At 43.0% G+C, this 576,716-nt stretch overlaps 1 protein-coding gene across 1 annotated transcript; it reads left to right on the forward strand.

Moving 5' to 3' along the window:
- Positions 1 to 33,633: 33,633 nt before the first annotated feature.
- On the forward strand, positions 33,634 to 349,592 carry LOC115471850 (alpha-N-acetylgalactosaminide alpha-2,6-sialyltransferase 3-like). Its single transcript, XM_030205722.1, has 3 exons — positions 33,634 to 33,820; positions 251,818 to 252,012; positions 349,179 to 349,592. The coding sequence occupies exons 1-3, from the start codon at positions 33,803 to 33,805 to the stop codon at positions 349,590 to 349,592; spliced, it is 627 nt and encodes a 208-aa protein (XP_030061582.1). The 5' UTR covers positions 33,634 to 33,802.
- Positions 349,593 to 576,716: the final 227,124 nt, after the last annotated feature.

Below are 576,716 nucleotides of genomic sequence, written 5' to 3' on the forward strand. Positions count from 1 at the left end.
TGTATTGCAAGCAACGAGATTTGACACAGCTGTGTTTCAGCCAAAAGTGCAATCACTCCTCTCCTACATAGGCGGCCATCTTTTCTTCCTATGTAGGAGAGTGATTGCACTACAGCTAGAACCTCTTCCCTGAGGAAGCTTTTCGAAACCTGGCCAAGTCAGCGGAGGTTCTCCTTGGTTGAAAGTTCGCTGACAGCTAAAGTTAAGTGTGAGATGATGTTTTCATTTATTGTGCATAAACTAGCACTGAAGTTGAACACTAGAAATGAAGTTAAAAAATCTAAAAAAAAAAAAAAACCCCCAAAATAAAAATCAGTGGATCAATGAGGATTTGCGCCACAACTATTGCATCAAAAGAACGTAATGTTTGTATGGTGTGTGTGCTGCAGTAGATTCTGAAGATCCTCCTCTCAAAAATGTAATAATATTGGGTTGTATTCAGGCTATTGTGATGAAGAAAACTCTGCAGTGCTAAATAGTATGTAAGCCTTTGAATACTAAGAATCTTTTTGAAAACCGTTTGTTTGGGACACTGTATATTACTTTATCCTAGAAATAAGCAGTGGATTTTCCCCAAGTCAATTTAATAATGATCTATGGACTTTTCCTTTAGGAAGCTGTCCAGACCCTTTGTAAACCCCGCTAAGCTAACCGCCTTTACTACATTCTCTGACAACGAATTCCAGAGTTTAATTACATGTTGAGTGAAGAAAAATTTTCTCTGATTCGTATTAAATTTACTACTTTGTAGCTTCATCACATGCCCCCTAGTCCTAGTATTTTTGGAAACAGTAAACAAACGATTCACGTCTACCCGTTTCACTCCACTCATTATTCCTAGTGTATAGGAAAAGGGGGATGAAGAGCATTAGGACTACCTGGACCTGATGACTGAAACAGATGAACAATTCTAGGGGAAAATTCAAAAGCCAGATACTGATGCTGATTTGGGAGTGGGTGGGAGGGAGGATTTAAAGTATGAACAAATTAGGGGTCATTTTATAAAGCATTTTCCTTGTGTAAAGTATATTTGACAAACAGGAAAAGCATCTTATTAAATTGCAAGGCCAAATACATGCACAGTAGTACTTACAAGTGCCAATAAAGTGGTGTGTGATTATACATGTGTTGCCTGCAGATGCTTTTGAGGGCACATAGGCACTTTTATAAAAAAAAAGCTGAAGAAAGCATGGCTAAAGTATACCCATGTACATGAATCCAAGGGCACAGTACAATATAGGGGGTGAAGTGCTTCTGTGTATGAAAGAAGAGTGGGACTTGGGAGTGATTGTGTCGGATTAAGGTCTCCAAACAGGTAGAGAAAGCGACAGTCAAAGCCAGAAGGATGCTTGGCTGCATAAGGAGAAGGATGACCAGCAGGAAAAAATAGGTGATCGTGCCTTGTATAAGTCTCTTGTGAGGCCCCATTAGAGTAATGTGTGTAATTCTGGAGACCGCACCTATGGGAAAGATATAAACAGGATGGAGTCGGTCTAGAGGGCAGCTACAAAATTGGTAAGCAGTCTTAGTCATAAAACATATAAGGACAGGCTTATGAACGTACTAAGTAATGCCATACTGGGAAAAGACCAAGGGTCCATCGAGCCCAGCATCTTGTCCACGACAGCGGCTAATCCAGGCCAAGGGCACCTGGCAAGCTTCCCAAACGTACAAACATTCTATACATGTTATTCCTGGGATTTTGGATTTTTCCAAGTCCGTTTAGTAGCGTTTATGGACTTGTCCTTTAGGAAACCGTCCAACCCCTTTTTAACTCTGCTAAGCTAACTGCCTTCACCACATTTTCTGGCAATGAATTCCAGAGTTTAATTACACGTTGGGTGAAGAAAAATTTTCTCTGATTGTTTAAATTTACTACACTGTAGTTTTCATCGCATGCCCCCTAGTCCTAGTATTTTTGGAAAGCGTGAACAGACGCTTCACATCCACCTGTTCCACTCCACTCATTATTTTATATACCTCTATCATGTCTCCCCTCAGCCATCTCTTCTCCAAGCTGTATAGCCCTAGCCTCCTTAGTCTTTCTTCATAGGGAAGTCGTCCCATCCCCGCTATCATTTTAGTCACCCTTCGCTGCACCTTTTCCAATTGTACTATATCTTTCTTGAGATGCGGCGACCAGAATTGAACACAATACTCAAGGTGCGGTCGCACCATGGAGCGATACAACGGCCATTATAACATCCTCACACCGTTTTCCATACCTTTCCTAATAATACCCAACATTCTATTTCGCTTTCCTAGCCGCAGCAGCACACTGAGCAGAGGTTTCAGTGTGTTATCGACGACGACGACCCCAGATCCCTTTCTTGGTCGGTAACTCCTAACGTGGAACCTTGCATGACGTAGCTATAATTCGGGTTCTTTTTTTTCCCCACATGCATCACCTTGCACTTGCTCACATTAATCGACATCTGCCATTTAGCCGCCCAGTCTCCCAGTCTCGTAAGGTCCTCTTGTAATTTTTCACAATCCTGTCGCGAGTTAACGACTTTGAATAAACTTTGTGTCATCAGCAAATTTAATTACCTCGCTAGTTACTCCCATCTCTAAATCATTTATAAATATATTAAAAAGTATATGTTGAAAGAGAGGGTGGGAGAGAGGGGATATGTTACAGATGTTTAAATGCCTCAGTGGCGTTAATGTGCAGGAGGCTTAGGAAGAATCTAAGAAAATACTCTTTCATGGATAGGGTGGTGGAGGCGTGAAATGGGTTCCTGGTGGAGATTGTGGAGATGAGGACTGTGCCAGAATCTAAAAAGGCGTGGGACAGGCATGTGGTATCCCTTAGGAAAAAGAAGTGGTTGCTGAGGACGGACAGACTGAATGGGCCATTTGGCCCTTATCTGCCATCATGTTTCTATGTTTCTACATTTACATCTGTTTGGGAGTAGGAATAAATACATGTGAAGTGGGGGGTAGTATGTTATATGCATGCACACACATACTTCACCCACGTGCATTTTATAAACTACATGGGTACTTTTATGACTAATGAAAGAAACGTTCAGGTTATAATGCAACTGCAATTTCAGATTGTTTTCTGAGGTTTTACCTTTGTGACTTCTCTCATGCTACACTCAAACTATGCCTACATATGGACCATAAAAGCTGGCGTCTTCTTGTCACCAGTGTATGCAGGAGTTATCTGCAGAAAAAACAATTTGCACCCCCTCCTGTTATTATGTGTCTCTGTAAAGCACTATGTATATCTTACATGCACTTAAAAATCATGGGGTTGATAATCAAAGTGATTTAACTGGCCAGACATGGTTTTCTGCTCAGTTGAATCACTTGCTCATGCCCTAACTGGTCATATTCAGCGGCACTTAACTGGATAATGCCACTGAAAATGTTAGAAAGTGACATGGGGACAAAGTTTGTTCCCATCCCCACCCTGTCCCTGCAAGCTTTTGACCCCCATCCCTTCCCCACAAACTCAAACTCATCCCCTCTTGCACACAATGGAACTGCAGCTTTATTACTAGCTTTTTGTATGAATGAGATTTTGTACTGTTGTGGGGACGGGGATGGGGACAAACTTTGTCCCTGTGTCATTCTTCTATGGGTTGTTCCAGGGGCAGAGTCAGCACTTGGCTGGTTAAGTGCCAATCTTCAGCCCTTAACTGACCAAGGTAACTGTATAAATAGGACCGTATAAAAGTCAGTCCTATCTTTATGTGTTCACCATAGCTGGTAATTGCTGGATATCGTACTTAGCGAGCTATGTTTTTGCAGGATCTGTATACCTGGAAATTCAGGTGCCAGAGCCCAGACATGGCCCAGACATAGGGATAATGCTGGCAGTGGTCAGCAAACATTGATCGCCACCGGCTGAATATCAGGCCCCATGATAATATAATTAGACGAAGGTTACCAAAATAACAGGATCTGTATCACGGCCCTAAATAGGTATACTGGGGAAGAGAGGAGGAATGAAGGGGATATGATAGAGATATTCAGCACATCAAAAGGTATAGCAATGTACAACAGACAAGCATTTCGGTTGAAAAGGAAACTACGGTTCAAGAATGGATGGGGTGCACTCAGCAGTCTCTTCACATAAAAGGTGGTAGATACATGAAACATCCTTTCCCATTAGAGGATATGGGACATAATCAATATACAAAAAAGGAACAGAATAAAATACTGAAGATCAGTAGCAGGTGTGGTGTATGATTTAATGAGTGGGAAAAAAAATCTCATCACTGGGAGAACACTCAGGAGCAGGCAGGCTTTGTAATAATGATTGTAAATTACTTATTCTACCAAGAATTTGCTGGTTTTAATGTCATTCCACTGGGTTCAGTCTATTCAGCTGTATAATTCCATTTATTTATTTACATTATACTTATAGATTGTAATTTATATAATTCTATGTGGTGTACAAATAACATTCATGACTTTACAGATCACATTAGTACATAAAGAGGAAAGAATGTACAAACTGGAATTCAGACTCCTAGGCAGGCCTGTGTCAAATTCTGCTAGTATTTTAGAACATGATCTGTGACGTACAGCCTGTTCTAAAATACATACCAGAATGGACATAAAAACAGTGCATGGGGGAGAAATCACAGTCCTCGAGAGCCACAACTCAGTTGGGTTTTCAAGATTTCACAATGAATATGAGTGAGATCTATTTAAATGCATATTCATTGCGGAATCTTGATCTGGGTGGTGGCTCTTGAGGACTGTGGTTGCCCACAGGGTTCAGTTTAATATTCTAAACTCATTCCCCAAACACTTCCGAGTCTCTTTTATCCCTTCGGAAACAAGGATGTCACATCATACTCTGTACTATCGAAATGTAGAAAACACTATCCAGGGGAATTCCAGAGGCAGCTTTCACCATCACATGAAATGGTACAATACTCATTTCATATCCAGACATCTTTTTCCACCAATGGCTCCAACACAATTGAGAACTGGTGATAGTTGTTGATCTTGAATGAATCTCAGACCTAGACCTTGCCAACTGTAATGGTTATTCTTACCCACAATTAATTTGAACCTGTGGGATTTACCCACTGTCCGATCTGAGGAAGAAGGGCAACCTTCGAAAAGCTAATCAAGAAATGTATTAAGTTATGTTCAATAAAAAGGTATCTCTTATTTTCTTTTCCATGTTTTATTTTGTTTGATTTCTATTGATAACCACCACTGTCCAGAAAACATTCTCTGTACTTTGATTATATAATTACTTTAGGCCTATCACAGCAATAATTCCCAGGTGTGAAGGATCTCACATCTATATAATAACACATTGTAGACCCTTGCACCCTCAGCTGAGAGTCATATTCTGCTTGTGTAAAGAGAAATCAAGGTTGCTTAACTGTAATGGGTGTTCACAAAAGAACATAGAATAGCTTATTGGGTCAGACCAATGGTCCATCTAGCCCAGTATCCTGTTTCCAACAGTGGCCATTCCAGGTCACAAGTACCTGGCAGAAATCAAAATGGTAGCAACATTCCATGCTACCAATCCCAGGGCAAGCAGTGGCTTCTCCATGTGTAAATAAATATGGACTATTCCTCTAGGAACTTGTCCAAACCTTTTTCAAACCAGATACACTAACCGCTGTACTACATCCTCCAACAAAGAGTTCCAGAGATTAACTATTGATTGAGTGAAAAAATATGTCCTCCTATTTTGTTTTAAAAGTATTTCCATGTAACTTCATGAGTGTCACTAGTCTTGTACTTTTTGAAAGAGTAAAAAATAGATTTCACTTCTACTCGTTATACACCACTCAGGATTTTGTAGACCTCAATGATATCTCCCCTCAGCCATCTCTTTTCCAAGATCAAGATCCGTGATCTCTTTAGCCTACCTCATATGAGAGGAGTTTCATCCCCTTCACCACTTTGGTCACTGTTCTTTGAACCTTTTCTAATTCTACTATATTTTTTGATATACAGCAACCAGAACTGAACGTAATACTCAAGGCGAGGTTGCACCATAGAGCAATGTAGAGGCATTATAGTACTCTTGGTCTTATTTACCATCCCTTTCCTAATAATTCCTGGCATCCTGTTTGATTTTTTGGCTGCCAACACACAGCATATTGTCTACAATGACACCTAGATCTTTTTCTTGGGTGCTCACCCCCAAGGTTGACCCTAACATCAGGTAACTATGATTCCAATTTTCTAAGGTCTTCCTGCAATTTTTCACAATCCACATGTGTTTTAACAACCTTGAATAGTTTTGTGTCATCTGCAAATTCATCACCTCACTCATCATTCTGATTTCCAGATCATGTATAAATATGTTAAATGGTCCAAGCACAGATCCCTGCTGCCCTCCACTATTCACCCTTCTTCATTGAGAGAAATGGCCATATAACCCTACCTCTGTTTTCTGTCCAACAGCCAATTCCTAATCCAGAAGAGAACATTGCTTCTTATCCCATGACAATTTAATTTTCTCAGTAGTCTCTCATGAGGAAGTTTGTCAAAAGCTTTCTGAAAATCTAGATATACTACATCAATCGGCTCACCTTTGTCCGCATGTTTATTCACATCTTCAAAGAAATTAAGCAAATTGGTGAGACGAGACTTCCCTTGGCTGAAACCATGCTGACTCTGTCCCATTAAACCATGTTTATTTATGTGTTCCGTAATTTTCTTTTTAATAGTTTCCACTATTTTACTCAGCACCTATGTCAAGCATACTGGTCTGTAATTTTCCTGATCATCCCTGGAACCCTTTTTAAAAATCAGCGTCACATTGGCCACCTTCCAATCTTCAGGTAGTATGGGTGACTTTAGTGATAGGTTACAGATTACTAACAGCAGATCAACAATTTCATGTTTGAGTTCTTTGCCATCTGGTCCAGGTGATTTACTACTCTGTAATTTGTCGATTTGGCTCAGTACATCTTCTAGGTTCACAGAGAGTTCTTTCAATTCCTCTGCATCAGCGGCGTAGCAAGGGTGGGGCGGTGGGGGCATTCCGCCCCAGGTGCACACCGCTGGAGGGGTGCAGAGAGCAGCTGCATGCCTGTTGGCTCTGCTGGTTCCCTGCTCCCTCTGCCCCCCTCCGGGGGGTGTGTGTGCATTGGCGATCCACCCCGGGTGGCAGCCGACCTAGGATCGTCACTGCTCTGCATCATCACCCTTGAAAACCATTCTGGTACAGGTAGATCTCTTACATCTTCTCCTGTAAAGACCAAAGCAAAGAGTTCATTCAGTTTCTCCGCTATGGCCTTGTCCTCCCTGAGTGCCACTTTTGCTTCTTCATGATCTAATGGTCCCATGGATTCCCTTGCATGCTTTCTGTTTCTGATATACCTGAAAAAGTTATTACTGTAAGATTTTGCCTCTGTGACAAGTTTCTCTTCATATTCTCTTTTAGTCTTCTTTATTGATGCTTTGCATCTAACTTGCTAGTGCTTATGTTGCTTTTTATTTTCTTCAATTGGGACCTTTTTCCATTCTTTGAAGGACATTCTTTTGGCTCTAATAGCCTCGTTCACTTCACCTTTTAACCATGCTGGCTGTCATTTTCTTCTCTTTCCACCTTTGTAAATATGTGGCATGCATTTGGTCTGATCTGTCCTATTCCACAGAGAATAGGAAAAAATCAGCTGCAAAATCCTTCCCACCTCTCCCTGCAGTCAAAAATGTTTAAGCTATGGAAATAACTGAGGGAGAGGAGAATGAGTTGCACAGGAAGGAGCAATGGAACATGCCTCAAGAGCTTTCTAGAGTTCTGGGCTCTGGGATGGAAGATCTGAACTGGTGCCACCAGGATGATGACACCCATATGTGACTGATTATATTCTGCTTGTCCAAGGATAATTCTCATTCAGTTCATTTCCCAGGGTTTTTCTATGCCAGTGCAGCTATGTTCAAATCTTTTTCTTTTTAATTAAAAAAAAGAAACACTCTTACAACAAGCGACCATCACATAGTTGTCTCTTCTACATACTTGCCCCCATCTACAAGACCTTCAAGAAGAACATTTTTTTAATGTATTATTCCAACATGTAGCTTCCCTCACCCCTCCCCCAGACTCCACCAAACATCCAACATCAGCGCCTTCAAAATGGATTGTACATAAAGAGGTAGATTCAATAAATGGTGCCAAAGGTTAGGTGCCAGGATGATCCGTGCTAAGCTAGTATTCTGCAAAGGGTGCTCTGCTGGTATAATTGGTCAGGAGACAGAAGCCACTTGAACATCTGCCCTGTTGGGTGCTTGAGGGAATGGGGAACCTTCTACATCCTTTCTGAGAAACTGAGGAGATAGGAGAGTCTGCGGTACATGTGTGTTTTCACCAGGTATCAGAAGAAAGGGTCAGAAGTACACAAGCAACAGCAACATGGAAAAAAGCACAAAAGGGCCTTCAATTCTGGAACAAGCAAGAATCCTTTATCTGGTAGACCCGACACAGGCTGTGTCAGGGGTCAATGCTGAGAAGAACGCTTGCTGAACATGAATAAATATTAAAAACATAGTACATTCACAGTCCAGATGTGCAGCTAAAGGTACTAAGAGAGCGCAGTCCCTATTCCTGTTGGAATTACTGTGCTCTCACAGTACCTTTAGCTGCATGTTGAAGCACCTTCACATATCCGAACTGTGAATTTGTTGCATTATTTATTCATGTTCAGCAAGGGTTCTTCTTAGCATTGACCCCTGATGCAGACGTAGACACACCAAAACATGGCCTGTGTCGGGTCTATAAAATAAAAGACTCTTTTTTTGTTCCAGTCTTGAAGGCCCTTTTGTGTTTTTTTCTGTGTTATGCATGTGTTTTTCATAGGGTTGGGTAGTAACGAAGTACTATTACTTCATTACAATACTTGGTTACAATTTTCAGTTCTTTCACATTTAATGTTACAATTGCTTTGCTTTACTTTTTACTTGTAACTCGTTACTTTGAAGGTGCACTTTTGTACTTTGTAACAAAGTATTTTTTGGGGGAAAGTCATTTTTAAACAAAAGTATTTTCAAATCTAAGTGCCAAAAGTCCTCCAGGCACTGACCTCAGTTACTCTGGTCCTAGCTTAGCTGTTTTTGGGACCGGAAATTTGGTCCCAATCAGATGCAAGGTGGTTTGTGACAAAGGAAGCTGTCAAAAAAAGGAGCACGGCATCTGACATCATTGGGAGAGCCCCGTGTTTTGCCTTGGTATTGCAGCCTGCTCACCTAATTACCACAGACTGCTCAAAGAATGAAATAATGCAGATTCTTTTGGATTTGTATTGGGTAAATGAAACTCTTTATTCAAATGGAGAGTGTATAAATCATTATTGCTTCAGTCTATACAATAATTAAGAAACATACACGCTGATTGAGTCAAATTAGGAGCTATACACACTAATTAAACCATCTAACTAAAAGAATGTTATAAAACAAGTATATATATATATATAATGGTTAGTACATATACAAGATTAGCTGTATAAACAATTATTACATCACTGGTCTCTACTTAGACCAGGAAAAGAAGCAAACACAATGATTAACTGTGAACAATCATTACATCACTGGTCTCTACATCTAAGCCAACGCAAAGAGTTCTTTAGACCATGAAAGGAACAAACACGATGATTATAAACAATCATTACATCACTGGTCTTTGCATCTATTAGACCAGGAAAAGAACCAATACATTATATACATACAATCATCACTGGTCAGGAATTTCAGGCTCTTTATCATCAGCTGGGGAAGCCAGGTCCAGCGAGAGCTTGAAGTCTGAACACAGGAACGGATCTCATGATCTCTGCTTCTGCACAGCATGTCTGCTTGCAGATGACCTCCCTTATAGAGAGCTAAAACTTGTTTCTAGGGCAGAGGAAAATTACCAGAATGAACAGGAAGATGCAGTCACATGCTCTGGGCTTCAGACAACAAAAAACCACTAGCCAGGTGGTTTTTCTCCTGAACCTCAAGCACATCCTGCATCCCCCCCCCCCCCCCCCCCCCCCCGCACAAGCTGGCTTCAGGAACATTCTAGCCTGCTGTTTTTGTATTTACAAGAAAATTTACTTTTAGTCTTTTAAATCATTCAATCATTTTTAAACAGAATTACTTCTAATATATAATACAGACCCCCAAGTTCACTGCTCGTTCAGGACAGGGCTGAAAAACAATCTTTAAAATTCTATTCCATTACACCCCGCCAAAGGGGAGAAATGAGCCAATCAGAAAGAGCCTCTTCTAGATTGGTTCTTTCTCTCCTTGACTTGATAAGCATACTTTTTACTTTAAAAAAAAGTAATTTTAAGAGACTATACTTTGTTATTTTACTGGAGTATTTTTTTTTTTTTGGGGGTGGGTAACACCTTTTGGTCTGTCATTGAATGCCATTTGGAGTGTTAAAAATTTGCTTCAGGAGTTTGAATTGCTCTGCAAGGGCCTTACAGGACTCAGTTTGAAAACTGGTTTTGATTGTAATGGCCTGTTATATGCATCACTGTCTTGCAGCTAGCTATTACATTACAGTCAATTTTAATCTTAGTTTGGAGGAAGGCCCTTTGTGTCTCCCTGCTAGACCTTGGGAAATTCTTGTTTTTGCAAGGCTTGAGATGTGTACTTAATTGCTGTAACTTGACTGCATGTAACTTCTTTTCCCATTTTAAAGTTTTGTAATTTAAACAAAATACATCACAAGATAAACTTGCAGAGGAAAAGAAGAGCACAATTCCACTCAAAAGGAAAATAGATTAACATTAAAAGGAAATAATCACAGTAAATGGAAATTTACATTAGACCACCAAAGGAGACTGGACGAAGAAGTAATTTGGAGAAAAAATGGAAACAATTTAAAACAGAAAAAGCATAAGTGTGTTATAACCTGGACTCAACAACAAGCTGCTTCAATTTAGTCACAGACATACCCTCAGGGATATTTTTGACAAAGTAATCGTCTTTGAATCAAAATGCTTCAATTGTTCAGGGGTAAAGAATACATAATCACTCCCACTAGTGGTTAGGGTGGTGGACTCCTGGTCCTGGGGAACTGAGTTTGATTCCCACTTCAGGCACAGGCAGCTCCTTGTGACTCTGAGCAAGTCACTTAACCCTCCATTGCCCCAGGTACAAATAAGTACCTGTATACAATATGTAAGCCGCATTGAGCCTGCCATGAGTGGGAAAGCACGGGGTACAAATGTTATAAAAAAAAATTTAACCTCCTATAATCCTAAAATTTTTTTACCCTCTGTTACTTTCACATACTTTTCTAAATTGTAATGTTGTAAACTGTTTAGAAAGTCCATTAATGAGTAGCACATTAAAATTTAATAAACTTGAATATATATATATATATTCCATTGTGGGGAGAGACACTACCCCAACCTTAGTGGAGCAATAGACCCAGACCTTATAGGGTAATTGCCTGGGTGATACATACTCATTTGCATATGATTTGAATAGACAAGTTAGATTATGAACGTTCCTTACTAATAGGCTGCAGAAGGGAGGAAAGACCCCTGCTGAGCCAAGGAGGTGGGGGAGGGGAGGGATATTCCTTCCTGTAGGATCTTGGAGGATCTGTAGGGGTGGATTGTTAGGCAGGCCCCAACTCACCCTGACCAGGAAGGGGAACTCATTGCAAAACCTCCAGGCTGCTGAACCCAAGAAGTTGGAACTGATTTTGCTATTTTTTTGAAGGTGAGAGCTAGGACAAGAGATGGATTGTAGCTCAGAGGGTTTTGGTCTTTTTGCCAAGAAAATGTGGTTCTGCTTTGGATTTTTGATTTTGAGTTTACAGATGCTGATTACTCTTTGCTTTTGGACTTTTGCTAAGGAATTGTGGACTCACCTTGGCTCTGGATTAGTATTTTGAGTTTAAGAATATTTAGATAGGCAGTGATATAGATACTCAGCCCCCACTTTTAGATGGGTGGTGGTGTGACAGGCATTTACAGGGATATTGAAGGAATTGGAGATTCAGATTCTGATATCCCGAACCGCTCCAAGTTATCACACTTCATTTTTATTCCTTTTCCAGGCAATATTTAGCCGGTGGTGGTTATCATTTTTTATATTTTGTCTGCTGCCAGACAAATTAAACCCAGATATTCAATGCTGGCCCTATTCAGATACTGGCAGTGAATATCTGGGTTCTTAGCAGTCTGCCAGGAGTTACCTGTATATCACCAATATTCAGAGGCGATACCCAGATAATTACCCAGTTAATTTAGGATACAGGTTTTGCTATCCAGAGCTAACTAAATAGTTATCTAGGTACTGCTGCTGAATCAGCAGTGTCCAGGTAACTCCTGACTTTGCACTGACTCTGCCCCAGATACCTTGGCACCACCCAGATAGTGCTATGGTGGTCTTCTCAAATATTCATTGGCACTATCCAGGTATGTGCTACTGAATATACGGGTTTGGCCTGGTCAGCACTAGTTAGCCAGGTAGGAGACTCAACTCTCCTATCCAGTTAACTAGTGCTGAATATCAACTCCTTTTTTGTTTAGTTTTTATGCATTAATATTTATATAATTTGTTGCTTTGTAAGGAAAAATATTTCTTTTTTTTTCTCCTTGTGTTTATTATTTCATTTCTGTCTGCTGAAATCAAATTTTTCCTTTGAGCTTTGTTAAGTATATGTTTATCTATTAATTACAGATAACACGCTGATTGAAATACAATTGGGATATAATAATTTATACACTGGAATAGTATTTAGCAATATCATTGTATCTGAGATACTCTACAGCAGCTTTACAGGTTTTTAAATGCTTCCTGTTTATCCTTCTCTAGGGAGAACAGCTAGTAATTGCTGAATTGTCAGTAGTAATCTTCCCATAGTACATTAATTTTCTCTGTAAGGCCCTGAGACTCTACATTGTGTGGGAGTCCACCATTGGCTTTTCTACCATCGGGGGTGTGCAACAATATCACAGTTTCTATCATGAGAGGCAGGAAAGTGCTGTGGGATATCCATGGAGCAGATCTACTTCTCTACACCTGGAATTTCACTGGGAATCCTAGCCCAAGGCTTAGCCTGCTGCTTTGACGTTGGTGCCTGGATTTCTCTCCACCGTAAGAAATTGAACATGGCCAAGACTAAACATTTTAACTCTCTCCCTAAACCACCTCTCCTCTTTTCCCATTCTCTATTTCTGTGGACAATGCTATCATCCTCCCCGCTTTGTCAGCTTGTAATCTTGGGGTTAACTTTGATTCCTCTCTTTCTCTCCTCACAGGTCTCCCACTGAACCACCTCTCTCCCGTTCAATGTATTAAAAATGTTGCTGCATGACATCATTCACCAGTGTTGTTACACCCACATAACCCCTCTTTCCACGCTAATTCATTGGCTCCCTATCCATTTCAGTATACAGTTCAAATTGTTCTCACTGACATACAACTGCATTCAATCTGCTGCTCCTCAGTATCTCTCCCTACACCCTTCCCTGGGTTTCTGTTCATTGGAGGAGTGGCCTAGTGGTTAGGGTGGTGGACTTTGGTCCTGGGGAACTGAGGAACTGAGTTCAATTCCCAGCACAGGCAGCTCCTTGTGACTCTGGGCAAGTCACTTAACCCTCCATTGCACCATGTAAGCCGCATTGAGCCTGCCATGAGTGGGAAAGCGCAGGGTACAAATGTAACAAAAATAAAATAGATACTATTGGACATTCTACATGGAATGTTGCTACTATTGGAGATTCTACATGGAATGTTGCTATTCCACTAGCAACATTCCATGTAGAAGCCTGCGCGGCCACATTGGTGATCTGCAAGGGCTGACTTCTACATGGAATGTTGCTAGTGGAATAGCAACATTCCATGTAGAATCTCAAATAGTAGCAACAGTGGAGGAGTGGCCTAGTGGTTAGGGTGGTGGACTTTGGTCCTGGGGAACTGAGGAACTGAGTTCAATTCCCAGCACAGGCAGCTCCTTGTGACTCTGGGCAAGTCACTTAATCCTCCATTGCCCCTTGTAAGCTACATTGAGCCTGCCATGAGTGGGAAAGCGCGGGGTACAAATGGAACAAAAAAAAAAATTGGGTCAGTCACTCTTACCTTTGCCCTTCACCACTACTAGCTCCAGAATCCTTTCTTTCCATCTTACTGTGCTGTATGCCTGGCATAGACTTCTTGAGTCAATATATCATGCTCCACCTCAGGCCATGATAAAAGCCCATCATTTTGAGGTTGTTTTTAAACCTTAACGCTTTATTTGCCTGGTATCCAGGTTGTTTTCATCCTTCCAATAAAAAATGAAAAAAAAAAACTCAATTTATTTGTCCTTTTTGTCTATTTTGAATAGGTTGTAAGCTCTGTCGAGCAGGGATTGTCTCTTATATGTTTCCATACAGTGCTACATATGCCTAGTAGAACTATGGAAATGATAAGTAGTATAATAGTAAAGTTGCTCTGGAGCTAATGGCAACTTTTATCAACCCCAAGTGAGGTTCCCTAACTCTCTTCTCCCAGTATACACTCTAACACAGCTTCTCTGGAGGCTCCCAACCAATGCAGTCTCCAGGAAAACGTGTCTGTTTTCTTCTGGCACTGCATGCCTTTCAGTGAAATTGAGCTGCAAGGTGCTCAAACATCTGTGCTATTCTTGTGAGACTGTGAGATGTGAGAACAGTGCAAGAGTTCTGTACTACCAGAAAACAAACCAGATGTTCTAGAGATGGTAAGCTTCCAGAGAAGGTAAGGTGAGGATTAATAAACTAGATGGAGAACACATTGGAAAGGGGAGTGGGGGGGGGGGGGGGTGGAGACAGGATGGTGAAGGCTGACCTACAAGAGAGTTGGGTGGGAGGTGGAAAATGGCTGGGATGTGGTTGGAGGAGAGCATGTGGGGGATTGGTCTAAGGAAGAGAGATTGAATTGGGAGCATATGGGATGAGGGGGAAAAGGAAAGGGGATGGGACTTGATACACCACCTTTCTGTGGTTTCAGTCAAAGTGGTTTACATATTATACACAGGTACTTATTTTGTACCTGGGACAATGGAGGGTTAAGTGACTTGTCCAGGGTCACAATGGGCTGAAGTGGGAATCAAACCTGGTCTGAGGCCAGTCTACTATTCCAGTGGCGTACCAAGGGGGTGGGGGCGGTCCGCCCCGGGTGCACGCTGCTGGGGGGTGCTGCGGCGTGCGCCTGCGCCGAGTTCACTAACTTCGCTCGTTCGCTGTAGCTCCCTCCGCCCTGGAACAGGTTACTTCCTGTTCCAGGGCAGAGGGAGCTGCAGCGAACTAGCGAAGTTAGCGAACTCGGAGCCGACAGGTGTGTGCCGCGGCACCCCTCCAGCGGCGTTTACCCGGGGGGGTGTCATTTCGCTGAAGGGGGGGGCACATCAGCGATCCGCCCTGGGTGCCATCTAGGCTAGGAACGCCACTGTACTATTCCAAGTCTGAGGCCAGTATACTTGTGGAGAAGCAATGAGAAGTATGTTACATATGAAACGGCCATTGATCTTGGGTTCCTTGAAAAGCTGCTGCAAAACATGGTCCATTTCAAGACCCCAGTAGGAAGCCCAGTTCTATATGCTGTGTTTCAATATTATGAATGACGTGAAGATTTTTTTGTTTCATTATCACAATGACACTTTTAAAATTGGCACGAGTGTTTCCTTTATTTTAATGTGCAATGATTACATTACAAACTTGGACTAACAATTGACTTGTTTGGTTGTAATGGTCCATTGGTATTTATGAGCACATTTTACATCTATTCATTTTATACCTAACAATTGCATTGGTGTAAAGTCTATGGGATTATTATCTGGTATTCACTTGTTTTTTTCCCCCCAGATTGTGTTCTGTTTTTATGTCCACTCTTGTTTATTGATAGCAATAATTCTTGCTGCACAATATGAGATTCGATTAATTTGTGTAATATTAATGGATTGTTCCTTTATACAACTAATGGCTTTATTCATTTTACTTATCATACTTTTCACTCTAGGTGTTAAATTCAACTTGGGTAATCTTTCCCTGTCCTGGAACCCAGCATATTTATCTACTTCTGGAGAGGCTAAGAGCTCACTTATTAATTCTTCCACCTCTAGCCCTTTTCACCTTCCTCTGCCGTTAACATTAAGGGTTTATTTCACGCTTATGCAGTTCTCTCTCTCTATCGTTCATTACTTTATTGTTGATGCTACTACTCTGTTCAGAGCTCCCTCCTGCTGTCTTATTTGTCCTGATGATCCTTTCTAAATCTTTTCTTTCTCTCTACACATCAGCCAATTTACTTGCACTCCTTTCTGGATCCCCACCTCCTCCCTCTGCATCAACCTTTCTTTTGGTGTTATTTTTTCAAGCCCTTTTTTTCTCTCATTATACCACCTTGATTTCTGTTGTTTCCTTTGAAGACTCCCCCTTCTTTGTCAGCAGATACCTTTTCTCGGATGCTCCCACAAAGGTCCCCTTCTTCTTTCTCCATTTAATTTTCTACAGAAGCCTTCAATTGTGTTAATTTATTTATTTTATTGCATTTGTATCCCACATTCCTCCACCTATTTGCAGGCTCAATGTGGCTTACATAGATTTGTTAACATTGTCATTTCAGGATATCAGATACAGTTAGTAATGTGTAACAATCAAGGAAGGGAAGAGAGAAGAAGGAAGAGAGTGATTAGGGTAGTTATAGAGGTGGGCGTTCATAATTGAGTGGGTTGGTGAGGTGACTTAGTGAGGATATAGGTTCTCAATTGTAGGCCTGGTTGAAGAAGAATGTTTTCAAAGATTTTTAAAAGATAGTTATTTCGTTGATTGCTTTCAAGTCTGTAGGTAGTGCATTCCATAGCTGCGTGCTCATGTAAGAGAAGGTAGTGGCATGCATCAGCTTGTATTTAAGTCCTTTGCAGCTGGGGTAGTGCAGATTGAGAAATTTGCGGGATGATGTTTCTGGGAGGTAGGTCCACGAGGTTTAGCATGTAGATTGGGGCGTCTGCATGAATGATTTTGTGTACAATCGTGCAGATCTTGAATGCAATGCATTCCTTAAGTGGGAGCCAGTGAAGTTTCTCTCTTAGGGGTTTTGAGCTTTCATATTTAGTTTTCCCAAATATGAGTCTGGCGGCTGTATTCTGGGCAGTTTGGAGTTTTTTTGATTGTCTGTTCTTTGCACCTGGCGTACAGTGCATTGCAGTAGTCCAGATGGCTTATTACCATTGACTGTACCAGGGTACAGAAGATGTGTCTTGGGAAGAAAGGTTTTACTCTTTTAAGTTTCCACATGGTGTAGAACATCTTTTTCGTCGTGTTTTTCACGTGGGTATCAAGAGTGAGGTTTCGATCAATGGTGACTCCAAGAATTTTCAAGTTTTGTGAGACTGGAAGGGTACAATATGGTGTGATTATGGTGGTGAAGTTTTTGTGTTATGTTGTGAGGTGAGTACAAAACATTGTGTTTTTTCTGCGTTAAGTTTTTGTTGGAATGCATCTGCCCAAGTGTGCATTATTTGGAGGCTTTGGTTGATCTTGTTGGTGATTTCATTTAGATCATGTATGAATGGGATGTAGATTGTGACGTCATCTGAATAGATGTAGGGGTTGAGGTTTTGATTGGCTAGTAGTTTGGCTAGAGGTATCATCATTAGGTTGAATAATGTTGGTGAGAGAGGGGATCCCTGGGGGACTCCACACTCACATCCTTTGTTTGATCTTAAAATTATGGATCTTAAATTGGCATCAGTGGTAATATGCCACTTTCCTCTATTTTTGGTGAACTTTCTTAGTATACCTTCATGGTCTAAATATAGGGGACTGATATTCAGCTGCGGGAGGTAGCCGGGCTGCCTCCTGCGGTCAGCGATAAATCTGGACATTCAATACTGAACCATTTCTGGTGACCAGCATTGAATATCCAGGTGTTTTATGGCTGATTTAAATTTAACCAGCCAAGCCAATGTTCAGTGCTGGCCAGTTAAGTTTAAACCAGCCAAAGATAGTTCTTTCGGTGGCCTAATTAGGCTGCCAAACTTAGTCAGTGATGCGCTGAATATTGGTGGATAGCCAGTTATATTGTGTGATATAACTAGCTATCTGCTAAGCACTAAACCGCAATATTCAGAGAGAGATAACCAGCTATCTCCTGCTGAATATTGCCGGATAGCTGGTTAAGTGCCATGGAACCAGCCAGGAGCCATTCCTAGCCAGTTTAATGGTTTTAAATATCGGGCAGAGGGTGTGTAGCATAAAGGTAGCAGTGTATTATCTCCTCTTTATCCGCAGAAGTCCACTTAATTGTAGTTAATCCACTTAACTTTTCATTAACTTCTGTGGCTGGTCTCCTGCTGCAGTGGGTCCATGAACAAGTCCAGGCTTAGCAAACAGGAGAAACCTCTACGTAAACAGTGCAAGCAAAAAAGGTAGAGGCTGGCCAAAGGCCAATCCAACATGACACAAGGGACCGGTCAATCCAACACAGTAGATGGTGCTTTAAAAGATGCTTTATTTGCTGCTTTGACACAAGGGACCGTGCTGGGTCCCTTGTGTCCAAGCAACAAATAAAGCTGTGCCAGCATTAGGCAACTAAAGCAGGAGGTGCCACAAATGCTTCAAGAATTTGGCCCCGTTTACAAAGGCTGTTTTTATCTACACATCTGTAATTCCAGAAAGCCATGATGAGAAACTAAGCAGGTATGATACTGTAGTTTAGATAAGACATAAGCATCGCCACACTGGGACAGACCAAAGGTCCATCTAGCCCAGCACCCTGTCTCCAACAGTGGCCAATCCAGGTCACAATCACCAGAGAAGATCCACGGAGCAAAGCATTTTGTACTGCTTGTCCCAGGAATAGTGGATTTTTCCCTACGTCCATTTAATAACATTCTATGGCCTTTTCCTTCAGGAAGCCGTCCAAACCTTTCTTAAACTCTGCTAAGCTAACCGCCTTAACCACATTCTCCGGCAACGAATTCCAGTAACATTGTGATTGTCATAGTCAGTTACACAGGTAGGGGGTTGCACTCCTTTTGTCATCAGTATGTTTCTAGTTTTATCCCACAAGGAAGCAGGAAGATGCCCTCTACAGTATCCAAAGGAGGTCAAAACAAAGTAGACATGACTCTCAGGCAGGAAGATTTCAAGTACAGACTCTTTATTAGGCACCAAGCCAAAGACCCGACACGGGCCAGTGTTTTGATGGGAAATTTGCCTGCATCAGGGGTCACAGTACTTACGGGAAGAACACTTGTATGTGATGACAGATTTTTCAAGTGATACCTTTTTTTTGGCGATACACGGTTTTCAATGTGTGGTTTCATTTAAAAGGGAAACACATTATAGGCACTACTGCTTCCATCAGGGGTCACAGTACTTAAGGGAAGAAGTGTTCTTCCCTTAAGTACTGTGACCCCCTGATGCAAGCAGTTTTCCCGTGAAAACACTGGTCCATGTCAGGTCTTTGGCTTCATGCCTAATATACAATCTCTATTTGAAATCACCCTGCCTGAGAGTTGTGTCTCCCTCTACTTTGTTCAGACCTCATCTAGTTTTATCCCCTCAAAGCTCTGGAACGCATTACCAAAAGACCTGAAAACCACAAACAATTACCTAAACTTTCAAAAAAACCTAAAGACTCACCTTTTCAGAAAGGCATACCCCACAGAACCAACATGAACACCGAACAATGAAATACAACACCTAACCTAGGAAACGAACCATACTCAATCCCTCACCGTACGATCCCACCCCTTGCATCCTGCTTGGGTCGGACCACACCAGATCTGTTTAATTATACTATACACTCTGTATCTGTATTCACTCCGGAGGCGATAACCACCTCTCCGGAATTATGTAAGCCACACTGAGCCTACAAATAAGTAGGAAAATGTGGGATACAAATGTAACAAACAAACAAATAAATAAATAAATAAAATAACTAGATAACAAAAAAATCCTTGATAGAATACTGGCACATACAAAAGGCAGGCATAAATATGTGAGCGCAGAAACACTGCACTTTAGCATATAACTTGCAGAATTCTTTAAGATATACGTGTAAGTGTGGGACCCTCCCTTGTCCTGCCCCTGCTCCATCCATGCATATGCCCCCCTTGCAGCGGCCCACTATACAGTTGTGCATTGTTTTCAGAATACTGCTTAGTGCCCAGCCGACTCTTACGAGCATGACTGTATCATTCATGCCTCTAAGTGCCAGCATTCTATCATTTTAGCATGTAAATGGCACTTACATTTGGGTGCCAAGATTATAGAATGAGGGAGTAAATGATTTTTTTTAATCTAGTTATGAGGGGATAAAACTAGATACATGCTGATGACAAAAGGAGTGCAACTCTACCTGTGTAACTGATTATGACAAGCACAATGTTCCTGGATTGTCTAAACTACAGTACCATACCTGCTTAGTTTCTCAGCATGGCTTTCTGGAATTACAGACGTGTAGATAAAAACAACCTTTGTAAACAGGGGGCCAAATTCTTTAAGTATTTGTGGCACCTGCTGATTTAGTTTCCCCCTCCCTTCCCCCTGTGCACCTGCTATCAATATATCTGTCTCCAACAAACCCCCTATCACTGGGTTAGGTGATGGGTTAAATGCCCAAATGTAAATATAAACTAAACAAACAGTGAACGTAGGATATAATCAAAATGAAAAAAGAAAAACACGGAGAAAGGAAGAACTACAGACAAAAGGGAGAAATTAAACTAACACCAGGTAGCTGAGTGATAGGAAGCCCTGACAAGTTCTGTTGGCCTTAAGGGATAGATGGCAGAGGTGATACCCTCTGAGTATTCTGCTCAAAAATATAAATTATTTGCTGAAGGTTGGTGTCCAAATGCCCCACCTCTTCCTTTATCTCCACGAGGTCATTGTACATGATGGCTACATTGTGCCTCAGTCACTCCAGAGCTGCACACCCAGCTTCTGCAGAGTGTAGTCCTGCTAAAGGTGCAAGAGCTCATCTCACAAACCAAGCCCCTGAATCTGTGACTTGCTTTGAATTTGACCTAGATAGATGTGAAGATAAGCCAGATTATCTAAAGGAACCTCTGCTACAATGGAGAACTTACTAGAACATTCAGCATCAGGTTCAAGGCTAAAAGAGTAGAAGACCCTACAGCAGTGGTCTCCAAACCTGTATAAGGTGAATCCCAGCCAGTCAGGGTATCAGGATATCTGCAATGAATATTCATGAATTAGATTTGCATGCAATGCCTTCATTGCATGCAAATATAATTCATGAATATTCATTGTGGTTATCCCTAAAACCCGACTAGCTAGTGTTCTCCAAGGACAAGATTGGGATCCACTGCCCTATAGGGATGGGGGAGGATGGGAGAAAGGGGAGAGAAAGTGGAGAAAAACAATTGAGAAGGAGGGAGCACTATTGTGAAACAGTTCTAGGGAGAATGCAGTAGTAGCTGCTATAGACTATATGGCAAGTGGTTATGGCTGTACTGTTTCTGGCTCAAGGGCCTGTGATTGTTGCTCTGCTGTAGTGACTATCTTGAGGGTCTCATTATTGGCCTTGAAGCTCAAATTGCTTTTCTCTTATGAAGAATCCTGCTGCTCCTTGGAAGAACTAGTGGCGCCTATTAAAAGAGAAAGATGTGAGGATTAAGTCCCCAGGTAGCACGAAACCATAGCGAGCATTATTTACATGCAAATGTGGCATACAGTGGGGGAAATAAGTATTTGATCCCTTGCTGATTTTGTAAGTTTGCCCACTGACAAAGACATGAGCAGCCCATAATTGAAGGGTAGGTTATTGGTAACAGTGAGAGATAGCACATCACAAATTAAATCCGGAAAATCACATTGTGGAAAGTATATGAATTTATTTGCATTCTGCAGAGGGAAATAAGTATTTGATCCCCCACCAACCAGTAAGAGATCTGGCCCCTACAGACCAGGTAGATGCTCCAAATCAACTCGTTACCTGCATGACAGACAGCTGTCGGCAATGGTCACCTGTATGAAAGACACCTGTCCACAGACTCAGTGAATCAGTCAGACTCTAACCTCTACAAAATGGCCAAGAGCAAGGAGCTGTCTAAGGATGTCAGGGACAAGATCATACACCTGCACAAGGCTGGAATGGGCTACAAAACCATCAGTAAGACGCTGGGCGAGAAGGAGACAACTGTTGGTGCCATAGTAAGAAAATGGAAGAAGTACAAAATGACTGTCAATCGACAAAGATCTGGGGCTCCACGCAAAATCTCACCTCGTGGGGTATCCTTGATCATGAGGAAGGTTAGAAATCAGCCTACAACTACAAGGGGGGAACTTGTCAATGATCTCAAGGCAGCTGGGACCACTGTCACCACGAAAACCATTGGTAACACATTACGACATAACGGATTGCAATCCTGCAGTGCCCGCAAGGTCCCCCTGCTCCGGAAGGCACATGTGACGGCCCGTCTGAAGTTTGCCAGTGAACACCTGGATGATGCCGAGAGTGATTGGGAGAAGGTGCTGTGGTCAGATGAGACAAAAATTGAGCTCTTTGGCATGAACTCAACTCGCCGTGTTTGGAGGAAGAGAAATGCTGCCTATGACCCAAAGAACACCGTCCCCACTGTCAAGCATGGAGGTGGAAATGTTATGTTTTGGGGGTGTTTCTCTGCTAAGGGCACAGGACTACTTCACCGCATCAATGGGAGAATGGATGGGGCCATGTACCGTACAATTCTGAGTGACAACCTCCTTCCCTCCGCCAGGGCCTTAAAAATGGGTCGTGGCTGGGTCTTCCAGCACGACAATGACCCAAAACATACAGCCAAGGCAACAAAGGAGTGGCTCAGGAAGAAGCACATTAGGGTCATGGAGTGGCCTAGCCAGTCACCAGACCTTAATCCCATTGAAAACTTATGGAGGGAGCTGAAGCTGCGAGTTGCCAAGCGACAGCCCAGAACTCTTAATGATTTAGAGATGATCTGCAAAGAGGAGTGGACCAAAATTCCTCCTGACATGTGTGCAAACCTCATCATCAACTACAGAAGACGTCTGACCGCTGTGCTTGCCAACAAGGGTTTTGCCACCAAGTATTAGGTCTTGTTTGCCAGAGGATTAAATACTTATTTCCCTCTGCAGAATGCAAATAAATTCATATACTTTCCACAATGTGATTTTCCGGATTTAATTTGTGATGTGCTATCTCTCACTGTTACCAATAACCTACCCTTCAATTATGGGCTGCTCATGTCTTTGTCAGTGGGCAAACTTACAAAATCAGCAAGGGATCAAATACTTATTTCCCCCACTGTATTTGAGGTTACTAAAGAAGAAGGCTTGTGATGAGGGACTGGCAGTGAGCCACTGAGGTAACCTGCACTGAACATCAGTTCAAACACTATACATAACTGAGACAACAGCATGTAGCTTATAAAAGCTGGGATGACCAGAATGGATACAGCTTAGTGAGAGGCTAAATTTGAATAACTAGGGGGGGGGGGGGGAGTGCTTTTGCAAGTAGCTCCGCAGATCTCAGGCTGTTGTGATTATTACACAACTTGGTTATTTGACCTTCTAGGAGTACAGAAAACATGTTAGAAAGTATACAGAATTTTCAGCAAACAATATCTTATATAGTACCTCTGTTTATACCTATGCATAATTATAACACCTATGTATAATTACAGAATAGCACCTAAGTGCACTTACACGAGTGCCTGCAATTTCACCCCCATTTTGGTGCATAACTGCTGTTGCAGCACAGAAGTTACATGCCAAATTTGGTACCTAATTATTTGTACACTATATAGAATGAGAGGGTACATATGTAATATGACAAAAATGTATGCATGTAGTTCACACATTTACCAATTCTATGTACAGGACCAGCATTATATAATGGCAGCAAAGGCCAGAAAGCCTAAGTTTAACCCCAGGGAGCTCTGCTTCCTGGCAGGTGTGATCCTGCTGGAGCAGGGCCACCTCTTTTCTACCCCTGCTAATAAGGATAAATCAGGGCATGATTAGCCAGGCCTGGCAGGCCCTGTTCTGGCACTTCAAACACCAGGCCTCATATCCCAGAAAGTTGAAGACCTTATGAACAAGGCAAGGTACCTATGCCTCCATGAGGGGATGTGGCTGTAGCAGCTTCAAGCCAACATGGAATGGGCCAGAAAAACATAATATTTGAGAGGTTTCATATTTGTTTCTCTGTGTACAGTTAGTGAAGAACAATGTCCTTTTAGGTCTCATTCTAAGCACTGGCATTATACTGATTCTACTACTACTACCAGATCAAAGTCCAGGCTTTAAGGGTTATTAATGTAAGGCCATAAATTTAGGTGCTATTCTGTAACTTGGCACCTAAGTGTTCTAGCACATAAATGTAGGCTTCATCCTATATAATAAAACACACCTCCAACATTCTGAAGCTGACTGTATGGCTGAGGCATTCCTGCTCTCTGTATCCATCTCCTGAATTGACATCACGTACTTCCGGGTTCGTCACAAGCAGAAGTGACCAACCACATGAGGTTTCTCGGCTTCAGAACGTTGGAGGTGCATTCTATTAAATAGGATTGGTCAGTTCCTTGAAGCACAGCCAGAGCTCAGCGTCCTGCACAGTAACGCTCAGACACCAGGGAGGGGGGGGGGGGGGGGCTGACACTAGAGAGGGGGGGAGGTATCTCTGTCACACACACACTGTATGTCTCACACTGTATCACATTCACTCTCTATGTGTCACACAGTCACTCACACACTCTCTTGGTCTCATACACTCAGTCTCACACACACTCTCTCTCTCGCACACACTGTATCTGTGTGAAACACACTGTCTCACACTGTGTCTCACATACACACTTGCACACACTCTCATTCTTACACACACACTCTCTCTCTCACAGACACACTCGCACCCAGACTCACTCTCTCTCTCTCACACACAGTCACTCTCACATACACTCTCTCAAACATACACACTCCGAGGAAAACCTTGCTAGTGCCCGTTTCATTTGTGTCAGAAACGGGCCTTTTTTACTAGTACTCCAGAAAGTTGACAACCTTATGAACAAGGCAAGGAATGTCCTTTAGGTCTCAGTCCAAGCACTGTAACTTGGCACCTAAGTATTCTAGCACATAAATGCAAGGGGAGGTATTCATTGGAGGGGCACAAGTGGCCTATGGGTGTGTCGCCAAGCGATGTGTGCAACTTATAGAATACTGTCAATTGCACATGAAGGTTGCCACATTTAGGCATGTGCATTTACACCTGCTATTGACATGGCATAAATGGATGTGCCTAAATGTTGCCATGTAACCGCCAACTATAACAGATTTGGTGCACAAATTTGCTGTTATGGAATCAGCGCTCAGATTTTTGGCATCTAACTTTTAGCGCTCTTTATAGAATTGCCCTTGTAGCGGGTGAGGATATATATGTAGATTTGGGATGGCGACATTCCTATTTTCTAAACCATATAGCTCCTGCTGTTAGAAAATATGGTTCAAATGGGTTCTACATTGTTTTGTCAACATCAACTGATATTTGCACACTTAGGTGCATTCTTTTAATAAACTTTCCTTTAAAATAATATAAATATGGCTAGACTTAAATTTGTCATACGGGTTTCACAGAACAATTTCTTTGTATTTTAAAGTATGGAAGTCTACAGAACAAGACTGGTGTGTTTACAAAAAAAAAAAAATCAGGAAATGTTTTTCCTGCAGGAGATTAATGACATTTTTTTAAAGGTCAGCAAATACAAATAGTAAGCTGAGACCAGTGAAAAAGAGAAGGCTGAGGGGGGATATGATAGAGGTCTACAAAATCCTGAGTGGTGTAGAACAGGTAAAAGTGAATCGATTTTTCACTCTTTCAAAAAGTACAAAGACTAGGGGACATTCAATGAAGTTACACTGAAATACTTTTTTTTAAAATTCTTTTTATTATTTTAACTTGAAGTTATACAAAATCAATACAAAGACGAATGAACATAACAGCTGCTAAAACCAAGCTACTGTAGTTATTTATAGCCATAATTAAGAAACCTTTGTTGAAAGAAAAGAGTCACAAAGTAGTCCATTTTTTAATTCTGGCTGGTAAACTGTATCCTATAATTTTTAGCTATAAGCTATAAAGTTCTACTTCAGGTATGCTGCACTATTTCCCATCCCCTATCTCTCTTTTCCTATCAGCCACATGCAGGAATTTCTGGCTGGTCACAAAACTCTGATGGCCTCATGTTGCTAAGGCAACTCAGCTACCTGGTATATCTTGTTACAAAAGTAATTTACTGAGAAGAGGTATGGCAAAGACACCAGTTGCAAGCCTCCAGCACACATGAAAGTCCCAATTACAAGTTTCCAGCACATATGCAGCACCTATGATTGGTCCAGGGTAGAGGAGAGGCGGATGCTCACCACAGCCTATAAAACCAAGTTGCAGACAAAGAGACTCTGAAATAGTCCGGATGGCAGGAGAGTTTCATGTCCTTGTCACAGCCTATTTCCAGGGGGGGGGGGGTGTTTCTCTTCCCCCCCCCCCCCCCAATAGAAACTAATTCTCTATAGCTATGTATCTTTCTTTCATTCGTTCTTTCTTCCTTTTTTTTCCCCTCTTCTTTATATAATTATTTATAATTACCAGAGGTACTGATGTTAGATTTTGGATATCTGATGCTGTGCTGGTGTGTGAGTAATTAAAGACTTTTAATTCTCTGATTCCTGTACAATTTTTCTATAATATTTTATAATATTTCGTAAGTTGTTTAGAGAATAGCAAACCAAATGTGCAGCCTAGTACAACCGCAGTGATGAAACTGAAGAGCTTGTTCATATTTATTTGTACAAAACAGTCCAATTCCACCAAATATAGATGTTGAGTATTATCTTTCCAGTGAGAAACGATCAGTTTCATAACTATGGTGATTAAGAAATCGAATAATAATTTGTCTTCATCAGAGAGTGAAAAGGAAGTGGATAGAGATTTCCATATCACACAATTGGGTAATAATGGTGATTTGAACTTAAAGATGTCTTGTAATTTGTTCCAGTATACAACAGAACAAAACTCTCTTGTGTAATGGCAGTCTGTTCAGAACTCTGCTGCACGTCTCATATTCCGCCAGAACCGATATACTCATATCATCCCTCTCCTCAGGTCACTTCACTGGCTTCCGATCGGATACCGCATTCAATTCAAGCTTCTCCTTCTTACCTACAAATGCACTCAGTCTGCTGCCCCTCACTACCTCTCTACCCTCATTTCCCCTTACGTTCCCGCCCGTAACCTCCGTTCACAGGATAAATCCCTCCTCTCAGTACCCTTCTCCACCACCGCCAACTCCAGGCTCCGCTCATTCTGCCTCGCCTCACCCTATGCTTGGAACAACCTTCCTGAACCCTTACGCCAAGCCCCCTCCCTGCCCGTCTTCAAGTCTTTGCTTAAAGCCCACCTCTTCAATGCTGCGTTCGGCACCTAACCCTTACCGTTCAGTGAATCCAGACTGCCTCAATTTGACTGCCCCTATCGGACCGACCGTTCACTTGTCTATTAGATTGTAAGCTCTTTGAGCAGGGACTGTCTCTCTTTGTTAAATTGTACAGCGCTGCGTAACCCTAGTAGCGCTCTAGAAATGTTAAGTAGTAGTAGTAGTAGTAGTAGTAGTAATTTTTTCCAGTATACAACAGAACAAAACTCTCTTGTGTAATGGCAAAATATAGTAATTTCAACAATAGACGGATTTTATATCAGACATTTTGTAATTTGTTCCATACATCTTGCCAAAATATTAAAGTATTAGGACAATCATAATGTAGATGCATCAGAGTTCCTTTCTGTGACTTACACGAACAACCTAAGTCTGATTTTGATGGAACAATTACTTTATACTTGCGAGGAGTCCATAGAGCTCTATGATACATAAAAAACATAGATTGAGTAATAGCTGTTGATAAAGATGCTCTAGGACCCATAGACCATATCTGAGACCACTGAGCAACTGATAATGAAGTATAAAGATTTTCTCCCATACTTGTTGAATACTTTTACAGGAATACTTATAATTTTGAAAAGTTTTATAAAACATTGAAGCGCAATGAGACAATGTACATGGACCTTCAATAAATGTATTCACATTTGAAACTTGATTTATACAAGTTAAATCCCAGTTGTTTGATTTAATAATACCTTGTAGCTGATACTGTTGTTTCCAGTTTTAACCATATAAGGACTGAAAGGGGTCCTCCCCTTGAAACCAACGATATCCTTTAGAAAGAATAAAAGAATTACAATAATCTCTAAAATTAGGAAAGCTAACACCTCCCTTTTGTTTAGGTAATTTCAGCTGAGTTAGAGAGATACAAGGGGATTTAGACTGCCAGAGAAAGGAGGTTAATATACTATCAATTGTCTTGAAAAAGCTAGGTTGAAGTTCCACTGGAAGCATACCTAACATACAATTGATTCTTGGTGCAAACGTCATTTTAATAGCGCCTAATCTTCCCCAACAACTTAAATGTAATGGACACCATTTTTGTATAGATGTCTTTAAAGATAGAAGGCGCAAATCAATATTTTAATCTATGGTTTCTTTAATAGATCTTCCTAAATAAATGCCAAGATACTTTATATGAGATAGCTGAATATTCAGGGGCCTTTTCACTAAGCTGCGTAGGCACCTATGCACGCCCAATGTGCGTCAAATTTGAGTTACCGCCCGGCTACCGCGTGGCCCTTGCGGTATTTCCATTTTTGAAACACATCCACTACGCATGCTGGAAAATATTTTTATTTTCTGGCGCACAGGTGGTAATCAGGCAGTAATCATCATTCTACGCATGTAGACCATTACCGCCCGGTTACCGCATGACAGTTTACCACTAGGTCAATGGCTCTCTTGAGCAGGGACTGTCCCTCCCCGAGTCTAAACTTGTACAGCGCTGCGTAACCCTGGCAGCGCTATAGAAATGCTAAGTAGTAGTAGTAGTAGTAGTGGTAAGGTCTCAGACCCAAAACAGATGCGTGGCAATTTTCAGTTTGCCACACGCCCATTTAAAAAAGGCATTTTTTACAGGTGTGCTGAAAAATGATTCTGCGCGCGACGAAAACACACGTCTACACTACCACACGCCATTTTTCAGCGCACCTTTGTAAAAGGGCCCCTAAATGAGGAGCTTAATTCTTGTAAAATTTAAATCTTCATGTAAGGGTAGACATTCAGTTTTCCCCAATTTATTTTATTACCTGAAATATGTGAAAATGAGGATATTAGTGACAAAATAAGAGGAACTGAAAAAATATTGGTATAAAGTAGTAAATCATCTGCATAAAGAGAAAGTTTTGCAGAATAAGAGCCAGTTAATAAACCTGTAATATTATTATTTGATCTCAAAGTTACAGCTAAAGGCTCAATGGCAAGGTTGAATAGAAGTGGAGATAATAGACAGCCTTGTCTTGTTCCTCTGGAAATTGAGAAATAAGGAGATAATTTGTTGACTCTGGGCAAGTCACTTAACCCTCCATTGCCTCAGGTACCAAAACTTAGATTGTGAGCCCTCTAGGGACAGAGAAAGTACCTGCATATAATGTGTACAGCGCTGCGTATGTCTAGTAGCGCTATAGAAATGATTAGTAGTAGTAGTAGTGCTTACAAAAATACTAGCTTTTGGATGTTGATAAAGTATTTTGACCATGTTGATAAAGTTTGGTCCAAATCCAAATTTTTCTAGGGTAAAAAAAAAAGGAATTTCCATTCTACCCTATTGAACGCCTTTTCTGCATCTAACGATAAGGCTACTAGCTTTTCAGTATGTTTATTGGCTATAGGGAGTATATTGCAGAATAATCTAGTGTTGTCACGTTGGTCTGGATGGATAATGCTATTCATAACTTTTGATAATCTAATAACCAGTATTTTAGCATAAATTTTATTAAGGGTCCTGTTTACTAAGCCACGTTATAGGTGCGTTAATGTGTTTAACGCATGTTAACCATGTATGTACGTTAACCATGTATATGCCTACAATATCCCTATAGGCACCTACACGGTAAGTTTGCGTGCTAATTGTAGGCACGTTAAAAATGCTAATGTGCCTTAGCAAACAGGGCCCTAGGTTTATTAAAGAGATTGGTGTATAATTTTGCTCACATTAGCCCTCTCCTTAAGTCACTTCACTGGCTCCCTATCTGTTTCTGTATTCAGTTCAAGCTTCTCTTATTGACCTATTCACTCTGCCGCTCCCCAGTACCTCTCCACTCTCATCTCTCCCTATGCCCCCCCTCGGGTACTCTGTTCTGTAGATAAATCTCTCTTATCTGACCCCTTCTCCTCTACTGCTAAGTCTAGACTCCGTTCCTTTTATCTTGCTGCACCTCCTGCCTGGAATAGACTTCCCGAGCCTGTACATCTAGCCCCGTCTTTGGCTGTCTTCAAGTCCAAACTTAAAGCCCACCTCTTTACCAAGTTTGACCCCTAACCACTACTCACTTGCCCTGTCCTTTATCCTCACCTATTTATTCCCTTACCCTTAATTGTTCTGTCTGTTTACCTGTCTTGTCTAGATTGTAAACTCTTTGAGCAGGGACTGTCTTTTTGTGTATGGCGTACAGCGCTGCGTATGCTTTGTAGCGCTATAGAAATGATAAATAGTAGTAGTAGTAAATAGATACAGAGGTGCCCCTTTACTAAGGCATGTAGGTGCCTACGCGTGTACAATATGCGTCAAATTGGAACTACCATCCGGCTACCATGAGCCCCAGGCGGTAATTCTATTTTTTATGTGCCTCCTATTCACGTGGCAGGAAAATATTTTGTTATTTTCTACCGTGTGGCGCTAACCAGATGGCAATCAGTAGTAGAGGTGGCCAAACAGAGGAACAATGAGAGCCAGAAGGCAAGCAGGTAGGGATGAAGAATGGGAGGCGTGGGAGTTTGGATGAGTGGCCTAATGGTTAGGGTGGTGGACTTTGGTCCTGGGGAACTGGGTTCGATTCCCACTGCAGGCACAGGCAGCTCCTTGTGACTCTGGGCAAGTCACTTAACCCTCCATTGCCCCATGTAAGCCGCATTGAGCCTGCCATGAGTGGGAAAGCGCGGGGTACAAATGTAACAAAAAAAAAGATACAGAGGAAGGGATGGGCATGGATGGGGGGGGGGGGGGGCTAGCAGGTGTGGGCAAAAAGTGGAGAAAGTGTGACACAGAGGAGGCAAGTCAGGCTGGGGCAAACAGACAATGGTAACAAAGCACTCAGCAACTCTCAACTCTTTCTCACAAATGGCCACTTCCATCTCTCCACTCTCCAAATCAGCAAAATCACAAATGGGTCTTAAGACAGGTTTGGCAGAGTACTGATAGAATTGAAAAATGAACTTGCAGAGCTATTGTTAGTAATATGTAATTTATCTTTATAAGGAAGCGTGGTACCAGAAGATTGGAGGGTGGCCAATGTAACACCGATGTTTAAAAAGGGTTCCAGAGGTGATCCTGGAAATTATAGACCAGTGAGCCTGATGTCAGTGCTGGGCAAAATGGTAGAGACTATTATAAAGAACAAAATTACAGAGCATATACATAGGCATGGATTAATGAGACAAAGCCATCATGGTTTCAGTCAAGGAAAATCTGGCCTCACCAATCTACTACGTTTCTTTGAAGGGGTTGAACAAATATCTGGATAAAGGGGAGCCGGTCGATAATGTGTATCTGGATTTTCAAAAGGCATTTGACAAAGTACCTCATGAAAGACTCCTGAGGAAATGCGAAAGTCCTGGGATAGGACGCAGTGTCCTATTGTGGATTAAAAACTGATTAAAAGGTAGAAAACAGAGAGTAGAGTTAAATGGTCAGTATTCTCAATGGAGAAGGGTAGCTAGTGGGTCTATGCTGGGACTGCTGCTTTTTAACATACTTAAAAATAATCTAGAGATGGGAATAATTAGTGAGGTAATTAAATTTACTGATGACACAAAGTTATTCAAAGTTGTTAAATTGCAAGGGGATTGTGAAAAACTGCAAGAGGACCTTACGAGACTGGGTATCCAAATGGCAGATGAATTTTAATGTGAGTAATTGCAAAGTGATGCATTTGGGAAAGAGGAACCCAAATTATAGTTACATGATGCAAGGTTCCACATTAGGAGTCACTGCCCAGGAAAAGGATCTAGGTGGTATCGTTGATGATACATTGAAACCCTCTGCTCAATGTGCAGCAGCGACTAAGAAAGCAAATAGGATGTTAGGAATTATTAGGAAAGGAATGGAAAACAAATCTGTGAATGTTTTAATGGCTTTGTATTGCTGTGTGCAGTTGTGGTGACCGCATCTCAGAAAAGATATAGTGGAATTAGAAAAGGTACAGAGAAGGGTGATGAAAATGATAAAGGGGATGGGCCGACTTCCCTATGAGGAAAGGCTAAAGCAGCTAAGCTCTTCAGCTTGCAGAAGAGATGGCTGAGGTGAGCTATGATAGAGGTTTATAAAATACTGAGTGGAGTGGAACAGGTTAATGTGAATCACTTATTTACTCTTTCCAAAAATACTAGGACTAGGGGGCACACAAAAAAGCTACTAAGTAGTAAACTTAAAACGAATCAGAGAAAATATTTCTTCGATCAGTGAATAATTAAACTCTAGAATTCGTTGCCAGAGAATGTGGTAAAAGGAGTTAGCTTAGTGGGGTTTAAAAAAGGTTTGGCTAATTTCCTAAAATGAAGTCCATAAGCCATTATTAAGATGGACTTGGGAAAAATCCACTGCATATTCTAGGATAAGCAGCATAAAATCTCTTTTGCTGTTCTGGGATCATGCCAGGTACTTGTGACCTGGATTGGCCACTGTTGGAAACAGATACTGGGCTTGGTGGACCTTTGGTGTGTCTCATTATGGCAATTCTTATTTTCTTATGTCTTATTCTGTGTTTTTCTTCCCGCCCCTAGGAAGTTGTTTTGCTATCCTTTATGGTCAGAAAATGTTCATCACATAACACTGGCCATGCCAGGCCCACGAACCTCCCCCTACGGAAATGTTTTATTTTAAGTGACTAGGGGTCTTGGGCATTAATTTGTTTTATTATACGCTTTAGACATTTTTCTAGTGGCACCTATCTTAGTTGCCATCTGGGGCAGAGCACCCCCCCCCCCAGGATCAAGCACCCCTTCCTCCAAACAAGGGGGTACACTGATAGTTGTGTGGGTGTTGCCCCGGAACAGGAAGTTGACGTCAGAGGCGGTAGGGGACAACAGCAGAAAGACTGCTTAGTGCACCACCTTGCACCAGGGGCAGACTGCCCCACCCTTGGTACACCATTGCATTTTTCTGTAAGAAAAACGTATATCTGCCTGTTATCCTATTTTTAAAGACTTTTTCTGAAAACGTGCCCCTTAATATCTAGACAATATTTTACTACAAAAAAAATGATAAAGCTTCTTTATATTATTGTTATGAAACTTTATTTTGGGAGGAGGGAGATGTTGTGGCTGCATGAAGAGTCTGCAGTATTTTGTTCATAAAAGGTGACCAAATTCCATAGTGTGGAGTAAAAATGGAATTCTGCACATGATCCTGCACAAACAAAACTGACATTAGTTACTAACACTAGTTGCTTGCAGCCTTTTCTTTAGAGCTCACTGAGAGCCTGAAACACACCGCCAAAACCCCTCACAGGAAAGGGCAATGAATCAAACGGTATCACATGACTAAGGGGAGGCGCTGCTCTGGCTGGTAGCCAGTGGTAGAAAGGATGGGTGGAACAAAAGACATGAAAAGACTAACGGATTTAAGCACTCTATAGTGCTCTTATTTGGATCTACAGGAGTGTAGGTTTAATAGCAGTTTTGCAGCTCTGTCAGTGGAACTGTTAATCACAATCTAGAATCCTGCTGCTTTAAGGTAGTGGGGACAGCAAAAAAAAGAACATGGCCTGCATTCTCAAGGTAAATGTTCAATCTGTTGCATTAACGCATTGTTAAAAGAAAGGCGCCCTTTGCCGCTCTCAAGCAGGGGGGAACGGATGGTATAATTATTGCATCTTAATATTAGGTTAATGTTCAGTGTGTGTGTGTGGATGTTCTTTGAAAAAGGAGAACAGACCGAGAGAGAGAGAGGTGTGTGTACATTTGGCGGTCCGATTCCCTTTCCCTGCGTTATCAGAGCTGCAGGCTGTCAGCTAGGAGGGAAGGGGCCGTCTGCAGAATAAGAGGAAAGAAGGCAAGAGGTTGGAAGTCTGAGCTCGACTTGGTTTCGATGGGATTCCTCAAGGGGGTATAAGATGAAGGCACAGTCGATGTAATGCGGCGTACTTACTGTCTTTCAGTTGCCTTGTCTAAAAATAATGGGGGATTTTAGACAGATGAATCCATGTTGTTCCAGGCAGGATATATTTAGTGGTAGGCTGATTCAATTTCACCGTGCATGCAAGTTGAAGTCTGGAGCCCTAAAGAGCTGTTTCCATATTATGCCGCTCTTTAGTCATCCTCATACACTTTTAAATTTCCGGGAAAAGCCCCACCTCCTCTCGGTCCCCCTGTACGGATGCTGTGAGAAAAGGCTGCATTTGCATTTAACTCTACCACTGCTGCCACTGTTTGGAAAAAGAGTATTTGCATGCATTTGCTTTCACAGAACGTTAATGTAAACCTATGAAATTACAAACCAAAGAGGGACCATCATTAAGTGTTTAAAACTGAGAGACAAAGAATAAGCTAAATGTTCTAATGTGTAGATGAATTTGACAGGAGGTACTGTAATGTTAAATAATATAAACTTTGCATAGCACAAAGGCTTTTGTAGATGATTTCATTTTCAAACTCTTATTTGCAGGTAATAATGCCCTGTCTTTATATTCCTTATTGCACAAAGCAGTTTACAGCAATTTAAATACATTTTGAATAACAATTTTTTTAGGCCATGTCTATTTTCAAAGCAACATTTAAAAAACCTGCATCGCCTGGTCTATTAATTTGGCACTACAGTTGTTATACCTGTTTGAAAATATCTATATGTTTGTAATAACGATGTAGTCTCTTCACCTCAATTTTGTACTGAAAAACATTTATAGTCCAAGGCTATTGTTGAGCTTGGAAAATAAAAATACTTTGTAGGACCTATTTACTAAGCCACATTAGTTTTTAACCTGGCAGTTACCATGTGTTAACAGTTAGTGTAGGACCCACTCCAGCAGTTAGTGGGGCAGTTTACCAGCTGTGCTATTTGCCTTGGTAAATCTCCTCACATGGAAGGGGGCAGGGAAAGTGCTTTACAGTTAATATGGAGGTAGTTATCATATATACAACGTGGCACAGTTAGCACCGCCTGCATTGCATTATCTGCCATTCAGTAAATAAAGATCATTTCTCTAAATTAGCTGAGTAGCAAATTACTGGGAATGCTAAACAGTTAACATGGATGGTCAGCTTTTAAACTCCGCAGCCTGAATATCTTTTAAATGCTGGCTGCGGCATTAAAACAGATTCCCGGTTATTCAGCATTGGCTGCCTTCCGGATAGTGGAGCTGATTATCCAGTTATGCCAGAAAACAAAAGAGGGCTTTTTTCCACAATAGAACAAAAAACCTCAAGGAAGTGGCAATGACCAGGAGATGAACAAAAAACTCCACCGTAGTTGTAAGGATTTCACTGTGGTATCCGATATCTATAGACAGTCACATCTACCTGACACAGCCATGTTTCGGCATGCCCTGTGTGCATCGGGCTCTAGGATTGAATATATTCCAGATTTTGTGCAGCGTTCTCCAGGAAACCAGGTGGCTTCAAATAAAAGTACTGATAGGGTTCTGCACGGAACAGCTAGGGCCTGCACAAACTCAAATTATCTCCTGGTATCTCTGTTTCCTTGTGTTTTTTTTTTCTACAAACAGAAAAAGCAACACTGGGCCTTCAAGACTGAGACAACAGGAGTCTTTATGAAACAAATGACCCGACACGGGCCGTGTTTCGGCGTTAAACAACGCCTACCTCAGGGGTCGATTTTGTGCAAGATATATAGGTCCAATGCCTTGGCAAATAAAGTAAAACTTCAAAATTGAGCGTTTCTGTCAATGCAGACTGCCCCAATTTGACTGCCCCTATCGGACTGACTGTTCACTTGTCCTTTAGATTATAAGCTCTTTTGAGCAGGGATTGTCTTTCTATGTTAAATTGTACAGTGCTGCGTAACCCTAGCAGCGCTTTAGAAATAAGTAAGTAGTAGTGCAGATTTAGATATGCTCGTGTTGATTTAGATGTGTTTCTGGCTGGTAGGTCAATGAGGTCTGTCATGTATCTCGGGGCTTAACCGTAGATAATTTTGTGAACCAAGGTACAGATTTTGAAGGCAATACGACAATTTGACAGCCCCTATCGGACTGACTGTTCACTTGTCCTTTAGATTGTAAGCTCTTTGAGCAGGGACTGTCCTTTATGTTAAATTGTACAGTGCTATGTAACCCTAGTAGCGCTTTAGAAATGTTAAGTAGTAGTAGTAGTAGTACCCTTGCCCTGTTACCTAGATCAGACCTTCTCAACCCAGTCCTCAGGGTACACCAAGTGCCATTGGGTTTTCTGGATATCCACAATGAACGTGCATGACCGAGATTGGCATTCACTTCCTCCTTGGTATGCAAATGTATCTATCTCATACATATTCATTGTGGATGCCATGAAGACTACTACTACTAATCATTTCTATAGCGCTGCTAGACGTACGCAGCACTGCACACTTGAACATGAAGAAACAGTCCCTGCTCGACAGCGCTTACAATCTAATTAGGATGGACAAACAAGATATAAGGGAATATTAAAGTGAGGATGTTAAAATAAGGGTTCTGAACAAGTGAATAAGAGTTAGGAGTTAAAAGCAGCATCAAAAAGGTGGGCTTGTAGCTTAGATTTGAAGACGGCCAGAGATGGAGCTTGACCTACCGGCTCAGGAAGTCTATTCCAGGCATATGGTGCAGCAAGATAAAAGGAACAGAGTCTGGAGTTAGTGGTGGAGGAGAAGGGTGCAGATAAGAGAGATTTACCCAGTGAACAGTGTTCCCGGGGAGGAATGTAGGGAGAGATGAGAGTGGAGAGGTACTGAGGAGCTGCAGAGTGAATGCACTTATAGGTCAATAAGAGTGCGGAAACGGATAGGAAGCCAGTAAAGTAACTGGCTAATATGAGCATAATGTCACTGGCAGAATATTAGTCGTGCAGCAGAATTTTGAACAGATTGAAGAGGAGAGAGATGGCTAAGTGGGAGACCTTTGAGAAGCAAGTTGCAATAGTCTAAGCGAGAGGTGACAAGAGTGTGGATGAGGGTTCTGGTAGTGTGCTCAGAAAGGAAAGGTTAAGACTGACTGGCTTCCTTCGTATCGATCATTTGCATGCGACTTGTTTTGGGAATCGCTCTGTATTTCCAAATCGGTAATTTTTACCGAGGTGGAAATACCGGGCTGTTCTTTCCGTGGACCTTTGTGCATCTTGCCCTAAGTGTACTTATAGAATACAATTGTAACAAGGCATCAGCGTGCCTAAATGTAGGTGCCAACATTTATGACAGGTCTGTGGCTTGTGTAAATGTTAGCACCGAGTTGTGACATTTACATGGGCAACTTACATTATTCTATAAGTTCCTCACATAAATTTCAGCCCCGCCCATGGACTTCCTCTGTAAACACCCGTCTGCCATTTAAGTGCATAATTATGGCAGCATGCTATAAATGTATGTGTGCCAAACGAGCTTAAATTTAAGTGACCTAATTGGGGGGGGGGGGGAGGGAGGAGGGGGTGAGTGCCAAGCTGGTTGATAAGAATATGCAGTGGCTGTCACACGGCATTTGAGTATCTGGCCTCCAAGAATTAAGTGGGAGAAGTAAAAATGAGCATGCTTTGACTTGACGTCAACATGAACTAAGAAGAGATGAAAAAAGGCATGCCTACACTTCAACCACTGCACTGTCTCATTTGTATGACTTAAAAAATACTTATGCACAACTTTGTAGGAATCAGTGGGGAATACAGATCATTAATGGATAAAATTGAAGTCTGAAATTCTTGGTTCAGAAAACACTTATGGGGGTCCTTTTACTAAACTGCGGGAAAAAGGGCCCTGCGGTAGCGGCGGGGGCATTTTTCCCTGTGTGCCAGGGCCCTTTTTACCGCAGCCAGTAAAATGCCCCCCCCCCCCCCAAATGGCCACGCAGTAAGATAACTCTTACTGCATGGCCATGCGATTTGGAGCACTTAACTGCCACCATTGAGATGGCGGTAAAGGCTCCTGTGGTAACCCAGCAGTAACTGGGCAGCGCGCAGCAATGCCAGATTACCGCCAGGTTACTGCCGCGCTAGACAAAAATAAAAAAATGTCCAGAACACTGGAAATGGTGCGTGCTCAACCCGGAACTACCGCTGGCAGCTGCGTTGGGCCGGCGATAGTTCAGATTTAGCATACAGTATGCCCGTGTTGGGCTTACCGCTGCTTTGTAAAAGACCCCCTTATATTTGTATTGAAGTTAGAGGCAGTGTTCCAGAAGCTTGTGAATACTAATAGATTTGTATTAGTAAAAATATAGAAATCGTTCGTCAGCCCTATTGCACTCTTTGTTTTGTTCTCGATTCTTTATGACTGACTTTGTATATCAGGGAATAGTATTCCTTTCACAAACAATGTATTTCTTTTTTTTTTTTTTTTCCTCAGCTTTGAAACCTTATTCTCCACTCCTTATCAACTATGTTAGCATGACTTGACAGCTCTAATTTGCCTAATATAGTACACACTCTCGAAAAGAGAATGAGTTAAAGCTAGGCACATGGCTAAGGTACCACAGTTGTCCTGTGAGATTTCACTGAGGACGTAGCCTGCTTCACAGACGCCCACTGGCACCTCTTTCCTTTCTTAGACATTACAAGCATACTGAATGTACTGGAGGAGTAGCGAGTGCAACATCCACATGGGATAGATATTTCTTCATCAAAAATCCCATAAAATGCAATCTGATTATCCCGAAAATGTGTCAGAACAGTATAGAAAAAGTCCCAACTGTATTGGGCCACTGACCTGACACAAAAGAACTTCCAAGTTTACCTTGATATGTTGAATGTGCATGTTGCAGCTTGTGAGCTTCAGACGGAATCTCTTTACACAATGCAAGTATTAAGAAGAATGCTAAGAGTAAATTTGAGAGATTAAGCTCATACTTAAAAATTATCCTGGTTTATGCGTGAGATTTATTCCTGTCATAGCAGGGTTAATTTTACCCAAGATTTTTTGCATATATTCCTAGCTTCCTTCTCCTTGAGTTTTATTGTGTAAACTGATTTGTTGTAACCCAGAGAGACGATATATAAAATACCCAATAAACATAAATATATGCCTGTATACACATGTAAAATGCCTGTATAAAACTACAAAAACACAGAAGAACTCCACCGTACCATGTAGGAAAAGAGATTGCGGAAACAGCAAAAAGGAGATAAGGATATCACAGGAGTCACACTGTTGGAATTAGTTTACTGATATGACCAGATACATACAGCTGTGTTTTGTCATGTGCCTGCATCAGGGGTCCTTTGCCAAGAATTCTATGATCTGTGTAATCTAAAATGGCTTTATAGCAATGCTGTTGCTGTGAACTCTGATGATCCTAATACTATTATTATGAAAATTAGTGGAAATACTATAGGATTTTGAAGTGACACTGGCATTGAGGCATGTAGAAGCTGCTGGAAAGTTATCACTATATTGTATATGTCCCTACATGTATAATATTTTCTGTCCTATTTACTGTATAATCTATTGGCACATTGATGATTGTTCAGATAGATGTGTAGGTCCCAAGAATAGCTAATACATCTATTCCACCTACCATGATGGAATAATAAAGTTCACATCCAATCAAGAATCACAACTGGCAATAATCTGTCAATCTTTCTGAAGTTCTTTGTAAGAGTTGTGGTTCTTTGTTGTATGGGAAGTTTATTATTCCATCATGGTAGGTGGAGTAGATGTTCTAGCTATTCTTGAGGCCTACACATCTTTCTGAACAATCATCAATGTGTCTATAGATTATGCAGATCATAGAGTTCTGGGCATAGTTAAATAAGGACACCTGATGCAGGCACATGCTGAAACACGGCTGTGTCGGGTCATATCAATAATCTGGTTCCAATAGTGTTGCTCCTGTGACATCTTTATCTTCTTTTTTCCGTCTCCACATTTTTTCTCTTATAAAAACACCCCACACATGCAGGTACATGTAAATGTCAGTATGTATTCTATAAACTCGAATAAACTTGAGGCTCTTGAATAAACTTGACAGGCTGAAGTTAGGACCCATAGGAACTGGTTGACAGACAGACACTAGAGGGTGGTGGTTAATGGAATTAATTCGGAGGAAGGAAAGGTGAGTAGTGGAGTGCCTTAAGGATTGGTTCTGTAGCCAATTCTACTCAATATATTTGTGAGCGACATTGCTGAAGGTTTATGAAAAAGGATCTGCAGAAGTTAGAAGAATGGTCTAATGTTTGACAATTAAAATACAATATAAAGAAGTGCAAAGTGATGCTTTTAGGGAGTAGAAATCTAAGGGTGTCAGACTTGTGAGTTCTTGTACCAAGTAGAGCACTGCTGAGCCTGGTCCTCGGACCAGGTTCTGCTTAGCGGCCGGAAAACCCCGGGTTTCACCTGCGCTGGCCGCTGTTCCCCAGAGGTTGAGCCCCTAGGTGCGGGAGGCCTGCAGGACTTACGAGACGGAGCTGGAAGTGAGGTGGTGAATGTATCGGCCAGGCAGTGATCCAGGAACAGGCAAAGTCAATAGGCAGGCAGCAGGCAGGGGAGTAATCCAGGAACAGGCAATGTCAACAGGCAGGCAGGGGTGTAATCTAGATTCAGGCAATGTCAATAGGCAAACAACAGGCAAGAGAGTAATCCAGGCACGGGCAAAGTCAGTAGGCAGGCAGCAGGTCAAGAGAGAAATCCAGGTACGGGCAAAGTCAGTAGGCAGGCAGCAGGTCAAGAGAGAAATCCAGGTACGGGCAAAGTCAGTAGGCAGGCAGCAGGTCAAGAGAGTAATCCAGGTACGGGCAAAGTAAGCAACAAGGGACAAAGTAGAGAAGAAGCACACTACTGACCAAGTAACCCCCTATCAAAGAAGAAACCGAAGCATAGAGTCCAGGAGGAGCTCAGCTGATAAAGTGCTGGCATCTGACATTAGCAGGGAGAAGGAGCACAGCCATAGGACAAGAGCAGGGGAAGGAGGGAACCGGAAGACCAATAGGAGAGAAGCAAGGGAAGCCAGGCAGGGAGAGAGAGAGAGCAGACCCAGATGGGTGGAAGCAAAGCAATCAAGGAGCCTGCAGCCAGAGAAGAACTACACACAGATGGCTCAGGGCTGTGCCAGTCAAGTGTGCATGTCAACGGGACCCCGCGCAGCCCAAGGACACCGCTTGCGTTGAGGTAGGGGACATGACAAAGGGAGACACATGTGCTAGGCGGTGAGAGGCTGATATGCACTGACAGGGAGAGGGATCTTGGGGTGATAGCTTCTGAGGACCTGAAGGCAACGAAACAGTGTGACAAGGCAGTGGCTGTAGCCAGAAAGATGCTAGGCTGTATAGAGAGAGATGTAACCAGCAAAAGGCCTCACCAATGACTTGTAAGTCATTGGTGAGGCCCCACCTGGAATATTGTGTTCAGTTTTGGAGGCTGTATCTTGCTAAAGATGTAAGAAGACTTGAAGCGGTCCAGAAGAAGGCGACAAGAATGACATGGGGCTTTCCCCAAAAGACATATGAGAAGAGACTGGAAGACCTGAATATGTATACCCTAGAGGAGAGGAGGGCAGGGGAGATATGATACAGACATTTAAATACTTGAAAGGTATTAATATAGAAACATTTTCCAGAGAAGGGAAAGTGGTAAAACTAGGACATGAATTGAGGTTGGTGGGTGGTAGACTTAGGAGTAATGTCAGAAAATTCTTTTTCACAGAGAGGGTGGTGGATGCCTGGAATGACCTCCCGAGGGAGGTGGTGGAATTCAAAAATGTGTGAGATGACCACAGAAGATCTCTAATTAGAAAATAAATGATATAAAAAAACAAAACTTAAATGGTTGCATATGTGTTTGTAATGTTAAGTGGTGCTTAGATGGCAACTCTGGCTCCATCAGCTAAGGCTGGTGGTGGGCTGGCTTGTACGGTCTGAGTCCCGCCTATTTCAATCCGGTTTAGGGTGGGCTGGAGAGAGCTTTGACGGACACTCCAGTGGTTTGGAATGTGAGGACAGTGCCGGGCAAATTGTTACGGTCTTTGTCCCGCAAATGGCAAGACGGATTTGGATAGGCTGGAGTGGGCATTGACGGCAACTCCAGTAGTTGGAACATGAGGACAGAGCCGTGTGAACTATGGTCTATCCCCTAGAAATGCCGAAGAAAGACCATGATCAAGTATATAATACCACATTTATTGTTGATTTAAATCTTGAATTGATAACGAATATGACTGTTAGGCAGATTGGATGGACCATTCAGGTCTTTATCTGCCGTCACTTACTATGTTAGTAGAAATGTACATAGTTGCATTATAACCGCGATTTCAGGTCGTTTTTTTTTGTTTGTTTGTTTTTGTGCTGGCATTTGTGACAAGGAACTGGGAGTTCATTTGTCATGTAGAAGGGATTGGTTCAAATTATACTGCATTTGTTTCGCATTAAAAGAAGGGAAACCAGGAGGTAGTGTTTTCCTTTAAGAAGCAAGAACTACCATTCATAGAGGGCGCTGGGGAACGAGGTCAGCAGCAGGATTAGTCTTGGGGAATGCCCCAACTTGAGCAATCAACAGTTATGTTGCTAGTTTCCAGGAGCTCCCAGTTGTACTAAATTGGTAGCTCTCTGGCTAAGCAACAAAAAAGCATTTAAAGTTTGTCAGAGGCAAAGAGAGGGAGAGAAGGGAAAGAGGTTTGGGCGAGATTCCCTGGGTAGTGGAACCTAAAGATCCTGCCAGGATAGGGAAGCAAAGCAAGGCAAGTTTGTGCTGAGGACTGATTGATCTAGGACTGGAAGTGGGATGGAATCCTATGGGGGCTGGGGAGCTGCCCACAGAACCAAGGAAGGTGAAGGGAGAAAGCAGAATTCTGGGAGTAGAAGTTGCTTGGCTCTAAATTGGCGAAGGTATCTGGAGACTGAAGTGTTGCCTTTGCTGTTTTGCTGGATGAGAAACCTCAGGGGGGTAGATTAAGTGTAAATCCAGTGGTTAATGTTGTAAGCTGGCGCTGGGGACATAGGAGCCGATGCTGTGGGTGCTCGAGCACCCCCAATATTGAGAAAATTCCTTGTGTATGTCCAGGGGGGGGGGGGGGGGGGGTTATTTCCATTGGGCTTAGCACCCCCAATAATTTTGAAAAGTTGGCTCCTATGCCTGGGGTTAAAATAGGTGCTGGAAACAGGGAAATGCAGCTGAAGTGGAGACCAAGGGGAAGTGAGAGACTTCCTTCTGCTGGGTTAGAGGGCTCAGGAGCTATTTAGCCTGGAAGCTGGGGTTGCAGTTTAGACTGCAAGAAACTGACAGTTTAAATATTTACAGCCAGAGTGGCCAAGATATCCCTCTCATTGCTTGTGAACCTTAATGAACTAAGGGCTGTTACCTGCAATATTAAACATGTTCAGATATGTGAGTCTGGAAGAGGTAGAGTAACCCTGGGAGGGCTAGCTTACCATAGGTATAGAATGACGAATATAAAGGAATGATTGTGTTTTCTATCATACTGCCTTGAAGTAAGTAGTGTTTTGTTTTTCATAAGGAGTGTTTTATTTGGTTTCTATGTTCCATCTTTGCTTACACCCCATGCTGTCAATTACAATGTTTTATTGTGTATTGTGTTGACATTGTAGCATACCACATCATACTTTGTATTATTATTTGAATATTTTTACTCCTGTAATTGTCTATTGCTTATGTTTGACTTATTCTTGCTGTACACCGCCTTGAGTGAATTCCTTTAAAGAGGCGGTAAATAAATCCTAATACATAAATAAATAATTTGCTGTATTGAACATTTCTATTACTTGCATTTGCCCCGTGAAATAAAAGGAATATGTTATGTTGTGCAAGTGAGTTTGGCCAGAGCCTGAATAAAAGATGATCTGTTTTGTTAAACACTGCATTGTGGGATTTCATATTATGTAAAAGGGGACAGGGCTCAGATGGTCAGGATACACCAAGGCAGCTGCCTATGAGTCTTGTATATATAACTTTATATATCACTGGACATGGGTTGGGACTGGAGAACTGTTCAGGAGGCTGAAAGAGCTGGGATTCCACTCACTCTCTGCACACTCCTTCCATTCCATAAATGCAGACCACATGGTTATATGTGTTCTGAACCAAGAATAAGCTTTTACTTAGTTTTTTGGCAACATCAATACAAGGACACTTTCTGGCAGAGGCAGTATTAACAGAGAGTTACGCCAACTATGTACAATTCCATATGTATCACTTCTGTTATGAGAACTGTGACGTTCTATACTCTTTCAGTATCGCTCCAGTCCAGTGTAATAAAGATGTCATCTGTACTTAGTAGCACTATAAAAGATACACTTACAATTGCGGTGACCTCAATGACATGGGACAAGCAGTTGCCAGAACCCTAAAAACTCAATTGGAAAGTATAGTAGTTTTATAGTAAATGACGGCAGAGAAAGATGTGTACGGTCCATCCAGTCTGCCCAATAAGATAAACTCATTTTACATGGTATGTGATAGGTATACCCAAGTTTGATTTGTCCTTGCCATTCTCAGGGCACAGACCGTAGAAGTCTGCCCAGGTACTAACATTTCTGAAGCTAATGTCGAAGCCCCTTAATATTTACACTCAAGCCCATTCATATCTATTCAGTCACGATCAGGGCACAGACCATAGAAGTCTGCCCAGCACTGGTTTTGCTTCCCAATTACTGGCGTTGCCACCCAATCTCTGCTAAGATTCCATAGATCCATTCCTTCTAAACTGGATTCCTTTGTGTTTATCCCACGCATGTTTAAATTCCATTACTGTTTTCATTTCCCCCCCCCCCCCTCCTCCCGCGGGAGGGCATTCCATGTATCCACCACCCTCTCTGTGAAAAAATACTTCCTGACAAGTAGGAGTTAAAGAAACTGATGCTTGAAGTTTGGAGCTGCAGTAGGAGTATTTAATATAATAAGTATATAATATCATGTTCATTGTTGTTTTAAATTTTGAATTGATAATGAATGTGACTGTTATGCTTGAAGTTTGGAGCTGCAGGTATTACTTCTCTTGGTCTTAACGGTGGCCTAGGGGCTCATTTTCAAAGCAGTTAGACTTACAAAGTTCCATAGGTTACTGTGGAACTTTGTAAGTCTTAGTGCTTTGAAAATATGCCTCTCTAGTGGCCCAGGCAGACAATACAGTTGGTTGAATCAAATGATTCCCTGATGGAAAGTCACAGCACAGACACAGCTCTATCTTTTCTTTAGTAAAAAAAAAAAAAAAAAGAAGGGTGAGGTGGATACCCTGCTTCCACTCACCCACGACAGGACAGAGTTCTGAATGACACTTCTGATGCTTGTCTGTCTCTTATGTTGTAAAGATAAATGTTCTCACTGGTTCAGTAAACACCACTGTAATTAAATGCTGTGTCTTAAAATTCATGACATCAGATTGGAGGGCTCTCCTTTATGCTGGGGTCAAGGCTGGGGAGGCTAAAGCCAACGGACAAAATTTAAATCTGTGCTCTGCTTTTATATTTCTAAAATTTCCCTCCAGAATTTAGTCTCCTCTGTACTTCTTTGCATCTACCAATAGGATACTCTTAACTCCCCTGATTAAACAGGATTCCTGAGACCACCAGAATACACTCCTACTTGGTAACCAGTGATGTCATTGCAACTTCACACACACCACCTTGGTGGAATCTGAGGAAAATGTTTTTTCACATTCTTTTGTGTAAAATCCCATACGTTCCTACATGTTGGAAAGCCTCAAATTTGGCTAGGCCAGTGTTTCCCCAAGTCCAGCTTTGGAGTACCCCTTATCAGTCAGGTTTTTAGGATATCCAGAATGAATATGCATGAACTTGATTTGCCTATACTGCCTCCATTATATGCACTGCGGATGGCAAGGGGTACTCCAGGAATGGACTTGGGAAACACTGGGCTAGGTTACACTGAAGCTGTGGGACTGGGAGTAGGGTGCTAGGCTGTAGACTATAGATAGACTAGCCTTTGAGCCCGTAAAAATGGGCTATTATAGGAAGGGGGGGTTGAAAGGCCCGCCCCCACCGCCGAGTTCGCCGCTGCCCCTCCCCCTCCGAGTTCGCACCCCCCCACCAAGCCGTCACCACCCACCTTCCACCCGGCCAGGCCCTCGCTCCGTTATTGAAACAGCGAGGGTCCAGGAACGCAGCACTGAGCTCTGCTGAGCTGCCGACGTCGGCCTTCGTTCTTCTTCTCTGCCTGTCCCGTCCTCGTGTGACGTAACGTCGTCGAGGGCGGGACAGAGGCAGAGAAGAAGAAGGAAGGGCGATGTCGGCAGCTCAGCAGAGCTCAGTGCTGCGTTCCCGGACCCTCGCTGTTTCAATAGTGGAGCGAGGGCCTGACCGGGTAGAAGGTGGGTGGCGGCGGCGACTTGGGTGGGGGTAGCGTTAGACGGCGGTGTCCCTCCCTCAGCAATGCGCAGTACAGACCCTCTGTGTTCCACCCCCCGTCATCACGTATTGACGTGGGGGCGGGGCAGAGAAGGTCTCTACTACGCATTTGCGAGTGAGTACGGTCACTTGCCGTTTATATGTTTGATAGGATCTCTTCTACAGTATCAGTCAGATATAAGCCCACGAAAACAGCAGGGTAGCTGATTTGCAAACTCCGATATGGAAACAAAGCAGATCAGTGTAGATAAAACCAAAGTTTAATGGAAAATAGGTGATGTAAAATGGAGAACCCGACACAGGCCGTGTTTCGCCCAACTGGGCTGCATAATCGAAAAAAATTTGAATAATTTCAATCGGGGAAAAAAATAAATAAATCACTATACAGTGGTAGTCGGGCTGAATATAAAAAGGAAAATCAACAATCAAAGATCTATCTAACTCAATGTACCAAATTAACTGAAAGTTGAACATCCATTAGAGCAAATGTAGCGAGGGTTAAACTTACACGACGACGCTATGATCAAACCTTATAGCTCGAAATGACTGAAGGAGTCCCGCCGTCTAACTAGAACGTAATATGTTTTACAACAGGTCAAAGTGCATGTCAGAGCAAATTATTAGAATAAATTCTTAAAACCGTGTTAAATTGTCCTGCGTTAGTGGTTCTCATTATGCCACCTCAAATCAGTATTGAAAACCTACTACGATCCAATATTTGTTGTTAGCTGTCAGTCAATGATGTCACCATAATGAAGTGGAAATTAGTTACTCAGAAATATACAAACAATGTTAAAGTTATTTTAATGAAATCACTAGATTAGTGTGATATAGAGAGTGAGTTTTCAGTTTTAAATGAATTTATATGAAAAAATATGGAAAGTATTAAAAATGAAGGATATGCGCCATCTAATGGTGTCAAAAAATAGTGCACAACTCAACACCAGTATGATTCCAATTGCTACATTCGCAAAAAAAAAGGTTATATTTGCAAAATATGTTGGACATATTGTAGCATGTACTTCTTTTATTTATCATCATTTTTTATCTATCATTTTTATTTATTCTTATTTACAATAAGGGCATAATTTGTCACAATTTATTTATTTATTGCATTTGTATCCCACATTTTCCCACCTTTTTGCAGGCTCAATGTGGCTTACAATCCATCATGAATGGTGGAAATATGTTAAAAGATATACATTTAGTGTTATAGAAGAAGCTTGGGTAACATGATAAAACATGATAGTAATATAACAAGCAAATATTATAAGACAATTCTGAATATAAGTGGAGGAGTGGTGTATGTTCACATTTGTTGATCTTTGTGGTATGCCTTATTAAAGAGATGGGTCTTCAGTAGTTTGCGGAAGTTGGTTAGTTCGTAGATCGATTTTAAGTTGCGCAGCAGTGCGTTCCATAACTGTGTGCTCAAGTAGATAAAGTTTGACGCATGCATTAGTTTGTATTTTAGACCTTTGCAGTTGGGGAAGTGCAGGTTAAGGAATGTGCGGGATGATATTTTAGCATTCCTGGGTGGTAAGTCTATCAGGTCTGACATGTAGGCTGGTGCATCTCCATGTATGATTTTGAGAACTAGGGAGCATATTTTGAACGTGATGCGTTCTTTAAGTGGGAGCCAGTGTAGTTTCTCTCATAGGGGTTTAGCACTTTCATATTTTGTCTTACCGAATATGAGTCTAGCTGCAGCGTTCTGGGCTGTTTGAAGTTTCTTGATTATTTGCTCTTTACAGCCGGCGTAGAGTGCGTTGCAGTAGTCTAGATGACTGAGCACCATTGATTGTACCAGGTTGCGGAAAACATTCCTTGGGAAGAAAGGTCTTACTCTTTTTAATTTCCACATTGAGTGGAACATTTTCTTGGTTGTGTTTTTCGCACGACTCTCAAGTGTTAGGTGTCGATCGATGGTAACTCCAAGAATTTTTAGGGTATCCGAAATTGGAAGGTTCAGATTTGGTGTGTTAATGGTGGTGAATTTGTTCGTGTTATGTTGAGAAGTAAGTATTAGGCATTGGGTTTTTTCTGCATTAAGTTTCAGCTGGAATGCGTCCGCCCATGAGTGCATGATATGAAGACTTTGGTTGATGTCATTGGTTATATATCTCATTTTATTATATGTTATGGTTTATAAAGTAATTTATATATTCAATTTATTTTTATTTTATATATTGATTATAATTGTCTGATTGTATGTATACTGGAACATTCATTTTATTATTCTGACGTTTATGCTGTCATGGTTTTCTATAATGGTGTGTTGTTTTATCATCATGGTGTTCTGTCTTATCAGCCTAGCTTTTGCTTTTAATTATAATATATGTACTTTTAATTGTTATATTATTGTTTTGTAGCCCCTGATGCAGCCCAGTTGGACGAAACATGGCCTGTGTCGGGCTCTCTACTTTAGATCACCTATTTTCCATTAACCTTTATCTACACTGATCTGCTTTGTTTGTTTCCATTTCCAGATATAAGCCCACTCCATGCCAGAAAGGATGAGCTGATTGGGAAATAGGTTTCAAGGGTTACCCCTACTGGTGACACATTATATAAAGTCACATAGGTACCTATGGAGCTCGTTTTTGAAAGACAAAAACATCTAGAATGGCATAAAGCAGCATTTGGATGTTTTTCTCACTAAAACATCCAAATCAGTATTTTTGAAACCTATTTTTCAGGTGTTTTTCTATGCTGTCCTTCTGCAGTTCATCCAGATCTCAAGGGGGCATGTTGGGGGTGTGTTAAGGGTGGGATCCAGGATTAAAACTAAGACGTTTTGAGCTAGATCTGTTTTTATAATGAATAAGGCACGAACATATGCCCTAAATGACCAGATGACTACTGGAGGGAATCAGGAGTGACCCTTCAATGGCTCCCCAGTGGTCACTGACACCCTCCCACCTCCAAAAAAAGATGAATAAAAATATGACTTAACAGCCTCTATGACAGTCTCACATGTTAAGTCAGGTCTATTAGAGCAGCATGCAGGTCCATGGAGTAGTGTAGTGGTCAGTGCAGTACAAGTGGGGAACCCAGGTCCCTGTCACACTTGTGATGGAAACTGTGACCCCTCCCAAAGTCTCCAAAACCCTACCTTTTTTAAGTAGTAGCTTTATCCAATCATTGGTATTAACGTTTTGAAGTGGTTGAGTCCTTTTAAAATATCTGTATAGCATGTGGTCTCGCTATACCCAAAAAATAAATTTTCATTGCCTAACAAGCTACAGAGATGGGAGTTACAAGTTTTGTACACCTGATCATCTGAAGACCACATTTGCCCCATGGATTCAAGTTCAGAGCCAGTGCAAGAATATTAGGCAATTTTATGCATCGGCGATCTCCTTCGAAAATAAGCTGGCATGTTACCAAGCACATTTAGTGCCCTTTTGCTAAGCTGTGCAGGTTTCCCACGCTCTGAGGCCACTTTTAGCATTGCTGTAAAATGGCCACAATTTCTTTTTTTTTTTTTTCCCCATTAATGGCCACATTCTAATTTCCCAATTAGCACGTGGCCATTAGTCCAGGATCCCTTACCGTCACTATTTACTGGTGGTAAGGGCTCTTTCCACCACACTAATCAACAGCGTGCGGCAATTTGCCGATTAGCGCAGTGCATGCCTACTCTCCACCTGCAGGATTGGCATGCACCGAGCTCAGAACTAGTACGAGATGTTTGAGCAAACCCTGCGGTAGTGCCTTTTAGCGTGCATTAAGCATGCGTTAGTGCTTACCGCTTACTGCTGCTTAGTAAAGGGGCCCCTTAGGATTTGTTAAACAGCTGCTATTGAGCAGCACTCCATTGGAGGGATTAGAGATATATCCGCCATTGGTTTTTGTCCTCCCCAGATTCCAAAACTAGCAAGAGAAACCAGACACTGTGCTGGTGTTGGGATAATACCCGTTTGTGTTTCTAAGGGCACAAAGATAACTGGTCTGCACGTCTCATTTCCTACTTCCATGAACTGTCTAGAATGGGGCTGCTCTTATATAGTGATGTTGAATAGATTATATATGGAGTGGAGGAGTGGCCTAATGGTTAGTGCGCCAGGTTGCGGACCTGGGGAGCCAGGTTTGATTCTTGCTGCTGCCTGACAGTTGGCAGTGGGTTGAAATCCTGGGGAACAAGGTTCAGTTCCCTCTGCAGCTTCGTGTGACCCTGGGCAAGTCACTTAGCCCTCCATTGCCCCAGGTACAATATGTAACTTAGATTGTGAGCCCATTAGGGACAGTGCAAAATACCTGTAATAGAAATTGTAAACCACATAGTCGCCTCAGGGATCACTTGTGATATATCAAGAGGTGAAAATAAATAAATATCAGTTTAAATGACAGTGCTAGCATGTAAATTAAAAAAAATACTAAAATCGCATTTCTCTCTCTCTATAAAAGGCAACCCCAATGTTCTAATGAAGCCTCCACGGAAGTTGAGGCGCCCAAGATATCCGGTGTGCCCCTGAGTGTCTGCACCGCCCTCGCGTCAAAACATGATGATGTCGAGGGCAGAGCAATGACACTCGAGAGCCAAAACGGCACAGGCACGGAGGCGCAGCAAAAAAAAAAAAAACCCTTCCCACACAGAGCGAACCATGAACAACGTCCGACGGTCACACGGAGGCAGGCAAGCAGCTCGGAGGGACGGAGGGAGGGGGCCCCTACCATTATAGAACCTTGCTAGCGCCCGTTTCATTGCGCTGAGAAACGGGCCTTTTTTCCTAGTTAACTATAAAAGCAAGATTTTGGAGAAGGATTTTTTTGGACTTTCAAATCTATATTCACACTGAAGAATTTGGGGTACAGTAGCTAAAGATATCTTATAGTTGTACAGCATTTACATGAGAAAAAAATATTAATGATCAAAGATACCCTCCTCTCTTCCTTCCCGTTCACATTAATTGATTTGATTTGCTTACTTTATTTTTTGTCTATTAGATTGTAAGCTCTTTGAGCAGGGACTTCTATGTTTGTGCAGCGCTGCGTACGCCTTGTAGCGCTATAGAAATGCTAAATAGTAGTAGTAGTAGTTGCTAAATAGTAATATACATCATCTGTAATATCAATCAGCAGTTTTGGAGGACCTCAAAGTAGTTGAGTTTTCAAGCTGTGCATGAGATAAGTTTGAATATAACAGAGGCAGTGAGCACAGATATTTCATACATTGATGGAACTATCCTGAAAATCTGACGGGCTTCCTGCTCTCAAGTATTGCCATTTGACACCTCAATCTACTTTGTATCATGAGCAGAAAGTGGTGCACTATAGTTATTATTCAGTTCTTCTAAATGAGACTTTTCTGTTGACAAATATACATGTTTGGTAGTGTTCCTGGGCAGTAAGCCATGGATAAAGAAGTAGCTGACTGGAATGGTGTGAAATAGGAAAAAAAAAGCCTCTTTTTGTGAGAGATGAATTATTGCTACATTGGAGATGGGGGCTCTCAATGTCAAGCACTGATTGTTGTCATCTTGTTCAAGTGTAATGCTTGTGAAACTTTGATGAAAGTTATAAATAATAAAAAAAAAAAAAAAAGACAAAAAAGAAAAGGTTCAAAGAACAACCAAAATGATAAAGGGGATAGAACTCCTCTCATACGGGGAAAGGCTAATGAGGTTAGGGCTCTTCAGTTTGGAAAAGAGGGCTGAGGAGGGATTTGATTGAAGTCTACAAAATCCTGAGTGGTGTAGAATGGGTAAAAGTGAATGAATTTTTTACTTCTTTAAAAGGTACAAAGACTAGGGGACTGTCGATTAAGATGTGCATTCCTCTCTGAAATGGGAAATACACATGTAGTGTTTGTTTCCACCCTAGACCTGCCCAAACTGCGGCCCTTTGCCATATGCATGTAGATCAGATTTAAACATGTAAATCCTGGCTTTTCTTAAATTTAGCTTTTCAACATTTGATATACATGTGTAAATGATGGGCTTCTAAAATATCAGGAACATTATCTGCTAGTGCTGTTAGTGAGCTTTTTTTGAGTTCTGCTTCAAAGATTGGAACATCCTTTATTTTGGTCTAATTTTGGCTTTTGAATTGTGTATTTATCCAGCCTCCAAACACTTTGGGTCGTCTCAACCTCTAACGCAGGCACATTGCTGAAACACCAGATATTGGGTCTTCATATAATTTTTGTTGGACTCCTGAGTGGACCTCATCTTGTGTCTTTCTCTTTGGCCGTCTCTGCTCCCTCATGTACCTATACTTCTAAAATAAGGGCCTAAATGTCAACTCTAACAAGAAAAAGTTTTAACCGAATCAGTTTGTTGTCTTTCATCAACATTCTTTATCAAGAATCAAAACCAGTAATTCTCTGTTAGCTCCATTTGTTTGACTATATTAATCCTTTCTTGGGGGGTGGGGGGTAGGGTGCAGATAGTTTCTTTATAGACTTTCAGCAGCTACCTGGAGGTTTTTCCCTTATTGTTGTATGGTTTCGCAAACTACATATCCCAATCATCACTGCAGCAGTCCTCTGCCAGTGGAGATGCACTAGAGCTCTTTCCAGAATCTGGCAATCATGGGTTCTAAGTCCAGTCACTGCTGCACAATGATTGGGATTCTCTCTCCCAAGAGCTGTGAGCACTGCCTCCATAGCATCCCCAGCCCTGATCAGTCCAACGAGTTGAGACCCTGACTTGGGAATTGAACCTAGACCTTGGCGTGGGCTGAAGCTGTTTTAACATCAACTAAAAATGTTGCAGGTCATCTGGAAATGGGGAAAGACGTGGAGGGGCATAATCGAATGGGACGCCCAAGTTGTCATGAGGGCGTCCTCGCAGGATGGCCCCGTAAAGGGGCGGGGCAACTTGTATTATCAAAACAAGATGGGCGTCCATCTTTCATTTCGATAATATGGTTGGGGACGCCTAAATCATGAAATTTTGGTCGACCTTAGAGATGGTCGTCCTTAGGATGTGTTTGACATGGTCGTCCCCGGTTTTCGGCGATAATGGAAACCGAGGATGCCCATCTAAAAAACGACCAAATCCAAGCTATTTGGTCGTGGGAGGAGCCAGCATTCATAGTGCACTGGTCCCCCTCACATGCCAGGACAGCAACCGGGCACCCTAGGGGGCACTGCAGTGGACTTCACAAATTGCTTCCAGGTGCATAGCTCCCTTACCTTTGGTGCTGAGCCCCCCCAAACCCCACTCCCCACAACTGTACACCACTATTATAGCCCTAAGAGGTGAAGGGGGGCCACCTACATGTGGGTACAGTGGGTTTTGGGGGGGGGGGTTGGAGGGCTCAACATTTACCACCACAAGTGTAACTGGTGGGGGGGGGGGGGGTGGCCTTGGTCCACCTGCCTGAAGTGCACTGCACCCACTAAAAACTGCTCCAGGGACTGGCATACCGCTTGTCATGGAGCTGGGTATGACATTTGAGGCTGGCATAGAAGCTGGTAAAAAATGTTAAAATTTTTTTGGGTGGGAGGGGGGGTTGGTGACCACTGGGGGGGAGTAAGGGGAGGTCATCCCCGATTCCCTCCGGGGGTCATCTGGTCAGTTCGGGCACCTTTTTGAGGCTTGGTCGTGAAAAAAAAGGGACCAAGTAAAGTCGTCCAAATGTTAGTCAGGGACGCCCTTCTTTTTTCCATTATCGGCCGAGGACGCCCATCTCTTAATCATGCCCCAGGCCCGCCTTCGGTACGGTGCTGACACGCCCCTGTGAATTTTGGTCGTCCCCGTGATGGAAAGCAGTTGAGGACGCCCAAAATTGGCTTTCCATTATGCCGATTTGGGCGACCCTGAGAGAAGGACGCCCATCTCTCGATTTGTGTTGGAAGATGGATGTCTTTCTCTTTTCGAAAATGCCCCTGAAAGTGGCAGAACTCCTCAGATTGAATGCTAAACATTTTCACCACTGCAACTAAAAATCCGATGTTTTTCCTTTAAAGACCTAGAAGATATTTTCCAGAAATGTGTTTCTGTCTTTCCTGCTGGGGATAGAGATAAACAGCCGTGAAGGCAGACAGCTGGAACTAATTTCTGAGTTTGTGAGGCCAAGCTCCAACAATGGACTAATTCACTACATTCCTCTCATTCTGTTGACCAAACTTTTACACTCCAAAAACATATAATCTGTGCCTTAATGAAACATATCACACTTGACTAAACAATAAATATTGCACTGTGTATAGCAGGTTCATCACTGCAAATAATGTGCAGTCTTGCAAATTATACTGTAGATCATGATCGAGGAAGGAAAGTAAATGACTTGATTAACTAGAACTGTTATATGCTGAACAGATACAATAATTTTCTTTATTGCCTAGGAATAAGAAACAGTGAACTAGACTTACTAACCTGTGTTAATGCTTTAGAAGCATATTAATTTGCAATTAATATAAATTACTGCAGTTAAGATGAGGTATTTGTAAATAGCACCCCTTGATAATAATGAGGCTTGTGCTTATATATATAATACATACTGGGAGGAGTATCTTTAAAGGACAAAATAGAGGAGTAGCCTTTACACATATAGGACTAGCTTCAGTAAATTGTGCTGAAAAATTGGCGCAGAAAAAATTATTCATTGAGCGCTATTCTCTAAAGGGTATCTGTACTTTATAGAATAGCGCTTAAGCACCTAATCCACATCTAACTTAAGTCACCTGCATTTACGCCTGCTGAAAACAGGTGTAAATACCTGTGTCTAAATTAGATGCAGATCAGGTGTATTCTATAAAAATGCACATAACTAGTAGGAAGATCCCCATAACTCCCCCCTTAAAATTATGCCCTATAGGAGTTACATGCACATTGTTATAGAATATGATGTGAGTGTAACTCACAGTTAAGGCAAATTAACATCAATAATTGGTTAATAAGAAAATAAGAATAGCCATACGTGGTCAGAACAATGGTCTCTCTAGCCCAGTACCCTGTTTCCAATAGTGGCCAATCCATGTCACAAGCACCTAGCAAAAACCCAATTAGTAGCAACATTTCATGCTACCAATCCCGTGGCGAGCAGTGGCTTCCCCTGTGTCCATCTCAATAACAGGCTAGGGACTTTTCCTCCAGGAACTTGTCTAAACCTTCTTTAAACTCAGATACGCAAATTGCTGTTACCACATCCTCCAGCAGCAAGTTCCAGAGCTTAACTGTTCTTTGAGTGAAAAAAATATTTCCTCTTGTTTGTCTTAAATGTCATTGAGTGTCCCCTGGTCTTTGTACTGTTTTGAAAGAGTGAAAAATCAATTCACTTTTACCCATTCTACATCACTCAGGATTTTATAGACCTTAATCATATCCCCCCTCAGTCGTCTCTTTTCCAAGCTGAAGAGCCCTAACCTCTTTTGCCTTTCCTCATATAGGAGGAGTTCTATCCCCTTTATCATTTTGGTCACTCTCTTCTTTGAACCTTTTTTTAAATTCAGCTATATCTTTTTTGAGATACGGCGAACAGAATTGAATGCAGTACTCAAGGTGAGGTCGCACCATGGAGCGATACAGAGGCATTATAAAATTCTCGGTCTTATTTTGCATCCCTTTCCTAATAATTCCTAGCATCCTGTTTGCTTTTTTGGCCGCCGCCGCATTCTAGGCAGATGATTTCAGCGTATTGTCTTCAATGACGCCGAGAAATTATTTTTGAGTGCTGACTCCTAAGGTGGACCCTAGCATCAGGTAACTATGATTCATATTATTCTTCCCAATGTGCATCACTTTGTATTAGTCCACATTAAATTTCATCTGCCATTTGGATGCCTAGTCTTCCAGTTTCCTAAGGTCTTCCTGCAATTTTTCACAATCTGTGTGTGTTTTGTCAACTTTGTATCATCTGCAAATTTTATCATCTCACACGTCGTTCTGATTTCCAGATCATTTATAAATATATTAAATAGCACCGGTCCCAGTACAGATCCCTGTGGCATTCCACTATTCACCCTTCTCCATTGAGAAACAAGGCCATTTAACTCTACCCTCTGTTTTCTGTCCAAAAAGCAATTCCTAATCCAGGGCAGAACATTGCCTCCTATCCCACGACTTTTTAATTTTCTCAGTAGTCTCTCATAAGAAACTTTGTCAAAAACTTTCTGAAAATCTAGATTCACTACACCAACCAGCTCACCATTATCTACATGGTTGTTAGCAGCCATTTATTTGTGCTGATTGGGGTATGCAACTTAATTGATTAATGAACCAATTGACTATGCATGTTGATTTGCACACACAAATTTAGTCACCATATATAGAATCCAGGAGATACTGGGTGGAATGTTAGAGGCAATTCTATTACTGGTGCCTCCAATTGGACGCCTACAAGGCACAAGGTCAGAGCCTATTCTAGAAAGGAAAGTAGGCGACTTAAGTATTAGGTACATTTTGGTTGATATTCAAAGGGATTTAAGTGGCCAGAAACTGCTCGTGGCTGGTTAAATCACCTATTTGGGGTTAACCGATCTTATTCAGTGGCATTTAGCTGGTTAGTGCCGCTGAAAATAGCTGGTTAGCATTGAACTGAAAACTGGATATTTTGGGGGTGTTCCAGGGTGAAATCTGCACTTGACCGGTTATGTGCCGATTATTCAGCACTTAACTGGCCAGGTTAACTGTATAAATAGGACCGCATAAAAGTCAGTCCTGTTTTTGGGCCCCTTTTACCAAACTGCGGCAAAAGGGATCCTGCGCTGGTGTCGGCGTGTGTTTTTGACACACACTGAGACCCCCTTTTACCACATCAAGTAAAAGGAAGGTCTTTCTTTTTTTGAGGAAATGGCCATGTGGCAAGTGAAGGACTTGCTACTCAGCCATTTCGGGGGGAGCTCTTATCATCCCCCACTGCCCGATTACCATTAGGTACACACCGGATATGATGGCACGCTGGGGGTGGGAACTACCGCCGGGCACGGACGCCTCCCCCTACATGTGGCATGTTTCGTAAGTTGCTGCCTCAGGGTGTGATCCGTTCAACTGGAAATTAAAGCAGTGAGAAAGATTGTTCTAACTTAATAATGTACAATATAGAAGACAGTATCTACATACCATAAACACAGAGAAACTCACTCGTACTGCATCGGTGCCTGCCATATTGTATCTTAACACACCAATAAAAAGTCTTATTTAAATGTATCACATGTCTCTGAACACCAATGAAATTGCTGCCACCCAGTGATGTCATTCCATAAGATCACGTAGCTGCAGTCCTATTTCCAAATTCAAACCTCCTGGGGTAACCGTTCCCAAAGTATATATCTACCATTGTTCCTTATAATTAAGGACACTATCTACATCACCTCCCTCTCTACCTATTTGAATTTGTTCAATCACTCGCCATTTTATGTACATCCAATCATGTTACTTTTGTAGTCAATGATTAACAATGGGAGCCGTGGCAGCAATTTCATTGGTGCTACTGCCCGGTTAACGCATAAGACCTTACCCACTAAGTCAATGGGTGGCGGTAAGGCCTTAAACCCAAAATGGATGTGCGCCAATTTTCATTTGGCTGTACGTCCATTTTCGGCCAAACTTTTTAAAAAGGCATTTTTTTTAAAGGTGCACTGAAAAATGGATCTGCACGCATCCAAAACACTCGCCTACACTAGCACAGGTCATTTTTCAGTGCACACTTTAGTAAAAGGACCCCTGAACCAACAACCTGATTACAAAATGTGGGGTACAGATGCATGCATGCATAAATAAATAAGCCCTGTTCAGGTCTTATTCCGATTATACTATGTTGCTGAATCCTTACAAGTCAGTATATAAACACCGAGGTTAGTTTGCCACAGTAATTAAAAAGGTTACATATATTGAGCACTACTATTTGTATGATCAGTAACGGTGAATGCATGTATCACCACTATTCCCCCAAATTTTATAAATGGCGCTAAAAATTGTGTGCACAATTTATTTGAGTAACGAGTCAATTATCGCCTATAATTGGGCCCTAACAATCCATGATTGGCACTAATTGGCATCAATTTAAATTTATACACACTCCAAAAAGGGGGGGTGAGGCCATGGGAGGGTGATGGTGGATCAGAAGCTGTGCCTACAATTTATGCGCGCTGTTGTAGAATAAGGGAAAGGGAAATGGGACTTGACATACCGCCTTTCTGAGGTTTTTGCAACTACATTCAAGTGGTTTACATATATTCAGGTACTTTATTTTGTACCGGGGCAATGGAGGGTTAAGTGACTTGCTCGGAGTCACAAGGGGCTGCATTGGGAATTGAGCTCAGTTCCCCAGGATCAAAGTCCACTGCACTAACCACTAGGCTACTCCTCCACTCGAATAAGGGGGATCCGTGTCTAAATTAGGCACGAGGATTTACACCAGGGTTCAGTTGGTATAAATTCTCACGCCTAAAGGTAGTCATGGATCCCGGCGCTAGGCACTATTGTATAATCGCCACCTAACTGAACACTATGTATAGAATAGCGCTAAGCATTATTTTTTTCGGCACTGATCTTTTGGCACCATTTATACAGTTTAGTCCTATATGTTTAGCAGTGATGTTTAGTCACTATATGTACAGTTAAGTGGTTTAACAGCCTTTTTGCTACCACTTAGCTGTGTGGATAGTAGCTGAATATCATCAGATATTTGTAACATAGTAAGTGATAGTCCATCCAGTCTGCCCAACAAACAATCAAACATATAAACGGCGAGTGACCGACTCACTCGCAAATGCGCAGTAGAGACTTCCCTCTCTGTCCCGCCCCCGCGTCAATACGTGATGACGAGGGCGGGACAGAGAGGGAAACTGTGCCGCCGAGGTTGATACCGCACCCGCCCACCCGAGGTCACCGCTACCGTTACCCTCCCCACACACACACCCGGCCCGGGCCCTCTCTCCGCTACTAAACTTACACATCCATTCGCCGGAACGCAGCACGCACATCAGCTGGGCTGCCGTCAGCCTTCCTTCCCTGCCTGTGTCCCGCCCTCGCTGACGTTACGTCACAGGAGGGTGGGACACAGGCAGAGAAGGAAGGGCCGACGGCAGCTCAGCTGATGTGCGTGCTGCATTCCGGCGAATGGATGTGTAAGTTTAGTAGCGGAGAGAGAGAGGGCCCGGGCCGGGTGGAGGGATGGCGGCGACTCCGGGGGGGGGGGGGGGGGGGGGGAACGGTAGCGGTGGCGACTTCGCGGGGAGGGAGGAAAACCCCAATACCAGCCCGTTTTTACGGGCTCAACTGCTAGTATAATATATTAAGCCCAATGGATAATTGGGCTTAATGCTTATACTGTACACTTGCTCTGCACCAGAACTATCCAGATAGTTTTGAGGTGGTCTAAGAGATTTCAACATGTATAATGCCACTGAAAATTTCTGGATAGGGCACTTATATGTTTAGTGGTCACTGCTAAATGTATAAGTACTGTTAAAATATACCAAACTCAGGCATTATACACAGTCATCTATAAGTGCAAAGGGGAAAGGGAAATGGGACTTGATACACTGCCTTTCTGAGATTTTTGCAACTACATTCAAAGCGGTTTACATATATTCAGGTACTTATTTTGTACCAGGGGCAATGGAGGGTTAAGCGACTTGCCCACAGTCATAGGGAGCTGAAGTGGGAATCAAACTCAGTTCCCCAGGATCAAAGTCCACTGCACTAACCACTAGGCTATTCCTCCACTCCACTCCAAAGGAAGAAAACTGGTTCTGACAATCATTGCAAATCTCATTCATTTAATTTAATTGAACTCAAGGTGTTTCTATCTTTAGATCACAAGGAGGGGCATTTTTGAAAGGGACATCCACGTTTCGATTTGGATGTCCTTGCAAAAGTCCCAATCCAGGGGCGGGGAAACCCGTATTTTCGAAACAAGATGGATGTCCATCTTTCGTTTTAAAATACCGTCAGGGACGTCCAAATCCTTAAATTTGGTCGTCCTTAGAGATGGACATCCCTAGACATGGACGTTTCTGATTTTCAGCAATTTTCGAAACCGAGGATGTCCATCTCAGAAATGAAGCCATTTGGTCGTGGGAGGAGTCAGCATTTGTAGTGCACTGGTTCCCCTGACATGCCAGGACACCAACTGGGCACCCTAGGGGGCACTGCAGTGGACTTCATAAAATGCTCCCAGGAACCTTGTGTGCAGAGCCCCCCCAAACCCCACTACCCACAGCTGTACAGCATTACCATAGCTCTTACGGGTGAAGGGGGGCACCTAGATGTGGGTACAGTGGGTTTTGGAGGGCTTGCTGTTTCTTCCACAAATGTAACAGGTGGGGGGGGGGGGGGGGGGGGAGGATGGGGCTGGGTCCGCCTGTTTGAAGTGCACTGCAGTACCCACTAAAACTGCTCCAGGGACCTGCATACCGCTGTCATGGACCTGAGTATGACATCAGAGGCTGGCACAAAATACTTTTATAGATGTTTTTTGAGGGTGGGAGGGGGTTAGTGACCACTGGGGGAGTAAAGGAAGGTCATCCCCGATTCCGGTGGTCATCTGGTCAGTTCGGGCACCTTTTTGTGTCTTAGTTGTAATAAAAACAGGTCCGGGTGAAAACATCCAGGTGTTTGGTCAGGGACGTCCTTGTTTCTTTCGATTATGGGTCAAGGACATCTAAGTGTTAGGCACGCTCAAGTCCCGCCTTCGCTACGCCTCCGACACACCCCCATGAACTTGGCCGTCCCTACGACGGAGTGCGGTTGGGGACGTGCAACATGGGCTTTCGGTTATACTGATTTGGACGTTTCTGTGAGAAGGACGTCCATCTTCCGATTTATTTCGAAAGATGGGCATCCTTCTCTTTCGAAAATGAACCCAAAGGTCAAACAAGATAGGTTACAACAAAAATAAAACAAATTGAGCTAACTTTTAAATGTAATTAATACAAATTATAAACACAGGGCCCAATATTCAGCCGGCGGCACTCGCGCGCCTAATACACGCGTCTACACCAGAGCAGGTCACTTTTTGCCGCACCTTAGTAAAAGGATCCCTTAACTGGCTACAGGTTACTGCATTAAGACTGTTATATGGCCCTATTTATGTGGTTAACCTGGTTGGCTATGTGCTGAATATCGGCCCAGTGTTGACTCCACTCGCAGAATGCCCACAAAATAACCGTTTTTCAGTTCGGTGCTAAGTGGTTATTTTCAGCAGGACTAACCGGCTAGGTGCTGCTGAAAATTAGTGGTTAGACCAGATCAGGCAATTTAACCAGCTAGAAGCTGTTTCTGGCTGATTAAGTAGCTTTGAATATTGATCCCACAATGAAAATAACAAATACAGGGGCTCTTTTATTAAGCTGTGTTAAAAGGTGGCCTGCTCTATGATTAGTGTGTAGATTTCCCTACGTGCTGAGGCCACTTTTAGTGCAGCTGTAAAATGGCTGCATTTCCATTTTTCCTATTAACGGTCAGGCATGACTTTCCAAATTAGCATGTGGCCATTAGCGTGTCATCCCTTACAGACACCTATTGAGCCTGCTAAAAATGCATCCCAATTGCTTAATTTTGTGCATTTTTCACTTGGACTTTTTTTTTCTGAAAATGTACTAAAAAAAATAAATGCACAGAGCACAAAAACATCTAGCAAGCGGCCATTTTTTCAAAAAAAAGAAAAGAAAAAAAGATAGACATTTTGCTGTTTGGAACATGACTATGGGACTCTTTTACACAGTGGCAGTAAGCCCAGTGTGGGCTTACTGCTTGTTCTTCTGGGACTACTGCCGGCCCAACGTGTCCGCCGGCTCGTAGTCCAGCCCTGAGTGTGTGCCATTTTAGGGGGAAAAAGAAAACCCCCAGAAATGTCTTTTGCGGCAATAACCCGGCGGTAATCAGGCATCGCTGGACTGCCCAGTTACCGCTGGTTTGGCACGGGAGCCCTTATCGCCACCTCAATGGGTGTTGATAAGGGTTCTCTGCTGCATGGTCATGTGGTAAGGGTTCTCTTACCGCGTGGCCATGGGTGTCTGGGTTTTTTTTACCTGCTGCACTGAAAAGGGCCCTGGCGCATGGGAAAATGACCCCTGCTGCTAGTTCAGGGCCCTTTTTCCTGCTGCTTGGTAAAAGGACCCCTATGTTTACTATTCAGATTCTGGACGTTTTGAGCAAAATGTCCAAAGTCTGACTTTGAAATATCAAAAATGATAGATTATTGTTTCTTTTTATTTTCTTGTAACTTTATTATTATGTATATCCCAGTTAATTGATCTGGCTCTCTTGCTGTAATCCACTTAGAACTGAGAAGGTACAAGCTGAATATAAATTCCAACGTAATATAATGATTTCATAGCAAATAATATATATATACAAATAAATAACGTTCAAGGCTTCAAATTGCAGGAACTCATTATCTGAAAAACTTTTAGCCCTTTATTTAAAAAGAATTATTGTGATTTAAATTAGGTCTTTTATATTGTAAGAGAAAATACGCAGAAAAACCTCAATCCAGGTTTCTCACAGAAGATGTAGCACTAATAAGAGCTGTTACATAAAGAAAAACTAAATCATTTTCTGCTGCTGAAAATAAAGATTTAGAATTCTTAAATCATGCAGTTTTATTCTAATCAAGATGAAAGAATTCTGTGCTCTGTAGCCTATAATTCAACCATTAGCAAGCAAAAAGAATGTAAAAACCAGTGGCTTATAGAGAAGAAATACATTATAACTGAGTAGAACTGTGAGGACTAATGGTAAAGTGCAGATCAGCAAAACCTTTTTCCTTCTACCTATTATCGGTCTTGTTCAAAAATAATTTTTCTTCATTTTGTGCCTATGGAAAATATATTTATTTAGTAATGCCTTGTATAGTACAGTTTAGCTACTTACTACTTACTAAATTTACTTGTTTAGCTGTTTTGACTATTTCCTATATTTACTTCAAAGAATCTAGGGGCCTTTTTACTAAGCCGCGTGTCTATGCGCGCCTAACGCATGCCAAAATGGAGTTACTGCCCAGCTACCATGTGGCTTTTGCGGTAATTTCATTTTTATTTTTGGATTTGCGTATTGGGCGCGCGCCAAGTGGCATTTGACACATGTAGGTCATTACCGGCCGGGTTCCACGTGAGACTTTACCACTAGGTCAATGAGTGGTGGTAAGGTCTCAGACCCAAAATGGATGCGCGGCAATTTTCATTTTGCCGCACGGCCATTTTTGGCGAAAATAAAAAAAAGTACTTTTATAGAGGTGCACTGAAAAATGATTCTATGTGTGCCCAAAACACGTTTCTACACTACGGCAGGCCATTTTTCAGCGCACCTGTGTCAAAGGGCTCCCTCGAGAGGACTGCAAATAAAAAAAAGTCTTGGGTATGGCTATCTATCCTGATACATATGGTGCTCCTAAAAGGTTAACTATGTAACTGGGTTGTTCCTAAACCCATCTTAATTACTTCACAGTTACGTTTTCAAGATAGCCACAACAAATATACATGAGGTATATTTGCATGTATTGAAGATCAAAGGCATGCAAATTTGTCTCATGCATATTTGTTGTAGGTATCCTGCAGGTTTGGGAACCACTGATTTGAGCAAAAGTACATTTGCCCCTTGAAATCTGGTAGTAGTACTCTGCAGCTCCTCAGTACCTCTCCACTCTCTTCTCTCCCTACATTCCTCCCCGGGAACTCCGTTCACGGGGTAAATCTCTCTTATCTGCACCCTTCTCCTCCACCGCTAACTCCAGACTCCGTTCCTTTTATCGTTTTTGATGCTGCTTTTAACTCCTAACCCTTATTCACTTGTTCAGAACCCTTATTTTATCATCCTTACCTTAATATTCCCTTATCTCTTGTTTGTCCTGTTTGTCCTAATTAGATTGTAAGCTCTGTCGAACAGGGACTGTCTCTTCATGTTCAAGTGTACAGTGTTGCGTATGTCTAGTAGCGCTATAGAAATGATTAGTAGTAGTAGAAATGTCATTTAAGTCAGGAATCTGTAACTAAAACACAACTAGCAGTCTGACTTACTACCTAGCATTTAGTTGTATTCCTACATGAATGCACACGTGGAGTTCCATTTTACATAGGATGTCTAGGTAGAAATTGGATCTCAAAAAAATGGCTATTATCATTCACACGATATCTTGAATGCTACTCACAAGTGAACTACAAACTGCAGACAGTCTATATAAAAAGATATATTAGGCAGGAAAAAAGACCTCTGACATCGCAATGAATTCCAACCCCTCTGCCAATGACAGGTTATTGTAATTAGCTTTTAGCAACTACTAAAATCGTAGGTAAAAAAAGAAACTCCTGGCCAACAACTAGAAAACTTTTTGTATAATACTTTTTTGTGCAAATCATTATTTGAATATGTACTGTGCTTCTCACGCTTCAATCTAACATGCTTAACCATCACAAGTTCAACCACAGTAGCAATGTGTCACTGATTTTGCAGTATTTCAGTGGAACACAGTCCACCCATATGGACTGAATAAAGAAATTGAATGGATATCGCTATAAATTTGAAAAACCACAATGAAGCACGGCATCGGAACGCAGTTAGTCTCCATTTTTTGAAGCAGGAAGACTCGCTTGTTATTTGAGCTAGAGGTAGTTTTCAACAATAATTTTTGTTTGAAGATCTTCAGAGTTAGTTTAATTGTTTGTTATGGAGAAGGTTGTCTGCTGGACTGTGTTTAGTTGATGTGTGTAGACAGATAACAGTGACCTTGTACCTCAGTAGGGTTACATTTGGTATGTTTCATATTTGTTTTCTGAGCACAATTCACATAAATTTTATGTTTACATTATTAAGTATTTGGTATTGATTCATACATTATATTACTTTGGTAAATGAGCAGTTGTAATTATTTATTTCCCAAGGTTTAAAAGAGTTGATAGTAGGACTTGTGCAAGCAAGACACTGTGTTATTCTTGATAGAGCTCAAAGAAATGGAAAGCTTCCATAGTATTGTAGCTCTGATGTACACTTCATACTGTTAATGAAATACTGTGAATATCCTTGACTCAAAATTGATCAAAGGATCATTTCCTAAAAGGTTTATAATTCTGAGTATTCCTAGTTGAGCTCTACAATACAGAGTTGTATTTCCAGAGTTCAGCAATGACAGCTACACCAGCTCTTCTATAAAGAAATGTTTCCGTATGTATTACTGCGAGAATCATGGAGACATGTTTTCTCACTATTCATTGCTTCTATTTAATAATAGTGCAAAATACAAATCAGTCCAAATTGTCTCAGAATGACCATAATGAAAGTGCTTACATATATATAGAAAGAGAATGGCAGAAATGTATCTGAAGGGTAGTGGTCCATTGATTATGTTCTAATATTCTCCACTCCACTGGCCATTGGCACATTGACAGAAGTCATTACAAAGATTGGTGGCTGTATCATTTTCTATTGTTGAGGCCTGAAGGCCAAATCAGTTTTCAAGGTCACCACTGGCTACAATCCATATTTCTTTCACCTAGGATATAGAAGCCTCAAGTTCAATAATGGTTTCTCTTTTCTTTTTTTGTGTTGACCATAATCATGAATCAAAACTGTGATAAAATATTTCAACATTTTATGTCATCTTTGTTGGCATATGATTTAGTATTTATATTATTTTGTTAAACTGAAACAAACCACTGAGAATGTTAGATTGGCACAATATAAGAGATTTTCAAATAAATCAAGCATGGTACTGGAAGACTGGAGGGTGGCCAATGTAACGCCAATTTTTAAAAAGGGTTCTAGAGGTGATCTGGGAAATTATAGACCGGTGAGCCTGATGTCATTGCTGGGTAAAATGGTAGAGACTATTATAAAGAACAAAATTACAGAGCATATACATAAGCATGGATTAATTAGACAAAGCCAACATGGATTTAGTCGAGCAAAATCTTGCCTCACCAATCTACTACATATCTTTGAAGGGGTGAATAAACATGTGGATAAAGGTGAACCGGTTGATATTGTGTATCTGGATAATCAAAAGGTGTTCTTTCCACTTTGGTGGTTTTTTTCTGCATTTGACAAAGTACCTCATGAAAGACTACAGAGGAAATTTGAAAATCATGGAATAGGAGGTAATGTCCTATTGTGGATTAAAAACTGGTTAAGAGAAAAGAGAGAGTAGGGTTAAATGGTATTCTCAATGCAGAACAGTACATATTGGGGACCAAGGGTCTGTGCCAGGATTGCTGCTTTTTGATCTAGAGAGAGAATATCTAGTGAGGCAATTACATATGCTGATGACACAATTATTCAAAGTTGTTAAATTGCAAGGGGATTTTAAAACATTGCAAGAAGACTTTATGAGACTGGGAGACTGGGGTGGATGATGTTTAATGTGAGCAAGTAGAAAGTGATGCATTTTGGAAATAGGAACCCAAACTATAACGACATGAGTGCAAGGTTCCACATTGGGAAACACCAACCAGGAAAAGATCTAGGTGTCATCGTTGATGATACATAGAAACCCTCTTCTCAATGTGCAGTGGCAGCTAAGAAAGCAAATAGAACATTAGGAATTATTAGGAAAGGAATGGAAAACAAAAATGAGAATGCTATAATGCCTTTGTATCACTCCATGGTGTGACTGCAGCTTCAATACTGTGTTTAGTTCTGGTCACTACATCTCAAAAAAGATATAGTGAAAATAGAAAAGGTACAGAGAAGGGTGATGAAAATGATAAAAGGGATGGGACAACTTTCCTATGTGGAAAAGCTAAAGCAGCTAGGGCATTTGGAGAAGAGACATCTGAGGGGTGATAAGATAGAGGTCTATAAAATACTGAGTGGAGTGGAATAGGTAGACGTAAATCGCTTGTTTACCCTTTCCAAAAATACGACTAGGGGACACGCAATGAAGCTACTAAGTAGTAAATTTAAAACAAACCAGTGAAAATATTTCTTTACTCAACATATAACTAAGCTCTGGAATTCGTTGCCAGAGAATGTGGTAAAAGTAGTTAGCTTAGCAGCGTTTAAAAAAGGTTGGATAATTTCTGAAAAGAAAAGTCTATAAGCCATTATTAAGATATACTTGGGAAAATCCACCGCTTATTTCTAGGATCTTGCCAGGTACTTATGACCTGGATTGGCCACAGTTGGAAACAGGTTACTGGGCTTGATGGACCTTCGGTCTGTCCCAATATGGCAACGCTTGTATTCATCTGCTCTTAAATGTCGAGCATTAATCCAAAATAGATCAGAAAATTGTCTATTATCTTAAGTAAGTTCTCATTGCAAAAATAAAAAAAAGACTGTTTCTCTTTAACTTTTGCTGTATATGTGTGAGAATGGATATGAATTGAAATTTTGGGATTAAAAGTCTATTGTAAAGAACAGGAAAAGTATAAATATTTAGCAGCATTTTTATTTAAATCAAATGTACAAGAGAACTGCCTATCACTAAAGGGGCCTTTTTACTAAAGCTTAGCACACGTTAACAAAACGCACTAACCCTCAAAGTCTATAATTGAGGCTAAAAATTGCATATGCAAATTTGGGCACATACCCCACTTTTGCATGCAAGTTAATTGTATAATGAGCCACTTAGCGCCAGTAATTGGCTGCTAATTTCTGGCACTAATTGGCAACAATTTGCATTTATGCATGCATCTACCTAGTCAGTATTCGATCATGATGCACGCATAAATTTTTAAGTGGATCTGAAAAGTAGGCGTGGCCTTGGGAGGGGCATGGGCAGGTCAGGGGCACTTCTACAGTTTGCACACATTAGCGTTTTTAGAGCATGTGCTAAGCATTACTCGAGCTAACAGTGTAGATGCCTATAATATTTCTATGGGCGTCCTACATGATTTGCGCTTGCTAATATTCAGCACGTGCTAAAAACACTAGTGCACCTTAGTAAACAGGGCCCTTAGCATTTAGCGTACTCTAATTTCATTAACACACTAAGGTGTCCTAAGGTTTACTAAGGCGTGTAGGTGCCTACGCACATCCAACACACATCGATTTGGAACTACCGCCTGGCTACCGCGTGCCCAGGGTGGTAATTCCAATTTTTTACATGCATCCAATAAGCACGAAAAATATTTTTTTATTTTCTACCGCCTGGCGCTAACCAGGCAGTAATCGGCAGTATATGCGCACTGACGATCACTGCCCGGTTAATGAGTGAGACCGTACCGCTAAGTCAGTGGATGGCGGTAAGGTCTCTGGCTTAAAATGGACGTGTGGCAATTTTAATTTTGCTGCATGTCCATTTTCGGACAAAAAAAAGGTTTTTTTTTTTTTTACAGGCATGCTGAAAAATGGACCTACATATGTCCAATACACGAGCCTACAACAGCACAGGCCGATTTTCAGCGCACTTTAGTAAAAGGACCCCTAAGCTTTAGTAAAGGGCCCCTAAATTAGCATTACAGTACAGACCTCACAAAATTTTCAATTAAATGATATCTGTACAATATATGAACTACATAAAGAAGGCAATTTTATACCAGGGGTCATTTCTACAAAAGTGCTTATTTTATGATTGTTTTTTAAAAAGTAATATAGATGCCTATGTGCATTTCTAAAATAAACCTGCAGATTGCATGCAAATGCACAACGTTATACCTTCTATGAGCCAGATATACACTGGACAAATCCCTCCTTTCTGCTCCCTTCTCCACCTCCGCTAACTCCAGACTCCGCCCTTTCTGCCTCGCTTCACCCTTTGCCTGGAATAGACTTCCTGAACTGATACGTCAGGCCCCATCCCTACCCATCTTCAAATCCTTGCTAAAAGCCCATCTTTTCGACTCTGCTTTTGGCACTTAACCTAACCATCACTCCTCTATTCAATATCACTACCAATCTGTCTGTATTATGCATTTGCATGCCATAATTGTCTTTAGCTGTTTAGACCTATTAGTCTGTCCCTATGAACTATTGTGTAATCAGATGTACTATGCTGTCCTAATTTGATTGTCTCTGTTGTTATGTCCTTTAGATTGTAAGCTCTTTTGAGCAGGGACTGTCTCTCTTCATGTTTGACTGTACAGCGCTGCGTAAGTCTGGTAGTGCTTTAGAAATGTTGAGTAGTGGTAGTAGTAGTGTACACATACTATATGGGGGCAGGGTCTATAAGGAGCACTAGAAGTTAAGCATCAAAAATCTGCTTGCCTAGATAACATTCCCTAATGGCATCTGGGTGCCCAGATTCTTTGACAGACAGAACCTAAGGGGCCCCTTTTACTAATGCGCGCCCAACGTGCACCAAATTGGAACTATCGCCTGGCTACCGCATGCCCTGGGCGGTAATTGCATTTTTGATGTGCGCCCAAAACATGTCACATTTAAAGAAAAAAAAAAAAGAAACCTTTTTTGCAGATGCGGTAAAAACTGGCCCGGTGTGCGCCTAATACACGCGTCTACACTGTCGCAGACCACTTTTAACTGTGGCTTAGTAAAAGGGGCCCCTTTAGTCTGTTATTTCATTGTAGTGTTTTATGTCAATTGTACTATGTTTTTATGTTACCTGCTTAGTTTTAAGTGGGCTACAAGTGCTTCAAATAACTAACTAATGTATGTAAGTATGCCTGCTGTTGGCGATGTGCATACTTACATGTATGTATATATCCACATGATGTTAGAAGCTTTACATGTGGAACATTATGGATTGTGCAGGTTCTAAATATTTTAAATAAATAAAAATGACTTTAAAAAACGTGTTTATTTTAAATAAGGCCCCACTATGGATCGCAAATGCTTCATGTAAACCCCACTTGATCTACTTTTGCTGCAGTGGGATACACTCCTTGTTAAATACCTTTTAAATAACAGAAGCCTCAACTAGCCCGAGGAGAGTCATTGACTTAAAAACCTCTAAAGGGTTTACTATCACAGGCTTCCAGCAGACTGAAAAAAAACAGCAGTGGAAAACAACGCCGCAGACAGGGGAGTTGTTTAGTTCCTCTTCCTGAAGCAGCTATGCGAGACAAGGGGGCCCTTTGTCAAGGTTTGTTGGACGTGACTGTGGAAGCATAATATGAAAATAGTTCAGATTTGTATACATGGAGAAGGTGTGTCCACATTCATACTTGATATCCTCAATACCAGACTGGTTGGGTGGATAAGGTGAAATGAGTTGAAAACAGGGGTGTAGCCAGACCTCGGCGGGAGGGGGAGCAAGAGCCCGAGGTGGGGGGGCACTGTTTAGCCGCCACCCCCTGCCGCCACCCCCCCGCCACTTTGGACCACCGCCACAACCGCAACCCCCCTCGCCCCACCCCGCCGCCACATCAGGTACCTTGTTTGCTGGCAGGGGTCCCCAATCCCCGCCAGCCGAAGAGTCTTCTTCAGCGCCGGTCGACTCCGGCGCCTTCTTTGTGGGATCATCTGTTTCTGATGCCTTATGTCCTGCACGGGGCTACATGCATGGTGCAGGACGTAAGGCGTCAGAAACAGATGATCCCACAACAAAGGCACCAAAGTCGACCGGGGGTCAAATGTAGAGGGGGCCAGGGTGTAATCTGTGGGGGCCCATGCCCCCGTGTCCCCACGTAGCTATGCCCCTGGTTAAAAATGCATATAAGTAACTAAATAAGGGGTCCTTTTACTAAGGTGCACTTACGGATTAATGCCTTGCAGCCCATAGGAATATAGAGTTCCTTTAACTAAGCTAAGCAGTAATGCATGCTTACCACAGCTAAAAATGCCTTACTGCGGTGCACGCTTGGGAGTCCCATGGTAAAGCTGGGATTGTCATGCTGGGACAGGTGTGGGGACAAAGTGTGGGTGTGTCCTGCACTGATTGGTTAGTGTGGCAACACTGCCCTGTACGAGCCCATACTGCCTACATAATGGGTGGCAATAGGGGCTCACATGCTAATTAGCACATGGCCATTAATAGGGAAAATACCAAAATTAACCATTTTATCCCCACGGGAAAAATGGCTTTAGCGTATGGGAATGACCTGTGTAAGGATGCATCAAGGCCACTTTTTTGCCCCTAATGCTAATCATTAGAGTGTGCTAAATGCATTAAGCTCACCTTAGTAAATTTAAAACAAATCGGAGAAAATTTTTCTTCACCCAACGTGTAATTAAACTCTGGAATTTGTTGCCGAAGAACGTGGTGAAGGCGGTTAGCTTGGCAGAGTTTAAAAAGGGGTTAGATGGTTTCCTAAAGGAAAAGTCCATAAACCGCTACTAAATGGACTTGGGAAAAATCCACAATTCCAGGAATAACATGTATAGAATGTTTGTACGTTTGGGAAGCTTGCCAGGTGCCCTTGGCCTGGATTGGTCGTTGTCATGGACAGGGTGCTGGGCTCGATGGACCCTTGGTCTTTTCCCAGTGTGGCATTACTTATGTACTTATGTAAAAGGACCCCTAAGTAACCCCCCCCCCCCTTTTTACAAAGCTATGCAGCAATGCCGAAGTGAATGGGCTGTTTCGGCATTACTGCACCGGCAGCCGCTAGCGTGGCTTGGTAAAAGGGGGAGGGGTAAAATACAAGCATAGGTTGCAAAACTTGTGCCTACAGTGCAGGTATTAGAGAACTTTCCAGGTCCAGAAAGTTATCCAAGCTATTTCTTTTATTCTGTCTGATGATGCATGCATATTCTGTTTACTTCAGTTTGTGTTCAGAAGAGAAAAGAAAGAAGCTAAAAAGAAAAACCTCCCAGATTTGCAGATGTCTTGTAGTTGAAGGTGGTGGAAGAAATAATAATAAGTAGAACTACTTGTATATTTCTGTTTGACATTGGAGAAGAAATGCCGGCATGATACTGTGTTTAGCGGCAGCGTCTTAAATTTACGCTGAAGATCCTCTGAGGAAGCAGGTTCTGCAAAATGGGTGCCTGTTGGGATCTTTGCCAACAGATAAGTAAACAAATATAGTTCATCCTCTGAATCTCATTGGACTATTTTATATTAAAATTATAAAGAATCGTAAAAAAAAGTAATAAGATATTGAGTGAAAACATATTGTGTGAAAATTTAAAGATTTTTTTTTTTTTTTTTAAGAACTAATAATTGATTAATCGCCTGAGAGTGATTTAAAAGCCACAATGAACCAATATACCATAAGGCATGAAGGTCAACATATTACCAGGCGTTTTCTGAGGTTGTTTTCCCCGCCTATAAATTTATATTCAGTGGATTTGCAAGGTCTTTTGATAGGTTAAGTGCAGACAATGGATGAGTCAGCCATGCAGATTTCACTTATCTAATACTTATCATTTAGGAAAGGGGATCAGGAGCGCATATGTATGTCATGTTTTTATCATTTGTAAAAATAGCCAGCATGTCTGGGGGGGGGGGGGGGGGGGGGGGTATGATGATATCCTCTCAAAGATTAAGCACAACTAAGTTATGTATTTTCTGCCACAAGTTGGATTTTAACCAGAAAGGCAGAATGAAAGTAAACCAAGGTGATCATTTCTTTTATATTTTGCCAGCTATTATCTCTTTCTTGGGTTTTTGTATTTTAATATCCATTTGTGTTCTGAAAGAAGAAATGCAAAAATAGTAAGAGAAAAATAAGTAAAACAGTTATAAGAGTTATAAGAAAGCAAATCTATAAACCCAGTGGGGGGAAAGATAGCTAAAATATGGAAACCAAAAACCTTATAACCCAGACCCATTTTCAAGGACCATATCGAAAAGAGAGAGAGAGATTAGTCTGGGTTGCCGGGATGTATTCCATGTTGCTCACTCACAGAACTGGAAAGATTGCAATCTGTTTGACTAATAATTGTTAATCGACATGTTCTGTAGAAATTTATCTAAACCTATTTTTTAAAACTCGGATATTTATTGTGCATTGACTGAAGAAAAACCTTCTTAATTAAAAAAAAAATTCTACAACCAGGTAAGGTAAATCCACAGTCATAGCTGTATTCTTTATTAATCTGTTCCTTAACCACACTTGGCTCAGTGTGTCACTTCTGATGCGGAGTTATGTGGAGGGGCATAATTGAACAGGGCACCCAAGTTTTCGTGGGGCTGTCCTTGTAGGATGGCTCCGTGAAGGGGCGGGGAAACCTGTATTATCGAAACAAGATGGGCGTCCATCTTTGGTTTCGATAATACGGTCGGGGACGCCCAAATCTCAACATTTAGGTCGTCCTTAGAGATTGTTGTCCCCGGTTTTCGGCGATAATGGAAACTGAGGACACCCATCTCAGAAACGGCCAAATCCAAGCCATTTGGTCGTGGGAGGAGCCAGCATTTGTGGTGCACTGGTCCCCCTCACATGCCAGGACATCAACCGGGCACCCTAGGGGGCACTGCAGTGGACTTCAGAAATAGCTCCCAGGTGCATAGCTCCCTTACCTTGTGTGCTAAGCCCCTCAAACCCCACTCCCCACAACTGTACACCACTACCATAGCCCTAAGGGGTGAAGGGGGTACCTACATGTGGGTACAGTGGGTTTTGGAGGGCTCACATTTACCACCACAAGTGTAACAAGTAGGGGGGATGGGCCTGGGTCCGCCTGCCTGAAGTGCACTGCACCCACTAAAACTGCTTCAGGGACCTGCATACTACTGGCATGGAGCTGGGTATGACATTCGAGGCTGGCAAAATTTTTTTTTTAAGTTTTTTTTTTTTATAGGGTGGGAGGGGGTTAGTGACCACTGGGGGAGTAAGGGGAGGTCATCCCCTGATTCCCTCTTGTGGTCATCTGGTTACTTTGGGCACCTTTTTGAGGCTTGGTCGCAAGAAAAAATGGACCAAGTAAAGTCGTCCAAGTGCTCGTCAGGGACGCCCTTCTTTTTTTCCATTATCAGCTGAGGACGCCCATCTCTTAAGCATGCCCCAGTCCCGCCTTTGCTATGGTGCCAACACGCCCCCATGAACTTTGGTCATCCCCGCGACGGAAAGCAGTTGAGGGCGCCCAAAATCGGCTTTCGATTATGCCGATTTGGGCGGCCCTGTGAGAAGGACACCGATATCCCGATTTTTGTCGGAAGATGGGCGCCCTTCTCTTTTGAAAACAAGCCTGATGGTCTCTCTAAACAATGCTTCAGTAAAAATACTGTAAGAATATCAGTTTTGTTTCCTTTAAACTTTAAAACAAACTAATATTTTTTTAATTGATTTATTTATGGGGATACATTAACCACTTTTATAAAGAGATCTGCCTGTTTCTGGACTCATCTTTCCTCCAAACTACCTTTAGTTCTCTCTTTCGCTCTCCTCCTATAAATAAGAAAAAAAAATTTACTTGTTGGTGTCACTTGTAAAGTTGCTACCAGATGTTCAGAATCTGTGCCTAGAGAGAAATATTCATCATTGTCTTTGCATAATTTCTTTATTTAGCCAGACAGGTGTGTTGTCTATACATGGCATTTATCAAACAAGCATATGCAACAGCACATAGCCATCTGGGCTGAGTATGATCAGCCTGCCGTGCTGCTTGGGGGGAGGAATCCAAATATGGGTTCTAGTAATATTTTTAGCTACTTAAGGCAAATGCTCTGTCAGGCTGTACATATGACATCTTCCTTTCTCATAAAAGGATCATTTCTTCACAGCAGACAAAAAAAAAAAAACAAGTCAAATAAAATTAAGAAGGCACAGAAGAGCTGTCTACCTGCCTGATGCAACAATAAAGTTCCTAGCAGGAGAAATTGCCAGAGGTCTACTCCTTCTATAAAAGGCCTTGAGAACACTAATTATATGCTCTGCAGCTGCAAGCTCATGAGTGGAGGAATGGCCTAGTGGTTAGAGCACCAGTGTTGACATCCAGAGGTGGCCAGTTCAAATCCCACTGCTGCTACTTGTGATCTTGGGCAAGTCACTTAACCCTCCGTTGCCTCAGGTACAAAATTAGATTGTAAGCCCTCAAGGGACAGGAAAAATATTCAAGTGTACCTGAATATAACTCACCTTGAGCTATTAGTGAAAAAGGTGTGAGAAAAATTCATATAAATAAATGTAGGTACAGGCACTTGGGAAAGGCTTATTTATGCATATCATATTTTTAAAAATTATGTCTTAGCCTATTTCACCCTCTTTTTCTTGTTCACCAGTGCCATATAGCAAATAGAGACATTATGAATTACTATACTAATTACAATCATTAAGTGCTGTACTGTGAAGCATATTAATAGGAATTTGGGTATTGCAAGAATTATATTACAGCTTTTCTTAGGGCCAGGCTGAGAGGAATGTAGGAATGAGGCACCATATACAGAGCCTCATTGCAGGCATCACGAATAGTTGACAGCCCATTGGGGAACACCAGGGACCTAGGTGTGCGTGTTCATCTATAACAACTATTTGTCCCTTCAGGTTAAGCACCCCAGCACTCAGAGGGTGCCAAGAATTACAGTATGAGCCCAAGGTATTCCTTACAGAGTTAAATGCTAGTCACCAGTCACTAGATAATAGGAGGCTGGAGAAGTACTGAAACAAAGGTTAGGAACATGGTTGGACAAGCTGGGTCAACAATAATGAATCAGGAACAGTATAAAATTGATGGGCAAAATTAGATACAAGCTGGGGCTGGCAGAAAAGGTAGACAGACAAAGACCGGTAACGGAAGACAGACAGAAGTAGTAGCACACCCTAGAATTTAAGCATGAGGCCTATCCAAGAGCAAGTCGGAACAGGAGTTCTCATGTTTAAATAGCTTCCGGGAGCCAATTGGAGCAAGACCAGTCTTCTTTCCCATCCATCCTTCCCAACTCCCACCCGCCCCTGGATTTAAGTGGTCAGCAGCCATTTCTTGCTGGTTAAATTGTTTTGAATATCGACCAGTTCAAAAGTAAGCATTGTAATACAGAGTCACTAAAGCAAGTTTAACTGTTCTACTAAATATAGGAGAGCTACATATTAGTAAATGATAGGAAATGTTAGGAAAGTGAATAGGCAAATGGAAGAAAAGATAGCCGATACGGTAAAATTGGGGGACAAGACATTTTTCAGATATATAAGTGACAGGAGAAAGTGCCAAAATAGCATTGTGAGGCTCAAAGCTGAGGGGGAGAAATATGTAGAAGCTGGTAAGATTAAAGCTGAACTGCTTACTAGTTATTTCTGTTTTGTGTTCATGGATGAAAGGTCAGGGGAAACAAATGCAAATGGGGATGGATGTATGGTAGACCAGGATTGATTCACAGAAGACTGTGTTTGTGAGGAGCTAGCTAAACTAAAGGTAGACAAAGTGATGGGGCAAATCCAGTTTACAAATACCTGGCAAGATCCCCAAAAAGTACAAAACATTTTATACTGCTTATCCCAGAAATAGTGGCTTTTCCCCCCAAGTCCATTTAATAATGGTCTATAGACTTTTCCTTTAGGAAGTCGTCCAAATCTTTTTTAAACACCGCTAAGCTAACCGCCTTTACCACATTCTCTGGCAACAAATTCCAGAGTTTAATTACATGTTGAGTGAAGAAGAGCAGAAGTAAGGAGGAGGTTGAGAATTACAGAGCTGTCAGTGTGACCTCGGTGGTGAGTAATCTAATGGAAACTCTTATAAAGCGGAGTATTGTGAGGTTTCTCAAATCGACTGGATTACAGAACCCGAGGCAGTATGGCTTCCCTAGAGGCAGGTCATTTCAGACAAATCTGATTGATTTCTTTGACTGGGTGACCAAACAGTTGGACGTAGGAGGAGCGCTAGATGTGGTGTACTTGGATTATAGCAAAACCTTTGACATAGTTCTGCACAGGTGACTGATAAATAAATTGAGTTCCCTTGGTATGGGACCTAAAGTGACTGACTGGGTCAAAAGCTGGTTAAGTGGGGGGGAGACAGAGGGTAGTGGTAAATGGAGCTTGCTCCGAGGAAAGGGATGTCATCAGTGGTATGCCGCAGGGATCGGTCCTCGGGCTGGCTCTTTTTAACATCTTTGTGAGTGATATTGCGGAAGGGCTATCTGGTAAGGTTTGCCTCTTTGCGGATGATACCAAACTCTGTAATAGGGTGGACACCCTGGAGGGTGTAGATGGCATGAGGAAGGATCTAGTGAAGCTTGAAGAATAGTCCGATAATTGGCAACTAAGATTTAATGCTAGGAAATGCAAGGTCATGCACTTGGGTTACAAGAATCCAAGGGAACGGTACAATATAGGGGGTGAAGTGCTTCTTTGTATGGAAGAAGAACGAGACTTGGGAGTGATTGTGTCTGATGACCTTAAAGTGGCCAAACAGGTAGAAAGGGCAACGGTCAAAGCCAGAAGGATGCTTGGGTGCATAGGGAGAGGGATGACTAGCAGGACAAAAGAGGTGGTAGTGCCCTTGCATAAGTCTCTGGTGAGGCCCCATTTAGAATACTGTGTGCAATTCTGGAGACCGCACCTACAGAAAGATATAAACAGGATGAATTCGGTCCAGAGGGCGGCTACAAAATTGGTAAGTGGTCTCGGTCATAAAACATATAAGGACAGGCTTATAAACCTTAACATGTACATGCTGGAAGAGAGGCAGAAGAGAAGGGATATGATAGAGACGTTTAAATACCTCAGTGGCATTAATGTACAGGAGGAGAGCCTTTTTCAAATGAAGGAAAACACTGGAATGAGAAGGGCATAAGATGAAATAGGCTTAGGAGGAATATCTGAAAATACTCTTTCACGGAAAGGGTGGTGGATGCATGGAGTGGCCTCCCGGTGGAGGTTGTGGAGACAAAGACCGTGTTAGAATTGTAAAAAGCTTGAGACAGACACGTGGAGATCCCTTAGGAAAAGGAGGAGTTAGTGGTTACTGAGGATGGGAAGATTGGATGGGCCATTTGGCCCTTATCTGCCATCATGTTTCTAAGATAGTAACAGCAACCGTATAGTTGATCACGCCTATAATACTGTCTGTGTAAATAAGTGACATACAAACATTTTCAAGACTCCAGCCAAATAAGACAAAACACCAAAGAGGACAAAAGATCCCCAATGAAAAAATGACAAAAGGAAAAAAAAGTTTGGGAGGTCCAATGAAAAAAAGAACCGAGAAGTCAAGGAATGATGATCACGAGTACTTTCATATATTTATTGTTGATATATATGAAGTGATTAAAATTTATTTAAAATAGTACATTATCTCTTAAATATTTAACCTATTATGTAGTAATACAGTAATTTAGTATCTCTAGGTTTAAAACTTTATGTAAAATTTATATCCATTGTATATCTATTCAACATTGTATAGCTCATTTGGCTTTTTTGTATTTTGTCTTTTGAACGTTGTTTTGATGGTGTTTGTATTCATGGTCCTAAATTTTTGTGACTGCAGATGCGCTGAAACACAGCACTGTGTCAAGTCCGTCTTCTGAAACTCTACATCTACACCGACATGTTGGTCTGTTTTTTATCATAATAAACTTTGTGTTTGTTATTCCTTGACACCTAGGTTCCTCCTTTTCATTGATTTTTGGTTGGTCCCCTCCCCTTCTTCTTTTCCTTATTTAAGACTCCGGGAACATTAAATTCTACAAACTTTGCTGGACATAAATTCAGGAAAAAAGTCAAAAAACTAATTGCATCCAACACTTGGATGCAATTAGTTTTCTGACTTTTTCCCTGCTCAGCTGCAATACCAGCCAAGTCTTTTAAACTGTCTTGGCTCATGCTAGATCTTAAATAGCTTTTCACAAGCTTAGGTTTGGAAAAGCTGTATTTAGCTGAAGCAACAGACATAGGCATTGTGTAGTATATTTGGATAGACTTCATATAAACTGTTAGACATGATGTATTGCAAGATCTCAGCTGTACTATTAAAATCCTCTGGCAGAATGAAGCAAAAGTTGCAAAGTTGAAGTTCTTCAGCAAATTCAGTTGCATCCAGAGCACATTACTTAACTATTCCAGCCTAGAGCATTAAAAGACAGCCCATAGATAGCACGGCAGGGCCTAGTTCAGTCTTCTTTCCTACCCACTCTCCACAACACCTACCTAACCCAACATAGCTCTTAATTTTTAGTCAATTATCTCAATTAAGAGAAGAGGGAGGTTTGTTATTACAGAGTATTTTCATCCATAAGTGATTTGCCCTAAACAATTTATTTGCACTTGCTAATGTCACAACTGTGAGGAATGATCCAGAGTAGTGAGCCCTTGGGCCACTGCTGGGGACCGGCAGCAGCAGGTGAACTACCCAAACAGGAAGCGAGGCTACACACAGACAGGCTGGTACAAGATTCAGGACTCTCAAACAGGCTTTGCTAGAGAGAATTCTGGAATGGACTTGGCTTGGCTGGAGCTGAATTCAGGAATGGACTTGGCTTGGCTGGAACCAGATGCTGGAACGGACTTGGCTCGGCTGGAAGCGGATGCAGGAACGGACTTGGCTTTGCTGGAACCAGATGCTGGAACGGACTTGGCTTGGCTCGGCTGGAACCGGATGCTGGAACAGACTTTACTTGGCTTGGCTGGAACCGGATGCTGGAATGGACTTGGCTCGGCTGGAAGTGGGATGCAGGAACGGACTTAGCTTGGCTAGGCTGGAAGTGGATGCAGGAACGGACTTGGCTTGGCTGGAACCAGATGCTGGAACAGACTTGGCTTGGCTTGGCTGGAAGCGGATGCAGGAACGGACTTGGCTTGGCTGGAACAGGATTCAGGATACTGGAACAGGCTAGGCTGGAATGAAAGCTGAAAGCAACCAGGGCAGACACAAGCAGGAAGGGAACTGAAACTGAAGACAAACAGGGCAGGCACAAGCAGGGCAGGAACTGTAACAAGCACAAACAGAAGAAAACTCATCTGAAGACCTCTGTTGCAAAGGCAAGCCTGAAAGTTCCCAGGTGCTTAATAAAGGCAATTACAGATGAGGTCACAGGTAAGAGTGAGGCTTGACAGCAGAAACACCTGAGCATGGCTTGGCTGGAAGAACACCACAGCGAGGCTTGGCAGCAAAAACACCAGGGCAAGGCTTGATTGCAAGAGCATCAAAGTGGGGCTTGGCTGCAGGAACCCCAAAACAAGTCTGGAATACTGGAAGATCAGAATAGGACTGGAATGAACTCTGGAACATGTTTGGGAAACAGTCCACAGTAGCCATAGGGCCTGGTCACCCGGATGCTAGGTGAGTGTAGGCAGGGAGTACAGTCACAATCGTGATAACTAAGAGGTAAACAGTAAATAAAAGCATGCAATATGCCATAGAATCTTAAGGCTCTTTGTATTAGCCTAATATCATTACTACCTTAACAAGTTTTAAATAAGTAAACAACCCATTAATACTAAGATGTAGACAGCAGTCCAACAGTGATACAGGCAATACCCAGTCTTTTGCAGTTTGTGATAAGGAATTCACATCACATAGTAGATTTCAGCTGTGGTTACCACAAGGAGACGAAAATACATGGGGATCCTTTTACTAAGGTGCACCGAAAAATGGGCTGCGCTAGCGTAGGCACGTGTTTTGGATGTGCGCAGATACATTTTTTAGAGCACCTGTAAAAAAGGCCTTTTTAAACTTTTTGCCAAAAATGGACATTTAGCAAAATAAAAATGGCGCGTGTCCACTTTGGGTCTGAGACCTTACTGTCAGCCAGCCAGCCAGCCATTGACTTAGTGCGGTAATTGTCTACGTGCATAGAATGACGATTACCACCTGGTTTCCGCCGCATGCCAGAAATAAAAGTTATTTTCCGTCGCGCGTAGCAGACACGTAAAAAATGAACTTACTGCCCGGGCCACGCGGTAGCTCCAAATTGACACGCATTGGGCGCACATAGGTGCCTGTGCAGCTTAGTAAAAGGGCCCCTCAGTTGTTTAAATTTCTTGCCTGCATGCCACTTCCTTTACCCTTCACATTACTACTATCATCATAACATTGACCTTGGCAGTCTTGTATATCTAAGGAATGTTGCTTCAAAAGCTCCAAATTTGTTTCAGTTAAACACTCTCCTGTTGTTTCATTAACATTGTTCAATGTAAATAATGCCATACTTGCATTATTTACATTGGCCGACTACATGGCTATTTTTTGCAGCGCATCCGAATAATAGAAGATTTCTGAAGAACTTCAGTACTAGATCCTCACAACAATTTATCCGGTCATCAAGCCCTACTTTACAACATCAAAGATTGATCAAGATCCCTGAGGCAGGCCTTCGGGCCGAAACATGGCCGTGTCGGGTCGTCATTACCTTTTACAATAAAGCATCTTTTATCCTCCTTGAACTTACCTCACTGGTTTGTTTTGTTTCATTAACATTAAAATAAAAAAAGAAACTTTCTTGTTTAGTTAAATTGACGTATCTGACAATAACTGAAATCTGCCCCATTCGACTTATATCAGTTGTGCAATCTAACATTATGGAAGCATATTTAGACTGTTTGTTTGAGCTAATGATTTGTTGGAAAATGTTTTTTTTGCCTGAAAGGAAATAATTTCATTTTGAATGTGTTTCCCTAAGTAAAGGTCAAATGTCTCTTTGTCTCAAACGCGTTGATTTATTTTGCTGCAAAACAGGGTCAAATTTTGCAAATAGTTCATTGCTTGGCTTATCTAGTTTCTCAACTTTCCCTTGAAATTGTAAGCTTCTTTCAGCTAAATGCTGAATAATTGTGATAGCATGGTGCAGAACTCTTTGGCAGTGTATTCTTTCAGCTTCAATCAATTTTGTGCATGTGCATCATTTTGTATCTCCAGTGAGTTCTGTAAAAGCTTCCATTTTTGCATGGCTTCTAAATGATTTTGTGTGTTTTCCTGATCTTGCAGGTAAGAAGAAAAATACTTCCAGTTACCATAACTGTTCTTGGTCAGGTGGGATTTGATATGTCCAAAAAGCTTATAAGAAAACTAGAAAATATCCCACCGCTTTGAGTAAATGAGCCAGCTGTGTTCAATGATTTCACCATTCTGTAATTTATGGTAATAATTGTCCTCAATGAACTGACATATTTTATCATTACAAGGAAACTGAAAGCCAGTAATTTTACATGGTCTTCACATTACCAACTCAATTCACAATGATTCTGAACTATTTAAAGGTCAAGTTGCTGGATCACTGTGTCTGCAGCATCAGTGGCACCAGTTTGCCGCTCATTAGATCTATCAGTGTCAATCATGTCTCTATATTTGGTACTGTCACTGACTAATATGTTTACTTTTTTGCTGACAAATAATGCTGTGCCAGCTTTAGCTGGTATTATACATTACCAGCTGATTGCCGTCTTCATCAACTTTTATGAGTAGTCTAGGGTCAGCTTAATGGGCAGTTTGGACCTGGTGATTGGGAATATGCCGAGAGCTTCCCTCTGAGTAGAATTCGGCGGGCAGCTGAAAAGGGGGCATGGTTAGGGGCAGGGGCATTCTAAAAAATTGCACGCAGAGTTATAGAATAGTGCCATTCCCACACCAAAATGGCAAGAGTTCGGTGCTGGCGTTCACACCAGTTTTCAGCTGGTGTAAATACCGGAACCTGAATTTTGGTATGGGTATTAGTTTTAAGTGCTATTCTGTAAAAAGCGCTGATCTTTTCCGGCACCCAATTTGGCCTAAATGACAAAATAGATAAAATCACAATAAAATAAAAGACAAAATCTCATATAAAATACAAAACTTACAATAAAAATCGCTACTCACTGCCAATTCATTCTATTCACGCTTGGTCTTAATTGAAAACCTTTTTTAAAAACATTGGCCTGTTACTTTTTATGCAAAATGAACATAATAACATAAGTGTTGCCATACTGAGGCAGACTGAAGGTCCATCAAGCCCAGTGGCCAATCAATGTCATTAATACCTGGCAAGATCCCCAAAACAGTAAAACAAATTTTATGTTGCTTAACCTAGAAATAAGCAGTGAGTTTTCCCAAGTTCATCTTACTAATGGCTTATGGTCTCTTAGGAAATTAGCCAAATCTTTTTTAAACCCTGCTAAGCTAACTGCTTTTACCACATTCTCTGGCCATGAATTCCAGAGTTTAATTACACATTAAGGGATCCTTTTACAAAGGCATGCTGAAAAATGGCCTGCGGTAGTGTAGGCACGGGTTTTGGGCACGCACAGAATAATAATTTTTCAGCGCACCTGTAAAAAAGGCCTTTGTAAGTCTAAGTTCTTTGAAAATGAGCCCCTTGGTCTACTATGGTCTCTATTGCAATCTCACTATTACTATACCCTATCTCCCTTGTTTCAGTAATATCTTTTGAAGATACCTCGTTCTGAATCATTCTCTTTTGAGCAACTGTTGGCTTCCCCCCCCCCCCCCCCCCCCCCCCAGTTTGTAGTTTGCAGCCTGGTTCAACCCTGGTTAAGATGGAGCCCATCTGTTCGGAATAGGCTCCCCCTTCCCTAGAATGTTGCCCAGTTCATAACAAATCTAAAACCCTCCTCCCTGCACCACCGTCTCATCCATGCATTGAGGCTCCAGAACTCTGCCTATCTCTTGGGTCTTGCAAGTGGAATGGGGAGCACTTCTAAAAATGCTACCTGGAGGTTCTAGATTTCAGCTTTCTACCTAAGAGCTTAAATTTGGCTTCCAGAACCTCCCTCCCACATTTTCCTATGTCATTGGTACCCACACGTAATAAGATAGCAGGCTTCTCCCCCAACATTGTCTAAAATCTTATCTAGATGATGTGTGAGGTCCCCTTCGCACCAGGCAGGCAAGCGACCAAACAATCTTTACATCCACCAGCCACCCAGCTATCTACACACCTAATGATCGACTCTCCAATTGCTATTCTAACCCTTCCCTCCCGGGCAGAAGCCCCTGGAGACACATCCTTGGTGCAAGAGGATATTGCATCTCCTGGAGAGCAGGTCCTGCCTCTCCACAGTGATTGATTCTTTACATATTTTTGTTTATTGACCTATATTTCCACTACAATACCATGGAAGCATTGCCTGTTCCTTGGGTTATAATTGTCAATATTCACTAATTTTTACACCTGTTGTTTCAGCAAGAAAAAAAAGGCAATGAACTAGTGAGGGGAAAAAGTTTAAGGCAGGGAGCACCCTGATGATTAAGCTATGCAATTCAGAACCCATCCTGTGCAACCCAATGATAACAAGTAGCAGAGCCCTGAACTGTCAACTTGAAGTCAAATGGAAAGAGGGAAATTGTTTGCAAGCATCACACAAGCATTATAGCTGCTGCATTTAAATGCCAATATTCCCATAAAGCAGGACTCTGGAAAATGAAAGCTTTATAGGGGTCACAAGGTTCATAACTCAATGGAACCACTGCATGTGATGTTCTGCTGTTCTGTTTTACTGCCTTGATGGAGAAATCTGCTGATGCTTGTGCACTGCAGATGATGAAATAAAGAAGAATGGATTTCTACATATGTACATATAATTTGATTCCAGTTTAACCACCTATCTTGTCCTTTCTATATACCTCGGCTACATATTAAGAGGTTTCATTGTATTGTACAACACAAACAGTATTAGTATCAGATCTATGTAATTTGAATGTTCTGATGCATGTCTATGAAGGTGTTTCATTTGTATTACAGTGACATTCTCAGTATCATATCTATCTTATATCAATGTTCTTCCATGCTGCTTATTATGGTATCATCTGTATTCTGCTGACATTTAAAATATTTTTGTTACATGATTGTTTACAGTGCTGCTAAATGTCTACATTTCTGATAATGTATCATCTTGGTCCTATTACTGGGATTCAATTTTCCATCTCCAAGCTTACCTCACTGAGGGGTCCTTTTACCAAGGTGCAGCGAAAAGTGGCCTGTGCTGGTGTAGACGCGTGTATTGGACGCACGCAGGTTCATTTTTTGCAGCAACACCTGCAAAAAAGAGCTTTTTTTTTCGCCGAAAATGGATGCGTGGCAAAATGAAAATTGGCGCGCATTCATTTTGGGCCTGAGACCTCACCATCACCCATTGACTTAGCGGTAAGGTCTCATGTGTTAACCGGGCGGTAATCATCAGTGCACATACAATACTGATTACTGCCCGGCTAGTGCTGTTCTCTGGAAAATTTCCGGTGTGCCTACTGGCCGCACGTACAAAATAAAATTACCACCCGGGCCACATGGTAGCCGGGTGGTAGTACCAAACTGGCACATGTTGGGCACGTGTAAATGCTTACGTAGCTTAGTAAAAGGGCCCTTGATTGCATTTATGCTTACATTTGGTCATTTTACTATTGCTATTCTGTTAATAAAATTGAAGGTTTTAATGTCACAATACACCTGTTGTATATTGCCTTGGGTGAATGTCTTTATAAAGGCGGTTAATTAATCCCAATAAATAAATATATAAATAAGGGGCCTTTTTACTAAATGGCGTTAAGCCTTAATCCAAGCATAATGCACATTAAAATGTTTTAAGATACCCTCTTCTGTGCGCTAACCGTGCATTATTTTTAATGATTGTTTGGAGGGGCAGAGAATGGGTGTTGAAGCATTAAGCAGCTGGCACATTCATATTAGCGTGTGCTAACTGGTTAATGCTGAGTTAACGCAGGGGAGTGAAATGGGACTTGATATACCGCCTTTCTGAGGGTTTTGCAACTACATTCAAAGCGGTTTACATATATTCAGGTATTTATTTTGTACCAGGGGCAATGGAGGGTTAAGTGACTTGCCCAGAGTCACAAGGAGCTGCAATGGGAATCGAACTCGGTTCCCCAGGATCAAAGTCCACTGCACTAACCACCAGGCTACTAAGGAGCACTTACCCCTAAATTCTATATATCATGCATGGAAATCGAAGCATATTCTATAACACCTAATCAGCGCTATCAATTGGATGTTAGCAAGCAATTGTCATCACTAATTGGCATTAATTAAGATTTACATGCACAACTCTCTAAGGGGCCCTTTTACTAAGGAACGCTGAAAAATGGCCTGTGCTGGTGTAGGTGCGTCTTTTGGATACGTGCAGGTCCATTTTTCAGCGCGCCTGGAAAAACGTCTCTTTTTTTTTTGTGGCTGAAAATGGACATGCGGCAAAATTAAAACCAGCGCGTGTCCATTTTTGGCATGAGACCTTACCACCACACATTGACTTAGCGATAAGGTCTCGCGCATTAACCGGGCGGTAATAGTCAACACGTGTAAACTGCTGATTACTGCCGCGTAAGCGCCACGTCTTAGAAAATAGAAAATATTTTCTACTGCGTGTTTTGAACTTGCGTCAAAAATGAAATTACCGCCCGGGGCATGCGGTAGCCGGGTGGTAGTTCCAATTTGATGCACGTTGGATGTTCATAGGTGCCTATTCACCTTAGTAAAAGGGCCCCTCAATGTATTCTGTAATGTAGTGCATGTAAATTCTAAATCACATAGTTGAAAAAGAGGGCTTGGGTGTTTTTAAAATATATGCGCATTATTATAGCATACACGTGCTCTGCACCTAATTTAGGCATCAGGATTTGTGCCAAGTAAAACATGGCCTAAATGGATGCTACCAAATTTGGTCGCATGGAGAAGTGCTTAGCATTTTCTATATTCTGTACGGAAATTTAAGAACAAATAGAGAGGGTAAAACAGCATACATAGAGGTATACAGACATATTTTTGCAAACGAGACGGCTCTTTGAGGGAGCCTCATCTTCGCATTGCGGTGATCACTATTCATAGTGATCATTTTTGACTGTTGAGGCATTGGACCTATAGAACTTATATATCGCAAAACTAAATTATGACCCCTGAGGCAGGCGAAACACGGCCCATGTCGGGTCACCTGTCAATAAAGAACTCTTGTTGTCTCAGTCTTGAAGGCCCAGTGTTGCTTTTTTTGTTTGTACGGAAATTTAAGCCATTTCTTTGAAATGTAGGCATGCTTTAGAGAATATGCCTAGGCGTATTTTCTTTCCATGTTGATTTTTCAGGCTCCATATATAGAATCTAGTCCTTGGTGCCTCCTAAATAGGAGGCAGTACATGCTTTCATGTTAATTATTCGAAGTTGCCACATTCTGACAACATTAACCCAATACCTGCAAACAAAAAAAAAAAATCCTTATTTTACTGTACCCTTAAGGGAGCCTTTTACAAAGCTGTGGTAAGCACTAATGGCATATTGTGGGATGCACTGAGGCATCACATGGTAATTTTGCCATGTATGTGTCACCTATGTGCTAAAAAAATAAAAATGTATTTTTTGGCACAGGGGGCATGTTGGGGGTGGAGAATGGGTGTGTGTGGGGTAGCATGTGCTAATCTGTTTCAATGACCATGTGCTAATGGGAAAATTAGGGGTCCTTTATTAAGGTGCGCTAAAAAATGGCTTTCAGTAGTGTAGGCGCGGGCCGATCCATTTTTCAGCGTTTCTGTTAAAAAAAAAAAAAGCCCTTTTTAAATTTTTTGCCGAAAATGGACGTGCGGCAAAATCAAAATTGCCGCGTGTCCATTTTGGGTCTTCGACCTTACCGCCAGCCATTGATCTAGCAGTAAAGTCTCATGCGGTAATCGGGCGGTAATGACCTACGCACGCCAAATGCCACTTAGCACGTGTCCGATACACACGTCCAAAAATAAAAATTATTTATCGGCCGCGTGGCAAAAATGAAATTACTGCAAAAGCCCCGCGGTAGCTGGGTGGTAACTCCATTTTGTCACGTGTTGGGCATGCATAGAGCCTTACATAAGTAATGCCATACTGGGAAAAGACCAAGGGTCCATCGAGCCCAGCATCCTGTCCACGACAGCGGCCAATCCAGGCCAAGGGCACCTGGCAAGCTTCCCAAACGTACAAACATTCTATACATGTTATTCCTGGAATTGTGGATTTTTCCCAAGTCCATTTAGTAGCGGTTTATGGACTTGTCCTTTACATGGCTTAGTAAAAGGGCCCCCCAGCACATGGCCATTAATACAAGAAAAAGAAAAAAGGAAATGTGGCCATTTTATTCTAGTGGTAAAAATGGCCTTATTGTGGGGAAAGACTCATGAAAGGGCATCTTAAGGCCACATTTTCCTACCGTTTAGTAAAAGGGCTCCTAAATATGGATTTAGCATGCAGTAAAGTCCAATGTTAAAACATGCTAAGCCCATTTAAAAAATTCATTATATTATAAGGACCCCTTATTTAGGACATGTTAGAAATTTCTACTTTAGATGTTCTTTACGTCTGTGTACACTGAGGGCCTGATTCATGTGAGCTGATTTCCCATGGACACAGAACTAGAGAAAAGTGTTGATGGTTCAGATCTTAAGCCAGCAAACTTTAACAAACATTTATCTTTGAGAGCTGAGTTCCCGAACTAGACTAATATTTTTCCTCAGTATCTGCAATGTTCTGCTTTACTGCACAGTCATGACAAAGTAAGCAAGCAAAGCATTTTGTTTACAGTAACACTGGCTTCAGTCTTGCTGTTCATATTTGGACTGGATGAAGGCCTACAGAATTTGAATTTGTGGTTGTAAGAATCAATATGTTACCTGATTCCTTTCACTTTTAATTAGCTTCAGTGCTAAGTATTGCTGCAGTCTGGCTTTTCAGACAAGGGGGTCCTTTTACTAAGCCGTGGTAAAATGTGGCCTGCGGTAGTGCAAGAGCGTCTTTTGGGTGCACGCTGGGCCATTTTTTTACCACGTATAGGAAAAAGGGCCTTTTTTTTAAGGAGCCAGAAAATGAATGTGCTCTAAAATTGAAACCAGAGCATGTCCATTTTTGGCCTGAGACCTTACCGCTACCCGTTGACCTAGGAGTATGAGCTCACGTGCCGTGACCGGTCGGTGCATGCCAACTGTCGATTAATGCCAGAAACACCGTGCACGGTAGGAAATAAAAAAAAATAATTTGTCCTGGCGTTATGGGCATGCGCCAATTCCGAAATTACCACCAGGTGGGCATGTTAGCCTGGCGGTAGTGTCATTTTGGCATGCGCTGCACATTTGTAGAACCTGCCGCGCCTTTGTTAAAGGGCCCCAAAGAATCTTACAACTTGGAAATGGCCTCCTACCAGCTTGTCTGATGGTTAGAAGTAATCAGCAGTGAGGCACGTACTTTTCAATTTTTGATTTGATCTTTAAGGTATCTTCTGTTAACTTAAGATACAGTTGGTTTGGTGGTACTAGGAGCTAGTGCAACAGTCTGTAAAGTGAGTCACTATTAGAGGTCTGAAATATGTGTCCAATATCTTTCAAAAAACCAAGTTAGAAGAAACCCTGTAGCACTAACATAATGCAGTTATTGAATTGTATGCAATCCTCCTAATTCTATAAAAGTTGCCAAATGTACCCTTCTCCACCACCGCCAACTCCAGGCTCCGCTCATTCTGCCTCACCTCACCCTATGCTTGGAATAAACTTCCTGAGCCCTTACGCCAAGCCCCCTCCCTACCCATCTTCAAATCTTTGCTCAAAGCCCACCTCTTCAATGTTGCTTTTGGCACCTAACCTTTATACCTTTCAGGAAATCTAGACTGCCCCTATTTGACTGGCTGTACATTTGTCCTTTAGATTGTAAGCTCCTTGAGCAGGGACTGTCCTATGTTAAATTGTACAGCACTGCGTAACCCTAGTAGTGCTTTAGAAATGTCAAGTAGTAGTAGTAGTAGTAATTTGCATACACAATTTAATTGAATAATGAGCTAATTAGTGCCAAGAATTTGGCTTTTTAATAAATAATTATTGGCAGTAATTAAATTTAATTTGCATTTACCCTTGTAAATTTAGGTGCAGGATCCGTGCCTAAATTTTACATGTGTCCCGAAAAAGGGGACAAAGAAATAGGAGGGTCATGGGTAGTTCAGGGTGAATCGTGGATGTAGTTTTTGGCTACATGCACAATTATAGAATAAGGGGGCGAAGGCATGAGTATTTGCACCATGTTTTGTTGGTGCAAATGGACTTGCCTAAATTTAAGCGTTACCCCCAGGACTTAAACGGTATTCTTTAAACCGTCCCTAACTTTAGGTGCAGCTTATAGAGTAGTGCGTAAGAGCCCCTTTTACTAAGCCATGTAGGTGCCTACGCACGCCAACGTGCAGCAAATTGCAGTTAGCGCCTGGTTACCGCGTGGCCCTTGCAGTAATTTCAATTTTGGCGCACGTCCACAAAATATTTTTTATTTTCTGGTGCGTGTAGTGGACGCTCGCCAAGTGGCATCTGACACACATAGGCCATTATCGCCCAAATTCATTACCGCTAGGTCCATGGCTGGCGGTAAGGTCTCAGACCCAAAATGGACGAGCGGCAATTCTGATTTTGCCACATGTCCATTTTTGGCAAAAAAAAGAGTCATTTTTTGCAGGCATGCTGAAAAATGGATCTGCACGTGCCCGAAACCCATGCCTATACTGCCGCAAGCCATTTTTCAGTGTGCCTTTGTAAAAGGACCCATAATTGTTTTTTTTTAGCGCCAGTTTTTAGGTGCCATTTATAGAATTCACCCCAATATCTTTTTTTTTTCTTCTATTGTTATAGGAAAAATCAGGTGGAAAAAGTTCATATCAGATAATATAGCTGCAAAATGCCTTTTAGACCCTCTTGTGTCACAGCAACTTAATGTAATTGCTGCTGATTTTTCCATCTGGGATGCTGTGGCTGCAGTAACCAAGGGAAAGGTACCATGAAATTATATCCAACTAAAGCTAAGGAAATGTATGTTACCACAGAGACATATAACTATCTGAAAAAAAGAAAACCTTTTTTAAAGGGTGGCCATGTTAGTCTGGTGTAACAAAATTGATAGAGTCAGGTGGCACCTTATAGACTAGGCAATTTATTGAGGCATGAGCTTTCGAGACCAGAGCCCACTTCATCAGATGCATGATGTGAGGTTCAGGACATGGATATAGCTGGACTGGGAATGCAGAGCTCTAGCAAGAACAGAAGGTATATTAGTCATATTTATCAGCAATCCTGACCAAAGGGTCTTAAATAACCTATTGGTCACTAAAAGCTAGAGTAAAAAAAAATACAGTTTTACATGCTAACCTACAAATGAGTGAACATTAGGTTGATAAATGTGTGTTAAAAAGTTCTAATACCTAACAAAAGTTTTTATTAAAAAGAAAATGTGTAAAATGAACCATAAAAAAGTAAATTGGGGAAAAAGCACAAATGAATTATAAATGGACTGCACAGGTCCTAAGGATTTTTTCAGATTAGATTATATGTTTCGAAGCATAAATAAACAGAATAAATACAGGAACAGAAGAGTGTGTCAGAATACCTCTGGCATTAGCAATTAAAGCTTATAACATGCAATAGAGGGCGCTATTGTAATTCGATAATATGAAAAGTAAATACGATAGATTATTCTTTTCCATTTATATATTATATTTATGAATCATTTCCACAAATGATAACTTGCAGGCTTATTTTCGAAAGAGAAGGGTGACCATCTTTCGACACAAATCGGAAGATGGGCGTCCTCACAGGGTCGCCCAAATCGGCATAATCGAAAGCCAATTTTGGGTGTCCTAAACTGATTTCCGTCACGGGGATGACCAAAATTCATGGGGGCGTGTCGGAAGCATAACGAAGACGGGACTGGGGCGTGCTTAACACATGGGCGTCCTCGGCCGATAATAGAAAAAAGAAGGGTGTCCCTGACAAACACTTAGACGACTTTACTTGGTCCTTTTTTTTTATGACCAAGGCGCAAAAATGTGCCCTAAATGACCAGATGACCACCGGACGGAATTGGGGATGACCTCCCCTTACTCCCCCAGTGGTCACTAACCCCCTCCCACCCCAAAAAAACTTAAAAAATATTTTTGCCAGCCTCTATGCCAGCCTCAAATGTCATACCCAGCTCCCTGACAGCAGTATGCAGGTCCCTGGAGCAGTTTTAGTGGGTACTGCAGTGCACTTCAGGCAGGCGGACCCAGGCCTATCCCCCCCTACCTGTTACACTTGTGCTGGTAAATGTGAGCCCTCCAAAACCCACCATACCCACATGTTAGGTGCCCCCTTCATCCCTAAGTGCTATGGTAGTGGTGTACAGTTGTGGGGAGTGGGTTTTTTTTGGGGGGGGGGTTGGGGGGCTCAGCACACAAGGTAAGGGAGCTATGCACTTGGGAGCTTTTTCTGAAGTCCACTGCAGTGCCCGGTTGGTGTCCTGGCATGTGAGTAGGACCAGTGCACTACGAATGCTGGCTCCTCCCTTGACCAAATGTCTTGGATTTGGTCGTTTCTGAGATGGGTGTCCTCTGTTTCCATTATCGCCGAAAACCGGGGACGACCATCTCTAAGGTCGATCTAAATGATGAGATTTGGGCGTCCCCGACCGTATTATTTTTATTTATTTTTTATTTTTATTACATTTGTACCCCGCGCTTTCCCACTCATGGCAGGCTCAATGCGGCGGGCAATGGAGGGTTAAGTGACTTGCCTAGAGTCACAAGGAGCTGCCTGTGCTGGGAATCGAACTCAGTTCCTCAGGACCAAAGTCCAACACCCTAACCACTAGGCCACTCCTATCGAAACGAAAGATGGATGCCCATCTTGTTTCAATAATACGGGTTTCCCCGCCCCTTCGCGGGGACGTCCTGTGAGGACGTCCTCAGGAAAACTTGGGTGCCCCGTTCGATTATGCCCCTCAAAGTGACATACAACAGAAAAAAAAAGAGTCAAAATATAGTACTTATTAATTAATGCACAATATGTTTTTGAAGAAAATGGGTCAGGCTGTCTGTTTTTAGGTACTGAAACATATGTTTCACGGTCCTTTAAAGTGTATATAAAAACATAGAAAATGACAACAGATAAAGACCTTATGGCCCATCCAGTCTCTACATACGTACTGATTGCTTATCTCTACATTCCCCTCCTTCCCTCAGGGACCCTCAATATTTGTGCCATGTTTTCTTGAATTCTGATACTGTCTTTGTCTCCATGACCTCCATTGGAAGGCTGTTCCACAGATCTACCACCCTTTCTGTAAAGAAACATTTCCTTAAATTACTCCTGAACCTGAACTTTCACTCTCATCTTATGACTCCCTTTTTCTAGAGCTTCTTTTCCATACAGAAAAAAAATAAATAAAACCCCTCATAAACATAAAAGCATTCCTGCTCTATATAACTTGGATTAGACATAATATGCTGGTTTATGGCTTTTGAAGCCACTTTAGAGAGGAATTCATCAAGGTGCGGTAAAACAGGTTCCAATTTGTGCTTTCACTTTTACTTTTGCTCAGACTCGCACGCATGTCTATTTCTCACTATCAGCGCTTAAAACTTGCATGGGCTTCCTTCTGCTTGCTAAAGAAGACAAAACTAGTTCAATGTGGAAATTTGACAAGAAATCTTCTTCTGAAAACCTTCTATGCTGCCCCTGACCTGGTAGTAAATTTTCAATGTTAGAGCCATCGTTTCATTCTGTGTACTGCAATGCTTTTGTTTGTGCATTGAGAAGGAATACTTACTGACATCATTAACATCCATTTAAATTCAACTCGTGGCCATCTTTAGGGTGCACGTTAACACAAGTGCTCTCGAGCCCTCTGTGCCATTGAACGTGTGCACAAACCCAGCATTAAGAAACAAGATGGCAAACGATCTGCAAAATCCAACGTGGAGACCAACAAAGCAGATCAATCAGTGATATGGTTCAAAACGTTATTTTCAGAGATTCGCCTGACACAGACTGTGTTTCGCCCACAAGGGCTGCGTCAGGGGCTAATAGTCCAAGCAGGACATGAGACTGAAACATAAAAATCCAGCAGGGTGCTTTACTCAATCAAGGTGAGGATATCAGCTCAATACACAGGGTAAGTCCGGTCGCATCTCTCAGCTGCTGGTTTTTTACGTTTCAATCTCATGTCCTGCTTGGATTTGTGGGCGAAACACAGTCTGTGTTGGGCGAATCTCTGAAAATAAAGTTTTGAACCAAACCCAGCATTAGCCACATATTAACACCAGCGGTAGTTTTCAGCATCGTTAAATTAGGTAGACAGCATAAGGAAAGAGAGTGGAAATGACAATTTCTCTTGAAACGGTAGAAATGCATTATGGGGTCTGTTTACGAAGCAGCACTAGCGGCTCTCCATGCGCTAGTGCCGACACAACCCATTCAAAGTGAATAGGCCCATGTCGGCACTAGTGCATGGTCACCCCCTAGCGCTGCTTAGTAAACCGGAGCGTATGTGTCATATTAATATTTAATGTGTGGTAGCTACCTGTGGATCAACTGGAAGGTACATTCCCTGCCCCGTTCCATGACAGAAAGGTAATGTGGAAATTAGTTAACTGCTGCATTAACAGTTAATAAGACTGTCCCCCTGATGTTCAAAAGTATTTAACCAGCCATGATTGGCACCTGTCCAGTTAAATGCCCTATAACCAGCTAACCAGCGGTGTAGCGAGGCCGGCTGACACCCGGGGCGGGTCGCCGCTGCGCACACCCCCCGGGTGCAGCGCGGCGCCCCCTCGGCGCGCGCAACCCCCCCCCCCCGGAGTGCATCATTACCGCTGGCACTCCGCCCTGCCGAGTGCACGTCGTCTCTGGGAGCTGCGTTGGCTCCGTTGGTTCCCCGCTTTCTCTGCCCCGGAACAGGAAGTAACCTGTTCCGGGGCAGAGAGAGCAGGTAACCAGCAGCCGACACTCCCCCAGCGCGTGCACCTGGGGCGGACCGCCCCACCTCCCCCCTTCCTACGCCACTGTGGCTAACCACTGATATTCAGCACGGGATATCTGGATATCTTCCACTGAATATCACCAATTAGTGGCAAGCAGATAGCCGGTTATATCGGCCAACATAATTGGCTATCCGCCGATTTTTCAGCCCCACTTTAGCGGCTATATTTGGCCAAGTGAATATGTGGGATATCTTTGGTTGGTTAGAAGATAACCGGCTAAGCCTGAATATCAACATCGCCTGACCCTACTTAGATTTAAACTTTATCTCCTAATCTTGGTCCTGATGACTATTGTACCTCAGACTATATTTCTCAATCTCCTTATGCCCTTACCTCTTCCTATTCCATCCTTTGCCTTTTATCTTTTCCTCTCCATCCTCCCTCTCCTTACCCCTCCCAATCTCTCTCTTCCTTTTGCTTATCCTACCTTTGTTGCCCCTGACTTGCTCAACTCACTCTCCTCAATAACCCATTTTTAATATGTTTACTACAACTTATAATATTCTCTTTAAAGACTTTGTGATTGTAATTGTATTTACTATGCAAGCCACATTGAGCCTGCAATGTGTGGGAAAGCGCAGGATACAAATGTAATAAATAAATAACTGGCCAAAATAAACCGGATATTCTATGCCGGTCACTGGTATTGAATATCAAGGTTTAGCGGTGACTGCGGGAATTAGCTGGGCTAACTTTCTCAGTCTGAATATTAGCCCCTTAGTAAATAGGCCACTCACCCCCTCATTCTTAGGTGCCGATAGCATGCAAAATTTATTCTATAAACAATGGGGTCAATATTGAGCCGGTGGTGGTGGTGGTGAGCGTTTTGCTGCCCCCCACCGGCATTATTCCTGGATATTCAATGCTGGCCCATGTCTGGGCTTTGGCATTGTATATCCGGTTTTTGCGGAACCGGTTAACATGTAGCCAGTTAAGTCAATATTTAGAACTTGACCGGCAATGGATTACCACGTAAAGATAGAACTGTATTTTATGTGGTTACCTTGGCCGGTTAAGGGCTGAACATCGACACTTAACTGGCCAAATGCTGACTCTGCCCCTCGAACGTCTCCCCCCCCCCCAAATCAGTTTTCATTTAGGTGTTAACCGCTAATTTTCAGTGATGATAACTGGTTAAGTGCTACTGAAAATTAGCGGATAGCCCTGAACAAGCGATTTAATCAGTCAGAGGCTGTTGCTAGCTGGTTAAATCATTTTGAATATTGACCAGTGTGTGCCTAATTTACATACTGTTCAACATCAAAGGGGGGGGGGGGGAAGTTACCTTGGGCAGAGCATAGGTGTGTGACCAAGCAATGCACACAGAGAACACTGTTAGTTGCCTCAACTTACACCTGACATCGACTTGACAGAAGTTGGTACACCTAAGCAGAGGTGCACCTTTAAACTGTTTGTTTATTATGTTAATTAGATTCTTGATATAAAGCCTTTCTGTGGTATAACTTAAAGTGGTTTGAAATTTACTTATAATTACTTTTTTTCTGTCCCTAGTTGGCTCAAAATCTGAGTTTTGTACCTGGGGCAATGGAGGTTAAGGGGTCCTTTTACTAAGCCACGGTAAAAAGTGGCCTGTGGTAGTGTAGGCAAGTTTATTGGGTGCGCACCGGGCCAGTTTTTACCGCATCCCTACTCCTCCCCCTGCCTCAGAATCAGCTGTTAGTGACGTCATCCTGGCTACGGAGCCTAGCTCAGCAACTCCAGGAGCCACAGACACAGGCAGTCCCACATTAGAACGTTGGTGGTGAGAATTATTATATAGGATTATTTGATGCCATGCAAAACTGAAAATATCTCTAAAAATGTGTATTTATAGATTAAAGTTAAATTTTGATTTTGTAAAGAGATTTCGGGCTCATGCTAAAGAACTGGATGGCTGTTGTTAGAATCTGAGCTTGCTTTTGTCATGGCTGTTTTGTGTTTATGCTTCTGCCTAATGTGCATTGAAGAATGGGCTTTATTGTACTGAAAATTCTAAATTGTACTCTGGACAGATTGACAGTGATGCTCCAAAGTGCAAGTTTGGAGGCTGATGGTTCGTAATCTCTTTAGATTGGAGGTGTCAAATTCAATTGAACTGAGGGACTGATTCTGATTTGCCTGTTAGCTCCAGGATACCTTGGAAATGATCCACATGACACGTTCCCCCTAAACCTGCTGCATTTCTCTCTCTCTCTCTCTCTCTCTTACGGAAGCGGCTCATCATGTTTATGTAAATTGCTGCTATTTTATCTAAATTCCCTTAAAGTTGATTTCATTTTCTATAGCCTGAGGAGACTGAAGTGAGAGAATAAGAAGAATCCCGCCTGACAACATGAGAGTGCAAAAGAGATTAGAAAAAGTAAATATTGTAAAAGAATACAAAGACTTTTACTGGAATATTTGTTATTCTTTAGTCTTATAAAGTACCCAGTTTGAGACTTCAGCTACTAAAGCTCAGCACTAAAAAAATATATGTAGAAAAACTTCTTTTATAGCAACAGTATAGGCAGGACAAGCTAAATATACAATATTGTCTAATTTGATTGTAAGTGGCTAGAACAAGTGGCATTGATTGATTTTTCTGGCAATGTCCCATTTCACTGATTCAGCTATTCATACTGTTTGTGTTATGTACTTCAGTTTCAAAAATGTGAAAAAGTCCCCTTCTGAAACTCCAAAAATACCGGTTTTAGCCTGTACCAGCCTTAAACACCTTGCCTTGTTCTTTTACTTTCGATGAATAACATATCAAAGTTCAAGGCACTCGGCTTTGCCTCAGACTTCTGGTGGCATTAGCCACCAGAAATGCTGCCTGATTTGGCAGCTGGACCCCTAAACAGTAGTACCGCAAGACATTTGATTCAGGGAGCCGTGGGTAGGGTTGTCCAGGGATCGTAGCTGCTCTCCCACTGCCCATCAGGGAGAATCCTGGTAAGTTCCAGGGGGAACAGTGGGGGTGGGGAGTCCAGGGGCCATTTTGAAAAGAGATTGGGGGTGAGGATAATCAGAGGTTTGGGGGTCTGTGGATAAGTTGAAGAGGAATAGTTTGCAGATTTGGGGAGGATTTAAAAAGGGATTGGAGTAGTAGAGTTCAGTTTTTGATTAAGACCCGTCCTGGCCTGTCTTCCCATTGTCATGGCCAGAAATGCATAGTATTTTCACTATAGCAAGACAAATGTAAATTTACCATGGGATTCACTAACCTGCAGTACTGGGTACCACTGTTTAGTGAATCCTGCTGTAAATATTTGAGCAGTAAAATAGCACAACAACACGCTCTTTTAGCATGAGCTAGTAAATAGGGGCCTTAGATTGTAAGCCCTCCAGGGATAGGAAAGTAGTTACTGTACCTGAATATGCCTCATCTTGAACTACTGAAAAGGTGTGAGAGAAAAATTTAAAAAATCCCAAAAGCATGTGTTATTTTATATTGCTAAAGGTTGGTAAGATACCACATTAATATAGGGAAAAACCCACTCAAATTCAACCTCAATGGTCACACACAAAGGGAGCGAGTAAGGTTCAACAAGTGATTAACGCCACTTAAAAAAAGTTAAGGGGAAAAGACCTCATAAGAAAAAGGACCTGCCACTGCAAGCCCGTGGCAATTAGACAATTTTTGTCTGATGCCTGTGTGCTATAATCATCGGTCAAAAACCCACGCCCAACCACAAAGGTTGGGAAAAATGCTCACATCTTTATATTTAATTTTTTGAATATTTTTTCTTTATGAACTTAAAACCAATACATCCGTATATAGTGTACTGTCCAACATGCAAAGTTCAAAATAAATTGAAATTCAGCTTAGCTTAGTTGTCTGTGCTTGACGCATGTAGTTCTCCCGAAAGACCACTGAAACTCAACGGACCCGTTTCGCCAAAAGGCTTCTTCAGGGGATACCGGGTTCTCAAACAATGGAGACTTTTCCAAACTCAGGAGTAACACTTGTGCTCGTTGTAATGGTACTACCACAAAAGGCCCTTATATGTTGGCTTGAACCCTAGCAGTAGTATCATAAGACTACCACTGGACCCCTTACACCACCAGGGATTCTAAGAGGTGGGGGAATCTTCAAGGGGGTATCTATGGGGGAGGGACTTTTGCAGGGGTCTCTGTAGGATGCTGTCTTTGTTGGGGGGGGGGGGAGAGATGGGAAAGGAAAACACTCTTCATCTTTCTGGACAGCTAGAGGAGCATATGTGGATTTAAATTTAACCGGAAGGAGTTACTGTGGTCTCTTATGGAAGTCCTCGCCAAGCCATAAAGCAACACTCAGCAAGCTGGCTGTCCCGCTGTGTAAATCGAGTTGGCACAGTGAGAGGCTGTGGACCAAGAGTGTGGTTTGAGATCTTTTGAAACATTTACAAGCCTATGATGCATATGAGCTAAAAAGACTTATGTGAGACTTTGTTGGTTCCTATTGGAGTACAACGGACACAAAACATTTTTTTCTAAATGTATAGCATTGATATACTCACATAGGTATATGGAATAATAGAGTGTTGCAATATTATGTGGATGTAAAAATATAAGAACAAGGATGTATGGCCAGTGTGAGTGAGTCCTTAGGGTCCTCAGAGTTTTATGGGTTGATGAGTGTATTTAAATAAAGGATATAACTATTAAGCAAGTAATAACAGGGTACTGTGTTTAATGGTATCAGGAAAAATAGTGCCAGCTTTCAGCTGCCATTATTTTTCCTGTAATAACACAGTTTATAGTGTTTATCATGAGCTACGTTATTCAATTTACATTATAATAAAGTATTTTGCATGCATTTGCATGCTGTGCATCTCATTGTTATGTTTTCCATAGTAACTTAAACTAGCATGGATTACACTAATATAACATAAAGTATTGCTATTTAACGCACGTTAAGGGGCAAACATCATGCATGTTCCCTCTCCCTTTAATATATGTTAAATGTTTGTTTATTCCACTCGTGATATACTGCCTTTCTGTAGATACAGACAGAGCAATTTTACATATACTATTTTTTCAGGTACTTTTCTGTCCCTAATTGGTTTGACAATCTGAGGTTATTTGTACCTGGGGCAATGGAGGGTTAAGTGACTTGCCCGAGTCACAAGGAGCTGCAGTGGAAATCAAACCCAGTTCCCCAGGATCTCTACTCACTGCCTCAGCCGTTAGGGAGCAGTGGGATCAAACCCAGATCCCCAGATCAGAAACCCACTGCACTAACCATTAGACCACTCCTCCCGATTGGGGTCTCCCTGCAATTCACAAACCCATTACAGGTAACTCCCATTTCCTTGTAACTTAATCAAGTCTGGAGATAGAATATTAAGAATGATTCCTTTCTGTGACTGAGAACAGTTTTTGTTTTTTTTTTGCTATTAAAAATCTGTGGCAGGGTGGTGTAACAACTCCAAGGTAGGAAAAAATGAGGATGAATGACTGGAATTTAGCAGGCGGTCATGTGCATCAAATTCTACAGAATACATCCTTTGTCCTTCTTATTTCATTTCAGTTTTCCTTGTGCATCGTGCTGCTCTAGTTTTTCTACCATAGAGCAAGTCAGGAAAGTGAGAAATAGAAACATCCATTTTTCTTTTCATTCAACTCACAGATCATTTAAAAAAAAAAATCTGACATTTCTTAGAATGTGGTATTGTAAGCACAGGATTGTTGTAAAGTTCAGTCTGTTAACTCAACAGAGAAGTACATATTAACCTCATGCTTAGAGCTTGAATTTCTTACATAATTACTGAGAGCCAAAAAAAAAAGGCTTTCTCTGTCTGAACCCTGTTAGTGATTGTTCAGTGCTACATTAGATGCAGAGCAACTGTAGGTAGCATTTACTACTACTACTACTTATAATTTCTAAAGCGCTACTAGACATACGCATCGCAGTACACTTGAACATGAAGAGACTGTCCCTGCTCCACAGAGCTTACAATCTAATTAGGACAGACAAACAGGACAAACAAGAGATAAGGGAATATTAAAGTGAGGATGATAAAATAAGGGTTCCGAACAAGTGAATAAGGGTTAGGAGTTAAAAGCAGCATCAAAAAGGTGGGCTTTGAGCTTAGATTTGAAGATGGCCAGAGATGGAGCTTGATGTACCGGCTCAGGAAGTCTATTCCAGGCATATGGTGCAGCAAGATAAAAGGAACGGAGTCTGGAGTTAGCAGTGGAGGAGAAGGGTGCAGATAAGAGAGATTTTACCCAGTGAATGGAGTTCCCGGGGAGGAATGTAGGGAGAGGTGAGAGTGGGGAATATGCTTTTCTCTAATTTATGTCATAGGCTTCTGGTAACTCACTTGTTTGGGGAGGCTAAAGCAGAGAACGTACTATGCACTATGCGGAGGGGAAGACTGGCCCTGAGCTGCCTAGAATTTCTCCCTGCTTTCATTCCCCATCCCCCAACACACTCGCACAAATCTCCTGCTTTTTTCTCTTTGTGCCCAAGGGTATAGGCTGACTGCTTAAGATGGTGGTGCGTAGGAAAATTTGCTGCTGCTGTGCAATTTGGGAACAAATTAAGCACTTGCTAATTTTTTTTTAAAATATGAGACAGATTGATCTTCTAAGCTTAACCATGTAGTTGTGGGAAAATTAATGGTATCAGGGTGGGAGAATAGAAGAGAAAATGCTAGTATGCCAACCCTGAATAACAAGCTAATTGTGTTACTCTTTGGCAACCATTCTTACACAAAAAAGGCCATTTAGATTCTGATTGCTCACCTGTGTTCAGGACACAACAGCAAGCTTCCACAGACCCCCATTATCCCTGCTGCTCCCACACCAAAAGACAGCACAGCTAGCTGACCCATCCAAACCTCTCTGCAGGCAGAAGGAGAGGTTCTGTACATTTTACTGTCTTATCTACTATCATAGCAAAAAAACCTCTCTCTCAGACGAAGTCTTTATTCAAATAAGTAAAATGAGCGACCCAACACGAGTCGTGTTTCGGCCCTACCGGCCTGCATCAGGGGGTCTAGGAATTTGTAAGACAGTATATATTCCTAGAACAGTTGGATTACAGCCAAATCTCCGCAACCGGACCGCTCGAACTGAAGAAAATGCTAGGACGCGGTCTCTCTGTCAAACACTGTCTTTACCACGTAGTAATGCTGAAGTCATTGCTCGTCCCTTTGCTAAGGCTCTCCCCCTTGCTAGGTAACTTACTGTAGAGAATAGCCCTGATTTTCTCTCCCCCTCCCAGGCAACTATAGGGAATGTGAAGGGGAACACCAGTATCTGGAGATTTCCTTGGTGTCTCCAGGAATCATGTCACAGGTCAGCAGGGGAGGAGGAGGGAATTCACCAATCTCTGCTGCTAGGCCTTGGCTGTTTCACTAGGGTTTGTGGACATACCCTTGAGTGAATGGCTATCTGTTGATTTCGTGTTGTTTTCTTCTGATAGCACTCTTCTTTTTTTAAAATTTCTTTTATGATTGTATACCGCTGTGCATGCTGTGACTTTAAGTATCTGGAATAAGTAAATAGATGACTGAGAAAAAAAAACAGTAAGCAGAGGCTGGGAGCTAAATGCTCCCTATTAAGTACAGAGGCCGCCATCATTCGGCACTATTAATTTTGGAGAGAAAAACAAACACTGGGGGTTAAGGGGCTGATCTTCCCTAATTCCTGCTGAAAATGAATACTTTTACAAAAACTATATGTACCTGGAAGCAGCTGTTAATCCCAATGTTGTTCTTGCTGATCATAGACGTTCATTCCTCTTCTGAAATGGGTTATACACATGTATATTTTGATTCTGCCCTAGTCCCACTCAAGCCACACCCCCTTTCCATATGCATATACTGCAGATTTACATGAATAAATCCCAACTTTCCAAAATCAGGTTTTCTACATTTATTCAATATATTTGTGGCATGGAAGAGTGGCCTAGCAGTTAGAGCACTGGTCTTGCAATCCAAAGGTTGCCAGTTCAAATCCCACTGCTGCTTCTTGTGATCTTGGGCAAGTCACTTAACCCTCCATTGCCTCAGGTACAAACTTAGATTGTGAGCCCTCCTGGGACAGAGAAATATTCAGAGTACCTGCTCACCTTGAGCTACTACTGAAAAAGGTGTGAGCAAAATCTAGATAAATAGTTATGTAACTGCTGGTCTTTCTACATGTAAATCACAAATAGGGTTTCTAAATAAGGACCATATTAAAAGATGAGGGGTTTATTTTACATTTCGCATGCTAAAAGCCCATCTTATAATCATAGCCAAAGAGCTGACCCACCAAAGACTTCCTTATCAGAGACTATTCTATTTTGCCAAAGATATTCCAAGGGGTGATGCTTAGCTCAAAAACAGCGGGCTCATTAACTGTACATGGTACAATTGCACCAGTATATTCAGTAATTAAAACCTTTCCCAGATTCCCTGTCACAAGAGGATAAGATTCTTGTAATAACGTGATACCAAAGAGTGTGAAACTTAATCAGGTATCATGCAAGGTGTTTGACACCTCAGCTTACTCTTTATCAGTGGCCATAGGTCCAAGAAGGCTGGCCTAACTAGAGAGGGAGGACGGCCATGACATACTTGCAGATGCAGAGGGGCATTTTTGAAAGGACATTCAAGTCAGAATTGGAACGTCCTGCTCATAACATCCAACCCCCCCCCCCACCCCTCCATCTCATAGCCATTTTTGAACAGGAAAAAGTCAGGGTTTCCTGTTCGAAAATATGAGAGCACATCCAAAATAAACTACCATTCCCCCCCCCCCCCAAAAAAAAAATGGCATCCAAATTTTGCATGCCAAAAAAATCAGGGACAAGTACATCTGTCTGGCAACATTTATACAAAAATAGCCACACAGATGGGCCCTGCAAAACAGAGGGGCAGCCTAGTGGTCAGTGCAGTGGACTCTAATCCTGGGCACCTAGGTTCATATTTCACTGCAACAAATGGTGAACCCTCCAGATACAGAGAAATACCTACTGTATCCTGAATGTGCACCACGTTAGGAGTTACGGACCAAGAAAGGGGTCTGGGTGTCGTCGTCGATAATACACTGAAACCTTCTGCTCAGTGTGCTGCTGCGGCTCGGAAAGCGAATAGAATGTTGGGTATTATTAGGAAAGGTATGGAAAACAGGTGTGAGGATGTTATAATGCCGTTATATCGCTCCATGGTGCGACTGCACCTTGGGTATTGTGTTCAATTCTGGTCGCCGCATCTCAAGAAAGATATAGTGGAATTGGAAAAGGTGCAGCGAAGGGCGACTAAAATGATAGCGGGGATGGGACGACTTCCCTATGAAGAAAGACTAAGGAGGCTAGGGCATTTCAGCTTGGAGAAGAGATGGCTGAGGTATATAAAATAATGAGTGGAGTGGAACAGGTGGATGTGAAGCGTCTGTTCACGCTTTCCAAAAATACTAGGACTAGGGGGCATGCGATGAAACTACAATGTAGTAAATTTAAAACAAATCGGAGAAACTTTTTCTTCACCCAACACATAATTAAACTCTGGAATTCGTTGCCGGAGAACATGGTGAAGTCGATCAGCTTGGCAGAGTTTAAAAATGGGTTAGATGGTTTCCTAAAGGACAAGTCCATAAACCGCTACTAAATGGACTTGGGAAAAATCCACAATTCCGGGAATAACATGTATAGAATGTTTGTACGTTTGGGAAGCTTGCCAGGTGCCTGTGGACAGGATGCTGGGCTCGATGGAGCCTTGGTCATTTCCCAGTGTGGCATTACTTATGTACTTATGTACCACCTCATTAGCACCTCAGGCTTGCAGGTGTCTTTAATATTTAGGTACAGTAGGTATATCTCTGTTGCTGGAGGAATCACAATTTAAAGGTTATTTTTTTTTTTTAAAGAGAGTTGAAGTGGGATTTGAACCTGGATCCCCTGATGTCCCCTGCACTGACCACTAGGCTTGCTACTGTGTTCAGAATGCCCACAATATCTGATGATGTCAGGGAGCCTAATTTCCCTTTCTGGTGTCACTTGCAGGTGTGAGGGAAGGGAACAGTAACCACTGAGGGATTAAGGAGGGGGTCATGTCTTAATTCTTCCAGTGGTCAGCTACTCAATGAGGGCACATTTTTATACCCTGGATGTGATTGAAACAGGACTTGGACGTTTCTTCCCATTCAGTTATTGCAGTTGGGCATCTTAAATTTGGGCCCTCTCTAGTCCTGCCCTAAACACGCCCACAACATACCTCCTTGCTATTTGGATGAATTGCAGTGTAGGATGTCCAAATTCTGCCTTTCAAAAATCACAGTTTGGACATTTTTGGCAGATAGACTTTTTTTTTGGCAATTCCCCCCCACCCCCACCCCCTTCGTTCTCAGGCCCCTCTTCTAACCATTAGGCTACTCCTCCACTCCCCAAAGAGGTCTATTTTTAAAAAACAGTTTGTACTATGAGTGTCCACAGCTCCTGAAGCTGTCACAGAACCCAGAATCCCTTACCAGTTTCACATTCAGGGGAGGGAGGGGGACAGCAACCACTGAGGGATTAAGGAAGTGACTTGCCTTAATCCCTCCACTGGAGAGCTGTTCCATCGGAGCAACCTGAGCGGGCTGAATACCAGGTCTAAGTAACAATATCCATCTTTTTGGACATAAAATTCCCTTCCACTTCTGAAATTAGAGTTGGACTTCCATATTTTGCCCCACACCCCCTTTCTGTAAGTCTGTAATGTAGTTTTAGGCATCCATATGTCGACTTTATAAAACCAGGATTTGGACGTCCATGAAATACGAGCAGCTACCTGCCGGTTTTCAGATGTCCAAAACACAAATAGAGCTTCTAAAATAAGGGCCATAGTCTACATTTCTCTTAATTCTTGCTACAGTAGAACATCTTAGCTGATTGTCATTGCTGGAGCAACAACACATTGACGTATTAAAACTGGAAATATACCGGGCGATATTCAAAACGATTAACGTGGACAGTAGAGGCTCCTACCCACGTAAATCGCTTGTCTGTGATATTCAGCGGCACTTTACTGGTTAGTGGCATTGAATATTTGCAGTTAGCACCTGCACTGAAGCCAGCTACCTTGTGGGCACTCTGAGGGTGGAGTTAGCACTTATGCAGTTAAGTTCCGATATTTAACTCTCGACTGCATAAATTGGGCCACATAAATAGCAGTCCTATCTTTAAGCGGTTCAGCTTACAGTGGGGGAAATAAGTATTTGATCCCTTGCTGATTTTGTAAGTTTGCCCACTGACAAAGACATGAGCAGCCCATAATTGAAGGGAAGGTTATTGGTAACAGTGAGAGATAGCACATCACAAATTAAATCCGGAAAATCACATTGTGGAAAGTATATGAATTTATTTGCATTCTGCAGAGGGAAATAAGTATTTGATCCCCCACCAACCAGTAAGAGATCTGGCCCCTACAGACCAGGTAGATGCTCCAAATCAACTCGTTACCTGCATGACAGACAGCTGTCGGCAATGGTCACCTGTATGAAAGACACCTGTCCACAGACTCAGTGAATCAGTCAGACTCTAACCTCTACAAAATGGCCAAGAGCAAGGAGCTGTCTAAGGATGTCAGGGACAAGATCATACACCTGCACAAGGCTGGAATGGGCTACAAAACCATCAGTAAGACGCTGGGCGAGAAGGAGACAACTGTTGGTGCCATAGTAAGAAAATGGAAGAAGTACAAAATGACTGTCAATCGACAAAGATCTGGGGCTCCATGCAAAATCTCACCTTGTGGGGTATCCTCGATCATGAGGAAGGTTAGAAATCAGCCTACAACTACAAGGGGGGAACTTGTCAATGATCTCAAGGCAGCTGGGACCACTGTCACCACGAAAACCATTGGTAACACATTACGACATAACGGATTGCAATCCTGCAGTGCCCGCAAGGTCCCCCTGCTCCGGAAGGCACATGTGACGGCCCGTCTGAAGTTTGCCAGTGAACACCTGGATGATGCCGAGAGTGATTGGGAGAAGGTGCTGTGGTCAGATGAGACAAAAATTGAGCTCTTTGGCATGAACTCAACTCGCCGTGTTTGGAGGAAGAGAAATGCTGCCTATGACCCAAAGAACACCGTCCCCACTGTCAAGCATGGAGGTGGAAATGTTATGTTTTGGGGGTGTTTCTCTGCTAAGGGCACATGACTACTTCACCGCATCAATGGTAGAATGGATGGGGCCATGTACCGTACAATTCTGAGTGACAACCTCCTTCCCTCCGCCAGGGCCTTAAAAATGGGTCGTGGCTGGGTCTTCCAGCACGACAATGACCCAAAACATACAGCCAAGGCAACAAAGGAGTGGCTCAGGAAGAAGCACATTAGGGTCATGGAGTGGCCTAGCCAGTCACCAGACCTTAATCCCATTGAAAACTTATGGAGGGAGCTGAAGCTGCGAGTTGCCAAGCGACAGCCCAGAACTCTTAATGATTTAGAGATGATCTGCAAAGAGGAGTGGACCAAAATTCCTCCTGACATGTGTGCAAACCTCATCATCAACTACAGAAGACGTCTGACCGCTGTGCTTGCCAACAAGGGTTTTGCCACCAAGTATTAGGTCTTGTTTGCCAGAGGGATTAAATACTTATTTCCCTCTGCAGAATGCAAATAAATTCATATACTTTCCACAATGTGATTTTCCGGATTTAATTTGTGATGTGCTATCTCTCACTGTTACCAATAACCTACCCTTCAATTATGGGCTGCTCATGTCTTTGTCAGTGGGCAAACTTACAAAATCAGCAAGGGATCAAATACTTATTTCCCCCACTGTATATGGTCAAGGGCTGAATATTTCACTTAACTGCATAAGCTTTAGCAGCCAACCTAAAACTGGATTTTCAATGGCAGTGCCTGTACGTGGCCCGGCCTTGAATATCTGAGAATACAGCTGGCAGCGGACATAAAAACTCTGATGGCTGAATATTGGCCAGACAGTTTTTTCTGCAAGGAAAAGCTGTAGAGCTGTCTCCAGATGAAGAAATCAACAAAGGCCTTTACTCCAGCTATTCCAAATTGTACACTAGAGGAAGTTACATGGAAATACTTTTAAAACAAATAGGAGAAAATATTTTTTCACTCAATGAATAGTTGAGCTCTGGAACTCTTTGCTGGAAGAGGTGGTAACAGCGGTTAGCGTATCTGGGATTAAAAAAGGTTTGGACAAATTGCTGGAGGAAAAGTCCATAGTCTGCTATTGAGACAGACATGGGAAGCAACTGTTTGCCCTTGGATTTGTAGTATGGAGTGTTGGCATGATTTGGGTTTCTGGCAGGTACTTGTGACCTGGCTTGGCCACTGTTTGGAAAACAGGATATTGGACTAGATGGACCATTGGTCTGACCCAGTATGGCTACTCTTATGTTCATATGTTCTTATGGCATAAAAGTTTGGGCCTAAATGTAGGCACATTGGTGCTGATTTACACTGGTATTCTATAACAGCAGTTACACACATACCCCCTAGTTCTATAAAAGTTGCCAAAAATTGTGAGTGCAAATTTGGGCAAGTGCCCAATTTGCGTGCACAGTTTAATTGAATAATGAGCCAGTTACTGCCAATAACTGGCTTTTTAACAAGCAATTTTTGGCACTAATTAGATTTACTACTACTACTACTTAGCATTTCTATAGCGCTACAAAGCGTATGCAGCACTGCACAAACATAGAAGAAAGACAGTCCCTGCTCAAAGAGCTTACAATCTAGTAGACAAAAAATAAAGCAAACAAATCAATTAATGTGTAGAGGAAAGAGGAGGGGAGGGTAGGTGGAGGCGAGTGGATACAAGTGGTTACGAGTCAAAACCAATGTTAAAGAGATTTAATTGGAAATTACTTGTGTAAATTTAGGTGTGGGATCTGCGCCTAAATTTTATTAGCGAGTAAAAAAAGAAAGGGCACCTAAATGGGAGGGTCATGGGTGGAACAGGGGTGTCCCTAGCATTTATGTGCGTTGTTATAGAATAACAGGGATATGTATCTATCTAATTTAGGCACGTACATTCACTCCATATTTTAATTGGTACTAGTGGCCATGCCAAAAGTTAGGCACGAGTCCCAGGCATAAGTGCTATTAGATAAACCGCACCTAACTTTAAGCGCAGCTTATAGAATAACGCCTTTTTAAGCACTGATTTTTTTTCTCTGCCACATATAATTCACCCCTTTAGGTACTGTTACAGAATAGGCTCAAAGCCTGCATAAAGTGGGCACCTAAATTGAGGCCCAGTTATAGAATTGCCCCCATAGCTGCCTCTACTACCTTTATAATATAGCCATAAAGAAGGTTCCTTTATGGACTTTTCACATAGGTGTCTTGTTATAAAATTAGTCCCATATTGTTCAGTCCCACTAATTTTATGCTTGAAAGAGCTGAGAATTAATGCTTGACAGTCAGTATTAAATCAATGTATGGTGGCTGACAGATTAAGCACTTGGGATTTGAAAAGAGATTAGTCTACATGTTCTTGAACTGCAGAATTTTCAATGAATTTTTCTTATGCTTCATAAAGAACCACATATTTTCCTTTCTTGTTTTAAAATATTTATTTGGTTTCTGGTTTGGCTTATGTGTACTAGAGCTAACCTGGTATTATGTATTATTCTAATAGTATTCTTACACGAATTCTAAAATCACTTTTTTCTGCTCAGTGAATTTTGGTATCATTCACTTACTACCCCCCCCCCCCCTGCTGTTTACTAAGCTGCGCTAGTGGCTGCCATGCGCTAATGCCGACACAGCCGATTCACTTGTCGGCATTGCCACGCGGGCAGCTGCTAGCGAGGCTTAGTAAACAGGGAGTTAGGAGTTTTCTTAGCTCTGCACTCCTTGTTTCCAGAATCTCTTTCATGAATAGTCAGCTTTCCCCAAACGTTACTCCACATTACACTTGATCCTGTCAGATTATGAATCACTTAGAGGGGCATTTTCGAAAGGGACGTCCAAGTTTTGATTTGGACGTCCTCGCAAAATGTCCCGATCCAGGGGCGGGGGAAACCCGTATTTTCGAAACAAGATGGATGGCCATCTTTCGTTTCAAAAATACCGTCAGGGATGTCCAAATCCTTAAATTTGGTCGTCCCTAGACATGGATGTTTCTGATTTTCAGCGATTTTCGAAACCAAGGACGTCCATCTCAGAAACGACCAAATGCAAGCCATTTGGTCATGGGAGGAGCTAGCATTTGTAGTGCACTGGTACCCCTGACATGCCAGGACAGCAATTGGGCACCCTAGGGGGCACTGCAGTGGACTTCATAAATTGCTCCCAGGAACATAGCTCCCTTACGTTGTGTGCTGAGCTGCCCAAAACCCCCCAAAACCCACTACCCCCCCCCCCAGCTGTACACCACTACCATAGCCCTTATGGGTGAAGGGGGGCACCTAGATGTGGGTTTTGGAGAGCTCGCTGTTTCCTCCACAAACGTAACAGGTAGGGGGGGATGGGGCTGGGTCTGAAGTGCACTGCACCCACAAAAACTGCTCCAGGGACCTGCATACTGCTGTCACGAACCTGAGTATGACATCTGAGGCTGGCACAAAATATTTTTAATGCTGTTTTTTGAGGGTGGGAGGGGGTTAGTCACCATTGGGGGAGTAACGGGAGGTCATCCCCGATTCTCTCTGGTGGTCATCTGGTCATTTCAGGCACCTTTTTGTGCATTAGTCGTAATAAAAACAGGTCCAGGTGAAAGCGTCCAAGTGTTCATCAGGGACGTCCTTCTTTTTTTCCATTATGGGTCAAGGATGTCCAAGTGTTAGGCACACCCAAGTCCCGCCTTCACTACACCTCCGACATGCCCCCTTAAACTTTGGCCAGCCCTGCGACGGAGTGCAGTTGGGGACGTCCAAAATCGGCTTTCGATTATACAGATTTGGACGTTTCTGTGAGAAGGATGTCCATCTTCCGTTCTGTGTTGAAAGATGGGCCTCCTTCTCTTTCGAAAATGAGCCTGATAGTGGACCTTCCACTAAAGTGAGGTAAGGCTTTGGATGTACCACATGGCAAGGGCTGTTGGGGGCACTCAGTGTCTTCCCACAAAGTTACTGCACAGAAAAAAACTTTTTACTATGTGCTGAGTGTAGTGACAGCATAGATTTGGAGGCCCACGCATGCATCTGTACTATCTGCAACAGTGACTTGTGTTACATTGGTTATTTATTTTTGAGAACGATATACCATGTAATTGCCACTAGACATTTTAAAATTGATAATAATAAACGGAGGAAAAAATAAATTCTCCGAGGACAAGCAGGCTGCTTGTTCTCACTGATGGGTGACGTCCACGGCAGCCCCTCCAATCGGAAACTTCACTAGCAAAGTCCTTTGCTAGCCCTCGCGCGCCCGCGCGCACCGCGCATGCGCGGCCGTCTTCCCGCCCGAAACCGGCTCGAGCCGGCCAGTCTTCTTTTGTCCGCACTCGGTACGGTCGTGTTTTCGCCGTGTCGAGCCCCGGAAAGTCGACCTCGCGCGTCCAATTTGTTTGAACGTGTTTTTTTCCTTCGGGAAAGCTTTGTCCTAGTCGGGAAGTGCTCCGGAAACCCCCCGCCGGGTTTCGTGTAAATCCTCCCCGTACTTCCAGCTTTTTTGCCCCGGTAAGTTTTCTTTCGTCGTCGGGGTAGGCCTTTTTTCGGCCTCGGTCGAGATTTTTTCTCCCTCTAAATTTGGTGCTTCGAATTTCGCCATTTCGGCTTTTGATTTCGCCGGCGTGATTTTTCCGCCCATGACATCGAAGCCTTCCAGCGGCTTCAAGAAGTGCACCCAGTGCGCCCGGGTTATCTCGCTCACTGATCGACACTCGTCGTGTCTTCAGTGTCTGGGGGCCGAGCACCGCCCTCAGAACTGCAGTCTGTGTTCCCTGCTTCAAAGGCGGACTCAGGTAGCGAGACTAGCCCAGTGGAACGTGTTGTTCTCGGGCTCTTCGTCGGCATCGGCACCGGGATCTTCGAGTGCATCGACGTCGTCAGCGTCCAGACCATCTTCCTCGGCCGCCCCTGCATCGAGTGCATCGAGGCATCGGGCCTCTGCATCGGCGCCGAGACATCGGATAGCTGCATCGACGTCGGTGGTACCAGGACCTCGTCTGCTGATGTCGTCGGACGGTGGTGCATCGGGTGGAGTGCAGGTGAGGGCTGTCCATTCCCCTGCTGGTGGCGGTGAGCCCTCGGGTGGGTCTCCGCCTACCCTGAGGGCTCCTGCGGTACAGCCCCCCCGAGATCGACCTTCTTCAGTCTCGGCCCCGAGGAAGCGACGGGTGGATTCGACGTCCTCCTCGTCGGTGCCGGGGAGCTCCGGTGACATGCTTCGGAAGAAATCGAAGAAGCATCGACACCGGTCTCCTCCCCGTGTCGGCACCGAGAGCTCTGGGTCGCCGAGGGATTCGGCACCCAGCAGGCATCGGCACCGAGAGGACCGCTCACCCTCTGTTCAGGAGGTGTCGATGCGCTCCGCTCTGGACAGCCCGGAACAGCCTCCACGCCCGGAACAGGTACTGACGTCGACGCCTGCATCGACCTCTCAGCCTTTCTCTGCAGCCGCTCTAAACGAGAGCCTCCGGGCCGTTCTCCCAGAGATTCTGGGAGAGCTGTTGCGCCCTACCCCTCCGGTACCGGCGGTGCTTGCGCCACCGGTACCGTCGAGCGTGGCGCCGGCTGGCCCATCGCCCAGGTTGAGGTCCCCGACGTCGGTACCGCGTGCGGTACCGACCGCGGCCACCTCCCAGGAAGGCTCCCCGACTACGTCGGCGGAGGGAGCTTCGCCGATGCGGGCGAGGGAGTCTACCTCTCGACGCCCCCATCGTGGACAGGGTTCCACGGAGTCGAGCAGGGCGAGGTTGCAGACACAGGTCCGTGAACTTGTGTCTGACACCGAGGGTGAGGCCTCGTGGGAGGAAGAGGAAGATCCCAGATATTTCTCTGACGAGGAGTCTGGGGGTCTTCCGTCTGATCCCACTCCCTCTCCTGAGAGACAGCTTTCTCCTCCCGAGAGTCTGTCTTTTGCCTCCTTTGTCCGGGAGATGTCTACGGCCATCCCCTTCCCGGTGGTTGTGGAGGACGAGCCCAGGGCTGAAATGTTTGAGCTCCTGGACTATCCTTCTCCACCTAAGGAAGCGTCCACTGTTCCCTTGCACCATGTCCTGAAGAAGACATTGCTTGCGAACTGGACCAAACCATTAACTAATCCCCACATTCCCAAGAAGATCGAGTCCCAGTACCGGATCCATGGGGACCCAGAGCTGATGCGCACTCAGTTGCCTCATGACTCTGGAGTTGTGGATTTGGCCCTAAAGAAGGCTAAGAGTTCTAGGGAACATGCTTCGGCGCCCCCGGGCAAGGACGCTAGAACCTTAGACTCCTTTGGGAGGAAGGCCTACCATTCCTCTATGCTCGTGTCCAAGATCCAGTCTTACCAGCTCTACACGAGCATACACATGCGGAATAATGTGCGGCAGTTGGCGGGCTTGGTTGATGCTCTTCCCCCTGAGCAAGCCAAGCCTTTTCAGGAGGTGGTCAGGCAGCTGAAGGCGTGCAGAAAATTCCTGGCCAGAGGAGTTTATGACACTTTTGATGTTGCGTCCAGGGCCGCTGCTCAAGGTGTGGTGATGCGCAGGCTCTCATGGCTGCGTGCCGCCGACCTGGAGAATAGAGTCCAGCAGCGGATTACGGACTTGCCTTGCCGTGCGGATAACATTTTTGGCGAAAAAGTCGAGCAGGTGGTAGAGTCTCTCCACCAGCGGGACACCGCATTCGACAAGTTCGCCCGCCGGCAGCCTTCAGCTTCTACCTCTACAGGTAGACGATTTTTCGGGGGAAGGAAGACTGTTCCCTATACTTCTGGCAAGCGTAGGTACAATCCTCCTTCCCGACAGCCTGCGGCCCAGGCTAAGCCCCAGCGCGCTCGCTCTCGTCAGCAGCGTGCGAATCAGCAAGGCCCCGCGGCTCCCCAGCAAAAGCAAGGGGCGAGCTTTTGACTGGCTCCAGCAGAGCATAGCCGACATCCAAGTGTCAGTGCCGGTCGACCTGCCTGTCGGAGGGAGGTTGAAAGCTTTTCACCAAAGGTGGCCTCTTATAACCTCCGATCAGTGGGTTCTCCAAATAGTCCGGCAAGGATACACCCTCAATTTGGCCTCTCAACCTCCAAATTGTCCACCGGGAGCTCAGTCCTACAGCTTCCAGCACAAGCAGGTACTTGCAGAGGAACTCTCCGCCCTTCTCAGCGCCAATGCGGTCGAGCCCGTGCCATCCGGGCAAGAAGGGCTGGGGTTCTATTCCAGGTACTTCCTTGTGGAAAAGAAAACAGGGGGGATGCGTCCCATCCTAGACCTAAGGGCCCTGAACAAATATCTCGTAAAAGAAAAGTTCAGGATGCTTTCCCTGGGCACCCTTCTCCCCATGATTCAGCAAAACGATTGGCTATGCTCTCTGGACTTGAAGGATGCCTACACACACATCCCGATACTGCCAGCTCACAGACAGTATCTGCGATTTCAGCTGGGCGCACGCCACTTCCAGTACTGTGTGCTACCCTTTGGGCTCGCCTCTGCGCCCAGGGTGTTCACAAAGTGCCTAGCTGTGGTAGCAGCGGCGCTTCGCAGGCTGGGGGTGCACGTGTTCCCATATCTCGACGATTGGCTGGTGAAGAACACATCCGAGGCAGGAGCCCTGCAGTCCATGCAGATGACTATTCGCCTCCTGGAGCTACTGGGGTTTGTGATAAATTACCCAAAGTCCCATCTTCTCCCAGTGCAGAAACTCGAATTCATCGGAGCCCTGCTGGATTCTCGGACGGCTCGCGCCTATCTCCCAGAGGCGAGGGCCAACAACTTGTTGTCCCTCGTCTCGCGGGTGCGAGCGTCCCAGCAGATCACAGCTCGGCAGATGTTGAGATTGCTGGGCCACATGGCTTCCACAGTTCATGTGACTCCCATGGCCCGCCTTCACATGAGATCTGCTCAATGGACCCTAGCCTCCCAGTGGTATCAGGCCGCCGGGGGTCTAGAGGACGTGATCCACCTGTCCACGAGTTTTCTCGAATCCCTGTATTGGTGGACGATTTGCTCCAATTTGACTCTGGGACGTCCCTTCCAAATTCCTCAGCCTCAAAAAGTGCTGACCACGGATGCGTCTCTCCTGGGATGGGGAGCTCATGTCGATGGGCTTCACACCCAAGGAAGGTGGTCCCTCCAAGAAAGCGATCTACAGATCAATCTTCTGGAGTTGCGAGCGATCTGGAACGCTCTGAAGGCTTTCAGAGATCGGCTGTCCCACCAAATTATCCAAATTCAGACAGACAATCAGGTTGCCATGTACTATGTCAACAAGCAGGGGGGCACCGGATCTCGCCCCCTGTGTCAGGAAGCCGTCAGCATGTGGCTCTGGGCTCGCCGTCAAGGCATGGTGCTCCAAGCCACATATCTGGCAGGCGTAAACAACAGTCTGGCCGACAGGTTGAGCAGGATTATGCAACCTCACGAGTGGTCGCTCAATTCCCGTGTGGTGCGACAGATCTTCCGGGCGTGGGGCACCCCCCTGGTAGATCTCTTCGCATCTCAAGTGAACCACAAGGTCCCTCAGTTCTGTTCCAGGCTTCAGGCCCACGGCAGACTGGCGTCGGATGCCTTCCTCCTGGATTGGGGGGAAGGTCTGCTGTATGCTTATCCTCCCATTCCTCTGGTGGGGAAGACTTTGTTGAAACTCAAGCAAGACCGAGGCACCATGATTCTGATTGCTCCCTTTTGGCCGCGTCAGATCTGGTTCCCTCTTCTTCTGGAGTTATCCTCCGAAGAACCGTGGAGATTGGAGTGTTTTCCGACCCTCATCACGCAGGACGAAGGGGCTCTGCTGCATCCCAACCTCCAGTCCCTGGCTCTCACGGCCTGGATGTTGAGGGCGTAGACTTTGCCTCTTTGGGTCTGCCAGAGGGTGTCTCCCGCATCTTGCTTGCTTCCAGGAAAGACTCCACTAAGAGAAGTTACTTCTTTCATTGGAGGAGGTTTGCCGTCTGGTGTGACAGCAAGGCCCTAGATCCTCGCTCTTGTCCTACACAGACCCTGCTTGAATACCTTCTCCACTTGTCGGAGTCTGGTCTGAAGACCAACTCCGTAAGGGTTCACCTTAGTGCAATCAGTGCATACCATTACCAAGTGGAAGGTAAGCCGATCTCAGGACAGCCTTTAGTTGTTCGCTTCATGAGAGGTTTGCTTTTGTCAAAGCCCCCTGTCAAGCCTCCTACAGTGTCATGGGATCTCAATGTCGTTCTCACCCAGCTGATGAAACCTCCTTTCGAGCCACTGAATTCCTGCCATCCGAAGTACTTGACCTGGAAGGTCATTTTCTTGGTGGCAGTTACCTCGGCTCGTAGAGTCAGTGAGCTTCAGGCCCTGGTAGCCCAGGCCCCTTACACCAAATTTCATCACAACAGAGTAGTCCTCCGCACTCGCCCTAAGTTTCTGCCAAAGGTTGTGTCGGAGTTCCATCTGAACCAGTCAATTGTCTTGCCAACATTCTTTCCCCGTCCTCATTCCTGCCCTGCTGAACGTCAGCTGCACACATTGGACTGCAAGAGAGCATTGGCCTTCTATCTGGAGCGGACACAGCCCCACAGACAGTCCGCCCAATTGTTTGTTTCTTTTGATCCCAACAAGAGGGGAGTGGCTGTAGGGAAACGCACCATATCCAATTGGCTAGCAGATTGCATTTCCTTCACTTACGCCCAGGCTGGGCTGGCTCTTGAGGGTCATGTCACGGCTCATAATGTTAGAGCCATGGCAGCGTCGGTAGCCCACTTGAAGTCAGCCACCATGGAGGAAATTTGCAAAGCTGCGACGTGGTCATCTGTCCACACATTCACATCTCATTACTGCCTGCAGCAGGATACCCGACGCGACAGTCGGTTCGGGCAGTCAGTTCTTCAGAACCTGTTTGGGCTTTAGGATCCAACTCCACCCCCCGAGGGCCCTGTTTGTTCTGTTCCAGGCTACACTCTCAGTTAGTTGGTAAATTTTTTAGGTCAATCTCAGTTATGTCCTCGCCGTTGCGAGGCCCAATTGACCATGGTTGTTGTTTTGAGTGAGCCTGGGGGCTAGGGATACCCCATCAGTGAGAACAAGCAGCCTGCTTGTCCTCGGAGAAAGCGAATGCTACATACCTGTAGAAGGTATTCTCCGAGGACAGCAGGCTGATTGTTCTCACAAACCCGCCCGCCTCCCCTTTGGAGTTGTGTCTTCCCTTGAAGTGTATTGTCTTGCTACATACTGGACTGGCCGGCTCGAGCCGGTTTCGGGCGGGAAGACGGCCGCGCATGCGCGGTGCGCGCGGGCGCGCGAGGGCTAGCAAAGGACTTTGCTAGTGAAGTTTCCGATTGGAGGGGCTGCCGTGGACGTCACCCATCAGTGAGAACAATCAGCCTGCTGTCCTCGGAGAATACCTTCTACAGGTATGTAGCATTCGCTTTACAGTCTTAATAAAAGAGAAGCAGGAGAAGAACAAGCAAAGGGGTAAGACGAGGGGAAAATAGGGGAGAACCAGTGGATGAGGAGGAAGAATTTCCACCAATCAGTAAGGGAGAAAGTAACATAGTAACATAGTAGATGACAGCAGAAAAAGACCTGCACGGTCCACCCAGTCTGCCCAACAAGATAAACTCACATGTGTCATTTTTTGTGTAAACCTTACCTTGATTTGTACCTGTCTTTCTCCGAGGACAAGCAGGCTGCTTGTTCTCACTGATGGGTGACATCCACGGCAGCCCCTCCAATCGGAAACTTCACTAGCAAAGTCCTTTGCTAGTCCTCGCGCGCCCGCGCGCAACGCGCATGCGCGGCCGTCTTCCCGCCCGAAACCGGCTCGAGCCGGCCAGTCTTCTTTTGTCCGCACTCGGTACGGTCGTTTTTTCGCCGTGTCGAGCCCCGGAAAGTCGACCTCGCGCGTCCAAAGTTTTTTTGAGCGTGTTTTTTCTTCGGAAAAGCTTTGTTCTAGTGCGGGAAGTGCTCCGGAAACCCTTCCCGGGTTTCGTGTCAATCCTCCCCGTACTTCCAGCTTTTTGCCCCGATAAGTTTTCTTTCGTCGTCGGGGTAGGCCTCTTTCGGCCTCGGTCGAGATTTTTCTCCCTCTAAATTTTGGTGCTTCAATTTTCGCCATTTCGGCTTTTGATTTCGCCGGCGTGATTTTTCCGCCCATGACATCGAAGCCTTCCAGCGGCTTCAAGAAGTGCACCCAGTGCGCCCGGGTTATCTCGCTCACTGATCAACACTCGTCGTGTCTTCAGTGTCTGGGGGCTGAGCACCGCCCTCAGAACTGCAGTCTGTGTTCCCTGCTTCAAAGGCGGACTCAGGTAGCGAGACTAGCCCAGTGGAACGTGTTGTTCTCGGGCTCTTCGTCGGCATCGGCACCGGGATCTTCGAGTGCATCGACGTCGTCAGCGTCCAGACCATCTTCCTCGGCCGCCCTTGCATCGAGTGCATCGAGGTATCGGGCCTCTGCATCGGCGCCGAGACATCGGATAGCTGCATCGACGTCGGTGGTACCGGGACCTCGTCTCCTGATGTCGTCGGACGGTGGTGCATCGAGTGGAGTGCAGGTGAGGGCTGTCCATTCCCCTGCTGGTGGCGGTGAGCCCTCGGGTGGGTCTCCTCCTACCCTGAGGGCTCCTGCGGTACAGCCCCCCCGAGATCGACCTTCTTCGGTCTCGGCCCCGAGGAAGCGACGGGTGGATTCTACGTCCTCCTCGTCGGTGCCGGGGAGCTCTGGTGACATGCTTCGGAAGAAATCGAAGAAGCATCGACACCGGTCTCCTCCCCGTGTCGGCACCGAGAGCTCTGGGTCGCCGAGGGATTCGGCACCCAGCAGGCATCGGCACCGAGAGGACCGCTCACCCTCTGTTCAAGAGGTGTCGATGCGCTCCACTCTGGACAGCCCGGAACAGCCTCCTCGCCCGGAACAGGTTCTGACGTCGACGCCTGCATCGACCTCTCAGCCTTTTTCTGCAGCCACTCTGAACGAGAGCCTCCGGGCCGTTCTCCCAGAGATTCTGGGAGAGCTGTTGCGCCCTACCCCTCCGGTACCGGCGGTGCTTGCGCCTCCGGTACAGTCGAGCGTGGCGCCGGCTGGCCCATCGCCCAGGTTGAGGTCCCCGACGTCGGTACCGCGTGCGGTGCCGACCGCGGCCACCTCCCAGGAAGGCTCCCCGACTACGTCGGCGGAGGGAGCTTCGCCGATGCGGGCGAGGGAGTCTACCTCTCGACGCCCCCATCGTGGACGTGGTTCCACTGAGTCGAGCAGGGCGAGGTTGCAGACACAGGTTCGGGAACTTGTGTCTGACACCGAGGGTGAGGCCTCGTGGGAGGAAGAGGAAGACCCCAGATATTTCTCTGACGAGGAGTCTGAGGGTCTTCCGTCTGATCCCACTCCCTCTCCTGAAAGGCAGCTTTCTCCTCCTGAGAGCCTGTCTTTCGCTTCCTTTGTCCGGGAGATGTCTACGGCCATCCCCTTCCCGGTGGTTGTGGAGGACGAGCCCAGGGCTGAAATGTTTGAGCTCCTGGACTATCCTTCTCCACCTAAGGAAGCGTCCACTGTTCCCTTGCACCATGTCCTAAAAAAGACATTGCTTGCGAACTGGACAAAACCCTTAACTAATCCCCACATTCCCAAGAAGATCGAGTCCCAGTACCGGATCCATGGGGACCCAGAGCTGATGCGCACTCAGTTGCCTCATGACTCTGGAGTTGTGGATTTGGCCCTAAAGAAGGCTAAGAGTTCTAGGGAACATGCTTCGGCGCCCCCGGGCAAGGACGCTAGAACCTTAGACTCCTTTGGGAGGAAGGCCTACCATTCCTGTATGCTCGTGTCCAAGATCCAGTCTTACCAGCTCTACACGAGCATCCACATGCGGAACAATGTGCGGCAGTTGGCGGGCTTGGTTGATGCTCTTCCCCCTGAGCAAGCCAAGCCTTTTCAGGAGGTGGTCAGGCAGCTGAAGGCGTGCAGAAAATTCCTGGCCAGAGGAGTTTATGACACTTTTGATGTTGCGTCCAGGGCCGCTGCTCAAGGTGTGGTGATGCGCAGGCTCTCATGGCTGCGTGCCGCCGACCTGGAGAATAGACTCCAGCAGCGGATTGCGGACTCGCCTTGCCGTGCGGACAACATTTTTGGCGAAAAAGTCGAACAGGTGGTAGAGTCTCTCCACCAGCGGGACACCGCATTCGACAAATTCGCCCGCCGGCAGCCTTCAACCTCTACCTCTACAGGTAGACGATTTTTCGGGGGAAGGAAGACTGTTCCCTATACTTCTGGCAAGCGTAGGTACAATCCTCCTTCCCGACAGCCTGCGGCCCAGGCTAAGCCCCAGCGCGCTCGCTCTCGTCAGCAGCGCGCGACTCAGCAAGGCCCCGCGGCTCCCCAGCAAAAGCAAGGGGCGAGCTTTTGACTGGCTCCAGCAGAGCATAGCCGACATCCAAGTGTCCGTGCCGGGCGACCTGCCAGTCGGAGGGAGGTTAAAAGCTTTTCACCAAAGGTGGCCTCTCATAACCTCCGATCAGTGGGTTCTGCAAATAGTCTGGCAGGGATACACCCTCAATTTGACATCAAAACCTCCAAATTGTCCACCGGGAGCTCAGTCTTACAGCTTCCAACACAAGAAGGTACTTGCAGAGGAACTCTCCGCCCTTCTCAGCGCCAATGCGGTCGAGCCCGTGCCATCCGGGCAAGAAGGGCTGGGATTCTATTCCAGGTACTTCCTTGTGGAAAAGAAAACAGGGGGGATGCGTCCCATCCTAGACCTAAGGGCCCTGAACAAATATCTCGAAAAAGAAAAGTTCAGGATGCTTTCCCTGGGCACCCTTCTCCCCATGATTCAGCAAAACGATTGGCTATGCTCTCTGGACTTGAAGGATGCCTACACACACATCCCGATACTGCCAGCTCACAGACAGTATCTGCGATTTCAGGTGGGCACACGCCACTTCCAGTACTGTGTGCTACCCTTTGGGCTCGCCTCTGCGCCCAGGGTGTTCACGAAGTGTCTAGCTGTGGTAGCAGCGGCACTCCGCAGGCTGGGGGTGCACGTGTTCCCATATCTCGACGATTGGCTGGTGAAGAACACATCAGAGGCAGGAGCCCTGCAGTCCATGCAGATGACTATTCGCCTACTGGAGCTACTGGGGTTTGTGATAAATTATCCAAAGTCCCACCTTCTCCCAGCGCAGAGGCTCGAATTCATAGGAGCTCTGCTGGATTCTCAGACGGCTCGCGCCTATCTCCCAGAGACGAGAGCCAACAACTTGTTGTCCCTCGTCTCGCGGGTGCGAGCGTCCCAGCAGATCATAGCTCGGCAGATGTTGAGATTGCTGGGCCACATGGCCTCCACAGTTCATGTGACTCCCATGGCCCGCCTTCACATGAGATCTGCTCAATGGACCCTAGCCTCCCAGTGGTATCAGGCCGCTGGGGGTCTAGAGGACGTGATCCACCTGTCCACGAGTTTTCTCAAATCCCTGTATTGGTGGACGATTTGCTGCAATTTGACTCTGGGACGTCCCTTCCAAATTCCTCAGCCACAAAAAGTGCTGACCACGGATGCGTCCCTCCTGGGATGGGGAGCTCATGTCGATGGGCTTCACACCCAAGGAAGCTGGTCCCTCCAGGAACGCGATCTGCAGATCAACCTTCTGGAGTTACGAGCGATCTGGAACGCTCTGAAGGCTTTCAGAGATCGGCTGTCCCACCAAATTATCCAAATTCAGACAGACAACCAGGTTGCCATGTACTATGTCAACAAGCAGGGGGGCACCGGATCTCGCCCCCTGTGTCAGGAAGCCGTCAGCATGTGGCTCTGGGCTCGCCGGCACGGCATGGTGCTTCAAGCCACATATCTGGCAGGCGTAAACAACAGTCTGGCCGACAGGTTGAGCAGGATTATGCAACCTCACGAGTGGTCGCTCAATTCCCGTGTGGTACGACAGATCTTCCAGGTGTGGGGCACCCCCTTGGTAGATCTCTTCGCATCTCGAGTGAACCACAAAGTCCCTCAGTTCTGTTCCAGGCTTCAGGCCCACGGCAGACTGGCATCGGATGCCTTCCTCCTGGATTGGGGGGAGGGCCTGCTGTATGCTTATCCTCCCATTCCTCTGGTGGGGAAGACTTTGTTGAAACTCAAGCAAGACCGAGGCACCATGATTCTGATTGCTCCTTTTTGGCCGCGTCAGATCTGGTTCCCTCTTCTTCTGGAGTTATCCTCCGAAGAACCGTGGAGATTGGAGTGTTTTCCGACCCTCATCACGCAGGACGAAGGGGCTCTTCTGCATCCCAACCTCCAGTCTCTGGCTCTCACGGCCTGGATGTTGAGGGCGTAGACTTTGCCTCTTTGGGTTTGCCAGAGGGTGTCTCCCGCATCTTGCTTGCTTCCAGGAAAGACTCCACTAAGAGAAGTTACTTCTTTCATTGGAGGAGGTTTGCCGTCTGGTGTGACAGCAAGGCCCTAGATCCTCGCTCTTGTCCTACACAGACCCTGCTTGAATACCTTCTGCACTTGTCTGAGTCTGGTCTTAAGACCAACTCCGTAAGGGTTCACCTTAGTGCAATCAGTGCATATCATTACCAAGTGGAAGGTAAGCCGATCTCAGGACAGCCTTTAGTTGTTCGCTTCATGAGAGGTTTGCTTTTGTCAAAGCCCCCTGTCAAGCCTCCTACAGTGTCATGGGATCTCAATGTCGTTCTCACCCAGCTGATGAAACCTCCTTTTGAGCCACTGAATTCCTGCCATCCGAAGTACTTGACCTGGAAGGTCATTTTCTTGGTGGCAGTTACTTCGGCTCGTAGAGTCAGTGAGCTTCAGGCCCTGGTAGCCCAGGCCCCTTACACCAAATTTCATCACAACAGAGTAGTCCTCCGCACTCACCCTAAGTTTCTGCCAAAGGTCGTGTCGGAGTTCCATCTGAACCAGTCAATTGTCTTGCCAACATTCTTTCCCCGTCCTCATTCCTGCCCTGCTGAACGTCAGCTGCACACATTGGACTGCAAGAGAGCATTGGCCTTCTACCTGGAGCGGACACAGCCCCACAGACAGTCCGCCCAATTGTTTGTTTCTTTTGATCCCAATAGGAGGGGAGTGGCTGTAGGAAAACGCACCATATCCAATTGGCTAGCAGATTGCATTTCCTTCACTTATGCCCAGGCGGGGCTGGCTCTTGAGGGTCATGTCACGGCTCATAATGTTAGAGCCATGGCTGCGTCGGTAGCCCACTTGAAGTCAGCCTCCATTGAAGAAATTTGCAAAGCTGCGACGTGGTCATCTGTCCACACATTCACATCTCATTACTGCCTGCAGCAGGATACCCGACGCGACAGTCGGTTCGGGCAGTCAGTTCTTCAGAACCTGTTTGGGCTTTAGGATCCAACTCCACCCCCCGAGGGCCCTGTTTGTTCTGTTCCAGGCTACACTCTCAGTTAGTTGGTAAATTTTTTAGGTCAATCTCAGTTATGTCCTCGCCGTTGCGAGGCCCAATTGACCATGGTTGTTGTTTTGAGTGAGCCTGGGGGCTAGGGATACCCCATCAGGGAGAACAAGCAGCCTGCTTGTCCTCGGAGAAAGCGAATGCTACATACCTGTAGAAGGTATTCTCCGAGGACAGCAGGCTGATTGTTCTCACCAACCCGCCCGCCTCCCCTTTGGAGTTGAGTCTTCCCTGAAATGTATTGTCGTGCTACATACTGGACTGGCCGGCTCGAGCCGGTTTCGGGCGGGAAGACGGCCGCGCATGCGCGGTGCGCGCGGGCGCGCGAGGACTAGCAAAGGACTTTGCTAGTGAAGTTTCCGATTGGAGGGGCTGCCGTGGACGTCACCCATCAGTGAGAACAATCAGCCTGCTGTCCTCGGAGAATACCTTCTACAGGTATGTAGCATTCGCTTTTTCAGGGCACAGACCATATAAGTCTGCCCAGCACTATCCCCGCCCCACCTCCCACCACCAGCTAATTGGAGCAGCCAGGCTTTGAGCAAACTTTTGAATATTTTGTATGAAGGTTTTGTAGGCACATTATAGATAACACACTTTTGGGGTGTTATTGGGGTACCTGACACTTAGTATAAATTCTGAAAGAAATGGATCCCAAACAAGACTAACATAAGTAAGTGAAGTGTCAGAAGCCAATTCTTCCTCTTATCCTTAACTCCAAGCCCACTATGCCCAAATAATAGAAAGAACTAACTGCTCAACCAAATGTTATAAAAATAGGACAATTATTCTTATCATAGAAATAGCTCAGAGTAAACGCACATTAGCTTAGGTGGAGTTCTAATCCGGTCAAGCTATTTTATCTCCATACAGCACTAAACAAGAGAACATGGCAAATGTACATCCTGATGCAGACCTTTCGATGGTAGCGTGTTCCTCAGATGACTATTAGGTCCAATGCAGGTCTGCTTTTCAGGTGGGATGCCAACACAGCAGCTCTTGCATCAGATAAAAGCCCCCTTTTAATACTGAAATCTTGGACTGCAGCTGTGCTAGTGTTGCTCATTCTGGCCTTGTGGGTGACGTACACATAAGATTGTTATCCCCATTGTTGTGACTTCAGGAGCCAGAGGATTGTCTCACTGGCACCAGGGCCAGGGTTTCATAAACAATTTGCAGATTTGCCAGCCACAGCATCTCTCCGGCTGCAAGGGTAATTCTAAGAGTCCTTGGCTGTTCTGGCCATGAAGTTGATTCTGATAACAACCTTGTTATTCTAGCATATCAGGACCCTTGGCAGCAGTCTTTGCCTGTATGCAAGGTCAAGGTTTCATCAAACCACAGGCTTTAGTGATGAAAAGACTTGAGTCTGCATATTAAAGTCAGGTTATCAATGCTGGATAGTTCCAAGTTTTATATCCATATATTTTGCCACATGAAAACATACAGGACTTCATAGTGGTTGTTTTGTTCCTCCAGTTTGGTGCAGATGTTCACGGGGAAGGAGTTCTATAGATATGGTCCTAAATAGCTAAAAGCAGTAGCTTGAGGGAAATGGAGGAAAGCAAGTATTGAAGTTTTAGAGGCGCACAGAATGTATGTGGGGATGTAAGGGGTGAGTCAATCAGCCAGATAAGCAAGAGACTGGGGTGTTAGACCCTTAAAGACAAATTTTGAATTTCAGATTTGCACCAGAGACAGGTAGCCAATGCTTCGAGTTGAGTGGCGGGGGAGGAGAGAGGGTGTGTGCGTGTGACATGATTGGTATAATGAGCATTGTAGAGTCTAAGCTCATTTTGTGGATTAGTGAACTCATCATGTCAGTGCAGTAACAGTTACTGTGGCTACTTACTGTATAGAATCGCCCTGCCTGTGCTTACCACACTTTAGTAAAAGCTTCATTAGAAGCTTAGCATCAGTAAACTAATAACATGCTCCTCTAGTGTAGTTATTCATCTGTTTCTCTATCTAAATTCCAAATCTGATTGAGGCTGGAAGTAGTGCAAAAATCAGAGACATAATAAATGCAACCACTTATGCAAAATCAGCTGCATTCAAAGGAACTAGTCTCAATGAGATGCTTACTTCAAATAAAAAAATGTGTAAGAAAAATACCCTCTCCTTAAAAATATATAAGGGACGTTCAGAACCATAGAACTATCAATCAGCATATATTAAGCTGAAGAATTTGCTCAGGATTTCAATCATTAATAAAGTAATTCAATTTTTTATATGCATGTAAAATATATATATAGTATTCATCAACCTGAAGTTGTTCCTTTTAAAGCGTGTGTGTTCTGACAGATCTATGTAATACATGGTTATTGTTATACCTTGAGGTTCTTATTTGTTTTGTTAAATTGGTTTGTTTTGAAAAGTCAATAATTAAATGCAGGCTTAAAAAAAAAAAAGGTCTGATTTCAACCGGCAAAGCATTCCATAATCTTGGGGCCACAGAACTGAAAAGTTTCTTTCAAGAGGTAACCATTAAGATGGTTAACACACATAAATATGTTCAAGTTACCTGCCTAACATGGGCTTACCGCATGCTAAAATGGAACTTCTGCTGGCCCAACACGGCCACCGGCGGTTGTTCCGGATGGAGTGTGCACCATTTCTGGCATTCCGGGAATTTTTTTTCCTTGCGCACAGCTAACCGCATGGTAATCGGGCATCACCGCGCGCTGCCCGGTTACCACCTTTACCAATATTTCAACGGGTGGCGGTAAGGGCTATCTTACTGCTTGACCAATTTTGTTTGTTTCTTTTTTTAATTTGCTGCTTTAAAAAGTGCCTGGGCGTGTGAGAAAAATGGCCCCCACCTCTACCGCAGGGCCCTTTTTCCTGCAGCTTAGTAAAAGGATCCCTTAGTTACCACACAATAATGAAAGTGTGTTCCTTAATAGTGTTTCCATACCCATTCTCCCCCCTGACACTCTTCCTCCAAAAATACATTAAAAAAAAAAAAACAGAACAAAAAACAATGCATGGTTATCATGTGCTAATGGCAAAATTAATGCCAAATGCTTTAATGTGTCTTGGGCTGGGCCATTTTCCCCAAATTAAGCACGCATTATTATTATTTGTTACATTTGTACCTTGTGCTTTCCCACTCATAGCAGGTTCAATGTGGCTTGCATATTATATACAGGTACTTATTTGTACCTGGGGCAATGGAGGGTTAAGTGACTTGCCCAGAGTCACAAGGAGCTGCCTGTGCCTGCAGTGGGAATTGAACCCAGTTCCCCAGGACCAAAGTCCACCACACTAACCACTAGGCCACTCCTCCCCCATTAGCACTTAAATGCAGTTTAGTGAAAATGTCTTTTTTCCTGCCCTGTTGATGTTTTAGTGGACCTGCTCAGAGCTTCTGGGAGCTTTGTGAGATCATTGTATGAAAACAAAGAACAGGGCTGAGCTGGAGAAGGCCTCTAGCTAAGGAACCGGTAGCACATAACTCTCCACCTCATCGATTTAAAGAAGACCTTTACATTGTTTTCCCCAAGCATTACTGCTTTGTTGTCATCCTAGTTTCTTAATTTTACCAAGCTGGTTTTTGTACTGTCGGAGCCTTAGCTATTTTTTTTTCAAGTGTCCCATGGTGACATAGCGTCTGTGCCAAATCAATTTCCAAGTTGTCTTTCAGCAGAGTTCATGCTAAGAACAGGAGAGAATCATGCTCTCAAAATGCCCTTTTCTAGACTTGCCAACGGCATGCCTGAAGCTATTCAGAAAGGCATCTTTCTTTAGCCTTATATGTTTCTGTTCAGAATTTCTTCACAGAATAATGTGCAACACTGCAGCAAAAACAGAAGCACGATTACATTCAAGAAGTAGGACATGTGGGATCATTAGCTTTATTTAAATCCCCATTCTCTTTACTTGTTCCATATCATAGGCATGATTTTTACCAACTTGTATCATATCCCCCACACTTGTCACTTTACCAAGCTCTGAGGTCCTTTTACTAAGGTGTGCTGAAAAATGGCTTGCGGAAGTGTAGGTGAGGGTTTTGGGTGCACACCGATCCATTTTTCAGCGCGCCTGCAAAAAAAAAAAAAAGCCATTTTAAAATTTTTGACGAAAATGGACATGCGGCAAAATCATAATTTCCACACATCCATTTTAGATCTGCGACCTTACCGCCAGCCATTGACCCAGCTGTAAAGTCTCACGCGGTAATGACCTATGCATGCCAAATGCCACTTGGCGCGCGTCCGATATGCATGTCTGAAAATATTATTTTTTAGCCACGCGTATTGGATGTGCACCAAAAATGAAATTACCGCAAGAATCACACGGTTGCTGGGCGCTAACTCCATTTTGGTGTGCATTGGGCACATGTAGAGCCTTACGTGGCTTAGTAAAAGGACCCCTCTAACCTTTAGTAGGGAGCCATTCCATCACCTTTATCATTTAGTTGTTCTTTTCTAGCTCTTCATGTTCTTTTATGAGAGGTTATGGAACACCTTGCCTTCTGCTTTAAGATAATTGAGAAAACATGGAAGCATTTTACAAATTTTTAGACTGTGTTATTCTAGTGTGCCCTCTGTGAGAAAGGGAGAAATTTGAGAGCTTGCTATCAACACTTCTGCTAATTTGAGATCTAATACGATATAATTATAGGTAGCTGAACGTTAATTATGTGAGTGTTGTGTATGTGTTTAGAGATGTATCACGTATATGTTTGTTTTATATGTTGGAATTTTTCATTTGTGAATGCTTAATTCTAATCCACCAAGGAAGTAGACTGATGGGATATACATTTTTGAATAAAATAAAAAATAAAATAGACATTCATATAATGCTGAATATGTGGTTGCACTATGGAGCGATACAGAGGAATTATTATATTTCTAGATTCTGAAAGTGGATGGGCTCAGGCCTAACCAGCCCAATAGTTGTACTAGCAAACAGTGATCAGCAATTCAGAACACACGCAAGATGATGTGATACACAAGTGGTGTTGTGACATTAGTTTGGAGTGTGTCTGCCAATTTTAGTAGTTCTTACCATTTCATTGCCATACTGTCACGTCTGTGGCCGTGACCACCCTCATACTTACCCTGTTTCTGGGAGTCAGTGGCTGTGCTGGCTTCTGCTTGTCTCTGTGTCTGTCTCTGTCTTAGTTTCTCTCTGGCTCTGTGTGCTGATTGCCCTACTGAATCTCACCTGTGTGGGCTTTGCCTCTTCCAAGATGGCTGCCGCTTCCTCCTCCTTGCCAGTATCCAAGATGGCTCCCGCTGTTCCTTCCTATGGGATGACTGCTTTGTGTGTCAAGCCTCTGTTTGGTTGCAAGGTGATTGCTGCACCTGTGGCTCTGGTGTTGAAGGGCTTTATTAGTGACTTGGAAACTACAGTCCTGGCCTTTGCATTGCCATTCCCTCCGCAGTGCCTTAGGTCCCGAGGTTAGTGTGCTGTTAGCACCGTTTTGCTTTCCTTGTCTTTTGCTCTGTGGGCTTCTTACCCTTCTGTGTTATTTGCTCTGTGGGTCTCCTACCCTTCTGTGGGTTTTCAGCCCTTCTGTGTTTATCGCTTGTGGGTTTCCAGCCCTTCTGTGTTTCTTGCTCTGTAGGTTCCCTGCCCTTCTGTGTTTATCGCTTTGTGGGTTTCCAGCCCTTCTGTATTTATTTGTTCTGTGGGTCTCCTACCCTTCTGTGTTTATCGCTTGTGGGTTTCCAGCCCTTCTGTGTTTCTTGCTCTGTAGGTTCCCTGCCCTTCTGTGTTTATCGCTTTGTGGGTTTCCAGCCCTTCTGTATTTATTTGTTCTGTGGGTCTCCTACCCTTCTGTGGGTTTTCAGCCCTTCTGTGTTTTTCGCTTTGTGGGTTTCCAGCCCTTCTGTATTTATTGCGCTGTGGGTTTTCTGCCCTTCTGTGTTTATCGCTTTGTGGGTTTCCAGCCCTTCTGTGTTTATTGCGCTGTGGGTTTTCAGCCCTTCTGTGTTTATCGCTTGTGGGTTTCCAGCCCTTCTGTGTTTATTGCTCTATAGGTTCCCTGCCCTTTTGTGTTTATCGCTTTGTGGGTTTCCAGCCCTTCTGTGTTCTTGCTCTGTGGGCTTCCAGCACTTCTGTGACCATTGCTTTGAACCTACCTGCTGCCAGAACCCGGACATTCCCTGCCTGTCTGCCTTGCCATCGCCTAGGGGCCAGGGGGCACTCCTGGACCTTCCTTTCTGCGGTTCCTGTAAGTCCTACCGGCTGCCAGAACCTGAGGGCTCAACCCGAGGAGGAAGGCAGTCAAGTGTAGGTGAAGCCTAGGTCCAGTCCGGGTTCCAGTCCAGCGGGTTTCTCTCCTGTATGTTCCAGTCCGGTGGGGCCACTCCAGTGTGTCCAGTCCAGCGGGCCCCACTCCAGTGCGCACCCGTCCGGTGCGTTCCAGTTCTGAGTATTCCTGTGTAGAACTCCAGTCCGGGGTTCCAGTCCAGTCTTGTCTCCTCTCTACCTTGTAGGTGATCTTGCCTGCCACTGCCGCTCCACGGTAGTGGCCCAAGGACTCACGAAACCAGTGCTCCCGGGGAAGAAGCCTGACAGTGTGCCAAGGTCCTCGTGCACGCGACAGAATGCAAAGGCCATGAGTCCGGCAAGATCATCCGCCCAGCGGGGACTACCGTCCATGTCCGAGTTCCTCACGAACCATCCGGAGGTAGTCCTTAATTTGTGGTCCGATCCCTATATCAACCCAATTTTTTCTGTGAATCGTTTTTTGACCCTCCGCGACTACCGGAAGAAACTTTTGTCTGATCCAACCCTGAGAGATACTTTGGAAGCGGCAGCTGAGCGAAAGCGTCTCCAGAGGTGTAGGGTCCGCCATAGCCCAGTTTCGGATATTGATCCTTTGACTCAGCTTTATGAATACCGCTACAGACTTCTCGAGGAGCCAGCCCTGCGGGATACTCCAGAAGCGGAGGCTGAACGAATACGCTGTGGAAGGCCCACGCTCGGGGCTTCCCAGCGGGTGGTACAGAACAATCAGGGTGCCCCTCGCAGTTCAGCTCCTGTTCGGGATGTCAAGTCCAGCCAAGCTCCTAAGCCGGTCCGAGGGGTACTTCCTACCAAGCCCCTGACCCCAGTTCAAGTAGCGCGGCCGCTTAAGAGCCTGAGTCCAGTCCAGGGGATGCTTCATACTGAACCTCCAATTCAAGTCCAAGTAACGATGCCACTTAAGGCTCCGAGTCCAGTCCAAGGGAGGCTTTCGATGGAGCCTCGGATTCCTGTTCGTGTGGTGCTCCAGGTCGAGCCTCCAGTCCTCGTTCAACTGGCACGCCCTCTGAAACCTCTGAGTCCAGTCCGTGGGGTGCTTCTGACGGAGCCTCAGATTCCTAGGCAAGTGGCGCTCCAGGTTGAGCCTCCAGTCCTCGTTCAAGTGGCACGCCCTTTGAAGTCTCCGAGTCCAGTCCGAGGGAAGCCTTCGATGGAGCCTCAGATTCCTGTGCAAGTGGCGCTTCGGGTCAAGTCTCCGGTTCTTGTTCAAGTGACCCGTCCAGTCAAGCCACTGAGTCCAGTTCGAGGGGGGCTTCTAACCAAGCCTCTGATGCCAGTCCACAGGGTGGTTCAGGTGGCACCTCCGCTTCCAGTCTGGAGGGTACCTCCAATCAAGCTCCGAAGGCCAGTTCGAGTGGCGCTTCCGCTCGAGCCTCCGATCCCTGTCCAAAGGGTGTGTTCTGCCAAGCCTCAGTTAAAGTCCAGTTCGCGGGGCGCTCCCAGCCAAGCTCCTGAGTCCAGTTTGAGGGGCCCTGCCAGTCAAGCTTCTGATTCCAGTCCGGGTTCCAGTCCCGGTTCTACTCCTGTTCAAAGTTCCAGTTCCAGCCAAGATGCTGAGTCTGTTCCAAGTTCCAGTTGCAGCCAAGATGCTGACCCTGCTCCGAGCTCCAGTTCCAGCCAAGATGCTGAGCCAGTTCCAAGTTCCAGTTCCAGCCAAGATGCTGACCCTGCTCCGAGCTCCAGTTCCAGCCAAGATGCTGAGTCCGTTCCAAGTTCCACTTCCAGCCAAGATGCTGACCCTGCTCCGAGCTCCAGTTCCAGCCAAGATGCTGAGTCTGTTCCAAGTTCCAGTTCCAGCCAAGATGCTGACCCTGCTCCGAGCTCCAGTTCCAGCCAAGATGCTGAGCCAGTTCCAAGTTCCAGTTCCGGCCAAGATGCTGACCCTGCTCCGAGCTCCAGTTCCAGCCAAGATGCTGAGTCCGTTCCAAGTTCCACTTCCAGCCAAGATGCTGACCCTGCTCCGAGCTCCAGTTCCAGCCAAGATGCTGACCCTGCTCCGAGCTCCAGTTCTAGCCAAGATGCTGAGTCCGTTCCTAGTTCCACTTCCAGCCAAGATGCTGAGCCTGCTCTGAGTTCCAGTTCCAGTCAAGTTTCTGACGCCCGCCTGGGTCCCAGGCCCGGTTTGCTTTTTGACTCTAGTCCGGGTCCCAGTCCCGGTTTGCTTCCTGAGTTCAGTCTGGGTTCCCTCGGAGAAGGGTGCCTTTTGAATGTGGTTCCTCTTGATGCATCCAAGTTCCTGAGTTGGCCCAGCGGTGATTGGAAGGAGCCTCCTGTTGACAAGTTCCGCTCCTGTCTGCCAGTTTTGAACTTCTTTGTGACTTCCAGTCCAGTGATCCATGTCTGGGGGTTGAAACCGATCAGAAGGTTTCACCACAGTTACCCCTGGACACCTGACCTCCTCAGGGAGACCGAGAGGGGGGTCTTGAGGAGGGGGTACTGTCACGTCTGTGGCCGTGACCACCCTCATACTTACCCTGTTTCTGGGAGTCAGTGGCTGTGCTGGCTTCTGCTTGTCTCTGTGTCTGTCTCTGTCTTAGTTTCTCTCTGGCTCTGTGTGCTGATTGCCCTACTGAATCTCACCTGTGTGGGCTTTGCCTCTTCCAAGATGGCTGCCGCTTCCTCCTCCTTGCCAGTATCCAAGATGGCTCCCGCTGTTCCTTCCTATGGATGACTGCTTTGTGTGTCAAGCCTCTGTTTGGTTGCAAGGTGATTGCTGCACCTGTGGCTCTGGTGTTGAAGGGCTTTATTAGTGACTTGGAAACTACAGTCCTGGCCTTTGCATTGCCATTCCCTCCGCAGTGCCTTAGGTCCCGAGGTTAGTGTGCTGTTAGCACCGTTTTGCTTTCCTTGTCTTTTGCTCTGTGGGCTTCTTACCCTTCTGTGTTATTTGCTCTGTGGGTCTCCTACCCTTCTGTGGGTTTTCAGCCCTTCTGTGTTTATCGCTTGTGGGTTTCCAGCCCTTCTGTGTTTCTTGCTCTGTAGGTTCCCTGCCCTTCTGTGTTTATCGCTTTGTGGGTTTCCAGCCCTTCTGTATTTATTTGTTCTGTGGGTCTCCTACCCTTCTGTGTTTATCGCTTGTGGGTTTCCAGCCCTTCTGTGTTTCTTGCTCTGTAGGTTCCCTGCCCTTCTGTGTTTATCGCTTTGTGGGTTTCCAGCCCTTCTGTATTTATTTGTTCTGTGGGTCTCCTACCCTTCTGTGGGTTTTCAGCCCTTCTGTGTTTTTCGCTTTGTGGGTTTCCAGCCCTTCTGTATTTATTGCGCTGTGGGTTTTCTGCCCTTCTGTGTTTATCGCTTGTGGGTTTCCAGCCCTTCTGTGTTTATTGCTCTATAGGTTCCCTGCCCTTTTGTGTTTATCGCTTTGTGGGTTTCCAGCCCTTCTGTGTTCTTGCTCTGTGGGCTTCCAGCCCTTCTGTGACCATTGCTTTGAACCTACCTGCTGCCAGAACCCGGACATTCCCTGCCTGTCTGCCTTGCCATCGCCTAGGGGCCAGGGGGCACTCCTGGACCTTCCTTTCTGCGGTTCTTGTAAGTCCTACCGGCTGCCAGAACCTGAGGGCTCAACCCGAGGAGGAAGGCAGTCAAGTGTAGGTGAAGCCTAGGTCCAGTCCGGGTTCCAGTCCAGCGGGTTTCTCTCCTGTATGTTCCAGTCCGGTGGGGCCACTCCAGTGTGTCCAGTCCAGCGGGCCCCACTCCAGTGCGCACCCGTCCGGTGCGTTCCAGTTCTGAGTATTCCTGTGTAGAACTCCAGTCCGGGGTTCCAGTCCAGTCTTGTCTCCTCTCTACCTTGTAGGTGATCTTGCCTGCCACTGCCGCTCCACGGTAGTGGCCCAAGGACTCACGAAACCAGTGCTCCCGGGGAAGAAGCCTGACAGTGTGCCAAGGTCCTCGTGCACGCGACACATACCCCTGAGGCAGCCAAATAATGGTTGAAACGTGGACCATGCCAAGTAGTATTCTTGATAATGAAGTTCTGTATGTGAGATCTGCACTCCGGATTCTGCTCTTTTCTTTTATCTGCACTATCTGCAAATCTGTAGAACCTGTTTGTTTTGCTGCATCCATAGCTATGACTCTGGTCTATTCAGTGATGCCTCCATTTTTTTTCTGAAACTGCAGATGACAAGGTTCCCATCACACTTCACGAGGCACCATAGGTACCATTCATCTGCATGTCTCCTTTTTTTGATGTTGACAAATAGTGCAGCTTTTATGCATGGATTGCCAAGAACTGATGTGGTCATATTACAATGAACTGGACCATTTGTTGAGGGCTAGATTGTTCTACTGGACTATTAGAGATTCTCAATTTTATTTCAGCAGTTCGTATCTCCTCGACAATTATTTACAAGAAAATAGTATCCTTGGTGTATGGTGTAGTGTTTAAAAAATATATGCAAGGCAAGAAATGATAATTACCCTTAGCAATTCAAAATAATTTTTTTAACTTGAATATTTTTTATTTTATATATTTATTTATTTATTTGTTCCAACTACTTGTGGGTTCCAAGCTTGGAATTTGCAAAAATTACAGGATTTATTGTTTTTTTTTTATGGCATTTGCTTTCTTTGCATTTTACCAATTCAAACTTTTTCTAACAAGGCACTGTTTGCCTAAAGAAATGTAAATAAATAAATAAATGTCCCTGAAGTTTCCTCAAGTATTGTTCCCAAAATTTGTCTTTGGGGGACCCCATGCTGGTCAGGTTTTCAGGATAGCCATAATAAATATGATGACATATTTTCATGCACTGCTGTTGTTATATGCTGTCTCATGCGTATTGATTGTGGATATCCTGAAAATGTGATTGGCTGAGAATTTCTTGCATAGATTTGGAAACCTCTCCATAATAGCCATAAGAATACCTATAGTAAAGAGAGTCACAGTTTACCTCATTTGTTTGCTATGGTGTCTAAATGACATCATACATTGCATGAAACAAACAGATCCAAGCCCTTGGAAAGCGATTTCCAACATTGTACCAAGCCTGTCTGCTGCCTGGAACTAGGGGTAAATTGCAAATGGAACAAGTTAAAGAACTGCAAAAATAATGATTCCCAAGTAACACTTTTCAGTTTATAAAAGGGTGATTTTTTTTTATTATTTGCTCTGCATATTTTGCAAGTACTTCACTGTGCACAAATTACATACTTTCTTCAAGTCTTTGATTATTTAGGGTATGCATTTGGAAATGTGAAGTCATCGTCTGCTGTCTAAAAAAAAAAAGAGGCCAAGAGCAATGTTCTGTGAAGGAAAAATGAACTTGTCTCCTCAATCATCAAATATGTATTTAGGAACCACACTTGCAGACATGAATGGAACTATTCATTTCAAGCAAATTCTGTTCCACGATGTTCACAAAAGCTTTATAAATGAGAACCAAATAGTGGAGGTTTAACAAAGGCAAAGTGCCACTTGGAAATATGTTTCTATGGGATAGATGAAACTGGGGACTTAAAAATGATGGTTCTCCTAATGTTTTATTTTGCATGCTTTCTCTGTAGAGAACTGGGCAAGTGATTAGGCAAATGGGCTAAACCCAGGTGTAAATCCTACCATCTAAATTAGGTGCGAATCTCCCCTATTCTATAACAATGCTCATAAATTGCGGGAACGCTCCTGATTTACCTATAACCCTCCAATGACTGTGCCTCCTTTTTGGAGCCAAGACCTGTAGCTTCTTTCTCTATAACGTCAGCAAAATTCGCCCTTTCCTCTCTGAGCACACCACCCGATCTCTCATTACCTCTCGCCTTGACTACTGCAACCTACTCCTCACTGGCCTCCCACTTAGCCATCTATCCCCCCTTCAGTCCGTTCAGAACTCTGCTGCCCGTCTTATCTTCCGTCTAGACCGATATGCTCATATCACCCCTCTCCTCATGTTACTTCATTAGCTTCCGATTAGGTACCGCATACAGTTCAAGCTTCTCCTACTAACCTACAAATGCACTCGATCTGCAGCCCCTCATTACCTCTCTACCCTCATCTCCCCTTATGCCCCTACCCAAAACCTCCGCTCAAAGGACAAATCCCTCCTCTCAGTACCCTTCTCCACCACCGCCAACTCCAGGCTTCGCCCTTTCTGCCTCGCCTCACTCTATGCTTGGAATAAACTTCCTGAGCCCATACGCCAAGCCCCCTTCCCTGCTCATCTTCAAATCCTTACTCAAAGCCCACCTCTTCAATGTTGCTTTCGGCACCTAACCATTATACCCCTATTCAAGAAATCTAAACTGCCCCAAATTGATTGACTGCACATTTTTGTCCTTTAGATTGCAACCTCCTTTGAGCAGGGACTGTCCTTCTTTGTGAAATTGTACAGCGCTGCGTAACCCTAGTAGCACTTTAGAAATGTTAAGTAGTAGTAGTAGTAGCCACACATAAAACTTACGCACAGATCCTGGTGCATAAATATGTGCATGTAAATTTAATGACTCCCAATTAGCACTGATTATTAGGGTCCAATTATCGGCACCAATTGGCTCATTTTTCAATTAAATTCATGCACAAATTGGGCACGTACCCAAATTTGCATGCGCAATTCTGAGCACCATGCTAAAATTCAGGGCTTAATGACACGCCCACATTACCGCAAGTGATGTTTTACTGTGGCTTTGTAAAAGGACTCCATGATGCATTAATTGTATCTCTTGACCTGTCAGCAGAATTTAATTTAATCGACCATAGTCTATTACTTCAGTGGTTATATTCTCTTGGTGTAACTGGCACTGTTCTTAACTGGTTCTCTTCTTTCTTATCAGACTGCACCTTCAAGGTTTCTCAGCCCTCTTCTACTTCTTCTCACTCTCTTTCATGCAGTGTTCCCCAAGTTTCAGTCTTTTCTCCCTCATTATTCAATTTATATGTCTTTCCTTTAACATTGCTTATCTAATCGCTTGGAATTAGTTCATACTCTTATGCAGATGATTTTCTTTTGATACATTACACAGATCCATTTTCAATTGACCTGAAACCAAGATTGCCTTCATGAAGCTGCCAAGTGGCTTTGGGAACATCGCCTTGTTCTTTACCCAGACAAGGCAATAGCTATCTGGATCTTGGGCCTACTACCTTCACCTTCCTTAAATCCAATTCTCTTTGATAGGCAAATCACTACAGTATTGTCATTTAAATATTTGAGGGTTATAATTGATTCTGCTCTTTCCTTCAGTCATGAAGACAAGCCTTTTCTTTGTACGTCAGCTTAGATCTGTTAGAAATATGATTGACCAAGAATCCCTTTGTTGCTTATCATATGCTTTCATCAGTCACATTACGATTACTGTAATATTGCCTACACTGGTATCACCAAAGCAAATTTAAAAAGGTTACAAACACTTCAGAATACTGCAGCTCGCATTATTTGTAGGGCCTCCAGAAACAATAAGGCCTCTTCTTCAGCATTTACATTGGCTTCCGATTGAATTCAGAGTTAAATACAGAGTTTTAATATTGACACACAAAGCTCTACACACATCTATTCCTTTGTACTTGGTGGCCTTAACCATTTCTTACTCTCCGATGCGTACTCTTCGGTCACTCACTGGCAATAGATTGGTTTTACCATCTCCTGCTAAGGCCATATGGGAATCCACATGCGCCTCAGCTTTTTAGTTTCTCCGGCTTTGTGGAATTCTCTTCCACAATATCTTCGCTTAGAGAAATCATATACCTTTTACCGTACTGCGTTGAAAACCCATCTCTTTCAATTAGCATTTGGTCCTCTAAGATAATAAGAAAGGAAAATCTTCAGCAGACACCCTACAACGAAGAATGTTAGATCAAGTTTTTATTGTTGATGTGATTTTTTTTTTTAAATTTCTGATTTTGCAAGTGTGCAATATCTTATGTTTGAATGAGGTGTTTGTTTTACTTTCCTATCATTTTATGTAATTCCTTTATTTACTATGCTTTATGTATTGTATTTGACTATTGTAAACCATAATGGCTTGCATTGTAAATAGAGATGGGTATAGTACAGGGGTAGGCAACTCCGGTCCTCGAGATAGATTTGCATACCATGGAGGCAGTGTATGCAAATCAAGTTCATGCATAGTCATTGTGGATATCCTGAAAACCTGACCTGCCTGCGGCTCTCGAGGACCGGAGTTGCCTACCCCTGGTATAGTAAAACCAATGAACGATAAACAATAATAGTGATGGACAGGCAAGTTCTGCAGGACTCAAGGGAACCTGCCTGCCCCTGTAGATTGAAAGCACAATATTGAAGGCACCGCCCCCTACTGGTTGCAATGCAATTGGAAGACACCTACTCAGCTTAGAGGGAACAGTGCATCTAGGTATTCTCTACATTAATGCGCACAGCTAGCACGGAAATATGGAAGTCCAGTTATGGAATTACTCCCTATCTGGATAGTCACTCTGAATATTGGGATATTTGTTTGACCACTACAGCCAGTGTTTAAAATGCTGACTGTAATGGATGAATATCGACCTATGATTATTTTGCATCTACTCTTCCCCTTGCCTGAATTAAAAAAAAAAAAAATCAACCAGGAATTTTAGCCATTGGCAATTCAAATACAGTACTGAAATATGGAATAATCAGTAATTAAACGAGAAAACTGCAACAGAAAAATAAATTCCATGAATGAAAAATATAAAACTTGTACTGTGCACCATCAAAGATTTATTTCATTTTACAGTAAAGCGCAACAATGTATCACGTAAAAAAAAAAATCTGCTTTGTTATCAATTAAGGCAGCAAGAGGGCAAATCACAGGCACATTAAAGTGTTACAGCTTCATAAATCACATCTTGTTAGCAACAAATTATTAACAGCACCACCAGTTATTTAACAAATTGCAGCCTTGATCAAGTGCGAACTGGGACTCGGAACAGTAAGCCTGAATTTTGCAGATTAAAATCTGCAGCAAAGCCTTATTGCAGGAGATGCCATAGATTTTCTGGGCAACTAGCAATGCCTGCTGCGTCTCTTGCTGACTCATTAAAAAAAAAAAGAAGAAGATTGAACTCCTCTTTTTGCCCTTCCCTCTCTTTTTCAACAATAAATTTGCAAATACAACATAGACTTGCCTCATGCTCCAGATTACCCATACAAACGTGGAAGAAGGAAAATAAAATTGTGGAGGCATCTTACAGAAAGCATCTTGCAATGCAACCTCACTGCATTTCATTGTTCCTCTTATAGGGCAGATTTATTTAAATCAAATGCATTTAAATCAAGATTTAAATCACAAGCCAGAAAGCTTCTGCAGTGATGGAATTGAAAGTGTAAAATGAATATCTGCCTGCTTTATTTTCTCTTGAAAGCATTCTCCTTTTTATGCAGGTTCACTATAAATATTTATGCTCTACTGTGTGTTGGTGAAGCCTATATTTGCCCTGTTTTATTTTAACTGCATTAAAATAATTGTACCATAAAGTAAGAGCTATAGTTCAAATATGAGAATTCAAGTAGTAACTTCAGCCCTCGCAAAAGCTCTGGCTAAGGCAAGTCAGGTAATGCTTACAAAAATATAATATGATATCAAAGTGTTGACTAACCTGAAGAGCTTGTGTGCTGACACATCCTGCAATATCATCAAAGCAGAAACAATTTTCAGGATGCCGTTTCATTCGGTCAATCAGGCCATGCATTTCTTTTTTGCATTTTTTTTGCGTAAGAAAAACAACCTTGACCAGGACAAACTTGAAAGTTAATGGCCAGTATCCAACATCCTGTTTCTAGGAAAACGTATAGAACAAACAGTCTGTGTTCAACTCAATGATTGGCTAGAAGAGAGAAACTGGTTAGATCCTTGTCAATTTGGATTCAGACCCAGTTAAGGAACAGAAATAGTCCTCGTATCCCTATTAGATGATCTTCACAGAAATCGAGACGGGATTCTGTTAGTAATACTAGATTTCTCAGCAGCTTTTGACACTGTGGATCATGGTATCATGCTAGCACAACTGAGAGAATCAGGTATCAATGGAACAGTACTTGCTTGGTTCAGATCCTACACTGGCACCTATTCTGTTCAGTATCTACCTCAAGCCACTAGCTGAGCTGATTCGATCAATGGAATCTCAGTTCTACATGTATGCGGATGGTGTGCAGCTACTCATACCCATTGAGCCTGACTTACATACAGCCCTGAGTAAACTGATTACCTGTCAAACATCAATTCAAGAATGGGCTAAACACAACAAACTTTGCCTGAACCCACGTAAAACCGAGCTTCTCTGGGTCCCTAACACAAGTGCATACATACCTGACATCAAAAGCTCTTTTGGAAGGTATGAACTCCCCCTCAAATCACAAGTCACGAACCTTGGCATATGAGGGGGACCATTGCACTACAAATGCTGGCTCCTCCCACGGCCAAATGCCTTGGATTTTGCCGGGTTTGAGATCGCCGGCACTTTTTTCCATTATTGCGGAAAAACAAAACAGGCGATCTTAAACCCGGCCCACACCGTATTATCGAAAAAAAAGATGGCCGGCCAGCTGTTGCGCCGCCGCCAAAATAGATCGCCGGCGACCTATTTCGCCGGCGACGTTTGATTATTCCCCTCCATATTTGCCGTAATAAAAAAAAGAGGACTCCCGTCACACCCCTTTCCCACCCCCGCACCGCAGTGTCACCTTGAACCCCTCCTCCCCCATGTATGTCCCCTCCCCAATCTTTTTTTCAGCCTGCCTCCACCCACTTTTTTTTTTTATAGCTCACTCCATCCACATCCCCTCCCCTCCTGTACTTATCGTGCCTGGTTGTCTAGTGGCCTGTTCGGGGCAGGAAAGAGTGCCCTCTTTCCTGCCCATTGCTGCCACAAACCTCTAGCTCCCGGCATCGCTTCAAAATGGTTGCTGTGAGTTCAAGCAGTGACCTCGCAAGACTTCAGCCCTGAAGGGCAGAACGCTAAGGTACTGGGGTGGAGGTGGGGGGAGGACAGGACACCCTGAGGCCCGCAAACCAGCCTGCCTTCAAACCTGGACAAACGGCAGGCTAGCAAACACATCCAGACGTCCTGTGGTGTCCTCGAAAAGAGGACATGACCAGGTAAAGCTTGCCGTATGGTAACCCTAGCCCGATATTCAGCGCTATTTAATTGGCCAGAAAGGCTGTTGACCAGTTAAATAATGCTTAATCGGCTATCCTCTGACATTCAGCAGGGGATAACCAGCTCTCTCCCACTGAATATTCCTAATTAGTGGATAGCCGTTTATATCGCACGATATAACCGGCTATCCACCAATTTTTAAAGCCGGTTTAGTGGCCATATTTGGCCGTGTGAAAACGTGGGATATCTTTGGCCAGTGCGCCTAAATCTACATGCAGGGATTTACGCCAAGTTTTCATTGGTGTAAATGGATGTGCACAGATTTAGGCACTGTGACATCACCTAAGCATATTCTATATACCATGTGTACATTTAGATGCCGCTTATAGATTACTCTTAAGCGGAAATGTGTTCCGCATGGAATTTTTAGGCCCCATATATGGAATCCTCCCCAAACCATCAAAAATGACCAGAATACCAGCCTATACACATGTAAATGCCAATATTCCAGCTGTGTGCTATTCTGTAACATTGCGCCTAAATGCAATGGCACATACTTTGAAGGTGGGAATAGACATGGGTGACGAATGGGCAGGGTGCACAGTTACACACTTGTATAAATAGAGTGCTATCATATATGCGTTCTTTTTAGCAATCTAGGCACAAGCATTTAGAGCAGCTGTATGGCTGATGTAAGTACAAAACTCTTTCAGAATTAGACAAAACCGAACTCTCTACACCTGAATGCTTCAATAACTCTATCACTAATGACCTTGAATACTCTTCCACCTTATTTCTCACGCCGAGAACTGATTATCTAATTTAATTTGTGATGTGCTGTACCATCTATGTACTTAATACTTTGTATTCCTCATACCGGATATGGCAATCGCCACTACGGCATACTGTAAGCCACATTGAGCCTGCAAAAAGTGGGAAAATGTGGGATACAAATGCAATAAATAAATAATACAGGAATGTACGTGACCTATTAGAGTGGTATTCTATAAAGGAAAGTAGGAGTGGAGGAGTAGCCTATTGGTTAGTGTAGTGGATTTTGGGGTCCTTTACTAAGCCGCATGTCTATGTGCATCCAACGTGCGCCAAAATGGAGCTACCGCAGGCTACCACGTGGCTCTTCTGGTAATTTTATTTTTGGTGCGTGTCCAATATGCGTGGCCGATAAATAATTTTTTATTTTCTGCCGTGGGTATTGGACACGCACCAAGTGGCATTTGGTGCACGTAGGTCATTACCACCCGGTTATCGAGTGAGAATTTACTGCTAGGTCAATGGCTGGTGGTAAGGTCTTAGTCCCAAAATGGGCGCGTGGCAATTTAGCCACACGTCCATTTTCAGCAAAAATTTAAAAAGGCAATTTTTGTAGGTGTGCTGAAAGATAATTCTGCGCGCACCCAAAACAAGCGTCTACACTACCGCCGGCCATTTTACAGCACACCTTAGTAAAAGGATCCCTTTGATCCTTGGGAACTGGGTTCAATCCCCACTGCAGCTCCTTATGACTCTGGGCAAGTCACTTAACCCTCCGTTGCCCCAGATACAAATAAGTACCTCTATATACTATGTAAACCACTTTGAATGTAGTTGCAAAAACAACAGAAAGGCAGTATATAAAGTCCCTCTGTCTTTACAAAATGTATTCCAAGTAAGAATAGGTGTCCTTTGTAGTATTATCCAGCATCAGTTTAGTATCAGCTATTTAAAAATTCTGCTACATAGGATGACCTTTAAGGCTGACATTACATAAGGCTGACTTCTCTTAATGCTTTTTTGTCACTTAAATGAATGAGGGGAGACAGATGTGTCCTTACATCAATTCACTCTAATGGCTACTTTCATCTGTTTTCTATGGTTTGCTGTTACATATAATCTTCAAAATAACCTGACGTCTTTCAACTAAACAAGCCCTTTGTATGTGGAATTCTAGTGATTTCAGCTGTATTCATTCTTCTTTATTGTTCAGCTGAATAGCATTTTCTACAGTTATTAAGATGTTTTATCATGTAGAATTAGAAAGACCTGAATTTCAAAGGACCGTGAGCCAATTTACAATTGAATTACATGTACTGACAGTATAGTTTTTAAAAAATTTCATCTTTGTTCTGTAGTTTAAGAGGTTGCAATAAAAGTGATGGAAACATTATTAGGGGACGTTGAAATGAAAATTAGGTGTAGGCCCAGTCCAGAAACAATAGGATAATTGCCCTGAAAGCACCTTATGATGGTATGTGCTAGCTATGAAATTTTCCAACACAAAGATGCAACCTTATTGCCTTCACAAGAACAAACCCTGTCTACAAGAGTAATCTGAACTAATCTTGCATAATTCAATCTATGTTATCTAGACACAGGTCAAATAATGGCAACCAGCGATACAGTTCATAAATCTATTCTGTGGTCCAGGCAATTCCTGTGGGTGGAGTTTATAGGATCATAAGTACCAGTTGCACTAATATCTACACAGGAAATGGGGGTAAAAAATGAGAAAAGACCTTGATATACATGACAGTGTTAGTTCTTACTGACTTTGTTAAAAACAAAATCTGGTTGTGCAAATCGAAACAAAAACATTTTACTCCATATTAAATTCTGATTCAGCAAGTTGTCTTATCAAGATCTACAAAAAGGAGTAAATTCAGGCCTTAAATGAAGCCTCAGTTTAATTTAATTCAGAACTTGGCCCATTTCTCTCCGTGGCCTAAAGTCTCCTGGTTTAAGAACTACAGTCCATAAAACAACACAGAGAGGGTCCAAAGCACAAAGCAAAGTCCAAAGAGCAGAAAGAAGAACTAGGAGCCTTCAAAAGTGGGATAGTTCCTTTAATTGTACAGCATAAAATTTGTACATCAATCTTACATCATTCAGAGGCCCTTTTACTAAGTTGCATAGGTGCCTACGCGCACCCAATGCTTGCCAATTTGGAGTTATCACCCGGCTACCGCATGGCCCTTGCGGTAATTTCATTTTTGCAGCCGCTACACATGCCGGAAAATAATTTTTATTTTTTGGTGTGCGGCAGAAACCGGACAATATTCATCATTCTATGCATGTAGACAATTACCACACGGTTAAAGCGTGAGACCTTACTGCTAAGTCAATGGCTGGTGGTAAGGTCTCGGACTCAAAATGGGCGCACGCCAATTTTTAGTTTGCCGCACGGCCGTTTTTGGCAAAAATGAAAAAAGGGCCTTTTTTTACAGGTGCGCTGAAAAATGGATCTGCACGTGCCGAAAACACGTGCCTACACTAGCGCAGCCCATTATTTGGCGCAGCTTAGTAAAAGGGCCCCTCAATCTTGCATCATTGATGCAAGATTGATGTTACAAGATTTGAGCTGTACAATTAAAGGACCTGTCCTGTTTTTGAAGGCTCCTTGTACTTCTTTCTGCTTTTCAGAACACTACAGGTAAGTTAGCCTAATATTAACTCTACTTAAAAATAATTGGCCCAATATTCAAAGAATTTATGCTCCTAACTTTGAGAGTTATACTCCTAAATTGGCCTCTTTGGAAATGTACTATGGCTGAATACCTAAGGGGCCCTTTTACTAAGCGTACCTTAGTAAACAGGGACCTAAGTGTTCAGTAAATTTTTTTTTTTTTTTATGTAAATAGCCAGGTTTTAATAAACCAATTGCAACATCTCTGGGCAAAGAACAACATTCACAAAACATAAAAACATCAGGGCCGGATTTAAGATTTTTTGCTCCCATAAACAAGGCCAGACAGCAGATCTCAGTCAGCAGGGTTGAGAGATGGTGTCAGATCCCAAATATTGTGCCCCTTTAAAGCAGTGAACCTAAAGTAAACAGAAGCAGGCTCCTCTTGGGCCTGGGCATTTGGTGCCTTCAAAATTTGGCAGCCTAGGCAGTGACCTATGCCTAAATCCCAGCCTGAAAAAGATATATTCCTTCCCCCTCTGACCCCTTGTGTCCCGGTTACCATTTTTCTCTTGTCCTGGCATGTCTTCCAGTATTTTCTCTTTTAGCTGCAGAATAGTGGTGTTGGAGAACTCTTCTTCAGTACTTGCAATATCAGTTGTCGTTAGCGCATTCCTTAGACCCCTTATGAGCACTTGGTACAACATTGTGTCAGCTCCCTGCTTCTTGCTTGACAAAGTGAAACTAAACCAGGTGCTGCATTTCACAGAACAATTTAACTAGATGCCCTGCCTGCAGCTGGCAATCAAAGAAGGACAAAGTCCTGTCAGTAATACCTGAGGTCGGGAAGGCAAATGCTCTATATAAAGTTGAATGTCTTGGAGGCAGTTTGCAGGCAGGTGGTTCTCTAGATGTAATGTGTCCTTGGAAAAAGCTACAACTTGCTGAGGTACGTGCTTTAGAAAATTAAATTCACAAAGAGAGAGAAAGAGGGAGGGGGTGATTCAGAAATTTCTGAATACACAAAGAGAAGGAGTACATGAAACACTCTCTCTGATGTGAGAGTGGCTGGTGGATGTCCTCCCTTGTAGAGGGGATGGAACAAAAACTGTAAAGGATTTTTTTTAACTATGGGTACCTTTTGGTTTCAGGTAATTATCTTTCTGGGTAGTCTCCAATGAGTTTGTTTTATATTTATTTTAACAGGAATGAACCTCGCTTCTAAACTAGAATATGCTGGGTACGATCATAGTTTATCAAACTTATAATGCTCTTCTTAATACTTCTATTATGTCACGAAATCAGATGGTGTGACATATATATAGAGAGAGAGAGCGAGCACTTTCACTGGAGGCTGCAAATACAGGGCATAATCCATACTTCCACAGGGAAAGTTTCAGTGAATAATGTAAATGACTCTTTAATAAGCAAAATGTTTGCAAAAAACATTTTTATACTTTTGAATATACTTCCTTATCACAGGAGCTGTGACACTATACTGAAAAACAGATGTTTTTCTAAAAGTGTTTTCTAAGCCCCTGTTTCACACACCCGGTGGAAAATATTAAAGCCTTGGGACTAGAACCTGGCATTTATTTATTTATTTTTTCTTTTTTTTTTTTTTTCCAAATATTTTATTAATTTTCAAAGAATACAAATAACAGGAAAACAATGATGGAAAAACCTAGGAAGCAAGAAACACAACAGGTGGGAAAGGAAAAAAAAAAAAAGAGAAAGGAAAGAAGAGAAAAAATGAGGGGAAAGCATCCAGGTGTTTAACAAATAAGTCCTTTGTACTGGTTTAAGGTGTGGCCTGAAAGTTTGGAGGTAGTTGTCCAAAATAGACCAAATTTTTTTCTTAGATACTATCATCCGACTTTTCGCAGCCATGGCGAGCTCAAACTTTTGATGCTGCAGAACTGTATTCCACCAGAAATGAATATTCAGCAACTGTGCGTTTTTCCAGTTTTGCAAAATATGCCGTTGAGCAATAGTGAGGAGAATGTCCAATAGTTTTGATTGCGGGGAGGTCAAATCAAAAGTTGCATGAACAGACTTAAAAATTACAATTGAATAAGTCAGGTCATCAGTTATGGGCAAAAGTTTTTGTATAATATTCCAAACAGCCTTCCAGAATTGAAAGATCGGAGGACACTCATATAGCATATGAGAGAAAGTACCCACTTGCAGCAAACAGTGCCAACATTTGTCTGATGAGCTCAGGCCAGCAGTAGCAAGTTTTCGAGGAGTCCAATTGGTTTTATGATATAAAAAAAACATAGATTGCAAAACCGCTGCAGAGGAAAGAGGTTTCATAACTTTAGACCAGAAACAGAACCACATATTTTCATCTACCACAGACTCTGTATCAAGCTGCCAATTATGTTGAAGGGCAGTATTGAAGTTGTGTGTTGCGTTAATAAAAATTTTATAAATAGATGAAGCTGTGTGCCCAGCTAATACTAGTGTCTGGGCGTTGGCAAATAAAGAAGGCAGCTGAGATGACAATGATGCCAGCTCAACAGATGCCTTCACACTATGAGTAAGTTGCATCCATTGAAAGAACATAGTAGGAGGTAGAGAAAATTTGGATACCACCTCAGAAAAGGACCAAAAACTATTATCAGCATTAACAATATCAGACAGATAGAAGACTCCCTTATCTATCCACTCTTTCCAAAAGAATGGAGCCTTATTTATTAAGATATGCGGATTATACCAAAGTGACTGATGTGATGACTTACTGAGAGGTATTGCTTGAAATTTGTCGAGGTCCAATAAACATTTGACCGTGGAGACTATAATCTGATTAACTCTATGTGATGGAAATGAAGAAGCAGTAAGCAGAAGCGGTAAAGTGAGAGGAGCTACCATGGCCTCCTCCAATTGCAGCCACATGGGCTTGTATTCAGAAGCGCGGAAGAACCATCTGCACCCCTGCTGTGAAATGTAAGATTTATGATAAGTGAGGAAGTCGGGAAATAAAACTCCGCCTTTTTCCCTGGTGCATTTAAGTTTCCTCAAAGCAATCTTTGGAGGCTTATTTGACCATAGAAAGGAAGATAATAATTTGTCAACTTGTGAGTAGAATGGAAGGGGGAAGACGATCGGAAGCATACTGAGGATATAATTAATTTTTGGAGATATTGAGGCTCATTTTCAAAGCACTTAGCCTCCCAAAATTCCATAGAAACCTATGGAACTTAGCCTCCCAAAGTGCTTTGAAAATATGCCTCATCATCATTTTAATAGTTTCAAGCCGGCCCCACCAGGACAAGTGTAGAGGATGCCAGGAATGCAGCAAAGCTTTAAGGGTTTTCAAGATTAAGTCGGAGTTATGATGAATAGAATCTATGGAGTTGGCGTGCAATTCTATTCCTAAGTATTTAATTTTTGGGGTGGCCCACACCAAGTTAAAAGACTGAGCTATATTCGGAAGCGCTAATGCGTTGAGAGGAAATAATTCCGTCTTCTGCTGATTGATTTTGTAGCCCGAAAATTTGGAAAAGTGAGCGATTAGGTCCAGGAGCGCTGGGATAGACTGGTTCGGATCAGAAATATAAAGTAAGACATCATCTGCATAGGCAGAGTACTTAAATTCTAGATCTTTATAGACAATTCCATGTACACATGCATGAGATCTAATCGCAATTAGAAGCGGCTCTAATGCAATATTGAAGAGGTATGGGGATAATGGACAGCCTTGCCTGGTGCCACAGAGCAAAATAATGTTCTCTGACAAAAGGTTATTAGTGATTACCTTGGCTACTGGTTTTGCATAAAGAGACTGAACTTTAAGCACAAATTCAGAAGGGCAGCCGAACCAGGTTAGCACTTCAAAGAGAAAGTTCCATTCAACCCTGTCAAAGGCCTTTTCTGCATCCAATGATAAAGCCACAATTGGTTGGGGCTGGAAAGAGGCTATATGCGATAAATGAAGAAAAAGCCTTGCGTTATCGCTAATAAGTCGTCCAGGCATGAAACCTACTTGACAGGGATGAATAATTTTATGCACAACTTTTTTAAGACGGTTGGCTAGAATTTTAGCGTATAGTTTATAGTCCGCATTGAGTAAGGATATAGGCCGGTAATTAGACACCAAAAGAGGATCTCTATTCGGTTTAGGAATGACCGTTATGACTGCCTCTGCGAATCGACTGGTAGAGGTGGTTTCCGGAGACAGGTCATTGAATAAAAGTAAGAGAAAAGGAATGAGGTCAAATTTAAAGACTTTGTAAAACTCTATAGGGATCCCGTCTGGGCCTGGGGACTTCCCTAGAGGAGAGTCTTGGATGGCCACTCTAATTTCTTTTTCAGTGATGGGCTCCAGAAGGGGGATGACTTCCTGCTCTGTCCATTTAGGACATTGTAGGGGGGTTAAAAAGTTTTCCGTTAAGTGAAGTGATTGAGGGGCTTCTGACTGGTATAGTTCTGAATAAAAATGATGAAAAGCCCTGGAAATATCGGTTGGAGAGGTGACAATGCTATGCTCAGATATTTTAATGGCAGAGATCTGCACCTTGGATCTTTTTCTTTTTAGATAATTAGCTAATAATCTACTGGATTTATCCTTTTCAGCATAATGTTTAGACTGAAAGTCAAAAATCTGCTGGCCGGCTTTAAAGCTTAATAGCTTGTTCATCTCAAATTTTAGGTGACATAGGTTATTAAGGAGGGTAGGATTAGAAGTTTGAAAATAGTTGTTTTCGATTTCTTTAATTTGTGATTCAAGCTTTAAGATTGAAGCCCTCTCTGCCCTAGCTTTATATGCAGCAATCGAAATAAGCTCACCTCTGAGGGTAGCTTTAAAGGCCTCCCAAACTGTAAGCGTGCTACTTGTGAAAGAGGAATTGTCACTAAAGAAGTCTTTAATGAATGCTTTTAACCGCAATGAAATATCGTCATCAGCCAGAAGATTTAGAGGCATTCTCCATAAAGGAGATCGCCTACTATTGGTGCTGGACCAATTCAAATCTAATGAGACTGGCGCATGATCGGAGACAGTGATTGGAGAAATAGAGGAAGTAAGAATTGACTCCGTCAGAGTGTTGGAAATTAGAAAATAATCCAGCCTAGAGAAACTCTTATGAGGAGAGGAGTAAAAAGTAAATTCTTTAGCGGTCGGGTTATATAGTCTCCATGGGTCGACAAGATGCATGTGATCAATAAGAGAACACAGAGCGAGAGAAGATTTGGAGGGAGTAACCTTAGCCTGAGAATGTCTATCGAGATGATAATCTAAAGGTAAATTAAAGTCACCTGACAAAATTATGGGAAGGGGATCAAATGCCTGAATTAGCTGAAGGAGGTTAAGGAAAAACTCAGGAGCATCAGTGTTAGGAGCATATATATTAACAAGTAAAATTGAGGCATTATTAATAGATACCTTAACAATTATCCATCTACCTTGGAGATCCACCTTCTGTTCCAAAATAGTTGGATGCAAGTCTTTGTGGAATAAAATTGAAACACCGTGCTTCCTGCCTACTGAGGGAGAGTCTATGGAAGATGAGATCCAGTTACTTTGTTTGATAAAAGCTGTCATGGAGGCACAATGGGTCTCTTGTAGTAAGATCACCCCAGGTTTAAGTTTCTTAAGGTATATCAAAACCTTTTTCCTTTTAACAGGATGATGCAAACCATTAACATTCCAGGTCACAAATCTTATAGGTGCGGCCATGCTAGACTGAGACATCAGAGATGAAAAGGAAAGTAAATGTGTTAATTGATGATCTTTTATTAGACAGACACCTGGGGAAATACCAAAAAGAGAAGGAAAGGGAAAGCTGAGTTAGAAGTAAGAAAAGCGGCATAAAGAACTAACAATTAGTTCAGCCTAAGAAAGTGTTATATAATAAGAGAGGTTGCGAGGAGAGACGAGAGAACACTTAAAGACAGCCCCTGCATGTTTCATATATATGCAAAAATGAAAACTTAACGCTTGTTAAACCTATACCTCATATTATAAAAAAGACATCTAAAGACTGTTTTGCCAGACTCTGACCGTGAATGACTTTAAATGACAAGTTATAGATTACCAGTAGTAGATCTGCAATTTCATTTTTGAGTTTTTTTTTTTAGTGTATACCACCCAGTCCAAGGGATTTGCCCCTCTTTAATTATTGATTTGGTGTACTACATTTTCAAGATTCACTGAGATTTCTTTCAGTTCCTCCATTGCATTTCTGGTATAGGTAGCTTACTTTAATGCTCCTCAGGAAAAACTGAAGCAAAAAATTCATTTAGGGCCCTGTTTACTAAGCTGCGCTATAGGCATGCTAGAATATTTTAGCGCACGCTTATGCTAGAGAGAGACACTCATAGGAATATATGGGTGTCTCTAGTGTTTAGCGCACCTTAGTAAACAGAGCCCTTCGTCTATCTACAAGGCCCTTATCCTTCCTGAGTACTCCTTTAACTCCTTGATGATCCAACGGTCCAACTGACTAATAAGTACATAAGTCTTGCCATACTGGGACAGACCAAAGGTCCATCAAGCCCAGCATCCTGTTTCCAACAGTGGCCAATCCAGATCACAAATACCTGGCAAGATCCCAAAAAAGTACAAAACATTCTATACCGCTTATCCCAGAAATAGTGGATTTTCCCCAAGTCCATTTAATAATTGTCTATGGACTTTTCCTTTAGTAAGGGGAGGTCATCCCTGATTCCATCCAGTGGTCATCTGGTCATTTAGAGCACTTTTTTTGTGACGTATTCATTAATAAAACAGCTCTAGACCAAAACATCCAACTTATAACTCTGGACGGTTTTGTTTTGTTCCATTATGGCTCAGAAATGTCAAAGTCTTAGGAACACCCAAAATCCCACACTTAACACGCCCCTGACACGCCTCCTTGAGATTTTGACGCACTGCAGATGAACAGCCTAGAAAAATATCTGAAAAAATAGGCTTTGAAAATACCAATTTGGACATTTTTGTGAGAAAAACATCTAAATGCTAATTTATGCCACTTTTAGATGTTTTTCTCTTTTGAAAATGGATCCCATAGTAATACATTTATAACAAATAGGAGGAAGTATCTTGTCACGCAGTGCATAATTAAGATTGGAAATTCATTGCCAGACTGGCTAAGGTTAATGGTCATGGGTTTCATATACTGCCATGTTGTGGGTACAGCCAAAGCAGGTTACATCAAACATATAAATGGCAAGTGACCGACTCACCTGCAAATGCGCAGTAGAGACTTCCCTCTCTGTCCCGCCCTCGCGTCAAGATGTGATGACGTCAGAGGGCGGAACAGAGAGGGAAATGGAGTCGGACTGTCGGACGCTGCTGCTGGAGCCTGGAAACGAACATCGCGTGCACCAACCTCCACCCTCCATCGCCGCCGCTCCTGCCCCCCTCCGCATTGGGCCCCCTGCACTGACCTGGCAGCACCTCTCACCTCCGTGTGGAAGCGCTGCTTAACGGCTAATATATTATATGCAGGTACTTTCTCTGTCTCTAGTGAGCTCACAATCTAAGATTGTTGTTTTTTTTTTTTGTACTTGGTACAATGGAGGGGGGGGGGGGGGAGTTAAGTTACTTGCCTAGGGTCACAAGGGACTGAAGTGGGAATTAAACCCAGTTTCCCAGGTTCTCGACCTACTGTACTAACCAGTAGGCTACTTCTCCACAGATGGTGTGATAAAAGCAATTAGCATAGCTGAGTTTAAAAAAAAAGACTTTGACAAGTTCCTGAAGGGAAAGTCTATAAATTTATTAAACTGGACATGCTAATCCCTGATGGTAAGCAACCTAGAATCTTACTGCTTTTCGGGATTCTGGATTGGCTGCTGTTGGAAACAGGTTTGATGGGCCTTTGATCTGATTCAGTATGGCAATTCTTATAGTCTTTGAGTTTAAATCTAACACAGCTACCACACCACTTTACTCATTATATATCTGTGAATATCCTAAAACAGAACAAGTATTAGGAGATACTGGGGTCAATTTCTGAAACCACTTTTTTGATCATCATCAGGCGTTGACTGCATGAGTAGTTTTCTTTAAAAATTTCAGCACTTTTAACAATACATTTTGGCCCTATAAGTTGTTATACAATCAACATGAATCTGCGCGGCAAAGAGTGGGTTTTATGGTGGGCCAGGGCTGATCAAACAGTTGTAGAGCTAGCAGAGATATTCAGCTACTTCCCCATATAACTTATGTTTTAACTCTAAATCTTAAAATGTCAGGGAACAACTTTATCTGGATAAGTTATCCCAATAAAGTGATGTTGTCATTGCAGTGTTCAGAGTTGAACAAATAGCCTGGCTGAATTATGCATGAAGTAATGCAGATAAATGCATTTGGTTACTGGCTGAAGATTTCTCAGTATGCTTATATATTAAAAGACATAAACATGGCAGTAGATTTTAGAAACATTAATGCAGAGTTTGAGTGGCCATATTGGTCCTGAAGCAAATTGGATTATTTTTATGGGCGTGAAACCTTCCTTAATGGTTGTAGTACATAAACTTTCAAAAAAACATATCACTCTTTTCTTCAGATGCACAATAGTCAGGTATATGTCAGTTTTATGCTTCCATCTAGCTGTGAGGAACTCATGAATATTGTTTTCAACAGTGTTTGATAGGTTTAAAGTAGAAGTATCATCCAAACATTTACATTTAGTTATCCTATATAATAATACACACCTCCAACGTTCTAACCTGCCTGGGACTGTGGCTCCCTCAAGGCTAGAACGCATTCACGTCAGTCACGTCAGTGATAGCTGATTCCAAGGGAAGGGGAGGAGTAGGGAAACGCGGAGCGTGTTTCCCTACCCCTCCCCCTGCCTGGGAATCAGCTATCAGTGCGCCGCTCCCTGCCACTTCGGAGCAAGTGGCAGGGAGCGGGGCAACACAGACACCCCCCCTCGCTGCATCACCAAACCACCCCCCCCCCCGACGAACATCAACATCCCCTACTCCTCTCCCTGCCTACGAAACAGCTCTCAGTGCCCCCCCCCTTGGCGCAACACCCAAGCCCCTCCGCATCACCCAAGCCCCCACCCCCCCCTCGGCGGATCACCCAAACCCCTCCCCCTCGGCCACACCAACCCCCTCGCCACCCGCAGCCGCCAATACTAATACTGTTCCGCCGCTGCTGCTTCTCCTGTTGAGCAGCAGCAGCCTGGACAAAAAGAAAAAAGCAAAAAAACATTTCAAACCTCAAAACAGTGCTCCGTAGACAGCCAGCTGGCATTGGCTGTCGCCTCTGCAGCCGCTCCTCCTCTACCCTGCATGTCACTGCCCCTGGAGGAAGACCCCGGAGGAGCGCAGCAATGTCACAGGGGAGAGGAGGAGCGGCTGCAGAGGCGACAGCCAATGCCAGCTGGCTGTCTACGGAGCACTGTTTGAGGTTTCAAATGTTTTTTTGCTTTTTTCTTTTTGTCCAGGCCGCTGCTGCTCAACAGGAGAAGCAGCAGCGGCCGGACAGCGTTAGTATTGGCGGCTGCGGGTGGCGAGGGGGTTTATGTGCCTGAGGTGGGGGTAGGGGCTTGGGTGATGCGCCAGGGGGAGGGGCTTGGGTGATGCACCGAGGGGGGGGGGGGTCTGGAACTCAAGAGAGAGAGAGGGAGGGAGGGTGGTGTGTGTGTGTGTGTGGGGGGAATTACCTTGCTAGCTGTTTCGGAAACGGGCCTTTTTTACTAGTTTCTAATAAAACAGCCATCTGACAAACTTGCTGTAAATTTTAAATTACTAATAAGCATATCATTTTCTAGCAGCTGTGCACACAAAAATATACTGCTGAATCACTTCTGCTTAGAAGCTGTCAAAACCAGCAAAAGCCATGTTTCCAGGATACTAAGCTCCAGGGGCATCTCTTCTTGACTTTGACCTTTTCTTTTTCTTCACTTAACCGTCTGGCACTTCATGAAGGAATGTCAGAGAACATTTGATTGCTAAGTGGTTAAGAGCAGGGTGACTCACAGGGAAAGAGAGAATAAAAGAAAGGACTTGGAGGCCAGACAATGCGCATAGATTCGTTTAAAACTATTTAAGGAATGGATCCTGATTTCACATTTGTCTATTTATGTATGTAACAATAGAGAACGGCTATTTCAGTCATAACTGATGTGATGGGAACCACTGAAGAACAGAAAAAATGTTTCCTATTTCAGAGCAGGACTAGCTGGGGAACCTGGAATAGGTTTAATAGCACCTGATGTCCAGGAGATGTTGCAGATTACTGATTACATACTAGCTATTGATTTGTCATTCAATAAGAATAATCCATATACCTGCACATTGCTTTTTTTTTTTTTACTCCAATACTTGGTTTTCTATGTTTTTCACTTGTACTTTTTTTTTTTTTTAATGGCCTGAAAAGATAAACTCTCAGAGCACAAAAACTTGTTACAAATGGTATTTTTGGGGGAAAAAATAGACATTTTACGGTTTTGAAAATGGTCATGTTTTCTATTCAGATTTGCGATGTTTAGCACAAAACGTCCAAAGTCCGACTTAGATGCCATATCGAAAATGCCCCTTCAAGTGTATTAGCTAGGGTTATAAAGTAAACGTTATTGCAAACAAGTAGCTCCACAAAGGGGATAAGTATATAAGTACATAACCATCACCATACTGAGACAGACCGAAGGTCCATCAAGCCCATTATCCTGTCTCCAACAGTGGCCAATTCAGGTCACAAGTACCTGGCAAAATCTCAAAAGAGTAGAACAGATTTTATGCTGCTTATCCCAGGAATGGGCGGAGTTTCCCCAAGTCCACCTTAATCATGGTTTATTGACTTCTTGTTTTTTACCATATTCTCTGGCAATGAATTCCAGAGCTTAATTCCACTTTGAGTGAGGAAATGTTTTCTCTGATTTGTTTTAAATGTACTACTTAGTAGCTTCATTGCATGCTTCCTAGTCCTAGTATTTTTGGAAAGAGTAAACGAGCGATTCACCTCTACCCGTTCCACTCCACTCAGTATTTTATAGACCTCGATCATATCTCCGTTTAGTCTCTCGTCTCAAGCTGAAAAGCCCTAACCTTTTCAGTCTTCCCTCATAGGGAAGTTGTCCCATCCCCTTTATCATTTTGGTGGCCCTTCTCTGAAACGTTTCAAATTCTGTTATATTTTTTTTTAGATGTGGTGACCAGAATTGCATGCAATATTTGAGGTGCGGTGGCACCATGAAGCAATAGAAAGGCATTTTAACGTTCAAGATGCAACCCCATTGTCACAGTGATCTCCTGAGTCTGCTGAGGTGTGCCAGAATGACGCACCTATATAGGTCGTGACCCCAAACGCAGCAAGTGTGATCCCATTTAGTGTCACAATCCACAGTTTGGGAAGCACTGTGTTATAATACTCTCTGTTTTATTTTCTATTCCTTTCCTAATAATTCCTAACATTTCTATCTGCTTTCTTAGCTGCTGCTGCCTATAATGATGATACCTAAGTTCTTTTCCTTGGCAGCGATTCCTAATGAGTAGCCTTGCATCATGTAGCTGGGGTTTGAGTTCTTCTTCCCTACATACATCACTTTGCAATTGCTCACATTAACACCTATGTTTACTAAGGTGCGCTACAGGTGTGTTAGCGTTGTTAATGCATGTTAGTGGTTAATCGTGCGTTAAACGCTAACATGCCCATTGAAATGTATAGGCATGTTAATGTTTAATGCCTGTTAACTTTAAAGGCACGTTAAAAACGCTAACGCACCTTAGTAAACATACCCTTAATTGTCATCTGCCATTTGGATGCCCAGTCTCCCAGGTCCTCCAGCAATTTTTCACAAACGTCTTGTGATTTAATAACTTGGAATGACTGTCATCAGCAAATTTGATGACCTCAATTGTTATTCCTGTTTCCAGGTTATTTATAAATATGTTAAAAAGCAGCAGTCAACACAGACCCTTGGGAAACCCCACAATTTAGTGTGCACACAATATATCCAACCGAGATGAACTTAGACCATATGAAAACTGTCACAAACAATAGGATCCAAGTTAAACACACAATGAAAACGTTCCAATTAAACTCATATAAATCTACTTATTAATTTAGTGTATTCATACTTATGGGGAAAAGGACCTCAGTAACCAAAAAAAAAAAAAAAGCAGACTTACAGAGATTTGGACTGCATTTAAAATCGGTTCCTTTATCTTTCATTGGTTCTGAAAACCCCCAAATGTAATTTTTAAATTTTATAACAAATGCTTATATAAAAGTCCAAAATATATTATGCAATTTAATCAGCTTGAACTGAAACACTGAATTGTTTCCAGATTGAAGCATTTGATTATTCATGAAGATTGTGAAATGGAACATTATAATCATACATCATAATACATTCGCACAAGTATCATTGCAGATACTCAAAACAGCCTTAATAGAAATCATTCCGATCTCTCTCATTATTTAGACCTGATGGTTCTAAAGAATTGAGTGTAAGAATCCATTGTGCCTCTCACTGCTGGTGGTTAACAGTTTCCTCGTTCAACAATAAACATCGTACAGATTCAAACTTGTGACCAAATTCTTCACAAAAGAGGACAATATTCAAGCAGACACTGTAAAGTCCAAAACAAGTCTTTATTCAAGCAAATCCCGATGTGGCCACACTTCGCCAATAAGGCTGCATCGGGGGTAAACATAAACAACTAACCAGGGTTTCACAGCCTTTGCCCTGGTATTGACACTAAACATCCAAGGTGACTTGATTATAGCTTCTTACCAATAGAGGGCAGAGCAACAGCTTCAACATTCTGCCCTCTGTTGGTAAGAAGCTGTATTCAACCTTGGATGTAATAGTAACATAGTAGTTGACGGTAGAAAAAGACCTGTACGGTCCATCCAGTCTGCCCAACAAGATAAACTCATATGTGCTACTTTATATGTAGTATCTGCCATTTTCAAACTGTAGAAGTCTGTCCAGCACTAGCCCCGCCTCCCAAGCACCGGTGCTGCAACCCAATCTCTGCTAAGCTTCTGAGGATCCATTTCTTCTGAACAGGATTCCTTTATGTTTATCCCACGCATTTTTGAATTCTGTTACGGTTTTCATCTCCACCACGTACACATATATATGTTATTTATTTATTTAATTTTAACAGCAGAGGTGGCATGTTGGGGGAGGGAGGGGGCAGAGATTGGGCATGCCAGCACTGATCACTTAGCACACCACTTACTGATTAGCACAAGACTACAATGTGAGCCCTTACTGCCAACAAAATAGGTTTCAGTAAGTGCTCACATGCTAATTTGGTTTAATGGCTGCACACTAATGACATATTATGGTTTAAACACCCTATGTTACAACTACTCAACACGCAAAAAAATGAAGAAAGAATGGAGGAATAAAGGCCTCTGCAAGTCTGCGGCACCCACTCCTTCATCAACAAACACAGCAGCTGTAAGAAGCTGTATTCAAGCTTGAATGTTTAGTGTCATTACCAGGGCACAAAGGCTGTGAAACCCTGATTAGTTGTTTATATTGTACCCCTGATGCAGCCTTATTGGCGAAACGTGGCCACGTTGGGATTTGCTTGAATAAAAGAAGGCCGGCGAGGAGCATACAGAGCAGCCGCAGGTAACATGGCGGCTGTCACACGGTAGCTCCCCCGGCCCGGGCGACCCTTCCCTTCCGGCTTCCCCAACGGTCTGGGTGACATGGCAGGAGCCCCTCCCTGCCGTTGGTTGGGAGGCCGGAAGGGGGCGGGGCTTCGGGGGTGCCCCATGCGCCGCTTAAAGAGCTGCCGACGAAGCGTGGAGGTCTCTGTCGGCAGCGAACGGCGCAGGGCACAAAGGCTGTGGAACCCTGGTTAGTTGTTTATATTGTACCCCTGTTGCAGCCTTATTGGCGAAACGTGGCCATGTCGGGATTTGCTTGAATAAAGACTTGTTTTGGACTTTACAGTGTCTGCTTGGGTATTCTATTTTGTTGCTGCAGACACTTAATAGTGCCTCTCTCAAGTGCCTCACAATGCAGGCACCATTGAATGGTTCACAGGAAGCACTGATTCTGAAAGTTACCACTTTATCAGGCAAAAGTTCCACAGTGCTTTGTGCAGACTTTAACTAATGTGATTTCTTTTCTGAGGGATATATATATATAGTTTTAATATCATCTTCCTGCAGTAACAGGAAATTGAACCATTTAGAGAAAGATTAGATGGGATGGGATTTTGGATTTAGTTCATGCCTTAGATACGTTATTTCACAATTGTAGAATTTGATTTGACTTTTTGCACCAAATTGAAATCTGGCTCTTGGGCTAGTGGATACAGTGAAAAAATATCATTGTTATAAAAGAGAAACGAGCTAAATGCAATGTAATATAAACTCCTTAGGAAAAAACCTCACTTATATTGCTACCACATAAAGAAATGGTAAGTACATCGAGGTGAGACGGCATTTTGTGCAGGGAACAGAGCAGTCAAGCCAAAGGCATAAATCTTCCAGATCCTTTCCAGAACTGATCAGTGTGAGCGATGAGGCCTTGAACATGAGCTTTTGTAGCAGGTCAAGATAAAAAGTCAGGCTGCTGCTGCTCCCTTCCTCTTGTGATTCAGCTGCAAATGAAGATGTGCAACAGCAGGAACAAGAAAATGCTGATGTTCTTCTGATTAAGGCAGAGATGACTAACAAAGCCGAAGACTAAGTGACAATGAATCTTGCTCAGGAAAGATTGCTTCTATAGGCACAGAAAGTGCATTTGAAATAAGGCCCATTTCCATTCTTTTTCTAAACTTCATAAGCATGCCACATTAACCCCCTAAATCCATAGCTGGCTAGCTGCATACCTATAAAGTTACACCTGCCGATATTCAGCACTCTTTAACTGGCCAGGAACAGCTCCTGGCTGGTTAAATAGCACTTAACCGGCTATCCGTGAATATTCAGCGGGGGATAGCTGGCTATCTCCTGCTGAATACTCTTGGTCAATAATTATACAAACCAGGGTATAATATAATGGAAACAATGCTAGTGAGAGGATTGACCCAAGAGTATGCTGAAATATGGTGCTATATATAAATATAGATATATTAAGGGAGTTCTCAGAGTATAAACTCACCCAAGCGAGACTACACCAAGTGTGTTACGTCTCTAAGGGTGGACAAGCTTCTCGATCATAGAACTTCACCTTGAATCTTTTTTTAAATTTTATACATGCAAATGCACACCCGTGCTCTAATTTAAACGAATTTCATGAATGTGCGCTTTCCTCAAAATTTAAACAACTGGTGGGTCAATTTTTACCAGAGGTAATCTGGGAATTCCTACCTCTTTTTGACAGTTGGAATAATCGTGGTCAGCACATACCACCGGATTCTGTATAGCATGCATAGAGATCCGTGCCAAACTCCAGGCAGATTCTATAACAACGTGCATAACTTGGCTTAACAAGCTAATTAGCATCGATAACAGCACTTAACAAGCAATAATGGGCACTAATTGGCAATAATTAGAATTTACTCACACAACTGGCTAAGTGTATTCTGTAACGCACTGCGCGCAACAACTATCATGCACAGAGAAAAAGGGGCATTGTTATGGGTGGGGAAATGGGTGTTTCTCCGAGGACAAGCAGGCTGCTTGTTCTCACGACTGGGGTGACGTCCGCGGCAGCCCCCACCAACCGGAAAAAAGCTTCGCGGGACGGTCGGGACGCAGGGCACGCCCACCGCGCATGCGTGGCCATCTTCCCGCCCGTGCGCGACCGCTCCCGCCAGTTCCTTTTTTTCCGCGACTGGAGAGAGTTGTGCTTTTGCCACTTTCTCTGTTTTCAGCCGCCGGATTTTCTCGATCGCGTTTACGCGGATCGTCGCTTTGCTTCTGGTTACCGTACGGTTTCCCTTTTGTTTAAAAAAAAAAAAAAAAAAAAAAAAAACCTGCGCGTGTGGAGCACGCGCTCCCCTTTTCCCTCGCTTCTAGCAGGGACGCCACGTTGCGGCCTAGTGGTCGCTCGGTCGTTTCTTTTTTCGTGGTGTGATTCCAGCCACCATTGACGACTTTGACTTCGCCGACGCGATTTTTCCGTCGATGTCCTCGAAGGTCCCGAGTGGATTTAAAAAGTGTGGTCGCTGCGGCCGGCCGATCTCGCAGACCGACACCCACGCTTGGTGCCTCCAGTGCCTCGGGCCGGAGCACAATCTCAAGTCGTGTTCTTTGTGTCTAGGTCTCCGGAAACGGACTCAGGTTGCGAGGCAAGTTCTGCGGGACCGTCTTTTTGGAACTTGCGCCGGCCCCTCGACGTCGACCTCGACGGCATCGGTATCGACGGCCGGTCCTTCGGTACCGGTATCGATGCCCGAGACATCGGCACCGATGGCAGCGACCCCAGGAGAACAGGTCCCGTCGGCCCGCTGGTCCGCCGGTGAGAGTGGGGGTGAGAGGCCGCGTGGGCAATCGGCCCCGGTCACTCCCTCAGCTCGTGGGCCACGGGACCGAACCCTGTCTGACCCGGTACCTCGAGACCGAGGGGGATTGACCTCCTCCTCCTCCATGCCTTCCGGCGCCGGTGACGGGCATCGGAAGAAAGATAAGAAGCGCCGTCACCGGTCGCCCTCGGTGCATCCGGATGTTGGAGAGGAGGCGACGCCGAAGCGTCATCGAGAGGAGAGGTCTCCGTTGGTTGTGGAGGTACCGATGCGTCGGGGTTCCGGCACCTCGGTGCCGTCTCCTGGCCCCCAGCAGCTTCCGGCACCGACACCCTTACCGGCCCCGCCGCCTTTCCCGGCAGCGGGCCTGGACGAGTGCCTCAGAGCCATCCTTCCGGGGATCCTGGAAGGGCTGATGCGCCAGGCTGTGCCGGCGCCGGGGGTGCTTGCGCCCTCGGCGCCGATGACTGTGGCGCCGGCGAGCTCTAGCCCGGCGCCGGGGCCGTCGACACCGCCGCCGCTTGCGGCGCCGGGGCCGTCGACACCGCCGCCGCTTGCGGCGCCGGTCTCGACCGCCACGCAGGTGGAGTCCCCGTCGACATCGATGGAGGGAGCTCCGTCCCCGCCGGCGCGGGAGTCCACCGCTCGACGACACCGAGACCTCGGTGCCTCGACGTCGAGCCGGGCCCGGTTCAGGACTCAGCTACATGAGCTAATGTCCGATACCGAGGATGAGGACTCGTGGGGGGAAGAGGAGGACCCTAGATATTTCTCCTCAGAGGAGTCTACGGGCCTTCCCTCGGACCCCACGCCTTCACCGGAGAGGAAGCTCTCACCTCCTGAGAGTCTCTCTTTTGCCTCCTTTGTGCGAGATATGTCTATCAGCATTCCCTTCCCCGTGGTCTCTGTGGAAGAGCCGAGGGCCGAGATGCTCGAGGTCCTCGACTATCCATCACCACCTAGAGAGTCCTCCACGGTGCCGCTGCACAATGTCCTAAAAGAGACGCTGCTTCGGAACTGGGTGCGACCATTAACTAACCCCACCATTCCCAAGAAAGCAGAGTCCCAGTACAGGATCCACTCTGACCCAGAGCTCATGCGGCCCCAATTGCCCCATGACTCAGCGGTCGTGGATTCTGCTCTCAAGAGGGCACGGAGTTCGAGGGATACCGCCTCGGCGCCCCCGGGGTGGGAGTCTCGCACTCTGGACTCATTTGGGAGGAAGGCCTACCAATCCTCCATGCTCGTGACCCGCATCCAGTCATACCTGCTCTATATGAGCATCCACATGCGGACCAATGTGCAACAGCTGGCGGACCTGGTCGATAAGCTCCCGCCGGAGCAGTTCAGGCCTTATCAGGAGGTGGTCAGGCAGCTGAAGGCGTGCAGAAAGTTCCTGTCCAGGGGTATTTTTGACACCTGTGACGTGGCATCTCGTGCTGCGGCCCAAGGTATAGTGATGCGCAGGCTCTCATGGCTGCGTGCCTCTGACCTGGACAACCGTACCCAGCAGAGACTGGCCGACGTCCCTTGCCGGGGGGATAACATTTTGGTGAGAAGGTCGAGCAGATGGTGGACCAACTGCATCAGCGGGAAACCGCTCTCGACAAGCTCTCCCACCGGGCGCCTTCAGCATCCACCTCCACAGGTGGACGTTTTTCCCGGGCCCGGCAGGCTGCACCCTATTCTTTTGCGAAGCGTAGGTACAACCAGCCGGCCCGAAGGCCTCGTCAGGCACAGGGACAGCCCCAGCGCGCTCGTTCTCGTCAACAGCGTGCGCCTAAGCAGCCCCCTGCGCCTCCACAGCAAAAGCCGGGGACGGGCTTTTGACTGGATCCACGGGAACATAGCCGCCCTACAAGTGTCCGTACCGGACGATCTGCCGGTCGGAGGGAGGTTAAAATTTTTTCACCAAAGGTGGCCTCTCATAACCTCCGACCAGTGGGTTCTCCAAATAGTGCGGTGCGGATACGCCCTGAATTTGGCCTCCCTGCCTCCAAATTGTCCTCCGGGAGCTCAGTCTTTCAGCTCCCATCACAAGCAGGTACTTGCAGAGGAACTCTCCGCCCTTCTCAGCGCCAATGCGGTCGAGCCCGTACCACCCGGGCAGGAAGGGCAGGGATTCTATTCCAGGTACTTCCTTGTGGAAAAGAAAACAGGGGGGGATGCGTCCCATCCTAGACCTGAGAGGCCTGAACAAATTCCTGGTCAAAGAAAAGTTCAGGATGCTTTCCTTGGGCACCCTTCTGCCAATGATTCAGAAAAACGATTGGCTATGTTCCCTGGATTTAAAGGACGCATATACTCACATACCGATACTGCCAGCTCACAGACAGTATCTCAGATTCCGCCTGGGCGCACGCCACTTTCAGTATTGTGTGCTGCCATTTGGGCTCGCCTCTGCCCCACGAGTGTTTACCAAGTGCCTCGTGGTGGTAGCGGCCTACCTACGCAAGCTGGGAGTGCACGTGTTCCCATATCTCGACGATTGGCTGGTCAAGAACACCTCGGAGGCAGGAGCCCTCCGGTCCATGCAGTGCACTATTCACCTTCTGGAGCTGCTGGGGTTTGTGATAAATTACCCAAAGTCCCATCTCCAGCCAACTCAGTCTCTGGAATTCATAGGAGCGCTGCTGAATTCCCAGACGGCTCAGGCCTACCTTCCCGAAGCGAGGGCCACCAATCTCTTGGCCCTGGCTTCGCAGACCAGAGCGTCTCAGCAGATCACAGCTTGGCAGATGTTGAGACTTCTGGGTCATATGGCCTCCACAGTTCATGTGACTCCCATGGCTCGTCTTCACATGAGATCTGCTCAATGGACCCTAGCTTCCCAGTGGTTCCAAGCCACCGGGAATCTAGAAGATGTCATCCGCCTCTCCACCAGTTGCCGCACTTCACTGCTCTGGTGGACCATCCGGACCAATTTGACCCTGGGACGTCCATTCCAAATTCCGCAGCCCACGAAAGTGCTGACGACGGATGCATCTCGCCTGGGGTGGGGAGCCCATGTCGATGGGCTTCACACCCAGGGTCTGTGGTCCCTCCAAGAAAAGGATCTGCAGATCAACCTCCTGGAGCTCCGAGCGATCTGGAACGCACTGAAGGCTTTCAGAGATCGGCTGTCCTGCCAAATTATCCAAATTCGGACAGACAATCAGGTTGCAATGTATTACGTCAACAAGCAGGGGGGCACCGGATCTCGCCCCCTGTGCCAGGAGGCCGTCGGGATGTGGCGTTGGGCGTGTCGGTTCGGCATGCTCCTCCAAGCCACGTACCTGGCAGGCGTAAACAACAGTCTGGCCGACAGACTGAGCAGAGTCATGCAACCGCACGAGTGGTCGCTCCATGCCAGAGTGGTACGCAAGATCTTCCGAGCGTGGGGCACCCCCTCGGTGGACCTTTTCGCCTCTCAGACCAACCACAAGCTGCCTCTGTTCTGTTCCAGACTTCAGGCACACGGCAGGCTAGCGTCGGATGCCTTTCTCCTCCATTGGGGGACCGGCTTCCTGTATGCTTATCCTCCCATACCTTTGGTGGGGAAGACCTTACTGAAGCTCAAGCAAGACCGCGGCACCATGATTCTGATCGCGCCCTTTTGGCCCCGTCAGATCTGGTTCCCTCTTCTTCTGGAGTTGTCCTCCGAAGAACCGTGGAGATTGGAGTGTTTTCCGACTCTCATTTCGCAGAACAACGGAGCGTTGCTGCACCCCAACCTTCAGTCTCTGGCTCTCACGGCCTGGATGTTGAGGGCGTAGACTTCACTGCGTTGGGTCTGTCTGAGGGTGTCTCCCGGGTCTTACTTGCCTCTAGGAAGGATTCCACTAAAAAGAGTTACTTTTTCAAGTGGAGGAGGTTTGTCGTGTGGTGTGAGAGCAAGGCCCTAGAACCTCGTTCTTGCCCTGCACAGAACCTGCTTGAATACCTTCTGCACTTATCAGAGTCTGGCCTCAAGACCAACTCAGTAAGGAATCACCTTAGTGCGATTAGTGCTTACCATTATCGTGTGGAAGGTAAAGCCATCTCTGGAGAGCCTTTAGTAGTTCGATTCATGAGAGGCTTGCTCTTGTCAAAGCCCCCTATCAAGCCTCCTACAGTGTCATGGGATCTCAACGTCGTCCTCACCCAGCTGATGAAGCCTCCTTTTGAGCCACTGAATACCTGCCATCTGAAGTACTTGACCTGGAAGGTCATTTTCTTGGTGGCAGTTACTTCAGCTCGTAGGGTCAGTGAGCTTCAAGCCCTAGTAGCTCATGCTCCATATACCAAATTTCATCACAACAGAGTAGTGCTCCGCACCCACCCAAAGTTCCTGCCGAAGGTGGTGTCGGAGTTCCATCTTAACCAGTCAATTGTCTTGCCAACATTCTTCCCCAGGCCGCATACCCGCCCTGCTGAACGTCAGTTGCACACATTGGACTGCAAGAGAGCATTGGCCTTCTACTTAGAGCGGACACAGCCCAACAGACAGTCCGCCCAATTGTTTATTTCTTTCGACCCTAACAGGCTAGGGGTCGCTGTCGGGAAACGCACCATCTCTAATTGGCTAGCAGATTGCATTTCCTTCACTTACGCCCAGGCTGGGCTGACTCTTGAGGGTCATGTCACGGCTCATAGTGTTAGAGCCATGGCAGCGTCAGTGGCCCACTTGAAGTCAGCCACTATTGAAGAGATTTGCAAGGCTGCGACGTGGTCATCTGTCCACACATTCACATCACATTACTGCCTCCAGCAGGATACCCGACGCGACAGTCGGTTCGGGCAGTCGGTGCTGCAGAATCTGTTTGGGGTGTAAATCCAACTCCACCCTCCAGGACCCGAATTTATTCTGGTCAGGCTGCACTCTCAGTTAGTTGTTCTTCGTAGGTCAATTTCTGTTGTTTCCCTCGCCGTTGCGAGGTTCCATTGACCTGGGTTCTTGTTTTGAGTGAGCCTGAGAGCTAGGGATACCCCAGTCGTGAGAACAAGCAGCCTGCTTGTCCTCGGAGAAAGGGTATGATACATACCTGTAGCAGGTGTTCTCCGAGGACAGCAGGCTGATTGTTCTCACCTACCCTCCCTCCTCCCCTTTGGAGTTGTGTGTTTCATCTTTTGCTAGTTATTCAACTGGCGGGAGCGGTCGCGCACGGGCGGGAAGACGGCCGCGCATGCGCGGTGGGCGTGCCCTGCGTCCCGACCGTCCCGCGAAGCTTTTTTCCGGTTGGTGGGGGCTGCCGCGGACGTCACCCCAGTCGTGAGAACAATCAGCCTGCTGTCCTCGGAGAACACCTGCTACAGGTATGTATCATACCCTTTCGTGGGTGTTCTGAAATTTACACACGTAGTTATAGAATATGGCCCTCAGTGCCTAAATCTATGCGGTTAACTTTAACTGGTTAAGTGGTGAATATCGCACTTGGGGGAGAGGGGTCCATTTAAAAAGCCTTGGTAAAAAGTGATCTGCAGTAATGTGGGTATGTCTTTTGGGCACGGTTTGGGCCACTTTTTACCATGGTTGAGGAATATGTCATTTTTTAATGGTCTGGGAAATGGGCGCAAAAATTAAAACTAGTGTGTGCCTATTTATGGCCTGAATCCTTACTTGTCTGCCATTGACTTAGCGGTAAGGGCTCATGCGCTACCCATGTGGTAACCATGCAGCGTGTGCCAACTTGGCCATGCTGCTGATTACCACCGGGAACGCCCCCATGGCAGAAAATAGAAAAAAAATTTTCTACCACGGGATTCGGTGTGCCCCAAACTCAGAATTACTGCCAGGCGCATGCACTACCCCGGCAGTAGTTCCGATTTGGTATGTGCTACCCGCGCATTAGCCCTCCCGCGGCTTTGTAAAATGACCCCTTAACTGGTTAAATGCCAACTCCATCCCCGGAACGCCCCCAAAATAGCCAGTTTCAACTTGAGCACTAACTGAGCTTTTTCAGTGGCACTATAAGGTTAAGTACCACAGAAAATGTCTGCTTATCCTTGGACAAGTGATTTAAATGACCAGGAGTCTGTCATGGTCATTTTAATCATTTTGAATATTGGGCCCTATGTTAACAGTTCACAAAATTTGATTCCACCATAATAACAGTTAACAGCTACTGCAATGGAATTTATGCAGGATGCAAAGAACAAACATTAAAGAAACTCTAGACCGCTCAAAACACGGCAGCAAGGCTTATATTCGGAAAAATGCGATTTGAAAGCGCAAAACCCCTCCGCGAAAAACCACACTGGCTCCCAATCAAAGAACGCATTGCCTTCAAAATCTGCACCCTGGCCCCGGGATACTTGACAGACTTGATCGACTTACCAACTAGAAACACATCAGAATCAACACGATCATATCTAAATCTGCACTACCCAAGCTGCAAAGGACTTAAATACAAATCAACTTACGCATCCAGCTTTTCCTACATAAGCACACAATTGTGGAACGCACTACCAAAAGCCTTGAAAACGACGTACGACCACCTAAACTTCCGGAAATCGCTAAAAACTAACCTGTTCAAAAAGGCATACCCCACCGATCCAACGTAAATGGCTGATCCCTGCAACACAACAAAACTAAAGTACGTAATGGACAAAACTCAACTCTTCCGATGTACGTTTCCCCAATGTGGCCATGCCACTTGAACTCTATCTTACCATAACATCACTTTGTATTTGTTCTCACCGGAGTCTGCAAACGCTTCTTCGGTACTATGTAAGCCACATTGAGCCTACAAATATGTGGGAAAATGTGTGATACAAATGTAACAAATAAGTAAAATAAATAATATGGAACAGGGCAGAAAATCCATGGAGAATGGATGGGAACTGCGCATTACAGTTAACGCAGACATAGTTACTATGTATTTGTCTTGTCTGAAAAGGAGGTGAGCCCTTAGGTCCCGCAAGGCCTCGAAGGACCTCAGAGGACAGCCCTGCAACCCCAAGTCTTCACCCGCGGCGACCGCCGTTCACCGAGGGTTGAGCCCCCAGCTGCAGGCGGCCAACGGGACTTCCGGAACCGCAGGGTTGACGAACTGACCCAGTACTGGAACCAGGAGCGAAGAGGACAGGTGAAAAACAGAGGAGTCCAAAACCGGCAACAGGTCAGGGCAGGCAGCACACAACGAAGTCTGATACAGGCAAAAGGTCAAGGCAGGCAGCTAGCAGAGTAAACCAGAAACAGCCCAAAGGTCAAAACCAGTAGAGCAAGGAAACCAACTGAGAACAAGAACTCACGAAGACTGGCCTCGGGAAACAGAACCTGAAGCAATGTCCTATCTCAGGCCTGCTCCTTAAATACTGTCAGCATTCAACCGCCCAGCCCCAGCCAACATAGCCGGCCAATCAGAACCCGGTTACTGACAGAATCCTTCTGATTGGCTCTGTTCGACCTCCCAGACGGGACTACAGCACCTGCCTCCCAATCTGACTCCTCTGAGGCGGAGCTTCGGGTTCCCGCGCCCGAAATTGAAGGAGACGCCGGCCATCGCGTCTCGGCGCCATTCTCCCCACTGGCGCGAGTACGGACCCCATAGCCGGCGATCGAGAGCCCGGCAGCCGCGATCGCCAGCCCACGGCCTTGGCCCCGGCGAGCCCCGGCTCTCCGCCGTGGCCTCAAGAAGGCCGGCCCTCGCTGCGGTGGACACCGGCTCCTGCTTCCAGCGGAGGAGCAGCCGGTGGGAGCGACGGATGTGACAGTATTAACTGTTAATGTGACAGATAAGGGTGGCTAAGTTAATATCACCTGAATAGGTTTAGCCAACTGCATCATGTTATCTGCAATTCAGTTAACACACAGTCAAGACATTTCCTCACTGATAACTGTGTGGGAAGGTGCTGGGAATGTCCTCAGCAGGTAACGTAGCAGTTTTGCAGTTATTGCACATTAATATTGGCAATTAATAGGTGATACCTTCAAAACCTAAGCACACTTTTGTAAACTGTAAGGGGGTAATTTTATAAAGTGTTTTCCATGTGTAATGCATGTTAGACACTTGCAAAATAGCTATTAGAAAATTTTGTGGATGTGTTTGAATTTAGAAGTATGCACGACGGCAAAAGCATGCACAATTTCACTTGATCCATGCATAGGTGTTCTTGAGGGTATTGTTGAGCTGGGGTGGAGTTGCAAGGGATGCACGTATGCACGTTTTAACATACACACACATCTGCATAGAGTATATTGTGACCCATAGAGTTGGTCACAACCAGCTGAGTATCAGGAAACAAAGTATTCCCCTCAGAAATCCCCCAAGCCCCATGAAGAGCCCTGGGAGAGAGTCAGAACATTTGCTTGTAAAAATCCCTACCTGGAAAAGCAGAGGGGCAACTCTTTGGGAAGAGCAGTCTTAAACAGAGAACTGTGAGCTTCAGGGAAGAGGCAGTTCCAGGAGTACCCAGCAAGGTAGGTAAACCCAGCCCAGGTGGGGATGGCTTAAGCATGCTGGAAGGTGTGGTGCTTGACTCACTCTACCAAGAGAAGAAGAGGATAGCTCTGATGTTCCTCTTAGGGCCAGGACAAGGGGTATGACTCGGAAACTGGGAGAGCACAGCTGGGGCTATAAACAGCAACTTCCGGGAGAGCAGGAGGGAGGGCTGGAGCTACAGATGGAAGTAAATCTCTCTTCTGAGCTTGTGGAGCTCCTGCATAGGCTTCAGATATGATCAATATTGAAGACCAATGAATAGCTGGTGAGGACTGCTTCTGTTATTCAAGAGCTTGTTCTAATTCTTTGCTATCGGGTTTTGGGAAAGGTCAAAGGGAGGATCCAGTCATAGATGCCAAGCAGATGGGACCTTTCCCCTTTGTCTTCCTAGATTCTGGAAATTAAAGGTATGAAAGGGGAATAACAAATGGAAAAAGAGAAAAGTGTTTTGGAACTGCAGCAGAAATGATTTCTTTTTTTTTAAATCAGCAATGCTGAAACACTGCAGCTAACTAAAGTAGCACAGACTGGACTGAGAACAAGTCTCTAGAACTAAGAGGCTGTGAAGCCAGCAGGCTAGTCAAAGGAACTGCTTAAACGAACTTTGTGATTGCTATTATCTAGCCTGAATTGTTTGGTTTATGTTTGAATTAGTCAATGAAGAAAATATAGGCTTCCAGGCAAGTGAAGCCAAAGAGAAAGACTGTACCTAATGTGCAGAAGCATTTGGGCAATCTTTAGCCATTAACTAGACTTGAAAGATATTTTGTTTTGCCCAAGCTGTGGATCTGAGACAAGTCCTAAGTGGGGAAGCAGGGGCCCATGTGTGGACAAGTGTTCTTCCCATCCCCTCTGCTGCAATGTGGATGTTCTAATATTATTACAACTACTACTTATAGTGACCGTGGCTATAATAAAGACTACTGCGTTTAAGTATCCATTTGGGGTCTGTCCTGTAGCCTTGGAAGTAAAAGCTGCAGTATGCTTAAGAGTTGGACCTAAGCTGAATCTGCATGACCCTAGGGGGTGACAATAGTTGGACCTGCCTGAGCACAGTTAGGGTTCAGCTAGGGAAAGTTCTGGGAGCATAGTCTATACAGGTCAGTATGTAGTCATTATAAAATAGGTGCACCCTTCAAACTCTTAATAGGTTCTCTGCTATGAAATTACATCCTAAGGGGTCCCTTTACTAAGGTGTGCTGAAAAATGACTTGTGGTAGTGTAGACCTTCTTATTTGGAAGAGCCTACCAAAAGGACTCAACCTGTGTCTCCACTTCTAGACACGCATCAATCTAATGACAATTCTGGGCTCACTCACCCTTCCTTCTTTTCCCTTGGTTTTCCAGTTCCTTTTGTTCCTTCCCTGTCCTTTCCGCTATTTCTTATGTAGGTTATAGCTTATATTAGTTTAATTCACTGGATTGGCGTTTACCATGACGGTGCGATGTAAGTCACATTGAGCCTGACACAGTTGGGAAAATGTGGGATATAAATGTGATAATAAATAAGTAAATAAATAAATAGATGCATGTTTTGGGCATGCGCAGAATCATTTTTCAGCGCACCCGCAAAAAGTGCCTTTTAAAAATTTTTGATGAAAATGGATGTGCGGCAAAATGAAAATTGCCGCACATCCATTTTGGGTCTGAGACCTTACCACCAGCCATTGACCTAGTGGTAAAGTCTCATGCGGTAACTGGGGTGGTAATGACCTACATGCATCAAATGCCCCTTGTTGAGCACCCAATATGCGCGTCCGAAAATAAAAATTATTTTTCAGATGTGTGTATCAGACACACGCCAGAAATGAAGTTACCGCAAGAGCCATGTGGTAGCCGGGCGGTAACTCCATTTTGGTGCACGTTGGGCGCACATAGATAGACACTTACATAGCTTAGAGAAAGGGCCCCTAAGGTTGTACCTGAGATATCAGCAGACTTTAAGTCACACGGAGTATCAGCATGATCTCAACCCTTGCTTCCGTAGGCCATTTTTCAGCGCACCTTTGTAAAAGGGCCCCTCTGTATTTTTGATTAAGTTTGGGCATTTTTTGAGTGAGTTTTCCTTTTCTATATTTTGTTACTATTTTATATGTACACATAAATGTTTAGAATACTAGCAGATATGCATCTACGTGAGCAGTTCTGCACGTAAATGCCGAAAATTTTGCCTATGTGCTATCTGTAAACAGTGCTTTTTTGTAGAAAAAAAGGTGCCGGTACTCATTATGGGTGGGGTCACCACATATGGCCCCACCCCTATGATAGCCACACCCACATTAGCCACACCCCTTATACCAGCTATGGCGCATATAAACAGACATCATTGAAAATATTATACTAGTATAGGAGAAAAAAATAACGTGATTTTTTTTCATTATAAATAATTTCTGTAAGCTGTTACAGCTCCAGTATACCCAGTGCAAAATAAGACAGCAGATGTACATTCTCAAATTGGACATATTCCAAACACTAAAATGAAAATAAAATGATTTTTTTTTACCTTTGTTGTCTGGTGACTTTGTTTTTCTATCCATATTGGTCCCAGTCTCTGATGCTGGTGCTCTCTATCTGTTCTCTTAACTCCATTTCCAGGGCTTCCTTTCCATTTATTTCTTTACTTTCCGCCTTTCTTCTTCATTTCTTGCCGTACATCCATAAGTAAAAGCTGGGTCCTCCTCCATGGAATTGACTGGAGGAGGTATAATGTGGATCCAGCTTTTGCCTATTTTCTCCATCCATGTCTAGTTTTCTCCTCTCTTACCTTTCCCTCATCTCCATCCATGTGCATCTTCTTTTTTCTTTCCTCCCCTCCATCCTTGTCCAGCACTTCTCCTCTCCTCTCTCCTCCATCCAAGTCCAGCATTTCTCCTCTCTCCCTGCCAACCCCTCCATCCATCCATGTCCTACAATTCTCCTCTATATCCTGCTCTCCTCTCCATCCATTTCCAGCATTTCTAGTCTCTTCCCTGCCCTCCCATCCATGTGCATCCATTTGCTCTCTTCCCTTCCCTCCATCCATGTCCAGCATGTCTCCTCTTTCCTCTGCCCTCCCCTCCCATGTCCAGCGATTTTCCTCTGTCCCCTGTCCTCGCCTGCCATCCATGTTCAGTGATTCTCCCCTCTTATCCATGTTCAGCGATTCTTTTCTGCCCCCTGTCCTCCCCTGCCATCCATGCACAGCGATTTTTCTCAGCCCCTGTCCTCCCCTGCCATCCATGTCTAGCAATTCTCTCTTCCCTGCCCTGCCCTGCCCTCCCCTCCCATCCATGTCCAGCAATTCTCCTCTCTCCCCTGCCCTTCCATCGATGTCCAGCAATTCTCTCTTCCCTGCCCTCCCCTCCCATCCATGTCTAGCGATTCTCCTCTCTCCGCTCCATGCCCAGCAATTCTCTCTTCCCTGCCCTCCCCTCCCATCCATGTCCAGCAATTCTCTTTCCCCTGCCCTCCCCTCCCATCGATGTCCAGCGATTCTCCTCTCTGCCCTGCCCTCCCTCCCCTCTCCCATGTCCAGTAATTCTTCTTCCCCAGCCTGTCCTCCTTCTCCACTGCCTGCCAGTGAAGCGATAGAAAGGCTGCCAGCATCGGACTCAGCAGCGTGAATGGTGCAGCGATTGAGAGCAGCGTGAATGGTGCAGCGTCGGAGCTTCCCTTTGCGAGTCCCGCCTATGTGGAAACAGGAAGTTGAAACAACGTAGGCGGGACTCACAGAGGGAAGCTCCAACGCTGCCAGCCTCTCTCAATCACTTCCTGCATCGTTCGCGCTGCCGAGTCCGACGTAGTAGTAAGTAGGGGAGTGAGAGGAAGGGTGCAGGACTTGCCGGGGGGGGAAAAAAGGTGCCGGTACGCCATACCGGTGTGTACCGGCACAAAAAAGCCCTGTCTGTAAATATATACATATCTTATTTAGTGTGCATTTTACAGGTAGATTTACACATAAGCAGGGTCTGGGCAGAGTTTCAGCAGTTACATGAGTGTCTCTGGGATTTAGGTACAAGCACTTACACCTAATTGCATTGGCATGTGTATAGCTGGTGACACTAGTAATCTATGAAGAAACGTAAGGGGCCCTTTTACTAAGGCACCAAAAAGTGGCCTGCACTGGTGTAGGCTCATGTTTTGGACACACACAGGTCCATTTTTCAGTACACCTGGAAAAAAGGCTTTTTTTGTGGCCGAAAGCGGACGTGCAGCAAAATTAAAACCAGCGCATGTCTATTTTCGGCCTGAGACCTTACCACCATCCATTGACAGTGGTATGTTCTCACACGCTAACCGGATGGTAAGCGTCAGTGTGAGTAAACTGCCAGGCAAGCACCAAGTGGTAGAAAATAGAAAATATTTTCTATCGCGTGTTTTGTGTGCACGTCAAAAATGGAATTACTGCCCGGGGCATGCAGTAGCCGGGCAGTAGTTCCAATTTGATTTGCGTTGGACACGTGTAGGCACCTATGCTTCTTAGTAAAAGGGCCCCTCGGTGTTTACTTTGGTCGATAGAATAGGCACCTATATATCGAATTGCCCTCCACATGTCCGTCTTTTAATTATATGGTTCCTATGTCCATGAACATACTCACTGTGTATTCTTCATGGCTTGGATGGATTTTGAGCCATGTATGAGGTATTATTATGGAGGAATGAAATTTGGTGACCTCAGGTTCTTGATGCAAATAACTCATTGAAAATGTAGCTTCTTGTTCCTAGAAGCATACTGTAGATTTATGCAGCTTTGCCATGTGAGAAAATTGAAAGCAAATTGGCTTTCCTTCAGCTCATTGTGCCCCATAGCCACTTTCCTGACTTGAGGGACTGACCATCAAGTCTCACACAAAGGTAAAAGCAGTAAAGTACATTACCAAATGTCAAAGAACATATTAGACATTAATACTTGAATATGATATTCTTAGGATAAGAAGGAAAGGAGATCAGTAAATGGCACTGGCCTAGGATCCCTTTTACTAAAGTGCGGAAAGTTTTTTTCACTAACTGCATCTTAAATGCAAAAGTTAAGATATGAGAAGTGTAAAGCCTGTCTGGTAAATTGCAGGGGTGTTGCCAGCATCTGCCCTGCATTTTACCACACAGCGCAGACACCTACCACATAGACTGCCCATTATCCCTCAGATTCCATATAGTGCACTTAGATTTAGGTGCAGAAATTGGAGCAGATTCTATAGCACGCCGCATAACTTAATTGGCTTAACAAGCTAATGAGCCCTGATAACAGCACTTAACAAGCAATAATGAGCACTAATTGGCACTGATTAGAATTTAGGTGCACAACTCGCTAAACATATTCTGTAATGATGTGCGCCAAACTTGTAATATGCGGAGGCAAAAAGGGGCGTGGTTATGGGCAGGGAAATGGGCATTTCACGGGTGTTGCAAAATTTAGATGCCTAGTTATAGAATATGGCCCAGTGCTCCTAAATCTACACACAGAGATTTACACCAGGTTTTCTTTGACATAAATAGATTCACGCAGATGTCGGTGCTGAAATATTGACTAAGCATATTCTATAATAGGCACCTAAATCTAGGTATTTTACGTGCCATATATAGAATCTCCTCTTTATATGCATTAGCAGATAATTCAGGTCCTGATGTGAAATGAAAGCAAATTATAGATTGACTTCTAGTGGTAGTAATGTGAGATTACTGCTAGGAGTCATAGGTGCCATTTTGAACATGGACAGCACCAGAATGAGAATGGAAAGAGATCACTCTAGTCCCAGCATACTAAGGCCACCCCCAGGCTAGAGGGTACAGGGGTGGGGGAGTATGATGGGGTACCTGTTGGGGGGTGAAGTTACTCTGGGTGAGTTGCTGTTGGGAGGTCACTCCAGATGGTTGTTGTTTAGGGGCTGTTATAGGGAAGTTCCTGTTGGAGAAGGGTTGCTGTCTGGAGTGGGGGTTTATCTGGGTGGTACGCTTGATCGGAGAGGAGATCAGATGGAGGGGAGTGGTCGCACAAGGTTAGTCATTGCACCATGATGCAGTGGCCATGCCATTGACCTACCATTAAATGCAGCTGCACTGTTGCACAGGGCCTTCCTACTACTACTACTACTACTTATCATTTCTAAAGCGCTACTAGATATACGCAGCGCTGTACACTTGAACATGAAGAGACAGTCCCTGCTCGACAGAGCTTACAATCTAATTAGGACAAACAGGACAAAAAAGAGATAAGGGAATATTTATTTATTTATTGCATTTGTATCCCACATTTTCCCACCTATTTGCGGGTTCAGTGTGGCTTACAATACATTGTGAATGGTGGAAATACAGTTTGTTACAACTCAGTTATTGATTACATTGTGAGTGGTTATGCGAAAACAAAGTTAAGGTGTCGTTAAGGGAGTAGAACAATGGAGAAGAACAATGGAACAATGGAAAAGAAACAACGGGAACTAATAGGGCAACTGAACAGTAGTAGACAAACAATTCGGTATAACATTTTTCTATGAGTAGAGGTATAAATGTGATAAAAATTTACGGGGGATGGGAATTCAGAAGAGAATGTATTGTTGCATTACTAATAGTGTGTGTGGACTTAATGTGTTTTGATTCTTTCAGTAAATTTTATCAAAGAGATGGGTTTTCAATGATTTGCGGAAGTTGGTTAGTTCATAGATCATTTTCAGGTTGCGTGGTAGTGTATTCCAGAATTGCGTGCTCATATAAGAAAAGGTTGATGCGTGTAACAACGTTTTGTATTTTATGCCTTTGCAATTGGGGAAGTGAAGGTTGAGGAAAGTTCGGGATGAACGTTTAGCGTTTCTAGGTGGTAAGTCTATTAAGTCAGACATGTAAGCTGGGGCTTCACCGTGAATGATATTGTGGACTAATGTGCATACTTTAAAAGTAATGCGTTCCTTGAGTGGGAGCCAGTGTAGCTTCTCTCGTAAGGGTTTGGCACTTTCGTATTTTGGTTTTCCGAAGATGAGTCTGGCTGCTGTGTTCTGGGCTGTTTGAAGTTTCCTCAGTATTTGCTCTTTGCAACCTGCGTATAGTGAGTTGCAGTAATCCAGATGGCTGAGTACGAGGGATTGCACTAGGCTGCGAAAGACGGATCTCGGGAAGAATTGTCTTATTCTTTTCAGTTTCCACATGCAGTAGAACATTTTCTTGGTTGTGTTGTTTGCATGAGTTTCAAGTGTTAAGTGGCGGTCAATAGTAACTCCAAGGATTTTTAGAGTTTCTGAGATTGGAAGGTTTAGTTTAGGTGTGTTTATAGCAGTGAATTCCTTCGTGTTGTACTGGGAGGTGAGTATCAGGCATTGAGTTTTTTCTGAGTTTAGTTTCAATCGAAATGCATCTGCCCAGGAGTTCATGATGTGTAGACTTTGGTTGATTTCATTGAGGATACCTTTAATGTCTTGTTTGAAAGGGATATATATTGTTACATCGTCGGCGTATATATACGGGTTGAGGTTATGGTTTGATAGAAGTTTTGCCAAGGGGATCATCAATAGGTTGAAAATAGTTGGTGAGAGGGGTGATCCTTGTGGTACTCCACATTCAGGTGTCCATGTAGCAGATGTAGTTGAGTTTGATGTGACTTGGTATGAGCGCAGGGTTAGGAACCCCTTGAACCAGTTTAGGACATTTCCTCCGATGCCAAAATATTCAAGTATGTGTAGTAGAATTCCGTGGTCAACCATATCAAAGGCACTTGACATGTCAAATTGTAGGAGGAGTATGTTGTTGCCAGTTGCAATCATTTGTTTAAATTTTGTCATTAGGGTAATTAATACTGTTTCTGTGCTGTGATTCGATCGGAATCCTGATTGGGCATCATGCAGTATTGAGAATTTGTTTAGATAGTTTGTGAGTTGTTTTGTTACTGTCCCTTCAGTTATTTTGGTTATTAGTGGTATAGATGCCACTGGTCTGTAATTGGTTATTTCACTTGCACTTTTCTTTGTATCTTTAGGTATTGGGGTGAGTAGAATTTTTCCTTTTTCCTTTGGGAAAAGTCCGTTTTGTAACATGAAGTTTATGTGGTTCGTTAGGTCTATTATGAATTGTTGAGGAGTTGATCTCATGAGGTTGTTTGGGTATATATCTAGTTTGCAGTTGGATTTGGCAAATCTTTTGAGTGTTTCAGAGATGAGGTCTTCTGATAATAATTCGAAGTCGGTCCAGGTTCTGTCTGCTGGGTATATTCCGTCTTCTGGGTCTAGACAGTCTAGAAATGTGGCGTATTCAATAGGGCTGGCGGGTATTTTGAGTCGTAGTTGTATAATTTTCTCCTTGAAGTAATTCACAAGGTCGTCAACACCTGGTATGTCTTAGCTGTTGGTTGTAACTGGTGTGGTGTCTAGCAATTTATTCACGAGGTAGAAGAGTTTGTGTGTGTCTTTGTAGTTTGGTCCTATCATTGTTTTGTAATGTAGTCTTTTGGTCTGTTTTATGGTATATTTGTATTTCCTCCGAAGTAGTTTCCAGGCTTTTAGTGTTTGTTCATCTTTATTTTTGTTCCATGCGCAGTTCTAGTTTCCTGACTTGTGTTTTAAGTTTTTTCAGCTCTTCGGTGAACCATGGATTTGATTTCTTCCTGTGTGATGTTCTGGTTTGGATTGGAGCGATTTTGTCTAGTGTTATTGTGCATATATCGTCCCATTCTTTGAGGAATTGGATGGTGTCCGCATTTGTTGACCATTCGTTCTGGTAGATCTGTTGCCAGAATGTTGTGGGGTCTATTTTTCCTCTCGTGGTGTATGTTGTTCGTTCAAGGTTTCTACTGCATATTTTGGACACAAGTGAAAAATTGAATTACCACCCAGGGCACACGCGGTAGCCGGGCGATAGTTCCAATTTGTCACACGGATGCGCGTAGGCCCTACGCACCTTAGTAAAAGGGCCCCTGAGAGTGCAGAACAGTTGAATATTGTCTACAAAGACATATATTGTAAAGCAAAGAGATTGGGCAAGCGTGCGCAAAAGGACTAGGAAAATATGAAATAATGTTGGTGACAGATTGGAGCCTTGATGCACCCCTGATTCTGGGGCATATGGGACAGAAATTGTGCCATTGCAGTGAATAACAGTGGCGTAGCCACAGATGGGCCTGGGTGGGCTGGTGCCCACCCATTTAGGGTTCAGGCCCATTCAACAGTAGCACACGTTTAGCGGTAGCTGTTGGGGATCCCAAGATCTGCTAGCTGAAAACTTCCCCCTGATGGTAACAAAAACGCTGCTATCCATGATACTGGCACCTGCCCATGCTCAGTTTTCAGCGCATGCCTACTGCAGACTGACAAGGAGGAAAGAAACATTTTCCCACCAACTGAGTTATTTTTTTGGTGTGTGTGTTGGGGGGGGGGGGGGAGAACACTTGGTGCCCACCCATTTCTTGCCTAGGCCCACCCAAAAACTGCTGTCTGGCTACGCCAGTGCTTTTGCTCATCCCTATTTTATTTATTAAGGTCTGCTTTCCATTTTCTGAAAGACACCCCTAGCTTTCACTGCCTCCTCCACCTCACCATTACTAATAATACTAATACTAATTCCAGTATTTATATTGCACATTTAGGACACCTTCTACTACGCTGCGGTAAAAGGGGCCCTGCAGTAGTGTCAGCACATGGATTTGCCATGCGCCGAGGTCCCTAAAAACCAAACAAAGGAAATGGTTGTGTGGTAAGTAAACACTTGATGCTTGGCCATTTTTGGGGGTAGCTCTTACCACCACCTATTGAGGAGGCAGAAAGGACTCCCGTGCTAACCCAGCTGTACCGCCACTTTGTAAAAGGGGTCCTTATTTTACAACTCTAATGCAGATCACAAAGGAAAAGGAAACTGGTACTAGCCAGGATGGCTCATTATATTAATCAATATTTAAACTATTAAATCACGCTGTCCATTGTTTGGCCTTCGTTTGACCTTTTTAATGCATGGAATATATTTTATCTGAACTTCCAAAATGGCCTTTTTAAATAATGTCCATGCCTTATGCAAACTTTTGATTCTTACAATCATTCCTTTTATCTTTTTCTGATTTCCTCATTTTGCACTATTATTTCATGTTTGCTTCTCAATGAAGTGCAAGTGTCCTAAAATTAATCTACTGCTAAGGGTTAATTACTTAGACCCCCTTTCACTAAGGCGCGCTCACGTTTTTAGCATGCGCTAAAATTGGGATCGCGCTAAACGTTAGAGATGCCAATGTATTCCTATGGGCATTGCTAAAGTTTAGCACGTGCCCAATTTTAGCACACACTAAAAACGTAAGCGTGCTTTAGTCAACTACCCCCCTTACTGATTACAACGTCCAATAAAGCCCTGGGATGGACTTCCGGTGACGTCATGAGCTAGGGAGCAGCGTGCTGTCGAAGCTCTGAGACCCCCGACTCCACTAAAACCTAAATCTTGAACAAAAAACCCTACGGAGCGACTTCACTGTATGGAAAAATACTACAAAGTGCTTCCGAAAGACATGGCACAAAAATCCGCAAAAAAAGATAAGCTTAAAACAAGCAGCGGGGATACCAAGATGGCGGAGGAACCCGCGATTGTGGAGCCTGCGTTTACTGAAAATCAACTCCTGCAGCTTACCCAGGCAATCACGAAAGCATGGGAGCCGAAATGGGAAGCGCTGAATACTAAAATAGAAGCTTACCAAACCACATTAGACGGGATGGGAATCCGGGTCGGAGATTTGGAGGCCAGAGTCTCAGCCGTTGAAGACGATACACGTGGATTTAGCCCAGATATTGTAGCCCTACGACGTCAGCTCGCAGATCAGAGAAACTTGTTGGATGACTTTGAAAATCGAGCACGTCGAAATAATATACGGATTGTCGGGCTAGACGAGGCACTTCCAGAAAGAAACCTTGACACGTGGTTGGAAACATGGCTCTCAAAAGAGTTAGCGGTTACAGATACGATGGGACCGCTTATTGTGGAAAGAGCACACCGCGTGGGCCGCCGAACAGAGGATCGCCATAATAACCGCCCACGCGTGGTCGTCGCGAAAATACTGAACTATCGCCACAAACTAGAAATCCTTCAGGGTTTCAAGCATAAAAGAGATACGTTGAAATATAACAAAAAAAATGTGTTGATTTTTCAAGACTTTTCTACTCTAGTTCAGGAAAAAAGGAGGCAATATCATGCGATTTGCTCAACCTTAGTACTTAAGAAAATCCGCTTTGTATTGCAATATCCAGCTCAACTAAAAGTGCTCATACGGGACCAATGGAAAATATTTCCTACAGTATCAGAGGCGAAAAAATATCTCGTCGAAAATAACATCATTGATGCTGTTTGAACATAAGTTTATTTCCTTTGTGCAACAGCGCTCTGTGGGAGTTACACTGTATGGAACTTTCAGATAGGTATATGTATGCATATTTGGTTAAATTGTGGAGTTTGGGGTCTCTACTGTTCACTGAAGTCCTAATCTCGACACCTGACTAGTTTAGGTGGATGAGGAAGGGTATATGTGGGGCTGATGGGATAAAGGGATGGGAGGGGGGAAGGGGACATGGATCAGGGGGAAATATTTGGCAGATGGTCAGTAGGAAATGTTTATTTAGAAATCTATCAATAGAATATGTATGTGCACAGATTATGAGACATCTGATAAACTCCAATGTGTGCTCAATGAACAAGGGGATGCCCTTGTGTAGAGGTGATGGTGGGAATAATAATATTATTTTCATGGTATGCCAATTAGAATAATATCTTGGAATGTGGGGGGTATAACGTCCCCTATAAAGCGAAATAAAATCTTAACGGCCTTAAAGAGGTATAAGGCTGATATAGTCTGCCTTCAGGAAACGAGACTTAATGATGTGGAACACGCAAAGTTACAGAGAACATGGGTAGGAGAATGCTATGCAGTGGCAGCCAAAGGGCGCCGAGGTGGAGTGGCGGTGTTAACTCGAAAAGGATTGGCATGTAAAATAACGGTAGTGGAGAAAGGAGAACACGGGCGTACCCTCCTCTTAAAGGTATGGATACAGGGCACTGAATTTTTATTAGTGGGGGTATATGGCCCAAATGAATATGACCCAGGGTTTTTCAGATCACTAGAAAACAGTTGTATTCAACATAAAATAACTAAATTGTTAGTATTGGGTGATTTTAATTTAGTATCTAATCCAAGAGAAGATACCTCAAACCCCATTTCATCACATTATTTAGGTCAGAGGGCGAAAGGATTGAAAATGTTCATGAAAGCTCTAAATTTAGTAGATACCTGGAGAGTGATGCATCCTGGGGAAAAAGATTACACACATAGATCCAGGGCACATGGCACTTTAGCGAGGTTAGATTATATATTCCTAGAAAGATCTATGTTCTCCCAGGTAAAAGCAGCCCATATAGGACCGGAAGAAATATCAGACCACGCATCAGTGTGGTTAGATCTCGAGGTTACGGGCGGGGGTGTTGGAGGAGCAGGATGGAGATACCCGGCATATTTACATAACGACCCCCAATTTCAGAAATACTTGGCAAATAAGTGGGAGGATTACGCCATTAATAATAAGGAACATGCACAAACAGACCCAATATTATTTTGGTCTGCCTCGAAAGCAGTCCTGAGAGGTGACCTCATAGCACATTGTAATATCAGGAAAAAACGACGGGTGGCAAACATTCTACACCTAGAAAAACAATTAGCGAAGGCTAAGAGAATTTATGCACATAAGCACACATTAACTGCTTTAGAGAATATGAAAACAATCCAAATAACTCTAAACACTTTATTACATGAACAAGAGACCAGATCCTCAATTTATTACAAATATAGATTGCAACGTTTTGGTAATAAAACAGGGAGGTTATTAACTAGAGTTATCAAAAATTGGGGTGCACCTCGAGTGGTGACTGCGTTAAAGGAGGATACAGGTAAAATTATAGTCACACAAAATGAAATTGGGCAGGCTTTTACTAAGCATTTCGCCTCACTTTACTCGGCCAGTGCCCCACCAGAACCAAGCTTGGTACACGAATACTTAGATAAGGCAGGGCTCACAAAGTTGACGAATGAGGAATTGACTGTGCTGAATGCACCATTAACCCTGAGAGAACTGCAACAGGCGATCAGGAAACTTAAATTACGCAAAGCACCAGGACCCGATGGATATTCCGGGGAATACTATAAAAGCTTGCCCCTAGAAGCACAGCTGGCACTGCTAGAATATTTTGAGGAGGTGATAGAGAGGAGGGGTCTCCCTCGTTATGCCAACTCAGCTTTAATTACATTAATACCAAAGCCGGGAAGACCGCATAATAGAGCAGAAGATTTCCGACCAATATCCCTATTGAACGTAGACACAAAACTATTGGCAGGAATATTGGCGGAAAGACTTGCACAATATTTGCCCAAACTAATTGGAATGGAGCAAGTGGGCTTTGTTCGAAATAGACAAGCCACACACAATGTACGCCGCCTATTATTGGCGATTGCATCCAGCCAAGAGGGGGAGATCCCATCAGTAATAATGAGCCTAGATGCAGATAAAGCATTTGACAGGGTAGGGTGGGAATACCTATTTCATACTATGGAAGCTATGGGAATTACAGGCTGGTTTCTGTGGGCGACGCAGGCTCTTTACCACAAGCCGGGAGCACAAGTGTTGGTCAATGGATTGCGAGGGAAAGAGTTTGAGATTATGAGGGGTACTAGGCAAGGTTGCCCTCTTTCGCCTTCCCTCTTTGTGATATCATTAGAACCACTTATCCGTACACTCCTGAAACAAAGAAACATCACAGGAATATCTGTAGCAGGACAGCAGGTGAAGGTATTGGCTTTCGCTGATGACTTGATGTTGACTGTCACCGACCCACCTAGATCAATGCGAGTTCTATTGGCTGAAATAAATAGATATGGACAACTATCAGGTCTTAAGCTAAATATGTCTAAATCGTCAGCGTTAGAGGTAGTTAAAGGAGACAACCAAGATTGGAAGAATAAATTCCCACTTACTTGGGAGAAGAGATTTATTAAGTATTTGGGAATTCGCATTCCAGATCAGCTGTCACAGCTATATGAACTTAATATACAAAAATTACTTACAGACACAAAGTTAAGTTTACAAACTTGGAGTACACTTCCGGTATCATTACTGGGGAGAATAGCATTATTTAACATGATCATAGCCCCCAGATGGATTTATTGTTTTCAAACTATGCCACTGTATTTGAGGAGAAAAGATGAACAAATCTTGAATCAACAGCTACAGACATTTCTTTGGAAAGGGAAAAAGGCCCGTTTATCTGTTAATTCTTTAAGTATACCAGTGGAATATGGAGGGTTGGGACTCTTAAACCTTCGCTATCTTAATGTTGCTAGCGGAATGAGGCACATAAATGACTGGTATAGGAATACCAGTGATTACACAAATACAGCCCTAGAATTGAGCCTTACCCCGAAACTACATTTTAGCAATTATCTACACGCTACAGGCGCACCCATGCCATATACTCTAAAACATTCTGGGATTATGCCAACGGCTAGAGCAATATGGAGATGGGTGTGCCGGTTACACCATTTTGATATAAAAGTGACACCATATCTACAAATTTGTGATAACTTTGCTTTTGTACCAGGTCAAATGTACTCTGTTTTTCAAAAATGGAAACAAAAAGGAATAGTATATTTATTGCAAGTGGTGACTAGAGAAGGTCATATACGAACGTTTTCAGACTTGCAAAGCGAATATACGCTGTCGGACAGAGATAAATTTCACTATGGACAGTTGAGCCACTATATTTCTACATTGCCATGGACATCAATGACAGAAGATGTTCAAGAAGAACTCTCCTCGGCTTTTACCTTGGAGTCACAGCAGAGGGTACCGATGTCGTATCATCACAGGCATATACGGGATACAACTCCAGAACTGGAATACCGCAGATTGGCACACTTGTGGACTGGGGATTTACAAATGACAGTCTTGGAGCAACAACTGAAATCCCATGTTCAACAAATAAGACGAATCACAGATTTTGCGACTCACTGGGAATTACAATATAAAATAGCCCTACGCCTGTACATCCCACCAAAAAGAGCATTTTACATGGGGTTATCACCCTGGGGAGACTGTGTAAAATGTGGTGCCCCAGGAGCCACTCTAGGCCATATGTTTTGGACTTGCGTAGGTATACAGCAATTTTGGAAACAAATTATAGCCTGGGTCACCAAGATATGGAGACAGATATGGCATTATGAACCACTGTTGCTATTTGGACAACCAAACTTGGGGGTGTCCTCAAAAAAAAGAGGATATGCTGCATTTATACAGAGAGTAATAATTGTTGGTAAACAAGCGATTCTTGCAGAGTGGCTATCCTATCAATACCCTACCTGGCAGCAGTGGCACGCTCGTATGGTGTCCCTATTACGTATGGAGCGCATGTCCATAAGCGACTTGGAGTCAAGGACTGGAGAGAAATTCCAACAACGTTGGAGTCCATTTTGGGATTCAATGACATCTGCAGCACGCAGTCACATACTAAATTACTGACAAAGCGGCTATGACTTACAATGAATGGGGGGGAGGGAAGGGAGGTGGGGGAGGGGGGAGTTAGAATGGGGGGGAGAAAGGAGATAAAAATTCCTAAAAGGACAAAAGAAAACCAATCTTAAATGTACAATGTAAGTTGTTAATACGGATGTTTTGTTACTAACAGTTTAAGAGACAAGGCGATAACATTCACCTATAATATATATAATCATATGATGAAAGACTTGTCAAATATTTGGTTTTAAGTACAAATGGAAGAACTATGTACATGTACTGTAGATTATGATTGTTTCCAATAAAACAGATTTAAACATAAAGCCCTGGGATGAAACATTTCGCTCCTATCTTCCTAAATGGCTTAAAATCCTATAAATTAAAAACTGAGATTAGGATGCATGGGAATCAAACACAGAGGGGCTGATGCAGAAAGGTACCGTGATGCTAACTGCGCAGTTACCATGGATTTAATGTGAAAGTAACTGCCTGAGGATTCAAGCAAATTCCTTACTGCTGAATTCCTCAGGCTGCTATGCAAAGAATCACTTCCCCCCCCCCCCCCCCAAACTGAATCCAACTTTTAGAACTCCAGTTGCTGAATGGTTAAAGGCAATTCTTATGCAGCTTTGTGCTTCTTTTGCTTTTGTATTCAGTGATCTATACGAGAGTGAAGTGAATACAAATATTTCCAGGTGTTAGACCCCATGCTGCTGAATTTATGCATCCTCATTCCTTTGATCAAAAACATGCTCATAGCAACCTAGCAGTGAACCAGCTGAGCATCCAGAAAATGCTTAACTAGATCTCTTTAGACATATTCACTTTACCCCTAAATTGCATCACTCACGTCAAGGGTGGTGGTGGGTTTCATTACTGATATGATTCCAGTTCTGATTAAATAAATGTGTAGTGTTCTGTGCCTTCAGGCCTCCTTCTAACCACAACCTTTGAAATTTTCAGTCTTTAGAGGGAAGAGATTTATCCAGGGAAGCCAACTTCCTCCCAATCATGAGTGACACTTTTGCTATTCCTGATTTTCAAGCTAACAGATCACATTGAGGCAAGGAAACTCTAGCATACTTGCAGAACAGAGAATTGTTAAAAACCTCAGGCTCGGTATATTTACTAAGCGTGACTGGGAACTCTTCTGTTTTTATATCTATCTTGAGTAGAGAGGTGTGGTAGCCATGTTAGTCCACTTTTAAAGGTAATCAATAGAAATAAAACAAAATAAAACATGGAAAAGAAAATAAGATGATACCTTTTTTATTGGACATAACTTAATACATTTCTTGATTAGCTTTCGAAGGTTGCCCTTCTTCTTCAGATCGGAAATAAGCAAATGTTGGTAGATGACAGTATATATAAGTGAAACATCAAAGCATTTCAGTGGCAGTCTAACAGGATGTCAAGACCTCTCAAGACTTGTTACTGTAAAGTCTTGATATCTTGGAGTATAACCTTGGCACACCAGCGCACACCTGAAGTCTGTATTATTTTTCTGAAGTTTCTTTGAATAAATCACAGATAATTTACTCACAGTCAGATGTTCAGAAGTATTGCTCCAGGGCACAGAGACTCCGTAATCCTGAGAGCTGTTTCAGTGGATGGAGGTGGAGATCTGAAGAGAGGTAGCTATATTGCAGAGGTGAGAAAATAGTTGAGCAGGTAGAAGTATCTCAGAGCTGGGTGACTGGAGTGTGCGATATCTCATTAGGGAGGAGATAATGTTTCACTTATATATACTGTCATCCACCAATATTTGCTTATTTCCGATCTGACGAAGAAGGGCAACCTTCGAAAGCTAATCAAGAAATGTATTAAGTTATGTCCAATAAAAAGGTATCTTATTTTCTTTCCATGTTTTATTTTGTTTGATTTCTATTGATTACCTATATCTATCTTGTATTTATATCCCACCTTTTTCAGAAAGACTGAAAATACACAGCAGCTCTTGTTTTTTAGTCTTCTGCTGTACATAAATCATTTTCCTATAATGACTCTATCAAATGAGTTTTCTAATTACACTCTGCTACTGATTAGAGCTACAAAGTGGGGTAATTGAATATGACACAAAGGGCTTAGATTCTATATATGGCACCTGAAAAATCCATGCAGAAAAAAAATACATCTAGGCGTGTTCTCTAAAGTATGCCTACATTTTATAGAATAGGCTTAAATTTCCGAACTGTATATAGAATACACCGAGTGCCTTTCCATGCAACCACATTTTCTCATGCCCATTTAGGCCATATTTTACTTGTTGTTTTTTTTTTTTGTTACATTTGTACCCCGCGCTTTCCCATTCATGGCAGGCTCAATACGGCAGGCAATGGAGGGTTAAGTGACTTGCCCAGAGTCACAAGGAGCTGCCTGTGCCGGGAATCAAACTCAGTTCCTCAGTTCCCCAGGACCAAAGTCCACCACCCTAACCACTAAATCCCGATGCCTAAATTAGGTGCAGAGCGGCCATATTCTATAATAATGCGCAGAGATTTTAGAAATGCCCACAACCCGCCCATTCCATGCCCATAACCACACCCTCTTTTCAACTATATGACTTGGAATTTTCGCATAGCATGTTAAAGAATACATTTTACCCCCTGTTTACTAAGCCACGCTAGTGGCTGTACTATGCTAATGCCGACACAGCGGCTTAGCAAACAGAGGGGTTAGCGAGTTGTGCGCGTAAATCTTAATTAGTCCTGATTGCTTGTTAACATCCAATTGACAGCACTGATTAGCTAGTTAACCAATTAAGTAAGATGCATTGTTATAGAATATGCTTCAATTTCCACGTAGAAATTAAGGCGTGATATATAGAATCCCGGGGATAATTCCTTTTTAAGTCTTCTACATACATCAGATCATTTTCCTAGAGTAACTCTTATCAACTGAGTTTTTTAATTACACTCTACTACTGATTAGAGCTACAAAGTGGGGTAACTGAATATGACACAAACTGTTCAATTCATGCTGTGGACAGTGTTCCCACAGAACAGCTTCAAGCTGTGCAGGAGTCCACCGCTGGCATTCCTGCTGGGGGGAGGGGGTGATGATGGGATAATATTGTACTGTCAATCATCAGGGACATGCAGGTTGTGAGGAACCTGCTCGTTCCTCGCAATTGAAAGCACGATGTTGTTGCACCAGTCCCCTCCAACAGGAATGTTGGCAGGGGACTCCTGTGCAACTTGAAGCTGCTTCACGGAACTTGGCTGCGGTATGCAAGTTCTTCTAAGAATTTCTTGCACTTTGCTAAATGAACATAAACTATTAAGAAATGAACGCTTTACAGCTAGAGTTACTATTGTGCAGACTACATTAGCGGGTGCTAACACTATTAACACACGTTAATTTACTGCAAATTTAATTTTGTGCAGTGGGGCCTAGTTGTTAACAGTGGGACCCTTTGGCTAAGATGCGCTAAGCTCAGTATACCAGTGAATCACAAAACAAGCACTCTCATTTAGTTCTTCTTAAACTTTGAAAAAAGGAAAAAGACCTCATACGACTGTGGCAAGCAGAGTAAAGTTCAGAATCACTATCAAGCTCATTTTCAAAGCACTTAGCCTCCCAAAGTTCCATAGAAACCTATGGAACTTAGCCTCCCAAAGTGCTTTGAAAATATGCCTCTATATCAGCAAATTCACATGCACACAGTTAAAAATAGTAACCGTGGGTCAAAAAACCCTCTTTTTTTCATTCCAAGATCAATCAGAGTGTCAAAATAGAAATCGTGTCTAATTTAATCACCCCAAATCTTCTCACTTGTGTCAGAAAACAAAATTCACTGTAAACCGTCACTTATCTTAGTGGTAATCCTCTCTCGATGGAGGATTGCTTAGGTTCAACAAGATGAAAATGGATAACAGCAGGGTCCCGACAGACTATTCAACCCTACTGTCTGTTTTCTATCCTTTAACCAGTTTTTCATCCACAATAAGAAACTACCCCCTATCCCTATAGGCGCCTACATGGTTAGCATGAGCGCTAATTGTAGGCATGTTAAAAATGCTAATGCGTTTTAGTAAACAGGGCCCTTAATGTGGGAGTGCTTTCATTCAGTCGGTCTTTTCCAGTTAGCGAGTTCTAATGCGAATGCGCTAAATGGATATTGCTTCCACGCCCATCCCACACATAATACATCCCTTCCCCTCCCCCCAAATTTAAGAAAATAAACAGTGTGCGCTGACAGAAAAATGACTGGAAAATGCTGTAACATGTTTTGCGGTAAGCCTTTTTTCCCTACATTAACTACTACTACTTAACATTTCTAGAGCGCTACTAGGGTTACGCAGCGCTGTACAAATTAACGAATAAGGACGGTCCCTGCTCAGAAGAGCTTACAATCTAAAGGACGAAATGTCAAGTTGGGGTATATGAGATTTCCTGAGAAGAGATGTAGTGATTAGGTGCCGAAGGCGACATTGAAGAGGTGGGCTTTGAGCAATGATTTGAGTTCTATCGCTTAACACTGTTTAATAAAAGGCCCTCATGTATGTTAATGGAGTTAGCATACTAGAATGCAATAGCTAGCACACATTAGTAACTCTAATCATTTAGCCAGTGGTATTAATATCTGGGAAGGCCATTGTTCTAAAATAAAACATGTTTGCCAGCTCCTGGTATGATGCATTTTTAGCTTTGCTTGGCCTTAGACTGATGCCTTTGTCATCTGAGCCAAGGTTTGACTTACTTTATTTTTTAAACTTTTTCTTTATTCACAAAAAGTCTCAAAACATACACAAGAAGCAAGGGACCTGCAAACGAAACAGTGAAGCTACCTCCCTCAGCAGTTCATGACTCCATATTGTTAAATTCCTCTTTTAGAGCAACCCAAAAGCTGTCATTTCTCATCCTCCCCTATCCATTTTCCCCTTCCCCCCCCCTCTTTATGTCTGGGGCTCAGTGACCTCATTGTCCATTTTGACTTCTTTTATATATGCATAACTTGCAGGGAATATTTTAATAATTTTTCTAAAGGTTTTGCTGAGTCACACAGGTAGTTCATGTCTCATGTGACCGTCTGTGGGTCGAATGGTCAGAATATTCTAAAACCGTCTAGAAAAGCAAAAGCCTTTCTCTGCCAATGTGCAGTGTTCCTATACCGCATCGACCCCTCAGCTTTCCTCCCTTCCCTGTTCGTTGAGAACATCAGAAGCATTCACTTCTACTGTGGCCTGCAGACTTGGAGAAAAGATTTGTGTTTCTTTTTACTTTTCTGCCAAATCTCCTCTACTTCTCTCCCCCTTGTTTTTCCCTAGTTAGTTTTTCAGGCATCTTTCAGCATTGTGTTAAGGTTTGAAATAGTATGAACACAGGAAAAATGTACACATAGATCAATTCTGAACCCCCCCCCCCCCCCCCCCACACACACACATTTCAGTATTACTAAACAAAAATTATTCTGTGCATAAGAGATTCACAAAATAATCAAAGGAGACCCGACATCTCGATAATTAGAAAACCAAATAATAACTACAGAGTCTCTTACCAAATGCAAATGAACACATTCAGCAAATGACTCCAGATGCATAAAGAATAAAAAATATATATATAAATCCTAAAGGTTATTCTGGCAGCAGAGAAATAGACAGATCAATAGGCAACTTCAATAACTTCTAAATACTAGTCAAGTAGAAAAAATATTTAAATAGTCAAGAGAGAGAGAGGAGAATGACCTTTGAGAAACATGTGAAGCTCCTCATTTTGTTCTGGTGTTCCTAATTACTCTTGTCTGACTGTAAAGGGGTCTTTTATTAAGCTGCAGTAGTGGTTTTAGCTCGCAGTAGAAATCAGCTGGCGGTAAATGCTGCGACACCCGTAGGAATATAATGGGCGTCTCGGTATTTACTGCCAACTGATTTCTACAATGAGCTAAGGGGTATGTTAACTAAGGCTCGTTAGCATTTTCAACATGCCTTTAAAGTTAAGGCACGTTAAGCGCTAACGTGCCAATACATTCCTGTGGGCGCATTAGCGTTTAATGCGTGTCAACCATTAACGTGTGTTAATGCTAACACGCCTATAGTGTGCCTTAGTAAACATACCCCAAAAACGTGACCGCAGCTTAGTGAAAGACCCCTTAAGTGAGAAGGTCCCATGGTGGTGATTCACAGTGTAGAATATTTTCCTTTCTAGAGCTCTGAGTGCAAATTGAAACTGTTACCGAGGGGAGAATGGAATTGGTGTAATTGGTCTCTTAGGTTTTGTTTTGTATTTTTGTGAATCTGATGTATTACATTATAATCTACTTTACAGTTACATTATTTTCAGTATTCTGTTGTTAAAATATATCAACATATTGTTCTTCTCATATCAACAAGCTTAACACCTTAAATTTAATTCTCTGTTCAACTGGTCCAATGTAGCTCTCTCAGTACCGGAGTGATATGTTCAAATTTGGATTTGTAATTGAGTTTTTTTAAACCAATCATCAATCCATTACAGTAGTCGAAACACTGGGTAATAATACTCTGAATCACTTTTCTAAAGTTGTTTTTTGTCTGAGGAGAGTTTTTAATCTACTCAATATATGTAATTTCCAAAAAACAACTTTAATCGCTTTTTGCACATGCTTTTTAAAATTCAAAGCAGAATCCGTTATCATCCCTAAATTTCAAATCTTATGTAAAATCTTAATTGTAGTAGAACCAAAAACAAATTCTAAAGGAACATTTATATCATTCAGGGCCCTGTTTACTAAGTTGCGCTGTAGGCTTGCTATCATTTTTAGTGCATGCTAAAAAGTAGCGCGCGTTAATGCTAGAGACACCCATAGGAATATATGGGTGCTTCTAGCATTAGCACACGCTAAATTTTAGTGTGCGCTAAAAACAATAACATACCTTAGTAAACAGAGCCTTCAGTTTTAAAAGATTTGCCTTCATCTAAGTCAGAATTGATTGTATAATCTTAGCTTGTCTTACACCACTGCAAAATTTAATAAAAATGTGTGAACTTAAGTTACCCTGATAAAAGCAGACTTCATTAAAGAATAGATTCTAAATCATCTGACCTTATTTTTCTGTAATGCCTTTACTTTGACTTATAATTCATAGGAATAGTGAGTAAAAATTTCCAGTTCAAGTAAAACTCTTGAGCTGTTTCTATTTGGACATCAAAGATAATCTCAGACACTATTTCATCATTCAGGTTCCCTCCGTGGAGCCAAGAGTTATGCTGTAATGACACATGAGTGGTGGGATTTGAAGAGTTCAAATCCCACCACTCATGTGTCATAACAGCATGATCTCAACGAAACTCTCACACTGATCTCCAATAGAATTGATCATCCTGAATGGAGACTCAGATCTATCTCGTGAAGAGTAATAGAGTTGTGGAGCAGGGAGAGTTAGATCACTTCTTTGCTTTATTCCATGATGATTTCTCCTCCACCTTTTCTCAGTCTTCAGAATCTGGACCTAGTCAGCAAGCTATTATACACCTGAAGTGGACTGCTCCCAATTCTCATCTTCCACCCAGGACAATGCACAGTACAGTATAGCAATACAGAGATGGTACAAAGGTGTTAGGCACCCTAGATAAACCTTAATGAAGACAGTTTACAAAAGCCATTTACTTAGGCTCCCTAAGCAACTGAATAATCTCCCTAATGATTGGCTCAGACCTCCCTGGCTACAGGCTAAACCATGAGGTTGTTTGAAACATATGAAGTAAATAAGGGCTATATTTACATTAGCTGGTTATCACAACTCCTCTCCCAAATCTGACTCTCTTGAATTTTAAAACCATGTGATTCTTGTAGTTTGCCCAAGGGTCATGCAAACATAGTAAGGTTCTTAGTTTAGAAGTGGTTGCTATTTAATTTGTTTCCGAGTCCCTTAGCTGCCCTTATTCAATCCACCGGTATTTTGGCTTATTTTTATGCCGATTGCATTCTCTTTATCTATCCTTCTTCTCTTTATACGTCTTCAATTACTTCTCTTCAGTAGTGCCTTGATTTCTGTATGGCTAGCTGAGCATAAGTTAGTATTAAATAAAGAAAAAAAAAGTTGCTTGTTGGTTTTCGGGGACTTGTTCTCCTTCGTCTGGCCCTGTAACCCTCCTTGGTACTGTAATCACCCCTGTAACACACTTCTGGCATTTAGGCATTACTCTTGATTCCACTTTGACATTTTTACCTCAGATTTCACACCTGACCAAAGTTAGTTTTTTAGTCTTTTGCGAACTACGGGCAATTCGTCATTACTTTAACTACAATACCTTCCATGCTCTGATCCTCTCTCTCTTTATGACATGTCTCAATTATTGCAATATCATCTATGCTGACCTTCCATGTTCTTCACTAACAAAAACCTTCAACAACATGGCTATTCACCTTCTTTGACACGCTCATCATAGTGATCACATTACTCCCCTTTTGAAAACCCATTAGTTACCAGTTGATCAACAAATAACCCACAAAATAGCTACCCTCACATTTAAAGCATTTCAGCTAGGCACCCCCGATTACTTATCTTGCCTCACCATCCCATATTTGCTGCTTAGGCTTCTGCGGTCACTGAATGACTATTGCTTGGTTCTCCTCAGTTCCAGATTGGCTCAGCTCGAATCTACCAGATGCTCGGCTTTCTTTTTTCTTGCACCTTTTGTTTGGAACAGGCTCCCCCTATTGCTCCATAGTAATCTCTCTTTTATAAAGTTTAAGAGTGAATTAAAGGCCTGGCTCTTTAGTCAGGCCTATGATGATGGTAGTCTAGGATTTTGATAACAGTCCAGCTCTCCTCCTCCTTTGTACTGTCTGACCTTCCCACCCCTGCTTCTTTCCCTTTTCTTCTGTGAGTGGTGTGTTGTCTTATTGATATCATAATTCCTTTTATAGTTTTCCTTTTTTTAAAAGTGTAGTCTGTACAACGCTCTGCTCTGATCATCAGTTAGAGCAATATAGCAAGTTTAATAAACTATAACTATAGTGTTTTAGGTGTCCATACGTTTTATGTTTTTGTAAACTCTTGATATACTGACTTTCTGTGGTACAACCAAAGCAGTTTACATACTACATGCATGGACGTCTACATCCCAATTTTATAAAGCCAGGATAGGAATATCTAAAACTGCAGTATGTCCATATAGGAAGGGGCAAGGTCTGGGCATGTTTTAGATGGGACTAGGGAGGAGCCAAAATATGGACGTCCAACTCCAATTTCAGATGGAGAAGGGTCATCTATGTTCAAAAAGATGGATGTTATCATTTAGACCTGCTTCCTCGGATGACTGTTACAAAAGTGCTCTGATTGATTAGCACTCCACTGGAGGGATTAAAGGAAGTCACCTCCTTTATCTCCCAGTGGTTGCTGGCCCCTCCAGCATGGAATACCAGGGTCTTTGACAGCTTCAGGAAATATGAATGTTCATAGTACTAAAATGGCTGAGATTAACGTTTAAGTCCCTGCACATGTACATCTATGGGGCTGTTTTATAACATGGATGTCCATGCTCCTGAGTTTGCCCCGTAATTTATTTATTTCCAGACACTTGATAGACCACAAATTGAGCCTATACAGGCGACTTAATCGGTTTACAACAGTCATAGTTAGATGTTATGGTTTGTATAATAGATGTTCATGCTAGACAAGATCAGCACATGGACGTCCATTTCTCTTGAACTTAGGTTCTACCGTCAGCAGATATTGCTTTAAAATACAAGTGCTACCGTCCTTTCTAAAATACCATTCCACATGTCTATTTCTTATTAGAAAATAAAAAAATAGAACCCTTGATGATCTCATTATCATTAACTTTAGGATGTGCTGTAATGAGCTAGCAGGGTAGACAACCTCTAGTATCCATGGACATCAATGTGCGTGAATTTTCAGGGTATCTACAAATATGCATAAAACAGATTTGCATGCACTCTGCTTCAGTTGCATGCAAATCTGCTTATGCATATGTATTAGGAATATCCACCCTGCAAACTCGAAAAGAGTGGTGTACATGGAGACTGGAGGTTGTCTACTGCATATTAATTTCAAACGTTAATACTAGTGGAATCACGTACCATTTTGAACCTTTTTCTAATCCAGGAAAATAAACATTCTCAAATTATAGTTTAACAGAGAAAATCAATCTTAATTCTTTTGGACTGGGTAAGAATGCAAGTTTTTGAACTGACCTGGAACAGGCTTCCCCAACTCCATCTGGGACCCAAAGCCAGATGGGTTTTCAGGCTATCCAAAACAAATATGAATGAGTTATATCTGCATGCACTGTCACCATTGTATGAAAATTCATAACATCCATATTCATTGTGGATATCCTGAAACCCTGGCCAGTTGTGAGGTACCCAGGACAGGTTTAGGAAGCACTGACCTAGAGAAGAAACACATGACTGATATTAGTGAATGATGAATATGTATCCATAAAGTAGTGATTACTTTAAAAGCTGAGATGCTGGAAGAAATGCTGTCATTGATAAATGAGTTCATCTGAAGTTTGTTATAGACATGGTTGTAATGAAAATATAAGAACAAGGTCTCTCAGGAATCCTCTGCCTTGCTAGTAAACTTCAGTTATATACAATTGTCTATATGAGGGATTGTTTGGTGTATGGAAGGATTCAGATAAATAAATAGTCGAGGGTTTCTTTTTTTGTGTTGGGAAATAATAAAATAAGGTATATGAATTATTTAGATTTAATAACATAGGAGTACGATATATTAATTTCATTGTCAATTTTGAGGCCACTTCCTGGTTGGGGTGTAGTTATTGATCGGTTTTGATAATTTAGAGATTGTTTTTCAGCTTTGTGGGAAGGTATTTTTTTGTCTGATCCCTAAAGCAAGAGAAAATTGCATGTAGTAATTCTTCTTGAGATAGAACCTAGAGACTTGAAATTCGGCACTCTCAGAGAGACTTGGAGGCTTCAGTTCTATTTTAGAATGTTGAAATAGTTAATGTTTATTAATTGTTTTAATTAAGATTTTACCTTGGATTATGATTATGCAGCATGCTTGAAGGACCTGCCTTCCCTGAGAGACTCTGGTTATTACTGTGCATTATGTTGGCTGGAAAACAAGCTGGTGCCTATATGCCACTGAGAGAGAATATGGGAGTTCTGGTGTGGTAAATCTACTTTGCTGAATGGAAGATTAGTCTAGTAGTTAGCCTAGGCAGTGGTGGAATAGCCTAATAGTGAGAACCTGGCAAACTGGGTTCAGTTCCCATTGCAGCTCCTTGTGTTCCTGGGCAAATCACTTTAACCCTCCAGTGCCCCAGGTACAAAACTTAGATTGTTTGCCCACTAATGACAGAGAAAATACCTACATATAATATATTGTCATGAGGTAGGCTTGGTGATATCCTCTAGGGGAAGAGCTCCTAAGAAACCCATCTCCAGGGAGAGGACTTTGAGCCATAGATATAAGAGGGAGAAGAAAGACCCATGGGGGCACTCAGAGCGAAAGGAACGGGGTAACTCCTTGTGGAGTAGAGCTGAATTTACCTTTGGTGATCACTAGGTGGGGCCCCAGGGATGAATCCCAGTTCCGTTGGGTAAAGAAATACTAGGTAATGCCTCCTTGGAAAGGAAGGGGAGGAGTTTCTTTCAACCCAGCTGAAGACAGACCGGATTAAACCAGAAGAGGGTGGTGGCTCTCTGGGAGGTATGGAATTTATGGATTACACGGAGGAGGGCACTCTGAATCCTATTGAGCTGGACAAAGGAGATGAGTTGGAATGGGAAGCCTCCTGAAGGAAAATTCCTGATCCTGCAAAGGCAGCTGTGGAAGGACATAGTGTTGTGGAGAGGGAGGTGAACTGCTAGCCCTTCTATAGTGGAAGGGCAGACTGCTGAGAACGAAGTGTTTGGACTTTGGAACTTTTGAACTGGATATTCCTTGAAGGGGGGAGTGGGGACCCAGGCCCAGGCCTGCACAGGGCACCAAAGACAATGAGATTGATTTTGGATTATTGGACTGTGCATTTTGTTTTTGCTTCTTTTTATTTGCTGGAAGTATTGAAACACGTGGTTGAAATAATGGGAAAAAACCCAGACTGGATTACTTTACAGCCCTGACCTGGTCTTGTGGAAAATGCAAGGCTGGGAGAGTGGAGCAACTGCCCGGAGGGCTGAAAGAGCTCAGAACCCAGGGTTATCACAATATGCAAACTGCTTTGGTTGTACCAAAGGCAACATATCAAATCCATAACCCTTTAATGCTAAAAACCAGGGTTCAAATCTTTCTTTTGACCTTGATTCTCCTTGTGGCAATAATCAAGTCACTTCATTCTCTATGCCTCAGGTACAACGTAGGTTATAAGCCCACTTGGGCGGAGAAATAGCTTGTATAGATGCTTATAACTTACTTTGAACTCATATTCAGAAATGGCAAGTAATTAAATCTAAATGCATTATGGCTGTTTGTATAGAACTACCAGCTGCACACAGTGCTTTATAGACACACAATGGACAGCCCCTGCTTTTTGAAGTTTACAGTCCAAGACAGAGGCAGACATGAAACATAGGCAAAACATATAGTAACATAGTAGATGACGGCAGAATAAGACCACGGTCCATCCAGTCTGCCCAACAAGACAACTCGTGTGCTACGTTTTGTGTATACCCTACTTTGATTTGTACCTATGCTCTTCAGGGCACAGACCGTATAAGTCTGCCCAGCACTATCCCTGCCTCCCAACCACCAGCCCCACCTCCCAACCACCGGCTCTGGCACAGACCGTATAAGTCTGCCCAGCACTATCCCTGTCTCCCACCACCGGCTCTGGCACAGACCGTATAAGTCTGCCCCGCCTCCCACTACCGGCTCTGGGATTGAATTGAAACAGCAGAGCCAGCTGCAAGGATTAGGGCATCTTGAGAGTCTGCATGAAGACTGCTCCATGGACAAGTAAGGAAGGCCATTTGAAGAAACAATGTGCTTCATATTTTAAAGTGGTTTGAAAGTGTTCACACTGGAATAATGACTGTAGTCATAAGCTGCATGTGTGTAGTTTGCCTGCTTGCCTTAGGGTGGCAGTGTGAGGAGGGGGACCAATTCAGCATTAGCACATGCAGTGTTTGAGGGGGGGAGGGGCTCAACCCCATAAGCCCACCCCAAATTACACCTGTGTTGCATGCCCATGTGATTCCCTCCAGGGTAACTTGTTCCCACATTTTCTCTGGATTTTTTTACAGTGTCTTGGATCAGATAATGTACAAGGATGCACGTATGGATTGGTTTTGGAACATCCAACAGAAAGAACAATTTGTTTTGAGAATAATTAGTTGCAGATTTTTTTCAATACCAAAAGTGCTAGTGGCAAAGACAGATCTATTCAGTGTATGCATAAAATTAGGTCTCAGGCAAAAATACAAGATAATTGAAGAATTCTTGGATTCAGTACACGGTCACAAAAGGCCTTATGCTTAAAGTGTTCCAAGAACAATGCGTCTTAATTTCCTCTACTTCTCCCAACAATTCTAGTTTCTTATCCCCTTACTTTAAAAAAAAAATCTCTCCTTAAATTCCCTCCCTACATGCTGAGGTTTCTCCAAAGCAGCAACAAAAGTAAGTGATGGAGCATTGGGACTTGTGAACCAGCATATACCCAGAGTTCCCACTGAGACTTCTTGAGAAACCGTGCAGAAAATGGAGGATTAGGGAACGGAGAGGCAATTAATTTTATTCACTTATGTTAAAATCAATCCCACTATAAGAAACCAATACTTTAGGCAAGGCCATATATAAATAATAAAGTGACAGGAATCAGTGTCTAAACCACACCAAGGTCAAAACACTAACCCCCTAATTGTATAAACTTGTGTGCCCCATTTTACATTTAGCACACAACGTTGTGCATGCAAAGTTATAGACTGTTGTCAGTTTTGCATGTAACCAAAGTTAATTAGCTGTTAATTGGTATAAACCAACTGCTACTAGTTGGTATTCTCTAAATTGTGTGCAAAATCCATCGTGTGCAACTGCAAGGGGTGTGGGGATAGGTGGGTCAGGGGCGTGACTAGCACTAACACACGCAGGTACTGGAATACTGGCAGTTACATACCTAACTGCCTACAGTTCTGCACGGACACTTAATGCCAGCCATCGAGCTTGTATAAGTGCTCGCGCCCAAAGTTAGATGCATGACTGCGGACTTAGCTAGTATTTTATAACAGCAATTATGCATGCAGTTCCAATATAGAATCTACGCTTAGGGCACGTCATCCTGGTGCATAATATTGGATGATCTGTACAGAATTATCCCCTAAGGGGGTAATTGGTACAATGGAAACACTTTTAAAACAAATAGGTGGAAATATTTTTTCACTCAAAGAATAGTTAAGCTCTGGAAATCGCTGCCGGAGAATGTAGTAAAAGCGGTTAGCGTATCTGGATTTGAAAATGGTTCGGACAAATTTCTGGAGGAAAAGTCCATAGTCTGTTATTGAGACAGACCTGGGGAAGCCACTGCTTGCCCTGGGATTGGTAGCATGAAATGTTGCTACTAATTGGGTTTCTGCCAGGTACTTGTAACTTGGATTGGCCACTGCTGGAACATGAAACTGGGCTAGATGGACCCTTAGATGGAGCACTTTAATCACAACCAGGCCTTTTTGATTAGGCCTCATCCGCGCAGGCCTGGCAAATTCAATTTGTAGAACTGATGAGATTAACGTTTTGAAAAACTTCACTAAGTCAGTCCCTTCACTCGCTTCTGGTAAGCGCAGAACCCTAATATTGTTGTCTATTTTTTTTTGTTACGTTTGTACCCCGCACTTTCCCACTCATGGCAGGCTCAATGCAGCTTACATATTGTATACAGGTACTTATTTGTACCTGGGGCAATGGATGGTTAAGTGACTTGCCCAGAGTCACAAGGAGCTGCCTGTGCCTGAATTGGGAATCAAACTCAGTTCCTCAGTTCCCCAGAACCAAAGTCCACCACCCTAACCACTAGGCAACTCCTCCACTCCATATTTCTGTTATTGGCGTCCTCTGATGCCGCCTTCAGATCCGATGCCATCTTTTGGGTAGTGAGGCACATTTAGCGGTTGTCTTTGAGACCGCTAATTCTCCCTTTGGCCTCATCCAACCGTTCATCACAGTAATTAAATCTTTCAGTGAGATTGACGATATCTTCCTTGATTCACTTAACTGCCGTATTATTCTCCTTAAGGAGAGAAGTGATGTGTTCGAGTTACACTGCGATATCAAGTGGCAGACGCATGTTGTTGCCACCATACGCCTCTTTACAGTGTGAGATTGTGCCAGATTTACGGCATTTGCTTACTGAATCTGACATGAAGGCTGAGTCCAATTTGGTTTGTCTTTGAGGTGCCATGGAAGAAGGTAACAGGAGTGGGATATATTTCTTGAAAATGAAGCTGACTCCGGTAAAAAAAAAAAAATAATGATTTTATAAAGCGTGCTCTGGGAGTTCAAATCCTATGCTGCCATTCAGCTAGCGTGCTCGAGCACCCCCCTCCCGCAGTGCAAATTTTTATCTTTCAGTAACATTCTTCTATAACACCTTTCTCATTTTTCTCATCTTCTTTATATGTACCATGTTTGATAATGTATGTGTGCTGGGCTTCTCTGATCTGTCTCTGCTGTCCTCTTTAAATGCTCTCCGTCTCTCAGATCTCCTCGTTTTTCTGCTTCCTCTCCCCGCAGGGCCTGTCCAATCTCTCCATATCTCCTCTGGCCATACAGCAGCTGACATCTCCCCAGCTGCTCCAAGCATCTCTAATATTCCTACAAATCACTCAGAGGTTTTCTGATCTCACTGAAGCTCACTCAGACATTCTTTTTAAAGCATACATTTTATTTTAAAAAATGCTGCATTCAAATATGAATGCTCTGTATAGTACCACGTAGAACTGCATAGCTGCCACAAAGAAATAAATGAATAATGACAGTCTATTGTCTACATCTTTCTAAAATTCTTTTCTGTCTCAAAGAAGGTGCTGCTTTCTAACCAATCTCAAGCTTTGTTTTAATGTATCAGTGTGGACTAAACTCCTGAAGGACTTATCTAGTGTTCTGTGCTAGTAATGTCTACCAAGCCGTCAACATTTCCTGTGCCCAGAAAAAGCCTAGATTTTCTACGTTGTTCCTGCAATAACTTCCCTTGCATTGATGCATTTGAATGGAATGTTCAAAAGAAAAACATCTGTACACAAATTAAGAGGCCCATTTACTAAAGTGTGTTAATAGTATACACACGCAATATGATACCGTTTAAACAAAAAATAAACTTCGGCGAACAACCGATTCAAACAAGCTATGCAAAACAGCTCATTAATGTTATAATGGGTCACTGTAAATTGTGATATCATGCAATCTGCAATAATCCAAGATTTTACCTCAGGAAATGTGGTCAAATAACTTGGAGTACATCAGCAGGGTAACTCTCTATGCTAATTTCTCAGCCCAAACCCTCTCCCCCTTCAGTGGATAAAGGGACCTGCAGTGGACCAGTCAGCTTCTTGTCCAGTCTTAAGACCATCTCTGACTGGTGCTCCTCAAGAGCTAGGAAAGGGCCCTGAGGCCTGAGGCTGTCCACTCTCTCACCCTGCACTCCAGTGCTCTCCCTCCTCTCTCTTTGGTTCCCCTTCCCCTGCACATGTGGGACAAAGAAAAATATTTCTTCAAAAATACACTCTTCAATATTCTACTAGTCAGACAATTAAATCAGAGGAAAAAAACCTCAAACACGGGTAGAAGACTCCGTCATTGGACTACAACTTAGGGAGCCACTATCTAATCATCACAGGCTAAAAAACCTCCTTATTTTTAATTTGTAATTCTCCTCGCACTTCAATAAATAAACGTGCTGGAATCATTTAACTTAACTTAAAGTTGTATCGCCACTGTGTCTCCACGGGCCGTGGTTACGAGACACAGTGGCGATACAACTTTAAGTTAAGTTAAATGATTCCAGCAAGTTTATTTATTGAAGTACGAGGAGAATTAAAAATTAAAAATAAGGAGGTTTTTAGCCTGTGATGATTAGGTAGTGGCTCCCTAAGTTGTAGTCTAACGACGGAGTCTTCTACCTGTGTTTGAGGCTTTTTTCCTCTGATTTAATTGTCTGACTAGTAGAATATTGAAGAGTGTATTGTTGAAGGAATATTTTACAGTTACCTGCACTCTGATAGCTCTATTTTGTTTGAAGAGTTTACTCTAGGACAAAGAAAAATGTCAGGTGAGCCAGCACCATTTTTGTCATCCAAGTGAACAAGGCAGAATGAATCTGAGGGTTATTTTCTGCTACCTGACAGGGTGCTTGGGAAAGGGAGGGGCCAGCAGGGCACTGCATTCCTTGACTGATCTTGAGGGTAGAGTGGGACATTGAAACATGGAGCCCCTTATCAGATCTTGGGAGAGGGGCGTTGGAGCCCCCAGTGGGGCTGGTTTGCAGTTTTTAAAAATTTGCTGCAAGTAACTGCATGCAAATGGTTTGCACTCTTCATGTGCTATTTCTGTGAATGGCCAATCAGGAGTAAGAGTGTACGTATACTGTTTTCCACCCCTGACTTAAAACATCCCTCAGTAATACATCTTTTAAACTTTAACAGCATGCATAGGTTTCGTTGAGCTGAAAGGAACACTTTTCAACAGGGTAATCTTTCATCCCACTAGACACCAGAGACCTCTGTTAAGTCTGGGGACTTTGCCAGGGGGTGGGGGTAGGGGGAATGTGATCTAAGGGCCATTTTGAAGGGCCTTAGACCCTAGGGGGGGTTGAGTGTGAGGGAAGCTGCCATGTGTTGGGTTTGTGGCAGGTGGGGGTCTTGGGTGTGCTGTCAGGGGTTGGGTTGTGCTGTAAGTTGTCAGGTTCTGTTATAAAGGAGTTGGGTTGTGCTATAGGAGGTTGGGTTGTGCTATGGGGGAATCAGGTTGTGATGTTGGTGAGGAGGGAAATTGGAGTTGGGAAAGTAGTCATCAGGATGGGGGCATCTCTGGGGGGGGGGGGGGTGGCATTGATGGCCCCGATATGTCTGGATTTACAGCTTCCCTTTAGTCATTTTTCAGAGCAGGTATAAATGCCAACATCTAGGTTTCCCACTATGAAACAGGGAATGCACATCTGTATTGTTGTCTCTTCCCATCCTCCCCACATCCCCTTGCTATCTAGACGCATTCAACTTACTTGTGTCTGAATGGCCCCTGCTCTGAAATGGCATTTAAATGTTTGGGCCTCTCCAAGTGTTTAAATGCTGACATTTAATTGTGGGTATGCTTCGGAACAAGTGCCACAGTATAGGAACAAAATAATCTTTTTATATCAAATATCATTAATAATAAGCCAGAATTAAAGTTCTTGGAAATGAATGTAACCTTTTTCTTTAAATGATTTTCAAGTACCTCCTTACCCGGTGTTAGTCTCTTGACAGTATTCAGCTAGATGGCAAATCTATAAGGTGGCACCTGAATTAAAGTGCCACAAAGGGATGCACTTTGTGTCAAATCTGTAAAGGCATTAAAGCACCAAATCCAATTTGGTGTACCAAAATTTAGGTGCGACCACTTAAGCCGGATCAATGGTTGACATACAGTACATTGTTCCACTTATGCACAATTTGCAATGCAAGCTATTGATAGCATTCTATAAATTGTTCACAATGCTAAATGGAATGTCCATGGCACACCCACTTGTGATTATGTGCTAAGCAACATGGATGTCAAATTTATAGAATAGTGCCTAGCACTTGTGCACATAATTGCTGCTATTCTATAAATGCCACCCCATGTAATTGCCTTTTTATTCTTTAGTGCTGGAAGACCAGAGAAAGGATAAAGGAATTGTAAGGAAAAAGGAATTTGATTTAGCTCACCCTTCTTGTTCTGCCCCCATATTCATGGAGGCAAGATGCTTGTTGTTTATATGTGTTTTGTACTCCTTTAGTAGGATAGAACTACAAAGTGATGTAATTGTAGTTCTCTTGTGATAGGCTCTTCCTGAGCACCTGTCCCTGTTCCCTATGCCTTGTGGGATTTTTCCTATTGAATGGCCCTTTGTCCCTGTGTATAATGGGCTATAGTATGCTCATTCTCTCTCCATTGCGTGAAAGGAATCTGTCTTCAGCATGCTTGTTATGAACTGTTTCTAACACTGTGCCTTGCTGCTTTAAGCTTTTAAAAAACCTTGTATCATCAAATTGTCACTATTTAAAAGTATTGACAGCATCCACTCCCAGCACAGAGCTGGAATTCTCCTAGCCCCTCTGTGCATGCTAGAGGATAGGGGCTGGTTGAGAACAGACTCCCAGTTCTGCAAGGCATAAACTCTTGTCCAGCGTATCTAACTGTAAATTATTTTATTTTGTTTGAATTTGCATTAAAGAAGATTTGGTTTAAGAGTTCTGAGTCTTCACAGTGATGTTTTATACTAAGGTTTAGCTGACAGTATAGCTGAGTGTTTGAGACTGCACTTTTGCAAGGACTGTATACTTGTTTCAGAAATTACAGGTGAATTCCATTCAGGTACAGTAGGGTATTTTTCTGCCCCTGGAGAGTGTACACTCTTAAGTTTGTACCTAAGGCAGTGGAGGGCTAAAACAATTACCCAAGATCACAGGGGCTAGATGTGGATTTTTGAACTTGTCTTCTCTGGTTGTCAGCCTACTGTGTTAATCATTAGGCTTCTCCACCATTCCAGGAAACATTCTGGCATGATAGAATTTCAAAATATTCATGATCAGAAAACTTGGGTGGACTGAACTGAGAATAGAGAGACATATGGTGCACCACTGAAGATAACCCTCATATCCTATATGGCACTTGATGATGATGATGATGACGGTATCTGCATTTGGCATTAAAACAGAGCCAGGAGACAGTTCATTTTCTGAGAGGGCATGCAGCAGCCTCCTTCCTAACTTCTGGGTGTCCAGTAAAATTGGAAGCTACTATTTGCAGCTATACAAGATTTGTCTCAATCGTTGCAGCAGTAACAATTCTCTTTGAGAATTGCAGCTTTGAACCAACCAATATATGTTGTTATAGTGAGATAGCTGGGTCTCCTTCCAGCCCAGGCTCTCTGAGTGCTGCTTCCACAGCATCCTAAGCCCTAGGAGAAGCTAGCCTTGAGAATCAAGCCCAGGTCTAAATGACTGTACAACACTGCCACTGAGCCATTGGGCTGGTTGCAGGCAAGGAATTCTAGATAAGGGGCCCCATGTACTAACCTGCGAAAACGTTTGAGACTTAGAACTTACTTCTGTGAAATTTAGCTAAGAGATGCAAATAAGGTCTTGGCTCATTTACATCATTAGCAAAACTTTGCAAGGAATTTCTCATGCATTGTCATAGCCAGTGGTGGCTAATGAAAATGAAAGGGCCACCAAAAAAGTACCCAGCAGCAGCTTGAAGAAACTAAAGGGACCACTGGCCCTAACTGGAGGTCGCCTCATATGCCCTCATCCTGGAGTGAGGGATCAGACCCCCTCCCCCAGCATCCCTTACCTGAAACTCCACCTCTTAGCAATGTAGTGCATAGAGTCAGCCTGTTGATCTGCTCCTCCTGTCCCCTCACCTTGATTTGGAAACCTCTAATGGTAGTACTGTGAAACTATTGCTAGGGGTCAGCCAGAGCCATTTTGGTATAGATAGCTGCTGGAAAAGGAGTGAGTAGGGATTGCTTGTATCCTCTTCATCTGTTGGGTATGCATCAGGGTGCCAGAGGGTGGGCCGACCCTCTGCAGTAAACTGTTTGGGGAGGGGAGATTACAGTGTTTTAGCCCTACATCAGAACTGGGGGGGGGGGGGCATCAAGCCATTGGGCCACTATGGAGTTTTGAGGCCCCCTGGGGGAGAGAGTCTTGGGGCACTTTTAATTTGGGTCATTGGCCCTTTATTATTTTTGTGCCACTGAAAAAAGGGCACTTTTATGTTGCTGTTTAATTAATTAATTATTTTTTTAATTTTAGAAAATACAGCTACCATTTTGCATTTTGCAAGTATTTTGGTATAAAGTGAACTTTTGTAAAGTCACTTCAGGCTTTAGTACATAGGGGCCAAGATTACAAATCTGTCATTAATTGCCAGTGGATAAAAAAGACATCAGTTTTCTTTTATGATAGGGCATGAAAAATATTAGGTTTTTTTTGTTCAAGAGCCAAAGTACAAGAAATGAATCAGTTTTTAAATTTCATAGCATGGCCAAATGTATAACTTGTCCACATTATATAAAGAAATTATTAAACACAGAGTATGGACACACATTTCTTAAGTTGTGTACAGGGTTTAAAGCTGGCAGCAAACATAGAAACAAAAGAAAAACAGACTGATTTTTATCACTAATAGCTTATATCTAAATGATGAAAGCTATAATGTACTATTCAGTTCTGGTCAATTTTCAATCTGATTAAGTTATTTCTTCAGTGACTTAGCCAAAGTGAAACTACTACTTTCTCTCTCAACCTGGCTGCGCTTGCAGCTGACATGAATATTATTTTTGCATTATTTTTTTCAAGAAAATAAAGGTCTGCCTTCCAGAAAATATAATAAAACGCATCAAAAAGTGGAGAGATTTTGTTTTGTTCCAAAGTCTACAATGATAATTCAGGCAACCAAAAACCAGAGATGCAATATGCAGAAACAGGAACTTAGAAGCTAACTTGAAAAAGATCATTAGTTTCCTTTGACAGATTGAATTAATTTTAAATAATTAATTGGGGGTGTCATATTACATGCATCCACCTCATCTATTAACTTCAGTCAGGATATGGATGATGTGTTATTTATTAAGGTTTATAAATTGTCTTTAGGGAGAGATTCACCTAAAGCGGTGTGCAGCACACATATATATAGCTGGACAGAGGCAACATACATTGTACTAACAGTATAAATGAGGTAAAATGACCAAATGTCAGCAGAATTCAGCATTACAACAGTGAGGTAAACTTGAGAACAGGAACAGTAAATTATAGAAACAGCAATAATATGATACAGCATTAGTACTGAACACATGAAGGGTCTCTTTAAGGTGCGTTGCACGCCTGCAGAAAAAGGCCTTTTTTGTGCTGAAAATGGACATGCGGCAAAATAAAAATCAGAACGCATCCATTTTGGGTCTGAGACCTTACTGCCACCCATTGACTTAGTGGTAAGGTCTCACGCATTAACCGGGTGGTAATCATCAGCGCACATACGCTGCTGATTACCACCCAGTTAGCGCCATGCAGTAGAAAAGAGAAATTATTTTCTGCCACGCATTTTGGACGCACATCAAAATTAGAATTGCCGCCCGGAGCAAACGGTAGCCGGGCAGTAGTTCTAATTTGACACGTGTTGTAGGCGCCTATGCGCCTTAGTAATAGGGCCCCTAAATAAGCACTGTGGGATATTCATATATAAGAAATATGATATTCATAGTGGAGGGAATTCTATACATGGTGCTCAAAATTCAGCCAAAAAAAAGCAACACTTGGCCTTCAAGACTGAGACAACAGGAGTACTTTATTAACAGATGACCCGACACGGGCCGTGTTTTGGCGTTAAGCAACGCCTGCCTCAGGGGTCAGGGTTTGGCTGTGAACGTGCAAGATGGAAATGTATCCAATGCCTCCGAAATTTAGTTGAAGAAAATCTGGCGTTTCTGTCTGGAAAGACAGCAGCGATATAAGAACTTAACTCCTGTGTTAGCTTTTTCTTGCGCAGAAACGGGAGTTAATTTCTTCTATCGCGGCTGTCTTTCCAGACAGAAACGCCAGATTTTCTTCAAATAAATTTCGGAGGCATTGGATACATTTACATCTTGCGTGTTCACAGCCAAACCCTAAACCCTGACCCCTGAGGCAGGCGTTGCTTAACGCCGAAACACGGCCTGTGTCAGGTCATCCTATATAATAAAAAGCACCTCCAACATTCTGAAGCTGACTCCGTGGCACTGCAGCAGTGTAGGGTTCGTAAGTCTGTCATTCAGCGTTTCATTGGCTCTCACTGTCCCCGCCCTCATGTTGAGGAAACGGAACAGTTCATAGTTGCCAAGCAAACAAACGCGGCATCACAGGAACGAAGAACCAATCAGACAGAACAGAATTTGGAGGAGGGAAGTGGAGTGGATTGAATCTCTAACAAACAATCATATACAGGGAGGTACGAACATCAGTGGAGGCAAGTGCACAGAACGGAAGGGAAGACAAACATGTAATCACTTTGTCACTCACACACACACACACACACACACACTCAGTCACTCTGTGTATCTCTCTCTTACACTGTCTGTAAAACACACTGTCACTCTCAGTCTCTCACGTGGGCAACTGTATGTGAGCTCTTCTGATGTGATTGTTAAACTGATTGAAGGGCCTGAACAAGGAAAACGTTTACCACATTGTAACACAGTTTACACAAAAAATATTGTATATAAAGAAATCTTACACATGTAAACAACAATTATATTCAGAATACAACCGTGGAAACATTAATGGCAGGAACTCATTACATTGCTAGCGCCCGTTTCATTGTATTAAGAAACAGGCCTTTTTTACTAGTCTGTTAATAAAGTACTCCTGTTGTCTCAGTCTTGAAGGCCCAGTGTTGCTTTTTTTGTTTGTATACTTTCTTTGTATGCTGTATACCCTCTCTACTACTACTACTACTACTATTTAGCATTTCTATAGTGCTACAAGGCATACGCAGCGCTGCACAAACATAGAAGAAAGACAGTCCCTGCTCAAAGAGCTTACAATCTAATAGACAAAAAATAAATAAAGTAAGCAAATCAAATCAATTAATGTGAACGGGAAGGAAGAGAGGAGGGTAGGTGGAGGTGAGTGGTTACAAGTGGTTACGAGTCAAAAGCAATGTTAAAGAGGTGGGCTTTCAGTCTAGATTTAAAGGTGGCCAAGGATGGGGCAAGACGTAGGGGCTCAGGAAGTTTATTCCAGGCGTAGGGTGCAGCGAGACAGAAGGCGCGAAGTCTGGAGTTGGCAGTAGTGGAGAAGGGAACAGATAAGAAGGATTTATCCATGGAGCGGAGTGCACGGGAAGGGGTGTAGGGAAGGACGAGTATGGAGAGATACTGGGGAGCAGCAGAGTGAATACATTTATAGGTTAGTAGAAGAAGTTTGAACAGGATGCGAAAACGGATAGGGAGCCAGTGAAGCGACTTGAGGAGAGGGGTAGTATGAGTAAAGCGACCCTGGCGGAAGATGAGACGGGAAGCAGAGTTTTGAACCGACTGGAGAGGGGAGAGGTGACTAAGTGGGAGGCCAGCAAGAAGCAGATTGCAGTAGTCTAAACGAGAGGTGACAAGGGTGTGGATGAGGGTTTTGGTAGAGTGCTCGGAAAGAAAGGGGCGGATTTTACGGATGTTGTAAAGAAAGAAACGACAGGTCTTGGCGGTCTGCTGGATATGAGCAGAGAAGGAGAGAGAAGAGTCAAAGATGACCCCAAGGTTTCGAGCTGAGGAGACAGGGAGAATGAGAGAGCCATCAACAGAAATAGAAAACGGGGGGAGCGGGGAGGTGGGTTTGGGGGGGAAAATGAGAAGCTTGGTTTTGGTCATATTTAATTTCAGGTGGCGTTGAGACATCCAGGCAGCAATGTCAGACAAGCACGCTGAAACTTTGTTTTGGATGCAAGGTGAGATATCAGGGGTAGAAAGGTAGATTTGGGAGTCATCAGCATAGAGATGGTAGGAAAAGCCATGGGATGAGATTAATGAACCAAGGGAAGAAGTGTAGATAGAAAAGAGGAGGGGACCAAGAACAGAACCCTGAGGTACGCCGACAGGCAGATGGATAGAAGTAGAAGAGGATCCACCAGAGTGAACACTAAAGGTGCGGAGGGAGAGGTAGGAAGAGAATCAGGAAAGGACAGAGCCCTGGAATCCAAGTGAGGACAGGGTATTGAGAAGTATGATGTGATCGACAGTGTCAAAAGCAGCAGAAAGATCAAGAAGAATGAGGATGGAATATTGACCTCTGGATTTAGCCAGTAATAGGTCATTGGAGACTTTAGTGAGCGCGGTTTCGGTTGAGTGGAGAGGGCGAAAACCAGATTGTAATGGGTCAAGAATAGCATGTGAGGAGAGAAAATCAAGGCAGCGGCGGTGAACAGCACGCTCAAGTAATTTGGAGAGAAAAGGAAGGAGGGAGATGGGTCTGTAATTAGAGGGACAAGTAGGGTCAAGTGAAAGCTTCTTAAGGAGAGGTGTGACCACAGCATGTTTAAAGGCAGCAGGGACAGTCGCAGTGGAAAGTGAGAGGTTGAGAATGTGACAGATAAAAGGAATAAGAGTAGGAGAGATGGCATTAAGAAGGTGGGTGGGAATGGGATCAGAGGAACAGGTGGTACATTTTGAGGAAGAAAGGAGAAGTGTAGTTTCCTCAATAGTAACTTCAGGAAAGGAGGAAAGGGAATGAGGGGAAGGAGAGAGAGGTTGGAGAGGACAAAGTGGAAAAAAAACAGATCAATGGCAGACAGATGTAGAGATGGAAAAGAAGAGGGCAAGAGAGAAGAAATGGAAAAGCAAACCTGGGAAATAATTTTGAAGACTAACTCAAAGGAGTCAAGGAAGGAGAGAAATTCTGCGTGAGGGGCAAGGAGGGAGGGCGATGCTGCATTAGAGGGCAAGGAGGGAGAGAGGTGTTAGGCAGGGAGGTCAGTTAGGGAAGAGAGAGATCCAATGAGTTGGGTGAAGAGAGATGGCGTGGAGAGGGAAAAAGGTGCTAGACTTGGGGGAGGGAGAAGGAGAGAGCTTCCAAGACCTGCTTGGAAAGAAGGAGGTGGAGAGACAATACCACAGCAGAAAATGAATGAACTGAAATGTTGTACATATAGGGAAGGGAAGAGGGGAGACATGCTGCATAAAAGGAAAGAAAGGGAAGAGGGGAGACATGCACATAAGGGAAGAAAAGAGGGAAGACAGGTTGAACATAAAGGGAAGAAGTGAGACATGCTGCACATAAGGGAAGGGAAGAGGGGAGACCAACTGAACATAGATGGGAAACAGTATGCACATGAAGGGAAGAGAAAGGGAAAACAAGATAGATTTGTGGAAACGGCAGAGAAATTGATGAAAGCTGAATGTGAAAGATCAGTGCTAAGCAGACATAGGGCATTAGGTGAGAAAAAAAAATTACAAATGGAAAGGAGGCTATGGAAACACAGTTAAGAGCACAGACAGAGGAAAACAGACAAGATAATTGGAATAATAAATTCACCACACCACAAAGGTAGGAAAAATAGTTTTATTTTCAGTTTAGTGATTGAATTACGTTGGTGTTGAGAATTTACATGTTGGCTTTATTTTGCATGGTACAGGAGGACATGTGTTTCTTTCTATTTTTCTGGTGTTGCAAGACATGTAGAGTCCGCCATCTCTGTTTTCACTTTTTGTCTGCATGTTTTTTGCGGTTTCCTATTTTGTATCAGGTGAGAGTCATGTTTGCATCTGCAACGGAGGTGAAGGATTCTGCTGGTATGTGGTGTTTATGTAGGAATCTGTAACAGTCCATCTTGCTCCAGTTTCTCAGTAGCAGGTATATTTGTGCTCTATGTATTTCTGTAGTGTAATTGAATGAAATAACTACTTCTGAAGGATCTTAGTAGGGACGGGCAGGTATGGGTTAGATTCTTGTGGTGTGGCTTGACAATTTTTGCACCTTGTAAGTGTGCTGCAAGATGATAAAGGTTGAAAATCACTGCCTTATAGAATAGCATTCAGCCAGATGCTTGCACAAATTGTAATGGTGCTAATTATAAATATTTGGTTATTAGCACCCAATTATTGATGTTAATTAACTTGTTAGCTAGTTAGTTAATTTGCATATGCAAGTTGGGAACATGCCCAAAGTATGGCATGCAAATCTATGTGCCATATATAGAATCCAGGGGAATGCTGACACAATACAAATGATACAGTATACCTTAATAAGATGCAGATGCAACATTGTAGTTGGACATACAAATTGACCAGATGGAAAAGTCAACAGCACTGGGATAAACAAAAGTGAGCGGCTAGACTGAAGGTAAACTGTATATACAGTGAAGGCATGTACATAAGTAATGCCATACTGGGAAAAGACCAAGGGTCCATGGAGCCCAGCATCCTGTCCACGACAGCGGCCAATCCAGGCCAAGGGCACCTGGAAGCTTCCCAAACGTACAAACATTCTATACATGTTATTCCTGGAATTGTGGATTTTTCCCAAGTCCATTTAGTAGTGGTTTATGGACTTGTCCTTTAGGAAACCGTCTAACTCCTTTTTAAACTCTGCCAAGCTAACCGCCTTCACCATGTTCACCACAGGGCATGTGGAAAGCTAGTCCTGATGTGGTATGAGTGACTGGCTAGTCACAGCCATTAAAGATTTGGGAGAAGAACTGAGCTTTCACCTGCCTCCTCCTGAAGTACTGGTAGCCTACAGCAGTGGTTCTCAACCCAGTCCTCAGGCACACCCAGCCATTCAGGCTTTTGGAATATCTAGAATGAGTATGCATGAGGTAAATTTCTACAGTAAAGGCAGTGCATGCAAATCTATCTCATGCATATTCATTGTGGGAATCCTGAAAATCCAACTTGCCTGGTGTTCCCAGAGGACTGGGTTGAGAATCACTAGTGTAGAGTTTAGATGTAGCCCCGAGGCTACTTCAGTGAAAACTCAGTGGCAGGTGTGTCACATCACTTGATTTCCTTTGGTGAAAGCATTTATTGGTTCATAATAATTTCTTTTTTGCTCAATGCAGCTTCTGAGAGAATTGTATATTTTTTTTAAGTTGAGAATAATGAGAGGATAAAGGAGAAGGTAGAAAATATTTGGATATTCAGTGAATGATTTGGAATTAGAAAAGCTAGAAATGATTGGAGATATGAACAGAGAGTTTTGTTATAGTCTGGATGAAGCAGTTAAAGGATGTGTTTGAATCACTGGCTCCTGAGAGAAAAATTCGTAGTTACTCAAGGAAACAAGCATTGAGGTTTTTTATTGCAGTTATAGACAATGAAGCAGAGAAGTAGGCAACTGAGGGCCATTAGAGAAAGTACCAGCAGCAAGTTGACCTGCTGAATTGGGAAGTACATGTTAAGGAGTAAAAACACATGTGCAATATGAATACTTTGGTAGGCAAGACAGTGGCGAATCTTAGAACTTTGTTTGCTCTGCTATAGAAATAGAGATATGGATTTGGAAAGGCTCTGTGGCTAAAGGTAGACACTGGGGTATGGGAGGAATTTACAAAATTGTTAGAAAAAGTGGTTGCTAATCTCTCATAAACCTTACCAACTGCTTATCACGTACTGGATAATGCCCAGTTTGGGCTTCAGCAAATTATTGGATAGACACCTTACTACTCTTTCTCTTGAATGAGATGCATTTGTGTTGGGACAATTGGGGGGGGGGGGGGAGAGGACGGATGGCGATATTGATTCCTTTGGACCTTGCTGTAACATTGAATATGTGTAGCTCATTTGATTTTGTTGCAGAAGTTGAAGGTGGTAGGGATGAGCTGTGCAGTTTTTAACTAGCTCTGCTCTTCTCCATCTAGCCCAGTATCCTGCTTCCAAAGTGGCTAATCCTAGTCACAAATACCTGGTAGAAACTCATATAGCAGCAATATTTCATGCTACCAATCCCAGAGAAAGCAGTGGCTTCCCCCATGTCTGTCTCAATAGTGGACTATGGACTTTTCCTCCAGGAATTTGTCTAAACCTTTTTTAAACCCAGATATGCTAACCACTGTTACCTCATTCTCCAGCAACAAGTTCCAGAGCTTAACTTTTCTTTGAGTGAAAAAATATTTCCTCCTATTTGTTTTAAAAGTATTTCTGTGTAATTTCATTGAGCGTCCCCTAGTCTTTGTTCTTTTTGAAAGAGTGAAAAATCGATACACTTTTACCTGTTCTATACCACTCACGATGTTGTAGACCTCAATCATATCCTTCCTCAGCTGTCTCTTTTCCAAGCGGGGATGGAACTCCTCATATGTGAGGAGTTCCATCCCCGTTATCATTTTGGTTACTCTTCTTTGAACCTTTTCTAATTCCATTATATCTTTTTTTGAGATACAACAGAATTTATTTATTTATTCATTCACGTTTCTTGATATACCACAATGGGGCCAATGAAGGCAACTATGCGGTTTACAACAATCGACTAAAATGGGAAATGTATAGGGGAGGAGAGAGCAGGAAGAGGAGGAAAGAAGAAAGCCAAGATTACAGGACAGAAGAGCCAAAGACTTTAGAGAAGAGGTGAGTTTTGAGGAGTGGAGGAGTGGCCTAGTGTTTAGAGTGGTGGACTTTGGTCCTGGGGAACTGGGTTCGATTCCCACTGCAGGCACAAGCAGCTCCTTGTGACTCTGGGCAAGTCACTTAACCCCCCATTGCCCCAGGTACAAATAAGTACCTAAGCTGCATTGAGCCTGCCATGAGTGAGAAAAGCACGGGGTACAAATTAAAAAAAAAAATTTTCAGGATTGGTGGCTCTGATGGTGTGTAGGGACAGAATTCCAAAGATTGGGACTGAAATAACTGAAAGAGGTCTCACAAGAAATGTGTAGATGGACTGCAGGGGCGTAGCCAGACTTCAGCAGGAGGGGGGTCCAGAGCCCGAGGTGAGGGGGCACATTTTAGCCCCCCCCGCGCCACCAACCCCTCCGCCACCACCACCTTTGACTACCCCTGCCGACGACCCTCTCGAGCCCCCCTTCCGCTGCCAACCCTCCCCTGCCACCATGGGCTACCTTTGCTGGCGGGGGACCCCAATCCCCGCCAGCTGAGGTCCTCTTCTTCCCGTGAAGGCTTCGTTCTGTTTCTGACGTCCTGCACGTTGTATGTGCAGGACGTCAGACTCACAGAAACAATGTGCAGGACGTCAGAAACAGAACAAAGCCTTCGCGGGAAGAAGACCTCGGCTGGCAGGGATTGGGGTCCCCCGCCAGCAAAGGTAGCCCACGGCAGTGGCGGCAGGAGGGGGGGTTGAGAGGGTCGTCGGCAGGGGGGTCCATGTCCAAATCTACGGGGGCAGGGTTAGGAGATTCATGGTTGAGGAATTCAGAGTCCTTGCTGGGGAGTAGGGGATGAGCAGGCTGTTTATGTAAGAAAGAGCAGAGGGGAGGTGGCCCTTGAAGACAAACAGAAGAACCTTAAACTGAATGCGGGCAGAGACAGGGAGCCAGTGCTCAAAGTGGAAAAGAAAAGGGGGGGGGGGGGGTGACATGATCAAAATGTATGCTTGGTGGAGGAGCTTGACAGCAGTTGATTGGATAAGTTAAAGATGTTTTGAAATAGGTAAAGATATGCAAGTTTATTTAGAGGCGTATTTTCAAAGCATTTAGACTTATAAAGTTGCACTGTAACCTATGGAACTTTGTAAGTCTAAGGGGTCCTTTTACTAAGCCACGTAGGTGCCTACACATGCCCAAAGTGTGCCAGTTTGGCACTACTGCCCGGCTACCGTGCTCCAGAAAATATATTTTATTTTCTGGCGCGCAGCTCTAACCGGGCGGTAGTCAGCATTGTACGCGCCCAGTTAATGCATGAGACCTTACCTCTGTCAATGGACGCGAAGCAATTTTTATTTTGCCGCACGTCCATTTTCAGCCCAAAAAACCCTTGGCCTTTTTTGCAGGTGCGCTGAAAAGTGGACCTGTGCGCATCCATTACACGTGTCTACACTAGTGCAGGCCACTTTTCGGCGCACCTTAATAAAAGGACCCCTAAATGCTTTGAAAATGAGCCCCACTCTGTCACAGAGTAACCTGGTCTTCAAGGTCAACTTGTATATTTACAGTAGCTTATGCTTGAACGTCAGGTCGGTTTCGTGCATGCTTGAAGTTAGGCATGCTACTTTGTAACCTGCATGCTGATAATGAGCAGTTGTTAGTGTGCATCTGCAAGGTTTGACAGATAAAATCTGATTTAGTTGCTTAGAATTCTTAGTTGGAGCTCATTTTAAACAAAGAACTTCAGTATTGTGAAGGACAACTTCGCCATTATGAGTCTAAAATTGACAAAATGCTTGAGAGCAGATGTTAACTTAGCTTATTTAAAAATCCAGCATGTGGTCTCTTGCAATGAACATTTTTCCAGCAGGTGCGAAATAGCTGCACCCTGGTGGGGTTTCAGAAACTGGCATCACCTACAATATTTGCCAGGTTGAGAGATCATAAGGTGTCCCAGAAGCATTTGCATTACATCCAAAGCTGCTTTAACTGTTAGAGATGTCTGAGTGCCTACCAGCGTATTGATAAGAAGAAATGGGCATTGATCCAGAGTAACATCAAGACTAGAACGTGTAACAACACTGCAGCTTTGTGCAAAGCAATAAAACCACTCAGAATCTGTGTTCTGTGTCTGAAGGTCTGGCAGACCTTGAGGTTAGGTTAAACAAAGTTCCTGACAGGAAAATGATAACACGAGCACTTGCATTCATGTTGATTCGATCCTCTTTCTCTTTAAAGATACCAGGAAAATAAATCAGCAGTGTGGAGGAGAAGACGACAGATGTATTAAACATTAGGTTTACAATATCAATGGAGTTAGTACAGTTTAGAATTGATCCTGTACACCCCCGCTTCCACAAATCAAATAAATAAATAAATCCATGCCCTATCTCTGCCTGTTCCCTGCCATGTCCCTCCCCTGTCATACTGTAAATAGGGGGTATTCCTATCTGGAAACTTATGACAGGTGAATATATCATTGCTGTGATGCCTATCTAATCATAGCCCCAAGGTTTACTCACATAATTGGGGGGAAATATTCACTTTTCACCGCTGGCAGAAATAGGCCTTGATGTTCAATGTCAGGCCATGTCTGGGTACCAGCATTGATCATTCAGGTGTGAGTGGTTAAGTGCCGATATCCAACCCTTTTCTGGATAAGTTACACTGGACAGAGATAGGGCTGCTATGTTTGTGGCCCTATTTGTTTAGTTAGCGTCTCTGGTTTAGGGCTGAATATCGGCACTTAACCGAATAAGTGCCAACTCCACCCCTGGACCACCCACAAGATGGCCGATTTCGGTTAGAGGGGATATTCAGTGACACTATCTGTGCCTGATAGCCATTTAGCTGGGTAGGAGTTCTCCTACCCTGTTAGGAAGGAAAGTTATCAACATGGGCTATCGTTAAGATCAGATGTTTTATCACATATTGTGCTATTTTAGCACAAGGTCCCACTTTATGCAATGAGACCCTATGCTAAAATAACCCGATTTGTGGTAAAATAACCATTGTCTTAATGGTAGCCCATAATGATAATTTCCCCTCTATTGGTTTTGGATATTGAACTCATTGAGGGTTTTTTTTTTCTATTTTTGCTTTGCACTTAAAAGGAATCTTCCTTCCCAAGAATATTTAAAAACCACTGATCTCATTTAAGTGAGCTGAATCTGCCACTGCCCGGTAGTCTCTCATATGAACACAGATTATATCGTGGACATGATATAATCTATGTTCATTCTTCCTTTTTATTAGCCCCATGGCTCTTGCCTGACACAGCTGTGTTTCAACACTGAACATGCTTGCCTCAGGAGCGCCTCTTGTTACAGAGAAAGTTGAATTTTGTTCACTCTGTGGGATTTTGATTGTTTCATATAAGGAAGATAAAGCACAGAAATCATATGTTATTACCAGTAAGCTAAGAGCCCTGTTTACTATCAGGGGCATTTTCGAAAGAGAAGGGCGCCCATCTTCCGACACAAATTGAGAGACGGGCGTACTTCTCTCAGGGTCGCCCAAATCGGCATAATCGAAAGCCGATTTTGGGCGTCCTCAACTGCAGTCTGTCGAGGGAACGACCAAAGTTCACGGGGGCGTGTCGGAGGTGTAGCGAAGGCGGGACTGGGGCGTGCTTAAAAGATGGGCATCCTTGGCCGATAATGGAAAAAAGAAGGGCGTCCCTGACGAGCATTTGGTCGACTTTACTTGGTCCATTTTTTTTCACGACCAAGCCTCAAAAAGGTGCCCTTCCCTTACTCCCCCAGTGGTCACCAACCCCCTCCCACCCTAAAAATTTTTTTTACATTTTTTTTTGCCAGCCTCTATGCCAGCCTCAAATGTCATACCCAGCTCCATGACAGCAGTATGCAGATCCCTGGAGTAGTTTTAGTGGGTGCTACAGTGCACTTCCGGCAGGCGGACCAAGGCCCATCCCTCCACCCCCCACCTGTTACTCTTGTGCTGGTAAATGTGAGCCCTTCAAAACCCACAGTACCCACATGTAAGTGCCCCCCCTTCACCCCTTAGGGCTATGGTAGTGGTGTACAGTTGTGGGGAGTGTTTTTTTTTTGGGGGGGGGGGTTGGGGGGGAGGGCTCAGCACCAAGGTAAGGGAGCTGTGCACTAGGGAGCAATTTGTGAAGTCCACTGCAGTGCCCCCTAGGGTGCCCGGTGGTGTCCTGGCATGTGAGGGGGACCAGTGCACTATGAATGCTGGCTCCTCCCCGACCAAATGCGTTGGATTTTGTCGTTTTTGAGATGGGTGTCCTCGCTTTCCATTATCGCCGAAAACTGGGGACGACCATCTCTAAGGATGACCTAAGGATGACCATCTCTAAGGTCAACCTAAATGTTGAGATTTGGGCGGCCCTGACCGTATTATCAAAGTGAAAGATGGACGCCCATCTTGTTTCGATAATAGCGGTTTCCCTGCCCCTTCGCTGGGACGTCCTTAGAGATGGGCGCCCTTAGAGATGGTCGTCCATGTTCAATTATGCCCCTCTACGGCACCTGCAATTAGCGTGTGTGCTAACCATGTAGGTGCCTATAGGGATATTGTAGGCACGTACATGGTTAACGCGCGTTAAAAACACTAACACGCCTATAACGCGGCTTAGTAAACAGGACCCTAAGTCACAGGCAGAACAGCATTCTGTATGCACTTAAATGGGTTATTTGTTAAAACTGTCATACCTATATTAAAAATAATTTGATAACTTATTTGACAGTTATTTATAGCTATGACAGTAATGTTCACAACCATCTATATATTGTTTATTGGTGGATTGTGAAAGAAAATTAATTCAGTTCTTCCAGATTTTTAAAACAGTGAGAGAAAATCATATAGAACTGTTCAACAAATTTGGGTAAGGCTTTAAGATGACAAACTGTGAAAGAAAAACTAATCACTCTCAAATGAATTCACAAGCAAAGGAATCATTAATATTTTATTTATATGGAGGAAGCGACAAGAAATTCTAATAAAGAGCGTGACAGTTCTGTGATTATTTTGTTTCTCTTTATGGGCTTTGTAACACTCATAAATCTCAATAGAGAAAGGAGTATTTATCATGTCTGGCTTTTATTGATTTGGATGCACATACTGGGTAAGCCGCATACTACAGATCACTGAAAATAATAATCATAAAACCCATAATTATGCTATTAGGAACACTGCATGCAAAAAGATCACAATAAATACAGTATGATGTGTCACACAAAGATTTCCCTACCTGCCATGAGAAAAAGTGTAAAGGGCCTCCTGTGTGATGCGACTTTGTCTAAGGGTCCTTTTACAAAGAAGCGCTAAAAAGTGGCCTTAGCATTCTCTTATGGGGGGGTCGTTCCTGCACGCTGAGGACATTTTTAGCACTGCAGTAAAATGGCTAGGTGTTTCATCACGCTCTTTTGAGCAGGTACTGTCTCTCTCAACGTTGGATGTTCAGCGCTGCATGCGTCTGGTAGCGCTATACAAATGTTAATAATAATAATAACATGCATTGCTGTTGCTGCTGCCGAAGGTGCTTAAGTAGATCGGTGAGGGGGATGTTGCAAGGCTACAGGTTTTGGGGGGGAGGGGCAAATGCTGGATATGGGGGGTGGAGGAGAAAGGAGAGAGGGGGAACAAGGTGTCTGCCACTGGACTGTTTTAGAAGCCACACAGGGTGGGCCTGAGCCAAGAATTGGGTGAGCCTGTGCCCACCCAGACCCACCTGTAGGTACGCCACTGGTTTTTATAATGATTTAACACTTGTGGTTCATTTTCTGTTTACTTTTTCCTTTTTTCTTCCTTCCCCTTTTCCTTTTGCTTTCTTTCCCCTTCCCTTTCTTTTGCTTCTTCTCTTCTCCCTTTCTCCTGTTGTCTTCTCTCGCTTCCTGGTCTTCCTTTTTTCCTTTCCTTCTCAGTTTATTTTTTTCTCCCCTTTTTTCCCCTTCTCCTCCCTTCCTACTGTTTACCCCACTTCTCTCCCCTTTATCCACTTTTCTTTCCCCTTCCCTTCCCCTCCTTCCCATTATTTCCCTCCTCCCTTTTCCCCTACCCTATACCCACCCCGTCCCCTTTCCGCCTCTCCGTCCCTCCCTTTCTTTACTTCCTTTTCTTCCTCTTTTCCCCCACTTTCCTTCCCATCTTCCCAGACCGCTCAAAACACAGCAGCCAGGCTGATATTTGGTAAAATGCGATTCGAAAGTGCCAAACCCCTCCGAGAAAAACTGCACTGGCTTCCAATCAAAGAACGTATTACCTTCAAAATTTGCACCCTGGCCCACAAAATTATCTACGGCGAAGTCCCAGGATACATGACAGACCTCATAGACCTACCTCAAAGAAACATAACCAGATCATCACAAACATACCTAAACCTCCACTACCCAAACTGCAAAGGACTCAAATACAAAGCAATATATGCATCCAGCTTCTCCTACATAAGAACACAACTATGGAACACACTGCCAAAAGCTGTGAAAAAAACCTACGACCACCTAAACTTCAGGAAAGCACTAAAAACCAACCTGTTCAAAAGGCATACCCCACTGACCCAACATAAATGCCTACACTCTGGAACACAGCAAAACCAAAGTTCATAATGGACACTAAATAACCTTTCCTCTCTTCGATCCCCATTGTACCTGAAACACATGAACCTTTATCCAACCACATCACCACCTTGTATTGTTTCTCTACTGGACTTGGCGAACGCCTTTATGGTACTATGAAAGCCATATAGAGCCTGCAAATAGGTGGGAAATGTGGGATACAAATGCAACAAATAAAATAAATAAATAAATAAATAAATAATAAGGCCACTTATAATTTCCTACAGTCCTTTTAGGCAGACATAAGCCATATTCTATGCCTATGCAAAAATTAGTGAACCAAATCTCAGTTTAGACCTATATGAATTTTATAGTTCAGGTTAGCATTTGATTCTACTGTAGACACAGATATGATAAAGCAATAGTAATTTTTTAAATAAGTTTACAGTAATTCTGTGTTATCTCTCCAAGTACTTAATTACATATTCAATTGGAAAATAGATTTGTAAATACAAAACAGATACACTAATAATGACCTATAAATGTAGCTCTTTATACTCCCTCTGCAAGCAAACAGATGCAAATATAGTCCATCAAAAGTATATTTAAAATTTACTATTTTATTTTGCCAATGGATTCCATCTTTCCTCAATCGCAGACCACATCTATGCTGTATCCAAGTGTTTCCCCAACCTTTTCAAGCTCAAGGTACACCTGCATTTTCAAAAATGTTTGGCACATCGATCTCCACTGAGCAGTTAGTATGGACATGAGAAAGGAATGATGTTGGCAGAAGGAAAGTTTCCTGCTCAAAGGAGGAAGCTTAGGAAGAAGGAGGAGGAGAAGATTTGGTGTGCAGTGTGTATGATACACAAAGCAGGACCTGACTATCCATGCCTTCCATGCTGTCTTTTCATTCCCAGATGCTGGGTTCAGGTCAGGCTAAACCTAGGTGATATGTATATACTCCGAAAAGAGTTCCTGCACATCTAAGTGCATTGCTGTGAAATTAGGGCCCTTTTTACTAATCCCGTGGAGGGGCGTAATCGAACGGGGGTGCCCATCTCTAGGGACGGCCCCGTAAAGAAGCGTACACGATCATATTATCGAAACAAGATGGGCGGCCATAATACGGTCGGGGACAGCCAAATCTCAACATTTGGGCCGCCTTAGAGATGGCCGACATTGTTTTTCGCCTATAATGGAAACTAAGGGCGCCATGTCAAAACTGGCCAATCCAAGCCATTTGGTCGTGGGAGGAGCCAGCATTTGTAGTGCACTGGTCCCCTTCACATGCCAGGACACCAACCAGGCACCATAGGGGGCACTGCAGTGGACTTCTTAAATTGCTTCCAGGAACATAGCTCCCTTACCTTGTGTGCTGAGCTGCCCAAAAACCCCATAAAACCCGCTAACACAACACTGCATTATTGCAGTGGCGATCCTTGGTCGGCTGCCACCCGGGTCAGATCACCGCTGCTTACCCCCCCCCCCCCCACCAGGTGCAGTGGCGTCCATCCCCCCCGGGTGCAGCACGACACCCCTCCCCCCCGGTGCATTCTTACCTGCTGGGAGCAGCCGCACGACTTTCGGTTCCGCTGGTTCCCTGCTCCCTTTGCCCTGGAACAGGAAGTAACCTGTTCCGGGGCAGAGGGAGCAGGGAACCAGCGGAGCCAACAGCCATGCGGCTGCTTTCTGCACCCCTCCATGGCGTGCACCTGGGGCGGACTGCCCCACCCACCCTGCCCTCGGTACGCCACTGCATTAATGCCGTGCTTTAAATGTTAATGTGGCAATTAGCACATGCAAATGTGGATGGAAATGGACTGGGTGTGGAATGGATAGGAACTGTGCTTTGAAATTATTTCAGAGGTTGTTATCAAGCACTACAACCCCTCATTCCACAACAGGTCACCTAGATTTAATACACTTCTGCGCTTACCTATGTGAATGACAGTATTCCTTTAAAGTTAAGTGTACACTTACACGCATAAATGACAGTAGTGTGCCTACCTGCTATTCTGTAACTATGTGCGAAACTTGTTTACCCCTGGATTCTATATAGTGCACCTAGAGATCTGCGCCGAAAACCAAGCAGATTTTGTAATACCAAATGTAACTTAATTGGCTTAACAAGCTAATCAGCACTTCACAAGCAATAATGAGCACTAATTGGCATTAATTAGAATTTAGACGCTCAACTCACTAAGTGTATTCCTGTAACACAGTGTGCCTAATTTCTAATATGCGCAGGTAAAAAGGGGGCTGCTTATGGGCAGGAAATGGGAATTTCTTGAGCATTCTTAAATTTACTGCACGTAGTTTCTAGAATACACAATCTACGTGCCTGGATTTATGCCAGTGGCGGCCTAGATTTAAATGCTGAAATATCAACTAAGCATATTTTATATATATGCCTAAACCTAGGCTCCATTTATAGAATGAAATCACTTGGCACTGATTTCAGCACCGATTTGTTTTAGAATCTCCCCCTTAATATATAAAGGCAAGGGGCATTCCCGGGGGAGGGGCACAGTCACGTCATATGCATGGCCAGCATTTACATGGGTTACTTACAGAATACTGTAAGTTATCCCCCTAATTCTATAAAGGTCGCCAAAAATTGCACGCAAAATTTGGATGCATGCCCAATTTCCGTGTGCAGTTTAATTGAATAACGATCTAAGTAGAACCAATAATTGGCTTTTTAACCAGCAGTTATTGGTAGTAATTAGATTTAATTGGAATTTACACTTGTAAATTTAGGCATGGGATCCACACCTAAATTTTACATGCGAGTGAGAAAAGGGGTACAGAAACGGGAAGGTCATAAGCGGAGAGGGGGTGTTCCTAGCATTTATGCATATGGTTAGACTAAGGGGAATATGTGTCCAATATAGGTGTTCACGTATACACATGTTTCAGTTGGTACAAATGGCCTCTCCTAAAGATAGGTGCGATACCCAGATGTAAGCGCTATTCTCTAAACCCTACTTAACTATAAAACTGAATTCAAGTAGCAGTACAAACAAACTCATCTGTGATTGAGAATTTGAATTTTTTACTTTTCCAATACATGCAAATACAATGAGTACTAACAAGAAAGTTTATGAACCCCCTAGGATTGTATTTTGCACAGTTTGGGTTAGGTTCTATATATATTTGTTATTTGTTGCATTTGTATCCCACATTTTCCCACCTATTTGCAGGCTCAATGTGGCTTACATGGTACCGTAACGGCATTCGCCAAGTCTGGTGGAGAAACAAAAACAAGGTGATATTGTGGTCGAATAAGGTATATGTGGCACCAAAAACAATAACACTAAGTGCTATTCTATAAATTGTATTTAAATTTAGGCGTGGTTTATAGAATTGTGCTTTTGCCAAGGAATTGCGCTTAACTTTAGTCGTGGCCATTTGCACCAACTGAAATGTTGTGCAAATCCCCCTTATTCTATAATTATGCACATACGTTCTAAGAACACCCCAATCCACTCATGACTCTTCTATTTCTGTGGAAACAATAGGCAGTCAATCTGCAAACTCCAGTGTGGAAACAAACAAAGCAGATCAATTGAGATACAAGCAAATCTTTCTTGGTGAAACGCAAACCAAAGTAATGTATGTAAATCAACTAAACAGACCATAACCTGATTGTATCAGTGGAACATATAAATTCATATGTTCTTTGAATGAATGAGGGTTTATATGTTCCATTGATACTGTCAGGTTATGGTCTGTCTGTTTATTTGATTTACGTACATTACTGTTTGTGTTTAGATAATTTGACTTTTTTATGATTCTGTTTTTATCATTATATATGATTTTTATATTATATTTACTTAGTACGTTTAGTATTTAATCATATCTTTTATGCATGTCATGGTTTATATTGTTTTTAATCATTTGTTTTATTATGTTATTTATAATTTTGATTATTTATTATTTTGTAGCCTCTGACGCAGCCCTTGTGTGGGTGAAACACGGCCTGTGTTGGGCATTACTTTGGTTTGTGTTTCACCAATAAAGATTTGCTTGTCTCTCCAATTAATCTGCTTTCCTCCTATTTCCATGCCTTCTTTTTGGATTCACGTGTAAAATTTAAACGTGAAACTGGCACCTAAATTTACACACATAACTGCTAATTAAATCCAATTAATGCAAATAATTTCTTGTTAGAATGCCAAGTAGTGCAAATTTGCTTGTTATTCAGTTAGGCTATGTGTGCAAATTGGGCACACACGCAAACTTGTACACGCAACTCAATGCACCATGTATAGAAATCAGGGGTTTATGCTCTAAGCATGATTAGATCCTAATCTAAATCCTGATCACAGAGGAAGATAACACCATCAAACAAACAGTTCAAAGAAAAAGGATATATTTTGATTATTTATTCAACAAAATGATAAAATAATAAGTAATCTTGTGTGAAAAAGAGTATGAACTCTAGTGGTACCTCCTTGAGGAACAATAAATTCAGCTGCCGATCAGTTGCTCATATCATCCTTGAGAAATCTGGACACTCAGCTCAGTGACATATGATGACTGTTTCACCTCTGTGTCATTTGAGAGCTTCCGTGCTTGAACTGCTCATGTCACGTCTTATGGCATGTCAATAGGGTTTAACTGATGTTAAGGCTGCTTCATCCCCGGCACCAGCTGCAATTAAAGCACACTGCTGTGGCCAGTGTTTGGGCCTTCTGTCTGCTGGTCCTGCCCATTCAAAAGCAGGAAGTTACCTCACAGAATGTGGGACTAGCAGAGGGAAGACCCTGATGCTGGTCACAGCAGTGTGTCTTAATCGTAGCCGGCACCAGGGATGAAGCAACTTTAGAGTATCCAGGAGGGAGAGACGCTGGATTAGAGGTGGGGAGAAGTAGAAAGAGGGACATGCTGAGGCTGCCACCCCAGGCCCCTGGGAGTACAAGGCCCAGTGCGACTGCCCCTGTCTCCCCTGCCTAAGACTTGCCCTGTTTGTAGGATTACTCTGGAAGTCTGCTTCTTCCTACTCTGGCTTTTGTTTTCCCCTAGCTGAGCCACGCCCTTCCTGCTGAACACTTTAGAGCTAGTTTCCTTAGGGTGACCCTGTGAGGGAGTGCACATGAATGGGGCCTACAGTTTCCTATAGACTCCATCACAAGAATTAGCATTTGTTATGGGAATGATTAAAACAATGTGGGTATTGAACAGGTGAATAAGGGGTTAAAAATTAAAACATGAAGGGGCAATCTTCTTAGTTAAATTGAAAGGGCCTGAAGACTTGGATTTTGGGGAAATGTTTCTCTGAATCATGATGGGCAGATATCACAGTACAAGGATTCTTAAGCAATTCTGCTTCTCTTTCCCTACTTCCTGTATTATCTAAGAATTTAAGAATAGTCATAGTGAGGCCAATGATACATCCAGCCCAATATCCTGTTTCCAACAGTGGCCAATCCAGGTCACAAATACCTGGCAGAAACCCAAGTAGTGGTCACAGTGATCTTGGGTATACAATAATTTTTTGTGGAGCAAGATTTATTGTTAGATATTTGTGCTTCCCCCCCCCTCCCCTTTTTTTATGTTTATCAGAAACCCAAAATGTTAGCAACATTCCATGCTACCAATCCCAGGACAAGCAGTGGCTTCACCATCGATGATGCCCTTTTCCTTCTAGAATCATGTCTGCTGCAGGCTATTTTAGTCTTTTGTTTGTGTAAACTGCTATGATATGCACTCTTGAGCATCTATATAGTATATATTATTTTATATTAAAAAACTGTAATAAAAAATGGATGAAAAATTCAGACCACAGTAATCAGCTGACTCTTGTGGGCTGAATGAGCCCAGGATATTCAGTGCTGGGCCAAATGCGGCTACTGGGACTGAACTCTGTGTGCTAGTACCCAGTTAACTAACTGGGCATAGCGAGGACAGCATTATTCCCTCTCCCCCACCCCCTCATCTCCAGAGAGCGCTATGGTGGACAGAGCTAGTATTCAGAAGCATTATCCTCTTGGGGGGACACCTGGGAGGATCTAAGGGCTGAGAATGTAGATTTCTACAATGGCAAATATACATTTATGGGCAGACACATACATACATCACAAATGTACCTGTAATAGAAATTGTAAACCACGTGGAGGGGCATAATCGAAAGGGGCGTCCAAGTTTTCCTGAGGACGTCCTCGCAGGACGTCCCAGCAGGCGTCCATCTTTCGTTTTGATAATATGGTCGGGGACGCCAAAATCGCAAAATTTAGGTCAACCTTAGAGATGGTCATCCCCGATTTTCAGCGATAATGGAAACCGAGGACGCCCATCTCAGAAAGGACCAAATCCAAGCCATTTGGTCATGGGAGGAGCCAGCATTCATAGTGCACTGGTCCCCCTCACATGCCAGGACACCAACTGGGCACCCTAGGGGGCAGAAATTGCCCCCCGGTGCATAGCTCCCTTACCTTGTGTGCTGAGCCCCCTAATCCCCCCAAAACCCACTCCCCACAACTGTACACCACTACCATAGCCCTAAGGGGTGAAGAGGGGCACCTACATGTTGGTACAGTGAGTTTCTGGTGGGTTTTGAAGAGCTCACATTTACCACCACAAGTGTAACAGGTAGGGGGGGATGGGCCTGGGTCCGCCTGCCTGAAGTGCACTGCACCCACTAAAACTGCTCCAGGGACCTGTATACTGCTGTCATGGAGCTGGGTATGACATTTGAGGCTGGCATAGAGGCTGGCAAAAAATATTTTAAAAGGTTTTTTTTAGGTTGGGAGGGGGTTGTTGACCACTGGGGGAGTAAGGGGAGGTCATCCCCGATTCCCTTCGGTGATCATCTGGTCTGTTCGGGCACCTTTTTGAGGCACGATCATAAGAAAAAATGGCCCAAGTAAAGTCGCCAAAGTGCTCGTCAGGGACGCCCTTCTTTTTTCCATTATCGGTCAAGGACGCCCATGTGTTAGGCACGCCTCAGTCCCGCCTTCGCTATGCTTCCGACATGTCCCCGTGAACTTTGGTTGTCCTCGCTATGTAAAGCAGTTGATGACGCCCAAAATCGGCTTTCGATTATGCTGATTTGGGCAACCCTGTGAGAAGGATGCCCATCTCCCGATTTGTGTCGGAAGATGGGCGCCCTTCTCTCGAAAATAAGCCTGATAGTCTCCTCAGGGAACACTTAAAGTATATTAAGTGCTAAAAATAAATTAATAAATATCCTGAAATACTTACATACACATGTATGTACTGCCACATAAACGTCTTTGTAGCCATGTTCCCTCCATTGAAGTTATTCATGTAAAATGGATGCTCTTGCCACACATACCCCCAAATTCTATATATTGCACCTTAATTTTCACATGGAAATCGAAGCTTATTCTATAACAATATGTGTAACTTAATTGGGTAACTAGCTAATCTGCGCTGTCAATTGGTTGTTAAGCAATTATCAACACTAATTGACATTAATTACGATTTATATGCACACCTCGCTAAGCATATTCTGTAACATGGTATGTGTAAATTCCAAGTCACACAGTTGAAAAGGGGGCATGGTTATGGGCATGGAATAGGCGTTTCCAAAATCTATGCACATTATTATAGAATACACCAGCTCTGTGCCTAATATAGGCATTGGGATTTACGGCAAGTGGCCTAAATGGAGGTGACTAAATTTTGCCGCATGGAGAGGTGCTTGGCGTATTCTATATATCGCTTAGAAATTTAAACCTATTCTATAAAATTTAGGCATACAGAATATACCTAAGAGTAATTTTTTACTGCACAGATTTTTCAGGTGCCATATATAGAATCTACCTCATAGTGTATACATGTCCATTCCTGAATGTATTTTAGAACAAGCTCTACATCAGCAGATCCTGTTTTAAATACTAGTGGAACTGTTCTTATGTATATCCCGACTTGGACATCTCAATTCCAATTTGTATGTTCTATCTAAACTCTGCCTTCATGTCTGTGTCAGGGGTGGATAGAGCCTCCAATGTTTATAAAATACTCTTTTTTTTAAAATGTGTTTTTTATAGCAGTCCTGGATATTGCTTTTGATCGTGACATGATGATTTCCAACTAACTTTTATGGTGAAGACCAAACTCAAAACCCTTTGCATCTTTCTATATGACAGGATGGCCAGACTCATTCATTTAGATTCACTCAGCAGAATGGGATTAGTTTGTATCCAGCTATTTAAGTGTCTGATTCTAATTCATCAGTTAGTTATACTAGGGGCTCATGTACTATTTCATACACTGATTCTGGATTAGTCTATTGTTCCTACTTTGTGCATTATTGTGAGTCGAGAAACTCAAGTGTTTAATTTATATTATTTTTGCATTTTATTGTAAATATTTTACAGACACTATAAAAAGAATTTGCACTAGATATACTGTGCATGTCTATAAAGAATATGGATTCCTGTACTTTTATAGCTCTCCTCTCAGCATACTTTAAGAATTGTATTCCTAATTCAAAGCAATGTGATTTCTACCAGTGATGATCCTAGGCTGGCTGCCACCCGGGGCGGCTTGCCGATGCGCACCCTCCCCCCTGGGTGCAACATGACACCCCCCCCCCCCCGGCGCATCACCCCCCCCCCCCCACGGGTGCATACTTAGCTGCTGGGAGCAGCCGCGCAGCTCTCGGCTCCGCTGGCTCCCTGCTTCCTCTGCCCCGGAACAGGAAGTAACCTGTTCCGGGGCAGAGGGAGCAGGGAACCAGTGGAGCCGACAGGTGCGTGGCTGCTCTCTGCACCCCTCTAGCGGCGTGCACCCGGGGCAGACCGCCCCTACCGCCCCGCCCTTGGTACGCTTCTGATTTCTACTGTGAAGATTTGATTTCCATTAGAAAAAAAAAGCATTTTTTTCAAAATCTGATGATCTAGTTATATATATAAAAAATAACTGATTAGTATTGTGCTGCTTTTCTCTCTCATGAAGGAACTAGAGATCCAAGTTTCATCTCTTATTGGGCACTTCTCCAGTGCGTGTAATGAGAATACAGATGAAACAACCTTTTGTGTTAATTCCTCTCTTGTGTCATGATGTGTACATTCCAAACTGATGGGTCCTTACTAAGGTGCACTTGAAAATGGCTTGCGGTAATGTATGGCGCAGGTTTTGGGCTTGCGCCAATCCATTTTTCAGCGTGCCTGTAAAAAGGCCGTTTTAAAATTGTTGCCAAAAATGGACATTCAGCAAAATGAAAATTGCCGTGTGTCCATTTTGGGTCTGTGACCTTACCACCAGCCATTGACCTAGCGGTAAAGTCTCACACAGTAACTGGGCGATAATGACCTACGCGGCAAAATGCCACTTGGTGCACGTACCTGATGCACGCCAGAAAATAAAAAATATTTTTGCGCGACAAAAAAAAATTACCGCAAGGACCCCCTGGTAGCCATGCAAAACTCCATTTTGGTGCGCGTAGACACTTACGCAGCTTAGTAAAAGGGCCCCTGAATGTTAACATATGTTGACAAGCTTTATTTAGTAGCTGAACAATCACATGCATACCCCTTTTTCCTTTGACAATCTACACGCATTTCTCCATCAAAACTTGGTTAATATTCAAGGGTGGCAAGTTCATTTAAATAGTTACAAAATGCTAAAACTCATTTTCAAAGGCCTCGTTTCTGCAAATGAAGACATGCATGAAACCAACTTCAGCATTAAGAGTAAGATCAGTTTAAGAGGGAGAAGCCTATTTTTTTCCCCACCCATATTATAGACTGTCAGAAATGAGAAAAAGGAAGGAATCAACCAATTTCACCATTCAGGCTAATAATGCCTTTAGGGAACTGTGAAATATTTCAGAGAAGGGGGTCTGTTAATAATTTCAAGTCTATTGAAGAAAGTCCTTAATGATGTGTGAAAGCTAATCCATTCTAGGGAAGGTTATCATAGTAATGGGATGCTGAAAGTTCTTAAAAACAGAACTATAATCAGTTTGGCTATCCACTATTACAATTGAGGAAAACTAGAAGGATAAGTTTGGGGAATTTGAAAGAACCATTTGTTTGGGAGAGCAGATGACAGTAGTAATCGATAATTGAGAAGATATCATAAAAAAGAGCAGTAGCCTGGGTACAATATCATTGAAGGGCCCAATATTCAACTGTTGACAATCAGCGTTTGTGCTAACCGCCACGGCACAGACCAGGAAGTTCAATGCTGGGCCATGTCCAGACATGAGCATTGAATTTCTGGTCTGAGGAGCTGGCTAACAGATAGTCTATTAAGTGTGATATTCAGCACTAAACTAGCTATGGGTTACCACATAAAGATAGGACTAACTTTTATGTAGTCGGTTTTTGTGGTTAACCTAGGCCTGTTAGTCTGAATATGTATTTTTATTCTTTATTTCATTTATCCCACATTATCCAATAGATCAGTTCAATGTGGCCAACAACTTATTGTAATTAACAGTACAAAAAGTGATGTGGGATAGTGTTCATTAAGTAGTAATAACAAAGTAAAGGGCCCTAAGCCACGGTAGGCACCTACGTGCGCTAATTTGGAACTACCGACCGGCTACCATGGGGCCCGGGTGGTAATTTCATTTTTTTACGTGCGTCCAACTATGCCTCTGTAAAATTTCGGTGCATTGGTACAAAGCGGGACGGTAATCAGCAGTGTCCGTGCACTGATGTTTACCGCCCAGTTAACGTGTGAGACTTACCGCTAAGTCAATGGGTGGCAGTAAGGTCTCAGGCCAAAATGGACACCGCGCAATTTTTATTTTGCCATAAATCCATTTTTGGCCCCCCAAAGGCCATATTTGCAGATGCAATGAAAAATGGACCTGCAAGCATCCAATACACGTGTCTACACCAGCGCAGGCATTTTCAGCGCATGTAGTAAAAGACCCTTAAATGAGGAATGAGTATTACAATTGTAGCATGGAAATGAATGCTAGATGCAAAAGGTAACAATTTTATAGTCATCCGTGTATACAACATTTTGAATGGAACTGAGAAATTGGAATAATTGTACAGTTAGGGGTTGAAATTAATTATAATCATCCGTGAGAAATTGCTTAAACAGAGGTAAGGGAATCCTGACATGGAGATTGACTTGTAGATCACATTTTTGCAACTGACATAGTGGAGAGTTAGATAATCTTGAACCAGGAGAGGGTTGTGAAAGGGGAGATCAATAAAGGTTGCATTATAATCAGGGATTAAGCCCTATAGAGGTTTGAAAACAATGTACATAGTTTGAATATTATTCTGGCTTTGATTGGGAGCCAGTGTAACTTTATAAGCAAAGGGGCTTCACTTTCGAATCTCGTAGCTTGTAGACTAATCTGGCTGCTATATTTCGAGCCATCTGCAGAATATCAGCATTTAAGTGGCCAAGTGTGGACTCATCTGCTGGTTTTGAGTTTGGTGCTAACCGGTTATTTCAGCGGTGCCACTGGTAAAATGCCACTGAAAATGACTAGATAGTTCCAAACAAGTGATTTAACTGGCCAGGAGCCATTTCCGGCTGGATAAATTGCATTGATTATCGACCCTGAAGAATTTTGTATAGAACTTGGCACTTAACTGGTTAATACAGAAAAGGAGCAGTGGGGGTAAAATTCCCCAGGCCCGGGGCCTGCAAGGGGAGCCCGGTGCCAGGGTCTCTCTCTCCTGCTCCTAAAGGGACCCGATTGATCGCGTCCCAACAGCAGCAGGAGAGAGAAAACTCCAGCGCCGAGCCCCCTTGGAGGCTGGGGAGGACCTGGAACTTCCTCCAGCGCTGCTCTTCTGCCCATTGCTGAGTGGCTGCTTTCCTCTCAGGCGCGCATGCTCAGTTTTCAAACTGAGCAGGCCCTGAGAGGAAAAGCAGCCGCAGGGGTAGGCAGTGAGCGTTGGAGGAAGACGTTTTCTTCTGGCTGGGTCTCGGGATCCCTGCCAGCCAGGGTATTTCAATCCTGTTGCGGTAGCGACAGCAATCAGGGGTGCGGCAGCGATCAGAGGGTGGCGGCAGTGGATGATGATTTGGGGGGGGGGGGGGCAGCAGCAGCCCGTGCCGGTTCAGTTTCTCAGCGGCCCTGTTCATTAGATAAAAATATTAACCTATAATAATAGGTGCAAAATCCGTGTGCTATCTCTTGGGGATGTCTCCAGCATGTTCATATACAGTTACCACACAGAAGAGTTTTACCGTTAGTTGTATTCACAGTTATTAATGAAGGACCCAATAAACCTATACCACTTTTCTATTTAGGTAGTGGTAAGTGCATCCAAACTAACTGCTGTGGTGATAGCACATGAGAAGAACTGCAATATGTAGGCCACACCCATTCCCTTTCCATAACTGCCTCTGTCCTGCCCTGTAAGGAGGTTTAACAAGACAGGAGACAGCATGAGCCTATCTGGCTCCTTCTGTGGACTGAAGCCAGGTAATTCTGTTCTGTAACCTGAGGTCAATTTTTTCTAAAAATCCTCTGGGGAGAGGGGTTCCTGGGGGGTGAGCCATGGTCCTGCTGCGGGTGCGGGCACTCTGGAGTGGCAGACTTGTTTTTGGAGCTGCAGTAGTCCCCACAACTCAGCCCTGAGGCTAAGGCAAAGCTGGGGCCTTTCTTAAAGGTGCCTCCTACAAAAATCAAGTCTCCCACAGCTCCAAAAACAAGTCTACCGCTCCAGAGCATCCGCACCTGCGGCGGGACCGCAGTTCATGCAGCCCCCACCTGCAGGCACCAACGGGAGTCTCCTCACCCCACCAGAGGTAAAACTATATATAATTTAACCTCGGGTTACAGTTCTGACTTTTTCTCTTTGTACATCCATGTACTGATAGTTTGTTATTTAGGATATACCATTATGGTGGCTGCGTGGGGGAGACGGCTTCAACTTTTTGATTATAAGCCACTTCTTGTCTTATTAAACCTCCTTGCTGCCATGTGATAGACTATAGAATTAGTGTGTGAATTAGTGTGCACTTTCATGCCAGCAGGGTAAGAGTTACTGCACTTGAGTACTAACAGTTCGTGCTAATTCATGTGCTAGCTGTTTAGCACACTTTAGTAAAAGGGCTCCTTAGTCTATTTACAAAATAAAAAAAAAGAAATGTCAATAATCGGAATCGTTTTGAATTTGAAATTGCGCCTATAGCTTTTCTACTTTGATGGGTTACTTCTGTATTCTGTGATGAATCTTTTTGAGCTGCAGTAACCAGAAGTCTGTGACCATTTAATTCTGGTTACATAATGTCAAGCTGAAGAGCAGCAACTGTGCCACAAAGAATACAACACGTTTTCAATTAACCAGTAGCACTGTTTTTCTGTTTTAATTAGCTCTAATTTCAGACGCTTGAATATCTGCTATAATGTTGCATGGCTGCAACTGTTTGTGAAATGCATCTGTTTTCTTAACGACGTATTTTCAGTCACCTCATCTTAATCATTCTGAAGTCACCCAAGACAGCAAGCAAATGCTGCATTTCATCATGCTTTATTAATGTCTCTTCATCACTGCTCTCTGCTGGAGTGGCAAACATGGGAACATTGCAGAAATGAGAGCGCCATAGCTTTCTGTCACAGATTAATTCTTACAGAGAGAGAAGTATTATGTTCCATGTAGCATTTTTCATTGCAGCCTGTAGATTAGATTTGAACATTCATCTCAATGTCTCCGTCAAGAATATTAAAACTGTTAGTGTTTGTAATTCCTGTAATATCCTGTAAATTAACATGCAGGGAGAATGTTTTTGTGGGGATGACAATGACATCCGTAAACTCAGATTCTCCCTCACTTTTACTACTACTGTGACTACTTATCATTTCTATAATGTTACTAAACATACGTGGAGCTGTACATAAATACGTAAGAGACAGTCCCTGCTCAAAAGAGCTTACAATCTATTCAGGAAGGACAAAGAAGATAAATAAGGGATTATGGAGTGTGACAGCATGAGTGGGCGTAAGGCAAGAAGCCTTCACCAACACAGCCAGACCGCAGTTTAAAAGTGAACAAAATTCTTTAAATAGTGTATTTCAAAGGAAAACATGTAGAAACCTGTTTGTCTCACAGACTGTTAACTCGGGAGTGTACATAAGCAGCTTGGAGTTCAGCAGCAAACAAACAAGACATCAGATCACAAAAGAGTCACAGTTGACACACAGCTTGCAAGTGGAAAAGCTTTTCCTACTTCACAACGACTTCTCTGGGCCTTCAAACATATGTTTTGTAGGCAGGGCCGGGTCGTAGCAATTGTGGGGCCCTGTGCAGACCAGTTCGGTGGGGCTCCTTGCCCCCCGCCTAGCCCTGCCCCTTGCTGACAAGATGTGTTTTAAAATTTTTTATTTATGAAATTTCAAATAAAGACAAATCAAGCAAAACTTGTACAGAAAAACTAATTCAAATAAGCACAATGTTATCATAGGAAACCTAGAAACCACACAAAATCTCCCTAATGGAATATTTTTTGGTAAACCCACCAAATAAACTACAAAACCAAAAATGAGAACTAACTGTCTGCAAATAGCAAAACCTTAGGTTTTCTCGTTACACATTAGTTTATTATACATGTTCATGATGTGATATAATCTTATACTAGTATCAGGGAATCCTCGGAAGATACCACTTAAAAAGACAAAGTCATAAAATCTTTTTGCCTAGTGGCATAGCATCTCTTCATTGGGCTATCCCTTAATTCGTTTTTTTGTAAGTGCTATTGCAAACACATAAAAGTGCTCAAACTATATATGCTCTAAATAATAAACTTATCTTATCTTTGAAGCCGTGTCCATATCTCTTAATGCTAAAATCCACTTGGGCCTCCCCTGATTGCGCCCGACACCGCGGGTTTCAGTACTTTCATCAGGGACTCGGGTTAATTGCCCTCGGCAGATACACAATGACCTGTTAGATGAAACATCGGCGTTGAATGCTTGTGCTGCACTCTTGCGTTCTTTGTAGGCGCTATTTAAAGGCTACCAACTGCTGTCGCTTCAATGTGACGTCACTGTGAAAACAAAACATCGTAAACCCATGTATATGGTCCATCCGGATACCATGAATAATATCCTTGCTAACATATAAATATCTTAACCCGCCACAAAACCTGAACATGTCCCACTATTATCCCTAATTTACAAAGAAATAAAATTGATAATAAACTTAATAAAATAGGTGCTGTTGGATAGATAATCATTATGAAAGACTTCAATCAAATCATGGAGTTCCATTCCACTGTTTCGTTCAATCCCTGTGGGCTAATGGTTTGTAACTTGTGTATCCACCACTGCTCTCTCCTGATTAAACTTGAAGTCCGATCTCGACCTCCGTTTGGTTCTAATACCTGCTCTATAATAAACCATCGGAGGTCTGAGAAAACATGATGATGTTGTAAACAATGAGAAACTAGTGGAGCAGTCAAAGTCTTTGTTGTGAGACGACTTTTATGTTCCACCAGACGTATTCTCATGGTTCTGATTGTGCGCCCCACATAATATAGAGAACAAGGACAATATATAATGTACACTACATATGTTGAAAGACAAGTAGTCTGCTGTTCCATCTTATATGTACATTGAGTACCTACATGAGTCCATTGAGACAAAGTCATAGTTTGTGTACAAAACTGACATTGATTACATGGTTGGTGACATTCTTGATCTCTTGTTCTAACTAGAGGGGGAAAATTTGTATGAACCAGTTGATCCTTAAGATTCCTCCCCCGAGTATAAGCAATGCAGGGATGTTGGCAAAAAACTGGGTGAAATGTCAACACCTGCCAGTGCTTGTGTATTAGATGTGCCACCTCAGGAGCCAGAGTGGAAAAGCCCAATACACAGACTATTTGTTCCATTTGTTCCTTTTGTTTGTCCAGTAACAGTAATGGGCGTTGGGCAAACCAAGCTCTTTTGTATGCTTGTTGTATACACTTTTGAGTGTATCCTCTTGCTTGCAATTTCAACGTAAGGATAGAGGCTTGAACTTTGAATGCTTCATCAGTGGAACAAATTCTTCGAAGACGTAAGAACTGTCCCACCGGAAGTGACCATTTCAACTTGTATGGATGATGGCTATTCCATGAAAGAAGGGTGTTGCGATCAGTGGGTTTATGGTACACTGTTACCTGTAGTTGACCATGTACCTTGTATATCCAAGTGTCCAAAAATGAAATGTTGATGTTACTGCTGTTCATAGTAAATTTTAAATTACTATCAATGTTGTTCAGCCATTGCAAAAATGATTTTAATTGGTCCTCGGTCCCGTGCCATAAAAAGAATACATTATCTATGAAACGGTGCCAGTGTGTAATATTTTCAATATACCAGTGCGACTGGTATAAATTATTTTCCTCAAATTGACTGACATATAAATTAGCCACACTGGGAGCGGCTGCAGTGCCCATGGCAACACCCTTCTTTTGCAAATAAAATGTATGGTCAAACCTGAAGTAGTTGTTCTTTAATACCAAAGTTGCAAAAGCCATTAATAAATCAGTGGAAATTCTATCCTCCGCTGGACGATCTTTTAAGGTACTCTTCACTATCTCCAAGGCAGCCTCTTGTGGGATGTTCGAATACAAAGCCTCAATATCCATCGTCGCCAGAATCACCGTCGGAGAGACATTCCCAATCTCCTCAACATGCCTCAAAAAATGGGCAGTGTCTTGTATATAAGATTTAGCTTGCTTAACATACGGTTGAAGAAAAAAGTCCAACATCTTCGACAGAGGTTCCAATATTGTTCCTGTGAGGGACACTATAGGACGGCCCGGAGGTTGTTTTTGATTTTTATGCACTTTCGGGACCGTGTAAAACACGGGGGTTCGTGGATCAGATGGTTGTAAAAATCTAGATTCAGCCTTCGTTAGTTCGGCCTGTTGGACCGCAGTATCTACCAACTTAGAAATAGTTAATTCAAGGTCACCTTTGGGATCTCCCGGCAACACTTGATAGAACTCCGGATCCAAAATTTGACGTAAAACTTCTTGGACATAAGTGTGTTTGTTTTGGATGACTATCGAGCCACCTTTGTCTGCCGGACGGATAACAATATCCGGATCTATGGATAATTCATGTAAAGCCGATCGTTCCTCCCGGGATACATTAACATATCGCTTGTTCACTAAACTTTTTCTCACCTCCCTCCTTTCCAAGGAATCCAAGTCACGGAGAACAAGAGCTTTAAAAATTGCTATATGAGAGTCCATCGGTCCGGGGGGAACCCATCGGGACTTAGGTCGAAAAATTGAAGTATCCCGCTTTGTACAACTGCCCTGAGAAAAAAATAATTTAACTTGTAAATTCTGAAAAATACGAGCCAAATCAATCCGGGTGTTAAATGAATTATACTGCACCGTGGGTATGAATGACAGCCCTCGTTCTAGTACCCGACATTGTTCCGCTGTCAGTTGCTTATCCGAGATATTAATCACATTTGATTGCGCAACTGGCTGGATCGTGTCACCGGGCCCGTCCCCCCTAAAAAAGGTTGAGAAGATGGTATTGAAAAACTGCCTATAGGTCCAGAGGGTACATTTGGTATAGAAGATGAAAAAGTCACTTGGGCTCATTCATAGTCTAATGTGTATTCCAGGGGATGCACAGCTCCAGACCAGCCCTAATTTAATGAGCAAATTTTACGGCTGCTCTGAAGCTGTCGGAGAGGAGAGGAGCACTAGCAGGCAGCTGCAAAGGCTAAGGCTGCCTGCTTGTGCTTCTTACCTCTCACCTCCTGGTGCCCCGCCCCCTGAATTTTTTTTTAAATTTCCTGGTGGCCCCATCATGTTGTTTTCTTTATTTCCCTGGTGGTCTAGTGGACCCTGACCTCCCCCAATCTTTTTATTAACTTTCCCTGGTGGTCCAGTGGATCGTGACCCCTTTGCTCCTCCCTCCTGCCTCGGGCCCCCCCGGAAATAAATGATGGTGTTCAGGCCCTGTCCACTGCATTCTGGGATGCACTGGGTGGAGCCAAACACCATATAAGGAGTTTTTTTTTTATATGGTGTTTAGCCCCACCTAGTGCATCCCAGAATGTACTGAGCAGGGCCTGGGTGCTGCCATTTTGTTCTAGGCAGGCCCAAGGCAGGAGGGAGGAGCCAGAGAACTCTAGAGCTAGTTTCCTTTGGGTGACCTAGTGAAGAGTGAACCGCAGTTTCCTATAGACTCCATCACAAGAATTAACATTTGTTATGAGAATGATTAAAACAATGTGGGTATTGAACAGGTGAATAAGGAGTTAAAATTAAAAGTAGACTCAAAATGGTGTATTTCTAGCTTGGATTTCAATAAGGCCAGAGACAGAGCATGATGTATTGACTCAGGAAGTTTACTCTAGCAAGATGGAAGAACGGAGTCTGGAGATGGCCATGGAGAAGAAGGGTACAGATAAGAGCGACTTAACTGATAAAAGAGTTCCTGGGAATAGTGTGGGGAGAGAGATACTGAGGAAGAATGTACTTGTACTTTTGATAGCTGTTGTCTTGTACTTCATGTTCTCTTATTTTTATGACTGGATTCATGTAATAGCTTTCTTACTGATCTCTAATTCTGCTCCCTGCTCTTATGCAGTTCTGCCTCAGACTTACCGCTCTCATGTTACTCATCTGATTTCCTGTCAAAATTTATATATTCGAAGCATTCCTTCTCATCACGTATAAGCATGGGCAGTAGAACAGGATAGACCACTGGGGCACTGGCTTAACCCTAATTTTGTTCCATACAGCATCACCAACTAGGAACTTACTGTAGGTGGGCAGGGACAGATTTGTTTGATCCCCTTAACCAATCCAACTCTGTTCTGTTGCCCCTGCATATACTCAGATTTATGGCCTTGCTGTACTGTATTTTTCATCACTTTTTAAACATTTATTTATGTATGCTATTTTTGCACCTCCTCACCAAAAATATCAAACCAAGCGGTAAACAGCATAAAGGAGGTAACTCTATAGGTGGGGGATGGTCATGGATTTGATATACCTCCTTTCTGTGGTACAGCCTAAAGAGTTTACATTTATTATATGCAGTACTTTCTGTGTACCATAGTGGTCTCACAATCTAAGTTTTGCAGTGGAGGGTTTATTGACTTGCTCAGGGTCACAAGGAGCTGTATTGGGAATCAAACATGGTTCCCAGTACATTGCACTAACCATTAGGCTACTCCTCCACTCCATGTAGATATTGAGGAAGAACCCATCATTAGATAACAGGATTAATTGGAGAAGGTTAATTAATGAATATAAATTCAAGTTAACTGTGCAAAAAAAGAAATATTACTTGAAGTAGATTGGTTCTGTTAAGTTAGATCCTAAGAAATATTTTGGATTGATGAATATCTTAAACGCTGTGGATAAATTTGCCTTTACTCCTAATTTGACTACTCCGAGTGCTCAGGATTTTACTAACAAAGTATTGATGATCAGGGGCCAGTTGTCTATTAAGGATATAGTAGGAGATGACTGGACCTTTGATAGCCCCTCAATCCCATTAGATAGAATCTGGAACTGGTATGAACCTATTTCTGCGGGTGAGGTCAATCAATTATCGTGAAAATATTGTAAGTCAGCTTATATTGTGGACAATTATTTGATGCGTTCTCCTTCTTTTACATTTATACATGTCTTTACTATTTGGTTGAATACAATGTTGAACTTGGGTTGTTTTCCCACATCTGGTGGAGATATTGTACTCACCACTATTTTGAAGAACAGCAAGGATCATGCTTCTGATGTTACAAACTATAGGCCAGTCGCATCTATTCCCCTTTTTATTAAAATACTGGAGGTTGCTGTAACTAGACAATTGGATGCTTATTTGGATAAATTCTGCATTCTCCATAAGTTTCAGGGCAGGATTTAGTACTGAGACGGTGGTGAGCTCAATGATAGAGCTTGGAAAAAGTTATTTATCCCTCAGTCATAATTGTCTGATTATACGGTTTAATTTGTTGAGTGTGGTCGACCTTGTCGACCATGAAATGTTATTGAGTATTTTGGAGGGGATAGGAATTTGTGGGCCTGTTGTAGTCTGTTTCCAAGGTTTTCTGATCAATTAGGGCATATACAGTAAAGAGACAGGGCACATTATATAAATCCTGGAAACCCCCTTGTTGTGTGCCACACAGTTTGCTTCTTTCCCTGACCCAGTTTAATTTACTGTTCCAACCACTGGAGGAGGCCCTGGAAAAAATTAATATTAAAGCATTTATGCATACAGATGATACAATGGTGTTTTTTCCTTTAGTAGCTAGTGACAGTAATGATACCAATGCTCTAGTTAATTTGATTGAATCATGGGTCTCCTCCAAAATTAAACAAAGAAAAAAACTAAATTTCTATGGGTGGGAGTGTCAACTATTTAACAGAGCTATCACTTTTTTGAGTGTAGGAGATGTTAAATTTAAGCTGACGTCAGGAGATGGTTACGAACGCAGTGAGAGACATTGGAACGTTGCAGGAGCAGCTTCAGCCCTTCCTCCACACGCAACGTGGGAGCCGCTTTAGCTCTCCATCGCCACTGCAACCGCGCTACCAGTTCGCACCATCTCCACCCAGGGCCGGCGAGAGATTGGGCTGGGCCCGTGGCAAGGCCGCCCCCGGGGCCCCACCCCTGCCGCCATGCCCCCCGAGGTCGCCGCCGCCGCTCACTCCTCCACCCCCCTCGAGGTCGCCACCGCTCCCCCTTCCACCCCCGAGGTCGCCGCCACATCCCCCCTCCGTCCGCCACCGGACCGGGCCCCCTGCATTGAAATTGCAGTCTCACCTCCGTGAAAGCAGCGCTGCAGGCAGCAGAACACCTACCTTCGGCCCTCCTTCCCTCCTTGCATCCCGCCTTCGCGGAAGTTGCGTCAGACGAGGGCGGGACACAGGGAGGGAAGGAGGCCCGAAGGGAGGTGTTCAGGATGTCCAAAATTTGGACGTTTCTGTGACGTGACAGTTGAGGACGTCCACATTTTGGACGGTTTGGCAATGGGCAGTTAAGGACGTCCAAAATTGGATGTTTCTATGAGAAAGACAGCCAAAATTTGGACTTCCTCTACTGCCCCGTCGCTATACCTCTGACACCCCCTTGAAATTTGGCCGTCCCTGCAACTGATGGGAAAAGGGGGAATTGATGTGGAAGGGAGTGTCCACACACTGTCTCACACACACACTCATTATTTACCCTGATTTTTGGTAATGGTACTGTTAACAACATAATTGCAATTACATCATCATTATCCTAGCACCTGTTTCATTTCTTTCAGAAATGGGCCTTTTTTACTAGTATTCTATAAAGGAATGTACAGTAGATGCCTGCTTTATAGAATTGAGTCCAAATGGGCACCCCTTTATGGAATTTTTTTTTTGTTTTTTTGTTACATTTGTACCCCGCGCTTTCCCACTCATGGCAGGCTCAATGCAGCTTACATGGGGCAATGGAGGGTTAAGTGACTTGCCCAGAGTCACAAGAAGCTGCCTGTGCCTGAAGTGGGAATCGAACTCAGTTCCTCAGTTCCCCAGGACCAAAGTCCACCACCCTAACCACTAGGCTCTTAAAGAGCCAAACATTAAAAATAATAAAATCTCCAACCAACCAACCAACCAAAAACTGGACCCAACTAACTGCATAAAGCCAAAATCATAATACATAAAAATTGCCCACTGACTGGAAGGTAGATAAGCAAGCTAAACCGCTACAAATTACAAATTTATCAAAAACCACAGACAACTATATAGAACTAAGATACTATAAGTATGCAATGAGCCAGGTTTTATCCAATCTACAGAAGATCAAATAATTAGATTCTACTCTAATATCAAGAAGGAGCCTATTCCACAAAAGTGAACTTGCCACTGTATTTACTCTCACTCTATAGCACACCTCCAGAACAGCCAAAAAACTCCTGCTGCCTGGAACTTTACATTTACACTTACATTTATTTGGACTTATAGCTGACATTATCTGAAACATTTTCCAGGACAATGTGGCTTACAAATCACATCACAGTTACATTAAATAAAAGAACCGTATCTACAAAAAGGGTGCCTAACAACCTTCAGTTACAAAAGAATTTCTAAAAAGATAGGTTTAGAGGGGGGACGGAGGGGGGATTTTGGGGGAGATGTTTTCTGTGAGGGGGGGGGGGGAAATAATAGACAAAATGTAATAAAATTGCTTAAGTCTAGAACGATACAGTGCTGAAACAATGGGGCGGAGGTGAAACGTAACCTTGGGTATACAAACTGCTAGAAGTTTCCATGTAATAATGTGAAGATTGTTTGTTTAAGCGCTCTGTTGTAAAGTTTGAATGCTTAATAAAGATTTTTCACAAATAAAAAAAAATGGCAGTTACTAATACACCATGTCCTTAGGGATAGTATCCCACCATTTTGATCCCTGATAACCAAAACCTGCTGTAAAAGCTGATTTTTTAAACCAGATTCTTACAACTGGGAAAGTCAAGAAGCAAATAGTCTCTTGTACCTAAACCTGCATTTCTAATTGAAAGTTCAATTAAATCCTGCATATATCATGGAGTTATACCAAATAAAATTTTATGGATCAAAGATCTAAGCTTAAACACTAATTGTGCCCTAATTGGAAGCCAGTGAATCACATACAACAAATGTGTTTCTCTCTCATACGTGACCCCCCCCCCCCAAATGAATCAAGCTGCTGTCTTCTGAGCCTTTTGCAATATCTTAATCATAGATTCTCTGCTGCCCACATGGACTGCATTAAAGTAATCTACCTGTGCCAAAACTAATGTTTGCAGTAACAACCAAAAAGATTCATTAGAGAAGAAAGTTCTAATCCTCTTTAATTTCCACAGTATCCGAAAAATCTTGGACGTCACTACAAACACTTGTTCAAAAGTTAGATGTTGATCAAAACCCACTCCAAGAATTTTTTTTGTATAAATTTTTTATTGATAACTTCAAAATATAATCATATCACTTAACAATTTTTACATAGTTCAATTTTCAAGTAAGTTCAACTCTACATAAATCTCACTTCAACTATCATCAAGCATTTATATTTTCTTTCTTTCCCCATCCACTCCAAGAATTTTTAGTTGAACTTAAATTGGATACACAACTTGATCAATCATAAAATTGAACTAATCTCTTGACTTGAAAGCGTCTAATTTAGACTAGAGGATTAATAACTTTTCATAGCCTGAAATAGTATGGTAAAGAGCTTAAACCTTTACATGTTCAGAGATAGGAAGCCATTACAAATATCACATAAATGGGAGAATTCCAGGATCTCAGAGGACCCCCCCCCCCCCTTTATCCAAGCAGCTATATGTTGGATTAACAGCACTCTAGATGTGAACTCCGTTGGGAGGACCATATATAGACTGCTACAGTAGTCCAAAGAAGGGGCACAGCCAGACCTCGACGGGAGGGCGGGGCTAGAGTCCAAGGTGAGAGGGGGGCACATTTTGGCCCGCCTCCACGCTGCTGCTGTCCCACCACCACTTCCGCCTCCCCTGTGGCTGCTACCGCCTCCCCGCTGTCACCCTCCTGCTGCCACTTCAGCCCCCCAGCCGCCGATTCCCCCCCTCCCACCGCCACTGCGAAGGTACCTTGGCTGGTGGGGGTAAACTAACCCCCACCAGCTAAAGCGCTCGTCCCGTGCTGGTCTCACATTACCTGGCGCCCTGTTCTGTTTTCAGTCGCTGTGCAGGCTCGTTTTAGTGAAACTGACTATGTGCGAGCGTGCACAGCAACTGAAAACAGGACAGGGCGCCAGGCAATGTGAGACCAGCGTGGGACAAACGCTTTAGCTGGCGGGGGTTGGGGACCCCCACCAGTCAAGCCCGGGGGCCCCAGAGTCAATTTGGGGGGGGCAGGCCCCTGTGGCCCCCTGTAGTTGCGCCACTGCTCTGCTCAATGCATGAAGTTCTATAAAGGCCACCATTTCTGTACTGTTTGAACCTGACATTCCAGACTTAATAGTCTGTCAGACTATACTCCCAAGTTCCTAACTACCTCCTGAAGAACAATAGAAATGTCCTCAGTACAGGGATGTACTAATAAAGATGACGGAGAATCTCTTCCTCTCAGCACCTCAGTTTTTTGTCATTCTAAAATAACCTGTTCACCAAACCCAAGAAGCAATAGTCTGCAAGCCCTTGTTAAGAAACATCTAATTTCATCACTATTAGCTGGTGCAATATCCTGCATATCCTCTGTGTAAATAAAACCAATAAACCCTAGATCTGAGAGGATGGCTTCCTGGGTTTGCATAAAGATGTTTAATAAAATAGGTGGTAAAACTAATCCCTGAGAGACACCATAGGGGCAAGTCTATAACTGGGTGCCTCCATTTAAGAACCCTAAGGTTACGTGGTAGGATCCTATTCTATAATGGATCCTAGGCACCTAGATTGCATTATAGAATACTATCATAACCTGGCATTGGCACATCTAACATCTAAGTGCCGAAACGTATGGCAATCATGGAGCTCCTAAATGCACCAGAGATTTACATAATTTGTGGGATCCTTATTTCCCATCTATGCTCCACCCCTGTGTATGCGCCTCTTGCCAATACATACTATGTAAGTTAAGTGGGTATTTGCAGAATAGCCCTTAGGCAGAATATTGGCATTATTTTAAACATTTACATATGTAGCACCTAGTGCCTAGTTTATAGAGTTCTCCGTCATATGCTAAGAACTTCAGAACAGATAGGCCAAAAACTCACTGAGAAAATCTAAGTGGATAGGAATAAACCAATCTAACAACACAATCCTACCCATATCAGCCTCCCTGCAATGATCCAGCAATAAATAAATAATGAGTTGGTAGATTGAATCTGCTCAGGCGATTAAGCAAACTAAATGTGTCCCATTCCCCCTATCCTTAGAGAGTGTAAAAGCTCATCCATTACAGATGTTAAAACTGACACCATGTTGTGGCCAGCACAGAAGTCAACATGACATGAATCCAAGCCATTATAAATATTTTGCTTGCTCTGCTCTCAGTTTCTGCACATTCCTCTTCATCATCCTATTTCTATCCTTTTCCTAAAAATTCCTTGCATCCTGTTTGCTTTTTTTGGCTCTTGGTACGCTACTGGTTATGTGTTTCAGTTTAGGATAGCTGAATAGTCCGTACCCCCGGATTCTATATATGGCGCTGAAATTTCAGTGTGGATCCAAAATGCATGCACAAGTAAATTGCCTAATGAGCCATTAACTATTAAACAAGATGCAGCTTCCTCCCACTCTGTCTCTTTTAGACCTTCATTCACGTCTGTCGAAGATGCCACCTTTCTTTCTTTTCTTCCATCTTGCCTTCCCAGCGCATAATAATCCACAATTCTTTATGTGGAGTGGAGGAGTGGCCTAGTGGTTAGGGTGGTGGACTTTGGTCCTGAGGAACTGAGTTCGATTCCTGGCACAGGCAGCTCCTTGTGACTCTGGGCAATGTCACTTAACCCTCCATTGCCCGCCGCATTGAGCCTGCCATGAGTGGGAAAGCGCGGGGTACAAATGTAATAATAAAAATAAAAAATGTTGGTCCATTCCCTTGTCATTTTGTTCCACTTATTTAATTTGCATTGATTGTACTGTATCAACCCGCCCCCCCCCCCCCCCACACACACACATAACCCAAAAATACACTATGGGGCCCTTTTACTAAGCTGCACTAGGGCTACTGCGCAGGTAGCGCACACAAAATCGGCACTGCCGCTGGGGTAACATGCACGCGCTGCTTCCCACAGTATGTTTTCAATTTTCTATATTTTTTTTACCGCAGGGAGTGTTCCCGGTGGTAATCAGCAGCTTGGTCGCATCGTTGTGTGCTGCCTGACGTGAACCCTTACCACCAAGTAAACAGGTGGTGGTATTGGCCCAGGCAGTAAAAAGCCGCACACTGCTTTTAATATTAGCGCACGGCCATTTAATGCCCCATTTTAAAATAAGGCCTTTTTATCCACTGTGGTAAAAAAATGGCCCAGCGCGTGCCAATTTCACACGCCCACAATAGTGCAGGCCACTTTTTACCGCAGCTTAGTAAAAGGGCCCCTATGCAATATTAAGTGTCTTGAATAATTAGCCCAAACTACTTATTTAAGAATATTCAATTGAATATTTAAAATCACTTGTTCTTCCAGCACTGGGTAATGACCTCATAAACATGTGAAAACAAGGCCTGGCCACACAATGCATAACCTTTTGCTCTCTATCTATCTATCTATCTATCTATCTATCTATCTATCTATCTATCTATCTATCTATACGTTTTGAGGCAGGCCAGGGGCACGAGCAGAGCTTCTAGGGCCGGCAGCCAGCATTTAAGCACTAGCTCCAGTGGTTAACTTTGCACGCATATCATGGCACTAGCCATTTAACTGGCATTGCTAAATATACATATAACTGGTGACCATGTAGGGGGGATTTTATAAATGGCACTGACAAATCGGCACTGGAAAAAATTGACGCCAAGTACTGTTCTACAAAGGGTGGTCCAACATGAGTGCCCTATACGGACTAACGCTTAGATCTGACTCCTGCACCTAAAGTTGAGCGCCGATATTTACACCTGCTGAAACCTGGTGTAAACACCAACTCCCAATACATGGCATTTAAGTGCATAAATGATGATGTTCTATGACACTGCATGCAAATTTTTGCCATGTCCATGACCCACCCTTTCCCTGGCCATGCCCCCTTTTGAGTTGCATGCTTTGGGATTTAAGCGCCTGGTGTTATAGAATAGCACCTAGGCAGATGTGCATTCAAATCCAAATTTAGTGGCAACTAACTTGATTGTTAGGGCTGATTAATTAATAGTTAATGGCTCATTAGTCAATTTACTTGTGCATGCATCTTGGATTCAAGCTGAAATTTCAGCACCATATAGAGAGTCCGGGGGTAGGGTCTATTCAGCTATCCTAAATTGAAACACATAACCAGTAGCATACCAAGGGTGGGGCAGTGGAAGCAGTTCACCAAGGGTCAGGCATCAAGGAGGTGCATGGTGTCAGCTCCATCAGTTCCCTGCCCCCTCTGATGTTACTTCCTGTTCTGGGGCAGGGGACCGGCAGAGCCAACAGCCATGTGGCTGCTCCGTGCACCCCTTGCTACGTGGAAGGGTGGTGGGGGTGATGAGCTTTGGGGAGTGGGTGTAGGGGTGATGAGCCTCAGGGTGTGGATGGGGTGATGCACCTTGGGGGTCGGGGGTGGGGGTGTGATGTGTCTTGGAGGGTGGGAATGGGGGTGTGATGCGCCTCAGGGGGGGTGCAGCAGCGACCCGCCCAGGTGGCAAACAAGCTAGGTATGCCACTGCACATGGTTAAATATTGCTGCTGTATGTACAAGTTCCAGGTCATCTTCACCTCTTCCCAATGACAGCTTCTTATTTTGTTAAAATCTGGCAGTCAAAAATTATTTTCGATAGGGAATCTTGGGTTTGTGTTTTTTCAGCTTCCAGTTTTATTGGCTGTGCCACATACAGTTCAGCAGGAATGGTGCAATATTCTATCAATTCAAGTTTTGACAGAATGTTATCCTGGAGAATTTTTGGGCAATATTTGCTGAGCATCCAAGAAACAGGGCATCAAAAGTAATTACCCTGGTTTCAGAGGTGTGAGCAATATCAAAGGCCTTTGTCTTGGGTATGATATACGCATCCGGCTGGTGGAGAGCTGAGGCTGTACCATTCCCGCCACAGCAGATCGTTCCCCTGAAGACGTCACTGAGCAAAACATGCCCGCATGTAGGGAACTGAAAATATGTTATTAAAAGCTGGATATTGAAGTCCCGAACAGGGAACTGACTGTATACCGCAGCCATTTTATCACACGTCAAGTCTTCAGCAGGACGAACTTCAAACCATGACCGCAACCACCCCGTTTCAAGATAAGTAGTGGTTTTATACCTTTTTGAGACAAGTATTGAGTCCGACTCCCCCTAGAGAATCCATTATGCACAAGATTTAAGCATACCTTAGAGACAACAAATGTATTCATAACACATCGTTAAGAACAACGGAGGAAGGATAACATATTTGACATCCATTGGAATTGAATGGTGTTAGACACCACATTCATAATCTCATTTAACATCATAAGGAGAGGGAGGTTGGGGTGCCATGATGTTGAATCGGGCTATCAAAGCAGTTTTGCATTGCGAGTCCTGCGGGACATGCCCAGCCACTGAGCACCATTTGCATATTATAAAAAAAGAAAAAAATAGCACATAGTATCACTAAAATTAGTTTATGTTTAGTTGTTTTGTTTTTTAGTTTGTGGTTTTCACTGGTAGGAATTATGATATACACCTGCCAATTAAATTCCCATCCAAAGTAAACCTTGCAGTTATAAACTAAAACTTGTTTTACATTTTAAAAAGCATTTTCTATGTCATTGATAAAAATAAGGATGCTTCTGTGATGAATGTTCTCTACCTACAGTGGGTTCTGCTTCTCTCCTTCTCCCTCCTTTCTCTCTATTGAATAAAATCACTGAACAGATAGACAAACATGGTTTAATGGGACAGAATCAACATGGATTCAGCCAAGGGAAGTCTTGCCTTACCAATTTACTTTATTTCTTTGAATGCATGAATAAACATGTGGATAAAGGTGAGCCGGTCGATGTCATGTACCTAGATTACTAGTATAAAGAATAAAATCGCTGAACACATAGACAAGCATGGCTTAATGGGACAGAATCAACATGGATTCAGCCAAGGGAAGTCTTGCCTCACCAATTTGCTTCATTTCTTTGAATGCATGAATAAACATGCGGATAAGGGGGACCCAGTCGATGTAATGTACCTACATTTTCAGAAAGCATTTGACTAAGTCCCTCATGACTACTGAGAAAATTAAAGAGTCGTGGGATAGGAGGCAATGTTCTGCTGTGGATTAAGAATTGGTTGATGGAGGGTAGGGTTGAATGGCTATTTCTCTCAGTGGAGGAGGGTGACTAGTGAAGTGCCCCAGAGATTTGTACTGGAACCAGTACTGTTTAACATATTTATAAATGATCTGGAAATGGGAACAAGTGAGGTGATTAAATTTGCAAATGATTCAAAAATATACATAGTTGTTAGAGCGCATATGGAATGTAAAAGACCTGAAAAAGTTGGAAGTCTGGACATCAAAATGGCAGATGAAATTTATGTGAACAAATGCAAAGTGATGCACATTGGGAAGAATAATCCAAATCATAGTTACTTGATGCTAAGATCACCTTACGAGTAAGTGCCCAAGAAAAAGATCTAGGTGTCATCATAGACAATACGTTAAAATCTTCTGCCTAGTGTGTGATGGCGGTCAAAAAAGGAACAGGATGCTAGGAATTGTTAGGAAAGGGATAGACAATAAGACAAAGAAAGTTATAATGCCTCTATTTCGCTCCATGGTGCAACCACATCTTGAGTATTGTGTGTAATTCTGGTCGCAGTATCTTAAAAAAGATATGGCAGAATTAGGAAAGGTTCAAAGAAAGGTGACCAAAATGATTAAAGGGATGGAACTCCTCGCATATGAGGAAAGGCTTAAGAGGTTAGGACTCTTCAGCTTGGGAAAGAGGTGGCTGAGGGGGGATAAGATAGAGGTCTACAAAATACTTAGTGGTGTAGAATGGGTAAATGTAAATAGATTTTTTACTCTTTTAGAAAGTTCAAAGACTAGGGGACATTCAAGGAAGTTATATGATACTGCTTTTAAAATGAACAAGAGGAAATATGTTTTTCAGTCAGCAATTAATTAAGCTTTGAAACTCGTTGCCAGAGGATGTGCTATCGGCGGTTGGTGTATCTGGGTTTAAAAAACAGATTTGGACAAGTTCCAGGAGGATAAGTCCATAGTGTGCTATTGAGATAGACATGGGGAAAGCCACTGCTTGTCCCTGGGATCAGTAGCATGAGTCTTGCTACTATTTGGGTACTGTTAGTTACTTGTGACCTGAATTGGCCACAGCTGGAAGCAAGATACTGGGCTAGATGGACCATTGGTCTGACCCAGTATGGCTATTCTGATGTTTTGATGATAGCCACTTAAATTTTGTTCCCACTTTAAGAATCTTCTTCTTACCTTTTACAGTAGATATATCCCAACTACTTGCCTCTTTTCCGACCTGTGCCCTCATTTCACTGCCTACCAAGTTTTGAAATCTGAGGTACTAGACCCTTCTAGATGTGCCCTGATTCTTCTAGATGTGACATGATCAGGCCTGTATAGATTTCCATGTCTTCATCCTGGCTTCTAAATATTAGAAGAAACTCCCCAGACCCCCCTCCCATGTTCCAAAATCTCACACTGTCCATTTTTTCTATCATGCATAAAGATCCATTATTTTCACGCTGTCCTCACCCTAACCACCTGCTTGTCCCTTCTTCCTTCATTTATCCATTTCTAGCTCTATACACCATTGTTGTGTTTGTCTGTTTGCCTGTATATTCTGACCACTTCGCAAGGGGCATTTGGTTCAGGGGGCTATGGAGTGAATATGAATACATTAGTGCCAGATGTTTCTTTTTTTTTTAAATTTTTTTTTTTACTGCAGTTATATTACAATATATATCAATGAAAACACAGTTTTATAGAAATCATACTATTGCTATTCAACCCATGGCAGTAAGCAGTGTCTGAGCTGCTCATAGCCACAGGCTGAACCAACTCCAGATATTTAGTGCTGGTGCATGCATAGCTCCCAGCATTGAATATCCAGGCCTCAGCAGTCACCCAGAAGTTAACTGGGCACCGGCCAATTAACTGGCGCCCAGTTAACTTTACAGCACAGGGGTGGACTGAGAGTGGTCTGGGCCCTCCGCCCGGTTGCTGCCCGACACACCCCCTACCGCCACGCTGCTGCTCCCCTATCACCGCAGCCGATGCCCCTATTGCCCCGGTCCTACCTGAAGGGACCTGGTGGTCTAGTGGTTTCTGTGGGGGGGGGGGGGGGGTGGGGAGTGGGAGCATGTTCTTTCCTGCCTGCTGTGCTGCTGCTATTCCGCTGCCTGCTGGCACTGCTGTGTTTTCAAAAATGGTGGCCGAGACTTCCCGCAGTAGTCTCACGGGTCTCGACAGTCTCACAAGACTTCTGCAGGGAATCCCGGCTGCCATTTTTAAAGTACGGCGGTGCCGGGCAGGGGGAATAGCAGCAGCCCAATGGGCAGGAAAGAACATGTTCACCCCGCAGAGGCCACTAGATCACCAGCGGCACGCCTTTAAACGTAGGCCCGGAGAGGGCTGTAGTGTGCGGCGGGCATCCAGGCAGAGCCTCTGGGCCCTCAGGCACTGCCCAGTTGCCTGAATGATCAGTCCAGCCCTGTAACAGCATAAAGTTAGGACTGCCTTTTTCCTGTCCTAACTTTGTGGGTCTTTTACTAAGCCATGGTAGCGTTTTTAGCTCGCAGTAGAAATCAGCTGGCGGTAAACGCTAAGATGTCCATGGGAATATAATGGGCATCTCAGTGTTTACCTCCAGTTGATTTCTACCGCATGCTAAAAACACCGCCGCGGCTTAGTCAAAGACCCCCTTTGTGCAGTTACTTAGCTGGTTATCGGACTGAAGATCACTGCTAACTGGCTAAGTAGGAGCTCTGCCCACACTGTGCCCCCATCCTGTCCCTAACCTAACCAGTTAGGAGATGGTCAGATAACGATCTATTTATTTATTTGTTACATTTTTACCCCACATTTCCCCACCTATTTGCAGGCTCAGTGGGGCTTACATAGTACTGTAGAGGTGTTTGCCAGTTCGGTTGATAACAAATACAAGGTTATGTTGTGATCAGATGAGGTAGGTGTGGATCAGGCGTCATGGGGTCGAAGGGAATGAAGATTAGAAATTGTCCAGTACGATCATTAGTTTTTAGCGATGATATTCAACAGCACTAACCAGTTAAGTGTCGCTGAATATCATGTACTGGGTCATTCAGTGGGGTTTAACTGGGCAGAAGCCTCTCCTGCTCGGTTAAACCCTTTTGACTATGAGGTGGATATTTTTTATTTAGAGCAGAAATTTTTATGAACGTGTTTCTCTTAATTTCTCTTGTTTTGTTTTAATTTCAGAGGAGGTCCCTAGTTGTCGTGGGCTTCATCGTGGCATGTTTCTTTCTGATGGTTTTGCGGCTCATAAATGAAATAAAGTTTCCTCTACTACGAAATGGTTTTGAGAAGCCCATCACTAGGTGGATACCATTTTCCTATCCACAGAACCAGTCAATCAGAGCTCACTATGGGTACATAAATATTAAAACACACGAGGTAAGAACTCTTTTGATTAACTCAAAGTCCAGTGTTACATACATACAATTTCATTATGGCCTTTAGGTATCATCTTATATTTTTTTTTCCTGTTTCTATACTGTAACGTATGGACTGCACCCAAATACACAGACTAATATGAACCATGAGAAAGACACATGTGCCTGGTATTCAGCTGGTGACAATCAGCATTTTGCTGGCCTTTGCTGCCGCTAAACCTGGAAAACAGCGGGAGAGGGGTCCAGAGCCCGAGGTGGAGAGCACAGTTTAGCCTGCCGCCGAACCCCTGCCGACCCTCCCCTGCCACTTTTGACCCCCTCCCGCCGCCAACCCTCCCCTGTCGCCGCTGCCGCCAGGTACCTTTGCTGGCAGGGGTCCCACAACCCCCGCCAACCAAGGTCTTCTTCAACGCCGTTCTCCGGCGCGTTCACTGATCTGTTTCTGTGAGTCCTGACTCCTGACGTCGGTGGTAGTAGCAGCGGTAGGGGGGGTCAAAAGTAGAGGGAGCCAGGGCTGAATCTGTGGGGGCCCATGCCCCCATGGCCACACCTAGCTACGCCCCTGCTGGAAATTTAATGCTGGGCCATGTCCTAGGAAGACTGACTTTTATGTGGTCCTATTTATGTGGTTAACCTAGCCGGTTAAGCCAAATTTATCACCTGACTGAATTGATCTCACATGTAATAAAAACATTTTGCATTCTTGTTACAGGGATACAGAGTAAGTATTGGCTAAAGTTAGATCATGTGTGATTTCTAGAATGCATTTGCGTGCCTAACTTTAGGTGTGAGCACTTACGCTGGCTCAATGGCTGGTGTAAATGCTAGTATTCTATAAACCATGCATGTAACTGTCACTGTTCCCTCTAAGCTGAGTGAGAGTCCTCTAACTGTAATGCCAGTGGGGGATGGTGCTTCAATATTGTGTTTTCAATCTCTAAGGAACAAGTCAAAGAATGAGAATGGCCAAGGCGATGAAACAAGAAAAACTGATGTCTTTATTATATTCACTTGGTCAGCACAATCAAAACAATGGACATATGTTCACTGAAACGTGGATGCTACATGGTCCGCGTTTCAGCATATGCCTTCATCAGGAGTCCTTAACAGACATAAAATGCAAATATGAATTAACCTATAAATAAATAAGTGCGGCCAACCCTATACAATGATTCAGAAGAAACATATTAAAAACAAAACTGACAAGAGGAGGTAAAATAGAGAGCAGATAAACATTAAAAAAAAAAATAAAGAACAGATAAAAATAAAAAAAAAGAAAATACTCTACACAGGAAACCCAATAAAAAGGGGAAGAGGAATAAAAATATATGTGTGAACCATGCAGTAAAAGAAAATGGGTGAGCTGTGGGGGGGGGGGACATAAAAAGCATGTGTAAAAACAGAAAATGCATGTGGGTGAAAGTGTTCATAAATAAGTCAAATATGTGACCATAAAACAGTAAGTAGCTCTAAGTAATAAAGTGCAGATATATATAAAGTACATATTGCATCTAAATAATGCTGGATGCTCATAAATACATAAATTAGTGACCATGAAAGCATAAAAGTGCAAATATGTATGAAAATAAAGTAGATTTGTATGTAAATCTTACTGGGCATGCAGCCAAACTTAGGACAGGCAGCAGCAGTGAATCTTGGCACAAAGCCAGTATAATTTTAGTAGTGGAGATGAATAAACAAAAAATAAACAAAAAAATGACCAACAAACTCATAAGTTAAAAAGGTGGACCAACAGACTCCTAGAATAAAAATCTTAAAAAAGGAGGAGTACTGCTCACCCACATTTCTTGTTATAAATTGATTGAATAAGAGCAAGGCGTGACAAATTTAGGGGTCCTTTTACGAAGCTGGGGTAGAGAGCGGCTTGCAGTAGTGTAGGCACGAGTTTTGGGCGCGCACTGAAATATTTTTCAGCGCACGTACCAAAATTGCCTTTTTAAACATTTTCCCCCAAAATGGCCATGCAGCAAAATCCAAAATCGCTGCGTGTCCATTTTGGGTGTCTGACCTTACCGCCAGCGATAGACCTAGCGGTAAGGAATCTGTGCGGTAACGACCTATGTGCGTCAGATGCCACTTGATGCACGTCTGCTACGTGCGGCAGAAAAAATATTTTCAGACTCGTGTAGCGGATGCGTGCCAAAAATGAAATTAACGCAAGAGCCATGCTGTAGTCGGGTGGTAAGTTCACTTTGGCGCGCGTTGGGCGGGCGTAGACACTTACGCGACTTAGTAAAAGGGGCCCTAAAACTTGTAAAACTAAAAAACTTGTCATGCAATGGAAAAGATGCATCGCTAACCTGAAAAGAAACTCAGGGGCCCCACTAAGGCGTGTAGGCACCTACGCATGTCCAACACGCATCAAATTGAAACTACCGCCCGGCTACAGCATGCCCTGGGCAGTAATTCCATTCTTGACGTGTGTCCAAAACATGCGGTAGAAAATATTTTCTATTTTCTACTGCACGGCGCTTACCCGGTGGTAATTGGCAGTTTACATGCGCTGACAATCACTGCCCGGTTAATGCGTGAGACATTACTGCTAAGTCAGTGGGTAGTGGTAAGGTCTCAAGCCGAAAATGGACGCGTGCTGGTTTTAATTTTGCCACACTTCCATTTTCGGCCACAAAAAAGACCTTTATTTCCAGGCGCACTGAAAAATGGACCTGCCCATGTCCACAACACATGCCTACACCAGTGCATACCATTTTTAGGCGCACCTTAGTAAAAGGGCCCCTCAGAAACCTAGCTGTCTGAGCGGTCCATAACCTTATATGTAGGGATGTGTGACAAATAATAATCTGAATATTAACTGAGCGATCGATGGATCACGAAGACCATTTAGAGGTCCTTTTACAAAGGCATGATAGGCTGTACGTGTGTTCAGTGCATGCCAAAATGAGACTACTGCCAGGCTAGCGTGCCTCTGGCGGTAATTTTGGATTTGATGTGCGCCAGGACAAATTATTTTTTTTATTTCCTACCATGCGCAGCATTTCTGGCACTAATCACCAGTTGGAACGCACCGACCGGTCACTGAGCATGTATTGCTTGAGCCCTTACTGCTAGATCAATGGGTGGCGTTAAAGGCTCAGGCCATAAATATCCACACACTGGTTTCAGTTTTATCGCAGGCCCTTTCCTGGCCCATTGAAAAAAAGCCCTTTACTCAGATACAGTAAAAACTGACCCGGAGCATGCCAAAAACACATGTCCACACTACAGCAGACCACTTTTTGCCATGGCTTAGTGGAAGGACCCCTAAGTGCCACAATCAGCTGTACGGTGTCAGTGTGAAAAAAGAATGGGTGAAAATACCAACATGAAAAAATGGAGACAAAAAGATGTATGAACGGTTAAGTAGTTTCTCTGTCTTTGTAGATTCTTGTGTAGCTCTGGGGTTCCTTCTGGGTGGAACCCAGGATCTCTGAGTGGGTAGGGGCTGGCACTCCACATCCTCTAGACTATGTTGAGTGAAGGAAAGTTGAGAAAAATTACAATATTCAGGATCAATCTCAAGAAAAGACAGTCCATCCTGATTGGCTGTTCAAAAAAAGGGGCTTTGCCAATAAAAGTATTCAGCACAGTACCAAAGAAAACTTCATTTCACCGACCAGGAAAGGGATCTAGGTGTCATCATTGATGATACGTTGAAACCCTTTGCTCAGTGTATGGTGGCAGTGTACGGTGGCAGCTAAGAAAGCAAATAGAATGCTATGTATTATTAGGAAAGGAATAGAAAACACAGATGAGGACGTTATAATGCCTTTGCCATGGTATGACCGCACCTCGAATATTGTGTGCAATTATCGTCTCCACATCTCAAAAAAGATATTGTGGAATTAGAAGAGATACAGAGGAGGGCGACGAAAATGATAAAGGGGATGGGACGACTTCCCTATAAGGAAAGGCTAAAGCAGCTAGGGCTCTTCAGGTTGGAGAAAAGACAGCTGAGGAGAGATATGATAGAGCTCTATAAAATAATGAGTGGAATGGAACGGGTAGACATGAATCGCTTGTTTACTCTTTCCAAAAATACTAGGACTTGGGGGCACACAATGAAGCTACAAAGTAGTAAATTTAAAATGAATCGGAGAAAATATTTCTTCAGTCAACGTGTAATTAAACTCTGGAATTCATTGTCCAGACGTTCAATGAATTTGAGTGGTAGCGTGATTAGTAGCTTTATAATTTTCTCATTGAAGTATCTAGCAAGGTTTTCTGCTGATGGGGTGTCTGTGTTGGTTGTGGTGACCGGTAGTAGTTTGTTCACGAGTTGGAAACGTTTATGCGTGTCTTTGTAGTCTGGCCCTATTTTGGTTTTGTAGTATGATCTTTTGGTTTGTCTTATTGCATATTTGTATTTTCTCTGTATTTGTTTCCATGCGTTGTGTGTGTTCATCTTTTTTCCATGCTCGTTCGAGTTTCCTGGTTTGTGTTTTGAGTTTTTTTAGTTCGTTGTTGAACCATGGGATCGAGTTATGTCTTCTTGTTGTTCTTGTTCTTAAGGGTGCTATTTCGTCTAGTACACTTCTGCATCTTTCGTCCCAATCAGGGAGGTAGTGTATGGAGTCTGTTCGTGCTGTCCATTCATTCTCATATATCTGTTGCCAGAATACTATTGGGTCTATTTGGCCTCTTGTGCTGTAGGTTGTAGGTTCTTGTGTAGAATCCCCTCCTTCCCAGTTCCACTTTGCCAATTATTCTCCATTGTATATAAGAACTAGAATGATTTTTAATTATCCAGTGTTGGACCAGGGGTGCCATAACTATCTGATTCAGAATGTGAGATTTGTGTATCTAATCACTTTAGTAGATCACCCTACATATATCAAATTACATGGACAAGGTATTGCATATATCACAGAAGTTTTACTAGTAGTATGATGTCTCACTGATATATCATGAGTGCGACCCGGCACCTCCCACTTATAACCTTCAATGGTTGACCCACACCACTGACAGTTGCCACATCTAAAATGACCCAATTGAACATTTTCGGATGGAATGTATGTTATGTTGATGAAATTACTACCTAAATCCAGCAACACAAAGATATCCAAACTTGTATTGAACTTTATGATTGTTATATAACCTCCCTCTCTATGATTCCCTGATGTGTGTGTTCATATATATTTCATTGTAAATAACTTCACTCTATATTTGTTTCTTCACCGTAGGTGGTTATCGCCTCTCGGCACTATGTAAGCCACATTGAGCCTGCAAATAGGTGGGAAAATGTGGGGTACAAATGTAATAAATAAATAAATAATAATTGCATTTATTTTTATGTATTTTTTTGTTCGCTGCCCTGGATAAGGGCGGGTTATAAGTAATAAATCCAATCCAATCCTCTTATAGATAAGCATTTCACCATTTCATTATTAGAGGGCATTGTTGGAAACACGCATGCACCGTTAAAGTCTCCCAATGTTTAAAAATCAAATGTGTGTCACTATAGAAACATTCACTGAATAAGGCAAAATTGCTACCAATTTGTCTTCCTGTTGCAATAATGCAGACTTAAGCTGGTAGTCTATAATGGCAGTTCTGTGTGCCCTGTATCCTGGCACCTATTTTTAGATGCCATTTACTGAATCTACCCCTGTATCTTGCCAGACACTTGTTGCTCCTTTTGGGCTAGTGCCCAGATTTTCAATCCACTCTGTTTCTTCTTCAACACTCTTCTAAAAGCATTTGACCTTTTTGCATATGGTGCTACTGCAAGCATGCTTTTGGATGAGTCCCGCATCCTAGCTCTTTCACTTTTGCTTTTTTTTTTAAATGAAGTGACAGCCCAATATGGACTATGTAAACCTTCCTCGTTTGGTACCTTTCTTCTCAATCATTGTTTCTGAAATACAGGCGTGTGTGTGTGTGTGTGTGTGTGTGTGTGTGTTTTAGCAGAATGGAAACCATTGAAACATCTCAGTTAGAGTCCATACACACAGTGCCTTAAGATTCAAAGGGAAAAAGTCATTATTCAGACGATAACCATTGATTAGTGTTTCTGTGTTTTCCGATGTTACATGCTTGATTATGGCAATCTAGTAGATAATGTCAGAGACTGGGAGCCAGGCAATTTTCCTTGTAGGTTTCTAATGCCACAGCAATTCAATTTATCTTGCTGTGCATCAGATTGCTCTTTTGAATAACTGGACAAAAAAAAATCATTTTAATTATAAGCTTTCTAAGGCCAGTACTATGTAGTATATTCTCCTTCATTATCTACAAAAACCCTGTAAGTATTGTATGTATGATAAATATTTTAACATTCTTAAAGGTTAAGATTCACGTCCATTCAATTCTCTAATAAAAATACAAGCAGCACATGAAAATGACCAAATGGGATTCAAGTGAATAGAAAAGTACAAAACAGTTGGTTTTTTTCCCCATATATTTCAACTGCTTTAGAGTCTACTATGTATCCACAGGAGGCTGCATCACAAACAGTGTCCCTTTGAAATTCCAAGAGATCTAAAGTGCTAGAACTGTGCTGTCATAGACCTGATTGGACTTGGAAGGAGACCCAGTTGCTACAATAATCAAATGACTACAGCAATGTAGGGAATCAGAAATGTGCTCCTTTCTACATAGTAAATAGTAGATGATAGCAGAAAAAGACCAATTGGTCCTTCCAGCCTGACTAGTTATTACTGATTTCTGATACATTCTTGATGGTTGCCATTGTCTTTCTGTATTGTTGGTTGTTTTGATTTAGGCTTAGGTGGTTTAGCTGACATTACTATCGGCCAAACTGGACATTTTCAGACAGGAGGGTGGATCATGTGGAGGTGAACACTTTCCTGGGGCTAAGTAAGTTATTGACTTAGGTGGTTTGACTGACATCATAGTTATCCAGACGGTGGTCATTTTCACAATGGAGGTGGATCATGCAGAGGCAAACACTTTTCTGGGGCTAGGCAAGTTATTGGCCCGTTGAAAGGATAGGTAGTTTGATAGGCCAGGCATGCCCAGGATTTAGGGGTGGCAGGATTTGGATTTAGCTCACAACTTTTGATAACCAGTGGGACACTGTCATACCGGGGTACAAATTATATTGTAGTGATAGGGTGGACCGGATTGGGGGAGGAGTAGCACTATATGTTAATGGGAGCCTTGGGTCAAATGGATTGGAAATTCTGCGGGAAACTAAAGATCTCTTGGAATCATTGTGGATCGAGAGTCCAAGTGTTAAGGGGAAAAGGATGGTAATAGGGGTGTGCTACCAACCACTCAACCAGGATGCGCAGATGGACGCAGTCATGTTAAAGGAAATTAGTGAGGCAAATAAAATAGGCAACGCAATAATAATGGGTGATTTTAATTACCACTAATATACGTTTAAGGAATAAGTAGAATATATATCAAAATAATTGCACCACAATTCTACTAAATTAAACCCTGTATTAAAGGTGTTAATTCACGTATATTCATGAAAAAATGTGGAGAAAAAAAGACTTCAGAAACCATGGAGATATCTCTTTAAAGGAACACCTTTCAAAGTTGAGAGAACTCCTCTTCAATCACTAGTTTTCACAAAAAAAACTCCACTCTTCTTATTCATGAAATACTTGTACACACACCTTTAACAATACAATAAGGTAGAGGCTGATGTATACGCCATATATGCGGTGAAATAAACTTTCATATATCACTTAGCTTGGGTAATCTTGGTGCCACCGGTCTGTATTCCATTCCCCAGTATCCAATGATCATAAGCCCAACAGGACAACCCTGTTTCGCCACAACCGGGCTGTTTCAAGGGCTAAACAATACTTCCAGTTTCTAAGCTTCTCACTTTCGTGAAACATGTTACAGCATTTTGTGGTATTTTGCCTGTTAGCTATTTTAAAAAAAGTATCTTTTCAACCAAACAAAAGAAACACATCCAAGGAAAAAAACTGAACGTAATCTCATTTTTTTTAAATATTTTTTTCAGCGGCAGTGTGATGGGTAGAGAATAGGCATAGAAGTGTTATCCAGCTAATGTGTTTGGCTTAGCTTGCACTAACTGGATAACGCAGGTTGGCACGGGAGCTCTTTGTGCCTCCTAAATAGGAGGTGCTAATTCTCTCGTGTTAATTTTTTGAAGGTACCACATGCTAATGCCAAAATTAGTGAATGACCTGGCAAAAAAAAAAAGCGTACAAAATATGCCATCGTAAATCTGGACTTAGTGCATTGCAAAGTCCCACATTAGAACACGTCAAACCCAGATTTCGGAGCACCTTAGTAAAAAGGCACCTAAGTTTGTACCTGAGGCAATAGAGGGTTAAGCCACTTACCTAAAACTACAAGGAACAGCAGTGGGATTTGAAACTGGCTTCCTTGATTCTCAGCTTACTGTTCTAATATTAGGGCCCTGTTTACTAAACCACACTGTAGGCGCGCAAACCTTTTAGCGCGTGTTAAAAAATTAGCACACACTAACAATAGAGAATATAATGGGTGTTTCTATCTGCGTATGCTAATTTTGCAGTGTGGCTTAGTAAACAGGGCCCATAGTAATTGTCGGCAAATAAAGACCAGTATGGTCCATCTAATCTGACAAATAAAGTGCAGGTTAAATCCCTCTATTTGTTTTTTAATTTATTAGGATTTATTTACCGCCTTTGTGAAGGAATTCACTCAAGGGGTGTACAGTAAGAATAGGTCAAACATAAGCAATAGACAATTACACAGCAGTAAAAATATTCAAATAACAATACAAAATATGGCATAGTATACTACTTGAAAACACAAAAATCCAAAATACTGAAGAGCAAGGACAACAATATAATCAATACAACAAAAACTTGCTCTAAAATACTAACAGTAACCCCAGAGATAACTAGCTCTTAATTTAGAATATAAAAGAAAACCTCAGTAGTCCAGAGAGCCTACATTGATGGCTTACCTCTGCATTGGCACTTATCATAGGTTTCAATTAACTACTCTGGAAATAAATCTCAGCGGAAAGCAACTCCACTGGAGGAAAAAAACGCTGGGACCAAAAAACCAGAGTAAAGGAAGCCAGAAAAATAAATCTCTCCGGTTGGTGTTAGATTCAAAATAAACAAACACCGAAAAGATGTCTCAAAATAGCTGCACGTGCCTAAGAAAAATAACTACTTAACTTCTTCACCCGGGTGGTGTCGCGACTTCACCGTGGTTGCTGGAAGTCATCCACCAAATACATATTCATAAGTAGTTTATCCTTAACACCGGCAGCTCCCTGACACGGAGCCCCCTTGTTTTGCTTCTGCTTCAGGGGGGAACACCTACTTAAAAAGTTGGTGTCTTTGGTGTTTCCCCCTGCTAAAAAATGCAGGGTCATGCATTTGGGCTGCAAAAACCCAAGAGAACAGTACAATTTATGGGGTGAAGAACCTTTGCACACTAAAGAGGAGCAGGACTAGGGTGTGATTGTATGTGATGATCTTAAGGTGACCAAACAGGTAGAAAAAGCAATGGCAAAAGCTATAGTAACATAGCGTAACATAGCAGATGACGGCAGATAAAGACCTGAATGGTCCATCCAGTCTGCCCAACAAGATAAACTCAGAGTTTGGAATATATATAACTATGTGGACTGCTTTCTGACTGTAACACATGTGCTGAGAGCATGGGTTAACATTCCAGTCAGACTCTTAGATCTGCTAAACCTAGCCTTGACCCTAAGACAGTCCAAAGAACTCTAGGGTCCTTTTAGTAAGATGCGCTGAAAAATAGCCTGCGGTAGTGTTGGCGCGGGTTTGGGGGCGCACGCAGAATCATTTTTCAGTGCACCTGTAGAAAAGGCCTTTTTAAAATTTTTGCCGAACATGGATGTGCGGCAAAATAAAAATTGCCGTGCATCTATTTTGGGTCTGAGACCTTACCGGCAGCCATTGGCCTAGTGGTAAAGTCTCATGCGGTAACCGTGCGGTAATGACCTACACGTGCCAAATGCCACTTGGCTTGCATCTGATACATGCTGCAAAAATGAAATTACCACAAGAGCCACACGGTAGCTGTGCAGTAACTCCATTTTGGCACACGGGCGCACATAGACGCTTACGCGGCTTAGTAAAAGTGCCCCCTCTATCTAGTAACCCACCTGATGCTCACTCACACAATCAAAGGTTACAGGAGTGTCACTTTTCCTTCTTCTTTCTCCATTTTCCGCTGTTATTTATGGGCCTCGTGATTGATGGTGGCTATTTTCAAGTACAGATCAGTTGTAGTTCTTCAACTGAAGGTAGTAATTTAAACTGTTAGATTTTATTTTTCAAAAATCCTACAGGGCCCTGTCAAGAAAAAAAAAAATTAACAAGAACCACACACAATGTCTCAAGCAAAATGCTGAACAGAATGTAATTAAGTGTTAACAGCATGAACACTACTTAAAAACACTTCATCAACATGAAACTTAATGTTATTCTCTATTAAAGGTACAATTTGAGAATATTCAATAAAATGTACAAACTGAGTGGAAGCATGATTCACTGTGTTCCTATGCTCATTTATAATCTCATTGTATATGCTTTGATGGTTAGTGCAGCAGGAGTCCACTTGGCATATGTGATGATGCAGGATTTCACATTGTATTAATCTACATTCAAAATAATAGAGTATAATGGAGTACCAGAAGAATGTTTTTTATTTTGTCACATATACAGAAAATCTGACTAAGGAGTTGAATAGACAAAAAGGAACACATGGAAGTTTAGGAAGTAAGTTTATGAATATTTATTATTATTTGTTGCATTTGTATCCCACATTTTCCCACCTATTTGCAGGCTCAATGTGGCTTACATGGTACCGTAACGGCATTCGCCAGTTGCGGTGTGAACTAATACAGGTGTTATTGATGGTAAAAGGATCGTGTTTGGTAGATACATAGGGGAAGTAAGGGAGAGGGGATGAGGGTTAAGGTGTGTCCATTACAGTCTTTGGTTTTGCAGTGACGCAGGAACTTGGATTTTTATGTTGGGTCGGTGGGGTATGACTTTTTGAACAGGTTTGTTTTTAGTTCTTTCCGGAAACTTAGGTGGTCGTACGTTGTTTTTACTGTTTTTGGCAGTCCCATCTCAAAAACGACCAAATCCAAGCCATTTGGTCATGGGAGGAGTCACATTCGTAGTGCACTGGTCCCCCTCACATGCCAGGACACCAACCGGGCACCCTAGGGGGCACTGCAGTGGACTTCATAAATTACTCCCAGTTACATAGCTCCCTTACCTTGTGTGCTGAGCCCCCCAAAACCCACTACCCACAGCTGTACAACCATAGGCGGTCGGTGGCCCAACTGTTTGGGGAGGCTAAATGGGGCGGGGTTAGGGGTGGGGCCAGGGGTGGAGCTTAAATCCATAATTGTCTGATAACACACAGAAAAAAAATAAAAATAAAAGTCACAATTAATATCTTTTATTAAATTTAGATATTAGATATGTATCATATGTCAAAGAATAAAGTGGTTGCTCAACTGCAAAACACTATGCACAACTTTGTGCAAAAACACACTCAGAACCTTACTGGGCCCTTTTACTAAGCCGCATAAGCGTCTACGCACGCCCAGTGAGTGCCCAAATGGAGTTACTGCCCAGCTACCGCATGGCTCTTGCGGTAATTTCATTTTTGGCGTGTGTCCGACACGCGCGTCTGAAAAATTTATTTTCGGATGCGCGTATTGGGTGCGCGCCAAGTGGCATTAGACACACGTAGGGCATTACCGGCCAGTTACCGCGTGAGACGTTCTCGCTAGGTCAATGACTGGCGGTAAGGTCTGAGACCCAAAATGGACACATGGCAATTTTCATTTTGCCGCATGTCCATTTTTGAAAAAAAAAAATTTAAAAAGGCATTTTTTTACAGGTGCGCTGGAAAATGATTCTGCGCGCCCAAAACACGCATGTTCACTACTGCAGGCCATTTTTCAGCACGCCTTTGTAAAAGGGCTCCCAAATGCTGATCCAGTGGGCGCTGCCAGGAGCTTGTTGCCCCTTCTGCTGCCCAGAGGATAGCTAGCTATTCACTGATTTGACCTTGTCTGGCTTTAGCTCTGAACCTCTAGCCTCTACTCTAGCCCCACAGACTGTAATGGACAGCAAAGCAAAATTGTTCTTTAGCTCATTCAGGATTTGCATCCATTTGCTTAGTTCAGAAGCATACTAACTGAAAATAGTACATACATAAGTACATAGGTATTGCCATACTGGGAAAGACCAAAGGTCCATCAATCCCAGCATCCTGTTTCTAACAGTGGCCAAACCAGGTCACAAATACCTGGCAAGATCCCCAAAAAGTACAAAACATTCTACATTGCTTATCCCAGAAATAGTGGATTTTCCCCAAGTCCATTTAATAATGGTCTATGGACTTTTTCTTTAGGAAGCCGTCCAAACCTTTTTAAAACTCTGCTAAGCTAACCGCCTTTACCACATTCTCTGGCAACGAATTCCAGAGTTTAGAGTTTAATAGCTTCATTTACTTGCATTTAACCATCAGTCCAAAAACTAGTGCACATCCCTTGTGCAAGTATGCATTGGTACTGAGAAAGTGGGCATGTATAGTTCAAGGCAATCTTTTAAACACCTGTTTTTGCACATAAAATGCTACTTTAAACAACAACAACAAAGAAAGGCTAATAAAAATTACCGCATTTTCTGTCGACTACTTTTCTCTTCTTTGGTTTTCTCTATCAAAGTACTCATCTTTCACTTGCCTGTCAGTCTTTTGTGGAAAACAAGATGGCTGTCCATTTTCCAGTTTATTGTTTCTGCGCTGTCAGTTTGTACATAAGTACATAAGTAATGCCATACTGGGAAAAGACCAAGGGTCCATCGAGCCCAGCATCCTGTCCACGACAGCGGCCAATCCAGGCCAAGGGCACCTGGCAAGCTTCCCAAACATACAAACATTCTATACATGTTATTCCTGGAATTGTGGATTTTTCCCAAGTCCATTTAGTAGCGGTTTATGGACTTGTCCTTTAGGAAACCGTTCAACCCCTTTTTAAACTCTGCTAAGCTAACCGCCTTCACCACTTTCTCCAGAAGTCACTGAATTATTATGCGTGCCCTGACCTCTCTTGTTAATATGCTGTTGTGTTGCCAACAAAATGCTGAAGGCAGTAAAGCATGACAGGAAGTACTTGTAAGTATTGTTGTGAATAAGCTAGGATGTAGAAGTATAAAATCGAAGTGTTATAGCAAGATATCTTTAAATAGAAATAGAAATTAAATAATGTCTCATAAGGAAATTCCTGCATTCCTTATTAACAACTGATCATTATTACAAATCTTTTTAGTATTTTTATGTATTGTGGGTAAATTTTCAAATGATCTATGTGTGTAAGTTAAAGAATACACAATATAAGAGGTGAAATATTTCTGTGCAGAAGAGTGCGACTTAGGGGTGATCACAATATATGTATACTTTGGGAGAAAGATGACTGGGAGATATGATAAGAGACATTAAATTCCATCATGGCATAAATGCACAGGAAAAAAAATCACTTTCTATTGAAAAGAAGCTGTGGAATGAGGGGCATACGATGAAGGTGAAAGAGGAGAGTCTTGGGAGTAATCTAAGGAAATAAGTATTCCCAAGCCTCTCCTCTTTATGGAAAATGTTGTGGATGTGTGGAACAGCCTTCCAGGGGAAGTGGTAGAGACAAAGACCCTATCTAAATTCAAGAAAGCATGGGATGAGCACTTAGGATTTCTAAGGGAGAGGATGGGATAGTAGATAGTATGGATGGGCAGACTGGATAGGCCATATGGGGCCACCTCAGAAGTGTAGCCAGATTGAGAGCGCAGGGGAAGAAGCAGAGAGCAAATTTAAAATTCGACAGACCACATGAAAAATAGGTGCTGGCACCTTTGGAAGTCTGGGAGAGAGACTGCTCCACTGGTGACAAACCTAGCTATGGCTCTGGGCCACCTACAACCGTGGGCTGAACTAACCCCAGATGTTCAATACCAGGGCGCATGCATCTCCTGGCATTGAATATCTGGGTATCAGTGGTCATTCGGAAGTTAAACTGGCTACCAGCTGATATTCAGACCAGTTCTATTTCTATAGCGCTACTAGACATACACAGCACTAAACACTTGAACATGAAGAGACAGTCCCTGCTTGACAGAGCTTACAATCTAATTAGGACAGACAAACAGGACAAATAACGGAATTACTAAGGTGGGAACGATAAAACATGGATACTGAACAAGCGAATAGGGGTTAGGAGTTAAAAGCAACATCAAAAAGGTGGGCTTTTAGCCTAGATTTGAAGACAGCTAGAAATGGAGCTTGATGTACTGGCTCAGGAAGTCTATACCAGGTATATGGTGCAGCAAGGTAAAAGGAACAGAGTCTGGAGTTAGCAGTGGAGGAGCAGATAAGAGAGATTTACCCAATGGACAGAGTTCCTGGGGAGGCCGAGGAGGAATGTAGGGAGAGATAAGAGTGGAGATGTACTAAGGAGTTGCTGAGTGAATGCACTTGTAAGTCAATAACAGGAGTTTGAATTGCTTGCGGAAACGGATAGGGAGCCAATGCTGTTAACTTTAGCGCATAAAGTTAGGACAGTTGTGGTTACTTTGCCAGTTAGCAGACTGGCCTGCCACTAACCTAGGACATGACTGGTTAGCAGTGGTATTCAGTAGCAATAACCGGTTAAGTGCCGCTGAATATCAGATGTTGGAATCCTACCTGGTAAACCCTTTTGAATATCAGGTAGCTGCTCTTTATCTGTCATATCATTTTTTATGTTTTTGTGTTTCTACACCTTCTTTTTGCAACTCCTTTGCCTTCAGCTGTCAATCTCTGTTCTATGTTTCTGAGAGTCATGAGCTTAGTCCCCCATGAGCCCAACAGCCAGATCAATTAGAGCCACCTTGGGAAGGGCCAAGGAAGATATAGGAGCCAGTTGATCTATTATGTTGAAAGTTAAAATTTTCTTTTAAATAAACAAAAGTACATAAGTATTGCCATACTGGGAAAGATCAAAGGTCCATCGAGCCCAGCATCCTGTTTCCAACAGTGGCCAATCCAGGTCACAGATACCTGGCAAGATCCCAAAAATATACAAAACATTTTATACTGCTTATCCCAGAAATAGTGGATTTTCCCCAAGTCCATTTAATAACGGTCTATGGACTTTTCCTTTAGGAAGCCGTCCGAACCTTTTTTAAACTCCGCTAAGCTAACTGCCTTTACCACATTCTCTGGCAACGAATTTCAGAGTTTAATTACACGTTGAGTGAAGAAAAAGTTTCTCAGATTCGTTTTAAATTTACTACATTGTAGCTTCATCGCAATCCCCCTAGCCCTAGTATTTTTGGAAAGCGTGAACAGACGCTTCACATCTACCCGTTCAGCTCCACTCATTATTTTATAGACCTCTATCATATAATAACAAAAGGGAGCAGTACATAGTAAAAAAGAACAAAGAATACAAGCATGTCAGTCACTGCCTAATTCATACCAGCACTCTTGGGTACAAGGCATAAGAAAAGCCAGACACTGCATAAGTTGCTCAAACTCCAACCCCAAATTCCTCCCCCCACAACAGCTCATACTGCAAGAAAAGCCATCAGTCCCAATAGCAGAAAAAGGGGCTATCAAAAAATATATATCATTGCCCTTCAGTTCTGTCTCTCCAGGTAGCGTATGGATCCCAAACTGCGGAAATTTCACAATTTATTGCGAAGGGCAGTCAGTTTAGACATCTGGCAAGCAAAGTCTGCTTTCAGCAGCAAGTGTTGTCGAATGGGCAACTTTATCTGCTTCAAGGTCACTGCTAATACAATTCTACCAGTTGTCATAAAATTGAAAATCAGTTTGCAATATTTGTCAGGCAACGCTGGAGGCTTTATATTTAGCAGAGCACACCCCATTGTGGGCGATAAGGGAAGACCAAGTATCTCAGCAAGCAGGGCAAACACGATAGTCCAATAAACCTGGACCTGTGGACAGAACCACCATATATGAAGGAATGCCCCCCTATCCTCGCCAACATAGGGCAGAGACAGTGGGATAGATGGTATGGAGATGGTGTGGGGTAAGATACCACATATATAGCATTTTATACTCATTTTCCACCATATTACTAGCCACTGACACTTTTAGTAATTGGGCAAAAATCCTTTCCCCATTCCTGTGGGGTGTATCCACCGCCTAAAGCAGTCTCCCAAAGCTGGATATATTTAATTGGAGGTGCAGCTTGCTGGATTAAAGCCTAATAAAAGCAGGCGATACAGACCCAACCGCTACCCCTATTCACCGCCCACTCCAGAGGAGTCTCTGCCTTGCATAGGTCTGAAAAAGCATGCCTCCTATTAAAATCAGAGACCTGCTACAAATAAAAAGTATCAGTATGTGTCAACCCATATTCCCCTTCCAACTCTGAAAACGGGACTAGGCCCCCCTCTTCCATCAAATGATTCAATTGGGTCAACCCATTGTCTGCCCATCCGCGGGAAAGAGGAACCCGAAATATAGCTACGTGATGCAAGGTTCCACATTAGAAGTAACCGACTAGGAAAAGAATCTAGGCACCATCATTGATGATACTTTGAAACCCTTTGGTCAGTGTGCTGCGGCAGCAAAGAAAGCAAATAGACTGTTAGGTATTATTAGGAAAGGAATGGAAAATAAAAATGAGGATGTTATAATGCTTTTGTATCGCTCCATGATGTGACTGTACCTTGAATACTTTGTGCAATTCTGGTTGCCGCAACTCAAAAAGGATATAGTGGAATTAGAAAAGGTACAGAGAAGGGCGACAAAAATGATAAAGGGGATGGGTCGACTTCCCGATGAGGATAGGCTGAAATGGCTTGGGCTGTTCAGCTTGCAGAAAAGACAGCTGAGGGGAGATATGATAGAGGTATATAAAATACTGAATGGAGTGGAGCGGGTAGAGGTGAATCGCTTGTTTACTCTTCCCAAAAATACTAGGACTAGGAGGCATGCAGTGAAACTACAAAGTAGATTTGCTTTTGGGAGGAAAGGGTAGAGTATTTCCTGATGTGTCCAAGATGACCTAGAAAAGACACCAGGAATTCCTGGCACTTATGCCTAGAGCTTTGGCTCTCAGTCTTACATTTCAGTCAAGATTTCCTTGTTTCTGTGTGATTTATTATGAGGGTATTTTTATGTATTTTGTATTTATTAGGATTTATTTACCGCCTCTTTAAAGGAATTCATTCAAGGCGGTGTACAGCAAGAATAAGTCAAACATAAGCAACAGACAATTACAGGAGTAAAAATATTCAAGTAACAATACAAAGTATGATGTGGTATGCTACAATGTCAACACAATACACAATAAAATATTTTAATAGATAGCATGGGGTGTAAGCAAAGATGGAACATAGAAACCAAATAAAACACTCTTTATGAAAAACCAAACAAAGTAAATGATATATTTTTATTTTATTTATTGCATTTGTACCCCACATTATCCCACCTTTTTGCAGGCTCAGTGTGGCTTACAATGTTGTTATGATGTAGTCATTACAGGATCTTAAGTACAATCGCTGATAGGCTGAAGGATCTTAAGTACAATCGATAAAAGGCTGAAGGTAAATGGATCTTAAGTACAGTCAATGATAGGCTGTATGATCTTAAGTACAATCGATAATAGGCTGAAGGTAAATGGGGTTTTAGATGGAAAGGTGGAAGGTAAGGTAGTGTGAGTGTGTTTTTTTTTTAATGCACATGAGTGGTTTAAGGAATGATTTGTTTAATTGAGGATTGTTTTTGTAAGTTTTGTTGAAGAGATGTGTCTTCATGGTTTGCAAAAGTTGGTTAGATTGTCCATGGTTTTCAGGGCCATGGGTAATGCGTTCCATATTTTTTTTTTGTTATATTTGTACCCCGCGCTTTCCCACTCATGGCAGGCTCAATGCGGCTTACATGGGGCAATGGAGGGTTAAGTGACTTGCCCAGAGTCACAAGGAGCTGCCTGTGCATGAAGTGGGAATCGAACTCAGTTCCTCAGTACCAAAGTCCACCACCCTAACCACTAGGCCACTCCTTCACACATTTGTGTGCTTCTGTACGCAAAAGTAGTGCCATATGACTGTTTGTATTTAATTCCTTTACAACTGGGGAAGTTCAGGTTGAGGAATTTGTGGGTCGATCTTTTGGCGTTTCTGGGCGGGTAGGTTCACTAGATTTAACATATAGAGTGGGGCGTCTGCGTGGATGATTTTGTGAACAGTTGTGCAGATCTTGAACTCAGTTCGTTCTTTCAGCGGGAGCCAGTGCAGTTTCTCTCTAAGGGGCTTCGCATTTTCGTATATATCTTCTTTGACCCAAAACAATTGTTAGAATTTATTTCTGCTAAGGCAGAATTGAATATTAAGATAAGACATCTCACATATGCTGTTTAGATTGGCTTGGAATACTTCTTGAGATTAGCGTTCTTCTAATTATTTTAATTGTTTCTTAATTGCTATTGTCCTGTATTGACTCCCCTATAATTTCTAGTATAATTTGGATGGATTGGATAAAAAAAATTCCCTTGATGTTTTTTTTAAAATTTAATTTCTTCTTTTCTCATATCACATTTAATATTGTTGTGATTGTATTATTAAAAGAGTTATTAAAGATAAAATTAAAAAAGAAATGAGTATCAGCTGGCAAGGAGTGGCCTAGTGGTTAGAGCACTGGTCTTGCAATCCAGAGGTGGCCAGTTCAAATCCTGCTGCTGCTCCTTGTGATCTTGGGCAAGTCACTTAACCCTCCATTGCCTCAGGTACAAGCTTAGATTGTGAGCCCTCCTGGAACAGAGTAACTCACTTTGAGCTACTACTGAACAAGGTGTGAGCAAAATCTAAATAAATAAATATTTGAGATTCTACATGGAATGTTGGTATTATTTGAGATTCTGTTGCTACTGTTTGAGATTCTGTTGCTACTGTTTGAGATTCTACATGGAATGTTGCTATTCCAATAGCAACATTCCATGTAGAAGCCAGCCCTTGCAGATCAGCAACACAGCTGCGCAGGCTTCTGTTTCTGTGAGTCTGACATCCTGCACGTACGTGCAAAACATCAGACTCACAGAAACAGAAGCCTGCGTGGCCGCATTGCTGATCTGCAGGGGCAGGCTTCTATATGGAATGCTGCAAGTGGAGGAGTAGCCTAGTGGTTAGTGCAGTGGAACATGGAATGTTGCTACTATTTGAGATTCTGTTGCTAATATTTGAGATTCTACACAGAATGTTGCTAGTGGAGGAGTGGCCTAGTGGCTAGAGCACCGGTCTTGCAATCCAGAGGTGGCCGGTTCAAATCCCACTGCTGCTCCTTGTGATCTTGGGCAAGTCACTTAACCCTCCATTGCCTCAGGTATAAACTTAGATTGTGAGCCCTCCTGGGACAGAGAAATATCCAGTGTACTTGAATATAACTCACCTTGAGCTACTACTGAAAAAGGTGTGAGCAAAATGTAAATAAATAAAAAACAGTGCAGTTTCAATTAGCCCTGGCTATTCAATGCTGGTGCCTGGACATAGCCAGACGCTGAATATCTGAGGGTAATCTGCCTGTGGCGATCAGCGTTTGAAACAATGCTTATTGCTGCAGGATGAATATTGACCAGCTTGTCTTTATTATAATATGTTTGTTTAACTATTTTTATTATTTCTTTTGTTTTTGAAATACCACTTAGAATTGTCAGGGGTCCGTTTACTAAGCAACATAAATGCCTATGCATGCCCAACGCACCCGAATTCTAAGTTACCGCCCAGCTAACCATGTGGCCCTGGTGGTAATTTCATTTTTGACATGCATCCGATACGCGCATCAGAAAATATTTTTATTTTCTGGTGCGTGGGCGGTAATTGGCATTTGGATGCACATTGACCATTACTGCCTGGTTAATGCGTGAGACTTTACTGCTAAGTCGATGGCTGGCGGTAAGGTCTCAGACCCAAAAATGGACGCGCACCAATTTTCATTTTGCCGCACGTCCATTTTGGCCCCCAAATGATTCTGCACATGGCCAAAACACACGCCTACACTACTACAGTACATTTTTCAGCACAGCTTAGTAAAAGGACCCCTCAGGGATAAAGGAAACATAAATGTTTTTCAATAATTAAACACTGAGCGGTCCTTTTACTAAGGTGCACTAACAGATTTAGCGCACGCTAATGATTAGGAATATAATGGGTGTCTTATCATTTAGTGCACGTTCGTCATTAGCGTGTGCTAAATCCATTAGTGCATCTTAGTAAAAGGACACGTTAGTTTGTACTGGAGGCACTAGAGCAACACTCAACAATGTTTCAGTAGCCATGACCCCAATTTGTGTAGGTGCTGAACATGAACAACCACTGGTGAGTGTAGGACAATGACATCCTATATAGTGCCTGCCCAGATTGCAACCCCAAATGCTGGTTTTGCAATCCTTCCACGTTTGGAGTTGCGACCCACAGTTTAGGAAGCTCTGCACTAGAGCATCAGTGAAATTTGAATCTTGGTATCCTTTGCTCTAACCACCAGGCTACTTCTGCACACTAGTTTCATTGAAATGGATAGAAAATCCCAGTGTCATAATATAAAATTGCATGCCCCATTGAGTTTAATGGAAACTAATGAAACGAATGAAACAAATCATTTGGAATGTAAAAACAAACCGAATGAGTGACTGATCGAAAACCAAACTGAGCTGAAGATTTTCTCTTATGCCCCTAGCTCAGAGTATGTGTGTGCTTGCTTTCTGGTGAAGTAATTGTAGAAATGAACATAGGTACACGTGTTGTCTTGGTCAAATAGGCACGATCTCCCTAAATCTGTAAAAGGCACCAAAAATTGCGCACATAAATTTGGGCGTGTGTGCCCAGTTGCACGTATTTCCAATTTGCGCATGCTATTTAATTAATTGGCAAGCTAATTAGTGCTAATAATTTGCTTTTTAACAAGAAATTATTGGCACTAACTAAATTTAATTGAACTTTACGTGTGATCTGAAAAAGTGGGTGTGGAAATGGGAGGGTCATGGGCGGAACTAGGGCGTTCCTAAAATGAACATGCATTGTTATAGAATAACAAGGATACATGCAAATGGCTGCGCCTAAAGTTAGGAATATTTCCCAGGCTTAAGTTCTATTATATAAACCATGCCTAACATTAAGCACAGTTTATAGAATAGTGCTTTTTTTAGCACCAATTTTTGTGGCCCCATATATAGAATCTAGCCCAATATTTTATTTATTTTTGTTACATTTGTACCCCGTGCTTTTCCACTCAAGGCAGGCTCAATGTGGCTTACATGGGGCAATGGAGGGTTAAGTGACTTGCCCAGAGTCACAAGAAGCTGCCTGTGCCTGAAGTGGGAATTGAACTCAGTTCCTCAGTTCCCCAGGACCAAAGTCCACCACCCTAACCACTAGGCCACTCCTCCACTAGGCCAAATTCAGTAAAAGACGCCGAAAGTTATGAGCCATGAAAATCCACAGTAAGCATCAATTCTATAAATTTCATTTTAACATTAAGCAACCTTTTTAGAACTGCGCTTAGCATGGATTATCACACCGAACTTTGGATGCAAGGACTTACCCCCTGCTGAAACTTTGTGTAAATGCCGACGCACAACTAATGGCAGTTGGACACATAAATGACCTAAATTATGGGAATGCCCCTGACCCGCCCATGGACACACTCCATTTTCAGTTGTGTGCAAGGCAATTTAGGTATGCAGTGTTATGAAATAGCGCATAGGTAGATCTGTGTGTAAGTCCTAATTAGTGCCAATTAACACCCATAATTGGCTCTTTGTGTATGGATCAGTGATTCTCGCCCAAATTTGGATGATGTTTATATAATCTGGGGTATATGCATCTATGTACCTTGATAGCCTAGGTTCTCAATTATAAAATTACTCTCCATGTGTTCTCTGATGTAGGAGTTCTAAGGTTTTGTAGTCCTGTTTCTCTCTGATAGTTTCTCCTTCTCAGTACCTATGACTTTTGTGTTAGATGATTTGGAGATTCCTATTGTTGCTCGTTTGAAATATTTAGATGTCTGGGTCAATTCTGTTGTCTGATTTACTGAACAATTAAAATGTACGATTCAAAACGTTTTTTCCAAACTTAGGGGCCCTTACTAACGGGTTGCCACGTGGCAAACGGGCATGCCATGAGACAACCCAGAACTACCACCTGCCGAACGTGGGTGCCGGCGGTAGTTCCGTTCCCCCACCCCAAGCACTCGCCATTTCCAGCATTATCAGAAATAATGAAAAAATATTTCCAGAGGGGGTTACCTGGTGGGAAAATATGGCAGCATAATGTGCTACCTGGTTACCACCGGGTTAGCACGAGAGCCCTTACTGCCACCTCAATGGGTGGCGGTAAGTGCTCCCCCCCCCCCCCCCCCCCCCCCACTGAAATGTGAGAATTTACCACATGGCTATTTCATTTTTGGCTATTTTCACCTGCTGTGGTAAAAAGGGCCCTGGTGCATGGCAAAAATGGCCACTGCCGCTTGTGCAGGGGCCCTTTTACCGCAGCTTAGTATAAGGGCCCCTTAGAATGGTTCGAAGAATTAAAGATTTGTTATCTCTCTCAAACTTCAGAACTACGGTACAAGCTTTTGTTACATCTTCATGGGATTATTGCAATTGCTGTTTATTTCGATTTGCCAGGCTTACAAGCTTTGAGCTTTACAAGTTTGTCAAAGTGCTGTGGCTCATCTTTTGTCAAATTTAACTCGCTTTGATCATATTTCACCTGTTTTAAAGGTGCTGCACTGGTTTCCCATAGCCTGGGAAGCAAGAAAGCAAGTAGAATGTTGGCTATAATTAGGAAAGGAATGAAAAACAAAATTGAGGATGTTATAATGCCTTTGTATCGCTCCATGGTACGACCGCACCTCGAGTATTGTGTGCAATTATGGTCACTCAATCTCAAAAAAGATATAGTGGAATCAGAAAAGGTACAGCGATTTTTTTCCTAGGCTTACCTACCCGCCCTTAGATCCCCAGCCCTGCTTTCCGTTCCTGCCACCCGCGATGCCCCTTTTCAGCCCCCGTCGAGTTCCAGTGCCCCAGCCCCACCTGCCCGCCCTTAGATTTTTGACAGCCTCACCCCCCGCAACGCGTTTAAATCTTTTATTTTTTTTTACATGAAGTCGCAGCGCCGGCGTTAGTGAGAGGACCAGGCTCGCCTCCTCCTGCCTTCCCTTCATTCCCTCTCAGTGTCCCGCCTTCCTGTGATGTAGTTTCCTGTTTCCGCGAGGACGGGACATTGAGAGGGAACGAAGGGAAGGCAGGAGGAGGTGAGCCTGGTCCTCTCACTAACACCGGCGCTGCGACTTCACGTAAAAAAATTAATAAAAGATTTAAACACGTCGCGGGGGGGGGGGGGGGGCTGTTGGGAAGCTAAGGGCAGGTGGGACTGGGCGCTGGAACTCGATGGGGGCTTAAAAGGGGAGTTGCGGGTGGCAGGAACAGAAAGCAGGGCCGGGGAGCTAAGGGCGGGTAGGTGGGGCTGGGGCACTGGGACTCGACGGGGGCTTAAAAGGGGGGGCAGGTGGAGGCCTGGGACGAGTTACTGGACATGGAGGGGAGGATAGGGGCAAAGGAGAATCGCTGGACATGGAGGGGAGGGAAGGGGAGAGAGGAGAAATCGCTGGACATAGATGGGAGGTGAGGGCAGAGGAGAATCGCTGGACATAGATGGGAGGCCAGAGGTTAATCTGGACATGGATGGGAAGAGAGAGCAGAGGAGAGAGCAGAGTTTCTGGACATGGATGGATGGAGGGAAGGGCAGAAGAAATGTTGGACATGGATGGAGTGGAGGGAAGACAGGAAGGAGATGCACATGGATGGAGGGGAGAGAGGAGAAATGCTGGGCATGGATGGAGTGGAGGGCAGGGAAGAGAGGAGAAATGTTGGAGGGAAGGAAAGAGATGCACACGGTTGGAGGGGAAGGGAGAGAGAAGAAATGCTGGACATGGATGGAGGGGAGGGAAGACAGAGGAGGAGATGCACATGGATTTAGGGGAGAGAAGAAGTGAGATGAACATGGATGGAGGGGAAGAGAGAGGAGAAATGCTGGACATGGATGGAGGGGGAGAGGAAAAATGCTGGACGTGATGGAGAGAGGAAACAGATGCATACTGACAAGGTGAGGGAAAGGGAAAAGAGGAGAAAATCTACACATGGATGATAGGCAAAAGCTGGATCCACTCTAAACCTCCTCCAGTCAAGTCCGCAGAGGACCTAACTTTTACCTATGGATATAGGGCAAGAAATGAAGGTGGAAAGTAAAGAAATAAAATGGAAAGGATGCCCTGGAAATGGAGTTAAGGGATCAGATAAAGAGCCTCAGAATCAGAGACTGGGACCAACATGTTCAGAAAAACAGTCACCAGACAACAAAGGTAGAAAAAATAATTTTATTTTCATTTTAGTGTTTGGAAGATGTCCAATTCGAGAATTTACATCTGCTGTCTTATTTTGCACTGGGTATACTAGAGCTGTAACAGCTTATAGAAATTATTTATAATAAAAAATCACGTTATTTTTTGCTCCTATACTGGTATAGTATTTTAATGATACTGCTTATATGCGCTACAGCTGATATAAGGGGTGTGGCTACCATGGGTGTGGCTACCGTAGGGAGCAGAGCCATAGATGGTGACCCCACCAAAAAAAGCACTGCAGAGAAGGGCATCAAAAATGATAAAGGGGATGGGACAACTTCCCTATGAGGAAAGGCTAAAGTGGCTAGTGCTCTTCAGCTTGGAGAAAAGATGGCTGAGGAGAGATATGATAGAGGTCTATAAAATAATGAGTGGAGTGGAATGGGTAGACATGAATCGCTTGTTTATTCTTTCCAAAAATACTAGGCCTAGGGGCACACAAAGAAGCTACAAAGTAGTAAATTTAAAATGAATTGGAGAAAATATTTCTTCACTCAACGTGTAATTAAACTCTGGAATTTGTTGCCAGAGAATGTCATAAAAGCAGTTAGCTTAGCGGGATTTAAAAAAGGTTTGGATAGTTTTCTAAAAGAAAAATCCGTAAGCCATTATTAAAATGGACTTGGGGGAAATCCACTGCTTATTTCTAGGATAAGCAGCATAAAATGTATTGTACTGTTTTGGATCTTGTCAGGTACTTGTAACCTAGATTGGCCACTGCAGGAAACAGGGTGCTGGGCTTGATGGACCTTCGGTCTGTCCCAGTATGGCAATACTTATGTACTTATGGAGGATAAATTCAAAACCTTGACCTTGGTTCATAATGCTCTGAATGACTATGCCCCTCTGATTTAGCAAGTCCTCTGAGCAGTGGCGTAGGAAGGGGGGGGCAGTCCGCCCCGGGTGCACGCCGCTGGGGGGGTGTCAGCTCCGCTTGTTCACTGCTCTCTCTGCCCCGGAACAGGTTACTTTCTGTTCTGGGGCAGAGAGAGCAGGGAACCAACGGAGCCGACGCAGCTCCCAGCGACTGCACTCGGGGCGGAGCGGTCCTCCCACCTGCCCCCCCTTGGTAAGACTGCGCTCCGGGGGGGGGTGCATTCGCGTTCCGAGGGGGGGTGCGCCGTGCTGCACCCGGGGGGGGGGAGGCGCAGCGGCGAACCGCCCCAGGTGTCAGCTGCCCTCGCTACGCTTCTGCCTCTGGGATCCGAAGACAGATTGTTGTTCGATGTCCCATCTTTCCGACACGTTCAATTGGATGTATATTGTTCTTCTATTTTCTATATAATGGTGACTGTTATAAAAAAATGTGTTCTATTGTGTAATTTAGAAAGCAGCTAAAAGCATACACATTTACCCATACATTTGCTGATATTTAGACTTATATTACTTTTTAAAGTAACTGATGTGATGAATAATTTTATGTTTGACTGCTGCTTGTATATATTATATTTTTTTTATTTGTGGTTAATATGTTAATTTTATGTTTTGAATGATTTTACTGTGTGTGTTATTGTGGAAACCACAGCATTGTGAGATAGAGTGGCCTACAAATTGTTAAATAAATGCAGTAACTTTGCAATGACTCTGAAATGTATTTTTCAGCTAACCTATTGGAACTTGAAAATATGTTCCCTACTTATTGGCAAGGACCATAGCAAATTACTCTGTATTGCCAGAAGATGATTTCTATATGGTAAATTTTAATTAAGGACAAGTCATGTGACACTAATCTTTGTGAAAGATGATTCATGTACTGTACCATATGGCAGCTGAGGATCTGCTGGTTTAATCACCTTCCAACAATTTTACTGCATGGAGAATGATGGGAAAGAGAAGGGCATTTGCGTTATTTAGTGATGCCAGGTTATTGATCTAAAAATAAAATTTCTGGGTATTATGCCTGAAGGCAGTAACTTTCCTTTTGTATATTGTTTTGTCTAATTATGTTTGAAAAATCCAATTTATACATATGTGCACTGTGTATATGACTTCATTAGTTAGGTATGGAATAGCTGTCAAAACGTGAACGCTTTCAAAATTAATTCTTTTTGCACTATAAACAAGTTTCCTATATTAAAAAAGGACCATTGCTGAACTATTCATTGACATAATATCGGGCCCAATATTCAAAATAAGCAGAGCACCTAAATTTAGACTTCTAAGTTAGGCTCCTAACTTGTGCCCTATTTTCAGCCATACTTGGGGGACAATTCTACAACTTGGCACTTCCAGCTAGGTGTGTCAATACCATGTGCTGAATGCCAACTCTGTAGTGTCATCTACAAATTTATTTATTTAGATTTTGCTCACGCCTTTTTCAGTAGTAGCTCAAGGTGAGTTACATTCATATACACTGGGTATTGGGCTCACAATCTAAGTTTTTACCTGAGGCAATGGAGGGTTAAGTGACTTGCCCAAGATCACAAGGAGCAGCAGCAGGATTTGAACCAGCCACCTCTGGATTACAAGACCGGTGCTCTAACCACTAGGCCACTCCTCTATTCCTCCACAAAGAAACCAAATTGGTGTGCCGAAATTTAGGCATTGACCATTCACTCCAGGTCAATGGCAGGTGTAAACAGGCTCGCTTAACTGTGCCATGCAAAGTGTGTAACTTATAGTATCAGATCTGTCAAGGGGGCCCAATTTTTGAGAGGGAGATTTGAGTACATGCCTCCAGCCCCGCATTCCTGCCCACTATACTTCATGGCTCCACCCCATGCCTCAATCTCATTGCCATTCCAGAAAATACCTTATTTATACCAGTGACAACAGGGATGGGTAAAAGGAAGTATTTCAGTGCACTCTATCACACTCCTGTCCAGCATCTATTGCCTCCAGGGGCATAACCATGAAGGGAGCCTTAGATCCCCCACTTTGGACAAGCCCCCTCCAAAATTGCGACACTGGCAGAGATTCCCAAGCTCCGCCAGCCAAAAGATCCACTGCTCAAGCCCCCTACCATGCTATTTGAACAGTGTGGAAGTCCTCATTCTTCTACCCATCATTTTCTCTCTCTACCCCTTTTCTCTCCAGCATATCCCCTCTTTCTCTCCCCATCTTCTATCCAACATGTCTTCTTCTATCCATCATTTCTCCCCCCCCCCCTTCCATTCAGCATCTCTCACCTCTCTCTCTCCCCTTCCATATGGTGTGTTTTCTCCACTGCTGCTTCTCCCAATGAGCAGCAGGGGTGACAAACCAAGAAGAAGCAGGCGCAGGGCTACAGTGTTCAGGCGCACACTGTCGGCTCTACTGATCGTTTGCCCCAGACCAGGAATTGATGTCAGAGGAGGCAGAGGACTGGCAGAGCCGACAGCACACACCTGAACACTGCAACTCATGGGAAAGAGAAGAGGCTACATGAGTGTTAGTGTACCTAGTTTTATAGATGTTGGTATATCGCAGCCTTGATGATCCCAGAAGATCACATGGCTAATTGCTGCACGTAGAGGCAGTCATTTGTGAGGAAAGAAAAGAGCAGGTTAGTGACTGTAAAGTTGTGGGTGGATGTAGTGAACGTACCTTGCAGCCATCCTATGGTGACCTTGGCACTCTCAATGCAGTCATGGATGCCAAATTGTGACAATGTAGGCATCATGACAGGAGCCTGAGTAGGAGGCATACACATCAATTATGATATTGGAGGCATTGCAGACCACCTGTATATTAAGGGAATGATAGGACTCACAGTTCCTATAAATGGCATCTTTGCCAGCAGGTGGTCTAATGGCAATGGTGAATAGTCAGTGTCCCCTAGCTCTGAAAGGAAGTGTGTCAACTCAAAGAATTGTGTTGTGGTTTGCTGATGCTTGTGTTCAGGGAAGCACAGAAGGCAAAAGTAGAGACTAATAGACGATTCACCACTGGAGACGTGAGTCCAACAGTCTATTATATCAGAGATAACGACCCGACACAGGCCGTGTTTCGACGCTAAAAAGCGTCTGCATCAGGGGTCAATAAATACACCAAGTAATGAATGCAAAACGCAGAGTCCCACTTGTATATGTGTTGTCAACTCACTGATCACGTAGCACCAAACAGAATATGCTGGATACAAACTATCAGAGCAAAATATTTCTATATTTTGTGTTCAGGGAAGAAAATGTATTGAATGTCTCTCCTGAGTAAGGCCTGTAGAATCTGAGCTATGCGGCATGAAGTGCCTGGATAATGCCTTCTGTTGCCTCAAGGGGTTTCTGAAAGTTTCCATTGGCAACAGAATGCTAGCGCTGTGGTGACCTTCAGGTTCTCATTGGCAGGATATGTTCCCTCAGTGGATTGGCGCTCCAGGTCCTCCTTCAGATGATTGAACAGGTACACTATAGTCTCCTTATGATGACGATGATGATTATAATAATGAGTACTTATAGCCCGCCACTCTCCCCAAAATAGGTTCAGCAAATCATGTTATAAACAACAATCAGGGCTTTTTTTGAGGGGTACTTGGGGGTACTGAGTACCGGCACCTTTTCCATTGTCTTCTAAAATTGAGCCTTGGTCCCCGAGTTTTAATGAAAGAGCTCAGGCTCTACAAACCAATTCTGCCTTGTCATAGATTCTGTGAGTGGTTGCAGGGGGCCTGGCTATTGTGGGGTGGGTCCCTCAGTGATCACCTCACCCCTGAAGGGTGGCCTAGCATTTGAGTACCAGCACCTTTTTTGCTAGTAAAAACACACTGACAACAATAATCCCGGTTACATGTTATAGACAACAGCAGTCCAGATTACAAGTAAACATACTTAAGTTACCGGCACTTTCAATATAAATATTCATGAAACAAGTGTGACTTCAACAATTTATGAAACTAAACATAGGATAGACAAGATTTAATGCCATGTTCTGAGCGCCAGCTCTGTAACACCATCTACCATGAAGCCATTATAGAACCTGTGCATGTACTGCTCCTCTGTCATGTCTAGGGACTGCATTCTGGGCCTGAATGCCCTCTACACCAGGGCCCTCCATCTCTGTTGCCTCTCTCTCTCCTGTGATCCAGAGCCCAAAGGAGCAACACCCTGCTTAAACCCATGTTCATACCTATCACCACCAGTAATGACAAATAGAAACAGACAGTTACAGACACACAGGCTGACAGTTGTAGATGGGCATACCCAAAAGCACAAGCACACACACTGGCTGTTGCACAGAGAAATAGGGCGGAGGACAGATGTTTAGAGGGTTGGAGAAGGGGTTTGGTAGAAAGGAGCAAAATGGAGCAGAGTGAGTGTTAATGGGGCTATAGAGGCTTAAGTGAGGCCAGAGAGAGAGAGTGAGTGAGGCCTATGATCTGAGATGCCATTCAGAAGCACAATGCATGAACCAACATACTGGGTCAAAAGAAACATGCCAGCCATTTAGTTGCTATTTGTAGGAGGTGTAGATATGATTGCGTCTTTTAAGTGCTATCTGTGCACCTGACATTTATAGAAAATGCCCTGCAAGCATGATTGCTTGTCCTGTTCAGTGCATGCCTACTCTTTGCCCAAAACTCACTCTCTTTCAGGGAACATACACGTACACCAAATGCTCTGCCTGCAGATGCCTGTTTTCCCATTATAGAATACCACTGACCCTGTTCCCTGCCTTTGGATGACCTGATGTTGATTTCACATTTAATTTTTATAGAATTGCCACCTTGATGTGTCTCTGGGATTATGAACTAGATCCAGATTTTCAGGACAGGTTAACCTAGACTCGACTTGGAGTTTTGATTTCCCTATCTCATTCCCCCCCCCCCCCCCCCCCCCCCCCCCCCCCCGAACAAGGCCACAAGTCCCTGCAGGCAGTGGGATAGAACCAGAACCAGCTGACATCATAATGCATATCTGGTTTACCTACCAAAATACACAGGGGTCCTTTTACTAAGCTGCAGTAAAATGTGGCCTTAGCGCTTGTTTCACAGACACTTGTAAGGACTATGTAGCTGCGTGCATTTCTATGCTTTCAAGATTCACGCCACTCATCTTGATTTTGATGTGGTTTTCTCCCCAAGTTACCATGATCACATATTTGGAGCTGTGACCCCTGAGGAAGACATAACAGCCAAAACGCGGACAGTGTCAGGTCCGTGTCATTCATGTGACTATTTAAGGAAAATAAATATTTTGGAAGATAATTGATTTTTGTTTATTTTCTTTGGAACAGTCCTCCACCCTGTTTCTTAGCGTGCCCTTATATGGTCTTTCCCACGCACTAAGGCCACTTTTACCGCAGTCAGAAAATGGCTGATTTTCTATTTTCTCTATTAATGGCCATGTGCTACTCCTGCTGTTAGTGCATGAACACTTATCGCCACCCATTTTGTAGTCAGTATGGGCTAGATTTTATATATGGCGCCTGAAAAATCTGTATGGTAAAAAAAACATGCCTAGGTGTATTCGCTAAAGTATGCCTACATTTTATAGAATAGGATTAAATTTCCACACTGTATATAGAAATCCAAGTGGCTCTCCACATGACCAAATTTAGTTGCATCCATTTAGGCTACGTTTTACTTGGCGTAAATCCCAATGCCTAAATTAGGCACAGAGCTGGATATATTCTATGAAAATGTGCATAGATTGTAGAAATGCCCATTCCCCACCAATGGCCACACCCCCTTTTCAACTATGTGACCTACAATTTAGGCACACCATGTTACAGAATACACTTAGCGGGTTGTGAGCATAAATATCAATGCCAATTAGTGCTGATAATTGCTTGTTAACATCCAATTAAAAGCACTGATTAGCTTGTTAACTATTTGGGTCTTTTACTAAGGTGCGCTAGCGTTTTTAACTCATGCTGAAAATCAGCTGGCACTACATGTTGAGATGCCCATAGGAATATAATGGGTGTCTCAGCATTTAGCGCCAGCTGATTTGTTTTGTGAGCTAAAAATGCTAGCGCACCTTAGTAAAAGACCCCCTAATTAAGTTATGTGCATTTGTTATAGAATACGCATTGATTTCCACGTGGCAATCTCAGCTCAATATATAGAATCTGGGGGTAAGGGCTCACAATACTCCTGTGCTAATCAGTGCGCAATAATGTGGCTGCGCTGATTCGCACTGTCACGGCCACTCTCCACTCCCCAGATTACCCCCTCTGAGAAGAATTCAGGACTTTTTTTATGGATGCTCATTGGGATTTTACTGGATGCTTCAGTGTAGCCCATGATAAGCCTTTTAAGTTGTGGTAAGCACACACTATTGTGTACCGCAGCAAAGTAAAAGAACCTCTTAATGAGTTAATCTGCATAGTTTTGCCTCTCATTACCTTATTATGAACTTTAGTGTTAAGCGTATTAATGTTTAAGGGACCCTTTTACTAAATCACAGTAGGCTCTATGTGCGTGCAGCACACACCCAAATGAGACTACCACAGGCTAGCCAATTTCAGATTTGGTGCATGCCCATAATACGTAGATGAATTATTTATTTCCTCCTACGTGCGCCAGTTCCGGTGGTAATCAGCACTTGGCGTGCGCCAACCAGTCACCATGCGTCTAGAGTGTGAGCCTTTACCACTAGATCAATGGGTGGCGTTAAGGGCTCAGGCTGGTTTGGGCATGCACTGGTTTCATTTTTACCACAGGCTCTTTTCTCGTCCCATTAAAAAAGCCATTTTTTGTAGATGTGGTAAAAACTGTCCCGGCGCACTCCCAATGCATGCGCCTACACTACCACAGGCCACTTTTTACAGTGGCTTAGTAAAAGGACTCCTAAGTAAGCAGACCCCCTAAGAAATGGTTTTAGTTTTAAATTGAAAAAGGTCAAAATATCACTCAAGGATGTTATTTTTATGTATTCTGTCTAATTGCAATGATAGGCAACAGCAGAATGGTAATAAAGAAAAAAAATTAACGCGAACAATAATCAGTAACCCAATTAAATGATTGCATGTGTTCTCTAATTCTCTCTTTGCAAAAGATTGCGTGATGGACATTTATGACATAAGAAACTGAAGTATAGATTAGAACATGGACTGATGAGACAAAGTCAGCACGGATTTAGTGAAGGGAAGTCTTGCCTCACCAATCTAATGCATTTTTTTGAGGGGGTAAGCAAACATGTGGACAATGGGGAGCCGGTTGATATTGTATATCTGGATTTTCAGAAGGCGTTTGACAAAGTGCCGCACGAAAGACTCCTGAAGAAATTGCAGAGCCATGGAATCGGAGGTAGGGTATTATTATGGATTAAGAACTGGTTGAAAGATAGGAAGCAGAGAGTAGGATTGCGTGGCCAGTATTCTCAGTGGAGGAGGGTAGTTAGTGGGGTCCCGCAGGGGTCTGTGCTGGGTCCGTTGCTTTTTAATGTATTTATAAATGACCTAGAGATGGGAATAACTAGTGAGGTAATTAAATTCGCCGATGACACAAAATTATTCAGGGTCGTCAAGTCGCAGGAGGAATGTGAACGATTACAGGAGGACCTTGCGAGACTGGGAGAATGGGCGTGCAAGTGGCAGATGAAGTTCAATGTTGACAAGTGCAAAGTGATGCATGTGGGTAAGAGGAACCCGAATTTTAGCTACGTCTTGCAAGGTTCCGCGTTAGGAGTTACGGATCAAGAAAGGGATCTGGGTGTCGGCGTCGATGATACGCTGAAACCTTCTGCTCAGTGTGCTGCTGCGGCTAGGAAAGCGAATAGAATGTTGGGTGTTATTAGGAAGGGTATGGAGTCCAGGTGTGCGGATGTTATAATGCCGTTGTATCGCTCCATGGTGCGACCGCACCTGGAGTATTGTGTTCAGTACTGGTCTCCGTATCTCAAAAAAGATATAGTAGAATTGGAAAAGGTACAGCGAAGGGCGACGAAAATGATAGTGGGGATGGGACGACTTTCCTATGAAGAGAGGCTGAGAAGGCTAGGGCTTTTTAGCTTGGAGAAGAGACGGCTGAGGGGAGATATGATAGAAGTGTATAAAATAATGAGTGGAATGGATCGGGTGGATGTGAAGCGACTGTTCACGCTATCCAAAAATACTAGGACTAGAGGGCATGAGTTGAAGCTACAGTGTGGTAAATTTAAAACGAATCGGAGAAAATTTTTCTTCACCCAACGTGTAATTAGACTCTGGAATTCGTTGCCGGAGAACGTGGTACGGGCGGTTAGCTTGACGGAGTTTAAAAGGGGTTAGATAGATTCCTAAAGGACAAGTCCATAGACCGCTATTAAATGGACTTGGAAAAATTCCGCATTTTTAGGTATAACTTGTCTGGAATGTTTTTACGTTTGGGGAGCGTGCCAGGTGCCCTTGACCTGGATTGGCCACTGTCGGTGACAGGATGCTGGGCTAGATGGACCTTTGGTCTTTCCCAGTATGGCACTACTTATGTACTTATGTACTTATGTACTTATTGTACCACACCTTGGGTACCTTGGTAGAAAGGCAGGAAAGAAACCAAAGAATAGAACAGAATATCTTTTTTTCTCAAAGCAGTATGTATATCATTCAAAATATAAATATGCAATAAGACAGATCAAAAAGTCATGCTATAAAACTAAAATAGGGCCAGATTACAAAGACGCGAAGAAACTATACAAACTCGTGAACAAATTACTAGATACCACCTTGGTCACCACAACCAACACAGACATCCCATCGGCAGACAAACTTGCCAAATACTTCTATGAAAAAATTACAAACCTACGCAACACGTTACCTCAGGACACCACGAATATCGAACACTTCATCAATGGTTTGGATCCAACCACTGGAGAATACCCAGCGGACCGAACCTGGTCAAACTTCGCCCTCCTCACTGCCAAAACAGTTACCCAGGCGATTAATAGGTTCTCCGACACTCACTGTAAACTGGACACCTGCCCCACCTACCTATTAAAATCCGCTCCCGACCGCTTCATAGCCGATCTCACATCCCACCTAAACCACATGCTTCAACAAGGTCTCTTCCCTAAGGAAAATGGCAATATCCTACTCACCCCAATACCTAAAGACACCAAGAAGAAAGCAAACGAAATCTGTAACTACCGCCCAGTAGCATCTATCCCACTGGTAGTCAAACTGATGGAAAGTATAGTAACCAAACAACTTACTGATTATATAAACAAATTCTCAATATTACATGAGTCACAATCAGGATTTCATCCCCTCCACAGCACTGAAACAGTATTAATTGCTCTCCTAGCCAAATTCAAACAGGAAATAGCAAAAGGAAAAAGCATACTTCTCCTCCAATTTGACATGTCTAGTGCATTCGACATGGTAAACCACAATATATTATTAAGACTTCTGGATTATTTCGGGATTAGTGTAAAAATATTTAGTTGGCTCAAGGGTTTCCTAACCACTAGAACATACCAAGTGAAATCAAATACAAACATATCTTCACCGTGGAAAGCACACTGCGGAGTACTTCAAGGATCACCACTATCACCGATCCTCTTCAACGTAATGATGACTCCACTAGCCAAATCCTTAGCCAACCAAAGCCTTAACCCTTTCATCTATGCCGACGATGTCACAATGTACATTCCTTACACACATGATCTGACAGAAATAACCAACAAAATCAATCTAGGTTTGAACATCATGGAATCATGGGCAAATGCATTTCAATTAAAACTCAATATGGAAAAAACACACTGTCTCATCCTCTCATCCCAATACAACGCGAACAAACCCATAAATATAATCACCCCAGACCACACCCTCCCTATCTCAGATAGCCTGAAAATCCTCGGCATGCCAGGGGGACCAGTGCACTACAAATGCTGGTTCCTTCCATGTCCAAATGGCTTGTATTTGGACGTTTTTGACATGGACGTCTTTGGTTTCAAAAATCGCTGAAAGTCAGAAACTTCCAGATCCAAGGACATCCAAATCTAGGGACGTCCAAATTTATGGATTTGGACGTCTCTGACGGTATTTTCGAAATGAAAGATGGACGTCCATCTTTTTTCGAAAATACGGGTTTCCCTGCCCCTGGATTTGCACATTTTGCAAAGACGTGCAAATTGCAACTTGGGCGTTTCTTTCGAAAATGCCCCTCTATGTAACTTTGTAAGTCTGTGTGCTTTGAAAATAAGCCTCATAATCTCTTATCTAATAACCTAGCTGGAGTATACTGAAAAAGCTGCATTCTTATAAAACTTTTTACCGGGAGACCTTGACACAGGGAGTTACAGTAATGCAACTGTGCTATAATAATCGAAAAGATTGTTGTGGAATGATTATCTCATTTCAAGAATGAATGTAGATGTCTAATCTATCATAGGTCCCTTAAACATTGACATGCCTGTTTCTGAGTAATAAGATTGTTATTGATAGTCAGGCTCCCTGGTAGGCTGTGGTATAGTCTCTGCACAGGGATAATTGCTCTCGTTTTTGAATTAATATCTAGCTCTACTATTTTTTTTCTTCTTTTCCTATTTTTGTAAGTTCTCTTTGTTTACGATGGATCTCTTGTCGCATTTAAATATTGAGGACTTCTGACAATGACCAGAAATATTTTGCTTTTTGCTTTTCACTGTAAATTGATTTATTTCCAATGGGATTATTGTCTTTTCTGTACAAATAATAATATGCTTGATTTATAATTTAAAAAATTTTCAATAAAGACAAAAATGTAAAAACCCCATTGCAGTGCCACAGTGGTAACTTGGGGCTGCATTGAGAATGAGGTGTAAAATTCTCAGACTCTGGACCACCTCTTCCTCCTTGAGTCTCATTGCTGCCACTGATGGTCTATTTTTCAAAGGCCTAGCCTTCCTGCTGACCTAAAGCAGCTTACACTTTAGCGGATTTCATTTAAGTTTAAGAGCCTGGAATCAGGACCTCATCTTAAAGCAGGCATTAACATTTCTACTACTTGGGACTGATGTGCCCCATCCCTCACAGAAAAGGATGACAGTCTACAGGACGACGTGAGCCAAGGGAGATGTTAGAGAGATTATGGACCACCAACTATGCATAGCAGTATAGTAACAGATGGCAGAAAAAGACCAGCACGATCCATCTAGGCTGACCAGCAAAGTGTCTAGAATCATTCCTGCCACTCTGTACGAAATGTGCAGCTTACCTCCTTTATGCATCTCTTTAGGATTATGTCAAGACTTGTTACTGTAAAGTCTTGATATCTTGGAGTATAACCTTGGCACACCAGCGCACACCTGAAGTCTCCATTATTTTTCTGAAGTTTCTTTATTGAATAAATCACAGATAATTTACTCACAGTCAGATGTTCAGACGTATTGCTCCAGGGTACAGAGACTCCGTAATCCAGAGAGCTGTTTCAGTGGTTGGAGGTGGAGATCTGAAGAAAGGTAGCTTTATTGCAGAGGTGAGAAATAGTTGAGCAGGTAGAAGTGGCTCAAAGCTGGGTGACTGGAGAGTGCAATATCTTATTAGGAAGATATATTCAAGGTAAAAAAAAACCCAAGTTCGTTCCAGGGAGTTTGAAGCAGGACAAGCGCTGGTCTGAAGCAAGATGGAGAATGCCTGATGGCCAGAGGGACAGGGAGGTCATGAAGGCTCACACAGACCCAGGGAGGAGGAGGAGGACCAATGGGAACAGACCCTGCCATCAGATAGCAAGGGGTGGTCCTAGAGGGCAGCCCTCGATTGGAGGGAAAGGACATACCTGGCTGACCTCTCAGGACAGAGATAGTAAGAATGACCGGGAAATGATAGCAGGTAGACAAAGGAGCCAAGCTTGGCTGAGAGAGAGAGAAAGTCTATGCTGCAGCACCACCAATAGTACAGTTCTTATACAGATAGGCAAGTGTGGGTGCATCGCCTGTGAACTACATTACACACAATGCATTGCTCACATATTTTTGTGGTGAGAACTGCAGCAATGAAAGTCCTTAGAAATGAGAATAACAGTAAAGGCATTAAACACATTTTATGATCACATTATAAACTTGTGCGAGGCTGTCAGAGGACAGAACAGATTATACCTGCTGCTCCATGCATGTTATACCCCTCTATGTGTTTAATGAAGTATCGAGATCCTCACATTTTTGAATTACATCACTGTTTTAAATCTCTCCCTATGCATTCTACTATTCCACTGATTACATCCATAGACTCATCTTAATGTTTGGTTATCATATTTTTACTTATTTATTTATTTATAAAAGGTTTATACCAACATCCTGAGAGCTCATCGTATCGTAAACAATACAATAAAAATGTAAAGAAATCAATCATTACAAACATAAAACCAAAAAGCACTAGAAAATACACTAAAAATAAATTGGTCGATATTCAAAGCAATTTCACCAGACAAGAGAGGTTCCTTCCTGGTGAAATCACCCCGGCAGGCCCAGAAGCCGATATTCAGTGGCACTTAACTGGATAGTACCGTGGAGTATCCACTTTGTCAGCTGCAGTGCTCTTGGGTGATCCAGGGTGGAGCCGGAAGTTAAACAGTGCCGGTACTCGCATAGCTAATTGGGAATGTAGAACCGCATAAAACTGTGCTTGGCTACTTATGCAGGGTATGGTACTAAATATTGACTGCATCAAAGACGCAGATATTCAGTGCTGGTGTCTGGATATTGTCCACTGCTGAATTTCCAGGTCTAATATAGCCCCAGTGGTTAGCGTTTAAAGAAATGTTGACCACTGCCAGCTGAATATTGACAGGAAATAGTCTTCCAATATTGTTACCCCCTTCCATGATCACCCAGTTGCATCAAGGAAATAAGTATGATTTCAAATGTTTCATGAACATCAACAAATGAGAAATCCCACCTAAGTTATGAGGGATATTATTCCATCCATCTTGGGAAACTATCTGAAAAGCCCCTGATTGTCGTACCATTTTCTACATTACATTCACATTGGGAATCACCAACAAATTTCCCTAGAGTAACCATAGGATGCCCTCCCTGGCCAATAGCCCTTCAAATGTTCTGGCTTTTGAGTAAGTACAATTTTGAATGATATAAAACAGCACCACTTTTTAATAGGAAGCAAGTGAAAGTTCTCCAGTAGCAGACTGACTCTCTTGTATTGTCCAGCTCTTGAGATGATCAGATGTGATCATTACAAGGTTTCTCTCCCAGTTAGTACACGTCAGTATCTCACCTCCTGTCATGTACCATTTATTTTGATTTCTGCAATTTTATCCATTAAACCTTAGCCTGGGCTTTTTTGGATCACATTTCATTCTGCCTGTGACCTTTGAGGTGTCTGCTTTGTGGCAGATCTTAATGTCAAGCCATCCGTTATATTGCTTGTGTAGCTGATTTTCAAGTTGACTGCTTGTCTAGGGCAGTTGCAAGACCAACAGACTATAGCAGGCTGAGGGGAGGCGGATAGACCTCTATTAACCTTCTAGATTGTGGGACCTAAGGAATTGTGTGTGTGTGTGGGGGGGGGGGGGGTAGACTGCTCTCCAAAGCCCCTAGTTCACTAGCTGTACTGGTCACTCTTCTAATCTAATACACAGCTTGCTAGAAATAAAGGGTTTACTGGGTAAGTCAATTAAAATTCACTACTGCATAAACTTGAAGTAAAACAAGGAAATACAGATGGAGAAAGGCACAGTTAGGATTTTTGTGTCTTTCTCCACCTCAGACTCTAGTCTCCTTAGGCAGAGCTTCTCGCTTCCCTGGATTTGCCAGAGCTTAGTACAAGGCTGCACTTTTTGTTTCCAGTACTTTTCAGACTTCAACTCTTCTTGATCATGGAAAACACTTCCAACCACAATTCACTTTCTTTTTTCTTTTTAAATATGGGTTTTCTGAATCCTACGGGATCTCTGGTCTGGCAAATCTTCCCACATATTAAGCTTAAGTCCATGCCCTGCTCTTCTACCACTTATACACATCGACTCTTTGTTGAGCTCCAAATCTAATCCACCTCTTGCACTTCATGTAGAATTAACTTCAGTAGTCACTTCTTCTGGGGCAGACAAGAGATACAATCCACATTTTTGGTTTTCCTTTATCTCAAGCCCTGTTTTCCACTTAAGTGGCCACCCTCCACATGACCTGAGGCCCAGGGGTGCTTAATCTGCTTCTGGAAAGCAGAACAAAAAGGCAAAACAGACAAGCAAACAAAATAACCCCCCAAAGAAAGCACATATATATATATAATCTAAGTGATCTACCCCTTGTCAACCCTTGGTCATCATTCCTCGCCACCCTTTGGTCATTCAGTCCCTCGCAACCTCTTAGTGGGGAGAACCAGCTACACAATCAGCTCCCTTGGCGTTACATTACTCTTAGTTACAGAGGCAATTGTTACTTCTATCAGGCAATTGCATAACTCAGGACAACAGCATGGAATACAATGACATCCTTCAATAATGGAATGACCCAATTAGTGACCCAGTCACTCTTGCAAAAACATTAAGGGGGGAAGTTATGAGTATGGGCTACTGTTGAGTTATTTCACCACAAATCTGGTTATTTTAGCACAGGGTGTCAATGCATAAAATGGGACCCTGTGCTGTGCTAAAATAACCTGATGTGTGGTAACCCCCCCTAAAAAAACCTGACTTAACAGTAGCCCACCTTGACTGATCATTTAGGCACTCTGTTAATCACTCCACTCTCCTCAGAGTAAACGTCAAAGCCAGCATTCTGTGTTATCTGGTTTCTGAACCAGTTCACCATCTTGGGGCTCACCCTGAACTGTCCAATTTATTTATGAGCATCCTGTCTAAGATAATATCAAATGCCTTGCTGAAATCCAAGTATACCACATGGTCTAATTTCCTGGTCACACAAAGAAATTGATCAGATATGAAGATGTAATCTACTACTACTTAACATTTCTAGAGCGCTATGGTTAGAGTAATTAGGCAGGAACCAGGAAGCCAGAATTCAACTCCCAAAGGAACTCATTGTGACCTTAGACAAGTTGTTTAACCCTCTGTTGACTCAGGTACAAACTTAGGGGCTACAGTGGTCAGTCTTTTTTATTTCTAAGTGCGGGTTGATTTAGACTCAGATAGTCAGTGCCAGGTCATATCCTGGTACTGGTGGCCATCAGAAGTTATCCTGGTATGGCCGATATTCAGTGCCGATACCTAGGTAGCTAACTGGGCAGGTTAGGACCACTATTTATTCAGCCCTACCCAGGGCCGCTGAGAGACACAGCTAGGCCTGGGACAGGACTCCCCCCCCCATTGGGACACTGCCCTGTCCCCTTACCTTCCTGTGTCTGCCCCTCCCTCGGTCTGACATCTTCTGTTCCTGTGTTCCAGGACCCGGCTTAGCACGTTAATGCAATCATCCGGGTCCTGGCACACAGGAGCAGGAAAGAGGCAGACCCAGAAGCAGGCAGGCAGGAAGAAACGTCTGTCCTTCTAAACCTTACTGACGCTGGCCTCCCCCCCCCCCCCTTGGAGGCTGAGCCTGGGGAATCTTGTCCCTCCCTCTCGGTGGACCTGGTCCTACCTGCCTAAATAGTTATTTGGGCACTGATTCTGTAAATCAGTGGCGCCTGGACAATTTCTGGCTCTACCTGAGCTCCTGAACTGCTTGAAGTAATCAGGCCTTATATTCAGTGACACGATGGTGCTTATTTTGGAAGCTCTATTCGTGTTTTGGACATCTAAAACTGTCATTTAGACATCCATATTGCATGGATGTCTAAATACCAATTTTATAAAGTCACAATATGGACATCTAAAACTGCTGTGCATCCATATGGCAAAGAGGTGTGGTCTGGATGTGTTTTGGTTGGAGCTAGGGAGGGGCCAAAAAATGGCCATCCAGCTCTGAATACAGATGGGGAAAGGACATCCATGTTCTAAAAGATGGACTTGGCACGTCCAGGTTACAGAAACGTGCTCCAATTGAGCAGTTCTCTACTAAATGGAGTAAGGGAAGTCCCCATAGACATTTTCCTGTTCCTAGAGGGCTCACAATCATAGGAGCCAACTTTTCAAAATTATTGGGGGTGCTAAGCCCAGTGGAAATAACCCCTGCCTGGACACATACAAGGAATTTTCTCAATATTGGGGGTGCTCAAGCACCCACAGCACCCACAGCACCCACAGAGTCGGCTCCTATGCTCACAATGTAAAATAAAAAGAAACAAAAAATATAAAAAGCTGCAGTAGGACGAACTTGCAAACTTTGGATCTTTGCCGTGGTTCTCTGCTGGCTACTCTAACCATTAGACTACTCCTCCACATGTGCATTTTTGTGGCCATTTTATAATATGGATGTTCCTCCTATCACACAGAAATCCATGTCCCTTGTTTTGCTCTGTTCATAGTTTGGATGTTTCAGTTTGTAACATGGAGGTTCATGCTGGGCATAGCCAGAACTTGGACATCCATTTTCTTGTATTTTAAAATAGGCTGTATGTCAGCAGATCCTGTTCTAAAATACATGAGACATGGACATCCATATCTGATGTACAGACTTGAACATCCATATTCTGAGTTGGACATCTTGAATATTAGGGAAAGACCCTGTCAGCGGGACTTAATCGGGCAAGAGACGCCCCTGCTTAGTTAATTACTGCTGAATATTGACCGTTTGGATTGTAAGACCTCTAGAAGCAGGGAAATACCTACTGTAACTGAATATAACTTGCCTTGAACCACTACTGAAAAAGATGTGAGCTAAATGAAAAAATCCCCTATATGTCTGACATGATCTCCCTCTGGTATAACCATGCTGCCTCAGACCCTGTATGCTACTGGGCTCAAGATAGCATCACTGTTGGGTAAACTATTGGAAACTTCGCTTGAGGACTGGATGGTGAACTAACTGAGTTAGGGGCCCTTTTACTAAGCCATGTAGGCGCCTACGCGCGCACAACATGTGTCAATTTGGCGTTACCACCCGGCTACCGTGTTAATTTTTATTTTCCTGCGAGCGGCTGAAACCGGGCGCTAATTGTCATTCTACACATGTAGGCGATTACCGCACGAGACCTTACCGCTGTCAATGGCTGACAGTAAGGTTTCAGACCCAAAATGGATGCGTGCCAATTTTTATTTTGCAGGAAAATTTTTAAAAAGGCCTTTTTTACATGTGCGCTGAAAAATGGATCTGCGTGCGCCCAAAACACATGCCTACACTAGCACAGCCCATTTTTCGGCACACCTTAGTAAAAGGACCGCTTATTTCCTACCCCCTCCCTATTTCCATCCTCATGAACAGGGACAACATCCATCTTTTTTGAGTCCTATGGGACCGCTCCTATGTCCAAGCATTAATTTAACAGATCCTTTAGCAGATCTACCAGAATGTCTCTGAGCTCCCTCAGTATACTAGGATATATTTCACCAGGCTCTGTAGTTTTGTCTATTCTTCATTTGCTAGTTTCATACAAACCCGCTGTTTTGTAAATACATTGACATCTACCATGGGGACCTCTTCCTACCAACTGTGGTCACTTCTTTAGTGAACATTGAAAAAAATGTCTTCTTTTTCCTTGTCTTCCACACATTTTTCCTCTCCATTTTTTCCCTTCCATTCTGAACAAATTCAGCCTGCACTTCATCCTCTCTGTTTCATACCTGAAAAAAAAGGCTTGCTGCTGCTAATCATTTTGCTATTACTTTCTCAGCCACCTACTTTGGAAACTGTACTGGTGTCCTTGTCTCCTAACTTTAATGTACTTTTCTAATCTAAAGATTTGTAGCCATCACTATAACTTCTTTTAATTTAGCCACTGTTCTACCACAGAAAGATGTTTCTGCCCTGCCAATGTTTCCTTCCAGTTACTCTGGATGCCCACAATTCTGACCTTGGTGGGATTGTTCTCTGCTACTGCTATTAACTTTCTTCATCATTTGTTTTAGTATGTTAACAAGCAGCCTGAAGTTCTAGGACACTTGGAAATTCTGGTTAATCACATGATAAATTATTCTTAAAATAGTTTTAGGAACAACTCATTTGCTCCCTCTCTTCTGATTCAGATATCTCTTCACCATCAAATACAGGGAATACACAACACTCCTCTTCCTGACATGTCAACAGTTTGACCTTACTGCCATCAGTTTACATATTTTGTCCTTCCACCTATCACACAGAGCAACTGTTTTTAGAGTACAGTCAGGCTTATTTTCGAAAGAGAAGGGGGCCCATCTTTCGACACAAATCGGGAAATGGGCTTCCTTCTCCCAGGTTCGCCCAAATCGGCATAATCGAAAGCCGATTTTGGACGCCTTCAACTGCTTTCCGTTGCGGGGATGACCAAAATTCACAGGGGCATGTTGGAAGCATAGCGAAGGCGGGACTGAGGCGTGCTTAACACATGGGCGTCCTCGACCGATAATGGAAAAAGAAGGGCGTCCCTGACGAGCACTTGGCTGACTTTACTTGGTCCATTTTTTCTTGCGACCAAGCCTCAAAAATGTGCCCAAACTGACCAGATGACCACCGGAGGGAATCGGGGATAACCTCTCCTTACTCACCCAGGGGTCACTAACCCCCTCCCACCCTAAAAAAACTTTTTACATATTTCTTGCCAGCCTCTATGCCCACCTCAAATGTCATACCCAGCTCCCTGACAGCAGTATGCAGGTCCCTGGAGCAGTTTTAGTGGATGCAGTGTACTTCAGGCAGGCGGACCCAGGCCCATCCCCCCCTACCTGTTACACTTGTGGTGGTAAATGTGAGCCCTTCACCCCTTAGGGCTATAGTAGTGTTGTATGGTAGTGGGTTTTGGGGGGCTCAGCACCCAAGGTAAGGGAGCTATGCACCTGGGAGCAATTTGTGAATTTCACTGCAGTGCCCCCTAGGGTGCCTGGTTGGTGTCCTGGCATATCAGGGGGACCAGTGCACTATGAATGCTGTCTCCTCCCACAACCAAAGGGCTTGCATTTGGTTGTTTCTGAGATGGGCGTCCTCAGTTTCCATTATTGCCGAAAACCGGAGATGACCATCTCTAAGGTCGGCCTAAATGTTAAGATTTGGGCATCCCTGACCGTATTATCGAAACGAAAGATGGCCGTCCATCTTGTTTCGATAATACGGGTTGCCCCCCCTTTCGCTGGGACATCCTGCGAGGACGTCCTCAGGAAAACCTGGGCGCTCTGTTCGATTATGCCCCTGAACGTGATCTAAACTTGCGTGACATGGGAATATCTACTGAAATCCCAGATCAAGTGATGTGATATAAAAGCTTTATTAGCTGTTACAAAATACTCAACATGAATCGTGTTTCGGCAAATACTAAAAGTAACATCACAAACACAGGCGCACCAAGATTTGCAGGTTAAGCAATGCTGATAAACATGAGGGAAAACTCACTCAGTGAAACAATGCACAAGAAAATATTTGCCAATGACAAAGCACTGACAACAGGTTTAAGTCTGCGCCTCATCACTGGCAAAGCACTTTAAAGCATTTTGAGATAAATAACCCGTTTGCGTGCACTAAGTGCATGGTATTTGTTTTTTTGTATTTATTTTCTGGAGGGGGCTGTGTCAGGGGCAGAGAATGGGTGTGGTCATGTTATCCAGCTAGTGTGTTCTGATTACTGCATGGTTACTGGTTAGTGCATCCATAATTCGGGATCCCTTAGCACCTCCTAAACAGGAGGTGGTAAGTTCTCCCCCAACAATTTTTTTTAAGGTTACGTGTGCTATTATGAACATTAGCGCACAACTTGAAAGAAAAATACTGGAAATTGCCCTATTTCCTGGGTACGCTAAAAGTGGGCATAGCGCTTGGGAAAGTCTCTTGACTAGCACACTTTTGTAGACATCTAGTATACCAGATGGGACCACAGGGACAGCAGGGAACAAGCATGACACCTCCACTAAATGCTTGAACCCTGCTGTCCCTGTGGCCTGATCTAGTATACAGACCATCAGTTTAAAGACGAAGACAGCCTGCTCCAATAGGCCCCTTTTGCAATGTCCATGAAATGATACCTTAAAATGGCAGCTTCCATCACAGTTAACTGTTTGGCTGAGTGACTCAGATGAGGTTTTGGGAGCATTGAAGCTCTGTGTTTTATTTCATCCAGCAATTGTGGTTAAGGTAATTTTACTTGTTTCTCAGTTGTATTTGAGATTTTCTGAGATACGAGTTAAATGTATTAGAGATAGTTTAGAACACTGCTTTTACATTGAAAAGAAAAAAAAGGATTTTCTTAGGGGAGAAAAAGGATTTTCTTTTGACTTTTACCTGCAGTTCAGGGATTTTTAGAATTTTGCACTGCCCTGAGTGTTTATTATTGGGGCAATCCTATAACCTTGTGCCTAGAGCTACTCTCTGTTATACACATCAAAGGTGCCCTTATTTGGTATTTTTGTGCATATGTGCACTAGGCATTCTATAAAGCAGTGCCTAAGTGGGCGTAAACATGGGAGGAGCATGGGCGGACCATGCGTGTGGGGCCTTTTGTAATTGTCCAATAAATTAAACCATAAAGGACCTAATTCTATTTATGGTGCCTAAAAAATTGGTGCCGATCGAAAACACACTTGGGCACCAGTTACAGATTACGCTTAAGCCCATCCAAGTGACTAGAATTTAGGCACAGCAAATTATGCCAATGAAAACCTGGTGTAAATTCCCACATCTAACTTTAGGCGTGGAGCAGGTTATTCTATAAAAAATTTGAGTAGCACCCATGACCTGCCATGCTCTTCCTATAGCCATACCCCCTTTTGGGAATCATGTGGTACAATTTATGTAGATTATATTATAGAATAGACTTAGCGAGTAGTTCACGTAAATTCTAATTATAGCCAATTAGTGCTGATGATTGCTTGTTACCATCCAATTATGGCACTGATTGGCTCATTATTCAGTTCAGTCATGTGCACAAATTGGCTATGTGTGCCGATTTGCGTGCGTAACTCTAGGCGCTGTATATAGAATCCAGGGGAAAATGGTGGCTGTGCAACCCAGCTGTGGTTTTGGAAATATTGAAGTTCTGCATTTCATTCCATTCGTTAACTGTGGTTAAGGTAAATGTCATTATTATTTCATTTTGTTTTTCAGATTTGCTTGAGATTTTTTTCAGATGTAAGTTATATGCCACTTTCACAGTGCAAATAAAAAGGATTCGTTTTTTATTTTTATGTTATTGATTTTTTATTTTTAATCTTCATTTTAAAGGATTTTTAGAAATTTGCACTGGCATGAATGTATTGCCACCAAAAGATGCTACAAGAAGTTGTTTTTATGCTAAAGACTTTGAGGTCCTTTTACTAAATTACACCCCTGTTTACTATGCCACGCTAGCGACTCCACCTCCAGTGCATGCTTGAGCCCTGCTGTCCCTGTGGCCTCATCTAATACAAGTTTGGAATGCAGCTCTTCTGTACTGAAGGACTATGGTATTGCAGCCTGAGGAAGAGTCAACTTAATCCCTTTTTGATACATGTGTATTACCATATGTTGAGAAATTTCTTGGGGATTGTGATAATATGTGCCCCGATGGGGCATGGAGGCCTCATAAAACATACGGAGGGAGTGCAAAGGTCAAAAGGAAAGTTTTATTTCATATAAAAAAAAGAGCATCAACATGCCTGTTCCTTCATAGTCTTCTCACTCTTTATCAGGTCTCTTACACATAAGCCATGAACCCTGTCCCTGACAGGTTCCACACTCCAATATACGCACTGCACTGTCCCTTCTTAACTCAGGGTTTCTGGAGCTTTTCCTTGACACAGGTTTTGCTACACGGATCTGCCTCCCACCAGACCTCAACAGTGGCCTTATATAGCTTAAGAGCTTAGCCTACCTTGTATCAAGTCGGTTAGCTTCTATACACAAACTTTGGAGTCCCTTACTCCAGGATGGCTTCTCTCCTCCCAGGGCCTCCCTGGTGGAAACCTCTGTATTGAGGCCTTCCTAAACTGTGTAGCCTCAGGACTTTTAGCTTCCTCTGACTAGCGCAATCTGCCAAATGGGGGCTGAACTGCACCAGTGAGGGAGCGTTTCCTGCTCTTACATCACTCACTTCCTCATAGGGATGAAGAGAGTATATGCACATATGCACGTGTGAAGCTAAGAGGAAGTTCAATTCATGCATTTTTCCCCAAAATAAAGAAAAATTCTAACTGAATAAAGGAAAGATATTCAACATAAAGGAATCTTTCACTTGCTCATCTTCCAATGTGGTATATATCATTCAGTGTAAAAAATGTAACGAAGGATGCTATATTGGAGAAACAGGCCAGATGCTTAAGACAAGATTCAATTTACATAGACATCACATGAACAATACTGGTGCCAGTAGGGCTCCCACCCCTGTTGGTAAGCATTTTACAGGACCAGGACACTGTACTAGTGACTTCACAGTGAAAATCCTGAAAGGTAACTTTAAAACCATACAAGAACGTAAGACCTTTGAAGTCAGAATAATTGAATATTTTAACACCCAACAGAAAGGACTTAACAAGGATCTGGGGTTCCTAGCCCATTATAAACCATAAAGCTGTATTTCTCTGTTGATCACCCCACCCCTCACCTATCCACACCCATCCTGTTAGAATATCAATGATGTGCTTTGATGTCCCCATGCATACCTCCTACCCACCCCCATCCTCCCACCCTGTCAGACTGTCATAGTAATGCTTGAATGTTTTCACTTATATACACTGTCAGCTAGCACATTTGCTTATTTCCGATCTGACGAAGAAGGGCAACCTTCGAAAGCTAATCAAGAAATGTATTAAGTTATGTCCAATAAAAAAGGTATCATCTTATTTTCTTTTACATGTTTTATTTTGTTTGATTTCTATTGATAACTGAATAAAAAAAGCAGAAAACGCTCCCTCACTGGTGCAGTTTAGCCCCCATTTGGCAGATAGCACTAGTCAGACTCCGTTTTGTAAACAATATTGCAAACTTCCATTTATCCTTCATATATGAATAGCAGTTCACCAGACTGCAATCTGCCTGCCTGATCTGTTATATGAACTGTAGTGAAATTCTACAGAATCTGTTTTTAAAGAGTAATAATGAAAAAATAAAGTCCTGGTGTGCTTTTTCCTCTATCAGGCCTGCTTATGAATTCATAGCACAGCGTGAAGGTTATTAAACTCCCATATGTGAGACCCACACAAAACACAAAGAGATATGAATTGGTGTTCCATGGAGATAACGCTCTCTAATGGGCAAAACAAGTAGATGATTTCATTCCTATTCTGAGTACATTTGAAAAGGGCATAAGATCTGCCTTCTGCTCTCAGAAACCTGGCCAGGCACAAGCCATTTCTTCCTCTTCCTGTGCATTAGTGGGCAGAGAAGGGGATGGTATTATCGGTCAAAGCCTGCCTGTGCCCAAGATACCATTTGTTTACAGTCTTTGTCTGTAAAGTTGATTTGGGCTACCTAGAAATATCAGAATACCTCTAAGAGGCATAGTTAATTGTCTCCCTCTTCTATTCATTTGCAAAAATTAATGCAGTTGAGAGTGGAAATGTTCCCTGTTTGCATAATGTCTCTGCATATTTGTACATGGTGGCTGAGTTACACTGGAAAAGCATGAACATACTGTAATGCCTTTTTTATGTAATAATAGACTATTTCTTCATCTGTTTTTTTATCACCTAAAATAGCATTTTTCTCCTGCTCCTTGTACCTCTGGTTCAGTCAAGCCAGGGCAAGCAACTGTCACCAAAAGTCTTCATGCACGCCTACTTGGGGGATTTTTCCACATTTCAAGTTTCCGCACCCTCATCATTCCTAATCTGGGCATTTTAGCAATAGCCTGACTGGCAGCCTTGCAACAGGATTCTCTCTGGAGAGGGATTAAGTGCTGTCACTCACTTACTTGGGGAATATGCAACTGCCTGTCTTGAAGGGGTAGATGTGATTTGCTTGTTTACTCTTTTCAAAAATACTAGGCATGGTGGGCACACAATGAAACTACTAAGTAGTGAATTTAAAACAAACCAGAGAAAATATTTCTTCATTCAGCGTGCAATTAAACTTTGGAATTCGTTGCCAGAGAATGTGGTTTTAAAAGTAGTTAACTTATCAGGGTTTAAAAAAGGTTTAGATAATTTCCTAAAAGAAAAGTCCATAAGCCATTAAGATGGACTTGGGAAAATCCACTGTTTATTTCTAGCATAATCAGCATAAAATCTGTTTTACTGTTCTGGAATCTTGCCAGGTACTTGTGATTTGGATTGGCCACTGTTGGAAACAGGATACTGGGCTTGATGGACCTTTGGTCTGTTCCAATATGGCAACACTTATCTTCTTATGTTCTTTTCTCCGAGGACAAGCAGGCTTATGTATTCTCACAAGTGGGTGATGCCGGCCTGCGTCAACTGGTCCGGGACTTATAAAAAGTATAAGTAGAGCTTTGTGGAGCACGAGACATGCTCCACCATGCATGCATGCGTGCCTTCCTGCCTACTGTACCAATGCGGTCTCTTCAGTTCTTTTTCTACCACGGTGAGGAGAGGGCGTGTTTTTTTTTTTTTTAACCATCTTACACCACTTGGTCCTAAAGAGCTTTTTTGTGCCTTTCAGCGATTTTTTTTCATCCAGAATTGTGTTCCCAATTGTGGAACCCCTCCTTTTTGTCTTTCCCTTATATTTTTAGTTTATTTTGCCCAATTTTAAGTTTCCTTTCTTTTTCGTCATTATTCGGCCTTGACTTCGGCTGGGAATTTTCCCTTCGCTTTTTGCTGTGCCTTGATCTTTTTTCAGGCTCCATCGCTTCATTTAATTTAGCCGAAGAAGTTTTTCCTTCCATGTTCACAAAGGTTCCCAGTGGCTTTAAGCGCTGTACCCGGTACAATCATGCGATCTCTGGGAATCCATTTTTGGTGTCTACAGTGTCTTGAGCCCGACCATAGCCCCGCTAACTGTATTCTCTGTTTTTGCATGAAGAAGAGGACACAGATTTCCAGAGAGGTTCCGTGAGAGAAGATTTTTGGAACCAAGTTCGGTTCCTCAAAGTCAGCATCGACATCGAGCATCACACTGACATCGGGAGCATCGGTAAGCATGACTGCTGCTAGACCTTTAGACACTAGGCGCAGTGAAGCATCGAGTAGGTCTCCACCTGCTTCGAGGCCTCCTGCTGTGCAGGGCCCCCGGGACAGTCAATCATTGGACCCAACCCCAAGGCCACATATGGATTCGACATCCTTGTTGGCACAAGGAGCCTTGGTGACACGTTTCAGGTGAAGGCCAAGAAACATCATCATCGGTCACCCTCAACACATGGTGCTTGGAGCTCCGGGGTGTTGAAGGATTTGACACCTGAGAAGCGTCGGCACCGGGAGACCTGCTCCCCCTCCATACAGGAAATGTTGATGTGCCGGTCTCCCAGCAGCCAAGACAGAGCTCCTGCATTGACCCCAGCGGTTCTGCAGCCTGCCATCAGGAGATATTGTCTGACACCGAAGAGGAGTGCTTATGGGATTCAGAGGAGGATCCAAGGTACTTTTCCTCGGATGAGTCCTATGGAATTCCCTCTGAATCCTCCCCTCCAGCTGAAAGGAGAAAGTCTTCTCCGGAGAACCTTTCATTCCCTTCTTTTGTTAAGGAAATGGCTGATGCTATTCCTTTTCCTTTGGAAGTGGAGGATGAGCCCAGGGCCAAGATACTCAACGTCCTGTACTACATGTCTCCTCTTAGGGAGGTTGTGATTGTCCCTATCCACAAGGTATTCCTGAAGTCCTTGTTAGGAACTGTGAGTCCCCTCTGTTGGTCCCTGTGATTGATGTCCAGTATCTGATCCACAGTGCACATGGTTTTGATAAGCCTCAGTTGCCTCACAATTCCATGGTGGTGGAATCCGCTCTCAAAAGAGGAAGATGTATCAGGCTTCAGTGCTCATCTCCTGAATACAATCAAACCAGCTTTCAGGAGCATTCACTTGCGAAATTTGACACTTTTGATGTGGCATCCAGGATCTCTGCTCAGAGTATAGCAATGCACAGACTCTCATGGCTGTGTGTTTCTGATTGGAACATTCTGTTCAGCAGAGGTTGGCGGATGCCCCATGCTGGGGAATTAACCTTTTTGGAAAGAAGGTTAAGGAGGTTGCTGACCAAATAAAAAAAACCATACTGATACCATCTCTTCTCTCTCCCACTGGGCATCTTCTGCATCTACCTCCTCAGCTAGGAGGAATTTTGGCAAACCAAGGTGGAGTATCTATTACTATCAGAGGCGTAGGTATAACCCCTCGGCTCACCAGCCTGTTCAGGCTCAGTCCAAGCACGCTCGTTCATGTCAACATCGTGCATCTAAGGCCCCTGTTGCTCCTCAGTCAAAGCAAGGGATGAGTTTTTGACTGGCTCCAGCAGATCATAGCCGCAGTAAAAGTGGAGCTCTCTGCCTATTCCCATCAGAACAGAAAACAGCTACCTCATCTTCAGGAAGAGGCTAAGAACCCTTCTCTTCCCAAAGACTGCTTCACAATAATCCATCATGACTTCTACTTCCTAGTATCATTCATTATCCTTTCCTTTAATGTTTTTAGTCTCATGCATTACTCCAGTGGTCTCTAATGGTTCTCATACCTCACACTAACACTATCTGCTTTAGAATGTAAACCGCACTGAACCCTGAAAAGGTATTATTACCAGTATACAAGAACTGAATTGAATTGAAGATATACAAGTATATTTCATGATACAGGATGTCACCTCCTCCTCTTCTGATGTTTCTTTTATCTCTTGAATGAGAAGATCATGATTATTATACTATGCACGTTTAAAAGCTTTTTGAACAATATTTTTAGGATATTCCCTATCTTCCAGTTACATAGTAACATATAGTAACATAGTAGATGACGGCAGAAAAAGACCCGCACAGTCCATCCAGTCTGCCCAACAAGATAAACTCATGTGTATACCTTACTACTACTACTACTTGACATTTCTAAAGCGCTACTAGGGTTATGCAGCACTGTACAATTTAACATAGAAGGACAGTCCCTGCTCAAAGGAGCTTACAATCTAAAGGACAAATGTACAGTCAGTCAAATAGGGGCAGTCTAGATTTCCTGAAAGGTATAAAGGTTAGGTGCCGAAAGCAACATTGAAGAGGTGGGCTTTGAGCAAGGATTTGAAGATGGGTAGGGAGGGGGCTTGGCGTAAGGGCTTAGGAAGTTGATTCCAAGCATAGGGTGAGGCGAGGCAGAATGAGCGGAGCCTGGAGTTGGCGGTGGTGGAGAAGGGTACTGAGAGGAGGGATTTGTCCTGTGAGCGGAGGTTACGGGCGGGAACATAAGGGGAAATGAGGGTAGAGAGGTAGTGAGGGGCTGCAGACTGAGTGCATTTGTAGGTAAGAAGGAGAAGCTTGAACTGTATGCGGTATCTGATTGGAAGCCAGTGAAGTGACCTGAGAAGAGGGGTGATATGAGTATATCTTACCTTGATTTGTACCTGTCTTTTTCAGGGCACAGACCGTATAAGTCTGGCCAGCACTATCCCCTCCTCCCAACCACCAGCCCCGCCTCCCACCACCGGCTCTGGCACAGACCGTATAAGTCTGCCCAGCACTATTCCCCGCCTCCCAACCACCAGTCCCGCCTCCCACCACCGGATCTGGCACAGACCGTATAAGTCTGCCCACCACTATCTTTGCCTCCCCACTACCAACCCCTCTTCCCCCCACCCGCTCCACCACCCAATTTCGGCTATTAGTTTATTAATCAAAGTGGGTGCAGTGCATTTATAACTAATTGTCGTATCCCACACCTTTCTAAAAAATTGTGCAAATGGTAAACTGTTTTTTTCGTGTGGTATGGGTGCATGCTATCATATGCTGGAAGAGTATTGTGATCAGTAGGCATTGAAAAATCCTCCGTTTCAAATTTTCCTTCTTGCAACTTAACTTTCTTGAAAACGATGAAAACTTTAAAATGTAATCATCGAATTGGTGAAATTGATGTTCCCGAAGGATTGCAAACTGGCTAAAATACTGAATAGTCAATTCTCCACAAAGAAAAAGGTCACCAGTGAAATGCCCCAAGGGTCTGTATTGAGATCTGTGTAAAATTTATATATTCTGGAGTTATGAGTGATGCATGAGGTGATAATATTCGTGGATGACACAAAATTATTCAGGCATTAAAATGGCAGAGGACTGTGAAGATTTGTAGAAGGATCTTGCGAGAATAGGAGACTGAGGTGCTCATTTTCAAAGCACGTAGACTTACAAAGTTCATGGATATGTGCATAGTGAGGCACATAAGGAAAAATAATTCCAACCACAAGAACAAAATATTATTGTGGATAATATGTTGAAATTTTCATCCTAGTGTGCTGTAACTCCTAAAAACAACAACAAAACAAATAGAATGCTAAGGATTATCCAGAATAGGATGGAGAACAAAACTGAGAATATCTCTGCATAGGTCCTTGGTACATTTTTCACCTTGATTATTGTGCGCAATTCTGGTTGTCGTCCCCTTTCAAAAAGGATATAGTGCAACTGACAGTGGCGTACCGAGGGTGGGGCGGTGCACGCTACAGAAGGGGTGCAGGGAGCATCCGTACGGCTGTCGGCTCTGCTGTTCCCTGCTCCCTCTGCTGTTACTTCCTGTTCCGGGGCAGAGGGAGCAGGCTCCCAGCATCCCAGGAAGCAAGAAGAATGCACGGGGGGGGGGGGGGGGGGAGCTTGGAGGTGATGCGCTGGAGAAGGACGACACTACACCCGGGGGGCTCTAATGCTGTACCTGGGGGGCACAGACGATGCTGCACCCGAGGGGGAGCGCAGCAGCAGACCAAAGAACGCCACTGAGAAAAGGTTCAGAAAAGGGTGACAAAAATGGTAAAGGGGATGGAACACCTTCTTATGATGAATGGATAAATAGGTAGGGCTTTTCAGCTTGGAGAAGAGACAACAGATGGGATATGACTGAATTTTATACAATTATGAGCATGGTGGAACAGGAAATGGTCGTCTACCCTGTCAAACAACGGGACATTCCATTAAACTTATGACCAGCAGATTGAAAAAAAAATCACAGAAAGTTCTTTTTTACATATAGCATAGCTGGAGGATGTGGTCAAGATAACCAACATAACAGGATTCAAAAGAGAATCAGACAAGCTCCTGGTGAAAAAAATGATAAAAACTGATTAGCTTGGTAAGGAGCCCTTTTACAAAGGCACGCAAGGGCCTACATGTGTGCAGTGTCAACCGCCCGGCTAGTACATGGGCCTGGTGGTAATTCCAAGATTGGAGCGTGCTGAAAACCCACGGTAAAAAATAATTTTCTATTTTCTACTGCAGGGGCATTCCCGGCAGTAATCAGCAGTTGGCAAGCTCTGGACGGTTACCACACGGGTAACGTGTGAGCCCTTACCTAATCTCCAAGTCAATGGGTGGTGGTAAGGACTCAGGCTATAAATAGATGCGCATTGGTTTTAATGTTGTTGTATGTCTATTTCCTGGCCCCAAACCCCCATTTTTGTTTCAGACACGGTGGAGAAATGGTCCTGCACGCATCCAAAACACGTACCCACACTACCACAGGCAACATTTTGATGCGCCTTTGTAAAAGGGCCCCTAGGTTTGGGAGATTCAGTATTAATCCCTGGGCACTGTCAGAGACAGGATGCTGGATTTGATGGGCACTGGTCTGACTTGGCATGGCTTTTTTTATGCTCTTAATACTGTCTAGGGCAGAGGTTTTCAACCCAGTCCACGGGTCACACCCAGCCAGTCTGGGTTTTCAGGATATCCCTATTGAATTCATAGGGGATGTCCTGAAAACCCTGACTGGCTGGATGTGCCCTGAGGTCTGGGTTGAACTCCTCTAGTCTAGGGCATGTATGTCAATCTCATGACTAATGATAGGCCATTCTCTCCATTCAAATTATTTAGGAGCTGATGGGCCACACCAAAATATTCACTCTGCCTATTTTCCCCAATACAATAACTTAAGAAATGTTAAATTTAGAATGTGCATTAGATGCTATGATGCGAGCCACACAAGTCTTCCTCGGACCGCATGTTTAACACGCCTGGTCTAGAGTGATAGTAAAGGTAGTGAAATAGAGTTAAAATGAAGGCACAGAAATGCAAGTAGGTCAATTGGGGTTTATCTACTGTATTATACCTTTTGTGATCATATATTTCTGTCTCAAGAATGATATTTGTGATTACTGTAGATCCCTCAGTTCTCCTGTAAGCCAGTAGATTTTAATGAATGCATCAAAGAATGAGCAATAGATTATGCTTCTTTTTACAATGCTATGCCATAGATTCCATTTTTCCTTGAGTATTTCTCTTTCTTAATCCTGAACTCTATTACAGTATTTTAACATTTCCTCAGCTCTTGCTAGTGGCCAGAATTGGAGATTAGATGATTCATGTATTTATGATTCATGTGTATATTTTTTTTATTGTTTTATTTATGATCAATTTAAATACATCTCAAGTACAACACTTGAAAACAGAAAATGCCATCTATTCCAGGAAAATATAATAACAATCCAAAAATATAAAAGGAAATAAACATAGACATAATTAGCATTTACAACCTCAATAAAATGAAAAAGAAGAATGAAGTGGTGGGGGGCAAAGGGAAATGGAAAAGGAGGAGTACCTATTTATTTATTTATTTTTATTTATTGCACTTGTATCCCACATTTTCCCACCTCTTTGCAGGCACAATGTGGCTTACAAAACATCATGGATAATGGAAATGAGAAGAGAATAGACATTTGGTATCACAGAAGGATGTTGGATTGCATGGTAATGGAATACATGATAGTAATATAATAGAAGGCATTAGTAACATTTCTCGAAATATGTAAGAGTTTCACATGATTTGATCTTTGTGGTATATCTTGTCGAAGAGATGGGTCTTTAGTAGTTTACGGAAGTTGGTCAGTTCATAGGTCGCTTTTAGGTTGCGTGGCTAATGCGTTGCAGAATTGCGTGCTCATATAGGAAAAGGTTGATGCGTGCATTAATTTGTATTTTAGACCTTTACAGTTGGGGAAATGAAGATTAAGGAATGTGCGAGATGATTTTTTTTAGCATTCCTGGGTGGTAGGTCTATCAAGTCTGACATGTAGGCTGGGGCATCGCCATGGATGATTTTATGTACTAGGGTACATATTTTGAACGTGATACGTTCTTTGAGTGTGAGCCAGTGTAGCTTCTCTCGTAGGGGGGGGGGGGAGTACCTATTTAATATATAAAGTAATATAATAAGTAATTTCTTCCAAAGGTTAGCAGTTACATATATTCATAGAAGACTATCTAATCAGTGGCAACCACATCCACTATGGGAAAAGATGCTACAATTGGAGCTGATAGATTCCTAGGGGTCCTTTTACTAAGGAGGAATGGCCTAGTGGTTAGGGTGGTGGACTTTGGTTCTGGGGAACTGAGGAACTGAGTTCGATTCCCGGCACAGGCAGCTCCTTGTGACTCTGGGCAAGTCACTTAACCCTCCACTGCCCGCCACATTGAGCCTGGCATGAGTGGGAAAGTGCGGGGTACAAATGTAACAAAACAAAAAAAAAAGTTGCACTGAAAAATGGCTTGCGGTAGTGTAGGCTCGGGTTTTGGGCGCACACCGATCCATTTATCAGCGCGCCTGTAAAAAAGGCCTTTTTAAAATTTAGGTCTGCAACCTTAACGCCAGCCATTGACCTAGAGGTAAAGACTCACATGGTAACCGGGCGGTAATGACCTACGCACGTCAAATGCTACTTGGCGCGCATCTGATATGCGTGTTTGAAAATAAAAATTATTTTTTGGATGTGCGTATCAGACGCGCCAAAAATGAAATTACCGCAAGAGCCACGTGGTTGCCAAGCGGTAACTCCATTTTGGTGCATGTTGGGTGCGTGTAGATGCTTACACAGCATAGTAAAGGGCCCCCTAGTTTCCGCAAAATTACTTAAATGATCTGGGTCAACAAAGGAATGAACCTTAGCCCCCCACTTTATAACACATTTGCAAGAAATTGAAGAAAGAATGTAGCTCCCAAGGCCAAAACTTGATGCTTAAGTGCCAAAAAAAAGCCTTTCTCCTCATTTGTGTGGCCCTAGAGAGATCTGAAGTCTGTTTCAGTATTATAACTTTCTTTGGAGCAGGTATAAATTTGTATATGAGTTTGCATGCTATTGGGGGTGATTCTAGATATACACATATAAGAGAGAATTCAGTAAATGGCGCTCAAAATTTCACACCTAAAAAAATTGGCACTAAGCGTATTTCTATTAAGGGAACACATGCTTTATAGAATCGCTTTTAGGAGCGGATCTGCTCCAAGCTGTTGGGCAATGGACTTACGCCTGATAAAAGCGGGTATAAATGCCGATGTCTAACATAGGCATGGATCGACCTAATTCTATAATATTGCATGCAACCTTTCAGAACGCCTCCGACATGCCCCTGACCACACCCCCTTTTCATGTTCACATTATAAAACTTGCACAGTGATCTTTAGTGCACAGCAAGATGCTCACGTAACTGCCAATCAAAGCCAATTAACTGCAATAATTGGCTGTTGGTGTCCAATTATTATTAGTTAAAGGCTTGTTAATAAATTCAGTTGTATACACATTTTGGGCATGCACCCAAAATTCGGCATACAACTTTTGGCAAGACATATAGAATCTGGGGGTAATGTCTTTATGCAATAGGAATCAATTAGGCACCTTTCTTGAACTTTCAACATAGGCTTCCTGTTTGAAAAAAAAATCTCCCAAAATGGAAAAGGGAAACTCCATTAAAGAGATGAATGCATGAAATTCATACCTTAAAATGACTTTTATTTGAATAAATAAATATGTGAAAGATAATATATTTTACATTAATACATTTCTAGAAGGTCAGAAAAAAATTGGCTGTTTAGGTATCGGGCAATAAAATGCTTAGCTTCAGTTCTCAGAAGATACTAATCATTACACATAAAATCTAACCAAGTATATTAATTTAATGGTCTTCAAATCTATTGCAGCATAAGTAATTACCTCATTACTATTCATTCTGGTTATCTTATTAAAAATGCAATGTTGTATCGACAGATTAGAAGTCCTGCACTCTCTAGATGTATGTTGTGTTTAATTTTCTAATAAACACTGTTCCTTAGCCTCTTAGGGGGGGCCTTTTACCAAATGGCAGTAAAAGGTGGCCTGAGGTGGTTTGCCGCGCGCCAATGCCACCTTTTACTGCCATTGGTAAAAAGGTCTTTTCTTCAGGAGGACCAGTAAATGCCCATGCAGTAAGCAAAATATTGTTGTGTGGCCATTTACAGTTGGAGCCCTTATCGCCTTCTGTTTAGGAGGAGGTAAGGGCTCCGGTGCTAACCCGGTGCTAGAAAATATAAATGTGGCATGCGGCAAAGGCGAGACTAGGAGCCCGGCGGTAGACCCAATTTGTCACACACCAAGCCCGTTCTACCCTTTCTGTCCTATAGTAAAAGGACTCCTTTGTTCTTTAAACCAGTCATAGAGTAGCATGACTTGTGCGAACCTTGAAATGGTTCCTTGTTGTTTCATTAGATCTAGGCCTTTTGAATATCAAATGCATAAAAGCAAGTCTATCATCACCTATCTTGTAAGACTTTTAAATAAGCCTCTGCAACTTAATTAAAATGTAAGCTTTGGGAAGGCAGATCCATAACATCAGTACGGCTAGAGTAGGTGTTACACATTTCTTTCATGGATGACTGCTGTAGTAAATGCAGAGAAGATGATACGCCACTGCCAGGGAAATGGCTTGGGGTACCATTAATTGTTGAGATATTTTACTTGTTTAGATATTTTTGACCTGTTAAAATATTTTGTCTTGTTTATGAGGCGTTGAGTGGTGCTGTTTTGTTTAAGAGGAGATCAGTTGTAAATACTGTAGACTGGCAAGGTGTGAACAGAAAACTACATAGCAGAAAGGACTCTTGGTGAGGGCTGAGGGTTTTTGTTTTTTTTTTAATGTGGTATTTTTCTTGTTTGGGTATTATGAGTCCTAATGAGTAAGGACTCGTAAGTCAGACTCAGTTATCTCTCAGTTACATTTTCTTCTCTCCTCTTCTCCCTATTGCCATTCTTTGTTGTATTTATCCCCCTCCTCTCACTACCCCTCCCCCCCCCCCCCTCGGCATGTTCCTAAACTCAGTCAGCACTCCTCACATTCTTGAACCTAAAGCACGTAACCAGACCAGTGGAAATCCAATCGGAGAAGCTTTTACTTTTTTTTATTTTGCTTGTACGCCATAGGTTCCCAGACCTGTTTTGTGACTCTCATCGCCAGTCAGGTTTCAGAATATTACCAGGAGCTAAAGTTCCATATACCAGCCCTCCAATTAATGGTGCTGTATTTCGTTGTAGATCTCCTGAAACTTGATTGGCTGTGGAGTTAATGGGACAGGTTTAGGAACCAATGTGCTGCACAGTGTCAGTAAAGGTCAAGTGATCCATTAAAACCAAGAATAAAAAATATATAGAATGCTTATTTGTATTTTAAAATTCTGAATAGATGATCGCGCTGAAAAATGGCCTGCGGTAGTGTAGATGCGTGCTTTGGGCGCGCTCAGAATCATTTTTTAGCACACCTGTAAAAAACCCCCTTTTTTAATTTTTGCTGAAAATGGACGTGAGGCAAAATGAAAATTGCCACACGTCCATTTTGGGTCTGAGACCTTACCGCCAGCCATTGACCTAGCGGTAAAGTCTCACACAGTAACTTGGCGGTAATGCCCTATGTGCATCAAATGATGCTTAGCACACATCCAATACGTGTGTCCGAAAAAAAAAAAAATTATTTTTCGGACGCATGTATCGGACATACGCCAAAAATGAAATTATTGCAAGAGCCATGTGGTAGCCAGAAGGTAACTGTATTTTGGTGCGCATAGAGGTTTATGTGGCTTAGTAAAAGGGCCCCATTGTTTCTTCATGATTATTAGCTGTTTGAAGTTATGATGATCCCAAGGCATTTTAAAGATTCCTTTATAATTAGTTCTTTGTGGTTAACAACATGCCTATTTAATTCTGCAATATATGGTTTGATGGGGTCCCGTTTCGCCGTTCTAGGCCTTATCAAGGAAATGACCTCGTACTGCAATATTGCAGTACGAGGTCATTTCCTTGATAAAGCCTAGAGCGGCGAAACGGGACCCCGTCGGAGTGGAACTGAGTGTAACCATACTGCAACATCACGACACTAAGATAAGTGTTAGACATCGTCTATTTGACACAGTCATTTTGTGAATCATAAGTTATATTCTTACATGATATTGATGGAGGTTTATTAGCCGATGAAGATTCCATGCCGACAAAACAGATTATAGTATGTTCTGAACCGGGAATTCAGAGGCTTTTTCCTCCAATAACACAAGTAAAAAAAACAGCCACGCTACATAAGGCCATTTTTGTATAATTAAATATCATTTATTTCAAATCTTGTGGCCACATCCAATTGTTTATATAAAAAATTGTCTTTATCTATAAAGTAACAACATGTCTAGCCTTGCTACAATGTTGCCTATGTCTGGCAGCCACAAATGGCATTTGATTTGCTGGTGTTTTAATAGGACATGGTCTCCAATAAACCCTTTTCAGAGACAGAGAAAATGTGACTGTTTTCACTGTAGTCCAATAGACTTAGAGCCCAGTTTACTAAGGTGCGCTAGCGTTTTTAGCACCTGCACAAAATTAGCATGTGCTACCTCTGTAGGCACCCACAGGAATATTGCGGGCACCTACACAGTTAGCGTGTGCTAATGGTCAGCGTTCGCTAGAAACGCTAATGTGCCTGTAGCAATGTCTTAGTAAACAGGGCCCTTAATCTTTTCCCCTAGTCATACATGAAGGATAAAAAGCAGGTAACCATTATACATCTGCACACTATACAGTCCAGAGCTATGGGAAGGGCAATTCGATAACCCAGGTACCCGCATTCATACATGCATTACACGGGCAAATAGTTAGAATACTAACACTTGTGCATATATGCTCACACATCTGCATATGTGCCAGCTGGGTGCCTGAACGTATAACTTTCATAGGGGTCCTTTTACTAAGCTGCAGTAAAAAGGGGCCAGCCCTGGTGTCGGCGTGTGTTTTTTTTTATGCGCACTGAGGCCCCCTTTTACTGCTGTGGGTAAAGGCTGTCTTTTTTTTTTTTTTTTAAAGAAATGGCCGTGTGGTAAGTGAACCACTTACCACGCAGCTATTTCAGGGGGGGGGGGTGTAGTTACCGCCACCCCTGAGGAGCTTCCCAATTACCGCCTGGTAAACACCAGTACTACAAAAATAGAAAATATTTTTGTAACGCCAGAAATGGTGAGCACTGGGGGGGGGGGGAGGGAAACTACTACTGGGCTCCTGTGGTAGCCCTGCGGTAGTTCCGGATTTACGCACAGCAAGCCGGTTGCCGCACGCCAACCCTTTAGTAAGAGGGCCCCATAGCGCATATTTGCAAGGAGAGGGTAGGAGGATGGGTCGGATTTAGGTGGGGCTCCAAGTTACCCGAGGTGAACTTACAGAACACTGTACATTGTGTGCATCCGTGCTGCATTTAGGTGCCCACACTTATGCCAACTCCAGGGCTGGTGTAACTGCGGGTACTTGAATGTTAGGTGAACCAATACTGGGGTACGCTAGTATTTTATAATGGAATCCAGGCACCTAGGTTCTGTTATAGAATAGATAACCTACCACACAGCCTTGGGATACGTAAATGGAGGTGCCCAGTCATAGAATTTCATCCAAATTGTAACACGGAACATGTGGAGAGCAATAAATAAATTGGCTATCTCGCTCCATCTGGCTAAAAGACAGTGTAGAATGAGAGGGGGAGATCCTGGGGGCCTGTCATGAATGGGATTTGAAAATAATACATTAAAACTCCTTTTCCTAAGCTGTGTTAAAATGTTGCACTAACTGCCGAAATTAATGCATGTCGACTGCTCCATATTGTTTGCTATTCTAATGCACAGTAAAGTTCAATGCAAAACTGCTTCTTGTACAAACTGCTTCAGTGATGCTTCTTTGGTTCAGATGTTTCCGCCACAGACCAGGGCTGTGAAGCATGCTCCACCCCCCTCCCCCCAGTAACATATAAGTAAACTTCAAAAGTCCTAGGTCCCATATTATGCCAACTCAGATGCTCTTCAACCTCCTGAAAAACATGAAGGCTTGTCCTCTGCTAGGTTAGAAAGGTGGGCACGATCCTGTCCAAAATTCATTAGTCCGTGGCACAGTCCACATCCAGTCCCCACCCTCCATATTCCTTGTTGGTCAGTTAATTCAGGAATTAACAGACAAGTACAGCCAAATTTAGATAGAACGTAGAAATCAGAATTGAAACAACCAAGTTGGAATGTGCCAAATTCTGGAGGTATTTTAGAAAAGGATCTGCTGATGTAAAGCCTTTTCTAAAATACATGCAGAAATGCATGTGCGTGCACAGGTCATGTGTGGCTAGAGCAACCATTTCATAATTTTTTAATGTCTAAAACATCAATGATGGCAGCTAGACAGCACAAACACGATGGCACTTACAGGTGGTGTAAGTTGGTATTTCAGAACATAGACATGTATGAATGCCATTTTGGAATCCTTCATGTCTAAATGCTCCCAGTGGCTCAAATCCACTGCAGCTCCTTGCGATCTTAGGCAAGATATTTAACCCTTCATTGCCTCAGGTAGGAACTCAGAATTTGAGCCTTCCACTTCAAAGGTTTGCCGGCAGTATATAAATTTATACTAACGTAACAGGTGAAATGCACACCTATAATTTAGGTAGCAGCCTAAATGCTGGACAAATGTGCAGGCCTTACAGTTGTCTATAAGAAGTGACACATGTAAGTGTGAGTCTCATCCATGCTCTGCCCAGACTCCACCTATGTATATGCTTACCTGTAAAAACTATGCATGTATTTAAAGAATAAGGCAGCATTTTTGGTATTTACGTATTTATATGCCATTATTCTAAACACTTATGCACACAATTGGTATGTAAATGGTAGCAACCGCCTGATAGAATTACTCCCTTAATGCCAAAGTGATAAAATCCAAGAAAGCATATGATAAGCATAGAGCAGTGTTTTTCAACCCAGTCTTCCAGACACACCCAGCCAGTCAGGTTTTCAGGATACCCACAATGAATATGTATGAGATAGATTTGCATATAATGGAGAAACTGCATGCAAATTTATCTCTTGCATATTCATTAATCCCTTGTATGAGCTCTCTTTTTTCCTTTGGTCACACGATTAGATAAAATAACACTCTAATGACCATTCAATCATGTATTAACTTTAATTACAAAAAATGTGTAAGACAACCATCCGATTGTATCGGATGGAGGATGTATAAGCAATTTGAGCTACTATCACTGGGGCGTCATGAACCTCAGTAGAGACATTGCGTAATACGTCTGTGGTTCGTAGTAACAACATGAAAGAATATTGTTTTGTAATTGCAATTGTCTGGATAATACTTGGTCCCCAGTGTACTAGGTTTGTGATCATGAATAATTGAGTGCATGAAGTTGTGAAAGGTAGAGTTAGAATGAATGCAAGCATCTGAACCATGACATGGAGTAAAAATATTGAAATAATAGCGAAAAGATTGTCTTATACATTTTTTGTAATTAAAGTTAATACATGATTGAATGCATATTCATTATGAATATCCTGAGAACCAGATTGGTTTGAGAACCCCTGGCATAGAGGTACCCTTAGGAGCCCTTTTACTAAAGTGTGCTAAGCAGTTAGCATATGAATTAGCATGCGGTAACTAGTAGCACATAGCTGCAGTAACCATTACTGCGTTGGCGTGACAGCACATGCTAATTCATGCTTTATCTGCATATTGTGTTGTGGTTCAGGAAATGGGTGTGAACTGTGCATTGTAGCTAGCTTGTGGTAAAGTATTTTTCTATGTAGTGACTGTATAGTTATTGCACAGGCTTTGCACTTATTACACGGTAATATGGGCCTGTACTACTTAGTAATTGCAAAGTTTACCACACTTTTTAAAGATGTGAGATCAAATCTAAGATTGGACTCTGCAGTATTCCTTCAGCAATGATCAAATCGGACAGGCCTTGTCATTCATCCTAATCTAATTTGATGACCTTGTGTAATAATGTTCTATTTTCCTGTGCTGCAAAAGCAACAAATATTCCCCTCCTAAAATGTGCCCATTGTTTGTGGTCTGTATATACATCATTTCCAAGATTTGTATTCCAATCTTTTTTGTTTGCTACTCAGTGTGTCAAACAGCAAGATTTACAGCTGGTCGTCCAGCCTCTAAGGAGAGGTAGAAAGCTATTTTAATGGTAGATTGCACTATTCTGATTTTGATCACAAGTGTTTTGACGGGTGATATTACCAAATGTCAGCTCAAGGTCACAGAAGTAAACACATTCTAATTGTCTAACTGTGGTATCAGGTCACTGCAGGGACATCACTTACAGGAAAAGATTGGATAGTCTTCTTTCATCTTTTCTGAACAACCTTCTGGGCTCGACAATATGTCACAAAAAATTACTTATGTACTTGTCTGCTGCCAAGGATGTGTTATGTTAGATAATGTTCCTAAGAATGCATTACTTACAGAAATGCTGAGCATTTCAGGACCTTTTTAATCAGGCTTTTGCTCTGTCCAGGGCCGTGCCTAGGGTCTCTGGTGCCCCCCTGCAGACTATCAGTTGGCACCCCCCCCCCCCCCTGTCTAGCAGAGCAGGAACAGAAGGGAGCAGGCAAGTAAGCCGGACCTCAGGAAAAAGTAGCACTGTATGTATCCCTCATTGATAAGTCTCTGACTCTAAAGTTTAGCAATTTCATTAAAGCAAAATGTATTTTCACATATCACATCCTATCCAAGGAGAATGTTTTATATATGTCACCCGTCTGTGGTAAAACTTCACACAGTATCAAAATACCTCTAATATGTAGTCGTGCCAGCCGAGGAAACTAACTGTGCTCAGCTCACAATAGACAGAGTGAACATAAAATAAAACTTCATCCTTAAAAGATAATACCGGATGAATGCATGAAGGTGAATATAAATTCTTGTGAATGGAATCAATTTGATTTACAATAAATCCAGATACTACTCCCTTATATATAACAAAAAATTATTTAAGTGGAATGGAATTATTTGACTGTACTGGTAAACAGAAAGAAATACTCTTCAATTAGATTGTACAGGATTAGACTAGTAGAACTGCTGATTCCCTACTGGATCCAGTAGTATACACTCTAATTTCTTTACTAACCAAACATAACTCTTCAAAGATTTCCAACTCAAAATAGGAATGCTAATTCAAAATGTGAGCAAAGTCCTCTTAGTTTCCAAAGATTCTTTTTCTAATCTCCTTTGCACCAAAGGATATAATTCAGATCAAACATTTATCTCTGATCAACTATCTCAGATCAAATATTTATTTCAGATCAAATATTAAGGTTTCCTTGCTTACAGTCACTTAAATCTACCTAGCCTTTATATAGCTTATAGGATTTAAACACTCTTAAACTGAAATTCACCCTTTTCTATTCTTCATAAACTTCAAGTAATCCTGAAATATTCAGATCCTTTTCTCACTAGAGAAACCTCAAACTTCAATCTCCACCAATCTCTTTTCACTCATATTTTCTCATTTACCACATAATCAGGCACTCTTTTATAATTTCAGTCAACACACACAGGAAGTCACAGCTGCATGTCTCTCTTGGCCAAACCGACAGTCAGTTGTTCTCACTCTGTTCCCTTCCCGGGCAGATTTCTAACAGAAGCTGATCATCCAATCAGAGAGCTCTATTTGAATGCAGATTAACATACAGACACTCATGGGAATTTTTAGTGCAAAACACTAGATAAACCTTTCGTTTTTGGATCAAACTTCACATTTTTGATCAGAGCCATGACCTAACATTAAGGCTGTAAACATTTCCATCATTATTTACCCATAAATATGCAAATGAGAACCTCCCAAAAACGGACTAATTTGCATATGAATTAAACAAATCTGAGCACATGACAACCAAGTACAGACTCCCAGCACCTGAATTCTGCAATTAGATTTAAGGCAAATACTTTTAAAACTTATTTTTAGTACTTTTAAAATTTCAGGTTCTCTTTAATTTGAATGCTGTTCAAGCTCTGAAACTCACCCTGACTGAGGAGTTATCCCCAAACCAAAGACATATATAGCAATCTGGTTGTACTTTCTCAAATAACTTGAAGAGCCTGCCTGCCTCAATGAATACTGCCTGTTGCTTTCCCTTCCGGTTTGCCATGAAAAGGGGAGGGCAGGGGAGCTAGAAAAATCACAACTTTAGGTGAAAGATTTTGTAAGTGAGGATTTGTAAGTGAGGATGGCAGGGCAGCAGCGCCCCTCGAAGGCAGGCGCCCCCCTGCCGTGCTTACCCTGCTTACCGCATCAGCACGGCCCTGGCTCTGTCAATTGGAGTCAACTGGTTCAAAGCTATGATACAAATAATGTCTCTTAGGTGTAACACCAGTCCTTCTCTCAGGGTCGCCCAAATCGGCATAATCGAAAGCTGATTTTGGGCGTCCCCAACTGCTTCCTGTCGCGGGGATGACCAAGTTTCCCGGGGGCATGTCGGAGGTGTAGCGAAGGCAGGACTGGGGAGTGCCTAACAGATGGGCGTCCTCCAGCGATAATGGAAAAAAGAAGGGCATCCCTGATGAGCACTTGGGCGACTTTACTTGGTCCATTTTTTTGTTATGACCAAGCCTCAAAAAAGTGTGTGAACTGACCAGATACCACCGGAGGGAGTCAGGGATGACTTCCCCTGACTCCCCCAGTGGTGACTAACCCCCTCCCACCCTGAAAAAAACCTGAAATGTCATACTCGGGTCCATTGTAGCAGTATGCAGATCCCTGGGAGGGGAAGTATGTGTGTGTCAGCGGAGGCATAGCGAAGGAGTGGACGTCCTTCTTTCAAACATTTTGGACGTCCTGAACTCCCCCCCCCCCCCCCACAGGGATGGCCAAATTTCAAGGGAATGGAGTGGAGGAGTGGCCTAGTGGTTAGAGCACTGGTCTTGTAATCCAGAGGTGGCCAGTTCAAATCCCACTGCTGCTACTTGTGATCCAAAATCCAAATAATTAAAGGGGGTGTCAGAGGCATAGCAGGCATGGACATCCTTCTCACAGAAACATCCAGGCATGGATGTCCTCACAAACATCCACATTTTGGACATTCTCAACTGCTGTAGCAGGGACAGAGGCATAGCGAAGGACGTCCTTCTCCCATACTCTAAAAAAATAAAGACGTCCCTGACGAATACTTGGATGTTTTCACCTGGACTTGTATTTTTCTAAGGTTGTAGACGGCTATTATACACGCAGCTTGTCTGACTGTATGAAGCTGTCTTTGGCATGCAAATGAGCTAACAGCGAGCAGCTCATTTGCATGCGATTTCCTTCATGCATGCCCGTTCCTTTCCGAATCGCTAAGGGATCGGTAAGGGAAGGGCTTTTTCCATTTAGTTAGTGCATGTTAGTCCACTGCAGTGCCCCCTAGGGTGCCCAGTTAGTGTCTTGGCATGTCAGGGGGACCAGTGCACTACGAATTCTGGCTCTTCCCATGACCAAATGAGTTGGATTTGGTCGTTTTTGAAATGGGCATCCTCGGTTTCCATTATGGCCGAAAACTGGGGACGACCATCTCTAAGGACGACCATCTTTAAGGTCGACCTAAATGTTGAGATTTATTTTTATTATTTATTTATTGCATTTGTATCCCACATTATCCCACCTCTTTGCAGGCTCAATGTGGCTTACAATTCATCATAGATACTGGAAGTAGAAGAGAATAAACATTTGGTTACAGAGGGTTTTATGTTACATGGTGGTGAAATACATGATAGTGTTAAAGCAAAGACAATATAAGACATTTCTGGATATATTAGAGATTATACAGTTACACGTGTTGATCTTTGTGATATATCCCTTAGTCTGTGCCAGAGCTGGTGGAGGGAGGCGGGGATAGGGCTGGCCAGACTTCTACGGTCTGTGCATAGAAGAGGACAGTATAAATAAAAAAAAAGCAGCACATATGAATTTATCTTCTTGGGCAGACTGGATGGACCGTGCAGGTCTTTTTCTGCCGTCATCTACTATGTTACTATCTTGTCGAAGAGATAGGTTTTCAGTAGTTTTCGGAAATTGGTCAATTCATGGATCGTTTTCATGTTACTTGGCAACGCGTTCCAGAGCTGCGTGCTTGTATAGGAAAAGGTAGATGCATGCATTAATTTGTATTTCAGACCTTTACACTTGGGAGGATGAAGATTAAGGAGTGTGCGAGAAGATTTTTTTGCGTTCCTGGGTGGTATTTCTATTAGGTCTGACATGTAGGCTGGGGCATTGCCATGGATGATTTTATGGACTAGGGTGCAGAGTTTGAAAGTGATTCGTTCTTTTAGTGGGAGCCAGTGTAGTTTTTCTCGTAGGGGTTTCGCGCTTTCGTGTTTTGATGTGCCGAATATTAGTCTGGCTGCCGTGTTCTGGGCTGTCTGGAGTTTTTTAAGTATTTGCTCTTTGCAGCCAGCGTAGAGTGAGTTACAATAGTCCAGATGACTGAGTACCAATGATTGTACCAGTTTGCGGAAGACAGGCCTTGGAAAAAATGGTCTAACTCTTTTTAGTTTCCACATTGAATTAAACATCTTTTTAGTTATGTTTTTCGCATGATTCTCAAGTGTTAGGTGTCGATCAATGGTGACTCCAAGAATTTTTAGGGTGCCCGAAACTGGTAAATTTAGTTTAGGTGTGTTGATGGTGGTAAATTTATTCTTGTTGTATTGCAAGTGAGTACCAGGCATTAGGTTTTCTCTGCATTAACTTTCAGCTGAAATGCATCTGCCCAGGAATCCATGATATGTAGGCTTTGCTTGATTTCATTGGAGATTTCACTTAGATCTTGTTTGAATGGGATGAAGATTGTTACATCATCAGCGTATATATGTGAGTTTAGGTTCTGATTCGTACAGTTTCAGTGCTGTGATTAGAGCAAAATCCTGACTGGGAATCGTGTAATATTGAGAACTTGTTTACATAATCTGTGAGTTGTTTAGTCACCATACCTTCTGTTATTTTGGTGATTAAGGGAATGGATGCTTCTGGTCTATAGTTCATTAGTTCATTGGCGTTTTTCTTTGCATCCTTGGGTATAGGGGTGAGTAAAATGTTGCCTTTCTCCCTTGGGAAGATTCCATTTTGTAGCATAACGTTCACGTGGTTTGTTAGGTCTGTTATAAATTGTTGAGGGGCCGACTTCATGAGGTTGTTTGGGCATACATCTAATTTGCAGTGAGATTTGGCGAATCTTTTAAGCATTTGTGAGATAAGATCTTCCGGTAGTATTGTGAATTCAGTCCAGATCCTGTCTGCTGGGTAAACTCCGGGTCTGGGTCTAGGCAGTCTAGGAGTGTGGTGTATTCAGTGGGGCTGACAGGTATTTTAAGTCGCAGTTGTATGATTTTCTCCTTGAAGTACTTCGCCAAGTCGTCGGCTCCTGGTGCGTCTTTGCTGTTGTTGGTGACTGGAGTGGTATCTAATAATTTATTCACGAGTTGGAAGAGTTTGTGCGTGTCTTTATAATTTGGGCCAATTTCAGTTTTGTAATATTGTCTTTTGGTTTATCTTATGGTATATTTATATTTCCTTCGGAGTTGCTTCCAAGCGTTAAATGTGGGATCGTCTTTCTTTTTGTTCCACGCACGTTCTAGTTTCCTAACTTGTGTTTTGAGTTTTTTCAGTTCTTCGTTGAACCATGGTATTGAGTTCTTTCTATGCGAGGTTCTGGTTTGGATTGGGGCGATGTTGTCTAGTATTAGTTTACATCTATTATCCCATTTTGAGAGGAATTGGATTGTGTCTGTATTTATTGTCCATCCGTCGTTATAGATCTGTTCCCAGGATTTAACCGGATCTATTTTTCCTCTTGTGGTGTAGGTTTTTCGTATTTGTTTGTTAGGTAAGTCTTTCATTCTCCATTGGAGGGTGATGTGTGCTTTGTAATGGTCTGACCACAGTGTAGGTGACCATTTAGTATTTGTTAATGTAAAGTTTGCTTCGTGGTCAAATTTGTGTGTTATGATGTCTAATGTGTATCCTTTTTTGTGTGTTGGTTGCGTATTTGGTCCTTGTAGATCCCATAGTTGTAAGAACTCTTTACAGTCTTGTTATGGTGAGATCTTCCAGGTGTAGGTTAATACCTCCTATTATGATGAGGTTAGAGGAGGAGATACGGGTATTCAAAATAAAGTCCATGAAGTGTGTTTGGCAGTCTCACCAGTTGCCAGGTGGTCTGTAAAGTATAACTGCGTTAAGGTGTTCCTGCAATTTTGGGTGACTGATCCTTATGGAAAAATTTCAAGTTGTGGCAATATGGATTCAGCTGTGTTTGTGATGTTGAACTCAGATTTGTATATTATGGCTATTCCTCCTCCTCTTTTTCCATTTCTTGTCCCGTGTATAATTTTGTATCCTGGTGGGCATAATTCTAAGATTATAGGGTCTTGAAGGTTATGGACCCAGGTTTCAGTGATGAATAGGAGGTCAAGGTTGTCTGCAGTGATCCAGTCTGTTATAGTCTCTGTTTTGTTCACTACTGATCTGGCGTTTAAGTATCCCATTTGGTTTGAATGGTAAGGTTCGGTTAGGGGAGTTGATGTCTCAATTTTTATTAGTTGCCTGTTTTCCTGATGTCTAGTTTTGTTGTGTCCTTTCTTCCCTTTCTGTTGGTTATTTCCATATATATTTGTTTTTCCTTTTAATTGATTGCTGTTTTTTTGTTCTGGTGGGTTATGCGTAAATTGTCTGTAGGGTATGTGTGTTGTATGGGCGTCCCCGACCATATTATCGAAACGAAAGATGTTGGTTATTTCCATGTATATTTGTTTTTCCTTTTAATTGATTGCTGTTTTTTTCTTCTGGTGGGTTATGTCCACCCATCTTGTTTCGATAATATGGGTTTCCCCGCCCCTTTGCAGGGACGTCCTGCGAGGACGCCCTCAGAAAAACTTGGGCGCCCCATTCAATTATGCCCCTCCACGTCTCTCGCTGCTTCAGGAAGAAACACCTCCTTTGTAGAACTTTCAGCCTTTAATACATGAAAACCAAGATGGCTGTGGGATTTAAAAAATTCTCCTAAAAAACAGGTATTCAATTAACTCCAACCAACAAGTCTTAAAGGAAACCCACCAGGATTAAAAGAATGCATTCCATTCCACCTTCCTATTTAATCGCTCAACTGTATCCAGCTTGAAAATCCATTGTTGTTTAATTCTCCATAATAGCTTTTTAACTCCCCCCCACCTCCCTGTCTTACCCATAGTTACCTGATCTATGGCTATACACTGTAATTGGTCAATGTTATGACCCAGTCTTTGACAATGTTTAACCATGGGGGCTTCTGTTTTGTTATTTGTAATACCATGATGATGCTCAATGACTCTTACTTTAAAATTTCTTCGAAGTATGACCTATGTATTTATTTATTTGTTACATTTGTATCCCACATTTTCCCACCTATTTGCAGGCTCAATGTGGCTTACATAGTACCGTAAAGGCGTTCACCAATTCCAGTATGTACAAATACAGTAATGTTGTGGTAGAATAAGGTTCGTGTGTGTACAGACACATTAGGGAATCATAGAGAGGAAGAGAATCGTAGAGAGGAAGAGTTATTATATGTCCATTATGAGCTTTGGTTTCTTTGTGTTGCAGGGTACAGGTATTTAAGTTGGGTCGGTAGGGTATGCCTTTTTGAACAGGTTAGTTTTTAATGATTTCCAGAAGTTTAGGTGATCATAAGTTGTTTTCACAGCTTTTGGTAATGCGTTCCATAGTTGTGTGCTTATGTAGGAAAAGCTGAATCACACTTAGTCTGATGTTTCAATTTTAATTCTTTGTGTTCATGCTGCCACACTAATACTGAACTATCTATAGTGACAGAACAAATCGAACAATGTCCACATGTTAAATGTCTTCCCCAACCTTTCTTCTTGATTGACCAAACATCCGAACATTATCTTGAACGTTGCAATTTCGAGCATATGAAATCATCAATTTATGTTCTTTAAACATTTGATGAGTCTGTAAAACATTCCAATGTTTTCTAATAATCGATGCAATTTTAGATGACAGCTTTGTATACTTCAAAATGCAAGGAGTGATCTCTGTAACAGATTTCACTATAGGTTCTAATGACAGTTCTCTGTTGTTATATAAAGCTCTTTTAAATGATTTCTTAATGAGCTTCTCTGGATATTCTCATTCCTTAAATCTTGCTTTTAGTTTTTCTGATGATTGTTTGAATAGTTGGGTAGTATCACATACCCTTCTGTATCTTAGAAATAGAGAGGAAAGGAAGGCTATTCTTTAAATGAATGGGCTGCATATGCCAATAATGAATTCCGATCTGTAGGTTTAGAGTACATGTCTGTTCTAACTTGACAGCCCTCCTTCATAATCCAAACACCCAGGAAACTCAAATGTTCTTTGAGTTAAGTACAATCAAATTGAATTGTTGGATGACATTGATTATGTTCATGAACAATTGCCATTAATTCAGCTGAAGTGCCATTCCATAACAAAAAAATTTAATCTATGTATCTCTCCCAATATGCCACCTTAGCGTAGCTCAGTGAGGAGTATACATTGTGTTCTTCAAAATGTCCCGTAAATAAATTGGCCTTCATAGCTGGCATAGTAATAAAACACTTTCTGTGTTCTGAGCCCTGCTTTAGACAAAGATATGCTCCCATATCCATTTTATATTTAGCAATGAGCAGGGGTAATACAAACAGAAGCTATTATGTTGTCCTGGGCACAAAGGAGGGGTTGGGGCATGGCAGAAGGAAGATGGCGGGGCGCTGAAGTGCGTAGCATTAGGTGAATGCTGTCTGTGTTTGGGAAGGGAAAACTGCCTTTAAAGGTAGACAGGGGAAGGTAGACCGAGACAGAAAGAGGAAGGGGGGGTTTCCAACTCTTTTTTTTTTTCCTTGCACATGCAATGCTACCCCAGGTAAGCTCTAGGACAGCTTAATCTATAGGGCCAGTGACATCACAGACTCAGGCGCTTGGTGCCCTTTATCTCCAGCGTCCTGGACCAGAGCCTCACCTGGTCCATAGGTTTAGCCAGACCTGAATGTGCATTAAGTGTTCCATTGTTAGTACGCCAACATTGTATTTTATCTATGTTATTTCAATGTTTTTCCATGTGTCTATTATGATACTGTTTGTATTGTACTGACATCATGTTTCTGTTATATGATTGTTCTACAGTGCTGTTAAGCATGTATATTTCTGATACTACTACTACTACTACTACTATTTAACATTTCTAAAGCGCTACTACTGCTTATGTTAGTCCTATTACTAAGTTTCAATTCGCCGTTTCTAAGTTTACTTCATTGATTGTATTTATGCTTACATTTGGTCATTTTACTATTGTTATACTGTCACAAAATGCCTAGCCACCCGCCTGGGGTTATCCCGCGGCAGAGGGTCTATCCCTGGCACAGCTCAGGTCCGCCTGCACCTGCCACTTGTGCTCTGAACTAGCACTCTCCTCCCATCGACTGAGTTCTAACTGCCTCTGGGCAAGTCTCCCGCTCTCATTTTTTAAGGTGGTTATGCAGAAACAGGAGTGAGTGGGCATCGCTCCTGCCTCCCAAAACTAAAGGTGTGCAAGATTCCAGGTTTATTTTGGGGATCATGGGATGGGGAGGTCCAGGGGACTCACTTGGACCTTAAGGGGTGTTTTTGGGTCAGGTATGGGGAGTTTGGGAGGCCTATTTTGGGCCCCCAGGGACATTTTGGGGGTCAGGTAGCTTGCTTGGGCTACCATGAATACTTTTGGGGTTGGGGTATAGGGTTCCATTTGGGCCACCAGGGATTTTTTTTTTGGAGGGGGGAGTCGGTTCCGCACTAGTGTCAAATGGAGGTCTTGTGCATGCTTCCGGTGTACTCTGTTCTATTAGCCCACATTTTTTGCACCAGGCCTATTTGCATACTATTTGTTTACTGCATTGGGAAGCTAAATTTTTACCTTAGACTTGCACTAAGAAGCCATGCGCTAGGGGGCCCTTTTACTAAACCACATAAGCGTCTGCGCACGCCCAATGCACGCCAAAATGGCGTTACCGCACGGCTGTCGCTTGGCCGTTATGGTAATTTCATTTTTGGCACGTATCCGCTACGCGCGCCCGAAAAATATTTTTTGTGGCCTTTTTACTAAGCCGCGTAAGCGTCTATGTGCACCCAATGCGCACCAAAATGGAGTTAGCCCTTGCGGTAATTTAATTTTTGGCGCTTGTCCGTTGTGCACGCCTGAAAAATATTTTTTATTTTCTGGCGCGCATCAGCTACGCGCGCCAAGTGGCATTTGGTGCACTTAGGTCATTTCTGCCCGGTTACTGCATGAGACTTTACTGCTAGGTCAATGCCTGGTAATAAGGTCTCAGACCCAAAATGGGCGTGCAGCAGATTTTTGCGGGTGCGCTGAAAAATGATTCTGCGTGTGCCTAAAACATGTGTCTCACTACCACAGGTAATTTTTCAGCACACCTTAGTAAAAGGAAGTGGCATTTGGCGTGCGTAGGTCATTACCACCCGGTTACCGCTTGAGATTTTATTGCTAGGTTAATGGCTGGCAGTAAGGTCTCAGACCCAAAATAGACGCGTGGCAATTTTCATTTTGCCGCACGTCCATTTTCAGCAAAAAATTTTTAAAAAGGCATTTTTTGCAAGTGCACTGAAAAATGATTCTGCGTGCGCCCAAAACATGTGTCTACACTACCGCAGGCCATTTTTCAGGGCACCTTAGTAAAAGGACCCCTAGGGGTTAGCTAACAGCTCTTAGGCTCACTGCCTGAACCCCGAAGTCTTTAGAAAGACATCTTAAAAACTGGTTTGATTTGTACAAGAACAGGTGAGTGAGAGTTAAGGCATATGCCTAAGTTTTTATAACATGGTTTAATTGAACGGAACAATCATGAATTCAAAATTCTGTAAGCACAGCTAGTAATGAGACTTTAGATCATGAGATAAAATTGCCTCAGTATTTTTTTTTAGATTTAAAACTAGCCATTTAATAGTAATCTGTTCTGATAGTACTAAAATATAGTTGGCACAAAATGTCTGCAGAAATTGGGAAGAATAGGTGCCATGGACAGTGCTGTGATTAAACCTCAAATGTAGCTGGACTCATTAATGAACTGAAAACCTCTCTAAAGTAAGAGTAACCATGAACAATCTGTAGGGGTAATTTTTTTTAAAGAGACAGCTTTCTGCATGCATAAGTAGTCTCTTATAAAATTGCCCTGGGATATACAGTTATAAAAGTAACAGCTACTGATGAACCACAGACACTTTCTGTGCAACACTGGAGGGATTAGGAGCCTGCAAGGGCATTTTCGAAAGAGAAGGGCGCTCATTTTCCGACACAAATTGGGAGATGGGCATCCTCTCAGGGTAGCCCAAATCGACATAATCGAAAGCCAATTTTGGGCACCCTCAACTGCAGTCTGTTGCGGGGACAACCGAAGTTCACGGGGGCATGTCGGAAGCATAGCGAAGGCGGGACTGGGGCGTGCTTGAGAGATGGGTGTCCTTGGCCGATAATGGAAAAAAGAAGGGCGTCACTGACAAGCATTTGGTCGACTTTGGTCTTTTTTTTTCGCGACCAAGCCTCAAAAAGGTGCCCAAACTGACCAGATGACCGCCAGAGGGAATCGGGGATGACCTCTCCTTACTCCCCCAGTGGTCACCAACCCCCTCCCACCCTAAAAAAAATTAAATTTTTTTTTTTGCCAGCCTCTATGCCAGCCTCAAATGTCATACCCAGCTCCATGACAGCAGTATGCTGTCCCTGGATCAGTTTTAGTGGGTGCAGTGCACTTCAGACAGGCGGACCCAGGCCCCCCCACCCACCTGTTACACTTGTGCTGGTAAATGTGAGCCGTTCAAAACCCACCCGAAACCCACTGTACCCACATGTAGGTGCCCCCCTTCACACCTTAGGGCTATGGTAGTGGTATACTGTTGTGGGGAGTAGGTTTTGGGGGGGGGGGGGGTTGGGGGGGCTCAGCACCCAAGGTAAGGGAGCTATGCATCTGGGAGCTATTTGTGAAGTCCACTGCAGTGCTCGCTAGGATGCCCGGTTGGTGTCCTGGCATGTCAGGGGGACCACTGCACTATGAATGCTGGCTCCTCCCACTACCAAGTGCCTTGGATTTGGTTGTTTTTGAGATGGGCATCCTCGGTTTCTATTATCACCGAAAACCGGGGACGACCATCTCCAAGGTCGACCATCTGAACATTTAGGTCGACCATCTCTAAGGTCGTCCTAAATGTTGAGATTTGGGCGTCCCTGACCGTATTATTGAAACAAAAGATGGACGCGCATCTTGTTTCAATAATACGGGTTCCCCCGCCCCTTCACCGGGACGTACTGCGAGGACGCCCTCAGGAAAACTTGGGCGCCACGTTCGATTATGCCCCTCCACGTCTCAAATTTCCAAAAAGATGCACAAATGTGCACACTAGGGGGCGCTTTTACAAAGCGGTGGTAAGTCCAACACTGGTTTACTGTACACTAATCTAGACCTACTGCTGGCCCAGTGTTGGTGCTGGTGGTAGTTCCAGCCCCAGCGCGCTCCATTTCCCACACTGTGGAATACAGGGCTGTATTTTTTTAGTGCAGTGCTAATACGACAGTAATCAGGCATCACTATGGCGCTACCCAGTTACCGCCGAGTTAGCGCGGGAGATTTTGCCGCCACCTCGGTGGGTAGTGGTAAGTGCTCCCCCTCACATGGCCACATGGTAAAAGCAATCTTACTGCATGGCCATGGCTATTTTCAGCCTTTTTTTTTTACCTGTTGCTGTAAAAAGGGTCGTAATGTGCGGCAAAAACGGCCCCCGCCACTAGCAAAGGGCCCTTATTACTGCAGCTCAGTAAAAGGATCCCTAGTTGCCTATATGCTCGTATAAAACAGCCACCCAGAACTATTCCTGGTACTATACAAATTCTCACACACAAATGTATACCTTCTCCAAAAAAGAAGTGCAAATTAATGCAAGTGCTTTGGTGTGCTATTAGGAATGAGCTACCAGCGGTATACCGAGGGTGGGGTGTTGGGGGCAATCCGCCCTGGGTGCATGCTGCAAGGGTGGGGTGCAGGGAGTAGCTGCTCAGCTGTCGGCTCCGTCGGTTCCCTGCACCCTCTGATGTTACTTCCTGTTCTGGGGCAGAGGGAGCAGGGAACCGGTGGAGCCGAAAGCCGCGTGGCTGCTCCGAGCACCCCAGGAGGTAAGAGCAATGCAGAAGGGGGGGGTTTGGAGGTGATGCGCCTGGGGGGGTGGGGACAACGCTGCGCTGGGGGAGGGGGTGCACAGCTGTGATCTGCCCCGGGTGGCAGCCAACCAAGAAATACCACTGTGAGTTACTCGGGATGAATCTATGAGTCTATTCTAGAAAGGGAACAGCTTTGTTACTGTCAATTTCCCCTAACTGTAGTTGATTTATGGGGTGGATTCATGGGGCTACAGAACACCTTTTGTATTTGTTTGTGGGTGCAGAGGGCACAGGGGAGAGCATCCGTTTTCAGGGTCCTTGAGTGACTACTCACTCAGCAACCAAGCTTCCCTTGCACACCCAGTCCTTGGCAGGGGCCCTTGAAAATAATTCCACCGCACGTGCAGAGATGTAACTGGAACTCCTCATTATTGAACAAGGTTTAACAGTTTGTATCATAGGCGCCAATGTTTCAAAATGATTGGGGGTGTCACCACAATATAAATAACCTCTCCCTAGATGAAGGAGCTTGCTCAGTGTTGGGGGTGCTCAGCACCCTCTGGGTTCACAGAGCTGGTTCCTATGGTTTGTATACAGTACATTCTTTGGAGTCAGTTTCCAAACAGTATTTTACAACTCCTGCACACTCATGAGGTTGATATTTCTTTTGTGGTTTATGTGGGTTTTCTCCCCCTTTTCCCCCTCCCCCTTTTAAGGGGGACCTCCTTTCAGTTACATGTGGACATTTCTCCCTAGCTCACCCTTTTTATTTTAGTTTATTCAGGGGCCCTTTTACTAAAACACACAGAGCGCTTATGTGCTTATAATGCATGTCAAATTAGAACTACCGTCTGGCTACTGCGTGCCCCAGGTGGTAATTCTAATTTTGACGCGTGTCTCATAGTTGGGGGGGGGGGGGGGGGGGAGCAAATCAAGCAACAAAGCTAAAAAAGAAAATTTCCAGTCTGTTTTTAAATCATGTAATGACGTTATCATATCTATACTCTGTAAGCCACATTGAGCCTGCAAAAAGGTGGGAAAATGTGGGGTACAAATACAATAAATAAAATTATCATTTTTAAAAATTTTAAAATGATGTGTATGAGACATCGAGTTATAGGATATTTATGGGCAGTATGCTTTTTATTTTTTTTAATTATTATTACATTTGTACCCCGCGCTTTCCCACTCAAAGCAGGTTCAATGCTCACATGGGGATTACAGGATATTGATGAGAAAAAAAATGCTAGCTTAGATAGGATTATTTGGGAAGTTAAATAGGTGTAAGGGGAAGGAAAAAAACACATAGGGGTGACCTATTTATGATGCCCAAAAATTGACGCCAAAAAAAGCACTTCTGTAAACTGAGCTTAAAGTTAGGCACGGTTTATAAGAATAGCGCTTACAACAAGGAAGCGCCCACTTTTTTGGCACCTAATTTTTAACAATCTATATTGAATTTATAATGCTTGTTATCTTATATATTTAGAGTTGCAATGATGAGATATTGGGTGCCCTGTAAGTTTTGGGGGACACTACAAGGCTTTTGAACCCTCTATGTACATTCAGAATTTTTTGTATATGAAGGTTATCGGAAACATACAACATTTTTTAAATATATTTTTGAATGTGTTTTAATATATTAATGATTTAACAGTGATATTCAATATTTAGGGGCCCTTTTACTAAGCCGTGTAAGCGTCTATATGCGCCCAACGCACGCCAAAATAGGGTTACCGCATGGCTCCTGCGATAATTTCATTTTTGATGTGCATCCGATACGCACGTTCGTAAAATAATTTTTATTCTCTGCCGCGCGTATCGGACGTGCGCCAAGTGGCATTTGGCGCATGAAGGTCATGACCGCCCAGTTACTGCGTGAGACTTTACCGCTAGGTCAATGGTTGGCGGTAAGGTCTGAGACCCAAAATGGATGCGCGGCAATTTTCATTTTGCAGCACGTCCATTTTTGGCAAAAATTTTAAAAAGGCCTTTTTTTTTACACATGCACTGAAAAATGATTCTGCACGCGCCCAAAACCCACCCCTACACTACTGCAGGCCATTTTTCAATGCACCTTAGGAAAAGGACCTCTTAATTTTTTGAATTTCTCTACTGTAATTTTGGTGGTAATTATTTAAGTAGCATACTATGCTATAATATGTACTGTTATTTGCGTCTAAATTATGCATGTATAACTACCTGTGTAAATTATATGAATGCACTCATTTTGCCCATGACCTTCTCATTTCCGCGCCTCTTTTTTTGAACTCGTGCACAAAATTTACGTGCGGATTCTATGCCTAAATTTACGTACATATAATTTTATTTAAATCTAATTAGTGCCAATCATTGCTTGTTAACAAGCCAATTGGTGCTAATTAGCTCATTATTCAGTTGAATTGCACACACAAATTGAGCGTGCACCCAAATTTGCACATGCAGTTTTTAGCGACTTTTATAGAATTCAGGGGATATTGGGAATGCCACAACCCTCCCCCATCACTCACTGGCAAAATTCTATGCATAAGAGTAATGCATACCCACATAACCCCAACAAACATTACAGAGAACATTGCTGACACACGTGTTACTTGACAAAGTGTATGTTCTTCCGTAGGCTGACTATATACTCTCTGATGCTGCTGCGTCTGGACACATGGAAAGCAATAAGACATACCACAACATTTTAAACATATGAAAGGCAATTTTATAAGCTAGCACCTAAATTTAAGTACCAATAATGGGCTCTGTCTATAGAAAAATAGTACTTATGTGCATAATTGGTGCCAATAATTGTCAGTTACTCACATACTCCCAAATTTTATATATGACGCCTTAAGTTGTGCACGCTAATTTTACTACATGGCTAAATTGCATGCACAACTTAATTGATTAATAACCTAATCAGTGCCGATAATTGGTACTTAACCAATTAGTGGCACTAGTTGGTTTTAATTAGAATTAAGGTGCACAACTTTCCAGGCATATTCTATAACACAGGGCACATAAATTCTAATGTGCACAGTTGAAAAAGGGGTGTGACCATATATAGAATTCCCCCCATAAGCAGTAGGCACTATTCTATAAGCAGTGTGCCTAAATCACTTACCCCGGATTCCAAAAAAATCTCTTTATCAACTACAAGGGTTACACTCAATATTAGTTAGTCACGCTGTATTATATGTCCCACATCCCATGTAGTTCACAGCAAATCTTCTCTGCTACAACCACCCTGGTTGTTGTAGCGGTGTGATCTTCAGTGTATTTAATGTCCACACACTGTGTCCCAAACTTCTAATCCAATGTCTGGTCAATTCAATTCAGTTCAAATGTTGAAAACTTGATCTTGAACAGCAATAGACGTGAAATCTTCACTGCTCACATCTCCTCTTAAACAGAGACTTGTCTGGACGCAAATCACTCTTCTCAGACAAATTCCAAAATTTTGTGTGTGTGTGGGACATTTATGTATTTTTACAGTTCATATGTTTGAACACTTAAAGGGACTTGTTGGTATATGTGAGATCAATTGTTTATGAGTAAATTGTGATGAGCAATAAAGAGTAGTTATATTTTCATATATACAACATTTATAGTAGTCGAGTTGATGGGGATTCCAAAAAATGGCGCCCAAATTTGGGCATGATCCTGAGATCTGCATGCAAATAATTTAGTTAACGGGCCATTAACAATCACTAATTGGATGCTGACACTCAAATATTGGTGTTAATTAGCACTAATTTGATTTTTGTGTAGATCTGGCTGCACTCAATTCTATAAGGGGTCCTTTTACAAAGGCGGGCTGAAAAATGGCCTGCGGTAGTGTAGACGCGTGTTTTGGGCGTGTGCAGAATCATTTTTCAGCGCACCTGTACAAAATGCCTAAAATAGACGTGCGGCAAAATGAAAATTGCCACACATCCTTTTTGGGTTTGAGTCCTTACCACCAGCCATTGACCTAGTGGTAACGACTCACGCGGTAACCGGGCAGTAATGACCTACATGCGTCAAATGCCACTTGACGCGCGTCCGAAAATAAAAATTATTTTTTTCAGACATGAGTATCCAGACATGCCCCAAAAATGAAATTACCGCAAGAGCCATGTGGTAGCTGGGCGGTAACTCCATTTTGGGGTGCATTGGGCACGCATAGACGCTTAAGCAGCTTAGTAAAAGGGCCCCTAAATATCCATGCCTACGTCCTCTCATGTGCAACCCAAAAAGGAGTGTGGCCATGGGAGGGGAATTCCAATGAATTTTGTGCAGTGTGAGAGAATTTGAGGGATGAGCACTCAAGTTGTGCACCAGGATTTACTCCAGGTTTCAACTGGCATAAGTCCTCGCACCCAAAGTTGGGTGTGGAGATCCCAGCTAGGCACTATTCTATAATGGGAGCTCATCCCGGAGTGCCCTTTATAGAATAGCGCTTAGTGCTGATTTTTCCAACACCTATTTTTTTATTCCTTTTTCTGAATCCGGCCCTTACTCCGAAATTCTATATATAGCTCCTTAATTTCCGCACTGAAATCGAAGCATATTGTACAACAATGTGTGTAACTTAATTTGTTAACTAGTTAATCAGCACTGTTAATTGGATCTTAAGCAATTATTAGCACTAATTGGCATTAATTATGATTTACGCTTACAATTCGCTAAGTGTATCGTGTAACACGCTGCATAGTTGAAAAGGGGGTATTATTATGGGCATGGAATGGGAGGGTTGTGCGCATTTTGAAAATCTATGGGGTCCTTTTACCAAGCTGCAGGAAAAAGGGCTCTGCCCTAGCGGCTGGGGCCGTTGTTCTCATTCGCCAAGGCCCTTTTTACCGCAGCGGGTAAAAAGACCCCAGGCACACATGGCCATGCGGTAAAGAGAACTCTTACCTCATGGCCATGCAACAGGCAGCCCTTACCGCCACCCATTGAGGTAGTGATAAGTACTCCCACATTAATCCAGCGGTAACCAGGCAGCGTGCAACAATACCTGATTACCACCAGGTTACTGCTGTGCAAGCCATTCCTGGGGGTTTTCTTTTTCCTCCAGAAATGGTACGCACTCAGGGTGGGACTACCACCAGCGGCCAGGTTGGGCCTGTGATAGTCCCAGAAGAGCGAGCGGTAAGCCCATATTGGACTTACCGCTGCTCTGAAAAAGGGCCCCTATGTGCATTATTATAGAATATACTCGCTCTATGCCTAAATGGATGTGACCAAATTTGTTTGCGTGGAGAGGCACTCGGGGTATTCTATATACTATATGGAAATTTAAAATGTTGGCGTACTTTAGAGAATACGTCTAGGCGTATTGTTTTACCACGCAGATTTTTCAGGTGCCATATACAGAATCTAGCCCTTAGGGGGAGGGGAATGTTTATGTTTATTAAAATTGTATATACCACCTGGCTTCATCAGAGTAAGGCAATTTATAAAAACAATTTGTAGTGTGGGTATCTCATGGTCATGTCACTAAGAGGCCTTTTTAATTAAACAGGCTTGCTGCACAGCAACTACCGCCGGCTGAACGCAGGTGCCAGAGGTAGTTTTATCCCCCAGCCTGCACCATTTCAGGCGCTAGCAGAAATATTTAAAAATATTTCCGCAGGGGGTTACCTGGCGGTAATCAGGCAGCATCATGCACTGCCTGATTAGTGCGGGAGCCCTTAACCACCACCTCAATGGGTGGCGATAAGTGCTCTCCCTCCCCCCCCCCCCCAAAATGGCCATGCAGCAATTGTGAACTTACTGCACAGCCATTTTTTTTCGGCCATTTTACCCGCTGTGGTAAAAGGGATCCTGGCATGTGGCAAAAACAGCCACTGCCGCTAGCGCAGGTCCCCAAATGCACATGCAACTTATAGAATATTGTCAGTTGCGTACATTGCATGGAGCACTTTGGTGCTAGTCATTATGACAGAGGGTGCACCTACCTTTTGATATGCTGATGTGGCTTTGCGCTAGTATTTTATAATGCCCTTAAGCAGTTATTAATTTATTTAACACATTTATATCCCACATTTTCCCACTCAGTTGCAGGCTCAATGTGGCTTACACAATACCGTAGAGGCAGGCTCCGGTTCAGTAAAATACAAATACACAATATAGTAGTAAGCATGTAAGAAACATAAGTATAAGGCAACAAAGAAATAAAGAGGGGGTGGTCCATAGTTTTGCTGTGTCGCAGGAAGTAGAAAGTTAACTTGGGTCGGTGGGGGGGGGGGGGGGGGGTAGGCCTTCTTAAACAAGTTGGTTTTCAGTAATTTCCTGAAGTTAAGATGGTTATGGATAGATCTCACGATTTTGGGCAGAGCGTTCCACAGTTGTGTACTTATGTAAGAAAAGCTGGATGCATAAGTTGGATAATGCAAATTTAAGTAAGTTTGGGAAAGGCTGGTACTATTTCTGGGTGGTAGATTTATGAGATTCAACATGTATCCAGGAACTTCGCCGTAAATAATCTTGTGGACCAGAGTGCAAACCTTGAAGGCAATACGTTCCTTGGTGGGAAGCCAATGCAATTTTTCACGAAGGGGTTTGGCACTTTCATATTTTGATTTTGCAAATATCAGTCTGGCTGCTGCATTCCTTGCGGTCTGAAGTTTCTTAATTAGTTGTTCTTTACAACCTGCATAAGTTATAGCATTGGCGCTAAGCATTCTCCTTTGTGGCACCTAATATGAGGCATCAGTGTATAGAGTTGCCACCATAGCCATCAAAACTCCCATTTTCCCAATCTGTATTGTCCTTTGAAAAATTTCAAGTTTCCACCCTCTTTATTTCACTGTGCCAATTCATGTGTACACTGTCATGAAATAGAGTCCTGGTCATCTCACTCCAGCCCAGCGTAGACTAATAATTCTCTTCCTGACATTACACCAGAATAGGCATTAGGTAACCAAGGAGAATGCAGGAAGTAATATCTCGTAATAATATGGAGTTGTGTTAGCAGTCCAGCACTGAAAATGAAGCCCAGATCTTCCCTTTTAAGTTATGCGAGTAGCATTTGCCTACAGCAGATGGGCAAGCAGAGAGAGAAAAAACAAATGGCAAGGTGTTTCAGAATCTATCTCTTGAGCCTTAGTTCAATCTACTTTGTTTGGATTTGCTCAAATTAGAGGATTAAAGGAAAAGATCTCATGAGCTTTGACATAAAGTACCTGAATTAAAATTGCTAATAATTATCCTGTTAAGCACTTAAGAAGCGAATTGCACATTGTCTTTAAAAATACATTTGCATTATTCAACATTTAAATTTAGAAAGAAAGAAATCTGAAGCAAAAATTCTGAAAAAGGTTAGGTATGTAAAATTTATAGAGTGCCTTTATCCAGTCCATCATTCCCTCATAAGAATTTTAAACAGTTTGGGTTTTGCTGCAGACCTGCTCAGGGCTGGATTTCCCATCAGGGTCAGAAGTGTCTAGCGCAGTGGTTCTCAACCCAGTCCATGAGACTTTTAGTAGCTTTTCAAGATACCCACAATGAATATACATAAGATAAATTTGAATGCATTACCTCCGCTGTATGCAAATCTATTTTGTGCATATTCATTGCAGATATCCTGAAAACCGGACAGTCTAGGTGTGACCCAGGGAGCAGGTTGAGAACCCCTGGTCTACAGATGCCTGCACTGCAGAGAGCTACAGAGCATATATAGCTTGGGGGTGGGGGAGGGGAGAGTCTGAAAATAGTTTTATTGAAAATTGTTCCAGTAGTATGACTGCAGGTTCCATTAGCATCAGAATACATTGATTTAAATTCCATGAAATGTAATTATGACTCCTTCTGCAAATCAAAAAGGCAAATTTCAGCAGGCCAGGTAGCTTAATTAATAATGTCTCTGCACCAAGCAGTGGAGGCAAGATATTATAAAGGTGCGACTGAAAACAACTAAAAGCTGTCTATTGAGTGGAAACCAATCACAACACAGTAGGGATGAAACTCCTTCTGAGGACTTTAGCGTTCTCCCTGGTTTATACCCAACCAAGGGGCCCATTACTGTCACGTTTACTAAACAGGAACTGGGTTTGTGAGCCCTTGGACTACTGCCGAGGAGCGGCAGTAGCAGGCAAAACCACCCCACACCAGAAGCAAGGCAGAACAGACGTACCGGCAAATCCAGGCTAGGTCTCTAGGCAGTCAGCCAGCAAGCAGAAGACAGGTCCAGGCAAAGGTTCAAAAGGCAAGCGGCAAGCAAAGCAAAGTCCAGGTCCAGACAAAGGGTCAAAAGGCAGGCGGCAAGCAAAGCGAAGTCCAGGATCAGGCAAGATTCAAAAGGCAGGAAAACAGCAAACGCAGAATCAGGTCCAAACAAAGTCTCTCAGACAGAAGTGCACAAGCACCCACGTACCAGGGCCTAAGACTATGCAAAGGCAAGGGCTGAGAGTAACAAAATGGCTAATAAGCCCAACAGCACCTGGAACTCAGCTGCTGCAATCACCAGGCATCTACGGGTGCTGTGCAGGCTCAAACAACACAAGCAAACCTGGCAGCCTGGAAGATCTGGACCGGACAGAGCCAAAATCTGGAATGGGTGATGGTCCAAAGCAGCCACCCGTTCTGGCCACCAGAGGGCGAGGAAAGCATAGACGTAACAATTACTAAATCACATTAATGGGTCCTTTTACTAAGGTGCACTGAAAAATGGCCTGCGGTAGTGTAGACGCGTGTTTTGGGCGCAAGCAGAATTATTTTTCATCGCAACTACAAAAAATGCCTTTTTAAAATTTTTTTTGGTGAAAATGGACGTGCGGCAAAATGAAAAATTGCTGCACGTCCATTTTAGGTCTTAGACCTTACTGCAAGCCATTGACCTAGCGGTAAGGTCTCACGCGGTAACCAGGAGGTAGTGTTCTACACGCGTAGCTGCTGCGCACCAGAAAATAAAAGAATATTTTTCTGGCGCGCGTAGCGGATGCACGCCAAAATTGAAATTACCACAAGGGCCACACGGTAGCCGGGCAGTAACTCCAATTTGATGTACGTTGGGCGTGTGTAGGCGTCTATGCGGCTTAGTTAAAGGGCTCTTAAGTGCTGACACACGCTTAACACGGGAAAAAGGCTTACGGCAAACACACCTTAAAGCATTTTATGGTAATTTGCCTGCCAGCACGTTCTAACATCTGCTATTTAATTTTTTTTGGCGAGGGCATGCCATGGGCGGGGAAAGGGCATGGAAGCATTATCCAGCTAGCGCATTTGCATTCACACGCACTGACTGGATAATACAAATTTAGGCTCCAATGCTCAGAAGTAAATGCGGGCGCTGGAGGCTATTAGCACTGGACTAGTGCCTGCATTTGCTGTCGCTGAATGCTGAGAGCCGGCAAGGGCTTGACCCAATGAGCTCACTGGCTCTCAGTGCAATGAGCATGCTAATATATTCAAAAGCATGCTGATGAATGAATTTCCTGTTCCTCCCTAGTGCTTGGAGGACTGCGCACTTCACAAGGGCACTCCTACCACAGTAACCCCTATGCCAGCTTGGAGCTGGCGTTAGCGTGTCAGGGGTACCATCTCTCCAGTCTCTCTCCCACGCCTACACTAGTTTCCACCAGGTTTCACGCTCCCAGCTTCAGATTTTTGATTTCCACTTAGAGGGGGAGGAAAAAAGTTTAAAAGCAAATGTTTCCTTGCAGAAATCAGTTGCCATGTTCAGATTCTGGAAGGAGGGAGGGGAAAGCACGTAAAACACATTTTTCCCCTTCATTTAGCCACTAGAACAAAATGTGCACAAAGAACTCCGCATGGTGCTCCGGTTTCTCAAAAACAAGAGCAGGACTAATAGATCGTAGAAGCCACTTGGCATGCATCTGATACGCTCGTCTGAAAATAAAAATGATTTTTTTCGACTGCGTGTATCAGATGCGCGCCAAAAATGAAATTACCGCAAGAGCCACATGGTAGCTGGGCAGTAACTCCATTTTGGTGCGCGTTGGGTGCGCATACACGCTTACGCGGCTTAGTAAAAGGGCCCCTGAGTGTCTTGCCCAGAGTCGCAAGGAGCTACAATGGGAATGGAACCCAGTTCCTGGGATCAAAGTCTGCTGCACTGACCACTAGGCTACTCCTCTCACTAGGATGAGGTGCTCAGTAGCCTGCAGCAGCACAAAGACAAACAGGTCTTGTGCACATGTAATGGGCATATTCCCCCCCCCCCCTTACTTCCCAATGCTCAGCACTAACAACGTGCATAAAATTTGCGCTGAGCATTGAGAAGTTGTTTTTCGGCATTGTAACAGGCGGTATTTTCCAGGGCTGTTTTGTACAGTGGCGGAGGTTTATGCATCTGGCTATTAATGAGGGAGCACTTAGCACCTCCTAAATAGCACGTGGTAAGTGCACCTGCTTTTATTTTGCAGGTCCCACTTACCTAATGAAAAAATTAGCACGGGACCTGCCATCTCTCACCAATTACAGATAAGCTTTCCCTGTGACCTTTTCTAATTCCAGTTGTTTCAGAGTTTAATGGCCCGACCTTAGATTCTGTGTTCTGTGAGACCACTTCAGTGACAAATGCAGAGATTTAATAAGTAGAACTTGCTGACAAGTGACCTTTACTATGGAGTGTTTTCCCTCGCCTAGGAAACTGCGCTGTTTTGCTGGTTTTTAATTCACAGCTTTTAATTATCTATTCTATTCTCTGTAAGCTTACATAGGAAAAACAAAAAGAGAAGGAAAAAAAAGCAAAAGGTCACCTATTTCATTTTTCTCACTGATTAAAAAGTCTTAACAGTCTACAAGTGTACCGATGTATCATTCAAAAGCAGAGGAGGCAGTTTGTCAGACTCAGACCCAGGTGGCGGAGTTATACAATGCAGTAGTAAGCTCAATGAATTATATGTACTGCTTTCCTGAGACTAAGCCGTCAACCCTGAGAGTCTAATCATCTTATATGCCTCTGTCTACAATATATATATATAAATTTAGAACCGTGCAAGCTGGTTAAATCAATTGATCAATTGTTGGTATAGTAGGAAAAGTTCATGCAAGGAGATACAAATTAACCCAGTGGGAATTTCAGAGTGATTGCTCTTTAGCACATGGCGGAGCTCATAGATTTGTTGGGCTCATCCTAATGGTACTTCCGAGAGGCTTTCTGTTCCAGGACAGTATGTAGAAAGCTGTACGGTTTAGTTTCCACTCTTGGGACTCCTTCCAGGCTGCCAAGCAGCTATGAATGACAGCTTCAGAGGAATAAACAAACATGCTGTATTCTCCAAGGACTAGAGGCAGTGCTTCTGTGTAAGGTTAAGCATTCTTAACTCTTGAACCATTTTAAACAGTGGCAACCGCACCCACACAAAACCCACTTCAAGTCATTAATGGTCAGATTTACTAAAGCTTCGTTCCCTATTCTGCATCTACAGGGGGGAAAAAAACGCTTAGTAAATCAGGCCTTGCTTTGCTATTTTATTTATTTATTTATTTATTTATTTATTTATTAGGATTTATTTGCTGACTTTTGGAAGAAATTCTCCCAAGGCGATGTAAAGCAAGAACAATGTGGACAAAGGCAATAAACAATTTCAACAGTAAAAATATTTAACAGTACATATTATGGCATAGTAGGCGACTTAAACAATTACCACCAAAATTACAGTAGAGAAATTCAAAAAATGAATATCACTGTTATATCATTTATTAATGTAATAAAACTCATTCAAAATATATTCATAATATAATGTATTTTCCCCATATCCATTGCTAACCTTCATATAAAAAAAAATCTGTGTGTACATAGAGGGTTCAAAAGTCTTGTAGTGTCCCCCAGAACTTACAGGGTACCCAGTATCTCATCATTGCAATTCTAAATACGTAAGATAAAAATTAGGTGCCAAAAAAGTGGGTGCTAAGTTAGTATTGTATAATGGTAGAGTTGTAGACCAACCCCCAAATTCTATAAAAGTCACTAAAAATTGCACATGCAAATCTGGACATGTGCCTGATTTGCACGTGCGATTTAATTGAATAATTAACGCTATTATTTGACTTGTTAACAAGCACTTATTACCACTAATTAGATTTAATTAAAATATACATGCGTAAATTTGCCTAAATTTTAGGTGCGAGTTCAAAAAGGGAGCGCGGAAATAGGAGGGTCATGGACGGAACTAGGGCATTCCTAAAATCTAAACAGGGAGTTTTAGAATAATGGAGACATTTGCCTATTAGCTATGAAGATTTGTAGCATGTTTCAGTTGGTGCGAATGGCCTTGTCTAAAGTTAGGTGCGATTCCCAGGTGTAAGCGTTATTCTATAAACTACGCCTAACTTTAAGCGTGGTTTATAGTATAGCACTCTTTACGGCACAAATGTTTTGGGTGTCATATGTAAAATTCACCCCAAAATCTGTTCTCAAATACTAGCATAAGTCTGGAGTTACACACCAAAATTTAGGTGTGACCACTTACAGCACATCTATGGCATGCATAAATGGTAGTATCTGAGTGTAGCAGTTGGGCCATAAATGCAACTATTCCATAAAGCATGCATAAGAACAAAAGTGTTGCCATACTGGGACAGACTGAAGGTTCATCAAGCCCAGTATCCTGTTTCCAATAGTGGTCAAGTACAGGTCACAAGTACCTGGCAAGATCCCAGAACAGTAAAACAGATTTTATGCTGCTTATCCTAGAAATAGGCAGTGGATTTTCTCAACTCCATCTTAATAATGACTTATGGACTTTTCTTTTAGGAAATTATCTAAACCTTTTTTAAAACCCTATTAATCTAACTGCTTTTACCACATTCTATGGCAACAAATTCTAGAGTTTAATTACACGAGTGAAAAAATATTTTCTCCATTTTGTTTTAGATTTACTACTTAGTAGCTTCATTGCGTGCCCCCCAGTCCTAGTATTTTTGGAAAGAGTAAACAAGCGATTCACGTCTACCCATTCCATTTCACTCATTATTTTATAGACCTCTATCATATTTCTCTTCAGTCATCTCTTCTCCAAGCTGAAGAGCCCTAGCCACTTTAGCCTTCCTCATAGGGAAGTCGTCGTCCCATCCTCTTTGTTATGTTTGTTGCCTTTCTCTGTACCTTTTCTAATGCCACTATATCTTTTTTTGAGATGCGGTTACCAGAATTGCACACAGTATTTGAGGTGCGGTAGCACCATGGAACGATAGAATGTCATTATAACATTCTCATTTTTGTTTTTCATTCCTTCCTAATAATACCTAACATTCTGTTTGCTTTCTTAGCCACCTCTGCACAATGATCAGAGGGTTGCAATGTATCACCAACGATGACACCTAGATCCATTTCCTGGGTGGTGATTCCTAATGTGGAACCTTGCATCACGTAGCTATAGTTTATAGTCAGAAAGCCCCTGACACGCCCATGCCCCTCCCACATCAATGCCCCCCTTTACATTTGCGCACGAAAGAAATTAGGTGTGCTGTTCATAGAATAGGCACATAAGTCTTTTATGTGTACAATGTAAAATTAGAGTCAATTTGTGTTTAATACCAATTATCACCAGTTTAGTGCTAATTAGTTAAATATGTTATGTGTTTAACTGGACCTATTCTATAATAGCGTGTCCAATTGCATGCTTAAATTTTGATACCATTTATAAAATTTGGGGGTGTATGCCTTTCATTTCCATTTATCCAATATACGCAGTTGTTTCAGGGAATTGTACAGCTTCAGGTGGTTACAAGTAAGCAGACACTGGTACTGCCCTGGAAAACCAGAGAAATTTTAGGACCACAAACCAATAAAATATATGTACAAAGGTTTTTGAAAGGTGAGATTTATGGTAAAATGTTTATAAAGGATTTCATCACAGGAACTTTTACTAAACGGCGTTAAGCCCTTAACGAGGCGTTAGGGTGGGAAAGCGACTACCACAAAATGCATTAAAGTGTTTTGTGGTATTTTGCTTGTTTCATGCTCTAAGTATGCATTAACTATTTTTCAAAACTATTTTTGTAGAGGAGACATGTCATGGATGGAGGGTGGGCATTCTCACGCTATCCGACTGGCGTGTTCTGATTAGCATGTACTAACTGGATAGCACAGACTTAATGTGGGAGCACTTAGCACCTCTTAAATAGGAGGCGGTAAGTGCTCTGGCATAATATTTTTGCAGGTCTTGGCGCTTAAAAGCGCATTGTTAAATCTGGGCATAGTGAGCAGGAATGTCCCGCACTAGACCACGTTGTGCCCAGATTTCAATGAAATTAGTAAAACAGCCCCCAAGCTAGGCTAGAGCAGAGTGGAGGATACAGTTTCCTGTACTGAGAAGATGCTACCATAATAATAATAATCCACCCAATCAATGCTGGCCCAAGGCAAGATGCCGCCTGAAGCAGAGCTAAGATGCTGCCCCTCCCCCACAGGCCGAGATGCAATCTGTTTTGTCACATTCCAAACCGAGCAGAGAGGTAGCAATTCCCATACACTACCCTGCTGCCGGCACCCACCTCTTCCCTTTACTGTGGCTGCCTGAGCCTTTGATGAAACAGGAAGTTACATCAGAGAAGCAGCTGCAGTAAAGGGAAGAGGCGGGTGCCAGCGGCAGGGCAGCGTATGGGAATCGTTGCCGTTGCTGGGTTTGGAACACGATGAAACAGGTAAATGCCACGAACTCCCCAAAGAGTAGGGAAATGCCACCCCTGAAGAGTGCCGCCTGAGGCCTCCGCCTCAGGTGGCCTAATGGTTGGTCCCAGTGGCGTAGGAAGGGGGGGGCAGTGGGGCGGTCCGCCTCGGGTGCACGCTGCTGGAGGGGTGTCGGCTCTGCTGGTTCCCTGGTCCCTCTGTCCCGGAACAGGTTACTTCCTGTTCCGGGGCAGAGAGAGCAGGGAACCAACGGAGCCGACGCAGCTCCCAGCGACGTGCACTCGGGGTCAGATCGGCCCTCTCGCCCGCCCCTCGCTTCCAAATCAAGTAAGAATGCACTCCGGAAGGGGGAGGGTGCACGCTGAGGGGGGGCGCCGTGCGCAGCGGTGACCCGCCCCGGGTGTCAGCCGCCCTCCCTACGGCACTGGTTGGGCCACCCCTGCACCCGATATTCAAAATGATGTAACCAGGTAGTTCTAACTGGACAGTGTCACTGAATATCACCACAGACCACCCCTACACTGTCCAGTTAGTGCTGAGACAGTCCATGAGCAGAGCTTAGGTGGAGAATGGGAAGAGCTGGGACCTAACCAATTAGCGGCCATATTCAGACCTCTAACCGATTAAGTAAGAGATTAAAGTTAGGACAGCCACAAAGCTAACTGGGCACCGGTCTGAATATTGACCAGAGCTGGGTTAACTTCAGGGTTGCAGTTCCGGTTCTCCTGCTTCCCCCCTCCTCCACCCTCCCCGGGCCTACCTCATAACTGCCTAGGAACCAGTAGGGTCTTATAAGCAGGAGCGATAACCACTTGATCCAGCCTTTCATGGCAGCTACTGCAAATAGATGCCGTGATCTCTAGGGATCATGGGGGAGGGGGAGATTTGGAGAAATAGAGGGCACCTTATGCTGAATATCAGCCCAGACCCAGATTTATCCTCGAATGTTCAATGCCGGTGAGATTGTAATTTCTAAAACCCTTGTCCTATAAAGCACTATGCACTATGAATATCCCGGGCTAATTCTCCCCATGGCAGCCGGCATTTAATTAAAAACACTGCTGTGGGATGAATATCAACTGGAATAATAATTCTAGTCACTGGCTGCAAAAAGATCACCCAGACTAACCACAAGTAAAGACAGAACAAAGAAGTGTCCATGATATGCTGGAATAGCTGCCAAAAGTATCATTTGCCTGTAACTGCAAATTGGTGGGACCACAAAAATTGAAACCATTGTAGAAAATGAACAAGCCAAAATTCTCTGGGACTTCAGGATGCAGAGTGCCAAGCACTTGCCACACAATACACCCCAGATTGAAAAAGAAGCAGGTGTAGATTATAATGCCCTCTAATGGCAGTAGTTAAATTGTGGAATTCCATTCCTTTCCAGCTTCGTGAAATTACAGATATCTTGTTTAGGAAGTTTTTGAAAACCTTTTCATTTAAGAAAGATTTTAATGATTGAAAAAAGGTCTACAATGATACTTTGTTACTCGCTATGATTCCTAAGTGAAATTAGAGGGCTAGGAATACTGGGAATGGAATAGAATAGAAGGAAACTTATGCTTAAAAATAAGTTAAGTGCCTATGTAGGAAATACGTCCCTTCATTCTGTATATTGAGCTTCTCCATAGCCCCTTCAAGATCCTCGATATTTCAGAGGCAAAAGGCAATAAGTTAATTGCAGATAAACTAAGCAAAATATGGGGGGGGGGGGGGGGGGGGGGGGGTTCCGTTTTCCCACAAATCAGCCAGAATTCATTATTACTATCGTGGTTTTGCAAAGCCTGCCAGAAGCTCTTGGCTGGTTTTGGCACTCTAAATATTGAGTCCTTCCCAAGAACCTAGGATATTCAGAGATATTGGCAAAGGATGTGGTTAGTTCCAAGTAGCACAGCCTTCTGTACTTGACAGATAGTGATTTTGCCAATGCCCAGTGTGTTCAGATGTTGTTCTAGGTCTTTCAGTATTGCTCCAAGAGTGTCAATTACTACAAGGACCACAACTGCAGGTTTTCACCAGAATCTCTCAGCTTCAGTCTTCAAATCTTGATATTTCATGATCTTCAACTCTTTGTTTTCAGCACAGCTGTCTCCTGATACTGCCACTTCTATGCTGCCTTGCAATGGCAAAAGGAAGTAAGGCTTAATGCAGCCAAAGACGAAATTGTAGACCATCTCATCAGTGCTTCTAGCAAAATAGCCCAGATTGACTATAAACAATGCTATGGTTGAGTGGCTAAATTAATTCACTGGAATCTCTGCAAAATGTATGGTTTTCCTGTAGCAAACAACTATTGGGATCTTAGGTTATAGAAAATAAGCAGGTCAAGATCCTGAGGGACTTTAATACAAACTGACAGGCATTTGTGCACTACACTCCTGTTATCACTGTCATAGAAAAGAAAAATGTATGGTTTATAGAAGTGGTAATACCCAATAGTAGTAAAGTAGATGAAAAATGGGAAAAAATTACAAAATACCATGATTTATTGAAGTAGAAAGTCTTTGGAGAAGTACACTGGCACAGACCAAAGTCCATCAAGCCCAGCATCCTGTTTCCAACAGTGGCCAATCCAGGTCACAAATACCTGGCAAGATCCCAAAAAAGTTCAGTACATTTTTTGCTGCTTATCCCAGAAATAAGCAGTGGATTTCCCCCAAGTCATTTTAATAATGGTCTATGGACTTTTCCTTTAGGAAGCCGTCCAAACCTTTTTTAAACCCTGCTAAGCTAACCGCCTTTACCACATTCTCTGGCAGCGAATTCCAGAGTTTAATTACACGTTGAGTGAAGAAAAAAAAATAAATAAATGATAATACTAATTGTGATCGGAACTCTTGGAGCACACTGATTGCACTCCCAAAATACTTGGAAATTTTGTAAAAACAAACAAACCATAAAGAACCCCTACCCTGCTTGGAACAGCTTACATTAATGGAGTTAAAACCAGTTGATACTGGCATTTGTGTGTTGACCTTTTCTCTAACACTGTTATGTATACTAGGATGCCACAACTGCTATGCATGTATTACAGTGATGTAGGAGACTCCGAAAAGTGCAATGATTTGTCTGTGTGCCCAGTGGCATAGCCACAGGTGGGCCTGGGTGGGCCAGGGCCCACCCACTTAGGGCTCACCCAACAGTAGCACACATTTAGTGGTAGCTGGTGGAGATCCCAAGCTCCACCAGCTGAAGACTTCCCCCTGTTGGTAACAAAAATGCTAGTTTCCACGCTACCGGCACCTGCACATGCTCAGTTTTCAGCGCATGCCTGCTGCAGACTGCCAAGGTTGAAAGGGAAGGGAAATGGGACTTGATATACCACCTTTCTGAGGTTTTTGCAACTATATTCAAAGCGGTTTACATATATTCAGGTTTTCTCACCAGCTGAGATATTTTTTTGGTTGGGGGGGAGGGGGAGAGAACACTTGGTGAACCACCCAGTTCTTGCCTAGGCCCACCCAAAATCTGTTTTCTGGCTACGCCCCTGTGTGTGCCACTCATGAAGACATAGGGCCCTGTTCACTAAGCCGTGTTATAGGTACATTAACATTTTTAACATGCGTTAGCCATTTACGCACGTTAACTGTGTACATGCCTACAATATCCCTATAGGCGCCTACACGGTACGCCTTAGTAAACAGGGCTCATAGTAATAATAATTTGAGAGTGTTTCTCAGAGTTCTACTGGTTGATATTCAGCAGCTCTTGTCTGCTGACCAGGTCTATTCTTGATATTCAGTGGCACTTAACAGTCCCAGCACCATCTGGGCAGTACTGAGCTTGGATCTGATCAACTTACAGCGGCTGTTGATCAATCAGATATTCAGCATCGGAACCTGGGTGTGGGCCTCTGTAGGCTGAATATTGACCCCTCAATTTTCAGCTCAATCATCGGAGAAACGTTCTTGTTTTGTTCTGCTAATCTTATTTGCCTAATTTATCTCAGTCTGTGTTATAACATCTCCTTTTGCCTACCAAATAAATGCCTAGTTGTGTGGTGAAAACCGAAGAGCATTAGGCCAGCTTTACACCCACAACCTTAGGAAGTAATGTTTCTGTCTCGTTCTCATTGTTTTTCTAGAAAATCAACCCACTGCAGAACAAACGTTTTTTATATTTTATGTATGAGGTTCTTTTTTTATATATTTTATATATGAGATTCTTTTTTTCATAAAAGCATATTCATGATCCAGAACTGAAGGAGAATGATAAAAGTGCTAGCACAATCTGCTCTGCATTTTTAAAACTGATTTTAATTTATGCAAAACAGCCGACCATTGTTACAGAACTATGAAATCAAATATACAAAGCTCATCTGTTGTAAACCTACCAATGCCAACACTCGATTTAAAGGGGAAAATGGATTTAAAGGCCATTTATTTATAATGTCTCCTGGACTGAAAGAGACATCAGTCCGGGAAACAAGTTTTCTTATTTACCGATTACGCTTCAAATGAAGACTAGAGCCAGCCCAGTGGCTCAGCTGGTAAGCGCAGTGCATTACTATGTGGCAGGTTCTTGGTTTTATCCTGAGTCAGGCCCTCAGTTCCCCAGGTTGCCTGGGAATTTGTGCATATGACATTCAAATTTCCCTGGGGGCAGGGAGGGGAAGGAATTTATGGTGACTGCTTAGCATGGACACCTGGTGACCTGATGCAAGGACCATCATTGCAAGGTTATGGAGGTATCTCTGGTGCATGGCCCTTGACCAGCAGCATTACTGCAATGACCAGACTAGGTACGTTGGTTCCGATCAAACTGAAAGCCCTAAGAACCAGGAGGAAACTGCTGGGCTAAAACAATAAAAATGCATACAACAGATGAAAACTGTAGTAGTAATGTTGATTTCAGACACTGATTTCATTTAATAGACTTCAATGACTGATATGCTTCAAAGGAAACCACCATGTCCACAAGACACCTGTTTATCCAAATTTGCTCCAGATGTTCTTCACTTTTCACAGTGACTATCAGAATATGAGGAATGCAATTACTATATGATATTGTATGATTCTCTCTCTTTCTCTTCTCAGCCTCTACAGCTGGACTGTGACCTTTGTGCCATTGTTTCAAATTCTGGTCAGATGAGTGGTCAGCGGGTGGGAAATGATATTGACCAGTCTTCCTGTGTTTGGCGAATGAACAATGCTCCAACCAAGGGCTATGAGGAAGATGTGGGAAGGAGGACTTCCATCAGAGTTGTCTCCCATACCAGTGTGCCTCTTCTGCTTAAGAATCCAGGCTACTTTTTCAAGGAAACCAACAGTACCCTCTATGTGATCTGGGGTCCTTTCCGAAATATGCGGACCGATGGCAACGGTTTTGTATACAACCTGTTGAAGAAAGCAGTTGACAGCTATACCGATGCAAAAATCTATGTGACCACAGAAAACAGGATGAGTTATTGTGATGGAGTTTTTAAGAAGGAAACAGGAAAAGATCGGTAAGTTTTACTTAACAAGAATGTGCTTCCAATTCAAATTATACAGAGGCTCACTACCTTTCTGTTACATTCTTAAATGTCTATCTGTAGAACAGATCATACTAGATATGAATTTTTATTCACCATTTTAATATACTAAATCTTTAAAGTTAAGACTTGTGGATAATATCTAAACTAAAGCAAGCATATTTCTTTCCTAGCTGCCTAGACAGAAATGCCAGGATACACAGAGGGCTTTGGGGTCAAAAAAACACTGTGCAAATCAAAATTCCTGTCTGGCTTACGTCCTTGAGATTTAAAACATAGCACTTGTAATAGAACTATCCTGCTTTCTTTTTTGATTTTGCTAATGGACTGCCTTGTTATGATCTTTTTTTTCAAATCTTCTGTGACCCACTAATGATTCTCATCATGAGCTATTTAAAAATCAGTGAACTGTCAGCTGAAAACCTGCTTTTTTTTTTCTGAATGCCAGCTATTGAACAAACTAAAATCACTTTTGCTTGTTACTCCAGTTTTACTGCTATCGATTTTTCTCTTCATCCATCTTTTGGTCATAGGGTGTTCCACCATTTTCTCTGTTGATGAGAGTGTCATTTCTAAAGCCCTTGTCCTGAAAAGCACTATGCAGGACATGCAGTAGCATTCTTACTCATTATGCAAAATACCTTTGCTTCTGGAGTTCAGATTTCTCATTATATGTAGAGCAGGTAGCTGCCTAGAAGCACCAGAATGTCCTGGTGGCTCTTTCTGAGTGTCCCTGTCTCATCACAACCACTTTCTTAAAAGCTTATGGTCTGCTGGCATTAGGACTGTAAAACAGAATTGCAAACAGCCCTATCATGTACCTTTAAGGAAGTGCTCAAGAAACTGCTACTGGGATAGATGTGAAGAGACTCCTTTCATCATGGTGCATCTTCAGAGGGGACAGCCCACATCTTTTCCTCCGCATCTCTCTTACCCAGCTCCTGAACTCTCAGAGGAGGCAACCTCTGCCCTCCAGTTACTGCACATAGAACTGTTAAATCCTGCCCTGGCATTTCAGTGTTGTGTTATGAATAATAGGATTCCACAACTCTTATCCACCTATTGCAGTGATGTAGGAGACTTGGAGAAGTACCACCACTTTGTCTATTCTAAATAACATAGAGGGGCATAATTGAACGAAAACGCCTATCTCCATGGGCGTTTATCTCCGAGAACGGGTCCGTGAAGGGGTGGACCGAACCGTATTTTGGGAAAAAATAGACGCCCATGTTTTATTCAACAATGTGTGAGCTGGGCGTTTTTGTTTTTCAGCGATAATAGAAAATGAAAGCGCCCAGCTCAAAAACGAATAAATCCAAGACATTTATTCGTGGGAGGGGCCAGGATTTGTAGTGCACTGGTCCCCCTCACATGCCAGGACATCAACCGGGCACCCTAGGGGGCACTTTTACAAAACCAAAAAAACAGGTAAAAGAGCTCCCAGGTGCATAGCACCCTTCCCTTGTGTGTTGAGCCCCCCAAATCCCCCTCAAAACCCACTGCCCACAAGTCTACACCATTACTATAGCCCTAAGGGGTGAAGGGGGGCACCTACTAGTGGGTACAGTGGGTTTGGGGGGGTTGGACGACTAATAAGCATTAAGCAGCACAATTGTAACAGGTAGGGGGGATGGGCCTGGGTCCACCTGCCTGAAGTCCACTGCACCCCCTAACAACTCCTCCAGTGAGCTGCATACTGCTGCCAGGGAGCTGGGTATGACATTTGAGGGTGAAAATAAAAAGTTGTGAAACATCATTTTTTTGTGGTGGGAGGGGGTTAGTGACCACTGGGGGAGTCAGGGGAGGTAATCCCCGATTCCCTCCAGTGGTCATCTGGTCATTTAGGGCACTTTTTGGGGCCTTATTCGTGAAAAAACAGGGTCCAGGAAAAGTGTCCTAAATTCTAGCTAAAAACGCATACTTTTTTCCCATTATCGGTGAAATGCGCCCATCTTTGTTCGGCAGATAACCACGCCCCAGTTCCGCCTTCGCCACACCTCTGACACGCCCCCATCAACTTTGTCCGCATCCGCGACGGAGTGCAGTTGAAAACGTCCAAAAATCGGCTTTCGATTATACCGCTTTATTCGTTTTTGTGAGATAAACGTCCATCTCCCGATTTAGGTCGGAACTTGGGCGTTTTTCTCGTTCGATTATAAGCAGGATAGTAACATAGTAGATGACGGCAGAAAAAGACCTGCACGGTCCATCTAGTCTGCCCAACAAGATAAACTCATATGTGCTACTTCTTGTTTATACCTACCTTGATTTGTATCTGCCATTTTCAGGACACAGACCGTAGAAGTCTTGCCCAGAACTAGCCCCACCACCCAAACACCAGCCCCGCCTCCCAATCTCGGCTAAGCTTCTGAGGATCCATTCCTTCTGCACAGGATTCCTTTATGTTTATCCTACGCATATTTTTACTGCTGTAATTGCCTATTGCTCATGTCTGATCTATTCTTACTGTACACCGCCTTGAGTGAATTCCTTCAAAAAGGCGGTAAATAAATCCTAATAAATAAATAAAACAAACCCTTCTGTGTTAAGCCTTAAAGTTGATATTCCATATGTGACTCTTGCAAATTATGAGGCCCTTTTACAAAGGGTGCGTAGACCCCATAATTTGCATAAGGGCCTATGTGCATCCAGTGCGCTCTAAGTCAGCATTACCACCCGGCTACTGCATGGCCCGATCAGTAATTCTGAATTTGGCGCACGCCAAAAACACATGGTAGAAAACTTTTTCTATTTTGTACTGCATGGTGCTTACCCAGCGGTAAGTGGCAGTGGGTACACGCTGCATGCCTACCACCTGGGTAGCGCATGAGATCTTACCACGCAGTCAGTGAGTGGCAGTAAGGTGTCAGGCTGAAAATGGACACAGGCTGGTTTTTATTTTGCTGCACGTCCATTTCTGACCCCTTACAAAAGGGCCCTTTTCCCAGGATGGGGTAAAAACTGGCCTGGCGTGTGCCCCAAAGACGCGCTCACACTGCCGCAGGCCACTTTTTGTTGTGGCTTAGTAAAAGGACCCCTATTTTGTCCTGTTAATCAATTTTGCTGCAACACTGAACAAATTCTCTCCCTTCCCTTTTACAAAGCCACGCGGTAATACCGACACAGCCCGTTTCACTTTGAATGGGCTGTGTCAGCATTACTGCACCGGCAGCTGCTAGCATGGCTTTGTAAAAGGGGAGGGATGTAGTTGTAGATACCACACATCCTGGTTCCAGTTTCATTTGGTCTAAAGTTAGACTGCTGGTTTATTTATTTATTTAGATTTTGCTCATACCTTTTTCAGTAGTAGCTCAAGGTGAGTTACATTCAGGTACACTGGGTATTGGGCTTACAATCTAAGTTTGTACCTGAGGCAATGGAGGGTTAAGTGACTTGCCTAAGATCACAAGGAGCAGCAGTGGGATTTGAACTGGCCACCTCTGGATTGCAAGACCGGTGCTCTAACCACTAGGCCACTAATCCACTCAAGCTTAAATTGATAATTTGTCTAACCAGTACCCCGGCAGCTGCGAACTATTCACAGTCTTCATCCCCATCCCACAGAACCCTGTCACCTAGCAGCCCCCCCCCCCCCCCCACCAAAAAGCTCAGTGTGCGCCAATGGACACCACCACACACCAAGGGCCTCTCCAAAAGCAGTTGTGAAACTATAGGGCGATGAGACCCAGTAGATTACCGTTTTTAAAATTCTGATGCGGGATCTAACTGTTGCATTATATATTGTTTATAAAAATATATAGGGTTTGGTATTCAATTGAATTATGCATTTTTCAGCAGATGGGGAATGCATATATTTTCTTACGCATCTGTTTCCACTAAAGTCCAAATTCTGTAAATGGCGCCTAAAAAAATCAGTGCTGAAAAAAACATGCTTAGCGCTATTCTATAAAACCTTGCCTAAAGTTACTTGTGGTTTATAGAATACACACAGCGCCTGTTCCCACCATTAAATTTAGGTGCAACCATTTACACCAACTAAAATCTGGTGTATTTGCCTGCATCTAACTTAGGCACGGATCGGGGGTATTTTGTAACACTGCACATAATTTTTAGGAACATCCATGGCCACGCCCCTTTTGTGATCTACACATTAGAATTTACTTGCACTACTTTACAGAATACGATTAGAAAGTTGCATGTGCAAATTCTAATTAGTGTCAATTAGCACTGATAATTGCTTGTTAGTGACCAATTTACAGTGCTGAATGGCTTCTTAAGCAATTAAGTTGTGCGCGCAAATCATCTACATGTGCTGATTTGCGCGCACAACTTTGGTCGCCATTTATAGAATCTGGAGGCAAATGGCTAAACTTCAGTCATTATTTAATGAACTAAAGGGTCCTTTTACTATGGTGTGCTAACAGATTCAGAGCACGCTAAATGCTAAGAAGCCCATTTTCTACCTATAGGCTTCTTAGCATTTAGTGTGCACTAAATCCATTAGCACACCTTAGTAAAAGGACCCCTAGATGGCAAAAGTTTATCCACAGAAAAAGGGACCATCTCTGGGGTGGGGGAGGGTGGAGCCATTTAGCAGTGGTATTGAGCCACAAAGAGATAAGTTATGTATTTCAACTTAGGCCTGTTTTAAAAGGCTGGGTACCAGCACGTTTGCTGGTAAGGTGTATATTCAACAAAGCTATTAAACAAAAACTGGAGGTGGTCTCCCAATTAATGTAAACAAATTTATAGACGATGGGGAGATCTCAATAAACTCAGCACGAGTATGTCTGTATTTTTAGAGGAAAGGCCTCGAGAAGCCCCTAGCTTAACTCAGCTTCAGGGGCTGGACTTCTTCATCATTGGCCTAAAAACCTCTATTAGATCTGAACAATTGTGTATTCCAACATTTCACTTTCTTTGACTCAAATAAACAGATCGACTTCTCTTATGAACGATTAAACTCACACCAGAATATACTTAGAGGCATATTTTCAAAGCACTTAGCCTCCCAAAGTTCCATAGAAACCTATGGAACTTAGCCTCCCAAAGTGCTTTGAAAATATGCCTCTTAGCTTCCTTGTCATCAAGCAGATGAAGCCATTATGTATGGGTTGTGTCCATCAACCAGCAGGGGGAGATAGAGAGCACCCAACTTTTCACAGTGCCTCATGGCCAGCCAGCTCCACTGCCTCTTCAGTATTCTCTATCTCCCCAAGCAGGTTGGCTGCAGCTTCTTCGAGCTCCATCAAAAATATGCCTGGGGGTGGCTCCTGGCTTGCCAGTTGTTAGCCGGGGTGTTAGAGGCTATAGCAGCTTCACTTTGAAGGCACATAGGTCAGCCCTTTCCCTGCCTTACCCATGCCCCTGTGGATGTGGACATATTAGCTTGCTTTTCCCTGTCCTTTCCCAATCAGTGGATGCAGGCACATTGGTTCGCCTTTCCCTGCCTTTCCCACTTATCTGAGCCTCTGGAGTGATTTTATTTACCTCTTTTGCCTCTGCTTTCCTCACAGCGTTAAAAAAAAAAAAAAAAGTAGCGTCGTTTCGTAGACCTGCATCAGGGTTCAGTGGTCCGCGTGTGATCTAAAAATAGAAACAAAAATTACTATCTGTGCCAGTTACTTATAACAGAAAAAGCTGAAACTACCACTTTACCTCCGCATTGATAGTCATTCAAAAGATAAGTGACAAGCGAAAAAAATGGCCACTGTTATATAATCAGCTACGTCAGACGCCATGCTTATCTTGGCCAATCAGCTTGGAGAAACCTTTTAAAGGGGCAGATACCAGTATAACAAACCAGACCAGAATAAAGAATAAAGGGCTTCTCGAGGCCTTTCCTCTAAAAATACAGACATACTCATGCTGAGTTTATTGAGATCTCCCCATCGTCTATAAATTTGTTTTAAAAAGGTGTATATTCAGCCATGCTAGTTGAATTGATAGTACTGCTGGATGTATAAATAACGGGGCCCTTTTATTAAGCTGCATTAAAATTACGTACTGTGGGACATACTCGGGCATTTTGTGGTAACTGCTAACTGCATGCTAAAAAATATTTTACATTTTTTCTTGAGGGGGTATGTTTGGGACCAGAGAGGGAGTGAGAGAAGGGAAAATGGTCATACTAGAGGACATGAATTGAGGTTGCGGGTTGGTAGACTTAGGACTAATGTCAGAAAATTATTTTTCGTGGAGAGGGTGGATGATGCCTGAAATGCCCTCCTGAAGGAGGTAGTGCAGAAAAAACACTGTGGCGGAATTCAAAATGGCATGGGATGAACACAGAGGGTCGCTAATTAGAAAATGAATGGTATAAAAAAACAAACTTAAATGGTTGCATATGTGTTTGTAATGTCAAGTGGTGCTCAGATGGCAACTCTGGCTGTGTCAACTAAGGCCAGCGCTGGGCTGGCTTGTACGGTCTAAGTCCTGCGTATATCAATCCGGTTTAGGATGGGCTGAAGAGAGCTTTGACGGAAACTCCAGTAATTTGGAACTTGAGGACAGTACTGGGCAGACTTTTATGGTCTGTAGCCAGGGGTGTGCTGGTAAATTGTTAACAGGGGGCTCTCTCTTGCCAGCAAAGTAAATGAGAATTCAGGAGGGGCCCAAGCCCACATTTTGGGATCCATTTGTTAAAGTAGCCATGGAGAACCGGCTCCAAAATTCTTAAAAACTTAACAAACGGCTCTCGAGAGCCTGTGAGAGCCTGCTCCAGCACACCACTGTCTGTAGCCCACAAATGACAAGATGGATTCGGATAGGCTTTTGACGGCAACTCCAGTAGTTGGAACACATGGACAGAGGGCAGACTTCTACGGTCTTTGTCCCAGAAACAACCAAGAAAGGACCATGATCAAGTATATAATATCACGTTCATTGTTGATTTAATGTAGAATTGAGAATGAATGTGACTGTTGGGCAGATTGGATGGACCATTCAGGTTACTTACGATACTAAGTGCAGAGGCTTTTCAGTTTAAGGGCTTCTTTTACAAAGCCGCACTAGCGATTTCTGCATGGCAACTGAGAGGAAGCCCATAGGAATTGAATGGGCTTCCTCTCATTTGCCGCACCGAGATTCAGTAGCACTTCTTTGTGAAAGAGGCCCTAAGTGACATTTAAGGACCTCTTTGTTTGCTGAAGCTTTACTATTGGTAGGACTGTGATCATTTTTGTACAGTTTTTTGCAACAGTATGTCATAATGTCAACAGACTTAGTATTTTCTGCTTATGTATTTTAGGGTTCCTTTTAATTAGATGCACTGAAAAATGGCTTGCGGTACTGTAGGCGCCAGTTTTGGGTGTGCGCCGATCCATTTTCCAGCGTGCCTATAAAAAAAGGCCTTTTTAAAATTTTTTGCTGAAAATGGACGTGCGGCAAAATCAAAGTTGCCGTGCGTCCACTTTGGGTCTACGACCTTACCGCCAGCCATTGACCTAGCAGTAAAGTCTCATGCGGTAACTGGGCGGTAATGACCTATGCGCGTCAAATGCCACTTGGCGTGCGTTCAATACACGTGTCCGAAAATAAAAATCATTTTTCGGACATGCGTATTGGACACGTGCCAAAAGTGAAATTACCGCAAGAGCCACATGGTTGCCGGGAGGTAACTCCCTGCTTAAGCGGCTTAGTAAAAGGGCCCATTAATGATTGATTGTGTTGTTTTTAATTTGTATTTTTGCTTTGTTTTATTGTACATCGCTTTGTTTTAAGCAGTATAGAAATGTGGAAAATAAATAAATAATCTGTTAGCGCAGCTACATTATTGAGAACTAACTGGTTAGCACAGAAATAGCGCTTGAACCCTTACTGCCTGCAAAATGGATGGCAGAAGGTGTACACCTGCCATTTTTTTTAATGGCTGCTTGCTAATGGCAATATTAGCACATGGTTGTTAATACAGAAAATAGAAAAAGGTTATTTTTACTGCTGCGGGAGAAACCCAAGCAAGGGTTCTCTAATGCCACTTTTTGCCACAACATAGTAAAAGGACCTCAGTGTTAAGCACTGGTGCCCAGGCTGGCTGAATATCAGGCCCAAACTATGGGGCCAGTTCTGCAGAAACTAGAACGTTGTTGGATAAATAAAATTATGTAGAGCCAAGAGGGAGTTATTAAAGATGCAATATTTCCAAACATTTTATTGAAATGATATGAATTTTTATTTCCAGATGATAATGCTGTTGTACCCTAAGAAACCATCGGTGTCAGTTAGGGGTGAAAACTGCAGCTGAGCTGGCCTAGACTTCATTTTGCTTCTGCTTGAAATTAATTCATCTGTGCTGAGTTGTTAGTGCTGTTCTGGAGAAATATCTCATCGTCATTTGCTTTGCATTTTCTAGTGGCTGTTGTTACCAGAAGTAACACTGTGATTTATTTTTATCTGGAACTGCATAAACATTTGGGGGAAAAGTTAGCTTTTTTTTTTCTCCCTAATTTTTTTTTTTATTAGGATAGGTGGACTGTAACTCTACTACAGTGAATTGTTTGATGAAACAGTGAACATTTTTGTACTTACTGTTCCTTCCAGTGTAAAGTATTTTATGCGGATCCTATTAGAATAATGAACGACTCCCATGTTGAAGAGAACAATCACTGGGCAGCATAAGTTATTTTAATGAGTATGTTTTAAGCCAAGCCTTTGTCATCTCTTCCATCTTCTAATTACCATATCAGAAAGTAATTCCACATTGCCTCATAATATACTATAGTTTGGTAGAGTTGATATAAATGCATGTACATACCTTTTATTTAGTGCTGCATGCATCTGCCATGTTTTCTTTTATTTTAAGTCAGGGATAAACAAACCTGTTACTCATGTGGCACAGACTAGTTCCTTTCTGCTTATCTGCTTTGGACACATTAATGAGATCAATTTGCAGAAACAGAATCTGAATAAAGTTAATTTGGTAAGCCTGCATTCCCACAAGGAAGTATAATTGCATGATGGCAGGCAGACCAGTATTCATTATTCTTTTTTATTCTTATTATAGGTTTATTAGATTGAACAATACTGTGACTTTCAGGCTTATTTTTGAAAGAGAAGGGCGCCCATTTTCCGACACAAATCGGGAGATGGGCGTCCTTCTCTCAGGGTGGCCCAAATCGGCATAATCGAAAGCCAATTTTGGGCGTCCTCAACTGCTTCCTGTCGCGGGGACAACCAAAGTTCACAGGGGCGTGTTGGCACCATAGCGAAGGCGGGACTGGGGCGTGATTAAGAGATGGGAGTCCTCGGCCAATAATGGAAAAAAGAAGGGTGTACTTGACGAGCACTTGGCCGACTTTACTTGGTCCATTTTTTTCTTGCGACCAAGCCGTGAAAAGGTGCCCGAACTGACCAGATGACCTCCCCTTACTCCCCCAGTGGTCACCAACCCCCTCCCACCCTAAAAAAAACTTAAAAAAATGTTTTGCTAGCCTCAAATGTCATACCCAGTTCCATGACAGTAGTATGCAGGTCTCTGGAGCAGTTTTAGTGGGTGCAGTGCATTTCAGGCAGGCAGACCCAGGGCCCCCCACACACCTGTTACACTTGTGGTGGTAAATGTGAGCCCTCCAAAACCCACCTGAAACCCACTGTACCCACATGTAGGTGCCACCTTCACCCCTTAGGGCTATGGTAGTGGTGTACAGTGGGTTTTGGGGGGGGGGGGGGGGTTGGGGTAAGGGAGCTATGCACCTGGGAGCATACATTCAGGTACACTGGATATTTCTCTGTTCCAGGACGGCTCACAATCTAAGTCTGTACCTGAGGCAATGGAGGATTAAGTGACTTACCCAAGATCACAAGGAGCAGCAGTGGGATTTGAACCAGCCACCTCTGGATTGCAACACCGGTGCTCTAACCACTAGGCCAGTCCCAATGAGCGGAGAGAACAAGGAGGGTCAAAAGAGGACATTTGAGAGGAAATCTTGCCTCACCAATCTACTAAATTTCTTTGAAGGGGTGAACAAACATATGGATAAAGGTGGATAAAGGTGAGCCGGTTGATATTGTGTATCTGAATTTTCAGAAGGCGTTTGACAAAGTACCTCATGAAAGACTCCAGAGGAAATTGGAGATTCATGGGATAGGAGGTAGTGTTCTATTGTGGATTAAAAATTGGTTAAAAGATAGAAAACAGAGATTAGGGTTAAATGGTCAGTATTCTTAATGGAGATGGGTAGTTAGTAGGGTTCCCCAGGGGTCTGTGCTGGGACCGCTGCTTTTTAACATATTTATAAATGACCTAGAGATGAGAGTAACTAGTGAGGTAATTACATTTGCTGATGAGAAAAAAGTTATTCAAAGTCGTTAAATCGCGGGAGGATTGTGAAAAATTACAAGAGAACCTTACAAGATTGGGAGACTGGGTGTCTAAATGGCAGATGACGTTTAATGTGAGCAAGTGCAAAGTGATGCATGTGGGAAAGAGGAAACCGAATTATAGCTACGTCATGCAAGGTTCCACAGACCAAGAAAGGGATCTAGGTGTCGTCGTTGATGATACGTTGAAACCTTCTGCTCAGTGTGCTGCAACAGCTAAGAAAGCAAATAGAATGTTAGGTATTATTAGGAAAGGAATGGAAAACAAAAATAAGGATGTTATAATGCCTTTGTATCGTTCCATGGTGCGACCGCACTTCGAATATTGTGTTCAATTCTGGTCGCCGTATCTCAAAAAAGATATAGTGGAATTAGAGAAGGTGCAGAGAAGGGCGACGAAAATGATAAAGGGGATGGGACGACTTCCCTATGAGGAAAGGCTAAAGCGGCTAGGGCTATTCAGCTTGGAGAAAAGGCGGCTGAGGGGAGATATGATAGAGGTCTATAAAATAATGAGTGGAGTGGAACGGGTAGATGTGAAGGTTCTGTTTACGCTTTCCAAAAATACTAGGACTACGGAGCCTGCGATGAAGCTACAATGTAGTAAATTTAAAATGAATCGGAGAAAATATTTCTTCACTCAACGTGTAATTAAACTCTGGAATTCGTTGCCAGAGAATGTGGTAAAGGCGGTTAGCTTAGCGGAATTTTAAAAAGGTTTGGACGGCTTCCTAAAGGAAAAGTCCATAGACCATTATTAAATGGACTTGGGGAAAATCCACTATTTCTGGGATAAGCAGTATAGAATGTTTTGTACTTTTTTGGGGATCTTGCCAGGTATTTGTGACCTGGATTGGCCACTGTTGGAAACAGGATGCTGGGCTTGATGGACCTTTGGTCTTTCCCAGTATGGCAATACTTATGTACTTATGAGATGAAAGACAGCAGGAGTGACAATCTAGAACAAAGGAGGCCAAGTGAAACAAGAACTGTGAGCAAGTAACAAACCTTTTGCCATCATTTTATATTTTATTCTTGTGTTGTATGTCTTATTTATATTGTACTGTTTCTATATGTTTTTGTTCACCCAAGAAGTGACCAATAAATGGTTATTTTCTATATAAATCCCTATTAGCCTCCACTATTGTATTTCTAGGTATGGTAGCTTGTGCCTGTCCAGAGAATTTTAACCCAGCTGCAAGGGTCTGTGCTGTTCTAGGCAAAGTATAGTGTAGTTTAAACAGACAGCTAAACCAGCCCTCAAGTAGAAGCTTCACCAGTAGACTCTCTCTCAATTCTTAAGCAAATTTTCTTTACTGTAGTACTCATAATAAACAAGGTAGTTCAACTTATTCAGTTGCTTAAACAGAATTATTGCCTTCTGCACATAGAGTCTGCATCTAGACACCTCAGAGGCAAGAAGATGGCCAGAACCTCAGCCCAGCTGAGAGGAAAAGCTATAGAACCCAAAGGGGAATAAGGGGGAGAAGCTCAGGGAAAATGAATGGGGAATGACTCGGGGAGATGTTGATGGAATTACCCTAGAACAGCTGCTGATCACAAAAGCATGCTAGGAAGACCGGAGTCTCTCACACAGCCCGCAGGGGGACAGTGAAGGATGGCTGACCCTAGCTCAAAGCTAATAGGGAAATCTCACAAGGAGTCAATCACAGGATACAGCAACTATAGGGAAAGCAGCCCTAAAACACAGTGCTATCTATACACGGACAATGCGACGGAATACAATTAATACTCATATTAAATACACATAACAATACATGAAGGCAGAACAGGAACCTTTTTTCTTACATTTGTACCCTGCACTTTCCCACTCATGGCAGGCTCAATGCGGCTTACATGGGGCAATGGAGGGTTAAGTGACTTGCCCAGAGTCACAAGGAGCTGCCTGTGCCTGAAGTGGGAATGGAACTCAGTTCCTCAGGACCAAAGTCCACCACCCTAACCACTAGGCCACTCCTCCATGGGGAGAACATAGTGTAAGAAGTAGTAAGCTATTAGCCATAGACCACCAAAAAAACCCCAATCTGTCTTGTACTGATCTCAGGGGTCACCCTGATCCCCCACTAATTGGAGGACTGGTTAAACTAGTCTATATAGAAAGAGATACACTACCGAATCCCTTAAAAACAACACACGATCTGACAGTCTTCCGGAGATCTCTGAAAACTAAATTATTCAACGAGACCTACAATAAGAACCCTTCATAAAGACCCTCTATCACATCTATATCAAAACTAATCAACATTGAACTCCTAATTTGACTACTTTTAATCATATTGTTGTTATTTAACACCATACTCTACCTTATATTTTGCATATCTGAGATGTATTAATTATTTCTTTGTTTCTAAATTTTCTTGATATCTAATGTACCTTAAAATTGTGTTAATACTTTGCTCTTCTCACACCGTTAATGACGATTGTCATTGCGGCATAACGCAAGCCACATTGAGCCTGCAAAGAGGTAGGAAAATGTGGGATACGAATGCAGCAAATAAATAAAAACTAGGCTTGTCGTGCCAAAATGGAGTCAGCAGGTTGTCCTACCGTTACTACGCATTAATGCAGAAAAATCTCAATAACGTATAACTTTTCTGCTGTTGGAACAGCTGATATTAGGATGCTCAGCTGCATTTTCAACATGAATTCCTGCAGGAAAGGAAAACATGTTACAGAATCTCAGGCCTTTTCTTTTAGGACCTCTTGCCAAGTCTCAGATCAGTTAAATTGTCTTTGTTCGTCTTCTTCTTCTTCACTTCCATATGATCGCTGTCTCCTATGTGCTGGTGCCAGATGGTGCTGCATATTAGGCTGGGTGAAAACTGTTTTTATCGTTTGAAGCAGAGTAAAGGATCATTTTGCTCACTTACGTCCAAGTCCAGATTTACAATAGGGGGAGGGCTTTCACCCTGCTAGTTTCTTTTCAGCTCTGCTGTCGCTGAGCGTTTATTACACTGACAACATTTGAGTTTTTTATTGTAATGCTGTCAGTTAACGCTCACAAATTATATTCAGTTAAGAGTCAGGCTGACATTTTCAGACAGCTAGAGTCATCACAGTTTCCACTGGCGATTAATTTGGAATTTCTGCTCTATCTCAATCATGCACACCATGATGTAAAGCATGAGATGAATTATGAAATAAGGAAAGGAAGATATGCTGTGTGGTAGTTGTAGCCCCATCCCTTACACATGTAATAGCAATTCATAATGCATAATACATGTACAAACCACCCCGACAGCAGTGTTATAATATAACTATATAATCAAGTTTAACTGGTAAGAATGTAGGAAATTTTGTGCAAATCTTTGTGAAAAATGTCAGGATATTTTATTCCTCATATAAAGCTTCAACTCCTTGTAACTCTGGGCAAGTCACTTAACCAGGGGCGTAGCTAGGTGGGGCCACAGGGGCATGGGCCCCTGCAGATTTAGCCCTGGCCCCCTTGCTTTCACCCCCCCCCCCCGCCACAACCCTCCCCCACCACATTCGACCCCCCCCTCCCCTGCTGCCGCCACCGTCAGGTACCTTTGCTAGCGGGGGTCCCCAACCCCCGCCAGCTGAACTCCTCTTCAGCACCGGTCTCTGAGTCCGGTGCGTTGCTGATCTGGATTCTGTTTCTCTGAGTCCTGATGTCCTGCATGTAGGAACGTGCAAGACGTCAGGACTCACAGAAACAGAATCCAGATCAGCGAATGCGCCGGACTCGGAGACCGGCGCTGAAGGGGACTTCGGCTGGCGGGAGTTGGGGACCCCCACCAGCAAAGGTACCTGGCGGTGGCGGGGGAGGGTTGGCAGCAGCGGGAGGGGGGTCGAAAGGGACGGAGGAGGGGCGGCGGTGCCAGGGGGGGTCAAAAGTAGCAGGAGGTCGGCGGCGCCGGGGGGGGGGGTAAATGTGCCCCCCTCACTTCGGGTTCTGGACCCCCCCCCTCCCGCCGAAGTCTGGCTATGCCCCTGCACTTAACCCTCAGTCAGGTACAATACTTAGGGCCCTGTATACTAAGGCGCATTAGCGTTTTTAATGCACCTACAATTAGCGATTGTACTAACCATGTAAGCGCCTACAGGGATATTGTAGGCACGTACATGGTTAGCACGCGCTAAAAATGTTAACACGCCTATGACACAACTTAGTAAACATGGCCCTTAGATTGTGAGTTCACTAGGGACAGAGAAAGTACCTGCATATAATAAATTGTATCATACAAAGGCGGTATATCAGATCCTATTACTCTTAAGGATTCATAGCTAATGACATTATTTTTTCATTGTTACTCCTGGTTGAGATATTTTAAGTACCTTGAGTCAAGCCTCCTGGTGAACATTTAGGACCAGATTTAGTAAGCGGTGCCTGATGTTAGGCACTGGGAAGAATCCATGCTAAAGTGCTCCAAGCTGAGCACCCTTTATAGAATAGCGCGTAGCATGGATTCCCAAGCCCAGTGTTCAGCGCAAGGACTTACGTCTGCTGAAACCTGACATAAATCTTGGCTAGCAAGTTGGATGCATAACCCGGTATTCGATAATACTGCTCTGAAATTTTGGGAATACCCCTGACCTGCCCATGCCCCCCATGGACATGCCCCCATTTTGGTATGCAGTGATACAGAATAGCGTGCAGGCAGATCTGCATACAAATCCTAATTAGTGCCAATTAATGTCAATTGATTAATGACTCGTTAACTAATTAGTTTCCATGTGGATCTGAGATCCACACACACATTAGGTACACATATTTGGGTGACCTTTATAGAATCTGGGGTTATATATTTATATAAGTACATAAGTACATAAGTAGTGCCATACTGGGAAAGACCAAAGGTCCATCTAGCCCAGCATCCTGTCACCGACAGTGGCCAATCCAGGTCAAGGGCACCTGGCACGCTCCCCAAACGTAAAAACATTCCAGACAAGTTATACCTAAAGATGCGGAATTTTTCCAAGTCCATTTAATAGCGGTCTATGGACTTGTCCTTTAGGAATCTATCTAACCCCTTTTTAAACTCCGTCAAGCTAACCGCCCGTACCACGTTCTCCGGCAACGAATTCCAGAGTCTAATTACACGTTGGGTGAAGAAAAATTTTCTCCGATTCGTTTTAAATTTACCACACTGTAGCTTCAACTCATGCCCTCTAGTCCTAGTATTTTTGGATAGCGTGAACAGTCGCTTCACATCCACCCGATCCATTCCACTCATTATTTTATACACTTCTATCATATCTCCCCTCAGCCGTCTCTTCTCCAAGCTAAAAAGCCCTAGCCTTCTCAGCCTCTCTTCATAGGAAAGTCGTCCCATCCCCACTATCATTTTCGTCGCCCTTCGCTGTACCTTTTCCAATTCTACTATATCTTTTTTGAGATACGGAGACCAGTACTGAACACAATACTCCAGGTGCGGTCGCACCATGGAGCGATACAACGGCATTATAACATCCGCACACCTGGACTCCATACCCTTCCTAATAACACCCAACATTCTATTCGCTTTCCTAGCCGCAGCAGCACACTGAGCAGAAGGTTTCAGCGTATCATCGACGACGACACCCAGATCCCTTTCTTGATCCATAACTCCTAACGCGGAACCTTGCAAGACGTAGCTATAATTCGGGTTCCTCTTACCCACATGCATCACTTTGCACTTGTCAACATTGAACTTCATCTGCCACTTGCACGCCCAATCTCCCAGTCTCGCAAGGTCCTCCTGTAATCGTTCACATTCCTCCTGCGACTTGACGACCCTGAATAATTTTGTGTCATCGGCGAATTTAATTACCTCACTAGTTATTCCCATCTCTAGGTCATTTATAAATACATTAAAAAGCAACGGACCCAGCACAGACCCCTGCGGGACCCCACTAACTACCCTCCTCCACTGAGAATACTGGCCACGCAATCCTACTCTCTGCTTCCTATCTTTCAACCAGTTCTTAATCCATAATAATACCCTACCTCCGATTCCATGACTCTGCAATTTCTTCAGGAGTCTTTCGTGCGGCACTTTGTCAAACGCCTTCTGAAAATCCAGATATACAATATCAACCGGCTCCCCATTGTCCACATGTTTGCTTACCCCCTCAAAAAAAATGCATTAGATTGGTGAGGCAAGACTTCCCTTCACTAAATCCGTGCTGACTTTGTCTCATCAGTCCATGTTTTTGTATATGCTCTGCAATTTTATTCTTAATAATAGCCTCCACCATCTTGCCCGGCACCGACGTCAGACTCACCGGTCTATAATTTCCCGGATCTCCTCTGGAACCCTTCTTAAAAATCGGAGTAACATTGGCTACCCTCCAGTCTTCCGGTACTACACTCGATTTTAGGGACAGATTGCATATTTCTAACAGTAGCTCCGCAAGTTCATTTTTTAGTTCTATTAATACTCTGGGATGAATACCATCAGGTCCCGGTGATTTACTACTCTTCAGCTTGCTGAACTGACCCATTACATCCTCCAAGGTTACAGAGAATTCGTTTAGTTTCTCCGACTCCCCCGCTTCAAATATTCTTTCCGGCACCGGTGTCCCCCCCAATCCTCCTCGGTGAAGACCGAAGCAAAGAATTCATTTAATTTCTCCGCTACGGCTTTGTCCTCCCTGATCGCCCCTTTAACACCATTTTCGTCCAGCGGCCCAACCGACTCTTTGGCCGGTTTCCTGCTTTTAATGTATCTAAAAAAATTTTTACTATGTATTTTTGCTTCCAACGCTAATTTCTTCTCAAAGTCCTTTTTTGCCCTCCTTATCTCCGCTTTGCATTTGGCTTGGCATTCCTTATGATCTATCCTATTACTTTCAGTTGGTTCTCTTCTCCACTTTCTGAAGGATTTTTTTTTGGCTCTAATGACTTCCTTTATCTTACTGTTTAGCCACGCCGGCTGACGTTTAGTCTTTTTTCCCTTTTTTCTAATACGTGGAATATATTTGTCCTGAACCTCCAGGATGGTGTTTTTAAACAGCATCCACGCCTGACGCAAGTTTTTTACTCTGCGAGCTGCTCCTTTCAGTCTTTTTTTCACCATTTTTCTCATTTTGTCGTAATCACCTTTTCTATAGTTAAACGCTAGCGTACTTGATTTCCTAGTTTCACTTCCTTCAATGCCAATATCAAAACCGATCATATTATGATCACTGTTATCAAGCGGCCCTCGTACCGTTACCCCCTGCACTAGATCATGAGCACCACTAAGGACTAAGTCTAGTATTTTTCCTTCTCTTGTCGGCTCCTGAACTAGCTGTTCCATGAAGCTGTCCTTGATTTCATCAAGAAATCTTATGTCCCTTGCGTGTACAGATGTTACATTAACCCAGTCTATATGCGGGTAATTGAAATCCCCCATTATTATTGTGTTGCCCAGTTTGTTTGCGTCCCTGATTTCCTTTAACATTTCCGCATCCGTCTGTTCGTCCTGGCCAGGCGGACGGTAGTACACTCCTATCACTATCCTTTTCCCCTTTGCACATGGAATTTCAATCCACAGTGATTCCAAGGAGTGTTTTGTTTCCTGCAGAATTTTCAATCTATTTGATTCAAGGCTCTCGTTAATATACAATGCTCTATCTATCTATCTATCTATCTATCTATCTATCTATCTATCTATCTATCTATCTATCTATCTATCTATCTATCTATCTATCTATCATTTTTATTAAGGTAGCTAACTATTAAAGGGTCACTTTTTAAATGACTTGATTCTGTGTTCTCCTTCCAGGCAATTTTTATACGGAATGAGCTGCTTCTTAATCCCCCTCCCTTTTAGAAAGCCATGCCTCAATGAATGGGCTGTGTTGGAATTACCAAACTGGCAGCCGCTAGTGCAACTTTGTAAAACAGGGTTTAGAGCGGAAGCAAATTATATACGATTTCAAAGGAAACTGATAGCTATTTTATTTGACATGTTTTAAGGTGTTTTTTAAAAATTTTTTGTTGATTTATTTAACAAAATTTATAGCCCGCACATCGCAACATCTGAGTGGGTTACAATAAAACAAACATAATCATAATCACAAACATCACTAAAATCTGTACGTTGACTCACAAGATTATTTATGGGGAAGCCCCTGCTTACATGCTAGATTTGATTCATCTGCCTTCCAGAAATGCTTCTGTGGCTGCTCGAACCTACCTCAATTTACACTATCCAAGTTGCAGGAATGTTAAATATAATTACTTTATGCATCAAGCTTCTCATACATCAGTCCGAAATTTTGGAATGCTCTACCAAGGCAGCTGAAAGAGACTGTTGACCACCAGCTCTTCAAGACATCCTTAAAGACGTTTTTATTCAAGAATGCTTATCCCACTGCCAATGCTATACCCTAGTCTTCCTCGTCCCTATCTTATCCACTTGTACTTACCCCCCCTTTGACTTTATTGAATCCGTTCCCTCCATGAATTGTACCATTTGTAATATTGTAAGCCACATTGAGCCCACTTTTGTGGGATAATGTGGGGTATAAATGTACCAAAAATAAATAAATAAATAAATAAAACTTTGAATGAGCTGTGTTGGCATTGCCACACGTCAACCACTAGCGCGACTTAGTAAACAGGGGGTAAATAAATTTAAAGAACCTAAGATTAAAAATCAAATTAAGAGCAAGACAATCGTGTCTTTGAATGATTGAGCCCTTCCTGGTCTATGATTTCTGCATTCCTGAAGTTGAGCAAAGGCAGTGAGAGAATCGGAGGTCTGGAAAAAAAAAACATGGAAAAAACGAAAAAAAGGCTTTGAAGCATTGCCATCCCAGATTCTATTTACATTGCTATTTCAAGTCTTAACATATGTTTAAAAAATGCAGCAACAACATGGTTTCAAAGCTCCTCTGCTAGTTTGATGCTGTCTCCTATTTTTTTTTTCTGTGTGAAAATATTATTAACATCATGACACCTGTGAGTGTTATTACAGTAAGAGATTTAGAAGCAGTTTCAACTTATAAGAACATAAGCGTTGAAATACTGGGACAAACTGAAGGTCCATCAAGCTCGGTATCCTGTTCCCAACAATGGCCAATCCAGGTCACAAGCACCTGGCAAGATCCCAGTAAAACAGATTTTATGCTGCTTATCCTACAAATGCAATACACAAACCTGTAGACATAGTAATGGGAGCTTCTAGAATCTTGTAGGTAAGTGTGTAGTCTTCATAGTATGTTAATATATATCGATTATCTTATATATATATATAAAGTGGGGAAGTCTCATATGGTCATCAGGGTACTACTTTTGTCACCAATGTAGGTGATCCCTTATTGCGTGACTGATTGTAATCATCGACTGAACCCCTCCTACCGCTATTGCAATTTTTTCTATTTTTTTCTATTTTTTTTACTTTTTTTGTCGTGTTTGATGTGCTTTGTCTTTCAACATCTCTTACTACTCTCGTCTGTTTAGACTTTCAATCTCGCTTGCTTTCACTACAAGACCTCTGTCTCCTTCCTTATGGAATCATACATCAGACGCTATCGGAGAACCATTATAGCTGTACTCATTTGTTTGCAAAAACTTTTCATTCAACACTTATCTGTGCGTCCAGGTGCTGTTGTTTGCCCGACAGGTGCGTGTTTCGCTCCGTATGGCTTTTTCAAGGAAATCGCACTCAGGACAGCCTCACAGCCTCAGCATTCACTCATGATTATTGCCACAACGGATTGACACTCTCCTACAAATGAGCAGTGGATTTTCCCAAGTCCATCATAATAATGGCTTATGGACTTTTCTTTTAGGAAATTATCCAAACCTTTTTTAAACCCTGCTAAGCCTACTGCTTTGACCACATTCTCTGGAAACAAATTCCAGAGTTTAATTACACATTGAGCGAAGAGACATTTTCTCCGGTTTGTTTTAAATTTACTGCTTAGTAGCTTCATTGCGTGCCCCCTAGTCCTAGTATTTTTGGAAAGAGTAAACAAGTGATTTACCTCTACCCATTCTACTCCACTCAGTATTTTATACATAACATTACAATATCCTTCTATGCCACTGATACCTTCAGGTTCTTAGCGGTTTGCAATAATTAAAAAACCAAGACAGTCTCTTGAGAAGCAAGAAACAAAGAATCTTATTTATGAACTAATAAAAAAATAGATCTTTTTAACATTTTTCTTGAATAAAAAAAAAGATAACTGAGCAGCAAAACAAATATTAAAATCACTCCATGACCTTGATGCTTGAACTACACGAAGTCTATCAAACATTTTAAATCTCTTTACTCTCTTAATTGATGGAAGGATGAAAAGTGAATTGTGAAATGATCTTCTATCCCTATTATTGGAAATACATTCTTTATGATCCATTATATAAATTGGGCATTCACAATTTAGGATCTTATACAGAAAGCAAAAGAATTTGAACATAATCCTTGCCTCTATAAACAACCAGTGTAATTCAACAAAATATGAAGAAATTTAATCTTGTTTCTGTAGTGAAAAAATTAATCGGATTGCAGTGTTCTGGATTGTTTGGCAATTGTTGGATAACTTGTCTAGGCTCACCCAAATGGATAAGATTACAATAGTTCAACTTGGACAAAAAGCCTGTACCAATAATCTGAACTGCTCAAATTCAAAATACTTTCTTATGTGTCTTAAATTCCTCAAAAGAAAGAAAGTCAGAGCATTGAGTTGAGTGTCAAGGAATAAACCCCCAATATCTTTATAACACAAGATTTGATCATATCTCCCTTCATCCATCTCTTCTCCAAGCTAAAGAACCCTAGCTGCTTTAGCTTTTCCTCATAGGGAAGTAGTGCCATCCCTTTTATGATTTTTTGTTGCGCTTCTCTGTACCTTTTCTAATTCTACTATATCCTTTTTGAGATGTGGTGACCAGAATTGCACACAGTATTTGAGGTACAGTCGCACCATAGAGCGATGCAAAGGCATTATAACATTCTCATTTTTGTTTTCCACTCCTTTCCTAACAATGCTTAACATTCTATTTCATAGGCGTAGTTTGACTGTTTCATTTGGGGGGGGGGGGGGGGGGGCAAAGAATGGGCGGAGCATATTAGCATACATTTGCATATATACATATGCAAATGAATATGCTAATATGGAGGAAGGAATTGAAATTTACAGGCAAAATATCACAGATGCACATTTCAAAAAGCTGACACATTTCAATTAATAAATTCTGAATAAAATACTTTTATCTACCTTTGTTGTCTGTTCATTTAGTTTTTCTATTCGCTTTGGTCCCAGTGTCTTCTGTTTTATGCAGTGTCTTCTTTCCAGTAGGCTTCCCTCTGCTCCCCACCCTCCCAGTCCCTTCCATCTCTTGCTCCTTCCCTCTGCTCCCCACCCCTCCCATTCCCAACCATCTCTTGCTCCTTCCCTCTGCTCCCCACCCCTCCCAGTCCCATCCATCTTCTGTTCCTTCCCTCTGCTCACCATCCCTCCGTCCCATCCATCTTCTGCTCCTTCCCTCTGCTGTGCCTGACGTCTCCCAATCCCATCCATCTCCTGGTCCATCCCTCTGCTCCCCACCCCTCCCAGTCCCATCCATCTTCCTTCTACTGCCCCCCCCCCCCCCGCGAGGTCCAAGATGGTGACTCCGTTTACCCCCTCTCTTCCTCCCTCCCTCCCTCCGGCGCAGGCAACAGTCTTCAGCTTTTTCAGTGTTCCTGGCAGCGGTAGCGATGTACACGCTGCCTTCGGTCTGCCCCGGAAGCCTTCTCTTCAAGTTCCTGTTCCCACCTATGCGGGAACAGGAACTTGAAGGGAAGGCTTTGGGGCAGAGCCGAAGGCAGCGTGCACATCGCTACCGCTGCCAGGAACGCTGAAAAAGACTGCTGCCTGCGCCGGAGGGAGGGAGGAAGAGAGAGGGGTAGACGGACACGCTCCTCTCCGTCCGCTTGGCTTCCCTGCCCTCTCTGTCTGCGTCCCGCCTTCCTCTGACATCAGAGGAAGGTGGGACGCAGACAGAGAGGGCAGGGAAGCCAAGCGGATGGAGAGGAGCGCGTGCCTGCATGTGTTTTTGTTTTTTTTTAACTAATGGCGCGGCAGGATGTTTGGGGGCCAGCATTCTTAGTAGACTGACCACACAGACATTCCAGCAGAGCAGTGGGGCAGCCTAGGAGGCACTGCTGTGAGCGTCACGTAAAAGGTCTCAGATACACATCACATCATAACCTCCATATATTGTGTGGTGAGCCCTCCAGGAATAGCAATAAAATATAATGTACCCAACTGTACACCACTACAATAGCCCTAATACCTGCAGGTGTCACCTGTATGTGGGTTCGGTAGGTACTTTGTGGGGTTTTTGGGTGCTCACACCAGGGGCGTAGCCATGGATGGGCCTGGACGGGCCCAGGCCCAGCCACTTTCCCTCCAGGCCCGCCCAGCCAACATCCTCGTAGCAAGGGCAGGGCGCCCCGGGTGTCAGCAGGTGGGGGGGTGCTCCACGGGCGCCACAGTGCCCACCTGCCTACCAGCTCCGTTGACGGACAGATGACCCTCTTCTCCTGCCATCCGGCACCTAGCCTTAAAAAGAAAAACTATGAAGCGCCTCGCGTCTGCTCTGCGCTGCGCTGCTGTAAAGGAAGCAAATCGCTTCGTTGCGTCGGCCCTTAGGGACAGAAAGGTACCTGCAAAAACAGTATATCTAAAACCATTTTGACTGCAAAAGGACCTCTTAGTATGACCTTTGAAAATACACAAGTATAATGTATTTTTTCTTGAGTCATAATTTGTGTTCAAAGTGTCCTCCTCCAACCTTGACACATTCACGAAGTCTTCGACACAACTGACTAAATGTCATTTTGCTAAAACGGATATTAATGGTCACTTCCTGAATTTACATCATTTTGAAAACAGGGATTATCCCATTTTTACAGCATCTTGTAGTAGCCCCTACCAATAATAGTAATAGGTTTTTAATAGTACATTTATTTTGGGTTATTTGGAAAAATGTTGGGGGGGGGGGGGCGTTTTTTTCCATTCACCATGTAAAAAGATATATCAGGCTTGTATCACATCTCCCTCCCCCTCTTTCTCAAGTATATATTTCTGTATTTATACTCATATATAGAAATGTTCACTAGTATCAAAAAATATCAGTCCAGGTCTGGCAGCAAGTATCCTTTTGGTATGACATAATGCTGCACCATTTCATTTCCTTCCACCATGACTTGGGCTCATTTTAAACTCTAATCATCCAGTTCTCGCTGAGTGTATATATTGCGGGGGGGGGGGGGGGGGGGTGAATTGGGGAAAAATAAAGAACATGAAGTCCCATTGTTCTTTTTCTACTCTTTCAAACAGAACCCATTCACTAGCTCTTTGACAGTATTATATTGTATTTTTTGTTATGCCAGTGACTCTGGAAAATGACCGTGCCAGAAATGCCTACAGCTTATCATAGAATGTGCCAGTGCTGCTGATATCGATCTACTGCCACGCAGCCATTTTGGGGTGAGCTCTTACCGGGGGCGTAGCCAGACTTCGGCGGGAGGGGGGGTCCAGAGCCCGAGGTGAGGGGGCACATTTAACCCCCCCCCCGGCGCCGCTGACCCCCCCTGCTGGTGACCCTCTTGACCCCCCTCCCGCCGCCAACCCTCCCTCGCCGCCGCTGTCGCTTACCTTTGCTGGTGGGTGACCCCAGTCCCCGCCAGCCAAGGTCATCTTCTTCTGGTGCAAGGCTTCATTCTGTTTCTGAGTCTGACGTCCTGCACGTTCTACGTGCAGGACGTCAGACTCAGAAACAGAACGAAGCCTTGCGCCGGAAGAAACAGAACGTAGCCTTGCGCCGGAAGAAGAGGACCTCGGCTGGTGGGGGTTGGGATCCCCCGCCAGCAAAGGTAGCCCACGGCGGCGGAGGGGGAGGGGGGTCGAGAGGGTCATCGGCAGGGGAGTCCAGGGCCAAATCTACGGGGGCCCAGTCCCCCGTGGCCCCACATAGCTATGCCACTGGCCATGATGAACCTGGATGCCTTCTAAAATGAAAGGACTGTGATACGCCACCGGGGTATACCCGATGCCATAGGCAGTGGAATTAGGGTGGGGCCGTGCCCTGAGCAGTGTTTTGCTTAGATCAGCATCAGCCATTAGAAAGCCTGGGGAAAGCCCAACGATTGGTTTCTCTGGCCCCCTCCGATCTGCCCATATTTGGTGCCGCTCTTTGCAAAGTAATACCTAAGCAAATTACTTGACATTGTCGGCTTGAACATCGTCATAGTAGTTTTCAGTGTTATGAAGTCTTGTATATTGCTAGGCAAGTCAGGTGTTGACAGCCCACCAACTTAATGAAATACACATCTTCACTGTCAAGCACATAACCTCCTTTAATCTGAATTATAATTTGTAGTTTGTTGTAGGAATTATAAAATACCAGACTGGACAGTTAAATCCCTATCATATATACTTCTCAGATCCCTATACCCTTGACTCCCTTTTTTATTATTACACATTTATAGTTCCAAATAGAGATTCTTCTGTAAAAGAACTGAATGTTTTTCATAGTAAACAGATGGCATTCAATAAAGACATTTCATTACTTACTGGCGTGGCACTGACTTAATAAGGATAATTAGCAAAAAAAACATAACTGTCATAGCTATTACTTTGGATAGTGATTTTGCACTTTACTACATTTTGTGACAAACATTATGATCAATATTTATTAAAGATTTATTATAACACTGATAGAGCATGAAAATCAATACACTTTCACATCTATCTTTTAATCATGGTTTTCTTTTTTTATGCTTTTTATTAAGCTGCTGTTCGAAAATTCAGTTTTTAGTAAAAGTTTTCACTTTTTTTTTTTTTGTTACATTTGTAGCCCGTGCTTTCCCACTCATGGCAGGCTCAATGCAGCAGGCAATGGAGGGTTAAGTGACTTGCCCAGAGTCACAAGGAGCTGCCTGTGCCGGGAATCGAACTCAGTTCCTCAGGGCCAAAGTCCACCACCCTAACCACTAGGCCACTCCTCCACTTCTTTTTTTGGATTTCTACCACATCTGGTTGGTGAAGGAAAGTGCTTCCTTTTCACCACTGCCTGGTCTATTTTAGGGTTGCTGTCTCAGCTTTGCCTGAGCAGATGCATCAGTGCAAACTTTATTAATAGTACATTTTGAATTGAAGCCCACCGTTCTGCTAATTGCTGAGGTGCAAAAATGGTTGCATAGGAGTGAACCAACATGTGGTAAGTTTCTCATGTTGCAGAACAGATATTCATGACATCCTGGGGGATGTTGGCTTCACATTGGACGAACCTACACTGGACCGTATTATTCAAATTATTAAGGCAACATACTCTGAAGGAATTTGCACTGACATTTCTAAGAGGTGCAGCTGTGAGGTGTGGCCTGTTCAAGAAAACTACCAATGATGGACCAATGGTTCACTGTACAAATAAATAAACAAACAAACATATGAAAGGAAAATGGGGGGGGGGGGGGGAGTCTAATAAGCCACAAGGTCGGCATTCCACTTATTCGGTTTTAAGGAGCCTTATTCAAAACTTTCGGTGATCAGTGTAATCTTTGACAAAAAAAATCCCTCCATCCAAATAACATGCGACGTACAGTGATACTTGATTAATTATTGAAATTATACTGAGTGACTGGTGGTACACTAATGAATAAAGCAGTGTGGCACATCTTTAGCTCCCTAAGTCTCGACGGACATCTATTTCGCTGTTGCTTTGTCAAGGGATTGGAGCCTAGAACCTGAAAAGAAATTTTTATAAAATGTTATTCCTCAAAACAGTGAACATCCAGTAGCTTAAAGTTTCAATTTAAATTATAATGAAAACATGACTCACAGTGACCTCACATCCTGCTGCTATCAGCAGCACAGGAAAACCTCTATGCAGCAGGTTGTGAGGTCACTGTGAGTAGCCAGACTTCGGCGGGAGGGGGCACGTTTTAGCCCCCCAGTGCTGCCGACCCCCCCCCCCGCCGCTGCCACCACCAACTTTGACCCCCCTGACGATGACCCTCTCGACCCCCTCCCACCGCCAACCCTCCCCCACCACCGCCGTCGCCTACCCCCGCCAGCCAAGGTCCTCTTCTTCTGGTGCAAGGCTTCATTCTGTTTCTGTGAGTCTGACGTTGTACGTGCAAGACATCAAACTTACAGAAACAGAACGAAGCCTTGCGCCGGAAGAAGAGGACCTCGGCTGGCGGGGGTTGGGGTCCTCCACCAGCAAAGGTAGGCGGCGGCGGCGGGGGAAGGTTGGCGATGGGAGGGGGGGTCGAGAGGGTCGTCGGTAGGGGGTCTAGGGCCAAATCTATGGGGGCCCAGGCCCCCGTGGCCCCACGTAGCTACACCACTGCCTTAGACACACGTCCTTGGCAAAATAATTAAAAATATTTTTTAGCACTCTGCGTTAAGTCCTTTTAAGCTGTGGTAAGCACCCGTTAGTGTTTACCTCACTGCTGCTTCTCATGATCTTGGGCAAGTCACTTAACCCTCAATTGCCTCAGGTACAGAATTAGATTGTGAGCCCTCCTGGGACAGAGAAATATCCAGAGTACCTGAATGTAACTCACCTTGAGCTACTACTGAAAAAGATGTGAGCAAAATCTAAATAAATAAATAAAATATGGCAGCTTATTAAAAGGATCCCTAAATTTGCTGCACAGGGTAGGGGTGGGGGGGAAACGTTAGTGTTAAATTTCTCTGGACATTTTATTTCATCTTCCCTTCCCCCATCCTCCATCTCTCTTCTTAGTGCTAGTAGGAAATTGTAAGCTCTTTGGGGAAGGGATATATTGTACCTGAATACATATCACCATTATTATACAGTAATACTTCGGTTTTTGTTGACTTCGGTTATCGCCATTTTCGGTTTTCGTAGATTTTTTTCACGAAAAATTTGTCTCGGATTTTGTTGGCGTGCCCACGTGACCTCGCTGCTAATTTTGTGAAAACAAAGGGCGACCCACGTGTTCTCCTGCTCAGTGTGGCGTTGTTTCTCATCTAGCCAAACAATTCCATGTTAAATGTTCGGATTTTGCCGATTGTTTTCGGACGGATTATCGACGAAAACCGAGGTATCACTGTAATTGCTTTTATTATTGCTATTCTTATACTTACTGTTAAAGCATTGGAAGGGACCAGGAAGTAAATGAGGGCTGTAGGAAACCAGAGTTAGCTTGGCTGCTATTGACAGCCACCAGTTCCAATGAATACCTAATTTTAGGAACTGTGAAAGTTATTACTGCAAGGCTGAAACACACAATAGTAATTTTAGAGGCCCTTTTACTAAGTGGCAGTAAGCACTAACATGTGCTTACCGCACTCTAAAAGGCACTGTCGCAGGATGTGCTCAGGCGTTCTGCGATACTTCTGGGATCGACGTGCACCAATCCCACACTAAAAAAAAATATAATACATGTTTTAGCACGGTAGGCGTGCCCTGCACTAATCTGTTAATGTAGGCAAAGCACTGTGTGCTGCCGATTAGCGCAGGGTTAGCGTTAAAGCCCTTACTGCCTACAAAATAGGTGGTGGTAAAGGCTTACACATTATTGACCACGCGCTAATTGGGAAATTGTCAATAATGTGTAAGCCTTTACCACCACCTAGCACATTCCCACTAATGGAAAAAAAGTTGCAGTCATTTTATAGCCGCACTAAAACTGGCCTCAGCACGCAGGAAACCCATATGTTAAAAATAGCGCAGGCCACTTTTTAGCGCAGCTTTGTAAAAGGGGCCGCTTAAAAAGCTGGCTCCTCACTCTTTCTTGCAAAAGGATGTGCTAAATATCCTCTTTATGAACATAAAGCTTGCTGAAATACAGAAGGGCTTCGAATGGGATATGATTTTATTGACACAGCCTTTTCTTCCAGAATATTTTAAAATGTATATCATATTTATTACAGAAAAACACTAGAGACTTTTCATCAAAGTTGCATTCCTTCTATTGGCAACTTTAATCTTTTGAAGCATGGCCAACAGATTTGCAGCTATCCTTGAAGTAAATCATTTTTCACTTTGTTCACAGATCTATATTTTACTGAAAGCTAGCTATAACCAGCTGTAGAAATCAACAATTCATAGAGCTATCTGATGTTTACATATTGATAATAAAATTCAGTAGATTGCCAAATTCAGGAAGACGACAATAACTGGGCTACTGGTCAGCAGGAAATGACCAGTTAGGAGGGCTTTCTGCGCATCTGTAAAAAAATGCCTTTTAAAACTTTTTGCCAAAAATTGCCGTGCAGCAAAATGAAAATTGCCACATGTTCATTTTGGGTCTGAGACCTTACCATCAGCCATTGACCTAGCGGTAAGGTCTCGGGCGGTAATGGTCTACTTGCACAAAATGCCGATTCTCACCCGATTACCGCCCACGCACCAGAAAATAAAAATATTTTCCGGCGCGTGTTTCAGACACGCGTCAAAAATGAAGTTACAGCAAGGGCCATGCGGTAGCTGAGCCGGTAACCCAAAATTGATGCATGTTGGGCGCACGTAGGCGCCTACAAGGCTTAGTAAAAGGGCCCCTAAACTGGTTATCTTCCACTGAGTGGGAGATCGCCAGATGTTCAGTGGCGTATAACTGCATAGTGTCGCTGGAAATACATGGGAGACCAATGTGGCACTATCTGCTTAGTTCTGAAGTGGTCCATGGGTAGAGTCAGGGCAGATCCAGAATTAACCAGTTAGCAGTCGTATTCAGAATGCTAAGTGGATAACGAAGTGGATAAAGCTGAAAGTCTGTCCTAACTTTATCTGCTTTGTTATCTAGGCACCGGTTTGAATATCGTCCAGAACAGGGGCGTAGCCAGACTTCGGCGGAAGGGGGGTCCAGAGCCCAAGGTGAGGGGGCACATTTTAGCCTCCCCTGGTGCCGCTGACCCCCCCGCCAAGGCCGACCCTCCCCCCCGCCATTACCGACCCCCCACCACCGCCACCAGCACCACCAACTTTGATCCCCCCCCCCTCCCCGCTGACGACCCTTTCGCCCTTCCTCCCACTGCCAACCCTCCACCACCGTTACCTACCTTTGCTGGCGGGGGACTCCAACCTCTGCCAGCTGAGGTCCTCTTCTTCCTTCGTTCTGTTTCTGAGTCTGACGTCCTGCAAATCGATTCACTTTTACCCATTCTAGACCACTCAGGATTTTGTAGACCTCAATCATATCTCCTCTCTGCCCTCTCATTTCCAAGCTGAAAAGCCCTAACCGCTCTAGTTTTTCCACTTATGGGAGGAGTTCCATCAACTATCATTTTGGTCACCTTTGAAACTTTTCTAATTCTGCTTTATCATTTTTTTTAGATAAAGCGACCAGAATTGAACACAATACTCACTCACCATGGAGTGATACAGTGGCATTATAATATTCTTGGTCTTATTTTGCATCCCTTTCCTAATTATTCCTAGCATTCTGTTTGCTTTTTTGGCTGCCACACACTGGGCATATTATCTACAATGACAACTTTTCTTTTCCACACATGTACCTCATTCTACCATAATATCACCTTGTATTTGCCACATTGAGCCTGCAAAGAGGTGGGAAAATGTGGGATACAAATGCAACAAATAAAATAAATCTTTTTCTTGAGTGCCGACTCCTATGGTGGGCTCTAGCATCAGGTAACTATGATTTGGATTATTTTTCCCAATGTGCATCACTTTGCATTTGTCCACATTAAATTGAATCTGTCATTTGGATGCCCATTTTCCAGTTTCCTAAGGTCTTCCTGTAATTTTTCACAATACCCACGTTTATTCATGCCTTCAAAGAAATGAAGCAAATTGGTGAAGTAAGATTTCCCTTGGCTGAACCCATGCTGACTCTGTCCCATTAAACCATGTTTGTCTAAGTGTTCCATAATTTTATTGTTTATGATAGTTTCCACTCTTTTGTACTGCACTGAATTCAGGCTTACCGGTCTGTAATTTCCTAGTTCACACCTGGAACCCTTTTTAAAAATCAGCATCATATTAGCCACCCTCCAATCTTCAGACACTACGGATGAATATTAATGAGAGGTTACAGATCACTAATAGCAGATCAGCAATTTCATGTTTGAGTTCTTTCAGTACCCTGGGGTTTATATCATCCATTCCAGGTGATTTATCACTCTAACTTCTCGATTTGGCTCAGTACGTCTTTCAGGTTCACCGTGTATTTCTTTCAGTTCATCCACTTCATCACTCTTGAAAACCATTTCTGGTACAGGTAGATATCTTGCATCTTCTTCTGTAAAGACCGAAGCAAAGAATTCATTCAATCTCTCCGCTATGGCCTTGACCTCCCTGAGTGCCTCTTTTGCTCCTTCATGATCTAACACTCCCATGGATTCCCTCACAGGCTTTCTGCTTCTGATGTACCTGAAAAAGGTGTCACTACAAGTTTTTGTCTCCGTAGCAAGTTTTTCTTTATATTCTCTTTTAGCCTTCCTTGTTGATGCTTTGCTTCTAACCTGCCAGCGCTTATGTTGCTTCTTATTTTCTTCATCTGGATCCTTTTTTCATTCTTTCAAGGATGTTCTTTTTGGCTCTAATAGCCTCTTTCACGTCACTTTTTAACCATGCTGGCTGTCGTTTGCTCTTCTTTCCAACTTTGTTAATATGTGGAATACATATTGTCTGGGCTTCCACGATATTATTTTTAAACAACGTCCATGCCTGATTTCAAGTCCAATTCTTTGTGGCCAATCCTTTTAGCTTCTTTTTTTTTACCATTTTTCTTTTATCGTAGTTGCCTTTTCGAAAATTAAAGGTTTCCTTAGTGACTTTACTCCAGATATCAGCTCAAATTTGATCATGTTATGATCACTGTTTCCCAGCAGACTCAACACCGTTACCTCTCGTACTATGCCCTGCATTCCATTAAGGACTAGATCTAAAATAGCTCCCCCTCTTGTTGGTTCTTGAACTATTTATTTTATTTATTAGGATTTATTTACTGCCTTTTTGAAGGAATTCACTCAAGGTGGTGTACAGTAAGAATAGATCAATCATGAGCAATAGGCAATTACAAAAGTAAAAATATTCAAAAACAATACAATGTATGGCATGTTATACTACTTCAATATCAACACAATATGGTAATAGAGCATTATAATTGACAATAATAGTTGCTCCAAGGAGCAGTCATTTATTACGTTTAGGAATTTTACCTCCCTAGTGCTCCTGATGTAACATTTATCCAGTCAATATTAGGGTAAACAAAATCACCCTTTATTATACTGTTGCTCAATTTGCTAGCTTTCCTAATTTCTGTAAGCATTTCTTCATCTGTCTGTTCGTTCCTGTAAAATCAGTACTATATGGGGGCTTTGAAGATAAGATTTTATAAACAGCAAAGCCAGAGACTGTCCCCAGCATCCTGCAAGATGCCTTTATTTGTCCTGGAGGAGCAATAGGTACATCAGAAGCTGAAATGCATCTTTCTGTAGAACTCTTTCATTCTGATTTCAGTTTATCTTTATTGATGGTGCAGAATGTTGACAACAGAGGAGAAAACAGACCTTTACTCCTGCTGAGCATGAGTGCAAGCTCCATTGTGCTAAACGCTTGACAACTTCATTCCTCACATCCTTGCAGGTGTCAAAATAACAGGCCTAGAGTAGCCAAACCTCAGCAAGTCCCCTTTTGTTCCCTAGTAATTACTTTGCCTTATCTAAAGTAGCTTTCTTTTACTGCACTGTTAAAATCGTTCTTTCTCTAAATAGAAATTGAAAAGCTTTACCAAGTTTTCCTTTTAATGGCGAGCAGATCAGCATGGAGGAAAAGCAATCAAATCTCTGCTCCAGACAAACTAGGGGCACAGGCTGGCATAAGTAGATATGTATAATTGGTAAGAGACCCACTACTTGGTTCTACCAACTAAACAACTCATTAACATCCTCCACAACTCCACTAACATCCCCTGAAACAATGCCAAGAAAGAAATAAAAGATTGTTCTATTACACTATGATTGAATGTGTCTCTGCCAACAAAATATTTTATGATGTTTCAAATGTAAAATTAAGGATATTTCAAATTAGCCATATCAGTATGAAAATACATATCAGATCAAATTAATAGCAGATGAAGTGTTATTTTTAGATAGAATTCCTGTAAAAACTATGGTTTCATGGGTTTCACTTATAAATGAATAAAGCAGAAGAGACATGTGATTGTCCCTTTTGATGACAACCAAAAATATGTAAAATACAGCAAAAAGCACCAACAGCCTTCCGAGACGGGACACAGTTCTTTATTGGTAAAAAATATGTGTCAGACTTGCCTGGACCAAATGAGCACAGTTTTGCTTGAGTTGTGTTAGATATTTAATCCTCCCAATAGGGGTGCAAGTTAATCATAGTAACATAGTAAATGACGGCAGATAAAGACCTGAACGGTCCATCCAGTCTGCCAACAAGATAAACTCATTTTACCTGGTATGTAATACTTTATATGTATATCCGAGTTTGATTTGTCCCTGCCTTTCTAAGGGCACAGACTGTAGAACTCCACCCTGCACTGGTTTTATTCTCCAAATACCGGCGTTGCCACCCAATGTCCGCTAAGATACCGTAGTAGATCCATTCCTTCTAAACAGGATTCCTTTGTGTTTATCCCACACATGTTTGAATTCCATTACCACCTCCTGCGGGAGGGCATTCAACGTATCCACCACCCTCTCCATGAAAAAATACTTCCTGATATTACTCCTGAGACTGCCCCCCCCCAGCAACCTCAATTCATGTCCTCTAGTTCGACCACCTTCCTGTCTCCAGAAAAGGTTCGTATGCGGATTAATACCTTTCAAATATTTGAATGTCTGTATCATGTCACCCCTGTTTCTCCTTTCCTCCAAGGTATACATGTTCAGGTCGGCAAGTCTCTCCTCGTACGGTTTGCAATGCAAATCCCATACCATTTTCATAGCTTTTCTTTGCACCGCTTCAATTCTTTTTACATCTTTAGCCAGATACGTCCTCCAAAACTGAACACAATACTCCAAGTGGGGCCTCACCAACAACTTGTACAGGGGCATCAACACCTCCTTTCTTCTGCTGGTTATACCCCTCTCTATGCAGCCTAGCATCCTTCTAGCCACGGCTAGAAGGATGCTAATCACACTTTAATCTGTGATTAGTACATTAATTATAATCGTGATTTAAACAAATTAACGTCTTCTGCTTTCTTCCACTCCCACCCCCTGTCCTTGTCATGATCCTGACATCTTTACCCCCACCCGTGATTCAACATAGCCTCCTCCCCCAAGGGTTACCTTAAAGGTTCCCAGCAACAATGCACATACAGTGCCTGATGCTGGCTGAAAGCTTTCCTTCTGACCTATGTTGTCCATGCAGAAATAAGAAGTGAAGTCAGAGGAGGTGGGAAGGGCTAGGAGAAAAGCTTCAGAGCAGACCACAGGCAGTGTATGTGCAACGCTGTCACTGCCAGAGACCAACAGAAGACCACCTTTAAGATACACTGGTGGGGGGGGGGATTGAGAGGGGGCAAAAGCCAAATCCAGGGTGGGGGGGGGAAGGGAGTCAGTTGCAGATCTGCAAGTAGAAGTCGATGGGCCACTAGTGGAAACTATAACCGGTGCAGTGAGCTCCAGCAACCATGAGAAGAGCTTAGTGCTGCTCAACACCAGGTTTGTATCGCTGCTCATGGGGTTGGCGGGGAAGGAAAGAGAGGTGCTATTGATCTATCTTCTGCTTTTGACACTGTTGATCACCACCTACTCTTTGTTACGCTGTCCTCACTTGGATTTTGGGGCTCTGTTCTTTTTTTGGTTTTCTTCTTATCTTTCCCATCACACTATGCTCTGGTGGATCCTGCTCCACTGCTATCCCACTATCAGCTGGTGTATCTCAGGGCTCTGTCTTGGGACCTCTTCTTTTCTCCATCTATTCTTATTTCCTTGGTGCTCTGATTTCCTCCCATGGTTTTCAGTATCATCTTTATACTGATGACTCCCAGATCTACTTCTCTATACCAGAAATTTCAGCAGGAATCCAGGCCTAAGTCTCAGCCTGTCTGGTTGACATTGCTGCCTGGATATCTCACCACCATCTGAAACTGAACAGTGCCAAAACTGAGCTTCTCATCTTTCCCCCTTAACCAACCTCTCCTCTTCCCCGTTCTCTATTTCTGTGGAGTACATTCTCATCATCCCTGTCTCGTCAGCTCATAATCTTGGAGTCATCTTTGACTCCTTTCTCTTTCTCTGCACAAATCCAACAGACTGCTAAAATCTGTCGTTTCTTTTTCTATAATATCACCAAATTCATCCCTTCCTTTCTGAGCACACTACCAAAACCCTTATCCACACTTTTATCACCTCATGCTTAGATTACTGTAACTTGCTTCTCATAGGCCTCCCACTTAACCATCCCTTTCCCCTTCAATGCATTCAAAATTCTGCTGCATGACATATTTTGCCAGTGTCGCTACACTCACATTAGCCTTCTACTCAAGTTACTTCATTGGCTTCCTATCCGTTTCTGATTACAGTTCACACTCCTCTTATTGACTTACAAATGCATTCACTCTGCAGCTCCTCACCACTTCTCCACTCTTATCTCTCCCTACACTCCTTCCTGGAAACTCCACTCATCAGGTAAATCTCTCTTATCTGTACCCTTCTCCTCTACTGCCAGCTCCAGACTCCATTCCTTTTATCTTGCCTGTATTAGACTTCCTTAGTCAGTATGTCAAGCTCCACCTCTGGCCACATTCAAATCTAGGCTAAAAGTCCACCTTTCTGTGACTGCTTTTAACTCCTAACTCCTAATCACTTGTTCAATACCCATGTCTGTTTTAATCATTCCCACCATAAGTCATTCACTAATCCTTTATTTATCCTGTTTGTCTTGATTGGGATTGTAAGCTCTGTTGGTCAGGGACTGTCTCTTATGTATTTAGTGTACAGTGCTGCATACTTCTAATAATGCTATAGAAATGAAAAGTACAGTAATAGTAGTTGTAGAACAATGGGAGGGGGAAGGAGAGAGAGAAAATGGACCCCCGGAAAGAGAGATAACGGGCCTGGGGGAATAGGAGAGGGAGGGAAGGAAGGAAGGAAGAGATGTTGGATCTGGGGGTGGGAGTAAGGGAGCTACAGTCCTTTAGGGAAGGGAAGGGAAATGGGATTTGATATACTACCTTTCTATGGTTACAGTCAAAGCAATTTACATATTATATACAGGTATTTATTTTGTACCTGAGGGAATGGAGTGACTTGCCCAGAGTCAGAAGGAGCTGCAGTGGGAAATAAATAAATAAATAAATACCTTTACATGTACGATTAATCATGATTAAAAATGTTTAAATTGCATGATTAATTGCGATTAAAATTTTTTTATTGAGATATAGCCACACTTCCAAGTGATAAACATGATTCATATTAAGGGCTCAAGTGGGCAAAATGTTAGAAATGATGATACATGTCCCTTTTGTTATTTTAATGTAGAAATGATAATCTGTTCTCTGACGGTTTAGCCAGGCAAAGTGACCTGACATAACATGCTTTTTGAAGTTAATCTTTTCTGGTAATTATATTTTCAGAATGCAGAATGTTCCCATAATGTGCTATTTTATCATAATATGTGCCAAGTTATATTTTCTTTCTTCAGTATTGAGGGCCATTTTGTTTCCTATCTGGTACACAACACATCCAAGAACAACCCTGTTTTAAACACACTACCCCCCACCCTTGCCATACCGGCAGCCACTAGTGCGGCTTTGTAAAAAAAAAAGGTGGGGAGATTAAATTTGATTTATAAAGCATTGTCTTCTTTTTTAAAAAAAATCTTTATTTCTTATTGTGCAATACATTTTCTAATCTACAAAATGGAACAGAATATGTAGCTAACTGGGAGCATAGAGACTAAAATTCATCAAGCAGTGTTAGGGCCTTAACCAGGACTGTTTTTGAGGGGGTACTTGGGGGTACTGAGTACCGGCACCTTTTCCATTGTTTGCTAAAATTGACCTATGGTCCCCAAGGTTTAATGAAAGAGCTCAGGCTCTACACACCAATTCTGCCTTGTCTTAGATTCTGTGACTGGTTGCAGGGGGCCTGGCTATTGTGGTGTGGGTCCCTCAGTGATCACCCCACCCCTGAAGGGTGGCTTGGCACTTGAATACCGACAACAATTTTTGCTAGAAAAAATGCATTGGCCTTAACGTGCATTACGGGAATTAATGCAGACTAAGGGCTAGATTCTATAAATGGTACCTAAAAAATTGGCACTGAAAAAAAAATGCTATTCTATAAGCTGCGCCTAACGTTCAGCAGTTTATAAAATAGAGCTTAGGCACAGGGGTTGCATACAAATGTAGGCGTGTCATTTGCACCAATGAAAACACAAATGCCCATGCCTAAATTTATGCATGTTGCCCCCTTATTCTATGGTTCCACACGTAATTGGAATTCCTGCCCATGCTCCACCCCGAAACCCCCATGACCTTCCCATTTCCACACAATTTATGCACAGTTCTTGTGCCTAAATTTACACATATACATGCCAATTAAATTTAATTAGTGCCAATAATTGCTTGTTAAAATGACAATTGGTGCTAATTAGCTTGTTATTCAATTAAATTACATACCCAAATTTGTGCGTGTAATTTTAGTGCCTTTTATGGAGTCGGGGTAAATACTAAGGGTGTTTCAAAACAGCTGTAGCACTATCTTATCAAGACTATGAGTAAGGGAGAAAAGCCCTCATAAACCTTAAGACACAACGTCTTTGGGTTTTGGACACTATGACACAACTGATAATATTGATGTTAGAGCAGATCCAATTATTTCTCATTTAAGAAGCTTGCTCTATAGCCGTCAACTCTATTCAGCTCTTCGCTGTAGTAAGTGAGATTTAAGAAAGCACTTAGCTTTAAGCTCCAGCGATGATTTTGAGTTCAGTTCGACGGGGCCACCATTTCACACTTTGTAGGCTTCGTCAGGAGCTAATGCTGGTATTTGTGCAGTATTTTCAGTCATTCAACTGTGTTCTCAAAATGACCTGCTGCCTGCCTACTGACTTTGCCTGTTCCTGGATTACTCCCCTGCTTGCTGCCTGCCTATTGCTGTACCTGGATCACTCTCTTGCCTGCTGCCTGCCTGGCCGATACATTCACCAACTCGCATCCAGCTCCGTCTCGTAAATCCTGCAGGCCAGTCCGTACCTAGGGGCTCAACCTTTGGGGAATGGCGGTCAGCGCAGGTGAAACCCGGGGTTGTCCGGCCGCCAAGCAGAACCTGGTCCGAGTACCGGGCTCAGCAGCACTCTACTTGGTACAAGAACTCACAAGTCCGACACATTTAGAGTGTGTGAAGGCCCTAAGACCCATGCAAGGGCCCTAGCTGCCTGATGAACTCCCCCCGAAATACAAAATCAGAGTGCCTACTAAAGGAGCTGTTTATGGTACCTATTTTAAGCCTATTCTACAAAAAAAAAGTAGGGACCCAATTTTCTTTATAGAATCCTAGCGCAAGAGGCTGAAATGCAGATTACATTTAGGGCCCTGTTTACTAAGGTGCGCTAGCATTTTTTTTTTTTTTTTTTTTTTTTTATTATTTTATTTATTCATTTATATAGTTAACACAAGCATAAAACTTGTTACATGTAATTCAGAGCACAAAGAAATAAAGAAATATATATACATATATACCAACATCATAGTATATCTCCATAACAAAAAAGGAAAAGTTGTTATCTATTTCTTTGTCTCTTCCTTAGACCACAAATCTGTTTGAGAGGGGGTGTAAAAGTAAAGATCAGGAAAAATCTAAATTTAAAAAAAGAAGAAAAAGGTACAAAAGTAAGACATGGCTGCCTCTCCACCAACATAACTTTGAAATTTGCCCTTCAGATGTTATGTCTTTACTACTCTTTTCAGGTCTATGAAAGATTTCAATTGTTCTGGCATAAAGAAAACATATTTAAGTCCTAAATATTTAACAATACATTTACATGGGTAAGCTAATAAAAACGTAGCACCCAGTAACCGTGTCTCCTCTCTTAAATCCAAGAATTTTTTCCTTCTATCCTGTGTGACTTTGGTAACATCCGGAAATATCCATATCTTCTGGCCACAAAATGTTTGATGCATATTTTTAAAGTAAAGTTTCATTACCGCATTTAAATCTTGTTCAAACACATATGAGACCAAAAGTGTAGCCCTATTTGTTACTTCGGATAGAGAGTCCTCCAAAATTAAAGAAATATCTTTCAATTCATCAGGATTTCCATGATCCAGAGCCGCATGGTTCTCTTCCTGGAGTTTTTTAGGAAGATAATATATTTTGTTCACAGGGGGAAGGTTTTGAGGTAACATTTTCAAATTTTCCGTCAAATATTTTTTAAAGAGTTCCAGAGGAAGAATTCCAATTGGTCTAGGAAAATTTAATATTCTCATATTCAGTCTCCTGTTATAATTTTCTATTTGTTCGATCTTTTGTCTAATATTCAAATTATCTTTAATTATCACAGACATATTTTCTTGCATTTTAGATATATCTTTTTGAGACGTCCGTACCTGATCGTTGAATTCTTCCTTTAAATTATCTATTGATTTAGAGAGTTGATCCACAGTTACAATTAAGTTTGCTGTTTGTTGAGTAGATTTAGTTACAATATCTTTCAAACCTTCCATAGCCTGCCAAAGAGCTTCGAGAGTAACCACCGTAGGAGGCATCGGGATTTCCACCCTACCTCCTGTCCCTCCTGCCTTTGATTCCGGGAGGAAACCTCCTCCGCTGGGACCAAGTTCTCCGCCTTCCGGGTCTTGATTAACAGCTTTACCTTCCCGTAGTAAGGCAGGGCACGGTGGGTTGTCGGGCGCTGGAGGAGAGAGTGTTATATTGTTTTCCTGAGGTGTCGGGTTTCCTGCCCCGACATCTAGCAGAAATTCAACTCCAGGCTGATTTGGTGGCTGCCTCAGAGCGAAGCTGTCGATTGTAAGTTGCTTCGGGGAAGATGTCGAGGTGGTGGAGGGTTTGCCCCTAACATTCCCCTTTCTTTTTGTATGCGGCATAGCAGGTAAGAGGAAAAACTTTTTCAACAAACGCTCGATCAGTCTCTGCGTCTTCAGCTCAACGGCGCCATCTTGTCACGCCCCCGCCAGTAAGGTCTCTCCCGGTGCGCTAGCATTTTTAGTGTGCACTAAAAATAAGTGCACACTAACGCTAGAGACACCGATAGGAATATATGGGTGTCTCTAGCATTAGCGCATGATAATTTCTGGAGCACGGTAAAAACATTAGTGCACCTTCAGCCCAGCTTAGTAAACTGGGCCCTTAGTGTGCTACTTCAATGCAATATTTATATATCGTTTTGGCAAGAATATTTACATTTGAGTGAGACATTTGGTAGGCAGGCGTTTCAGCTGAAACATGGCTCTTGTTAAGTCATTGATACTTATAATGAGCCATTATTGCACCCCACAGCTTCTTTTGGGACTTTCTTCTCACCTTTGCTGTTTGTGTTTTTGTTTGTATGTATGCAAAAGTCAGTTCTTTTGCTGTGTTTGATAAATGTGTATGCCTAAACGTTAGCTGTTAAGAATGTGCATCTGCTCAGCGCTATACCAAGGGAGTGAGCAGTACCCTTCTCCACCACCGCCAACTCCAGGCTCCTCCCTTTCTGCCTCGCCTCACCCTATGCTTGGAATAAACTCCCTGAGCCCATACGCCAAGCCCCCCTCCCTGCCCATCTTCAAATCCTTGCTCAAAGCCCACCTCTTCAATGTCGCTTTCGGCACCTAACCATTATTCATCTATTCAGGAAATCTAGACTGCCCCAATTTGATTGACTGTACATTTTTGTCCTTTAGATTGTAAGTTTCTTCGAGCAGGGACTGTCCTCTGTGTTAAATTGTACAGCGCTGTGTAACCCTGGTAGCGCTTTATAAATGTTAATTAGTAGTAGTAGTAGTAGTAAATCCCACAGAGTGTAAACCAAAAGGGGTTGTGGCCATCGGTGTGTGGCCATGGAAGGGGCACAGGCGAGTCACTCACATTCCAAAACGTTGCATGCAGTGTTATAGAATAATGGTTCTCTAAGCCCAACTTGGGTGCTAGAATTTACACCAGGTTTCAGCAGGCGTAAGTCTGGCGCCTAGAGTTGGGCACATAAACCAGCACTAAGTATTATTCTATAAGGGCGTATGCCAGTCTTGTTTGGTGCCCATTTTTCAGCACCATTTATAGAATTTCCCCTAGTATGTGTAGTGCACCGTTTGCTACTGGTTATACAGGTAAACTGGGACTGCTTTTTGGTGCAGTTATAGTGTGTTTGGAATATCCAAATGATTTTAAAGAAGTACTTGTCCATAAATACTGCTCTTTTGTTGTTGTTAATGGTGGTGGGGGTGGGGGCTAGTTTTTTCCCACTCCTTTGGATTTCCAGCTTAGTTGCATCAAGGGCTGATATCTGATTCCATGAATCATCATTCACAATTACTTAGGAACATTTTTTTTCCTATTTTATATTTATTTATTCAAATTTATAGACTCTCTCCTTAAAATATACATTCTAGATGGTGTACAGAGTATAAAAATCATAAAGTCACCATATAAGACAGAGTAAAAATTGTGACAATAAGAACATCTCAACACCAGACCAGCCTATATACTTGGGCTGTACCGAATGCTCATATTCGATTCGGCCTCGAATAGTGCCCTGTATTAGGCAGAATATTGATTTAAATTTGAATACGAATAATCTGGGGCTCTACTGTGCTAAATCCTACTGAAATAAACACTTGATCTCTGATTTCATGTTGCCTCTTTCATTGTTTGTTATGTTAAAACTCAATGCCTGTTATTCATATTTTGTATTCATATTAAGCCGAATAATATTTTTCATTATTTGTGTTCAGCCAAATAGTAATATATTTCCATCATTGCATAAACAAAAAGCACGTCAGACATTTTCCAAACAGCACTAAAGATCTAACTGTTCTAAGTTTCTCAGGGAGGTGATTCCATCAAAATGCTCCCGCTATCCAAAAGGCCTTCTTTTTCTATTTCTTTTTTTTTTTTTTTTTGCAATTTAAAATTTTATTTTACATTTGCATATATAACATAAATGTTTCAGCAATATCAGAACTTAAAATTTATCCAAAAAGAAAATTAGGAAAACAAAGACTTTACTTTGTCCACATAATTTGGATCCAAGAACTAGGAAATCAAACACTAAGAAACAAGAAATCATCAGAAACAAGAAATCAATAGAGCAATCGACAGATAAACACACCCAGCCGATATACAGCTAATCAATTATTGGGTGTGACCAGGGTATCCCTAATACCTTCTTTAGAATTAATAAATTCTATCAGTTTTTAAGGTCAAAAAAGACATAATTAGTTTCATTCAAAGTCACTAAACATCTGCAAGGAAATTTCAAGACAAAGGATCCACCAACATGGTGGGGAAGATGAAAACGGTAATGGAATTCAAATATGAGTGGGATAAATACTTCTACAGTCTACGCCCTGATCGTGAGTGAATAGATAGGGATGGGCTGGAGTGTAAATTTTAAGGGGCTTCGATGTTAGCTTCAGAACTTACATAGTAACATAGTAAATAATGGCAGATAAAGACCTGTACGATCCATCCAGTCTGCCCAACAAGATAAACTCATTTTTACATGGAATATGATACTTTATATGTATGCCTGAGTTGTGGAGGGGCATAATCGAATGGGGCGCCCAAGTTTTCCTGAGGACATCCTCGCAGGACGTCCCGGTGAAGGGGCGGGGAAACCCATATTATCGAAACAAGATGGATGGCCATCTTTCGTTTCTGTAATACGGTTGGGGACGCCCATCTCAGAAACGACCAAATCCAAGCCATTTGGTCGTGGGAGGAGCCAGCATTCATAGTGCACGGGTCTCCCTTACATGCCAGGACACCAACTGGGCACCCTAGGGGGGCACTGCAGTGGACTTCACAAATTGCTCCCAGGTGCATAGCTCCTTTACCTTGGGTGCTGAGCCCCCCAAACCCCCCCAAAACCCACTACCCACAACTGTACAACACTACCATAGCCCTAAGGAGTCAAGGGGGCACTATATGTGGGTACAGTGGGTTTCTGGTGGGTTTTGAAGGGCTCACAGTTACCACCACAAATGTAACAGGTAGGGGGGATGGGCCTGCATCCGCCTGCCTGAAGTTCACTGCACCCACTAAAACTGCTCCAGGGAACTGCATACTGCTGTCAGGGCACTGGGTATGACATTTGAGGCTGGCAAAAAATATTTAAGTTTTTTTTTAGGGTGGGAGGGGGTTAGTGACCACTGGGGGAGTAAGGGGAGGTCATCCCCGATTCCCTCCGGTGGTCATCTGGTCAGTTTGGGCACTTTTTTGAGGCTTGGTCGCAAGAAAAAATGGACCAAGTAAAGTCGGCCAAGTGCTCATCAGGGACGCCCTTCTTTTTTCCATTATCGGCTGAGGACGCCCATGTGTTAAGCACGCCCCAGTCCCGCCTTCATTATGCTTCTGACATGCCCCCGTGAACTTTGGTCGGCCAGTACAAGAACCGTACTGGGTAGACTTCTACGGTCTGTGCTCTGAGAAAGGCAAGACAAATCAAACTCGGGTATACATATAAAGTATCACATACCATGTAAAATGAGTTTATCTTGTTGGGCAGACTGGATGGACCGTACAGGTCTTTATCTGCCGTCATTTACTATGTTACTATGTAATATTAAGAACGCTAGATTTTAAAGGCAGAAATTCAGTTCTTCTTTTCTGTGTTTCCCTTGCTAAATCTGGGAAGACTTGTATTTTAGACCTTAAAAAAACTGCATTTATGTAACGAAAATACATGCAGAAAATATTATTTCTGTCCAGCTCCAAAGCAAATGTCACTAGAAGGGTTGTCCTTTCCGTAATTATTTCCCGAGAACGCTCTAGGAATTCAGTCAAATTTAAATCAGGTTGAGACCTCACATTTACAGTTCTGGAAGTTCCTGTAATATGTTGGGCTCTAACAATAGGCGTATAGCCTTCTGATGGGATTCCCACTACTTCCCTCAAATATTTCTTCAGCATATCAAGGGCAGATACGAGAGGAGACTTTGGGAAATTTAGAAACCGCAAATTATTTTTCCTCCCCTGATTTTCCAAGTATTCAAGTTTACGCACTTGAAACTCTCTGTCCCTGACAGCTGTGGATGCAAAACTCTGCAAGTGAACAACCTTAGCTTCTAGTGAAGTAATTTTCTCCAAATGATTATCAGTTTGGCTAGACAGAGTTTGGCACATCTGTTTAAGTTCTATAATCTCTCCCCTAAAGGAGTTAGATAATGATTCCATGGTTACTACAGCCAGTTTCACTATACCTCCATTTCTAGAAGTAGCATCCTGGGCAATAGGAGAAGAGAGCAAAGAACTTTGACTCTCTTCGGTTGACAACCTTCCCGGGGTCGATACTGCAACGGGTCCTCCTCGCACAGTTAGGGAAGGCTGGCTCTTCTCGGGCGCTTCTCCACGCTGTAACCCCGTCGACACATAGCTACTTCCTGGTCTTGGAGGAGCTGTGTCTGGTTGTGGGCTTAATGAAACGCCCTCTTCGCTGCGGTCCACCTCTGAAGTTATGGGTTCTGGTGAGGTGTGTGTACTCTGTACCAGCGCATGGACCCCAAAACTCTCCAGAGTGGTTTGTCGGGTGGTAGGGGCTTCCACCAAGCCTGAGGAGGTAGGTGTCTTGGGTTTCCCCTTCCTTTTCCCCATTTCCGACACAGGGGATTTTCCCAAAACAACTCCACTCACTGGTGTTCAGGTGCTCCACCACGCCATGTCTGCTCGAGACGCCATCTTGGATTCCGTTCTTCCTTTTTCCATTTCTCTAATCTTAGTACTTTTAAAGTAGGTAATAATCAGAAGGTTTTTTCCCAAAGAGTGTAATGAATACCATAATTGTCCTGGAGTATAATTTTGTAGAGTCTTAAATGTCAGGACCATCTGTTTAAACAGCTATCTCCCCCTAACTGACTGATTGAGTATATGTGTTTTTTCTAAATTTGATGTGTGCTCTGTTCTTTTTGGTATACTGTTTGTATAATTTTTTACACTGTGATCCACCTAGAACTATATCTGGTTAAGTGGAATATAAGTGCTAAAATTAAATTAAAAGTAAATCACATGTTCCTGCAGAGTGGCCTGTCGCTGTGATAAAACAAAAAACCTGAAAAATACAGCATTCATGTTATGGTACTCTGCGGGAAGAAGCGATCTGGTGAACGTGTGCCATGACGTGCTTCGCAAAGTGCATTCAAAATTTTGGGACATATTGAATCAATATTGTTGACTTGTGCCAAGTAGCACTGCAGCCTGATTTAACCTATGGGCCTCCTGTCATGCAGGACCTGAAGCAGCTGCCCCTATTGTTCGTAGTTAAAGTGGTCTTGATTTGAATTCCATTCCATCCAGGGACTGTAAATGCTGCCTTTGTAACATCCCTAGCACTGGCTGACTTGAGGAACAGAAGATCTCTTGCAGGAACTGAATCCAGGTCATTTGTATGGTAGTATGCAACACTGCTACTAAGCTTCCATGCCAACCCTAAATATAGTCTGGAATTATGTGTTTTTGTTTATATTAATAAATGTTTCCTGACAATAACCTTTCCAGTTAATATTCAGCTAGCTGTGGTCATTTAAAAAAATACTGACTGCCACAGGCAGAATTAGGCCCAATATTCAAAACCACACAATGTCTAAGCACTGGCACTGAATATTGGGCCATGACCGACCAAGGGATTACTGCTCTTACTTATGCGGTCCCAGCTGATATTTAGCCAGGATCCAGCTGAGTATCAGCCGGGACCTACACTATTACTATGTAAGCCGCATTGAGCCTGCTTTTAGTGGGAAAGTGCGGGATACAAATATAATAAACAAATAAATAAAGGTTACTTCCTGTTCCGGGGCAAAGGGAGCAGGGAGCCAGTGGAGCCGAGAGCCATGCGGCTGCTCCCAGCAGCCAAGAATGCACCCGGGGGGGTGGGGGGGGGGGGCGCATCGGCGATCCTCCCCGGGTGGCAGCCGACCTAGGATCATCACTACTGGTGCCCACAGAGCTAACTGGGGATGTTGGACTGCACATAAGGCAGTCCTAACTTTATCTGATTAGGTCTGTGGGTACGGCATTGAATTATGACTGCACCCGTATAAGTTCTGGATATCCACATTTCACGTCAGTCAGCACTGTCAAAAATACTGGCTGCTGCAAAAATGCTGGCTACTGCAGGCTGAAAATATGTGTAGTGGCAAAACTGAGCTGCTAAATCAATAAAGTAATCCATTTAGGGCTAGAAAAATAGCAGACCTAACTCAAACAGATAAGTGGTGGTGCTGGATGCCATATTAGCATATTCATCAGCTCTGCTTAAATTCACAGCTCCACTGAATATATGAAAAAAACATTAAAGAAGCAGAGCTCTGCTTTATCCAGGAAGTACCACTGCTGAATATCAGGTCCACTAATTTTAATGCAGAGATGCTAGTATAGAGAGAGCTCTGTTTTCGCACTGAGTGGGTAGCAGGGACCTCTAGTGGCTCACTGAAGTTATAGACTTTGACTTGCAAATAATCCCAAGCTTCTGGAAGAAAGGGAGGGCTCTCATGACCAGTGAGGTAATGGTAGGAGGAGACCCCTTTTGGAGGGAAACTGTGGCTGGTGTAAAACCCTAGACCTGTGCAAAGTCTTTGTCATTGGCTCCTGCTTCCCCAGCCATCAGACCACTGAGTCATGGGAAGAAAGTCTCTGGCTAGACTAGCTATTGTACCCGGAGGAGAAAAGGAGTGGTGAGCAGTGCCAGGGTTGTTGAGGCTTCTGTACTTGCCTTAAGGTATAAGCTGGAACAGAGAACCAGCCCACCACCATTTCTAAGGAGGAGGAGGAGAATAAAGGAGGAAGCAGTAGGAGAAATTAGATGTGTAACAGAAGATCTTGGAACTGAGAGACAGAAGTGAACAAGGACGACATCCTTGGGATCTAAAGAAGAGCTGTCATCTGGGGAAGAACCAGCTCAACATTAAAGAAGTAAATAGGAGTCTCTAAAGAGTGGAGAATCCCGAAGAAACAAATAATAGACTAAGTGTTAGATACTATTTTTGCTTCTACCTCTGCGTGTCAGTTTTGCTGTGATTGTGATTCTTGTCCCTTTATGTTTAAAGTCTTTATTTTAAGTAAACCCATTTTGTTCAGAACACAGCATCTGTGCTGGACTGAGTTATTATGTGACAGTGGAGCGAATAAAGTGTATATTGCTTTTTTGCCAACAGCTCCACAGTAAATACTGGTCCTGACTGGACCCACCAACAAAACTTTATATATAAATTAAATAACTTGCCTAAGACTTATCTGAGCCCAGGGGTTACACTGATACAACTGAGTTCTGTTTATCATTAGTTTCATACAACAGACATTAAAGTTCAGTGGAATATTGCCAGTAACTTGCATATTTATGCGGGGTTTAATACTGCGTGATATTTAATATTATTATTATTTAGTCGTGTGTGGCACATCACACCAGTATTGACTGGTTTTTAACTCCATTAATTCAGGTCCAACCCAAGGACCTAGGAATCATAGTCTGATTGAAAATTTCCTGCACTACCCATTCAGGTGAATCAGCATGAAAATCCTTACCCAAGAAACAATCTGTATTCGATATCTGTGCTATGGTGTAATTAAGCTATATGGGGTCACCACCAGCACCAGAGACTTCAAATCAGCTTTTCTTGATAATCTTTACAATGGCCTGGGTGGCTGGGGAGCTGAACACCATGCAGACATATAGGGCAGGAGGAAAACTGCAGGCTCCTTGGCCTGTGTTGGGTGGAGGAAGAGAAAATTCTTCAGCCCTTCCTTTGAGAGCTATCTTCCTTCTCTGGTTGCACTAATCTGTTCAGCCCTTAGGCATGCTGCCAAGTTTACTGTCCAAGCTGGTCTCCGAATAAAAAGACAATTTATTGCTGTGGTTTCTTTAAAGTAAAAAGGCCAACACACAGGGGTAATAGCAAAAGAAAATCTTCTATGGAAACACATTATATGAGTCTCTCTCTTCGCCTCTCTCTTTATTGACTGGGGTTGTAGCCAGCTCTTTACCTCCTTTTTTCTTTCTGTAGGTTTCTCATTCTTTGGGGATCTGTAATACACAGTCCCTTTCTCCTCTTTCAACCTTAGACATTGTAAAGCGCTTCCTATCCTCTATCCTTAAAAAAACTTCCAGCCCAGTGACCCTTTGGTACTTCTCTCCCTCCCATCCATGAGCAGCATGTCTTCCTCTCCTCTTCCTTCCATCTATGTGCTACATATCAACTCCCCTTCCTGGGCCTTCCTTGTAGCCCTAGTGGTTTAGGGGCCTCTTCGAGGCAGGAAAAAACCCCACTATTTCCTGGTGGCACAGCATGTTACGGTAGGTTTCACGGGGAGAGAGAGAAGGCCAGCCCGCCTGCCTGCCCAGAAACCTATAGGCAGGCTGGTATAAAATGCCTTACCCCCGACAGTCCCCTAAAAAAGAGACAGTATGAGAACAACTTACATGACTTCCCTTTTGTCATGCCCCACACCTGTTTTCCATGGTTTCCAGCAACATTCCATGCCAGAAGACTCTGTTTTACTTCCTGGACCCCTACACTTCCTTTTATAGCCCTGCAGGAGGGCACTGACTGATGTCATCACTTTGTCTAGTAGTATATAAGGAAGTTTCTGACTCTCAGTGCCTTTGCAACAGGTTGCCTAGCTTTGCCTGGAGTGAGTTGCTTCACTTGTTCCTAGGGTTACCATATTTGCCCTAAGGAAAAAGAGGACACATGCCCTGCCCCTATCACAAACCCTGCCCCTGTCACACCCTACCCCACCCCTTTTCCCTGTCACTTTGACCCCCCCCCCCAAAGAAAGCCATATTCCCTCTCTCTTCCCCTTGTATATCCCCTCCCCAATTTTCCAGCCTCCCTCCACCCACATGACTCCATTCACTACCCCTCCCCTCCCCTCCTGTACCTTATTGTAGTGCCCTGGTGATCTAGTGACCTCTTCGTGGCAGGAAAGAGACCTTCTTTCCTGCCCAGCACGGCTGTAGACCTCTCGTCCCGGTGCCGATTCAAAATGGCTGCCGAGAGTTCAAGCAGTGACCTTGCAAGACTTCTGCGCTAAAGGAGGGGAGGGAGGATAGGACACCTGCCTGTCCGTCTGACTGCCAGCCTGCCCTTTCATCCGCAAATCCAGACAAACAGGCAAGCTGGCAATACTCTCTCGGATGCCTGGCTGTGTCTTCAAAAAGAGGACATGCCCAGGTAAAACTGGACGTATGATAAAACCTACTTGTTCTTGAGTGCTTTTGTTCCTACTTTGTCCCATTCCTGTTTTCCTGCTTGTTACTTGTTTATAGGGTTACCATATTTGTGGAGACAAAAAAGGGGACAGAAAAAAATAAAATGCTGCCCTGCCCTCAGCCTGGCCCCACCCGCAGCCTATCTTCACCCTGACGCACAGTCACCTTGACCCCCCCCCCCCCCCCCCCCCGAAAGTCAGATTCTGTAAGCAGTGAAAATACTGGTAAAAGTAACAGAAATGCATTTTCTTTCATACTTGGCTAAATACAAAATTAGAAAATATGTACATTTCCAAAAAAGCAAACATCCATGAGCAGCAGGCCCCCTTTCCTTTCCCTCCTATGAGCAGCATGTCCTCCTCTCCTCTCTATCCCCTTCTATCCATGTGCTGCATTCCCCCTTTTCTCTTCCCCCTCTCTCTTCCCTTCCTTCCCCTCCATGTACAGCTTACCCCTCTTCTCTCCTTCCATCCATGTGCAGCTTGTCACCTTCTCTCCCTCCCATCCATGTGCACTTTGTCCCCTTCTTTCCCTTCCATTCGTGTGCAACTTGCCCCTTCCCTTCCTCCCATCCATGAGCAGCATGTCTTCCTCTCCTCTTCCTTCCATCTATGTGCTACATATCAACTCCCCTCCCCGGGCCTTCCTTGCAGCCCTAGTGGTTTAGGGGCCTCTTCGAGGCAGGAAAAAACCCCACTATTTCCTGGCGGCACAGCATGTAACGGTAGGTTTCACGGGGAGAGAGAGAAGGCCAGCCCGCCTGCCTGCCCAGAAACCTACAGGCAGGCTGGTATAAAATGCCTGAACCCCCGACAGTCCCCTAAAAAAGAGACATGTCCAGAGGAATCCAGACATATGGTAACCCTATCTGTTTAGCCCTGTTCCAGGGTTCCTGCCTTGTGCAGCCCCTAAAGTTTCTTCTAAGAACCATCCTCCAGTCTCCCCATCTTGATTCCTGTACATCCCTTCGGCCTGCCCTTATTCCAGCTTCCTTCCTTGGACTGACTTTGATCTCGTCTTGTATCCTCTAATCCTCTGATTTCCGCCTGCTCCAACTTCCGGGATTGCGTGGACTTTCTCGTCCCTCTCCTATACCTTTGTTGCTATCTGGACCAGCTTGCTTTCTGAGGTCTCTGCTACTGTATGCCCAACTCTTTTAATGCATCTCTATACTTGGCTGCCCTAGTCCTAGCCTGGGTGTAACTCACCTGCTGCCAGTCAGGGCCTACCTAGCCCCCAGGCTGGTTAGGCAGTGTCGACTCAACTGCGGCTCAAGGGCTCACCTTCTATGACCTGTGATACCTTTCCTGTCCCAGGTACATCCCATCCTGATGTCCTTTTACTAAAGAGTTAAGATGCCTCTACTCTGGATCTTAGCTTTTCCCAGTAGGGTAGGAAACAAAAAGGAGACTTCTTGGGGGGTAATATTTTTCTGTGTGAGCTCACTTCAACATCTCCCCTTTAGATGTGTCACACATTACTTCTCTCATTGTGCAGATCCTGTGGATGATCAGATGATAGTTAAAGTGACAGGCAAACCCATTCTTTCAGACACAGGCTGCCATGAACCCACCCGGAGAGGGGGATGGAAGGAAATGGCAACCTCCTCACCCCATCTTGCTAGAAAGTCTAGTATCTGCACTTTATTTAGGATAATTGGATTATTTCTTTTCTTCCTTTATTATTTAAGAGTTCTTGAAAAACTATCAATTGCATAAGTGCCTGTAGACCAGCCATGGCGAACCTTTCAGAGACCGAGTGCCCAAACAGCAACCCGAAATCTAATTATGTATCACAAAGTGCCAACAGGGCAATTTAACCTAGTGTCAATCCTGCCCCTCCCTCCCCCCCCCCCTCCCAACACACACCAGCATTAAATACAAAACCTTTTGTTTTTTAGTGTCCTGGGTACTGCAGAGCCCACTCCCTCTCAGAAACCTGACTACATTATATATAAAAAATTTCTTTTTATTTTAACCTAGGACGGTATTGCAGAGATCATCCCCACCAACATTAAATACAATTTTTGTAAAATATTTTAAGCCCACCCCGCCACCCAGAAAGAAATCCACCAGCATTACATTATATAAAACAAGAAGAAAACATTTGTTTTTACCTGGGTTGTAAGTGTTGAGTTTCCCCAAAGACTTCAGTTATACACACTATGCAGTCAGTATGCACCTGATACAGAGCACTGACTGTGCTGGCCCCTGTGCCTGTTTGTGGCCGTGGAGGACTGCTGAGGCCTGGGACTGAACTGAGAGGGTCCAACTTCTTCAGCTGACACGCCAACAGGCACCGCAGGCAGCCATCACGCATTGGCTTTACGGCTCTGCAGCCGCTCCTCCTCTCGCCTCTCACGTCGCTGTGCTCCTCCGGGGCAGTCCCTGGAGTAGAACCCTGGAGGAGCGCAGCGACGTGAGAGGCGAGAGGAGGAGCGGCTGCAGAGCCGAACAGCCAATGCGTGATGGCTGCCTGCGGTGCTGCGCTTGCTTTTAAAAAAACATTTTTGCTTTGTTTTCTTTTTCTTTTTGTAGCAGCCACTGCTGCGAGCACTGCCATTACAGGCAGCTCCGCTCCGGAACGAAGGATGGAGGGAAAGTGGATGGGCGCGCGTGCCAACAGAGAAGGCCCTGCTTGCCCTCTCTGGCACGCGTGCCATAGGTTCGCCATCACTGCTCTAGACGATTTACAAAGGTAAAGAAAGTTAAGAAAAGGGAAGTTACAATCAAATAATAGAAGGATGACTTATTTTAAAACAGTTTACATTTAAACATGTAAAGAACAGCTCATTTTCCAGACTTAAATTGGGATAATGTATGTGATTTATGAAATGCCCATTCTGTTTTCCTGTAGCTGCTTATACCTGTAAATACTGCACGGAAGTCATACGTGATCTAAAACACTCAGCATCCAAGCAACAGATGCCTAGAAAGACACAGAAGCTCTGAGTGGTGAATCATGCATATTGCATTTCAAGTATGGCAGTTTCATTGGTCTTTTATATTCCAAGTACCCAGCTGTGACAAGACATATAATTAAAGTTAAAGTTGAGTTCTGCTGATTAAGGAACAAATACTGTCATTAAAGGCAAATGTGAAATAACATTAGTGGGTTTTGAATTAAGCTGCATTTTTTTTGTTATCATTTTACCATTTAAAATTTAAAGACAATTTTTCCTTAGAATTGCTGAGAGTTTTAAAAAAATATCTAGAAATTTTTCAAAGCTTTTTTGTGAAACTCGTATATTAGCAGTGACACAAGTCCCCGCTCCCCCCGTTGACTCGTAACCACTTGGAACCACTCGCCTCCACCTACCCTCCTCTCTTCCTTCCCGTTCACATTAATTGATTTGATTTGCTTACTTTATTTATTTTTCGTCTATTAGATTGTAAGCTCTTTGAGCAGGGACGGTCTTTCTTCTATGTTTGTGCAGCGCTGCGTACGCCTTGTAGCGCTATATAAATGCTAAATAGTAGTAGTAGTAGTAGTAGTTGTTTAAATCACTGCCTTCTCCTATAATGGTGGTCTGTCTTCCTAAATGTCTGTTCACCTCCAAAGGTTAGAGACTGAAAGGTCTGGAGTCTGAGAAAAGATCTTGCCAAATACAGAAAAAATGGGGAAAAGAAATTAGGGAAAGAGCCTGAACATTGCTCTTTTATTAATGTATTTACTGATTGAGTTTTCCCGTGTTCCAAATAATTTTTTTAGGACATTACAGAGTGGAAAAAACAAAGATTATATTTTTCCCAGTTGTTTCCCTTTTATTTGTATTCAGCAAAGGTTATGTTTACTAGAGCATGGTAAAGTTTTGTGGTTCCCATGTGTGAATTGCAAAAATTAACACATGGTAACTGCAAAGTCTGTGTAGTAATTGTCAGGGGTTTACTCAGCATCTGCCTTGCAGTTACAGCAGACATTTATCACAGGGTAATGCATCAGCAGATAGCATGGTTAGTGCATCATGCTGTTTGCTGATGTATTTATTTATTTATTTATTACATTTGTACCCCGCACTTTCCCACTCATAGCAGGTTCAATGCGCCTTACATAGTAGTAGAATTACAAAGTATAATGCAGAGAAAAACAAGCTAAGCTTAGCAGAGTAATGGGTATGTGTGGATAAGTAATTATATAAGGGAGAGTGGGTAGAGGAGGTAGGAGGAGGTGCTAGTTTTAGGCCTAAGTTGAGATAGTCAGGGATAGGGTGAGGGTAAGCATAGGGAAAAATTGGAGGAGGCATGGTCTGAGTCATACCGTTGTCACAGGAACAGGTGATGAATAGGTGGGTTCGTAGGGTTAGGTCTTGGCGTTTGGATAAGCTTCCTTGAATAGATGGGTTTTCAGCGATTTACCTGGTGCTTTAAATAAAAGTACCCCTGAATCCCCTGAATGAAATTCCTAATAGTTCCTGGCACTTGAGTTCCAGACTCTGTGAACTTAGTCATGGTGTTGTCTCATCTAGCCCCCAAATGAAGGCATGTTTGACTTCTAGTTAAAAAAAAATAAAAGCAAAGGGGGTCTATTCAGAGCCTCCTGCCCGAATAAATAGCTTCTGCCTGCCTAACTACTGATACTTAGTGGCAGTATTCAGTCCGTTAATCGGCTAAGTAAGCAGATAGGAAGGCAAAGAGGCTGTACTAACTTTATCCGCTGAGCAACCAGGGCACCAGTCTGAATATATTGGCCGATGCCGATTAACTTTAGTGATCAACACACCCAGCTATTCAATACCAGAGCTCAGACATGGCTTGTGCCAGTCTGTGACATATAAACCACTGATTACCGTGGACTGAATATTACCCTCAAAATATTTTGGCTTCCTTTTCTTAAGACTGCCTGTAATCCATGGTCTGGCCCCAACCTACATGACCGAACTTATCGACTTACCAACTAGAAACATCATCGAATCATCAAGAACGTTTCTAAACCTGCATTACCCAAACTGTAAAGGACTAAAATACAAATCAACATATGCATCCAGCTTTTCCTACATTTGCACCCAGCTCTGGAACACTTTACCTAGAGACAATAGAACTGCGAACACCAATCTAAAATTTCAAAAAGACCTCAAAACTCACCTCTTCCGGAAAGCCTACCCAGCAGACCTGAACTAATTCATGAACAATGCATCATATCTTTCGATCTAAGAAATGAACAATACCCCTTTCCACATAATCCTATTACTTCAAACTGTACGAATTTTACCACTCCAGTTATAATTAAGTGTACTTCTACCCTTATCCTAGTCTGTATTGCTCACTAGAAGCTGTAGTACCATCCCCGGAGACTTATCAGCCTCATTGGGATTACTTTTCTATATATGCTACTATATATTCGTACCAGAGTTGTATTCTCTTTTCCAGAACCTTATCAGCTTCCTTGCACCTACTGTTACTCTATTTTCCACTCTGTATATATTCCCGGAGTTGGTACTCTCCTCTCTGGAACCTGTAAGCCACATTGAGCATACTGCTATGCGTGGAAAATGTGGGATACAAATGTAATAAATAAATAAATACAGCACCCGCAGCCCCTCCTATTCTTCAAGCTGCATTGTGATATCCTCCTACCCTGAACAGCATGGTGAATCACCCCCCCCCCCCCCCGATTCTCTCCCCAGCACTTAGCAGGGGTCTTAGTGGTGGGGCAGAAGGAATCCCTTAACCTCTTGCCTTGTTGCCTGCCCAGGTTTAAAAAGGTGGATCTGACCCCTAGTGTTAGTCTTGCAGTACTACGCTAGGGATGAAGCTGCCAATGGCATATACTCCTTATTTGGCTATTTGACCCCTAATGGTGGTACCATAAGATTACTTCCAGAGTTCACATCTGCCATTTTGAACCCAGTAAAAGGACAGGAGCATCTGGGAATCACTCCTGCCACCACTATTCCCCCATGGACATCCGCAATAAGTGCTGAGTGGAAGGAGATTGGAGGGGTGTGGGAGGTGGCTCATCATGTTACTTGTGGAGAGGGAGTCACAATGCTGCTCAGGGGGTCGGCAGAGGTTGGGGATGCTTCTAGGGAGATCTATTTTTTTTTCTTAAAGGTGCAGCTGCCTTAACGTCATGTAGCTAGAACAGGTGCACTTACCATTTCCTCTTGAGGAGGCTGTAAGTGCACTTGCAATGACAGCATATGGCATCTTACCATGTGCTGACTGTAAGCACTGTCCATGCAAATAACTTGTCCAGTCTCCACCCATCTCCTGTACCCTGTCACAGCAAGCAGTTGCTATGCAAGTTATTGTACAGTGTCATGGCCATGTAGTAACTGTTATCACGCACTAATTCATGCAGTAAATTTTTATTGTGCTTTAGGCAGATGTCTAACTTTCAGTCATGGTTTTGGTTTTCTTTCTTAGAGCAGTGTATTGTATTGTGTAATCATTTATTAGGATATTGTAGGTATAAATGAACTGATTTTTAAGTGCATATAATTCTCATGACTTCAATAGTTTGACCTGGGGTGGCCCATCACAGTGATTCTTCCTTTGTGTAGGTGTTCTGGAATTTAGATGACATGTCGTAATTATTACTGATATTATTTCTGGGCAATTAGATCTCAAAGCCTTTCGCTTGTACAGTATGTTTTGGCATTAGTTGGCTATGTGACAAAGCTGCTAAGATGTTTCATTTCTTTTACCAGAATGACTTGCTTTGTTTCTCTATAATATTACAAATGTTATAAATTAGCATTAGTTACTTTCGGTCAATTTAGATTTTTTTTTTTTACTTATGTTCTTAACAATAGCATTGTCTTATGCTGAAGGGAAAGGAGCATGTGCTTTGCTGTCAACCTTATTGATTTCCAAGCTCTTTGCAGGTGCCTTTCAAAAAGGTATACACAACTAGGGATTCTTTGGGTCATGCTGATGCTTATCATCAAATGAAACATTTAGGACCTTATGTTAAATAATTTTTTTTTTCGTAGACATAGATAAGATACAGTTCTATTGTACATAACTAAGACATTGAAGTTATGCAGCTCTATATCTTTCTCAGGTCTCTTACACTTTTAGAGAGCTTATGATTCTGTTGACGGGGGGAAATGGACTGGGAAAACAACCTAATGATGACCTTGGGAAAAAGCCGTAGCTTCAGCTACATACTATTGGTCACCAGAAAGAATAAACTTTCAAAAATATTAATTAGTATTCATGCTTGTCGTAAAAACAGAAGAAAAGCTAGGCTGAGACAGACCAAAGTCCATTGAACCTAGTATCCTTTCTCTAACAGTGACCCGTCCAGGTTAGAAGTACTTGTTCTTATGTTCAGATATTGAAAATTAGAGCTGTTTCTTATAGCTGATTTCCAGGTATAAGCAATGGCTCCTTCAAGTCTACCTGGCTAATGTTTGTGACCATTTCCTCCATGAACTTGTTCAAACGTATTTTGAACCCTGTTTTGTTGGTTTCCTGTGGCAAGAGATTCCACAGCTTAATTACACACTGTGTGAAAAAATAAATAAAATTTTTCTGTGATTTGTTCGCATCCCTGCAAAGGTGGTATATCAAGTCCAATAAACATTTACAAGTGTATAGGAACATTTACATTCATAAATGACAATTTGGCTATGCGCTTCAATAGTGTCTACTTTGCAGGAGGGTATTCACATGGGCGGAGTCTGCATGGAGGATGGGCAGGCACAGCACAGTCCAGGTGTAAGCATTTACACCAGCTCTAGGGCTAGTGTAAGTGCTCACAACTACACTAGAGAATGGCATGGGAATGGGGACACGTGGTTAACCGGGGATGGGCACAGTCAGCCCTAAGACTGTACAGAGCAGGTTACAACCCAGTTACACTAGTGTTCTGTAAAGGAAAGTAAGTTCAAAAATTTTATTTTTATAGGTAATTTCTCCAGCAAACAATTCATCTCTGTATATACAAAAAAAATGTTACCCTACCCTGCTATGTATAATTTTAATAGACTAGCATAGAGGGGCCCTTTTACCAAACAGCGGTAAAAAGTGGCCTTAGCACGCCCTTACATGGGTCCAGGGCCGGGCTTAGGGTGAGGCGACCGCATAGGGCCTCGTGCTCAAGGGGGCCCCGCGCGGCACGCCTGAACTCGCCCCGCCCCGACCGCCCGAGCTCCAGTTCCCCCTCCCTCTGAATTTTAAAAGTTTACCTCATCGACGTCGGGTTACAGCGGCCGGCAGGTAGCAGCAGCAGTGAAAAGCGTGCTCGCTGCTTCAGGAGCCTTCCTTTCCCTCTCTCAGCTTTGGTCCCACCCTCGAGGGCGGGACCAGAGCTGAGAGAGGGAAAGGAAGGCTCCCGAAGTGCCGAGCAGCTCGCACGCATTTCACTGCTGCTGCTACCTGCTGACCGCTGTAACCCGACGTCAACGAGGTAAACTTTTAAAATTCAGGGGGGGGGAGGCCTTGGAGCTGGGTGGGTGGGAGGGGGGCCTTGAAGCTGGGTGTGAAGCAGGGAGGCCTTGGAGCTGGGAGGGAGGGAGGCCTTGGAGCTGGGAGGGGAGGGGGAGCCCTGGAGCTGGGGGGCCCTGGGGGGAGGGGCCCTTGGAGCTAGGGGGCCCTGGGGGAGGGGGCCTTGGAGCTCGGAGGGGATGGCCCGGGAGCTCGGAGGGAGGGGTGGCTGGCCCTGGAGCTAGGGTGGGGGTGGGGCTAGGATGGGGCCCCATCAAATTGGTCTGCATAGGGCCCCGCACTTGCTAAGACCGGCCCTGCACGGGTCATTCCATGTGCTAAGGCCATTTTTGCCTTTGGGGTAAAATTACCAAAATTCCTATTTTTGATATTAATGGCCACGTGCTCATTTTGCCATTAGTGTGTGGCCATTAAAACAGATTACTCAGTGAACCCTTATCGCCACCCATTAGATGTAGATGTGTGATCCCTTAACATGTAGAAGTTAACAGATCACACACTAATTAGTGCAGAACATGCCCACTCTTCGACACAGACACGCCCCCTCTGCCAAAATGTAAAATGTATTTTTTAGCATGTGGGTAGCATGTGCACATGGCAAAATACCACAGGATACCTCAGCGTGCCCCATGGTAAGCCATTTTTTTTTGCTGCGGTAAGCATGGGTTAGTGCTCACCGTAGCTTAGTAAAAGGGCCCCAAAGTTTTTAAACTATCCTTTAAAATATACCACATTCATAACCTCCAGTGAATCCAGTTTAAATTAGTAAAACAAATTCAATTTAACTTAGGTTGCATAGCATGTTTTTTTTGTTATCTGTTTCTCTCGTGCATTAGGGGGTCATTGATTTAGGTATGAGCTATAGTGAAGTGGATATTCTGCTGATCAGGGCCGGTCTTAGCAAGTGCGGGGCCCTATGCAGACCAATTTGGTGGGGCCCCATCCTAGACCCACCCACCCTAGCCATGCCCCACCCTAGCTCCGCCCCCACCCTAGCTCCACCCCATTGATAAGATTATTCCATTTTTAGAACATTTTTTTATTTATGAAATTTCAAATAAAGACAAATGAAGCTAAACTTGTACAAAAAAACTGATTGAAATAATAAGCACAGTGCTATCATGAAGCCTCCCCTCCCCAGAAATTATTCAGTTCAAGTCCACTACAATTAGTAGTTCCAATTCTCATAACAAAGGAGAATAACGGAAAAATATTAAGAAAAGATGCAGTACTTTCAAATTCCCCTATTACTCTGTAACCCATCAAACCAGAGAGGCAAGTAGCCACATCAGTTACTAAAATAGTTTGAACTGATTGTACCTACTTTATATCAGATTTTGCTACTTCATGATTTCCATTCTCAGATTTTAGCTTAGTAATCTTTTCTTCCTGTGATTGCAGTCTAGCTTCCAAATGATTAATTTGAGGTGTCATATCATTAATTACTGGAAGCAGTGTTTTAGCTAAATCAGCTATTGCCATCCAAATTTTTATCAGGAGAAATATCTGCAGATCTATGTGAAAATAACCCAGATATGTTAGAAACAGCCTCTTCCAAGCCAGAAGATCTTACTTGCTCAGCTTCTCTAGCAACTAATGTTGCTGGGCCAAATCCCTCTCAGGGAGGCAGACATTTCCAACCCTTGCACTGTCCGCAAGCGTCATTAGATGAGAGAGACACTTCTCCTGATCTCCTGCCTGCATGGAATCCGATTTCGATTTGGCATAAATGCACAACTATTGGCGTCAGCAACGATGGCTCACCTCACGTCCTCACCACCTCCGACCAGGCTCCAGCTTTTCCCGCTCAGTGACTCCCGCCCTCACATCTGGAAACAGGAAATACATCAGAAGGTGGGACATTGAGTGGGAAGCTGGAGCCTGGAGGTGAGCCGTTGCGCTGCAACTGTCTGTCGTCGCCGTCAGGGGCGGGGCTGTCGCTGCCTGGGCTGGCTCGCTGGCATCGCTCAGTTAGTCGCCGGGGTCCAGGGACTCGGGAGCTGATGGCGGGCTCAGCGGGCCCAAGCCGGGGGTAGGTGCCGCGCCAGTGGTGGCGGGAGCGGAGTGGCCGAGCCGCGGGAATGGGGATCATCTCAGGCGACTAAGGCGAGCAGCGGCGGAGGTCGGAGCGGAGGCACGAGCGAGGCAGAGTTGAGGCACTACGCGGGGCCCCCTTAGGCGCACCGTGCGGGGCCCCCTTAGGCGCGGGGCCCTATGCGGTCGCCTTGGTTGCCTCTGCCTAAGACCGGCCCTGCTGCTGATAGTTGTGTTCATAGGTTTGAAATTTTTAGGGGTCCTTTTACTAAGGTGCGCTGAAAAATGGCTTGCGGTAGTGTAGATGCGTGTTTTGAACGTGCGTGCAGAATTATTTTTCAGTGCACCTACAAAAAATGTCTTTAAAAATGTTTGCTGAAAACGTACGTGCGGCAAAATGAAAATTGTCGCGCATCCATTTTGGGTCTCAGACCTTACCACCAGCCATTGACCTAGCAGTAAAGTATCACATGGTAACCAGGCGGTAATGACCTACACTCGTCGAGTGTCACTCGGTGCGCGTTCAATACGCGTGTCTGAAAAATAATTTTTATTTTTGGACACATGTATCAGACACACGCCAAAAAATGAAATTACCACAAGAGCCACGCGGTAGCTGAGTGGGAACTCCATTTTGGCGCATGTTGGGCGCGCGTAGACACTAGTGTGGCTCCAAAGATCCATAATTTAGCAAAAATCATACTTTTTGCCTTAGTTTTCCTAAATCTACCTCAGGATTGACCAATGGAATTAATACGTGTACATCACATTACATTATGTTTCTTAGGTACCTCATATTTCTTTAACAGTTCCATGTGGATCACAATCAAGAAACTAGGTGTACCTAGGAATTACAATCTTACAACATGTTGAATCAAAGTTAAGAAGTGGATTTCACAAATTCACAGTGGCAGAAAATACAGTGGGAAGAACCAAATGTAAAGAATGGATGATCCAAGATCTTCCAAGATAAAAACTTTTATTGTTAAACACCTTATGATGTATAATGGTTGAAAGGTACTGACTCAACATGGGCCATGTTTCAGCACAATTGCCTTCGTCAGGAGTCTACTCATCAAGCAAGGGAAGTGATAAAGCCAAGGAGGACAACTATGAAAGAAATCTTCTGCTATATGAGAACAAAAGAGTCTAGGAGTAATGAATTTCTGCAGAGACTATGGAAGTGATCTTCCAGGAGGCTAAGACACTACTTTTAAAGTGACTATACCCTGGCATCAAGACTCATTGGGCCTCTTTTACCAAACTGTGCTAGCGATTCCCGCACGGCAATGCCGACGAAGCCCATTTAAAGTGAATGGTCTTTGTCAGCATTGCCGAGTCGGGAATCGCTAGCACAGTTTGGTAAAAGAATTCTTATAAAATTCCTACTTTAAAGTATTAGGCATACAGCCACATCAAAATTCAAACAAATCCAAAGGAAAAAAATCTGCAGGTTCAGCGCTAGTTAAAGAGTTAGCGGGGATGGGACGACTTCCCTATGAAGAAAGACTAAGGACGCTAGGGCTATTCAGCTTGGAGAAGAGACGGCTGAGGGGAGACATGATAGAGGTATATAAAATAATGAGTGGAGTGGAACAGGTGGATGTGAAGCGTCTGTTCACGCTTTCCAAAAATACTAGGACTAGGGGGCATGCGATTAAACTACAGTGTAGTAAATTTAAAACAAATCGGAGAACATTTTTCTTCACCCAACGTGTAATTAAACTCTGGAATTCATTGCCGGAAAATGTGGTGAAGGCGGTTAGCTTAGCAGAGTTTAAAAAGGGGTTGGACGGTTTCCTAAAGGACAAGTCCATAAACCGCTACTAAACGGACTTGGAAAAATCCAAAATCCCAGGAATAACATGTATAGAATGTTTGTACGTTTGGGAAGCTTGCCAGGTGCACTTGGCCTGGATTGGCCGCTGTCGTGGACAAGATGCTGGGCTCGATGGACCTTTGGTCTTTTCCCAGTATGGCATTACTTATTTACTTACTTATGTACTTATGTAGTTCTACTGCCCGATGCTGATGTTCATGGTGGAAACAGCGTTTCGATCAAGAGACTTGCTTCCGGGGACTGTAAGCTGTCGCAAAAATACAAATTGTACTGGTGGCAAAACGCCGACCAAAGTAATATATTATTATTATATTTGAGGAGCAATAGAATGTGTATTATTTTTTGTTTTCCCCTTTTCTCTTTTGATGATGATCATATTTAAGCTATGACGTGGAAAGGCCTGGTTAAACTGAGGAGAATAAGAACTGTTTCAAGCATTACAGGTCAACTACGTATCATTGGATTCTAGGCATGTAATCCAGGCATATCTTTAAGTTTGACTCATTATTTGCCATGGACACAAAGGATTATATCATTACATTTAATTGAAACATGTTCCGTTAAACTCCTACTGAACAAAGAAAGTTTATAATAACTGAGTCATCCTAATTAATTGCCCTTGACTTCAGATAGGCCCTCATCTTCATTAATTTCCTCATTAGAATTCTTTTAAATGAGCCAGCATGGATTGATTGTGTTATTTTTTTTAGTTTGATGAATAAAAGAGATGAATGCAGACAGAAGGGAGAGGGGGAGGAAGGAGAACACATAAGGGAGATGGAAAATGGAAAAACGAGGGCACATGCAAGCGTGGACATCACAGACAGTAAATTGAGTCATTTGAATAGTGGACAATTGACCCTCAACTCTCAGGTTGCATTACGCTGTTCTTTATTTTTAAGGCTGAATTCCTCAGTCTACATTTAAGAGGGCTCCAGTTGTGGTACAGCAAGTATTATAATTAAATTGTGTCCCAGCAGTGACAGTTTCTAAATGATGATGAGCCAAAACTAATTGTATTGATTTGTTTGTTACTGGCTTAGGAAGCTCATTAAATAAATGGACTGAAACTACTTCCATATCTTATCTGCTTTGTAAATGAGGGACAAATAACACTTCCATATGTCTGTTGTTGGTGTCAATGCATTACTGCATTTGCTAGGCTTCAACACAAAGAAATAATATTTTCTATAAAGCAATTTCCATAACAAAGGGGAAGAGACCTTGTTACCTATTAGGTATAATTAAAACAGCAGTACCTTCTCACTGTAAGCATATATTTTTTTCTGTAGCGAACTTGAAGCTGAGAAAATAATGGGGAAACAAATGATGTTCCGTGGTCTTATTTTAAAATAAACCAGTAACACTATTGGAGCTCCAGTTAATTAACTGGGCTCCAAGAAGATATCTTTAATGTGCCCCTGTATCTCCTGCACCCTCTCAGCCGCTCTCCTATGGCTCGTTAGAGGACAAACTACCAATTAGGAGCAGGTTCAAAAGTTTTTAATTAGGATTTTTCAGATGGCAAAAACCGCCAAGGGAGGAGCTAAGTGGGAGCGAGAGGTATAGTGGCCTCCTAACCACTATTAATCAAAGCCCAGTTAAATACTTTTAACTGGAATCCATCGCTAGCTTTACTAAGCCAATTTTATCAAAAGCACCATGCTCTCATTTCTCTTTCATGTAATCCTCATTTTAGGATTGAACTTTGGTTATTTATTGCCATCAGAGTTTATTGCATCAAGCAGGCTGACTTGTCTGGAAAATTCATATGTATTATAATGTATATGTAATTTATCAATGTTTCTTTGCAACCCGTCATGACTATTTTTTTTTATAGAAGGATGAGATGAAAACCAAATAAATGAAACGGAATGAAATGACACTGCTGCTTCAAATAGCAGGAGTCAGTCATTGATTCAGTGATTCCATATGAATTCTAATGTAAGGCATTGGGTTTGCATTTTCCTATAAATATTATTCTGTAGATGTGTCTAGTATGAATTTATTGAATTCTCCTTTCTTATATGAAGCTGTTCATAATCCCCACTTAAATGTGCAGTTAAATCGAAGCAATAGCCCATAGCCCTGATCCTGCACATATGTGCCTCAACTGGAAACTCCTTCACTACAGAAGCATAAGATTCAATAAACTCAAAGGCTGACTTTCCTTCGCCTCCCCAGAGAGGCTGTTCTTGTCAGCTCAGCAGAGCACTGCTTTCACTTCAGCATCTTGTATTAACGTTAGACTGTAGATAAGTTAATAACACTAGAGGTGGAGGAAATTAGATTCCAGTGTTATTAATCTTTCACCTTTAGGGTGCTCTAAAATCATAAAAGCATATTATTCTGTACCCTGTTGACTGCTGCTTTCAGCAATTGCTGCTTGTAACTGAACCTGTTAAAGCTGCGACCATTTAAAGTTTTTTTTTTTTTTTTTTTGCAACTCCTTGCAGAATGTGTACAGCAACACTGTTAAAATCTGTGGTGCCTCAGAAGGACCCCAAGATAGACTGTAATAGATGCAAGTACTGGTCAGGGGAATTCATAGATTTAAAAAGTACGTGCATCCTTAGAGGCCCTTTTACTGAGCAGCGGTAAGCCAACCATGGGCTTACTGTGCGCCAATCCAGAACTACCGCCAGTGCTACAAAAATATGATCTGTTTTTGAAGCACCGGAACGTAACCAGTGGTACTCGCGGCCCAGTTGCCGCTGGGTTAGCGTGGGAGCCCTTACCGCCATTTCAATGGGTGGCGGTAGGGGCTCCCTTCCAAAATGGCTGCATGGTAAGCAGGGGCGGCCCAACCATTAGGCCACCTGACGCAGGGGCCTCAGGAGGCACTCTTCAGGAGTGACATCTCAGGGGGCGTCTTTGTGGCATTTTATCGCTGCCGGCATCCGCCTCCTCCCTTTACATGCCAGTAGTATTTTAGAAAAGATTCTGTGTCAATAGAGCCTTTTCTAAAATACCACTGGAACAGAGCATGTTTCAACCTGGATGTCTCAATTCCATTCTTTATATTCTATATAAAATATATATTCTATATAAAATGGAACTTTAAGTATAAATTGCCCTTGCTTGGTAATTGTTTGCAATAGGTCAACACCTTCATTAATTCAACCCAAGGAATTCTGGGACATATCCCTTAAAGTAGATTGGAAGGACAATTTTTAGAGGGGTTTACCTATGGAAGAACTGCTTGAACATTCCCTTCACCTCCGAGGTCAAAAACATGTGCACTATTCACAATATATATACCCGTACTCCCTGAAAAAGGAGGAGGATATGGAGAGGAACAAGGTCTGGGGAGGCAGAGGATGCAAATATTTTACCATTATAAGCTCCATTCATACTTTCGGCAGGCATATTTGTACCTGCTTCAAAGCAGGTGAAATGTGTATACCGGAAATGGATTCCTGTTCCTGTGTGGGACTTCCCATTTTAAAATGAACTTCCAGACTGGTGCTACTGAGATTCCAGAGTTACCAACTATTAGTACATTTTCCCAGACTGCCGCAAGATAAGGGTGGTAAGGACTCTAAAATCTCTCTATATAAAAGGCACCACCAACGTTCTATGAAGCCTCCAGCTGGAAGTGTGAAGGGGGAGAGATATCCGGTTTCCCCATGAGTGTCTGCCTCGCCCTCTCTGTAACACAAACAAAGCACGAAATCAAACCCCTCTCTCTGCTGTAACAGTGAAGGACTCAGAGGGGGAGGGGAGAGAGGGCAGGGACACACACACTCCCACATGCACACAGAAGAAAACCTTGCTAGCCCCCATTTCATTTGCATCAGAAACGGGGCTTTTTTACTAGTTATAAATAAGTCTAGAGTTGTGTGGCACCTTAAAAGATCAGGTTTTATGAATTTTATCTTCAGGGTAAGGGGGAAGAGAAGGGGGAGAAGATCTGGAATTAGAGTTTCTGGAATCTGGGAAGAGTGGGGAAGATGTTCTGAGATCTTGGTGAGGGTGGGGTTGGGGGAATGTGGGACCTAGCAATGGAGGATCTGCACTGAGGGCAAGGCAGGTGTCCCTTTTCTGGCTCCAGTCTTGTTCCTTCTCATGCACCCATTTATTTGCTTTATTTTTATTTATGCATGTTAGAAAACATTTACAGGCCATATTTTCATGTCTTATGTGATGGAGCATTCGTAACAAAGAAACAGAACCCCAAGGAAATACATGATATACAGTACTTATGAAGTTCCTAGAGTTCAGATTATATGAAGAAAATGTTCGAGATCCAAGAAAGAAATTATAGAGCTATAACATTTTAAAAAAAATCAAGGGTGACTCAAATTTAATCAGGGATCTGTATACCCTTGTCTTCTCAAAATACATGAGAAGATAAGTATGGATTAAAAAAAGATACACACATATATAAGAAAATATGCAATGGACATGGATATAAAAAATGTATTGAAAAAGGTTGAAAAAAGAATTAAGAAAATTATTACAGACCGATGACGAACTGGGTTTATCACCTAATTCCTGAATAACTGAGAGATTTGATCTCTTGAGGAAGTCCACCTCTGATGGTCCTATACAAATCAAAATGCAATAGTTTGAATTGGATGAAATTACAGAAGAGGTATATTAGCATTGTTACATAAATATATCTGTAGTAGATTACTTACATATTAAGCACAACGTTTGGAACATTACCGCATGACCATTAATACAAAAAGTGTAAAATCAGCTATTTCCCCCTGAATTCTACATACTGTGACTTGAGTTATGCGCACAAATTTGGGCATATTCTGGATTTGCACGTGCAACTTAATTACCACAACAAGCCAATCAGTGCCAATAATTGAACTTAAGCAATTATTGCTACACTATTTGGCTTTAATTAGAATTTATGTGCACAAATGTCTAAGTGGATTCTATAAAGTAATGCGCGTAAATTCTAAGACACGGGTCTGAAAAGGGAGCATGGACATGGGCGAGTTGATGGCAGGTCATGGGCATGCCTAGAATTTATGCGCACTGTTACAGAATTTGCCCATTCTGTGTGTAATTTAGGTGCTGGCATTTACACCAGGTTTTCACTGGCGTAAATGGCCATGATTAAATACAGTAATACCTCGGTTTTCATTGACTTCGGTTATCGTCGGTTTTTTCCGCAAAAAATTTGTCTTGGATTTCGTTGGCATGCCCACGTGACCTTGCTGCTAATTTTGCAAAAACAAAGGGCGACCCACGCGTTATCCTGCTCAGTGTGGCGTTGCTTCTCGTTGTGAGAGCATCACCCTGCGCGTCTAGCCAAACAATTCCATATGGAAATAATTGCCTCGGTTTTCGTCGGTTTCAGATTTCGCCGATTGTTTTTGGACGGAGTATCGACGAAAACCGAGGTATCACTGTATAGTCGTAGAAAATGGGTAATGGGCATATTCTATAAACAGTGCCTAAATTTAGATGTGGTTTGTAGAACACGTGTAGGCATATTTTTTTTCAGCACTGATTAGGCATGATAAATAGAATATAGTCCTTTACGACTGCAACAAAAATGGCCTTAGCGTGCAGGGAAAACTAGTGGAAAGGCGCACTAAGGCCACTTTTTGCCAAAGTTTAGTAAAAGGGTTCCATGATTAAGTATTGAAATGACTGTGGGAGAACCTGTGGCAGTAAGCCCAACACGGGCTTACCGCTCGCTAAACAGAAACTACTACTGGGCTATAGCAGCAGCCTGGCGGTACTTCCCACCCCTAGCATGCTGTTATATCCGGCTCTATAAAAATATATTTATTTTTGTAGCGCCAGGGTGTACCCAGTGGTAATCGGGCAGCGCCACATACTGCCCGGTTACCGCTGGGTTAACATGGGAGCCCTTATCGCCACCTCAGTGAGTGGCGGTAAGGGCTCCTCCCCCCCCCCCCCCCCCCCCCCCCCCACATACACACAATGGCTGTGTGGTAAGTTCTTTTTTTTTGCCACACGGCTATTTTCTGCAGGAAAGCAAGACATCCCTTTTACCCGCTGTGGTAAAAGGGGGCCTCGGCGAGTGTGAAAAACATGCACCGATGCCAGTGCAGGCCCCCTTTTGCTGCAGCTTGTTAAAAGGGGCCCCCCTGTATTTGTCAGATTTGAACAGCAAACCAGCATCCTGCCTGGTCAGTACATGCACAGGACACCATCAAGGAAAATTACGATGCCAAGCATATCATACAAAATTATGGCGCAGCTGTGATGGCATAAGTCTCTAACAGATAAAGATGATGTATGAAGGTGTGAACGCATGTAATTGCGCTTGTAAATTTGTGTGCGGTATTTGCTGTTTTATTTTCATGCACAATTTTACATTTGCAAAGCTGTTTACAAAAATTATGCAGTTGTTAATAAGCTGAAAAATCATGCAAATCATCTCATTAGTGATTTTGCCACAATAAAATTAGACCTGGAAAATTATGCAAAGCGGGAGATTTTTAGTTAAGCTTTTTTGCAATAACATCTGCGATTTCAAGCAGATGTTACTGTAAACAAAATCCCCATGTAGCCATTTGCATAATACTTTAATGAGCTGGTATTGCAAAGAAGCACATCTTCTTGGGATATCTGCGCATTTCAGGAAACAACTTTGCCAGTTAGTACACCAACTTCACAATATTTAACAAAATGACTTTTTGTTTGCTGTCTTCCCCATTCTGGAAACTTTCCATTTGTCCCAGCATTTCACTCCTGTCTTTTAAGGCTCTGCGTCCCTCTGCCCTTCCCTGACTGTTATATCTTTTTATACCTATTTTCACCCCTTCCATAATTAACCTGCATCATACTCCTGCTATCTCCATGTCTTTTCATCTCACTTTCACCTCCATCTTTTTTGTGTTTTGGCCTACTTCTAGAATTCACACAAAGCATAAGAGCATAAGAGTAGCCATATTGGGTCAGACCAATGGTCCATCTAGCCCAGTATCCCGTTTCTAAACAGTGGTCAAGCCAGGTCACAAGTACCTGGCAGAAACTCAATCCTGGGGCTACCAATCCTGGGGCAAGCAGCTGCCTCCCCATGTCTGTCTCAATAGCAGACCATGGACTTTTCCTCCAAGTTTCGCTACGCTGTTTGTGGAGAGGTGACATGGAAGGGGAAAGGGAAGGCTATGAATGAAGATCATGGAGAGGAAGGGAAGGAAAAATAAATGTGACTTTGTTGGGGAGGGGTTTGAGAAAAAAAGGAAATGACAGTCTGTTGCAGGAGCAGGCCCAATATAGTTTTAATCCGACCAAGGTGCCTGGAACTTTTTTTTTTCTTGATACTAAAGAGCTTCTTGTTTTTTATGATACGGTATGATATATTTCTGAAGCCAATTTGTTTGCCAGGAAATAAAACACTTCATAATTTGACTGATCATAACAACACAACCAGAGAAACCTTAAAAGAACAAATATAAAGCCTGATAATAATAAGCAGCGGAATGGGGTCGGTCGCAGGGGCCATGGTCCCACCGATATTTTGCCTTACACAGCATTAACAATTACAGAGCTTTTGGCTCCTCCAACCAAAAAGATGTTCTGCTGATCAGCAAAGCTACTTGTAGGAAGTACTGCTTGAAGAATGAGGGAGCCACTGGAAGGATCGAGAAGGAAGAAGAAAAGGAAAGAGAATAAGAAATAGTGGACAAGACAGAAGAAAAAGTGTGGATGAAAAAAGACATTTTTAGGAAAGGAGGTTTTCCTATGATTCTGAAACATTAAGGGGTCTTTTTACTAAGCCGCGTAAGCATCTATGCGCGCCAAAATGGAATTACCGTCCGACTACCGCATGGCTTTTGCGGTAATTTCATCTTTGGCATGCATCCGATATGCACGTCTGAAAAGTATTTTTTATTTTCGGCCTTAATGGACGTGCGCCAAGTGGCATTTGGCGCGCATAGGTCATTACCACCCGGTTACTACGGTATGTGAGTCTTTACCGCTAGGTCAATGGTTGGCGGTAAGGTCTCAGACCCAAAATGGATGCACAGAAATTTTGATTTTGCTACACGTCCATATTTTCAGCAAAAAAAAAAGAGACCTTTTTTACAGGTGCACAAAAAAATGGATCGGCGTGCGCCCAAAACTCCGCACCTACACTACCACAAGCCATTTTTCAGCTTGCCTTTGTAAAAGGACCCCAAAGGAAGCATTACAGGGGCACTCTTCCCCAGACCCTGGATCTGTGGTGTCCTTTTCCAAGGCATCACTCTGCAATAGAAGAGTCCAGCAGAAGTCTGCCACTAGTTTAGACGTGGAAAGGGGGCACTATTATATTGGAAAGAAGATACAGGGATTGCAAAGGACTACTGCAGCAGACAGTAGCAACTTGTATTTGTGGGTAAGTATTGGCTTACCCACTAGGAACAGAGGAGGAAGACCATGCCCTATCTAGATTGTTCGATGTACACACAGACGAAACAAATCTCTGCAGGAGTAAGAAGCGTGAAGCCAAACAGTGAAGATGACTCAAAAGCAATGGATGACGCTCCAGATGAAAAAAAAACTGTTTATTAAGGATGATAAAGACTCGATACAGCTGTGTTTCGGCTGACTGGGCCTGCATCAGGAGTTTCTTGTGTTTAATAAAATCATCCACTTGGAATATTTGCCGTCTTTAGTATATTAAAAGAACAAGTCATATGACTGAACTGATTGACTTTGTAGAGTAATCTAACTGCTTGTATTCTGAAGAAGCTGAATCCGCTGGATAGTACACTGAGAGAACAGAATTACAATAATCTATTCAATTCATAACCAACGCATGAATAAGAGTTTTAAGAGCAGCAGTCTTTAAGTAGGAACTATTAGATTTTATCATGCATAACACAGAAAAGATTTTTTGAGTCAGCAAATGAAATATATGGGCTAAATGAGAATAGAATGATCCACCATATCAAATGCTGAAGTAAGATCTAATTGGATCAACAAAACATCTTTACCAGAATCTAAGAAACAAATAATGTTATTCAGCTTGGACATCAGCGTTGTCTCAGTGCTATGGTCTTCTCTGAAGCCAAACGGCTTTGGTAATGGAAAACATTTGTAGATTCCCAAAACTTCAGAGTTTGGCATAACACGTGCCACTAATTAACAACATAGGCTACAAGCTTTATTTATTTTCATTTTGGAGGGTGAAATAAGCAAGAGAGAACTCCCATCAATCCTCTTGTAAAGGGCTGGCCCAAATGAGCACTTAAAAAAAAACACCCTTCTTGTGCAAGGGAACAGCTATATGTCCTAACTTTGATATATTGTGACATACATGTGCATTCTCTTTCTGAAATGGGGAGTACACATGTAGATTTTCATTCCCAAACCAAGCCCCCTTTTCAGTCTACACATAATGCAGACTCACACATGTAAATACTGGCTTTTTAAAATTGGGTTGTACCTGTATATGTGATATACACACATACATGATGATTTTTTACATGTGCAAATTGGGAATAGATCATCTAAGTAAGGGTCATAGCCTAGCAGCAAAACTTTCAGTTAGTGTTTAATAAAATCAGTGAAGACACAGCCTAGCAGCAAAACGTAACTGTTTGATTCTCTCCCCAACCTAGCTCTCACCCACCCCTGGCCAACTAAGAGGACAGGAGGGGGAATTTTTCAACAAAAAGTTTAATTGGCTATTTCCATCAGCAGCATAGGTGCCGACTCTGTCACCCCCAATATTTTGAAACCTGCCCTCCTTGCTGTCCTGCCAGTGCTTAAGACTCATTTTACCTGACTAAACGACAGTGAAAGAAGCAGAGTACAGCCGGCTCGCCTTCAGCTTTCCCCTTCTCTCTCAGCTGTGGTCCTGCCCTCATTTCCTGTTTACGCAAGGGCGGGACTCTGAGAGGGAAGGAGAAAACTGAAGGCGAGCCGGCTGTACTCTGCTTCTTTCACTGCCGTTCAGTCAGGTAAAATGAGTTTTAAGAGCTGGCTGGGCGGCAGGAAGGTAAGGAGGGCTGTTGAGAGAGAAGTGGTCAGGCAGGGGGGGGTTGGAACTGGAACTCGGGTGCAGGTGGAGTTTGAGCCATCACTGGACCTGGAGGGGAGGGCAGGGGAGAGAGGAGAAATCGCTGGACATGGATGGAGGGGAGGGAAGAGAGGAAGTGAGATGAACATGGATGGAGGGGCGGAGAGAGAGAGAGGAAAATGGTGGACATGGATGGAGGAGAAGGAAGAGAGAGGAAGGAGTTGCATATTGTGATAAAGTCACATCCAGGATAGTTGGGTTAAGGCAGCTTCAGTCTGAACTACAAGTCCCAGAAGACATTGCAGACAAGGAGCCAGGGGGTGAGATGGAAAACCCGGACTGGACTCCTAGCTGCAATAAGGGAGGACATGGGTGTAAGCTAACAGGAGGTGTAGATTGGCTGCCACTAGGGGGAAAGAGAGATAGGAAACCCTGTGTGCAGGAGCTCCTCATTAGTCTCATGCTCAACTCAGCTGGTATGGGTGTGGGGAAGCTAATGGAAGGAGAATGATTGGTGGTGGTAGCTGAAGCCAGGGATTGATTAGGCAGGTGGGAAGGAGTCCCAGGAGGGGAGTTCAGTTCAGGAGAGAGAAGCAGAAGGAGAGAAGGAGTTGCAGGCTGAAAACCCTTGGGCAAGGAGGTCCCTAAAGTACTGGCAGTTACAGGCTGAAAACCCTTGGGCAGGGAGGTCCCTAAAGTATTGAAGCAGGCTGAGATTCCTTGGGTGAGAGGAAGTCCTAAAAGTATCTTCTGTGCTGCTCTGGAATAGAAAGGACACCTGAAAGAGGAGCCAGGGCCGGTCTTAGCAAGTGCGGGGCCCTATGCAGACCAATTTGGTGGGGCCCCATCCTAGCCCCGCCCCACCCCATTGATTATTAAATTTTTAGAACATTTTTTATTTATGAAATTTCAAATAAAGACAAATGAAGCTAAATTTGTACAGAAAAACTGATTGAAATAATAAGCACAATGCTATCATGAAACCCCCCCTCACCAGAAATTATTCAGTTCAAGTCCACTACAATTAGTAGTTCCAATTCTCATAACCCCGGGGGGGGGGAGGGGTCAGAGGTGCGGACACACAATCTCTCCACTGCAAAACACTATACACAAACTTGTGCAAAAACACACTCATAACCTTACCAAACCATAACAGCACAAGCTACAACCTTATGCGTGGAAAGGCAGAACTGTAATTACAACAGGCTCTAAAATACCAATATACTACCTCATGGAAAAAAGCAAAACAAAAAGGGCTGCAAATACTACACACTAGCAGGATACTGCACCTTGATCACACATGAAAAACACATGACACAACAGATATGAAGGCAAAATACTGAACTGGAAAGTTACCTCAAGAAGTCAGACTCAGCATGCAGCAATACTAGAAAATTTGAAACTTACATGCAAAATACCACAGATGCACATTTCCAAAAGCTGACATATTCCAATTAATACATTCTGAATAAAATACTTTTTTCTACCTTTGTTGTCTAATCATTTAGTTTTTCTATTTGCTTTGGTCCCGATGTCTTCTGTTTTATGCAGTGTCTTCTTTCCATTTGATATTTTTTCTCTCACCATGTCCACCATCCTCCTGTGTCCTTATGTGTTCTGTCTACCATCTGTAAATCCTCTCTCCCTGGGCCCTGTCCTCCCATCCATGTCCATCCTTGTTCCTCTCTCCCCTTCCCTCTTCCATCTGTCCATATCCAGCAATTCTCCTCCCTCCCCTCCATATCCAGCAATTAATCCTCTCTCCCTGGGCCCTGCCCAGTCCCATCCATATCCATCCATGCCCATCTGGCCCCTGCCCCCTCTATTCATCCCTATCCAGCAATGCCCCTCTCTCCCTGAGCCCTACACTCCCATCCATCCATGCCCATCTGTCCCCTGCCCCCTCCATTCATCCCTATCCAGCAATTCCTCTCTCTCCCTTCCATGAACCCTGCCCTCCCATCCATGCTCCTCTCTCCCCTGCCCTCCCGCTCCCATGTCCCAACTGCCCGCCCGCCCTCTTCTCCCCCCCTAGATCCCTTTCCTTTTTTGTTTCTTTTAAATTTACCTCCGTCCGGCAGCACAGCGTCACTGAAGGAGGCGGTGCTTCTGAGTCCCGACGTCTCTAGCCTTCCCTTCACTCAGGGGCCCGCCTTCTTCTGACGTCATTTCCTTGACGTCAGAAGAAGGCGGAACACTGAGCGAAGGGAAGTGGGAAGGCTAGAGACGCCTCCTTCACTGACGCTGCGCTGCCGGACAGAGGTAAATTTAAAAGGAAGGTAAATTTAAATAGCGCCGGGAATCGGGAGCGGAGGAGGCTGACTGAGGCACGCTGCGCGGGGCCCTATGCGGCCGCCTCGGTTGCCTCCCCTTAAGACCGGCCCTGAGAGGAGCATCACCTTGGTGGGGTAGGAAATAATCCTGTAGCTAGGACCTGCCCTCCAGGTGATGCAATCAGGGCTGTAGCAAGCGGTGAGGCTGCAAAGGGCACAAGGGAAGGGATGCAAAAATCACGCCCCTTCCATTGGCTTCCCTTGCAAAGTAGGTGGGGTGGGATGCATCAGAATCGTATGGGGGCTTGTCGCATAGGGCACATGCTGGATGCAATATCCTCTCACACCAAGGATGTGTCTCTAGGGGCATGTTTCCATGAGGGAACATGTCATTTTAGTTGGCAATTCAATCATTAGAAATGCAGATAGCTGAATAGCTGGTGAATATGAGAATCACTCACTTGCCTACTGGTGCAAAGGTGGCAGACCTCATGCGTCACCTAGATAAAACTTTAAACAGTGCTGGGGAGGGCCCAGCTGACTTGGTACATGTGGGTACTAATAACATAGGACACTGCAAAAGGGGAGGTTCTGGAACTCAAATTTAGGTATTTCCTGATAGAGAGAGAGTGTGTAAAAAAAGACAAAAGTAGCTCAGGTGCCTTTAAATAAAGAGCAGCCAGATTTGTAAGACTGTAAATTATCCCTGTCAACTGCTAAGCAGGTTGTAAATACAAACAAACAAACAAACAAAAAAAAACCATTTCATTTCAGTTATTAGATTTATAGCCACCTATCATCACACTTCTTTGAAATATCTGTATCCAAATGGTAGAAGCCTTAAAAATAAGAAGGGGAAAATGAAATATATAGCACTGAATGAAGAACTAGATACAATAAGCATCTCAGAGACCTATTGAAAGGAAGATATTAGGGTACAAAGCATATACAATGATGGTGTGGTGGCCCCATATATTAAAGAAGGCATTCAGTCAAACAGGATACATGTTCTGCAGGAAACAAAATACATTGTGGAATCTTTATGGATTGAAATTCCATGTGTGAAGGGAATGAGAATAGTGGTAGGGGTATTCTACCATCCACCCGTCCAGAATGAAAAGATGATGAAATGTTAACAGAAATTAGGGAAACTAACACATTGAGCGACACAATAGTAACGGGTGATTTCAATCACCCCAATATTGACTGGGCAAATGCAATGCCAGAACACACTGGGAGGTTGAGGTTGGTGTCTACGCACGCCAAAATGGAGTTACTGCCCGACTACCGTGTTGCTCTTGTGGTAATTCCATTTTTGGCGCATGTCCAATACATGCATCTGAAAAATATTTTTTATTTTCAGGCACGCATAACGGACAAGCGCCAAGTGGCATTTGGCACACATAGGTCATTACCGCCTGGTTACTGCATGAGTGTTTACTGCTAAGTCAATGGCTGGCGGTAAGGTCTTAGACTCAAAATGGAAGCGTGGCAATTTTCATTTTGCCGCACGTACATTTTCGTCGAAAATTTTAAATAGGCCTTTTTTACAGGAGCACTAAAAACATGGATCGCCGCGCATCCAAAATTCGCACCTACGCTACCACAAGCCATTTTTTAGTGTGCCTTGCTAAAAGGACCCCAAAGTTCCTAAATGAAATAAATAACTGCTACATGAAGTAGAATCCTCCAAGAGAGGGAGCTGTTTTAGACCCATGCTCTTTATGGAAGCCAGAAGCAAGTTGCAAGTCTTTACATGCTCACAGAAAAAACAGACAAAAATCTTATATAATAAAACTCACCCTCAACGTTCTGAAGACACTGACGTCACTTCCGTCAAGACGGGTTCGAAGGGTTCGTGGTGGTGGTGAAGCCACCGAAATCGCCAAGTCTTGGGGCCCCGCCCTCGCGTCAAATGTGATGATGTCGAGGGCGGAGCAATGGCGTACGGTGCGTTCAGGAGGTGCGGACCAATGGCGTCAGAATGACGAAGGGGTCGGTAGGTAGGGAGGGAGGGAGGGAGAAGGGGGGATGTTGGGGAGGAAAACCTTGCTAGCGCCCGTTTCATTTGCTCCAGAAACGGGCCTCTTTTACTAGTTCTTCAATAAAGTTGACCACTGCTTGAGCTAATATTTTATGCCTCTTCAGACCTTGTGTTAAAGCTCCAATGTTGTGCTTAGCCTTTTTGTTTTCTACTCACTATCTGCGCTGAATAGTTAGTTGCTTCGTTAGCATGGATTTATGTGCTGTGTGCTGGTACCTACACGAGACTTTGTGCATGGTTAGCTCATATGCAAAACCCATTTTTACATTGAACACAAACAAAATTGTATGCTTTATTTATTTATTGCATTTGTATCCCACATTTTCCCACCTATTTGCAGGCTCAATGTGGCTTACATAGTAACCGTGATGGTGATCACCAGTTCCGGTATAGCAGATACAGAGTGACAATGTACAAGGTTCGTTATATAAACACATCAGGGAATAAGGAGGAAGGGTTGAATTGTGACCAATTCGAGTCTTAGTTTCGTTGTGTTGTGGGATCAAGGCATTTAAGTTGGGTCATCAGGGTATGCCTTTTTGAATAAGTAAGTTTTTAGTAATTTCTGAAAGTTTGATAGGTCGTGTGTTGTTTTCAAGGTGTTTGGTAGTGCATTCCATAGTTGTGTGCTTATAAAGGAGAAGTTGGATGCATAGGTTGATTTGTATGTTAAAATTTGAGTTAATTAGTGTGCAGAGCCTAGCATACCTTGTTGCACTGGTCCCTTAGCTTGTAAGCCTTCCAGCAACAGGGAAATGCCTACTGTATCTGAATGTAACTGCCATTGAAAAAGCATGAGCTAAGTTGAAAGATATAAATTCAGTGTCCCCAATATCATGTGTACAATAAAATGATAACTTAGGGCCTCTTTTATCAGGCTGCGCTAGCAATTCCCGCACGACAATGCTGACGGACCTCATTCAAAGTGAATGGGCTTTGTCAGCATATCCAGGAGCTGCTAGAGTGGCTTGATAAAAGAGGCCCTTAGTAAACGAAATTAATCATTTACAATAATAACCAATAAATTCTGAATCTAAAAGGGAAACAAGAATAAAATAAAAACAGTACTATCCAGATGTATCCAAAGCACAGTCATAATTGGAATGCTTTCTTCAAAAGCCAAGGTTTTATTAGTTGCTAAATTGTTTTAAATCAATGGTCTTATGAGTTTCAGTTAGCAATATGTTTCAATCAGCTGGAACACAACATGAGCACGCTTCTTTCTGAGTTAGAGACAATCTGGCTACTGTAAAGAGGAAGAACTGAAAAAAAAGACACGTGGAACGATCTAAGGGGTCCTTTTACTAAGCCACGTAAGCGCTTATGTGCACCCAATGCCCATCAATTCTGAGTTACCTCCTGGCTACCCTGTGGCCTGGGTGGTAATTTCATTTTGGACGTGCATCCCATACGCGCGTCAGAAAATATTTTTATTTTCTGACACATAGACGGTAATCGGCATCTTGACGCGCGTTGACTGTTACCGCCCAGATAACGCGTGAGACTTTACCACTAAAGTCAATGGCTGGCGGTAAAATCTCAGACCCAAAATGGACGCGTGCCAATTTTCATTTTGCCGCACATCCATTTTTGCCCCCTCCCCCTTCAAAAGGCATTTTTTACAGATGTACTGAAAAATGATCCTGTGCGTGGCGAAAACCCATGCCTAGGTTACCACAGGCCATTTTTCAGTGCACTTTAGTAAAAGGACCCCTAAGAGTTCATGCTGGTGAACACAGTTCCAGTAGGTCTCTAAAATACCTTAAGCAATGAGTATGGCTTCTAAAGCTAAAACTGCTGCCTTAAAAGGTATAGGCCAAATAATCAACAACCAGTGCAAGTATATCAGAATCAGGAATACATGTTCTCTTTTTCTGATTCTCGTTATTATTCTAGCTGCTGAGCTTTATCAGTTGTAATTTTTGGATCGATTATGGCCAGTAAACCCATGGAGATAGTATTGCAGTTATGTTTATGTTTATTAAAGGTTTTCTATACAATACATAACTTATATTCCACTAAATACCTGAAAGGTTCTTTTCAGATTATAAAAGATAAGTTAGTCAGTAACTGGAATGTCACTTTTGTAGTATCTCTATACCGTTCTTTACAGTGCACCAGAACAGTATACGGCAAAACAAGTATTTAGTAATATTTAATAAAAGAATAATAAGGAAAGCTTAAGATATAATTTAAAAAATTAACCCCCCCCCCTGTTTACAAAGCTGCGCAACAATGCCGACACAGCCCATTGAAAGTAAATGGGCGGTGTCAGCATTAGCAAACCCGCAGACGCTAGCGCGGCTTTGTAAATGGGGGGGGGGGGGTAAAAAAAGGGCTTGATGTTCCCTTGATTTGACTGGGTAGAAGAGCTCCTAACCAGTTAAATCACACTGACCAGTTCCCCACATGATATCCAAGAGCACTTAGCGGTTCCCAAACCTGGTCCTGGAGGCACCCCAGCCAGTTAGGTTTTCCGGATATCCACAATAAATATTAATCAGAGAAATCTGTTTGCACTACCTCCACTGCAAGCAAAGTGTCCCCTGGTCTTTGTACTGTTTGAAAGACATCACCTCATCTCAGAAAAATATATAGCAGAACTGGAAAAATGCAGTGAAGGGCAATATATGATATAGTGGATAGAACAATTCTCATACGAAGAAAGGTCAAACTGGTTAGAGTTTTTCACATCAGAAAGAAGATATGATGTTGGTTTATAAAATTGTGTGTGGTATGGAACGAGTTAATGAGAAATAGTTATTTACATTATCATATATAATTAAATTCATGTGACAGTGCATGAAACTAACGTAGCAGATTTAAAATTTAAGAAAGACTTTTTCCCCAGTCAGCACAAAATTAAGCTATGGAGTTTTCAGCTAAAAAATGTCATCAAAGCTATTAGTATATCTGAGTTTTAAAAAAGCATGAGCACGTTTCTGAAGGATGGGATAAGAAATGATTATTAGCCAGATAGACGTGAGCTGTCTTCACTGAATTCTGGAAGTGAGCAAAATGCTAAGAAATTTGCTGGATACTTCCAAGTGTTCTGGACCAACCACCATCAGACAAAGGGTTAATTTATGGACATGGGCTCTAATTTTCAAAAGTATGCACATCAATGCAAACCCTTTCCCAATGCCATCCATGGGAGTGCTTCCTTTCACTCTGGGTAAACTTAAAACATGAACAGATTATGAACAGATAGTACACATATAAATTTATACACAAATTGGCAGTTAGTTTTGTAAAATTTCATATCCAGACCTGCCAAGTGTCTTGCATTCAGCCGGAAGATACTCCCACTTTTGCGTGTTATCTCCTGCACTGCAGCTGGGGTGTGGAGATTGCCTGCTGTGTAGCTTCCTCCTCCATTAGCAGAAAGAGATGTATATGCACACAGCTCCGGAATTCTCTTCCAAAACGCCTGAAATCTATGAATAATTAGCTAGAATTCCGAAAAAACTTAAAAACTCACCTGTTCAAGAAGCCATACCCCACAGTATCTGACATAAATACCGAATAATGAAATATGGCATTTTAATCAGGAAACGGACAGTTTTCAACCCCGACGCATGATCACACCCTAACCAACCTATTTACCGATACTTCTTTATTTATTTTTGTTCCATTTGTACCCCGCGCTTTCCCACTCATGGCAGGCTCAATGCGGCTTACATGGAGCAATGGAGGGTTAAGTGACTTGCCCAGAGTCACAAGGAGCTGCCTGTGCCTGAAGTTGGAATCAAACTCAGTTCCTCAGTTCCCCAGGACCAAAGTCCACCACCCTAACCACTAGGCCACTCCTCCACTGTACTTGTCACTGTAATAGTACCCCTATACTGTATTTATTCACACCGGAGTCTGTAACCATCTCTCCGGAACTCTGTAAGCCACTTTGAGCCTACTAATAAGTGGGAAAAGGTGGGATACAAATGTAACAAATAAATAAATAAAATGTAATCTCCTGCTGCCGCTGGAGCAGTCTTGTGATAAGAGCTGCACAGGTCTTATCACGAGACTGGTCCCACGGCAGCAGGAGATGACTTTTTTAAAGCCATATTCAGCTGCCTGAGGGGGAAGCAGCTTCTTGGTGTCGCTTGAGGTCTGTCTGAGTTTGAGCCAAGAAATATAGTGGGAGGGTATTGAGGCGTGCTGGGCAGAGCTGGGACATGACTAAAATGTTCCTATCAGCAATCCAGCCCTCATGGCAACTCTGCATATCTGTGGATAAAATGCCCAGGGCTTCCCCTCCCTATGCCCCTCAGGTCTTCAAACATTTCACCTTTCCTTCTCTACTACACTAACCCTGTGGCCAGCATTTTCCCTTCCCTTCTGCTCACCCAATAGGTCAACATGTTATCACCTATTCCCGACTGTCACCTCACATTCAGCATCTCTCACCCACCCCCTCCCCTCTCTTCTTCTGGGCAACTGCTCCCCCTTTATCTCCTCCTATGCTGACCCCTAGTTAGAGGATTGCTGCATATCCTGCCCCCTTCGACAGGAAGTCTGCCTTGGAGGGAGGAAGAACAAGGCAGCGCTTCAGCACGGGCCTATGCATATAGAGTCCACAGAGTGTTCAACGCTCTTTAATTCGGGGCCAGGGTGGGAGGAAGTAGGGGGACGGTAGTGGCAGGCCAGGCAAAAGGAAAGTGCTGGTGCATGTCAAAGCTGCGCTGCTGGCCCCCAAACTGTGCCAGGCTAGGCAGATACCTAGTCCACGCAGTGGCAGGGCCAGCCCTGAAAACACAGGTTTACCCATGGCAATATTATTAAAGATTAGCCTCTCTAAATCATAAATGACATGACATTTAGTTAGTCTTTTTGTGTTTCAGAAAGAAAACAGGAAATATAATTGTTGTTTTTATGTAATTTTGAAACAACAGCAGATCCCTAATATCCAATATCATAGTCTAATATGAGTAATGTATTTTTGTTGCTTGGATGCCTACATGTTCTTATTAGAAGTAAATGAAAATTCACTGAAGGCCATCAATTGATTTTCAGAGTTAAATCCAATTTTTAGAGAAGGCCTTACAGAGCTGGAGGTAACAGTACAAGGAAGATCGCTGACCACTACCAGTAATTCTGAGGGTGCAATGAATGAAATTAATACTACTGAGATACGCATCACTGGCTATATCAGAATGAGCAGATTAATATTTTCTAGTTTGTTTGATGGGTTACTTGCATGGGATGTTGTAATGGCCTGGCTGCTGTGACTGTTCAACTCAAACATTTGTTCTCTATTCTAGGCACAGAATATTATTGACATATGCAATGAGGAAATTTCAAAGACCATAACATTTTGCTAACATTTGAAAAAAATTAATTCATTTTTGCAGGTGAAGTAAGATGCCCTGTTTATCTTATGTTACGGAGGTTTTGCTTGAGTGCATTTACCTCTTGTAACACAGAACCTTCCTGCTGCAGTGCCATAGATTGCAGCAGTTGAGCTGTGCTTTTCCCTCATTTCTCTATTACCAAGAATCCCCTGAGGTCAATTTTTAGTGGGACATTCTGGGGATAATTTTCAGTAGCAGTGGCAGCAAGCAGCTTAATTTAAATGCTGGTGGCCAGCTTTTAAATGAATGTATACAGGGGCAGCCCGACCATTAGGCCACCTTAAGCAGGGGCTCAGGCAGCACTCTTTAGGAGCAGCATCTCAGGGGGGGGGGGGGGGGGGCAGCTTTGCGGCCTTTTACTTGGTCATGGTGACTTTCCAAACCCGGCAGTGGCAACGATTCCCATATGCTACCCTGCCACTGCCGGCAACCGCCTCTTCCCTTTACTGCGGCCGCCTGAAGTAACTTCCTGTTTTGCTCAGGCAGCCACAGTAAAGGGAAGAGGTGGATGCTGGCAGCAGCAGGGCAGCATATGGGAACTGCTGCCCCTGGCGGGTTTGGAAAGTCACCCTGACCAGGTAAAATGCCTGGGGGGGGGCATCTTGGGCAGGGTAGCGGCATCAAGCCATTTTGCCCTGGGCCGTCCCTGAATGTATGTATTCAGCACTGCTATTGAACAGACCTAACTTAAACGTATAGGAGGCAATTCTATTAGTGGGTGTCTCCATTTAGGCGCCATGATGCCGGGCAGTGAGAGCCTATTTCTATAATGACATCTGGGCACCCAAGTGCTATTATAGAGTACTAGCATAATGTTATACATCAGCAGGTACACCAGCTGTACACTTGCCTCCTGGTTCTATAAAAGTGGCCAAAAAGACAGGCCTCTGAGGAGAAACCAGACAAAGAGTGTCCCAAACTGGGAGAGCGGTAAGATGGCGACCTGAAGTTCGTATGCCCAATGGCCCAGCTGCCCTCTGAAGTTTCGTGCGTAAATTTCCTCTCTGCAATTGCGGTTACCTTAACTGAGAGGAAGGGGACAACCGGCGGTCAGCTGCCGATGGCCAGCGTTTTGTCCCCTGAGCAGCAAGTGCGGGACCGCTACGCGACAAACTGCCCACAGATGAAAGGGTTGGCAAGTCCTTTGATTAGCGCCGGCGAAGGAGCGTCAATGCTCTTGGACCTGGAAAAAACAACTCCCATCGCTCCCGAATTATTCAACCACCATGTCCAAAGGAGTGGAGGAGTGAGTTAGAGGCATATGCTGAAACGGAGGACGTTTACAGCAGAACCCGAATCGGCGGAACCACTCCTAAACACCTATGAGAAATCAACTTGGAATTTTTGGCTCCCGTGGAGGTTACATTGAATACCATCTGGAAGGCGCCTCGGGACCTAACGGTGGCAGTAAATAATTTTGTTTCAGATATAGTTTTATTAGAGAGTTACATGGACAATTTAACTGAACCCTTTGAGAGTGAAAAATTGATATAACAAATGATTCTACACGAGCAAGAAGTGGTTATGATTTTGAAAATGATAATAGACCAGAAACTTTGAATAATAAAATGAATATTATTATAGATGATTAATATCAAGATTATTGTTTTTCCCAGAGTTCTGGATATGACTCCTAAAGTTTTCCTCAGAAATATTTCCTCAATTATTACTTTAAAAGTGGCCAAAAATTGCACACACAAATTTAGGCATGTTCCCGATTTGCGCATGCAATTTAATAGAAGATTCAATTAGTGGCAATAATTGGATTTTTAACCGTGTAATTAAACTCTGGAATTCGTTGCCAGAGAATGTGGTAAAGGCGGTTAGCTTAGCGGAGTTTTAAAAAGGTTTGGACGGCTTCCTAAAGGAAAAGTCCATAGACCGTTATTAAAAGGACTTGGGGAAAATCCACTATTTCTGGGATAAGCAGTATAAAATGTTTCGTACATTTTGGGGATCTTGCCGTGTATTTGTGACCTGGATTGGCCACTGTTGGAAACAGGATACTGGGCTCGATGGACCTTTGGTCTTTCCCAGTATGGCAATACTTATGTACTTATCAGATATAAAGCTTTAAATTTAATTTAAATTCTTTGTGCAATTGGTAACCAGAGTAACTCATGTAAAACGGGAGTAATATGTTCAAATCTAGATTTTCCTACCAACACCCTTGCAACCGTGTTTTGTGTCACTTGTAAGGCTTGCAACGGAGTCATTTTTAGACCAATCATTAAACTATCACAATAATTGAAATGTGGGGTGACAATACTCTGAATAACGTTTTGAAAATTATCACTCTGACAGGACTCCTGATGCAGGCCCACTGGCTGAAACACAGTCCATGTCAAGTCTAGTCTTAATGTAATAAATGACCTTTCTTGCACTTATAGCGCTTTTGTGGCATTTTTTTGTCACCTCTGCTGTTTTGTTACACTAATAGTAGTGCCACAGTTGCAGAGGGGTTTTTTTTCAATTTCTAAAAAAATGCCACAGGGGTCTGGGATCCTCACAGCTCCTCACCAGAGTCAGTGGGCCTGACTTTCCTGGCACTCCTCACTTCAACTTCTGCCATCATCTCATGCTTTTATCCACCTGCATGAATGCAAACCAACTTATGCATTTGGAAAGACGGGCAAACAGACAGAAAGATAGATGAATGGGCCCTCCCCAATATTGTGTAAGTGAAATGCACCTAAAGAGGATACCAGAGTGAGACAGATAGAGAAACAAAAAAAAGAGAATGAGAAAAAAGGGTATTGATCCATGAAATCAAATCAGTGACAGTGCAGGTTGAAAACTATTTTATTAGCTGGTAGAAAACATTAATAACTCATCTGTGTAAAATATCCTGTTGAGAGCTTCTCATTGGGATTTGCCTCCTTCACAGAATATGTGTGTTGATAATGTGGATTTTTTGATTATCATTTTTCTTGTGCATAATTAGTGCACTTGGATGTAGGACATATGGGTTAGCACTGAGGCCATTGTATTGAGTATGAAATATTTGGGAGTAATTTAAAGAAAGTGTTTTTAGTTATATTTTGAGAGTAGGTTACCATAGATTTTGGTGAAAAAAGTTCACTGTCCCTTTTCCCCACCCCAAATGAACTAATCGATCACTAATATGACCACAGAGGACTATTTATTTATTTATAAAAATGCATATACCCTCTCTTTGGCATCGTAAAATGCCAATCAAGATGGTGTACAATCACAAAACATTTAAAAAACAAACAACCCCCCCCCCCCCCCCCCCCGATTCACACACCAGAAATCTGGTAGCCTTTCTGTAACTCAACTGCACCTTGTAGTTTCAGACATTCATAAAGATAACTGTAAGGGAAAGGGGGTGGAATTTGATATATCATATTTCTGTGGTTACAGTCAAAGTAGTTTACATTTTATATACAGATGTTTATTTTGTACCTCCTCCTACTACTACTACTATTTAACATTTCTAAAGCGCTACTAGGATTACGCAGCGCTGTACAATTAACAAAGAAGGATAGTCCCTGCTCAGAGGAGCTTACAATCTAATGGGGGCAATGGAGGGTTAAGGGGCCCTTTTACTAAGCCGCGTAAACTTCTATGCGTGCCCAATGTGTGCCATTATGGAGTTACCGCCCGAATACTACATGGCTCTTGCGGTAATTTCATTTTTGGTGCGCGCCCGAAACATTTTTTTTTTATTTTTGGGCGCGCGTAACGCACGTGTGCCAAGTGGCATTTGGCATGCGTAGGTCATTACCGCCCGGTTACTGCGTGAGTCTTTACCACTAGGTCAATGGCTGGCGGTAAGGTCTGAGACCCAAAATGGACGTGCGTATGACCATTTTTGGCAAAAATTGTAAAAAAGGCCTTTTTTACAGGCGCGCAAAAAAATGGATCGGCGTGCGCCCAAAACCCGATCCTACACTACCGCAAGTCATTTTTCAGTGTGCCTTTGTAAAGGGACCCCTAATTGATTTATCCAGAGTCACAAATAGTTGCAGTGGAAATCAGACCTAGTTCCCCTGGTTCTCAGGCTGCTGCACTAACCGTTAGGCTACTCCTCCACAGCTGAGAGAAAAGGAGAACCCTATAAAGTTCTCCATTAGGAACCACTGGCAGTGGAAGTTGTCCTTGTTTATCTTTCTGCAGTGCAGTACTGGAACCTCCAGTGCTCAACTACTACTACTACTACTACTACTATTTAGCATTTCTATAGCGCTACAAGGTGTACGCAGCGCTGCACAAACATAGAAGAAAGACAGTCCCTGCTCAAAGAGCTTACAATCTAATAGACAAGAAATAAAGTAAGCAAATCAAATCAATTAATGTGTACAGGAAGGAGGAGAGGAGGGTAGGTGGAGGCGAGTGGTTACGAGTCAAAAGCAATGTTAAAGAGGTGGGCTTTCAGTCTAGATTTAAAGGTGGCCAAGGATGGGGCAAGACGTAGAGGCTCAGGAAGTTTATTCCAGGCGTAGGGTGCAGCGAGACAGAAGGCGCGAAGTCTAGAGTTGGCAGTAGTGGAGAAGGGAACAGATAAGAAGGATTTATCCATGGAGCGGAGTGCATGGGAAGGGGTGTAGGGAAGGACGAGTGTGGAGAGATACTGGGGAGCAGCAGAGTGAGTACATTTATAGGTTAGTAGAAGAAGCTTGAGTGGAGGAGTGACCTAGTGGTTAGGGTGGTGGACTTTGGTCCTGAGGAACTGAGTTCGATTCCCAGCACAGGCAGCTCCTTGTGACTCTGGGCAAGTCACTTAACCCTCCAATGCCTGCCGCATAGAGCCTGCCATGAGTGGGAAAGTGCAGGGTACAAATGTAACAAAAAAAAAACAGGATGCGAATAAAGAAGTTCTGACCTTTTTCTAACCCCTCACTTTTCAAGAACCAGGGATAGGATTGACAGGGTAGGAGGAGCCATCACTTGGAAGGAAAACAGAGCTAGCAGCTGAGGGGTCATTGATTTTGGTTTTGAGCTCCAGTCATAGACCCTTAAACCAAGGGGGCCAGGGTTTGGGAGAGCCTCTGGTCACATTGATGCAAAGGGGTTAAGATAAATGTTAAACTCCTACTGCAGCATCTTCTAATCTACAAGATGAAGGTCTTTAACTATTACAGGTTCTGACCCTGCTGAACCAGGCATAGGAATCAGCCACAGTGTGCGTGTGTGTGTGTGAGTGTGTGTGTGTGTGAGAAAGAGAGAGAGAGAGTTTAAATAGCTATTTTGTTAGAAGTGACCCTGTGTTGAATTATTCAAGTTTAAAGTAAACCCTTGACAGTATGTAGCATTGAGCCTGCAAATAGGTGGGAAAATGTGGGATACAAATGCAATAAAATAAAATACTGTGTGGACCGATTTATTAATAGATGGAAGTTTGCTGACTCTGGATTCTACGCAAGCTAGCCTCCTAGTTTTACCGGCTCTGCCCTCAAACCAGTGCAAGAAAAATGCTCACACCTAATCCAGGGTTACATTTATATTAGGTCAGAGTATACAGACTGCAAATATTAATTGGGGAATCTGTGGCATACACCTCATTCCAGTCTACTGTAATGAAGACACATACCGTTGATTTGGATATAATGGCTGCAGTTTTACTAAGTTGAATATAATTCATAATCATATAATCATAGGTGCTCAAGCCTCACCTGTATAACTTTACCCTGTCCCTGAGCTACCTAGGGTCAAAGCTTCATTTAAGTGGTGTGGAATATATAGCACTTAGCAAGCATATATATATAGAGATGTAGGAGTGGAGGAGTAGCCTAATGGTTAGTGTAGGTGGCTGAGAACCTGGGGAGCTGTGCTCAATTCCCACTGTAGCTCCTTGTGACTCTGAGTGAGTCGCTTAACCCTCCACTGACCCAGGTACAAAATAAGTGCCTGTATATAATATGTAAACTGTTTTGATAGTAACCACATAGTAACATATAGTAACATAGTAGATGACGGCAGAACAGAAAGGCAACATATCAAATCCCATGCCCTTTCACTATCCCCTTATATACCGTATTTTTCGGACTATAAGACGCACCGGACCATAAGACGCACCTAGGTTTTATAGGAGGGAAATAGGAAAAAAAAATTTTCCTTTTTCCCTCCTCTAAAACCTAGGTGCTCCGGTGCGTCTTGTCCGAGTTTTGGACCGCCGTCCCGTACTTACACGATTCCATGTTCCCTGGTGGTCTAGTGACGTCGGGGCAGGAAAGAGCCCCCTCTTTCCTGCCCATCGCGCTGCTCTCCGTGCTCCTCACTGCTTTCTGACGGTCTCGGCGATATTCAAAATGGCCGCCGAGATTCTTTCCTGCCCCGACGTCACTAGACCACCAGGGAACATGGAATCGTGTAAGTACGGGACGGCGGTCCAAAAACGCTACCTTCGGACTATAAGACGCACCCCCCATTTTCCTCCCAAATTTTGGGGGAAAAAAGTGTGTCTTATAGTCCGAAAAATACGGTATTTGTCCCATGACCATACTCCCTTCCTTATCCTAAATGCCAGTGTATCTTCCTAAGACTACTGTAGGTAGCAAAGTCCTACCTCAAACAGATGCATCACCTTGACATTAATTTATATGGAAGTCCAGACAGTTTTAATGCTCCTTAACTATGACAATCTCCTAAATGATGGCTGATTCCCATATAGACCCTTAACATCCCCCACATCATATTATATAGGAACAGAATAATTAACTGTGCATCATAAATGCTCCAAATAAAGAACATTAATATTATAAATGCACAATTAAGATACACAAGCAGTAATGAAGCAAATTGGTGAGGCAAGGCTTCCCTTGGCTGAATCAATGTTGAAAAGCTTTGACTGTTTTTTGGATTCTTTAACTAAAGCAGTCATGTAAGCAATAGCCAGTCCCCATACAGACCCTTAAGAAGCCTTTCGCTTTGAGGCCTGAACTCCCACCATAGGGTTGCATTTCTGTGCAACAACACCCTGCCTTTGCTGTGCAAAGATGGAGTGAACCACGCCATAAACAAAATTTGGCCTCCAACCCCTGATTCTATAAGGGCCCCTTTTACGAAGCTGCGGGAAAAGGAGGCCTGTGCTGGTATCAGCATGTGTTTTTAATGTGTGCCAAGACCCCCTTTTACTGCAGCGGGTAAAAGGCAGGTCTTTATTTTTTTTCAGGAAATGGCCGTGCAGCAAGTGAATCTCTTGCTGTGCGACCGTTTCGGGGGTGGGGGGAGGGAGAGCACTTACCACCACCCTTTGAGGTGGCGGTAAAGGCTCCCTGTCAGGCTTTCAAGGAGAATCCAGACTCATGAGCCCTTGGACCACTGCCAAGGAACGGCAGTGGCAGGCAAAACCACCCCCAAACCAGAGACAAGGCAGAACTCTGACGGGCTGGTAGAAACAGGACTGGAACCGCCGGACTGGAGTTGCAGCTGAGGCAAACAAGCTGGAACAAGCAGAGCAGAAACAGATAGACTTCACCTGCGCTTGACCACCATTCCCCAGGGGTTGAGCCCCCAGGTGCAGGTGGCCGGCAGGACTTACAGGACACAGTGGGTGAAAACAAGCTAGGCCGAACAGACACTAAGGGTCAGAGGGAAAAGAAACAAACATGGGAGACAAGGCAGGAAACAGGCTAGAACTCACAGGCAAACAATACACCACAAGACAGAAAGTGTTTCCATGTTTTATTTTGTTTGATTTTTATTGATTGCCTTTAAAAGTGGACTAACACAGCTACCACACCTCTCTATAAAAGGACCCTTAAACTTACACACTCAAATTTCTGACTTGTGCACAAATTTGCATGCACAAAATATACAATAAGGTCAGTTGAGCACGTAACTTAATTCAATAATTGGCTGTTATTTGGAGTTAGCAGCCAGTTATTTGCTATAATTAGCACCAATTAGCAGTTAACCTCCGGATTCTCTAAATAACGCTTAGTGTTCCACACTGAAATTTAAGCATGTTCTATAACAATGTGTATAACTTAATTGGCTTAACAAACTAATCAGCATTAATAACAGCATCTAACAAGCAATAATGAGCTGTAATTGGCAATAATCGGAATTTACACGCACAACTCGCTAAGTATATTCTGTAATGAACTGCATCTAAATTCTAACATGCACAGTTCAAAAGGGGTGTGGCTATGGGCATTCCAAAATTTACATGTGTAGTTATATAATATGGAAACAAAGGAGAAAGAGGGGGTCCACTCCTTCCACAGTAACGCAAGCAAACCAACCACAGGGTGGAAGAAAACAAGTCCAAGTGACCAGCCAGAACACAGAAGTAAGAGCTTCAAACAAAGTTTATTGGGACCCTAACACGGTCCGTGTTTCGGCAACAAAGCCTTCTTCAGGGGTCTAAAAACACAAAATTTAAAAATAAAAACAAACAATGAAGATAAAACCAATAATAATAAACGTAACCACATAGACAGTCATGCATTATTGTAAACTAGTAAAAGAGGCCCGTTTCTGGAGCAAATGAAACGGGCGCTAGCAAGGTTTTCCTCCCCAACAGCCCCCCTTCTCCCTCCCTCCATACCTACCTACTGACCCCTTCGTCGTTGTGACGCCATTGCTCCGCACCTCCTGAACGCCCCCGTACGCCATTGCTCCACCCTCGGTGTGTGACGCCATTGCTCCGCCCTCGACATCATCACTTTTGACGCGAGGGCGGGGCCCAGAGACTTGGCGATTTCGGTGGCTTCACCACCACGAACCCTTCGAACCTGTCTTGAAGGAAGTGACGTCATTGGCTTGGCTTCACTGACGTCAGTGTCTTCAGAACGTTGAGGGTGAGTTTTATTATATAGGATTATTCAAGGAATAAGACTATATATAGAGAGACATATTAAAATGTATATGAAGATATAAACCACACACAATTACAATCCAAAAAACATTAATAAAAGATGAATTACATTTATAATATGTTTGAAGTATAATAATGATATATAAAATTTTCCAGAGTAAAGTGAAATTGTATTATAATAAAACAGAAAAAAACTGAACAAACTAAAAAAAATGAACGATAACAGTGAGACATACCAATAGATCCTCTGCTGGATGTCAAGTCAACTGTGAGTGCTAGGAAAGCCCAAGTATAATAATGCTAAAAATAAAATATTACAATTTAAAATCAAAAAGGTTAAAAAAAAACGGATAAGAGACTCAGACACAGAAACTGAAAATCACATTGATAGCTATAAAAACACTACTTCCTAGGTATATGAAGAGGATGTCTGGGTGTGTCATACAGTTTGGCAGCGCTATAGAAATGCTAAATAGTAGTAGTAGTAGTAGTTCCCAACACAATTAGAAAAATAAAATGGCCAGACAGCAAAGATAAGAATATGTCAGTTTTGGGAATGTACATCTGGCAGAGCTGTATCCAGTTGTCAACCTTTATGCCACATGTTAACTGTCAATACAGCAGGTAATATCACCTCAAAAGGTAGAGCTAACTGTGGGAGTCTTTTACTAAAGATTAGTGCATGTTACCTTCAGCAGGGCCCATAGGAATTGGATCCTATAGCCAGAAGCGGAGCCAGGTTGATGGCGTGGGGGGAGCGAAAGCGGCGTGAGAGCGGACTTCTGCCAGCACCAGTGCACATTTTCAATGCAACACCATGAGAAAAAAATAGGCACCGGTGACAGCAGAACTCTGTTTGGGGGAACGGCCGCTCCACTGGTGCCCCACCTAGCTACGCCACTGCCTGTAGCAGATAACGTGCTAATCTTTAGTAAAAGACGCCCTGTATCAGCTGTTATTTGCTATGTAGTAGGAAACCTTTCTCTGCATTTAATTGCACAGCAGCCCTCTCAAAAGTGCTAGAAACACCCCAACAATTAACACTGAAGGTTTACAGTTACTGCAGATTGATTTGGGCTATTAACATGTGAAAGCTGCATAACCTTAGCACACCTTAGAAAATAAGGACCTCAAGTGTACTGAAGTTTTGCTCTTAAATGAACCCTATATAACCACCACATATAAATAAATATAAACAATTTAGAACACATACTTGGATTTATATGTATATTTTAAAATGTACTTTTATTGATCTATATATATAATCCTGTGCAAAAGGAATGGATCCTCAGAAGCTTAGCTAAAATTGGGTGGCGGAGCAGGTGGGGGGAAGAGGGGTTGGTGGTTCGGAGGCGAGAATAGGGGAGGGCAGACTTGTATGGTCTGTGCCAGAGCCGGTGATGGGAGGCGGGACAGGTGGTTGGGAGGCGGGAAAAACTGCTGGGCAGACTTGTACAGTCTGGGCCCTGGGAGAGACAGGTGCAAATCAAGGTAAGGTATACACATGAGTTTGTCTTGGGCAGACTGGATGGACCATGCAGGTCCTTTTCTGCCGTCATCTACTATGTTACTATGTATTTGTAAAGCTTATATGTACCCCCAATGCAATTGTAATGATGAAACAATGCCTTGTTCTTCTTTTCTTACAGTATATGAATGCATATGATTGCCTGCCTTTAAGCTGTTTTATGATCTTCGTTCATTCAGTAAATTGTATTTGTTGTGGTCAGATACCGTTGGTTGTCTTTTGGTTTACCAGTCTATGGAGGATTGCCTTTGTTTGGTTGACAGCATAGAATAGATAATGTCAGAGTCATATCAATGTACCTCAATTGCGGGAAGGATCACCTCTGAAGAGGGTGTGTTTTCCTATTTAGTAGTTAGTCTCTGGGAAGAGGATGTGGTCTAGTGGTCTGAGCAATGGGCTAAGACTCAGCAAATCCAGGGTTTTGTCCCTATTTCTGCCATTGACTGTTTTTGTGAGCTTGGGCCAGGGGCTTTATTTCCCACTAGATCAGGCACCTACTTACATTGTAAGGTCTTTAGGGAAGGGACATACATGCTCTAGCACTATAAGAAATATTACTATTATCAAGAGTGTGAACATCAAATGTTATTGTGGGTTTGGTGATGTAGATGATTTTCTGCCAAGAACTGGCATGAGACCACAAACCTATTTCACACAGTTCAACAAACAAGCTCTCAGCACTGATTGAGTCAGTACCAAGCTGTGTCTGTTCTAGTCCTTTGAGTTAGATGAGAAGCCTCACAAATTGAAAATCATAAAAGTCCTTTCTGTTTTAGGTCTCGGAGGTAATTTGATAAACTTCTGATACCTGTTTGGACAAAAATATTTTGATTTCAAGAGAGAAGAAATTGGAACAAAGAAGTAACCATCTCTGTTTCCAAGCACGTCAGGTTCCAAAGGTGCATTACAAATTATGGTGCCATATCACACAGACCTACAGCAGCAATATAATTGGGTTGGATATAGGTAAAGAGAGCACTTAGCTTAGTAAGGACCCTATTAAGTAACAGTACTGAGCCATATGAATAACTGAATAAAGAGACAGTCATCCTACAGAATATTTTCTCCTGCAAAAGAACATAACATAAGAATAGCCATACTGGGTAAGACCGATGGTCCATCTAGCCCAGTATCCTGCTTCCAACACTGGCCAATCCAGGTCACAAGTACCTGGCAGAAAATCAAATAGTAGCACCATTCCATGCTACCAATCCCAGAGCAAGCAGTGGCTTCACCATGTCTGTCTCAATAGTCCAAGTTCCTGGACTTTTCCTCCAGGAACTTGCTCAAACCTTTTTTAAACCCAGATATGCTAACCACTGTTACCACATCCTCCTGCAAAAAAAAAATATTATTTGACTTCATCAGCAAAATGTGACTATGTCCTCTGAACATCTCTAGAAATGTTGGTGTAGCTTTTCTGAAATGACTTGCTGAACCTGTTCCCTGTTTAATTGCACAAATATCTGTTGTAGTTTAGTTACTTTCGGTGGGGTCAGTGGCCTGCTGGGTTTAAATACATTTTTAGTTCAAGGATTCCAAACCCCATGGTTTTGGCCTTTCAGTAGGGAAAGCTTTCACCATAACTTTTCTGCACACAAAACCTTGCCCTCCAAGCAGGAGGTTTTATTTTCTGTGACTTCAAAAGAGAAAAGCAACAAGTAGTTAAGGCAGATAATTGTCTGTTTCCAGTCATTTAAAAGCAGGTGCATTAAGTGGTACTTTGATTTCCTTCACCCTGACACTCTGCTTTAGAGTACACACAGGGGCTCATTTTCAAAAGAGAAAAACGTCCAAAAAGTGTCATAAAGCACCATTTGAACATTTTTCTTCTCAAAATGTCCAAATTGGTATTTTTGAAAAATATTTTGCAGGTTTATTTATGTATTTTATTTGCTACATTTGTATCCCACATTTTCCCACCTATTTGCAGGCTCAATGTGGCTTACATTATACCGTAGAGGCGTTCACCATCTCCGGTAGAGAAACAAGTACAGAGAGTTGTTGTGGTCGAATAAGGTTCATGTGTTATAGACACATTGGGGAATCGTAGAAGGGAAGAGTTGTGTAGAGTCTATTACGAGCTTTGGTTTCCTTGTGTTGCAAGGTTTAGGCACTTAGGTTGGGTCGATTGGGAATGCCTTTTTGAACAGGTTGGTTTTTTAGTGATTTCCGGAAGTTCAGGTGGCCGTACATTGTCTGCAGTGCGTCCAAATCACATGGGGGTGTGGTGGGGGCATTTCAAAGGCGGGATTAGGGCAGGCCTAACATTTGGACGTTTTACAGCCATAATGGAACAAATGAAAAACACCCAGGACTAAAACTAAGACGTTTCGGTCTAGACCTGTTTTCAGAATGAATAAGGCACAAAAAGGTGCCTTAAATGACCAGATGACCACTGGAGGGAATCAGGGGTGCCCCCCCCCCTCCAATAGCCCCCGGTGGTCACTCTACCCCAAAAATGTTATTAAAAATATGGCCAGTCTCTATGACAGCCTCAGATGTTATCAGGTCTATTAGAGCAGCATGCAGGTGCCTGGATTAGTATAGTGATTAGTTCAATGTATTATAGAGTGGGGGACCCAGGTCCTATCTCCCTCTACCTGTCACACTTGTGGTGGAAATTGTGACCTCTCCCAAAGTCACCAAAACCCTACTGTACCCACATAGAAGTGCCCCTTTCACCCACAGTGAAGGACAGTATGTTTTGGGTGGGGTTTGGAGGACTCAGGTGACAAGATAAGGGAGCAAAGGTGAGATGTGCACCAGGGAGCATTTTTATGAAGTGCACAGATGTGCCCTGAAGGGTGCTCCATTGCTCTCCTGGGACATCTGGGGGACCAGTCTACTAAAAATGCTTGCTCCTCCTACATCCCAATGGCATGAATCTCTACATTTAGCACTTACTCCTTTTTCTTTCTTTCTAAAATGGACCAAAAAAACAAAACATCCAAAGCACAAAACCTTCTTTGAAACAGTATTTTTTGGGGAAAAAATAGACGTTTTCTTTTTCAAAAATGACCTCCTTTCCTATTCGGATTGTGGGCGTTTTGTGCAAAACTTCCAAAGTCGGACTTAGACGTCATATCGAAAATGCCCATCACTGTCTACTTCCTTCAGGCTAATGTTAGACAGCAGATATGAGACTGGCAAGAAAATTGCTCTCCCACTCTTGCCTCTTTTATCCTTTACAAGCAAAAACAGTTCTATGTCCTGGCCACAATAAAGATTTAAATGGGTGTGTGGGGAAGGGGAGGGGTACAGTTCCATCCCACACTAATTTTCCATGAATGAATATCTATACCATGACGGAGCAATGTTAGCCACATAGAGCCTGCAAATATGTGAGATACAAATGCAATAAATAAATATAGTTCCTGTAAGTAAAGGGTTCATAGATTTGATATACCACCTTTCTATGGTACAACCAAGCAGTTTACATTTATTATATACAGGTACTTTCTCTGTCCCTAGTGGGCTCACAACCTGTGGAAAACATTAAAAAGGCTACAAACTGCTTTCATACACGCAGCTAGTATGCGTGTATGAAAACCGTCTGTAGCATGCGCAGATCAGCCATGCTTAGCGATTGACTGTTCTGTGCATACTCAACAGACCGATTGGCTCCCCCCCCCCCCTTACTGAGCTGCTCACTGTTTTTTTTGAGCAGCTCATTTGCATCCCATTTCTTCTGAGCATGGCTCCCTATTTCCAACTTGGTAATATTTACAGAGTTGGAAATAGCGATCGGTGCTTTAACAGGACTTTAGTGCATGGAGGTGTATGTCTCTTGAGTGCTGTGGTTTTCTCCTTAATGTCCAGGTTAAAGATAAGCCCCTGGGCAATGCTCCCTCTAAGGAGCAAGCTGATATGAGCAAAAACTTTTTTTCAGGAGCAAAGGACTGAGTTGAAGTAAGCAAAATGTTTGTTACATTACCCTGTGAGCACTTCTTACAGATATAAACACAGACACGCACACACATATATAAACACTTGCAGGGAGGTTGGAAAGAATTCCATTAGCTATGCTCCTTATGCATTCCCTATTTGTTCGCATGTAATTTAAGAATATGTTTATAGCTACTCTAAATTTTACTCCGCTACTGGACATTTAGCACAGCTCAGAGGGAATATTGCTCCGCCTGTAAGGGGGAAAAAAAAGAGGGCCACAACAGGGAAGGACCCCTTCATTATCTGCCAGCTGCCTCTCTAGTAGCTCTCTTACTGATGATGATATATGCACTGTATACACCAGAGAATTATTTACCAGAAAAATATCAAAGTACAAAATAATGCATGCCAAAATAATTTAATATATTAAAGCACTATTCCGGAAATATACGCAGGTATTATAACACTTGATTCTCAGTCAGCTCCGGCTCCCCACTCCAGTATCTTCCTGTTGGCATGCGCATGTGAACAGTGATCTCAAGTTCAACTCCTATTGGGCCATGTTCTCAGAATAGACGACCTCCTAACTAGAATTTATTGGCACCTTTCTGGAATATGGACTTAAAATGTTCCTCCTGCAGCTGCATGGGAAGGTACATTTGACATCCCGCTATATAAAATACACCTGTAAGTCTGGTACTTCCATATGGATAGGTTTCTTTAAAATTGTCAAAATACATAACTGTATCGCGCGCATCATCTTGCACTACCTGTGGACATCCATTCCAACTGACTGATTTCATGCTGTCATTTTAAAGTGTTTTGATATATGATGTCATTTGAATTTTATATTGTATCATATGCCCTACCTCGCCTTGAGCTGCTAAGGTATAGTGAGTGATAAAGAAAAATTGATTGATTGATGAACGCTATTTCACACCTACCTTTTCAGCTGAAGTGTTCCCATGATATGATCTCCCTGAGATGCTTTTGCAGAACTCTCCGTAGTCTGTTCTTAAAGTCAAGGCAGACGATGATGAATACACGTGTCAAGGAGCATTCAACACCCGCCGTTTGCAGACTTTATAGGGGTTGGAGATAGAAAAGTTCCACTGTGAAAACAATGAGATCAGGTTTTCAGAAGGCTGACTGCTTGACAATTGTATTCATAACGAATGCACAAAGCTTGTTACACCATTATGTTCAATAAACATACTGTGATACTCTTTGGAATCAGAAGATAGATGCAGGAACACTATAAACAGACATTGGAAGAGAAGATCCTTATTATCTCTTCTGCTTGAAGAAAACCCCCTGAGAGGATAGGAGAGAAGTCTGTAAAAATCATCTGGTGGCACTGAACATTTACTAGGGGTGTGAAGACAAAATAATTTTATTTCGATTCCTGTGTAATAAGTGGGGCTTTTTCATTTCTTTTTTTTTGTTTTGTTTTGTTTCAGGGCAGTTTCATTAACAGCAGTGGCGTATCCACAGGTGGGCCAGGCCCACCCACTTAGGCCTCAGGCCCACCCAACAATAGCACATGTTTAGCTGTTGCTGGTGGGGATCCCAAGCTCCGCCAACTGAAGACTTCCCCCTGATGGTATTGAAAACACTACTCTCCACAATACCGGCACCTGTGCATCCTCAGTTTTCAGTCATGCCTGCTTCAGACTGCCAAGGTGGAAAGAAGTATTTTCTCGCCAGCTGAGATATTTTTTTGGGGGTGGGGGGAAGAACACTTGGTGCCCACCCACTTCTTGCCTAGGCCCACCCAAAATCTGTTGTCTAGCTATGCCCCTGATTAACAGTGTGCACCAATCTTAGAGGTCCTTTTACTAAGCTGCGTTAGGTGCTAACGTGTGCTTAATGCAGCTTAAAATAGCATACCACGAGACGTGCTGTAACTTCCAAATATGTGCATGAAAATCGCATGCTAAAAATATTCCTTTTTTTTTAGGGGCATGTCAGGGGTGGAGAGTGAGTGTTCTGCTCTAAACAGTTCACAAAACACAAAGGCAACACATCTGTTGTATAAACTGCAAGATCCTTAATGTAATATTATATTCCTGTAGAGTGCAAAATACGAGAAAGGGAAAAAGCCGCTGTGCCCAAACCTCCACCCTAGGGGTGTAGCTAGACAACAGATTTTGGGTGGGCCTAGGCAAGAAGTGGGTGGGCACCAAGTGTTCTCTCCCCCCCCCCCCCCCCAAACAAATATCTCAGCTGCTGGGAAAACGCTTCTTTCCACCTTGGCAGTCTGCAGTAGGCATGCATTGAAAACTGAGCATGCGCAGGTGCCGGTATCATGGAGTGTAGCATTTTCATTACCATCAGGGGGGAAGTCTTCAGCTGGTGGAGCTTGGGATCCCCACCAGCTACCGCTAAACGTGTGCTACTGTTGGGTGGGCCTGAGCTCTAAGTGGGTGGGTGGGCCCTGGCCCACCTGTGGCTATGCCACTGCTCCACCCAATATAAGTTAATACGGTAAAGAGGAAACAAAACAGATCAAACTTTCTTCATCGACATAAAAAACCCTTTCTCTTGAAATCTTGCTAAAAACTCCACAGGAAGTTCTAATTTTTCACAGATTCATCCCAAAAACGTGAAAAAAGGTACTTAGCTTTTAAGTTAGTCGTAGACACAAACGTGCAAACAGAGTCAGTCACACCGACTGTGGCCAAAGTTTCGATACCGTGAGCTGTTTCAAGGCGTGCATGACCAATCAGTAACACTGAGCACGTCTCGTCTAAGGGACCCAGGTTCAAATCCCACTTTAACCCTTCTTTGTTTGTTTGTTTTTTTAATTATGAGCCCTCCAGAAACAGAAAAATACCTACTGTACCTAAATATATAAGCCAATCGCAAGCCTGAAGGCTATTAAAGTGGTGTGCATTCAGGTAGGGATTTTTCCGCTCCTGGAGGGCTCACAATTACAAAGCAAAAAATTAAAGTGGGATTGGAACCTGGGTCCCTTGGCTTAACATCCACTGCACTAACAACTTTTCTGCTGTGCAGGGAGGTCTCTTTGGCCATTCTTCTAAGAATGCTGCCAGACAGACATCCTTGCCTCTGCTTTTTGCGCTGTTCATATGTTAAGACGCTCTAGTTTGCAAAATGGCTGTTCATGCCAGATGTCCTCAGCACACAGACGTCCCTCTCACATATTTCTGAACAGGAAGTCCTAACGTGTTTTCTGTTGGAAAATACATGCGAGATGGATGTCTGTTTTGGACATTATGAGCTGGGCGTCTCTATTCTGACTTGGACATAGTAACATAGTAGATGATGGCAGAGAAAGACCTGTACGGTCCATCCAGTCTGCCCAACAAGATAAACTCATATGTGCTACTTTATATGTATACCTGACCTTGATTTGTATCTACCATTTTCAGGGCACAGTTCGTAGAAGTCTGCTCAGTACTAGCCCCGCCTCCCAACCACCGGTGCTGCCACCCAATCTCTGCTAAGCTTCTGAGGATCCATTCCTTCTGAACAGGATTCCTTTATGTTTATCCCACTCATTTTTGAATTCCATTATTGTTTTCATCTCCACCACATCCCGCGGGAGGGCATTCCAAATATCCACCACTCTCTCCGTGAAAAAAATACTTCCTGACATTTTTCTTGAGTCTGCCCCCCTTCACTCTCATATCATGTCCTCTCATTCTACCGCCCTCCCATCTCCGGAAAAGGTTCGTTTGCGGATTAATACCTTTCAAATATTTGAACGTCTGTATCATATCACCCCTGTTTCTCCTTTCCTCCAGGGTATACATGTTCAGGTCAGCAAGTCTCTTCTCATACGTCTTGTAAATCCCATACCACTTTTGTAGCTTTTCTTTGCACTGCTTCAATTCTTTTTACATCCTTAGTAAGATATGGTCTCCAAAACTGAACACAATACTCTAAGTGGATCCTCACCAATGACTTGTACAGGGGCATCAACACCTCCTTTCTTCTGCTGGTCACACCTCTCTCTATACAGCCTAGCAACCTTCTGGCTATGGCCACCACCTTGTCATACTGTTTAGTTGCCTTTAGATCCTCAGATACTATCACCCCAAGATCCCTCTCCCAGTCTGTACATATCAGACTCTCACACATACGTCTCCAGTGGATTTCCACTCCCTAAGTGTATCGTTTTGCATTTCTTTGCATTGAATTTTAATTGCCAAACATTAGACCATTCTTCTAGCTTCTGCAGATCCTTTTTCATGTTTTCCACTCCCTCCGGGGTGTTCACTCTGTTACAAATCTTGGTATCATCCACAGAAAGGCAAACTTTACCTTCTAACCCTTCGGCAATGTCACTCACAAATATTTTGAACAGAATCAGCCCCAGCACCGATCCCTGAGGCACTCCACTACTCACCTTTCCCTCCTCCAAGTGAATTCCATTAACCACCACCCTCTGGCATCTGTCCGTCAACCAGTTCCTAATCCAGTTCACCACGTTGGGCCCTATCTTCAGCCTGTCAAGTTTATTCAAGAGCCTCCTGTGGGGAACCGTGTCAAAAGCTTTGCTGAAATCTAAGTAGATTACATCTATAGCACATCCTTGATTCAATTCTCTGGTCACCCAGTCAAAGAATTCAATGAGATTCATTTGGCATTATTTACCTTTGGTAAAACCATGTTGTCTTGGATCTTGCAACTTATTGGCTTCCAGGAAATTCACTATCCTTTCCTTCAGCATCATTTCCATTACTTTTCCAATAACCGAAGTGAGGCTTACCGGCCTGTAGTTTACAGCTTCTTCCCTATCACCACTTTTGTGAAAAGGGACCACAACCGTTCTTCTCCGATCCCACGGAACCTCTCCTGTCTCCAAGGATTTATTAAACAAATCTTTAAGAGGACCCGCCAGAACCTCTCTGAGCTCCCTCAATATCCTGGGGTAGATCCTGTCCGGTCCCATGGCTTTGTCCACCTTTAGATTTTCAAGTTGTTCATACACTCTCTTCTGTGAATGGTGCTATATCTGCTCCATTCTCATATGTACTATTGCCAGTCAATCGTGGTCCTTCTCCAGGATTTTCTTCAGTGAAAACAGAACAAAAGTATTTGTTTAGCAAATTTGCTTTTTCTTTATCATTATTCACATAGCAGTTCGTAGCATCTTTCAGTCTCAAAATTCCATTTTTAGTCTTTCTCCTTTCACTAATATACCTGAAGAAATTTTTGTTGCCCCTCCTTACATTTCTAGCCATTTGTTCTTCCGCTTGCACTTTCGCCAGACGTATTTCTCTCTTGGCTTCTTTCAGTTTTATCTGATATTCCTCTCTGTGTTCCTCTTCTTGAGTTTTTCTATATTTCATGAACGTCAACTCTTCAGCCTTTATTTTCTCAGCCACTTGCTTGGAGAACCACATCGGTTTCCTTTTTCTCTTGCTTTTATTTACTCTCCTTACATAAAGGTTTGTGGCCATATTTATAGCTTCTTTCAGCCTGGACCACTGCCCTTCCACTGCCCATCAGTTCCTTCCTCAGGTAATCCCCCATTTACTAAAGTCAGCATGCTTGAAATCCAGGACTTTGAGTTTTGAGTGGCTGCCCTCCACTTCAGCTGTTATATCAAACCAAACTGTTTGATGGTCACTGCTGCCCAAGTGGGCACCCACTTGGACATTTGACACACTATCCCCATTTGTGAGCACCAGATCCAGCATCGCTCCCTCCCTCGTGGGTTCTGTCACCATTTTTCTGAGCAGAGCACTTTGAAAAGCATCCACGATCTCTCTACTTCTTTCCAATTCTGCAGATGGAACTTTCCAATCTACATCCGACAGATTGAAATCTCCCAGTAACAGCACCTCTCTTTTCTTTCCCAACTTTCGGATATCTGTAATCAGATCTTTATCTAGTTCCTCTGATTGTGTCGGAGGTCTGTAGACAACACCCATGTGGACAAAGGTTCTATCATCTCTTTTTAAGGTGATCCATATCGCTTCTTCCTTTCCTCAGCCCCCTGTCATTTCAGTCGCTGGTATATCATTTCTCACATAAAGAGCTACTCCTCCACCTTTACAACCATCTCTATCCTTCCTAAATAGAATATAGCCTGATACATTTGCATCCCTTTCATGGGAATCATTGAGCCATGTCTCCATGATTGCAACAACGTCTAAGTCCGCCTCTAACATCAGGGCTTGCAGGTCATGAACTTTATTGCTTAGACTGTGAGCATTTGTGGTCATCGCTTTCCATCTACATTTCAGTGGCATTTTTATCTTCTGTTCAGTTTTTTGTTTAATCTCACTTCCTGCTGTGTTGGTAAGAAGTGATTTGCTAAGATTGCTCTTCCATCTATTTCCCACACAGTGATACATATTCATTCCTGTACACACCCAGTAGGGATCTTTCCTAAGGATAACATAGGTGCTCACGACCTCTACCTTACCATATGGACATAATGACATTTTACCAAAGCAGACTACTGCATTAGCCCTTTAAATGTAATATTTCTATAGGAAACTTTTAGCCAGGGACTTAAATCTGCTTTTGTGGTTTTAGGTGGTAAAGAACAGAGCTTTCAAATTTCCAGCTTCATAGGCAGGACTGGCTCAAAGGACTGTGACATCCCTTTATCACTAGCACCATAGGCTGGTGCCTCACTTGGTCCATAGGTTGAGCCGGTCTTGTTCATAGGATTCAAGTACAAAATGTTAAAAGATGTCAAAATTGCTCCAAAGAGTGGACAATTTTATAACTGAGTGCACACGCAAATACCTTTTACATACTTTTCCCTGTAGGGGCACCAGTGAATTTCCAAATAGAAAGTATATGTAGCGTCTTGTTTTGAAAATCAGCACAGGAAACATTCTGATGGTTTATCTTGTTATTATGAACTGCTTGGACAGTATTTTTATAGACAGTATATTAAATGAATAAACAGAAACATGTAATATTTACACCTGTTCTTTTCATAACCTTTCTGGATTAGTGTATGTACATAATGCATGTATTTTCAAATGTATGCAAATCCCTCCTCAAACCCACTCCTAGGATGGTTCAGCTAAAGTTAACAGGTGCACAGGGCAAGGCAAAAGAAAAATGGACGGGATCTGATATACTGCATTTCTGTGGTACAATCAAAGTGGTTTACATAAGACATACAGGTACTTTTTCAGTCCCTAGTGGGCTCACAATTTACTGCCTGATATTCAAAGTGATTTAAGTGCTTAAATTGTTTGAGGCTGCCCAAGCAGCGATATTCAGTGACACTTAACTGGGAAGTGCCGCTGAATATCACCTTAGCAGACATTGGGTAGCAACGCCAGTAATTGGGAAGCAAAACCAGTGGAAATGTATGTCTTTTTAAATTTTGTATTTAGCAGAGTACAGAAGAAAATGCATTCATGTTACTTTTATCAGTATCTTCACTACTTATAGAATCTGGCTTTCTTGGGGGATCAAGGTGATGGCGGGGCCAGGAGTGGGCTAGGGCGGGGCACCATTTCATTACTATTTATCATTTCTATAGCGCTACTAGAAGTATGCAGCGCTATACACTTGAACATGAAGAGACAGTCCCTTCCTGACAGAGCTTACAATCTAATTAGGACAGACAAACAGGACAAACAAGAGATAAGGGAATTACTAAAGTGGGGATGATAAGGGTACTGAACAAGTGAGTAAGGGTTAGGAGTTAAAAGCAGCATCAAAAAGGTGGGCTTTAAGCCTAGATTTGAAGACGGTCAGAGATGGAGCTTGACGTACAGGCTCAGGAAGTCTATTCCAGGCATATGGTGCAGCAAGATAAAAGGAACGGAGTCTGGAGTTAGCAGTGGAGGAGAAGGGAGCAGATAAGAGAGATTTACCCAGTGAACGGAGTTCCCGGGGAGGAATGTAGGGAGAGATGAGAGTGGAGAGGTACTGAGGAGCTGCAGAGTGAATGCACTTATAGGTCAATAAGAGGAGTTTGAACTGTATGAGGAAACGGATAGGAAGCCAGTGAAGTGACTTGAGGAGAGGGCTAATATGAGCATAACGACACTGGTGTTATGTGTTCTCTTTATTTGTCTCCGCAAATATGGTAACCCTACTCTTAGGGGGCAATGTTATAAAGTGGCAACTTAGTGTAGGAGTGACAAAGAAGTGCACCCAACTCGTTACGCAATAGTAGTGCAAAGCTGCTTTTGTGTGCCACATTTTAATCATGACAACTTACACCAGATCAATGCCTGCATTGGGTCTATCAGAAAAGTCACAGCTAAATATGTCTTCCTATGGATGGTCTTCGGTTCACAATACAAAATGAGAATACAAAAAGGAAAACGTTTCTGTATCATCCGACAAATCTTCTGGCATGAGCACTTGCCAAAGCACGGGCCGTGTCGGGTTTTTGAATTAAACTGCTTCCTCTGAAATTCGGCTCAGCCTGGTTGTTCTATCTGTGGCCTGACACATTTATTGCTCCTTGATTTACTGTGTTTCTGTTTTCCCTCTTAACTGCTTCATTAGCTGTTACAGGCCATACCACTAGTACCCCAATTTTAGGAGCCCTTTTACTAAGCAGTGGTAAGCCCACCACAAGATTACCATGCAGCAATCTGGAACTACTGCCAGCCCAACGTGGGTGCCGGAGGTAGTTCAACCCCCAGCGCACGGCATTTCCAGCGCCAGGGAAAATAGGTCCCTATTTTGTTACCACAGCAGTTACCTGGTGGTAATCACCAATGACTTGTACAGCGCACCTTAGTAAACAGAGCCCTAAGGGGTCCTCTTACAAAGGCGCGCTGAAAAATGGCTTATGGTAGTGTAGGCGCAGGTTTTGGGCGCATGACGATCCAGTTTTTTAGCATGCCTTTGAAAAAGGCCTTTTTAAAATTTTTGCCGAAAATGGACGTGCGGCAAAATGAAAATTGGCACGCATCCATTTGGGTCTAAGACCTTACCACCAGCCATTGGTAAGGTAAAGGTAAAGACTCACGCGGTAACCGGGTGGTAATGATCTTCGCGCGCCAAATGCCACTTAGCGGGCGTCTGTAAACGAAAAATATTTTTCAGATGCACGTATCAGACGTGTGCCAAAAATGAAATTACTGCAAGAGCCACGCGGTGGTCGGGTGGTAACTCCATTTTGGCGTGCATTGGGCGCTCGTAGATGCTTATGCGGCTTAGTAAAAGGACTCCTAAGTTTGCACCTGACACAATGGATAGATAAGTAAATTATCTATGATCACAAGAAGCTGCAGTAGGATTTGAACCAGGCTGCTAGTAGGGTGTTCTAACCACTAGGTTACTCCTTCACTCAACTCTTTTGGGGGGGGGGGGCTGTTTTATCTCTTGCACATCAGTTTTTATGACAGTAGCTATTCAACTTTATTGTAATATTTGTCCTTCTAAGACCAATAAAATATTTTGGTGAAATGAGCCCTTTCACATTTAGAGCCTGATCATCCTTGCGTGAACACTATTTTTTTCTGCAGAAAGCGTACAAACATCATTTCTATTATTATTATAACAATGCAATGGCTCAGATCATTCCTGTTCAACATGAATATTTTGCATTTCACATGAAAAGCTGAGGGACTCTCAGCGCTCAGATAATGCAAGACAGTAAAGTAAGATAATATGGCTGTTTTTTATTGCTAGTTTAATGCAAAATCTCCAAATAACTTTCTAGAAGAAGAGTCATAAATAACCATTAGTAGTAATGAACACAGCTAATGATAGTGCTCTAGTTTAACAGCAGTGATTTTGTTGAATAACCTGTTCTTGAAAATAATTCTCAGACTCAGAATGTTTCTGGCTTGAACACTCCAGCTAGGCTTGCATAAGACTTCAGTGAATCTCTTTGTAAATCTGCTACACTTCTTTGAAGGGGTGAACAAACATATGTGTAAAGGTGAGCCGGTCAATATTGTGTATCTGGATTTTTAAAAGGCATTTGACAAAGTACCTCATGAAAGACTCCTGAGGAAATTAGAAAGTCATGAAATAGGAGGCAATGTCCTATTGTGGATCAGGAACTGGTTAAAAGATAGAAAACAGAGAGTAGGGTTAAATGGTCAGTATTCTCAGTCTAGGAGAGTAGATAGTGGAGTTCCTCAGGCTCTGTGCTGGGACCGCTGCTTTTTAACATATTTATAAATGATCTAGAGATGGGAATAACTAGTGAGGTAATTAAATGTGCTGACAACACAAAGTTATTCAAAGCAGGGGCGTAGCTACATGGGGCCACGGGGGCATGGGCCCCGTAGATTTGGCCCTGGCCCATCCCCCCCACCCCCGCTGCCAACCCGTTCGACCCCCCACTCCCGCAGCCAACCCTCCCCCACCACCGTCGGGTACCTTTGCTGGCGGGGGTCCTCTTCTCTGGCGCGGCCGCATTGCTGATCTGCAAGGGCATGCTTCTGTTTCTGTGAGTCTGACGCAGGACGTCAGACTCACAGAAACAGAAGCCTGCGCAGCTGCGTTGCTGATCTGCAAGGGCAGGTTTCTGTTTCTGTGAGTCTGACATTCTGCATGTACGTGCAGGATGTCAGACTCACAGAAACAGAAGCCTGCCCTTGCAGATCAGCAACGCGGCCGCACTGGAGAAGAGGACTTTGGCTGGCGGGGGTTGGGGACCCCCGCCAGCAAAGGTACCTGATGGCGGGGGAGGGTTGGCAGCAGGAAGAGGGGGTCGAAAGGGTTGGCGCCGGGGGGAGGGTCAAAGGTGGTGGTGGCAGCAGGAGGAGTTAAATTGCCGGGGGGGGGGGGGGGCTAAAATGTGCCCCCTCACCTTGGGCTCTGGACCCCCTCCCGCCGAAGTCTGTCTACGCCCCTGATTCAAAGTTGTTAAATCACAAGAGTATTGTAAAAAATCGCATGAGGATCTTATGAGACTGAGAAACTGGGCATCCAAATGGCAGATGACATTTAATGAGAGCAAGTGCAAAGTGATACATGTAGGAAAGAGGAACCCAAACTATAGCTACGTGGTGCAAGGTTCCCCATTAGGAGTCACCAATCAGGAAAAGGATCTAGGTGTCATCGTTGATGATACGTTGAAACCCTCTGCTCAGTGTGTGATGGTGGCTAAGAAAGCAAACAGAATGTTAGGAATTATTAAGAAAGGAATGGAAAACAAAAATGAGAATATTATAATGTCTTTGTATCGCTTCATGGTGCGAGTGCACCTCGAATACTGTATGCAGTTCTGGTCACCACATCGCAAAAAAGATATAGCAGAATTAGAAAAGGTACAGAGAAGGGCGATGAAAATGATAAAAGGGTTGGGAAGACTTCCCTATGAGGAAAGGCTAAAGTGGCTAGGGCTGTTCAGCTTGGAGAAGAGATAGCAGAGGGGAGATATGATAGAGGTTAAGGGAGCACAGAATGAAGCTACTAAATAGTAAACTTAAAACAAATCAGAGAAAATATTTCTTCACTCAACATGTAATTAAACTTTGGAATTCATTGTCAGAGAATGTGATAAAAGTAGTTAGCTTAGCAGGGTTTAAAAAAGGTTTGGAATAATTTCCTAGAAGAAAAGTCCATAATCTATTATTAAGAACAGGATACTGGGCTTGATGGACCTTTGGTCTGTCCCAGTATGGCAACACTTATGTTCTTATGTACCCTGCTGTAGCCATTGCCAATTCCTGATGCTGTCCACTCTATTCTCAAGTTCTCTAAGAATAGTGTTCATGAAAGGCCTTTTATTTCCATTATTATTAGTACAAAAATGATATGCATTAGTGGATCCCCAAATGCCAATAACATACCGTGCTAGCTGCCAGCCTTTGTTTTCAGTCTATACATTTTGTGCCACTTGAGAAACAATAGGATTCTGTGGCAAATGTCAGATGATGCTTGTCTCCTTTTTTGGCTTAAAAAAAACACAAACATTCTGACAATGTGGCAAATGTTAACAAGCGCATGGAGAGTTCAGGGTCCTGCTGAGACTTTATTTTGAATGAACAGAATAGGCTATGCAAATCTTGCATTTCCAACAAACCAGAAGACAGAGCTGTAGTCTGAATAGAGATTAAATATGCGACCAACTACTCCCACAGTCTTTACTGCACTTGCAATGCCTTATTGTTTCTCAGGTGCAAAAAGCAATTATTCTTCCTGACCTGTAGATTTAAAATGTTGCCTTTATGCTTTCTAACCTTTAGAACATTGCAAAGAATTATATAAAAAGGGATCAATATCTGTCTGTCTGCAGACATGATAACTCTCAAAATAAGGGGGAAGGGGGCAGAAATTCACTAAATGAATATATATCAGTATTTTCAGAGAACCAAACTTTAATTGTTTTCTACTGCAAATTGTTTAAAGCTATTAAGACTGTCTGAATGTGGACCATGCCTTCATTCTGAAAGGCTCGCTTGCCCCTCTAGCACTTTGACACAAAATAACACAGGCAGACAGAGACAGGGAAGAAGAAACTGGAGCTGGATGGTACCAAAAGGTGCTACTCAAAGCCACCTCCATCATGCTTTCAAAATCATACATACGTATATCATAATACCCCACATACATTCTGACATCCAGTTCTGTTGCACAAACCCACAACCCACGCACTTCTAGAACCATATTCCCACATACACCTGCTCACACATTCTCATGCCTTCATACATACTAACCTATACACCCACTCCAACTGCTCATACACCCTACAGTCACCTGCTCTCTTCTGGGGCTATTGCCTAGCTTGCCTGTCATAAGGTTTAGAGGAAGACTGCAAGATGGTAACCCCTGAGACATGGGGACATAGGAAGGGCTATGGCAAAGAGAGAATTGTATTTTCTGAGGACAAGGAGAAGAAGAGATGGGGAAGAGGACAGAGGATGATGTCTCCTTCTGTGTCATTTCTTTGAGAGGTCTCTAAACAATCAATACATGTATGTTTTGCTATGATATAACTTTATGTTCCTTTGTAGTTCATCTCACAGATCTCAATGCATGGGTCCCACCTCTGAGACAATTGCTTTTAAAGCCAAGGTCCGGGACATTTCCCAAGGTCAGGGACTCCTCTGAGGAGCTTTTTGAGGCATTAGAAACTTAGGATCTTGATCCCCACAGTGACTTCTGTGATGAGTTAGCAGATTAAATTTAATGTGGACTATATGTTGAAATCTTCTGCTCAGTGTGAGGCAGTGAAGAATTATTAGGAAAGGGATAGAAAAATAAGACTATTATAATTCCTCTGTATCGTTCCATGGTGTGACCTCACCTTGAGTATTGTATGCTATTCTGCTCCCCGTATCTCAAAAAAGATACAGCGGAACTAGAAAAGGTTCAAAGAAGGGTGACCAAAATGATTACGGGGATGGAAAGGCTTAAAAGGTTACCATTTTTCAACTTGGAGAAAAAACAGCTGAGGGGGCAGTATGATAGAGGTTTACAAATTCCTGAGTGGAGTAGAACGGAAAAATGTGAATCGATTGTTTACTCTCTCAAAAAGTACAAAATCTAGGGGACACTCAATGAATTTACATGGTAATACTGTTAAAATGAATAAGATAAAATATTTTTTTAATTCTATGAATTGTTAAGCTCTGGAACTTGTTGCCAGAGGATATGGTAACAGCATTTAGCATATCTGGGTAAAAAAAAAGTTTGGACAAGTTCTTGGAGGAAAAGTCCACAATCTGCTATTAAAATAGACATGGGGAAAGCCACTACTTATCCCTAGGGTGGGTAGCATGGAATCTTGGTTCACTTTGGGATTCTGCCAGGTACTTGTGACCTGGATTGGCCACTGTTGGAAACAAGATACTGAGCTAGATGGACCATTGGTCTGACCCAGTATGGCTATTCTTATGTTCTTATGCAGCCTGAATTCTATCCGCTATCCCAAATTCAGGCTGCATCCAAACACCAGCATAAGCAGGAGGTCTGTTTCCTCGACAAAGCCTACACGGCGAAACGGGACCCCGTCGGAAGAAAGGCTATAATCAGTGCTTCATGCTTCATGTTTCAAGACTCAAAAGAAGAAAGACTAAGATAAGTGCTTCATGCCTATGTTTCCAGATTTAAAAGTAAACGCAAATTTTGGAGTTTTTTTCAAAGCTGAAGAAGAATTCACCCCGTGAGTCATAAGAAAACTTGGACCGGGGATACAGAGACTTATTCCTCCTTTACATATAAAGGCTTATCACCACATTATTCACAAACCACTTTGATATATTTAATAGCTTTTCTATTTAATATTGTGGTTTAGTCCTTAGTTGGTTGGATGATTAACAAAAACACAGTGCTAGTGATAAATAGAGTCCCATTTCACGTAGAATTTAGAGGTTAAAGTAGAGATGTCCGGGTTGGGATGTGCTCAATTCCAGTGGTAATTTAGAAAAAGATCTACCGAGGCCGTAACAAGCTATGGGCATCTTTTACCAAGGCGCGCTCACGTTTTTTGCACGTGCTAAAATTGTGGGCGCGCTAAATGTTAGAGGCGCCCATAGGAATGCATTGGCGTCTCTAATGTTTAGTGCACCCACAATTTTTAGCGTGCACCAAAAACCTGAGTGCGCCTTAGTAAAAGACCCTGAATGTGAGGAGAGGCGAGGGTGCCAAAATTGTGCCCTGTCCATTGGCTTCTTTTGCTTGGCAGTGAGTGCTGTGACAGGGGAGTGAGGTGGGAAGGTTTTGGGAACAGGGCATGTTTCGGGTTCAGGACTCTCCTTGGATCTACTAGCACAGGACCTTTTCTAACATACCTGCAGGAGTACATCTACATTTGCTGGTATGTGCAGTGGGAACAACCATTTTGCAAATATACCAGCTGAAAAATTAACAGCACAGATCCGGCTGTTTCCACATGGAGCTGTCAGCACTTACAAATGGAAGTGGTGATTTCACAATTCCCACGTGTACGTTTCAAGTTTCAGTGTACTGTCAAATTGGAAAACTTTCTAGTTGGTTTACAAATTTGTCTATAATATAATAACACTGCAGTAACAGAAAGGGAAAAAAAAGAGTTACATGGTTACAATTGGGAATAGAAGAAATTAAAAGAAAGTTTAGAGAAGCTGCAGGTTCCAGTCTCAGTCAGCTCACCACCAAGTTATTCCACTAGCCAGAGGGAGGTAAATGGAGCACATTAAGGGGCCTTTTTATCACCCCACAGTAGAGCTACCGTGGGATTTGCTCACCCAGGAGCCTGGCGGTAGTTCCAGGCCTGCCACGCGCCATTTTGGAGCTAGAAAATAGTTTCTATTTTCTAGCATCTATGGGCAGGGAGTGGATGTTCCTGGCAGTAATCGGGCAGCACGGGCATTCCCTGATTACCACCGAGTTACCACCAGATCCCTTACAAGGCAGTAAACGGCCGCTTGGCAATTTTTTGATTACCGCACGGCCATTTACTTGCCCCTTTTAAAAAACACACTTTTACCCACAGTGGTAAATTGTGGCCTCGGCGCGTGGCAATCCCATGCGCCAATGCCACTGTGGGCCACCTTTTACTGCTGTTTAGTAAAGAGATGTTTTCAGACCAAATAAATTTCTAGAAAGATGTATCTAGTTTTAGGCAAGATTTGTTTATTTATTTTAAAACTTTATACCCCACCTGCAACCTAAACAGTTTCCATAAGTATTGCCATACTGGGACAGACTGAAGGTCCATGAAGCCCAGCATCCTGTTTCCAACAGTGGTCAATCCAGGTCACATGTACCTGGCAAGATCCCCAAAAAGTACAATACATTTTATGCTGCTTATCCTATTTTAATAATGATCTATGGCAATGGTTCCCAAACCTGATCCTGGAAGCACCCCAGCCAGTCAGGTTTTGGGGATATCCATAATGAATACTAATGAGAAAGATTTGCATGCAGTGGAGGCAATGCATGCAAATCTCTCTCATGAATATTCATTGTGGATATTCCGAAAATCTGACTGGCTGGGGTGCCTCCAGGACCAGGTTTGGGAACCACTGGTCTATGGACTTTTCCTTTAGGAAGCCATCCAAACCTTTTTTTAAAACTCCGCTAAGCTAACTGCTTTTACTACATTCTGGCAACAAATTCCAGAATTTAATTACACGTTGAGTGAAGAAACATTTTCTCTGATACAATTTAAATTTACTACTTTGTAGCTTCATTGTGTGCCCCAAAGTCTTAGTATTTTTGGAAAGAATATTTTTGGGTCTGAGGCCTTACCGCCACCCATTGACTTAGCGGTAAGGTCTGTTGCGGTAACCGTGCAGTAATCGTCTACACGTGTAGAATGATAATTACTGCCCAGTTTCTGCTGTGCGCTAGGAAATAAAAATTATTTTTAGGCACATGTAGCGGATGCGCATAAAAAATGACAATACTGCCCGGGCCACATGGTAGCTGGACAGTAACTCCGAATTGATGCGCATTGGGCGCGCTTAGGTGCCTACACGGTTTAGTAAAAGAGCCCCTAAAAGAGCCCTTTTGCCTTTCTTATTTTTGCGGGCCAACACTAATTTCTCTATTAACATGCAGGACTGGCAAAGATAATAACGTAGGAGCACTTACCGCCTCCTAGTTAAAGGTGGTAAATGCTCCCAGGTTAACTGTGTGCTAACCAGTTAGCCTGCAGTAATGTCCACATGCTAGCTGGTTAGTGCAGAAACACCCCCTCTCTGCTCATGACACACCCCCTCAAAAAAAACGTCAACAAAATAAATAGCATGCATTTAACCTGGAAATTACCACAGGATGCTTTGGCACGTTCTGTGGTAAACATTTTTTGCCATGCTAAGCCTGCTTTAGGGCCTAGCGAAGCTTAGTGAAAGGGCCTCATAATGTCCTAATCTGCCAAACAGGAGCATTCCTTGCAGCTAAATTGCAGAAGAATGTAAACTCGCTACAGAATTTATTTCCACAATAAACTGGCCCTGGGGGTGAGTCAGCCTTTTCCCATAGTGACATGGCAGTTCTATTGGTTATCATTTTTGCCCCCAAACAAAATCTTGCTTTCAAATAACAACAAAATCCCAAGGGCCATCTTAGAGCAACTTTTTATTTTTTCTTTAGTCTTTTGATGACTTGTGATGTGCTTATCTCAGATGGCGCTGCAGTCAGCTATTGCTTTCATCCCATATTTTCTCTTCACCGTGACTACAGATGAGATATTTTACATAAACCAGACAAATCCAAACAGAGCTGGAAGAGAGGAAAAAAAAGGTTTATCTAAGGGCTGCAGCTAGGAAAAACCTCCTTCAAATGTATCTATTTGGAAAGGAAAACAAGTGATAGTCCCAGAGTGAAAAATGAACAGAAAACCAATTCACACAACATAAAATTATACCGCTTACCTCAAAAAATGTATGCAGTGCTATACAATTGCAGATCAGCTGTGATACATCTCTGTACCAAAGAGCTTAAAGTAAGATAGGAATAGAAAAGACGCCCTGTAGAATGTGTCCAAGGTCCGTCATATCCAGCGCTGGTCACAAGTACTTGGCAGATCCCTAAAAGTTGATCAATCTCTAGTAGTTTGTTTCAAGGGAAAAGTGATGGATTTTTTACACTTACCTGGCTAATAATTTTTTATTGACTTTTTCATATGTGCATGTATACAATTGTAGAAATTTCGACTGGGCAAACTAGATGGGCTTTCGGTCTTTATTTACCATCATTCACTATGGGGCTTATTTTTTCAAAAGAGAAAAGCATCCAAAAAGTGACATAAATCTGCATTTGGGCATTTTTCTCACAAAAACATCCAAATTGGTATTTTTAAAACCAATTTTTAGACATTTATCTATGGAGTCTGTCAGAGGTGTGTTCAGATCACAAGGGGTATGTCAGGGGCATGTTAAGGGTGGGATCTAGGCGTTCCTAACACATGGATGTTTTTCTGCCATAATGGAATAAAACAAAAACATCCAGGGCTATAAATTGGACTTTTTGGTCTAGAACTGTTTTATTAATGAATAAGCCACAAAACTGTGCCCTAAATGACCAGATGATGACCTCTCCCCCAGTGGTCACTAACTCCCTCCCATCCCCCCAAAATGTGATTAAAAACATTACTTACCAGCTATGCCAGCCTCAGATGTTATACTCAGTTCCATTAAAGCAGAATGCAGGTCCCTGGAGTAGTCTAGTTGTGGATACAGTGCACTGCAGACAGGTGGACCCAGGCCCATACCTCCCCCTACCTGTTAAACATATGCTGGAAACTGTGAGCCCTCCAAAACTCACCATAAACCCATTGTACCTACATGTAGGTGCCCCCTTCACCCATAAGGGCTATTATAGTGGTGTACAGTTGGGGGTAGTGGATTTTGGGTGGGTTTTGGTGGGCTCAGCAGACAAGATAAGAAAGCAACGGTAAGATGTGTACCTGGGAGCATTTATTTGAAGTCCACTGCAGTGCCCCCTAGGATGTCCTATTGCTCTCCTGGGATGTCTATGTGGCCAGTCTACTAAGAAATCTGACTCCTCCTACATCCCAATGGTTCGATTTGATTTTGTGTGTTTTTCACTTGGACTTTTTTTTTAATGGACCAAAAAGATAAACGCACAAAGCACAAAAACATCTAGCAAATAGTCATTTTCGAACAAAAATATATTTTTCTATTTCGATATGACATCTAAGTCCATCTTTGGATGTTTTGCTAAAAATGTCCAAAATGCAAGTGGGAAATATTATTATTATTAATATTATTATCCCCCATTTGAATTTTGGACGTTTTTAGCAAAACACCAAAGTTGGACTTAGAAGTCATATCGAAAATGCCCCTCCAAGTTAACAAATTATTACAGTTTTTGAGCCTGCAAGGTCAGTAATGAATGGAAAGAGTGTACACTGGGTGTATTTCAACCCCTTACCATCACTGTACAAACCTATGTCTTGTTTGTTCCCCATTGCCAGATGCAGCAGTGGTAGGAGAAAATAAAATTGTCAGAAATAGTTTTGTGATTTGAAGTCTCAAGTCCTTTCCAATAAAGTAATGGTTGGCTGTAGGAATAGAGTGTAACATTAATCAGGGAAACAGTACACAGGCCTGAGATAGGTTGGAAAGTACAAGGCAATAACAGAGAAGCTGTGGAATGAAAAATATAAAAAAAAAGGTTATTTTCATTTCTGAGTGCATTTTGACCTTCAACACTGCTGTCTGAGGGTGTTTCAGAGCTTAGTTAGTCATATGTGACTCATGGATTCCTGTTATATTAATTCTCCAAAGATGTATGACATATTGCTCAGGCCCATTTTTGCTGGTCTGTAAAACCTTGAGAAAATGAGCCTCTGAGGTTTTGGTACAATAGTAATTTATTTATTTATTGCATTTGTATCCCACATTTCCCCCCCTCTTTGCAGGCTCAATGTGGCTTACAATACATCATGGATAGTGGCAATGCGAAGAGAGTAGACATTTGGTGTTACAGAGGATTTGGGTTGCATGGTCATAGAATACATAATAGTGAAAACAGAAGGCATTAATTTACATTCAAGGTATATGTAGAAGTTTCACATGACTTGGTCTTTGTGATAGGTCTTGCCGAAGAGATGGGTCTTTAGTAGTTAACGGAAGTTGATCAGTTCATAGACCGCTTTCAGGTTACATGGAAATGCATTCCAGAACTGTGCGCTCATATAAGAAAAGGTTGATGCGTGCATTAATTTGTACTTTAGACCTTTACAGTTGGGGAAATGAAGATTAAGGAATGTGCGAGAAGATCTTATAGCATTCCTGGGTGGTAGGTCTATCAAGTCTGACATATAAGCTGGGGCATCGCCATGGATGATCTTAGGTACTAGGGTACATACTTTGAACATGATACGTTCTTTGAGTGGGAGCCAATGTAGCTTCTCTCGTAGGGGTTTTGCACTCTCGTATTTTGATTTTCCAAATATGAGTCTGGCTGCTGTGTTCTGGGCTGTTTGGAGTTTTTTGAGTATTTGCTCTTTGCAGCCAGCGTAGAGTGAGTTGCAGTAATCTAGATGACTAAGTGCTAATGATTGTACCAAATTACGGAAGATGGTCCTTGGGAAGAATGGTCTTAGTCTTTTTAATTTCCACATTGATTGGAACATCTTTTTGGTTGTGTTTTTTGCGTGATTCTCAAGTGTTAGGTGCCGATCAATGGTTACACCAAGAATTTTCAAGGTCTCCGAGACGGGTAGGTTTAATTTTGGTGTGTTGATGGTGGTGAATTTGCTCATGTTGTGTTGAGATGTGAGTACTAGGCATTGGGTTTTTTCTGCGTTGAGTTTTAACTGAAAGGCATCTGCCCAGGAGTGCATGATGTGTAGGCTTTGGTTGATGTCATTGGAAATTTCTTTTAGGTCTTGATTGAATGGGATGTAGATCATTACATCATCGGCGTAAATGTGTGGGTTGAGGTTTTGGTTAGATAGTAGTTTGGCCAGAGGTGTCATCATTTGGTTGAATATAGTCGGTGAGAGGGGAGATCCCTGTGGAACTCCACATTCAGGTATCCATGCAGCTGATGTAATCGAGTTTGATGTCACTTGATATGAGCGTGTGGTTAGGAATCCTTTAAACCAATTAAGAACATTGCCTCCGATGCCAAAGTATTCAAGGATGTGTAGTAGGATTCCGTGATCAACCATGTCGAAGGCGCTTGACATGTCGAATTGTAGAAGTAATATATTCTTGCTGGTAGCAATCGTTTGTTTGAATTTCGTCATGAGCGTAACTAATACTGTTTCATTACTGTGATTAGAACAAAATCCTGACTGGGAGTCGTGTAGTATTGAGAATTTGTTTATATATTCAGTGAGTTGTTTGGTTACCATTCCTTCTGTTATTTTGGTTATTAAGGGAATGGATGCAACTGGTCTATAGTTGGTTAATTCACTCGCATTTTTCTTTGCATCTTTGGGTATGGGGGTGAGTAGAATATTTCCTTTCTCCTTTGGGAAGAGTCCATTTTGTAGCATAAAATTTATGTGTTTCGTTAGATCTGTTATGAAGTGTTGGGGGGGCGATTTCATAAGGTTATTTGGGCATATATCTAGTTTGCAATGAGATTTGGCGAATCTTTTAAGCGTTGGGAGATAAGATCTCTAAGGTTCTGTCTTACTCAGGGGTCCTTTTACAAAGACATGCTGAAAAGTGGCTTGCGGTAGTATAGGCGCGGGTTTTGGGCGCACTCAGAATCATTTTTCAGCGTGCCTGTAAAGAAAAGGCCTCTTTTTTTTTTTTTGCTGAAAATGGATGCCCTTCTCTTTCAAAAATAAGCCTCTTAGTGGGTTAGGAACTGGTTGAGTGGAAGGTGACAAAGGGTAGTGGTAAATGGAGCTCATTCTGAGGAAAAGGATGTTCCAGTGGTGTGCTGCAAGGTTCAGTTCTTGAGCCAGGAACCTGGGGAACTGGGTTCAATTCCCACTGTAGCTCCTTTTGACCCTGTGCAAGTCACTTAACCCTCTATTGCCCGAGGCACAAACTCAGATTGTGAGCCCACTATGGACGGAAAATGTACTTGCATATAATATATGTAAACCACTTTGGTTGTACCCACAGAAAGTATAGCATATCCATAACCCATGAAGAAGGGCTAAGCTAAGGAAGAGGAATGGTGTAGAATTTGGCAGCTTAGATTTAATCATAAAAAATGCAGGGTTATGCATTTGGGATGCAAAAACCTGAGGGAATGGTACCACTTAGGGGGTGAAGAACTTTTGTACATGAAAAGGGAGCAGGACAGGTGTGATCGTATGTGATAATGTTAAGGTGGCTAAACAGGTAGAAAAGGCATCAGTGAAAGCTAGAAGAATGCTTTGGGTGCATAGGGAGAGGAATGGCCAGTAGGAAAAAGAAGGTGATGATGCCCCTGTATAAAACTCTGGTGAGACCTCATTTAGAATATTGTGTACAATTCTGGAGACCACACCTTCAAAAAGATATAAACAAGATGGAGTCAGTCAAGAGGGCGGCTACTAAAATGGTCACTGGTCTTCATCATAAAGCACAGAGGGCAGACTTAAAGATAAACAATACAAATCAAACACTTCTATCACTATTAAGCAAGTTTCTCGTCAACTTAAATCATATTTGTTTTTAAGGAGAAAGAGACCTCAGAGACACATTTGCAAAACAAGGGTCATGCCAGAAAATTGAATACTGGAATTTATTCTCTTTCATCGATCTCAAAAACTCTTAATTTTTTTTAGAAAGCGCTTTCCCATTTTTGTGCATCATGCATAATATCTCAAAAAAGTATATTCTTAAAAAATGCTTTAAATTTCAAGTAGTAAATCAACGCACCATGCATTTTAGCAGTTATCTTTTATGCTCAACGGGGCCACTATTTCACTCGGTTAAGCTTCCTCAGGGGCTCCATGGTGCTGGAATATACTTTTTGAGATACTGAGCCAGATTTTATATAAGACGCCTAAAAAATCCACTTGGTAAACATTTCTGGCTAAGCGTATTCTATAAGCGGCACCTAGATTTAAGTGCGGTATATAGAATATGCTCAGTTGATATCCCAGCTCCTAAAACTATATGCCTTCATTTACACCAATGAAAATGTGGTGTAAATTCCTGCATGTAGATTTACACGCACTGAGCTATATTCTATAAATATGCATGCATGTATAATTTGGAACGGCTACGAAACGCCCTTTTCCTTGCCTATAACCATGCCCCTTTTAAACTGTGCACTTTAGAATTTAGGCGCAGTTCATTACAGAATATGCTTAGCGAGTTGTGTGCATAAATTCTAATTATTGCCAATTACTGCTCATTATTGATTGTTAGGTGCTGTTATTAATGCTGATTAGCTTGTTAAGGAAATTATATTATGTATGTTGTTATGGAATATGGTTAGATTTCAGCACAGAATGCTAGGCTTGCTATATAGAATCGGCAGATTATATTTGATGCACGAGAATGGGAAAGCACTTTCTAAAATATTGGAGTTTTTAAGACCAATGAAAGAGAATATTTCCAGTATTCAAAGTTTGGGCATGACCCTTGCTTTGCAAATGGGTTTCTGAGGTCTCTTTCTCCTCTTTCTCAAATATAACTGTCTACAGGGCCTCAGCAAAGAGATCCTTCTCTCTATTCTTCCTGGCTAAGACTGGAGCAAAAGCCAGTATATTCTAGATGAACTTGAGCTTCTGGGCCAATCAGAGCCCAGAACAGCAAGTTTCAAAAATAGCTGGCCATGTCACTGCAGGTCTTTTCTCTGTAAAATCTTTAAACATAAACATGCACCACCTGCTGGCCAACTAGAGAAATACACTTCAAGAAATGATGCAAGTTACAGGCTTAAAACACACTGTTTTGTCATAGTAATGAAATGTAAAACAAGCAAATGAATGTAAAGCAGCTCGTTGCTATTTAAATTCAACAATGCAGCTTGCACTGAACACCAGGTGCACACTACAAGCTGCATTATAGTGCTAAAATAACCCCAGTTAAAAGCTGTAGGCTATTGATCCTGACATGCAGCTTAAAGGATCCATATTGCTTAACCTCCCCCCACACCCCCACCAATTAAGACCCCATCCCCAACCCCTGTGGGCCTGCCAGTATGTTTCCGGTGGTCTAGTGGGATCCTGGGCAGGAGCGATTCACAGTCACTGCTGCCTTTGCTGGTGCCATAAACCAATATGGAGTCCCTAGCAGTAGTTTTTTAGCATTACTGCTGTTGGTCATGTTTCTGGTGATTCGGGGGGGGGGGGGGGTGGAGCCGGGGGGTTGGAGAAGTTCCAACAACCTCTTTAAGATGTGGCTCATTAAGATGTGGCCCGAGAGCATTTGTCCATGGATTTGAGATCCAGTGCTCCCAGGCTGCTGGAATAATGATGCTTTCAAGGTGGCTTGGAAGCAACATTATTCATTTACCATAGGACTCAGCACCCTGTGGTGCTGAGATGTCGCAGGTTGGTGATTCCTGTGGCAAATCAAGGTGCAGTAAAAGCCCGTCGTTTACTGCACCTCGATAACTTCCCCCCCTAAGTCTGGTCAGAAATGTATCTTGTCCAAAACTGAATTGAATTACTGTGGTTAACTTTAACCAACAATTTTTCAGCTCTGCAGAGTTAAGTGGTTAAATCTTTGCATATCTAATAAAAGATAACTGGATAACCTGATTCCCTGCAGCAGACTATCGACCTTTATTTCTAATCATGACTTGTGCCACTGGAGAGCTGCTGTAAGTAACAAGAAAATAATGAAAGATGCCTTCATAGCATGGGCTTTGTAGATGATCTTTGCTGTTTAGATAATAGAAATGACTTACAATAATAGCACCTGTAATTTCATATCTTCATGCTCGTACTGTCGAAATGAAGCCAGCTAAGCAGACAGTATTGGAGATGAGCTGGATCAGTTGCAGACCTTGTGTTATGTTGACAGCACTAGGCTAACAGCTGTTTTTATCATTTAGTACTAATTTCAGAATGCTAAAAGGTGTTATTATATTAACACAGACCATGCTCATCAAAGCTGTTGACATTAATTGCTAACCACGCTAGCAAAAACAGTAATTATTTTAACCTTCAGCATATACAGAGGGGCATAATCAAAAGGGGTGCCCAAGTTTTCCTGAGGATGTCCTCGCAGGACGTCCTGGTGAAGGGGCGGAGAAACCCGTATTATTGAAACAAGATGGGTGTCCATCTTTCGTTTCGATAATACGGTCATGGACACCCAAATCGCGAAATTTAGGTCGACCTTAGAGATGGTCGTCCCCGATTTTTGGCGATAATGGAAACCGAGGATGCCCATCTCAGAAATGACCAAATGCAAGCCCTTTGGTCGTGGGAGGAACCAGCATTCGTAGTGCACTGGTCCCCCTGACATGCCAAGACACCAACCGGGCACCCTAGGGGGCACTGCAGTGGACTTCAGAAAATGCTCCCAGGTGCATAGCTCCCTTACCTTGTGTGCTGAGCCCCCCAAAACCCACTCCCCACAACTGTACACCACTACCATAGCCCTTACAGGTGAAGGGGGCACCTAGATGTGGGTACAATGGGTTTGTGGTGGGTTTTGAAGGGCTCACATTTACCACCACAAGTGTAACAGGAAGGGGGGGGGCCTTGGTCCGCCTGCCTGAAGTGCACTGCAGTACCCACTAAAACTGCTCCAGGGACCTGCATACTGCTGTGATGGAGCTGGGTATGATATTTGAGACTGGCAAAAAGGCTGTAAAAAATATATGTTTAAAATTTTTTTGAGGGTGGGAGTAGGCTAGTGACCACTGGGGGAGTAAGGGGAGGTCATCCCGGATTCTCTCTGGTGGTCATCTGGTCATTTAGGGCACATTTTTGTGGCTTGGTCGTAAGAAAAAAAGGACCAGGTAAAGTCGTCCAAGTGTTCGTCAGGGACGCTCTTTTTTCCATTATGGGTCAAGGATGCCCATGTGTTAGGCACACCCCAGTCCCGCCTTCGCTATGCCTCCGACATGCCCCTGTGAACTTTGGTCATCCCCGCAACGGAAAGCAGTTGAGGACTCCCAAATTCGGCTTTCGATTATGCCAATTTGGGTGACCCTGGGAGAAGAACGCCCATCTCCCGATTTGTGTCGAAAGATGGGTGCCCTTCTCTTTCTAAAATAAGCCTGATAGTGTACAATATGCTTCTTACCTTAAATAATTGTATACTGCTACTGTGTGCCTGATAGATTACCTTAAATCATTCCTGTATTTTGTTATTAACACAGTAGAAAAGCAAAACCGAAAATACTAAGGAATGAGAGCTAGGGTTGGCTCAAAGATCACATGATGGATAGTTGAAAAGCATGCTAAATGTTTTGCCCAAATCATAGTCCACTGGTCCCCTATTAGTCAGTGATAAATGGAACCTTGCAAGTGCATATTTTGTTCAAAGTTTTTGATCATATTCCCAAGAACCTTTGGAAGTAGACATCATAGATCTTATTCAATGAGTGTGTACCTAGACACAGGATGAAGAAAGCATTATTTTGGAATGAGGCCCAATATCTGAAATACTTCAGGAGGGAGAAAAGGCCATGTAAAGTTCTTTTCTTAACTATAAAAATTAATGACAACCCTTCATTTTCAAAACAATAAAGAAAATTAAAATGGGTTATGTTTGGGCTCCTCTTGCTAAGGTGCACTAATGGATTTAGTGTACACTAAAGATTAGTACGTGCTAAATGTGAAGAAGCTCATAGGAATAAAATGGGCTTTTTAGCATTTAGCGCACTCTAATCATTAACACACCATAGTAAAAAGCTAGAATGTCACTGGCCTGGAGGATGAGCCCTTGGACCGTTGCCAAGTTCTCAACCCGAAAGACAAGAGGGTCCCAGCAGATAGAAGATGAGTCACTCTTGACTGGAGGTGTCAAATGGATGGCCCAGAAAAGGACCCTTGGGGGCAGGCCTAGCCTAACTGGGACTTCAGATGGCCCTAAAAAGGGCCATTGGGGGCAGAACCAGGATGGCCCTGAAAAGGACCCCTGGAGGTAGGCCTGGTGGAATCGGGACCTGGGATGGCAGGAGACTAGAACGCAGAGACTGGAGACTGGGACGCTTGACTGGACTGGAGATAGGAACACTGGGTTAGGCTAGGTACAGAAACGCTGGAGTTGGAGATGGAAATTCTGGGCTGGACTGGATACAGAAACACTGAAATTGGAAGACCAAGGCAGGGCTGAAACAGGAAGACCAAGGTAGGGCTTGGAACTGAAGACAAGGCAGGACTTGGAGCTGGACATAGAACGCTGAGGCAAGGCTAGCAAGCAGAATGACCTGTTGTGAAGGCAAAATGGTAGGTGTCCAGGTGCCTTAAGTCCCTCCAGTGGGTGATGTCATCCGCATAGGGCTGCTGGTCCCTAACAGCATAGCTTTGGCATGTGCATGTTCCTAGGGAGCTAGCTCCTGCCGGTATCAATGAAGCAGGTCAGATGTTGGGCCGTGAGACACTGGAGGCAGTGAAACGGTCACATGACTGGCTTGCTGTGACAGGGACAGTCGCTGCCACCCCAAAGACACCCCGAGGTGAGCTGGAGGTTCGGAGCATGACCGTGGCTATGACAAAATGCTGTAATAGTTCTTACAGTATTCTACATATTATACGTGTAAGTCTCAGCCCTGCTTAAGCTCTGCTCCCTTGCAAATACTTGTTATGTAAGTTATGCAGGTATTTCCAGAATAATGCTTAAGTGGAATTTTGGCTCATACTGAGCTATTGGTTTCCTAACTTAGCAAGGTTTGATTTTAAAAGCAACATGTCAATGGCACAATTCAACCACTCAAACTGCAACTACAGTTTAATTTCAGAAAAGAAAATGTTGCTTACATTTAACTGTGAGGCCCTTTTACTAAGCCACACTAACAAATGGACTTAGTGCATCCTTACACAGGACTTTCCTGCATGCTAAGCCCATTTCTATCTTTTTCTGGCCGTGCGTTAATGTTAGCATTTGCGCATGGCCATTTAAAAAAATTAACGTGGAAGCACTTACCACCTCCAATTTAGGAAGAGCTCAGGGCTCCCACATTACAGACATGCTAACCAGTTAGCACGGCAGTGACGTCAGTATATTAGCCAATTAGCCCATCTATGCCCATTTTGTGCCGCTGACACACCCCCTCCAAAAAAATACAAAAATAAAATAAGCATTGTGTGATTAGCGTGCACGGATGGCAAAACTAATGCAGAACATTTTAGCACTTCCTGTGTCAGGCACATATATTAGCGCCTAATGCAGCTTAGTAAAAAGCTGCAGAGTGAATGCACTTATAAGTTCAAACTCCTCTTACTGACTTATAAGTGCATTCACTCTGTAGCTCCTCAGTACCTCTCCACTCTCATCTCTCCGTACATTCCTCCCCGAGAACGCCGTTCACTGGGTAAATCTCTCTTATCTGCACCCTTCTCCTCCACCGCTAACTCCAGACTCCATTCCTTTTATCTTGCTGCACCATATGCCTGGAATAGACTTCCTGAGTCGGTACGTCAAGCTCCATCTCTGGCTGTCTTCAAATCTAAGCTAAAAGCCCACCTTTTTGATGCTGCTTTTAACTCCTAACCCTTATTCACTTGTTCAGAACCCTTATTTTATCATCCTCACTTTAATATCCCCTTATCTCTTGTTTGTCCTGTTTGTCTGGCCTAATTAGATTGTAAGCTCTGTCGAGCAGGGACTGTCTCTTCATGTCCAAGTGTACAGCGCTGCGTATGTCTAGTAGCACTATAGAAACGATTAGTAGTAGTAGTAAAAGGGCTCCTATCTGTATATATTTATTAATTACAATATTTATATTCCACATTATCCAATGTCCTAGGAGGATCACAATTAAAGCATACATAATTAAAAACATTTAGAACAACATAATCACTTGAGAAAAAATACAAAGGTCATCCCATTTTGTTTCATCTGGCATATACAAACTCCTCATGATCACATTTCACAAGGCCTGAAGTTTTATTTAGCCAATGCCATAATTCTGTTCCAACAGATATATTTTCAAGCCTTTTTGAATGTCTAAATAGAGATTTCTTTTGAAAGTTTCTAAAATATTTGTCGTTTTCCTCTTGGTCCCCATGACAGAAATAAATGTCAATAAACTCAAAGGTGATACTGTGACCACCCTCTGAGAGCTACACTTTCTCAATCAGGTGTCCTTATCTATAAGCACTAGCTCTCATGCAAAATTCTTTTAGCGTATGATTGCAAAACATTTTGATCCACATGCTAAAATGTCACTTTAGTTACAAGGTATATTAAATATTTAAGCACCTGTGGTAAGAATTAGCTTCAATAGTGAGAATACAATATTAATGTCCATGCTAACCAAACAGTATAGAGTCTCTGTGCTGTATCCAGCTGATTGCTTAATGATCTGTAGGTTCTATTTAAATTAGCATTGTATGCACAAATTGAGAATGACACAGTTCTCTTATTGCAGGCTAGTTTAAAAATTAACCCTAGTGCATGAGGCTGGTTATTAGTGCTGAGGGAAGCAGTGGAACAGCACCTAAATCCCAGGATAGGTGGTGCAAGAACAGACTGTAAGGGCAGGAAAAACCAGACCAGATGAGTCTCCCACCCTATACCCCCAAGAGTTGTTCCCTTAAACTCAGTATAGGGCAGGTAGGAGAACTCTAGTTCATAAAATCATTCACGGAGATGCCCCGGCATACATGATAGACCTTGTTGACTTACCACCCAGGAATGCTAAAAGATCGGCCCGCCCATTCCTTAATCTACACTTCCCCAGCTGCAAAGGACTAAAATACAGACTAACACACGCGTCCAGTTTTTCCTACATGAGCACGCAACTCTGGAATGCATTACCACTTAACTTAAAAACAAATTACGAATTAATCAACTTCCGTAAATCTCTGAAGACCTATCTATTCAACAAGGCTTACCACAACAACCAAAATTTAATGAAAACACAATACCACTCCAACTACACTCTTTACACTCTCTCGCTATACCCGTAAGATTAATTCTATATTGCTATCCATGTACTCCATGAAACTCCAATGTATCACTTACTCCAGAATGGCGATTGCCATAACGGAACTTTGTAAGTTAATTCGATATTGTCATCCATGTATTTCATGTAACACCAATTGTGTCACTCTGGAATGGCAAATGCCATAACAGAATATTGTAAGCCACATTGAGCCTGCAAATAGGTGGGAAAATGTGGGATACAAATACAACAAATAACATATGTACTCTTTCCTCTTATTTACATGCATCCACTGTTGTCCTGCACTATTAACTGTCCCAACCTCAGTACCACCCACCACAAATTCTTCTCTTTAACCCAGTTAAGAATACATGTACTGTGAAAGCCCACATAATTTGTTAGGTGAACTGAGGAAGCCAAGTTTCAACCAGGTCAGTTTACCCGGGTAGGGGGCCCTTTTACTAAGGTGAGCAGGCGCCCATGCGCATCCAACGTGTGTGTTAGTTTGGAACTACCACTCGGCTACCATCAGCCCCGGGCGGTAATTCCATTTTTTACGTGTGGCACAAAATATTTTTTATTTTCTACAGTGTAGTGCTAACTGGGCGGTAATTGGCAGTGTACGCACCGATGATTGCTGCCCAGTTAGCGCATAAGACCTTACCACTAAGTAAATGGGTGGTGGTAAGGTCTCAGGCCCATAATGGCAGTGCGCCAATTTTTATTTTGCTGCACGTCCATTTTTGGCCCAAAAAAAGGCCTTTTTTGCAGGCGCGATGAAAAACGGACCTGCGCAATACACATGCCTACAACAGCACAGGCCATATTTCGGCGCACCTTAGTAAAAGGACCCCATAATGACTACGAAAATTGTTCTCATAGTCAGAAAGATGTTAGGCCCAGCTGAAGATTCAGTCCAAATAACTCTAATGTACTAGAGTCCAGGAAACTCCAGTAACAACTAATAATACAGATCTTCTCATTAAGAGGCCTTTTCACTAAGCGGCACTAAAAAGTGACTTGCGCTATCCCCAGTGTGGATCTTTCCCATGCACTAAGGCCATTTTTAAGTTCACATTGGGAGTCCTGAGTCTGTTTTCAAACAGCCTGATCCAGTTCCCACTCTTTGTTTTTGGCTTTGTCTATCCCGTGGAACTTTTGTGTTCTTTCCACTTTTTGTGGTCTTTTTTTCATGTGATACTTAGCACATGTTAAGCTTTTGTAAAAGGCCCCTTATTCTGTTAAATGGCTTTTGGAATTGTTGGGGGTCAAAGCTGCCATTTTGAACCAGTGCAATCAATGGGTTCACCTCTAGCCACCAGGGACCCCTGACAAGAGCCAAAGGGTATCTGGGAGGGGTGGGGGGTGGTTTCTGGACCCTGTCAGGGGTGATGTCAGGGGGGAGGGGTAGAAGGACTTTGCTGGAGCTTGCCATGGCAATGCAAGGGGGATTGGGAGTTATATTGTGTAAGTCTGAGAGGTGCCATCAGGATGTGGGAGGAATATGCTATGAATGTTGGGCCATAGCAACTACTTCACGAATAGTACAGATGTACTTAGTGCAGTGAGGGATCCTTTTACCAAGCTGCAGGGGCCATTTTTCCTACGTGCCAGGGCCCTTTTTAGCGCAGCGGTTAAAAAAAACCCCAGACACACACTGTCATGCGGTAAGAGAGCTCTTACCGCATGGCCATGCGGTGGGGAGCCCTTACCACCACCCATTGAGGTGGCAATAAGGGTTCCCTCGTTAATCTGGCAGTAAGCGTGCAACAATGGCCAATTACCGCTGGGTTATCGCCGTGCAATCCATGGGGGTTTCTCATTCTCCTGGAAATGGCATGCCCTTGGGGTGGGACTACCACCGGTGGCTGTGTTGGGCCTGGAACTGTGAGCAGTAAGTCTGCATTGGGCTTAACGCCACTCTGTAAAAGGGCCCCCGAGTGCAACCTTGCTATCTGCAGGTAGAATCAAAGCACTGTAGAATAGTTAATATTTATTTATTTATTAGGATTTATTTACCGCCTTTTTGAAGGAGTTCACTCAAGGCGGTGTACAGTAAGAATAGATCAAATATGAGCAATAGGCAATTACAGCAGTAAAAATATTCAAATTGACAAGGCATAGTATACTACTTACAATGTCAACACAATACATAATAGAAACATTTTAATTGATAGTGAAGGGTAAAGCAAAGATAGAACATATGGTAGGTAAGAGAGTAAGAAGAGTTAGACAGTAGGGTGACTAATTTAAAGAAAGTTGCACATCAGGTCAGAGAGATGGTTAAATATTATCTCAGCTAGGGTAGGAATGAATAAGCATATAGGGGGCCTTTTACAAAGGCACGGTAGCATTTTTAGTGGGTACTGATTACCACATGCTAAACACTAGAGACGCCCATAGGAATATATGGGCGTCTCTAGCATTTAGCACACATTTATTTTTAGTACGCGCTACAAACGCTAGCGCACTTTTGTAAAAGGACCCCATAAAGAGGTAAGAAAGGAACTACAACATAGCATAGGAAAGTTATAAACCAAGAAAGAAGAAAAAATTACATAAAATTTACATTAAATACTGTTGTTCCAAATCGTGGGTAGGCTGCTTCAAGATGGAGATATTTAGGAAGAGAATTCCAGAGAGAAGGTGCGAGGTTAAAAACAATGCAGAAGAGTGAATAGACTCAATATGAGCTGAAGACACAGGAGGAAGGAAGAGTCCACGCCAACCAATAACCAGTCTATTCACCACTCCTTTCCTGACTTCTGACGTAGCAAACGATTGCTGTGGAAATTAGCACTTGAGTGTTGTGTCCAAGCAGTAACTATTACCCCTGTTCTGACCTGGTTTTACAGCATGCCTCCCTGACACAGACTACTCAATAATTACTGTGGATTCTTTTGGATTCATATTAGGTAAATGAGACTTTTATTAGAGGTTCATTATTGTTTAAGATACACAATGATTAAGATATATACACAATGATTAAGCTATATACCTAAAAAGAAACAATGCCTATTTATAGTTAAAAAGAAACAATCATTACATCACTGGTCCCTACATCCAAGCAAAGCTAGGAGTCTCGTGAGCAAGAAAAGCAATAATACACTATACATACATCATAACTATACATACATCACTGGTCCTTAATCTCTACATCCAGACTCTTATCATCAGCTGGGGGGGGGGCCCTGTTCACAGCAAAAGCCAGGATTTTTTTTGACCAGGAAATATAGTTCTCTTTGCGCAGTGCGTACGTTATTCACAGACGAGCTCCCACTTTCACTGGCAGAAATTCCCCTTTTTTATTAGGCTTAGAACTCATGTTCAGAGCTAAGAAAAATTACAGAATGCTTGAGAATTTCTGTTTTGGTAAACAAGCCATACTGTGGGAATGTGGTCACATGTTTCTCAGTCCAGGTGGCCAGTCTGAACTTGAAACAGGCTCCACCTCTCCCTTCACATAGCAAATTAATTAAAGTTGTGTCTTATCTTCTTACACATTCAAAATCATTTTCACACAAACAGAATTAACACTTTAATGAGAGAGTGCACTGTCGGTCAAGGCAGAGTTGAAAAACAATCTTTAAAATCTTCCATTACAACCCCGTACTAATTCATGCAATAATGGCTTAGCACTGCAATAAGTCCCGCTAACTTGTATTAATGGTAATTAACTATTTAAGACACATTAGTAAACGGCCTAACTTGGTTTCTTGAAGTGATCGACCTGTTAATATGCTCAGATAGAGTTAGATTTTCTGTTCATGCTTTGTTTTGATTGTTGCATATATTCTTATGCCTTTGAGCTTCTTCGATGACTTCCAGTTTTGGTACTAAATCCATTTAAAAGAAGCATAAAGTCTGAAACATTATCAGGCTTATTTTCTAAAGAGAAGGGTGCCCATCTTCCGACACAAATCGGGAGATGGGCGTCCTTCTCTCAGGGTCGCCCAAATTGGCATAATCGAAAGCCAATTTTGGGCATCCTCAACTGCTTTCCGTCGCAGGAATGACCAAAGTTCATGGGGGTGTGTAGGCACCGTAGCAAAGGTGGGACTGTGGCGTGATTAAGAGATGGGCGTCCTCGGCCGATAATGGAAAAAAGAAGGGCGTCACTTAGATGACTTTACTTGGTCCATTTTTTCTTGCGACCAAGCCTCAAAAAGGTACCTGAACTTGACCAGTTGACCACCGGAGGGAATCGGGAATGACCTCCCCTTACTCCCACAGTGGTCACCAACCCCCTCCCACCCTAAAAAAAACCCTTTAAAATAAATTTTTGCCAGCCTTCTATGCCAGCCTCAAATGTCATACCCAGCTCCATGACAGCAGTATGCAGGTCTCTGGAGCAGTTTTAGTGGGTGCAGTGCACTTCAGCCAGGCGGACCCAGGCCCATCCCCCCCTACTTGTTACACTTGTGGTGGTAAATGTGAGCCCTCCAAAACCCACCAGAAACCCACTGTACCCAAATGTAGGTGCCCCCCTTCACCCCTTAGGGCTATGGTGCTGTACAGTTGTGGGGAGTGGGTTTGGGGGGCTCAGCACCCAAGGTAAGGGAGCTATGCACCTGGGAGCAATTTATGAAGTCCACTGCAGTGCCCCCTAGTGTGCCCAGTTGGTGTCCTGGCATGTCAGGGGGGACGAATGCACTATGAATTCTGGCTCCTCCCATGACCAAAGGGCTTGGATTCGGTCGTTTTTGAGATGGGCGTCCTCGGTTTCCATTATGGCCGAAAACCGGGGATGACCATCTCTAAGATTGACCATCTCTAAGGTCAACCTAAATGTTGAGATTTGGGCGTCCCTGACCGTATTATCGAAACGAAAGATGGACACCCACCTTGTTTCGATAGTACGGGTTTCCCCGCCCCTTCGAGGGGCCGTCCTGCAAAGACACCCTCATGAAAACTTGGGCACCCCGTTCGATTATGCCCCTCTATGTGTCTGTACTGAATGTCCAGAGATCCTGGGTAGTTAAAAATATACAACCACCAGCCAGCATGCTACAGACACATAATATTTTTATATTTTCTAGAGATTTATGATGTGGAGCTGAATTTAAAAAGGACACCCAACTCAGAATAAGGACGTCCAAATCTGTATATCAGATATGAATATCCATTTCTCATGTATTTTAGAACAGGATCTACTGGCATACAGTCTGTTCTAAAATTCATGAGAAATGGTTGTCCAAGGGATGGCTATGTCCAGCAAGAGCATCCATTAAAAAAACTGGAACATTTTTTTTTGTTACATTTGTACCCCGCACTTTCCCACTCATGGCAGGCTCAATGTGGCTTACATGGGGCAATGGAGGGTTAAGTGACTTGCTCAGAGTCACAAGGAGCTGCCTGTGCCTAAAGTGGGAATTGAACTCAGTTCCTCAGGACCAAAGTCCACCACCCTAACCACTAGGCCACTCCTCCACTCTTAACTATGAATGGGGCAAAACAAGACATGGACGTCTTTGTGGCAGCAAAGGAATGTCCATATTATAGAATACAACTACAAAATAACACACTGGGATGAGAACCAGTTTCAACAGTAATAATATTATACATAGAAGTTCTCATAAAGAAAAGTAAGCATATGAAAAAGCAAAGGAGGAAAAAGCCTCCAGAAGCTACCAGCAATAAACAATTAGCTGGTCGAGCAAGACTTTCTCATCATTGGCTTAAAAAACCTCCCAATGCTATATAATTTTTTTTTTTAATTTCAATCTTTATCCACAGTTAGAAATATTTAGCTGCATAGTGTCTTTCTCCAACTCAGACCATGACCGACGGTGGCCAGCTTTTCGTAATGACCTACATGTGCCAAATGCCACTTGCCACTTGTCCGATACGTATGGCAGAAAAAAAATTATTTTTTGGCCGCGCATATCAGACGCGCTCCAAAAATGAAATTACTGCAAGAGCCACGTGGTAGCCGTGTGGTAACTCCATTTTGGTGCACATTGGGCGAGTAGTCGCTTATGCGGCTTAGTAAAAGGGCCCCTATGTTCTGAAAGGATGAACTTTTAGTAATAACAATTTATAGAGTGCATCGGTATACACATTAGTGTAAAAAAAAATGATCCAATGACCACAGTCTTCCTTTTAGAAAGAACCTATGATTTCAGTTTGGAGGTTAAGAGACCTGACTCAAGAAAATATAGGGGTCCTTTTACAAAGGCACGCTGAAAAGTGGCTTGCGGTAGTGTAGGCTTGGGTTTTGGGCGCGCATGGAATCATTTTTTAGCGCGTCTGTAAAAAAGCCCTCTTTTTTTTTTCCTGAAAATGGACATGCTGCAAAATCAAAATTGCCGCACGTCCATTTAGGGTCTCTGATCTTACCGCCAGCCATAGACCTAGTGGTAAAGAATTTGGGCGATAAGGGCCTACGTGCATCAGATGCCACTTGGCGCGCATCCGCTATGTGCATCCGAAAATAAAAATTATTTTTCTGACGCACGTAGTGGACGCATGCCAAAAATGAAATTACTGCAAGAGCCACGCTGTAGTCAGGCGATAAGTCCATTTTGTCGCACATAGGCACCTACGTGGCTTAGTAAAAGGGGCCCATAATGAGGGGCAGATGGGGCAGTTAAGAAAAGTCTTGCGGGTGACATCTCAATAGTTTAGCTATGGTACCATGTCGTAATGCTGTTCCTATGCTACTACTCTTCTATAATGGTTCATTTCCACAAGGAGACATTTCAGAAAATTAGCTTTTATATTTACCATGTTTGAAATATGACTTTAATAGGTTTGTTTTCCATCATAGTACTTTTTTATGTCTAACCCTGCAACTTGTATAGTAAGAAGAAATATTCACAACTGCTGTACAAGGATATTTCTTACACTGGTTGGTTAGCACAGTTTTTCTTTTAATTTTACCAGCCATGGGTAGACCAAATCTAACTCAGCATGCCAGATATCCATAAACTCCACGCAATCTCATCATAATTTGGAAACTCTACAGGAGACAGAGCCCAGATCACCAGATGACTGACAGCCAATGCCAGAACTGAGAAAAGGACCTTGTCTCCCAAATTGATTCAACTAGGACATTTTTTAATCTGATATACTGTCAGAAGAAATATGATTATTAAAATAAATGTAAGCTGGCATAAGCAGAAATGGAAAATACAGCAGCACACAGAGAATCCATTATCTAATGTGGAACTGCATTAATGAACTATTACTTCAAAAAAATTTTTGCAAACAGAGCCACTCTTCAGTTCCGTCATCTGGGAAGAAAGACAGTTTGTCTTTTGTAAACCCTTAACACTTCTGTTCCTCTTCACCCAATTATGCAGGATTTATTTTTTCAAATGGGAAGAAATCAGATGAACCTCTCCAGGGTTTGCTGAATTCAGTAGCAGCAGCAGTTGAGCACACTGGTTGTGCCAGCTAATGCACTTTTAATGAGGTCTGCTCGTCAGTGGATTACATCTGCATGTGTTCTACGAATAGCAGTTTTCCACAAGTTCGCAGCCTGAAAAGCAGTTTCAATTTTGTAATGGTGTAGCGCTTCTTATTCAGAAAAAGCCTTCCTCAAACTGAGTAGCAGACAAATATAAAATATTTCTCTGTATTTTTTTAGTTGTGTCTCACCTCATTGACAGAATTTGTTCAGTTTTGCTGGCTTGGAATATCTAAGCATACTACAGCTTAGAGAAGGGATGATTGAAGGGAGATATGATTGAGGTCTATAAATACTGAGTAGATTGGAACAGGGAGACATGAATCTTTTAATTACTTTTTTAAAAGTACAAGGACTAGGGGGGGGACACACAATGAAGTTACTAAGTAGTACATTTAGAACAAATTGGAGAAAATATTTCTTCACTCAGAGGCCCTTTTACTAAGCCGCGTAGGGGCCTACATGAGCCCAACACACGTCAATTTGGACTTACCGCCTGGCTACCACGTGGCCCTTGTGGTAATTAGACGCACGTCCGCTACATGTGCCGGAAATAATTTTTATTTTCTGGCATGTGGCAGAAACCGAGCGGTAATTGTCATTCTACGCGCGTAGACGATTGCCAAACGGGTAACGCGTGAGACCTTACCGCTAGGTCAATGGCTGGCAGTAAGGTCTCAGACCCAAAATGGACGCACACCAATTTTTATTTTGCCGCACGTTTATTTTCGTCAAAATTTTTAAAAAGGCCTTTTTTACAGGCACGCTGAAAAATGGATCTGCACGCACGCCCAAAACATGTGCCTACAATGGCGCAGCCCATTTTTCAGTGCACCTTAGCAAAAGGGCCCCTCAATGTACAGTATAACAGCGTTTCCCCAAGTTCGGTCCTGGAGTACCCCTTGCCAGTCAAATTTTCAGGATATCCATAATGAATATGCATGAACTTGATTTGCATACACTGCCTCCACTATAAGAAAATCTCTTTCATGCATATTCATTGTTGATATCCTGAAAATCTGACTGGCAAGGGGTACTCCAGGACCTGACTTGGGAAACACTGCAGTATAATCAGGGGCATAGCCAGACCTCAGGTTCGCATGACATAGCCGGTGACCAGACTACTACTACTACTACTATTTAACATTTCTAAAGCGCTGCAAGGGTTACTAGCTGCTAAACGCTAATATTCAGCCAAAGTAGCCATCTGTCTCATGCTAAATATTAGCACTTAGCCGGCTTTAGGCTATTTAACCAGCCAGGAGCCGTTCCTGGTTGGTTAAATAGCACTGAGGATCGGGCAATAAGAATTTATGTTTGTTTACCAATGTACCTAGAAAAGTGTCTGCACCCTTCCAAAAACCAGATTGGGAAGAGTGCAGAATATTGTGACAATCCAGATAATCTATTAATTGGGCAATTATCCTGGTTGCAACCTACATCCGCCCCCCCCCCCCACCACCCCCACCATATATGGACCCCGAGAAAGCTCTTAGGAGAAACAAACATAACAAGGAGTATAGAGGCGGCATATTGGTTAGAGCAGCAGGCTGAGAACCCGGTAGTCCAGCATTCAGTTCTCACTGATGTTGCATGTAACTTTCATTAAGTCACTTCATTCTCCAGTGCTTTACATACAAGTCTAGGGCTTTATTTACATTGTTCTCAATGGGGCCTATTTACTATAGGAGTAATTCTATAAGGAGCACCCTAGTTTTACATGGCAAGAATGCATGTAAATGCCAGTATGCTAGCCATTTACTTGTGTATGTGAGCACATATGTGTGTAAATGAGCAGTGTCCGGCAAAACAGCATTCTGTAAGTATATACTGTACCTAGATGTGATGGCATGTACTCTGTGGGCAGAGTTTGGATGGAGTCTGTGTGAGGTACATAATTACATTCATACATGTTATATTCTTATAATCTGTGCATTGTCTTTTGTAATCTAGCTGCAACTATTTACACCAGCTGTATGGGTGATGTAAATGTGCATGCCTTAAATATAGGCGCATTATCAGCCATCTAAGCTAATATTCTGGGGCCCTTTAACTAAGCCGCGTAAGCACCTACACGTGCACCAAATTGGAGTTACCGCCTGGTTACCGCGTGGCCCTTGCAGTAATTTCAATTTTGGCGCGCATCCGCTACGCGTGTCTGAAAAATATTTTTTTATTTTCTGACGCGTGTCAAGTGGAATTTGACATGCGTAGATCATTACCACCTGGTTACCGCATGAGACCTTACCGCTAGGTCGATGGCTTTGCGGTAAGGTCTCAGACCCCAAATTTTCATTTTGCCGCACATCCATTTTCGGCAAAAAAGGGTATTTTTTGTAGGTGCACTAAAAAAATTCTGCACGTGATCAAAACACTACCGCAGGCCATTTTTCAGCGCACCTTAGTAAAAGGACCCCTCTATTTTTAAAAAAGAAGGTGCCTATTTTTCTTTATTGAATAAGCTTCAAATTCCTACTCCTTATATTAACCTCCACATGTTTAACTTTAATTAATGCAGATTAGTAAATGAGGCCCTTTGATTGTAAGGCTTTTCTGGTGATAGGGATATACATACTATACCTAAATGTAACTCACCTTGAGCTACCAATAAAAAGCATTATGAGCAAAATCTACATGATAAAGTTGAAAAACAAGTTGGGGTCTATATCCAATACGATTTAACCAGCCAGAAATGGCTCCTGGCTGATTAAATCGTCTGTTTGAGGGCTAATCATTCATTTTCAGCCGCACTTAACTGGTTAGTGCCGCTGAAAATAACTGGTTAACGCCGCACTCAAAACCGGCTATTTTGGGAGCATTTCAGGAGCAGAGTCAGCATCTGACTGGTTAAGTGCCAGTATTCAGCACTTAACCAGCCGGCAATGTTTCCTCTAAGGAGTGGCCTGGTGTGTGCACATTTTTTTTTCATGTCCGCAACAAATTTTAAAAGGCAACAATTTTTGAGTGCCATTATTAGCAATGCATTTCTATATATAGCAAAAAAAAAATACATCAACCACCCTCTATGAGAAAAAGAATTTTCTGACATTGCTCCTCAGTCTACCACCCCGCAACCTCAATTCATGTCCTCTATTTCTACCAGTTTCCCTTCTCTGGAAAATATTTGCTTCTATATTAATATCTTTCAAGTATTTAAACGTCTGTATTATATCTCCCCTGTCCCTCCTCTCCTCTAGGGTATACATATTCAGGTCTTTCAGTCTCTTCTCTTTTGTCCTTTGGTGCATGCCCCATATCATTCTTTTCACCTTCTTACATCTTTAGCAAGATACGGCCTCCAAAACTAAGCACAATACTCCAGGTAGGGCCTCATCAATGACTTGTACAGGAGCATCAACGCCTCCTTTCTGCTGGTTACACCTCTCTCTATACAGCCTAGCAACCTTCTGGATACAGCCACTGCCTTGACACACTGTTTCATCATCTTCAGACCCTCAGATATTATCACCCTAAGATCCATCTCCCTGTCTGTGCATATCAGTCTCTCACCCTAGCACATATGTCTCCCTTGGATTTCTACTCCCTAAATGCATCACTTTGCACTTCTGTGCATTGAATTTTAATTGCCAAACATTAGATCATTCTTCTAAATTCTGCAGATCCTTTTTCATGTTTTCCACTCCCTCCAGAGTGTCCACTCTGTTACAAGTCTTTGGTATCATCCGCAAAAAAGGTAGACCTTACCTTCTAATCCTTCAGTAATGTCGCTCACAAATATAGGGAAAGGGAAATGGGACTTGATATACCGCCTTTCTGAGGTTTTTGCAACTACATTCAAAGCGGTTTACATATATTCAGGTACTTATTTTGTACCAGGGGCAATGGAGGGTTAAGTGACTTGCCCAGAGTCACAAGGAGCTGCAGCGGGACTTGAACTCAGTTCCCCAGGATCAAAGTCCACTGCACTAATCACTAGGCTACTCCTCCACTATTGAACAGAATCAGCTTTAGCACTGATCCTTGAGGCACTGACTCCACTACTTACCTTTTCTTCCTCCGAGTGAATTCCATTAACCACCACCCTCTGGTGTCTGTCTGTTCACCAGTTCCTAATCCAGTTCACCACTTTGGGTCCTAACTTCAGCCTGTCAAGTTTATTCAAGAATCTCCTATGAGGAACCATGTCAAAGGCTTTGCTGAATTCTAAGTAGATTACATCTAGCACACGTCCTTGATCCAATTCTTTGGTCACCCAGTCACAGAATTCAATCAGATTCGTTTGGTAGGATTTACCTTTTGGTGAAACAATGTTGTCTTGGATCTTGTAACCTATTGGATTCCAGGAAATTCACTGTCCTTTCCTTCAGCATGGCTTCCATTACTTTTCCAATGACCAAAGTGAGGCTTACCAGCCTGTAGTTTCCAGCTTCTTCTCTATCACCACTTTTGTGAAGAGGGACCACATCTGCTCTTCTCCAATCCCAAGGAACCTCTCTCATCTCCAAGGATTTATTAAACAAATCTTTTAAGAGGACCCACCAGAAGCTCTCTGAGCCCCCTCAATATCCTGGGATGAATCTCGTCCAGTCCCATGGCTTTGTCCACCTTCCAATGTCCCAGTGAGTCAGCCATGTCCTCTATCAAAAACGTTCTCTAGAAAGGACAACAATAACATAGTTTGCTAAAATAATCAAATTCAGTTTGATACAACAGTCAAATTCAGCTAGTAACTTTTCTCTTGTAAATCTAAATATTCCCAATAATTATAGCAGTCTGTGCAATGTAAACGCAAATTGAGCCGGTTGAAAGACTAATGCTGCCTTTTTTTTTAAAACCTAGGGCTAGCAATGAAAAATATACCTGGCAGAACTTCTCCACAGTATAGTAGCCAAAGTTTGAATGCTACAGCTAGAGTTAGCAGGGTGAAGGACATGAAACAATTTGAAAAGCCTATGCTCACTACTATCAGAGCTAGGCAGAAAGGGAAAGAAAGTTTTAATTTGTTTTTGTTTTGTTTTTGTCTTTTTTGGGTCTGGGTTAGAAGACAAAGAAGTTCACCATAATACAGATTCATGGCACAAATAAACAAAGCAATAAAGTCCAGAGAATAGATATATCAGGTAGTTAATTAAGCATGTATCCAGAAAGTTGAGAAATTAAGAATAAAATATCAGATCACTTAGCAATTATGGTTCAGGTCCTGCACATGGAATGCTTCCTAATATTATTATAATTGATGTACTTCCTAGATGGAAGATCTAACAACAGCCTCCTCCCCCCACTTCTTAGATGAGATCCATTTTTGCTCAGTGTTCCAAAATTGTTTTAGAAATCTTGGGTGAAAATAAAAATTTGAGGAAAAACAAGTTAGTGATACAGCCTGTTCAGAAAGAATGGATCCTCAGAAGCTTAGCCGAGATTGGGTGGCAGAGCCGGTGGTGGGAGGCGGGGCTGGTGGTTGGGAGGCGGGGCTAGTGCTGGGCAGACTTCTACGGTCTGTGCCCTGAAAATGGCAGAAACAAATCAAGGTTAGGTATACACAAAAAGTAGCACATATGAGTTTATCTTGTTGGGCAGACTGGATGGACCGTGCAGGTCTTTTTCTGCCATCATCTATTATGTTACTAGTTTACTATGTGGGGAGGTGGGGTATCTTTTGCACCTGGATGATGAGGCTAAACTATAGGGGGTTAACGTCTTTGGAGAACACTCCGGGTGGGGGAGGTACAATATCCTAAATTGTATTTTACTCTATTTTTATTGTAAATGGCATTGAATGAGCTTTCAGCTATTATAGTATATAAATATTTTAAAATAAATACATTTTTGTTCTGAAAGAAAAAAAGTTTGTGGTTCTTAAATAAAAATACACTAGGGGGTCTTTTACTAAGGCTTAGCTCGAGTTATCCACAACAGGTCCCATAGGAATAAAATGGGCCTTGTTGCAGATAACTCGAGCTAAGCTTTAGTAAAAGACCCCCTAATTTGTTAGTTCTCTTGAGTTACATGAAGGGGCATTTTTGATAGTGCATCTAAGTCAGTCTTTGGATGTGTTGTGCTAAATGTACCAAATCTGAATAAGAAATATGTCCATTTTCAAAAAAAGAAAAAGTCATATCTTTTTTTGAAAATACTGTGCTGACGGTGCTGGGGAGTGAACGCGGCATGAGAGCGGACTTCCACTGGCGCGAGCAGACTTCCGCCGGCACCGGCGCACATTTTCAATGCAACATGATGAGAAAAAAATAGGCGCCAGAGCCGGCAGAACTCCGTTTGGGGGCGCACCTAGCTACGCCACTGCTCCTAACTGTACACCACTACAATAACCCATATGGGTGAAGGGGGCATCTATATGAGGGTACAGTGGGTTTCTGGTGAGGTTTTGAGGGTTCACAGTTTCCACCACAAGTGTAAGGAGGTATGGGCCTGGGTCCACCTGTCTGCAATGCATTGCACCCACCACTAAACTACGCCAGGAACCTGCATGCTGCTCCAATGGAGCTGGCTATAACTTCTAAGGCTGTCTTGGAGGCTGGTGAGTACTATTTTTATTCACATTTTTTTGTGGTATGAGGGGGGGGGGGGGTCAGTGACCACTGGGGGAATAAGGGGGGGGGGTTCATTCCTGATTCCTTCAAGTGGTCATTTAGGGCACCTTTTTGTATCTTTTTCATTCTGAAAACAGGTCTAGACCAAAACGTTGAAGTTTTCATCCTTGAAGTTTTGGTTTTGTTCTATTATGGCTGTAAAACGTCCTTATCCCACCTTTCAAATTCTCCCATGTCCCCTTGTGATTTGGATGCACTGCAGACGAGATGCACAGATAGACATCTGCAAAATAGGTTTTGAAAATACCGATTTGGATGTTTTGAGAATTAATAGAAATCAAACAAAATAAAACATGGAAAAGAAAATAAGATGATACCTTTTTTATTGGACATAACTTAATACATTTCTTAATTAGCTTTCGAAGGTTGCCCTTCTTCGTCAGATCGGAAATAACCTTAAGAGTGGACTAACACGGCTACCACACTCCTCTACTTAAGATGTTTTGAGAAGAAATCTGTCCAAATGGTGCTTTATGACATTTTTTGAATGTTTTTCTTTTTCCAAAATGAGCCCAATATTAACCCAAGTTCACATAGATAAAGAAGTGCAATTAATGACCTGGCTATGTCTGATCTCCATATATCTATATAACATATGTATCTCTGTGTATATAGAGCCACATAGATACAGATCTATATACACACACGATGTATTGCTGTATGTTAGGCTATATCATAAAAGAGCACATTTCTCACCAGAAATGGCATTGAGTAATTGAGTGCTGCAGGGTTTAATGTTTGGTACTGAGTCATTTTGATTAGACCCATATTTCAGATCTTGTGCTATTAGTTTGAAAGATTTTTAGGCAACAAGACCATATGTGTGTTTATAGAAAGTAAATTAAGGATAACAGTGGGGTGCATTAATAATTTCTACTTGCTAGTACAAAGATCACCAGATTTCCTTATAATCTGTTCATAGCTGCGTAACAGGCACATTTACTTTAATAAAATCAGTGAGTTTTTTTCTAGCAAAAAAAGATGCCGGTACTCAAATGCTAGACCACCATTCAGGGGTGGGGTGATCACTGAGGGACCCACCCCACAATAGCCAGGACCTCTGCAACCAGTCACAGAATCTATGACAAGACAGAATTGGTGTGTAGAGCCTGAGCTCTTTCATTAAAACTTGGGGTCCATGGGTCAATTTTAGCAGACAATGGAAAAGGTGCCGGTACTCAATACCCCCAAATACCCCCTCAATAAAAACCCTGAATAAAATAATAATGTCAGGAAATGTATAGAATTTTTTAGCAAGGAAGTACCATGTCTTGGGACAGTTCATCTGGTGGCTCCTACCCCAAAGGCTTATCGGAACATTTATTTGTCTCCAGACCCTCTCCCTTTCTTTATTCAGTATATGTACACTCTTTTCTAGGTTTACTAAGATTTATTCAGTTCCTCTGTAGCATCACCCTTGAATATAATTTCTGGCATAGATAGCGTCCTTATATCCTCCTCAGTAAAGACTGAAGCAAAGAATTCATTTAGTCAATCTGCTGTGGCCTTGTCCTCCTTGAGTGCTCTTATAACTCTTTGATGATCTAACCATCCAACTGACTCCCACACAGACTTTCTGCTTCTAATGTAGCGGAAAAGTTTTTGCTTCCACAGCAAGCTTTTTTTCAGATTCTCTTTTAGCCTTCTTTATCCATGCTTTGCATCTAACTTGACAGTGCTTATGCTACTTCCTATTTTCTTCATTTAAATTCTTTTTCCGTGTTTTTGATAAATTTTCTTTTGGGTCTAATATCCTTGTTCACCTCACCTTTTAATCATGCTGGCTGTCGCTTTGCCATCCTACCAACTTTTTTTGATACATGGAATACAACTGGTCTGGGCTTTCAAGATCATATTTTTAAACAACATGCAACCACTTATTTATCAAATGTGTGGTAACATTATTTTCCTTAGCGAAGGCAGCGGATGAATCCATTAACTGGTGGGTTATGTCCATTTACCAGCAGCTGGAGATAGAGATTACAAGCTAAAGTGAGTGATACTAGGCAGCCTCCAGTATATCTCTATCTCCAGCAGGTGGTGGATGACTTCTCACCAGCTCCTGGATTCTTGATTTGGGGCCACTCCTGGACTAATTTGGCCAGTTGAGTCTGGGGGTGACTGGTATCATCTTTAGAGGCATACCTCTCTTGGGTCCCTGCTTCACCCCATGTCCCCTTGTCTTCCAGTTTTGCTGCTAGCTGCAACCCCTTCCTCACCATTAAAAAAAAAAAAAAGTAGCTGTGCAGCTGAAAAATGTTTTTTTTTAGAGAGTACAGGAACGGGACGTACAGCCTTTATTGCTGTGGTTTTCCCCTAGCGGGGTGCCTTGTTTGCCTATGCACCTGTCTGTTGCTGAAAGGCTTCTCTTTCTCTCTGCCCAGACTGCATGGATTGGTGAGTGCCTTCTATCTTGTATTGGTTTTCCCATGGTGTGTGCGTCAGGGGCTATAGCGGCAGAGACGGCCAAGTGGTGTTCCTGCTGCAGGAAAAGGAGATCTGCAGTGGGATTGTGCTTGGCGGGCTTCTCAGATTCCTTGCCGGGTGATGCGGTTCCCAACGTGGTTTTCAGAGGTCAAAGCATCCTTCCTTAATTTAGGACAAGCATACTTATAACAGCAGTATAACTGTCCTGACCTGAAAGAGGTGGTTTTGGCCTCCGAAAGCTAGTCAAAAAATAAATATAGTCTAATAAAAAATGGTGACACCTTATTTTCCTTTTCGTCTTTTATTTATGTTTATTAACTTTTTTAAAGTGGACTAACACAGCCACCACATTACTTCATCCTAAAAAGTAAAATTCTGGGGTTTTTTACCTTTGCTGTCTGGCCATTTACTTTTTTTTTTAATTGTATTGGCCCCAGTCTCTGGTTACTGCTTTCCTGTCTTCTTTTAACTCTTTCTGGGTATCTTCTTTTTTCTCCTCGGTCTTCTTCACCTACTCCACTACATCCAACTCCAGCACTGATCTGTTCCTTTCAGCTTTCTTCCATTTTTTTTCTGTTTATCCATTCAGATTTCATTCATGTTATCCAGATTTTAATCTCCCTCTTTTTACTGCATCTGCCTACAGCTTTCCCATTTCTTTGACTCTCCCAGTATCATTCCTCTTAATCCCCAGTCTTTCATTAACTCTTTCCTCTTACTCCCACATCCATCCAGCATACTCTCTCTCTCTCTCCTCCTGCAATCCAGCATCTCCTCTCCCTCCCCCTGCCATCCAGCATATCTTCTTCTCCTTTCTTTCCCTCCCCCCCCCCCCCATAATCCAGCATATCTTCTCTTGTATTTCTCTCTCCCGCCCATCACCAGTGGCAGGTAAGCTGGGGCATAGGACACGGCCGTGGCCATGGCAAAGTTTCATAGAATTGCCATCTTAATATGTGTTAGTGACTGGAATTCCGCTATTTACCCCCTCCCCCACCCCTTGCAGTGTCTGGCAAATAAATAAAAAATTCTATTTATAGGTCACTTCAGATACTATTAATCCAAGTGTTTTACCATAAACACAATAAACAATCCATTTAAAAATATTCAAATAATTCTATAGGTTACTGAAAAGTCAACTGTAAGGAAGATGAAACAGGTGAGAAGGAGGTTTTTCTTTTTGATTATCCACTGCCAAAAGATCTTTCACTTGTAATGTTCTTCTAAACATTGAAAAGAAGGAATGAAACATGCTTATGTTTGTCTAAAGTTGCAAGTACATTACTGAAATGTAAGTTGTAGCCTATATTGCAACTTTACACTGTGCTGCAGCCAGTTCTCTTCACATTTTTTTCTCCTCTCTGTTTCCATGAATAGTGAATAGAAGGGCTTGACATTCATTAAGGATTTCTTTGTCTTTGCGTCCCCTCTCGTTTTGTGTTTCATTTAATTTTTGACTGAACCAATGTTCTTTCCATTCTCTACCTGTCTTTCCTCGTCTCCTCTATCAGAACAAGCAGACACATGAATAGATTAAAAACCCAAAGGCTTTTATATTTTTAAAATGCAAAATGCCAAATTATTCCTGTTTGATAAGGTTGCCATAACCACTGCTACATCATAGGTGTAAATCTAGCTCTGTGAGTGTGTTGCCTTTGTTTCTGCTTGTGGACTTGCTCCATGACAGCTAACTGAAGATAACCATACACCATTCAATCAAGTAATATTATACAAGACACCTGAATATAATCAAAAACAACATAATGGAATAGACCTAATATTGCTTAGTATCTCTTTACTGCACTAATGAATTTTTGCAAACTATGTACGATATTTGTAAGGAACAAGCAAAATCTATCAGAGCTTTATTACCTGGAAGCTTACTGGTACAATTAGTGTTACAAAACACAGAGCTGAATGATCCAAGATAGGGTATAACTATATAGCTACAGTACACATTATGCAGACTAGCTTAAAACAAACTAAGAGGACTTTGTTATGGAAGGGGAGGACACATTTCAAAAGCATGCACCCGTGTATGTTAAGCCAAATTAAGGGGTGACATTTCCAGGAGCATTTGGGGTAATAAATAGAAATAAAACAAAACAAAAAAGAAGATACAAAGATATCTTTTTTATTGGACTACTTAATACATTTTTGACTTGCTTTCGAAGGCAATAAGAAATAGCGCATTTCCCAACAAAATTTTGCCTATAGAAAAAGGGGTTCAAAGCTCATGGGCCAGCTGTACACATAGGCAGTTTTCAAAGAGAAGGAACCTGTCGACTTTTATTTGTTTAAAAATGTTATAACCCACCTAACAGTAAGCAGCTTACAAAACAGATATACATAAAATTATTTATTTATTGCATTTGTATCCCACATTTCCCACTCACAAAACATTCAAGAGCCTGAAATTAGGAAACATTCCAGTTTAATATTCAGAAACATTATACAATACAATACAGTACAATTTATATTCTGCTATTTAACCAAAAAGGGATCAATGCAGATTACAATATTATAGAACTAGGCCATCACCAGGAAAAATTTGCAATAAATCTATTATTAAAATTTAGCCATCAGGCTGTTTATATTACATAAAAAACTTTATGTTACATAAATTGTAAATAAATGAGCTTTTAATAATTTACAAAATCTCAAATAAGTTTCCACCATTCTTAGCTCCCCAGGAAGAGAATTCCAACAAGATGGATGTCCATCTTTCATTTCGATAATATGGTTGGGGACGCCCAAATCTTGACATTTAGGTCAACCTTAGAGATGGTCGTCCCTAGACTTGGTCGTTTCTGATTTTCGGCAATAATGGAAACCAAGGATGCCCATCTCAGAAACAACCAAATGCAAGCCCTTTGGCCGTGGGAGGAGCCAGTATTCGTAGTGCACTGGTCCCCCAGACATGCCAGGACACCAACCCTAGTGGGCACTGCAGTGGACTTCAGAAATTGCTCCCAGGTACACAGCTCCCTTACCTTGTATGCTGAGCCGCCCCAACCCCCCCAAAACCCACTACCCACAACTGTACACCACTACCATAACCCTTGTGGATGAAGGGGGCACCTAGATGTGGATACAGTGGGTTTGTGGTAGGGCTCACAGTGGGTTTGTGGTAGGGCTCACATTTACCACCACAAGTGTAACAGGTGGGGGGGATGGGCCTGGGTCCGCCTGCCTGAAGTGCACTGCACCCACTAAAACTGTTCCAGGGACCTGCATACTGCTGTGATAGACCTGAGTATCCAAGAAAGCACAAGGGCAGACGGTCTGCAAACTCCAAGATGGAAAATGCACAAAGCAGATCGTGAAAAAACGTAGTTTATTAACACAAATTCAAATAAAAATTATATATATATATACACACACATAAATAGCCTGACACAGGCCGTGTTTCGCCTTTCCAGAGACAAGAGACGCCAGATAGACGGAATGTCAGGTCCTTTTGACCCCTCTGGGAGAGCTGTTTTTTCCAACGGTGATCGCTTGTATATCATATCTCAGAAATTATCCATTACAATCTTTCATATGTGATAACAAAGGATTTTTGTGTAGCCCCTGAAGCAGCCTTCTGGGCGAAACATGGCCTGTGTCGGGCTATTTATGTGTGTGTGTATATATATATATAATTTTTATTTGAATTTGTGTTAATAAACTATGTTTTTTCATGATCTGCCATGGACCTGAGTATGACATTTTGAAGGTGGCACAAAATATTTTTAAAGATGTTCTTTGAGGGCGGGAGGGGGTTACTGATGACTGGGGACGTAAGGGGAGGTCATCCCCGATTCTCTCCGGTGGTCATCTGGTCAGTTTGGGCACCTTTTTGTGGCTTGGTCATAAGAAAAACAGGACCAAATAAAGTCGTACAAGTGCTCGTCAGGGACACCCTTTTTTTCCATTATGGGTCGAGGACACCCATGTGTTAGGAATGCCCCCGACATGCCCCTGTGAACTTTGGCATTCCCGCAACATAAAGCAGTTGGGGATGCCCAAAATCGGCTTTCGATTATACCAATTTGTGCGACCCTGTGAGAAGGACGTCCACCTTCCGTTTTGTGTCGAAAGATGGACGTCCTTCTCTTTCGATAACGAGCCTGTTAGGCACCTATGTGCATACAATGCATGTCAAATTAGAACTACCGCCTGACTACCATGTGCCCTGGGTGGTAATTCCAATTTTGATGCGTGTCCAAAACGTAAAGCAGAAAATAATTTTTATTTTCTACCATTTGACGCTAACCGGGTGATAATCGGCAGTGTACGCTCGCTGATAATTATAAGTACATAAGTAATGCCATACTGGGAAAAGACCAAGGGTCCATCGAACCCAGCATCCTGTCCACGACAGCGGCCAATCAAGGCCAAGGGCACCTGGCAAGCTTCCCAAACGTACAAACATTCTACTACTACTACTTAGCATTTCTATAGCGCTGGCAGGGTTACACAGCACTGTACAAGTTTAAACATGGGGAAGGACAGTCCCTGCTCAAGAGAGCTTACAATCTAAAGGTAACAAACTATGTAGTCAGTGTAGGTATCATGAATGGGGAAGGTGGTTAGGCGCCAAAAGCAAGGGAGAAGAGATGGGCTTTGAGTAAGGACTTACTCAAGGACTTGAAAATGGGCAGGGAGGGCGCATGGCATATGGGCTCGGGAAGTCTGTTCCAGGCATAAGGTGATGCGAGGCAGAAGGGGCGGAGTCTGGAGTTAGCGGTGGTGGAGAAGGGTACAGATAGGAGTGATTTGTTACGGGTGGGAACATACGGGGAGAGGAGGGTAGAGAGGTAATGGGGGGCTGCAGATTGAGTGCACTTGAAGGTAAATAGGAGAAGCTTGAACTGTATACGGTAACGGATCGGGAGCCAGTGAAGCGACTTGAGGAGAGGGGTGATATGAGACTATCGGTTCACGTGGTAGATAAGACGTGCGGCGGAATTTTGGACAGATTGAAGGGGGGATAGGTGGCTAAGCGGGAGGCCAGTGAGGAGAAGGTTGCAATAGTCAAGAAGAGAGGTAATGAGCGAGTGGACGAGGGTTCGGGTGGTCTGTTCAGAGAGGAATGGGCGAATTTTGCTAATATTATAGAGGAAGAAGCGACAAGTCTTAGCTGTCTGCTGGATATGGGCAGAGAAGGAGAGGGAGGAGTCGAAAATGACTACGAGATTGCGGGCTGAAGAGACGGGGAGGAGAGGGCGTTGTCAACAGAGACGGAAAGTGGGGGAAGAGGAGAAGAGGGTTTGGGTGGAAAGACAAGGAGCTCAGTCTTTGCATTTTCAGTTTCAGATGCCGGTTGGACATCCAGGCAGCGATGTCTGAAAGGCAGGCCGAAACTTTGGCCTGGGTTTCGACTGTGATGTCGAGAATGGAGAGGTAAAGCTGGGTGTCATCAGCATAGAGATGGTACTGGAAACCATGTGATGAGATCAGCGAGCCCAGGGAAGAGGTGTATATCGAGAAAAGAAGAAGTCCAAGGACAGATCCTTGAGGAACCCCAACAGAGAGCGGGACGGGGGGTGGAAGAAGAGCCATTAGAAAATACTCTGAAGGTGCGTTGGGAAAGATACGAAGAGAACCAGGAGAGGACGGAGCCCTGGAACCCGAATGAGGACAGTGTGTCAAGAAGTAAATTATGATTGACGGTGTCAAAGGCGGCAGATAGGTCGAGGAGGATGAGGATGGAATAGTGACCTTTGGATTTGGCAAGGAACAGGTCATTGCAGACTTTAGAGAGTGCTGTTTCTGTCGAGTGTAGTGGGCGAAAGCCGGAATGAAGCGGATCGAGGACGGCCTGAGAGGAGAGGAAATCAAGGCAGCGGCTGTGGACAGCGCGTTCAAGTAATTTGGAGAGGAAAGGTAGAAGAGAGATGGGGCGATAGTTGGAGGGACAGGTGGGGTCAAGTGATGGTTTTTTGAGAAGTGGTGTGACTACAGCGTGCTTGAAGGTGTCAGGGACAGTAGCAGTGGAGAGAGAGAGGTTGAGGATGTGACAGATTGAGGGGTTAACTGTAGGAGAGATGTTGGTAAGCAGATTGGTGGGAATGGGATCAGAGGAACAGGTGGTGCACTTAGAGGAAGAAAGAAGGCGAGCAGTTTCCTCTTCGGTGATCTCAGGGAAGGAGGAGAAGGAGGCCAGGTTAGGTTGGTGGAGGGAGTGGGTTAAGAAGTCACAGGGAGGAGAAGGCTTGGAAGTGAATTCAAGGTTTATCTTCTGCACTTTATCGCGGAAGTAGTCAGCTAGTGTTTGAGGAGAGAGTGAGGGGGGGGTGGGAGCGGAGGGCACTTTAAGTAGGGAGTTGAGGGTGGTGAAGAAGCGACGAGGGTTGGAGCCAAGAGAATTGGTTAATTGAGAATAATATTCCTGTTTGGCAAGGAATAGGGAGGACTGGAAGGAGGATAGCATGAATTTGTAGTGGGTGAAGTCTGACAGGGTGCGAGATTTCCTCCAGAGTCGTTCAGCAGATCGGGTGCAGGAGCGAAGGTAGCGGATGCAAGGGGTTAACCAGGGCTGAGGATTAATGCGCTTAGTGGGGTGAGAGACAGATGGTGCTAGGGTATCCAGAGCAGTGGAGAGAATTTCATTGTAGGTAGAGACAGCCGTGTCGACAGATTCAGAAGACGAGATGGAAGGGAAGAGATTGGAGATGTGAGAGGATAGGGTAGGGGGTCGACAGCTTGGAGATTCCTGAAGGCAGTGGTTATAGTTGGGTGAGGTTGAGGGGGAGGGTGATGAAGTGTGAGGGTGATTAGGTGATGATCTGAGATAGGAAGGACTGAGGTGCAGAAATTGGAAGGTGAGCAGGAAGAGAAGAGAACGAGGTCGAGACAATGGCCATTACGGTGAGTAGGGGTGGTAGAGCATAGTCGGAGGTTAATTCTATACATGTTATTCCTGGAATTGTGGATTTTTCCCAAGTCCATTTAGTAACGGTTTATGGACTTGTCCTTTAGGAAACCCGGCCAACCCCTTTTTAAACTCTGCTAAGCTAACCGCCTTCACCACTTTCTCCGGCAACGAATTCCAGAGTTTAATTATACGTTGGGTGAAGAAAAATTTTCTCCGATTTGTTTTAAATTTGCTACACTGTAGTTTCATCGCATGCCCCCTAGTCCTAGTATTTTTGGAAAGCGTGAATAGACGCTTCACATCCACCTGTTCCACTCCACTCATTATTTTATATACCTCTATCATGTCTCCCCTCCGCCGTCTCTTCTCCAAGCTGAATAGCCCTAGCCTCCTTAATCTTTCTTCATAGGGAAGTCGTCCCATCCCCGCTATCATTTTAGTCGCCCTTCGCTACACCTTTTCCAATTCTACTATATCTTTCTTGAGATGCGGCGACCAGAATTGAACACAATACTCAAGGTGCGGTCGCACCATGGAGCGATACAACAGCATTATAACATCCTCACACCTGTTTTCCATACCTTTCCTAATAATATCCAACATTCTATTCGCTTTCCTAGCCGCAGCAGCACACTGAGCAGAAGGTTTCAGTGTATTATCGACGACGTCACCCAGATCCCTTTCTTGGTCCGTAACTCCTAACGTGGAACCTTGCATGACGTAGCTATAATTCGGGTTCTTTTTTCCCACATGCATCACCTTGCACTTGCTTACATTAAACGTCATCTGCCATTTAGCCGCCCAGTCTCCCAGTCTCGTAAGGTCCTCTTGTAATTTTTCACAATCCTGTCGCGATTTAACGACTTTGAATAACTTTGTGTCATCAGCAAATTTAATTACCTCGCTAGTTACTCCCATCTCTAAATCATTTATAAATATATTAAAAAGCAGCGGTCCTAGCACAGACCCCTGAGGAACCCCACTAACTACCCTTCTCCATTGTGAATACTGACCATTTAACCCCACTCTCTGTTTCCTATCCTTCAACCAGTTTTTAATCCACAATAGGACATTTCTTCCTATCCCATGACCCTCCAATTTCCTCTGTAGCCTTTCATGAGGTACCTTGTCAAACGCCTTTTGAAAATCCAGATACACAATATCAACCGGTTCCCCTTTGTCCACATGTTTGTTTACTCCTTCAAAGAATTGAAGTAAATTGGTCAGGCAAGATTTCCTCACACAAAAGCCATGCTGACTCGGTCTCAGTAATCCATGTCCTCGGATGTGCTCTGTAATTTTGTTTTTAATAATAGCCTCTACCATTTTCCCCGGCACTGACGTCAGACTCACCGGTCTATATTTTCCCGGATCTCCCCTGGAGCCTTTTATAAAAATTGGCGTTACATTGGCCACCCTCCAATCTTCCGGTACCACGCTCGATTTTAAGGATAAGTTGCATATCACTAGCAGTAGCTCCGCAAGCTCATTTTTCAGTTCTATCAGTACTCTAGGATGAATACCATCCGGTCCAGGAGATTTGCTACATACCATCCGGTCCAGGAGATTTGCTACTCTTCAGTTTGCTGAACTGCCCCATTACGTCCTCCAGGTTTACCGTGAAGTCAGTAAGTTTCTCCGACTCATCCACTTGAAATACCATTTCCGACACCGGTATCCCACCCAAATTACTGCTCAGTTAATGCGTGAGACCTTACCGCTAAGTCAACGGGTGGCAGTAAAATCTCAGGCCCAAAATGGACATGCACTGATTTTAATTTTGCCGCAAGTCCATTTTCGGCCAAAAATAAAAAGGCCTTTTTTGCAGACACGCTGAAAAATTGACCTTGGCACGTCCAATACATGCACCTACACCAGCGCAGGCCATTTTTCAGTGTGCCTTAGTAAAAGGGCCACTAAGAGAATAAGGTGATATTTCAACAGAAAATAAGTCTAATAAATAGCTTGGAAGAAAGCCATAAAACCATTTGGGGATCTTTTACTAGGACGCGTAAGCATCTACGCACGCCAACGCGTGTCAATTTGGAGTTACCGCCCGGCTACCATGTGGCTCTTGTGGCAATTTCATTTTTGGTGTGTGTCCAATACGTGCATCCGAAAAATAATTTTTATTTTCTGGTGTGCATCCATTACGCAATCCAAGTGGGATTTGACGCGCGTAGGTCATTACCGCACGGTTAACGCGTGAGACCTTATCACTAAGTCATTGGCTGGCAGTAAGGTCTCAGACCCAAAATGGACGCATACCAATTTTTATTTTGAAGCACGTCTGTTTTCAGCAAAAATATATAAAAAAGGCGTTTTTTGCAGGCACACTGATAAATGGATCTTCGCATGCCCAAAACACTTGCCTGCACTTCCGCAGGTCATTTTTCAGCGCAACTTAGTAAAAGGACAGCTTTGTGAATAACAACACAGAGTTTACATTTACATCTAGTCTCATTAGGAAGCCAGTGCAATGTTTGCAACACAGGAATAACATGAGCAAACCAGCCCCCTCCACTGATCAGTCTGGCAGCCGCACTCTAAAATATTTGTAACCATTTCAATGATAATTTTGAACAACCAGCACATAATACATTACCATAATCAAGCTGAGACAACACCAGCGCCTGGAAAACCATTTGAAAATAGGTTTAACTCATTAGTTGTTTAATGTACTGGAGTTGCCTCAGCCTAAAAATTCCTTTCTTAAGTAACTGAGAGATTTGAAGCTTCATGGTTAAGGAGCCAATTTACTAAGGTATGCCCAAAAAATGGCTTGTGCTGGTGTAGGCGCATGCATTGGACAAAATATTTCAAAAATTCAAACTTTACAATGTAAGTAAAAATACTGGAATACAAATACACATACACATGAACATGATACATCTCAGATCTGTACGTATATCCTTATATGTTGTTTAACTGTACAAAAAACTTGCCTAGAGTATAGCCACCTATTTATCCCAACTGACTCTGTACCACCCATCTTGTCCCCATCTATCTATGTGCACTTGACCCCTTGACTACATAAGAACATAAGAGTAGCCATTCTGGGTCAGACCAATGGTCCATCTAGCCCAGTATCCTGTTTCCGTCAGTGGCCAAGCCAGGTGAGAAGTACCAGGCAGAAACCCAAATCATGGCAACATTCTGTGCTACAAATCCCAGGGCAAGCAGTTGCTTCCCCGTGTCTGTCTAAATAGCAGACTATGGACTTTTCCTCCAGGAACTTGTCCAAACTTTTCTTAAACAAAGATATGCTAACCACTGTTACCACATCCTCCGGCAAAGAGTTCCAGAGCTTAACTATTAATTGAGTGAAAAAATATTTCCTCCTATTTGTTTTAAAAGTATTTCCATGTAACTTCCTTGAGTGTCCCCTAGTCTATGTACTTTTGGAAAGAGTAAAAAATCCGATTTACTTCTACTCGTACTACACCACTCAGGATTTTGTAGACCTCAATCACATCTCCCCTCATCCATCTCTTTTCCAAGCTAAAGAGCCCTAACATCTTTAGCCTTTCCTTATACAAGAGGAGTTCCATCCCCTTTATCATTTTGGTCGCTGTAAGCTGTGTTGTAGAAAAGCATTAGCATCATATCTACATTATTTGAATGTTCTAACATGTGCTTATTAGATGTTTCATTAGTATTGTGCTGACATCGTATTATATCTCTTGTTATTTGAATTTCTATGCTGTTAAATGTGTATATTTTTGATACTGTTTCATGGTAGTCCTATTATTAGGTTTTAATTTGCTATTCTCAAGTTTTCCTCATTTAGGGGCCCTTTTACAAAGATGCGTAGGTACGTACACGCTCCCAACGCGTGACAATTTGGAGCTACCGCCCGGCTACCGCGTGGCCCGGGTGGTGATTTCATTTTTTATACGTGTCCAGTACACACGTCGGAAATATATTTTATTGTATGGCTTTTGATGATAACCAGGCAGTAATCGGCTTTCTATGCGCGCTGAGGATTACTGCACAGTTAATGCATGAGACCTTACTGCTAAGTGAATGGGTGGTGGTAAGGTCTCAGGCCCAAAACGGACAAGTGCCAATTTTCTTTTTGCCGCACGTCCTTTTTCTGTAAAAAAAAAAAAAAAAAGGCCTTTTTTGCAGGCACGCTGAAAAATGGACCTGTGTGTGTCCAATCCACGCATCTACAATGGCGCAGGCCATTTTTTGGCACACCTTAGTAAAAGGACCCCTTATTGTATTTATGTTTATATTTGGTTATTTTTACTATTATTGTGCTGTTAACAAAATTATGTTACCCTACCGATCCAACGTAAATTCCTACACCCGGCAACACAGCAAAACCAATGACCGTACTGGACAATATACAACCTTCCCTCACTTCGACCCTCATGGTGCCTGAAACACACCGACCTTATTCGACCACAATATAACCTTGTATTTGTTCTCTACCGGACTTGGTGAACGCCTTTACGGTACTATGTAAGACACATTGAGCCTGCAAATAGGTGGGAAAATGTGGGGTACAAATGTAACAAATACATTAAATAAATGTTAAACTGTACCATTGTACATCACCTTGGGTGAATCTCTTCATAAAGGCGGTTAATAAAGCCTAATAAATAAATATCCCTGTAGGGTGTGTGTGAGAATGTGTTTCTAGTGGGGTATTTGCCTGGATGTGTCTCTGTTTGGGTGTATTGGGGAAAATATGCCTCTGTGGGGATGTGTGTGGAGGATATGTTTTTTGGTGGCTGTGTATATGGGATGCTCGTCTTGAGTGTTGGGGATGCTGAGAGGGGTTGGTGAGGGAAATATAAGGGGCGTAGGGGAGTTTGGTAGAGGGATGTGTAGATGTGTGTGTCTGGGGGGAGTAAGGGTGTCTGTGCATAGTTGGCAGGAGTATGTGTATGTGTAGGGGAGGTGGGGGAGGGCTACAGAGTGCATATATATAGCAGATATGTTTTTGTGGGAATGAGGGTGTGAGTGGAGGTATATGTAGGATATGCTTGTGTGTGTGTATGGCTGTTGTGGGGATCATGTGGGGGGGGTGCGTGTTTGTCAGCAGTATGTGAGGTGGTTATAGTATATGAAGGGATGTGTGTGTAAGTGTGTGTGACAGGTGGTGGGATGAGTGTGTATATGTGTGAGAAGAGTATGTGGGGATTGTGAGATGTTTTGATGAGCAATGTGGGGGAGGTGGCTATCCTTTACCTGCTGCCTCAGTATTGTTCCAGTCCTTTAACTACATACCATAGTAAAATGTTAGCTGTGGCAGGGGTTTTTGGAAATACCAAACCAAAGTTTCTGGTTTTTGAACTAGTCTGAAATATTTACATTTTCTTCTAGTGAATTAAATATTTGTATGTAACGTGCCTTCAGCTTGGATTTTAAAAAGGTATGTAATCAAATTTAAAATCCAGATTTTGGTGTTTTTCTGGCCCTTCTTTGGAGACTTATCATGTCCAGACAGACAGGTATACAGATTGGCAGACATGGACTCCTTCTACACAATTCTTTCTGTCATTCTTTGTGTTGGAAGCATAGAAAGCTAGCTTAGACGAAGTCAAACTCTACCTTCAGAATGGATAGCACTACTTCAATAAGGTTATAACTTTATTAACTCATTGGAGCAAAGTTGTCTTATTCGTTTGAGATTATTTTTGTCTGCTCATTTGTTTTTCTCCCCTGAAGGGTATGATTAGTAGGTAGCTGCTCTTGTATCTCCTTCATTGCACCCAATAGAAGGGGAGGACAGGTAAATAAAGTTTGATTAGCTTTATATAGTTTGAGCTAAATGGACTTTTCCTTTAGAAAAACAGTGGAAATATCTGTATTTCTGTCTAGCTCAGTCCATCTGTTTAGAAATAAGAAATATTGCTTTAATAAACTTATAGGACATCTTGCGATATGCAGTGTCTCAAATGTAGCCTGTAGTATTACTTCACATGGTTATAAATGATATTTCTCTAATGGAAGCCACAAAACCTTGACAGTTTCACTTTATCATTTTTTAGTCCATGTTTATTGCAAGGCCTGAGATTCAGACAAACTTTGGACACTTTTATCTTATATATTTGAATTTATCTTTCTGTATTTGTGGTGCATCGGTCTTGCATTCTACGCAGTTTAAATTTGTGACAGGCTTTCTGCTAGATCTACTGAAAGAGTCAATGAGCACACGAAATTCTACAAGATGCAGGAAGTGCTTTGCTCGGGCCATTCATGCAATAGAATGGGTTCTAGAAAAAGATCTGTGCTCCATATATAGGATTTGGATTGTATTTAAAATGGATGGCGTAAATGTTGGGTCTGAAATTTAATAGAATTTCTACCACCTTATGACTTTTTTGGATTTTTTTTGTTTTGAAAAATTAGCTGCGTTACCGATTCTCGGTGCAGCAAATGAGAGAAACCCTATTCAGTTCCTATGGGCTTCCTCTCATTTGCCGTATGGGAATCACTAGGGCGGCTTTATAAAAGAAGCCCTTAGTGAGATAGCATATATGTATCTACTATCTCACTAATGTATCTGTTGGGACTTAATGTCTGTGTATTTGTTTTTCCTGTATTTTTAGGTTCTTATTTTTATGTTATGTGGACCACTTTTGATGACTCTTTGTAGGATTGGGAAGGCCTAGAAATGTTTTGAACCAATAAATAAATCCGGTGTCTCATTACTGAAAATATATCCCAGCTGCCCAAAGGAATATGGCCACTTGTAGGATATTGCTTTCTATACAAGTCAGTTCTTGTTTTCTATCAATCCAGAAATCACTAAAAACCCATCTGTTCAAAGAAGCCTACCCAAATAACCCAGACTAATCCTATATACCCATCTACGCAACACATATCCAGGTAACAATGACAATGACCTAGACCACTTCTCCCACCAAATCTCCATTTGCTTATCCCGTGTCCCATCCCCCTCCCGCCTCCTCTACCCCTCCTCCAATGCTTACCTACCCTTGCTCATACCTCTCCTACTCCCTTCACCCTTGCCCATCTCTACCTACCTATCCCTTTTATTATTCTGCTATACTTACCTATATTTTCTCTATCAATACTTTGTAATCCCTATTACTATGTAAGCTGCATTGAACCTGCTTTGAGTGGGAAAGCCTGGGGTACCTATGTAATAATAAATAAATAAATAAATCCAGGCAAGTCACTATACAAGGTGCTATATATATTTTTTTTTCTAAATTTAGGGGCATTTTTACTAGGTTGTGCTAGGCAATATGGTGCTGATATTGAAACTGCGGGGGTTAGCTGGGCTAACTCCCGTGGTTGGCGCTATAACCGAATATTCAATGCATGGCCAATGCAGCTCCAAATTCAAGTTTCTAACTCAGGAAAGCGTTAAATAGCCAAAACTGCAACATTTCTGTACATGTCACAATTTTCAGCATTACTAATTAACCCTGTTTAGGGAGATAGTCATTTATTTGGTTATTTTTCCACTGTACTTTTTAATTCCACTAGGTTTCTAAGGAGAGTTAAGCTAAATCCTTTGGGTCCTATATTCAAAGTGATTTAAGCAGGCAGGAGAGGCTCCTGCCCACTTAAATTACTCCTGGCTGCCCAATCACAGATATTCAGAGGCAATTAACTGGGCAGTGTCATTGAATATTGGCTCTGACTGGCCATAAAATAATGGGCAGGTCAGGGGTGGAACAGGGAACGGCACTGGGGGGGGAGGAGCCAGCTAGCACCCACATAGCTAAGCAGGTGAATTTAGGACAACTTGATATTCAGCCAGGGCCCAAATAAGACAGTTATGTGGGCCCCAGTTGAATATCAGCTGGGACCAGCATAAAAAAATTGCCCTGTGCTCCTCTAGATTCTCTCCATGCACTCCCCCTCACAAGCCTAGCACCCACCCACCCCCTTCAAGAGTATTTCTTTATTTATTTGTGACATTTATATCCCACATTATCCCAAACAAGTTTGAGTTCAATATGGCTTACAATAAACAGTATAGGATACATAACAAAGAACAATGCATAATTTTATAATACGGTATCATAAACATACTGGGATAACTATGGAGGTTTAACATTTAGAAAATCTGTTATAAATGAGAAATTGCACATGAAGCAAAGAGAAAGTTAATAGTAAATAGAGTAATAACCAATTCAGGTAATAATTAGTTGTTTGAGATATGGCTGTTCTTTGTGAGGGTTTATTTGAATAGCAACGATTTGAGGATTTAGCGGAATCTAGTATATTCCTGTATATTTCACCATTTTGGGTGGTAAGGAGTTCCACCATTTGGTTCCTAGGTAAGTGAAGTCTGCAGAGTGGACAGTTTTGTAGATCATTTTTTCACAATTTGGGAGGTGTAGTCTGAGATAGTTTCTTGCCTCAGATTTAGTGTTTCTTTGAGATAAGTTTATTATAGTCTGGAGCTGTGCCATTTAGTACTTGAAAGATAAAAGTACATAATTTGAAGGCATAGGCGTAGACTGGGGGGGGCGAGGGGGGCAATGCCCCCCCCAAACGACGACGAGGCGCCGCCGCGCCATTAGTTTTTAAAAAAAAACACATGCAGGCACGCGCTCCTCTCCATCCGCTTGGCTTCCCTGCCCTCTCTGTCTGCGTCCCGCCTTCCTCTGACGTCAGAGGAAGGCGGGACGCAGACAGAGAGGGCAGGGAAGCCAAGCGGACGGAGAGGAGCGTGTCCGTCTACCCCTCTCTCTTCCTCCCTCCCTCCGGCACAGGCAGCAGTCTTTTTCAGCGTTCCTGGCAGCGGTAGCGATGTGCACGCTGCCTTCGGCTTTGCCCCAAAACCTTCTCTTCGTTCCTGTTCCCGCATAGGTGGGAACAGGAACTTGAAGAGAAGGCTTCCGGGGCAGACCGAAGGCAGCGTGTACATTGCTACCGCTGCCAGGAACGCTGAAAAAGCTGAAGACTGTTGCCTGCACCGGAGGGAGGGAGGAAGAGAGGGGGTAAACGGAGTCACGATCTTGGACCTCGCGGGGGGGGGGGCAGTAGAAGGAAGATGGATGGAACTGGGGGGGGTGGGGAGCAGAGGGAAGGAGCAAGAGATGGATAGGACTGGGAGGGGTGGGGAGCAGACGGATGGACCAGGAGATGGATGGGATTGGGAGAGGTCAGGCACAGCAGAGGGAAGGAGCAGAAGATGGATGGAACGGAGGGATGGTGAGCAGAGGGAAGGAACAGAAGATGGATGGGACTGGGAGGGGTGGGGAGCAGAGGGAAGGAGCAAGAGATGGATGGGACTGGGAGGGTGGGGAGCAGAGGGATGCCTACTGGAAAGAAGACACTGCATAAAACAGAAGACACTGGGACCAAAGCGAATAGAAAAACTAAATGATCAGACAACAAAGGTAGATAAAAGTATTTTATTCATAATTTATTAATTGAAATGTGTCAGCTTTTTGAAATGTGCATCTGTGATATTTTGCCTGTAAATTTCAATTCCGTCCTCCATATTAGCATATTCATTTGCATATGTATATATGCAAATGATATGCTAATATGCTCTGCCCATTCTTTGCCCCCCCCCCCAAATGAAACAGTCAAACTACGCCTATGTTTGAAGGTGATTCTTGCTTTGATGGGAAGCCAGTACTACTACTACTACTTAACATTTCTAAAGTGCTACTAGGGTTACGCAGCACTGTACAGTTTAACAAAGAAGGACAGTCCCTGCTCAAAGGAGCTTACAATCTAATGGACAACATGTGCAGACAGTCAAATTGCGGCAGTCTAGATTTCCTGGATAGAGGTGAAATGGTTAGGTGCCAAAGGTAACATTGAAGAGATGGGCTTTGAGCAAGGATTTAAAGATGGGCAGGGAGGGGGCTTGGCGTATGGGCTCAGGAAGTTTGTTCCAAGCATAGGGAGAGGCAAGGCAGAAAGGGCGGAGCCTGGAATTGGCGATAGTGGAGAAGGGAACAGAGAGGAGGGATTTGTCCTGAGAGCGGAGGTTTCGGGTAGGAGCGTACGGGGAGATAAGGGTAGAGAGGTAGTGAGGGGCTGCAGATTGAGTGCATTTGTAGCTTAGTAGGAGAAGCTTGAACTGAATGCGGTACCTGATTGGAAGCCAGTGAAGTGACTTGAGGAGAGGGGTGGTATGAGTATATCGGTCTAGGTGGAAGATAAGACATGCAGCAGAGTTCTGAATGGATTGAAGGGGGGATAGATGGCTAAGTGGGAGGCCAGTGAGGAGTAGGTTGCAATAGTCAAGGCGAGAGGTAATGAGAGAGTGGACAAGAGTTCGGGTGGTGTGCTCAGAGAGGAAAGGGTGAATTTTGCTGATGTTATAGAGAAAGAAGCGACAGGTCTTGGCTATCTGCTGGATGTGTGCGGAGAAAGAGAGGGAGGAGTCGAAGATGACTCCGAGGTTGCGGGCAGATGAGACGGGGAGGATGAGGGTGTCATCGACTGAGATAGAGAGTGGAGGGAGAGGAGAGGTGGGTTTGGGTGGAAAGACAATAAGCTCTGTATTGGACATGTTCAGTTTCAGGTGGCGGTTGGACATCCAGGCAGCAATGTCGGATAAGCAGGCCAATACTTTGGCCTGGGTTTCCGCAGTGATGTCTGGTGTAGAGAGATAAAGCTGGGTGTCATCGGCATAGAGATGATATTGGAAACCATGAGATGAAATCAGCGAGCCCAGGGAAGAGGTGTAGATTGAAAAAAGAAGGGGTGGAGGAAGATCCATGAGAGTGTACTCTGAAGGTACGGTGAGAGAGATAGGAAGAGAACCAGGAGAGGACAGTGCCCTGGAACCCAAATGAAGACAGTGTGGCAAGAAGTAAATTATGATTGACAGTGTCAAAAGCGGCGGATAGGTCGAGGAGGATGAGGATGGAGTAGTGACCTTTGGATTTGGCAAGGAACAGGTCATTACAGACTTTAGTGAGTGCCGTTTCTGTCAAGTGTAGAGGGCGAAAACCAGATTGAAGGGGATCGAGGATGGCAAGAGAGGAGATAAAATCGAGGCAGCGTCTATGAACGGCGCGTTCAAGTATCTTGGAGAGGAAAGGTAGGAGGGAGATGGGGCGATAGTTGGAGGGACAGGTAGGGTCAAGTGATGTTTTTTTTGAGGAGTGGTGTGACTACAGCATGCTTGAAGGTGTCAGGGACGGTTGCGGTGGAGAGAGAGAGGTTGAGGGTATGGCAGATGGAGGTGGTGACGGTAGGAGAGATGGTGTTAAGTAAGTTGGTGGGGATGGGATCCGAGGAACAGGTGGTGCATTTCGAAGAGGAAAGAAGGTGGGCAGTTTCCTCTTTGGTGATATTAGGAAAAGAAGAGAAGGAGGCCTGGGTTGGTTGGTTGAGGGAATGGGTTAAAGGAGGAGGTGGTTTGGTAGTAAATTCGAGGTTGATCTTTTGTACCTTATCGCGGAAGTAATCAGCCAGTGATTGAGGAGAGAGTGAGGGGGGGTGGGAGCGGAGGGCACTTTAAGGAGGGAGTTAAGGGTGGCGAAGAGACGACGAGGGTTGGAGCTGAGGGAATTAATTAGTTGGGTGTAATAGTCCTGTTTGGCAAGGAATAGGGAGGACTGGAAGGAGGATAGCATGAATTAATTAGTATAATTTGATTAATAAAGGGGAGGCCTTATTATTATTATTATTATTAAAGAGTAGCCCCTCCTGCCAGGGGATGACCCCCCCTCATGCTATACTCTCCCTCCCAATCCCCCGCTACTCAAAATAGGCCCTGCCCCGCCTACCTGAAGTCCATGGTGGTCCAGTGGAACAACAGGAGCACGAGTGAAGCCCACTCACTCCTGCCCCAGTAGCTGTGACTCCAAAATGGCTGCCACAGCCTCTAGCAGCAGCCTCACCGGGTTACGCTTGTAAGTGGGGCTACTCTTGCAGGGTGTGGGAAAGGGTGGATCTAGAGGAGCATAGGGCAATTTCTTTTTAATGCAGGACCCAGCTGAATATTGGCCTGGACCCTCATAAGTTCTCGTGGCGAGCACCAGTGCAATTAGCCCCGGGTGTTCTGTGCTGTTGCCCACACATACCCGAGCACTGAATATCTGTGGCTATTTTAGCTGGTGAAGGTTTCCCCTTACCTTCCCTAGAACAGGGGTAGGCAACTCCGGTCCTCGAGAGCCGTAGGCAGGTCAGGTTTTCAGGATATCCACAATAAACATGCAGGAGATGGATTTGCAAGCACTGCCTCCATGGTATGCAGATCTATCTCCTGCATATTCATTGTGGATATCCTGAAAACCTGACCTGCCTGCGGCTCTCGAGGACCGGAGTTGCCTACCCCTGCCCTAGTACATCAACAGAATCCTCCTTAAAGAATTTCTCCTTATGTCTTCCAAATTGTGGCAACCCTATCTACCTAAGCAAGAGCCTAAAATAAGAATTGAACAAGTTAATAGAGCCTTTACTTAGTTGTAGATGCATGCTTAGGATACAGTTTTTTTTTCATTTTGAAAGCTCAAAGATTTATATGTACTATACTAGTCTAAATGCAACTAGTGAATATATTATTAAATGGAAGTCTGATTGTAATTCATTTGAGCAAACTGAATTCTTTATTGAAGGAGTCTTCTCATAAATAGATGGTAGTACTGGAACAACAGGGGTGACAGTGTAAGAAGAAGAAGATAAATGTAGTTTTTATTAGTGTAATGTAACAGCAGGAATAAAACAACGTAATATGTTCTGCCAGCAATACTTGAGGTCTTTGCTAGCACTTGATTGCTAGACAATGAGCAGTCAGAAAAATAGAGAAGGCTCCATGAAAGACTATGTAAAAACTTAATTAATCTAGTTGTGATATTTGAAAGGATTGTTAATTGTTAATCTTGTGTGCATGCCTTACAGCAGTTCTGGGGTACTGTTCCTTATTTGACACTGGTGAGCCACTTTGAAGGCTTTGGCATAGCTGAGAATCAAATTATATTTAAAATACAATATGGCCAACCCTTATGTGATGAACTATTGTAACAGATTGAATGTAAATGATTTTTATTCTGCAAAAATATTGTATTGTAACAACTAAAAATAGGTCTCCGTACCACTTTACCAATTTAGCTTCATTGCCCAAAGAGCTTGACATGCCAGATCATATTACCCAATTACAATTTGTTCTCATTTCAGACCTTATTGAATAAAAAATCTATTTTTTTCTGTAGGAACAGAAGAGGAAAGGTCAGTTAAGTATAAGGATCTTTGGGTCAGAGGTGATGGAAGCTATTAGAGCTAAAAGAAAATCCTTCAGAAAATGGAAGAAGAATCTGACTGAAAATAATAAGGAACAGCATAAGGAATGGCAAGTCAAATGCACAACGCTGATAAGGAAGGCAAAGAGGGACTTTGAAAAAAAGATTGCATTGGAGGCAAAAACACATAGCAAACTTTTTTTTTTTTTTTTTTTAGAAATATTAAAAGCAAGAAGCTGGAAAAGAATCAGTTGGCCCCCTAGATGACCAAGGGGTAAAAGGGGCACTCAGGGAAAACAAAGTCATAGTGGGGAGATTAAGGGTTTTTTTTTTTTTACTAAGGCGCACTGGTGTTTTTAGTGCACATTAAAAATAGGCACGCACTAAACGCAAAAGATGCCAATGCATTCCTATGGTCATCTTTATCGTGCACCTATTTTTAACACATGCTAAAAATACCAGTGCGTCTAAGTAAAATACCCCCCAAATGAATTCCTTGCTTTGGTCTTCACCGAGGAAGATTTGGGAGAGATAGCAGTGCCAGAAATGGTATTCAAAGCTGACGAGTCAGAGAAATTGAATGAAATCTCTATAAACCTGGAAGATGTAATGGTGCAATTTGACAAATTGAAGAGTAGCAAATCGCCTGGACTGGATAGTACACATCCCAGAGTACTGATAGATTTGAAAAATAAACTTGTGGAATTATTGTTAGTAATATGTAATTTATCTTTAAAATCAAGCATGGTGCCGGAAGATTGGAGGGTGGCCAATGTAATGCTGATTTTTAGAAAAGGTTCCAGAGGTGATCTGGAAAATTATACACCGGTGAGCCTGACGTCATTGTTGGGGAAAATGGTATAGACTATTATAAAGAACAAAATTACAGAGCATATTCAAAAACATGGATTAATGAGTCAAAGCCAACATGGATTTAATGAAGGGAAATCTTGCCTCACCAATCTATTACATTTCTTTGAAGGGGTGAACAAATATGTGGATAAAGGTGAGCCGGTCGATATTGTGTATCTGGATTTTCAAAAGGCATTTGACAAAATACCTCATGAAAGACTCCAGAGGAAATTGGAGAATGGGATAGGAGGTAGTGTTCTATTGTGGATTAAAAACTGGTTAAAAGATAGAAAACAGAAAGTAGGGTTAAATGGTCAGTATTCTCAATGGAGAAGAGTAGATAATGGGGTTTCCCAGGGGTCTGTACTGGGACCGTTGCTTTTTAACATATTTATAAATGATCTAGAGATGGGAATAACTAGTGAGATAATTAAATTTGCTGATGACACAAAGTTATTCAAAGTTGTTAAATCAAAAGAGGATTGTGAAAAATTACAAGTGGACCTTATGAGACTGGGAGACTGGGCATCCAAATGGCAGATGAAGTTTAATGTGAGCAAGTGCAGAATGATGTATGTGGGAAACAGGAATCCAAACTATAGCAAGGTTCCACATTAGGAGTTGCCGACCAGGAAAGGGATCTAGATGTCATCGTTGATGATACGTTGAAACCCTCTGCTCAATGTGCGGTGGTGGTGAAGAAAGCAACTAGAATGTTAGGTATTATTAGGAAAGGAATGGATAACAAAAATGAGGACGTTATAATGCCTTTGTATTGCTTCAAGGTGCAACCTTACTTCGAATATTGTGTGCAATTCTGGTCACCATATCTCAAAAAAGATATAGTGGAATTAGAAAGGATACAGAGAAGGGCGATGAAAATCATAAAGGGGATAGGACGACTTCCCTGTGTGGAAAGGCTAAAGTTACTAGGGCTCTTCAGCTTGAAGAAAAAGGCAGTTGAGGGGAGATATGATAGAGGTCTATAAAATGAGTGGAGTGGAATAGGTAGATGTGAATTGCTTGTTTACTCTTTCAAAAAATACTAGGACTAGGGGGCACGCAATGAAGCTACAAAGTAGTAAATTTAAGACAAATCTGAGAAAATATTTCTTTACTCAATGTGTAGTTAAACTCTACTACTACTACTACTTAACATTTCTAAAGCGCTACTAGGGTTACGCAGCGCTGTACAATTTAACATAAAAGGACAGGCCCTGCTCAGAGAGCTTACAATCTAAAGGACAAGTGAGTAGTCAATTTGATAGGGGCAGTCAAATTGGGGCAGTCTGGATATCCTGAAGGTAAGAGTTAGGTGCCGAAGGCAGCATTGAAGAGGTGGGCTTTAAGCAGAGACTTGAAGATGGGCAGGGAGGGGGCTTGACGTAAGGGCTCAGGAAGGTTGTTCCAGGCATAGGGTGAGGCGAGGCAGAATGGGCGGAGCCTGGAGTTGGCAGTGGTGGAGAAGGGTACTGAGAGGAGGGATTTGTCCTGTGAACGGAGGTTTCGGGTGGAATTCGTTGCCAGAGTATGTAGTAAAAAGCAGTTAACTTAGCAGGGTTTTAAAAAGATTTGGATAGCTTCCTAAAAGAAAAGTCCATAAGCCATTATTAAAATGGACTTGGGGAAAATCTACTGCTTATTTCTAGGATAAACAGCATAAAATGTATTGCACTGTTTTGGGATCTTGCCAGGTACTTGTGACCTGGATTGGCCACTGTTGGAAACAGGATGCTGGGCTTGATGAACCTTCAGGGTGTCCCAGTATGGCAATGCTTATGTACTCTCATTTTGAAACCTAAGTATTAGAGGAATTCTATAAAGTTACGCAATGATTACATGCACAACTCATTATTAAAATAGCAATTTTTTTAAAGCAGAGTTGAAATAGGATTTGAACCAGAGTCCCTTGGTTCTCAGTCCACTGCACCATCCATTAGAGTACCCCTCAGCTCTGTATAGAAGTTTATTAAGAATGTCTATAATTGCTTAAGCTGTCATACAGCCTGGTATCCCTTTCTAGTTTCACATTTGAAGAAGGGAGGGGGACAGCAACCACTTGGGGATTAGGGTGGTGATTTAATTTAATCCCTCCAGTGGATAGCTACTCAATAAGAGCACCTTTCTGTAACCTGGACGTGCCAAGTACCAGGTCTAAATAAAAATGTCCACCTTTTTAGCCATAGACATCCTTTTTCTTTCTGAGATCAGAGTTGGACATCCACATTTTGGCCCGTTCCTATTCCCCACCCAAAACCAAAACTCACCCTCTTGCCATATGGACATACTGAAGTTTCAGACGTCCATATCCTGGCTTTATAAAAGCGGGATTTGGACATTCATGCAAGATGGACAGCTAAATGCCAGTTTTCAGATGTCCAAAACAAGGATAGAGTTTCTAAAATAACCACCACTCTAGGGACATATGTTACCTTCATTAAATAGGCTAAAATATCCATGTTTTTGGACTTTCCACATAGGCATCCTTTTATATCTATGGGGAATATGTCTATTGCAGAAGACCCTTTATCTTTATTGGAAAGATTAAGTGTCAACCTGACCTTGGGATATCAGAGGGAGATGCCTTGTGGGGGGGGGGGGGGAGTTATCAATGTGGGCTACAATTAAGATGGGTTATTTGACTGTTAAACTGGGTTATTTATAACTAGGTCTCATTGCATTAGCATGGGACCTAGTTATAACCTGTTTCAATGGTAGCCCACATTAATAACTTCCCCCCCTTAAATAGTATATCTAACCTTCTGACTTAAATTATAGCAAATGTAACTTAATTTTGGAGGCTTTTCAATTTCCTCTTTTTATATTTTCATTGGATACTAAAGGTGTTTTCAAAGCATAAATTATGGTGAGAAAGAAAGTGTTGAAATGTGGTGGAATAAAGTGTTTAACAGTTATCTAATAACTGTATTACTCATGACTGGTGAAGCTATAGTGAATTACTTATTCTGCATGAATAAAAAATGTATTGTTATGTTTTCAATTACATATTATGGTTTTGCTATATTTTTCATTTCAAAAGAAGTAAATGCAACAGTGAGTTTGTTGTGGTAGAAGTGCTCCCTATGGAAAGGAGCTTCAATACTAAAATAACCTCTATAAACTGACAGCAATGATGAAATATCTTACACGTTTGAAAAAAAATTGCATTGAAAATTCATTAAAGGCTTCTTAGAATAATTATAATCTGAGGATATTTATATCCTATATTGTGGAACTTCTTTACCATGGAATATAGGCAGAAGGAAAGATACTTGGAGTTTAGGCAAAAAGTGAAGACATAATTCTTCCCATCTCCTTAATTGGGGGCTCTTTTACAAAGGCGTGTAAGGGCCTATATGCGTCCAGCGCGCACTAAAATTGGCATTACCGCCTAGCTTCCATGTGCCCTGTGTGGTAATTCTGAATTTGGTGTGCACCAAAAACACGTGGCAGACAATTTTCTATTTTTTACCACACGGTGCTTACCCAGCGGTAAACAGCAATGGGCACACACTGCATGCTTATCGCCCAGGTAGCTCATGAGACCTTACCGCTAAGTCAATGGGTGGTGGTAAGGTCTGAGGCCGAAAATGGATGCGTACTGGTTTTCATTTTGCCGCACGTCCATTTTCTGACCCCTTAAAAAAAGGCCCTTTTCCCAGGACGCGGTAGAAAATGGCCCGGCACGTGCCCAAAAGACGCACTCTCACTGCCGCAGGCCACTTTTTGCCGTGGCTTAGTAAAAGGGCCCTTGGTTAGGTGGCTTGCTGATGAGTTATTTGCTATATTTTGTTTTGCTGAATCATGGTACAGGTGAGTGATAGATAGATGTTCTGGCAGGTTGGTATCTGGTTTTAGATTTTATTGATTGCATGTTTGTTGTTTTTAAAATGTTAATTTATTGGATATTTTGTATATGTTTTTGTTGCACACTCTTTTGGACAAGTTTTTTCATGGTTTGGGAAGATAGTGTATACATGTCTGAAATAAAAATTATAAAGAGTTCATTAAGGGAATCTACTACACTAGCATTTAAGTTTCAAAAGGGAAACTATGAGGGAAATAGTTAAAAAAAAAAAAACCTGAAAGAAGCAGCTGCAGAGTTCACATTAGGCATGGACATTGTTTAAACATACCATCTTATATATTCCATATATTTAAAAAAGGCAGAAGGAAGGCCATATTATACCTGGCAGTTAAAAGATGAGGTGAAAAAGGTTGTTATAGCCAAAAGAACATCTTTAAAAAATGGAAAAAGAATCCAAATGAAGAAAACAGGAAAGACCAAATACACTGACAAGTCAGATAGAAAGCATTGGTAAGGAAGGCAAATAGATAATTTTAAAAGAACCTTGGCTGTAGAGGCAAAAACTCATAATAAAATCTTTTTCAGGGGCATTCAAAGCAAGAAGCCTGTGAGGTGGTCAGATGGATGTTTAGACGATCACAAGTTTAAAAAGGCATTCAGAGTGGACAAGGCCATAGCTGAGAGATATTGGTCCTTATTTTAGAAGCCCTGTACATGATATCCACAATTCCACATGTTCAAGTTCAGTTTATTTGATATGCTGTAACTATAATTAACAATTAGGACGATACCACAATCTTTGAAACAAATAAAATTTTACCATCCGAAGTGGCTCAATCAATAAACAGTTGCTCATTCAACTTGTTGCTTCAACTATTTGACTTTTTTAACTTTTTTTTAAATATTATTTCAACTGCTTTATATATATATTAAACCATGTGTGTAAAGAAGGAAAAAAGCCTCTGTATTCCCGTTTTCAGTACGTATTCGTGCCTGTTAACTGGGATAGAATCTTCATAGGCTCAAAAAACCTTCTATTATTTTTTAATCAACAAAACCAAATTGTTATGACAACACTTATCTTTTAGTGTCGTCCTTGCCGTTGCAATTTAGCTTCACTCTAAATATGCCGACGGGGTCCCGTTTCACCGTGCAGGCTTTCTCAAGGGAAACATCTGTTGCTACGATGTCAATCTGCTTCAACAAACAAAAGTATGAGTTAGCTCCTGCTTGAATGCCACCCTCCTGCTTATGATGACGTTTCGTAATCTGCTTTTCTGACCTACTTATTCAGCCCTGTCGTGCTCACTATCTGAACAACGCTATCCTTGAAAATGGCGCCTTTATGCTACTCCACTGTGATGTCACTGTTCTCTAATTGGCTGGCTCTTTATCTACCAACTTTGAACTGAATCTTAAAGGGCCCCTGTTATAAAAATGTGGCCCACTGGATTGTAGTGTTCAAACCATTGGGTTCAAGAGACTTGAGTCTAAAGATCCATCTTTGTTCTGTTTGTAAAAGTAATCTGGCTCTGTAACTATACCAAAAATCTAAGTAGTTTACAAAGTCAAATAAAAAAATAATGGGGAGGGAACATGACGTTACATAATAGGACATTCAACATTAATACAAAACCTCAGGAAACAGAGAGAAAGAGGAGGAAAAGTTACAGATTAAAACACAGGTGAAGCAGGGGAGGTGTGTAAATCATGCTTTTGGATAATAATGGACGTGGTTTGGGTGGGCTTTGTTGTGATTAAAATTTACACGTGTATTCTGCATTTCCCTCATATATGTGGGAAAATTCATATGTTGGGATTTATATACCTGCTCATTCGCTCATACAGGCTTTTAAAAGTGCTCAATTCAGCCAGCCTGTTACTGGGATGATTAAAGAACGATTCCCCCTTAATCCTCCATTGTTCATTCCCCCTCCAAATCAAAATTAAATAATGATTTCAGCCTCTGTATGTAATTAGCAGCCACATATGTATGCTCATCAACAATATGACTTTTGTTGAACCTTATGAATTATTAGACCTATTTCAGTTTGGTTTTCACCCAAAACAAGGGACTGAAACTTTACTACTTTCGATGTGTGATAAGATATATCTGACAGAGGTGAGCAATATTTGTTGATATCTGTAGTCATAGCCTTGGCTTTTGATACAGTTAATATAAGATCTTAGTTGAGGGGTCCTTTTACAAAGCCATGGTAAAAAGTGGCCTGCGGTAGTGTGGGTACTAGGCCATTTTTTACCACAGTTCGGAAAAAGGCTATTTTTTTAATGGGCCTGCAGTAATATTAAAACTAGTTCATGCCTATTTATGGCTTGAGCCCTTACCGCCACCTATTGACCTAGCGGTAAGGGCTCACGCTCTATCCACATGGTAACCATGCAGCGTGTGCCAACGTGGACAAGCTGCCTGTTACCGTTGGGAACACCCCCCTGGTAGAAAATAGAAAATTATTTTCTACCGTGGGATTCAGAGTGTGCCAAACTCAGAATTATCGTGGGCGCAAGTGCTACCCCAGCGGTAGTGCAGAGAGGGTGCCCATTACTTGCACTTTTGTAAAAGGGCCCCCTGACAGATTAAGGAGTCATTAGATAACTAGCACATTTTTGGCACAGTTTACATTTATCTGCCTGACTGATAATTTCAAGTATGTTGTAATGGTGTTATATCTTGTTGGAAATCTATGGGTACCAGTATTCTGCAAGGTTCAGCATTATCTACCCCGTTTTTCAAATTTTATATGTGGTTTGTAAGTAAGGTTTTGGCTACTTTGAAAGTCCAATAGTAGCTTTATGTAGATGAGTTGCAGTTCTTTTGTGCCAATGTAAAATTCATTTGGTGAGACCTTGAGGTTATATTATCTGGTGTATTTACTGGACTTACCTTTTTACTGGACTATTAGGGCCTGGATTTAAGCTAATCATTTACCCACTGTTTCTATAAAGTCTCCAAAAATTGAGCACACAAATTTAGGTGTGATCCTGATTTGTTTGTGCAATTTAATTGAATAATGAGCCAATTAGTATCAATAATTGGCTTTTATTGGCACTAATTAGATTTGATTGGGTGATACGCACCTAAAAGTTATGTATGGCCTAAAAAAGGGGGTGTAGAAAGGGGATGGTCATGGGCATTTTAGAGCGGAACAGAGTGGAGTTTTCAGTTACGTGAGTAAATTACTGGTCCTCCGTTCGTAAATTTAGGCACGGGCATTTGCACCATGTTTTCATTGGTGCACCTAAATTTAAATGAAACAATAACGCTTAAGCATTTTTCTATAAACCACACCTAACTTTAGGCACGGCCTAAAGAATAACGCTTAAACGGGTTTTTTCAGTGCCAGTTGTTTAGGTGCCATATATAGAATTTACCTCTTAATGTTGCAATTGCAAAAACACAAATTTTATGATTGTCGCAATCTGAGATAGATGGCAGCCCACTATTAAAGTCAGTTGATATTAATACTTTCTGAGATTAGAGATTTAAGCATGATATTGGATTATAATGTTTGAAAAAATTTCTAAATGATTCCGGGAAATTCAAACTCACTAAATAATAATAAAACCCCTCTAAGAAGTTTGAAAATATATACAGTGGTGGAAATAAGTATTTGATCCCTTGCTGATTTTGTAAGTTTGCCCACTGACAAAGACATGAGCAGCCCATAATTGAAGGGTAGGTTATTGGTAACAGTGAGAGATAGCACATCACAAATTAAATCCGGAAAATCACATTGTGGAAAGTATATGAATTTATTTGCATTCTGCAGAGGGAAATAAGTATTTGATCCCCCACCAACCAGTAAGAGATCTGGCCCCTACAGACCAGGTAGATGCTCCAAATCAACTCGTTACCTGCATGACAGACAGCTGTCGGCAATGGTCACCTGTATGAAAGACACCTGTCCACAGACTCAGTGAATCAGTCAGACTCTAACCTCTACAAAATGGCCAAGAGCAAGGAGCTGTCTAAGGATGTCAGGGACAAGATCATACACCTGCACAAGGCTGGAATGGGCTACAAAACCATCAGTAAGACGCTGGGCGAGAAGGAGACAACTGTTGGTGCCATAGTAAGAAAATGGAAGAAGTACAAAATGACTGTCAATCGACAAAGATCTGGGGCTCCACGCAAAATCTCACCTCGTGGGGTATCCTTGATCATGAGGAAGGTTAGAAATCAGCCTACAACTACAAGGGGGGAACTTGTCAATGATCTCAAGGCAGCTGGGACCACTGTCACCACGAAAACCATTGGTAACACATTACGACATAACGGATTACAATCCTGCAGTGCCCGCAAGGTCCCCCTGCTCCGGAAGGCACATGTGACGGCCCGTCTGAAGTTTGCCAGTGAACACCTGGATGATGCCGAGAGTGATTGGGAGAAGGTGCTGTGGTCAGATGAGACAAAAATTGAGCTCTTTGGCATGAACTCAACTCGCCGTGTTTGGAGGAAGAGAAATGCTGCCTATGACCCAAAGAACACCGTCCCCACTGTCAAGCATGGAGGTGGAAATGTTATGTTTTGGGGGTGTTTCTCTGCTAAGGGCACAGGACTACTTCACCGCATCAATGGGAGAATGGATGGGGCCATGTACTGTACAATTCTGAGTGACAACCTCCTTCCCTCCGCCAGGGCCTTAAAAATGGGTCGTGGCTGGGTCTTCCAGCACGACAATGACCCAAAACATACAGCAAAGGCAACAAAGGAGTGGCTCAGGAAGAAGCACATTAGGGTCATGGAGTGGCCTAGCCAGTCACCAGACCTTAATCCCATTGAAAACTTATGGAGGGAGCTGAAGCTGCGAGTTGCCAAGCGACAGCCCAGAACTCTTAATGATTTAGAGATGATCTGCAAAGAGGAGTGGACCAAAATTCCTCCTGACATGTGTGCAAACCTCATCATCAACTACAGAAGACGTCTGACCGCTGTGCTTGCCAACAAGGGTTTTGCCACCAAGTATTAGGTCTTGTTTGCCAGAGGGATTAAATACTTATTTCCCTCTGCAGAATGCAAATAAATTCATATACTTTCCACAATGTGATTTTCCGGATTTAATTTGTGATGTGCTATCTCTCACTGTTACCAATAACCTACCCTTCAATTATGGGCTGCTCATGTCTTTGTCAGTGGGCAAACTTACAAAATCAGCAAGGGATCAAATACTTATTTCCACCACTGTAACATCAGTTTACGAGTGGTTTGTCTAGGGATCTATTTAAAGACTCCAACACGGGAGTCACAGTACTCAAAATTACTCAAATTGGAACCTCAACTCTCCAAATAGGGAAACAGTTAGAAGTCACATTCAATCCCTGTACTTTATGGAGTCCGTTATTATCATTGGTTCCAATCAGGAGGAAAAGGAAAAAAACATCCACCGTAAAAACTCATCAAAGATGAGAAAACCAGATGAATATGAAAAACCCTTTTCCACCTGATAATCCCCCAATCACCAACACACACTCCAAACTGAAAGATGACCACACATATTAATACCCAGAACTCTGTCACACTTCCCTAATGTCTAAGTGTAGAACAAATGGAGTATATATAACCCCCCGGGTCCCCCGCAATACAGTGCAAGGAAATCCAACAGGTACTTAGCTGAGAACTTGAATCCAAACCGACTTAAAAATATTCTCCGCAGGTTGTTACTCTCGTCCGTCCAAATACACGAGATAGGGAACGGCAGTCCTCCTTTTACTCCTTTGCTCCTTCGCTCCAGTTTACCAAATGACGCCTTTTTACCCGTAATATGTGAGGTTCCAATTTGAGTAATTTTGAGTACTGTGACTCCCGTGTTGGAGTCTTTAAGTAGATCCTTAGACAAACCACTCGTAAACTGAAGTTAGATATTATAATGTTTGAACCATGGTACAACACTTGACAATGCCTTATTTTGACTACAACAACGCACTATGGGGCCCTTTTACAAAGCGGCGGTAAGCCCAATGCAGGCTAAAATGGAAGTACCGCTGGGCTACAGCAGCAATCCGGAGGTAGTTCCCACCCCCAGCGTGTGCCATTTCTGGTGCTACAAAATATTTTTATTCTTGTAACACCAGTGTGTACCCAGCGGTAATCAGGCAGTGCCGCACGCTGCCCGGTTACCGCTAAGGTAGCACGGAAGCCCTTACTGCCACTTCAATGGGTGGTGGTAAGTGCTCCCCTCTGAAATGGGCACCTATGGAACTTTGGAAGGCTAAGTGCTTTGAAAATGAGCCCGATAGCCAACATGGATTTAGTGAAGGGAAATTGTGCCTTGCCAAACTATTACATTTCTTTGAAGGGGTGAGCAAACATGTGGATAAAGGTGAGCCGGTTAATAATTATTGTGTATCTGGATTTTCAATAGGCGTTTGACAAAGTACCTCATGAAAGACTCCAGAGGAAATTGGAGAGTCATGGGAGAGGAGATAGTGTCCTATTGTGGATTAAAACCTGGTTAAAAGATAGAAAACAAAGAGTAGGATTAAATGGTTAGTATTCTCAATGGAGAAGGGTAGTTTGTGGGGTTCCTCAGGGGTCTGTGCTAGGACCGCTGCTTTTTAATATATTTATAAATGATTTAGAGATGGGAGTAACTAGCGAGGTAATTAAATTTGCTGATGACACAAAGTTATTCAAAGTTGTTAAATCGCAAGAGGATTGTGAAAAATTACAAGAGGACCTTACAAGACTGGGAGACTGGGCATCTAAATGGCAGACGATGTTTAATGTGAGCAAGTGCAAAGTGATGCATGTGGAAAAGAGGAACCCGAATTATAGCTACGTAATGCAAGGTTCCACGTTAGGAGTCACTGACCAAGAAAGGGATCTGGGTGTCGTCGTTGATGATACAATGAAATTTTCTGCTCTGTCTGCTGCAGTGGCTAAGAAAGCAACTAGAATGTTAGGTATTATTAGGAAAACAAAAATGAGGACTCTATAATGCCTTTGTATCGCGCCATGGTACGACTGCACCTTGAATATTGTGTTCAATTCTGGTTGCTGCATCTCAAAAAAGACATGGAGGGGAATAATCGAACGGCGCTGGCAAAATTGATGGCCGGCCATCTTCGGGGCCAGCGCCATAAGCGGGTGGAGCCAAGCGTATTTTCAAAATACGCTTGGCGCCGGCCAAAACGCTCACCGGGTTTAGAATAGGATCGCCGGGTTTAGATGAGATGACCTGGCCCGATTTTCAGCCATAATGGAAACCGGACCCGGCCATCTCAAACCCGGCGAAATGCAAGGCATTTGTCCGTGGGAGGAGCCAGCATTTGTAGTGCACTGGCCCCCCTGACATGCCAGGACACCAACTGGGCACCCTAGGGGGCACTTAAAAAATCTTAAAAAAAAAAAAACAAAATTAGCTTCCAGGTGCATAGCACCCTTTCCTTGTGTGCTGAGCCCCCCAAATCCCCCCAAATCCCACTGCCCACAAGTCTACACCATTACCATAGCCCTAAGGGGTGAAGGGGGGCACCTACATGTGGGTACAGTGGGTTTGGGTTTTTTTTGGAGGGCTCAACATTAACCACCACAAGTGTAACAGGTAGGGGGGGGTTGGGCCTGGGTCCACCTGCCTGAAGTGCAGTGCATCCACTAAAAACTGCTCCAGGGACCTGCATACTGCTGTCAGGGAGTTGGGGGTGACATTTGAGGCTGACATACAGGATGGCAAAAAATGTTTTAATTTTTTTTGTGTGTGTATGGGAGGGGGTTGGTGACCACTTGGGGAGTAAGGGGAGGTGATCCCCACTTCCCTCCGGTGATCATCTGGTCAGTTGGGGCTCTTTTTTGGGACTTGGTCCTAAAAATACATGGACCAAGTCCACGTGGCGAAATACTCGTTCGAGCCAGCGTTTTTGTGTTCATAATAAGGTAAAGCCGGCCATCTCATAACCCCAGCCCACTCCGCCCCCTTCCTGCCTTCGCTACCCTACCAACAAGCCCCCTTGAAGGTTGGCTGCGCCGCAATGAAAAAGCAATTGGGGCCGGACAAAATTGGCTTTCGATAATACCAATTTGGCTGGGATTGAGAGATCGCCGGCGATCTCCCGATTTGTGTCGGAAGATCGCCGGTGATCCCTTTCGAAAATAAGCCTGATAGTGTAATTAGAAAAGGTGCAGAGAAGGGCGACAAAAATGATAAAGGGGATGGGACGACTTCCCTATGAGGAAAGGCTAAAGCGACTAGGGCTCTTCAGCTTGAAGAAAAGACAGCTGAGGGGAGATATGATAGAGGTCTATAAAATATGAATCTGAGCTGTCTGGTTTCCAGCCTGCTGTTCTAACTATTAGGCTACGCCTCTGCCCTTTAAACACCAATATCTCCAAAGATATGAATTTCAAATCAAAACAAAGTAGGTGGACATTAGCAGTCATGTTTTGACTGCTAATTAAATTGTCCAAAAATGTTTGACAGTATCCCTGCTTTTATAACCCCTCTGGTACTAAAGTATCTCTTTTCAAGGCATAGATTGATGCACAAGAAAGGTCTGATTTATTAATCTGCCTTTGGAAAAGTGGAGCCAGTCAGAGTTTCAGGGACAATATTCTTTGTCTTCAAACTCTGAAGTCAGTGTCTACACTCTTGAAACATGTTAATCCAGTATAAAAATGAATTTAACAAAGCATTTTTACTGAAATGAATTATTACTGATTCCAAAAGGTCCCTCCGAAAAATATTCAGTCCTCTTATTGATTTTAAGGAAAGGGGAATCTCTATTTATTTCATGCCTTTTTTATTTTTAGAATGGGATTTTATTTACAGGTAACACGGCAAAATACGTATTAAATGAAAAACTGAGGGCTCACCATATTAGCGTGAACAATGGTTTCCATTAAAGTCTGAAACAGACCTGAGTTACTGCCGTTTTAACATTGCCTTTAGTTATTTATTTACAAGCTGTTGAAAACCTTGCCATGACCACTGAAGAGCCTAAAGTGGCTTACATGAAACAAATTTAAAAAATCATATGTATCTGTCTAACTATCTATCCATCGAACACACTTCAAATAATAATGTGCAATATATCCTTTTAATATCACATAACCAAGAACCCCATGACAATGTACCACTTTCCGTAAGTACCAACTTTTCAAAATGATTGGAGGTACTATACACAACACAAATCATTCCTCCCTGGATACGGTGAAGAAGCTTGCTCAATATTGGAGGTGCTCAACATCCACTGTTCCCCTAGAGCTGGAACCCATGCCACCTCCCCACCCCTAAAACTGGAACCCATGCCACCTCCCCACTAGTAGCTCATCCCCCCATCCCCAACCACCATTCCCAAAACAAACCACTGTACATATCATAGGTCTCCAAACACATGTGTAAACAAGCAAGCCCTAATTACTTTCTGAACCGCAGGTAGTGTTTCTTCTCTCTATTTTCTTTAGAGAGACTAACAACCAAAAGCACTGTCCTCAGTTACCCTCAATCTAATCTGTGGGTACTGGAGAACTGCCTTTTTCCGAGAGGATTGCAATGAGCAGTTGTAAAATCATTGGCTAAGCAAAAGAGCCAGATATACCAGTTTACCCACCAACAAACATCAATAATTCAAGGACACTACTTTGAACTGGACCTCTGAACAATTGGTAACCAATATAGTTCAACCAAGAGTGGAATTACATGATCGTGCTTCTTTTCCTCAAACACCATTTTGGCTGCTCTATTCAACACTAACTGAAGTTGCTTAAGCTTGCAAACTGGTAAATCCTGGTATAAGGCATTACAATAGTCTATGTGCAATAACAACAGAGCATTCACAACAGTCAGCAAATCTTTCCAGTCTAAACTGACACAGCAAATCTCTTCACTCAACACAGTGCCACACTAGATTTTATACCACCTCTGACTTCCCAATTGTTCATTTGAAACAACCCCCCCCCCAAAAAAAAAAATTCTATTGTTCCAAATCAGTGCCTTCCAAAACAGGTCTAGCATTCTACAGCCATCCAAACCCTCTGTACAACTGCAACTCACCTTTCTTGGGGTTCAGCTGCAACTTAAGAGATTGTAGCAAAGAGGACAGACTCTATAAACCAATCCCTAGAAAATCCATAACTCCCTTTTGATCCTGTTCCAGAAGAGGCGGTGTGCTGAGCCAAGGGTGTTGTGACATGGACCCCACTCAGAGCTTGGTACTAACATCCTTATTATTTAACATCTATGTAGCTCTGCTGAGCTCCTTGTTGCAACAACATAGCATTGAATGCCCTCTCTGTGCTGATATCATCATTCTTGTGGTCCCTGTTGATCCTGTTCTGATCCTACCAGGGCCTCAAGTGATGTCATCAGCATGGAAATAACATTCAGTGGATAATTCTATAAAGTAAGCACTAATATTAATATGCTGATTATACACACAAATGTTTAGAATAATGACACAGACCATGTATGTGCACATATACACATATATATGGCAAAAGCGTGTTTAAGTGTGAATCTGTAACTATGTGCATATCTTACAAGGTCTGTAGTTTGAAGATGGCAGGATTCTGAGCAGGATGCTCATTTGTGCACATAACCTATAGAATATTGTAAGTTACACCTGTATCACTGCCACTTAGCTGCACATACTCATGCCAGCCCGCGCCTAAGTATAGACAAATGTATATACCCAGTTACGCTAGTATTCTATAAAGGAAAGTAGGCGCCTACTCTCCTTTATAGAATATGGGCCTGATATTCAGACTGCAGAAGTTAGCTGGGCTGACTCCCGGAGGAAAGGAGAAACAGGAGTGATATGATACAGACGTTCAAATATCTGAAAGGTATGAATCCGCAAACGAACCTTTTCCGGAGATGGGAAAACGGTAGAACTAGAGGGCATGATATGAGATTGAAGGGGGGCAGACTCAAGAAAAATGTCAGGAAGTATTTTTTCACGGAGAGAGTGATGGATGCTTGGAATGCCCTCCCGCGGGAGGTGGTGGAGAGGAAAACGGTAACGGAATTCAAACATGCGTGGGATAAACATAAAGGAATCCTATTCCGAGGGAATGGATCCTCAGAAGCTTAGCCGAGACTGGATGGCAGAGCCGGTGGTGGGAGGGGGGGCTGGTTGGAAGGCGGGGATAGTGCTGGGCAGACTTATACAGTCTGTGCCCTGAAAATGACAGATACAAATCAAGGTAAGGTAAACACAAAAAGTAGCCCATATGAGTTTATCTTGTTGGGCAGACTGGATGGACCGTGCAGGTCTTTTTCTGCCATCATCTACTATGTTACTATGATCGGCACTGAGCCCAGATATTCAATGCCGGGCCATTTCCATTGACCAGCATTGATTATCCGGGTGCTTTTTGGCCAGTTTCAATTTAATCGGCCAAGTTGATATCCAGCTCTGGCTGGTTGAGTTGAAACCAGCAAAAGATAGGCCTGCTATTTCAATGTCTGAATTTGGCCATCAAAAATATTGAGCGATGTGTGGAATTTTAACGGACAGCTAGTTATATCGCACAACATAGCCAGTTATCTGCTAAGCGCTAACTGGTAATATTCAGCAGGAGATAACTGGCAATCTCCTACGGAAAATCACTGGATAGCCGGTTAAGTGCCGTTTAACCATCCAGGAGCCATTCCTGGCTGGTTAAATGGTTTTAAATATCGAGCGGAATATGCCTATCAGGCACACTCTAAGTGGCTATCCACCTTATAATCGAAAGAGAAAAACGCCTAGATTTCGACCCAAATCGGGAGATAGACGTTTATCTCACAACAACGAATAAATCGGTATAATCGAAAGCCGCCGATTTTGGATGTTTTCAACTGTACTCCGTCGCAGATGCGGACAAAGTTGATGGGGCGTGTCAGAGGTGTGGCGAAGGTGGAACTGGGGCGTGGTTATTGGCCGAGGAGAGATGAACACGTTAGGGCGATAATCAAAAAAATAAAGGCGTTTTTAGCGAACATTTAGGACACTTTTGTTGGACCCTTTTTTCACACGAACAGGTCCCAAAAAAGTGCTCTAAATGACCAGATGACCATCGGAGGGAATCGGGGATGACCTCCCCTGACTCCCCCAGTGGTCACTAACCCCCTCCCACCACAAAAAATGTTTCACAACTTCTTATTTTCACCCTCAAATGTCATACCCACCTCCCTGGCAGCAGTATGCAGGTCCCTGGAGCAGTTGTTAGGGGGTGCAGTGGACTTCAGGCAGGTGGACCCAGACCCACCCCCCCCCCTACCTGTTACAATTGTGCTGCTTAATGCTTAGTCGTCCAACCCCCCCCAAACCCACTGTACCCACATGTAGGTGCCCCTCCTTCACCCCTTAGGGCTATAGTAATGGTGTAGACTTGTGGGCAGTGGGTTTTGAGGGGGATTTGGGGGGCTCAACACACAATGGAAGGGTGCTATGCACCTGGGAGATCTTTTACCTTTTTTTTTTGTTTTTGTAAAAGTGCCCCCTAGGGTGCCCGGTTGGTGTCCTGGCATGTGAGGGGGACCAGTGCACTACGACTCCTGGCCCCTCCCACGAACAAATGCCTTGGATTTATTCATTTTTGAGCTGGGCGCTTTCATTTTCCATTATCACTGAAAAACAAAAACGCCCAGCTCACAAATTGTCGAATAAAACATGGACGTCTATTTTTTTCGAAAATACGATTCGGTCCGCCCCTTCACGGACCCGTTCTCGGAGATAAACGCCCATGGAGATAGACGTTTTCGTTCGATTATGCCCCTCCACATATACGTAGATGCACAGAGACCCATCCCTTTCATTACAGCCATTATTTATTTATTTATTACATTTGTACCCTGCGCTTTCCCGCTCAATGCGGCTTACATAGTAACAAGAGAATACAATCTATAGTAACAGAATCAACAAAGGAGGTATGTGATAGGACAAATGAACAAGGAGTAAATGGGATAGAAGAGGTATAGGCGGTGGAGTGATAAAGGAGAAGATGGGAAGAGCATAGAGGGTAAGAAGGTTGGTAGGAGATATTTTCTGAGTCATTGTTGTTAATGGTTATTTGAACCGGTAGATAGATGGTTTGTTTATGTTTGCTTATGATAGGTCAAGTCACTTGGATAAACCTGTTTGAATAGATGGGTTTTCAATAATTTCCTAAAGGGAAGATATTCATTAATTGACCGAATGTATCTAGGTAGAGCATTTTTCTTTTCTTGAGACCTTCCTTCCCTCTGTATTAATGTTAAAGTGAATTCAGACCAGTGCTTGAGGCATTAAAAATAACATAGTGTTATAATAATAACAGTCAATTTACTCTGACCTGAATTCAGTTTCACTCAACATGTTTATACTTGTGGGTTTATAATTGCATAAAGCTTCTTTTAAAGAAATAATCTCAAAAGGATGTCTATTCTAAAAACTAAAATCTGAAATCAATCCTTCTGTTCCAAAAGGGACTTAGAGTTACAGAAATTGTCCTAATGGGAAAATAGCTTACTGCTGCAGTTTTAAGAGAGCGACAATAAACTTTGTGGATTTGAAATTTGAAATGGCCAGTCTTCTGAAAACTAGAGGCTGCAAATTGAGATTCTCTTTCTGAAAAACATACACAGGAGAAAAATTCTATAAATTGTGACGAAACCTGAGCGCCCAAAAAATTCACTGTTGAATGCTACTCTGTAAAGGGCAAACGCCTTATATAGAACAGTGTTTAGCGCAGATCCTACATCTAACTTTTGGGTGCCGGACTTACACCTGGTGTAAATGCCAGCACCCAAGTTAGGGGCGGTAAGGCAGTATTCTATAATTCCGCACGTAACTTCTCAGAACACCCCTGGCCAAGTCCTCTTTTCAGATACACGATATAAGAGTTTGGTGCTTATAGAATAGCGTTCAGCCTTTTGCACCCGCAAATCCTAATTGATGCCAATTAACTGCACTAATTGGTTATTAGTGCCCAATTATTGCTAGTTAAGGGCTCGTTAATTAAGTTGCGCACACACTCAAATTTCAGCATACAATTTTGTGTGCCATATATAGAATTTGGGGGACACTGTCTGAAACAGACACACAAACACTTGAGCACTCTCGCTCTCTGAAACACACACACACATAGTTTATCTCTCTGTTTCTCTCTCAACTTTCCATCCATGGTCGGTGTTATGTAGTGTGTGCAAGAGTTGAAACTAAAAAAAAAAATCTATGGGCCCTGTTTACTAAGCTGCACTAGAATTTTTAGTGCACGCTAAATGCTAGAGTCACCCATATGTTCCTGAGGGTGACTTAGCATTTAGCACATGCTAATCATTAGCATGCACTAAAAACTCTAATGCATCCTTAGCGCTGCATAGTAAACAGGGCCCTGAATGTATTTGCCCAAATCAAAATTTACAAAAAGCACACGGAAGGGCAGTTTCAATAAAAAGTCTAAGTCCAATTTTGGATGTTTTGCTGGAAACATCCAAAAACTGAGAGGTGAACACAGTCATTTCCGAACCTGAAAAACATCTATCTATCTATCTATTTGGTTTGAAAATTGCCTTTTTCCTAGATGCTTAGTGCTTGGTGAGGTTTTTTGGGGGGATCATTTTGGAAAATAAAATGTCCTAGAGAAAAATGGGCAAAACCAGCCATTGGGATGTCTGGGGGCTATCCTTAGTAGACTGGCCACACGGACATCCTAGCAGAGCAGTGGGGCAGCCTAGGGGACACTGCAGTAGACATCACATAAAAGGTCTCAGGTACACATCTCACCATGACCCCTTTATATTATATGGTGAGCCCTCCAGGAGCAGGAAAATCCCTACTGTGTCTCACTACAATAGCTTTCAAGCTTGCAGGTGTCACCTGTATGTAGGTATTGTAGGTATTTAGTGTTTATTGGAGGGCTCATATGTTCCACCACAAGTGTACCACTTAGAGTGGGATATGGGCCAGAGTCCCCTTCTCTACAGTCCACTGCACTGACCACTAGGCTACTCCTGGGACCTGCTTGCTGCCTGATTGGAATGGCCATCATATCTGAAGCTGTCATACACCTGGTATGTACTGTCATTTAGGGTAACTTTTGGTCACTTCATCATGATTGAAACAGGTCTAGCCAAGAACAACTTAATTTTGGCTCTAAACATTTTTATTTCATTCCATTGTTGCAGAAGAACATCTATCTTTTGGTTATACCTATGTCCCACCTAAAACATGCCTGTCGGAGACAGGGTGCTGGGCTCGATGGACCCTTGGTCTGTCCCGGCATGGCGATGCTTATGTACTTATGCCCCCAACACGCCCCCTTGAAATTTGTATGAACTGTAGAGAAAATCTTCTAAAATCGAAGTGTCAAAAATCACAACATGGATGTTTTTGAGATAAAAACATCCTTCTTCCACATTTTGGATGTTTTTGTTTTGAAAATAAGCCCCTCTATATCCAAACCTGATCTAATATATATATATATATTAGAAACTTTATTTGACTTAAACCATTTTGTAATATATGAACTACTAGATACTGAATTTCCTGAGCAGCTTTGGTAATCCCCAACAGGGCTCTTTTTGTGTATCAGGGGATGAGAGGAGTGATTTCAATTCCTGAGGAGATCTTGTCTTGCACTGCAGGAACAGGTACGTGTTGAGGAATTCACTGTTGATCCCAAAGGACCTCAGAGATGTCTCTGTTGTGTCAGGTGCTTGCTGACCCCTTACTGGGAAGTAAAAGGAATTCCCTGAACCTTGAGTCAGTCCCATGGCATGGACAGTGTGCACATGCTGAAAAGCTCAGACTTCCTTTAACCTGGACCTTTTAACTTGTGCATATCATTAGTGAAACGGCTGTCATTGCACAACAAAAAAAATGTTTGCGTGTTATATGGTAGGCCACCATTTGAAGTTCCTAATGTTCTAAGTGGAAGAAGAAGAGTTATATTTTACAACAGAAATGACCCTAAAATAATATAACTGGAAAGTCAGCAGAAACCGCTAGACAGTTCATGCAGTATTTATTGCCCCTTGGCCCTGGCAAAGCTGAAGAAACAGAAAAAAAGAAGAGTCTGTTTATCTGTGATAAGGATAATGGAGAACATGAGCTCATGACATAGATAACCTGATCAATCATCAAATGCACCACAGGTGCCTCCATGACAGGACGACCACCACTAACTTCTTTTTTTTTTTTTAATAATTCTGTCAACACCTTTGGCATTGCTTAGCTTTGCCAGCATGATGTGTTAGATTTGGGTCTATAAAAGCATGAAGTACTTTACTTGTATTTTTAGAGAATTCACTTTTGTTGTAAGAGGCTCCATCTCCCTCACCTGTGACTTCTCTCATTGAGACACGCAGATCTGAATAAAGGAGCACATATTGATAAATTTGTTAGACTCTATTTCATTTCACTGCCTAGAATCCCATGAAAAATAAAAATTATGATATGGACTGGGAAAGCCTAATAGAGAGAGAGAGAAATATTCTTAAAATCTATGTTCCGTATTATAGTAGCAATTAAATTTTAATTCCAGGAAGGCCAAAAGTTTACCAGAAAGTGAAAAAGCAAGCAATAGGAAAACAAAATTAGTCATTGCCCTTTTTGTACTATTTCATCATATATGGGCTCTGCTTAAATCGCTCGGGGCTAGCTATCTGCTGATATTTCCTGGGTACACCTACTCTCCGCCCCTTCAATCATGCCCCAGGAAGACATGCGCGGATGCCTAAACTACCGCCGGACATCTGTGTGCCCCATGGTAGTGCATTTTGGTGCACGGGAAGCTTGCGTTAGTGCTTACCACCACAGAGTAAAAGAACCCCTAAATGGCTTATCTCCATAAATTTCAGGTCAACTTGTTCAAATAATGTGTGCAGAGCAGTGAAGAAGTCAACAATCATAGCTGTACTGCTAAATGAACTTTCCTTTTTGGTGCAGTACAGAAGGCATGAAATGGTTAAAAGAGATGAACGATGCTCCTCATTCATCTCCTGAATCTCGTTGACTTTTCCAGCCTTTCTTCTTTCCGGTTCTTGACTTTGGGCTGGGCAGTAGAGCATGTTACCTGCAGCCACAGCAGCTTCGCCATTGACAAAGAGATATTTAGAGCATGTCTAGTATGTTCTGTGAAAAGCCAGGGTGTGTGTTTATCGTACTTGTTCAAACAGCAGCAAAAAAATTGTCTGCATTGTCCTGCAGTCAAGATTCGCCATTGACAGGTTCCTCTTACACACAAGGAATACAAATAGCAAGGGAGTATCTACTCCCCTATGTAACCTTATTGGTCACATTAATCACAGTTTCAGAGCAAAACCTACAGTATCAGATGTCACTGATCATATAAGCAAGGCTCCCAATTTGCTGAGATTCCCTGGTTGTAGAAACTGATGTAAAATTTGCCTTTTGAAGCATACATCCTGCTGAACCAGCACCGTCCCCTGCCTCCTCCCACCACTTTCTCCTGTGCCAGCAACTCCTGTACTGACCTTGTAAGTAAAGTTCCACTAAAACAGCATGAGGCTTCTGCCTCCCTGTCCCATAGGCATATTTATTTATTGCATTTGTATCCCACATTATCCCACCTCTTTGCAGGCTCAATGTGGCTTACAATTCATTATGGATGATGGAAATAGAAGAGAATATACATTAGGTTTTACAGAGGGTTTTGGGTTACATGGTAGTGAAATACATGATAGTGTTAGAGCAAAAGACATTATAGAACATTTCTGAATATGTTAAAGATTGCACAGTTACACATGTTGATCTTTGTGATATATCTTGTCGAAGAGATAGGTTTTCAATAGTTTGCGGAAATTAGTCAATTCATGGGCCGATTTCAGGTTGCGTGGCAGCGCGTTCCAGAGCTGCGTGCTCATAAAGGAAAAGGTAGATGCGTACATTAATTTGTATTTCAGTCCGTTGCACTTGGGGGGATGAAGATTGAGGAATGTGCAAGAAGATTTTTTTTGCGTTTCTGGGTGGTAGTTCTATTAGGTCTGACATGTAGGCTGGGGCGTCACCATGGATGATTTTATGGACTAGGGTTCAAAGTTTGAACGTGATGCGTTCTTTGAGTGAGAGCCAGTGTAGTTTGCATATCCTTTGCCACTGTAGTTTGTGTAAAAGGCGCAGGGTTGGTTCTACCATTCAGTGTCTTCTTTTTTTTCCACACATAGTCCTGCTCTTCTGTGCTACTTTCCACCCCCTTATGCTAATATGGTCCTGCAGTGAATCTCTGCATATGACCCCCACATTTTAATTCATCCCCTATGGGCTGCCACCATTCAAAGGCAGACTGCTGCTGCCTCCTCCTATTAGCACAGCGGGAGAAAGGTGTAAATGCATAAGGCCCTGTACCTCAGTGGTCTTATAAACCAGGGATCACAAATTCAGTTCTGGCCAGGACCTAAAAATAATGAGGTAGATATTGAAAAGAGTTTAAGCAGGCTGAAGAGGCTCATGCCCACTTCAACCCTACTCAGCAGACAATCCCTAGATATTCAGTGCCATTCAACCCCGCAGTGTTGCTGAAAATGCCCTACTGCCGGGGTGGTTTGTGGTTGGAGTTGGGGAGGAGCTTACTGCTGTGCAGGCACCAGCAATATTCATTGCCAGTGCCTGTATAGCTACATAAATACATAAGTATTGCCATACTGGGAAAGACCAAAGGTCCATCGAGTCCAGCATCCTGTTTCCAACAGTGGCCAATCCAGGTCACAAATACCCGGTAAGATCCCCAAAAAGTACCAAAACATTCTATACTGCTTATCCCAGAAATAGTGGATTTTCCCCCAAGTTCATTTAATATCGGTCTATGGACTTTTCCTTTAGGAAGCCGTCCAAACCTTTTTTAAACTCTGCTAAGCTAACTGCCTTTACCACATTCTCTTGCAACGAATTCCAGAGTTTAATTACACGTTGAGTGAAGAAAAAGTTTCTCCGATTCGTTTTAAATTTACTACATTGTAGTTTCATCGCATGCCCCCTAGTCCTAGTATTTTTGGAAAGCGTGAACAGACGCTTCACATCTACCCACTCCACTCCACTCATTATTTTATAGATCTCTATCATATCTCCCCTCAGCCGCCTTTTCTCCAAGCTGAAGAGCCCTAGCCACTTTAGCCTTTCCTCATAGGGAAGTCGTCATATCCCCTTTATCATTTTCATCGCCCTTCTCTGCACCTTTTCTAATTCCACTATATCTTTTTTGAGCTCACTGGGCAGATAGGACCACAGAAAAGGCAGGCCTGTTTTTTATCCGGTTAGCTATGTGGGTGCAAACACTAAATATCAGCCAGCACCCACTTAACTTCCAGGTCCATGGCTGACCCGGATATTCAAAGAGGGTGACCAAACATGTCTCTAGCATTGAATATCAGGGTTAGAGTCAGCCACCCCCTTTTACTAAGTGGCGGTAAGCCCAACGTGGGCTTACCGCTCGCTAAACCGGAAGTACTGCCGGGCTACCACAGAAGCGGCGGTACCTCCCACCCCTAGCGTGCCATCATATCCAGCGCTACAAAAATATATTTATTTTTGTAGCACCAGAGTGTACCCAGCAGTTATCGGGCAGTGCCTTGCGGTGCCTGTTTACCGCTGGGTTAGCATGGGAACCCTTATGCCAACTCAATGGGTGGTGGTAAGTGCTTTATTTGATGCATGGCCATTTCCTGCAGGAAAGAGAGACTTCCCTTTCTCCCACTGCGGTAAAAGGGGGCCTCGGTGCATGTGAAAAACATGAGCTGACGCCAGCGCAGGCCCCCTTTTTGCCGCAGCTTGGTAAAAGGGGCCCTTAGTGCTTAACATATACTGAGATGGCCAATCCAACCACCTAGTTCTACTCACTAGCCCCCAAAAGCCTTTTGAAAACGTAATAGAACATAAGAGTAGCCATACTGGGTAAGACCAATGGTCCATCTAGCCCAGTATCCTGTTTTCTAAACAGTGGCCAAGCCAGGTCACAAGTACCCGGCACAAACCCAAATCGTGGCAACACTCCATACTACAAATCCCAGGGCAAGTAGTTGCTTCCCATGTCTGTCTCAATAGCAGACTATGGACTTTTCCTCCTGGAACTTGTCCAAACCTTTTTTAAGCCCAGAAACACTAACTGCTGTTTCCACATCCACCGTCAAAGAGTTCCAGAGCTCAACTATTTTGTTGAGTGAAAAAATATTTCCTCCTATTTGTTTTAAAAGTGTTTCCATGTAACTTCCTTAAGTGTCCCCTAGTCTTTGCACTTTTGGAATGAGTAAAAAAAAATTTTTTTTATTTACTTCTACTTACTCTTAATGGCTGCTTTACCTTTATTAAAATATAATTCCATGCCCTCAAAGGTGAAGGAACAACTAGCCAGTGTTCATTAATTGATATTAAGATCCACATTGAAACATTTGGGCAAAATCAGGTTAGCTAAATCAGTGGGAGTTCCTTGGTATAAAGCCCTGAATCCTAGAATTAAAATGTAAATACTGAATTCTGAGATATCTACAACCAGTGCGGATGGAATAATAATGGGGTCGCAGACATTTCCTTGTAGTAGCATTATAGAAATGATTAAATAGTATCATTGGAAACAGTTGTGGAAGGAACTTAAAGGAGGAAAGAGCTAAAAGGAATATTCTGAAACTGAAGGTGAGAGACGGATGAATAAGAAAAACTATGAGCAGGGAGGGGGGGTTGAGACTATACTGAAGGTTGTAAGGAATGAATAAAGGCTGGGAAAGGAATGGATGAAAGGAAAGGAGAGAATGCATAAACAGAACTGAGATGAGCAGAAAAAAAGACCGATGGAGAGGGAATTAAAAAATGAGAAAGAGAGACTGAGAAGAGGCACCTTGGGAGAGGCGGAGATGAGCTACGCAGTCAGGCAGTAAGAGTAAGAAGTGAAAAAGAAAGAAATGGATGATTGAAAAAGAAAACATAGAAGGAAATATAACCACAATGAAGAGAAATGATGATAAAGCAATTACAACAATTCATGGAAATGCTGGTGGACACCTGGAACAGGCTTCCAGCAGAGGTGATAACAGCCAGTACAGTAAGGGAATTCAAACATACATGAGAGAGGCTCTCTGCCTCTGTAACTTTTTTTTTTTTTTTTAAACTTGGAAGATGAGTGCTGGTCTAAACCACATTTCACTAAAACTGTATTGCAACAGTGTTTAGCTGCAAAAACTTATTGAGGCAGCATGATCTGCACACACAGGCACAAACATGCATCCTGTCTCCTGGCCCTCATTCCCTGCAGAAACATAGAAAAAGCAGTATTGCACGTGTCCCCCCGGGTCAATGCTGAGAGAAGGGAAGAAGATCTTCTAGATTAAAGGGTGGAAGTTCAGTGAAAGAGTTATGGAAAAGTGGAGCTGGGTGTGTGGTGTCTGCGCTATCCCTGGTGTCTTCTCCCACTAAAGAAATATGTTAAATTTCTCGTTGAATTTCAAAGTGGTTGCTGAGAAAATGGCAAAAAGCTCTATGGGGTTACTTTTTTTTGCCTCACCCTCCAGCTTATTTTCGAAAGAGAAAGACGCCCATATTTCGACCCAAATTGGGAGATGGGCGTCTTTCTCCCATGGGCGAACAAATCGGTATAATCGAAAGCCGATTTTGGGCGTCTTCAACTGCAATCTGTCATTGAAACGGCCAAAGTTGATGGAGGCGTGTCGGAGACGGGACTGGGGCGTGCTTATCGGCCGAGGAGAGATGAGCGTCCTCGGCCGATAATCAAAAAAAGAAAGGCATTTTTAGCGTGAATTTGGGTCGCTTTTTTGACCTTTTTTTTCACGAACAAGTCCCAAAAGAATGCCCTAAATGACCAGATGACCACCGAAGGGAATCAGGGATGACCACCCCTGACTCCCCCAGTGGTCACTAATCCCCTCCCACCCAAAAAAAACTTTAAAAACTTTTTCCCAGCCTCTATGCCAGCCTCAAATGTCATACCCAGCTCCATCACAGCAGTATGCAGGTCCCTGGAGCAGTTGTTAGTGGGTGCAGTGGACTTCAGGCAGGTGGACCCAGGCCCACCCCCTCTACCTGTTACACTTGTGGTGGTAAATGGGAGCGCTCCAAACCGCCCCCAAAACCCACTGTACCCACATCTAGGTGCCCCCCTTCAGCCATAAGTGCTATGGTAATGATGTAGAGTTGTGGGGAGTGGGTTTTGGGGGGGATTTGGGGGGGGGCTCAGCACCCAAGGGAAGGGAGCTATGGACTTCAGAGGTAGTTTACTTTCCAGCTTATAATCGAACGAGAATAACGCCCAAGTTCCGACCTAAATCGGGAGATGGGCGTTCTTCTCACAAAAACAAATAAAGCGGCATAATCGAAAGCCGACCTTTGGACGCTTTCAACTGCACTCCGTCGCGGATGCGGACAAAGTTGACGGGGGAGTGTCGGAGGCGTGGTGAAGGCGGAACTGGGGCGTGGTTATCACCCGAACAGAGATGGGCGCCCTTTGCCGATAATGGATGCGTTTGTAGCTAGAATTTAGGGCACTTTTCCTGGACCCTGTTTTTTGACGAATAAGGCCCCAAAAAGTGCCCTAAATGACCAGATGACCCCCAGAGGGAGTCGGGGATGACCTCCCCTGACTCCCCCAGTGGTCACTAACCCCCTCCCACCACAACAAATGATGTTTCACAACTTTTTACTTTCACCCTCAAATGTCATACCCTCCTCCCAAGCAGCAGTATGCAGGTCCCTGGAACAGTTGTTAGGGGGTGCAGTGGACGTCAGGCAGGTGGACCCAGGCCCATCCCCCCCCCTACCTGTTACAATTGTGCTGCTTAATGCTACTAGTCGTCCAACCCCCCCAAACCCCCTGTACCCACATGTAGGTGCCCCCCTTCACCACTTAGGGCTATAGTACTGGTGTAGACTTGTGGGCAGTGGGTTTTGAGGGGGATTTGGGGGGCTCAACACCCAAGGGAAGGGTGCTATGCACCTGGGAGCTCTTTTACCTTTTTTTTTGTTTTTGTAAAAGTGCCCCCTAGGGTGCCCGGTTGGTGTCATGGCATGTGAGGGGGACCAGTGCACTATGAATCCTGGCCCCTCCCACGAACAAATGCCTTGCATTTATTCGTTTTTGAGCTGGGCGATTTCATTTTCCATTATCGGTGAAAAGCAAAAACGCCCAGCTCACACCTTGGCGAATAAAACATGGGCGTCTATTTTTTTTAAAAAATACGGTTCACTCCGCCCCTTCACGGACCCGTTCTCGGAGATTAACGCCCATGGAGATAGGCGTTTCTGGTCGATTATGCCCCTCTTTGTTTTTTTTTAATTGTTACAAGTGCCCCCTAGGGTGCCCGGTTGGTGTCCTGGCATGTCAGGGGGACCAGTGCACTACGAATCCTGGCCCCTCCCATAACCCAATGTCTTGGATTTGGTCGTTTTTGAGCTGGGCGCCTTTGGTTTCCATTATTGCTGAAAAATGAAACTGCCCAGCTCAAATCCGCACAAATCCGATGCATTTGGCTGGCACAAACCGTATTATCGGAAAAAAGATGGACGCCCATTTTTTTTCGAAAATACGGTTTGTCCCGCCCCTTCACGTACCTGTTCTCGGAGATAGAAGCCCATGAAGATGGGCATTCGCATTCAATTATGCCCCTCCCTGTATACTTGAATATTCACTGCCAGCCAGTATCCAGACACTGGCACTAAATATCTGTGTACTAAAACCCTGCAGTGACCGCTGTGGACTGAATATTGACCCATAAGTATGTATGCGTACACATTTGCATCTTCCTCAGTGCAGGTACACTTATACATTACTGGGTCTGGAATGAGCAATGAGCATCAGTCCAGAATCTGGTGCAATCTGGGATTTGGTGCCATCACCCTTCACTTGTAGCAGTTTGCTGTTTATTTTTTATGTCCCATTGCAACTTACTCAGTAAACATAGTAACATAGTAAATGACAGCAGAAAAAGACCTGTACGGTCCATCCACTACTACTACTACTACTATTTAGCATTTCTATAGTGCTACAAGGCGTACGCAGCACTGCATAAACATAGAAGAAAGACAGTCCCTGCTCAAAGAGCTTACAATCTAATAGACAAAAAATAAAGTAATCAAATCAATTAATGTGTACAGGAAGGAGGAGAGGAGGGTAGGTGGAGGTGAGTGGTTACAAGTGGTTACGAGTCAAAAGCAATGTTAAAGAGGTGGGCTTTCAGTCTAGATTTAAAGGTGGCCAAGGATGGGGCAAGACGTAGGGGCTCAGGAAGTTTATTCCAGGCGTAGGGTGCAGCGAGACAGAAGGCGCGAAGTCTGGAGTTGGCAGTAGTGGAGAAGGGAACAGATAAGAAGGATTTATCCATGCAGCGGAGTGCACGGGAAGGGGTGTAGGGAAGGACGAGTGTGGAGAGATACTGGGGAGCAGCAGAGTGAGTACATTTATAGGTTAGTAGAAGAAGTTTGAACAGGATGCGAAAACGGATAGGGAGCCAGTCTGCCCAACAAGATAAACTCATTTACATGGTATGTGATACCTTATATATATACCCTAGTTTGATTTGTCCTTGCCTTTCTCAGGGCACAGACCGTAGAAGTCTGCCTAGTACTGTTCTTGTACTGAGTTCTGAAGCTAACATTGAAGCCCCTCAGGCTGGTCATTGCAGAACAATGCTCGGTCAGGAGCAAATGGCTCCTTCCAGAACTCTGCAATGATAAGTCTCAAATCCTGCTGCTACATGTCACCATTCCACAATGACTATAACTCCCTCCTTACAGATTGGAGGAACACTCAGTCCCTATGTCAGTTCGCAACAGGGAGTCCAAGGAGTAGGGTAGGAGGGCTCTTCCAATCATTTGGAAAATTTGGCTCCTATGCTTCCACATGCTAATGCACAGAACTGCCACTACATTACCATGCTAGCCCAACTTATTATTGCTTCTGATCATGATTACTTAAAAACTCTTTGATTTACCTTTCTAGTATCTTCTGAGTGTATACCTGTCTAGAAATGGGTGTGCTCTGTGGGTCTTTGGCCAATGGCAAGAAGGGGGTATGTATGGGTGTGGCCCAATGCAGGAGGCGAGTGATTGGGGATGGGTGAGAGTGGAAAGTAATTACTTATGGTTCAGGTTTGACCAGAGATGAAGAACAGCTGTAGGAGTCAAGAGGGAGGGAGGGAGGGAGGGAGGGAAGGTTGAGGTTAATATAATGGTGAAGGTAGGGAGATGGATGGGAAGGTAGGAGCACAAGGAAAAAGGCCTGAGAGAGGAGTGGCAGGATGAGGAGAGGAATATTGAGAAGGGGCACTTGATGTATACGAAGAAAAGAACGTACGGCCTAGAACAAGGAAAAGAAGGGACTAGGAATGGGGAGGAGCATGTAGCAAAGCAATGAGCACTCCTAATCCACTCCAAAGTTACAAATGCCATGCCAGGCTACAAACCATGCATTAGACCTTCTTGTGGATTCCTTACCATGCTTCCCCAACACTCAGAATGGCCAGGAATCCATAAGAAGGTCTAAGGCAACAAAGAGAAAACCATCACTGGGTTGGACATTCTGCCTCAGAGGGGGTCATTCTGTGGAATTAGAAAACAATACCTGTTATTTTTTTCTTATTTGATAAAGGCAACATGGAGGGGCATAATCGAACTGGGTGCCCATCTTTAAGGGCGCCCATCTCTAAGGACAGCCCAGCGAAGAGGCAGGGCATCCCATATTATCAAAACAAGATGGGCGTCCATCTTTCGTTTCAATAATACAGTCAGGGATGGCCAAATCTCAATATTTAGGTCAACCTAAGAGATGGTCAACCTAAATGTTGAGATGGCCGGCCTTGGTTTTCGCCGATAATGGAAACTGAGGACGCCCATCTCAAAAACGGCCAAATCCAAGCCATTTAGTCATGGGAGGAGCCAGCATTTGTAGTGCACTGGTCCCCTCTCACCTGCCAGGACACCAAGCGGGCACCCTAGGGGGCACTGCACTGGACTTCACAAATTGCTCCCGGGTGCATAGCTCCCTTACCTTGGGTGCTGAGCCCCCCACCCCCCAAATCCCACTACCCACAACTGTACAATACTACCATAGCCCTTTAAGGGTAATGGGGGGCACCTAGATGTTGGTACAGTGGGTTTTGGAGGGCTCCCATTTACCACCACAAGTGTAACAGGTAGGGGAGATGGGCCTGGGTCCGCCTGCCTGAAGTGCACTGCAGTACCCACTAAAAACTGCTCCAGGGACTTGCATACTGCTGTGATGGAGCTGGGTATGACATCTGAGGCTGGCATAGAGGCTGGAAAAAAAACATTTTTTTAATTTGTTTTTTTAGGTGGGAGGGGGTTGGTGACCACTGGGGGAGTAAGGGGAGGTGATCCCCGATTCCCTCCGGTGGTCATCTGTTCAGTTTGGGCACCTTTTCGAGGCTTGGTCGTGAACAAAAAGGGACCAAGTAAAGTCGGCCAAATGCTCATAAGGGATGCCCTTCTTTTTTCCATTATTGGCCGAGGACGGCCATCTCTTAACCACGCCCTGTCCCGCCTTCGGTACACTGCCGACACGCCCCCTTGAACTTTGGTCGTCCCCGCGACGGAAAGCAGTTGAGGACGCCCAAAATCGGCTTTCGATTATGCCGATTTGGCCGGCCCTGAGAGAAGGACGCCCATCTCCCGATTTGTGTCGGAAGATGGGTGCCCTTCTCTTTCGAAAATGAGCTGGATAGATACCTATAATACCTGCACAAAAAAAGCTCTTAGAACCAGATCCAGTAATATATAAGTGCTCTTGCACAAATTTGTACCTGCATTGAGGAAGATACAAATGTGTACGCATATAAACTTATGAGTCAATATTCAGTCCACAGCGGTCAGCATTTTTTTCAAATGCTGACCACTGCAGGGTTTTAGTACGCAGATATTCAGCACCAGTGTCTGGATACTGGCTGGCAGTGAATATTCAAGTATACAGGGTGAGGCAAAAAAAAATGTAACTCCCTAGAGCTTTTTGCTGTTTTCTCAACAACCACTTTGAATTTCAATGAGAAATTTAACATACTCATTTAGTCAACATTCTCACATATCACTATTAAACAACATTTAATTATCTTAAGCAATGTTGATTTGCTGACATTTTAGCATCACTACCTAGCAATTTTTGTATGTTAAAAATGTTTGAGCTGAACACAGTAAAATAACATCACTCAAATGATACAAGTAACAATATATCAGCATTTCGCAGCCACTGTGAATGCTCAAAGTGTCCATCCCCAGCTTTGGTTGAAAGAGGGAGGGGCTCAGTATGATGGAAAAGAGTGAAGAGAGGAGGCAAGGGAGGAGGAGAGCGATGTATGGCTGGTGTAGAAGGTGGCTGTAAACATGGGTGGAGTCTGGGCTTTATGGCTGGTGTAGAAGGTGAGTGTACATATGGGTGGAGTCTAGGCTGTATGCCTGGTGTAGAAGGTGGGTGTATATATGGGTGGAGTCTGGGCTGTATGCCTGGTGTAGAAGTTGGGTGTACACTTGGGTGGAGTCTGGGCTCAATGGCTAGTGTAGAAGGTGGGTATACATATGGGTGGAATCTTGGCTGTATGCCTGGTGTAGAACGTTGGTGTAAATATGGGTGGAATCTGGGCTGTGTGCCTGGTGTAGAAGGTGGGTGTACATATGGGTGGAGTCTGGGTTCTATGACTAGTGTAGAAGGTGGATAAACACATGAGTGGTGGTAGTGTCTGAGTTCTGTGGCTGGTGTAAGTGCTTATGTCTAATTCTAGGCACATATATATGTTTCTTTATGTGACCTGCCCAGTGATAGGTGGGATATAAATGTTTTAAATAAATAAATAAATATTTTACCTGTTATGCTAGTATTCTATATAGGAAAGCAGGTGCCTACTTTCCTATATAGAATAGGTTCCTAGATATAGGCACATTGTTATAGAATTGCCCTCACAATGCAGAGGCAGTCTGAATGGATATTTAGTGGCAATAGCTGGATAATGCTTGGGCCCAGTCAGCGAGACGTATCTGGGTAGGAGCCATTTTTGCCTGGATAAGTCCTGCAGAATATTGACCCCTTATTTTATAAAACATGCACATTGCAGTTCCACCTCAACTGCACCCAAATAGGTGTGATCCACGATCCACACAAAAAGATGCACTGACTTTCAGTGCATCTACTTTTTACGTTGATATGCAGCTGTTTCCTATCTGCAGCTGTTTTCCAAAACAAAGAAAAGACAGGTTACAGACTGGCATGTCTACCCCTCTGGAATTAATCTTTGCTAAGTACGTGATTGGAATAACTAGGAGAACAATCATTTGTTTTGCCTGTAAGATGTTGCTGGCCTTTCAATAAAAGGTTCTCCTTATTAAGATGTTGTGTGTTTGATATTCTTTTGTAGTGTGGCTAGCTGAAGCTTTTCCTAGGCTTTTGGGCCTGCAAATGCTCTTGTGTTGTGGGTATGCATGAAGGATTGTATGGGTACAGAGGAGTGCAGACCAAAATGGAGCAATTTCATCTATGGTCACAGTCATTTCTTTCATGTGTCCAAGAATCGGTGCAGATAGGTATCCCTTACTGGAGAAGTAAGTCACTCTCAGCAAGGGCCAGCCTAAGGTGGCCTAGGTGAAACTTCAGCCATGTACCTGCTCCTAGAGGCAGCTCAAGGCCACATCCTGTTTCTCATAGTCCATCACCCCTTTCTTTCCCTAGCTCCTAAAAGAAGTCTATAACTAGACACCTGTGATTATCTGTGCCATGCCAAGAAAATTAGCACTGACACATGTAAGAGCTCTATGCACTATTCTGCAAGGCATGTATAAGTGCTATAGCATGCAGATGAAAGGGGTGGTGTACACATAGGAAGGATATGGGTCAGTACCGTAGCTACGTGGGACCAAGGGGGCCTGGCCCCCCCCCAATTTCCTGTGGGCCTCTTGTTTTGCTGGCGAGGGTCCCCAACCCCCACCAGCTGAAGCGTTGTTCAGCGCCGGTCTCCGGCACTGCTACATTGCCTGCCCTGCTCTGTCTTCCCCTCAGGTCTGGCATGCTCCTTTTAGTGAAACTGCGTGGAATTAATAGAAAAGCATTTAGCACTGGGATCCGATCCCAACTTTAGGTGCAAGTATTTACACCAACTGAAACCTGGTGTAAATCCAGGCACGTAAGTTAGACATGGATTCCCCCAAATTCTATAACACTGCACATATCTTTAGTGAATGCCCCTGACCTGCCCATGCCCCTCCCTTGGTCACACCTCATTTTCATTTGTGCGCTAAATGCTTTGTGCACGGATCTTTATAGAATAGCCCGCTAGTAGAAAGCATAAGCAAGTCGGCAATGAGGACTCGTGGAATGGAGAGCAGGCACTGAATATAGAAGAAATTAGTCGGTTGTCTCCCGAAGAAGCTGTTTGTGAAACGGAGATGCTCTGTTGGGATCACCGCAGCTAAAATTCTTTAAACCCAGATAAGTGCTCATATTTTCTCTCATGCTATGAGATGTCCTTTCAGTTGAAAGTTTTGCATAAAAAGCAACTATCAACACAATTTATAGAGAAGAATAACTTTTTCTGAGACATTATTAGATATAAAAGAAAGAAAGTTGGAGGTTTTTAAGACCGGTAATGAAGTTCCAACGGCAGCTCTGTGAAAAGTAACTCACAAGAAAAAAGCTGAACACTGAGGTCTTTTCCTCCATATAAAACCTATATTAGTCACACTTGCTATTTTTTAACATATATATATTTAAAATAGCGCTTAGCAAGATCTGCATGCAAATCCTAATTGGAGCCAATTAACTGCAATAATTGGTTCTTAGCACCCAATTTTTTGCTACTTATTGGCTCATTACTCAATTAAAAAGCATGCGCTACTTGGGTGTATGCACAAATTTAGGTGCACAGTTTTGGACACCATCCCTGGGATTCTATATCTCACGCCTTAATTTCTGTGCAGAAATCCAAGCGTATTCCAATACAATGTGCGTAACTTAATTGTTTAACTAGCTAATCAGTGCTGTTGGATGTTAACAAGCAATTATCAGCACTAATTGGCATTAATTAAGATTTACGTGCACAACTTGCTAAGCGTATTCTGTAACGTGGTGCTCTTAAATTCTAAGTTGCATCGTTGAAAAAAGGGTATGGCCATGGGCGGGGCATGGGTGTTTCTAAAATCTATGCACTTTGTTACAGAATACACCCTCTGTGTGGCTAATTTAGTTGTCGGAATTTATGCCAAGTAAAACATGGCTTAAATGGCCGTGACTAAATGTATATATCATGCGGAAATTTAAGCCTATTGTATAAAATTTAGGTATACTATAGAGAATATGCCCAAGCATATATTTTTCCATGTGGAATTTTCAGGCACAATATATAGAATCTAGCCCCATGTGTAGAATCTGGGGGGGGTGGGGGTTACATGTGTTGTATTTTATTTCTAATATTTCAGGAGTAGTTCAAAGTTACAGTTTCCTTGCCCTTTGTGGGCTCACAAATTAAGGGTGCTTACCACAGCTTAAAATGCCTTATCACGGGGCATGATCAGTTGTCCTGCAGTAATTTTGGCACTGGTTTGTGCTTCCCACATGCTAAAAATTAATTTTTATTTTTTTAGCACTGAGGGCAGAGAGTAGATGTGTTCTGCTGTAAGCAGGTAATGCAGTTACATTGCCGTGCGCTAACCAATTAGCACATGGTTAGCTCATGAACCCTTACCCCCTACAAAATAGGTAACAGTAGGGGCTCACAAGCTAATGGCCACATGCTAATAAGAAAATTAGCATGTGGCCATTAATTCAAAAACTAGAAAAAATGGCCATTATGCACATGCAGTAAAAATGGCTTTAGCGCGCTGGAATGACCCGCACAAGCACGCACTAAGGCCACTTTTTACCCCAGTTTGGTAAAAGGGCTCCTAAGTTTGTACCTGAGGCAATGGAGGGTTAAGCGATTTGCTCAAGATCACAAGGAGTAACAGCAGGATTTGAACCAGGCTCCCTGTATAAAATCCCGCAGACCACAGTGCTCTGAAGCACGCAGCAGACAAGGAATATCTCAGTCAGCTTTTATGAAGCATGTTGACCCCGATATTCAGACTGCAAGAGATAGCTGGGCTGTCTTCTGCAGTCCACGTTAAACCCCGATATTCAATGCCAGGCCGTCTCCAGTGACCGGCATTGACTAGTCGGGGTTTTTTCGGCCGGTTTGAAGATAACCGGCTATGTTGATATTCAGACATAGCTGGGTACCTTTAAACTGGCCAAAAATATACCAGGATTTGATGTGGCCAAATATGATTGCCAAACCCAGTTTAAAAATCGGTGGATAGCCAGTTATATCGCATGATATAACCGGATATCTGCCAGCCGCTAACTGTGGATATTCAGTGGTAGATAGCCAGTTATCCCCTGCTAAATATCAGTGGATAGCCGGTTAAGCATTATTTAACCAGGCAGTATCCGTTCTGACCAGTGGCGTAGCTATGTGGGGCCAGGGGGCCTGGGCCCCTTGTAGATTTGGCCCTGGACACCTCTTGAACCCCCTTCCGCTGCCAACCCTCCCTCGCTGTCACCGTGGGCTACCTTTGCTGGTGGGGGACCCCAATCCCCACCAGCCGAGGAGGTCCTCTTCTTCCCGCAAAGGCTTCGTTCTGTTTCTGACATCCTGCAAGTTGTACGTGCAGGACGTCAGACTCAAAGAAACAGAATGAAGCCTGGCTGATCTGCAAGGCTTAGTTCTGTTTCTGTGAGTCTGACGCCCTGCACATACAACATGCAGGATGTCAGAAACAGAACGAAGCCTTCGTGGGAAGAAGAGTACCTCCTCGGCTGGTGGGGATTGGGTTCCCCAGCCAGCAAAGGTAGGCGATGGTGGGGGAGGGTTGGTGGCGGGAGGGGGGTCGAGAGGGTCGTCGGCAGGGGTCGTCAAAGTTGGCGGCAGCGGCAGCAGCGGGTTGGTGGCGGTGGCGGGGGTCGATAATGGCTGGGGGGGTCGGCGGCACCAGGGGGGGCCTAAAATGTGCCCCCTCACCTCGGGCTCTGGACCCCCCTCCCTCCGAAGTCTGGCTACGCCCCTGGTTCTGACCGGTTAAATAGCGCTACATTTCGGGCAGATTGTAAATCACCATCTGCTTTACCCAAACATCTGCACCAACTTTTCAACACTCCATGATTGTCTCATAGCTTTGTCTCTACTGTGGTCCTTGGTTTCCTTGCAGAAGTTAAGAACCCACCTTTACAGCAGATTAGTCAGTCTGCAGCCTGCCTGAGAGTTTTGAAAGGTATGCAGAAGATGTGGCAGTATAAGGCCTCGTTGGCCTGTGCAGGAGAGTGTAAAGGTACCATGGAGGCAGCACTCCTCAAAATTGCTCCCACATTGTACTTGAGCACATTGGCATTGCAAACCACCAGAACATTTGAAAATGATAATGCTTGTGTTGGAATACATCATGTCAGGCCACTGCTGTCTTGCAAGCTGTTTCTGACATTCTAGCATGTGTAATTCGGAAAGATGATTGAATTCCTAATGTGCTTCTTTATTTTTTTTTTTGGCCAAGTTGCTCCATTCTTCCCACTATAGCTACTCAGCTTTGGAGCTACTGTAGCTGTGAGGTGTACTTTTGTTGAAATGAAACAGGAAATTGGAATGACATTTTTAATTTCATTCTGTTTCATTTCTAAAAAAAAGGAAAAGGATGACCATTTTGTTCATTTTAAATAAAGCAACTCTTGCCTTGGCCTTAGCTCTGGTGCCCTGGCTCCCCAGTCCACTAAAGTAACTATGCTAGTGCCACAAAAATTGAAAACTGAAGCCTTTGCCAGGCCATCTACCACCTCCCTGGATCCATCTTACCTCGAACACAAAAATGGCACTGGCCTCAGGGCTCCTGGCTCATTTGGATTTAAGAATCCCATGGATGGAGTAAAATGGATTGTGGTATAGATAAATATAGGGGGGTTCAGTTGTTAAATTTTGGGATGCCATCACTGTTATTTTGTATAGAGGAGGGTGTGAGACCTCAAGCGAGAGCAGGGTGGGTCAGTGGAATAATACAGCAGGACAACAAGTATGATTGCAAAATAAGTATGTATTTAAGGAAATTCTCGGCCTGTTCCTTTCACAGGGCCAAGATATAGGGTAGGGAAATTTCTGCAGTTCAAGGTTCAGTCTTAACGGCCTCTGGCGACACGTCAAGCACAGTTTGCGACTGCCGGGGTTGCCACGCCACAAATGCAGCCGACAAGTCTTTAGTTCTCCACCGGGGTTCAGGTCTGGTTCTGGCCACACCTCAAAGCAAAAACTTATGCAGTTCAGTTGTTGCAGGAATTACCACTATTGTTAGCAGAATCTGTGGTACTTCAGGAGTCAAACACCACACACCAGAATGAGAGAGAAATCTTCTTTATTTGCCAGCAAACAAAGTAGGACATCAGCGCTAGCTCTCTCCTTCAGCTCTCTGTGTCTTCTCTCTCCTGTCTTGGTTCCTTCTCGTCTCAGCTCCTTCTCTAATGTAAGCTGCTTCTGCTCTCCTTTATATAGGGTCCTAAACCCTTCTAGCCCCCCTTTCTCACCAGATGGTAAAGAATAGATTGATTACTCTGTCTTGAACTAATTATCTCTATACATTTACTCAAAAATATCAGTTACATAGGTTTGAGATATTTCCTAAACTGACCTATGACCTGGGGCCTCTCAAACTAGACAATGTGGCACCTATATCCTGCATTTTATTATTATTATTAAATTCTCAGATTCCCAGTTATAGCTTCATACTAACTGCTAACTGGACTCTGGCATTCATTAAGGGGTCAAGGGGCCAGCCTTGCTTAATGGCACACAGACATGGTTTGTTATTACTTTCAGAAGACCAGTCCTACACTTAGCTATAATCAATCAAGGAGAAGATGTGACTTTTCCTGACCTCTTTCACCTAGCTAGGACTGTGGATAATTCAAACCAGATGATGACCTCTTAAACTGCAGACAAATCTCACTTGAAAAGTCAGACAAAGATGTAACACTGAATTGAAAAGATATTCTACATAGAAATAGAACTTATTAATTAAACAGAATAAAACATATTTTAAAATAAGCAGAAATCAGAATTCCTTATAAGACAAAATCTAACTCATCTTGAATTATTTAAATCTACTCTATCTCCTTCTAAACAGCGTTCAGTCTAATCTTTTAAAACAGCTTGCTTGCTGATCCCCTCGAATGGCATCCAGATGTGGTAAATAATACCTATGAACAATCCATCACTCAAAAAGGGACAAAGAAAGTTTCATTTCTCACTGACCTTTCTAACCTCTAGTCTAGCAAAAGCTAGACATTTGAGTAATTAAAACCAGATGGCATTCTACCACTTTACAGGACTGAACCAAACAAACAGAATTAACAAATTAATATGATTTCTCTGCCCAGGCTGCCTCATTGTCTGATAAACCAAATGGCTTACCCAGCCAGGTCACAGCAGTGAGATTTATTCAATCAGGGCATACAGTGGGGTTCTCCTCTTCCTCCCCGGGGCCTCTGTAACCTGACCCTTCCCTTTAAACTCCCCAGTCTCAACTCCATCCCGCCCGGCTCACTTCCTCCCGTGGCGTGACCTGTGCTCTTAAGGTGGTCTCAGCTTTTGGAGAGATGGTTCTTAAGGTGGCCCCGGCTATTGGAGGGACTTTTCTTAAGGGAGAGGGGCAATGTTCTGTAGATCCCATCACAGAGGGGAATCCAGTCCGTTTCATTTTGATTTTTGTTTTAATTTTGTTGATATAATTTTGCTTATTTTATTCGAAACAAAATACACAGAAACAAACCAACCCCCCCCCCCCCCCAAAAAAAAAAAAAAAAATAACAAACCTGAAGTTCAGGGATTGGCAAGGTCAGATATGGCATGAGATTCTCCTATAAGAATCCCAAAGTCTCCACTAAGCTTCTTAAATGGCTTCCCAATAGCTCCTGAGCTTTGTTAGTACTGTACATGCAGATTAGCTCTCCCTCACAGAAATCCTGCAAAATGGTCTTGGATGTGAAGTTAGGGCCATCACCTCTCCTCCTGGTCCTCCTATTCCTTCTCCTTCAGCCTCAGCTTGTTCATGGCTCCACGGGACAATTGTTCCTCCCAAGTAGTGCTCTGGCCTCTTCCATAGTGTACAAAAGCAGTGGGCTGCATCCTCTTTCCTTGTGTAGCAATGTCATTATTTTCTGTGGGCAGAGGAGTAGGAGAAATTAGCCCTTTCATTCTAACATGAAATCCTGAGGTGAAGCAAAGTGTTTCATGCAAATACATCCTTATGGTGAGTAATTCTATAACAGTGAGCCTATGGCAAGGTTCCAAAAGGGAATCTACTTTATGCCGTTTTATAAAGGCTATTCTTCCAAATTCTGTTGTTTATACTAGGGCTGACGTTTAGTGCTTTCATTATCGCAACCACATTACATTTGCGTCCGTGATCAAAACTTTTAATTGCAATCAGGATTTATAATTGCAGGTGTGAGTTTTATGTTCGCGACTGGCCTAATCTATGGCTGTGCATACCTATTGTAGTTTATATTTTTGGGTGGGTCAGCTTTCTGTTGTCTCCCGACCATGATCGAAGCAAGCAACCAGAAATAAATAGGTATTTTTGTAGTTTCCATAGTAATTTAGTAGATGACGGCAGATAAAGACCTGTACAGTCCATCCAGTCTGCCCAACAAGATAAACTCATAGCATAAGGTATAATGTGATTCTACAAATGTATACTTGATCTTGATTTATCCTTGCAATTTTCAGGGTACAGACCATAGAAGGCTGCCCAGCACTGGCCTTGTTCTTCAGCTACTGGAGCTGAATCTGTTCAGCCATGATCAGGGAACAGTCTGTAGAAGTCTGCTCAGAACTGGCTTTGCTTCCCAATTACTGGTTATTTCCACAGTTTAGATTTATTCAAAAAAATGAATGGTGTATTGAGCAGAAGTTTCATTTTTTTTTTAATCATTTATTTATAATTTTTTCATTTTACAAGGATCACTTGCAAAACAGTAAAACAGAGATGATTGTACATTAAAACAATATTAGAAGAAAGCAATCTCAACAAGATAAATGGATTTTATACAATCTTTCTCTTTCTTAGACCACAAAATAAATAGGGAGAGTGAAACAAGACAAGGAGATCAATTTAAGCAACAGCAAACAAAGAAAACGTGGTATTAACCCGATTATCCCCAGTTATCCCCATTATTTATCTAAATCATTATTCCACATTGATCATCTGGTTGGTTTCTTCAAGACCATAATGGTGCATAGTCCATCAATTTCATTGGAAACATACTTATTGTCCAATATTAGTGAAAGTAATACACCCGATTTCATTGTTTTCCCTTTTAAAACCAGAAATTGTTTAACAATACAAACCCTTGAATCTCCAATCCAATTCCCGCTGATTAAAGTAATCCCAGTTTCACAGGCTTCACTCCTTTTGAATTAATATATTAAGAGGAATCATTTCAGAGGAAAAAAAACATTAGGAGTCATACCCGGAACTCTGGGAAAACAACAATCTCGATATTAATCATCTACAACAATATTCATTTTGTTAAAATTTTTTCTGGTCTTTTATCATTTTCAAATCTTAACCGTTTCCTATTTCAGTAGAACTTCATTTGCTGTATATTCTCAAAAGATTCGATTAGATTATCCATGTGGCTCATTAACAAGACTATATCTGAAGCAAAGTCATTCTCTACCACTGTCAGGTCCTGGAGCACCCTCCAGATGACATTCAATGCAACCTCCACGGGAGCCAAAAACTCCAAGCTGATAACTCTTAAGGATTTAGGAGTAGCACCGCCGACATGGGTTCAGCTGTAAACGACTTCCGTTTCAGCATACACTCCTGACTCACTCCTCCACTCCTTTGGGCATGGTGGTTAAATGATTTTTGAGCGATGAAGTTGTTTCCAGGTCCAAGAGCATCGACGCTCCTTCGTCGGCGCTAATCAAAGGACTCATCAACCCAGTCATCTATGGGCAGCTCGTCATACAGCGGTCCCACACTTGCTGCACAAGGGACAAAACGCTGGTCATCGGCGGCTGACCCCCCCATTGTCCCCTTCCTCTGTTAAGGCAACTGCAATGCAGAGAGGAAATTTCAAGTGAACAAAAACTGAACGTCAGAGGACAGCTGGGTCATTGAGTGTACGAGCTTCAGGTCACCATCTTTCCCCTCTCCCTAATTTGGGACACTCTTTGTCTGGTTTCTCCTCAGAGGCCTGTCTGATATGGGTAACCCTTCAGCATAGCCCTCTGAGTCATTGAAACACGGAAGCCCCTCCACCACTTACAAGGTGGTGTCCCTTCGGAGGGGAGAAGTTTCATTTTTAAAAAGCGATCAGATTCTTTTTTTTTTAATATAAGTTTTATTAATATAAACCATAATCAAACATTTACAATAGATGCCATCTCATTTGGCTCATTTCTTCCACATGAACATCAGCTTAAACATCAGCTTCAACAATATCAGATATATACCATATGTAGTCCCTCTTCTACTACATCCCCATACTAATCCTACCTCCCCCCTCCCCTCCCCCCGCATCAGGGTGGGGCTGTCACCCGACTTTGAGATTGTTCATATAATTGCCAAATTTTATTGAATGACTCCATATTACCCCTCTTTAGTGCTGTTAATTCCGCCATTTGATGGAGGTAGCTTACTTCAGTTGACAAAACTTAATTTCTTTGCATTAACTGCAAAAAGGAATTTAAGTGCCATTACAGTGTTTCAACATTAATGTATCACTTGTGGGCAAGGCATTCATATGCCTGGGAAGAAGCCAAAACCCGAGAACAACAATGGAAATGATCTCAAATCGACAAATATGCTGTGGAAAAATGAACGAAAAACCACTTGTTCAGACTACTCCAACTGAAGCAAAGAGCTTGAGGCCAATGCATCTGAATCATCATGATGAAATTATGAACACAATTGTGAAATGGATAGCAAGCGACTGTTGACTGGTAAACATCATAAACAATTCGGGTCTGAGCGACATGCTGTATCAGGTAACAATTCATATGAACTTCCATCTCATACGCTTGTTAATGAACCCATATGTGACCTATGTGAATGTGACAGAATAAAGGTTCAACATTTAATTGATTTGGCCCAAAGTGTTGCTTTAATAGGAGATTATTGGCTTGTGCAAATACTAGCTTCCTTGGCATGATGATCCATCTAATTATTGTTAGAAGGGGTTCAAGAATAAAATAAAAAAATACTTACCTGGGGTCCAGGGCTGTTCGGGGCCATTCTTGGGCCCGTTTGTGGAAACGGAGGCTGTCTGGGGGCAGGGGGGTTAGAGGAGGAAAAGGCTGCATGAAGCAGCATTGTATTGTTTTTTTTAAGCTCTGTTTTTGGCGGGGGGGGCTGCTACGGAGAGCATGGGCCCGAGAGGGACTGGCGCCAAGTTTACTGACTCCCGGGAACGATTAGGCACGTTCCCGGGAGCGAAGAAGAGTACCGGGCAGTTCCGGTGTTGGAGAGGCCGGGATTGGGCCGATTACGGCGACTAGTGGGTGTCCGGGGCCGTTTCGGGCCGGGGAAGGAGCGCGGGTCGTGAATCGGGCATTTTGGGCCCTGTTGCGGCCGCTCTGCAAGCCTGGAGTGAGGCCGGATGAAGAGGAGAGGCGGGAGGAACGAAGGAATTCGTGCATGAGGCAGCGCGTCTCATGCACGAATCGCGAGCGCGCGTCTGGAAGAAGACTCCGTGGGTTAAGAGATGAAGCGTTGAAAAGAGAAATTTCGAAGCGGAGTGAGGATAACCCGAACATGCCTTTCTCCGATCTGATGCAGGCTGCCATCCGGTGGGCAGGAGAGGAACGAGGGTTGACGTCATGGGAACAGACGCCGAAGAGAATTTTACAGCGGAACAGAGAGGAGGCCGGGGATTTTTGTCGTTCTGGGGAATCAGCCACGGTTGCCATGATGCAGCAAATGACATCTATGTTTACGAAAATGTGCGAGCGGCAGGAGCAGGAGTGGGACCGCCAAAGGAAGGAAAGGAACGAATGGAGGTATGCAAATCCCCCAAGAGAGCGTGCGGGGCCTAGCCAGAGCTGGGGGCCGTCTAAAACACAGACTGGGGAGATCATTTGTTTTAGGTGTCGGGAGCCAGGTCATATGGCCAGGAATTGTCAGAGTGAACGGCTCAGTAGACCCTACTCTGGACCCAACCGAGAAGATCCAGCAGTACCAAGTACGAGCGGGAGTGCATCCAGAACCAGCGGTGTCCGTGGTGAAACTTCAGAATCACCAAAAGGGAGTGATCCTCGGGCGGCTGTCAGAATGCAGAGGAACTTGAGCACGGAGGCTAAGGAGGAAAAATTGTTTGGAGAGAGAGCTATTGGTGCGAGCCCGGTGCTGAAAGTGAAAATCAATGGAGTGGAAACAGTGTGTACAGTAGACACCGGGTCGAGTGTTTCCACCATTCTCGCAAGTTTTTTTTATAAAAATTTTAAGAATACGGAGAATCTTCAGGATGCGAGTCAGCTGACACTGGTAGCAGTAAACTGGACTGATCTACCAGTGTTAGGGTACATCGATGCGGATGTGCAGTGTTTGGGGCAGTTGGTACCTGAGAGGTGCATCTTTATTGTAAAGGACAATTTTCAGAATGGGCAAGTGGACAACACCTCCACCCAGGGTATTGTTGGAATGAACGTTCTTCAACACCTGGAAGGGTTATTTAAGGACCTATCCTGCTTCACCCTGTAACCAGTAAAGATAGCAAGAATACTATCAAAAATCTCCCAGAAAAAGTCCAATTCCAGAGAGAATGAAGGTTGGGTGAAGTTGCAGGGGAGTTCGGGTGAAGTAATCCCAGCTATGTCGGAGAAGATCATCATGGGAAAATGTCAACAGGTCCGGAAGACCTCTGGAGTTCTGATGGTGTCAGCATCAAGGAGAGTGAATTTAACGGATAAGATTATGGTGGCCAACACCCTGGTAAAGCAGTGTAGAGGGAATGTTCCGGTCCGGATGATAAATATTGGAAGCAGAGATATCAGGATACCGGGAAGAGCTCAAATCGCAGAGGTGAATTCAGCTGAGTTGGTGGCACAGGAACCAGAGTTGGATTCAGCTGAGGCGGTGATGGAAGATTGGGAAGAGTTACTCCCTAAGGTCAAGGTGGAGTGGGAAAAGCTGACTACAGAGCAAGCGCAAATGTTTAAGGAGCTTTTATGGGAATACAGAGATGTGTTTTCTGTAAATGACACTGATATTGGGTATACTGACCTGATTACTCATAAAATAAATATGGGGAATGTACATCCGATCAAGCAACCCTTCCGGAGAGTATCTCCTCACCTGTTCGACCAATTCAAGACACACGTTCATGATTTGGTGCAACAGGGAATTCTGCAAAGAAGTTTTAGTCCGTGGGCATCACCCGCGGTTGTAATAAGAAAGAAGGATGGAAGTCTTCGCTTTTGTTGCGATTACCGCAAACTTAATGCAGTGACAGTACGAGATGCGTACCCTCTACCGCGCATCGATGAATCGTTGGACGCCTTGGGGGCTTCTCGCTGGTTCTTTTCATTGGATATGACCTCTGGCTATTTCCAGCCATTACCACTCCCTTCGGTTTGTTTGAGTGGACTAGGATGCCTTTCGGCTTGTGCAACGCGCCAGCGAATTTTCAGCGTCTCATGGAAACAGTCTTGAGTGATTACGTGTTTCAAATCCGTCTGCTGTATTTGGACGACATTCTGGTTTACGCTTCTAGCTTTGAAGAACATCTGAGAAGGCTGAATATGGTTTTCCAGCGAATGAAAGAAGTGGGCTTAAAGCTGAAGCCTTCCAAATGCAAAATTGTTTGCCAGGAGGTTTGTTTCTTGGGGTATGTGGTATCTAGTCAAGGAGTGTCAGCGGATCTTGATAAAGTGAAGGCCCTGAAGGAGTGGAAAGTTCCAACAACGAAGACAGAAGTGCGTAGTTTCATGGGGTTCGCCAGTTTTTATAGGCGTTTTGTCCAAAACTTCGCTCAAGTGGCAGCCCCATTGCATGCTTTAACCGGGAAATCAGCACCTGAAGGGGCAGTGATTGTGTGGAATGAAGAGTGTTAGTCAGCATTCGAGACACTTAAGGAGAAACTTTCAACCGCTCCTATACTGGCGTATCCAATCTTCACTGAACCATTTATTTTATTTTTTTTTTTTTAATTATTTATTTAAATTTTCATATGTTTTACACGATTAACATGTTTCTGTAACACATTGCATATCTTGAATACATGTTATTAAGGAAATCTTGACACTCAAAATTTTTCATATATCAAATTATACAATTCCTTAGACCACAGCCAAAATTATACAAGAAGGGGGGAGTGATCAGGACAATAGGAGATCCATGAAGACAGAAAAGAAAAAGAAAGGCTATATGGCCTGACCTAAACATTCCCATTAATTCTATAATAATCAGTATGTTAACATTCATATTACTCTTTAGGTTTAGTGGTTAGCTTTTTCATTTCTAAAAAAGCTTTAAGATGTTCTGGGTCATAAAATATATATTTTATACCCATATATTTAATCAGGCATTTACATGGATATGCAAGCAAATATGTTGCCCCCAAAGCTCGGGTTTCCTCTCGAAAAGTCAAGAATTTTTTTCTGCGATCTTGAGTTGTTTTACAGACGTCTGGATATACCCAAATTCTTTGACCACAAAAGATTTTCAAGGAGTTCCTGAAATATAACTTCAATACCGAATTTAAGTCCTGTTCAAAGACAAAAGATACTAGAAGAGTTCTACGCTGCTCTATTTCAGAAAATGATGTTTCTAATATCAATGAAATATCCAAAGGTTCTTGTATAGCCTGCTGATCTAAAGATAGTCTCTTCAGGTGATCCAATTTGTCATCACTATCCCCAGGTTCAGCTTGCACAGGCATCGGCAAATAATACGTTTTATTTAAAGGAGGTATAGCTGAAGCCGGAAACAACAAAATATCTTGTAAATACTTTTTAAACATTTCGGTGGAGCTCACATTTTTTACCCAAGGAAAATTTAACAGTCTCAGATTCAGTCGTCTATTAAAATTTTCAAATTGTTCTATTTTCCTATGTGTAATAGTTTTGTCTGCAATCAAAGTTTCAGTTGTTATTTTTAAAGTTTTAACTTCTTGTTGAATTTGTTCCATTTGAGACGCTGTCTCCTGCTTAGTTTTTTCAAAAGAAGAAGTTAAAGAATCAATCTTACTCACAAGCTGAGAGGTTTCCCGAGCTGATTTCAAAACAGACTGCTGAACCATTTATTTTAACGAAGGATGCTAGCTGTAAAGGCTTGGGGGCGATCTTGAGCCAAGTTCAGGAAGGTTGCGAGAAGGTCATCGCTTTTGCCAGCAGGGGGTTGAGAAAATCTGAGAGAAACTCCAGCAACTACTCTGCGTTTAAACTGGAGCTCCTTGCGCTGAAGTGGGCAGCTACAGAAAAATTTAGAGAATATCTGCTGTACCGAAGGTTCATAGTAAGGACGGATCACAATCCTCTCAAATACCTGGAGACGGCTAAAATTCAGGCAGTGGAACAACGTTGGCTTGCGCAGCTGGCCGAACTGGATTTTATAGTCGAGTATAAGCCTGGAAGAAATAATTTAGCGGCTGATGTATTGTCCCGACTGCCGGAGAGGGAGGAGGCGGAACTGAGTGAAGAGGAGTCTGGGAAAGATTTTTTGAAGATGACATGCTCGGCAATTACAGTGAAGGCGAAGAGGAGAAAAGCTTCAAAAAGAAAATGTGATGGAATTTTGACTGAGGCTCAGGAGACAGAAATTGAGAAATTGCAAAAAGAAGATGAAACCCTATCTAAGGTCATGTTATGGCTGGAATCTAAACATGTTCCCGTATCAGAGGAGTTGACTTCTTCGGAAGTGAAGGCACTGTGGAAAATAAGATCCAGATTGTGTGTGAGAAAAGGAATTTTGTATAGAATATTTGAAGATTGTCGACATGGAGGAGAGGTATACCAAGTGGTGGCTCCGGAGGCAGTGCGAAAGGAACTTCTGGAGATGTTTCACGATCGGAGAGGACATTTCAAGGCAGAGACTACCTTCAAGAATCTAAGGAGGAGTTACTTTTGGTTGAATATGAAGGCCGATGTGGAGAGATGGATACAAAGTTGCAGGAGATGCTGTTATTCCAAGGAGTTGTTTCCAAAGGAAAGAGCCAGAATGTCGTGCTTTAATGTGACAAAGCCTCATGAAGTGTTGGCTGTGGACTTCACAGTTTTGGAAAAAGACAGCAGAGGATTTGAACATGTGATTGTAAATCTAGAGAACATATCCGTCATCACAATCGCTGTGCCAACGAGGAACCAGACCGCTAGAACAGTTGCAAGGGAGTTGGTAAATAGGTGGTTTTCTGTTTATGGAATCCCGGAGAGATTACATTCTGACCAGTGGTCTAATTTTGAATCTTCCATCATCAAAGAATTGTGCAACTGGTACGGCATTAAGAAAACCAGGACAACACCGTACCATCCCCAAGGCAATGGAAGATGTGAAAGGTTCAATCGAACTTTTCACCAGATTATGCGCACCTTTCCTGAAGATAAAAAGAAAAGCTGGTCCAAATATCTCCCGGAAGTGAATCAGATCTATAATAGTTCCTTACATCATGCCACCGGCTATACACCGGCATCCCTGTTCTTGGAAAGTTCGTGGAGGAGTGGGAGGAAGAGGTAACTGGAAGGAATTTGGATGAGTGGGTGCAGAATCACAAGGAGAGATTGGAATGGGCTCAACAATTAGCCCGGGAAGCGGATGAACAGCAAAATGAAAAAATGAGAAAATATCATGACCGGAAGTATGATGTGAAACCTCTTCAAACAGGAGATTGGGTTTTGTTGAAGAGGCAGAGATTTCCGGGACGGCATAAAATTCAAGATATTTGGGAACATCAACCGTATCAGGTCATGGAAATTCTTGGGAATACTGACAATGTATTGAAAATTAAGAATGACCTATGTGGGGAGAAAGTAATCCATAGGGATTTGGTGAAAAAATATGTCTTTGATGATATTATGTCTGGGGATGGGCAAATACAAAATGTTGCTGTAGAACTCAGAAAAGATATGTGTACAGTTCCTGAATTGAAATCAAAAAAATGTGGTTGGTACACTATTTGTACGGAGGTAATGATCACTCCTGCTGAGTCAGATTGTGGAAAACTGGGAAATGTAAGAAGTTCAAGTAGGCCTAACAAGGGAATATGTTCTTCATACTTAAGTAAGCATTTTGTGTTAAAATAAAGGAGCAATCCGGGAATGAATGGTGTTATGGAGGTGTTGACTGATGATAAGAGTTTGAATGTGTGAGAGGAGAGAAAGTTATGATAATGATAAGAATGATAGGGTTGTAAGTTTGTTAAATGAATATTGGGAACAATATTGATTTTCAGACCGGGCGAATGTTAGAAGGGGTTCAAGAATAAAATAAAAAAATACTTACCTGGGGTCCAGGACTGTTCGGGGCCATTCTTGGGCCCGTTTGTGGAAACGGAGGCTGTCTGGGGGCAGGGGGGTTAGAGGAGGAAAAGGCTGCACGAAGCAGCATTGTATTGTTTTTTTTAAGCTCTGTTTTGGCGGGGGGGGGGGGCCGCTACGGAGAGCGTGGGCCCGAGAGGGACTGGCGCCAAGTTTACTGACTCCCGGGAACGATTAGGCACGTTCCCGGGAGCGAAGAAGAGTACCGGGCAGTTCCGGTGTTGGAGAGGCCGGGATTGGGCCGATTACGGCGACTGGTGGGTGTCCGGGGCCGTTTCGGGCTGGGGAAGGAGCGCGGGTTGCGAATCGGGCATTTTGGGCCCTGTTGCGGCCGCTCTGCAAGCCTGGAGTGAGGCCGGATGAAGAGGAGAGGCGGGAGGAGCGAAGGAATTCGTGCATGAGGCAGCGCGCCTCATGCACGAATCGCGAGCGCGCGTCTGGAAGAAGACTCCGTGAAGGCCGAAGCCGGGGGCTAAATTTTGGGCCCGGCCACGGAGGTTTTTTTGTTTTTCCTCCGTTTTTGAAGAGGGATCATCGGGACCGGAACCAGGGGGGGGTCTTCGCGAAAGAGGAAATTCTTCTTTCAGGTAAGGGGTCGTTTGACCCGAAATTTTAATTTATTGAATTTTAAAATGTAGAAATAGCGTTTTTTATTTTTAAAAATTCGGGGTTTTGAGTTTTTTAAATTTGGTTTTCAGTTTTGGGGTCGGGGAATTTTTGGGGATTTTTGTGGCGGGTTAGATTTTGAATTTGCATATTTTAAGTGGGAGTTTTTGATAGGGTGCTGTTAAAAGGGGTTCTGAAAGGGTTAATTTTTTTTATTCGACGGGTTAGGTTTAGAGGGGGGAGTTTGAATTTTTGGGATATTTTTTGAATTTTTTTGGGATTTTTAAAAGGGGATTTGGGGGAAAATAGTGAGGTATGGTTTAGAAAGGGTTAAATTTAAATTTTGAAATTACAGCTAGGTAGGGAATAAAAGTGTTATTGGGGATGGGAATTTTGGGGTAGATTGGAAGATGTTTAGTTGGGTTTTTATTTTAATTATTGATTTCCCCATTATTTTCTATGGGAAATCAGTAATTAAAATGGGGATTTAGCACTGCTGGCCAAGATTCCGCCGGTCAGCAGTGAAGCTCGGAATGTTGAGGGAGAGGGCTGATTGGTTGGGAAGGGCTTGGAATGTCACCGAAAGCTCCGTATCCTTGGATACGGAGTCGTTGGCGGTTGGCAGAAGGAGTTGGGATCTGGTGAGGAGAGGGTGTGTTTTGGAGTGGCTGGTGGAGATAGGTGATTTGAGGGTGAGTGGTGTTGATTTGAGTTGGAAGAAGGGAGTGATTGGTCAGGAGGAAAGTGAATAAAGGAGGATTTGGTGTTAAAGGGTGAATTAATGCTGGTGGGGCTGATTTGTATATATTTGGAGTTGAATGTGAATGTTAGGGTTACTGGGGGGGAAAAGAGTGATTGTGGGGTGTTGTGTTGGGTTCCTGTTGATCACCTGATCGCTCCTTTATTAGTTTAGGGTCTATAATAAAATAAGGTTAGGTTTTTTTTAGACTAGGGAATTATAATTGTATTTGTTTAAAAGTTAAATAGAACCAAAGTTTTGATAGTGTAATAAAGTAGTGTCATTAAGTGGGGGTACCTGAAAGGGAGAGAGGGTCTTGCCTCCTTTTTGGTTTTTAAGGGTGAGGTTAGGGCGAAGACGCGCCGGAGGAGTGAAGCTGAGAACACGGGCCCCCACGCAAGAAAGACTAGCGACCAGCTAAAAGGAGCGTAAGGAAAAGACTGCATTGCTGCACCCGTTTAGGAGAACGGGACTTTTGAAAAGGGAAAAGGGGAGGGGAATAGGATATAATAAGAAGAGTAATACTTACCTGGTTTGAGGGAAGGGTCCGGGAATCCTGTAAAAGATAAAAATCACACAAAGGATCAAAATCCTTATATGAAAACAATTCTGGAAAAGAAATTGAATAATTTTCAGGGATATTGTAAAGTATAGGAATAAAGGTTAAGGATAAGGATACTTATCTGAGGCTGGGTGATGTGGAGAGAAAACCTGTGAAAGGAATAGAGAAATAAAATTACCTACTTGATTGACATTATAAATTTTATTAAATGTTATGCGAAATGTTACATCTGTTTAAAATAAATTCCTAATCGTTTACAATTTTATATGGTGAGTTGGTGATTTGTGCTCTCAAAGTGGGAAAATCTTGAAATTAGTTTCCATTCCTCTCTTGCTTCAGAAGCAAGGGACGAGGTTAGTGATTGTTGTCTGCTCCTCACTCCTGAGAACTGGTTCCTGAAGAGCCGTCACGACTACTTCCATCAGGCTTACCAGGGTCCAGTTTATTTACACCATCCCGGGCTTGAGGGCCGACTAACATTATCAATAACTGGAAATTGCATTCTGTATCTTTTGTGGTTTACAATTTCACTGCTAGACATTTCAAAACTGTTGCTAAAGAATGGAACTGTTAGGCTGAAGTGTGAATCAGATAATGCCAAGAATATTGTTCAGACTGCATCTTCACTATTATTCAAACATTTCCCATGTGCAGCCTATACGTTGCAGTTTAGAATGAGCTTGGGAATGGAAGCTGCAGGAGTCGATGGTGTACTTGCAAAATCCAGAAAAAATTGTGGGGCACTTCAAGCACAACCCTGCACATTTTGTAGAACTTAAAGAACGGGCTTCACTAAAGTTGGAAAAACAAAGTCTTTGCCAGGATGTCCCCACCCACTGGACTCTGCTAATGTTCAAAAGGCTCACTGAAACTAAGGAAACTGACATTGCTGCACAGTGATGTTTCCAAATCCAAAATCTCACTATTAACAGTTGGAGTTGGGAGAAGCTGATGCCTTAGCAAACTGGCAACAGAAATGCTTGGATGGGGGGGAGAGCATTATGTTTCAAGCTCAATCATATTGCCAACAATATGCCATTTACAGAGAAAACTGGCAAAATACAGATAAGATCCATCACATATCAAGATTCAAGAATAAATTCTTCTCAGATCTGATGGGAACAGTTTGAAAACCATGACCACGAATGGCTATGAATAATTTCTGCACTTGATCCTTGCTTCAAAAAACTAACCTTTGTTCCTCAAGGTGAACAACAGCCTGTTTGGGATGTCATTAAACTAGAAAACATTGATTCTTCATCAGTATCTTCATCTGCTTCTTCATCAACTTCTTTGAATGCTTTCCCTTGTCCATCTTCATCCAAATCTTTTATCAGGTTCGGTCAAATCTTCAACATTATGTTTTCATTTATCTGATAACTGTTGATGAAACTACTCCCACGCTCCCCCTGATATCACTTTTTATTCAATTTGTTACAGTAGTGAACCGGTTATTCCCCATTCATCATCTGCCATTGATTGGTGGGCTGCTAATTCAGCAGCACATCACAACCTTGGACTGATTGCTAGATGCTACTTGTCAATACCTGCCACTTCTGTACCATGCAAATGTCTCTTTTCTGTTGCAGGTATAATACATGTCAAGAAGAGGTTTTCTCTTGTACCAGACAATCTTAACAAATTAGTTTTTTTTAAGTATTTGGCTATGACATTTTGAGATTCAGGAGCTTGTTTTACTCCAGCGGTAAAAATGGCTTTAGCGTGTGGGAATGAGCCGCATAAGGGCATGATCAAGCCACTTTTATCCACTGTTTGGTAGAACGCCTCCTTTATGATCAGAAACTATGGAGTCAAGGAGTTTTCAAACTCCACATTACTCAACTCGGTCTGTTGCCGCTTTATTGAGAATACACAGCACTGATGCTGATTCTCACCAAAGTTCCTTTTTAAGACCAACTCTGTACTACAGTACTTAAGGAGAACCATCCTTCGGAGATTTATCCATTTATGTGGCTAACAAGACTCCTGAAGCAGGCCTGTGGCTGAAACACAGATCTGTGTCGAGTCTTCAATAATGAAATCATTTTAGACACCAGACTGTTAGAGAATGACATGGGGACGGGGACCTGCGGTAACTGCGGGAATAGGGACATGAACAGAGCCTGCAGGAACAGAGCCTTCGGGGATGGGGTGGGGATGGGGCAGGGATGGGGATAGAGCCCATGAGGACGGGGATAAACTTTGTCCCTGTGTCACTTTCTACTTTGAAGCCTGTTAATGAACTGGAGTGTTATTTATGTTTGATTGATGCAGATGACAGTATTTTTATTTTTTTTTTAAAAACAAGCAAACATGCTGGCCACAGCTAGCAAAATTTGCATAGGGGATCCTGTACATCCTGCTACTAGCACATCTTCTAAGAAGACAGCTTCTATTGCAGGAGGGACTGTGGAAGACAGGAGAGCTAGACTGAATCCTGAGATTGTTGATGACTTCTTATTCATCCACAGATCAAAAAATCATAACAGTGCTTCACAGGGCATATGTCTTCCCTCTACGGCATACAGAACGGGTTGTATTTTGTACTCCTGGACATTTTAACAAGGTGGATTAGGGGTAGTGGAAGCCAGCTATTGTTGGGGTTGGAAGGGTAGAGGGTGGTGGTGCTGAGAGGGTTTATTATAGTTGCTCATTGTTGTTATTGTTTTCTATTTGTAATGTGTACACAACAGTTGCACAGCATATTGTTCCTTTTTATACTTTAATACAAAAATTTAAATATAAGATCATGTGTTCAAGGCTTCTGCGGTTGAGAACAGAGCCCATGGGGATGGGGTGGGGATGAGGACAGAATCTGCAGGGACAGAGACAGGTCCTGCAGGGATGGGATGGGGCTAGAGACAGGGCCTGTGGGGACGGGGTGGTAATGGAGACAGAACCCAAATTTTATCCCCGTATCATTCTCTAGTCCTGGTCTCGATCCATCAGCCCACTTCCCACTTTCTTTCTACTGATGTTGCCTGTTGAAGAGCAGATTATGAAATCTGTAACAACTATAGTCCCATATTGTAAATGTGGATGCACATATTTTGTAAAGTTTGCATGTATATCTCACCCCTGTCCTCATCCCCTCCCTCCTACACACACACACACACCACCTGGGAATGCCTATACAAGATATGCTATTTTGGCCTACGTACTTGTACACACTTATTTGATCAAACAATTTCATTACAGCCATTTTGCAAGTGTGAAATATGCTTCCCACACAGAAAAAGCTTTATATAATTATCTCAACATAAGAGGCAGTTTTAAAAATAAACAGGATTTGACTGCAAGCAGAATTTCAAACGAAAACACATGCGAGGGTTTCCTTTGGAAAAATCGGATCAGCAGTGCACAGTAGTAAATTGTACGCACATTCCTGCTTCTTCCTGTGACCCAGCTATCAGCGAGCTTGAGCCATGTGGTTGCAGAAGTTTGGGTTGGTCTTGTGGTTTCAAGGAATCCCACTGAGCTTCTGAAGGCCAGGTAAAAGCACCCAGCCCTATCCTTATGTTCCATCTGCTGGATTTGCCATAAAAAGCCCACTCCAGCCTATATGTCTTCTCATTTTCGGGACACAGACCGTAAAAAGTCTGTCCAGCACTGTCCTCATGTTCCAGCCACTAAAGTTGCTGTCTAAGCTCTTTCCAGCCCATCCTAAACCAGATTACCATATATGAGACACAGACCGTACAAGTCTGCCTGATATCGGCCCTAGTTCATCACAGCCAGAGTTGCCATCTAAGTGTCACTTGACACATACATTCTCTAATTAGAGATTCTCTGTGTTCATCCCACACCTTTTTGAATTTTGTCATCATTTGTGTGTCTACCACCTCCTTAATGGAGACTTTCCGCATCTGTGCTTTTAAAGCAAGGAGGAGGAGGAGACAGCACTCAAAGAACTTGGTACTCGGCAGGTGAGGGGCAGGTGGAAGTGCAGCATACACTTCCACGGGAACCGCACAGGAACTGCTTCCATCTCCACAGAAACCCAGCAGGAACTGCTTCTGTCCCCACAGGATCCCCGGAGTCCTGCTTCCGACCCCACGGGAATCCCGCGGGTTCCACGGGATTTCCATGAACCTCGTTCCCGTGCAGGTCTTTAGTTTCAGATGGTGCAAATGGCCATGCCTAAAGGTAGGCACAATCCCTGGGCATAAGCGCTATTCTATAAACCAAGTCTAACTTTTAAGCACAGCTTATAGAATAGCGCTTTTTTGGCACCATATATAAAATCACCCCATAAGGTATATCTGATAACATGGTACATGACAAATATATTGTTATCGATAACCACCAGCTATGTTAACAAACATTTCACAAGCTCCACTAGCATAATAACTTCCTAATAAACAGAAGAAGCTTGCATCTATGGTACTTATTCAAAATACATTTTTGTGTTGATGGACCTCAGCAGTGATTTCAGACAGGTCCGCTATTTCCTGACCACTCTGAACAAAAAATCCCAATTTCATCACTGGTCCAAATATAACTTTTTTGTTATTCTTTAGATTATATAAAAACGTGTTCTATTTCCTATATGTATCTCTCCAAACTTCTTCATTAGTCTTTAAATCAGGGCTTTTTTTGAGAGGATACTTCGGGGTACTGAGTTCCAGCACCTTTTCCATTGTCTGCTAAAATTGACCCATGGTCCCCAAGTTTTAGTGAAAGAGCTCAGGCTCTACACAATAATTCTGCCTTGTCATAGATTCTGTGAGTGGTTGCAGGGAGCTTGGCTACTGTGGGATGGGTCCACTCAGTGATCACCCCACCCCTGAAGGGTGTACCGGCATGAGTCATGTTTCGCAGTCAAGCGGCTACATCAAGGATCAACCCCCCCCCCCTCCAATTCTAAGACCAAACCAAACATGCCAACTCGTCAAATAAATTATATTTGGACCAGTGATGAAATTGGGAATTTTTGTTCAGAGTGGCCAGGAAATAGCAGGCCTGTCTGAAATCCCTGCTGAGGTCCATACACACAAAAATGTTGTTTTGAATAAGTACCTTAGATGCAAGCTTCTTCTGTTTATTAGGAAAATATATTGTGATAGCATGCATGAGGAGATACCATTCATGAGTATTGGGTGTCCAAGCTGTGAGCCAAAATCCAAATCAACTTGCAAAATCCAGTTGCCTGAACACCAACATAATATAAATCCCTCTCTTTTCAAGGGAATAAATCTGCTAATTTTGCTGTTTTCCTCCCAGCATTGTATATTGGTAAACTGGCTTAGGTCAAGTACTGTTAAAACAAACCATGAAATATTGATGACTCCTTTTTAAAACGTCTTTTACTCTTGACTATAGCAGACCTCAGCAGAAACTGTCAGCACAGTACTTGCCAATAAACCTCTGTTACTGAAAAGGTCTTGATCTTCATACTGCACTGATCATTGCATTTCTGAGAAGTGAGCTCTAACCACCCAACAATGGTGTGATTCAAGTATTCAGGCAGAATATTTAAATACAGCAACAACCTCGATAGGATGAAGGGTCTTAGAGCTGCTACTTTCAAATAAGTGCTTATGATTTGGTTTGGAATTTCAATTGTAAACCACTAGCAACGTCTCCAGGCTCCTCTAGCTGAGAAAGGATAGAATGTCTTTAAAATATTTGTCATTGGGGAAGAAAGATTCTGTTGGATGCTGCACATCTGGAGCAGATCACTAACATCAGCAGTGGAGGTGCTTCCAAATCTATCTCATGCATGTTCATTGGGGACATAGGACCCAGCTGTGGGTGCTTCAGCACCCCCAATATTGCCAAAAGTCCTTGACTGTGTCCATAGAGAGGTAACTTCCATTGGATTTAGTACCCCGATAATTATGAAAACCTGGCTCCTTTGTGGTTATCCCGAAAACCTGATCCGTGGCTGTTCACTACATACACTTCTTTGCTGGTTTGTCAAAAGGTAGCTAATCTGAAAATTACATAAATAAATAAATATAACTCACGCAAATGTGCTCCTGAGATATTAACATTCCGTGTACTATTGACCATTAACACCTATGAATATTTAGCATAACCCACCTTATACTACACAGTGGCGTACCAAGGGGGGGGCGGTCCGCCCCGGGTGCTCGCCGCTGGGGGGGGTGCTTGCGCGCCTGCTGGCTCTTCGTTTTCATGCTCCCTCTGCCCCGGAACAGGAAGTAACCTGTTCCAGGGCAAAGGGAGCATGAAAACGAAGAGCCGACAGGCGCGCGGCACCCCCCCAGCGGCGTGCACCCGGGGCGGACCGCCCCCCCCCTTGGTACGCCACTGTGTAGTATAAGGTGGGTTATGCTAAATATTCATAGGTGTTAATGGTCAATAGTACACGGAATGTTAATATCTCAGGAGCACATTTGCGTGAGTTATATTTATTTATTTATGTAATTTTCAGATTAGCTACCTTTTGACAAACCAGCAAAGAAGTGTATGTAGTGAACAGCCACGGATCAGGTTTTCGGGATAACCACAAAGGAGCCAGGTTTTCATAATTATCGGGGTACTAAATCCAATGGAAGTTACCTCTCTATGGACACAGTCAAGGACTTTTGGCAATATTGGGGGTGCTGAAGCACCCACAGCTGGGTCCTATGTCCCCAATGAACATGCATGAGATAGATTTGTATTCAATGAAGGCAGTAAAATAACACAATAGTAGATGACGGCAGATAAAGACCTGCAGCGCATGCGAATTTATCTCAGGCAAATTCATGGTGGCTACCTTGAAAACTAGACTGTCGTAGTATGTACTTAGGACAAGGTTGAGAACCCCTACTGCACAGGAAAATTGGTGCATGTATTCCTTTATAGAATAGGCTTCTGCCTGGTGCTTTCTGGGCCCCTAATTTTAGGCACCTTGTTTTGAATTGCCCTGTTAAAGAGGTCATTGCTAACCTGTGTTAAAAGAATAACACATAACAGCTGCCTCTTAATGTGCATTAAATGGCAAAATCATGCAGTATTTTATCTTAACACGTTAATTTAGGTCACTATGAACTACATCATAATGAGATGCAAAGCCAGCAAATGCATGCAGAGCATCTCATTATTACACAAATGGAATAACGCAGCATGTGTTGAACTCCATAAGTAGCATTATTCATGTAAAAATAACACCAGCTTTGAGTTTTTGTTGGGGTTTTTCCTGCCCTGGATCATCAGGCTGCTAACATGCAGCCACTGCTCTGGGTACAGTTTTAAAGGGGTCAGAGTGGTAGTAATATCAAGAGTGGACTTATTTCAATGACTCACCAGAGGAAATCCTGTTTTAGTATCATTCAATTTCAACCAATTGTGGACTAAAGGTGCAGAAACAGAACTGATATTTAATCTTCTATGGGGCCCTTCTACAAAGCGTCAGTAAGCCCAACGCGGGCTTACCACACGCATGCTAACTCGGAACTAGCACCAGCCCGACACAGCTGCCGGCAGTAGTTCCGCCTTGAGTGTGTGCCATTTCCGGTTGTTTTCTGCTGATTACGATGGTAATCAGCCATGTGGTTAGAGTAATCTTACCACATGGCCATTTTTTAAGGGGCTTTATACCCCCTGCCATATAAAGGGCCCTGGTGCATGGGGAAAATTGCCCCTGCCACTACCACAGGGCGCTTTTTCCCCGCAGCTTAATAAAAGGACCCCAATGTTTGTTCAAGTGCAACCTCTTTGATCTTTTATTTCTCCCCACATAAAGATGTAGGCAGGAGCAAACAATGACATAAATAACAGAGGATCTAGGGCAAGCAGTAGACTGTTTCACTCTGATCTCAAAACCAGTACCAGGCTGACCTTTCAATTGTGAATTTGCACCAACCACAGTTTCCACAGGCTGCGTGAGAATCTATATATACAGGAACAATAGGCTTCTTCAAAAATTCAACCACATTCATCCCACACTGATATACAATCAAAGGTGCCTCTTGAAAAAATTCATAAACAGAAAGCACATGCCAAAATGTATGTATCACTTTAACCACTGGTCCATGGTAAAGCACAGATCTGATGGCATATTTGCTTCCGCTGATGATATTGTTAAAGATATTTCGATTGGCACACCACAGCCGGCATTCAGGTCAGTACTTTTGCTGTTTTTTCAGCACTCAGATACTTTTTCACAATTCATCTGACGTACTTGCACTAAGCACTTTATGACTGCACCTTGTGGGGATTTTCAACATTATACTTTTAAGATTTAATATCTTACTTTTGTCTTATATTTCAAAACACCACGCATTCCAGACTGGAGGTCAAGATTGATGTTGGTTTTTTCAGAAGAGTATTCCAGCATTTTCTTACTTGTCCGTTTGTATGTTTTCCTTGTACTCAGTTTCATACATCACGCCCATGACTGTTCCGGTTCATCTCTTTTTAGCACGTATTACACCATCTTCTCATAGGATTTCCAGTTGGATTCACACGTCCCTTACCGGTTTTCTTTATTCCGACTCCTTTATTTCCATAATAAGATTATATCTTTTTGACTGATATACTTGATGATTGTCTCTGCACAAGCAATGTGCAATATGCAGCTTCCACTAACCTGTTTCTAATTCAGTTTATCAGTTTTCAATTTGAATTGATTCACTCTTAAATAGATTTCTGTTGGTTCACTCACGTATTTATTTCTTTTATTTTTTTTTTTATTGTAATTGTTATCAAATAAACAGCATACAAACAGCCAACACTTCAATTACAATTTGCTTTTCATTTGTTAATTCCCCCTCCCTCTAACCATCCATATCTTACCCTCCCCCCCTACCCAGGTGGTGACTGAGTGTGGTCATTATATTGTTCATAAAGTGTCCAAATCTTATTAAAAGATAGTACGGACCCTCTTCGCATTGCTGTTAGCTTGGACATTTGGTAAAGAAAGTCTACTTTCCTGGTTACCATCTGTAAGGATGGTGTCTCTACTTGCTTCCACTTTCGAGCCAATCCTAGTTTTGCAGCCACAAAATATTGAATCGCCAGTCTGTGTTGCCAGCTTGGGATGGACGCTGGACGGAAATGAAGCAAGCAGTGTTCCGCTTTCCATACATATGTTCTCTGTAGTATTCTATTAACCAGGTCCATTACAGCCTTCCAATATACATTAACTTTCTCGCAAGTCCACCAAATGTGATAAAATGATCCCCTTTGTCCACATTCTCTCCAACATTGCCCCGACACTCCCAGGTACATTTTATGGAGGCGCTCAGGCGTATAGTACCACCAGTACAACATTTTAAATCCATTTTCATTTACTGATTGTGCTAGTGATGGTTTAAGTATTTATAATTTGCTTTCCATTCTGTTTTGGTGTATGTGGTCTGTAACGCTTCTTCCCACTGGGCTTGATAACGCACCTGTGGGTCGGTGCGCCCCAGCAGGGCCAAGTATATGCGAGTTATACCTCCCCTGCCTCCCCCTCTACTAATAGCTATTTCCATGTCTGTTTCGGCTAGGTCCAACTCGTCCTGCGCTTCCTTTTTAAGGAAGCTACGTAAGTTACAGTAATAGGTGAGATCTCTTTCTTTTAGACCATACTCTTCCTGAAGCTCATTGAATTGAAGCATTTTTCCCTCTTTCCACAATTGTCCCAGTGTGCACAACCCTGCTTGGGCCCATATCTCAAATACCTTCTCCGATCTCCCCAGTGAAAATCCTGTTGCCCACCTTATAGCCGTTTGCCGATAATAATTCCTCTCAGGGAAAAGCTTCTTCCTCACTTGATACCATGTCCACCTAGGATGTTTTAATCCAATGGGCATTTGTTTAATTATAGGGACCATTTCCTCCCCTGGTATCCATAAAATATCCTCAATTGCTCTCCTACCCAACCATGCTCTTTCCCAATGTAACCATTTCTTGGCTGCTCCAGGGGACCATTCTGCCAAAATACGAATTTGTGCCGCTTGATAGTATAAGTAAAAGTTAGGTACCCCCATTCCTCCTCTCTCCCAAGATTGGTACATCATAGTTCGCCGTACTCTTGGTGGGCGTTTTTTCCATATATATGCAAATATTTTGCGATTGAGTTTTGCAAAAAAGCTATTGGGGATTGGAATCGGAATTGTCATGAATAGATACAACAATTTCGAGAGCAGCATCATTTTAATAGCATTAATACGCCCTTTCCAGGAAACATTAAGTCCTTCCCATCTGTCCAATTCGCTGAATAGTTCTTCAACTTTTTGGGGGAAGTTAGCTGCAAATAATCCCTCTATTTGTGTTGTTACCTGTATTCCCAAATATCGTATGGATTTTGTCGCCCATACAAAGGGGAAGGCGGCCTTAAGGGCCTCCAGTTCCTCAGGCGGTACCGTAAGATTAAGAAAGATCGACTTGTCCAGATTGGGTTTAAATCCCGATAATTGCCCTTATCTTGCTAATTGCTCTACTATCCTCTCTACCGATTTCAGTGGGTTCGAGATTGTCAACAGAATATCATCGGCAAATAGCATAAGTTTATGTTCCCTTAAGCCCCTCACCACTCCTGTCACCTCTCCATCTTTCCTAATCATATTGGCCAATGGTTCAAATGACAGGGCAAATAGTAGTGGTGACATTGCACATCCCTGTCTGGTTCCCCGCCAAAGGTTAAATGTTTTTGTATATGTCCCATTGATCTTTATGGTGGCCATTGGAGCCTGATAGAGCAATTGTATCCAGTCCAAAAACCTCCCATCAATACCTATTCGCTGTAGTGTTGCAAATAGAAACGACCAGTCTACACGGTCGAACGCTTTTTCTGCGTCTATTGATAGCAATACCGCCGGTGTCTGGTCGTCTCTCACCTGTTGAATAACATGCATTAGACACCTTATATTATCAAAGGTCTGGCGCCCCTCTATAAATCCCGCCTGATCTGTATGTATAACCCCTGGGAGCTGCTTCTGTAACCTTCGAGCTAAGATTTTTGTGAATATCTTATAATCCACATTTAAGAGTGATATTGGTCTGTATGAGCTGCATAGCTTCGGGTTTTTCCCTGGTTTTAATATTAAGGTTATCGCCGCCAGTCTCCAGGTGTCTGGTAGCTTTTGTAAGTCTTCCAATGCATTAAATAGTTTCTGTAACACTGGTATAAGGTGTTTACTAAATAGTTTGTAAAATCTTGTGGGAAACCCATCAGGGCCAGGAGCTTTGCCATTTGCCATATCTGTTATTGCCCACTTTATCTCCTCCGATGTGATGGGTGAAGATAATTGGGTCGACCCCCCTCTCCCTATCTGGGGCAGATCCGCCTCCTGCAAGTATTGTTCTATTTCATCCAACTCCGGAGATTGTTCTGGTTCATATAAATTGGTAAAGTGAGCAAGAAATGCCTCATGTATGTGTTGTATTTGTGAGATATAGCCCCCTTCTGCCGTTTGTATACCCCCTATATAATTGCGTTGAGACATTTTTTTTAGTTTGCATGCTAATAGCCTACCTGCTTTATCTCCAAACTCAAAATTTTCCTGTTGTGCTATTTGCAGTTTGACGGCTAAGTCCGCCATCTGTAGCTCATTCAGCTTTAATCTCAATTCCTGCATTTTTGACAATCCTTTAGTATCTTTGGGGTCTTTTTTGTGTTGTTGTTCAAGCTGTCGTAATTCTATTCTAATATTATCCTCCTGTACTGCTCGAGCTTTTGTCAGATGGGTTCTCAACGCTATTAATTTCCCTCGGAGTACTGCTTTAAGACCCTCCCAGACAAATTGTGGGTGGGTCTCTCCCACATCATTATATTCCAGATACTCCAGGATATATTTCTCTATTACTGGGATATTTTTAGTGTCCAATAGGAGCGTCTCGTCCATCCGCCAATATCTGGCACCCACCTGTCGGGTCCCTGCCAATAGCTCCAGCACCACTGGGGCATGATCAGACCAGGTGCGGGGTTCAATATGTGTCTCCCGTGCTCTATTTGCAACTATCACATCTCCCATCCATCCGTCTATTCTAGAGTATGTCTTGTATTGGGAAGAGTAATATGTGTAGTCTCTTTCTTGTCCATGTTTGGTTCTCCATATATCTGTCAGGCCCCATCTAGCCATGAATCTCCTCCATATTTTCCTATCTGATTTAGCATATACTGCCTGGCCTGCGGAGTTATCTAAGTGTGGTTGGATCGTGAGATTAAAATCTCCGCCCATTATTAGGTGACCTTGCAAGTGTTTTTGTATTTGTTGTTCTACTTTTTCTACAAACAAACCCTGTCCCGTGTTTGGTGCATATACATTAACAATTGTATATTGAACATTATACAATGATACTAACATTATCAAAAATCTACCTTCTACATCTTTTATAACCTTACTGACCTCCCAAGGGAGTGCGCCAGACAACGCTATTAACACCCCCCTCTGTTTTGAATTGTTTGCGCAAGATGCGAAATATATAGTGGGGTATCGCTTATGACACACCAACTTCTCATGACCTTTTTTCAGGTGCGTCTCCTGTAAGAGTACCACATCCGCGCTCAAGCGCATCATTTCTTTGAATGTTAATTGGCGCTTCATAGGCGAGTTCAGGCCCCGCACGTTAAATGTTACGCATTTGAACACTTTATCCCCCAACATCAAACAATAAGTCACTACATATACACCACCTCTCCCTCCCCCCTCCCCCCACCCTCCTTTCCCCATGACCTGATATAGCACATCTCTATTGTATTCGAGATCATGCCTATAATGGTGTGGACTTCCGGTCCCATTTACTTTTCCAGCCTGCTCAATTTGTTTGATCCTTCTTTGTTGTTCAATGCATTCTAGCCAGTTCCAGTTTGTCACATTATTAACGCATCATATGATATCTTTGTATTCCAATTATAGTTGCTCTTTCACGGGCCTTTCCCTGGTAGTATTGTCTGATCTGACGCTTGTCTCCGCAGCCTTCCACGACCTTTTGAAACTCGCTGCCACTTCTGTTTAACATTTCTTTGAAATCCAGATGGTGGCTTTGGTGTCGGGGCTTTATCCATCTTTTCCGGACCCAAATATTCATGAGCCTCTTCTAGCGATGCCACCTTACGTTGTTTGCCTTCTTTATAAAATATTAGGGCAAACGGATGTTGCCATCTGTATTTTATTCCTTCTGCTCTAAGCTTCTCCGTCAGCGGGCGCAATTCTCCACGCCATTTTAAGGTGGTAGCTGCTAGGTCTTGAAATAGTTCAATGGGGTATGTCTCCCATGTAATTGGACTGGCCATTCTAGCTTGGTGCATAACTTCTTCTTTCACTTTGAACTCCGAGAAGCAGGCCACAATATCTTTTGGCGTATTTGTCTTTCTTGACCCCAACGCCCGATGTGCTCGTTCTAGCCGAATAGTTTCTGGGGCTATTGGGTGGTCAGATGTGGAGAGGAGTTGGGCTGCTATTGCTTGTACTACTTTTTCACAGTTATTATATTCAGGTAACTCCGGTAGGCCTCGCACTCTAATATTGGAGCGTCGGCTTCTATTTTCAAGGTCTTCCACCTTGTCCATTAGAAATTTCATGTCCAATTGGTGTTCTGCCACATGTTTCTCAACCTCATTTAAGGTTTCTGCATGTTCTTCTAGCCCCATTTCTACCTTATTGACGCGGTTCCCCAAGTCTTTGATTTCTTCCCTCAGATCCGCGCTCAGTTGCGCAAAATCTTGTCGCATCTCTTTTATATCTTTTTTTATATCCTGGAGCCATGTGCTTAATTGGTCCCATTTGTCCGGCGGGACCTCATTTTCTCCTTCGGCTTCCCGCTCTCTCTGGCTGGCCGGTGAGCTCGGGCTAGGTGCGTTCTCTTGGCCTTCTTGCTCTCCGGCCTGTATCTCTGGCGCACGTTCCCGTTGGCGGTAAGCAAAATTCGTCAAATCTGCCTTTTTAAGTTTTGTATCCGCCATCTTTCGAATCGCGGGACTTTCGCCTCTCTCTCTCGTAGCTTCCACCTTGTTTTGTGGATCGCTTGTTCTATATGTTAGCTCGTTTTCGGGCTGGAAGACGGGAGCTCCGCAATCAGACCGCCATTGCAGAGCGTGACGTCACCGGAAGTCCTCCTTCTCACGTATTTATTTCATCATTGATCCATCTGTATGTTTATATAACTGATTTTATATTAACATTTTATTATTTTATTATTATTATTAGCATTTTATTATTGCACAAGGTAAGCATAATGGTTTTCAAAATTAACATTATTTCAAAAATAACATTTTATTATTGCACACCATTGGCTCACAAGCATCATTGCATTTTAAAAATATTTTTAATAATATTTATGTATATTTGTGATTTTTTTTAAATATCATGAATGTTTTTTTTGCCTAGACCCCATGTCGGGCCTGTTTAATAAAAGAACTGAACTGACGCCTCCTATTCTTCAAGGCTCCTTGTGCTTTTTTTGGCTACTCTACTTTTATCTTATGGCCTCTTCTCCTGTATTTGAAGAGGGGCTATCCATGTTCGGCATGTGTTACAAAGGCCAAGGACCCTGTTTACTAAGCATTTTTAGCGGCATTAAACACTAAAGACACCCATATATTCCTGTGGGAGTCTGTAACATTTAGCACGTGCTAAAAACGCGAGCGTGCCTTACTACTACTACTATTACTACTTAACATTTCTAAAGCGCTACTAGGGTTACGCAGCGCTGTACAATTTAACATGGAAGGACAGTCCCTGCTCAAGGAGCTTACAATCTAAAAGACAGGTGTACAATCTAAAGACAAGTGTAGAGTCAGTCTGATAGGGCATACTATATTTCACGAAAGGTTAGGTGCCGAAAGCAGCATTGAAGAGGTGAGTTTTAAGCAGAGATTTGAAGATGGGTAGGGAGGGGGCTTGGCGTAGGGGTTGAGGAAGATTGTTCCAGGCATAGGGTGAGGCAAGGCAGAATGAGTGGAGCCTGGAGTTGGCAGTGGTGGAGAAGGGAACTGAAAGGAGGGATTTGTCCTCTGAGCGGAGGTTACGGGCGGGAACATAGGGGGAGATGAGGGTAGAGAGGTAGTGAGGCACTGCAGACCGGGTGCATTTGTAGGTAAGGAGAAGAAGCTTGAATTGTATGCGGTATCTGATCGGAAGCCAGTGAAGTGACTTGAGGAGAGGGGTGATATGAGTAAATCGGGTCTGGCGGAATATAAGACGTGCGGCAGCGTTCTGAACGGATTGAAGGGGGGATAGATGGCTAAGTGGGAGGCCGGTGAGGAGTAAGTTGCAGTAGTCAAGGCGAGAGGTAATGAGAGCGTGGACGAGAGTTCGTGTGGTGTGCTCAGATAGGAAAGGGCGAATTTTGCTGATGTTGAAGAGGAAGAAGCGACAGGTCTTGGCAGTCGGTTGGATATGCGCAGAGAAGGAGAGGGAGGAGTCGAAGATGACTCAGAGGTTGCGGGCAGATGGGACGGGGAGGATGAGGCCTTAGTAAACGGGGCCCCAAGTTTCTTAGGAGGGATCTGTAGTGAAGCAGCTTGTTCAGTTTTCCCAATCAGTGTATGTTCTAAGGCTCACTGCAACAGTCCCAGTGCTGCCTTTTCCTAGGTATGTTGTGTGAGTTTCGGAAGTTGGTGCTGTTATGAAATGGGAAATTTGTTCTACAAGTTCTATTCTGTTCCGTTATGTTATGTTACATCATGTCTTGTATTCTGCCATTACCTACATAGTTCAGGGCAGATGACAGCTAGAAAGAAATCAGACCCAGTACATCTTGGAATTAAAATACCTATATGAAATTCACTTAGAGACCCTTTTACAAAGTGACAGTAAAGCCCAACGCAGGCTTACCGCTTGCTAAAAGGGAAGTACTGCCGG

The sequence above is a fragment of the Microcaecilia unicolor genome, chromosome 6 (assembly GCF_901765095.1).
Source record: "Microcaecilia unicolor chromosome 6, aMicUni1.1, whole genome shotgun sequence".
Lineage (NCBI taxonomy): Eukaryota > Metazoa > Chordata > Amphibia > Gymnophiona > Siphonopidae > Microcaecilia > Microcaecilia unicolor.

What these genes read in the sequence shown, in the direction of transcription:
- LOC115471850 (XM_030205722.1), top strand. An exon ending in TAAATATTAAAACACACGAG is followed by an intron (nt 252,013 to 349,178) that starts GTAAGAACTCTT and finishes TTCTCTTCTCAG; the next exon opens with CCTCTACAGCTGGACTGTGA.